This window comes from Podarcis liolepis (genome assembly GCF_965112155.1).
Source record: "Podarcis liolepis genome assembly, chromosome: 5".
Lineage (NCBI taxonomy): Eukaryota > Metazoa > Chordata > Lepidosauria > Squamata > Lacertidae > Podarcis > Podarcis liolepis.
Genome location: NC_139556.1, coordinates 1,375,545 through 1,932,321, shown reverse-complemented (window position 1 = coordinate 1,932,321; position 556,777 = coordinate 1,375,545). Strand labels below are relative to the sequence as shown.

General features: G+C 44.1%; 5 protein-coding genes and 1 long non-coding RNA gene across 12 annotated transcripts; 4 read left to right on the top strand and 2 right to left on the bottom strand.

Annotated features, from left to right (window-relative positions):
- The first annotated feature begins 26,226 nt into the window (after nucleotides 1-26,226).
- CDKN1B (cyclin dependent kinase inhibitor 1B) lies at nucleotides 26,227-31,354 on the top strand. The gene is made up of 3 exons (XM_083505370.1): nucleotides 26,227-27,199; nucleotides 28,245-28,378; nucleotides 30,072-31,354. Exons 1-2 carry the CDS (start codon nucleotides 26,701-26,703, stop codon nucleotides 28,364-28,366), a joined length of 621 nt encoding a protein of 206 aa, XP_083361496.1. The 5' UTR covers nucleotides 26,227-26,700; the 3' UTR covers nucleotides 28,367-28,378; nucleotides 30,072-31,354.
- Nucleotides 31,355-33,047: 1,693 nt separating this feature from the next.
- LOC310707059 lies at nucleotides 33,048-43,158 on the top strand. The gene is made up of 2 exons (XR_014526309.1): nucleotides 33,048-33,218; nucleotides 43,115-43,158. It is a non-coding gene; the product is annotated as an uncharacterized lncRNA (long non-coding RNA).
- An 84,460-nt stretch (nucleotides 43,159-127,618) lies between these two features.
- LOC310706950 (potassium voltage-gated channel subfamily KQT member 1-like) lies at nucleotides 127,619-461,075 on the bottom strand. 7 transcript variants are annotated; one of them, XM_083503367.1, is made up of 20 exons: nucleotides 460,829-461,075; nucleotides 457,369-457,419; nucleotides 447,946-448,520; nucleotides 429,958-430,048; nucleotides 422,296-422,422; nucleotides 420,898-420,976; nucleotides 417,551-417,647; nucleotides 416,159-416,299; nucleotides 414,734-414,844; nucleotides 414,175-414,270; nucleotides 410,093-410,218; nucleotides 405,923-406,085; nucleotides 394,128-394,154; nucleotides 389,396-389,455; nucleotides 378,314-378,428; nucleotides 268,876-268,951; nucleotides 260,631-260,725; nucleotides 259,084-259,124; nucleotides 258,036-258,097; nucleotides 127,619-129,965 (listed from the first exon to the last, which is right to left on the bottom strand). In XM_083503367.1, the coding sequence occupies exons 3-20, from the start codon at nucleotides 448,350-448,352 to the stop codon at nucleotides 129,807-129,809; spliced, it is 2,073 nt and encodes a 690-aa protein (XP_083359493.1). In that variant the 5' UTR covers nucleotides 448,353-448,520; nucleotides 457,369-457,419; nucleotides 460,829-461,075; the 3' UTR covers nucleotides 127,619-129,806. The 7 variants fall into 7 exon arrangements, with proteins under 7 accessions (XP_083359493.1, XP_083359494.1, XP_083359495.1 ...); XM_083503368.1 differs by lacking the exons at nucleotides 457,369-457,419; nucleotides 460,829-461,075 and adding an exon at nucleotides 450,344-451,385; XM_083503369.1 differs by lacking the exons at nucleotides 457,369-457,419; nucleotides 460,829-461,075 and adding an exon at nucleotides 450,228-450,311.
- Nucleotides 461,076-461,352: 277 nt separating this feature from the next.
- Nucleotides 461,353-497,388, top strand: MRPS35 (mitochondrial ribosomal protein S35). Its single transcript, XM_083503548.1, has 8 exons — nucleotides 461,353-461,536; nucleotides 463,430-463,482; nucleotides 464,092-464,259; nucleotides 468,979-469,039; nucleotides 469,303-469,442; nucleotides 476,768-476,877; nucleotides 480,404-480,473; nucleotides 496,989-497,388. The coding sequence occupies exons 1-8, from the start codon at nucleotides 461,413-461,415 to the stop codon at nucleotides 497,265-497,267; spliced, it is 1,005 nt and encodes a 334-aa protein (XP_083359674.1). The 5' UTR covers nucleotides 461,353-461,412; the 3' UTR covers nucleotides 497,268-497,388.
- A 4,174-nt stretch (nucleotides 497,389-501,562) lies between these two features.
- On the bottom strand, nucleotides 501,563-518,438 carry MANSC4 (MANSC domain containing 4). The gene is made up of 4 exons (XM_083503543.1): nucleotides 518,238-518,438; nucleotides 514,386-514,931; nucleotides 503,494-503,628; nucleotides 501,563-502,415 (listed from the first exon to the last, which is right to left on the bottom strand). Exons 2-4 carry the CDS (start codon nucleotides 514,612-514,614, stop codon nucleotides 501,730-501,732), a joined length of 1,050 nt encoding a protein of 349 aa, XP_083359669.1. The 5' UTR covers nucleotides 514,615-514,931; nucleotides 518,238-518,438; the 3' UTR covers nucleotides 501,563-501,729.
- Nucleotides 518,439-519,503: 1,065 nt separating this feature from the next.
- KLHL42 (kelch like family member 42) lies at nucleotides 519,504-529,004 on the top strand. The gene is made up of 3 exons (XM_083503454.1): nucleotides 519,504-522,232; nucleotides 526,138-526,331; nucleotides 528,429-529,004. The coding sequence occupies exons 1-3, from the start codon at nucleotides 521,433-521,435 to the stop codon at nucleotides 528,872-528,874; spliced, it is 1,440 nt and encodes a 479-aa protein (XP_083359580.1). The 5' UTR covers nucleotides 519,504-521,432; the 3' UTR covers nucleotides 528,875-529,004.
- Nucleotides 529,005-556,777: the final 27,773 nt, after the last annotated feature.

The window sequence follows — 556,777 nt, the reverse complement described above, 5'->3', positions numbered from 1 at the left end:
TCAGCGCTGTAGGACTAGTGGGTATAGTGCTATAGACCTACACCCACTCTTTCCCCCCACTACTGCTTCCAGAGGTGGCAACAGTGGCAGGCATGGCTTTGAATCTCCCCCTTCTTCCTTTCTCCCTCTTTAGTTGTGACAAGGCACAACCTGATCCACTTCATAGCACTATGTGATTGCTTCAAAACATTCTGGACAGGGCACAAATCAGCTCGATTTGGCTGGGAATCCAGTGCACAGCCTTACCACTTACATAAATGTTGAATTTGATAGCACTGGGGCAATTTTCTCTATCAGTTCAACGGCATGTACATTGCACACAAGGTCATAGAATCAGAGAATCATAGAGTTGGAAGAGACCACAAGGGCCATTGAGTCCAACCCCCTGCCAAGCAGGAAACACCATCAGAGCACTCCTGACATATGGTTGTCAAGCCTCTGCTTAAAGACCTCCAAAGTAGGAGACTCCACCACACTCCTTGGCAGCAAATCCACTGTCGAGCAGCTCTTACTGTCAGGAAGTTCTTCCTAATGTTTAGGTGGAATCTTCTTTCTTGTAGTTTGGATCCATTGCTCCGTGTCCGCTTCTCTGGAGCAGCAGAAAACAACCTTTCTCCCTCCTCTATATGACATCCTTTTATATATTTGAACATGGCTATCATATCACCCCTTAACCTCCTCTTCTCCAGGCTAAACATGCCCAGCTCCCTTAGCCGTTCCTCATAAGGCATCGTTTCCAGGCCTTTGACCATTTTGGTTGCCCTCTTCTGGACACGTTCCAGTTTGTCAGTGTCCTTCTTGAACTGTGGTGCCCAGAACTGGACACAGTACTCCAGGTGAGGTCTGACCAGAGCAGAATACAGTGGCACTATTACTTCCCTTGTTCTAGATGCTATGCTCCTATTGATGCAGCCCAGAATTGCATTGGCTTTTTTAGCTGCCGCGTCACACTGTTGGCTCATGTCAAGTTTGTGGTCAACCAAGACTCCTAGATCCTTTTCACATGTACTGCTCTCAAGCCAGGTGTCACCCATCTTGTATTTGTGCCTCTCATTTTTTTTGCCCAAGTGCAATACTTTACATTTCTCCCTGTTAAAAGTCATCTTGTTTGTTTTGGCCCAGTTCTCTAATCTGTCAAGGTTGTTTTGAAGTGTGATCCTGTCCTCTGGGGTGTTAGCCACCCCTCCCAGTTTGGTGTCATCTGCAAATTTGATCAGGATGCCCTTGAGTCCATCATCCAAGTTGTTGATAAAGATGTTGAATAAGACTGGGCCCAAGACAGAATCCTGTGGCACCCCACTAGTCACTCTTCTCCAGGATGAAGAGGAACCATTGATGAGCACCCTTTGGGTTCGGTCAGTCAGCCAGTTACAAATCCACTGAGTGGTAGCATAGTCAAGACCGCATTTTACCAGCTTCTTTACAAGAATATCATGGGGCACCTTGTCAAATGCCTTGCTGAAATCAAGGTAGGCTACATCCACTGCATTCCCTTCATCTACCAGGCTTGTAATTCTGTCAAAAAACGAGATCAGGTTAGTCTGACATGACTTATTTTTCAGAAATCCATGCTGACTATTGGTGATCACAGCATTCCTTTCTAGGTGCTCACAGACTGTTTGCTTAATGATCTGCTCCAGAATCTTCCCTGGTATTGATGTCAGACTGACTAGGCGGTAATTATTTGGGTCCTCTCTTTTCCCCTTTTTGAAAATAGGGACAACATTTGCCCTCCTCCAGTCTGCCGGGACTTCGCCTGTTCTCCAGGAATTCTCAAAGATGACTGCCAGTGGTTCTGAGATCACATCTGCCAGTTCTTTTAATACTCTTGGATGCAGTTCATCTGGCCCTGGAGACTTGAATACATCTAAACTAGCCAAGTATTCTTGTACTATCTCCTTAGTTATTCTGGGCTGTGTTTCCTTTGCTGAATCATGTGCTCCAAATTCTTCAGGTCGGGCATTGTTTTCTTTATCGGAGAAGACTGGGGCAAAGAAGGCATTGAGGAGTTCAGCCCTTTCTGTGTCCCCTGTTTGCATTTCACCATCTTCTCCTCTGAGTGACCCCACTGTTTCTTTGTTCTTCCTTTTGCTACGAACATACCCATAAAAGCCTTTTTTGTTGCTTTTAACCTCTCTAGCAAGCCTGAGTTCATTCTGTGCTTTAGCTTTTGTGACTTTGTGTCTACACGTGCTGGCTATTTGTTTGAATTCCTCTTTGGTGGTTTCCCCCCTTTTCCATTTTTTGTACACATCCTTTTTTAATCTTAACTCAGTTAAAAGTTCTTTAGATAGCCACCCTGGCTTCTTTAGGCACCTTCCATGTTCCCGTCTCATTGGTATTGCCTGACGTTGTGCTTTTACTATCTCCCTCTTAACAAACTCCCAGCCATCATGAACTCCCTTTCCTTTTAGTATTACTGTCCATAGGATCTCACCCAGCACTTCCCTAAGTCGGCTTTCTTAAAGTCAAGAAATTGAGTCCTAGTATGCTTGGCTGCTCCTTTCCGCTGTATAGTAAACTTCAGAAGAGCATGATCACTCGCGCCTAATGATCCTTCCACTTCTACCCCACTAACCAGGTCATCAACATTGGTTAGGACCAGATCTAAAATGGCTGTTCCTCTTGTTGCTTCTCCCACTTTCTGGACAATGAAGTTGTCTGCAAGGCCAGTGAGGAATCTGTTTGACCTTATGCTCTTGGCTGAGTTTGACATCCAACAAATATCCGGGTAATTGAAGTCCCCCATTACTACTATCTCCCTTCCTTTTGCATGCTTGGCCATCTGTTCCAGGAAGGCATCATCTATGTCCTCTGTTTGGCCTGGGGATCTATAGTAAACTCCCACAATGAGGTCACTGTTATTCTTCTCTCCCTTAATTTTGACCCAAATGCTCTCACTTTGGCTTTGAGGTTCTAAATCTTGGATCTCTTCACAGGTATACACATCCCTGACATATAACGCCACTCCTCCTCCTTTCTTGTCTGGTCTGTTTCTTTGAAATAGACTGTATCCCCCCATTATTACATTCCAATCGTGGGACTTATCCCACCAGGTTTCAGTGATGCCTATTATGTCATATTTAGTTTGCTGTACCAAGAGCTCAAGCTCATCTTGTTTATTTCCCATGCTTTGCGCATTAGTGTACAGACATTGAAGTCCATTAATCATTCCCCCGTGTCTCTTATTTAAGGATTTTTTCCTCCCACCACTAGGTCTGCGTGCTGTTTGCTCCATTTGGTCTATGACATTTGGATGATCATCTTCATCAATTGATAGACTCCTACCTTCAGGAGCACTGTCTCCCTCCCCCACATTAGTCAGTTTAAAGCCCTCCTGATGAGGTTTCTGAGATTTTTGGCAAAAACATTTCTCCCAACCGTTGTGAGGTGCAGCCCATCGCTTGCCAGAAGTCCATCTTCAAGAAACTGCAGTCCGTGATCTAAGAATCCAAACCGTTCCTGTTTACACCATTTGCGAAGCCAGCTGTTCACTTCCACTATTTTCCCCTCTCTCCCTGGGCCATGTTGTTCAACTGGGAGGACAGATGAGATGACAATTTGTGCATTTAGTTGCTTCAATTTCCTGCCGAGAGCCTCGTAGTCTCTTTTGATCTTCTGGAGGCTATTGCTTGCACCTGGGCACCCATCAATATTAAGTCCAGAATCACCACCCTGCTGGTCAATTCTATGACCAGCTGTTCTAGGGCACAGTCAAATCCAACGCCTGCTGTTGCTGATATACAAATTTTACAGCAACACAAGGCTTTGTGTGAGATGCAGCCAGGCAGGTCAACTTTCTAATCCAAATACAGTATAACAGCTAAAGGAGTCAAACAAGGTTGCATATTGCCCCCCTTTGTGTTTAACATTTATATAATTCTCTTATTAAACATATTCAAGGGGCAGAAATACATGCCCCAAAATTAACAGTTAAAAGGCTGTCTATTCTGATTCATGCAGATGATGCCATCATCTGTCTCAGACACAGATTGGCCTTAAAAGAGCTCTTATGGAATTAACCCAACATTGTAAGGAGGATCAATAAGTAATAAACTACAAAAAAATTGTTTTCTCCCATAGAAGGAAAACCTACAGAAGGCACATAGACAACCAAGACATTGAATAAATCACCTGTTTCAAATATCTGGGTGTCATCTTTCAAGCTTCAAGAAAGAACACTGTCCATATTAATTACACCTCTTCTACGGTCCAAAAAAGTACTGCAGCAATCTTAAGATTCCATTGAGCAAAGGGAAGAAATTTCATCTCAGCTGCTATCAAACTATTTGCTGCAAAACCCGTAGCACTATTATTATACGGTGCACAACTAGTCCCCTTCTCTAATTTGGAGCCTTATGAAAAAATACAATCAGGATTTCTAATATCAAGTCTCCAAACCCCTAAATGTGTTCCCAATGCAGCCCTGCGACAGGAGATGGGCCTATATAGGATTGAAGCTGGTGTGGTTAGTTACTCTGTACACATGGCTAAGACTTAATAAGACCCCAACTGGGCTGCTCTCTTTGAGTAATAATTATCAAACAAAATGGTGGAAGGGAAAACTGGCTTTATATGACCTTTCTCCTGAATATATTTTAGGCCTGGAAATGGGAAGTGTTAGAAGTATAATTAAAGAATGAATCTGGGATTGTTGTTGTTGTTGTTTAGTCGTTTAGTCGTGTCCGGCTCTTCGTGACCCCCTGGACCAGAGCACGCCAGGCACTCCTGTCTTCCACTGCCTCCCGCAGTTTGGTCAGGCTCATGCTGGTAGCTTTGAGAACACTGTCCCACCATCTCGTCCTCTGTCGTCCCCTTCTCCTTGCGCCCTCCATCTTTCCCAACATCAGGGTCTTTTCCAGGGAGTCTTCTCTTCTCATGAGGTGGCCAAAGTCTTGGAGCCTCAGCTTCACGATCTGTCCTTCCAGTGAGCACTCAGGGCTGATTTCCTTCAGAATGGAGAGGTTGGATCTTCTTGCAGTCCATGGGACTCTCAAGAGTCTCCTCCAGCACCAGAATTCAAAAGCATCAATTCTTCGGTGATCAGCCTTCTTGATGGTCCACCTCTCACTTCCATACATCACTACTGGGAAAACCATGGCTTAAACCATACGGACCTTTGTTGGCAAGGTGATCTGGGATACAGAATTTCAAATTGATCTTAACCGATCCTCCAAAATTCTTATATGAACCTCAAAGATCCTTTCCAGCAAATTATTTAAGTGCCCTGGACAACCCTAAACACCACTGGGCATTTTCCAGAGCCCATTTTAATGTATCACTGAAACCTGGTTACGACCAGCAGTACCAGGCACAGCGGTGGAGCTGACTAATCAAGTAATTTATCGTCATGACAGAGACAGTCATTCTGGTAAGACAAGAGGAGGAGGAATCTGCATTTACATATATAGGGAGTGGTGTGTTAATAGCAAAGTAGTCTATACGCACTGCTCACCAGATGTGGAATTGATGGCAGTTACTTGCAGGCCATTTTATCTGCCTAGTGAAGTAACTGTGATGATTATCATGGCCATTTACATGCCACCTGCTGCTAATGTCACAGCAGCACTTTCTAAATTATATGACAAACATGGTCACGGCCAATGATATGTTGGCAGAGCAGCTGAACATCTACTTCGCCCGCTATGAGGCAAAAAGAGCAGATATCTCGGCTCCTGTCTGCCAGCCTACAAACTCACAGCCACTTGTTTTATATGACCATCATTCCAAGATCACTGTGTCCTACCTATCGTCTTCATTCCACCAGGTTTCCATTATTATATCTACGGCTAGGAAGCAGCTAGTATTAACATACCAACACTTGCACATGGTGACTCTCCCCAATTGTCTTTGGTACATGAATTTTTCCCTATGGTATTTTGGATACTCAAAAGGCTATCTTGTCCCCCTGCACTTTCAGTTCTTTGTCATTTCCATTTGTACAACCTTAAACATAAAAGGTAAAGGGACCCCTGACCATTAGGTCCAGTTGTGACCGACTCTGGGGTTGCGGCGCTCATTTCGCTTTACTGGCCGAGGGAGCCGGCGTACAGCTTCCGGGTCATGTGGCCAGCATGACTAAGCCGCTTTGGCGAACCAGAGCAGCACATGGAAATGCCGTTTACCTTCCCGCCGGAGCAGTACCTGTTTATCTGCTTGTACTTTGACATGCTTCTGAACTGCTGGGTTGGCAGGAGCAGGGACCGAGCAACGGGAGCTCAGCCCATTGCGGGGAAACCTTAAACATAGTCTTATGTTAAACAACCCACAGAGATTCCCTGGAAAAGTCTGGCTTGTACTCTTTCCCCCACATTTGACATACAAAGGGACAGCTCTTGCCTTTCATATAGAGACCCAAACTCAGAAGATGTGGTGCATGACATGAATTTTGCGTCTTGCCTAAACAATACTCTGTAACATTAAAGGAATGGGATCTGCAGAATTGGGAATCCCAAAGCTGACATGTTAGGCTGTACACTCCTGTTTGCACTCCTGCTGTTTTGGGAAGTGGCATACACATGAGGACATAAACCACAATCCCTATCTGTAATCTCTTATGAAATACTGCTTTTTGATGCATTTCCCCCAAACCAGCTTCAATCTGAATTGAGAAAAGAATGACAAGAAGCATTTTAAGCCACTCATGTGTACACATCCTAAGTGATTTTCTAATTCTTTGTCTCATCTGAAGGTTAGAGTGACATCTAGTGTTTACAGCATGGGAATGAACCAGTGTATTGTAAATTTTGCAGCTACTGTATTTCAGAGCACTACAACACTTCCTTTTGTCCTGCCGCTTTCCCCAAAAGAAAACCACTCTTTAGCACTCAACAGGAGCAACAGTAATTCGGACTTTCCCTGGATTGACATTTGCTCCAGTTTAGCACTAAATAGCAGGTTTTCCCTCGGAAAGGAGCAGGGCAAGGGGGAAACTGCTTGGATCCACAGCTTCTAGGCATGGGACAAGTGTGGATGAACCCTAAATATGATCCTTTCTCCCCCTGTACTTCATTTCTGATTCTTCTGAGTTGGAAAGAAAAACCCATTCTACAGATCTCCCACCCGTGTCTCTTTAAATAAGAATTCTTCAAATAAGAATTTCTAGGGCCAGGCTACTCAACTGTTGCAATTGTTCCAGGTTAATGTGTCACATCTACACCTCACTTCCCTTTACAGCACATGCAGAAACTGCCTTCTTGACTGTTGGACCCACTCTTGGTCTCGTCCACTCAATCTGCTAGAGTCTGCCTTTGCATGCAGGGGAAGTCTGTAACTCACAAAGCGTTTGAGACCCATTGACTATCCTCAACTGGTTTAGCTGGCCAGTCGAAGCCATTCTTGGGCTGTGGCCGCTGTCGCATGCTGACAGCTTCCAGGAGCCACAGGAGAGAGCTGAGTGCAGGCTGAGTACCAAAAGTGAACAAACTATGCCATGCCTCACATCGGTGGGAGTACCCCTCCCCAAATACCTCTTACACCCCTTTGACTACTAATTTACTTACCCCGATTAGAGCGACCCTCTCATATGAGAACTAGTAACTTGCAGCATGCACTGTTTCAGTGCTGCCAAAGCCAGGCAAAAGTCAGGGGTGGCTACTCTGAAGGCCAGATCTGGAAGCTGCACTCTCCAGGACCACGGGCAGCAGAATGTGCTGCTATCTTTGACCAGGCAAAGGCTGAGTGACAGGCTTCTTCAGGCTTCTGCCTGCCAACTGCAGCACCCCTGCACCCCATGGGGTTCCTGTGGTTGACAAGTGGACAATGTTCCGGCTGCCATCACATGCTCCCAAAAGGGACAACTGCAGTTACCCCAGGATGTTCTGTTCCTAGCTACACTGATACCTGCATTTTAGCCCTTACAGCCTTAAGAAAGCAGCTTCAAGAAGAGGCCCTTTGGAGCAGGAAAAAACACAGCTGTGAGGAGGTGCTTTGCTCCAAGTCACCCCCTCCTGGAACTGTTTCCCCTTAAATCCACCACTGGCCTACCGCAGGGGTTTGTTACCTGCGCTTGTACAACGGCACTTCATGCAGCCCATGATGCTTTACTTCCCAACCAAAGGGAAGATTAAGCTCAAGTTATTTTTGTTTGGAAGCCTACACATACAACAGTCAGAGTTTAATCCACATCCTTTGTTATGTACTGAAGTTCTCACCCTGGGCCAGCAGGGGGATACTGTAGATAGTTATGCAAATGAAGGATCGAAAAGTGACATTCAGTGATTGGATAGTTTTGTATGCAAATGAAGGATCGAAAAGTGACGTTCAGTGATTCGATAGTTTTAGAAAATGGCAACAGTTACATTGTTCTGGAGCTCTATATAAGCAGGCTGACTGAGCCCCTCAGTTTAGTTCTATTCCAGCTTACAAAATAAAGAGCTGCTTTGGAGAAATTGCTGTGTCGTCTGCTATGTCAACCCACAACTTAACATCCTTCTAACCAGTTGCTGCACAATATTAATCCTTAAATGGATGGTATTATTTTAGTGTGAGGTAAACAAAATAAATAAAAATTCAGGGTCAGGTCACATGTCAGTATGGGCGTAAGATGAATGTGGTTTTCTTGATGCTAATGAAACTGTGTCCTTCCCTCCTCCTGGTTACACCAAGCCCAAATTTGCCCCCTTCCCTTGCTGTACAGCCTGCAGAATAACAGGTGCACCAAACTGCCAGGGCGGAGAGAATGGGTGTGGTTTCCTCCTCCTCACCCCACTTCTTTTCATCAAAACAAAAACAAGCCTAAAGAAATTTAAATCCTGCTGTTTTTCTTCTGTCAACACACACCAGCTTCAGACTGGTTTTTCCTGATTGTTTTTTTAAGGTGAGTGAGGAAGGGCTCTGGTGACTGGAATATTAGAAGACAGAAGCTGAGCAAAGAGGAGGTTTTGCACTACAGGGAAACCAAGCAAAATTACAAAGGGGAAATGACATAGAACTCCCAGAGGGGAGCAAGCAAACCTCCTATCAGGGATGTTTTGTCAATCTCATTTAGCTGCATTAGATGTGGGGTATATTTGTCCCAATCTGGCCAGGGGCTATAGGTCTGCAGAAGTAGGCCTCATATCTGTGCCAGGCTGTGCACCTGGTGCTTCAGGGGCACAGTTATCCCATACAGTTTCATATATTTTGTATATAAAAACAGTTTAAAAATAGTTCCAATTCAGAAATGGATAAAGAGCTCCCCTTGAAATGCTTGTTGGCCCCCCCAAAATGCAGCAGAGGCTGCATCTGCTTGACATTTAGTGGGAGGGGGTTCCAGAGGGGAGGTGCCATCACATTAAAGGCCCGATTCCATACAGGATGGACCTCCAGATCAGATAGTCTCTCCAGGAAGCCCTCTCTTGCAGAGCGCAATGATTTGACCTGTGAAGCCGTGTACAGCTGTCTGACACCTCATATCAGGCGTGAGACAGGTAGAGACATGGCCTCTGTGCCCTGTGCTTTGCAAGGCCAAAAATAAGCTAGTCATTGGGGCTTGCAAAATGCTGTGTAAGGGGCTTTGCAAGCATTGACAATCAGATAATCTCTGGGCCTTGCAAAGGCAAGTGGCAATGGACCACCTGATATTGTGACGCCAGGTGATTGACAGGCAGTCTGCCTCATCCACTCACCAAACTCTTGGATATGGGTGGTTTTGGAGGGGAGGAAGTAAGGATTTGACTCTCGTGTAATATGACAAAGAGTTTCCCATCAAAGTCTGGAAAAGTCTGCTGATTTTCTTCCAGATGCTTAATTCAATGGCTCTAAACCGTCCAGTTGCCAGGATAAATTATGATCTGTTGAAGTGCAGCTCACCTGCGCAATGTGAAGCCTGGAGGGATTTCTAGAGAGTTATGTACATTTACATGATGAACAAATCCACTAGTTTGTGTAATACTGTTCACTGTATCAAGTCAAATAGTCCTTGGACCTACTTAACAGATGCTTTTTCAAGGAGTTATGAACCTTCATACTTTTCATGAGTTTTTGGCTAACTGCTTTTTCCCTCTAGCATGAAAATAATTTCAAAAATGAATATCTAAACAAACAAGCAAAACCAATGTGTGTCATGGCAGGATAGGAGCCCTGCACTCACTACTCATCTTGGCAGCTGCAACTACCTTTTAAAATGCATGCAAAAGGGTTTCAAAAGCACTCCATGCCTTGGACCCTCTTGCAAGTTGTTTCATGGGGCAGTGCATTGCATATTTACTTTTCAGGATTTCCCCTGACAATTTTGTATGGAAATTAGATGAATCTGGTCCTGTGCAGAAACAGGATGCAACAGAATTGGACCAATGTGCACACTCCTAGTTTTTGTTTGTTTGTTTGTTTAATGCTTTGCTTATTTTAAATATTGTATTGTGTAGTCCATTTTGAGCTATAGGTGTGGCATATAAATTCTGGGGGGAAATAATGTAATCAGACAACTGCCAGTGCTCATGGCAAGTACTGATCAACACAAAGCTGTTCCGTATTTGCACGTTACAGTGACAGGACTCTCCTGCTGCTGCTGCTGCTGCCTCCGCCACCACCTCAAATGCAGAAAAAGAAGGAGAGCAAGACTTTAGGTCACCACCTTCCACAAAGCCAGCTCCAGTTTTCACTTCAGGCTGCCCCTTCTGTGTTCTACACACACCGACACAGGCTCTCCAGAAGGCCCAGTCGTCCAAGGTTGGGCTGGGAGCAGGAGGAGAGATAGAAAGCAGAAGTGGATGTAGGAGAGTGTGGCTGGTTTTGCTGCTCTGGGCGCAGAGCCTTGGGGTGCTGCTGGTGCCACAACTATGATTTAGAATGGAGCATGAGAGGCGGAGGGGCACCAAATTTGGGCATCACACATGGCACTGCTGAGATTTGAAACTTTTATTCTGGCAATTGCTGCTTCCTCTGAATCCCATACACCAGCCAGGAAATATATATGAGCAGCACAGGTAGCAGTGATCACAGTGAGCCAGGTCCACTTCAGAAGATGGAACACCTGCTGTAGGCTGCTGCCCAAACAATGCAAATTCAAGGTCATGTCTTCATCACTTTTCTTATAAAATGGCATGGTCAGCCACTTGCAAATGGAGAAGATCCACATTGGTACAACAATGCTATAAGCATATGTGCAACTTAAGAAAGGGAAAACGACTGCACAGTGCTTGGTGCTTGCTTGCTTGCTTCTAACCAAGTGGCATGTTCAAATCATGCAAAAATGTGGGGTGGGGGCAGAGGCAGTGAAAGCAAAGGAAGTGTTGGAATGATAGTTTTTACAAATTACAATTTATACTATCAGCAGAATGAAGTGGGAGATCATGTGTCTGAATGTTTCGCCTACTGAAAATAGTTCCCTGCACATAGAAAACTAATACCTCCTGGAGAAGGGTTTAGCCTAGGCCTTCCTGTGTTCAAGAACTGGTAACAGCACAGGTACAAGTCAATACAGTGGTACCTCGGGTTAAATACTTAATTCGTTCCGGAGGTCAGTTCTTAACCTGAAACACTCCTTAACCTGAAGTACCACTTTAGCTAATGGGGCCTCCCGCTGCCGCCGCCATGCGATTTCTGTTCTTGTCCTGAAGCAAAGTTCTTAACCCTGGGTTAGCGGAGTCTCTAACCTGAAGCGTATGTAACCCGAGGTACCACTGTATGTACTAGCAATAAATGGCTTATCTATGGTTCAAACTGTGCCGCACAGAAAATCTTCAGCCTTCTTTCTTCACCCAAATATGTGTTTTACTGAAAGGAATAAAGGAAGGAAGGAAGAAAAACCTGCCCTTTTAATTTCCAAAGAGAAATAAAACTACAACCTCTTCCAAAATTGTTGGAAGCTAGTCTTTGAATTCTAGGGGAAGAATATTTACAGCCATTGTCTAATATCATGCACTAAAGACTTTAAACATTTCAGGGAAACATAACATATGACACTGGGTGTTTTTATTTAATGAATGGCTCTTAAAACCAGGGCCAGTGTCCCTTTCACAGATGTACATCCTGTGCCAAAAAAGCATTGCATTCAGCGCATGTCATCAGTTGGGAACCTCAAGAATTGAACTTGGGAAAATACTGGCAGAAAAGAACAACCCCTTCCCAGGAAGGTTCCAAGTTTGGCAGTAGAAAAACAAACGCCGAGTCATCCTGGCTGGATGTAATCTAACCCTTTGAGAAACTTGTTTACCCAGATCATGGAGGGGGCAAGTGTTTATGGTAATTGTGTGGTACTGCAGTAAGTCCCCCCCCCCTTTCTTAGAGTTATAATGCAGTGCGGGGGGGGGGGGCATTTTTACAATGCTTCAGAAAGAAAGAAAAGTTGTAGCAATCTTTTCCAGACATCTTAATTTAAAGGATTTGAAATGAAGACATTTCTGACCCAAAAAGGCCAGACCCGTAAATGCAGCACAATCATTCTGTGTAGAATAAAGTAGACCCAGTCTCAGAATCTGTTCCTGAAGATAATCCAGAATGGTTCCTGGATGTTCCCTAGACAACTCCAGATCTGGGTCCTGATCAGGCCCTTATACTTTGCCATGTGGCGGCAGCAGTGGAAATGATGCAGGAACTCTTACCTCAGGGATCCTGGCTCTTCTGGAGGCACAATGGATGCATAGAGTTTCCAGGCTTTCAGTCCCTTCACAGCCATAAACCAGAATTTCCTCTACCCCATGCTAATCATGTATATATGTGTGTAGCGGGGGGGGGGGGAGCCCGATTTCCAGTGTAAATAACATAACAGGGATAAGGAGGTATTTGCTGTGCTGGGACCAGCGCTGTCTCATCTGGCACATGTATTTTCATCATGAATCTGCGAATGTATTACACCATTGATTAGTTTTAGCTATGGTGCCTTGCTATGCAAACAGCCGCAAGTGAAATTAGTAATGTGGGCTGGTCTCCACTAACAGTAACGAAATACACTTTCAGTGTATCTGAAGAAGTGTGCATGCACACGAAAGCTCATACCAAGAACTAACTTAGTTGGTCTTTAAGGTGCTACTGGAAGGAATTTTTTTATTTTGACTATGGCAGACCAACACGGCTACCTATCTGTAACTGAAATACACTTGTCATTCACATGGGGTCTTAGGAACCAGGACAGTCTTCAAGTAATGCAGTGGTATCCTCAAGAAATCTAAGGAAAGCAATATTATAAGCATTCATAAATGTATTGCCCCCATCTTTCAGAAAGTGCTTTGGTAGTGTACATTTAAAGAATGTGCAACATTCCACTCCTCATAATAATACTAAGGATTTACGTAATAGAGTCTGTGCACAGTATTCCACATATATTATCTCAGTAATCATTACAAGAACCTTGTAAGAAAGCAGAGTAGCATTATCCCCCTATTATATTGCAAATGTGAACTGAACCCAAGGCCAACTAGGGTGTTCATGACTAAGGCAAGATTTGAACCAAGGACTTCCTGGTTCATAACTCAAGCCCAGCTTATACGTCATTGCAAAACCATAGTTTGGCTATTAAGAGTGTACTGTGTGGTTGTTCACTCTTCCTCTTATTTGCATGTGATAATAACCTTCTTTACACCCTAGTTAGGAGTAGCAAGTGCTTGTCTTCAAAGCAGGGTTAGACAAAAAGCACAGTATTAAGCTGATTTCTGAATCTGGGTTATAGCACATGGCTTCCTCCAAATAACCCTGGGAATTTGTTAAGAGTGCTGAGAACTGTACATTCCCAGGACTCTTTTGGGAAGCTGTGTACTTTAAATGTATGGCGTGGCTGTGATCTGGCTTGAAGGCAAATGTTGGTCAACAGCAACCATAGACTGTCTGGTTGAAACAGCTTGGCAAACTAAATTTCCCAGAAATCAGGAAGTGGAAGGAATCTATGCGTGTGATGGGAACGGGGCAAGACTTACTCTTTTAGACGCTACCATCAAGTTGCATTAATGTTACTTCTAAATGCAGCAAATTAAACTCTGTCCATAAGTGTGAGCTGAAGCATTTAGAAATGTCTCACTGAATTTGACAAGATGAATAAGGCTCCAGTCTTAACCCCACTTACCTGAGAGTAAGCCCTAAGTAATTAAGTGGGGCTTACTCCAGATGGGTGGGGTATAAATAAATTATTGTTATTATTATTATTGGTTGTGCACTGACCAGAACAGTCCACTGTCTTCCAGGTTGAAGGATCTGGGCAATCCTGGAATACAAAATGGTACTTCAAACTAGGGCAATGACAATCCCCACACACTTTGGGGTCTTCTTAGATGCTTCAGATCAGGCCCCTATTTGGTTTGGATTTCATGGTGGCGGGGGGTGGGGTGCTAACCTCAGACCTTGAATCTGAACCAATATTTGAAATACCAAAACTTCGGCCTTCACATCGACTTTTTATTGGGAAACTAAACTGGCTGTAACTTTTTGGCTTTTCTTCACATAGGTGCATGAAACCTGCAGACATAGTAGCCCCCCAGGTAGGGATTAACCCTGCCAGATGTGAGACAGGTAGATCCAGGATGTTCTGTGCTAACCACCTTTAAAGTTTAAAATGTAAAAGTAAGGATTAAAGAAGGAATTAAATGATCGCCTAAAAGACAGCAGTGAGGAAATCACAATCGCCAAGGTAGGTACTCTAGGCAGCAGTGAAGGAATTGCAACAGCTTAGAAGCTAGGTAGCTGTATTCACAAGACTTTCTTGCATTGTGAGACTCTTCAGTTACAAGGCACTGGGAGAAAGATTTTATAGCATCAACATCCCACCCCAGAAGCAATGTGATTGGAGAGTTTGGATGAGATTCTAGACCTAGCTTGGAAGCTGGAGGTGTCAGTGAGCAAACTGTAGCTCCGCTCTTTCTCCTCACCTTGGTGTAGGCCTTAATGGTGGTGTTTACATTTTCAAAAATTTTGCAGATAGGCTTTCTGGTTTAGATCACATTTTTTAAAAGTCTAAATATCTCCCAATCAAGCAGCTGTTGAAGGCTTAAAAGCAGGGGCTTCTTGACAACGGACAGTTCCTGTGCTTCCAAACAGCAGAAATCTCTTGGTGAAGTTTTTTCTAGTGTTAAGATAAGAGGTGGCCAAAGTTTACATTCCAGGTAAAGGAGCTCAGTGAGGAAAAACTGGCATCTATGGTGCCCTGATGCCAAAAAAGACATGGCTCCTGCACTTCCTTCTAGCAAAGATACAGGAGCTCCGATTCATCCCTGTCTTCTTCTGCATCTGCCCCTGCCAGTTAATAGGCACCATCCCAGCTGAAAGAAGCAGCAGCAGCAGCAGCAGCAGCAGCAGCTCATATCAATGGGCTTACGCAGGAGAACTGCTTGCCAGATTATGCCCAGATTCTCTCTTCCCTCCTGCCTGCGTGCTGGACTGTTCAAACTGACCTACCCCTGCCCTCCACAACTATGCTCAACTATGCTGAGTTTAGGCAGATTTCTTGGATTTACTGAAACTAATAATGGACTCAGACCCATTCTTTCACTTAACTGAGCTGCAGATGACATGGCCTTTCTCTTCCTTTCATTCACTTTCTCCTCCAAGAGAAATCAGTGTGCAATGTGGGTTTTTTTGTATGTTTTTAATAGATATTTTACATTCATATATAGATTTAATCCTATTAATGTTTAATTTTTAAAAATGATTGATTCCCCCGTGCCACTGCCCTGTATAAAATAGGTGTTCCTATTTTATATGTAAGCTGCTTTGAGTCTTTGTCAGAGAAAAAGGCAGGGTATAAATAAACATATAATTATAGGGAAAGTTATAGAAAAGGAGGGAGAATATTCATGCAAAACGCTTGATTTGCAGGGCTGGGAGGAGGTATTTGAGAGGACGGGATCAAGCTGCTGCTTATTTCCAGCCGGAGTTTAGAACAATGTCAAGCAGGATTTTAAAAGTCCTCTGTGTCTCCTTCATATTGTTTATCAGTTCCTTTCTGCATCTCACTTGGTTGTCATGTCCTCGTTGCACAAGAGGATGGCGCTGCTGTGATATTTGGAGATTTTACACCTCTGCCTGTGTACTCCTAGCCCCCCAATCACTCACTATGTGCTGCAGGGATGGGGGTGGCTGACAATAAACAAAACACTTTAGATCATAGCAAGGTCGCTACTGCCTTTCCCCAGCCATTCTAGCTGGCCTGGTGCTTTATACCTTTCTGAAGGAAAAATGCTCACAAGATGGTTTCAGAGGAAAGAGAACTCACTAGATTCCAAAGTGAACAATCTCAACCTAAAATCAGGTTAGAAACATATATATCTTCTGGCTGGATGAAGTAAAATTATAGCAAATTGATGCAGTAACAACTATGTGTGCAAAGATGCCTCCAGGAATAGTGTGTTGAAGGCTATGTTGGCTTGCAGAAACTTGGGTATTAAAAATACAAGTACTTTGAAGAGATGCAAAAATGCCAAATGCTTTTTTTTTCCTTTTAAAAAGTTAAGCAGCAAACCTTTCTCTCGATTACAGCACTTCTTCATTGTCAGAAAGAATTCAGTACAATACTATTAAACAGTGATGTGTTCAACTGGGAAGCTTTTGAGTCAGAACAATACCCAGCCAGTCACCTAAATTTATTGGCACCTGATGTAGTTTGCTTATTTGACATATTTAGGAAATAAAAACTAAAACAAATATATGTTATGTTAATTTGCATATTGTAGAAATATCTCAAGAGTATTTCTGGTGGCCAGAATATTTGAACTAAAATATTTGATTGGAGAAGAAAAAAATTAAGCAGATGTTGTAAGCAAAACATGTTAAAGCATTATTTGGCAATTAAAAAATATATTTGTAAATAAGGTATTTGTAACAAAAAAAGAGACACGGCAATTAAGTAACCTGAAAATCTCCCTCAGCCATGAACTTCACTGGGCAAATCTCCGCGAACCACTTTCGCTCAGCCTAGCTTACCTCACAGAGATGTTGGGAGAGAAGAGGACCATGTTGTCGTTATTATTATTATTAGTAGTATTTATTACATGCTGCCCAGGGCAACTCAAAGCGACATAAAACCAAACCAACAAACAGACAACAAACAGACAATAGATACATTAAGATACATTAAAAACAAGAAGAAAGAGAAATACTGGTACATTTAAAACATACCACCTACTTCTAAAAGGTCACAGATAGTTAAAAGCCAAAGGCCTGGTAATAGAGGAATGTTTTTGCCTGGTGCCTAAAGACATATAATGATGTTGCCAAGCAAGGCTCCCTTGCATTCCAGAAATGGGGAGCCACCACAGAAAAGGTCCTGTCTCATGCTGCCTCCATCCAGATCTCCCACAGAGGAGGCTCACAGGTGATGATTGCAGGGTCCAGGTTCATATGGTGTGAGGTACTGCTGCCCTGAGCCATTTAAGGGTTTATAAATCAAAACCAGCACTTCGAATTGGGCCTGGAAACTAATTGGCCAGGACTGGTGTTATGTGCTCAAACCATATTGCCCCAGTGAGCAACCTGTCTTGCCCATGTTCAGCAAGGGCGGGGAACCTCTGGCTCACATGCAAAACAAGAAGTGGCTCATGAGGCCATTTCGCCCAACCTGCACCTCCCTGTCATCATGTGTGTCCAAGTTTAGTTTATGGATGGTGACTTCAAGCCTGCTGGATCAGCTCTGTAGCCAGAGGTGGATTTAGAGGAGTGCAACCGGTTTGGTCGCCCTGGGCGTGGAGCCTCAGGCATGCCGCAACTGTGATGTAGAATGAAAGGCAAGAGGCCTGGGCGGTGGGGCCTCACTGAATTTTGGCATCGCACAAGGTGTGGCTGAAATTTGAGACCCCAAGGTCCATCACTGCTGTAGTCCTTGCAGCAGTTCCCAAGAGCCTGTCACTGTGCAAGGGACAGGTGGGTGCAGCAAGCCACCTGGCAATCATCTGGCCCTGTCATTTGCATTCCCATATGCAGGATGCCTGTACCCCAGCGAGGGACCCACCAGAGAAATAAGACACACAAGGTTAGTATTGGGTTGAAATAGACCACAACTTTATTCATTACAGATGTAAGTAGGCTTTGGCCAAGGCACTGGGAATGTGTCCAGCTCCAAGATTTGAACCAGTCTTAACATGCCCTTATTTTGGTGTGCTTACTTAGATGCGTAAGCCTCACTTGTGTTCAGCTGAGCTTCCTCACAGGTTGGTGTTTACTGAGGATTCATACTGACACCGTGAACCCCTCCACTCCTTCCTCATATGAAAGCCAAGCTTGCAATCCTAACCTAGCTCCCAGGATTTTGTAAAGTTATTATTATTTATTAGATTTATATACCACCCTTCATCAAAAGATCTCAAGATGTTCCACAAGATAAAAATACAGGATAAAAGCACAAAACAAATAGATTCAAAACAAAACAATATTCCCAACAAACACATTTAAAAGGTCATAGAAATTTAATTAGCCCAAGGCCTGGTTGAAGAGGAGCATTTTTGCCTGGCACCTAAGGATGTATCCTGAAGGTGCCAGAAGAAGCAGCTCCTTAGGAAGAGCATTCCACAAACCCATGCCCTCCAACATTCCTTGGGTGAAAATAGGGACATTTCTCACCCCCCCGACCCTCCTCAAGGGTGGGTGGGTGCCTGCGTGCAAGTGTGGCTTGTATGCAACTGGAAAATCACCAGTTAGTCCATCCGAGACCTTGGGGTCTGTTGATCCCCTTCAGCAGCTAAGGAGAAGACTGGAAAGTTCAGCCCATGAGAGAGCAGTGCATGGAGAAGGGTGGTGGAGGAGAAGGGAATGGGGAAAGCTAAATGTGGTAGTGCCCACACTTGGGGGCATGCAACATTGCTGCTGCTCCTGCTGCTTTGGCAATCACTCACTAGCTGAGGAAGATTGTCTTCCATAAACAGTCTGTAAGTGACTGTGGAGGCCAAGTCTGGATCCACATGTCCTTCCACAGTGGGGACATTGGTTTCTGGGTGGGAGTTGATCACGGTGTGGATTTGCCAGGCATGCCTTCCTCTTAGCACGTTTCTCCCTTGCGTCCCGAGTTCGAGTGTCTTCAAAGCCCATGACACCTTTCGTAAAGGCTGTTCTCCAGTTGGAGCGGTCGCAGACAAGTGTTTCCCAATTGTTGGTGTTTATACTACATTTTTTCAGCTTTGTCTTGAGATAGTCTTTAAACCTCTTTTGTTGACCACGAGCATTACGCTTTCCATTTTTAAGTTCGGAATAGAGTACAGTGGTACCTTGGTTTGCAAACAGTCTGGTTTGCATACGTTTTGGATTACAAACACGTCAACCCCAGAAGTGCATGTCCCGGTTTGCAAACTATTTTTGGATTGCAATCCATTATTTTTTTTGAATTACGAACAATTTTTGGGGGGAGGCCCCATTGGCAAAAGCATGCCTTGGGTTACAACCTCTTTTGGTTTACAAACGGACCTCCAGAATGGATTATGGTTGTAAACCAAGGTACCATTGTAGTTGCTTTGGAAGGCGATCATCAGGCATCCACACAACATGACCAGTCCAACGAAGTTGATGTTGAAGAATCATTGCTTCAACACTGGTGATCTTTGCTTCTTCTGCTACACTGGCATTAGTTTGCCTGTCTTCCCAAGTGATTTGTAAAAAATTTCCTCTTTTGAGGAGTTGGAGATGGCACTTATAAGTGGTCCATGTTCCGCAAGCACAGTAAGGTTGGTAGTACAGTAGCTTTGTAAACAAGCATTTTGGTTTCCCTGTGAATGTCCTGGTCCTCAAACACTTTGCACTTCAATCAGGAGAAAGCCACACTCGCAGAGCTCAGGTGATGCTGGATTTCAGCATCAATGTTGGCCCTTGTGGAAAGATAACTGCCCAGGTAGGAGAAGTGATCAACATTTTTCAACGTTACACCATTGAGGTGGATTTGTGATGCTGCAGAGAAGTTATTTTGTACTTGCTGGTGCAGCACTTTGGTTTTTGGGATGTTGAATGATAGGCCAAGCTTTTCATAAGCTTCTGCAAAGATATTTAGGATGGTTTGGAGGTTATCCTCTGAGCGTGCGCACACTACGTTGTCATCAGCATACTGATGAGCAGTGTAGGGCTATTGAGCTGCACAGGGAAATGGGTGTTGGGTACAATCCCTACCACCAAGCTGACTCACCACATCACTCTCTTACCTGCCCATCTCAGTTTGCCAGGTCCCGCATGTGGAGGAGGCAGCCATATGCAACACTGCAACCTGTGAGTCATGGGATGTTGGGCTGAGTTCAGCAGCCTGGCTTCTTAAGATACATGGGTGAAATGTTTCTAGCACACATAATAAATGAAAATGGTGGTGGCGGCTTTTGTCTCTCCATTCCTTCCCCCACTTTTATTGCAAGTTTTCTCAAAGAGTTTTGGCAACTAGCCAAAATTGCACAAAAATAAAATCTGACAACTAGTTTGGAGAGTTTGGGGATTTTAAAAACCTGGCTTGGGTAGTTTGTTGCTTTGTCCCCCACGCTGGTCAGTTGGCAACCTTATATGCTCAGCTTACATTTATTGTCCCAGAAATATGGGGAATAAGAACTTAAGTGTAAATAACTTGGAAAATGAAAACTATGGATCAATGGTGTCTTGTTTTATGGAATCCTCTAGAACATGAGTGACCTCAGCTAAACAGTATATCTTTTAATCTAGGTCACTGTGGTTTGTTTGTTTTGCAATAAGGGATTTTCCCTCAATGTAAGAGATTGTTGATTTTATGCAAATCAGCCTTATGAGGCAGGCAAGGCATAACCTGAGCTGGAGTTTACAAGGCTCTACCCCCGAAACCTGCTTTCAGTGTTGGGGCTTGTGCATTTGAGTATGCGTTAAATGCCTTTCTTTAGCTGCTGTGTCACTTACAATTCTGAATTCAATGGTGAAACAGGAATTAATCAGGGTGGAGCCTTGCCAAGGACAAAACCACCATCTTTGCAGTCCAGCTGGCTCTGAGCTGAGCTGTTACAGTTCATGGCCAGATCTCCTACAAAATGAATACATGCCACACCTCCTTATTCTGCCAGATCTACCACTCCCTACTTGGAGTTGAGGACTCAGAACCTTTGGGTAGAGGCCTTGGCACAACTGGAGTCACAGAATGCCAAGTAGGTGAGGCTAGAAGTGGAAAGGCAGCATGCTGGGGCTCAAAATGAACTTGAAATGTCAAGGTTTGGACTTGCTTCTCAGGCCACCAGTCAGGTTCTTTTGCAAGGTGCACAAGCTTGGTATGAAGGCAACAGCTCTCCAACATGTTTGAAGCCCAGCTGCTGGTATTCAGGCACCCAGACTCTACTTCTGCCCTGGAATCTGCTATTAAACATTTCTCTAATTCAGGGTGGCCCTCTGGAAGTTGTTGGGCCCCAGCTCCCATCAGCCTCAGCCAACACAGACATGGCTAGCGAGAGAGCTGTTTGCTTATGTACCATCCAAAAGGAGCACCGCAGCATGATCAAAGGTTAAAACAGAGCAAAGTGATATAAGTGGCAAGGGAGTGATCATTTTTATTTACAGAGAATGACAAACTTTAAGGATAGTCCCTAGCTTTGTAATAGATCCAGTTTAACTCTTCCACTGCTCACTTTAGACTCAACTCTGCTGAAATCATTGGGACTGACTGCCAGGTATGTAAGCACAGGCATTAAATGCCAGCCACTAACACTTTCCTTCTATGCCTTTCTTGAACAAAGGATATCACACTGTGCACAGAAAATTGCCAAAAGAGACACAAGGTGTCAGTTTTTACCCCATCCCTTGGAGCAGGAGCAAACTGGCTAAAGCTAGCTCCATAGACGGGAGGGGGTGTGTGTGTTAAATTAAAATCTCATGGTGGGTTTTAATTTCATGGACCATCTTACCTGCCTTCATGACACAAAATCACAAATTTTAAACAGCCTTGGATGGTTAACATCCATGGCAGGCATTGGAGCTCATTTTTCACCTTAGAGCTCATTTTTCACCTTTCTTCTCTCTCTTTCCTGTGCAGATGAAACAAAAATTATCATGCCTGGTGCTCAGCCCCTCCAGTACCTTATTCATTATTGCCTGGTAACAAAGGCATCTGATTGCCACACACACACATATTTCACAGGATTTATACACCACTTAATCATCAAAACCTCTAAGTGGCTTACATAAAATATGCATTAAAATTACTGAAAAAATCAGATTTACATGTCTGGGTTGACTTGCTTAAACAAATAAGTTTTTAGCAGGTGCTGGAAACAGTACAGTGAAGGCAACTACTGAATATCAATGGGCAGGGAGTTCCAAAGCGTTATTGCTGTCACATATGAACAATTGCAGACTTTGGACTTTCACATTTCAGCAGCACCCTGTGCAACACCAAAATTCGGTGTCCCCTGCCTCTCGCCTTCTGTTGTTTGTCCTTCTTGAGGCACCCCCTGCAGTGTCCTCTCAGATCAGGGCCCAATGCAGGCGAACCAATCATGCTACCCTAAATTTGCCTCTGATATGAAGAATCAATTCATTGCTGTTGTGGAACAAACATGATGTGGTACTTGTGAAAGCGCCAGTTCCTCAGACTGAAGTGGTTGGGTGGTTAGGTAGTTTTTGAAATAAAATGGTCTCAAACTATTAAGGGCTTCACATACCAATAGTAACTCTTGAATACGGCCTGGAACAAACCCCCCAGTCAGTGTAGGTCTCTGAGCAGTGGTGCAATATGCTGACAGACAAGCACATGTTTGCAAAGACGAAGTATATTCCTCAGGAAGCCGTGACTGGCTGCAACTCCAGGCTTACAACACTTACAACACTGAATGATGACTTACCTGTGTGAAGGCACCATCACAAATATAACACTACAAATGGAATGTCCTTTCTTTCTCACATCATCATCGTCATCATCATCAATTAAATACATTTGTATACTGAGATCCCAAGATCTTAGGATGGTTCACAGCATAAAAAGGGCGGTTCACAGCAATGCCTTTTAATGGAGTTGGTTCGCATATTCCACAGCCAAAAATCAAGGCCTGGCTTTTCATGCATATATGTTCATCATATGATTTCTTTACATTTGAGAACTCATTTAATGATGGTTGTTGAATGCTTTAAATGACTTCATGCTGTACTGTTTTTAATATTCAGTTGGAAGCCACCCAGAGTGGCTGGGGAAACCCAGCCAGATGGGCGGGGTATAAATAATAAATTATTATTATTATTATTATTATTATTATTATTATTATTATTCATTGAAAAGCAGGTATAAGTAGTCGTCTTAGGGAAATGTGCAAGTGCTTTTATATCTATGATGGCCTGTCCACACATAGAAAAGACTACGTACTTAATGGTGTATACTACAAGAATAGAGCATGCATGTGTGAACCAAACCCAAGTGTACAGCAATCCATGTGTGAACGAAGCTTTCCGACCAATAGCAAACTTGGGTGACAAACTGATATTTCCTTCTGCAAACGATTGTGTGCAAATGTGTGTGATCATCAACCTCTGGATCAGCTCCATCTGACCAACTTTTCTGCTCCACTCACTAAACTCTGGTTTCAACAAGGGAACAAATATATAATTTCACTGTGCCAGGAAGAAGAAGAAGAAGAAGAAGTGTCAAACTGTAACAGGAAAATTTCTCCCTCCTCTGCCTTGATTGGATAGAATCCTTTAAGGGTGGGGTAATTGCAGTTGCCTTCTTCATAGTAATAGGAACTACTTGGACCCATCCCTTGTTGGCTGCTGCATCTCTGCAATGATCAACTGTTCCAGCCTTGCCTCCTAATCACTATTGCAGAAACACAGCAGAATTACAGTGGTATCTCGGGTTACAGACACTTCAGGTTACAGACGCTTCAGGTTACAGACTCTGCTAACCCAGAAATAGTACCTCAGGTTAAGAAGAGAAGAAGAAGAGTTTGGATTTGATATCCCGCCTTTCACTCCCTTTAAGGAGCCTCAAAGCGGCTCACATTCTCCTTTCCCTTCCTCCCCCACAACAAACACTCTGTGAGGTGAGTGGGGCTGAGAGACTTCACAGAAGTGTGACTGGCCCAAGGTCACCCAGCAGCCGCATGTGGAGGAGCGGAGATGCGAACCCCGTTCACCAGATTACGAGACTACCGCTCTTAACCACTACACCACACTGAAGAACTTTGCTTCAGGATGAGAACAGAAATCGCACGGTGGTGGCGCGGCGGCAGCAGGCGGCCCCATTAGCTAAAGTGGTACATCAGGTTAAGAACAGTTTCAGGTTAAGAACAGACCTCTGGAATGAAGTAAGTTCTTAACCTGAGGTACCCCTGCAGTAGCACTTAGAAGAGTCTGCCTGTTTTGTCTTTGGATGAGCCACTGCTTAGGGAAACTCCTGCCTTTCTTCACAAATGGTGCTTTCCCTTTCTCCTCCTCACCTGAAAGGAGAAACACTCTTGCAGGTTTTATTTATTTAACACATTTATATTCTGCTTTTCAAGGGACATTCTTAGTCAGGTGGCAATTTACATTCATTAGATTACCTTGCATACACATTGGGGGGGGGAATCTTTGATAGAACACAAATTTCCTCCAGAAATGTTGCAGATTATTGGAATAAATGTTACGTGCCAAAATTCTAACTAGTCACCACAAATAAATAACAAGTAATTATACACATACATCAACCATCAAGCACATCAGTTCACCTTTCTACAGAGTGGCACATTCCCTAGGCAAGGTGTGCATTTTGCAGAGACAGTCGGAAGCAAAACTCCATCCTAACTGGAGAACAAGCTTAATTAAGAGTACTTTTGGGTGCCAGTCATCATGCCATCTTGTAGATCAATGTCCCCCCAAATTTCTGGTAGCTGATGCTCACTTTCTTTCTGAATAAAACCTGGAAGCACACTTCACTCAGCTCCTGGTTTTTTCTTTTCGAGTCTACATAGGTCACTCTTCTGAATGTGCCTCCAACTGGAAGGAAAGATGCAGAGCAGTGACTCATGCAGAGCTGCTATGTGCAGCCTCTTCTGCAGTTATCTCTGCATTGAGAATCCAGTCATGGGCCTAGCCAGGGGTTGCAGGGGGTCTGCCGCCCCCTCAATCAAGTAAATAAATAAATAACCTAATATCTAACAGGCAGCGTAGTTAATAGGGTACACAATGGCCTTCTGCCCTGCCTCTGGCCCTTCAGGCAAGAGGGTCTGGGCATGGGGGGCACTTGTGCCTCCCCAGCCAGGTTTTCCCCATTTCTTTGGCTCCAATCTGTAATTTAGGCACCAGGAGAAAATGTTCCTCTATAACACAGCCCAGGGCCTTTAAAATGTGTTTGTGTGCGCGCATACTGGTGTATTTGTTTGGTTTTGTTGTATTACCTATTTTGTCTTTTTGTTTTGTATTTTTATGCTGTAAACCAGGGGTCAGCAACCTTTTACAGCTGTGGGCCGGCCCACCATCCCTCAGACCATGTGGGGGGCCGGACTGTATTTTTGGGGGGTGGGGTGGGGGAAATGAACGAATTCCTATGCTGCACAAATAACCCAGAGGTGCATTTTAAATAAAAGGGCACATTCTACTCATGTAAAAACACGCTGATTCCCAGACTGTCCATGGGCCGGATTGAGAAGGTGATTGGGCCGCATCCGGCCCCCGGGTTGCCTACCCCTGCTGTAAACGACCCTGTGATCTTTGGATGAAGGGTGGTATAGAAGCTTAATAAATAATAATAAAATAATCTCGTTTCAGCTGTATGGACTCAATGATAAAAAGAGGGAGGGGAGAGGGAGGTCTCCACCTTGCCCCCATTTTAAGTTCCTTCCATTCCATTCAGCTCTAAGTTGTTAGGGGGGAGGAAAAATTGCAGTCGGAAAACCACCAAGCAGCAGCTGCCCACAAGACAGGGAGGGCGAAGAGCTGCAACAGACGTATTTTAATTGGTTGTTTCCAAATCTCAATCTGTTCCAGCATTCTGGCGTTTGTATGTTTTCAAGTACAGCTGTGCATTTCTCTCGATTTTATTGTTTTCTCGCTTTGCTTGTGCTTTTACCATCCAGCGGTGTATAAATTTCATGAACCAAAGGAAGGGAAGGAAACCTTCCCCCGCAGGATCGGCTCGGGGGCGGGAAGGACGAGAGGCCCCTCCCGCTGGGAGTCCCCCGAGGGGCCCGGCGCGACCAAGGCGCCCCGGCGGCCCAGCAGCAGCAGCCCGTCGGCCGGGCGGCGGCGCCTCCGTCCCGGCCCCCTTCACAAAGCGGCGCTCGCTCCGACGGGGCGGCGCCCGAGCCTCGAGCCAATGGCGCGGCGCCTCCGTTTAAATAGACGGGCCGTGTCAATCAGCTTCTCCTCCGTCCGCCTCCCTTCAATCGCCATATTGGGCCACTGGCTGAAAAAAAGGCTCGTCCCCACCCCCCCTTAAACACCCGCACGGAGCGAAGCGTTGACATCGGGACGAGGCTTCGGGCCAAAGCGCAGGATCCCCGGGCAGCCCTCGCCTCCCGTCACCCAGCTATTGGTCCGGGCGCTGCTGCTGCTCCGCTCCCCCCCCCGCCGCCTCCGCGATCTGCTCCCCCCCCCCCCGCTGGTGCACTTGGTCCGCAATAAGGCATTCCGCTTGCCCCCCCCCGCGCCCCTCCTCTCCGCCTTTCCCCGCCTCTGGCTTATGCAAGGGCTGCTCGGCTGCTGCTGCTGCTTGGGGGCGGGCGGGCGGGGGGGGGGCCCTCTTCGATGTGTTTTTGTTTTGAAGTCTTCATCTCGGTCGGGCTCCGGTTTTAAACCCGCCCGCTGCGCTCTCCCCTTGGCGCAAGAGCCAGGGCGCGGGGCTCGACGGGATCGAGCGATCGGCCGCCGGATCTCGCTCGCGGGACGGCGCGGGCGGCGGGACAGCTCCGGGCGATGTCCCACGTCCGCCTCTCGAATGGGAGCCCGACGCTGGAGAGGATGGAAGCCCGGCAGGCGGACTACCCGAAGCCGTCGGCTTGCCGGAGCCTCTTCGGCCCGGTGGACCACGAGCAGCTGGCCCGCGAGCTGGAGAAGCACCGCCGCGCGCTGGAGGAGGCCGGCCGGAGCAAGTGGAACTTCGACTTCCAGCGCTGCCAGCCCCTGCAGGGCAGGTACGAGTGGCAAGCCGTGGCCAAGGACGCCCTGCCCGACTTCTACAGCAGACCCCCCCGGCTGAGCCGAGGCCGCGCCAAGGCCGGCAGCCAGCCGCGCCGGGGGGGCTTGGAGGGCCGCGGCCCCGCGACGGCGCTCCGGCGCGCTCAGGGAATCTCCGAGGAGGAGGAGGAGGAGGAGGACGCCGCGCGGCGGCCGGAGCAAGAGGCGGGAGCGGCGGGCGCAGCCACGGATCTAGGGCGCCAGAGCCCCGGGCCAAGGAAGCGACCTGCTGCGGACGGTAAAGTACCCACTTGCTCCGCTCTCCTTCACGCCAACAGGCCAGCTCGGGGTTGCATTGAGGAGGAGAGAGCTGCCCGTGACCTGCGTTGCAGGATCCGACCAAAGGTCCATCTAGCAGCAGCCGCCAGCCAGGTGCCGCTGGGAAATCTTTCTGTTTGCTCCCAGCGCCTGGCAGTTAAACTGCCGGTACTTCGAAGTATGGAGGCTTCATTAAGCTAAATCCTGGGACTCCGATGATTTGTTTTCTTTTTAAAGCCAAGCCAGGCAGTTAGCCGAGGGAAAGGACGTCTCTTTGCTTCCAAATGGATTTGATTAGGAAGTGCCCCCTACTTACTTGTTCTTGATGGGTTGTATCCTGCCCTTCCTCCAAGGAGCTCAGGGCAATGCACTTTGTATTACCAGTTATTTGAGGCACTTGTGTTAGCGGTGCTTTTTCAAGGTTGCAGTCCTCAGGATAGTTGTGTGGGAAAAGTCTCCCATAAAGCAGCAGGGCAACTCCAAAGCATAAGCTGACCTAAAAACTACAACCCAAGCTGTCAGGCAGGCTAGGTGGCCCCCTGAAATCGATGATGGTGACTTCCACATATTAGGGGCCGGGGTGTTTTAATCTTGGGGATATTAAGGTTACTAGTGAGCTTCAAATGCCACATCTATTTTTTTCTGGAGCAGTTCAACTGAAGCCGTGGGACTACTCTAAAATAAGTGACTTGAAAATGCTTGTCTACCCTCATAGGGAGGTGAAAGGTTCGCTGGGCATCAGATTCCCTAATCAAATGGCCTGGGCTCCCCCTGCCACCAACCCAACTCTACAAAACTTGGTATTCTTTCTGATGCAGCAGATAGTGAAAGAGACCATATAATCAAGGCGTGCAACTTTGTTGCCCCATCTTTCCTGCAAATGGCAGATGACTCAAGGAGTGGCCTATGTGATGTGTCTTTTCCCACCCCCTTCATTCGACTGCCTCCTTCATATTTAGTACAAGATCCGGCAGCAAAAATATTTTTAACATTAAGCTTCTCCCCCCCCCCTCCACCCCTCCTAGATTCCTCTCCTCGAAACAAAAGAGCCAACATGACAGAAGAGGCTATTTCAGAAGACTCTTCCAGTGCCTGCTCAGTGGAACAAACACCCAAGAAATCCAGCCCAAGGCGGCATCAAACGTAAATTGTTTGTTAGGTGGGTTTCCTTTCCTGATGGCATTTAGTGAAATCTCTGCAGATGGCAGAAAATGAAGATGCGTTATGAGAGCACCTCGGTACCGTGCGTGGATTGAGCTTATTGGTAAACCTTTGGAAATTAGTCAGTGCAATTTTGTCAAGCTGAGGGGATAATATCAGAACAGGACTCTAGTGTGTCTTTTTTTGTAATCTTAAAAACACACCTGCAGCCTGATCCATACCACTTTTACTCATTGATTTCAGTGGGAGTTACAGTTTAATTAGAAAGTAACCAAAACCTGGGGAACATATTTCCAATTAGGGTTTGTAATCCTATCCGTGCTTACTGGGAAGCAGAGCTTCATTAAACTCTGTAGGACTTACTTCTGAGTAAATTTGCACATGCTTCATTTGTATTTACTGTTGAGCTGATAGCCACATTAATTAATGAGTGTACTAAAGAGATTTCAATTTTCCCCCACTGATTCTTATTCTACACTTAACTGTAATGAACAATGTTGTTCTGGTTTAATATTAATGGACATGTTCAGGCAAGGCCATTCTCTGCAAATACTGGTTTTGCCTTCTTTTAAAATAAAGTATTTCTTCAGCTCAAATATGTAGTCTAATTTGGCTTTTGGATGTGATGAACTTTTGTCTACCATCCTTAAAAAGCTTGCAGCCCAACAGTCTTTACTCAGAAGTAAGCCCTACTGAGTTCAATAGAACTTGATAGTGGAATGAGTTTAGGACTTTGTCTTAATAGTAGTGACACAAAGCTACCTGGGGAATAAAAATTCTTAATTAAAGAGAGTATAGGAAATGCAGCCCCTGAGTAGAGTTTTTAGAGCAGTAGTATTGTAAAGAAAGTTGACAAACATGACCTGCAAATGAGTAGAAAGGTTAAGCTTTGGAACCAGATACTTTAAAAGAAATCCATTCTGTTTGGGTGAGCAGGGGCAAGTGTGTAAATTCAATTGTTTCTGTTGATTTGGTTATTTGAAAGAAAAATTGCATTAAAGAAATTGGGAGTTTGCAATTATTTTGTTTTCAGTGCTTCCCCATCCCCAGAAAACAGCCAAAATTAGCAGTGCCTCACAACAATTTAGATGTACCTACAGGTAGCCGTGCCAACTTTTGATTTGAAAAATACTGTACCCTTGAGTGGAGTTGGTAGTAGAGCTGGGGCAGACAGAGCCAGTGCGTGTCTCCCCTCCCTTATTTCTTGTCTGCTGTCATCACCTCTGTCAAAATATAGATTGCAGGTTTCTTGAAGGTAGGGGCCTATCTTGATGGACATCACTGGTGTGTGGGTGTGTGTGTGTGTCTGTGTTTCTATCTGTGACTAGCTGTGGTCTGAGCTAGGATGAAATCAGGCATGTGATGGGTGTTGCTTAAAAGAATCTGGAGGTTTCTATCAGAATCTGACAGAACAGAGTTTAACCTGACAAACAAATATGGTTCTATTGGATTGGCTATTAAAAAACACATACAAAATTGGTTGGTTGGGTGAGACAAGTTATACTTAACTAGTAGTGATTAGTTGTACACAGATTTCTGCCCCACATGCAAAGTAGAACCTTGATCCACCCCTAGCAACAAGGTTGACCAACTGCGTGTTTTGATAGCCATTTGTGACTTTTTGTAATCTTAATGAAATGAGCTATTGTAGTCTTCACCGATTTAATGCCCGCTCTCTTCTTTAATTTCAGAATTAAGAACATTCATTTCCTTGTTCTTTGAAGGCATCAAGTTCATGAAGCAAGGAAGATGCAGAGTTTATATATGAAAAAAGAAAGTAAACATATCACTGATTCTCCTCAGTGGAGAACTTGTACACGCACTGAAACAAAACAAACCCATAATTTAATAACACTAAAGTTGGGCACTCTTAAAAGAGCTGCTTCTTAAAGCATTGGATGTAGCATTCTGCAATTAAGTTTTTCCTCATTTGCTTCACTGTACTACCTGTGTATATAGTTCCTACATTATGTAGCACATAAACCTCTCCTTGCGCCCCCCCCCCTTTTGGGGTTAGTTTGTTCTGGGAAAGGGTGGGGTGGTAAAAGGTGATGGGTTCAAAAATCTGCTTCCAAGATCCAGAAAGCAGAGATTTGTATGAAGAGAAGCAGCATATGTGTTTATTTCTTAAAGATGTACTGTCCCTATTAATGGAATCTAAAAATCAATGTTAACACTGGCTACAGCAGATTGATAGAATTTGCTGGTGAAATTTCTACTTATTCAGAGCATGTTTCAGTGGGAGGTTTGCCTATGCTAAATCCCACTAAAATGAATGGCAGTTGTGGAAGACATCAAGCTCACAGCAAGTGCAGAAGAATGTTCCATGGAATTGTGCCCTAGACTTTATGGAGGAACTGTGTTTCCATTATGTAGCAGCATAAAGGCTCCTCCTCCAGGACCCTTTAAGTGTTCAATTCTATTTCTTTTTATTTTTGCCACCTATAATATATTACTATAAATGATTTCAAAAGTAATTTATAAATAAATCAGCTGAATAGAATGGAAGGAAAATTAGTAAAACCCTGAACTTCAACCTTTCTTCATCTCACTCACGTCCCTGATGTTCATGGCTGGGTAAATGAAAGGAAAACTACATCTTTAAACAGTATTTTTTACATTGCCTGTATGTTTAAAAAATAAAGTTTTGAATTGTACCTGTGTACATAACTTTGTAAAGACACTGAGAAATTATACTAACTTATTTATGTTAAAGATTTTTTTTTAATCTAGAAGATATTTTCCCATAAAGCCAAAGCGGCCTGTGTCTTGTGCATTTGTAAATGCTCTATTTGATAGGGTGTGTTTTTTTAGTTTTTATTGGGGGGGATTTGTTTTGTTAATTAATATGGCTGTGCTTAAATGATTGCAGACTGAGCCAAGTTTAATATTTTTTTGTAATGTGTGAAAACAGTTGCCAATTGATATTGTTTTACATCAAGCAATCAATAAAGAAAACTGCCATATATAAATACATATATATATGTTAACTAACTTTTGTTGTGTGTTTTATAAATCCTGAAAAAATAAGGGATTTCTGCCACTTCCCAAATATATACATTGGGTCTATTTTTCCTCTTCAATGTGTAAAGGTGTATCCAGCCAGAGTCCCTCTCTCTAACAAGGCAAAGGGCAGCTAAGGGGGATTTACACTGGGGAAACAGTTAGTGGAGGGAAGAGTTAACCCCTCCTTAAGCCCTGCAAGCCAAGTCCAATAAATACACAAACCTCTGCAAGGTTTAAAAGATAGCAAGTAGACAGTACTATGACCATCACAGTGGTACCTCGGGCTAAGAACTTAGTTCGTTCTGGAGGTCTCTTCTTAACCTGAAACTGTACTTAACCTGAATCATCACTTTAGCTAATGGGGCCTCCTGCTGCCAGATGCGCTTTCTGTTCTCATCCTGAAGCAAAGTTCTTAACCCGAGGTACTATTTCTGGGTTAGCGGAGTCTGTAAGCTGAAGTGTCTGTAACCCGAGGTACCACTGTACACCCAGTCCTAAGTGTGTGGTAAGTTGAAAGGGGCTTACAGTACAAACCTAATGCTGCCTACTCAGAAGTAAGTCTTATTGAACTCAGTTGGACTTGTTCATAGGTCAGTAGCCTAGCTCCCTACTAAATACAGTGGTGCCTCGCAAGACGAAATTAATTCGTTCCGCAAGTTTTTTCTTCTTGCGGGTTTTTCGTCTTGCGAAGCACGGTTTCCCATAGGAATGCATTGAAAATCAATTAATGCGTTCCTAGGGAAACCGCTTGCCAGGCTGGCGGTGCGGAGAAGGGCTTTTCTCCGCACCGCAAGCCTTCAGGACAGGTACGGGAACAGAGGGGAAGGGGCGCAGCGCTTTCCCTCTGTTCCCGGGGCTTGCGTGGGAGGAGGGTTTTTCCTCCCCACCGCCAACATTCAGAACAGCATTCTGAATGTTGGCGGTGGGAAGGAAAACCCTCCTCCCACCCCAAGTCTTCAGGAAAGCCATCCGATGCCGGGCGGCGGGAGAAGGCTTTCCCCCTCCCCCTCCCGGCATCGGAGCTTCGTCCCGATGCCGCGCGGCGGGGGGAGACGTTCCCCCTCCGCCGCCCGGCATCGGGGCTTCGTCCCGATGCCGCGCGGCGTGGGGAGACGTTCCCCCTCCGCCGCCCGGCATCGGGGCTTCGTCCCGATGCCGCGCGGCGGGGGGAGACGTTCCCCCTCCGCCGCCCGGCATCGGGGCTTCGTCCCGATGCCGCGCGGCGTGGGGAGACGTTCCCCCTCCGCCGCCCGGCATCGGGGCTTCGTCCCGATGCCGCGCGGCGGCGGGAGACGTTCCCCCTCCGCCGCCCGGCATCGGGGCTTCGTCCCGATGCCGCGCGGCGGCGGGAGACGTTCCCCCTCCGCCGCCCGGCATCGGGGCTTCGTCCCGATGCCGCGCGGCGGCGGGAGACGTTCCCCCTCCGCCGCCCGGCATCGGGGCTTCGTCCCGATGCCGCGCGGCGGCGGGAGACGTTCCCCCTCCGCCGCCCGGCATCGGGGCTTCGTCCCGATGCCGCGCGGCGGGGGGAGACGTTCCCCCTCCGCCGCCCGGCATCGGGGCTTCGTCCCGATGCCGCGCGGCGGCAGGAGGCTTTCCCCCTCCGCCGCCCGGCATCGGGGCTTCTTTCCGATGCCGGGCGGGGGGAGGTCCGAGGACAGTGGGGAAGACGCGCTGCGCTTCCCCGCTGTCCCTGAGATTTCCCTATGGGCTGTCGTCTTGCGAAGCAAGCCCATAGGGAAATTCGTTTTGTGAAGCGCCTCCAAAACGGAAAACCCTTTCGTCTAGCGGGTTTTCCGTCTTGCGAGGCGTTCGTCTTGCGGGGTACCACTGTAGTATGGTTTGTAGTCTGGAAGTGAAATTAAAAAAACAACAACAAACCCAGCCCATGTGCAAAAATGGGAGGGTCAAAAATAGTACCCACTCTAGAATCTGCTGTCCAAATAAACTGATACGCAGGGAAACCCAGCCTCACACGTAATCCCTGCCCCCCTCTTCTTTGCTTAGTGCTAATATTCTATGCTGCTGTAAACAGGAGGAGGTGAACATTCCCACAAATTACCTCCCATGGAAATTGGAAGCAGGAGTATCAGGCTTGGCTCCTAACACACTATATCCCGATTCTTAACCTAAAGGCCTTTTCAATTATTTCCCAAGCAACATCATAAATACTCCCGGGTTGGTTGGTGACTAGTTGTAGCAGGTAAGACTAGCTCCCATTGCCAAAGCCGTATTTCTGGTGGGGGGGGGGGATGCTTCCTTGCTGTGTGTTGGTGTGGGACCCATGCCTGACCTGTGGGACAGCACAGCATAGCCGCCTTAAGACTCCAATAATTTGCCTATTTCAATGTGTTCCATGCTTATGGCACATACCACTGGCCATGGCAATTTATGCCATAATCCATCCTAGCAGGGACCTGCACAGAGAGGGATGGGAACAGGGATGGGATGCTGACCCTCTTGCTGTGTGCCTTGCTGCTACTGGGAACTGGGAGTCCAGGCACCTTTCCTTCTTGCCTGGGTTTGCTCCCAAATTCAGTTAAGGTCTGAACAAGATGCTAGGATTAGGATTAAAAGCAATCCAGATCTAACTGAGGCTGGGTACACACTGGTTCCCACCACTGGTTTGGGAAGCTGTGTACACAGGATGTTGTCTACAATCCACATCTATCCAGCTGTTTCTAATGGGATATTGCATTTTGCTGTGTCTTCCCCTCAGTGAGCTTTGATCCAAATTGAGAAAAAGAATGACCTAGCTGTGTTAAGCCAGTAATGTGTACACAACCCGCATCTGACCCATTCACTGGAAAGTTATCCCATACAAACTTAATTGAAATGATTGCTGTATTTACTTTAATTGAGTATGTGCAGAAAAAACCAGCTAGTTCATCGCTCCATGTGGCAGGGTGCAAGGAAGTTTCACCATTTAGATTGTTTTACTTCAGGCACCAAAATGTCTTGCACTGCCTCTGCCAATAAATGCTTCACTGGGTAAATTTCTGTATCCCGCATCATGGTTAAAGCAGCAATCCCCCAAATTCAAAAAGTCAAGGGTCCTTTATTGAACAAAAAAATCGAAGCACACTTCATTCTTACATCTTAGAAAGTTTAATTTTTGAACATTTGCAAAAGCATAAAGACCACCTGTCAGACCCCTATGAATCACTATTCTGGGGATGCCACTTCTCAGGGCAGATAATGGCTACATCTCTGCATCCGAAGGGACTGGATTATCTAATAGCAGCCAATACAAAGAGATGAGACAAAAAGAGATGAGACATCCTCCAAAGGAGTCCAGTTAAGAAGGGTATAGGACTAGAATAAACTAGAGGTGTAGCAAGCAGCCTTCTCTAAAGGTTGATACCTTGGTTATACAAATTCATTTGTAATTTATTTCTCATGGCACTCTGGCAGTTTCCTTGAGCTCAGAATTTAGTGCAATTAAAAGCGCGGGGGGGGGGGGAGTGCTAGTGAAATGTTAGCAATCACATAAATTCTCCCCTTCCAAACCAGGAGGATGGGCTAGTTGATGACCAATCCTGTGTGAGAGGCAGGGAAGAAAAGATCTCCCAGGGAGAAGAAAGGGAAGCTCCTAGGTGAGAGCTGGGAGGGCTCACCTTTTTCTGTGTGGAATAAGAGTTAAGATCTACCTATGAGAGAGAACTTTGCATCTCTATCTCTCTCTCTTTTATGTTTTTATTTTTGTTTAGATTAGTTTGTCTTTAATGTATTATGAAAAATCTCAATAAAACTTTTTTTTAATAAAAAAATAATCAGTGCACTACATGCTAGCAGAATAAGCTTTTCTAAAAATGTTTTTTAAAAAACCCTTGGCACTTTTGAAATCATTTCACATCCAAGTTGTTCAGCCTGAAGCACTCAACTGTGCTCAATTCACCATGCTGCACAGTGGATTGAGAAAGAAGCTGAACCTAGCCAGCATTCACACTTTGCATCTAATTTTAAATCACCATTATGAAAACAACCATCTAAGGAAAGCATGCATTTCTTTGGAGGGATACATGATCCTGTAGAAACAGATGACTTTCAGATGAAGAAACCCAAAACAGAGAAAACCCAAACACCACCACAGGAAGAGAGCAGTGAAGGAAAAAACACACACAAAGCAACTAACATACAAATAACCAACCAGAGACTGGAGGTGAAACTAAGGACTTTCTGGGTGCCTCTAAACTATTCTATAACTTGGCAGTACCTCTGCAGAGCACAGTTATAGCCCTGGGACCATAATTGTATCTGTTCAGTCATAACTTGGGCTGCTTCACATGTGCACATTCATCACAGTGATTGTGATGATCAAAAGCACACAGTGAACCTTCAGTGTTTGAAACACAAAGCTTTCAAGCTTAGGCCTCACATGCAGTAAAATAAGGTAGTGGAGCCCTGAGGAGGCAGAACTGTGGTGTTCTGCCTGCAGGTGTGTCTTACAGTTCTGAATGCTTCCCTATGTGAGAAAACAGAACAAAAACAAACTCCAAATGCTAATAATAATAATAATTTTATTATTATTTTATTATTTATACCCTGCCCATCTGGCTGGGTTTCCCCAGCCACTCTGGGCAGCTCCCAACAGAATATTAATATTAATAATAATAAAGCGATAAAACATCAAACATTAAAAACTTCCCTAAACAGGGCTGCCTTCTGATGCCAGAAGGCCCTCAGAGCTGGACGTCAGTGAACGATGGGGGTGGAGACGCTCCTTCAGGTATACAGGACCGAGGCCGTTTAGGGCTTTAAAAGTCAGCACCAACACTTTGAACTGTGCTTGGAACCAATGTAGATCTTTCTGGACCAGTGTAATATGGTCTTGGTGGCTGCTCCCAGTCACCATCTAACTGCCGCATTCTGGATTGGTTGCAGTTTCCGGTGTTAGGATATAGTTCCGTTCCACCTTAAAAGGGAACAGGCATGACTGTTGTGTGTCACATGCCTTTTTACATCCAGCACAGTCTGCTGGGAACTTCCATTTGTATGTAGCTTTTGTTTTCTTCCTGTTTGCTGGACACAAAGGGAAGCAGACATGTTTTTCCTTTGTTCCTGAACTATGCTGAATAAACGCCTGTAAATAATGCTTACACATGTCTCTGTCCACCACTTCCATTGTGAGAAGATTTATTCACTCTGCTGATAGAGTGTGCCAAGTCTCTAAAGGTATCTGAGGCTTGTGTCGCTGTTTGATGCTGTTCCGAGAACTGGAGATCGCCCGGCTGCCGGCCAGTGGCTGGAGCCAGCTGGGGGCCTGCCTAATGCCCCCATCTCCCCGGCAGCATCCCAACATCTGGGTCACCTTCAGAGGTAGCCCCACATAGAGCGCATTGCAATAGTCCAAGTGGGAGATAACCAGAGCATGCACCACTCTGGCATGCAGTCTGCGGGTGGGTAGGGTCTCAGCCTCTGTGCCAGATGGAGCTGGGAGACAGCTGCCCTGGACACAGACTTGACCTGCGCCTCCATGGACAGCTGTGAGTCCAAAATGACTCCCAGGCTGTGAACCTGGTCCTTCAGCGGCACAGTTACACCATTCGGGACCAGGGAGTGACCCCACCTGCCCGCCCCATGTTTCCCCAAAACAGTACTTCTGTCTTGTCAGGATTCACCTTCAATCTGTTAGCTGCCATCCATCCTCCAACTGCCTCCAGACACTCACACAGGACATTCATCGCCCGCACTGGTTCTGACTTAAAAGAGAGGTAGAGTTTGGTATCATCCGCAAACTGATGAACACCCAGCCCAAACACTGATGATCTCTCCCAGTGACCTGGGTTACTGTGCGTAAGAGAAACCTGGTGGACAAACAGCGGCAAGGACAGGCCCATCTGTTTTATCCAATCAAGTCTCTGTTACACATGCCAGGTCAAGTCCTCCATCCACGATCAGGTCACTTACTGGAAATATAAAAGTACAGTATGGTACAAGTTGGGCTGCATCTCTCTGATAAGCTCGGGTAGTTTTATTAATAATACTTGCAAAAAAGTTTTCCTTCCTTTTCTTTAACATGAGTGCACATTCAAAAATGGCACTCCCTGCACCTGGAGTCTGAAGTGGTACAGTCCACTCTTTCCCCTCAGGATTCTACTGTGAGTCTCACCTATGTAAATAAGCCAGGCCATAGTGAAGTCTGGTCTTCCCCTTTAGCAGCCAGTTACAGGGCAGACTTTGGTCTTTCAAATTTCAGTGGCGCCCTTGCGAGGCCTCCAGTCTCTTGTTTTCTGTTCTGCTCAATCCACTTCATCGTAGCTGTAACGCCCTGCATTGTTCTCTAGGCTCAGCGTCCAGTGCAGGGGAACCAGCTGCACTGCCCCAAATCTGCCTCTGTTATTTGGGGATTGGTTCACAAACACCTGCAATATCCTGAAACAACACAGGGAGCCTTCATGGACAGAAAAGGCTCCCAACTGCAAAAGTTACAGCTGGGCACAAAGAAGCTGTTATGGGCTGCATTATAATGGGGACAGGGCTAAAAGTGAGGCCCTTTAAACTTGTGTTGCTCTTTCATATGAGTAATGCCTCAATAGGGAATCAAGGAACATCCATAAATGTGTTAATCAGTGATGGGTTGCATGTCCCATGGCAGGTTTGGAAAAAATGAACTCTGTCTCAAGAACTCAGAAAAGAGCTTGGTTTATTCTACACTCTCTTTGGACTCTGCCACCCTAATGATGTTGTTGGGAGTATGGTGGGATCTGACCCTTTTCTCACCTGCATTGAGCTTCCCTTAGTTGCTGCTTTGGCAGCAGGGGGATGGAGCTCAATGGTTCACGGTTCAGTGGCAGAGCACCTGCCTTGCATGCAGAAGGTCACCGGTTCAACTTCTGGTATCTTCAGGTAGGGCTGGGAGAAGATCCATCTGGAATCCTGGAGAACATCTGTCAGCATAAATAGTGCTACATTAGATGGACAGCCAGCCAATTGTTAGATCAATCAATCAGTGGAAGGTCTCCCCCTCCCTCAGCACCACATGGGATGCTACTAGGTGTAAAGAGCACTAGACCTAGACAGAGCCGTCTTTAGCATATGCACCGCAGGGGTGCAAAGATCCTCCCAGTGTCCCCAAATTAACTTTTATTATGCCTTATGTAACTATTATCATTTGAGGAATAGCGCTCATGCCTGCACGGCTCCAAAAGGAGTTTTTTGGGGGTTTTTAAAATTTAAAACCAGCTTTTCTAAAGAAGACAAAGAACACACTGGGAGTCGGTGTAAAGACTCCATGCATGCGCTCACGGTCATAGGGAGGTGTCTGAAAGATGAGGTGGGTGGGCATTGTGCGCATGCGTGGGAGAGCCATCTTGTGGGAGCAACCTTATTTCTAGAGGAGCTGGGAGGGCCCTTGCGAGCGTGGATATACAAGTCCTTCTTCTGGACCCTGTGCACACTCCTGCTGCTAGATAGGCACGTTCTCTTTCTGTCTGTCTCGCCCTCTTTGCTGCCACTCCCCCTCCTCCCGGCTTTGGTGTGCGAGACTTCTCAAAGAGCTCTCCCTGTACCAGCATTAGCAGGCAGGTGGTACGAGATCAGTCACGTCAAAGGTGCCGCTGACCCCACTGTCCCATAGGTGGCTGCAGCGGCGGGTGCCTGGCGCCCCTCAGAATTTGGTACCCAGGTGCCCTGCATGCCTTGCACCCCCGGGTAAAGATGGCCCTGGACCTAGACCTCATTAAAAATTACATAACTTTTTAGGGGGTGATCATGCCTGCCTTGTACTATGATCCCAGCAACAGTAGGATTTTGGTGGCAACACTAGACCTCAGACTGTATAACTAAAGTTACCTACCCAAAAGTATTCCAATAATGCTATTCTTAAATAAGTTGCTATAAGGGCAACCTTATAAAAATCAGTTCTGGCACAAAGACATTTTGTTACTTGAGGCAGAAAATCCAAATGGCACAATTCACACAACCATTAAAAGTCTTGCCAACTTTTTCAAAATAGGTCCCTGCTTATATGGCTTTAACAGCAGCAAGATTTGTAAAGATTAGCAGGGGAAATTCTTATCTCCATGCCATGAAAGCTTCACCTGCTTATTTCAGCAGATCAAGCTACCATTAAGGACATGCAGGCTGGCCAGAATGGCTTTTTTCCTGATCTAACCCTACTCCACCCACCTAGTCACTAAAACAAACTACCAGGAAGTGTTCTTATCAAAGTCACACTACCTTTTACCTTATCACATTTTACGAGACTGATAGGATAAGATGGGGGTGTTCCCAACTATGCTGGCCTGGCTGCCCTAGAAATAAGGTGGGATACACAAATGTGATGGGGGACATGGGTGGCGCTGTGGTCTAAACCACTGAGCCTAGGGCTTGCTGATTGGAAGGTCAGTGGTTCGAATCCCCGCGACAGGTGAGCTCTCGTTGCTAGGTCCCAGCTCCTGCCAACCTAGCAGTTCGAAAGCATGTCAAGTGCAAGTAGATAAATAGGTACCGCTCCGGCAGGAAGGTAAACGGCATTTCCATGTGCTGCCCTGGTTTCACCAGAACCAGCTTAGTCATGCTAGCTACATGACCCAGAAAAACTGTCTTTGGACAAACGCCGGCTCCCTCGGCCAGTAAAGTGAGGTGAGCGCCGCAACCCCAGAGTCGTTCGCGACTGGACTTAACTGTCAGGGGTCCTTTACCTTTACAAATGTGATGAAGTAAACCATTCCAGCGGACCAACCGTCCCTTGTTATGTCTGGAGTCCTCTCAAATGACTAATGTGAACATATAAATAGTAAAACACAAAGTTTCACAAAGTTCTAGTCTACCTCTCTTTGTCCTTTCTATTTTATCAAGAAAGAATACTTTTCAAAGATGGGTTGAGGGGAAAGCTTGTGGAGCTGTAAATATCAGCAATTGCTTCCTGAATGTGTGGGGGAATATGTGACTACAGTGGTACATACACTTCAGGTTACATACGCTTCAGATTACAGACTCCGCTAACCCAGAAATAGTACCTCGGGTTAATAACTTTGCTTCAGGATGAGAACAGAAATCTTGCTCCGGCGGCACGGCAGCAGCAGGAGGCCCCATTAGCTAAAGTGGTGCTTCAGGTTAAGAACATTTTCAGGTTAAGAATGGACCTCCGGAACGAATTAAGTACTTGACCCGACGTACCACTATACTGGCATCTACAATCACACCCATATGGGCATTTGAGTGAACCCCACTAAACTCAGTAGGACATATTTTGGATAAATATGCATAACATTGAGTGACAAGCTGTGGGTGTGTCTGTCTCCTCTGGCACTGACTCCTGCTCAGATGGGCCCCCACTTTGAGGTTTTCTACCTCAAGCGGTATATAAATTTAAGAAAAATAAATAAATGCATATTCACCAGTTCTGCTTATACAGTCATACCTCGGGTTGAAGTAGCTTCGGGTTGAGCATTTTCAGGTTATGCTCCGCAGCGACCTGGAAGTAACGGAACGCGTTACTTCCGGGTTTTGCCACTTGCGCATACGCAGATGCTCAAAATGACGTCACGCGCATGCGCGGAAGCGGCGAATCGCGCACGTGCAGATGCGGGTTGTGTTCACTTCAGGATGAGAACGGGACTCCGGAACGGATCCCGTTCGCATCCAGAGGTACCACTGTATTGTATCTACCTTCAGTTAAGAGGCTGCTCAGTGCCGCAAGTTCCCATTTCTACAACCCCACCCCACTGGACAAGTAATCACAGGAGTAGCAACTTTTAATAATTCTGTAATTTAAAACTATGTCAACAGGTTGCATGGCCTTTTGACACCCCCCCCCAAAGCTTCCCTGGGTGACCTTGGGTCTGTCACTCTCTCTCAGCCTGGCTCACCTGCTGGGGTTGGGGTGAGGATAAAAGGGGGTTCTGGCCAGGATTGGGGGTCCCTCTCGCCCTACCCTCCAATGCAGGCAGAAAACCGTCTTGTTTCCTCGCCCCCATTTCTGAATGGGCTCTCGGTCGCCGCGACACAGCTCAGCTCTTGGGGCTCTGCTTCGAAAGGGGGCAGAAGCAGCCCCCAGTGATTTTCTCTAATAACCCCCCCCCCCGCTTTCCTCGTCTTCCTGCCAGGAGTCCAAGGCGCCCCCGTTTCCTGGGCTCCGAAGACCCCCAAGCGCCTCTTTCCTTGAGAAAGCCCCTCGCGGAGCCGCCGGCGACGAAGCACCGACAAGCCACACTAACGCCTCGCCGCCGCCCCGCTCGTTAGTCACCCCCCCCCAAAAAAAACCCGGGGATCTAAACATTGCTTCATGCACCGTCAGCGAGAAGAGCAGACCCGGGTTCGCCTGGAAGGGGAAGAGCAACGCTGCAGAGGCACCATTTTATGGAAGGAAACCAGCGCTGCCGCCGCCGCCGGGAAGGATTTCTCGGGCCAGAGGCAGGACGCGCCAAGTGGGGCTTCGGGGGGTCGAGAGGGGAGCAAACCCCGGGTCTGACTCTCGCGCATCAGCCGCAAACCAAATGGGACGCGGGCACGCCTGCTTAGAAGCAAGCCCCATTGGAACCAGCGGCGCTTACTCCCGAGTAAACTGGGCTGCTTAGCAGCTGTTTGCGGAGAAGGGCCGGGAGCGCGAGAAAGCGGCCGCCCCTCCCGCCCAGGTCCTGCTCCCTCGCCTGGAGCCGAGAAGCCTGTTCGGCCTTTGCGCTCGAATCCCCGAGCGGGGGGGGGGGGAGGGGAAGCGCCGGGGCGAAGAAGCCCGCCCCTCCCCCCCCTCAGGCCTGAAAGGAAAATTCAAAAGTCAAGAAGAGGCGGCGGCGAAGGAGGCCGCGCAGTTGGAGCTCTTGGCCGCCCGCGCAAAAGCGCAACAACAAGCATGGCGTTTACAATGTGGCGCAGCGGAGCCGCTCCTCCTCCTCTTCCTCCTCCGCTCCCTCACCGCGCGGCAGCTGAAACCCCGCGCATCTCATGGGTGGGGTTTTTATTGTGGAAGACAATCTTGACAAGCGGCTTCTCCGGCGGGGCGCGCGGACCAAACCCGCTCTCAGGGCCCTCGCCCAGCCAGAGGACCGGGCACTTGGCCGGTTTACGAGTCGGAAAGCAGCCCCCTGGAGAGGCCCGAAGAGCGGGGGGGGGGGGGAGGCAGCCCCGCAAGCCGGATCATCCGACGGGGAGCTGCCGCCTCCCGCTGAATTCAGCGGAGCCTCTTCCCGACCTTGAGTAAGCCGGGGGCCACACTGGGCGGCGCCCCCGACCCGCCAAACGGGGCCGCGCCGCGAAGGGCCTCGGGCAGCCAGGGGCGCCGGCGGCTGCCTCTTCCCTCCGCCAAAGGGGGGGGGGGTCCCGTCCGCTCGCCTGCCCTTCCTTGCTCGCCCCTTGGGCCAGGCAGGCAATTCAAAGGGAAGAGAGCGGCCTCCTCCCGCCGCCCCGGCCTGTCGTGCTTGCCCAACTGCGAATGCCGAGATCCTGGCCGCCTCTGCTTCGCTCTCTGACCGACGCAGCGCGAAGCCAAGAGCCAGGCCCCGCGCGAAGGAAGCAAGCAAGGGGCGCTGGTGCGGAGCGCGGCGGGGCCCGAGCGGGAGAGAAGCCGAAGCGCGGCCGCCTCCGAGCCGCTGCTTTGGCCTTGCGGGCTTTGGGGGCTGGCCAGAGCCCACGTCCTCGCGTGGAACTTGGTCACATCGACTTCCCAGCAAGACCGACTTTGCCCTGATAGCAACATGCAAGTGTGCAACCCTGAGATGGGAAGCTCGGTGTGTTTCTGCAGACGCCTGCCGTTGAGGTCAATGGTGCTCACTCACATAGGTTCCAGCTAAATCAGAACCACAAATTCAGAATTAAAATAAGTTAGAGTCAGTGGTGCCTGGCTGTGTGGTTTGCAATTTGAAAACAATCCCAATAGCATTATTTCCAATGCTTTACATTTTTATGAAGAGAAGAGAAACAAAATAAAGCTTCCCCATAGAAAGAACCCACAAGCAACACATACTCAATATATTGAACAAACATAAAAAATTGTCTCATACTGAGCAGGTTGGTGGTCCATCTAGCCTAGAGCTAACTGACAGCAGCTTTCCAGAATTTCTCTCCCAGATTTATAACCTGAAATCCTTTGGCAGGAGATTGTGTGCTGTGCAGCTGTGGGGCTCCCCCTCACCTTTCCCCACCCCCCTGGCTCAACACCCATGTTAACTCTCTGCATGGACAGTCCTTTTTTGCAATGTTCTATACAGGGGTCATTATGTTATGGAATATGGGACAAGGTCTCAATGCCATGTTACTTCCTCACAGCTGTTGCCCCTGCTCCCTCATTTCTACCATGGATGGCAAGCAAGGAGTGTGTTGCAGGGGTGGAGCGACCAAACAGTTAATAATTTGGTGGATGTGGAATTTCTCCATGCAAGAAAGTGGCTGGAGCGATAGAGAACAATCAGAGCAGAAGGTAGTAAGCTTTGTTATGATTGGGTGAATGTCCGACAGGTCAGAAATTCTGTGTTTGTTGCTTTTTAATTCAAGTTGACTGGACTTGCACCTGTGTTGTTAACAGCAGGCTGACACACTGAAATTTAGCAAGAAAGCTAAAGGGGAAAGCTTCTTTTCCTCCTTTTTCTTCACAAAATGTGCAAGTGACTGATGGAATTCGAGATATAGTGATGACCACTGGCTTACATGACACATATGAAACAACAGAGAGATAGAGATTCATGGATGGTGGGTCTCTCAGTGTCGGCGGGGGGCGGGGGGGGGGGTAGGGTGGTGGCCATCTGTTCAGAGGCAGTTTGCTTCTCAGTGCAGACAAAAGGGGTTGGCCATTGCCTTTATGCGCTCCTTGGGAGCGACCAGTCACACCTCTCACCTTGCTGCCATCAGAAACAGAACAATGATGGCCTTCTAGTCAATCTGGCAGGGTGGTTAAAAGAAAGTTTACAAAGGCATAGAAAAAGACATTAGAAAAGAGATGGCAATTCTAGTTCCATAAGGATGTGGTGAAATGTAGAGATAAATGTGGTGGATAAAAGGCTGAACTCCAGAGCGATATCTGCCTGCTTCAAATCTCACCTATATTCAAGAGGTGGTCTCGGGCCATCTCTAGCCTCAGCTTCTTGCAGGGCCATCATGAGGCTGGAACAAGATAGTGTTTATCACACCCACTGAACACTGTAAAGCATTATATAAATTATGATGCTGGTGATAATCTTTTTAAAAAACCTGTGACAAACATAAACATTTTCTCTCTCCTTCAAAGCTACTCGATTCAATACGTGGTTTAGGTTGTGTAGAACTCAGCAAGGCTTAACTTCCAAGTAAGCATGGAGAGGATCAGGCAGCACTATAAAAAACAAGGCAAAGCAAAAAACTCATCGCCCCCAGATATCTCTCCCTCCCATCACCTTTCTAAAAAGGCATTACAGTCAACAATCAGTCAAGATGGGAGTTTCCCTCTGGCTTACTGAGGGTTTCCCAAGGATGGGGAGTGGTGAGTAAGATCTAGCAACGGACAGAGGATTCTTCTCTGTGTAGTAATTAAAGAAGCCTCTTTGTCTGCTTTACTATTTCTGCCTTTGAAATTTATTTCTTTAATCTCATTCAGATCTATTTCGGGGGGGGGGGGGATGTGGCCACGGAGCCGGACTGGAACGCAGGAGGGAGAACCAGTTTCCTGCAGTTCAGACTTGCTGCCTATCCTTTGGGCATGTTGTTTAAATTCTGGATGGTGCCCTAGTTTTGCTTCACTTTTACCCAAACACCAAAAGAATATTTTCCATTTCTCATGTTTAGAACGAGAACTTAAAAATGACAGTGGCTAGAATATACATTGCACATAAAAGCCATTTAAAGCCAAAAGCAGATAATGAGCAACAAGTGCAGAGGCCCTCAGAGGCAGTGGAAGCTGGAGAGGTAGTTTGCTAGGTGAGGTAAAATGGCCTGCTGCCGAGGTGTAGCGGGGAAGGTGGGATGTGCCTTCTTGCTTTTACCTTTTGGCAGTGTTAGGTGGAGGCATGGCGTGCTGCAGCCAGCACCATGGAAGCACATGTTGCTGAGTGGATAGTCCTCCTGATGGTGGAGGTGTCCTATGCTGGGACAACTGTGTACTTGCACCATGCTGGCTCCAGCATCCATCCCCCTTGCAACCCTCTGGTCTCAAAACGTAATGACAGGGAGCCAAGGGTTTGGTTTTTTAAAATACACATTTTAGGGTACAAGCAGTAGGTTTGTATAAAAGTTTTTAATTTGTTAAATAATTTATTTCCTTTTTTAAATTGAGCATTTGTCAATAATCCTCATACATGTCTATCCATTGGCCAGAGCATAGTGAGCAGTTGGAAACAACTTGCTCATTTTACAGTATATTCCTCTAGGGAAAAAGATTAGAGACTGAAGCTGCAGCCACACTCAGGGCTTCCACTTCCACTTGTCCTGTGCCTAGAAAGTATGGATCTGAGAGGCTTCCCGCTTGTCCCAAGTTTCCAAGCCGTTTTGTGGCTGTCCCCCACTTCCCACAGGGACGCCCACTGTTTACCTCTGAATCAGAACAAATGCCAATCCGCCGAAAAAGTGATTGACGTTTGTTCTGATTCAGGGGTAAACAGTGGGTTTTCTCAGGGGAAAGCAGAGCAAGTGGAAGTGTGGCTGAGTCCTCACTTAGAAGTGAGCCTCATTGCGCATGCATCTGACTAGAATGGCACTGTAAATACATAATCCTATTAAAGTTCATTTACTTGCTGCATTTAAATCTCCCTCCTTTCCCGTGGAACTCGAAGTGGCACCCACAGGGTACCCAGGCAAATCTCCCAGCCAGGCACTGTGCAGACCCAGAGATGCTTGCCTTTAGTAAGACTGTGGCATCATATGCCTTCAATGCATGCCCTCGGTGCAGTTCTCTTAGCTTCAGTATGTGAGTGTAGTAGTAGAAGAAGAGTTTGGACTTGATATCCCGCCTTTCACTCCCCTTAAGGAGTTTCAAAGCAGCTAACAATCTCCTTTCCCTTCCTCACCCACAACAACACTCTGTGAGGTGAGTGAGAGTAAAGTGCTTCTTTAACATTTCCAAATGATTTATGATTATACTATGAGGCATCCTGGCTTTGCTGGTTAAAGGAGTGGTTTATATTGAAGAATATGCAGATTTTGAACCTAGAAGGACATCATATCAATTTTGGCTGGCACGCATACTTGTGGTATGGGAAACTGGAATGCATAAAGGTTTCATCAATTATATAATTAGGAAAAATTATGTAGAGTATGGGAGAAATATAAAAACTTGCTGGAAAATAAAACACCAATGTGACTCTCACCAGTAGAAGCCATAGCAGTAAGGGGGGGGGAGGATTTATGGAAGAGGAAAGACTGGTAACATACAGGGAGTTGTTAATAGAGGTGGAAGGGGAGGTTAGACTAAAGAAGTATAAAGAAATAAGTGGAATATTAACAAGTTGGCTACAATATTGCCAACTAAATGAGATATTTAAGATTGATAAGAAAAATGGTTTTACAATTGAAACCTCTCAATTAGAAGACCTGCTAAAGAATAATAAAAAAAGTCTAAAATGTATAAATTATTATTAGAATGGCAAACAAAGGATGAGATGGTCACATCATCAAGGAGAAACTGGGCAATGAATATAGGTCATAATTTTGACATGACAGCATGGGGAAGACTTTGGAATGGAGATTTAAAATTCACAGCTTGCTATGCATTAAAATAAAATTACATGAAGATGATGTATATGTCAGCTTTGCCCTTGAGCCAGTGCCACCGACTGGGCTCAACTACTTCAGCCCCGACTGGGCCTGGCGAGCTGGGGTAGCACTTCCCCAGCACTCTAGGTTTAAGGTGCTGGTTTTAACCTTTAAAGCCCTATACGGCCTAGGACCCTCGTACCTACGGGACCGCCTCTCCTGGTATGTCCCACAGAGAAATTTACGGTCTGCACATAATAACATCTTGGAGGTCCCAGGCCACAGAGAGGTTAGGTTGGCCTCAACTAGAGCCAGGGCTTTCTCGGCCGCGGCTCCAACCTGGTGGAACACTCTGTCACAAGAGACTAGGGCCCTGCAGGACCTGACATCCTTCCGCAGGGCCTGCAAGACAGAGCTGTTCCACCAGGCCTTTGGTCAGGGCGCAGCCTGACCCCCTCCTCTGGCAATCTGCACAAAATTTTGCTTGATGGTTGCCATTAATTTGATTTTAATTTGATTTAATTAATTTTATAATGAATGTTTTAGAATGTTGGACTATTTTGATTGTTGTTAGCTGCCCTGAGCCCAGCTTCGGCTGGGGAGGGCAGGATATAAATAGAATTTTTTATTATTATTATTCCAGAGACCTTCTTCTGCAGGAACAGGTCTAAGTGCTGTGGACTCACAACTGAGAGCTGTGAGCACCGAACTCACTTCCAGAAGACAGCCGTGCACAGCAGAGTATAGCAGAGCATAAATCACTCGGACGATAGTGCTGAAGAATATCTTCTTTTATTCACTACAGCTACTGTACTATACAAACTATATACAAATGGAGACACTGGACTGCACTGAGTGTTACAGCTGCTTTCTGCAGCGACCTTATCTACACAGAGATAATACTCAGTCTCTCCCTCTTTGAAGTGAGGCTGGAGCGGAATAAGTACTGGAGCACAATCCGCCCCCTCCTCTCTAGAAAATCAGCAGATTCTTGCAATGGGAGGAGTGAAATATCCTCAGTATAGGTGGTATTTGACGCCTAGTAAGCTAGCTAAAATGTATAAGTCTGAATCCAATATTTTTTGCAAATGTTAAGAGAAAGAAGGTACCTTTGTTTATATGTGGTGGTTTTGTAAGATTGCAAAAGCCTTCTGGGAAATGATAATGAATTGGAAAAAAATGTTGAAAATAACTTTTGTTAAAACACACACACCCTGAAGCCTTCCTTCTAGGTATACTTAGAGAAGAGGTGCTGAAAGACCAGGAAAAAAACAAAAAACTATTTATGTCTGAATGATATATGCCCAAAATTGGAAAGAGGAACTGGCTCTAAAGGAGATGACTGGCAATTAAAACTGATGGAATACGCAGAGATGGCGATACTTACCAGAAGATTAAGAGATCATGATGATGGATTTTTTTTATAAAAGAATGGGGGAAATTTATTGAATATTTGAAAGCAAATTGTAAACAATTAAGAACATTAGCAGGATTAGTATAAACATGAACAGTAAGAAATTTAAAGGAATTATTAAGGATAAATTTGTAAAAAGGATAAATTTAGATACGCAGTAAGAAAATGATAGAAAAATAAGAAACCACAAAAGGGGAGAGAGGAAAGTTGCAGAAAATATTATTTGATTTGTGTAGATTTATATGCATTGTTTAATGCTGTAAAATGGAAAAATAAAATATATTTTTTAAAAACCCATTTCCCAATGATATCTGTTGGCTCAATTGTGCAATCATAATAATAGTAATAATTATAATGAATGGTATTTTATAGTTCAGAAAAGAAACCTGCAATTTTTCCATAATCCCATTGCAAAGTACTGATATTTTGCCCATAGGGCCAATTCAAGCATATTTCACTCCCCATGAAAACTGTCAAAGCCTAGCATGATAAATTAGCATCATGGAATCAAAGAATTGTTGAGTTGGAAGAGACTCTGAGGGTCACCTAGTCTAACCCTCTGCAATGCTGGATTCTCAACAGAAAACCCGCCCTTCTCTGGTTTTCATTGCCAATCCCGTTTTCTTCAGCTTACCCCCCCCCCCAAATTTGTTATATCTATTATTAACTTTTCCATTATATTTTGCCTTTTACAAGTTTTTCTCTAATTCTGCCAAAGTTTTTAGTTGTTTATAATGTTCTCTTAAATAGACTGTAAATTTCTTCTCATCCTGGTCTCTGATTCTCCCGGTCAATTTTGCCATTTTGGCCTATTCCATCATCTTCATCAGCCACTCCTCTTTGGTTGGAACTTTATCTTCTTTCCATCTCTGGGCCAGTAGTATCTGCGCTGCTGTTGTCGCGTACATAAAAAGTATTTTCTGCTCTCTCAGAATCTCTGTACCTAAAATACCTAGTAAAAAGTCTCTGTTTCCCCCCACAAATATTATTTTAAACATTTTCTTCAATTCATTATATATCATTTCCCAGAATGCTTTTGTTACCTTGGACTTCCACCACATATGGTAGAAAGTACCTTCTTTTTCTTTACATTTCCAACATACATTAGAAGCAGCTCTACACATCTTTGCTAATTTTACTGGTGTTAAATACCATCGGCACATCATTTTCATGAACAGCACGCTGTAAATTTTCACCGAACAGCACACTGTAAATTTTAACTTTTCCTTCCATGGTTTCCCATGACTCAAGTTGAATATTAAGGCCTATATCTTGTGCCCGTTTTATCATTACTGATTTGACTTCTTTGTCTTTCGTATGCCATTCTAGCAACAATTTATACATTCTAGATAATAGTTTCTAATTATTTTCCAGTAATTCCTTTTCAAACCTTGAAAATTTTATATGAAATCCTCTTTTCTTATCTGCTTTAAACACATCATTTACTTGATGATATTGCAACTAATTTGTGACTGTCTTATATCTTCCATGCTTTTTAATTTCAATTGTTGTTCTCCCTTAGTGAGCAATTCTTTATAAGTTGCCCATTCAGCTTTTGTGTTAACCTTTTTTAAAGGATTTTGCTTCTACTGGAGAAAGCCACCATGGTGTTTTCTATTCCAACAGATTTTTATACTTTTCCCATACACCATAGATTGCTTTTCTTATTACATGATTTAAAAAACCTTTTACGCGCTGTGGTCTTTTCATACCACAGATATGCATGCCATCCAGATCTGTTGTCATGACCTTCAAGTTCTAATATCTCTCTGTTTTTTTTAAACTTATCCATTCCTTTAGCCAGCAGAGACAAGATGTCTCATAATACAATTTTAGACCCGACAGAGAGAAGCCCCCTCTTTCTTTGTCATCTGCAAATAGTTTATATGTAAACCTTGGTTTCTTCCCTTGCTAGCTAAATTTAGTTATATATTTTTGCCATTGCTTGAAGTGTCCCTCCCCACTTGCCACAGGTATTGTCTGAAGCAAAAACAACATTCTCGACAATACATTCATCTTTATAACAGAAATTCTTCCCCAAAGTGATAAATTCATTCTTCCCCAAATCTCCAAATTCCTCTTTATCTCTTTCTAAGTTGTTACATAGTTATCCTTAAATATATTTATATTCTTCACAGTTAGCCATGCACCCAGATATTTCACCTTTTAAAAAAAATGTTAATTGTGTTGCTAGTCGTAATTCATTTTTATCTTTTTCAGTCATCTTTTTTTTACCAATACTTTCATTTCATTTTGGTTTAGCCTAAATCCTGCTACCTGTCCAAACTCGTACATTTTATCCAATACCCTTGGTATACTCACCAATGGGTTCTCTACTATTATTACAAGATTATCTGCAAATGTTCTCAATTTGTACTCTTTGCACCCAATGTGGGTCTTATTTGTCCAGTCACAAAACCTTTCCACTCTTTACCTCTCAGGTTACCAAGCCCACATCCTGCTTGACCTCATAAACCACATATGCTGATTCAGTTCATCTGCACTGAGATGGGGGAACTACAGATTTTATCCAATATTAGCCGTACTCAGGGTAGACCCCCTGACTCACTTTGGGCCACTAATTTCAATGGGTCCACTCAGAGTGTAACCTAGTTGGCAGCCAACCAGTCTGTAGGCTCCCATGAACTTTGTGTGTGTGCCTAGCACAAAAGACAAATTGAAGAGTGAAACTCTTCACCTGCTTTGTGTTTCCTGTGCTGGTCATCCAAACAGCCCCAGTGTTGGGTTCCCCCAGAAAATTATCTAGGGAAGGGATACAAATTGAAATTCAGAGTGGATAATCAGGGGGATGGTCTAGGTGACCCTCCGGGTCCCTTCCAACTCTACAACTCTACGATTCTCATTGACCAACAAACATCTCCACACCAGGAGCCCATCATCCTGCCACCACCTCCACCACATCTTAAATACAGAAGGGAATTTCCAGGAATTAATTTTTTTGTTTTCACATAATCCTTCAAAAAGCAATGAAGCCAGATAGGCCTAGATCAGGCTTCCTCAACCTCGGCCCTCCAGGTGTTTTGAGACTACAGTTCCCAGCATCCCTGACCACTGGTCCTGCTAGCTAGGGATCATGGGAGTTGTAGGCCAAAAACATCTGGAGGACCGAGGTTGAGGAAGCCTGGCCTAGATATTTCTTCTGCGGGAGAAGTTCGGTCTTTGTTCTAGCGCATCTTCCAAGTCTATAGCCATTTGTATAGGATGCCTCCCAAACCCCACCCCATCCATTCTCCTGCTGGAGTGTAAGCATGTGCTCAGCTTGAGACCAGAGCTCTTTGGGAGCCTGACATTGCCCGGCCCAGATATATGCTAAGTTTCAAAGCACTTAGTGAGGCTATTCCCTCAGCCAGTCTTCAGAGGCTCTGAGATAGCTGGGACCCTGGGAGTGCAGTGGGAGACTCAGATTAATACCAAGGGTAGGGTGGGTAGAGAGGAACAGGCTGCCCTCCAGCCAGCTAACTAAAGCAAGATCCTGCCTGGGGATAGACCATGGATAGATCTGGACAGGCAGCCTGAAGAAATGTAGCAATGCGGAGCTGGAGACAAAAACTGCCTTCTGTAGGCAGCCACAGAGAGACATGGTGGAGAGATCTAGGGGGTGGTGGGAATGCTTCCCTCACAGTACCTAAGGTGGCCACCCAAAAAGCTAGTGGTGCAGTCCCATTGGCTCCCTGCAAGAAAATAAAAACAAATGCTCATTAAATAGCCAACATTGTCTAATTTTCCCACAAAAAAATCAGGAGAAATGGTCAATAAACAAGTCACCTGGGGGCACCTTTACCGTTCCCATCCCTCTAAATCTCCCTTGCCAGCCACATTCTTCCTGCCCAAAGCCTCCAGAGCTTCTACCTCAAGGCTACTTTTCCTTTCTCCTAGAAGCTGGGGAGAAACAGACCATACTCCATTCAGAAGATAATGGTTTGCCAGTATCATGAATTTTCCAAGATGAAAGGCTTGTGCATTTGCAGCCATTGTAGCTAAATTGATCCCTGCATTAATATATGCATGTGTGTAGATTTGTTTAAAATAGTCTTTTAAAAGTGAAAAACAAATAGTGTTGGGTCAGTGGAAGAGAGACCTCTGCTGGTAGTAGCAGCATAGCTACAAATATAATAATCACATACATATTTTGCTAAACTAGGATTTCTGGTCTTAGCATTCAGATTGTGTTGCTTCTCAACTTTCCTGCCGCTTTCCCAGGGAAATTAAATACACATTTTCTTTTTTTAACCCCCACCTCACCCTGCCTCAACCAACCCAGATCTTTTGGTGTCAAGTAAAATACCTCTCCTTCTTACAAGAATATATGACAATAAAGCTTATCTGTACTGGGATGAAATATTGTTTCTTGACACAGATTTCTCCTTGATCTGTGTATAGAGGCTGTGAAGGGAGTAGGGACATTAACTCTGGTCCCTGGAGGAGCTACTCTGCACCTGCTTCCTGACTGAACAGGGTGCAGCTTTGCAGCCATGTCTACATTCTTCTGGCCATACCTTTCCTTTGTTGAGGTGATTGCTCAGGATGGATAACTGCTGTTTTCTTATTGGTCTAAGGCCTGTATACTTGGGAAGAAATATCCCCTTTGGAGAGTCAGAGATAAGGGGAGAGGAAACATCTTGGGATGCAGCAGATGTGGGGCAGTGCATCTCTACGGCATGCTAGGAGTGCTATTCTGATTGTTTCCACCTCGCTCTATTTGTAGATTTGTGAATAAATCAACTACTACAAAAGCACCACAAGTCTCCTGTGATCCCTCCTCCAAACGAAAGCCAATCATCTGCAGCGGGGTGTGTGTGTGTGTGTGTGTGTGTGTGTGTGTGTGTGTGTGTGTGTGTGGATTGTCAGATCTGAACAAAGGTCCATCTAGTGTGGCATCCTGATTCCAGCAATGGCCACCTAGGAGCCTCTGGGAAGCCATAAACAGGGCCTGAATACAGCAGCCCTACTTTTGATTGATCCCCATAAACTGATACCCAGAGGTATGGTGCAGCTGGCAGGGCCAGCCCAAGAACAGCAGAGGCGAGCTACAAAATAGGACACACACATGGGTGTAGTCAGGTTTTATGTTGGGGGGGGGGTTAGAACCTCAGTTAATAAAGTATTTTTTATTGATTTACTTAATTGGGGGGCAACTGCCCCCCCGACTGTGCCCATGGACACACACACACATGCCAGGAAGAAAGGGTGAGTGAAAATATTCATCAGGAACAAGGAGGGAATAAAGATCTATATTGGGACGATGGTAGGAGTGAAAAACTACACTGGGAACAGATTGTGGGGAGAATCTAATCATCCTTACTTGACAGCTGAAGTGGGAATCAAAGGTCATTGTGGAGGGGGGGAAGGGTGCACTCTGAATCATGCTGGGTGGGTGCTGAGCCCAGGAGACCCCGGAGGGCAACCCTCATTTCCTCCCTAGGGGTAGGAGGAGACCAGCAGCACCTCCTATTTGCCAAGAGGCCACTGTGGAGGCAGCATGGGCGGCTGCTGAGGAGGGGCACATCTTGGTTCCAAGGAGTGCACTGCAGCCATTTCTGCCACCACAGCAGCAGCAGCAGCGGCGGGCAGTGCACTCCTTGCAGGCTGGATCTGCTGCCCCTCTGGATCCTGCCACCTGAGGCAGTTACCTCACCTTGCCTCATGGGCGGGCAGGCCCTGGCAGCTGCACATGGAGGTTCTATTTAGCTGTCGATAGTGTGGGATATAAAGCTGTCAGTCAAGTCCAACATCCCGAGGGGACTAACTGCCTCTGTGTTTTGTCAGTTGGTCGGTTGGTTGGCTGTTGCAAGGAATGTTAACTGGTAACTGCTCAGATGCAGTCTTCTCATGACTCACTACTATCTAGTATATAGTTTATCTGTTATGTAACCTAAGCCTGCCTTCAGGAACAACTCTGTAAACCTGAATGAATCTGATAGTAAAGTAGCTTATGTTAATATGATTCAGATTCATGTGTGTTTTCTTTAAGAGGGACAGAAAGGGATTATCAACCAGGAAGGTATAATTATTGACAGGACTCAAACGAGTTAGCAACCAACTTGTCGCTACATAAACTCAAACAGGGGATCGTTTAAACTCTGCTAAATTATATAAACGTTCTCACAATTAGGCCTATCCTCCTCCAGGAATTTGTTTAATACTCCTTTAAAGGTTGTGAGCTTTAAATTGCCTAATTCTGGATGAGACCATTGGCCTATTGCGTTTTGATCAATGGTGGCTCTCTGAGGACAGGGGCAGAGGTGCTATCCTCATCCTGTTACTTGCTGAAATGCCAGGAATTGAAGCTGGGACATTTTGCCTGCAAAGTATGGGGTTGATGAAAATTGCTTGATGAAAGTTCCCAATTTCATAGAATCAGAATCATAGAGTTGGAAGAGACCACAAGGGCCATCGAGTCCAACCCCCTGCCAAGCAGGAAACACCATCAGAGCACTCCTGACATATGGTTGTCAAGCCTCTGCTTAAAGACCTCCAAAGTAGGAGACTCCACCACACTCCTGGGCAGCAAATTCCACTGTCGAACAGCTCTTACTGTCAGGAAGTTCTTCCTAATGTTTAGGTGGAATCTTCTTTCTTGTAGTTTGGATCCATTGCTCCGTGTCCGCTTCTCTGGAGCAGCAGAAAACAACCTTTCTCCCTCCTCTATGTGACATCCTTTTATATATTTGAACATGGCTATCATATCACCCCTTAACCTCCTCTTCTCCAGGCTAAACATGCCCAGCTCCCAATTAAGTAAATTTGAGAGGGAACTAATAGAAAATAGAGAAAAATTAGTTTCCAGGATGTGTAATGTTATGTATTGAAGTTCTCCCCCTGGCCACCAGGAGTATCGTGTATATAGTTTTCACTCAGGTCCACTCAGGTTACTTTAGGTGGGAAACCCTGGGTTGTTGTTGCTACAATGTTGATAGCCTGCTGCCTATAAAAGCAGGCCGGCTGAGCTGTTGGCTGTTCAGTTCTGTTCTGGCCTGTGAATAAACAAGAGCTGCTTTGGAGAAATCGCTGCGTCGTCTGCTATGTCTACCCACTATTTAACATGTAAGATTCTCTTAGAATGGGAAACCAAGGATGAAATGGTTAAATTGGCTATGATTCACTGGGCAAGAGATGTGGGACACAATATAGAATTAGATATGTGGGGAAAACTGTGGAAAATAGTTTTGAAATTTACAGCATGTTAGACTTTGAAGGAAAATTATATGAAAATGATTTATAGATGGTATTTGACACCAAGTAAATTAGCAAAGATGTATAAGTCAGAATCAGGTGTTTGTTGGAAACAGAATGTACATTTTACCATATGTGGTGGACTTGCAGACTAGCTAAGGGATTTTGGGAGATGATAAACAATGAGATAAAAAAAAAAGAAAACTCTTCCCAAAAGACCAGATGGTTTTCTTCTAGTGAGCAGATGTACCAAAAAACCAAAGGAATTTGTTATTGTATACAACTACCACAGCGGGAATATTATGTGCCCCTAAGCAGCAGGAGGACGCAGTACCCACAAAAGAGGAGTGGCAGTTGAAATTGATGGAATATGCTGAATTAGCAAGCTTAACCAGTAAAATTAGAGAGCAAGATGAGACTGCCTTCAAGAAGGATTGGAAAATGTTTTGCATTTCCAGCAGGCCTTGTTACCGGTCTTATACATCCTATTTAATTTTTCTGGGGTTAAATGAAGGGAACTTTATACATATGTGGTGGACATGTGAGGGAATAAAAAAATTCTGGAATCAGATATATGATGAATTAAAAAAAATATTTAGACTCACATTCCCCAAAAAACCAGAGGCCTTTTTACTAGGGATGGTGGGAAAAGAAATACCGGAAAAAGATAAAACCCTGTTCCAATATGCAACAGCCGCGGCTAGAATGCTAATTGCCCAAAATTGGAAAAACTCAACTTTACCAACGGTGAAAGATTGGCAACTGAAACTTTACGGCTTTATAGAAATGGCAAAAATGACGCAAGGAATTAGAAATCAAAAAAATACAAAGTTGAAAGAAGACTGGAATAAATTTATGGTATATATTGAAGGCAATCTTAATAACTTACCAACTACAGTAGGTCTGATGTAAATCTTCCAATGTTACAAACTAAAAACCTACACCAGCTGTATGATGAAATCATTAAAGGTAGAAACCCGAAATCAGGAGGGAAGGAAGTTGTTATTAGCAAATTGTCTATATGTATTCTTTTTTCTTTTCTTTCTTTTTTTCTTTTTCTCTTACTTTTCTAATTTCTCTTTTTCTGTTTTTTTTTGTTCTGTATTTTCTTATTTAATGTCTTTTTAATGTGCAGTGGATGTGTTTTTTTTTTTTTTTGGATGTATGCGATGAAGAAAATCTAATAAAAAGCATTTGTAAAAAAAAAAAAAGAAGGATTGGAAAATGTTTGCAGATGTCTTAAAAAAGCTATTGTAAACATGTTTAAAACACTAGCATATTTGGAGTAAGGACAGCAGTAAAAGTTATGCTTAGAATAAGATGGGGGAAAGAAGGTATAAAATAACCATAATATGCAGCAGTGATAGATAATCCAAGGAAACCATGGAAGGCTGGAGGGGAAGTCAAACACCAAGGGAATGTAAATTGGAAAATGTTGGATTAATTGTAATTTTGGAAAATGTATAAATATTTTGTTAAAAAGAAACCCCACAAGGACTCTGGAGACTTCTGTGTGATTCTGTGGGGCTCTTTTGCATTCTCGCCAGAACCCAGAAACCACCACAGCCACTTCTCCGGCAGCATGTTTGTGTAGGTATGTGTTGTGCCCACAGAGTTGCCTCCTGAGTCAGGACTCTTCTTGTGCTCTTATGAAGCACCCAGGAGCCATTCCTTCCTGTCCTGAGCTCTGCCCTCTGAGCTCTTCACCCAGAAACATAGCAAAGCACAGCATTGTCTTTTCAGGACCATTAGTGTTTGGAACCCAAAACTACTGGAGATGCATTTACAACTGTTTATATCCACACAGATATAAATTAATGCTATGGATTTAAATCTCTTTTACTTCCTCCCTTGAACTGGCAGGTTAGTCTGGCCTAACTCCAAGTAGGTGCTGGGGCCCAGTGGCCTCAGCAGAATACACATCTCAGGCAGGTACTGTGGGTCTTGTTGCCTTGCCTCCTTTCCTGCAACAACCCCCCACATCTTTGGCCATGTGCTTCTTACAACAAAAAATAGCCAGTTTTTCTATTATAATTAATTTCTCTTTCCCTCAAATCTTTACACATGACTGACAGTTCCTCCCCTTCATTTTTTCTGCTATAGTATAAATATAATGCAATATAACATTATGCTGCTATGTAGATAACTTCAAAGCAGGGGGAAGGAAGCCCTCCCTAAGCTGTGTGTGTGCCTCCTGTGCTAAGCCTTTATGCTTGTCCTTCATACATGAGGCCCACGCAAAATCACTTCACTGCTTCCTAGCCTGCCCTTTATTGAAGAGCCACGGAGATGTTGTTCCTTCTTTCATTAACGCTTTATTCTGTTATTAGAGGGTTTGTCGAGAGGGTCATGTAAAGTGTTTGTGGGAGCACATAACAATCATGCATGTTTAAATATGATTGCTGCTTATTCACATCTTTATTATTTAACTTGCATGATTTCCCAACCATAAGATTTATCTCTCTCCTACATCAAAAGGACAATAGCCAGTTACAAAGTAGTTAAATGCTTTTCAGGATGTCTACTGGGCCCAGTAGGAAGAGGCAGGTAGACTTTACTGGGCCCAGGAATCAAGGGATGGGAGGCTAGCCAGGGTAACACCCTATGACCATGAAGGAAAAAATGGAGGCTGAATTGTAGAGCACATATTGCTGTAAGTTTGGGGTGTTAAGATGTATAGCACCCCCTCCCTCAACAGAAAAAGCCAGAGGTGAGTGCAGAATTTGGCCGTGGTGTATCCTAGAAGTAAGCAGCAAGTTGGAGAGAGTCAGAGAAACATTTGAGAGCAATGCTTGATTTCTGTTTGAATCCAAGTCTGTGGCTATGGGAGAAGCAAGACCTTTTCGAGGTGTTAATGCTGTGAACCCCTCCATCGTGGGCTCAGATGTAAATGAACCATAAATCACAAAGACACCACTGTTTGTGCTGTCCCTCATTCCCAAAGGACGTAAGCCTGTGGAACCTTGTCCCTCATTCCCTGGGTAAGTATGTGGAATCTCACACCACTCAGAGATTGGGGTAGCATGCAAAAATGCTCAACTCTGTCTATGTACCTATATGGCATTTTGATCTTGTGAGATTTCCTGTATTTCAAAAGAAGTGCTATGCTTTTGCTTTTCAGAGGTGTGTGTGTGTGTGTGTGTGTTTGTGTGTGTGTCTTAGCTGGTACTGTAGTTTTTCAGTTTCTTTAGTTGTATACACACAGTGGTTGAAAGTGGATTTCAGCACTAACCTAGCACTAGCTTGGATCTCATGCTGTCCTTCCATAATGCATGATGGGGAAGTGCAGCATTGCTGCCAAGGATGTTTGCTGGTGGTTCCCCACAATAAAACACTGAGTAGAGATGGACACTGCTGGGAGGAGGGATCCACAACCTGCAAACATATTGTGAAGAGATTAATAATAATAATAATAATAATAATAATAATAATAATAATAATAACTTTATTATTTATACCCCGCCCATCTGGCTGGGCTTCCCCAGCCACTCTGGGCGGCTTCCAAAAAATATATATTAAAATACTATAATACATCAAACATTAAAAGCTTCCCTAAACAGGGCTGCCTTCAGATGTCTTCTAAAAGTCTGGTAGTTGTTGTTCTCTTTGACATCTGGTGGGAGGGCGTTCCACAGGGCGGGCGCCACTACCAAGAAGGTCCTCTGCCTGGTTCCCTGTAACTTGGCTTCTCGCAGTGAGGGAACCGCCAGAAGGCCCTCGGTGCTGGACCTCAGCTTCCGGGTAGAACGATGGGGGTGGAGACGCTCCTTCAGATATACTGGACCGAGGCCACTTAGGGCTTTAAAGGTCAGCACCAACATGCTCGGAAATGTACTGGGAGCCAATGTAGGTCTTTCAAGACCGGTGTTATATGGTCTTGGCGGCTGCTCCCAGTCACCAGTCTGGCTGCCGCGTTCTGGATTAGTTGTAGTTTCCGGGTCACCTTCAAAGGTAGCCCCACGTAGAGCGCATTGCAGTAGTCCAAGCGGGAGATAACCAGAGCATGCACCACTCTGGCAAGACAGTCTGCAGGCAGATAGGGTCTCAGCCTGCGTACCAAATGGAGCTGGTAAACAGCTGCCCTGGACACAGAATTGACCTGCGCCTCCATGGACAGCTGTGAATCCAAAATGACTCCCAGGCTGCGCACCTGGTCCTTCAGGGGCACAGTTACCCCATTCAGGACAGGAAATCCTCCACACCTGCCCGCCTCCTGTCCCCCCAAAACAGTACTTCTGTCTCATCAGGATTCAGTCTCAATCTGTAAGCCGCCATCCATCCTCCAACCGCCTCCAGGCACTCACACAGGACCTTCACCGCCTTCACTGGTTCTTCACTGGAAGACAGGAAGGAAGGGGGACATTCAGGGAAGGCTGCTGAGAGAAAAAGAAACCACGAGCTGAGCCCCAGATGCAGCCAGGTGCATTCCAGCTGGCCAGCGGGAAAACTCCCTGCCCAGTGAGGCAGGAAGCTGCTTCCTGCCTCCAAGCCAGCATTCCAGGTCGGGAGGGCAGGCGAGAAATGGAAGGGGACCTGAAGAGGACCCACCATCGCCAGCCATGAACACGGGGGGGGGGGGGGCTGGGGTGCCAAAAAGGATGACACCAAACTGGGAGGGGTGGCTAACACCCCAGAGGACAGGATCACACTTCAAAACGACCTTGACAGATTAGAGAACTGGGCCAAAACAAACAAGATGAATTTTAACAGGGAGAAATGTAAAGTATTGCACTTGGGCAAAAAAAATGAGAGGCACAAATACAAGATGGGGGACACCTGGCTTGAGAGCAGTACATGTGAAAAGGATCTAGGAGTCTTGGTTGACCACAAACTTGACATGAGCCAACAGTGTGACGCGGCAGCTAAAAAAGCCAATGCAATTCTGGGCTGCATCAATAGGAGTATAGCATCTAGATCAAGGGAAGTAATAGTGTCACTGTATTCTGCTCTGGTCAGACCTCACCTGGAGTACTGTGTCCAGTTCTGGGCACCACAGTTCAAGAAGGACACTGACAAACTGGAACGTGTCCAGAGGAGGGCAACCAAAATGGTCAAAGGCCTGGAAACGATGCCTTATGAGGAACGGCTAAGGGAGCTGGGCATGTTTAGCCTGGAGAAGAGGAGGTTAAGGGGTGATATGATAGCCATGTTCAAATATATAAAAGGATGTCACAAGAAAGAAGATTCCACCTAAACATTCGGAAGAACTTCCTGACAGTAAGAGCTGTTTGACAGTGGAATTTGCTGCCAAGGAGTGTGGTGGAGTCTCCTCCTTTGGAGGTCTTTAAGCAGAGGCTTGACAACCATATGTCAGGAGTGCTCTGATGGTGTTTCCTGCTTGGCAGGGGGTTGGACTCGATGGCCCTTGTGGTCTCTTCCAACTCTATGATGCTATGATTCTAAAAGGAGGCCACTGAGGGGTGAGAAGGACATTGAGGGACAGTTTTACTTTTTATTTATTACTGTTACTATTATTATTATTTTATATTCTTCTGGCCCTCCCCTCCCCCCTTTTCTTTTTGTGTGTGTGTAACTTTGGGGTTTTCTTTTCTCTCCCCCCTCCCCCTCATCAATTATACATTTAATTGGAAAGTAAGCCTGAAGAAGTTGAGCCTATTTTAATTCTGGGCCCTATCTACTGCCAAGTTGTGCAGGTCTGCTCTAAGGAGAGCAAGAAGGTCTTTCCCTTCATTTCACCCCCCTCCTTTCCCTTTCCTTTCCCTTCTACTTCAAGAATGTTTTCAACAACGAGACCAGGGGCCAACTTTGGTAAAATTGCACCAAGAGCAAGGCTCTCTCTTGCGTTTCATTCTCCACATGCTCTCTAGTGCGCTACATCATAGTTTTGCACCTCCTTGGCTTGACACTCTGTAAGGGTGAACTGCCCACACCACCCTAAAATCAGCGCTGACGAGACTTTCTGAGAAAATTCATCTGCAGCTTTTTTCACTTTTGGATACTGTACTACCTTTCAGCTTATGAATATTCAGGGGAGCTATATGAGAGACAGAGACAGAGACAGAGAGAGATGCCATAAAACATTCTAACATTTAGTCCTCCTGACTGAGGTGGTTGAACTATGACTGGAATATATCAATTCAGAAATTAATGCAAAGGGTCTGATCCTCAGATCCTGGAATGCTTGTCTATATGGGGACAAAAACAAATAAATGAGCAATCTATCCACATAGAACTTTAGATGGCAAAGAAAAGGATTTCAGCCAATACTTTCCCCTGAGATACAATTTTTCTAAGTGGAGGGACTTTTTGCATCTAGGATTGTGTTCAGTCATGTGACCTTCACTTGGAAGTGATACATTTCAAAGACAAGTGAGAACCAGACCTAAGTGTGACTAAACAAGGAAATTACTATGTTTAATATATGAAACACCCCCAGTAAAATATTTAACAACAACCTCTATACACATGCAAATCAAGGAAGAGTCTATATGTAAAAGGTAAAGGTAAAGGTAAAGGTAGCCCTGACCATTAGGTCCAGTCGTGACCGACTCTGGGGTTGCGACGCTCATCTTGCTTTATTGGCCGAGGGAGCTGGCGTACAGCTTCCGGGTCATGTGGCCACCATGACAAAGCCGTTTCTGGCGAACCAGAGCACGGAAACGGCGTTTACCTTCCCGCCGGAGCTGTACCTATTTATCTACTTGCACTTTGATGTGCTTTTGAACTGCCAGGTTGGCAGGAGCAGGGACAGAGTAATGGGAGCTCACCCTGTTGCGGGGATTCGAACTGCCAACCTTCTGATCGGCAAGTCCTAGGCTCTGTGGTTTAACCCACAGTGCCACCCGCGTCCCTAGTCTATATGAGTCACCTGTAAAATCATTTAAACATATTGTTACAAAAGTTGGGTGCTGCCCCTCTCTCAGCTGAGTAGTGGCAAGCCCCCATGGGGTCCCAGGCACCCACAAAGGGTCTGTTTCCCTTTGGAGAATGGAAGACAAAGCAGAGATTGTCCATGGTGTTAAGAAATATGGTTTATTCACCCATTTACACCTGCAGTCTGCATGGAGGTCTTATGTCATGGTCATTTCAAGAGGCAGCCGTGCAGGCGTCCTTCAGTCTACCTGCCCAAGATGGATCTCAGCTCTTCTTCCTCCTTATTCCTCCCAACAAACCCCCACCCCTGGGCAGTTGCCCTGGCAACCTTCCAAATTCCCAGTCTCTCTTTACATGTGGCTCAGCCAGGTTGTTTTGCGTAAGCTAGCCCTGGAACTGCTTGATATCACAAATAACCAATATCCTAGCATTTATTAATTTCTAGGGTTTAGGGGAGTCCCCCCATAATCTATAACAATATATACACTTTACATTTCCCCATTGCCTAAATGGGGTAGGCAACCTAAGGTCCAGGGGCCCAATCGCCTTCTCAATCTGGCCCACAGACGGTCCGGGAATCAGCGTGTTTTTACATGAGTAGAATGTGTGCTTTTATTTAAAATGCATCTCTGGGTTATTTGTGGGGCATAGGAATTCGTTCACACACACCCCAAATATAGTCCAGCCCACCACATGGTCTGAGGGACTGTGGACTGGCCCACAGCTGAAAAAGATTGCTGACCCCTGGCCTAAACAATAAAGCTGTGCTTACAAAAGGAACTCTTGCTTCTAAATATATTTACTAATAAAGGCAAGTCTCATTGACTTTAATGAAACTTACTTCCAAGTAAGAATGTCCTGAATTGCCCAATTATTTTGCTTATGGGAAGAAACTTATCATGGATATATGATGAATTCCATTCAGTTGTTTGGAAGCTTAACTTTATTGTGAACATAACACAACACTGGGCTAGGCTGATACTCTCCACCACCACTTTATTTGGTTTACAATGGGTCAGCAGCTGGGTCAGGGAAGTTGACAGAGAGTCGGGCTCTTAAGTAAACTGCTGTATTTCACTGAAAGAAAAACAAAATTGTTATTTGTTGCAAAATCTTGTTAACTGTGTTTGCTTTGGCATTTAGATGCCAAAGGCCAACAGGGTCAATATTTTTAATGGCTAAAATGAACTTTAAATGAAGAGTATAATTGAGACTCTGCTATCTGCAAGAGACCTGAAATGGTATATGAGAAATTTGGGTAAAATTTCCAGTGATACTTGACAACTCTACAGCTACATCTAATTCATTTATATACTGTATATTCATCTTACTTTTACAATTCAATTTATAATTTACCCTATGGCCAAAGTTATGGGAGCAGCATACAAGGCACAAAAACAAAAATGCAATAAGATAACCAAATGCAACTAACCCAATATAATTATTGTGTGGTTGCACTTTGGAGTTATTTGGAATATTAGTAATACTGATTTTATTCATAAATATTTGTATGGCACATATTCAAACAATAGAATAGCAAAATCAGAATAAAATGCAGCTGACAGCCCAGCAGGCACTGTGAATTCAGTTCTTTGATCTCAGACATAATAAAAATCTTGCATGACAAACAAAATGTCATTAGCATTGGTGTGCCTTCCAGAACGCAGAAAGCAGGCAAGTCCATTGGAAGGGGGGCCATGACCGAGAAGGCCCTTCCCCCTGGTTGCTGCTAACCAAGATTGTGGCACAAGCAAGAAGGATTATTCAGATGACAGCAAGGCTGGAAGAGGACCGAGGGAGACAGGCAGTCCTACAGGAAATATACTCAAATGTCGAAAGTGTGGCACACTTCCTGTTGAGTGTATTCTTTCATATTAGCTAGCAAAAATTTCTGATGAGTCTCAAATAGAGAAAAAGAAAGTGAAGCCACTTCATGTATATCTAGGACTTGTCTGAACTGAAGTGGGATCTCTCCAAAGTGGCTCAAACTGAATTGGGGGCCTCCAAAGTGCTTCAGATGTTTAAAATTGCCATAGAATTTGAAACATTTCTTCCCAAACTTGATAAGAAAAATGCCACAGTGGCAGGTAGGGGTGGGGAAGACAGATTTGGTTTCTAATAAGAAGGACCAGGGCTCAGTCGCTGTGCTTTGTAGAAGGGAAATTGAAGCCATGTACCACCTTGTTCTTATGTATTTGCTAGTTCTGTTAGTGGTGCTTGCTTGGAAAATGCCAGCTGTTTAAGTCCTTCTGCCTCTCTGCCACATACCCAGACCTCTGCTGCTGTCAAACGTGCCAGCTGAGCAGCAGACAAGCGTGGCGCTGGTTTCTTTCTTTTTTCATTCATCATAACTCCCTAGTCCCCACCCCATCCTTCTGAAAAGTTACTTCACTAGGGGCTCCTCTATAATGTATGCCATTTTCATAATAAAACTGTTGCCCACAAAACCACAGGGGGAAAGCAAATCACACTGAGTTCTCATTTCCCACAACACCCCTCCCCCTTTAAAAGTCTCCAGCACAAAAACTCTTAACCAGGGTTTTTGCTCAGCTGGAGCTCACCAGAACTCAGTTCTGGCACCTCTGTTTGGGGTGAGTTCCAGCACCACTTCTTTTAGAAAAATAGCACTGCTCTTGATCTATTTGCCCGTAGCTTGTCAGGTTTATTACCTGGAGACACTTCTCTCATGTATGCTATTTTCATGCAAACTGCTCACAAAATTTATGTGAAATGATATCTAACCACTGTAAACTTCGGATGGTTCCGTTTTGCTTGGCAGGTAGGTATAAAGATAAAATGTAAACAAAATAGCAACAACAACTATGTGATGAAGCTTTATTTGGGGCTGTTCCTTGTTTGATTCTACCCCAGGTAAAGAATTACAGAAACAATCCTTGAACTTAGAAAACTAGTACATCATGAAGAAAAATTCTAGCCATTTCTCCCCACTCAACTCAATTTTTTAATGAAGAACTCTTCTCAAATGTTGGCTACCCACTACATTTAACATCTACTACTCCCCATGTTTAAAGGGGAGGGGAGAAAGGAATACATGCAACCAGAGAAAAAGCAGTGTGCATACCTGTGGGAGACCTGTTAGGAGGAGTTGTAAGATACAAGCTTGTGTGGTCCCCTTGGCTGAGGCATATTTGCTACTTGTGAGGTCTGGGTTACAGTCCAGCCTGGGCGACAGAACTTTGTGGGAGGCCTGAAGCAAGCTGCCATCCATTAACTACTGCATCTGTAAAATATAACAATTTGCACCTATCAGAGTTGGGAAACTTAAAGGAGGCTGCCACACAAGAGAGCTCCATCAACTACTGTAAGTGGATGGGCAAGAGGAGCTACAGCAGAAGCATCTCTCTTGATATCTGAAATGAAAAAGAGGAACAGAAGTCTTAGCTGCTGATGCTCTGAGTCCAGAGTCCCCCGCTGCATCCATGGATAATGCTGTTTGAATAATAATAATTTAATAATAATAGTTTATTATTTATACCCCGCCCATCTGGCTGGGCTTCCCCAGCCACTCTGGGCAACTTCCAACAAAATATTAAAATACAGTAATCCATCAAACATTAACAGCTTTCCTAAACAGGGCTGCCTTCAGATGTCTTCTAAAAGTCTGGTAGTTGAAGGTGCACAGTGCAGTGTGGCTTTAAATGAAACGATGGATGAAACATCGGGGCTTAGATGGAAACATTTTAAAAGTTGGCCATTCTGGAAATAGACATAAAGGTAAAGGGACCCCTGACCATTAGGTCCAATTGTGGCCGACTCTGGGGTTGCAGCGCTCATCTCGCTTTATTGGTTGAGGGTGGCCAGCATAACTAACCCGCTTCTGGCGAACCAGAGCAGCGCACGGAAATGCCGTTTACCTTCCCACTGGAGCGGTACCTATTTATCTACTTGCCCTTGGACGTGCTTTCGAACTGCTAGGTTGGCAGGAGCAGGGACCGAGCAACGGGAGCTCACTACGTGGCCGGGATTCGAACCGCCGACCTTCTGATTGGCAAGTCCTAGGTTTAACCCACAGCGCCACCCGCATGGTACTGACCAAATACCAATATTCCACCAGTTTGCAGAGCAGAAAGAGAGAGAAAGGAAACAGCAGTATTCTATCACTGTTGCTCAGAGCTGTTTCGGCTCTTCCACAAGTATCACCTAACAGAAGTCATTTCATCAAGCTGTCTGCACTGTTTCCGCCCTACCTGGTCAATATAACTTTAAGAACTGGGGCATGAGCGTGTTCCTTTCCTTTTCCCTCCCCATTCCCATTCCCTTTTATGTCAACTATTTTAGATTGCTTTTCATTTATCTGCTCTGGAAGTTTTCTTTTCTTTTCTTTTCTTTTGGCTAAAGGTTGGAATAAAACACTTTATAACTAAATAAGCTAATGCACTGTGCATCTATCTGGCCAAGTCTTCACCTGCTGCATTTAGAAAAGTCACCAATAAAAAGAAGATATTTTTAGAACTGTCACCAAGGGGTAGGTGAAAAATAGAAATAAGTGATGCAGAAAGAGTATTGAGTCCAGTAATATTTTTACAGGGCAGCACTGGGAAAAATATACACAATGGCTCTTTTCAACTAATTTTACTCAGCGTAGACCCACTGAAATTAATAACCAAATAAATAACTCTGCCTGTGCCTAGAAATTGTGTGGGGGGTATCTGTTATTATTATTATTATTATTTTATTTTAATGTATTGTGTGTTTTAAGCCATGATAAATTATGTTGCTAATGCTGCTCACCTCCCAGGGATCTTGGGTGTAGGGCAGCATATGCACTGAATTACTCCTCTTTCTCCTCTCTTCTTTACTATATCCCACCTTCCAGGGTTGTGTGCTGGTGTTGAAATACAGATTTTGCAGCTGGAGTCCTGCAGGCCAAAACTGGGATCTAGGAGTTTTGAGTGCAACCTTCTGCTTAGTTATGCAAGCGCACCATACATTTAAAGCACCAATGCCATCCTCCACCAAGAATCATGGAAAAGGGAGACTGCAGAAGCGTCCCAGGAGCTTTGGTCTCACTCTTCTCCCTCATGATAGCCAGGGCAGTTTGGTGCAGTGGCTACAGTTCTAATTCAAAACTCTTCTCAGACATTAACTTTACCAGGGGAGTCTGCAAAAGGCAGGCAGTGGCAATTCTTAAGATGTCTTAGCAGAGAGGAGCTACATTTTGCTTTGTAACAGGTACAGGATCTCAAGAATTAGAAGGGACTCAGGACATCATCCAAACTGACCCCCCCCCCAAATCTCATAACAATACACTACAGTTTAGATTGAAATTGTATATATAGTAACAGAAAATTAAAATGGGACCTATTCAACATTCCATAGTAAGGGTGAGGCATCTGATCAAGGCCTGTATTTTAAAATGAGCTTAAAGATATATTTGCAAATGTTTGTATGTTTCATGCCAGGCAGAAACCAGCTGGCTAAGTACTTTGGCAGTTGCCTATCTTCCTGCTCTCCTGAACAAGCCCCCCCCCCCCCCCGATTTATAGCAGTAGCAGGAGACAAGTTTCTCAAAGTTGTAAAAGGGAATTACAGGCTGGGAGCAAATGTTACACTGACCCTACATATTACAGAATACAATCAAGCTGCAAAAATACTAATTAAGAGTTGGTAAATAGTAAGATTTATTGTTTAACAGAAAATAATACTATGTGCCTCCCATCAGACTCTAGCTGTATTTTCCTAAGGTTTAAGGTATACTGAGAGAATTAAAGGGCAATAAATTTTGGGAAGAGCTAATGGGAAAAGCAGCTGGCTGGGAAAGGGGGGTGTAAACTGAAGAGGCTTCTTTTGAGGCTGTTTTTACTGAGTTCCTTTTTTACTTTGCAAAGGCCTTTTCTTCTAAAAAGCTACCTATGTTATGTATGAGATTTGTTGGCTTAATGTAATTATGCAAAGGATTTAGAAAGTAAGAAATGTTAGATTCTTATGTTAGATTCTTATTTCATTGATGGTGTGTGAGAATGTGAACCCAAGATCTCTGTTTAGATAGAATTTAATACAATAAGCCATTTGTTTTAGCCATTTGTTTTGGAATGCAGGGGCAACAGGGGCAAAAGGTGATCTGGTAATTAAGGTGCCTTGTCGAGGCAAATGTAAGATATATGGCTACTTGTCTGCCATTTATGGATAGAAGGAAATATAGCTCTTTGTCTCCCATAAAAGGTAATAGGAAATGGGTGTATCTTTTATGATTGGTTCTAGCAGACAGCCAATAGGAATTTCAACCGGGCTGATTGGACAGAAGCAGCCAAAGGAGGAGCAAGGGGGCTGGGCTGAGGAAATATAAGTACTGGCCATCAGGGCTGGAGAGAGGCAGAGCTTTGGTAACCATATACCACTGTGCCTATCATTTATTTGTCTGACAAATAAATTATTTTAATTTCTCTATTGCTGTGTTGAATATTTTATTCCAGCTAAGCGTTAACCACAAGCAGGGTGCTACAAGGGGATGTTACAATGTGGAAAGATATGGAAAAACATGGGTGTTCTTTTTTAAAGCAACAAACCCGAAAGCAGGTGTACCGTGACACCCAAGCAAGATGGCACAAAGAGACCTGAAAGATGTTAAGATGTGTAGTCTCCTCTACTGCATGACAGAAGATAGTAATATTTCTTTTGAAATATGTACTGTGTGTATCATTGATGAGAAAACATTGCAAGGAGTTGTTTTGATTGTGTAAGAATGTGCAACAGTTTCTCCATCTGTGTGTATTTACCACAGGGTGGCATAATGGTTAGAGCGTTGGGCTACAATCTGGGAGAGCAGGGTTCAAATCTCCACTCAGCCATGAAGCTCCCTGGGAGGCCCTGGAGTCATTTGCCACTTCTTAGCTCAACCTCCTTCGCAGGTTGTTGTGAGGATGAAATGGGAAGGAGGAGGAGGAGGAGGAGAACCAGGGGCACAACCTCCTTGAGATCCTGGGAAGAGAAAGGTGGTATATAAATGTAAAAATAAACAAAAGATAAAATACAGCAAAAAAGAGAGCATAAAAATCTTTTTGGAATTAGACATGTTACAGTACATTAAGTGTGTAGTGTTGTCAATGTTTTGTTTTTTGAAATTTATATGGGGAGGTGATTTTACAGCAAGATTAAAGTGTTTGGGGAAGGGAAGTTTAATCTCACTCATGGAATGATACAGACAGCCCTGAGATGGGTGACTTGTGAATGTCAGGCAGCCCTACCCAGAACTGAGAGAACTCCTGCCCTGTTGTGCCTTGAGCCCTCGCCACGCAGTCTCTCACACTCACACACCATTCACATGTGCCAAGCTTGGTGGGAGAGGGAGGGGAGTTGGAGAGCAAGTGAACAAGTGCTGGGGGGGGGGAAGCCAGGTTGCTGGTGCTTTCTTGCCGAGGCAATGGCCATGTTCACCAATTTTGTGGGGGCCTGGCCCCCCTCAAACATGTTATTGGGCCCCTCCGAGTTGGCATCTATGCTCTGGGCAGCTGATGAGTGACCAGCCACATTAACCAAAGGTTCTGTGCTAAGTCCAGCTCTCCCTGGAGGGCAGGTTCCAGAAGGTGATGCTGGGGGTCTACTGTTTAGGTAGCTCCTGAATATTGGGTCTGTGCTATCTCATAGGTATCTGTTTTATCCCACATGTCCTTCAGCAGATATGAAACTACTGCAATAGGACTTTGGGGGAGTTGGAGTGTGTCATCAATCCTTCCTCCAGATAAGACAGAGGCTGTTTGGTCAGCAGGAAATCTCTCCTGGAAGTGGTTTGTTGTGCATCACCCCCAGAAGGAGCAGGTCTGCAGTCTGGGAGTGCATCCGAACCAGCTTTGCTCCTGGAGGGGCAGATTGTGGCTGTGGACAGGAGTGTAGTTCTAGATCACACCCTTTTGTCACACCCAGGTCAGGCACCTGCGATGCCCTGTACCTGGGGCAGTTCTTAGGGAGTGCTCAACTCATGTGGAATGAGGCTACCACCTTAGTTTGAGGAGCTTGCTATTCAGAGCATATCACCCCAGTATGTTTTGTTTTTCACAGGCTTCGGGTTTGTTTCCAATCCCAATTCATGATGCTGGTTCCCTCAGGTCCTAAACAGCTTGCTTGGGTTTAGGGGACTGTATTTGAAAGACTGGTTACTTTCATAATATTTCTTGCCCAGTGAAATATTTGGAAGGGGATTTTGCTTAACACACACATACCCCACCCACAGAAGGTGAGGGCATGAATATACAGAGAAGCTGACACATTTATCAGAGTCCCTTATATATTTTGGCACTGTTTTGAGGCTTGCCCCCCTTTTTGCATGGTGTTTTGTGCAGGGCTCCCCTCTTCTTTCTTTTATTGTTGCTTTGCCAACAACATCAAAATGAGCAGCCTGGAAAAGGCAACTGTTTTGCATAAGAAATGAAGTTATTTATAATGCAAATAAAAAAGGCATTTTATCTCCCTCAGCTAGGGTTTCCCATGCCCACAACATACCTCTGGTTGATTTTAAATAGGCTTTACTTTTACTACTAGCTCACTTCCCCCACATCATGTGGCAGAAAAACCCTTTCATGGCTGCAGTCGGTGAATCTATGCATCATATGTGAGTTTCCAGGCAAATATAAGCCAGTGTTTCTCAAACGGGTTCACTCCCCAACTGTTGGGCCCTCAACAACAGTGGGACTACAACCCCCATCATCCCTGACCACTGGTCCTGCTAGCTAGGGATTATGGAAGTTGTAATCTAACAATAGTTGGGGACCCGAGTTTGATAAATACTGTATGTGATGCTGGAACCTTGGTATCAGGTCCTTCCTGCTCTCTCCATAATATGCAGGGACAGACATATGACATGAATTCCAAATTGTTGGATACCACTGTGAGGGTGGGGAGGCTTGAAATTGGCACATCACACATGTGATATGGGAAGAAGCAGCGAACCTGACACAGGTGTTCAACTTCTGCCTTAATTCATGCTCTACAATTGCAGGTGCCCTCTTACAAATGCAGGGAATGAAGTGGCTCCTTCCCCTCTACCACTGAATCCTCCCTGAAGTGTCTGGCCTCTGTCATCAGTGCTGTGCTGCCACAGAATGCAGAAGGGGGATCATAGGATGGCACACTCATCCAAACAAACAAGATCCTTCCATTTACAAAACTGACCTAATGCCTTGCATCTAGTTTACAGTGCGAAGGGCACTTTTGGTATAGAGGAGTATTGAACTATGTGCAGTCTGATGAGCTGCAAGCCAGGCATGGATTTATCACCTTTGTGAGAATTGGGGCAATAGAATTACAGGGAAAGCTGATGGATGGCCCATCATGGGAGGGGGGGGTGCTAACATCAGCTTTGCAGAATGGTGGCTATTACGTGCTTGGAGTCATACCCAAAAACTGCAGGACATTCTGTGCAGCCACCACATCAATATTTCCCATATATAAATAGAACAGCAGTGAAGAAAGCTGTATACTTGCAGCTGAAGCCCACAAAACCTGTGGCTTTGAAAACTGGGATGGGAATAAGTTCTGCCATTTATAGAGCAAAAACAGTGATTCATTATCTCCACGGGTGCTTGGAGAGGTGGGGGAAGGGAGGAAACTTTAAAAACATCTACATGTTCTCTCTCCAGATCAATGGACCTGTATTCAGCAAGTGGCCCAGAGATAACCCTCAGTTGCTGCAAATCCTTACATCAACAAGGGCTCTCATAGATGAGTGGGGTGGGGGGTGGAGGAGGCTGAGATGCTGTAGGATGGTCTGTAATTCAGAGATGCTGTAGGATGGAGACAGTAATTCAGCTTTACAATGCCCCCCCCATCTGTGCAAATCAGAAACACACAACAGAAGATGAGTTTGCACGGGTTTCCAAATTCATGTCCCTTTCCTCTTCTGTTTATTAGGGCTAACGTTCTCACATGTCCTTTCCCCTGGCTCAGGGCTGAGCTAGAAGTTACCTTGTACTGTGTGTGTGTGTGTGTGTGTGTGTGTGTGTGTGTGTGAGAGAGAGAGAGAGAGAGAGAGAGAGAGAGAGAGAGAGAGAGAGAGAGCGAGCGAGCAGGCAGGCAGGACCACCCTTGTTGCACCCAGCAATTCCTTCCTGATAATCTTCTATATTTCAGAAAAACAAAAATGAGCCCCAATTTATTTCAACACAGTTAAAAGGGGTGGGATAAAAGGGCTGAGGGAAAGAGAGAATGAGGAAACTTTGTCCTTGGTGTCCTAAATGCATTTCCTTTAACAAGAAGTTATATTATGAAAAATGACAGTAAGAAGGACAAACTGCATTAAAAATTAGAGGAGGTGGATTAGTGGCCGTTGCAGTTATGAATGAATGAATAACTTATTACAGCTACAGACCAATGGAGCAGAAGCATGTAATATACTTATAATTTTCACAGTGTTTTAGATCTTAAAATAGTCCACATACATGATATCAGCCATAAAAAAATATTTTAAAAAATGTACAGAATGACTATTTCTAGCCTAATTCAAGTATAAATATAAATGTAGTTCTGACTCGTCTCCTATTATGATGATGTTATGATGATAAAGAAATTAAGAGCAAGAATATTTAGAAGACATGCAAGTACAGGAGGAGAACTATCTTGTGGTACTATATGGTAACACAGGGGCAGAACCTTTGGAGAACTTACATATTCCTATTCTCAGGAATAAGACACATTGAGTTCAGGTGGACTTACTCCCAGGTAAGTGTGTAGAGGATTGCAGCCATAGTTATCCTGCGGGTCAGTATTTTCCGATATTTCAAGTTGTACAAATACTTAAGAAAGCAAGGTTCACTGAGAGATAAAACAGATTTTGAACTACTCAAACTCCAGAACTACCTGGAGATGGTGTTTTCAGTTTTGCCTAGGGGAGCCAGCTCTGGGCTCAGTCATGGATCCTCAGACAGACAGGGCAAACTAGGCAGTTTCCCCCAGGAAAAGGTTAACACATTAGACAGTAGATGGAATCAAGTATCATGGGTATAGCCAGGATTTATATTGGGGGGGGACACACCCACCTGTCATCGTCCTCTGTCTGACTCTGTCTAGCAGATTCGGAATGAAATGTCTCAACAACAGTTGTTTTAAATTACTTTCTTTTGACCCCATGTGCTCAGAAATATCTGTCAAAATTTTCAGTCATTTGAAAACTATGAAGTTAAATAAAAAAAAAATTAAAATCAGGGAGTACCTTTCATGCGGTTAACAAGTATACTTTGCAAAATTACAAAGAACATGCCTTTTTCATCTTATTTTTAAAAAATCTAAACTAAAACAAGTTTTCTTGGATTTGCTGAAAACCTTTTCAGCACTTCCTCCTCAAATTCCTCCTTTTTTCCAGTGCAGTTTTTGTAAGCAAAGCCCACTGAGATGCTCCCCTGGCCTTGTCAACCTTAGCCAGGTCTTTACTCTCCACAAGGTACTGAATGAATGCTCTATGGTACAAATTGGGCATGGCTGAGCAAAAGAGATGAGCAGAGCCTTTTTTGTCTGCCCCGCTCCGGATGGCGGCGCAGAGCTGCCTGCAGTCCCCGGCCCAGCACAGCTCTGCGCGGCTGCCTGCAGTCCCGGGATCAGCGCAGCTCTGCGCGGCCACCAGGAGCCGGGGGCGAAGCCCCGCCCCGCTCCCGATGGCCGCGCAGAGCTGCCTGCAGTCCTGGGATCAGCGCACTTCTCCGCATCGCCAGCCCCACAAGCTCGGGGGACAGCGGGGAGGCAGAGCGTGCCTTCCCACTGTTCCCCGACCTGGTTCTTCCAGCCCCGCACCTGGGGGGGAAATAAATTTTTTTTCTTTATTCCCCCCCCCAAAAAAAACTAGGTGCGTCCTATGGGCCGGAGCGTCCTATGGGGCGCAAAATACGGTATGTCACTAGAATGAGACACTTATTAAATGTTAAAATAACTACCACCAGTGCTTTTTTCCAGGGCACCTCTTTTTGTTGTTGTTAAAAAGTGTGTCATTTAACTTCATGGTGAGTACTGGCACCTATTTTTATAGGAAAAAAGCACTGACTACCACCAGCACAACCAATGTCTAAACCTGAAGCCACTTTTGAGGTTGAGGCAAAGGCCAAGCAGCTCTCCTGCCCCCGCTCCCCATTTGGCCCTGATGTAGGATAGTGGAAGCATTTTGGGAGCTGCACGGACAATATTGACCTGCCTCCCTCTACTTTGCAGCCCCAAGCAATGGCAAAACTGCATGAGGAACAGTGAGGCAGATGATCAATCTGCCAGAAGTTTCTTAAAAGAACACTGGGACACAACTGCAACTTCTTGGGCTATTTTTTCTTATCAAAATCACCCCTTTTCCTGTTGCTTTCCCACTTGCAGAAGGAAAGATGATGGAACTCTCCCACTCTTCTCCCCCACTCTATGGAAGGGAATGTGTTAAGTACACACACACAAACACAGGTTTCAAAACCTCCTCAGCTGCATTTCAGTAAAAAAATAAAAAAGCTATAAGGTGTGTCCCAGTGCTCCTTCTAGTTTGTCCCCATTTCAAATGGAACACCAGCTTACAAACCGAGAAATTTCCTGGCCTTAGCTGATCCTAGCAGAGTCATATAACCTGGTCAGTTTTCTGACACTAAAACCAGTTTCTCACACTGAGGGTGTGTACCCAGAACAGATTGTACAATGGGTAACCAATGAGAAGGCCACAACCAGAGACCTGATTCTTATTATGTGGAGTTTCTGGGAAGTCTTTGGTTGCACATCTATACTTTGGCCAAGTCTGTTGGTTTAGCATCTTCCAGAGTGATTGAACAACAGCAAAAGTCACTTAGTGAGCCCATGGAATCACCTACTTGAGAAATATATTGAGTGAATAAGAGTGCTTCACTTATAAAGAATGATGGAAGTGATGAGTGGATGCAACTCAGTTCGGAATATACCTGCAGAAGGCTTTGTGGTTGGACAGGTCAGAGCATCTCCAGAAGTTCAGCTGTTTCAATAGCTTTACTCCTGAGCAATGTTGTTAGTTCAGAGGGTCAGTACATAAACCTGTAGATGATGATTTCCAGTACAGTGGTGGCATAATATGTGCCAGTTTGTAGCGTCTTACCTTGGACGACATGCTTCACCAACTCTCTTTCTCTCAGGCCCGGAGGGTTTGGCTGGCTCTTCAACATTCCACCAGTTCTGGTGTGCTTTCAGCTGCTCTAGGCTCCAACTCTGCTCAGCTTGTGTAGCTCAAGCGTGTCAGCTTTTAGCAGAAGAGAGCACACACACTCTCTCACACACACTACTTGCATTCAAGGAAATTCGTGAGGCTGGGGTGCAATTTAGGTTAAGCAGCATGTAATTACATCGTTTGGCACTTGGAGTGTGGCCAGGACACTAGAGGCAAACACCTGTACTCTTGCGAAACCTAGCATGGGAAAATAAGCAGCTAATGAAGAGAAATCCAAGTCCTCACCCTTTTTTTCACATTCAGGTTCCAGGCATGTAAAATGACCTGTTATGCTAGATCTGCAACTACAAACTGAATTTTCCTAAATTCTGTAATTTTGAACTGTGACAGGTGAGAGGGGAGATGGGTGGTGTATAGCAGGGTTGATGGAGTTGATAATGTTGCAGATCCAGAGTCCAGTGTCTCTGGCAGTCGAACTGCTCCAAGAACCCAAGCCGGAGATATTTGCCTGGCAGCCCTTTGTGGTTTTGGTATTTCGAGATTAGCTATGTATGGCATTTGGGAAGTCAAGTATCTTCTAGTTTCACTAATTAAAATTTTGGGGGACCTGGCTAGGTCTACCTGTCGTTCTAGATCTACCACACACTGTTTAATGTTTTTTGCTTGTTCGTGCCCCATGTTGAGTAGGATCTGTGGATTGAGTCCTATAGTTGTTATTATATTTTCCACTGCTCGTTTCCATGTGGACTGAAATTCATCTAATAGTCAGGGAAGCAATGCCACTCAGAAGGAAGGCTAGTCTCAGCCAGTAATTAAGAGTGGCAAGACACACTCTGGCCTTGATTCTTATGAATCCAGTTTCGAGGGGTATGGTGGCATTGGATACATATTTAGGTACTTGTAGAACAGATCTTAGGAATTTAGATTGCACCAATTCTAACGGAGTGCAGTTGGCGAAGGGGCCTAATTGGGCACCGTATAACAATTGTGCAATCGATTTGACCTCAAACAGTTTGAGGGCTGCCGGTAGTATGCAGAGTCCCTCTTTGGACCTAAGGTACATAAGGAGGGCGTTACGCTTCTCTGAGCATTCCCTGCAACATACCGTATTTTTCGCTCCATGACCATAAGACACACCTAGTTTTTAGAGAAGGAAAGGGGGGAAGCCCCGTTTTTTTTGGGGGGGGGATCAGCTCACAGTTGTGCAGCTTCTTTTGCAAAGCCTTGTTTTGGGGGGTCGTCACCATGGGTTTTTCTGCTTCCCAATCAGCGAAGGCTATACCCAGGTATTTAAAACAGGTGACCTGCTCAATCTTATGCCTGTCCATGTACCATACACATAATTTAGGCCTCTTAGCAAAGACCATGATTTTGGTGTTTTGGTAGTTGAGGTTCAATTGGTTCTCTTTGCAGTATGCCCCGAGTGTTTTGATAACTCTTTTAAGGCCTATCGGTGTTCTAGAGAGGATTGCAGTAGCATCTACGTAAAGCAGCACCGAGATGTGATTTCCAGCAAGTTTTGGAGGATGGAAGTTTATATTGCGTAGGTAAGGGATCATATCGTTTATATAATAATTGAACAAGGATGGGGCCAGTATGCATCCTTGTTTGACTCCTTTCTCAGTTTCTGTTGTGTTGGATAAGTGGCCCTGGGAGGTACAATGCACTTTTAGTGAGGTCCCTCCATGTAACATGCATGTTAGGTATAGCAAGTGTTTATCTAGAGTGGAGGTCTCCAGTTTTCCCCATAGTTTTCCCCCCTGGAAACAGAGTCAAAGGCTGCTCTGAAGTCAATGGAGACCACATAAAGAGAAGTGATATTGCTGGATGAGTGCTTCTCTATTAGATGTTGAAGAACTAAACATTGGTCGATGGTTGAACGCCCTTCTCAAAATCCCGTTTGCTCATCTGAAAGGATGTTTTCTTGTTGTAGCCAGTCTTTGAATTTCCGCTGCAAGTGTTTTGCGTACAGTTTGCTTATTACGTTTAGAAGACTGATTGGTCTATAGTTGGCAGGATCATTTTTTTTGCCTTTTTTATATATTGGGACAATGATTGAAAGTCCCCAGTCTTCAGGAATATATCCATAGTTGTCTATGCTGGTGAAAAGTGAGGCTAAAATCGGGGCCCAAAAGTCTAAATTATTTTTTATAGCCTCTACTGGTATTAAATCTGCCCCTGGGGCTTTCCCCTGTTTCAGTTGGGCTACCAGACTCTCAATCTCTGACGTTGTTACTGGGGCCCAATTTGGGAGATCCACAATACCTCAGGGCTTTGGCCTCTCCCCACTGCTCTGTCCTTATAAAGTCCTCTGGCGTTATATAGGGTTCTTCCGTTAGTGATTTGTTTGGTTGGGAAAGCTTTATAACATTCCAGAAGAGGGCTGAGTTATTGGATTTAGCTGCCTGAATAACCTTTGCCCATTTATTTCTTACTGCTTCCTCCCCCCCCCCCCCCGAGCCAGCACCTGTTTATTGTGCCTTTTGTTGTGGAGGAGGGCTAATGCAACTGAATGAGTTGCAGTGGAAGCAAATGCTTGGTAGGAGTTGATAAGAGGTTTTTTTGCAGTCCTCGTCAAACCATGGTTTGGAGTGGTGATGGTGTCTCTCTGGCAGCTTCTATTTACAATGAAGCAACAGAATATCTTATTTTGTCAGAAATGTTGGGAGAAAGTTATGGATTTACAGGCAAGCCACACAATCAGCAGAACTGCAGTTTTTGAGGGACTGTGCCATGTCATAATACAGTTGGGGGAATTCCTATACTTGCAATATTAGTATGGTGAGGAGGAAGCTAGTGGAGAACTTTTTCTCTGAGGCTAAACTAAACATTAGGCACAGTCCTGAGGGGCTTTATTCTTCTGGATTTTTTAAAAAACAGAAGCAGCCTGGGGCAGGCAAGCACTTGTGGGTCGTGAGGGAAAGAGGCTTCTTAATCTCTTTCTATCTAGTCTTTTTAAATTTTGAAACCACTCTCAAACTACAGAAGAGGGAAGCTGCAAGGTCACTGTAGCTTTACTCTAGCAATTAAAATGGTGTGTGTGGGGGGGGGGTATGATTTTAAGTTGAAAAATGACAGAAGATAAAGAGCTAAGCACCTTGTTCTAACTACATTTCTTCTGGTCCAAAGTCTGTTTTTATTTATTTTTTAACAGAGCTGGAAAGAATAACTGATTTGGGGAATTGCAAATTTCAAAGGATATCTGCACCCCAATTTGCATATTGTTTTGGAAAATGTGAATTAGATAGGTTTGCCTTTAAATATGAACCGAACTGAATTTCTCCTTCGTCCCTTGTTGGCGCTAGCCCATGACAGGGGCTTCTCAGTCCCCTGTTAGTGCAACACCATTCCTGGTGTGGTGGGTCTGTCTTCTTCAGTGTTGACCATCAGGTAAAATGTGAAAACCTTCCTGCTTCTCACAGTGGAATTTCTTCGACAGTGGAATTTGCTGCCAAGGCGTGTGGTGGAGTCTCCTTCTTTGGAGGTCTTTAAGCAGAGGCTTGACAACCATATGTCAGGAGTGCTCTGATGATGTTTCCTGCTTGGCAGGGGGTTGGACTCTATGGCCCTTGTGGTCTTTTCCAACTCTATGATTCTATGATTCTCCAGGCCCAAAGACAACAAGTCATGGAACATTGAAATTAGTAACTGTGAGGGTTTGCAATTGCTTTTTAATGTATTCAGGTGCTCTAAATATTTTAGATGGCTTTTAAATTGCTTAGAAATGCTTTCAATTTGTTTATGTTTTTAATTTTAAATTGTATTGTGTTAACTTTTGATATTTGCTGTCCTGGACCACTTTGGCAGTGGTTGAGATAGAAATTTGATAAAATGAAATAAATAAATATGATGAAATTAGGATGAGGCAATATAAAAATAGACCTAAAAGGGCCAGGAGATGATGGCAAGTTATATATGAGTTATTTGAGGATGCAGTGGCCATCCAAGGAAATGGTTTTGTCCACAGAAACTGAGAAATCTGAAGAAGAAGATAGTCTTCTTTAAGGCAAGTCAGTTTTCTGGAAGCACCGTCTATGTTTCCCATAAAATAGCTTGCCTTGGCTAAAGCCAAGGATACTTCGACCTAATGGTCACAACATCAGAGGAGGTGGTAAAAGGTGTGTCTGGACAGTACTGTTCCAGGTGGGGAGGGGAGCTCACAGGATAGAATGCTTAACTATGAAGAAAAAAGATTTCTACAGCTAGAAATGAGCATGCCAAGGAAAGGGCTAGGCTAGAGCCTTTCTCCCTGCTTTGAGCGTTCTTTGTAGGAGGGTTTGTTTTTAACAGTGTGAAGCATCATCCTGACTTGCAATCTGAAGAGTAAGGACCAGATACCTGCTTACTACCTCATCTGCTGCTTGTGAGATACAGAGACAGACCTGAGACCTGTTCAAAGGGTATGCAGAGCACAGGCAGGCAGGCAGCTCTCGACTCCTGACCCGCTGAGAGCCCGAGGAATCTACTCTGCCTCTCTCCACCTGGCCTGGGGCGGGGCCCGACAGGCTCTAGCTGTAACAGGGATGTCCAAACTTTTTTCAAAGTGAAGGGTCGTGAGGGTCGACCAAAGGGCCGGATTAAACCGACCGGCGGGCTGGATTAGCCCCCCGAAATGGACTTTGGACATGCCTGATCTATAAGGACTGCTGCTGCCGCTGCCCAGGAGGACTGCCTGCTGAGAGCCTGAGGGCCCTGCTCTTGCCTCTCCCCACCTGGCTTGGGGTGGGGCCTGAAATCACACTGTATGGCCAAGGGTATAGAATTGCCTGGTGCCTAAAGGTGTATAATAGAGACACCAGGCGAAAACATTCCTTTTTAACCAGGCCTTTGGTTGATTTGATGGATGTCCTCTGCCCTTTTAATTATTATTTTGTGCCACCCTGAGACCTCCAGGCATAGGGCAGTATATTATTATTATTATTATTATTATTATTATTATTATTATTATTATTATTATTATTATTTTCCTTTCAAGGAATCCTTGTACAGTATGTCTGCTTTGGAAATCCTAGAGGTTGTAGAAAATTATGAGGCACCAGCAGGCTTGATCAAGATTTTTAGATGCAAAGATTATGTCCACTGCAGGCAATTCAAAATAAATAATAAAAAGAACAGAAAAATGTGGGGAATTAAGCTAGCAGAGTTCTGATTTTCCCCATGATGACTACTCTGGTCCTTTAAAAAAATCTGTTTGTTTCTTTTTAAATTAAAAAACCCTGCATTGCCCCTGCTTTGCTGGTGCCCTAGGCATGCGCGTGGCCTGTCCCAGTCAGCCAACGCTGGCCAGGCTTGGAGAGTCTTGACATCACTTGGCAGGAATGAAAAGAATCCCTGGAAGACACCCAACACTCCCTGAGGCCGTGGGTGGTAGAGGAAGATCAGTAGCTGTGGGCAAGTTGTGTCTTCCAAAGAGGCTTGTCTTAGAGCCAATCTCTTTTGGCAACTGCTCTTTTCTTCAGCAAAGGTGGCAGATGAGGAGGCGGGAATAAGTCAAAGAAGAAAAAATGCGTTCCCCCCCTTATATTTTTTGTGGGGCAGCTTCCTAGGACAAGCATTAATGCCGTGTGTGTGTTGCTCTTGCATTTATAAACAGAATTGCACATTTTTCTGGGTGGGCATGCTGCTCACACAACCCTCCCCAAAGCAGCCCTCCACCACTTTGTGAGGCTTGGATCTGACCAGATCCCAGCCTTGCAAAGCAGCATAGAGCTTAGGGCTGGGGCTCTTCCAGCAGCATTGGTGGTGGGGCCTGGGCTGGTGCACAGTGGGCAGTGCCCTGTCTCCCTGGCACATGTGTGCGCCCCGGGCACCATGAAAACACTCTCCACCGCTGCTTCCCACCACATCAGAGTCGCAGCCCATAGCAGGAGCCCCGCATTTGCTTTTTGTTGTCTCGGATTCAAAGCAGCATGTCCCTTTTATCCCAAGAGCAGGTTACTGAGATCAGTTTTGGTGCACCATTTCATATATTACAGCATGTGAAACTGCAGAGTCCGACTTCCAGCGCTGCCGCCATGATAGCGGATGCCAGCCGTGCAGTTAATTAAGGATAATCTGGGAGTAATTATCCTTGCAAGCCCCCCCCCCAGGTTGGGGGGGGGAGCTTTCTCTCACAGATTGTCTGGTATCTGCCTCTCACTCCGATGGAATCTGGGGGCAGGGACGCAGAGTGCATAGCACTGCACATATTGGAAACTCTCCAAAGCAGTCGCCATGAAACTTCTGTTTCTTTTAAAATGGTTCTGAATTTGGACTTAAGAAACAGACGTGCTCTGGATGAAGGAGAAAGATAACCTGCTAAATGAATCAGCCACTGAGTGCCAAGGTTTTGATCTGGAGAGGACTCTCATGGTAATTGGATTGCTATGTAAGTGAAGGGGAGCCTTTCTTCATTGTATTTGCTATGCTATGATTTGGCAAGCCTTGACTGAAGAAGAATTAATTAATTAATTAATTAATTAATTAATTACTACTGGAATGAAATTATTAATGGATTACAATGCAAGAGGGATTCAACAAGAACTTTAAAATTTTCTTTACGGAGTACTTGAAGAAATAGGCTGTGTGAAATACAGTGGTACCTCGGGTTACAAATGCTTCGGGTTACAAACTCCACTAACCCCAAAAGTAGTTACCTCTGGTTTAGAACTTTGCCCCAGGGTGAGAACGAAAATCATGTGGCGGCGGCCGTGGGAGGCCCCATTAGCGAAAGCGCACCTCAGGTTAAGAACGGTTTCAGGATGAACTGGAATGAGGAGGGAGAAAGGTTGTTTTCTGCTGCTCTAGAGAAGCGGACACGGAGCAATGGATCCAAACTACAAGAAAGAAGATTCCACCTAAACATTAGGAAGAACTTCCTGACAGTAAGAGCTGTTCGACAGTGGAATTTGCTGCCAAGGAGTGTGGTGGAGTCTCCTTCTTTGGAGGTCTTTAAGCAGAGGCTTGACAACCATATGTCAGGAGTGCTCTGATGGTGTTTCCTGCTTGGCAGGGGGTTGGACTCGATGGCCCTTGTGGTCTCTTCCAACTCTATGATTCTATGAATTAAGTTCATAACCCAAGGTACCACTGTACTGTGATGATTTGTGATGTTGTCTACTGAAGAGGGCTCTAACTCTGATTTATTATGGATTTGGTGAGACACCAGCTTGTTAGAAGATTGGAAAGGATCAAAAGAAGACTAATGCTGGAAGTATGCCAGGAGTCATGGCCAGATGCTGGAATACTTTTGGTTTTGGAAAGGCAAAATGGAGAAGTTGTGGCGTAATGAGAACTGAGTCCTTGAAGGAGGGGCAATGTTGAAGAGGACTGATTGATTACAACATGAAGGAAAGGATGAATGTAAACAAATATTTCACACAGAAACTACAGGATATAAATTCCCTTTGCAAGTTCATGGATGTGGATTTGTAAAATACGAATGAAAGTTATCACACCAGTGGCTGCTACAATAAAGGACTAAGATCAGAATTGTTGTATTTGGACTAATTAAGAGAATTGGAGCAGGACCAAGGAATAACATCAACTCCTGATAACCGGAACACAGGAAGTCATCCAAAACATTGAATTCAGAACTGATTAATGGGCTATTTTGATTGTATTATGATTTGGTATGATTTGGTACCCCTTTATGGATCACTGCCTTGTCATGGCGAAGGGGCTTGAATAACCCCAAGAAGCTCTGAGCTATGCCGTGCAGGGGCCACCCAAGACACACAGGTCATAGCCGAGAGATTAGACTAAATGTGATCCACCTGGAGAAGGAACTGGCAAACCACTCCAGTATTTTGCCAAGAAAACTCCATGGACAGAAAAAAGGAGAAGTTTTGAGAAGAAAGTGAGAGTTTCCAAGGCATGCTCTGGTTCATGGGGTCATGGAGAGTTGAACACGACTAAGGCAACTAAACAACAAAAAATGATTTGGTATGGTATGAATGTGGCCTCCATTGGACTGTTATTAATGAAAATTTTATCAAAATTACTTTTTAAAAAAGAAACTGCAGAGTACATGGGTGTGTACTTTTCTGTAGCTATCCTTAACAGGACAAGCAGTGGCTGCAGAGTCTGTTGGCGGTGACAGCTACAATGCATGGAGAACCAGATTCCTCGTGTGAAGCTCCTTCACTGTCTGCTAGGATTGAAGCACAGGCTCAGCCCACATCTGCCAGCATCAGCCACAAGACCAATAAAAAATGGGTTGACAGTAGCCAAGGCAGACTGAAGCAGTCACCTCAGGCAGCAGAATCCAAGAGGTGCCTCCATGGCATGCCCGCACCACCAGCACCAGAGAAGTGGCTGTGGAGGCTTGCAGCACAATCTTGAGAGAGCCCCATGAGATCTCACCAGAACCTGAAAGCCACAGCCACTTGACCCCAGTAAGCAGCAAGGGGGTGGGTAGTGCACAGCATGCCTGCAGGGTGGCACTTTCCTGTTTCGCCTCAGGCTTCCAAAAGACTCTGCCAGAAGGTCTGGAATAAAAAACCGGCAACTTGTGCAAGAGAGCAGCGTTGTCCTGAAGAATGGCTGCCAGTCAATACAGAAACTTGGTTTGCTTTTTCCTCATCCGTTGTCCTACCAGCTCATGTACACTGACTCCCCTCATCCTGAAATTTCCTGCAATATGCACTAGATTTTTTAAAACCGAAGTTCTTCCTATGCTTAATAGAAATCCACAGTTCCTTTCCCCCCTTCCTCTGCTGACCACAAGCCATGTCCCAAGAATGCCCCCTTTGACTTGCCTGCTTCTGGCTTGTGTGTATGATTTTGGACAGGCTGCAAGTGCAACCAGCTCTTTAAAAAGAGGGCAGCTTTGTACATTATTAAAGTCTACAGATAGGTTGGAAGTTAACCTGGACAGAAGCTTACTTAGGGGAGTGAGCACACATACACATGCTAACTTTTATTCTTCCTTTTGTCACACGCCTCTCAAATTGCTTCTGTAACTCCCACTTTATTATTGCTGTGCATTAGCAGAGACATGAAGAAAAGTAAATGTGATAAATGTTAGCTCCGCCTGCAAAATTTCTCACGCTTCTTCTCATATCCACTTTTTGGCGTACTGATAGTCATAGTCTTAGTAAAAAATTATTATTATTATTATTTATTATTATTATTATTATTATTATTATTATTATTATTATTATTATTTTGTATATCTGCCTACACCTGAGTGGTTCACAACAGAAAAATACAAAATGAGAAAACAAAATACATAATAAAAGAAAAACAAAGAAACTCCTCTTCCACAAACACATTAAAAAAGCTATAGAATGTGAATTAGCCAAATGCCTGGTTGAAGAAAAAACATTTTCACCTGGCACCTAAAGATGTATAATGAAGGTGCTAGGTGAACTTCCCTGGGGAGAGCTTTCCACAGACGGGGAGTCACTGCAGAGAAGGCCCCGTTCTCGTGTTGCCACCCTCTGGACCTCTCATGGTGGAGGCTTTATAGATCAAAAATAGCACTTTGAATTGGGCCTGGAAACTAACTGGCAGCCAGTGCAGCTGGGGTGGGATCGGTGTAATCTGCTCAAACTGTCTTGCCCCTGGCCGCTGAATTCTGCACCAGGTGAAGTTTCCGAAACCATCTTCAGAGGCAGCTGAAGCAATCCATGCTGCAGTAATCCGGCCTAGAGGTTACCAGAGAATAGACAACCGACAGAGGTGCAGCCAAAGCTGATGGAAGGCTCTCTGTGCCACTGAAGCCACACAAGTCTCAGGCAGCAGCAAAGGATCCAGGAATACCCCCAAGCTACATACCCATTCCTTCAGAGGGAGTGTAACCCCCTCAAACACAAGGTTACAAAGCTCTTATAATAAGCATCTATAATGGAAAGTGGGTACAGTACTCACTTTTCAAAGAAGAGAGAGGGAGGCTTTTGCAGCCCCTGAGGAAAAAAACCCAAACAACCACTTTTCCTGGAAGTGACTAATGCAGCCAGAAGTTTTTGATGTCTTGCCCTTCTGGGGCCTGGCTGGAACATGCTGCCTTCTTGTCATTCCCATCAGGGCAGCCAAGGTCATGGGAGCTCACTTGATAACAAGACTCCCAGCCCATCTGGGAGCCCAGCCCAGGAAGTAAAAGTAGCAATGACCGGAGGCAGCAGAGCCTCACTATTTGCTGGTGCTTCTCTTCCTCACAAATGCACAACAACACACAAAGTTTGTCTGGTCCACAAATCAGTTCCCTGTGGCATCATTTTGTAAAGTTTGCAGCAGCAAATATGACATGCAGCCACCACTCTGGCACACGGTTACACGTTGCGATATAGATATACTGCTGCAAATATCTCCACTTCCCTCTTGTCTCCCAGAACCAGACGAGGCATGAAAAGGCCAGAGGAAATGTTGGCTTCACACAGGTGCAGGCTGTGGGGAGGGGGGGGGGACTTTCAGTCGCAGCAACTGATCCATGGGGCAAGTCCTACCAGGGGTGACCTGCTGTGTTCATTAGGCCTGACACTCTGCTAAGACTGTACAGATTGAGTTTTTGCTAATAAAAAGTTAACTCCAACTTGAACAGTATGATTTACTGCCTGCTCTCTTCTGACAGCTACTAGCCACAGTGGCCACACTCTGCTTCCACAGTCGGAGGCAGCAATGCTTCTGAATACAAGTGCTCAGGTCCTCTTTGCAGGCTTTGCACAGGCACCTGGTTGGCCCCTGGAAGAACAGGATTCTGCACCAGGTGGGCCTTTCATCTTATGCCCTTATGTTCTTTTATTCATAAAACAGGAAGAAACACACCGCCTTGCATTCTCTTTGAAAGGACCAGCCATGAGGGAAGCAGGGAAGGTAGTCCTCCCTGGAAGCCTAAAGAAATTGCCATGAATGGCACATCACATCCAAACTATTTATTTGGATACTGGATAAGTGTGTGGGGTGTATGCGGTGCTAGTTTGCCCACCTTTGGGCCCCACCCTGCACTCACCCCTCACCTGTGGCTCCTAGATGCTGTCAGCATTCAACAGTGGTCACACTGCACAAATGGCTTTGACTGGCCGGCTAAATCAGGTGTGTGTCTCTTTTCTTCTTTTTGTATTTATTATAAATTTGATTTTCATTTACCTGGCTTATCAGCGTATTCAAAAAAAATTATGTTTTATCCTTTTTATTTTCCACTCTACTTCCTGGTTAATTATCATTGAATCATTATAACATTATAACATTTTTATTGCCTGTTTTATTGATTCTTTTCCAGGCTTTTTAAACTAATTCTTTCTCATTTTTAATCAATTCCTCCAATACCTCCTTTTTCTTCTCTTTCTTCCCTAACTTTTTTTCTGATAAGCATTTTGCTGAATAAAGAAACCTCTCATTACCGTGGCGTCCCAAACTTATCAATATCTTGATTTAAATTTAATTCAAAATAATCTTTCAGGGCTTTTTTTGCTTTTTGTGTAATATTCTGGTTATCTAGCAATTATTCATTTAATCTCCATCTAAATACTGGATAAGTGTGTGGGGTGTGTGCAGTGTTAGGGGAGGGGCAGTATCTTTGGTGGGAGACACCTGGTGCTCATTCTGGGATAGTTTATTCACCTTTGAGCCCCACCCCACACTCATCTCCTACCGGTAGTGTTAAGTCGTGGGTTGACAGCTCTGAATTGGTTCTGCCCAGTGATTTCGCTCAGTGATTTCGCTCTGTGATTCAGCTCAGTGATTCAGCTCAGTTCAGAGGCTGGCCGCATCTGGCTGTGCTCTGATGTCCATCCATCCCATCCTCGTCGCCAGTGTTAAGTCGTGGGTTGACATAGCAGCCGGCACAGCGATTTCTTCAAGTAGCTCTTTATTATGGTAAGCTGGAATAGAACTGACTGCGAACAGCTCAGCCGGCCTGTATTTATAGGCAGCCGGCTGTCAACATTGTAACCACAACAGCCCAGAGTTCCCGCCTAAAATAACTGGCGCGGACCTGAGTGAAAACTATCTACAGACCTGAGTGAAAACTATATAAAGTATCCCCCTGTTGGCCCAGGGTGAAACTACACTACATAACAGGTAGCTCCTAGATGCTGCCAGCATTCAACAGTGGTCACACTGCACGAATTGCTTTGACTGGCCAGCTAAAGCAGGTGTGTGTTTCAAACCCTCAGTGAGTTAGGGACTTCCCCTGTGGGGGCAAAGGCAGACTCCGGTGGATTGAGCAAATGAAACAAATAATGGGTTCAACTGTCAAAAAGGCAGTATCTACACATACCGTAGAGGGAAGTGAGGGGCAGGTGGGGCTCAGCAACCTGGGAAGGTGGCCTATCCAGGAGAAGGAAAACTCGGACCCTGAACCTCTGCTCCTTTGTGACGATACTCATATATGAGAAAGGTTTCGGGAGTAAACCCTGAGGAAAAATCTGTACCCACTGCATTTTGGGACATCCTTAGGAGAAGAAAAGGCTTAGGAATAAACCCTGCACAAATCCGGAGTGAAGTCCCTAAGACGGTTGGATGGTGTCTTGCAACTCCTGCAGCCAAGCTGGTGCCAAACTATTGCTTTCCTTTCCTTTGGTCCACATCAGCAAGGTCAAGATGCCCCCGTCTTGTCATCTGGGCAGCCAGGACCTGCAGGCGGCCCAGACTTGCACCCCGGAGAGGTCACCTTGGATAAGTGTGTATCATTAAAAGAAAGGACAAAAGGTGTGACCCTGATCCAGTAGGCTCTTCTTATGTTATTTGGTTGTACCTCCCTCAAATATTTAACTCTGAAACACCAGAGGACGGGAACTGAAACTTGAAGAATGGCAACTCTAACCAACCCCAAAATGTTTGTTAAAGGGTAAAAAGGGACCATTACTGCTTACTGCTTCCTTCACTTTGGCTAATAGCTCCTTGTTCTAAAAACAGTTTCTGTGATTATATTATTAACAATTTTACTGGAGGCTTTTTATAGTAACAACACTGCTTTACATACCTCCACTGGACTGTCAATTGTTATGAACTCATCTAAGTACCTTTCCCAATCAGTTGCCCCAGTTTTTACAATCCAGTTTTTACAGTGGCAAAGGTTAGCAACAAAAATAGCGGAGTTTAACTTAAAACTCAGTAAAAGAGATTGGGGGGGGGGATATATAACAGAAGTTAAAAGGGATGTGACAAGATGCTAATTCCTTGGAAGAAGTCAAGAAATGGGAGCCACAATCCAAAACAGACTTCGCATATGTAACATTTTCATACAACATTTTTTCTGCATTGACAGGTCCACTATGTGAGTTAGGCATGCATGGGGTGAAGAAGGGGTGTTGCTAAGGGGCTATCCCAATGCATTCAGGCCCTGAGTGTTTTGTGCCACGTCCCAGATATCCTGCCCCTCCCACCATTTAAAAAAGCATACAGTGGTACCTTGGTTCTCAAACTTAATCTATTTCAGAAGTCCGTTCCAAAACTAAAGAGTTCCAAAACCAAGGCGCACTTTCCCGTAGAAAGTAATGCAAAACAGATTAATCTGTTCCAGACTTCTAAAAACAACCCCTAAAACAGCAATTTAACATGAATTTTACTATCTAACGAGACCATTAATCCATAGGATGAAAGCAATAATCAATGTACTGTACTATGAAATAAATAAGACAGTATTGTAGATGACTGAAATTAAAATTGTTTTTTCTTACCTGCACTGATGATAGTCATTGTTTGGATGGGGGGGGGGGGGCTTTTATCCATTTCTGCAGTCACACATTCAATCAATCAATCAGTAGCTGAACTGGGTTCCACACAGTCACAAAAAGAAATTAACCGAAAAAAACTGAAAAATGAAAACGCAAAATAAATAGCAAAAACAAAAGCGCCAAACTTAATCTGTTCCAGAAGTCCATTTGACTTCTGAAATGTTCGAAAACCAAGGCGCAGCTTGTGATTAGTGCAGGTGCTTCAGAAACAATAGCCAACAGACTCATCAGATGTTCGGCTTCCGAAAAATGTTCGAAACACACTTCCGGGTTTTTGGTGTTTGGGAAACAAGGCACTGGGGAAGCAAAGCGTTTGAGAACCAAGGTACCACTGTACATTGAATAAAGCTTTGCTTACAAAGTGACTGCACATTTAATGGATTGAAGTTGAATCCTGACAAGACAGAAGTACTGTTTTTGGGGGACAGGGGGCGGGCTGGTGTGGAGGACTCCCTGGTCCTGAATGGGGTAACTGTGCCCCTGAAGGACCAGGTGCGTAGCCTGGGAGTCATTTTGGACTCACAGCTGTCCATGGAGGCACAGGTCAATTCTGTATCCAGGGCAGCTGTCTACCAACTCCACCTGGTACGCAGGCTGAGACCCTACCTGCCCGCTGACTGTCTGGCCAGAGTGGTGCATGCTCTAGTTATCTCCCGCTTGGACTACTGCAATGCACTCTACGTGGGGCTACCTTTGAAGGTGACTCGGAAACTACAACTAATCCAGAATGCGGCAGCTAGACTGGTGACTGGGGGCGGCCGCCAAGACCACATAACACCGGTCTTGAAAGACCTACATTGGCTCCCAGTACGTTTCCGAGCACAATTCAAAGTGTTGGTGTTGACCTTTAAAGCCCTAAACGGCTTCGGCCCAGTATACCTGAAGGAGCGTCTCCACCCCCATCGTTCTGCCCGGACACTGAGGTCCAGCGCCGAGGGCCTTCTGGCGGTTCCCTCATTGCGAGAAGCGAAGCTACAGGGAACCAGGCAGAGGGCCTTTTCGGTGGTGGCGCCCGCCCTGTGGAATGCCCTCCCATCGGATGTCAAGGTGATGGACAACTACCTGACATTCAGAAAACATCTTAAGGCGGCCCTATTCAGGGAAGCTTTTAATGTATGATATTTTAATGTTTTTGGTTTCTGTGGAAGCCGCCCAGAGTGGCTAGGGAAACCCAGCCAGATGGGCGGGGTACAAATAATAAATTATTATTATTATTATTATTATTATTTTGCAAACTGCCCCAGCTTCTTGTTGTTGTTTAGTCGTTTAGTCATGTCCGACTCTTCGTGACCCCCTGGACCAGAGCACGCCAGGCACTCCTGTCTTCCACTGCCTCCCGCAGCTTGGTCAAACTCATGCTGGTAGCTTCGAGAACACTGGCCAACCATCTCGTCCTCTGTCATCCCCTTCTCCTTGTGCCCTCCATCTTTCCCAACATCAGGGTCTTTTCCAGGGAGTCTTCTCTTCTCATGAGGTGGCCAAAGTCTTGGAGCCTCAGCTTCACGATCTGTCCTTCCAGTGAGCACTCAGGGCTGATTTCCTTCAGAATGGAGAGGTTGGATCTTCTTGCAGTCCATGGGACTCTCAAGAGTCTCCTCCAGCACCATAATTCAAAAGCATCAATTCTTCGGTGATCAGCCTTCTTGATGGTCCAGCTCTCACTTCCATACATCACTACTGGCTGCCCCAGCTAGCCACCATCTTAATTTGCCCTGGGACTTTTTTCAAATGCATTACGAATCTGTGCTCCCCCACCTTGCAATGCCCCTGGGTTGAAGGCACAAAATGCATAACATCTAATCACCAGGTCTGCCATCTTTTTGTTCTTTGGAAACACACATTATAGAATGGGCAGGTATCCTAAAATTGGATGTTTGGCTGCAAAGTGCTCATGATCTTGTGATGCTGGGGCCTGTGAATGCCTTAAGAAACTTGTTTTTAAAAAGCCGTATTGGGAAGGCACCTCTTAGGATAAAACACAGTAGCCTCCTGCTACTTATCCCTAGGGGGCTTTCACATCCTGCTGGGCTTATGCAATAAATAAAAATAGTTGGAACATTCTGAATAAACTATTTTAATGAGCACAAAATCTCAGCCTCCCGCAATAGATACAATGGGCTCCCCATAACTTGTACAATTCATATTAACAACTTAATTGCAATAAATTGAAAGCCAGTAAACTGCCGCTCTATAAGGGGATCTAGTCGGTTTGATGGGCCTGTGGAACAAAGCTACTATTATGAGTTATACACTTACCAGACAACCATCAAATTCTTTGCTGAAATCTGAGCTCCACTGGCAGCGTCAAAAGAACTAGCCAGAGAGAGCAAAGAATTTTTGGCTTTGGAGCAGCTGTCCCAGAACGGGTACAGAAAGGGCCCTGGCAGGGCAAAGTGGAGCTATCAATAGAATGTCTATCCATGCCGACAATAAGAAGAAGACTTAGCATTTATATGGTGCATTTCGAAACCTAGATCCAAAGAGCTACTGTTGGCATGCGCAAGGAGCTTTGGCTTCTCACTCTGAACAATTTCCAGAGAAGCCTGTGGCAGCAAAAGCAGCAACACCCTGTGGCACTTGAAAGAGTAGCACATTTTTTGTGAGCCAGAATAACAGAGGTTAGGGACGAACTGGTTAAAAAACTGGAAACAAAGTAGGAAGAAATTGGCAGTTCTTTCAATAGAGGGATGTGAAAATGGATTGGTTTGGGGACCTGTGCTTTTTAACTTGTTCCTACATGATCTAGGGGACGCGGGTGGTGCTGTGGGTTAAACCACAGAGCTTAGGACTTGCTGATCAGAAGGTCGGCGGTTCGAATCCCTGCGACGGGGTGAGTTCCCGTTGCTCGGTCCCTGCTCCTGCCAACCTAGCAGTTCAAAAGCACGTCAAAGTGCAAGTAGATAAATAGGTACCGCTCTGGCGGGAAGGTAAATGGCATTTCCATGTGCTGCTCTGGTTCGCCAGAAGCGGCTTAGTCATGCTGGCCACATGACCCGGAAGCTGTACACCGGCTCCCTTGGCGAGTAAAGTGAGATGAGTGCCACAACCCCAGAGTCGGCCACAACTGGACCTAATGGTCAGGGGTCCCTTTACCTTTACCTGTACATGATCTAGACATTGCTGGGGAACAGCAGGCCTCTTCACTGGGCCGTGAGGCCAATTTGGGCAAACCCTCTTGCCAAATACCTAACATGAGACTTTGTGCTGACCATCAGGCATTACTTTTTCCACCTGCCTTTTGCCTTCAGAACTGAGTTGATGCCATGGGCAATATGTGTCTGTGTCTTGTGATGAACTGCGTGGAGATTATGTGTCATGGGGGTGGGGAAGGTGTGTGTATACAGTATTAAACTGTACTTAGTGTGTCTTTGGTCTGTTAATGTTGCTAATAATGCTTTTTGAATTTTATTATATTACTTTTGTTGTTGTTGTTTAGCTTATTTTTTAGTTGTTTCATTAATACAATTAATAATTGTGATCTATTATGTTATTGTTATTTATTATTTGTAAGCTGCTTTGTGACTCATGTGAGTCAAAAGGGCATAGAAATGTAATAAATGGAATGGAATGGGAAGTCCATTCTAACTGTAGGGGACAGTTAAAGCATTAAAATCCGAGATAAGCCCTCATTCGGAGTGAAAGGCAGCAGAGGACCTCATATCTTAGCACTAAGTGCTGCACTGATCTAAGATTGGAGATAAGCCCTGTGTCTGTTCTTTGCCAGTAAAACACAAAACTCCTTTCCCCACATGCTCCAGCAGGGGTGCCTTTTACTGGCACCCTTTTACAGGAACAGGGCTTATCTCTTGTTAAGTTGTGGGTGAACATATCAGACGACACAGAGATTCTTCAACAGCTCTTGTTTATTCAGAGGCCAGAATAGAACTGAACTGAAGAGCTCAGTCAGCCTGCTTATATAGAGCTCCAGAACAACGTAACTGTTGCAACTTTCTAAAACTATCCAATCACTGAATGTCACTTTCGATCCTTCATTTGCATAACTATCTACAGTATCCCTTCAGTACATAACATCTCCAATCTTGGATCCTCTCTAAAGAGCAGGCACCCCACACCAACACTGGAGAGGAAATTCTGGGTGGGAAGGCCAGGCCTCCCCGCCTGCCTGCTGGTGAGTGTGTGGCTGCATGCATGAGAAAGGGAGAGGCAGCGCTGTTTGCCTGGTGCAGGTGTGTTGGCGATGATGCTGTGAATGATCCTCTTCAACCAGGCCTTTGGCTGATTAACAGGGGCGTTAATGGTTTGTTTTGTTTTTATTATGTGCTTTGTGGTTTTATTCTGTATTTTTGTGCTGTGAACTGCCCTGAGATCTTTGGGCGAAGGGTGGTATACAAATTCAATAATTAATTTGTAAATTAATTACCATTGGGCTGTGGCCCCTGGAAAGTTTGGCAGCTTCTCTCCACGGCCTTCTTCCACTCTGACTCACAGGTGCCAGACTGTTTTGCCCCTGGCCATGACCACTATCTTCCTAATTAACAGCAGCAGTCTCATTGAGGGTTGAGTATTCAAGATCTCCATGTGTGAATCAATTAACCTCAAGAATAAAAACTTATTAGTATAAAGGTGACTGAGGTAGAAAGAAAGAGTGGGTGATGTTTTGTTACAAACTTTTGGGAAACACCACCAAAAATTTACAAAGTTCACCCTTCCTAGTCATTTGTACTGAGATAACCAAAGCAGCTTGTGAAGGGCAAAGTGGTGGCTGGTACCAGTCAGTATTCCCACTTGGGACAATGGCCTGAATTCAGCAGACTTCAGCCTCTGAGAAATGTAGAAATTTCAAGTTTTAAGTCGGCTAAGTACAGAAAGAGCTGAGGCAGAGAAAAGGGGAGTGGATGATGTAGTCCAGGTTTGAAGCTTATTAACTGAGGCTTATCACAGTCAGAGACAATTGTGGCATTAAGCAAACGATAATTAAGGACTGGGGGGAAATGTTAATGCCATTACCAATAGTAATTGGTTGAATTGTTAAAATCTATGTCTACTCATTCACGTTGGGTAGCTAATTAGAATGGACAAAAAACAAAACAAAAACATTCAGCCTGAAGTTCATTTACTTTACAAACAGCAATCACATTTGCTTTTATTTTTCATAATTTAGTCTGCAATGCTTGCTATTTTACATAGTTTAGTCTGCAATCCAAATCTCCCCCTCCAGTGGGGCTTTATGGAGCCACAAGGCCACCATGTGGCAGACGGGCTGGAAGGTGGGGGCAGTAAGATTGTTGCACCAGCCCCTGTAAGTGGGACACCAGTCAAGCCCGTCTCAGGTCTGATGCCATCATGTGATGGTGGTGAGACAGGCATGGTGTCTAACTGGGCTGGCTCACCCTTCCTTGCCTTCTGAATGCCTCCATTTCAATGGGTCTGGCAGGCTGCCAAAGTGGGCACCCCACCACGAGCCCACCTGCCTGCCCACAGGTTCAGTGGGCAACAGAGGGAGTACCACATTGGTGGAGACAAGCTTGCACCTCCACCCAATCTAATCCCCCCCCCCCAACACAGCACAGCACAGCACAGGGCGACGGGGGGAGGGTTTGCACTGCTTTGCTTTTTTGCTTTGCCCATTCAAGTGGCAATATACAACTCTCATCCATTCTCCCTCTGCATTCCCCATAATTCCATAGATTTTAAATGAAATGTGCATATTCATTCTTTTCATATGCCCCTGATTTTAATCATTTTGGGGGTAGGGATTGTTGATCTTGCAGATGTATCTGTACTGTTTTATTAGTTCATGCTGAAGTCCAAGGTAAGGTACTTATACATGCCAGAGGTTCTATCTGTGGGGGTTATTTTTCCTGTTTGTTATTATGATGTGTAGTTTGTGTTTTTATATCGTTGTCATGAACTGGGAGGAATTTGGGGAGGAGGAAGAAGATCCCGGCGAGGGGTGGAGCTGGGACTGGGTCACATGGGGGCAAGCTGGGGAAGGAGAGGTTGGTGTAGACAATACTCACAGAGTGACAGAGGATGCACACGGGGCAGTGCACAGAAAGCCGAGCAGCGGGACCCAGAGCCAGAGAGGCCCCCGTCCCCATGAACACGACAGGCCCTAAGACATAGAGAACAGCGGGCAGAGCACTCCAGGATGCAGAGTCAGGCCAGGGCCTGCAGCCCAGTTCACTAGCTGGCCAGGTGGGGAAGGAGGCCTAGACTCCTCAGCTGGGGCAAGCTGGAGCAGGCGAGGGTCACATGCTCATCAAGCCCAGATGCTGCAGTCAGCAGACACAGGATCAGAAGGCAGCAGAGCTGAGGGGCTGTGGCTGCTCAACTGCTGACATTGAGGGGCCTCATATTGGTTACTCCTGCACTGCTACAGGTTTCTACTTTGGGCGTGACACTGGACTGCATCGTGACTTCAGACTTGGATTGACCCTGAACCTCATTTCTTGGCTTCAGCCTTCAACTTTGGATCTTGGACTATGGACTTTGCCGATGCTGATGGACCCTCGGATTTTGGACTTGGTCTTGGCATACTGTCTGACTGCCAGGTAGGCCAGGGGATCAGGACAAATGTAAACTGCCCTGCGATCCTTGGATGATGGGTGGTAAAAGGTAAAAGGACCCCTGACCATTAGGTCCAGTTGTGGCCGACTCTGGGGTTGCGGCGCTCATCTCACTTTATTGGCTGACGGAGCCGGCGTACAGCTTCCAGGTCATGTGGCCAGCATGACTAAGCCGTTTCTGGTGAACCAGAGCAGCGCACAGACACACCCTTTACCTTCCCGCCGGAGCAGTACCTATTTATCTACTTGCACTTTGAAGTGCTTTCGAACTGCTAGGTGGGCAGGAGCAGGGACCGAGTGACGGGAGCTCACCCCATGGCGGGGATTCGAACCGCCGATCTTCGGATCGGCATGTTCTAGGCTCTGTGGTTTAACCCACAGCACCACCTGTGTCCCTGATGGGTGGTATAGAAATTTAATAAATAAATAATAAAACACCTGTGTTCTGGAAGTATACATGTTAAAAGTATTAGCAGCAATACTATTTAACAACAACTTAAACTTTTTGCCTAATGACTTAGAGCAGATAATAGCATTCAAAACTATAACACCCGCAAATCAAAAACAGGCCTGCACATTCTGACAGTAAAGCAAAGACAATTTCAGCTGTGTCCATTTTGCGCCTACAAGATATTTTTTAATGCACAGCAGTTCTGTTATTTTCACCTTTGAAACTGATGGCAAAACAAATGAAGGGAGTCTCTGCAGTTGCAGCATGGGATCAGCCTTGCCAGGTGCACAGACAGAGGCAGCAGTCAGAAAAATGGATAGTTAATACTGGTTATTGAGAGGAAAAGTTTGGCCCTTCTTTCTCTCCCTGCAATGGATGAAGATGTATCACACTGCTGATCTCTCATATTTGTAACCCCCAGGGAGCCACACAGTTGCGCAGGTGTGGCTTTCCTTGCAGATGAGCAACCTTGTTTACCTTGAGCCTGAGTGGTTGCCCGCCTGCCTTCAGCTGTGATCACGGAGACTATAAACTGTAAGATCATAGAGTTGTAGAGTTTGAAGGGTCCCCAAGGGTCACGTAGTCCACCCTGCTGCAGTAAAAGAATCCTGCCCACAGCCATCCCTGAGTGGGCTCAAACCATGAACCTTCTGGTTAACAGCCAGATACACTGACTCCTTGTGCATGCTGGCTCTCCTTTTATCTTCTGCACTGGGAGAAGGGAAAAGGAGTCCGCCTGTAGAAAGCAGCTGGTGTGTTCTTCCACAAGCACACACTGCCTTTACCTACTTCTGCCCTAGTAGAGAAAGTGAGGGTGAAGATTATAAGTGGAAAGGATCCCCACTGCAATGGCTGAGCCCAGTTTTCACTCTGCCCTCAATTGCTTCTGGGAGGAAGAGAGGCTGCCTTTCCCTGTGCTCAAAGCAATAATTGGGTGGTAGGCTAAGAAAAGGTGGGCCTGTTAGGCTCAGAAAACCATGGTGGAGTTGCTTCTTGGTGCCTGCTAGTTGCACCAAGACATTTGTTTCAGGTGGTGTAATGGAAAGGGCGTTGGATTTGTGCATCCCTCCCCCACCCAAGCCACTCAACTGCCACCATTAAGCACAAGGAGCACAGCTGGTGCATAGGAGTGGTACCTATTTATCTACTTGCATTGGCATGCTTTTTAACTGGCAGGAGGTGAGACAGAGTAACAGGAGCTCACCCTGTTGTGTGGATTCGAACCACCAGCCTACTGATTGGCAAGCCCAAGAGGCTCAGTGGTTGTGGCGTTTGCCTCCTAGGATGGGTCAAGGAAAGGGTTAAAATGGGTGTGATGTGATTGGCCAGTGAGAATGCAAGGGGGGGAGTAAAAGATAGAGTTGAGGTTTGGGAGTTGGGAGTTGAGGCTTGGGTGTTGGAGAAGGAAGAGGGAGGCTTAGGTGTGGGTTGCCAGAGTTGTATTGTGAGAGGGTGAGAGGAATTGTTAGGTTGAGTCAGATAGATAGTTGGGAATAATTCAGTTTGAAGTTGTTAGGAACTAAGATTAGGAAACTGACAAGAGAAAAATAAACTGTAGCCATACGCTTGTTCCTGCATTTAAAAATAAACTTGATTATTTGTTTATGTTAACAACTGTCTGGACTTTGTGTGTCCCCGTGAGAAACGGGGTGGTGGCAGTGAAGAAAGCAACCGCAGTGGTGGCACAGGGTCAATAGACCGTGAAACATCCAGGGGCTCTGTGTGATCGCCACACTGGTTTAGACCACAGCGCCACCTGCATCCCTGGCACCCAGTTCCCCACGCCTTGCTCTGAGGAAAGGCCCTGAGCAAGGTTTACTGGGAGAGGTGCCTGGGCAGCTCCAGCTTTGCAGTGGCAAAAACCACTTAAAGTTTAACAGCAGCAGACTCTTAAAATTTAAATTTTAACATCTTACTGCTGTTAAACTTTAAATAGTGTTTTCTACCATTGTGACAATACAGCCTCCTTTGGAGCTACCACAACCAGAATGAATGCCTTCTAGTTCTAGTTAGAAATGCCTTCTAATTAATCACTGCCAATTATAGCTGTGGTGGGTGAAGCAAGGAGTAAGGCTTAGAGCCAATTTTCTCTTGAGGAACAGGGTCAGGAGTGGCTTGGAGACAAACGGCAACGTGTTATTATCAACCTATATCTGTAAGACAAGTCACATGCAAGTCACACGCAACAGAAGCCAGGTGGTTCTGTTTGCTTAGGTGCTGCCTCTTTGGCCCTTGTAAATTGCTGGCTCGCATGTGAGACACGACATCACACCCACAACATGCACTGAGGCTTGTACGCACTCTGCGTCTTGGGGGCTGCCACTGCTGGGTGGGAAAGTGGTGTATAGAGGAGATTGGCCACAATCCATATCTACTATTTTATCTTTCCTGTTGTTTCTTAGGAAATAGTACATTTTGATACATGCCCCCACCCCAGCCTTGATGCAGTTTGAGGGGAAAAAATAGCACGGTAGCTGTTTAAAGCCAATAATGCGAACGTATAGCCTGAAGCCCATGTGTAAGAGTGCCAGAGGTAGTAGCAATTTGCATTATTTGACATAAAACACATATCAGCATTTGGATGAGGAAGAGATTTGGGCCTGCTATCCTTCTTTGCAAGAATGCTTCAGCTTTGTCAACACACTAGTTAACTTGCTAGAATATTGGATAAGAGAGAGAATTTGAGATGGTACCTGTTACACGTACATCATTAATTGGCAACTGATTTTATGATCTAACGGTTGGGTCAGGTGATCTAGATATTAATAATAATAACAAAACACAGGCTCAGATCTGTATTAAAGTAACTTTAAAGGAATCTAGAGGGGAAACAACGTCCTAAAGAAACCAGCTCTGGACCCCTTAGACTGGATACAGACCATTGGTGAGGAATAGGAGGGATGGGATTTAGGAACACAGTCCAATAGAGCCTACATACAGTGTAACTTTCTGAGTCAGTGGTCTTGGGTCTGTTGTAATACCTTTTCTGTCTTGCTCATGGGCCCTGGAGCTTGATATGCACTTTCACATTCTCAGCCTGGCTAGACCCCTTTTTTAAGGAACACCCCCCCCCCCAAATTTCCAAAAAAATGCAAAGTTACAAAAATGCCCCAAACCCCACATTTTTTTTGATTGACTTGCCTAAGATCAATTCAGCTTTTGACATCCGGACATATGGCAGCCCTAAACCTAGTCTCTGTCCTTCTTGGTTAAGGTTCTTGCTTCCTCTAAAAACATAGTTTGGGCAATCTATTGTTGCTCTGGTGCAGGGCTGGCCTAAAGCATTTTGGCACCTGAGGTGGACCACAAAATGGTGCTCCCTCACTGTAGAGGTGGTAATGCAAATTGGGGTGGGGGGCTGTTGAGGAGACGGCAGGTCCAGCCTCCAAGAAATGTGCTGTAGCCCTCACTGCCACTGTGGCAGCAGCAGTGGACAATGCATTCATTGGAGGCCAGAACAGCTGCCCCTGTAGATCCTGCTGCCTGAGGCAGTTGCCTCGCCTTGCCTATTGGGTGGGCCAGCCCTGCTCTGGTATAAGGAGTTGTAACTCCAGAGAAGGGGATCCACCCGGATTTCCACAGCCCACTACTTCTACTGTCCTATGATTCTTACCCACTGCTTCATCTGGCAACTGAGAATGCTGAATTCTCCTCAGGCTATTGGACTAGGTGACCCCAGGGTCTCTCCTTTAAGTATAGTTTGCAACTGTCTCAGTGCAGTGTAGGAAGGGAGAAAAACTGAGCTGCACCTATCAGCTGGAATGTTAATGTACAGTACATGCAAACCTGGGGGAATTTTGAGAAAAGTGTCCCTCACCTTCAATTCTTTTGGTAAAGTCTCCCATATCTTAGGTTCAAAAATAACCCCAAAAATCATGTGTGCTTGACTCTTCATTAAACATTCCCTTTTACTAATAACTCTGTAATTTATTATTTTATTGGATCAAGAGACATGCGGGTCTAGGGCGGTGTACATATAAATCACCAGTATTGGTGCGTTGTGCGTTGGACATGGGAAAAAGGCTACAAGTGACTGTAAAGCACTGAGGGGAAATTGCCCAGGCAAATTGCTTAACAATCTCTTTAAAAAACATTATACTCACTTGTAGGACTTTCCATCCCCTGGGTAACAACCAACATTGGAACACGGTGAGCCTGTTGTTCTGCAGCTGAAACTGAACTATCCATCAAAAGGGATTGGGGTAACATTAGCATCACCACATTTCAAACATATATCCCCCCCTCTTTTACACAAACACACACATGGAGAGAGAGAGAGACAGATCACATAGACAGTTAAAACAATAGTTCCTTGCCTAGGCTGTTCAAGGCAGAACAATTAAGTAAATAATACCCTGCCTCCATTTACACTATGTGAAATATTCACAGCAAGATATTCCACTGCTGGAGCAGATGTTCAGAGATATAAATAGTGACTAACAGCAGAGATGTTGTAACACAGGATGGCTAATTAAAAGCCTCTATTGTAGAGGAGCTCAACTATAAGCTTTCATTATCATCATACCATTATTTTCATCAATTCTTTTTCTTGTCAGATGCCCATGAATCTCTGGCAAGGTCTCTGACAAAATAAAGGGAATGTCTGTTTCTTCCAGGGGTCTGTGGTGGGCCTCACAGTAAATGTCCATTATTCCAACACTAGTAAAACTGTAATTCTGCAATCATTTCGCCCCGAGGAATTTTCTTCAGGTATGTGGGGTTGGGCAAGAAGCTTCGGAGAGGGCAACTTTGAGCAGACAAATGGCTGACAGGAAAGGACTGAGCAGTCTTCCTTCCTTCCTTCCTTCCTTCCTTCCTTCCTTCCTTCCTTCCTTCCTTCCTTCTTTCCTTCCCCTGGCACTCTGCCTTTACTACCAGTCCTCAACTCAGTGTACCTGCACAGCACACTAAAAGGAGAGCTTTCAGGAAAGCATTTTCAGAACTACCTGAATATGAGGCCAAGTTAATAAAATGACATGCAAGATTGTTTAGGTGTGTATCTGAGATGTTTTAGGTATTAGGGTCACACCTGAAAATGTAGAACAAAGTTGTGTTTGCAAACATGTTATTCCTACCACACACACTTACTTTGGGGAGCCAAGAACAGCTGTGGCTTCCTGCGGAGTGTTCCGTTAGTGAAAAATTTGGACTTGGCAGTCTCTCCCTTCTGTCTCCAGGCAAAGGAGCCAAGTGAAATACAGTGGCACCTTGGTTCCCAAACTTAATCCATTCCAGAAATCTGTTCCAAAACCAAAGTGTTCTAAAACCAAGGCGTGCTTTCCCATAGAAAGTAATGCAAAACAGATTAATCCATTCCAGACTTTTAAAAACAACCCCTAAAACAGCAATTTAACATGAATTTTACTATCTAACGAGACCACTGATCCATAAAATGAAAGCAATAACCAATGTACTGTACTATAAAATAAATAAGACAGTATTGTAGATGATTAAAATTAATTTCTTTTCTTACATGCACTGATGATAGTCATTGTTTGGATGGGGGGCTTTTATCCATTTCTGCAGTCGCTGGGACCGAGCAACGGGAGCGCACCCCGCCACGGGGATTCGAACCGCCGACCATGTGATCGGCAAGTCCTAGTCGCTGAGGTTTTACCCACAGCGCCACCCGCGTCCCTTTGAAGAAGAGTTTGGATTTGATACCCCACTTTATCACTACCCGAAGGAGTCTCAAAGCAGCTAACATTCTCCTTTCCCTTCCTCCCCCACAACAAACACTCTGTAAGGTGAGTGGGGCTGAGAGATTTCAGAGAAGTGTGACTGGCCCAAGGTCACCCAGCAGCTGCATGTGGAGGAGCGGAGACGCGAACCCAGTTCACCAGATTACGAGACTACCGCTCTTAACCACTGCACCACACTGGCTCTCCTATTAGGAAGGTATAGGCCAGTAAAGAAACTAAGGTTAAGAAACTGACAAGAAAATTATCTGAGAAACCATAAACTTGTTAATGCTTATAAAATAAACTTGTTTATTTGGTTTAATTTTAACAACTGTCTGGACTCAGTGTGTACCCAGTGTGTAATGGGTTGGTGGCAGTGGGAAAGCGAGCACAGTGGTGGCCCAGGGATCAATAGACCGTCAAATGTCCAGGGACCCTGTGTGATCACCACACTGTCATTCATTCTTCAGGCTGTCAGGCTCAGCCATAGGGTTCCTTTTGAAAGGAGACAAATTGAGTCATACTGACAGAGATATGTAGTGGTACAGATAAAGCCTAGTCACATTCTGTGAAGTGGTGTATTGCACAGCAAGGCAATGCACATTTTTAATGTTTTTGGTGCCAACAGTTTTGGAGTGCATGAGTAATGGTTGCATGTTAAAATTACGCACATGAACTTGCAGAAACAAAGTGTCAGTTAGGAGAACCATGGTTAGCAAATGCCCTGGACTGGTTCACACACCTCTGAGCAACATATGTATGTACACATCCTGTGCTAACCAAAGATGGCTTGAACTTAAGATCACAGTTCAAAGGGGGAGGGAAGGATCTTTCCTAGCAGTTCTAAGTACCCTGGTTTAACAGTGGTTTTAAATTTATTTTCTCAACCAGCAGTTTCCCAGTCAGACTTGCTTGTGCAAGAACAGCTAGTATAGTATCTCATCAGCAGATGGAAAGTTCGTGAGTATTTGAAGCAACCCCCAATGTAAGGAAGATTTTGATTATAACAGTAGATCTTAAGTGTACCTGATAAGAGAGTCTATAAATAGTTAAGCAAGCAAATTTAGAAATTCAGACTGAAGTCAGAACGCCATAGTCCTACAATAGCAAGTACAGTGGTGCCCCGCAAGACGAATGCCTCGCAAGACGAAAAACCCACTAGACGAAAGGGTTTTCCGTTTTTCGATGCGCTTCGCAAGACGAATTTCCCTATGGGCTTGCTTCGCAAGATGAAAACGTCTTGCGAGTCTTGCGATTTTTTCCGCTTCCCCCCATTTTTCTAAGCCGCTAAGCCACTAATAGCCTTTTAGCTGCTAAGCCTTTAATAGCCGCTAAACCGCTAATAGCGCTAATCCGCTAAGCCGCTAATAGGGTTGCTTCGCAAGACGAAAGAACCGCTAGACGAAGAGACTCACGGAACGGATTATTTTCATCTTGCGAGGCACCACTGTATATTATAGGGGTTACCAAGCTTTTCAGGCCTGTGGGCACATTTTGATTTTTGAGTGCTGTGAAAGCCATCCCTTCTGGTTACTTGTCTCCTCCATCCCACAGACCAGCCTCCCCAAGACCAGCGGCCACTAGTCATGGGCATAGCCAGGGTTTTTGTTCTGGGGGTCAGGCCTTTTTTTTGGGGGGGGGAGGCAAAACAGATGTGATTGGTCAGTTAATTATTTATATTGTTTTACTTGATCTAGGGGGGACAGCTGCGCCCTGCCCCCCTTGGCTATGTCCATGCACCAGCCTCTCTAACACCTTCGAAAACCTTCTTCTGACAGCAAAGGGACACAGCAAGGGGATGGTATCCACAATATACAAAATACTGCTCCAGAATCTCACAAACCCACTCAATGCAATCAAAAAACAATGGGAGCACGACATAGGCTACAAAACAAACCCTACCCAAAGGACTAGAATTTGGTCTAAGCCTCCCTTTAAATCCACCTCAGCTAAAAGAAAGGAACTCACTTTGAAACTTACATATAGATGGTTCCTAAGACCATGGAATTTGGCGCTAATACGCCCAGGAACCTCACCAAAATGCTGGAGAGGCTGCACCTGTACTGACACATAAGGTAAAAAAAAAAAAAGGTAAAGGACCCCAGTCAAAGGCAACTATGGGATTACAGTGCACATCTCACTTTCAGGCTGAGGGAGCCAGATAACTCCACATGTGATGGGATTGCCCAAAATCCAAACCCGTTTGGACAGCAGTCCTACAAGAAATATGCAAAATAGCTAAACAGGTATTGGAAGCCACCCCAGAACTGGCTCTACTGAATATTTTCCAAGACAATAATGCTCACTCACATTATAAAGAGCTTATAACCTATCTACTTTCATCAGCCAGAAGCATCATAGCCAGACACTGGAGACACCTGTCAGGAGTGAACATGGAACTCTGGTACCAAATAGTATGGGAAATGGCACTGTTTTGGCAACTTCTGAAAGGTAAAGGTTCAGAGCCATACTCCTATAATTCTCACTGATGCCACTGCTTCCCTTTATTTCCAATGCAGTTGGCCAGCAGCCAGTTGGGAGTCTGGAAGTAAAATGTGAAAGTGATGGACTGCCTCTGTCTTTATCCACGGCTTCTAGTACTTAAGTATACTGCTGCTGTACATCGACTTCCATCTAGTTATCATGGCTAAAGCCTGTTAATATATCCTACATAAAAGTATTGAATTCCTGTTGAAGTCATTGGACAAGCTAGTAGTAGTCATTACAAACCGTGGCAGTGAATACCACAAACTAACTGTGTACTGTGTGAATTAGGACTGCCTCTTATCTGTCTTGAGCCTACAGTTAATCACCTCCTTTCCTTCATCTGTCCAGAGTTGTTGCTGATGATGCACAAGTTTCATCTATGTCAGACTTTCTTCAAGATCTACTGTGGTCTTGGGTAGGCCTGGACTATGTACTGATATGCCACCCAGGCCAGACCATGATGACTGCTTCATCCACAATAGATGTCAGGTGAAGCCGCCAGCATGCTCTGGCCCTCATCCTGCAGAGGAACTGTGTGGGCAGGCGGCTTCTTTAAACTGCTCCGCTGAGGAGTGCACAGGAGCTGGAGCCTGGGGGCTTCTTGGGCTCACATGTCTCTTCATCCCAGGAGAAAGAGGTAGCCCGCCTGACATACCCCTTGCCAAGGTGCCACCACAGGTGAGTGAGGAGAGGAAGAGGCACCCTGCATGAGCCCAAGGATGGGCTTGATCAACTGAGAAGCAGGAAAGCCTGCTCACCTCTCCCCCCCCATGCCAAGGCAGTTGTTGAAGCAGGTTCCTGTGTGCCTGCCTCTCCCGCTGCTGCAACCGCCTTGGCATGGGCGACTACCTCTTTCTCCCAGGAGAAAGAGGCAGCCCCAGCCCCATGTCAGTCCGTGTCTCAGCTGATCAAACTACCCCCTTCAGCGTGTTACTACTTCCTCCCTGCCCGAGGCTACCATGCAAATGAAGCTTTCACACAGCTGTCTCAGCCACCGCTGCCATAGCACACCAGTCCCCAGCTCGCCCCTGTGGTCAGTCACCCCAGGAGTAAAGACACAGTGAGCCTGTTTGGGCAAAGGCAGGCAGGTGCCTTGGAGCCCCCCGCCCCCCGCTGGTCTTGGTAGCTCATTTCCTCAGCCCAGTGGGAGGAACAAGCTGCATCAGCCCTGGCCCTCTGAGTTGCCAGGGTGAAGCCACCTCAGCTCCCTCTGCGGGAATGGGCGGCAAACTCCACCACAATCGCTCCCTCCAAACCTCCTTGCTCAAACTCCAACTCTCCATAGGCTTCATTGGTTGGTGCAAGGGCTCCTGGAATTGCACTTGCAAAGGCTCATGGGATTGCTAGGCGCTGTTTTCACACATTTTTTGCCCTTTCTGGGCTCTTCTAGGGCTGTTTTCTGCCATTTTTAAAGTCACATCCGGGTTTGGTGTGATGCACATGTGCACGGTTGCACATCAATTGGTCATTGCCTGTACCTGAATTTTTTTAAAAAGCACAGCAATTGGGGTGGGGGGTCCTTGCTTACACATACACAGCATTCTCAGGAAAGCAAAACAAAAATCAAACTCACATTCCTATGAAAAAATCACATTTTCCAAGGTGGGTTCCCCATATCCCTTTTGTAGGACCTGACTCAAACCTTAAATATATGATAGAGGAAAAGACCCAAGACTAATTTGATCCGCTTAAAGGTACAGTCCAAAAATAGAAGCCCTCAGAGGAGAAAGGGCTGTTGTGGAAGGAGAAATAGACAGCCAGAAAGCACCTCATGAATATTGAGGTTCATGGAAGACTGCCATGTTCTGCCAGCTGCTGTTCTCATCTGTTTATGGACTGCTCACCACCTGTTCCTGTGCATTTCAGGGCTCGGTTGCAGCCATGAGATTCCAGTGTGCATTGTCCACAGGGGCGGCTGGGGAAAAGGGAGATGCAGACCAGGAGAAAGGTCCAGGAGCACAGGACAGAAACTCTGTGTGTGTGTGTGCGCGCGCACACACAGACACACGCACACACACACACACACACACATACATACACCCACCCACCCCCCATACCACCAATAAAAAGTGCAATGCATCTTTATTTAATTAAATCCTGCTCTTGAATCCACCAGCTGGATCCATTGCATGGTGACCCCTGACTCTCCATTTTGTCGCCTGGCACAGCTGTTAGTAAATCACCTGCTAGAGCCCCTCTCTGGAGCTTTAAAGGTCAGCTGTCAGTGGCTGCTGGAGACAGATAAAGAAGAAAAAAAGAGCTGAAATATTTTGAGGGGGAGAGGAGGAAAGAAAGCAGTTTAATTTCTGTTTTCAGCTTTCCAGCTCTGTTTACCTTTCCAAGCACCTGTTGGCCTGTTGCATCTGCTTTTAACATTCAGGACTCAGACACTTTTACTCCACCTACACTTAAAAAAAGAGTTGCTCTTACAAACTTTAATACTTGTGCTGTTTTCAACCATCCTGCTTTGATAACTTTGACTTTGGTCACCCACAAAAGTCTGTTGGTGACCTTAATAAAGCTCCTCAACACACAGAGATTAATTCATGTTTAATTTAATATACATTCTTCAGTCCCCAAGGGACTCTCGCAGCTACATACTTTTTTAAAAAACAAAAAACAAAAATGCATACAATGATAAATATAAATTAAAACTGCAGAGCAGCAGCACGCTCAGCATTAAATGGGGGGTTGAAATGGAGGGTTATGTAAAAAATCAAAGTGTTTTTGGATAAATGTGTCATAATTATAATGTATTTATATTGTTAATATACTGCAAGTTGTTTTGCAACCTTTGTGTAACAAGAGGCAAACAAGTCTAATAAATAAGAATAAAATGGTAGGTTGAGGTGGCGAACCTGCAGACTGTGGGACTAATCTGGCCTCCCTTTGGTCTGTGAGACTGTTTAGGGCAAGGCCCATCTACTTGCGCCTCACAACATATATGGTGGCAGGTAAAGGTGGGGCTTGGTAAACGGCAGCGCTTGCAAGGCCGTCTTATGCAGCACATTCAAAGCGCCCAACAACCAACTGGTTGTGATTCAAGGACCCACCACCCACTTGGGGATAAGAAAGACACATGGACACAGTATATTAGGTTAATGGGCTAAAAAAGGCCACAACTTTATTAATTACAGCATGTGAGAGGTATTGGCTTAGGCACTGGATAAAACAACAGAGCATGTCTCCACCCCCTCAGGGAGGGGTGAGTCTAACAAGGGTTAACCACCAGTGGGAGGAGCCTGTTGTTGCAAATACAACTGAAAGCTCCCCCTGATGTCACCGGGGGTCGTGCCATGACCCTAGCCACCAGCAAGGGTGTCAGGCAGGACCCACGACCGCCGGATTCCTTTACCGGAATACCCATAAAGTGGAGGGGTAGGCGATGGCCACACCCTGCCCTCCAACACACAACCATATTCCAATGCCTAACCGCCACCCGAGCCAAAGAGGCTCGCCACCAATACCCTCACAGCTGCAACCAATCCCTAAGGCTTCTGATGATGTCACCCAGCCAGATATCATTGCCGAGGTCTGAAAGGTGAACACCTTCATCACAAGACAACTTGCTGAACCAGATGTCAGCATGCAGAATCACATGGCCATGCATATAGCACAGTTTGCGCGCCACCACGTGATTTAAGAGTTTCCTGGATTTTTCAATGGCCATAGGGCTATGGGAGCCTCACCAAACCCTTCTCTTCAGAAGGTTGAACCAAAACAACGTTGCCCCGGGGAATATAGCAGCCAGCTCATCAAAGCCCCTTTTTATGTTCCAAAGCAAGTCCACACTCTTTCTGAAAGTCAAATCATTCTCCCCCAGCTGGATGATTAGAATGTCGGGGAAACCAAACGAAGCAGCTTTCGCCTTCAGCAATGGCATAAGATCTTCCCAGCACATGCCGCGCCTTGAAAACCAGGAAACTCGAACCCTTGATGGAAGACCCAAATTGAAGCCAAAGCCACATTCTTTAGCCTGCAGACGGGCCCAGTGGACGATACTGTGGCCGCAGATCCAAACTTGCACAATGGGGGAGGCTGAAGACAAAGAAATGAAAAAGTAGGTAAGTGATAGTGTTCTAAATGTTATTTCGAATGTAACCCTTGTACGCATTGGACTTCCAGTGACCTAGCTCCTTGATCCTGTCTGCTGGGAGGCCCCATATGGGTGGCCATTGTGGCAACACCGATCCTAAACGAATGTGTGGCGTAATCACTGGATGGGAATCCACATGCATTAATTGCTTTACGAAATACCTGAGTGAACTGGTGTCTCATCAGACGGGACCCATCCTTATGAATAAGCAGAGGGCCAGGTCTGGGGGGGGGGTGTGCCTAAGATATAAGTATTGTTTAGTATCTTTTACTGGGCATGGACCCTGGTGACCAGAAGTTGTGAGCTTGACCAAAGCACCTCTACCGCTCTGGTCAGTCTTGGATTGACGTTCACACACCATCCAATCTGAGTCGGACAACTGAATGTCCTCCATGAGGAGGCCACGTGTGGTGCCACTTGAGCAAACTTCCGCTACCATCTTACCAACCCTAAAAGCGCCAAGAAAGGCGATAGCATAAGCTGCAGAGAACAACCGAGATTCATATTTGGACCAGCAAACAGACCTAAGCTTCTTGCGAATCTGGCAAAGTAGATCAAATGTAATAGGCTTACGGCCTTCATTTCTTGAGGGTTGTAGCTTGCTCCAACCCTCGATTGCTTTATGGACAATGAAGTCAGAGCATGGGTCAGAGGAGAATATGGATCTGCTAAAAAAGTGATGGCGGCTGTGTGAATTCTCAAGGTTTTTGCTACTCGTCCCAAGCTATATAGGTATGTTAAGTATTGCAAGACATCATTGGTAGTGGGTGGGATGCTAGGGGAGAGGGCTGAGGCTTTGGACCTGAAATCCATGAAATCACACCACACTTTCTTATAAGACCTGAACGTAGAGGGTGCCACAGAGACCTATACTCCCTTGATCACTTCCCCCCCCCCCATCAAAATGTTTATTCGGCTTTACGCCCATCATAAAGCACAACACACAAAACAAATCAAATAAAACAGCGGTCTCGTACAAGCCACAAGTAATATAACACAATTCACAGCTCACAAGGACAAATATTGGCAATTCAAAAGAAAAAATTAAGATTAAGATTAAAAATTTAGGCACTACGCTAAAATCAATATCTGATGTTGTCAGAGCTGCTTGAAGATCCTAGCTCACAGAGGATCACGCTAGCCAGCGGTCATTAAGTAAAAGTCTTTATTGAATTACAGTTTCCATTCTCACGCTGCTGCGCGCAACTCTACGCCTAGTAGCTAGGTCGGCGAAGCTCCGTCTGAGTCTCCGCCCTGTGTGCACCAACTTAATATCCTAGCCTTGCTCCACCTTTTCCTCCTGACTGTCCTCCTCTGGGTCCCTCTACCCCCCGGGGCTTCTTCCTTCCGGGATTCTTCTGACGCTGACCCAGACCCTCCTGCCTCCTTGCGCCGGGCTTTAGGACCTGGCTCTCTTTCGGGGCTGCTTACTGCGCCGCCTTCCTCTGCATTTGAACTTGGCGCGCGCGCCCAACCTTCCACTTTCCTCTCAACCGTTTCTTCGCTCCCCGATGGAGGTGTGGCCATCCCCGACTCATGTCCTCCCTCCTGTGGAGGTGTGGCCACTCCTGACTCATGTCCTCCCTCCTGTGGTGAGCTGCCAGCGCTTCCCCCCTGGCTCCCTTCCTCTTCCCTGCTTCCTGGCGGTGACGCTGGTCCCGATTTCCAGCTGCTCCCCCCTGAGTCCTCTCTGGCTCTGTCTTCCTGGGGTGCCCCCCTAGACTCCCCCCTTGCCCTCGCCACTGGTGCTCCTTTCTGTGAATCCTCTGATTCACTGGAAAGACTAGGAGATCTCGGGTCGTCGTCGTCACTCATCTTTTCTTCTGCCTCCTCCCCTTCGCTCTCTGTTTCCTCCCTTGCCCGTGCTTCTGCTCCTAAACCCCTGACATCCATCCCCCCCTCGAAGCCCCCCATTCCCCCCTCCCCTCCTTCCGGTGCTGGAGCTGGGGGCTGCTGTTGCAAAGGGACGAACGTCGGGTATCGGTCGCTTCCCGTGGCAGGCCTCCATCTGAAGTCTCCCGGGTCTTCCTCCCCGCTCTCGTCGACGACAGTCACCTCCGCTTCCATCTCTGTGCCGCCGTGCTCGAAACCAGGGTCGTCCCCGAAAACGTCCATGTCCGTCTCTCCCTCACTTCCTCCTGTCGGTGTTGCTCGTCCTGGGCCTTCCAGCCACCGTCTGCGCCACTGCTCCTCTGGCCTATCGTCCCACCAATACGAGGGTTCTGATGCAGATCCCGAGGGTGACCCCTCCGGGGAACGGACGTCTTGTGTCGGGTCCTCGTCCGAGTCGAACCCCCGGAAAGTGCTGGCCGAAAGTGTGGGCGTGAAAAGCCAGTCGTCAAAATATTCTGCTGGCATAGGTCTATGGGGAAAGAGGGCATGAAACTCGTCTTTGAGGAGAGGTTCGTCCAAGGCGTAGCCCGGCACCCAGCTGTTCGCACTGGCCGGGGTGCCCTCCTTGGCGAGAAAGTATTCTACCCCCTCTTCCCCCCATCTGGAGTCCAAAATCTCAGTGACTTCGTTGATGCGCTCCTTCTGTGCCACTTCCGCGTGCCCTGTTCTGTCTCTGACCGGACTCGGCGCTGTTCCGGGTTCCTGGAACCTGTGCGGTGCCTTGTAGGGAGTGAGCACCGATCTGTGGAATACCGGATGCATTCTGGAACCCTCCGGAAGTGCCAGTCTGAAAGCTACCGGGTTGACCTGCTCTTCGACTTGGTAGGGCCCCAGTTGCTTATGCCCTAGTTTCTTCTTGGCCAACGACCTGGCCGGCACTGCGTGGGCTGCTAACCAAACCCAGTCTCCCACGTGGAGCTCTTCTCCAACCCTTCTGTGCTTGTCTGCTTGTACCTTGTATGCGTGCTTGGCCAGCTCCAGGTGGCGCCTCAGCTGATCGTGGACCTCCTGCAGCTCCGACGCGAACGCATCTGCTGTCTGCGGCTCCCCCTCCCCCATTCTTTCCAGTCCCGGGAAGGTTCTGGGGTGCCTCCCGTTGTTGGCGAAGAACGGCGTGACCCCCGTGGACACGTGCTTCGTGTTGTTGTAGGCGAACTCGGCAAGCGGTAGGTAATCCACCCACGTCGCAGGCTGTTGATTTGCATAACATCTCAGGTACTGCTGCATGATGGCATTGACCCGCTCCGCTTGCCCGTTGGTCTGCGGGTGTCTCGCCGACGCCAGGTTGATCTTGACGTTCAGGAAGCCCATCAGCTTCTGCCAGAAATTCGAGATGAACTGCCGCCCCCGGTCGGACAGAATAGACCGTGGCAGACCATGAACCTTGAACACGTGGTCTATGAACAGTTTGGCGGTTTGCTCCGCCGTGGCCACCTTCGCACACGGAATGAAATGCGCCATCTTGGAAAACAGGTCCACCACCACCATCACTGCCGTCTTGCCCCTTGAGCTGGGCAGATCCGTGACAAAGTCCAGAGCCACCCTTTCCCAAGGTTCGACCGGAGTTTGCAGCGGTTCCAACAGTCCGGCCGGCGGTTTGTGCACTGGTTTGGCCCTCTGGCAGGTGTCGCACCTCGCCACGTAGTCTGCGACCTCCCCTCTCATTCCAGGCCACCAGAAATCCCTGGCCACTAATTCCACCGTCTTCTCCTTGCCAAAGTGCCCGGCCGTGGGCGCGTCGTGCAGCTGCTGCAGCACCTTGGCTCGAAGTTCGTCTCCCGGCACGTAGATGGCCCCTTTTCGGATGAGCAATCCATCTCGTAGCCGGAAACCGTCGGCCGCTGCCTTGCCCCTTTGCACCTCTGCCATCTTTGCTTGTGCGAAGGAGTCCTCCTGCAACGCACGTCGCACCGCCTCTAGGTCCACGGTCGCCGCGGCGCACGCCCACACTGCTGGTGCGAAGATGTGCATGGCGGCCGCTGGCGTTGCGTCCTCCAGATACTGTGGCTTACGGGAGAGAGCGTCTGCCATGATGTTGGTGTCCCCCGGGACATACTCTATTCGGAAGTCGAAGTTTGCAAAGAACTCAGCCCAACGTATCTGCCTCTGGTTCAGGAACTGTGCCGTGCGCCAGTGCTCTAGATTCTTGTGGTCCGTGCAAACCTGCACCGTGTGCTTGGCGCCGATCAGAAAGTGCCTCCACGCCTTGAACGCTGCGTGAATGGCCAGCAACTCCCTGTCCCAGATGGTGTAGTTCTGTTCGGACTTGCTGAGCTTCCTGGAGTAAAACGCTCCCGGTCGCCACACCCCCTGCGGGTCTTTCTGCAACAGGACCGCCCCCACGGCTCTGTCCGAGGCGTCTGTCTCCACCCTCATCGGCTTGCTGGGGTTGACATGAAGCAGCTGCTCTTCCGACGCGAAGAGACGCTTGAGTGCCTGAAAGGACTGCTCCGCCTGCGCTGTCCAAACGAACTTCTTCTTCTTGGAGCTAAGCGTGTCAGTGATGGCCGCTGTCTGCATCGCGAAGCCCTTGATAAACTTGCGATAGAAGTTCGCAAAGCCGACAAACCGTTGGACCTCCTTCCGGTTGCGCGGACTCTTCCAATCCAACACCGCTCGAACCTTGGCGCTGTCCATGGCGAGCCCCTTGTCAGACAGCTTGTAGCCCAGAAAATCCACCTCCGGCACGTCAAATTGGCACTTCTCCAGCTTGGCGTAGAGCCTATGTTGCTTTAGCCTGCTCAGCACTTCCTTGACGTGTCCGTCATGCTCCTGCTGCGACTCCGAAAAGATCAGGATGTCATCTAAGAAACAGACGCACGTCTTGTAGAGAAGTCCCGCCAACACGTGATGCATAAACGCTTGAAAAACGTGGGAGCCATTTTGCAATCCAAAAGGCATAACTCTATATTCGTAGGTCCCCAGTGGCGTGAACATGGCTGTCTTCCACTCATCTCCTTCCCGCATGCGAATGAGGTTGTACGCCCCCCGCAGGTCCAACTTGGTGAACACTCTGCCCTTCCGTACCTTTGCGAGGAGGTCGTCAATACGGGGCATGGGGAAGTCCGATGGCCTAGTCAGACTGTTCAAAATCCTGTAATCCACTACCAGTCTTTTCTGGGGCGTGTCCCGCTTCTTAACAAAGAATACGGGACTGCCCCCCACTGCCCTGGACTCCCGGATGAAGCCGCGTTGCAAATTATGGTCAATGAACTCTTTGAGTTCCTGCAGTTCGTCCTCTGACATGGAATACAGTTTCCCTTTAGGCAGCGCCGCCCCCGGCAGCAGGTCAATTTTGCAGTCATATGGTCTGTGAGGGGGTAGCCTGTCTGCCTCCTTCTCGCAGAAAACTTCCAAAAATTCAGCGTACTTGTGTGGAATCGCTTGCAGCGTGCCTAGCAGCAGCTGTGACTCCTCTTCCTCTCCTTCCTGCCTGGGCACGATGCAGTGTTCAGCACAAAAGGAAGAGCCGAAGGTCAGCTGCCTCTGGTACCAAGCCATCGCTGGGCTGTGCTTGTCCAGCCAACTCATGCCCAATACAATGGGCGTGTCAGATAGTCGAGTGACGTTGAAGCTGATGATTTCTCTGTGATTCCCAAGTCGCATCACCATTGGTGGCGTCTGCTTCACCACTTGCCCCCCGAGCAGCTCCCTGCCATCCACCGTGACAACCTGCAGGGGCAGTGTGGCCGGCAGCAACTGCACAGCGTGCCTGTCGACAAAGTCCTGCCCTATAAAGTCCGCATTGCTGCCTGAGTCAATGGTGATTGGCACGTCCATGGTGATTCCATTGGGCAGTTGGAGAGACGCTGTGAGCCTCACTACTGGTTTGGGCGGGAGGGGGTTCACGGGCTGTAAAATCGCTGGGGACTGCGTCACTAACACGTCTGGCTGGGCCCCAGTGCCTCTTCCTCCAGCCAGACAGCCTCGTTTCCCTGCTGTGGTCCTCCTTGCTGTGTTGCTGCAGTCACCATTGCTGAGGCTGCAGTGAGCTTGTGGGGCCTCTGGGGACACTCTTTCGCCATATGCCCTGGCTCCTCACAGACGTAACACTTCCTGTTCCCTCTAGGAGGCTTCGCTTTCACTGCTGCTGGTGCTAGGGCTCTGGTTGCTGACTGAGCCCTTGCACCTCCCACCTCCATAGGTTCGGCTCCTCCTCCTGGCGGAGGCGTGGATTGCGCCCGCGCTGCTTCCCTGGGAAAGAAGGAGGGGCCCCCGGCTGGTTCGCGCCCTCCACGCCCTTCGTCCCTGTTCCACGGACGTCCTTCCAGCCTCACCCCCACTGCCAGTGCCCTCTGAACGACCTCCTGGGTGGTTCGGGGTCTCTCCCCCCTGGCGATCTCATCTTTAATCGAGTTATGCAGCCCCTCCCAAAAGAGGTCTCTTACAGGAGCCGAATCTCTGTCCCATTCCAGGGCACTGACCAAGGCGAAAAAGCGGGCATGGTACTGCCTGACGCTGGCCCTCCCTTGTCTCAGCCCATGCACCTCCTTCCGTGCAAGATCCACGTCAATACTTGATAAAAAACACCCATCCATTGCTTTAATAAAGGCATCTGCATTCTGTAGCGCCGGGTCCTTATCTCTCCATAAATTGCGTAGCCATGCTCTCGCATCCCCATGCAGATGGGACATGATGAACCCCACTCTCTCTTGTTCATCTCTAAAGTCTTTATGCAGCAGTTGCAGTGCGCACAGTACGTCGGCTCTAAAGTTGGGATACTGTTGCAAGTTCCCATCGAAGTGAGAGACCAGCCCGCCTGTCCGTCTCGCCAACCCAATGCCCTCCTGCCGGGGTGTCTGCTTTGTCAGCACGTCTAACCTGACCTGGAGATCCCTGCAGGCTGCGGCTGCTTCCTCCTCCCTCTTCCTGGATGCTAGAGCCTCGGCGTTCAGTTGTGCCACCGCGTTTCTGAGTTCCTCTATCTGCTGCTCAGCCGTCATGTCGTCTGCCGTTCGTGAGCTTGCTAGTAGGCACCTGTGTCTCTCCCCTCCTCGAGGCTGTAGATGCCCACAAGTGGAGACGGAGCTTACTGTCAGAGCTGCTTGAAGATCCTAGCTCACAGAGGATCACGCTAGCCAGCGGTCATTAAGTAAAAGTCTTTATTGAATTACAGTTTCCATTCTCACGCTGCTGCGCGCAACTCTACGCCTAGTAGCTAGGTCGGCGAAGCTCCGTCTGAGTCTCCGCCCTGTGTGCACCAACTTAATATCCTAGCCTTGCTCCACCTTTTCCTCCTGACTGTCCTCCTCTGGGTCCCTCTACCCCCCGGGGCTTCTTCCTTCCGGGATTCTTCTGACGCTGACCCAGACCCTCCTGCCTCCTTGCGCCGGGCTTTAGGACCTGGCTCTCTTTCGGGGCTGCTTACTGCGCCGCCTTCCTCTGCATTTGAACTTGGCGCGCGCGCCCAACCTTCCACTTTCCTCTCAACCGTTTCTTCGCTCCCCGATGGAGGTGTGGCCATCCCCGACTCATGTCCTCCCTCCTGTGGAGGTGTGGCCACTCCTGACTCATGTCCTCCCTCCTGTGGTGAGCTGCCAGCGCTTCCCCCCTGGCTCCCTTCCTCTTCCCTGCTTCCTGGCGGTGACGCTGGTCCCGATTTCCAGCTGCTCCCCCCTGAGTCCTCTCTGGCTCTGTCTTCCTGGGGTGCCCCCCTAGAAGAAGAAGAAGAAGAAGAGTTTGGATTTGATATCCCGCCTTTCACTCCCCTTCAGGAGTCTCAAAGCGGCTAACATTCTCCTTTCCCTTCCTCCCCCACAACAAACACTCTGTGAGGTGAGTGGGGCTGAGAGACTTCACAGAAGTGTGACTGGCCCAAGGTCACCCAGCAGCTGCATGTGGAGGAGCGGAGACACGAACCCGGTTTCCCAGATTACGTGACTACCGCTCTTAACCACTACACCACACTGGCTCTCCCTAGACTCCCCCCTTGCCCTCGCCACTGGTGCTCCTTTCTGTGAATCCTCTGATTCACTGGAAAGACTAGGAGATCTCGGGTCGTCGTCGTCACTCATCTTTTCTTCTGCCTCCTCCCCTTCGCTCTCTGTTTCCTCCCTTGCCCGTGCTTCTGCTCCTAAACCCCTGACAGATGTCATTATCGAAAATTCTTATAACTATCAATAATCAGCTAACATTCCATTCCGTCTCTTGTACGAGAGGACGGCTGTTAGGAATTTAGCAACCTGTAGGGTAATATAAGGATCCACATCTTGAAGAACCCAGGCAAGCTGTAGGTCTACTGGCTTGTCAGACATAGGCTGGATTATGGAGTTTAGTATACTAGCACGTGCTAGTATACTCCCTTGATCACTTCATGGTTCCATAGGTGGTCTGGGAAAGGTTCTGGCAGCCGCTGGGCCCAGGGCGCTAATAATCGGAAACGAACCATCTGAAAACGAGATAGAGCGTCCACTATGTCACTATTAACGCCTGGGATAAATTTGGCCAAAAAAATGATGTTACACTCAAGGCACAGCAGCACAAATGATCGAAGCAGGCGAGACACCCTCTTGGAACACAATGACTGTCTTGCCAGTACGTTAACCACAGCCTGGTTATTTCGGAATTCCTCGGTCCAAAGGTGGACAGCCACAAGTATGGGGAAGAACTCCAAAAAAGTAAGATCCTGAGTGATGGCTTCACCTTGCCAACTATCTGGCCAGTGCTGAGCGCACCATCTACCCTTAAAGAACAGCCTGAACCCCAGTGACCCAGCCGCATCAGATTGGACCTGGAAATCTGAGGCCAAACTAAGGTTGTCTTGCCATAGGGAGATCCCATTGTCATGTTGGAGAAATCTAACTCAAATCTCAAGGTCTGCCTTAACTGACTTTGGAAGCCTAACTCTATGATGGGGGTGCTTAAGGCCCGCTGATAACCTAGCCAGGCGAGAGCAAAAGGGGCATCCCGGGGACACCACTCTGCAGGCGAAGTTAAAAATGCCCCAGCAAGGACTGTATCTCCTCGCCCGAAGCCTCGGATGAGCTTGACTCAAAGGAGCTTGATCAAAGGAGGGATATTTTACCGAGCATAGCTCAGGGGGTATTGCATCGTTAACTGAGCCTCCTTTGGGATAAGATAAGTTGTGGATTAACCTGAATTCACCTGGGGCCTTTTTAGGTACAATGCCAAGAGGTGAAGATTCTGTATGGGGGTGTGTGCAAAAAGGGGCCTGCCACCCTCCCTACAGCCACCTCTTTTGCAATTTTCTTGTCAGCTACCTCGGGCCTTTCCCTGACAGACTTTTGGTTTGGGGATTCTTTTGCAGTTAGGGAGCCGGTCACTGGAATTCTAAAGCCCTTGGAAAAACCCTTCCAAAAGTAGGATGCTGCCCTTTGGTCTGGATAATAGGCTAAGAGGCTCTGCGGGGGGGGGGGAGCTTGATCAGCGAAAAGGCTAGGCCCAGGAGATCCCTATCTCCGGTTCCCTGCTGCGGGGGCACCTCTGGAACCGTTTTGATGGGACGCCCGTCCCCCACGAAAGGGCTGCTTTCCTTTATAGCATGCAGAAGCTGGGTGGGCATCTGTGCATCTTTCGCACTCGTGTGGGTACGTACACAATTGTCTGTTGCAAAGCCCCTTGTTATACTCCCAGCATACCTTGCGTTTTCTTCCTTCCTTCCTTGGATCTGACTTTCCGGTCCAAAAAAAATCCTGAGACTTCTTCTCAACGTAAGGACCAACCTCCACTGACCAAATTTGATCCCAACGTGCATCTGGAATCCTAGAAGCCTTTCTATGGAATTTCTTGTCATAACTAATAGCGGCAGCCTCCCCAGAGAGCGAATAGGCGGTTCTAATATTAGATAAATAAGCCACAAGATGAACAGCTCTTTTAGGATAAGCAGCTACAATCGTTCCCATGTAAGCTTGGAAACGATCTAACCAGTTTCTGAAAGTCCTAGGTACCCTGGGATACTTCCCCTTACGTTTGCTGTAATAAGGCCTCTTCTCACCTCTCCCCAGCTCCTCAGAAGGTGGCACTAAGTGAAACATATCCACAAATTCCCCATTCAAGATCTTGGCCTGCATTTTTGGTGAGAGGTGGTCCCCTGGTATCACATCTGAAGTGGAGTATGTGGAGATGGTGGTATCCTTCACTAGGGCCCCATCTTTCCATTCCTGTGTTCCCCCAATTTTTTTACGGTGGGAATTGGCCCTCCTGGACAATGCCCAGTCCGGGAGCCCTGAAAGCTCCTCCCCTTTTCCCCTATGGGAACCAAGTGAGGCGTCACTATCATACTCAGACGAAGTACCTGACTCATCATCCGTGTCTCTTGATTTTGACTTGCTTTTCTTGCACATGTGCTTCCTCTTGGAGCGCCTTTTCCTGCTGGCTTATCACCTGCTGTAGGCTCCTCCTCCTCCGGTTGCTGTTGCTCCTCGTCATCGCCTGATGAGGTGTCTGATTCCAGGGCTGAACCCTGGGCTGTGAACTCTGCAAGGCATTGGAAGAACTAGACACAGGAAAGTTATTATTAGGAACAGAAGGCCTCTTGCCCGCATCACCTGTGGCTGCTGAAAGGGCCTGAGACACCTGTGACCCAGTTTGCGACGGTTGACTCACCGGAGCTCCAGCCTGTGCGCTTGGACCTGTGAACTGTGAATCAGTAAAGAGGGCGGCTGATGTGCCAGGGAGATCATCTGACTGGGTGTGAGGTGGGCTAGCTGGAACTGTATCGGGAATAAGGTCGAGAGAGGAAGAAGACCTAGGAGTTTGGTTAGAAAAATGTTGCTCATAATCATCCATAAAAGATCTGAAAGCATTCAAAAAGTGTGATACAGTCTTAGGATTATTATCCCTCTCACGTGACTCCTGCAATGTACTGCCATTGTTTGCATCCGGGCGCTTCGAGGTAGAAGCTGCTTCCCCTGCTGCACGCTTCCGCTTTGGTGCCATGGCAAAATAAATTGTACAAGAGTTACGACAATACTGTTACACAAAGTTATTTGCAGCACAACATTGATGCACCTTTTTTATTATTATTTGTTTCTTTATTTCCTTCTTTTTTTGTTAATTATTTTTTATTTTTTATTTATCTAGGTATTTGTTGTTTCTATTATGTTATTATTTGTGTTAATCTTTCTTTATTTTATTATTCAATTATTACTATTATTTTTAATTTAATTATTTATTTGTTTTATTAGTTTTTTAGTTTTTTATTAATTTATCTATTTATTATTGTTATTACTATTATTTATTGTTAGTATTTATTTATTTATTTATTTATTTGCTCAACCACTATAATTGTGTGTTACTATTAGTTATTGTTGGGAAATGTTGTATTTCTAATCAATTTACTTAGTTGCTGTCAATAATCTTTTTCCTAATAAAGTTCCTTTCGTTTAATGTGTGCGTTGCTAGCACCAGCCATCAGGGGGCCCTGTGGCAATATTAAACTGGATGGGCAATAAGACCTATGGTCAGGAAACGGGCAAAATTAAAGCTGCTTCTCCCTCTATACAAGGGTTCAATGCCCTGAAAAGGAATTAACTCTGCTAGCCGTGTAGTAAAGAAAGGCCCAGCATAACAATAAAGTAACTGCGGTGCACTTAGGAAAACAACAAGCAGCTGAGCAGGAAGCTGCAGACAATCAAGGGACAATGCAGCTAGCAGTATAGCATTCAAACTGCTGGGCAGTTAATTGCAGAGCAATTAAGGGACAATGTAATCAGCAAAGTAGCAATCAAGCTGCTGCCCAGGGTACTGTTGGGCAATTAAGGAACAATGTAGCCAAGGGGTAAGAACTAAAGCCTGGGACCAGGCTTTTGAGGAAATTAGCAGAACCCAGCAACCAGCATAAAACCTGAAATGCTAGCTCTGATTTATAGATCTGATAAAGAGCTAAGTTCCTAGCAAGCTCTGAGCAAGTGCAGAGACAACCTTTACTTTAACTCTCAAAAATAGCAGCCACGTGACTGCCACGTGGTCGCAACACCGTATGCAAGGATGAACCCAAAAGTTTAAAAGGATTTTTGCCCAGCAATATGCAGCGGGGATCAGAAAAAACTCTGTGGGAAAAGGGCTAAAAGTTTTAACGCTAATCTGCGCAGCCACTTCAATTGTTGAGCTGCCCACAGCACCCCTGGCAACCTAAATACAGCGAACTAAGCGTAACTGGCAACAGTGCCCTGACCCCTTTTCAACAATGTGGAAATACAGAAAACGCAAAACTAGCAACGAGGTAAGGGCAGCAACAGGTTGGGGGGGTATAAGGGCAAAGGAAACCAGGCCGCTGAGAAGCTGAGCTCCCACACAGGCTACTTCGAGAAACAGGGAAAATATAAACGCCCCCACAGTACCCTCAGCAGCTGGGGGGGGGGGTTGAGAAGAGCTGTTCAAAGTGCTTTGCAAACCCTGCCCTTGGCACTTCCGAAGTTTGCAAAGACTTTGCCAGGCAGCCCCAATGTCCAAAGGCCACATCAGATGCAGGGAGTGGTACTGGCCTGCAACCAGGAAACCTTGAAAAGGTAAGCAGACAATTGGGCATTTGGGATGCACCATGCAAAGGACTTTCATGGGTACCTGGTGTGATCATGAGGCTAGCTGAATGACAAGTGGGTTATCAAACTTGCTTATTTATTACTTTTTTATACCACCTTTTATACCACCTTTTATCCAAGGAGCTCAAGATAGTGTACATGGTTCCCCCCTCCCTATTTTATCTCACAACAATCCTGTGATGTAGGTTAGGCTGAGAGATGACTTCCCTCTGCAACTGAAGAGGACCTGGACCAGGGAGCAGAGAAAGGATAAAGGAGTCAGGTTATCTCTGCAATAGCTCTTTGGATCAGAAACAGATCACTGGCAGAATCTCTCTGTGTGTAAGTTTCCCCATCCTTTAAGAAGGGATTCACCTAGGGACCGCCAGCATTAGGAAGGCTCGCTGGCCAGTCCCTGTGCTGCCAAAGGCGCCACCGCCGCCATGAGCAGGGGGAAGCCAGGGACACTGAACACAGTGCTCAAGGGGGCTGTGCAAGGCCCCCAGGCCCCCACTCAGCCAACGACCTAGACTGTAGCAGGAATCCAGCAAAGCTCAGAGGGAACCCAGCAGATAATGCAACGGAGCCTCCCCACCCCCTGCCAAGCACCTGCCAGCCTCTGCTGTCACTGGCAACCACCACTGCAGCCATAGGGATGAGAGGGAGGAGGGGACTGGGAGAGCCAGGCAGGCCCAACCTGGCCCTGACCCGACTTTTCTGGAGACTGGCACGAGGGAAGCGGGCAGGGACACACGTGGATATGGATATGGATATGGATATGGATATGGATATGGATATGGATATGTAATGTGTGTGATTTAAAAATAAATAAATTATTTTTTAATTTTTTTTTTTACTATTATTATTTTAATTCCTTTTTCTTACTTTTTTTTAAAAAAATTTAATACATTCTCTAACTCTCTCTTCAATTTTTTTACCTCCATTTTTTCTAACTATTAAGAATCAAACTGGTGGCATCCAGAAGGGAGCCCTGAACCAACACAGGCTACTTCCTGAGAACGCTGCTTCAGCCCTGACTTCCTACCTTATTTATTTATTTTTTATTTCTCATTTTAAAAAAATAAATAGGAAAATGAAAGAAAGAAAATAGAATAAAATAAAAACCTGATCCCTTTTTTCTTTCTTTTTAGGGGGGAGTCCTCCCCCCATCATCATCTTTTTTTTAAAAAACAGAAAAGCTTTTTACTCCACGTTACTATTATTTCTATTGTTATTTCCCCCTTTCTTTTTCTTTTTTCCTTCCCACCTTTCCCCCTCCCTCTTTCCCTTTTCTCTTTAAAGAGAACACACACACACACACACACACACACACACACCCCTACACGTACATACATAAACCTCCCCACCCACTTTCAATAGTACCCCCCCTTTGGTGGTCTTTTACCTCATATTATAACTAGAACCACACTGCAATTTTTTAATCATTATTTTCTTTCTTTCTTTCTTTCTTTCTTTCTTTCTTTCTTTCTTTCTTTCTTTCTTTCTTTCTTCTTTTTATTTTACTCTAAGCCCCCCTTTCTCTTCTTTTTCCTTTTCTTCATCTCCTTTCCCCCCTTTTGCTTCTGTTTTTAGTTGTTGTTGTTCTGTTTCTGAACACACCCTTGCCAGCCTTTACTTTTTAACGCTTTTCTACAAATCCCTAACCCCACCTTCCACCCTTAACTGGACCCCACTCACACTTTTGTGTGTAAACCTTATAGCCAACACAGGTGTCACAAAGACGCTTAACACGTCTCACTGACCACTCGCAAATGGCAGGGAGGATGGCCTGTCCTTAAACAAGGTCCTCTGTGCCAGGTGAGACCCAGGACCAACCAGCTAGACGCCAGGTGGTCCAAGATACCCCAAATCAACACCTATATGAATACATATAGGCTACTTTCTGTAATCTACCACCCATTATTTAATCCAAGTCTAATTCCAACCCCCCTCTTCCCCCACCCACCACACTTCAGGTCAGCGCAACTTAAAAGATTCAATAGACAAGACAAGGTGAGAGACACAGGGCAACCCAGACGAGTTGGCAGGGAATCATCCTGTAAAGTAGATAAGCAAGATTAAAAAAGCTTAAAAGCAATTACATTAAATGTGGGGGTTGGGAAACCCTATCAAAAGAAAATGCATCACCTCATATGTAAACACCATGAAACCACACATTGCCTTCCTACAAGAAGTACACAACCCAAAGGAAGCAGACTCCTTAGCAACCCCCTCTTCAGTCAACAACGGGTTGCACTTGGCTCAGGTAAGGTTACCCCTTTGCTTAAACCAATTCATGAACCAAGAACTTGACCACTAATAATGAACCATACATTGTAGATATTACTGCACATTTATTATGCTATTTTTGTGATATACAAATGACATGCGAAAACTTGGTATACTTATTGTATAACATTATTCTTGTTTATAAAACCCAATAAAAATTATTTTTTAAAAACAGACGCAAGGTTTACTGTAGGGAAAATATTGGGCTAAATGCTTATTATTTTACAGGGAAAATATGTATTGTTTTATTATATGTATTGTACTATTATTTTACTGGAACATATGTATTGTAAGTTACTGTAACCATTGGGTTAGGTGGCATGGTATTTTATCTTCAGAAAAATATATAAATGAATCTGAGGCCATGCTAGGAATAGGTTTTGTGAGGCATGAAACTGAACGTAGAGGAAACAAAACATTTGAGGCAAATGTCTGCCTTTCTTCAAATGATGGTTGCTTCACTAAAGTGGAGAGGAAACCCTCACAATCTTGATTGAAGAAACATTAATCATAGAGTGCAAAATCCAATATAAAGGATCAGCATTAATCACAGAGCACAGAGCCCTCTTTTGCTTTCAAAGCTTAAAATGAACTTTGATTCATCCCCCCCCCCAGGCCCCCCTCCAAAGAAGAGATCAAATGCCATCAGAAGATGCTAAACTTCCATCCAGTCTGCCCCCTCTGAAGCACTAGGGAAAGATGGCAGACACTCTGCTCTCACAGTGACTCAGGAGCCATAATTCACCATCGTAAAGACCAACACGGCATAATGGGTATTTTGGCAAATAAGCTTGTTTTAGAGAAGATGGCAATTTGGCTCTTTTATGTCTTATGAGACTGTTTATCACATGGTTGAGAAAACTTATCTAAAACTTATTTAAGGTTGAGTGTTCCCTGGAGGATGGGAAGAATGTATTCTGGGGAAAATAGGGCAACATGAAGTAAAGAATAACTTCAGGCATAAACTGGAATAGTGTAGTGGCAAACTGTGCTAGTGATGAGCCAGGAAATCCTGAGTTCAAATTAAACCTCAGCCTTGAGCTTGCTGCTGTTGTCCCTCCCAGCCCTTCCCCAGTCCGCAGTGGAGGACAATAAGATTGCTTCATGTTATGGAGCTTTTTAAAGAATTACTGAGGTAATTCTTAGGATAATGTATAGGATGAGAACTTCCTGTGTGCTGCATATATCCTTGTTATCATTTTAATTATTACAGTATGGGCACTTGACCTTCACATGAAGCTTATTTTGTGGGTCATGAATTGGTCTAGATTTAGGCCCCATCTGCACTATACATTTAAAGCATCATCATTGTCATTTTAAGACAGGGGTGATAATATTAAAAGACCCCAGTTCCCCTCACAGAGCTATAATTCCTCAGAGTCCCCTGCAGAGAGGGACTGCATGTTAACCCAGCCTGGGAATTGTGAGAGGAAATGGGAGTTTGTGAGGCTCATCTGAGCTTCAGGATTATTGGCTCAATAATTCCTGTGAAATGCTCTTCCAATAGAGATTTGTGCTGACTTTCACGCATTTGAAGAAGACTTTTATTTGCCGCAAGGCTTATGCAGACAATTAAGAAAAGCACGCCTGCTAATGGTCAATTAATGATGTTTTAATTATTATGTTGTTCTTACCATATTTTACAGGTTTTAACAGCTTTGAATTTTTTTATGAATAGCAGTATGCAGGTATTTTTTCTAAATAATAAGCAGGAGCCCTCAAATAGGTGTCACATACTGCTTATAAGCATAATTCAGTGGGAAATTAGGGGTGCAAAAAAATTGCCTTAGGAATTTTGCTCATCGTATGGAATTTTTTTTTTTTTTTTGCTTTTGGCAACTTCCCTTATAGGCTTTGCTTCAACAAAAGCAATTCAATAGGAGCAAAATTCTCTAGAAATAAATTAAGACTCTTACTATTGGCCTGGGCTTTTAGCTGGCCTGCTTGTAAGGGACTGTACCAGCAGTGAATCCACCACGGGCCGGCCTTCCATTGTCCCCTTCCAGTCATCTTCCTACCCTTTTCACTGTAAGGGGTTAAAAATCTGAACCATGTATTCTGTGAATAATGACAAGGTTGGTTTTTCAACCATTTTTGAGCTCAATTTCTGGTTTAAACTTTCTGTAGCTGTTTTTTCCCTTTTACATTTCTCCTCTTCCCGCACCCCATACTGTACTGACATTATTATCTAGATAATAATTTATTTGTTTATTTTTATACCCCACCCTTCTGGCTGGGTTTCCCCAGCCACTCCATGTGACATCTCCATGTGTCCAAGACTACTAGGTTTCTCAAACAGCTGCTTCCCATTGACAGAGAGGACTATCCACTTGTCAATCACCTGACATTTTATGTTGTAATGGGGATTCATGCCTGCAAGAAAACAGTGTGGGTTGCATCTGGCACTGTATTTAAACAGCGCTGAAAGCAAGCACCATTGCAAAGGAACAGTTGGGAGTGCAATCTAAGCCCATATGACGCTGAATTTAATGTGATGTTGGGTGAGAGAAAGGTGGGCATGAAATTGGAATCATTTAAAACCTGATGGGGAATGGTGCAAACTGCATTTGAGATTCAAAAAATTAGAAAACAAATGACATATTTATTTAGTCTGCATGATACCCTAAGTTCCCTGACAGAAGCAGTTCAAAATTCTTAAAGGCATGTCCATATAGGAGTTTGCAATGTCCAGAGAAGGTGCAGAAGCTCTCACAGGAGCCACTTTTAGGGACGGATTAGGCACTGCCCTTCTGGGATGCTGCACGCAGTGCTTTTTTTCAGAGGGCACTCAAGGGCACACAGTATTGGCATCTCTATTTTTGTTGTCAAAAAGTGTGGCACTTGCTGTAACAACTTCACGGTGGGTACTGGCACCTATTTTTCTAGAAAAAAAAGCAACGGCTGTACCTAGAACATCCTGCATCTTAGGCAATGGAAAGGATTGGGTAACTTGGATTTCTCCAGATTGGGGTGGGTAATCTTTTTAGTACAAAAGCCACACGTTCTAGGGAGCGGGAAGTTTCTGCCAGCAGTGAATAATGCAATGTTCTGTGTTTAAGAAGTTCCCACACAGAAGTTGATCAAGAAACAGTTTTATTAAAGAACTATGTACAACAGGTCTTCTCTCCTTCAAGTACTATCTCATTCAGGCTTCCAGCCCTTCCTCCCACTTGCCCTTAATGTTATAGCCACATTTACAATTACAGGTAGGCCCAGAGGCAAAAATGGGTACAGCAAGAGGTGACTCTTACTGTTGCAATCAGCTGTGTTCCAGCCATTCTGATGCCAGAGGATTTTTTTTACACTTTTACAGGCACATTCTCCATCCAGATAAGCAAGCAGTGCTATTGCAGTCCAGGGACACAGTCGACCCAGGCAAGTGCACTCAAGGAGGGTGCCAAGCAGGGTCAGCACTGGCGCCAACTCCAGGGAGCTCTGGGTGCCTGGGCACCCACAAACCTTTTACTGTGGGTGCCCATGGGTGCCTGGCCTCTGCCCTGTACCCCAGTGGCTGCCTCAGTGTGTGGCCCCGTCATGGCAACAACTGGACCAGGAACTGAGTGCCAGAGGTAAGGCGGTGGGGGCAGGTGGGGGGTGAGGAGGCCCTGGTCCAGCCACCACCACAGTGCCGGAGCCATTCTGTCATGCGGCAGCTGGACTGGTGACTGGGGGCAGCCGCCGAGACCATATAACACCGGTCTTGAAAGACCTACATTGGCTCCCAGTACGTTTCCGAGCACAATTCAAAGGCCGAGGGCCTTCTGGCGGTTCCCTCATTGTGAGAAGCAAAGCTACAGGGAACCAGGCAGAGGGCCTTCTCGGTAGTGGCGCCCGCCCTGTGGAACACCCTTCCAGCAGATGTCAAAGCGATAAACAACTACCTGACATTCAGAAGACATCTTAAGGCAGCCCTGTTCAGGGAAGTTTTTAACGTGTGATTTTACTGTATTTTTGGTTTTTATGGAAGCCGCCCAGAGTGGCTGGGGACACCCAGCCAGATGGGCGGGGTATAAATAATAAATTATTATTATTATTATTATTATTATTATTATTATTATTATTATTATGACATGACATATGTGATGTCATCATGTCACATCGCGGCATCACTACAGCACAGCATGCTCCAACGTTGGCCCAAGTCAGCACCCTTGAGGGTCCGTGAAGAGTATGGCTCGAGGAGTGTGGGGATGCAGCTTGGGGAGCATTATGAAGTCCAGGTGGAGAGGCCGTGGAGGCCGCATTTGGCCTCTAAGCCTGAAGTTCCTCACACCACTACAGGATTTTTCACACATGTGCATGCATGTCACATTGCTTTGCTACACTGGATTATTCCACCCTTGACAGACAGCAACTGTATGTGTGAACTGAGTCCATGGGAAAGCATTGTACTTGAGCCAATGTGATTGTTCTGTCTAAGATGGAGTCACACCTGTGAGGAGACATTTACATGTGCAAGTCATCTTTTAATGTTGCAATCATGCTAACTAGCTGGAGAATTCCAAGAGAAACTATATGCCAAAATGAATGTCTAAAGAGGCTTTAATAAACATGAACACTTTCCAGTTGAGGCATGCTATTTACATTATTTCCCAATTGGTTCATTTGAATTCTTTTCTGAAGTACAAGATACTTTATTACATAGGCAATGTACAGATCATGGACATTTCAAAAAGATGATACTTTAGTATTCAATAAACAATCAAAGTTACATTAAAAGTGCAACAATTTTTTATATGTACAAAACTCATTTATTTGCATAACAGCTAGTGTCCATCTGCATCATGTCCATTCAAAAAAATTAAAATGTTTATTGCAATATACAGCAATACTGCCAGAGATGATTTAGTAGTGCTTCATTTAAATAGCTGGTTGGTTCATACTAAGACCTCACTCCTCTAACTTAACTGTGGATGAGGGAGTTGACCTGGCCTGTATTACTGAGACATGGGTGGGTGAGTTGGGCGGAGTGGATCAGACTCAGCTTTGCCCACCTGGGCAAATGACCAAAAGGAATCTATCTCTGAGCTATGGGACCTCCTCCTCCCAAAGCAATAAATAAATAAATCTCCATATCCACAATTTAAGTTTGCAAATATTGTTGCTGAAAAGCAATGGCTTCGATGTGCCTGTGACAATCAAGCCAACTTCCCATGGAATGAGCAACAACAAGGGTGTAGACCTGTGTTGATTTATGATGTATAAATAATGCACTTGCAATACATTACAGTGATTCAGATCTGTACTGCTGCTTGAACATTTGAATGGGCAACACAACTACAATTTGGATCTACTCAGGTTTGAATTTCACTGCTGATTTTTTAAAAATGGAGGAACATGATGGGCAATAGGCTGAAACATGAGGGTCAATTGTACAGACAACGTGAAACCATGACCTGTCCTTTGAATGAAAAACATGAAGCACAAGTCTGGATACTAGTGTGAATGCAATATGCAAAAATAATAATTCAACATTGTCTTTTGAATGTGGAATGAGATGCACAGTTGTAAATAATATGCATGTGAAACAGAATAATGATTTGGATCCACTTTACAAAAATCACGTGACACCAGATGGTAGGAAGGCAGAAACATCGGCAGAAAGAAAATGTCAGGTTTTCCATACCCTTAGTCTCACTTATGAATGAAAATAAACTTTATAAATGGGAATTCGTGCAGCTTACAGGTATTAAAATATTTGTATTCAAAGCACCATTGCTCTTCATTTCAACATGTTTCTGTCTCATTGCAAACACTGCTTCCTAATAATAGCATAGGTTCTTCCTTTAGTTCCCTTGATGTGTTACACATTTTTCCTCGGTGACACAGAGTATGGCTGTCAATAACTTGCTAATCAAAAGGTTGGAAATATAAATTTAAGGTGTTTTCTACTCCTCCACCTTGTGGAAAACAGGAATTTTCCACAAAGGAGTATATTCATCTCACTGAAAACCAACTGGAAAACTCAAAACTATGAAAGGTAGTGGGGAAATTAAAGGGGAATTCACACTACTACTGTCCTTGGGTAATGCCATATTACGTATGTGTATGGTTCAACACATTTTATACATATATTCTGAAAAATCTGGTGTCTTGTGTTGAGGTAATGTCTTAACCATTCACTAGATTAGGATCCTTTGCTTGAAAACTGTAGCAGAGTTAGCTCACTACTAGAAAACAAGGCTTGTCAATCCAGGGCTTTGTTTGAGCCAGGGCTTGCCTATGGCATGTTTTCAATGTTGTGGATCAACTCTGGAATACACATGAGCACATGAAACTGCCTCTGAGCAAGTACAGAGTGCATTTCCCTCATCAGTGAGTGCTAATGTCCTCAGCTGGATAACAAGAGGAAGAATGTCCAGATCAGAAGATGGTTTCCAGACAAGCCTTGACATCTCTTTTTGTAGGAATGAACTCATCCTAACATACAGAGTTGACTAATCTTATTTCTTGGTGAAGCCTCTCTCTCAAACAAGTTTCTTACCTCTGTTCCTTCTGAGCATCACCACATCCTGTTGGTTCCATTTGATGAAATGAAGGAAGACAGGATGAGGAAGGTGTTAGGTTTAAAAGAAGGGCATGTGGGAAGGTGCCTTGTGTTTTACTCTTTCTGTTCATGGATCCATTTAATCAGTTGCAAACTTGGATCTCAACACCAACTACAGCTACTTATGAAAGAATGAGAAAGATGGTGCAATACTGTTGAGTTGTTTTCACATCTTACGGCTCAGCGGAGGTGAGCCTGATGAAGACCGCAACCGCCTAGCTCTAGGGGTAGCTGAAGATGATGTCCAGTCTGCTGATTGCTGCTTGATAAATTGAGCCTCAAGAGCATTCAGGATGTCATTCAGCTTTTGGTCAATCTGTGTGACCTGTTGTGAAACCAGAAAGTATATAGTTTACCACATATGCAGTTGTGGGCGATGATTATACTACAGTGCAGCTGTAATGCCGTTTTTATCCCCAAATCCTTGGAATTGTAGATTGGTTAGGGCACTCAAAATCTGTACTTTGCATTAGGTTAGGTTGTAGTGTGCATATTACCTTAGTTGTAACCAGCAAAATGTACTTTCTTGGGCAGCACAAGTAAGAACTCAGAGATGAGACATTTTAATAGGTGGGATTGCAAATCATGAGCATACATCTTGATTCTTGAGGGTATTTTGCTTTGTTACTGCTATAGCGAAATTAAAAACCCTTTTAACAATGAATAGCATCAAATTATACTTCATTTGTCATTGCAAAAGACTTCTACGATAAGGCTTTGGTGTGATATGTATTTATTTAAATGCAATAAATCAATTTTTAAAATCAGATGATTAACAAGCTTAACAATGGTTGACAGCTCACAGATAGTTTCAAAAGAACACTTGGTAGCTAATTTCTTACATAGGTAAAGGTAAAGGGACCCCTGACCATTAAGTCCAGTCACAGACGACTCTGGGGTTGTGGCGCTCATCTCACTTTACTGGCCGAGGGAGCCGGGGGCTTTCCGCAGACAACTTCCGGGTCATGTGGCTAGCATGACTAAGCCGCTTCTGGCGAACCAGAGCAGCGCACGGAAACACTGTTTACCTTCCCGCCAGAGTGGTACCTATTTATCTAGTTGCATTTTGACGTGCTTTCGAACTGCTAGGTTGGCAGGAGCTGGGACCGAACAACAGGAGCTCACCCCATCACAGGGATTCGACCCGCCGACCTTCGGATTGGCAAGTCCTAGACCACAGCGCCACCCGCGTCCCTTTAAATTTCTTACATTCACCCAGTCAAATGAGTATTACAGCAAATTTTAATCTGATGAGGTCACACACATAAAAATAATTACTGATTATGTAGCCACTCCATGTAGCTGATATCACACCAAGACTCTTAATTGGTAGGCACACCATGTGTGTGACGTGTCTGCACAGATGGGGCCCCATCACAAAAACTCACGGGGAGAGCTTCACTGCAGCTGCTTTCTCTTGGTGTTACCTCACATGGATGCAATATGTGTCAATCAGTGCTCAACCAGTTTTGTATAAAATTTTTTAGTCAAAATTGAAAGCCCCCTCCCCCTTTTGACAATCATTATTATTCTTAAAAGTTAGATTCTTAAAATTTATTCTGATTCTCTAAGGTTGCCATGTGGGCAGACTAAGAAATATAGCCCTCCCTCTGTTGAACCAAATTTGCTTATAGAATGAAATAAAATTAAAAGTTATGGTAGCAGGGACATACACTGATTTGTTCTATGACCCTGTAATGTCATCATATCAGCATCGCTGATGCATTGAGGTCACTCAGAGAAGAATTATGCAGAGGAGAAATGGTCACCACAAAGAGAGGGGAGACAATGACTATAAACAGCTGCGAAAAACCATGGGAGTGTGAATAGTTTTTTCCGTGGTGTGTGCAGTGTTTATTATTATTCATCGAATAGATATACCATCCTATACCTGCAGGTCTGAGGGTAATTCACAGGATAAAATCAGAATATAAAACCACAAAATAATCAAAATAAAAACAACCACAACCTAAATAACCCCCCAACACATTTTGAAAGGGTGTAGGATGTCAATCAACTCAGCTAAAACAGCTAAAACATTGTTAAAAAACAATTTAGTCACCCCAAATCACTACTTTTGAAGCAAAAACATATGGAGAACATTTGGCACCAACAGACAACAGTGATGTTTGAATAGAAAACCCTATAGGAAACATCTGAAATGGGTCAGTTGCTGTTGCATCTTTTCTCCCAATAAAGGGAAAGCCCTGCTGTACATCTAGATACCTCCCTGTCTCCCCTCTCTCACACAGTTTTCTGTTCTTCATTTCCAACTGAAATGCAGCATTCCATGATTGTTGAGCATGATCATTTCTCACCAAATTGGTTTTGGGGACATTAGCACTTTCTTTAAAAAAGATTTTGTAAATCTTGGGGTTTCCTTGGAGGCTGGCACCTCCCCTGTTGTTTCCCAGTGACTGTTTTGGGTCTGATCCTATCAGCTCTCAACATTTGTGTTCAATCTTGGAGGAAGTGATCCACATGCTCAAGTGCTTTACATACATTAGCTCAATACAAGATCAGTATCAATATCAGCATTCCCATTCTGCAGGTTCTCTGCTGGTGACATAAGGAAAGAGAGAGATTTGCCTAAGACCTCCCAAGTCTGTTCTGCTACACGTTACCTCTTTACACCCTCCAGCTTTATGCAATTCTGTTGAGTAGCTCAATAGTTCTCTGCTCCTATCACAGTGCTTCCCACTTTGTTTTCCTGCCCCTGGCAGTGACATCAATACAAGGACCTGGAGGCCTCAGCAACACCTGGCAGGGGTCAAGCATTGGCCTCAAAGTAACCCACCCCTGAGATGGCCATGGGGTCTACATTGCATGATGCTTACACAGCTGTGTAGGGTTGGAGAACATAAAACAGGGGGGGACAAAGGCCAAGGGTTGACATTTCAAAAACATATTCAGTGTCAGCCTAACTTTGACCAAGTGACAGCCCATGCAAGCGCAGATTGTCAAGTAAAGCCATAAACAAGCTTCGAATGCTGGGCTGAATCTTTTCTTATTGTAGCAGTGCTTATCTAACAACAGCTTGCTCAGAAAAACAGTGGCAGCTCAATATACACTTGTTTCCTGCAAATAAAAATTAGCCCATGAGGGAGAAGACACCTGAGCATGCCATCTTCTCCAGAAATGTATCCAAATAATTAGTTAGGATTGATGTGCCTTTAATAGCAATTTATTATGCATTCTAGGTAGGGCTACCTCACTACATCCCTCATAGCTGATCCCTTCAGAGAGCAGGCAGGGTGGCATTTTTCTTGTTGTTTTGCAGAGAAAAGAGCATCAGAAAACCTGCTGGATTGGGCCAGTGGCCCCTCCAGCCCATGTTCTCACAGTACCCAAGAGATGCCGGTGGGAAGCCTGAAAGCAAGACCTGAGGACAAGAGGAAGTCTTCCCTCCTTCAGGTTCCAGCAACTGGTATTCAGAAGCACTGCTGCCTCCATTGCTGGCTAGGAGCTTTCAATAGCCCTCTCCTCCTCCCCTATGAATTCCTCTAATCCTCTTTTAAGCCATCTAGGCTGGTGGCCTCCTGTGGAAGGGAGTTCCATAGTTTTAACGATGCATTTTCTTTTCTCTGTCCTGAATCTTCCAGCCTCCGGCCTCATTGCATGTCCATGAGTTCCAGTGTTATGAGAAAGGGAGGAAAACTTCCCTCCACCCACTCTCCATGCCTTGCATCATTTTACAAACTTCTATTACGTCATCTCTTACTTGCCTTTTCCTTAAACTAAAAAGTCCAAAACACTGCTTGCTCCCTTTTCCTCACAGGGGAGCTGCTCCATCCCCTTGATCCAAGGACCAATGTCGGATAAGATTTAACATAAGTCCTCCTGGGATAGGATTGAAAACTGAAACAATGCAAAGAAGAATGGAAACAGAGATAATTACATATTTTGCTGAATAGTAAGCTAACTGCAAGTCTGGAATAAGAATTTAAAGGATTGCTTCTCTCTTTAAAGAAATAGAAAAAGCCTTCCGGGTTAGCGCCATCGGCAATGGCGGAGTTCCTCTGACCGGGAGGAACCCGCTCCGTGAAAATCGGGTCTTGCTGCCGCGGCGAAGGCGGAGACCCTTTAAAAATCCCAGGCGGAGGAAGCCTGGGAACATGGGATTCGGCTGACACCAGGAGCGCCTCCCCTACTCGCAGGGAAACCCCTTTTCGGGGATCCGAAGCGACGTGGGGTGAGCGGCGCAGTGTATGAATCGACTGCTACTTTTACGGAGTGAAGCTGCACAGTCGTTGCCGGAGAGCGCTGACTTTTTCCTGTGGACAATTGGACTCTAAACAAGTACCCGTGAGTAAAACGGAAAATTGGATTAAGAAACATTTTAATTTGGCACTGAAGCGGGAAGGTTCTAAACAGGAAGTCCGCCTTCCACTTTTTGTAAATAGACTGAAGCAAAAATTTGCAAGCTAAAGTCTGGAAAGTCGCATATAAAGGACTAAATTTCCTTCAGTTATAACCATCAAAACCCCTCTTGGAAGCAGGAGAAAAGGGGGGGATTTTTGTTTGTTCAAGCCTGCAGGAGAGAGTAAAGAAAGATAAATTTCCACCGTCTCAAACCTGGGAACGGGGTGTCAGAGACAGAAATTTATGGGGAAGTTCATTGACTGTGAATGGAACGTCTTTTGACAGATAGTTAAAAAAAGAGAGAAACAAACTGACTCCAATGTTGCCTTTTGCAATCAAAAGATACAAAATATACGAAAAATGAAAGTAATTTTCTTTTGTTGGACCTGTTTACAAAAGATGGATACAAATAGAAATTGTCTCCTCTAGAGGGAGCTTGTTAAATTGTTGCTGGAGTCGATCCGGGGATTTTACAGCTGCAAGATTAGGATCGTGAGACCAGACTCTGGCCTTGAATAAAAATGTGTTTAGAAGAAGTTTTGGTGCTTGCCTTTTGCAAGACAAGCGCTTTGTTGGAGCAGAAGCATGAGAAGATGGATTTGATGACTGTTGCAGTTAAAAACTTTGGACAAACGGCGAATACCCATATAGAAACCATCCAGGAACCAACTCAGGAACTTGTTTTGACAGAGCAAGTGCAAGCGCAGAAGATAATGGAGGAGGTCGCTGTTGAACCTCAAGTAACACAAATGGAGAGACCCGAGGCCCTGCAGGAGCATAAGCCGCTGTTCTTGAAGATTGAATCTGGAGTGGGCCAGGGGGGGTCTGGAGTTGTGGGGCCTTTTAATTTTGGAGGGTCTTTGAAACATGCTTTTAAATACTTTTTGGACTACAGTGCTGAGTGTGGGGAATGGGACTGTGGGGAATGGGCTGATCTGCTGAGGGGAGATGGAGATATTTTTGGGTCGGAGTCTCCCCAAGTCCTATTCCTCAATGAGAAAGGAAAGAAACTAAGAAAAAGATCAACAGAAGACAAGGTAAAGTGCAGGTATAAACAAGAAGAAGATCTGCAGAAGGGGCATGGAAAAGACTTAAGAGCCTCGGACACAAGAGCACCAGGTTGATGGACTAGATGGAATGGACAGTAAGGACTGACATAACCCGAGACCAGGAAGAAGAGATGTTGGATGAAGATTGGAAGAAAGTTTTGTTTTTTTAAAAAAAAATCTATTTTGAGAATTAGTGTAAAACTAATGAGTATTAGGAAAAATGTTGGAATGAAACTATTTGGCTTTAGTAGAAATGATATAAGGAGTTATGTATAAATAAATATTAAGTTTTAAGCTTTAAGGTATTTTATGGTAAGATAAGGTTAAAATAAATTAAGGTAAATTGAATGACAGAACACAGTGAAAGATAGCAAGGATTTGCTGAGTGAATTAATATGTTAGACCGTTAAGATAAATTACTTAACAAAAATTGAGAAAGATGGAAAGAATTTGCTGGAAAAATTAACTAAACTAGAATACAAAAAGGGAGGTGTGAGGAGGTCGAGGAAACAAGCAAATGAAAGATAAGGATATGGAGTATTGGATGTGTGTTTTTAATTGTTGTATTGTTGTATTGGTTTTTATGTTTTTTTATTTTCCTTTTTTATGTATCGAAATGTATGTCTTGTTGAATTTTTGTTGTTTTCCTTTTTTCTTTTTTCTGTAATTTCTAAACCTCTAATAAATATCTTTTATAAAATAATAGAAAAAGCCACACAGCTTCTTGAAAAGCTTGTTTAGCTTCCACCAGTCCTGACTGGCTCAACACAATATTTACAAAATGATCGCTCTATGGGTGTAGCCAGGATTTTTGTTGGGGAGGGGGGCAGGCTTTGGGGGGGCAGAACTTCAGATTTGTATTGATTCATATTGATGGGGGGGCAACTGCCTCCCTGCCCCTCCTTGGCTACGCCCATGGATCGCACAGTCCCCAAATTAAAACACAGCCACTTGTTCAAATGGCACAACATGAAGAGCCCTAAATGTGGAGAAATGGGATCAGACAGACTGAAAATAGCTCACAGCCCTCCCAAAATGGTTCAGAAAACTTTTCCTGAGATTCCCTTCAAAGTGTGAAGTTGGGTTCTCTTTGAATTGTATGTTTCAGTGTTCTAACAATTTAATTGCATGTTATTTTTCCCTGAAGGGAAACAGTTTTTAAAAAATCTATTTAAACAACAGGTTAGCAACGGAACTAAGGGTTTCACAAGCTTGGCACAGTCCATATGAGAACTGAATCAAAATTTTTAGCTGGGCAGTGGCAACCGGTAGGCTCTGGATCTGGGGGGCAGCTCATGACCAGGGAGGTCAGTAAGTTCACATGGATGGGGACAAGTTGTTATGGTTTTCTTCCTAAACATGAATGCCACCTTAGGTTCCTAGCAGGTAGAAGTGAAATGTTTTAGTTGGAGGAGATAGGCTCCAGAAATTTAGAAGAAATTACAAAATCACCAGCAACAAAACCAAAATTGCCTCAGCAGCAAAAAGGAGGCTTGGGAAGGGCCAGGTGCTCTCAGGCCCACAGATGACAACAAAGATGTAGCAGAATTAGTATCAGTAGGATGAGCACCAAGTGTAACGGTGGATACACGTAGTCGTCTAACAGAACCTTACATGAATGAAGGGAAATGAGGCTCCCTTACTTTAACGGGTTCAACACAGAGTTCCTGGTCATGGGAAGACATAACAAGATAAACAAGCCAGGTTTTTTTAGTTTCATGGCTACCGTAGGCTGCAAGTCTAACCATGTCTACTTGGAAATAAGTCCTATTGAATTCTGTGGCGCATAATCCTGGGTAACTAAGGTTAATTTATTAACTGCATTTATAGGACTTCCCAAAACAGGAGTTCTCTGGGTGTCTCCCAAAGCAAAACAAAACAGTTTAAACTGTAGACCAGACTCAAAACACAATATGTAAAAGTCCCTATTTTCCTGGGACAATCCAGGAATTACGAAAGCAATCCCAGCTTCTGATTTGATCCTGGAATGTCCCCATTTCTCCCACCAGTGCTGCTGCCACTGAGCTCTGGGAGGAGGAGGAGGAGGAGGAGAGGAGCTGATGCTTGCCCTGGGCAGCAGGGACCCTGGCAGCCAGGAGGGAGCATCTCATTGTCTCTCCAGGGCAGCTGCTGGCCTCCTCCACTGGGCAGCTCGTGGCAGCTGCTGGAGAATGGGGGAGGAGGAGGAGGAGCTGCCACCACCAAGGCCCAGCCCTGCACGACATGCCAGCTCTGGTGGGCAAGCAGAGGGCAGGGCCGCCGCTCTGGGCAGGAGGAAAGGGAAAGCAGAGGAGAGTACAAAGAAGTATAGATTTTTTGATTTTTTTTATTGAATGCTTTGTATGTCCACATCTAATCTCGCCTCTTTATTTAATATTGCCCCTCTAAAATTTATTAATTGGTGCCCCCACTTTTTTGTAAATCTACCAAAAAATAAAATAAAACTGGGGTTTTCTCAGGCATGTGTGCTGTGTACCATTTGTGTAGTGGTGGTGGAAATGCTCGGGGGGGGGTGGGGTGGCGAACAATGGAGGGTAACGGAGGGTCATTTGAGGGGGAGTGACGAATGTCCCCATTTTCATCTGACAAATGTTGCAGGGTATGCACGTGGTACCCCGTACTTTAGCTATTTAAAGAAAAAGAGAGAAATAGGTTGAGCTGTCAGTTAAGGTGGTGATGTCTACATTGTAGGCCATCTATAAAGTTTTTGTTGTCATGAAATAAAGAAATGTTACCTGCCACAGTACCTAAGAAGCTGGTTGTTAGGGTTGGTGAACTGGAGAAGAAATAGGAATTGGCCAGGTCAAGATTTAAGCCAGGGAGCTGGGCCAGGGTGAAGATGTTTTATAGATCCAAGTGGAACCACACTGACCTTTCTGAAGTTGGAGCTGCAATTATGTTCCTTTTGTCATTTGTATTTGTGGTGCTGAAACAGCAGAAAACAGGCTGTCCCCTGACAAATTGTCATGGCGATTCTTGAGAGTAAGGTGCCTTGGTCTAACTGTTCAAACCTGGCCTTAGATTTAGAATGTGGCATTTTACACTGGTTCAGCTATGACACATAGTTAACATAACAACATAATTGGCAACGTTATTGGAACCAACAGTGATTAAAATGAAGGGAAATTTCAACAGAGAGTTCTTTTAAAATTATATTGAACTCTAAAAACACATAATTCATTTCCATATAGGGAGGGAACAAACCAGCAACCCGTGTGATTATCTTGTTTTGATTTCCCATTCATTTTTGTTTATTTTCATTCCACCAAACTTATCTATGAAACTCCATCATTTCCCTGTCCTCCCTTCCTTTATTCCACCCATTCTTAGGTTAGGTGTTAGAACCTTTGTGACCTAGAACATACTTTACTTTGACAACAGTTTCATTTGTTTTGCTTTCCATCAACCTTTCCTGTTTAAATTAACAAAAATCCTGTTTCCTCCTCCTCATATTTTACTATTTATTATTAGGGGGTAAATGGAGGAGGGAAGAGAGAAGAGACAGAACTCTGCCTGGGTCTAAATGATAATTTTTCATGATAAATTAATGCATGCACTTGTAGGTTTTGGAATTACAAATGCATTGGTTGTGCTCAATTATAGAAGGATTCCCAGAGTCAGGGGTTTGTAGCATGTCCAACATTTCAATAAAAGTACGGTTGTTACCTGAATAAAGAAGCCTTAGTTTATCAATCCTATATGCTTTAGTTGACAAAATAACTAATGGGACCCACATATCTTTGCACACACATAAAACAAGAGCCTTGGTAAATTGGTTGTCTGTATTGTCTTAAATTTGTTATATATCCATGGAGGCAGAAGACGGGCAAAATCCTCTGAGCTTGTGTCAGATTAGTTGGAAAATAGCTTGGTTAATCTCTGAGGCAATCCAGATTCAGAAACATGTCATCCAGCCCCAAACTCCTCCCATCTTTCTTCTTGCCCTGTTTATTAGGCTTCTGTAGCAGCACCCAAACAGCAAGTGGGCAGAGGAAAGGGAGGCATATCTCATTCCCCTCACTTCTCTTGGACAGGCCAAAGTGACCACTGGAAAATGGGCTGCTTAATAAATATGTTTGCTTTTCCAAGTTCTCCTGCAATTTCAGGGGCCTTTCTTCAGTTTTGCATAGCCAGATGTGTGTGTCACAGAAGACACCTTCCTGCAAGAGGCATTCCTTTCTGTGTAAGAACGGGGAATGCCTCTTCTAAAAAACGAAAGTTTTTATGGCGGTATTAAACTAATTATTTTTTAAAAAACCTGACGTTCAATTAATTGTGGACTCTTTTAATCAATCAAAAGGTTTTCAATTGATTAATCTAACTAATCAATTAACTGCAGTCCAAAATAAAAGGCCTATACATTTACGTAAGCCAGAAATTTTTTTGTTTGTTTACCTACCTCAGATAATTTCTCTCCCCATCCGTACTGGGAAACAATCTCCCAAACTTGGACATTTTTGGAGAGAAGGAAGGAAGACAGGGAAAAATATTTGAAGAGGCAATCCAACAAAGAGCTCATCAATGATCTTCCTTCATTGCCATGGGTAGGGCTGCCTGGGATCTGGGAAGCAGTTCCGCTTAAAGAGGTCATTCAAGAGCCCGGCGCTACCTTCCTTATCAGTGGGAGGTGCTCAAGAATCTAGAATGCCTTCTGGAAAGCAGGAAAGGTCAGAGGCAGAAAGAAACAGCATTTTTTCCTTTCTTTTCATTTCAGAAAAAAATAGTGTCAGCTATTGGTTTGGAAAATACTATGCTAGAGTAGGCATTGAACACCAGCAGCCACTTCCTGTTTGACTCTTAAGTGATGGCCAGCTTGTCTTCTTGGCTCAGTAAAGTGGGAGTAGAAAATGCTTTCTTACAATAAGATGTGGCAGATTTAATTAAAACTTGAAAAGTTTGTGAAGGGACCTGAGATGAAAATTATACTGAGGTGTGAAGTGTTTCAGTCATCAAAAAAAAATTACATGATGTTTAAAAATTGCAGTTGTTACAAAACACTACTGTTTGCTTAGTACCTACAGGACCTTGGGGGCACAGGTGCTTTTAGAGATTGGCATAACAACTCATTTTGTGGCTGCATCTGCCGCTTTCCCACAAAGCCTTCCTTTATAATTAAATACTTCGTTTGCTGATTTTATCTTTACTTAAACAACAGCTCAGACTTTTTCAGATGGTTTTTTGTGTGTGTGGAGAATTAATGCGCGTATGGGGCAATCTCACACATGCATGCAAGCAAACACACACATGTGGCATGTCTCACACACACTCATGAAACACACAGCACCAGCTCTTTCACATGTAGATGCAACTATTTCAGGTCTGCCATGGGGGGGGGGGGGGCGCAGCGGCTAGAGGAGGAACTGATATGCTGCTCCCATACCAGTGGGGCCCAGACTCTGAACTTTCATTTTAAAAAATTCTCCACTAGCCCTTGTAGATCAATCACTATGAACTCCTGGTAAAAAGAGGAAACATTACCAAAAAAAGACTGAAATTTGCATATGCTAGTTCAAATATATATATATATATATATATATATATATATATATATATATATATATAGGATCCGGCTCCTAGCACACAGTGCTCTTGCTGCGCCCTTATTAGTCTGAGTAGTTCCTTCAATTAAATAATTTTTATATAATTTTATTTTTCATTTTCACATTTTACAAATATTTTAAACAAAAACATAATCTTTACAAATCCAATGTGCTTTCCCTTTGACTTTCCTCCCCTTCTTTCCATGGTTATTTATTTTATATCTTTTTATTATTGCATATCCAATTAAAGTCTATTTACTAATTTTCCCTTATGTTCCCTCTAGTTAACTTACTGCACGTATCAGTCCTGCTAATGTTTTACTTTGTTTACAATGTACCTTCAAATAAGTATTAAATTTTCCCCACTCTGGTTTAAATATATTTAATCTTGTTTTCTTATTTTTCCGGTAAGTTTTGCCATTTCTGTGTACTCCATTAGTTTTAATTGCCAATCTTCGTTTGTCAGAAGAAGAAGAAGAAGAAGAAGAAGAAGAGTTTGGATTTGATATCCCACTTTATCACTACCCGAAGGAGTCTCAAAGCGGCTCACATTCTCCTTTTCCCTTCCTCCCCCACAACAAACACTCTGTGAGGTGAGTGGGGCTGAGAGACTTCAGAGAAGTGTGACTGGCCCAAGGTCACCCAGCAGCTGCATGTGGAGAAGCGGAGACGCGAACCCGGTTCCCCAGATTACGAGACTACCGCTCTTAACCACTACACCACACTGGCTCTTGTTTTTTCCTTCCAATTTTGGGCATAAATCATTCAGGCAGCTGTGGTAGCATACATAAAAAGTTTTCTTCTGTTCACTAGGTACTTCTTCACCAATTATACCTAAAAGAAAAGCTTCTGTTTTTTTCACAAAAGTTATCATTTCTCCCCCAACTCATTATAAATCATTCCCAGAAAGCTCTTGCTATTTTGCATGACCACCATATATTGAAGTACCGTATTTTTTGCTCTATAAGACTCACTTTTTCCCTCCTAAAAAGTAAGGGGAAATGTGTGTGCGTCTTATGGAGCGAATGCAGGCTGCGCAGCTATCTCAGAAGTCAGAACAGCAAGAGGGATTGCTGCTTTCACAGCACAGCAATCCCTCTTGCTGTTCTGGCTTCTGAGATTCAGAATATTTTTTTTCTTGTTTTTCTCCTCCAAAAACTAGGTGCGTCTTGTGGTCTGGTGCGTCTTATAGAGCGAAAAATACGGTGCCTTCTTTCCCTTTGCATTTCCAGCAGGATCGATTCTGACTTATAGATTTTTGCCAATTTACTAGGAGTCCGATACCATCTCTACATCAATTAAATAATTAACTAAATAGGTGTAATAGAGGACAAGCTTTCCATCACTTCCAATCTTTCCTGCAATATGCAGGCACGGGACAGTGCAGATGTGTTCTGATGTGAACTCTCAGGTCACTGTGGGCAACAGTGAGGCCCAAGAGGCTTACGTAAAGTGAATGTGTGCCCTAGAGAATGGACTAGGGCAATATACAAGGGGCTCCTGGCAGAGGGGGATTTAGTGCAGTGTGACTGGTCCCGTTGCCCTGGGCGCAGAGCTGTAACTATAATTTAGAATGGAGTGTGAGAGGCGGGGGTGCTGAATTTTGGTGTTGCACAGGGCACCACTGAAAGTTGAGACCCCCAGGTCTGCCACTGCTCATGGTAGGTGAAGAATTCTGTGGCTGACTAGCTGATGTAGAAATAGTTTCTTCAAGGTTGAGCATTTCAAAAACCACTGCACTAAGGTCATGCCTATACTGAAAACTAACAACAGTCATTCCCTTTTCTTCACAGAACACTTGTTTTGGAAAAAATGACTGAGTGGGCAGGAGAGTTAACCAATAGAGAGGACTTGCAATCAGTGGTTTAGGATAATATTACTACTACCAAGAATAATAGAAACTATTTAGTTTTTCAGGGTTACATATCAGTTTGACGTGGTTAGTATAATACTCTTGATATTTCAGTTTGCTTTCACAGAAGATCTTTATCAATTTACATATATCCATTAGGATATCTTGGCCAGTGTGCCAAGGAACAGATTTTCCATCATGTGCACTGCTGAATTAATCATTAACAATTCAAAATACAAGGATAGTGTAACAAAATGCAGTGATACCACTTTGGGTTGCATGAAGTGATCAGACCTATTTAATCAGTTATTCATTTGCCCTTTCTATTCCTTCTAAGCAAAAGGAAGTTGTGCAGCTTTAGCACTATAAAATTCCAGTGGTTACTGATTGTTTGTTATTTAAATGCATTTCCATAATCCAAAATAAAATTCAGAGCTATTTGTAGGCATACAAGACAGACATAGGGAAAATCAAATGTGCAGGAAACCTTATATGGCATAGATAGAAGCTAAAGTGGTATGTCCTAGGAATCCGCTTTTTCTATTATAGATCCTCACTACTTATGAATCTGCAACTCATTCATCTCCTCTAGATGGACATGTAGATGGATTGCCCCAGTTCATTAATAGCTCAGTCCAATTATTTCAGCAAAACTGAATTCATAAATGATGTCAAACAGCATCAGAATGATTTAGTAACATCATGTTTTTTCCCCTTTCAAGTTGTTAAGTCACTAGTTCTGAAGACAGGATTTGCTGTCTGTTGCACTAAGATGATTTGCTTTCAAATCTTCAACTTCTTTTTTGGTTACAAAGGCTTCACAAATAATTGTCCATTGATAGATTAACTCTAGTCATGCATAAAATTCTTTTTTTAAAAAATGAATCTTTGTTGGGATTTTAAAGATATTCTGCAAATAACATAATACTGCTATTAGAAAAAAGAGTGAAGGGAGAAATGTTCTGCCTTAATGTGTCAGACTCATTATAAATAACGCTAACAATGTTCATAATTATATAACCATAAGCAAAAAAAGGGAGGTCCTTGTCCTCAGGAGCATACTGTGTGGCCTGGGAAGGGAAACCTGGCAACTGCAGTGTGCCCATCTGTCTGCACCCTCCTTTCTCCACTTTAGAACTTGCTGCAACCAGTTGATGGGGAAATTATTTCTGCAAATCAGTCTAAATAATAGACCCTCCAAGTGCCCCTATTTTCCAGGGACAGTCCCGGATTTACAGAAGCCAGCCTAGTTTCTGATATGATCCTGGATTATCCCACTTTCCCTTAAAGGTAAAGGTAAAGGGACCCCTGACTATTAGGTCCAGTTGTGACCGACTCTGGGGTTGCGGCGCTCATCTCGCTTTATTGGCCGAGGGAGCTGGCGTACAGCCTCCGGGTCATGTGGCCAGCATGACTAAGCTGCTTCTGGTGAACCAGAGCAGCACACAGAAATGCCGTTCACCTTCCTGCCTATTTATCTACTTGCACTGGCGTGTTTTCGAACTGCTACGTTGGCAGGAGCAGGGACCAAGCAACGGGAGCTCACCCCGTCATGGGGATTCGAACCGCTGAACTTCTGATTGGCAAGCCCTAGGCTCTGTGGTTTAACCCGCAGCACCACCCGCGTCCCCCCACTTTTCCTTAGGATGTCCCTATTTTCATTGGAGAAAAGTTTGAGGGTATGGAGTTATGTGACCCCTGAGCAAAGGAGATAAGTAACTCTACAACATTTAAAAGACATCTGAAGGCAGCTCTGCATAGGGAAGTTTTTTACTGTTTAATGGTGTTTTTATATATGTTGGAAGCCTCACAGAGTGGCTGGGTCAGCCCAGTCAGATGGTCGGAGTATCATCATCATCACTGAATAGGACGTCCCTATTTCCATCAGAGAAAAGTAGGAGAGTATGCAATAACCTTCCTTGGGTCTCTTGAAACCTCTCTGAGTAGTGTGGTTTTGTGGCTTCTGAGCACATGGGTGTTTAAAATAAACAGAGACCACACAGATTTAAGAAATAAAAAGTTTACCTTCTGGGAAATGATTTATAATGAGCTAAAAAATGTATTCAAATATACCTTCCCTAAGAAACCAGAGGCCTTCCTTTTGGGTATTGTCGGCCAAAGGGTGTTAAAGAAGGATCGAACTTTCTTTATGTATGCGACAACAGCAGCAAGAATACTTATTGCAAAGTATTGGAAGACCCAAGATTTGCCCACTCTGGAAGAATGGCAGATGCAACTGATAGACTATATGGAATTGGCAGAAATGACTGGCAGAATCCGGGACCTGGGAGAAGAGACGGAGGAAGAGGACTGGAAAAAGTTTAAGGACTATTTGCAAAAACACTGTAAATTGTATGAATGCTAAGATGATGCAGGATAGAAAATAACTTGGCACTAGTAATTTAGTTGAAAGAAGTATGAAAATAAGTGATTTATAAGAACAAGGATGAAACTTTATTTATTATTATGTCAAACTTAAATATTCAAGTATTTGAGAATAGAAATTAAAATTGGAGACATAATATTTGAAAACTACAAAGTAAGAGTTGAAAGAAGGTGAAGCATTGCTGACTCAACTTTATAATCGGGAACGCAGATAAGGGAGATGTGAGGAAGTCCCAAAAAGAAGGTTATGGAAATATGGGGGTTTTTTTGGAAATTAATTATGTTGTATTTTTATTTATTGTATGTTATTTTTTTGCTTTTTTCTTTTCTGTTTGTTTTATGTTGGTGATGGTGTTTTATGTGTTTGGTGTTATACTGTTTAAAACTTTCAATAAATATTTCTTAAAAAAAAAGAAATAAAAAGTTTACCGAGCAAAAATGTAGAATTTTAAGAAAAGCATATTGTATGTAAAAGTTACAGAAAGCCAGTATAATCTCCAACTGAGCAAAATAGCTTTAAAGACCACCCACTTTCGCTGACCTTAAACAGCCCCGTCCTGACCAGACTCTCAGGAGAGTCCGACTCTTCAGTAGCAGCCCTCTCTTCTGGGCTTGCCTCTCTCCCAAGCATGAAAAGCCTTTCCATATACAGTGGTACCTCGAGTTACATACGCTTCAGGTTACACACTCCGCTAACCCAGAAATAGTGCTTCAGGTTAAGAATTTTGCTTCAGGATGAGAACAGAAATCGTGCTCCGGCGGTGCAGCGGCAGCAGGAGGCCCCATTAGCTAAAGTGGTGCTTCAGGTTAAGAACAGTTTCAGGTTAAGAACAGACCTCCAGAACGAATTAAGTACTTAACCCGAGGTACCACTGTAACACTGAGTGTCCAGCTCCAGATTAGCTAACTTTAGCTATAGATTAGGCCATGGGTAGGCAAACTAAGGCCCGGAGGCTGGATCTGGCCCAATCGCCTTCTAAATCTGGCCTGCAGACGGTCCAGGAATCAGTGTGTTTTTACATGAGTAGAATGTATGCTTTTATTTAAAATGCATTTCTGGGTTATTTGTGGGGCATAGGAATTCGTTCCTTTTTTTCTCCCAAAATATAGTCCGGCCCACCACAAGGCCTGAGGGACAGTGGACCGGCCCCCTGCTGAAAAAGGCCTAGCTGCCTTGTGCCAATCTCCCAACAAGTTACAGGTTCCATGAAGCTTTGAGTTTTTAATTTTCCTGCCCTCAGGCAAGAGATGTGCCATCTCTCACATACACAACAATGATCTACTGCCTTCTCATTTGTGCCTCAGGGTGTAGCTGGTGAACCCTATAATTCCTAATGATCAAACAAGAAAGATACGGAATGCATTCCCATAAAATATACACAACCGTCCATGCAAGTAAGCTTCATACAATTAATCCAGGACATCAAACTGGTTACAGTGGACCTTCAAGTGTTCTAGCTTTTGTATCCCAGAACCTGCAATGAGGAGACCCTTCACCACTCCATTAAAATATTAAGAATTTAAGATGGAAAAAATGAGGAAAAGAAGAAAGCTCAAGACTATTGCTTGACATAACAACTTCTACATAGAATGAATCCACGATCCTTCATTCTGGCTCCAGTTCTTTGACTGCACAGCAATCTTGTTTTCATAGTTGGTAGAAAATATATAAACTACTTCTCATTGCTTCCTACTTTCCTATAAAAAACAGAAATCACATCCCTAGCATCCAATGTATTGACACACAGAAGTTTCTTTTTAAACCAGTCAACATCCAAGGGATCACACAAAAGCAATGTCAAAGTTGCTACAGCAGTGTACACACAGTGGAGAGGAATCCCTTTGAGTCCCTCATTTCCTCAGCCTCGTTTGAAAAAACAAAACAAGGGGGAGGGGAGGGGGAGGGGGAAAGCTGGCTTAATTATGAAAACGAGCGCTCCAGACACTAAACAAAACAGCAGCCTGGCTCAAGCTGCCCCTGCTCTGTGCCAATCGGTTTAAACCAGTGCTTTTTTCTTGGTGAACGCAGGGGTACACATACCCCTATACATTTTGTGAATCTAAGTTTGACCTCATTAAGGGCAGTATTTCAATATGAGTAGGAAAATGAGAGTATCCCTAAACTTTTTTTTTAGAAAAAAAAGCACTGGTTTAAACTCATCTTGCATGGCCATCCAAGTTGACTGTCCATGGGCCAACTTTTGCAACCTGAAATGCCAGTCCTGTGTTGATTCTTGTGGTCAACAATTCAGCCAATCTGCTTCCCCAAATGCTTATGCATTTAAGAAACTAGTGTATGCTTGGACTGTTTTGTGCATACACAAGAAACAACACAGGAGGCATCTGCTTCTGAATTCTAAACTCTTACATTTTACAGGACTAAGTATATAGATATTACGCAAGATCATGTTTTACAGACAAGTTGTAAACAAAACCAATGGCAATTGAAATAACAGAGTTGCCACCTGCCACCTGAGGTGCTTGCCTCCCCCTTCTCCATGGCAGGCCAACCCCTGCTTGCCTGGCAACCCCTGCCTTCTCTAAACTCGTGTACCCACAGGGTTGTTTTGAGGATAAAATAAGCTAAGTTTCATCAGAAAAAGCATGATATAAATGTGACCATCCATAAATGCTACTCAGTGTCTTGCTCTTTTATATACTGTATTGGCCCGAATATAAGCCGCACCTGCAAATAAGCCGCACCTTTGAAATTCAAGGGTGGGTGGAGAAAAAAAGACCATACCGAATATAAGCCGCTCCCTTAAAATTAGGTTACAGGCTGAAAATCACTGCTATTGGTAGAATTGTAACTCTGAGCCCATTTAAGCCTTTGATCTTGCAAGCCCGCAAAAATTACCACAGAATTGCTAGAATCACAAATCGCTGTTCAGTTTGCTACAATTTTGCAGGCACTCACACCCGTAAATGGCAAGTGAACAGTCTCAAGCTCGCAAATTGGCAATAAAACATTTTTTGTTCCATTTTACTGTATGTCTGTTTCAGCAGTGATATTGTAAAAAACAACTTTTGCAAGATTGTGAATTTAAGCTGCACTTTAACTTTTCACAGTCGGAATTTGGAAAAAAAGTGTGGCTTATATTCAGGCCAATACAGTAATAGGAACTTCTGTTTATCCTGCTCTTCGGTCAAATAAAGGTTATTACACATTACATATGGGAACAATAAAGGGAAATGATTGCCGTCGTGAATGAGTGGAAGGGATCTGCTTACCTGGGAATAAGTCCCCCTGAACTCAATGTGGCTTCCTGGTTTTGAGCAGACTTGAATAGGATTGCTCTGTATGACTTTAGTCTATATGTGCAGTAAAATCAAGTGGCAAAGCTGTTCATATTGCCGTGGGAGGAAAGGTCTGGATGTTTGCAAGCTTCTTCTGTGAAGGGTAGATTGAATCAACACTCTAGCTGCCCTTCAGAGAACTAGAGCATTGTACAGTTGGAAGGGACCCCGAGGGTCATCTAGTCCAGCCTCCTGCAATGCAGAAATCTCAACTAAAGCATCCATGACAGATGACCATCCAACCTGTGCTTTAAAAGCTCCAATGAAGGAGAGTTGACAACCTCCCAAAGGAGACTGTTCCACTGTCAAAAAGCTCTTACCACCAGAAGCTCCTTTCTTGTAAATTGAAGCCATTGACATTGAATCCTTCAAGCATTTGGAATCTGTATCAGTGGAGAGATTATGTGACTGTGCAAGCCAGCTCTGTCCCTTCTATCGGACCTTCCCATGTTGAGCAGGAAAGGTCTAAAGGAGGGAGGCGGCTGAAGTCTCATTCCTTCAGCTACTACTTCCTCCATCCTCCTCTCATCAAAGCTGGGCAACTGGGAGACAAATAGCCCTCAGTGTGGCCTCTTAGGTGTGATATGGACCTCAGAGCAAACAGATGTAACAATACATTTGCTTCTTATCTATGGCAAAGAGGGAATTTTCAATAGAGCCTCATTCTTTCTGGCTTTGTTTCCAGGTTGTGCCTTATAGATATTGCCATTGGTTCCACGCCTCCCCTTTCTGTTCTCCCCTATATCTTCTTGTCAAATGTATACCACTGTAAGCTATCATATGTTGGATAAGCCTCTCAGAAAAGGCCTCAGTTTCTATGAGGTTTCCTCTTTACCTTCCCCTAAAGTGAGAAGGATAAACAATAGAAATGCCTATTTGAAACTGAACTAGTGTGTGTGAATCCGTACACTACAAAGACTGGAAAGGCATCAAACCAACGGAAAGCATTTATCCTTTTCACTTCCCTTCCCCCAACAATTGCTCTAAAATGGAGCACTGCCCAGAATCTCCGATTACCCCCTGCAGACCCAAAAGCTGCCACTGAGGGGTTTGCTGAAGAGTGGGGGGGGGGGAGAGAAGAGCTGAGGGAAGTTTAATTGAGTAGCACGGGGGGGGGGGCACTGTGTGCAGGACCTGACAGGATCTGTCAGCCCAGCCATTTATCACTGCCAGGAACTGGAGGAGAGAGGGTTAATCCTGGCTATGAATAACAACACCCCTCTGCATTTCACTCTTTCTGCTTCCCCCCTTCTCTGCTTCCTCCCTCCCGCACTGACCCCCTTCACCCTTTGGATTTAAGGCAGCCTTCTCTTCAGCCTTTGAACAACATGCAAATGGCTTGGACTGTTCAGATAATGTGCTGCATTTCTCATCACTTGCGCTGCACAGAGCGATGGGGAAGGAGCAAAGCCTCCTGACTTGAAAGTCTACCCTCCCTGCCCTAGGCTGTCCTCCCTAATCCCCCACTACCCTATTTCTCAATCAATCAATTTCTTTATTCGACCGATAGTCAGAATTAAAACATTACACAATAATTATAAACTATAACATCATAGGAGATACATAAGTAAGGTAGGGCCACAGAACTAGACCTCTCACAGATAACCCACAGCTACCCTATTTCTTCCTTTTCAACTCCCTAACTTAAACTAGATTCCCATTGTTATTTTTTGTTTTGGGGAGGGAGGGAGCTCTTGTGTACATGTCCAGTTTTGACTGCTCTAGTAACAATTTCAACAAGCCAGATGCCCAATTAACTCATATCTGATCCAAGTAGAACAGTAGCAGGCTACAGCTTCTGCAGATTAATGGAGTGCAGGCATGGCAGTGACAATGAGAAAGGCATGACACAGCAGTGAGCAAAATCTGAGAATGCCCTGCCTGCCCCCATAGGATAAAACAGCGGGTCATCTCATCTTCCAGGACTAGCAGTTCACATAATGTCAAGGATTTATTCCTTGTAGCAGAGAAAAGAACAAGGCATGGCAGCAGGTTTGAAAGCAAGTGTGAGATGAAACAATAGATACTTGGGTGATATTGGGTTGGGTGATATTGTAAGAAGGGGTGTGCTGGAAGGCGGAGGAGGGGTATTGTTTTTTCATCAACAACAAGATACTCCCACTTTGTGATCATTGAAAAATAAATGAAATTGTTTACCTGCTCAGCAGACATAGCACTAAATAGGTTTCATTTGCCATTAGCTTCCTGATTATTTAGTGCAGGAAACAGTATGTTCTCTTTAAATTAGTTTTGTTTGCCTTCACTTATGCCAGCACACAGCTGAATCTGACTAGCTAAATAGTGTTAGGGTGTAATGACATTCACTATAGCCCTACACGGGTGGCGCTGTGGGTTAAACCCTGATCGGGCTTGCCGATCAGAAGGTCGGCGGTTGGAATCCCCGTAACGGGGTGAGCTTCTGTTGCTCGGTCCCTGCTCCTGCCCACCTAGAAGTTCGAAAGCACGTCAAAGTGAAAAGTAGATAAATAGGTACTGCTCCAGCGGGAAGGTAAATGGCGTTACCGTGTGCTGCTCTGGTTTGCCAGAAGCGGCTTAGTCTTGCTGGCCACATGACCCGGAAGCTGTATGCCAGCTCCCTCAGCCAATAAAGCCAGAGTTGGCCACGACTGGACCTAATGGTCAGGGGTCCCTTTACCTTTCCCTTTATAGCCCTACACATGTGCTACTTGCATGTAAGATGATGGGAGCCCAGCATCACAGTCGCTTCCTTTGCTAACCATACATTAAACATGGCTGTTTATGAAGCAACTCCAACAGCCAAACTCCTGCTGTGTGCAAATGGGACACCGGGTGCTCCAATCATGTGCAGCTCTTACACATGGTGACCTGCTTCACAGACAAGAATGAAGAATGCACTGCTGTTGAAGAAAGCGGATGTGAGGTCATGGCCCTCTTCCCAAGAGAATGCAGCATTGGTGCATATGTGAACAATGCACGCGTGGGCCAGAATCACACAAGGAAGTAGAAGGAAGCCTCAAGCAATGCAAAACAGCACACTGCAAAATGTTGCCAGGAGAGAGAAAAGGAGGAGGCGTTCATCTTCCCTTTGGTAGAAGCCACATACCATACAGAAGGTGCAGCTACATCCTCTAAAAGGCTGCCCTGAGAACATCCTACCAAATGTGGAACTGGACAACCTAAAGCAGCTGTAAGACAGAATCCCCAAAATTATTACTGTTGTACACCTATCCTGCCATCCCCAGCATTCCTTGGCTGCAACTCTTCCTGCATTACTCCTCTTTGTCCCCATGTCTGGACAGCTCCGGAAGGGAACTCTGATTGGTTCCCAGAAGACTTCATCTACACTGCAGACTCATAGCCATGATGCTTGGAGCTTGAAGCTTGTTTTGTTCCTCTTGACAACCATTCACCAGAAGTGGTGCCTTTTCCATCCTCTTGTAACTCACGTCCTGTAGCGATCCTTCCTGTACTTTGTGCCCTGCTGCTGCTGCTGCTGTTATTCTTGGTGCGCCCATGCAAGGGCAACTTGCAACTGCTAAATCCATGTGCCTCTTTGCAAAACTAGCCACAGCTGCTATGATCCTTTGGCTCTTTTTTATTTGGGAAGATCATACTCAAATTCTTCACCTATGAATCTGAGAGATACATTTAACAGTTACCAGCTTTAATTTGGTAATCCTAAATCACAGTAACACTAAGCAAATAGCAGTCCTCCTGACACAGGCCTAGGTATTTCTTCAGGGACAAATTTGTGACAAACACCTCAGCTTTCAGGCTTAAACAAATATTTGCCATGATTAAACTATTTGCTTGCCTCATTATGACAAGTTCTTGCTGTCAACTCTTGGCTCCCAACTGACATTAATGACGCATCTCGCAAACTGACACATATTGATGGAACAGGTTTGACTGCCCAGCAACTTTGCCACTCACCTCAGAAAATGCAATACAGGTTTTTTGTCTCTGTTCCACACTCCCATTTCAGAGCTGAGACAGTAGTGTTAACATTACAGTAGCCCACCATCTAAAATGAGGTAATTGCCACAGGGTGAAGGGAAGGGCCCTTGCAGTCTTGTACCCCTTGCCCACCCCCCCTTCCAAATATCCTATAGTGGCATTTCTTCCTTCTCCCTAGCATGAATGAGGGGCAAGGAAGGACAGACCCAGGCAGCTCTCCCAAGCTATGCCTTTTCCTCCAAAACTAGGAAAGCAATTCCCTTTCCTCTTCTCTTCCAAAGCCAGCCTCCTGACAGATTTTCTCACTGATGCGCTATGGTGACTATGCTAGATACTGACAAAGAGACAGAACATTGGGAACTGGCTCTTCTGTTATAGTAGGGTTGTCGTATTTCAAAAAGTGAAAATCCAGACACAAAAGCTTTTTGCAAAGTTGTTGCAAAATTTCAAACAAACATATATCTATATATATTACCAGATGTAGGACAGTCTTATATTATAGTATTACAAAAGCCAGATGCCTGCCGCTCTCTCTGTCGAGTAGTGGCAAGAGCCCATGGGGTCCCAGGCACACACAGAAGGTCTGTGTCCCTTTGGAGAATAGAGAGGCACAGCGGAGGAGACTGTCATGCTTTAAGAAATATGGTTTATTCACCTATTTATACCTTCAGTCTGCATGGAGGGAGTCCAGATCTTACAGCATGGTCATACCCAGAGGCAGCAGTGTAATCTGCCTGTAGCCAGCCTTTCCCAAGATGAATACCAGCCCTTCTTCCCATTTCCTCCTCTCAGAAAACCCTTTTTCTGTCACTTACAGATGATAACTAGGATGCACCTTCACAGGCACATACCTCCACATGTGGTGGAAATGCCCCCAAATCCAACTCTTTGGGACATCAGTCATACAAGAAATATGCAAAATAACTAAACAAGTATTAGAAGTCACCCCAGAACTGGCCCTACTAAACATCTTCCAAGATAATAATCTCACATCATAAAGAGCTCATAACCCACCTACTCTCAGCAGCCAGAAGCATCATAGCCAGACACTGGAGAGACCTGTCAGGAGTAAGCATGGACCAATGGTACCAAATAGTATAGGGAACAGCCTTCTTAGAAAAACTAACCAATAAGCTGAAACTGACATGGGGACAAATAGAAGAAAACGCCTTCACCCCGGTATGGTTACCCTTTATCAAATACACAGCCCAACAAGAAAACGACAATAACCCGCCAACAGCATACGAATCAGTCTGGCTAACCTGATCCAAAAATACACAGACATACACCCCACTCACACACAAAAAACCAAATCTCACTACAGCCAATCAAAGACAACCAACCACACCCCAGGCCACCCCCAGCCTCTCTCACTACCAAGGAAATACAACAAGCGAATAATAGGAGTACCCATACAAGTAACACAACACAAAACCCCACACATACACTAACTAGAACAGAAGCACAACCACCCCACCTCACCCCACTCACCACTCCCCCTCTTTCCCCCTAAACTAATTTTGTATGCAACACTAATGTCTCACAACAAATGAAACTGATCTGTAGAAAATACAGCTTGAAAAAAGAGACAATGCATGTATTTTTGTAAACAATGAAATCTTTAATAAAAAAATATTTTTAAAAAATGCATACCCCATTTCCTTGATAACCTTTCAAACCCCTGTCTCTGTTCACACCTCAGGGAAGGTGGGGGGGGGGGAGATCTCTTGCATTGGCAACGCCCCTCAATGGCCCTGTATTGTTCCCTTAATGTAGGGTTACCAGATTTTTTTCAGTGAATCTGGGGACACTTTTCAACTTTAATGGATTTTGTATGGGGACTGATTAGTAAATCCAGGGACTGTCCCCAGGAAATGGGGACGTCTGGTAACCTGACCTTAATGGCCCTAGCTTGGCCAGGCTACCCGGGAATTCCTCTGCAGCTTATATTTCTCCCTTCCCACACCAAATAATTACAATCCTAGAATTTATTCATTTCCAGGGTTTACCCTAAAACTGTAACAACACAGATGCCTTTGTAAGATGTGTGTTTGTCTCTTGAGCCATGTCTTCCACTAGCCAAGCAAAGGTGCCTTGACTCCTTTGCCTCTGGCATTCTGTTTCCCTAGCAAACCTGGCAAGTCAAGTTTACTGCCCATTTTGGACCACTCTCCTGCCCCCCCATCTCTGAACCAATGTCTGACAGCTTGAAGGAAGAGCTTCCAAAATCCTGACATCCCTTTTCAATCTTAGCGTAGACAGATAGTATTTATTTTAGGTTGGATTTTTGTAAAATAAATATATATCTATAGCAGCAGAGCTAGAGAATTTCCAAACTATTGAGGGAGGACATGCACAGCTTCTGTATTCATGGTGATAGCTTGTGCAGCTGTGTAAAGGTAAAGGGTAAAGGGACCCCTGACCATTAGGTCCAGTCGTGACCAACTCTGGGGTTGCGGCGCTCATCTCACTTTATTGGCCGAGGGAGCCGGCATACAGCTTCCGGGTCATGTGGCCAGCATGACTAAGCCGCTTCTGGCGAACCAGAGCAGCGCACGGAAATGCAGTTAAGGTTCCTGTGGGAGCGGTACCTATTTATCTACTTGCACTTTGACATGCTTTCAAACTGCTAGGTTGGCAGGAGCAACAGGAGCTCACCCCGTCACGGGGATTCGAACCGGTGACCTTCTGATCGGCAAGTCCTAAGCTCTGTGGTTTAACCCACAGCGCCACCCGCGTCCCCTCTGTGCAGCTGTGTACCTTCCAGCAAAAATACAGTGCAAACATCTGGTCTCAATGTTCGCTTTCCTAACTTGAAATATCATTAAATAAATTAGGCCCACATTTATTTGAGCTGCGTTCAGCCTTGTAAACTCACGATTCTGTGGTAGCTAAGCTGGATCTGTACCAGCATTTCCCTCAATGCAGATACAAAACATAACCCATCACCATTAGAATCAGGACAAACTATGTCTCAAGGACACTACCAGAGCCAAAAACATTTCATAATCACAAAACATTGCTTTCTGATAGCTGAGACACATTTATTTTCTGAATTGAATTGGTACAACCTCAGATGTATCAGTTGTCATAAGCAGCTCGGAAAGCCCTCAGAGTGAAGAGTTAGATAGTAAATCATTGTAACAAAGCACACAGCAAGTGGTGAATCGGGCCGATTCAGATCCAGGAACTGCGCCTGTGGGCGGATGCTTCAGGTTCTGGGCCTATAATTATATAAATGATTTCTCACCGCCAATTCTTCAGTGAATTACAGCTAAAAATGTGCACTGAAGAAAGGACTCAGTGAGCTACTTCTGCTAGGATGGCATCAGTTAAATGCCTTACTTCAACATTATCCAAGGCTGGAGCTGGGCAATAGCTCCCTCCCCTCCCCCCGCCCCAAGAACTGAAGAGAGTTTGGGATACCATTCATGAGCCGGAAGTGAGCGAGGCACTCCCTTTCTTTCTCTTTAGTTGTGTCACCCTGTACCCCTGATTTCCTGACTTGTCCCCTGCGTGAAACTAGTCAAGGGCTGCAAGATGCCCATCCCTGTTGTAAGCAAATAAAGGTGGTACAACATCAATAACCTCAGGCCATGGTGGAGTGGGGAGGGGAGGAAGGGGCACTTTCATGCCTCTCTATCTAGTCCTTTCCCCAGGACACACCTCTTCACTGGCCTTCCTCTCTGTGCTCTTTGCAGCCTCTTCCACTGGCTGGAATGTGCTCTTGGGCTGGAACACTGCCTCTTGCTGACTTACAATGAGTATGATATATATGTGCGTGTGTGTAGAAAGTTCATAGCACAGTGTCACCATGCTGATAAATAAAATAACTCTCCAGCCAAACATAGTCTAGCCCAGAAGCAAGCAAAACATGGCCAACTTCCTTCAACATACCATCCAGTTTTCAAGTTATTTGTAATCTAGGCAACCAGTCCAAGGCACACAGGAAACCTCCTTTTGATGGAAAGTGAAAACTTAGGAAGTCTGTGCCCTTCAGAAATAACCACAGCTCTGCAGTGAATCCCCTTAGCTTTTATCTTCTGTGGTTCTGAGTCCAGAGCCCTCAAGTCAGCTGCTGAAGTTGGAATTGAACAAGCACAGGAGCATAGCTCTTGCTGAAATGTTTGCCAAGCTTGTTCATGACTTACAATCTTTTCCAAAGGATCCTCCAGCTGAGACATAGGCTTTTCCAGACTCACAGTACCTGGAGTACTGTGTCAAATTGTGGGCACTACAATTGTAGAATGATATTGACAAGCTGGAACATGTGCAGAGGAGGGCAACTAAGAGGATGAAGGGTCTGGAAACCAAGCCTTACAAGAAGCTTGGATGAAGGACCGTGTATGTTTAGCCCGGAAAAGAGAAGACTGAGAGCAGATATGATACTCATCTTCAAATATCTAAAGGGCTGTCCCATGGAGGAAGGAGCAAGCTTGTTTTCTCCTGCTCTGGAGGGTAGGACCTGAACCAACAGATTCAAGTTACATGAAAGGAGATTCCAGCTAAGCATCAGGAAGAACTTCTGTCAATAAGAGCTACTGGATAATGAAACAGACTACCTTAAAAGGTGGTGGATTCTCGTTGCTTAGAGGTTTTCAGCAGAGATTGGATGGGCACTTGTCATGGGTGATATAGATGAGATCCCTGCATTTCAGGGGGTTGGACTAGATGACCCTCAAGGTAGCTTCCAACTCTACAATTCTCTGATTCTAGGATTCTAAGCAGTCTGAATCCTGTTCCTGGCAAAAATCCTCCTCCTTTCAACTGCTAGAATCAAGGCCAGAGACAAGGGGAAGCAACAGCTGAGCACACCTTCATCATGCCTGGATTTAGGCCCCGCTGACAATCCTCTTCCCCAAGCAGAAGTTTGTATTGCATTTGAATTATCATTTGTATTGTATTTTAATTGCCCTGAGGTCCTTCAGGAACCAATTCTGATAGAAAAGTGGTAAAAAAATTTGAAGAGGATTTCTGAAAGCTTCCATTTCATATTGTAGTGAGTTAGGAAAACTGAAAAAAAATCCAGTAATTTGCATCAGATTACTGATTTGTTGAGGTTCCAATTCTATTCACTCCAGTCACACATCACAACCATAAAGCAAATTAAAGGAATGTGACTATTTTTAGAAATATTTTCTCAAACCAGACCCATTTTTATTTTTTACATTCATGAAAACCTGCCTTTAAAATGCTGCAGAAAATCACTGTCAGATGTCTAATGGCTTTTAATATGAATTATATATTCACAGCTGTCAAGGTGCTTGTTGAAGATGTAATCCAGAGTCCAAAGTGATCGTGTGTATGCGTAGGATTAAGGAATTCTTCTCAGAATAGCACTAATACTTTTCATGCTTGGAGGAAAAGAAAAAAGAGTAACTTACCGGTAAAGAGGGAAGAAGAGTGTCAGGACTTGGCAGTATTTGTGCAGGGATCAGCATTATGTCTATACAGTACAGCCAAAAAATTAATTAGGGTTTCATATTTCATGTCCCAAGTCTGCCTTGAACAAACTTAGAATGACTCTACTCAACTCAGAGGTCTATATAGCATCGTTATAGCACATGGTTCCATCCTTAGGTGCATTTGGAATGACAGCTGTGTATAAGGCATGATATCACATACAAAAAATCTTGTCATCCCTTTTTTGTTTTCTTCAGTGTTGCAAAGCACATTTGTACCTGCAATAAGCACTTTAATAACAGAGGACGACTGTCAGTAGTGCACATGTTGCACATACCATCAAACATATCCCAGGCATTTGAAGGCTGCTCCAAAACCATTTGTCACAAACAGCAACTGGGTCAGTTCTTAGGTATGCCTAAAGCACATGCCATCTATTTAGGAACATATTCCCTGATGATATCAGTTTCTCAGAAGCCTGTTTTGGGATGTTTTGCTTTTTGCAAAAGCCAAATCTGAAAGAAAGAGAAGACACAGTTGCAACCTGCAGATTAAAATTGCCACTGAACAGATTAACTTGTTTTTAAAAAGAGATCAACACATGGCGCCAGTGCCGTAAAAGTAGCAATTTCTGTGACTGTTGCAGAAGCCAGCTCTGCACCTCAGTCAAAGGAATCAGAACTAAAACAGCTTAAGAATTGTTGTGGGCCTTTAAGTATAATAAAATACAAATTTGATCCACTTTCTCGTACTGAACTAACTTGGTGGGGAAATCCTATTTAAAAAAAATGGAAAAAAGATGGCAATACAGAAAAATTGGATGGAAGCAGGTGCATTGACTTTGGACCAACTGACAGATGAGGAGGATGAGTTGTATATGTATACTGTTCTAAGAGGTAAATGTGATCTGTCAGAGGCAGCCCAGTGGCAATATCTACAGCTATGACATCTTCTAACAAACCGGCAGCTTTTTCAGCTTCTGAGACATCAGAGATATTGAAAGAATTGGATAAATCTTTTGAAACTAGAAATAAAATAAAAATAGCGATAATAAATAGATATTTATTATCAATAGACAAGTTTGATATGCAGACTTTGATATGCTTGGCAGGGGGTTGGACTCGATGGCCCTTGTGGTCTCTTCCAACTCTATGATTCTATGATTCTATGATTCTAAGAGATTGGAATAAAGAATTGGATCTTGCAGTACTACCTTGTCAATGAGAAAATGTTTTAGCTTCTCTAACCATGGAATTGATGGATCTTAAATTATGCCTTATACAACAGAAAATAATATTTAAAATTTATTGGACTCCATTATGCATGTATAAAAAAGGACTCTCTAATGTAGTTCTTTGTTGGAGGTGTAATAAGGATAATGTAATGCCTCTTTGAAACATCTATTTTTACAGTGCCCTATACTCCCTAGGTTTTGGGAGAAAATGCTGGACTGTATAAATGCATACAGTGGTATCCCGGGTTACATACGCTTCAGGTTACAGATGCTTCAGGTTACAGACGCTTCAGGTTACAGACTCCGCTAACCCAGAAGTAGTACCTCGGGTTAAGAACTTTGCTTCAGGATGAGAACAGAAATTGCGCAGCAGCAGCACAGCAGCAGCAGCAGGAGGCCCCATTAGCTAAAGTGGTACCTCAGGTTAAGAACAGTTTCAGGTTCAGAACGGACCTCCGGAACGAATTAAGTTCTTAACCCGAGGTACCACTGTACTTTATTTTGGTCACAGACCAGCATAAACAAAACATCTAAATAAATAGCAAAACAGTATCTCTAAGGGGGTGATTATTAAATAAATGGGATCAAGAACCAAACGTAGATTAAAACATATACATAGAATACTTGATTAAACATAGGTAAAGGAAGAGTAAAAACTGATAAGAGAAATTAAAAGAGATCAGTTAAAAACAGCTATATGGAATGGGGCTTCAGAAGTGCAGATCTAACAATATGGGCCTTCAATTTAGGACTGATTTTATCATAGATCATCCTTCAATGAATAAATGTGTATGAATGGACTGTATAAATGTAACTGTGAGGAAAAGGTTTTCAGAGGAAAATATTATGTTGAATTATATACCTATTGTTTGGAAACTGACAACTGGACAGTGAAAGTGGATTCTATGTTCCCTAACAGTGGCCAAAAGACTGGTATTGATGATCTGGAATAATAAATGTATGATTGCCTTAAACAACACTCACAACATATGAACAGATTGCTTATAGACACAGACTTCGTTTGGACAAATATATTGACATTTGGAATGAGCTTATACAGAATATAGTTATTAATAATCATACATAGATTAAGACAATAATATTATTTATACATCTATATAAAAAGGAATGGAAATATATCTGATTTATACCACATTTTTCTTAATGTATTTTTATATTTTCTTAATGTATTTATATATTTATACCACATTTTTCTTAATGTATTTTTGCACTTTCCCCCTTTCCTTCTCTTTCATCACTTTATTTTATATAATTGTAATAATTATAATATAATATAATATAATATAATATAATATAATATAATATAATATAATATAATACTGCTGCTAAAATCCCTGGATATCACTGAGCAAAAGCAGTGTTAACACATAGGGAGTGGGGGACTGCCAGCTGCTCAGGGCCATGTTTCTCATTTTCTTCTCCCTCAACAGAAGAATTCATAAAGTTGGATGTGACCTTGGAGGTCCTCTAGCCCTCAGTGCAGGATGCAACTACGGTGTCCTTGACAGATGGCCATCCAGCCTCTGCTTAAGCACCTCAAGAGAAGAAGAGCCCACCACATCCTAAGGCTGCCTGTTCCATTCCTACCATTGGGTTTATCTGAAATCTGTTTCCCAGCCATTTCTACCCATTGGTTCTAGTCCTGCCTTCTGAATAACCTCACTTGAGAAGAAACCTCATTTTAGGTTCATGATTCTCGTTAGCAAATTCACAGATAACCCTAAAAACAAATGAACTGCTGCTTCATTTTCTCTGTGCCAGCCCTCCAGATGTTTGAAGACAGCCATGATGTCTCCACTTAATGTTCTTTTATTCAGGCTAAACATACCCATTTCTTTAACCATTCCTCACAAGGTAGTTTCCAGACCTCCTAGCATCCTGGTCACCTGTCTCCAGACGTGCTCCAGTGCATCAATGTCTTTCTTTAAACACAGCATACAGAACTCATAAAAAAGTAAAATACCTAGAGATTTGGTTAACAGCAAAAAACATAAATGTTTACAAAGACAATTATGAAAAAGTGTGGTCTGAGATAAAAAGGAATTTAGAAATATGGAGCAGAATGAACTTTTCCCTACTAGGAAAAATAGCAGTGATAAAAATGAATGTATTGCCAAAAATGCTCTTTCTGTTCCAGACAGTCCCAGTAATGGTGAAAGATGATTGCCTTAAAAAATGGCAGAAGGATATTTTGAAGTTTGTCGGGGGGGGGGGGGCAAAAGGCCAAGGATTAAACATAAGATATTTACAGATATAAAAGAAAGAGGCAGGTTTGCCCTCCCAGACCTTAAATTGTATTACGAGGCTGCATGTTTGGTATGGATTAGGGACGGGATAAAACTGGAAATGGAATAAGCATTAGATTTGAAAGGTCATGATAATAGATTTGGAGGGCATGCATACTTATGGTATGGGAAAGGGAAAGTCCACAAAGGATTCTACAATCATATAATTAGGAGATCACTAATGAGGATGTGGGAGAGATATAAAGACTTAATGGAACAAAAAACACCCTGGTGGGTATCACCAATGAAGCTTCGTTACTCAAACCGCTTGGCAAAAAAGGGAAGTGTCCTACATATAGAGAATTGTTGAAGGATCAAGAAGGGAAATGGAAGCTAAAAGACTATGAGGAAATTGAAGACCATTTTCAGAGTTGGTTACACTACAGACAATTACATGAGATGTACAAGCAAGATAAGAAGAAAGGGTTTAGTTGTATAACTTCTAGATTTCAAAAGGAAGTTAAAGAAGAAGAAGGGAAGCTGCTGAAGAAAGCATATAGTATTTTGCTAGAATGGGAAACAAAAGATGAGGAGGTCAAATTGGTTATGATCAAATGGGCACAGGATATAGGACATAATATACAATTCAAGGATTGGGAAAAACTGTGGAAAGTAAACTTGAAATTTACATTGTTGTCTCTTGAAAGAAAATTATATGAAAATGATGTATAGATGGTATATTACATCTGTACAGATTGCAAAAATGTATAAAACCGGGTCAAATATATGTTGGAAATGTAAAGAAAAAGAAGGGACTTTTTATCATATGTGGTGGGAATGTAGAGAAATTTTAAAAAATGGGGAAATGGGACTTCCGGGTTGGTGCCTCCGGCAATGGCTGAATTCCTCTGATCGGGAGGAATTTGCCCCATGGGAATTTGGGTCTGTACCGCCACGGCGAAGGCGGAGACCCGTAAAAATCACAGGCGGGAGAAGCCTGTGAACGTGGGATTCGGCGGGCACCTTTTGCGCCTCCCCTACTCGCGGGGAAACCCAGTTTCAGGGATCCGGAGCAATGTGGGGTGAGTGGCACGGTGCTTCGAATCGTCTGCTTCTTCCACGGAGCGAAGCCGCATAGCTGTTGTCGGAGAGCACTGATTTTTTCCTGTGGACAATTTGACTCTAAAGTAATTACCCGTGAGTAGAGCTGAATTGGGAAGAATTGGATTTTTAAACGTTTAATCTGGCATCGAAATGGGGAGGTTCAATACAGGAAGTCTGCCTCCCCCTTTTGTAGATAAACTGAAGCAAGGAGGCTGCAAGCTAAAGTCTTGGAAAACCTTTTGTAAAAGACTAAATTTCCATCGGCAAAGAACTAACCCCCCCCCCCCTTTGGAGACAGAAGAAGAGGGGGGGGAAGTGGTGGACTGAATATGCCTGTAGGAGAGAGTTAAGAGAGTTAAAATACCGCCGCTCTGACCCTGGAAATGGGCTGCTAGCAGGATTGATGTTTTTTGGAACGTCCATTGACAGCGTTTAGAACGTTCATTGACAGGTAGCTAAACAAGAGAATACATTGTTTCTACTGTCTCCGGTTGTTTTCAAAAAAAAGGAGGAAAGTAACTGAAAATTGAAACTAACTTTGGATTATTGAAACTGTGTTTAAAAGAGGACATACTGACCGATACAAATAGAAACTGTTTTCCCCTAGTGGAAGCTTTTGAAATTGGTTACTTTACAGGAGCTGGGCTACGGGAATTTCCAGCTGCAAGATAAAAAAGTCAAAATAAAAAAATTCCTTCCAGTAGCACCTTAAAGACCAACTAAGTTAGTTCTTGGTATGAGCTTTCGTGTGCATGCACACTTCTTCAGATACACTGAAACAGAAGTTGCCAGATCCTTCTATATAGTGAGAAGGTGGGGAGGGGTATTACTCAGAAGGGTGGTGGGAATGGGAGATTGGCAGATAGCTGAGATGAGCCTGTTGACGACTCTTAACGACTGCAATAGGTCTTACAGGAAAAGGCAAGTGGTGAGAAGGTGAAAAATGGCTTAGTCATGTATAATGAGATAAGAATCCAATGTCTTTGTTCAGACCAGGTCTCTCCATGGTTTTAAGTTTGGTAATGAGTTGCAATTCAGCAGCTTCTCTTTCCAGTCTATTTCTGAAATTCCTTTGTAGTCAAACAGCTACTTTGAGATCTTGTATAGAATGTCCTATACAAGATAATACCCCTCCCCACCTTCTCACTATATAGAAGGATCTGGCAACTTCTGTTTCAGTGTATCTGAAGAAGTGTGCATGCACACGAAAGCTCATACCAAGAACTAACTTAGTTGGTCTTTAAGGTGCTACTGGAAGGAATTTTTTTATTTTGACTATGGCAGACCAACACGGCTACCTATCTGTAAGATAAAAAAGTGTGAGACTTTGGAATTGACCTTGAATCTCTTAAGTGTTATGGCAAACGGAAAGGAAAAAACAGTCGGGAGATCGACAGAAGAGGCCTTAGTGGCTGCATTATTGAAAATAAACGATTCGCTGGAACAACTTCACAAGAAAACAGATGTGATAAATGTGAAAATGGATGCTGCAAATATTGAAATTGACTTAATCGTAGAAAGTTTAAATAACTTGGGACAAAAGGTGAATACCAATTCAGAAACCATCCAGAAACTGACACAGGAATCTACTCTGACACGGCAAACTGCAGATGAAGTCAGGGAAAAAACCCTTGCTGCTGAATCTAAAGCAATACAACTGGAGAGGAGAGTCCCATCCATACAAAGACAACCTGATGAACATAAGCTGACATTTGTTATGATTGAACTTAAAGAAGAACAGATGAATTTGAGGACCAGAGCCCTATCTGAACTGGAAAAGGAAAGCTTGACAGAGTTTCAGGAGGCGACAGGACTAACATTGGTTAAGAAAGAGAAGTATTTGGGGGTTAGTATGACCGCCAAAAATGTGAATCTGTTTAAGGATAACTGTGAAGGATGTTGGATTGAAGAGAAGGGGGATTTGGAAATATGGACAAATCAGAAGTTGTTACTGTTGGGCCGAGTTACCGTGGTGGGGACGAGGGCTGCTGTGTTGCTGGGGATGTTGCTTTTGTTTCAAACATTGCAAGCTTTGGATGGGATGGAGGGTTACAGAAGGTGGCATAGGGATGGAAGCCTTGAGTAAAACTTAAGATATTGATGGATGCCAAAGAAGGAGGTGGACCTGCCCTGCCAGACCTTTAAACTTCGTTGTGAACCATCTGCTTTTTGCTGGTTGAGAGAATGGCTGCTTCTTGAAAACACTGAAGTGTTGGACAATGGCAGACGAAGTTGATGGACTATATGGAATTGGCGGAAATGACTGGCAAGATCCGAGACCAGGGTGAAGAGTCGGTGGAAGAAGATTGGAAAAAGTTTAAAGACTATTTATAGAAATATTGTAAAATTAAGGAATGTTAGAAAAATGTTGGAATGAAGTTATATGGCTTTAGTAGAAATGTCATAAGGAATTAAGTATAAATAGATTAATAGAAAATTAAAGGAAAAATAAGGCAAGAATGTGTTAAGATAATTATAGGATAGAAAACAGAGTAAGATGGAAAGGAATTGTGAAACAATTAATAGAAGTGGAATACAAAAAGGGAGGTGTGAGTGATTACATGGTTTGATAATTTGTTATGTTGAAATTGTTAATAAACATATTTTTAAAAAAATTTTAAAAATACAGAACTGGACACAATACTCCAGATTCAGTTCAGGGGCACAGTTTGGGCTTTAAAATTTCAGCAGTGCCCTGGGTGACACCAACATTCAGCTCCCCCCTCATCTTTGTTGCACACCCCATGTACGCCGTCTCAGCCCAGCGCAGGCAAACCAGTCTGTTCAGTGGAACTGAACATAGTATTAGGGCTGCCATATTTTGAAGAGCAACAAAGAGGATGCTACGATGGCCATTCAGAGCAAATAAATGCAATTTGTCTCAAATTCTATCCCTGAAAAAGAGGACATGTCTTGGAAAAAGAGGACACATGGCAACCCTAGTTACACACAGAGTGCAACTATTACTTCCCATGATGCTTCTGTTTATGTCACCAAAGACTGGCTATTTGTGTAAAATGTTAGGCTGTAAGCACAGGGAAATCCTAACAGCTTCTGCCTGCATTTATGGTTGGGTCAAACGATGCCCTTTCCCATGAGGGAGACATCTTCCATTCCCAGGAGGCTGTTTTTACTGTGCATGGAAAAAGTGAAACACCACACTGCAACCTTTTAAAAAAACAAATAAATAAAGGTGCAGCGCACACACACGATAAATAAATACATAAAATGCTTCCTTTGGAGCATGAAGCAGCATGAGAATGATCCCTTACCAACCGTCTTTGATGGATGGCAGATGGAGGGGCCACAGGGCAAAGGGCCTGCCCAGGGGCCATGCCCTGATTGCAGAGTGCTGTCCCAGGAAGGCACAACACAAGACCATTTCTGTGCCAAGAAAAGACCTTTGTATTTTCTCAGGATTTAAAATGCTCTATACATTGTTTTTGCACTGCTTGGTATTCATTTTAATTGCAGTGACTGCTTTTATCATGTTCTAAAGTTCTTGCACTTATCTGTTTTCTTGTAATCTTGACTTTTTGAAAGCTCCCTTGGGAGTCTGTTGAAGGGGTGGGGAATATGTAAAATACAACAAATGAACTCAAATTAGGTTGCACAACAATCTGCGCTACAGAGTAATACTAGTTGGCAATTTTATTTCTGCTCAGAGTTCTTTGGCTCCAACTGAAAGCCTCTAAGCAAGAGAACCTCATTTTAATTGTTGTTTATAGATGACCTTTACCCACTTTGTCACCCTGTCCAGCTTATGGGCAAGGGAGGAGTCACTGTTGGCTCAATCTAGGTACACTACTGTGTGAAGAAAGTCCAAGTGACATGAAGCCAGACAAGGCCAAATTATTTGGCTTCTAGTGAAAAAAGCGGAGTTGCTGGATTGAAGAACTAACCCCAACGGAGGATCAATGGGACCAATATCTTGCCCACCAACCACCTGCCTTTTGGGTTTGTGTGCAGAGCTCCCAAACCAAAGAAACTGCTGCACATGTGGTCACTGTGGTCATTTATTTCACTGATCTAAAAGCAAAAGCGCACACGCACACAGCCTCTTGGCAAACTTTGGCTTTGTTTTCGATTCCTAACAGCTGGGGCTGCTCCCGAGGGACTGTTTGCTATCACACTGTGAAAACGTCTCAACAGGTGGAAAGGGACAAGGAACGGAGGGCAGGGCAGATTGGAGAGACATTAAACAAACCCTGATTCTTTCGGTATTGGTTTTTATAACTTTTGAATGCAGCAGCGATTTTGCAGATCCCTGAACTTTTTAAAAAGAAAAGAATGCCAGCCTTCAAACAAGTGTAATGGGCAGGGCTATTTTTCTAGAACAAGAGGTGCCAGAACTCACCCATAACACCTCCTTTGTTCTCCCATAATGGCAATGGAGTCCACCTGAGAGGGGCCAGAACTGAGTGCTAGCAAGTTCCAGCTGAAAAAAGCCCTGGTAATGGGTGTGTTTTTGTGAGTGAGACAAGGGGGGGGGGGAGAGAGAGGATTAGTGGGAGCACAAAATAAAGCAATAGAGATGTGAGAGACCTCCCCCCTGACCCCACAAACCAGAACTGCAAAGGAAGAAAAGCATTGTGTAAAGGAACTTGGATTTTAGCTAGTCTTCAGGTAGCATTTTGTGTGTCCCCCAAATGTTATTTCATGCTAATAAACAAAAAAACCCCAAAGCTCACAGGAATTTAATACAGTCCCAGTAATATGGAATGAAAGGTTAGGTTCTCATGTATCCTTTGGTACATTAAAAAGACACTTTCATGCACTAGGTTATGTAATGTGTAAATTCACTTAAATTAGAACTATTAAAAGGCAAACAATCAGTCAGTTAAAATGCTTTAACCAGTGAACTGCCATATTAAAAAGTCAATATGTAAAGAAGAAAACCTGAAGGAAATCATTAATATGAAGATCAGACAGTCTGATATCAACAGCTCCTGGCTCAAACTTGGTAAGAGTCAACACAAACAGGTACATGAATCTGTGCACCCCCACCCCCATGTAATGCCTGCAGTGGAAGATCAACCTCCGAAGGCTTCCCCAGTGAGAAAGGCCTGCACAATGTATGTTTCATGGAGCTGAACACAGCCCACCAGCCATGTATGGCAGACCACCAAGTGCTCTACACATGGCTGGCCAATCCCTTGGCAGGCGACCATACACTGAGATCAGGTGTTCAGGTCTACAAGAAGGGAAATGTGACATTGACAGAACCACTGGACGAATTGGAAGTGGAAGACTCAGTAGAAGACCAAACAACAAACTCCCACAACTGTTCTTCTCCATCTCAAGCACAGGCGAGTGTTGGGTGTTTCATGCATGACCATGGTCCTATGAACTTGGCATGGGTCCTATAACAGGAACAGAGAGCAGGCAAGGTTCTTACCAGGAATAAAAATGACATAGCCAGAATACTGCAGTCAGAAGCAGCTGGACGTATGGCAACCCATGTCAGAAGTCTAGATTTTGCCGAATTTCTTTTCTTTTATTTATTGGATCTGAAACCTGTTTCTTTATTCAATACATTTACACACCGATACAAATATATGGTTTTTATTTCAGAAATTGAAAGTGTCACATAGCCATTAATCTCTGCACATTCCACATTAGAAACGAATTCATAGGATTGGTCTAAATCACATTCCATGTCTGTTTTGTGCAGGAATATTTGTTAACATTACACTAGAAGGATGATGTGAATTTTGAAATTCCACAGTATTGTGGGCATAGAAGGATGGTGGGCTCATGAGTCCATCCCCAATGCACTTTGCAATGTACATAAAATGGGCATACACAATTTTTACCATTAAAAAACAAAAGAGTTGCTGCAAGAGTTGCTGTGAATCACTTTGAACGTCTGCAAATATAGAGAGATGGGGGTGTACCTACATCACAGGCTGCAAATAAGATTCTGTTTCTGCACAATGCAATTTGACTTGAGAGTGCAAGCATGGTTTCATTTGACTTTCTACTTTCAAGGGAACCCTTTGCAACAATGACTTGGCTGCTGAAAAACAGTTACTTGGCTGCCATGCAAAATACAGTACACAGGACTGAAAAGCCAATGCAATTCTGGGCTGCATCAATAGGAGTATAGCATCTAGATCAAGGGAAGTAATAGTGCCAATGTATTCTGCTCTGGTCAGACCTCACCTGGAGTACTGTGTCCAGTTCTGGGCACCACAATTCAAGAAGGACACTGACAAACTGGAATGTGTCCAGAGGAGGGCAACCAAAATGGTCAAAGGCCTGGAAACGATGCCTTATGAGGAACGGCTAAGGGAGCTGGGCATGTTTAGCCTGGAGAAGAGGAGGTTAAGGGGTGATATGATAGCCATGTTCAAATATATAAAAGGATGTCATATAGAGGAGGGAGAAAGGTTGTTTTCTGCTGCTCCAGAGAAGCGGACACAGAGCAATAGATCCAAACTACAAGAAAGAAGATTCCACCTAAACATTAGGAAGAACTTCCTGACAGTAAGAGCTGTTCGACAGTGGAATTTGCTGCCAAGGAGTGTGGTGGAGTTTCCTTCTTTGGAGGTCTTTAAGCAGAGGCTTGACAACCATATGTCAGGAGTGCTCTGATGGTGTTTCCTGCTTGGCAGGGGGTTGGACTCGATGGCCCTTGTGGTCTCTTCCAACTCTATGATTCTATGATTCTATGAAAGCTCATGTACAGAAGTTAACATTTCACCCAAACAAAGCATAACCTCCTAAAGAATCAGGACAAATTTGTTTTCTTTTGACTGATCAGCTAGATTATTAATATTTTCAAGTCTTTTATTCTGGATACAAATTGCATTTTTAAAATCCCCCCCCCCCAAAAAAAATAGATAAAACTTTCTTTGTGGTTTTGTAGAAGAGTGCTAAAGTGTGAGCTTTTAACTTTTACTACTGGCTGCTGTTGAGCTTCCTAATATGTCATACTCCATTTTGACAGACTACAATAGACTGGAAAGTATCCAAAATGGCTTGTTTAGTACAGGATATAATTATGACTTGGTAAACAGGATACACCTTTAAGTTATAATCTAAATATGATAAATGGAGCAAAACCTCATAGTGGATTTTTTAAAAAACAACAACAACCTGAGGGTATAATCACAGAGTTTAAGGAAGCACCTGTAAAACATTATTGTCATTAATTGAATAGTATGAAATGAGAAAGGAATCTACACATTTTAAAATAGTTATTGCTGTTTTCAGGGCAAGTTCTAGAGAGTATGGGGTTAAGGTACTGGCCAGGGCTTCAAGGCTGGACCAAGGGCCCACTACTCCAAAAATGCCACCCCTCTGACTTAGCCCAGAGCTCTTCCCACTGTCCACATGTGTAGTACCACAATATGCCAACATCTTCACGGCTGATGAAGAATAATGCCTTCTCAGCTCCTTTTCCCGAAAGCTCATTCCCTACCTAAGATATATTAATGACAACTCTACCATCTGAACTCATGGACAAGGACCACTTGTCTAATTCCACCAGGAGTTCCGTAACTTTTGCCATACCACCAACCTGAAGCTAGACCAACCCATGCATGAGGTCCACTTTCTAGACACTAGTGTGCAACTACTACATAAAAGAGGTATTGCAGATCACTACATGTACTTCACACTTCTGTCTTCCACCTAGAATATCGTTCTCTACAACAGCAGGTGCTAATTTGTGGCCCTCCAGAAGTTGGGACTCTTATCCCCCCGACTATTGGCTATGTTGGCTGCAGTTGATGGAAACTGGGCTCTCAGAACATCTAAGGCAGCACAGATTTCCCATCCCTGGTCTCCAACCAAGCTATAGGAGGCAATCACCAATTTTCAGACTCATTGGATAATGACTCACAACTTCAGAATTTACATCAGGCATTCTTCAAATGACAATACTCAGCCATTGAAGAAAGAAACCACAAATCAACAAGGCCGGAGCTATCTATTCATTGATCAACCCAATAACTATCTATTACAGGACAGATCTAGAAGAGAAAATGACCAAACACCACTTATCACTTGTAGTCCCCAGTTAAAACCATTTAAAACATGTAATCTATAGCCATGTGATTCATGTTGGTACAAACAATAGTGTCAGACACAGCCTTCAATGTATAGCAAGGAACTCTGGGTAGGAAGCTGAGAAGCCTTGGGGCATAAGTAGTCCTTTCATCACTCCTTCCTCTTGAAGGTTGGGATCCAGGATGAGAGAAGAAAATACTAGAAGTGAACCACTTAATGTGCAGGTGGTGTTGTCAGGAAAAGCTTGGCTTCTTGGCCCATAGTCTTGGCTTGCTTGAAGAAGAACTTATGGGAAAAGATGGGCAGCATATCACAGCAGTTAGCAAGAATGTGTTTGCTAAGTGTCTTGTGAAACTGATCAGGAGAGTTTTAAACTAAATCCTGAGGGTGTGTGTGAGATATTACAGGTGACAGGAGAACACCTGGTCCTGGTGATAATAGCTACCTTGATGCTCTTAAAGCTTAAAGAATGGCTGGGAGAGATCCCATGGTCAGAAATACTCAACGAGCTCAGGCTTGCAAGAGAGGTTAAAAATAGTAAAAAAGGATTTCTTCAGCTTTGTTCAAAGCAAGAGGGGTGATATGATAGCCATGTTCAAATATATAAAAGGATGTCACATAGAGGAGGGAGAAAGGTTGTTTTCTGCTGCTCCAGAGAAGCGGACACGGAGCAATGGATCCAAACTACAAGAAAGAAGATTCCACCTAAACATTAGGAAGAACTTCCTGACAGTAAGAGCTGTTTGACAGTGGAATTTGCTGCCAAGGAGTGTGGTGGAGTCTCCTTCTTTGGAGGTCTTTAAGCAGAGGCTTGACAACCATATGTCAGGAGTGCTCTGATGGTGTTTCCTGCTTGGCAGGGGGTTGGACTCGATGGCCCTTGTGGTCTCTTCCATCTCTATGATTCTATGATTCTATTCTATGATTGTATGTTAAAGTTTGGAATGAGATCAAAAGAGATTTAGAAGTATGGGGAAGTATGAAATTATCTTTTTCAGGAAGAATTTCAACCATAAAAATGAACGTGCTGCCAAGATTGTTATATCTATTTCAAACAATTCCGGTGATCAGTGGAACAAGACAATTCAAAGAATGGCAAAAAAATCTTATCAAAATTCATCTGGCGGGGGGCGGGGACCTAGAATTAAATATAAACTACTTACGGATGCAAGAAAAAGAGGTGGATTTGCCCTGCCAGACTTGAAAATTTATTATGATGTGTCCTGTTTCTGCTGGTTAAAAGACTGGATTTTGTTAGAAAATACTGAAATGTTAGATTTGGAAGGATTTGATAATAGATTTGGTTGGCTTATGGGTATGATAAAGTGAAAGTCCATAGAGGTTTCCTGAATCTCACTATTTTTCAGTCAAAAAGAAAAAAATATGCTAGGAAACTGGGCCACATATAAAGACTTATTAGTAGAAGTGGAGGATACATTAAAATTAAAATCTTTTGAAGATTTAAGAGGAATGCTGACAGACTGGTTGCAGTATCACCAATTGAATGATGTATTTAAAGCAGATAATAAGAAAAATGGCTTTGCAAACATAAGGTCAAAACTGGAGACTGAGTTGTTAGAAAGCAAAAGTAAAATGATGTCAAAAATGTATAATTTGTTGTTAGAGTGGAATACTAAGGACAAAGAAGTTAAGACGGTTATGATTGAATGGGCTAAATACTTTGGTTATAATATTCAACTAGAGGCATGGGAAAGATTGTGGGAAAAGAGTATTAATTTTACTGCCTGTAAAGCTCTAAAAGAAAATATAATGAAAATGATGTATAGATGGTATTTGACACCATCAAAACTGGCTAAAATGTACAGGACAAGTGACAAATTATGGTGGAAATGTAAGGAACATGAGGGGTTTTTCTATCATATGTGGTGAACTTGCACTAAAGTCAAAACTTATTGGGATATCATATAGAATGAGCTGAAAAAAAGGTTTAAAAACACATTTCCGAAAAAACCAGAAGCCTTCTTATTAGGTATCATTGGAGATGAAATCCCCAAAAAGACGATAATATATTCCTTTACACCACAACGGTTGCAAGAAATGGAAGCAACAAGAAATACCAACATTGAGTGAATGGCAGACTAAGATGATGGAACGCGCACAACTGGCAAGATTGTCCGGGAAGATCCGAGACCAACTGTTCAAAAGAGACTGGAGTAAATTTATAATATATTTAAAAGAACATTGTAAAAATTCAACAACGCTAACAGGTTTGACTTAAAGGTTCTTGCAAATAGAATCTGTAACTTATTTACAATTACATAGTATATTGAATTAAGCAAGATAAAGTAAATAAGAGGAAATAGAAATGTGAAGAAGATAGGAAATGTAATTAGAAAGCTAACTAGGGGGAAGGGAGGAAGGAGTTGACTCGAGAGAGTCAGAATATATGTGAAGATAAGAAATGTGGTTGTTCTTTGTAATGAAATGAAAAACTAATAAATATTACTGAGGAAAAAAGAATTACAATTCATCATAAAGTTCAATGTTGTCAGCTGCGGCTTGAGTTGTTTTTTGTTTTTAACCACACTATATGTCAGGATGTCTGAGTTTTGAACAACTGCTTTGTGAATGGCTACTTTTTGTACTTTCTGCATTACATTTTCCTCTGACCTCCATCGTTTAAAATTCCTAGAGGCACCTTACGGAAACATAGGATTGTACAGTCAGAAGAGATTAAAAGGTAAAGGTAAAGCGACCCCTGACCGTTAGGTCCAGTCGTGGCCGACTCTGGGGTTGCGGTGCTCATCTCGCTTTATTGGCCGAGGGAGCCGCCCCTTCAGAAGAGATTGCAAGGGCCCAAATAGTCCAAGCCACTGCAATGCTGAAGCTAAGTAGGAAACCACATGTAAACTCTCTTTATGCTGACTTGAACTCACTGGAATATAGGGTATACAAAGCTGTGTCAGATTCATATTTATGCTACTTTTAAGTATATTCTGAATTCCTCGGCTGAAGACCCACTGTGAATGGCTGGGATGCAAACTCTGATTCAGAGGCCTGTGCTGCGTTTGAGCACACCCCGTTCCCTTTTATGACTCAAGGGACTGTGAGCACAATGGCTCCTCGGTGAAGGCCTTGACGTTCCCAGTTTGAGAACCCGGTACTCATTTTTCATTGTCACTGAAATAATCTTTAGAACAATCCCCCAGTGAGAGAGGGAGAAATTGCATGGAGCAATTGCAGTGCAAACACATGCCAGGCTAAGATTCAGACTTCGTTTGTGTCCATAGCCAAGCATTAGCTAATTATCCAAGTGCACAAAGATGCAGCATTTTCCTCTGTGATTATGCGCCTTAATTAACAGATGTGGGACACTTTTAACCTCAAACAGAGACTTGAATAGAACTCAAGAAATGGGATAACAGAGGCTTATTGGGTTAATAATGAATTGTGCATACTAAGGCTGACTTTAAAAAACATGATTAGACTTGCCTTTATGTCTGAAATTGCCCTGGGCCCCTTTAATCAACCTTCCAAGAGCTTATCAGAACAATCCAATAGGGCTGGCACTGTTCCGTAGCATCAGTTACTCTGTACAATAAAGCAAAAGAAAAGTCCTTCTCTATGATAGGAATTTTAATTATCAATATTATCTTTAAATACCTTCAGCTTTTGGGTACTGTGTTAGTTGGACAGTAATCCAATGCTATCACATTACAACACAAAGCCTGCCCTATGGCCAAGATCCAAAGAAGGTCCCTGCGCATGCAAGAAAGAATTGTGTATGTCATTCATTGAGTTTTTCTAGACATTTTGGTCACAGCAATTCCTAATGTTGAAGAAACAACTCAGTACTCCATTAAAAAACAAGCCCATTTCTTCCGCTGTGAGGAAAACAGCTAGAACAAATCCATCAGTGGTTCCCTGTCTTCTGCCAGTGAATGTCCACTCTTTAGATCTTACCCTAAATAGACAAAGGAAAATCAAAGGCAATGCAATGCAATGGAGCGTCATTTGAAGAACGCTGAGCCACATAACGTATTTTCACTCAGATATCTGTGAATGAGCCTTTCATACCACTAGCAGAGACACTAAAGTCTCGGCTGCGTGTCTTGGTGGAAATGAACCACCATTTAGAAACCCTGAGCTCATTACAATCCAACCATGCCTACAATCTTTCTCTGAATTATAGCCCGTTTATAATTGTTTTATCTCCTATCCCTCCCTTTAAAACCCCTCAAAGTTTAAAGGCAACGAGAACAGGAACCCTTGCACTTCTCTGTCTGAAATGTGGAAGGCTTTATGCACTCAAAGAAGCTACTATGACAGCATATTTTATTAAATTTTGTCAAAAGGAATACTGTTCATAGCCATTTGTTCATTTCTCTAGGGAGAAATTAAGAAACGAAGACTGACTGATTTATATATTCCTTACTGCAGTTTCCAAAGAACACAGAGTGTGGTGCTGAGTACACAGTTCAAATTCTTGGGGTGGTTGCCAGGTTTGAGTGGGCCATCAGTAAAGCGCCACATGTTTCCCTTTATGGTGCTGCCATGCCTCCTGCTTTCCCTGCTGGTGGCTCCCTGGTGCTGCTGGTGCTGATGCCAGCCAGGGCATGGCAGCGCTGGCACAGGGGGTTGTGCACATAGGTATTCAGATGAGGTGTTGGCCAACTGCAGGTCCCACCAGCACTGAGGATTGCAGGTATTGATGGTGGTCTGATCTCAGCTTCCATTTTAAAGGGACCCCCCTCCCCCATCTTCAAAATATGCCCAAAGTGTGTGAGCGCTGGCTGCTGAAACCTTAGAATCATTCCTAGTGATCAGAAATGGGACTTAATGCTCTGCCCCACTTCTTCCTCTTCTCAAGGCCTGGCAAATCCAGAGGTATATGCATAATGTATACAGTCCTCAAATCCAGTTTTACTTTCTTGAAGATTTTGAATGAATTTAATGAAGATTTTAAAATGTTTTTAGCACAGCACATAGGCTTCCACTGGAGGTTATTTTGGGATAACATTTGGTGCTGCTCTTGAATGAATATTTTTGAAAGCTGTTCCAGCAGCTCACTGGAGTTTCTAAAACGAGTCAGAAATGGAAACTCTTTCAGGTCAGGTTTGTTTTTTGTTTTTTAAAGAGCAGTACAAGATTACATAAAACAGTTGTAAAATCATTGGTTTTCATACTGTAAAATGGAATCCTTTCAGTCTTAACATTTCATCCTAAATATTTATGAAAAGCTCTGATTTTAGTGCTCAGAAACTGTTTGCCGCAAGTGACAGACATCACAGCATCTGATGGTATGTTACTTCTGCTGGATTTTACAGCACAGCTTTCTTGGTTTGGTCAGAACTGACCTTCCTTCTCATCCGCTGGACAACTGCCCTGTGCATTCAGTTCTCATGCGAGGGAGTGTATTGCTTGGAAAGAAATGCCATCTCTCAATTATACATGCAACCACATCCTTGTCACTGGAGTGACGTAAAGGGTTTTCCAAGTCACCAAAAATTCTGTATTTAGCTGAGCAAAAACTCACTTTGCCAAACATCTTGTTTCAAAGAAACTGGAGTAGCAAAGGAAAGCCTGTGTTTCTAGTTTTTATTTTATTTTGCCAGGCAAAAAAGTAAAAAAAACAGCACAGTGAGAAAAACAAACCCATACCCTGCTTTCTGAAAGCCTGATCCACAACGTCTCTGAGCAGGATGTTGCACTGACCTCTCCTCTGCCTACTGCACATGGGATGGGTAATGGGCTGGTCAGTTGCCCTGTTCTACTGCTGATAAATGCATGCAGGTGAAGAACTGCCTCCAACAGCAAGCCTGGCCACCAGATGCAGGTGTCGTACGCTGCCCACTGGCATTACTGCTTGCTGGCCTGATCTCTGCCATATTTAGATTCCCCCAATGCAGCTGGACCAGGACCAGGAACAGGACCATCCCAGTAGATGCTCTTCATCAACAGGATTCTGGACTAGGGAGGCCTTTGGGCTGATCTTCTTATGTTCTGACCACTCCATATCTAAAATTTATACAAAACTAAGCCAGTCTAAAGCCTTTTTCAGTTGTCATATTAGGCCTAAATGAAGGTGTGGCATTGTGGTATGTGCTTCATGGAGAAGGGGACTATGGCTCTGCTCTGCCTCCACAGCTGGAGGCGGCCTTGCTTCTGAATACCACAGGGGAGGGGAGGGCTCTTGGGCTTGAATCCTGCTTGTGGGTTTCCTCTTGGGGCCTCTGGCTGGCCACTGTGAGAACAGGATGCTGGACTCCATGGGCCACTGGCTCTTCTTGGGCTCTTAACGCACACAGAGAGGTGCTCCATGCATTCAAGGGGCTCTCTCTCTACCTGCATGCTACTGAACCTACTTCTGTGATGGCTCTCCCCTGCCACAGGTGTCATGCAGCCAAGAGCAACCTCTGTTTTCTTTTGGGCATAAGTCATGGTGCTCTTCCACCTGGTGCAGACTCTAATGTGTTTTCCATGGTAGGCAAAGACCTTTTCATTTCTGCCATGACTTCTTTTTAACATTAGCTGAAATCGCTCTTATCTGCTAATCTGCTTTTAAAATGGCTGTGTAAATGGCAGTAAATACTGCTTTACTGGGGGGTTGTTTTTACTGTGCTTTATTTGTATGTTAGCATTCATACTTAAAAGATTTTATTTAGCTCTTAACAGACAAAAAAGCAAGCAAACCAACCAACCAAATGGAATGTGTATGTCAGCCTTTGCAACAGTAATGGAACCAATGCCTCAGCATTGAGGCTGAGAACCAGGAAAAAGCTGCCGGCCGTTGTGAGGTTTGTAAACCGGAACAATCACGGCATTTGGGAGCCAAGACATCTGAGTTCCAGGGCGCTCGGGATCCAAGGTACGACTGTGTTTGCAGCTGTATGACTGAGTCCCTAGTCTGGGTTTAAAGGTTTCCATGCCAGGCCTGGGCAATAGTCACACCCTGACGTTGCTGTGGCTTCCTAGTTCTGTCAAGGTTACCACTTCTTGCACTGACTGCAGCTCAGTTGTGGGGAAAGTTCATGTCTCTGTACTTGACTACATCTGGATCAACTTTATTGTTGATCTGTCTCAGAACTTCAATCAACTTCAATCCCAATCCTGCCAGGATTTGACTTTTTGCACTATGCCCCCTCTTTGTTCCCTGGTTAGCAACTAGAGGGCTACTTTGAGAAGAGACTATTATTCTCTTCCAAACACTTCCAAAGTAGCACACTGGTAAATCCTACTGTGGCAGAGGTTTCTCTTTTCATATCCCTTTTCATCTCTGGAATAGTAACTAGGAGGCCAGTTGGAACCCCTCAAGTGACTGGATTTAGCCCAGGGGTCATCGGTTACTAACTGCTATTCAAGAAGCAAGTTTAGAAAGACAGTCAGACAACATTCTGTACCAGCCAGGTATAAAAAAGAAAGCCTTGTCTTCATTCTCCAACCTCCTTTGGCAGGGCTTGCTTTAGCAGTGCTTCACAGTTTCATCTGTTTTTTTTCTTCTATTTGCCGGAGAGATTCTTGGTTTCAGCTGTGTAAATGTTTTAACTGGGATCCGTGCTCAGCTCTTCAGGTCATTGCTTTCCCTTCCGGCCCACACAGGCCAAAAGCACATCTATACAAGCAGAGACTATCCAAAAGCAACACAGTGCCCCCCCCACACTTGAACACCCCCACGGCACGTGGCTCACTCGAAGTACAGGATATAGTGCCAGACAATAAATTCATACATTTGCCTGATATGAACTTCAAATGTTATTTTTAAGGAGCAATATCCCTCTTCTGTGGTTTTATATATCCGATTTGGCAGCAGAATTTTCCAAATAAGGAGACCAATTACCAAATACCTGTTAACTGTGTTCTACCACATCTCCACATTGTCACCCAAGGCCTTTCTCCAGCAGCCACCTCCATCTGAAGTGGTAAAGGTAAAGGGACCCCTGACCATTAGGTCCAGTCGTGGCTGACACTGGGGTTGCGGCGCTCATCTCGCTTTATTGGCCAAGGGAGCCGGTGTACAGCTTCCGGGTCATGTGGCCAGCAGGACTAAGCCACTTCTGGCAAACCAGAGCAGCGCACGGAAACGCTGTTTACCTTCCCGCCAGAGCGGTACCTATTTATCTACTTGCACTTTTACGTGCTTCCAAACTGCTAGGTGGGCAGGAGCAGGGACTGAGCAACGGGTGCTCACCCCGTCACGGGGATTCAAACCGCCGACCTTCTGATCGACAAGCCCTAGGCTCTGTGGTTTAACCCACAGCGCCACCCGCGTCCCTATCTGAAGTGGAGTACGTAGTAACTGAGAAACAGCTTTTGTGCAATTACGGCTTCCCACTCCATGTTGTTACTATGATTTAGGCACCCAGTAATAAACCCTTTTGTTTCCCAGGCTTTTAAGAATCACTGTTAGTGTATTTAATTTAGTTCACTTTATTTATTTGCTATAGCTTTTAGTTTGTTGTGCTGGTTTGTAAGTTTTTTTATTTTAAATCTACATTTGTATTTTATTTGTTATTGCTTCTTACTACAGTGCTTTGTTAGCTATCCTGAGAACATAAATGTATATTCAAATAATGTCACATATGAACTAAGTACCTGTGTATATTATATATTAAAGCATATACAACTCACATAAACCAGGTGAATCATGCATACGTTTGCATGAGCAAACACCATGCTCTCCTATGACATCATTCATGTTATGGCAGAAAAAGCCCATATTTGCACAATGGGGGCTCATACGCCACTTCCCATGAGAGTGTAATTACAAAAATGATTGCAAAATTATGACCAGACTAGTTTCCAGACAGCAGTAAGAAAGTAATCGAGAAACAGCATGAGCCAACTTCTAAATTGCTTGTATTTTCTGTATGCAGCCTGGGGCAATAACTTTTTGTTTCTGAACCATGTCTTCCCTTATTCTCTTCCCTTAGCTACACTAGGAGAGAATAAGACATAAAAGATCCAGAAGCAGCAGCCACCAGAAAAAATGGTAAAGCAGAAGGGGACTGTGTTGGTGATATTGGGAATGCTTGTTATATCTGATTTTATACCCTCACTCTTCAGCTAAAAAGACTTCCAGAGCAGCTTACAGATCAATTAAAGTAGTGATAGCCAACCTCAGCCCTCCAGCTGTTTTGGGACTACAATTCCTATCATCCCTGACCACTGGTCCTGCTAGCTAGGGTTGATGGGAGTTGTAGTCCCAAAACAGCTGGAGGGCTGAGGTTGGCCATCACTGAATGAAAGCAAGACATTTACTGCCCTCTGACCTAAACTTTTAAAAGAAACAACTCAAAAGGAAAAGGAGATAGGGAGGAAAGAGGAAAACAAGCAAACCTGGGTACCAAGTTCTTAATGTTACAATAAGCAGCTGGAATGGAAAGAGGCTGCTCATTGTTAAAAAACAGACCTCAGAAGTGACTGTAAGGCAGCCACAATTGTTGACCATGAGGGGTCAGGCCTCAGTCACCTGTTGGCGTCCTGTCTCTCCTGCTGTGGCAGGTAAGGTTGGCAGGTGCCCAGCTAACACCATTATACCAAGATCAGATGGTGCAGCTTCTCTTCCTCACAGGGTATTTGATTTCAAACCTTGCCCAACTGGTGAAAGCAGCAGGGAGCAGAGATGTTTCAGGTTCTAGATCAGGAATGGCTAACTTGGCCCTCCAAGTATTGTTGGGCTCCTATGAGTCGTCCGCGACTGGACCTAATGGTCAGCGTTACCTTTACCTTTTTTTCAGCCCCAGCAAGCAGTCAGGGATGATGGGATCTGGAGTCCAACAACATCTGGAGGGCCAGATGTTTGTGCCAATATATTCTTTTCAGGTATAATGCAACCTAAGCTATGTTTTCCTGGTAAGATGTACAAACTTTCTACTGAAGGGGTGCAGGACTGAGATTACTCCAAGAGCTTTTACAGTAGAGACCACTCATTTTACTGCTTTAAGGAAAAATGCAGCAGGCTGTTGCAATGCGTGTCCAGAGCTCCTGCCTCCAGCTGCCTCCTTTCCTTTCGGCGGATCCACAGCTTCAGCTGAGGCTGCCTTATCCATGATGCTAAAGGAGCTGCAGAGTTGCAACACACCCATGGGACCTCTCCTGTTGCGTGCTTATCTTGAAGTTTCTATTGCCAAACTTTTCCTTGCTTTCCATACTCCATGGAACTTGTCGCAAAAAAGGTGCTTCCCGTTCCACAAGATATGCAAGCGGTGGGCCAATCTGGATTCATTTCCCCCCAATGCCTGGATGGTTCAGGGTCTAATGTGAAATGACTCCATGGTGAGCAGGCAACTACAAACTGGTGTCTTACCTGCCCCCCACTCCACACACTTGCAAGTTTTCTGCTATCATTACTAAGGCTTGATGATTCCAGAACAAGATTCAGCATTAAAGGTTCCAGGTGAAAAGGATCTAGGAGTCTTGGTTGACCACAAACTTGACATGAGCCAACAGTGTGACGCGGCAGCTAAAAAAGCCAATGCAATTCTGGGCTGCATCAATAGGAGTATAGCATCTAGATCAAGGGAAGTAATAGTGCCACTGTATTCTGCTCTGGTCAGACCACACCTGGAGTACTGTGTCCAGTTCTGGGCACCACAATTCAAGAAGGACACTGACAAACTGGAACGTGTCCAGAGGAGGGCAACCAAAATGGTCAAAGGCCTGGAAACGATGCCTTATGAGGAACGGCTAAGGGAGCTGGGCATGTTTAGCCTGGAGAAGAGGAGGTTAAGGGGTGATATGATAGCCATGTTCAAATATATAAAAGGATGTCACATAGAGGAGGGAGAAAGGTTGTTTTCTGCTGCTCCAGAGAAGCGGACACGGAGCAATGGATCCAAACTACAAGAAAGAAGATTCCACCTAAACATTAGGAAGAACTTCCTGACAGTAAGAGCTGTTTGACAGTGGAATTTGCTGCCAAGGAGTGTGGTGGAGTCTCCTCCTTTGGAGGTCTTTAAGCAGAGGCTTGACAACCATATGTCAGGAGTGCTCTGATGGTGTTTCCTGCTTGGCAGGGGGTTGGACTCGATGGCCCTTGTGGTCTCTTCCAACTCTATGATTCTATGATTCTAGGTCCTTCCCTCCAGCCTCCTCCTTGCTTCTTAGAATTTGGAAAATGATAAACTGCCAGAGGGTCTATGCAGCTCCTTGGAGGAAGGACAAGATAAACCTATTATAACGTAAATAATTTTTGTTTACAGAGCTCTCATAAGGTTTACTGCGATAAAGGACATGAAGTGCTTTGAACATTTAAATGCAAATATATTATTAATAATAAGAGAAAGGATGAAAACATTTCAATGAGAGGCATTTTAACCAAAGGAAACTTTCCAACTTGCCTCCTTTCCATTTGAAAACTGAACGTAGAAATAGAAATACTCCACATCTGTTTCCAATCCAAGCAGACACCAAACTGCTCACTTTTCCCTTAGAGTGGGGGCAGGAGCTGTTCTTTAAAAATATTCCACATAATGATGCCTTTTTGAAACTCAAAATAATTTTATTCTATTTTAAAGGGGTTTTTTCCACTTGAAAACATAAATTCGAATTTTATTTTAAGATTTAATTATAGGTGAGAAGAAAGAGCATGAACTTAAACAGGACACTATTCCTTTTTTGCTTATTTTTGTTTGGTTTTGCATATTCCACTATGGTTTTCTCCTCCTCCCAGCTGCCTGACTGTCGCAGTTCTGTAGTCTCTTATTCCGAAAACCTCCCTTAATGAAATATACGAAGTCCCTAAATTATTAACAAAAATCCCTGTAATTAATATTTTCACAGGAGTGTATAAACATACTACTCAACAGCCACATGAAACTGTGAGGTCAGGAGGGGGCTGTGTGCGAAAGGTCCCCAGTATGCCAAGGACACACTACTCTGTCTCTTGACATTTTTTGACCTGCAGGAAGCATTTTTCTGTGTAATGTAAAGTCCAGCAGCTTTGTCCTCCCCTTACCCAGCCACCCAAGGTCACTGGGAGCTGCACTCAGGTTGGGGGAAGGGGCAATGAAGAAGCCAAAGCAAAATGGTTCCATCTCCTTGCAAGTTTAATATTCCCTACCCAGGTTAAGACCTGTTCTGGATAGAGTGGCACTTCCTCTGAAAAAGCGAGTACATAGCTTGAGGGTACTTCTGGATACATCATGGTCACTAGTGACCCAAATATCCCCCATGGCTAGGAGTGCCTTTTACCAGCTTCATCTGGTTTGCCAGTTACAACTGTTCCTGGAGTAATTAAAATATTTTCACAGGCTACTTTAATTTTGTTTCTGTTGCTTTTGGTACTTGAAATGGTAACTGTAAATTGCTTTGTAAGTGAAAATGATTTTTAAAATATAGTTATATAAAGAGATATATTTACTATTTGAAGGGAGGAATTAAAGAACCTTTTATTGAGGGTGAAAGAGGAGAGCGCAAAATATGGTCTGAAGCTCAACATCAAAAAAACGAAGATCATGGCCACTGGTCCCATCACCTCCTGGCAAATAGAAGGGGAAGAAATGGAGGCAGTGAGAGATTTTACTTCCTTGGGCTCCATGATCACTGCAGATGGTGACAGCAGGCACGAAATTAAAAGACGCCTGCTTCTTCTTTTTTTAAATTTTTATTGTTAAAATAATTCAACATTAATACACATACAAACATACAAACATACATTTCATACAACATACCTACATACATACAACATACCTACAACATACCAACACTCAATCCCACAGATAATTCCTTTTCCCATCACCATCCACCACCCCTCACCCCACCCTTGTGTTAGACTTCCAATCTACTCAATTGCAATTTCTTTCCACTTCTATTACTTTCTTTCACACACTTTTAACCTAATTTCATGCTTCTTTTTCTATTACACATTGTTATCCATCTTATTTAGTATTCCAGTATTTGAAACGAAACTTGTTTATTCTAATAGGAGTTCTGATTTTTCTATATACTTTTGCAAGTATCTTTTAAACACCTTCCAGTCCCTGTCTGCCTTCTCTTTTGAGATCCTTCCAATTTCTCCCATTGTTTTAGATATATTGTAGTACTCCAATAATTTGGCAAGCCACTCTATTTTTGTTGGTACAGTACCACTTTTCCAATTTTTTGCAATCAATAGCCTTGCGGCTACTGTTGCGTATAAATATAAGGTCTTGTCTTCTTCCTTTAGGTTTCCTGGTACTATTCCCAATAAAAAACCTTCTGGTGTTTTCCTAAATGAATATCTGAACATTTTTTTCATTTCGTTATATACTGTTTCCCAAAATTGTTTGATGTTTAAACAATTCCACCATATATGTATCATAGTACCTTTTCCAGTGTTGCATCACCAGCAGACATCGCTACAATTTTTATTCATTTTTGCTATTCTTTCAGGTGTTAAATACCATCTGTGTTGCATTTTGAGATAGTTTTCTTTCAATATATAACACATAGTGAATTTCATATCTTCATTCCACAATTTTCCCCATTGTTCAAACATAATATTTTTCCAATATCTTGCGCCCCTTTGATCATTGATGCTTTAACCAATTCATCCTTTGTTTCCCACTCTAAGATCAAATTATACAATTTAGATATATTTTTTATTTTTCTTGTATTAAGTATTTATCGAATTTTGATATTTCTTTTTCAAATCCTAACTTTTTGTCTTTCGCTAATCTGTACTTAATTTGAATATATTGAAACCAATCACTAATATGAGCTTTAATTTCTGTATAATCCTTTAATTCCAATTCTCCGTTTTCTTCCTTTAATACCATTTTATAGGTAGCCCAGTTTTCTTTCATATTTAATTTTTTCACTGCAACAATTTCTGCTGCCGATGCCCACCAAGGAGTTTTCGGTTCTAGGAGTCTTTTATATTTCTCCCATATTTTATATATAGACTTTCTGACTCTATGCCCTAGGAAGCCTTTATGCACTTTGACTTTTTCATCTATTAGATAGGCATGCCATCCGAATCTTGTCTCTACTCCCTCTAAATCCAATACATCCAAGTCATCTAATTTGATCAATTCTTTTAGCCAGGTCAGACCCACCGCATCATGATATAACTCCATGTCAGGGAGGCCAAATCCTCCTCTCTCCTTCTTATCTATCATTATTTTGTGTTTTATTCTTGGTTTTTTCCCTGACCACACGAATTTAGCCAAATCTCTTTTCCAATTATTAAAACATTTATCTCCTCCTAGTATTGGGATACTTTCAAATAAAAACATCATCCTTGGTAATATGTTCATCTTTATTACCAATATTTTCCCTAGTAAGGAAAGATTTAATTTCCCCCATACTTGCAAATCATTTTTTATTTCATTCCATGTTTCCCCATAGTTCTCATTACTTAAATCTATAGTGTTTGATGTTAAATTTATTCCAAGATACCTTATTTTCTTTTTAATTTCCAGTCCTGTAATTTCTTGTAATTTCACTTTATCTTTTTCTTCCATATTTTTCACTAGTAATTTGGTTTTCCCATAGTTTAATTTGAATCCTGCTAATCTGCCATATTCATTTATACATTCCAATATTCTAGGTGTGCATTGTAGGGGATTTTCTGTTGTGATCATAACGTCATCTACAAAGGCTCTTAACTTGTATCTTTTTTCACCAACTACTATTCCTCTTATTTGGCTGTCCTGCCTTATTTTCTTTAATAGAACCTCTAATACTATTATAAATAACATTGGGGATAGGGGGCATCCTTGTCTTGTAGCTTTAAGGATATTGATTTCTTCTCCAAATTCTCCATTAATAATAATTTTTGCTTTCTGTTGGTTATATATTGCACTTATACCTTTTTGGAATTTTTTCGCCGAGACACAATTCTTTTAATAGTTTTTTCATAAATTCCCATGAGACTTTATCAAAAGCCTTCTCCGCATCGATTGAAATCAGGGCTGCTTGTTTATCTCTTCTTACTTGTAGATATTCCATTATGTCTATTATATTTCTAATATTATCCTTTATTTGTCTTCCTTCCACAAATCCAGCCTGACTTTTATGCACTATTTTTCCTATAATTTTTTTCAACCTGTTAGCCAATAATCCTGCATAAATTTTATAATCCGAATTCAACAACGAAATGGGTCTATAATTTGAGACAGATTCCAAGTCCGTGCCTTGTTTTGGCAGGAGCGTTATATACTCTTGAGTCCAAGAGTCTGGAATATTCCCCTTCTCTACCGCTTCCTCTATTACTTCTTTTAGTGGGTCAATTAATTCATTTAACATTTCTTTATAGTATTCTGCTGGTATGCCATCTGGACCTGGGGATTTCCCTATTTTTAATTTTTGAATTGATTCCTTAATTTCTTCGGTTGATATTGGTTCATTTAAGAATTTATGGTCTTCTTCTGCTATCTCTATTAATTTATTTTTCTTTATATATTCCTCTATTTCTTCTGTTGGCACTTCTTCTTTTTGATATAATTTTTTATAATATTTTTTGAATTCTTTTTTAATTTCTGTCATATCCCTTATTGTCCTCTCTTCTACTTTTATCTTATTTATTAATTTTTCATTTCTTTGTTTCTTTAATTGCCAGGCAAGGATCTTGCCTGGTTTATTTGCCCATTCAAAATTTTTATATTTCCAAAATTTGATTTGTTGTTCTACCTCCTGTTCTATAATTTTATTGTATTCTGCTCTCAGTAATTTAATTTCTTGATTTAATCTCTCTTTATTTTTGCTTGCATAGGCCAATTTTTCCTTCCTTTTAATTTCTTCTAAAATCTCCCTTTTCTTTTTTTCTTTATTCTTATATGCTATTGAGTTTTGTTGTATGAAATATCTCCTAACAACTGCCTTCCCAGCATCCCACACTGTTTTTACATCTGTCCAGTTGTTTTCAAAATATTCCTTCATCAACTTTCTGGCTCCTTGTATTACTTTTTGGTTTTTTAATAGGAAAACATTCATTCTCCACCTTTTCCCCCTTTCTCCTCTTTTCTTTTAAGAGTTAATGATACTGGATTGTGATCTGTAAGTGTTTTTGGTAATATTTCTGCATTCTCTGCTTTAATTGTCATATCCTTAGTAATCCACTATCGATTCGACTATATGAATTTTTAGGTTCTGAGAAATATGTGAACTCCTTTTCGACAGGATATTTATATCTCCATATATCCACTAAATAAAAAATCCTTACCATCTCCACAAAGCCTTTTGGCAGCTTCCCTTCATTCCCCCCCCCCTTTCTTCTGCGATCTATCCAATTCTGGTTCCATTACTCCATTTAAATCCCCTAACACAATAATTCTCATATCTATATATTCCATTAATAATGATCTTACTTTAACATAGAATTCTGATTTTCTTTCATTTGATCCATAGATTATTGCTACTACAATTGGCTCCCCCTCTAGTGATATTTTGACTATTACAATCCTCCCCGCTTTATCTTCATATAACAATTCTGGTTCATATTTGCTTTTAACATACATTACAACCCCCCTCTTTTTTCTTACATCAGATGCGATGAATTCTTCCCCTAACTTTGGTTTTACCAATAATCTTTTATGCTTAGTATTGATGTGGGTTTCTTGTAAACAAACAAGGTCCCACTTCTGCCTCTCTAAGATACGTTCAACTTTCTGCCTCTTCCTCCTATTGTTTAAACCATTTATGTTCCAAGATAACAATTTAAATTTCATTCTTTATTAGTTTAAAAATTATAGAGTTAGTAGAAAGAGTTAAATTTATCTGCAGTGGTAAAGGAGAAGAGTTTTGTAATAGTTATTGGTCTGATTATTTACCACTGGCGTAGTTCTTTATCCTTCCACCCTTTGCTGAGCTCTTTCTTCTTCCTCCTCCTCATCTGATAGCTCTCCCTTTCTTCCTTCCTCATTTCTTCCTTCGCTTTTCCCTCCTCCTAATTCTCCTTGATACTTCCTCCAAAACATATCTGCTTCCTCAAATGTCTCAAATTGTCTTCTTTTTCCTTTGAAACTGAAGGAAATCCCCACTGGTATTCCCATTTGAAGGATATTGATTTGGTCTTTAGTGCTTTTGTTAGAAATTGGAATTGCTGTCTCTTTTTTATCAACCTGGGTGGGACCTCCCGTAAAATGATTATTTCCTTTCCATCGATGATTAATTTGTTCTTACTCTTTGCTTGGAGGATCTTATCTTTCATCCAATTCGATGTGAATACAAAGATGCAGTCTGCCGGCCAATTGTTCATTTTTGCTTTTCTTGAGTTCACTCTGAAGATTTTCTCTGTCCGTTCTATTATGTCTTTTTCCTGTAAATGTAGCCACCTTGCTAAATTTTCAGTCATCTTCTTCCAAATATCCTCCCTCTCCTCTCCTGGAACATTTCTGAATCTCAAGGTTTTCTCTTTAATCTGCATCTGTATCATTGCTAGCGCATCCCCAGTAGCTTCCTGGATTGCTTTTTGTTCCTCCATCTCCTTTTTCGATTTGTCCATTTCTTTTCTTTGTTCCCTTTGTTCTTTGCTAATTTTCTTCACCATCTCTTCCATTTGTTGATTTTTATTCTGAATTTCTTGCACTTTCTCATCTGTCTCCTTCATTCCTTCTAAGACTTCTGTTAATTTTTCCTTTATTTCTTCATTTTCTTTTTCATTTTTTTCCATTGTGTTTTCTAATTTTTCTAATTTCCCGTCAATTGTATTAATTTTTTCTTCCAATTCTTTTCTCAATGCTCCAACATCCAATTTCAAACTAATAATAAGGTCCCTCAAATCCATTTCTTCAAAGCCTGAGTTTCTTCTTAATTGTTGCTGTTGACTTCCAGTTCCAGTCTGTTTTTTAACTGCATGAGACATTTTGCGTTCTCTTTTTCAACCACCAGATGTCCTTCTATTACTTCAATTTTTCTTTATTGCTGCTTTTCCTACTTTGTCCACTGGGTGTCACTGTGTTCTTATTTACTCAGCTTGCCAGCTTCTGCCCTCCTTTAAGCCTCTCTTTCACTGTTTTGTCTTCGTCACTTCCTCCTTCTTCCTCCTTCTTGGTGATTACTCAGCATCTTCAGACACTCGACGCCATCTTATCTGTTAAATTCCCCTCCTTTCCGCCACAGCGTTCCTTATTCCTTTGTCCTTATCTTTCCTTCAAGGACATTCAGTTTCAAAGCAGCTGCTTTACTCCACCCAGCTCCAACAACAGGCAGCCTGCGCTGCTTTGCACTTTGTAGTAAGTCCGTTTCAGTTAGTGTGCTTTTAAATAGTTTAATTGCAATCTGAGTGATTTCTTTACACTCTCTCCATTATTTTTTTCCCTGCTCTTCTGTCTTCCCTTTACTTTTGTGGTAGCATTACTTCCCCTCCGCTATTTTTACTCCTTATTTTGTTTTGGGTTTACTCGCTTCTTGAGGGGTTCCCCCCGAGTTTCCTTTCCCCCCTTGTCTTATTTCCTTTTAGGTTTTATTGTTACTGCTACCACTTTACGTTTATTTTAATACAGAAATAGAGATTTTACCATCTTGTTGCTACTTCAGTGATGTGAGGCGTTTCACTGGTCTGTTTGATGTTCTTCTCTGTGCCTGGATTCCCCCCCCCCCCACCTCAGCCTTTTATTCTTTTGGCGAGGGGTGCCGGGACTCCAAAAAGACACTGCCGAAGTTTCTTTGGCTTAAGCGTCCTTCCAAGCCTTTCCAGAGGTCGTTTAGCCAAACGTTGCCCCTCACAGTACCAGTGACTTGCTTACTGCAGTCAGAGCTCACACTGTTGCAGCTGTGGTAAAAGCGGAAGTCCCTGCAGAGTGGATACAGCTTTCATGAACACAGGCTAAAGACGCCTGCTTCTTGGGAGAAAAGCAATGACAAACCTAGACAGCATCTTAAAAAGCAGAGACATCACCTTGCCAACAAAGGTCTGTATAGTAAAAGCTATGGTTTTCCCAGTAGTGATGTATGGAAGTGAGAGCTGGACCATAAAGAAGGCTGATCGCCGAAGAATTGATGCTTTTGAGTTATGGTGCTGGAGGAGACTCTTGAGAGTCCCGTGGACTGCAAGAAGATCAAACCTATCCATTCTGAAGGAAATCAGCCCTGAGTGCTCACTGGAAGGACAGATCGTGAAGCTGAGGCTCCAATACTTTGGCCACCTCATGAGAAGAGAAGACTCCCTGGAAAAGACCCTGATGTTGGGAAAGATGGAGGGCACAAGGAGAAGGGGACGACAGAGGACGAGATGGTGGGACAGTGTTCTTGAAGCTATCAGCCTGAGTTTGATCAAACTGCGGGAGGCAGTGGAGGACAGAAGTGCCTGGCATGCTCTGGTCCATGGGGTCACGAAGAGTCGGACATGACTAAACTACTAAACGACAACAACACTATTTGAAGATGAGAATGTTGCTTTAGCCTTAATTACTAAGGTGATGATTTCATGGTCATTTACTGAGAGCTAATTTTATTTAAGCAGCTTTTGTGCACTAAGATATTAATGCAGAAAAATATCCCCACATCTCTGTTTGTAAGGTTTGATGTTATCATGTGCTTCGTTAACCTCCACTGCAGGCTCTGACAAGATGCAACAAGTGTCCACAATGAACACTCTGTTTGGTTTCATGAAAAACAGGGAGCTTAACAGGAGGCTTTGATAAATTTCTGGCTGCAAATGCTGCAGAAAATTCTATAGCTAAAAAACCCATATTAAAGGTAAAGGGACCCCTGACCGTTAGGTCCAGTCACGGCCGACTCTGGGGTTGTGGTGCTCATCTCACTTTATTGGCTGAGGGAGCCAGCGTACAGCTTCCGGGTCATGTGGCTAGCATGACTAAGCTGCTTCTGGGGAACCAGAGCAGCGCACGGAAACGCCGTTTACCTTCCCGTCGGAGTGGTACCTATTTACCTACTTGCACTTTGAAGTGCTTTCGAACTGCTAGGTCGGCAGGAGCTGGGACCAAGCAACGGGAGCTCACCCCATCGTGGGGATTCGAACCGCCAACCTTCTGATCGGCAAGTCCTAAGCTCTGTGGTTTAACAGCACCACCCGCATCCCTAAAACCCATATTATGTTATCACTAATATATGCATTAAGGGAACACAGAGAAAATTTATTCCAGGTGGAGATTCAATACCTGCAATTTTTGAAATATTTTGCTATAGATTGATTATTGAGTTTTTCCAAACAACTTTACAAACCTACATTATCTTAACAATCTGTGCAACAATTTGTAAGGTAGCCTTAAGTTTGATCTACACAGGTCACAGAATTAAGTTGTAGAATGCTAAGGTGATGGATGGACTAACCTGTATTCTGTATTAGAATACAGGAACTGGTGCTACCTGTATTCTGATATGGAGGTCCAACCTTATTAACTCATACTGCGGAGAAAAGAGCGGCTAGTGATAAAAGTCACACACTAAGTTCATCTCTAATGTGAGGTTCCTACATAACCTGAACAAAATGGAGCCAAGTGTTGGGTAGAACTATACCCGGGATTTATTCTTTAGCAAAAGCAATGCCTAGGCTCAAGTCTATCTGACATCAAACCCTCTGACCTGGAAGCTCTTCTCACTAATTCCTCGTTCCATTTAAGAGTGAAGGAACTGCTCTGGCAATTGTCCTGGAGAACTTTTTTTCATCCATTTTCTCCAGGGTTAAGCCCTGGAACTGGAAACAAATGCTAGGGCCAAAATCCTGATACAAATGTAGACCTGGTTCCACCCCTTCCACATTAAAAGAACGTATCTCAATGAAGAACACAAACATCACTAGCCTCTTGCAGAAGCGACAGCCACCAAGCCTCTTTAAAGGTGGCACCCTGAAATCACAAGCTGACAGCCATCACCAGGAAACAGTACAGTGACAGAAAGGCTTGGAGAGAAAAGAAGACAGTCACCAAACCATTTCACCCACAGGCTTGACAAACAACTGCGTTTGCGTTATTGCTGCCACCAAATAAACCTGAAGCAAGGAAAAGGCTCATCTACTGTAAATGTCCAGTGCAAAAGCCTTTCCCTATGACCTAAAGAGGCAGATCTGCCATTCTATCAGCTTGAGTCTGCTGACTTCAGGTTGGAAAATATGCCTGAATCCTTTAGCAGACTGGAGCAAGGATGTCATGAGAATTAAGGAATGAGCTCGGCTGTCTTGGTCACCATGGGGTGAGGAAAATGCAATCAGCCTTATCCTGTCTTACCTTTGTCATTTCTACACCATCAGTGAAATATGCAGGACACACACATGGTATTTATGACATCCTGAAATGGTTTGGGAGAAGTGGGGGGCAAAAGGAAAAGTGGGGTGTTCCAACGATCCAAAACAGGAAGGGTGAGCCAATAGGTAAAAAGGTAAAGGACCCCTGGACAGTTAAGTCCAGTCAAAGGCGACTCTGGGGTTGCGGCACTCATCTCGCTTCAGGCCAAGGGAGTTTGTCCACAGACAGCTTTCCGGGTCATGTGGCCAGCAGGACTAAACAGCTTCTGGTGAAATGGAACAACATTTCAAGATTGACGGGGAAAGAGGGGAAAGGGAAAGGCAAGGAAATAGAGATGAAAGTGGAAACCTGAGTACAAAGAAGGCTGAAGAGGAGTGGCTGGGTGCTTCAAAATTGGGTGCATGTCAAAATGGGGCTGAGTGGTTGCGATTGGGTGGGGGGAGGAAGATCCAGGACGTGAACATGGGTGTCTGTGTGCAAAGGGAGAGGTTAAGTTCCTCCGTCTTATAATGTTATATTCCAGAAGTAATTTCTTATACTTATAAAAGCTTATATTTGCAGCTGTAAGTGCTAGAACCTTACTTGGTTTTGTTTTTCTTTAAATGAAAAACTCCCAGAACCAAGATTCTCAAAATTCATTCTCACTGCACTTTTTCACTGATCACGTGGAATCTAGGAACACACAGAGACCTGTTTAATCCAGACCAGATTCTCCTCTGGAGCATTAAAGGTGAAGGTAAAAGGACCCCTGACCGCTAGGTTCAGTCGCGAACGACTCTGGGATTGCAGCGCTCATCTCGCTTTATTGGCTGAGGGAGCCGGTGTTTGTCCACAGACAGCTTCCGGGTCATGTGACCAGCATGACTAAGCCGCTTCTGGCCAGCCAGAGCAGCGCACGGAAACACCATTTACCTTCCCGCTGGAGCGGTACCTATTTATCTACTTGCACTTTGATGTGCTTTCGAACTGCTAGGTTGGCAGGAGCAGGGACCGAGCAACGGGAGCCCACCCCGTCGCGGGGATTCGAACCGCCGACCTTCTGATCGGCAAGTCCTAGGCTCTGTGGTTTAGACCAGTGTTTCCCAACCTTTTTTGGGCAAAGGCACACTTGTTTCATGAAAAAAATCTCGAGGCACACCACCATTAGAAAATGTTTAAAAAATTAACTCTGTGCCTATATTGACTATATATAAACTTTTACTTATGTAAAAAAATATATAAAAAAATAGTAACAGCATAGAAGGTAATGGTTAGGCCCTCTTCCAAATATGCTGGGTTTTTATTTGCAGGGACTGTTCTACATGGGAAAGCATTCAGCACTGTCATTCTCCCATCAGCTATCTGAATTGGTACTATTCTGGGTCAACTTACTCTGCTGCATGTGTAGATGAAAATGGCACCAAGTGTGGGGGAGGGGGCAGAACAGGTTTCAGATACAGGATATTAAGCATACACGTACTTCAGATTGAACTGGTTGCTTGCTTTGCAAGTTTTCATTTCCCAAATGACTGCCTTGGCAAGCGCAATACCTACCAGGCTCAAGGCCGGTCTCGCGCTGCCACTTCCCGCGCTCTCAAGGACCCGAGAGGAGGAAGGCGTGAAGGGAATCCCGAATACCTGGGCCTAAGCCATCCAGGGCTTTAAAACTTAATTTTGAACTGGGCTCAGCAATGAACATGAAGGCAGTGCAGCTGTTCCCTATGACTGGAAGCCAACGCACACAGTCCAGGCTCCCATCAATAGTCTGGCTGCAGCATGCCAAACACTTAGCAGTTTCAATCCTGTGTTGAGCATGCTACAGTCATCCAAACATGGCATCGCTAAGGCACAAATGGCCAGATCAGCCATTTCAAGGGGCAGATGCAATGGGCACACCAACCTAACTTGCTCAGAAGCACTCCTAGCTGCAGCAACCACCTGAGCATCCAGATTTAAAACCGAGTCTAGGAGGATGGCTAACCCCATTCAAGACAGGTCGCATTCTGGTCCCTGGACTGGCCATTCAACTTGACCAGGAGCATGGAAGACCTTTGCCATCTCTGGATTGCGTTTCCATTGACTTGTCCACCCACAGACTTGTGCTGCCTCGGAGCAGATGCACAGGGAGGCAGGCACTGCCTGTTGACCTCCCCATTGAGAGCCATCAGTGGGCTTGGTGGTGGCTATGTTCCACTTCCACCTCTGAATACCAGTTAAACTCCAGTCCTGCTTGTGGGCTTCCCAGAAGAGACATCTGCTTGGCCAACGTGGTCTGAACTAGATGGGTCCCCCTTGGCCAGATCCAGCAGCAGGGAGCATTTTTAATGTTCTGAAACTGACTCTGAAAGTGGGTGCAGAGTAGGGCCATTGTGCTTAAATTAATGACCAGTGGCCTGGTCTTGGGTCTGGGGACTTCGCTGTTCCCAGGTCCCAATGGGTCAAATAGCAGGGAGCTCAGATAAGGAGCAGGTGCAGGTTTGCCCCACAACCACAAGATGGGAGAGCGGTAGAGCCAGTTTTCCTTTGCTTTGAACTAAAGGCACCCTTTATCAAAGTTCTTTTTCCTTAGGCACTGGTGTGTGTTGTCTTGAACCTATACACTATTTAATATACCTATTCCAGTATGATTTTAAATAAAAATAGAAGAAGAAATAATAATGATTTTTTTAAAAAGATGGCGAGATGGGCTTCCGGGCAGACTGGAGCTCCAACGGGGAGGAGACAGGAGCCTGTCCCAACAGAGCAGAGCAGAAGCAAATGTTGCCTCCCCCCGCCCTGCCGCCGCACTCAGGAGTCGGAGGATACGGAGCTGCAGTTTGGACAGCAGCAGTTTCTTCCTTGCAAGGGAGCCCCAGCGGCACTGCGGGCGTGGGTGGCCAGGATGTCCTGCTGGGGCCCCGAGCTGCTGCAGTTGCTCCTGGGGAGGGGGCTATCCGCCAAGTCCTCCGGCCCGGAGAAAGCCGATGTGTTGGCGTGGGGAGGGGGGCGGTGTTTCGTAGCCAGGCTCCCGCAGCCAAGTTGCTGGCAGGCTCCCACTTTGCTCCAGCTGCCCAGATGCTGGCGCGGTCCTCTTCGGGGTGGGAGGCGCCCCTGCTTTGCGGTGTGGCACACCGCCCGCTCGCCCGGCTCCCTCCACCCCACTCTGCGCAGCTGAACCGGCAGCAGCTTCACCTCTCCCAGCCCAGCCAGGGCGCACCGCCTGCGGCAAGACCTTCGCCGGGTCCCCGCTCTCCACTCGCCTCCGCCTTTCCCTTCCCCGCCTGCCGGCCCCGCTACCTACCCACCAGGGCGACCCCCAGCCAGCCCCTGGCCCCGCCGCCCGCGCCCCCGGCCATCTCCTCGCCAGCTGCAGCGCCGCAGTGGCCTCTTCTTCCGGCCCGAGTGAGCGAGCGGCGTCCCAAGTGTGGCTCTTGCTCCGCCGCTGCCTGCCCTCGCTGCCAGCCTCCGCGGCTCTCTCGGTCTCCAAAAGTTGCCGCGCGCGCGACCCGCCATGACTGCCGGGAGCATCAGAGTGGGTGAAAGTCCTCCTCGCCGCCCCGCCTCTCGCCGCCCGACTCCCTCCCACGGCACACCAGGCAACGTCTTGTGTGCCGCGGAACACCGGTTGGGAAACACTGGTTTAGACCACAGTGCCACTTGCTTTAGGAGGATGCTATTACCAGCATTTCAATAAGGAAATTTGCCATAATGCATACTCCTAACCATTTTCATAATTGGGTTGCTGAAAAATAATATTGTTTGTATTTCAAATTGCCTCAATACTAATGGATAGTAGATTTTAGTATCTGGTATTATTAGCCAAAATAATCAGAATTTTTGTTCTCAAGTATGTGAAAGATTACTGTGAAAGATTACTCTCAGAATGCAAATTTGCAAACTTTCTCTGTGGAACCTCTACTAAATTTTAATTTGTTTTCAAATTTATCTGTTTTCAGGTAGTCACAGCAGCATCCATACATATGACTATTGTGCTGATTTTGCTTTTACCAAAAATTTGGACACATCCAGTATTCAAACCTAGTGACTAACAGGGTCACGCGGCTGCGGCTTCTGGTGAGATTTCTCAGCTCAGCTCTCGCGAGATCTTCCTGGAACCCAGAAGCTGCCACTGCCACTTCACCTCACTTCTCCGGCAGCAGTGGCAGGTGTGCCCATGGCATTGCCCCTTGGATTCTGCCACCTGAGGTGGCTGCCTCATGGGCGGCCTGCCCCTGAGCCTAGAAAATTCCAGTTGACACATGTTTATTGGATCTGCTCCATTGCATTTAACAACAGCCTGACATGAATTATACACTTGATTCCACCCCACCCCACCCCCCGGCCTTTATTTTCCTCCCAGTAAATGTCCCACCTGCTGTTTTGTTTGTGTTAGGAGGACACAGGAATAGGACAAGAAAAAGGAAGCGCTGACCTTCAGAGAGAATTGACACTGGGGCCACCACTTTTGAAAAATAAATATGATGTCTTGCTTTCTGTCAGTTTCTCTTTGATTTGTATACCTACAGTACTTAGAGGAGTATCAAATGACAATTTAGCTCCCTATTTCAATTTCAGAATCTGCAACAAAATAAGTTCACACTTTAAAATCTTCATTAAATGCATTTATACAGGTGTTTGGGACACGGGTGGTGCTGTGGTCTAAACCACTGAGCCCCCCCCCCCCGGTGTGCTTAAACCCACAGTATTAACACCCAGGGCACTTTAAGTCAGGTGGGGAAGCTGAACCATTAAGGATAGAACCAGTGATTTCTAGAGGGGCAGAGATCTTTCAGGCCTAGGTTACTTCTCTAGGTTCTGAAGGCTTGTGAATACATTCTTATGTATTAAACTGTAAAAAAAAATTATAATCGGTTGTATAAAATTGATTGCGATGCTTTTCTGCTGTTTTGAGGACTATCTGGGTTTGGAGTTTTCTGTGTGTTTTAAAAACATTTTGGTACTGTATTATTTTTGTTACTAAATTTAACTGTCTACCATTAATTTTTCTCCATCTTTTGATGATTTAAGCCACTGCAAAAGCTGATTTTAATGCTAAAAATCAGAGTGTGCATTTTGAATAAAAACTCAAATCAATAATAAATAATATATGGTGCAGAAGGGCATTTGAAGGAATGGGGCTAAAATTAGAGTTGAAAACAAATATGCTCCTCAGAGTTCTCCTTTACAACTTTTGTATGTTCAAAGAAATATTTGACTGCTTGGTATCAGCATCTGACATGTGAAGATTTCTGCAACAGCAGTCAACCTTTGACAGTTTTTGAGAGCTGGCAAATGGTATGTTTAAACATTTGAAGTATGCGATTCACAAATGAAAACAGTACAATTCCTATTAACCTTACTTTTTTTTACCCCCGCAGACTGAGGAATTGCAACATCCGATATAAAGTTTTGATTTCAAAATCAAAATTTAAGTTGCATATTTTGAAAATTCATTGAATTTCTTTCTTTTTTACAAAAGACTATTTTAGCTTTGACTGAAATCATATACAGTGGTACCCCGCAAGACGAATGCCTCGCAAGACGGAAAACCCGCAAGACAAAACGGTTTTCTGTTTTGGAGGCGCTTCGCAAGACGAATTTCCCTATGGGCTTGCTTCGCAAGACGAAAGCCCATAGGGAAATCTCCGGGGACCTGTTTTAAATTGCTGGCGGTCGGGAGCAAAGACTTTCGCCCACAGCCGGCCTTCAGAAGAGGTCCTGGACCTCTTCTGAAGGCCGGCGGGGGGCAAAAGTCTTTGCTCCCCCCCGCCTGCCTTCCCAGGACAGCGGAGACTTCTCCGCTGCCCCGGGCGATCTTAAAATGCTGGCGGGCGGGAGCGAAGCGTTCGCTCCCGCCCGCCAGCATTTTAAAATCTCCCAGGGACAGCAGAAACTGTCCCGGGGAGATTTTAAAATGCTGGGGGTCAGCAGCGAACGCTTCGCTCCCGACCCCCAGCATTTTAAAATCTCCCCGGGACAGCAGAGACTTCTCTGCTGTCCCCGGCGATCTTAAAATGCTGGCGGGCGGGAGCGAAGCGTTCGCTGCCAACCCCCAGCATTTTAAAATCTCCCCGGGACAGCGGAGGCTTCGCTCCCACCCGCCAGCATTTTAAAATCGCCCCGGGACAGCAGGGGCTTTTAAAATGCTGGCGGTCGGGGGCAAAGCCCTCCTGTCCCTGGAGCTTGCGGGGCGGGAGGTGGGAAGAAGGGCTTTTCTTCCCACCGCCAGCCTTCAGAACAGCCTTCTGAAGGCTGGGGGTGGGAAGAAAAGCCCTTGTTCCCCCCCCCAGCCTTCAGAAGAGGTCGGGGGACAGACTGTCCCCGGACCTGGTCTGAAGGCGGTTTCCCTAGGAACGCATTAATTGATTTTCAATGCATTCCTATGGGAAACCGTGCTTCGCAAGACGAAAAACTCGCAAGAAGAAAAAACTTGTGGAACGAATTAATTTCGTCTTGCGAGGCACCACTGTATACACTTATATGAAAGTAAGTTCTTCCGAGTTAAATTTGTTTATAAACTTATAGATGAGCACAGAAAAACCTTTCCGTAAAATCTAAAACATTTTACCCAATTCCATGGTCATCCCTATCGGTGACAGCTTTATTACAAAAACGGGCAATATATCTTTAAATTTATGAAACTAGAGTTGTGTGATTTGTTTTACAGAGGGTGGAGTAAGATGGAGGGCAAGATTTGAGGTGTGTTCCCCCAACCTCCACGCAGGGCATGTGAGGTCATGGACTGGCTGGCTCCAGTCAGATTATTGCCCTCATGTCTGCAGACAAGCCTTTTAATAACTCTTGCAAGGGACTGCTTTTTTTCTAACTGCATACACAGAGAATGGTTCATCTTTAGAATAATGTGTCAAATGTGTCCATCCTTTACCACAGAACAAAAATATTCAGTTCATTCTTGGACTATTATTAGTCATTACTGAGATCAGAGACAGGAGGCATATCCATAATTTAAAGAGGAGATACTAGAAAAATATGTTTGCTCTCATTTTTTTTAAAAAAAGTCTCTCTCTCTCTCTCTCTCTGTGTGTGTGTGTGTGTGTGTGTGTGTGTGTGTGTGTGTGTGGCCATGGTCCACTCAACTCTGTTTCCAGCAGCTGCTACTTGAGCACATCAGAGTGCAGCATAGAAATCCTTTGCAGATCAGTTTGTCAGTTGACAAAATCCCTGATGCCCAAGTGACAGAAATGAGACTGGATGACAAAGTTATTCTGAACTGTGAAATCCAGCTAGCAGGATAGGCTGCAATCCTAACTCCATTTGTGTGGGAGTAAGGCCCACTGAATTCGACAGGACTCACATCTGAGTAGACATGGTTAGAACTGGAACCATAGACACTTCGCTCACCTTGTCTGTAAGGGGCTACAAGACTCTTGGTTGTTTTTGCTGCAGAAGACTGGAAATACATTAACTCTGAAAGGGAAGCTGGTTGATTTGTTGATGGTTGAGATATCCAGGTATATTAGGCAGTATGAGGTAGTTTTTTTAAAAAATATGTTTTTGAATCAGTGGAGGGAAAAAATGGAAGGCTTGGGCAAAATAAACCAATTGCAGCACAATGGAAAATACCAGATGAAAATGCAAATGAATGTAAAAGGGAATGAGCCTACATAATGCACACATCCAAAAGTCTCTTAAAAGCTAATGAATTTCTCTGGAGGCTGTTTTACTCTAACTTGCCACAAACCTACCCATGATAAACCGAAGACTCATAACAAATAATAATATTTGCAAAATAATACAAATATTCATTAACTGCTCTCCTTCTTGCTGTACATTCATTTCTCTGAGAAATATGTCCAGAAAAAAACCAAAACAAAATAGCACTCAAAAACTTCACTTATAATAAGGATTCACTCGATAGTAACTTTGGTGAACCAATTATTTCTTTTGCTGGGAAGTGATGCTAAATCTGTAATGTAAGCTATGCTGCTACCCCCCACCCCGTTCCTACATGGTGCTGCAGATGGCTAAAAGGTTTATATCAAGGATCCCTGCGATATTAAAAAGAATCTCAGATCAAGGCATTCTTGCTCACAGAAAGATCTGAACAACAACCACCAACCTGGAGGAAGGCTGAACACCCAGGGGAATGGCCACCATTAAAGAGAAGAGGAGGCTCCACTTCCATAACCGGAGCATTGAGCAGTGACAGGTGTCTAGCAAGAATCTCTCCTTTGGTGCAGCAGAACTAAGAAGGAAGAAGCCCTTTCCGGGGAGGGGAGGATTATAAGTAACATACCGTAGATTCTGGTGTATAAGACAACTTTTTAACCCCGGGAAATCCTCTAAAAAGTCGGGGGTTGTCATATACGCTGGGTATGGGTTAGCTGGGCAGTAGCAGTGGGCGGCGGGCGGGCTCCGCGCCGGGAGGAAGCTGCCCAGCGAAGCTGTCCAGCAAAGCCGGCTTAGCATCGCTGGGCAGCTTCACTGGGCAGCTTCCTCCCAGCACGGAGCCTGCCGCCCACTGCTGCCCAGCGAAGCTGCCACGTATAAGACTGGGTGTATAAGTCAACCCCCCAAATTGGCCAATTTGGGGGGGGGTCGTCTTATATGCCCAGTCACCTAATACGCCGGAATCTACGGTATTTTTCTAGAGTTTTAGAAATAAATTCAAAACTCCTCTCAGAACAATGCTATGTTATAATGCAGTGCCACAGCCACCACTGGCAAATTAGACTGGTTTGCACCCCAAATATTGTTGAATCAACTGCCCCCCCCGCTAACTTCACCACCTGTAAATGAGCTGATGAGTTGGGAAGTAGTGCATAAGTTTATAAAAACCAATTTTCAAAATGCTGTCACACTTAAGCGATCAAGGAACAAAATCCTGGATAGGAACAGGTTCGATTTCTTAAACATTGGGGTCAGCAGAGGCAGGAAACAGATCCTCCCCTCGTGGTGCCCCCTTATAAGTTCATTCCTATAGGGAGACAGAAAAGTCCTTGTGGACAGCACTGACTCTTTCCACACCCACAGCTTTGCCCAGGGATGGGAGGACATGAAATGTTACTCTTCTCCTCAGAGTCTTCTAGAGTTGCCATATGTCCGGGAAAACCCGGACATGTCCTCTTTTGGAGGGCCAACATGCCCACCCAGGCAGATTTCTATATTTTAAAGGAAACATCGGGGGGGGGGGCATGCACCTGCTTGAGAGGCCGTTGCAGCGAAGATGAGGGAGGAGCTGGGGTCCTGCCTCTGCTTGGGCTGGCAGTGGTTCAGGTGGCTCTGCAGGCCGTGGCCGCTGCCAGCCCAAGCTGGGGAAAGAGGCGTGTGGGCCCAGCTCTGTTTTGCTCTTCAAGATATGGCAACCCTAGAGTTGACTCACTGGGTTTACAGGGGCAGGATCATGCTAGGATCATATGGCTTTGCCTTTAACTGGCCTTTAGCAAGCATATAACCATCAGAGCTAGAGCTGAAGAGCACCATTGGAACTGAATCTTGATGGCATGCCATGGCAACCACAGTGGGCAGTAATTTTCAGGCATTTTTCTCTCTCTAGCATGAGCTGTTTTACTTGACTTTCACCAGATTACCTGCTTGGCTGGGTGACTGTCAGTAGTCCTTCAGACCTTTGCTATCTAGCATGCAGACACAAACTGCCTTAGCTGTCTGCTGCATCTGAAATCATTTAACCAAAATAATAATAATAATAATAATAATAATAATAATAATAATAATAATAATAATATCAGTGCATGTACTGAATCTATTGACTTTATATTGTAAGTTAGGATTCAACATCTATTTGGATGCCAGAGGTACATGGCAAAATAAGATTTTGGAGGAATCTGTTGGAAACAAGACTACCTCTTGTCTGCCTGTTCAGTCTCTTGCTAACTATGCTTTTTGCCTTAGTTTGCTCTTTTTAAACAATTTATGTATAGGTAAGTAAATTGCTTTGTGATTGACATATTCATTGAGGTGTCATTACTGCTGTCCTGACAGCAAAACCATCTAACCATGTCTATTCATAAATTAGTAACATGAATTCAACAGGGGCTTACTCCTGGGTAAATGTGTTTAGGATTGCAGCCTTAATCCGCTTTCTGCTGTGAATTTTAAAGATAGTGAAATTCATCACTCCTTATCGTTTTTTTCAGTGCTTTCTTTCTAAAAAAAATGTTTAGGGGTAGTTTCATTTTGACTCAAGAAATTCACCATTTTATAGTTCAAAGCAGGAAAAATAAATACAGTAAATGGACGGGACAGAGGGGAAAAAAATTAAGGGAACCCAGAGGGGAAAACACAAATCCTCAGAAATTTGTGGTTCTGCCAAAAAAGGAAGAAAGAGCTGATTATTAAGGACCACAGAAATTATTTTTTTAAAAAAAATATATCCAGAAAAGAAGGGGAATTTAAGTCCTTCCCCAAGCCTTCCTGTATCCAAAAATAAATGCTAAAACAGGGGGACAACAACCAGACATTGACAGCTACTTCCAATTGGGGTGGGAAGCAGAGAGAGAAAATTAGTGAAATGAGAGAAGGAGGGGGAAGAGAACGAGTGTCAAATAAAGCAGAGAGTTTCGCCCCCACCCGAGGGATCAAAGTCAACAGGAAGGACCTTCAAGTTTCTCTCCAAATGACCTGGCAGTCTTTTCTTTTCCTAACATTCGTTGGGGGGGGGGAGCGAGCGCCACGAAAAGAGGCGAGAGAGGGAGGGATGTGCTGGGTCAGTGAGCACGAGGAAACCCTGGACCTGGGGAAGGGCGGGGGCGCATCTGCAAGGGGGGAGGCTCTGGCGGGCCCCCCAGGGTCTCCCTCTCGCTGGGACCAGAGGAGCGCGGAGCTCGCAGGTGGCCGCTTCCTCCCTGCCTCTCTGCTCCTGCTGCTACCGCCGCTTCCTCCACCTCCTTCCCAGTCACATTTAGGTTCACAAAATGTTTAGGGGCAGGCGTACCCCTACACATCCCCCCAAAAAGCACTGGTTCTTTTCATATAGAAAGAAAGGGTCTATTTTCTTCCTTGTTGATTTTATCTGTTCTCAGTTAAAGTCTGAGGATTCAGGCTGTCAAACACAAAATCAAGTTTACTTCAACGATTTGAAACATAAAAGAGCAACATGTTTCAGCAGATGCACACCTTAAGCAGATGCCACAAGATTCTTCCTTGTTCTTCCTACAGAAGACTGGTGGGGCTCTCCCACTGAAAATTCATTAACTTTGAAAGGGAAGGGAAGGGAAAGTAACTGATTTGAAAAAAACCTGTTGATGGCATGTCTGTATGTAATAAAATATATATGCACCAGTTGACAAGGAAACAGAAAAAAGACTTGTGCAATTGCAGCAGAATACAGAATACAGGTACCTCTGGATGCGAATGGGATCTGTTCCGGAGCCCCATTCGCATCCAGAGCAGAACGTAACCCGCGTCTGCGCGTGCATGGGTTGCGACTCACCACGTGGCGTCATTTTGAGCGTCTGCGCATGTGGCGAAACCCAGAAGTAACGCGTTCTGTTACTTCCGGGTTGCCGCAGAGTGCAACTGGAAAACGCTCAACCTGAAGCAACTTCAACCTGAAGTATGACTGTATAAAATACTGGCTCAAGGTGCAAATGAATGCTAGGATCGGCTGAGGCACATGCATACCTCCCTAGTGGGAAATTCACTGGCGAGAATTCTAAGCCCATGGCAACTTTTTCATATTTTCAAATTCTTAAAAATAAAAGCAGATGAGGAGAGACAACCCGAATAATTCAAGAACTGCCTACACCACACAGAAGAGTACATCTACATTATCGGTGTGAATTGATTTAATGGTAATTTCTTCTAGCCAGGGAACCTTTGGAATCATACTTCTGTGAGGGAAATTCTCAGCACCTGAAGATTTGCATGAAGGAAGGAAATGGGAGCATACAAGAATTTCTGTAAGGCAAGACAGTCTGTTTTTCATTTCGATCCATTGCTCAGCTAGCAATTTCACACGCAAGACATCGCATGTTTTCTGCTTTGGAACAGATGCACTCTGTGCCCTATTTGATAAAGGTGGACATCTGCAGCTTTAGTTGGCAGAATAACAGGCTTCAACTAGGATTAGCTGAGCAAAATCAATTTCAGCAGGTTCTCACTTCTTTGAGGACATTACTTCAAAGCATTCATACAACCCATGTAAAGGGGGTGGGCAGAGGATCTCTGCACTGACTGCATCAGCTGCATAGTCATTCAAATATTCCTCAGATAAAAATAGGGGCATTTCTTACTCCCCACCCCAACTGGCCCTCCTCCACCCCCATTACTTTCCTCCCCCTCAGAGCATTTCCTATCAGGAGAAGCAGCCGCAGCCATGGAAAGGCAAAGAGATAGTCCCTTGCCAGCACTGTCGTTTGGGACAAGCGCTGACTCATCTGCAGCAGGGAAAACAGGCACATTCCAGGATCAAATCAGAAGCCAGGATGTCATTCGAAATTCCAGAAACTGTCCCTGAAAAATTGGGGCACTTGGAGGGTATGAAAATATGTGTATTATAGAAAGGGACATAAAAGTGTAAATGCATGATCACTGAAAAAGAATATGAACAATGTTTATTTTGAACCCAGTGCTAACAAAAGCTGAAGCCCAGAACTTGGGGTGGGTTGTGTTTTCTTTCTTTTCTGCCCAGGAGGAGCAAAACCACTGTATAACAAGGCCTCAGCTCCCAGCCCCTCCAATCTAAAGCTTTATGCCATAGGTAGGTGAACTAAGGCCCGGGGGCCGGATCCAGCCCAATCGCCTTCTAAATCCGGCCCGCTGTTGGTCCGGGAATCAGCGTGTGTTTACAGGAGTAGAATGTGTCTTTTTATGTAAAATGCATCTCTGGGTTATTTGTGGCCCCCCCCCCAAGATCTGTGGGACAGTAAACCAGCCCCCTGCTGAAAAAGTTTGTTGCCCCCTGCTTTATGCTAAGGCTGACACTGATCCCAGCAGATGAAGCACTTTGCTTTCATTTGAAAGCCTGCATATTGCTGTGACACCTTTGCTCTATTCTTAGAATGCAGATTGGTCCATCCCTTAACATCATTCTGACTCCTTAACATGCATGCACACACACTTACATTTTTAATAAACTGTTGACACAGAGAACCAAGTAACATTAAGAAATAGATTTTCCCCTCCCCCCCAAAGTATTTTCTTACTTTTCAGTGACTTTTGACATTACGCAAAAAATTACACTCTTGCCATATTTCTTTTACTTCAAAAAGGTGGCAGCAATGCAATTTCTTGGGACATAAACAGCTTTATAAGCAGCTAAAGTAGATCCTTGATTAACCAACCTTCCTCCTACTTTGCTGTGCTTTGCATGGAATATCCCAATTTCCCCCAAGACTGACAGCTGAGCAGCACCTTACTAATGTATTACCTGATTACACTAAGCACTTTCACATGTGGAACTTAGCACATTTAATATACAGCAAGTGATGGTAATAAATAGGGTATTAACTAACACAGTGATTAAAGACTTTAAAATTCCGACAAGGGTAATAAAACACTCCCCAACAATGGTGGTATTTGGATCGGGAATCTGTAAATCAGGGTGTTTGCCAATGAGCTCTGCTTTCTCTCAACTCTTGGCCACTCTTCCATTTCTAATAAGGTTAACAAGCTAGAGTTGAAGGACTGGAGCCTGAACTGACTTTTTCTAAGGCTCTAATGAATCACGATCATGCCATTCACATCACGTGTCCCTCCTGCTGCAATGCGCGGCTCTCAATTAAGCTACTTACCTTTTGTGTATTGTGTAAGAGATACAATATACAAGGGGCAATTCTTAACTCATGTTCAAAATGTTTCTATTTCCCCCTTCAGAATCCAATTTGATTATCTCATTAGGTTTTCAAGACACTTTGTCTGGCTCAGAGACCGGCTCTGACATTAAGACTTCCCCCTCCCCCTCGAGAAAAAACAGTGACAGGCCAACAGGAGCCATTCTTTCCACAAGAGCTCTGCTCAGAAAAGCTGATTTCAAAAAACATATTAGCAAAACAATGGTAAATGTCTGATTGCATCTCCACCCACTGTGACATTGCTTGCTGCCTTTTAATGCCTCAACCTGCTCCTCAAATCTCCTGCATGATGCCGCCTCCCCCAAAGTATCCCCTCAGTGCCCACCTTTCTGGGATGTCTTTGCTTAACTCATGAGGGTGCAAACCTAGACACAAAGCGAGGCATGTTTTAGTGGCAAAGGGCCAAACATTTCAGCAGCAACTCTTCCTACCTTTTTGTGGGGCTGCAGAGGCAGTGAAAACAGGGGGGAGGAAATTGAACCAGTCCTCCTCCTATCTGTCACAGGTCAGATTAATTTTGGAATGGGGGGAGGGGCCTTACTTTTCAAATATTAGGTAGTATAGGCATCTCCCTCCACGTTTTCTTTTATTACCCCCCCCCCCGGGTTTGCTCATGTGACAAGTGCCATTAAGATTCCAACCCTATACTGGAGCACTCCCACCCACACCTCTGTGGACAGATGCTGTCATGATACAGTGTCCTTCCACAGAGGCACTATGTGGAGAATTGGCTATGGCGTGGGCTAGGAACACTGGTGCCACTTGCTGCAGCAGACGGTAACGCACCCACACTCACCAAATATTGCCAACTTTTGATATCTTATCTATGGGCGTAGCCATGATTTTTGTTGGGGGGGTCAGGCCTTTTGTTGGGGGGGACCAGAACCTCAGTTAGTTATGTATTTTTATGAATTTGGGAGGGGGGAGCTGTCCCTCCCTGCCCCATCTTGGCTACGCCCATGATCTTATCTCAAAAATAGTCTCCCCACCTATGTGGCTATACGGTGGGGGTTGGGAGAAACCCTTGGTCCCAACTCTAGTTTTTAACTGAAGCTGATCACCCATCGGGATGGGCAGAACAATTTCCTGCTCCTTTCCACAGGCTCCTGGCTGCACTGCAAAGCAGCTTTAGTCCTCATTCTGAACCAAAAGCCCAAGGGCTAACAACAATTGATCACATCAATCCCTTTTGATCAACTTCCTTCTCACTTCCCATCTTTTCACTTGCTTTGACTGGTTCCCAGCAAGGAACCTGTATCTGATATCTGGCTTAGAGCATCCTTTTTCAACCTTGGGTCCTCAGATGTTGTCAGACTATGATTCCCATCACCCCTGATCACTGGTACTACTAGCTAGGGATGATGGGAGTTGTAGTCCAACAACATCTGGGGACCCAAGGTTGAAAAAGGATGCTCTAGACTCTTTTTTTCTTTCAACACAACCTCTTGTTTATTTATTTTTGGGAAGTTTCCTCTGTTGAAATCACATGTGATGGTACTGGACTTTCTGTGCATTATTCTCTCTCTCTCTCTCTCTCTCTCTCTCTCTCACACACACACACACACACGTGAGCGCGCGCACACACACACACTCATATATATGCAACTAACTGTTCCATGGCACAGTCATTGACTGTAATATGAAAATTTTCATTTGTTGCAATCTTACTTAGTCAAGTGAAGATATTGACTGAACATTGCAGCCACACATTTTTCTTTTGCTTCCTTCCACTTCCTCCACTGGGAAGTCAAGGAGGAGGAGGTCACTGTGGCAAAGGTTAAGTGGTCACAGGACTTTGGGTATTCAATAACCATGCCACAGTGGGTAAATTTGTGTAAGAATAATTGGAAATTCACAAACTGTTATACTTCAAAAGAAAACTTCCTAAAAATGCAACACCGATGGTATCTAACACCTTGAAAATTGTCAAAGATGTACAAAAATGTCCCAAGTAATTGCTGGAGGTATGGAGATAAATCAGGCACTTTCTACCACATGTAGTGGTCATGCAAAAAAATCCAGGCATTCTGGGATCCACTTAGAAATACAAAAAATAATAATAAAGACTTCCTTTAAGAGAAAACCAGAAGCTTACTTCCTGGGGATCATAGATTTGGATATCCCGCAGAAAATGAAGAGTATATTTTTATATGCCACAGTGGCAACAAGAGTACTTATCGCTACAAAGTGGAAGAGTGATGAAATCCCTTCTATTCATGAATGGATCCAAAAGTTAACAGATTATGTGGAGTTAGATAGTTTATCAGAAAAAATAAAGAACAAACCAAAACACGAATTCCTCTCAAAACGGGAAGTCTTTAAAGTTTATTTGATAAACAATTACAGTAGTTTAAACTCTGTTGCAGCGTTTGAATAACTTTAGTAGTAGAGTTAAGAAAGATCTGAAACCATAGATAAATCAATAATTAGTTAATTAGTTAATTTAAGACAAAAACCTGTATTGGCAACAAATAATAGATAATTGAAATAAGGAATGGACGGGATGTCGGGTCTATAGTCCCAGGACTACTTTTTGTTTCACTGATTTGTAATTAATATTGTCCTTATCATGGTTTGGTTTGTATTTCTTGTCTTGCTTTTTTCCTTTTTTGGTGTACCAATAATAAAAAAAGGGGGTGGGGAGGAAAAAAAGAAGGGAAGCTGCCAAGGGCACTTTCCCACTGAAAGGGCTGCCCCATCCCTCCTGCCTGATATGGCAATCTATTCCTAGGGTATGACAACATGAAGAGGCTTGCCTTCAATGCAGCCCCCTTCCCTCTTTAAGGATTCATTGATGGAGAAGGATGAAAGGCAGCTTCAAGGAAGGGCTGGAGTTCCCCCTTTTCTTTCTCTTTTTTAGATGGGTTGGCTTGGAAGTGCCCCAGTGAGACACTGGGTCCACCTCTACTGTAGGTTTGTGATCCAAGCTGGAGACAAGTCTGTGGGTTCCCCTTCCATTTGGATCCCTTCCAATCAGGATTCAGGCCTCATCATGAAACTGAAACTGCCTTGGTCGCACTGGTCGATGATCTCCGGCGGGCTAGGGACAAAAGTGAAAGCTGTTTCCTAGTTCTGCTGGATCTCTCAGCGGCTTTTGATACCATCTACCAGGACATCTTTCTGGACAATCTAGAGGGGCTGGGAGCTGGGGGCATTGTTATACGGTGGTTCCGCTCCTTCCTCCTGGGCTGTGTTCAGAAAGTGGTGGTGGAGTTTTCAGACCCCTGGGCTCTCACTTGTGGGGTGCCTCAGGGTTCTGTCTTCTCCCCCATGCTTTTTAACATTGATATGAAGCCACTGGGAGAGATCATCAGGGTTTGGGCTGGGTGTTCATCAGTATGCAGATGATACCCAGCTCTACCTCTCTTTTAAAAATCAGAACCAGTGAAGGTGGTGAAGGTCCTGTGTGTCTGGAGGCGGTTGGAAAATGGATGGTGGCTAAGAGATTGAGGTTGAATCCTGACAAGACAGAAGTACTGTTTTGGTGGGGCAGGGGGCGGACGGGTGTGAGGGACTCCCTGGTCCTGAATGGGGTAACTGTGCCCCTGAAGGACCAGGTGTAGAGCCTGGGAGTCATTTTGGACTCACAGCTATCCATGGAGGTGCAGGTCAATTCTGTATCCTAGGCAGATGTCTCGCAGCTCCATCTGGTACGCAGGCTGAGACCCTACCTGCCCACAGACTGTGTCGCCAAAGTGGTGCATGCTCTAGTTATCTCCCTCTTGGACTACTGCAACGCACTCTACGTGGGGCTACCTCTGAAGGTGACCCAGAAACTACAATTAATGCAGAATGCAGCAGCTAGACTGGTGACTGGGAGTGATCGCCAAGACCATGTAACACTGGTCCTGAAAGATCTACATTGGCTCCCAGTACGTTTCTGAGCACAATTCAAAGTGTTGGTGCTGACTTTTAAAGCCCTAAAAGGCCTCAGCCCAGTATACCTGAAGGAGCGTCTCCACCCCCATCGTTTTCACCCCCAGCTTCCCTCCCACCTCTCCCCACATAGCCTCGGCACTGGCAACCCACACTACGCCACTGGACTATGACATTCATCAACCCCAGTCTGTATTGCCAATGGTCAGGGCACGAGGCTGAAGAAGGCTAATGTGTAGGAATGCTTTAAAAATTAAACAAGAACACCTTTAAATTAACCCTAGAAAGTACAAGGGAGCCGGTGCAGCTTTCTGAACATTGGGCCAATATGCTACATTGAGCTTTGCTGGGGCAACTTTTCCAGAGTGGTCTAGTTTCCGCACACTCGTCAAAGTCAAACTCCCCCTCCTCACAGAAACCTCATTGCGTTAGTCCAACCTAGAGATTGTCCAACCTATCTTAGTGGCCAGGCATGTATGCTGAAACTAGAAAGTTTCAGCAACTTAGGACCTTTTGAAAGTCAAACCTTTTAACCTGACAGCCTGCTGGAAATACTTTCAAATGTATGTCTTATGTGTGATATAGACATGAAACGCGGTATAGAACACTGATAGAATCATTTGGTAATGTTAATCCTTTGGAAAAGGTAGCGTGTTCACACATTTTTGGACCTGCTCTGCTCTCACTAAGGTACTAACCTTTGCCTTATTAAAGGAAATCCTGCTAACAAAAGGCATCTAATTTCTCCTAGGGTAGATTGTCTAATGTTAAACAAATATTTGTTTCATTCAAATAGAATCAGAGTAAATGAAACATGACAAGCAGGAGGAGCTCAGTTTCCCGAAGTTTGGTACTAATTTTTCTAGCAACAAAATACTGTGTCTGACCTTGTAAGTGCAGCTAAGCAATATTCTCCAGTCTCAGGGCACAAAGAGCAAGAGTTTTGCACGTGAGCTCCAGTACCTTTCTGAGTTCCTCTACTCAGAAAAAGGGGGGATGCAGGCAATAAACAAGTCTGCCACATTTCCCCTATAGAACTAGGGGTCTTAGTAGACCACAAGCTTAACGTGAGTCAACAGTTTGATGCAGTAGCAAAAAAGGTGAATGCATGCACAGCACTGCTACGAATGGCACATGTGCGCAAGCAGCTACGTACGGCAGTGCTGCATGCGCGCTGTACGGATGGCAGAGGGATCCTCTGCTCACGGCTGCAGCACTGGCAGTGCAGTCCTCTGCACGCGGCTGCGGCAGTGCAATGGCGGTGGGGTGCCTTCTTGTCACCCCCTCAGAGATGGCACCCCGGGCGGCCCACCCCTGCCCCTCTTCCTCCGCCACTGCCATCTACAAATATCTGAAGGGCTGTCAAACACAAGGCCGGATCTACTATGAAACTAATGAAGCTTCAGTTTCAGGGCCCCTAATCCCCAAGGGGCCCCAGAAGTGACTTTAGTCTATATTGCTTAAACTCAATAGTAGACCCAATATGAGCCACACAACTCAAATGGATTAACTTTTTGTTGTATGTATTTCAACAATCCCAAAGATTTAGAGTCAGTAGCACAGAAGCTGTAAAGGTGGAGTGTTGCAGAAAGTTGGTTGTTCTGTGGTGGCTAATGTCTCCCCCCTTTTTTTTAACAGAGGCCAAGACCCTAGAGGAATAACAATGAGTTCATGAAAGTACTTAAGTGGATACCAAAAATGTAAACTGATGGGCAAACTGTGGTGATCTGTCATGAAATAACCCTACTGAAGAAGATCACATTGGTTACCCAAACCTCATTGCTGGCTGTGAAGGGCCCCTCAAAATCTTGGTCCACCACTGGTCAAATGGAGGATGAAGCAAGCTTGTTTTCTCCTGTTCCAGAGGCTAGGGATTCAAGATATAAGAAAGGAGATACTACTATCAGAAGAGCCATTTGACAGTGGAACAGACTCCCATGATTTAGAGATTCCTGCATTGCAGGAAGTTGGACTAAATGGTCCTTGGGCTCCCTTCCAACTCTATAATTCTATGATTTCATGATTCTGCAAGTCAAACACCACCCTTCCATCTTTCCTGATTTTTGCTGAAGCACCTCTGCTGCTCCTGCTGTGCAGCTCAGTACGTATGACTGAAAGGGAAGGGGGAACTGCAGATTAGGTAATTCTTCTCTGAAAGAGAATGTGGGTACTTTTAAGCCTCACCTCTTCCTTTGAAGCAAGCTTTACAAACTCTTGAAGCAAGTACCTGAGCTGATGCTTTATCCACATTTGATTCATAGCCAGAGAGAGGTAGGTCTTGCACAGCCAGAGATAGGTGCACCAAGCTCTCTCAATAACTACAAATCCCAAAACTCTTTCCTGCGTTTACAGGGCTCAGGAAGGAGAAGTCAACAAAGTGTGTCATTCAACTGACAGCAGGATGGAGAGAGAAGCACATTACTAAAACTAGGGTCAATGAGATCTCAGGGATAGCAGAATTTAATGTTGATGGCAGGGTTTATAGGCCCCCGAGCATATGTGGGTTAAATGCTCAGGCTTCTGCCTTCCAGACTTCTTCTTCTTCTTTTTCTTCTTTATTAAATTTCTATACTGCCCATCATCCATTAGACTGGAATGGGACCAGTATCTAAATAGGATTTTCTGTGTGCACTTGCATCAACACAGGTCATACCACTTTGTCTGGCAATAAATACAGAGCAGGCATCCAGAAACACAAGGAGCTTAAAGGAAAGGACCTAAAGAAACTAAAAAGGCACCATTCAGATCCTCTGGATTCAGATCCTTTGGATTCCAACAGCTCAAAGGATTAGGCTGGTATGTTACATGTATGTATTGGACCAGAAGAGAATATGCTTTAGGTACTGATGGAGTTTAAGATACAACCAGGTGTTTTTTCCCTGCTGAAACTCACTGAAACTCAATTCTGGCCCCTCTTAGGAGGAAGCCATTGCCATTATAAGAGAACAAGGGAGGTGTTCAGGGGGAGTTCCGGCATCTCTTGTGCTAGAAAGATAGCACTGTATACAACAGTGCTAAATTCTGATTCGCAGTTCTCAAAGGCCTTGTGAAAGAAAAGAAAAGGGGATCAATGCAGGGGCCTCTCTTGGAAGTGTCATCCAGAGCATGGGGCGGCCTATTTGGAGGCCCTGTTTTTGGTGGAAACTAATCTAGTTCCACTATAAATAGGATATGGAGCAGAGATTCATGAGTAGGTATCATCACTGAGGGAACTCATTCAGGAGATTTCCCAAACCATTTAGGCCTTGAAAGGGCAAGAACTACGTATGGAAAGAAGCTAGCAGTCTGTGGAGATGCTTTACGATGTAACAGAACAGGCTGTAAGCTTTGCTGAGCGTCTATAGGAATACATCCAAAGTAGGGATGGGTCAAATCTGGTCCGTGCCAGTTTCTCATATGTTCATTCATAAGTGTATTCTGCCCTGCTTTTGCATTAAGCGCCATTGAAATATTAAACTCTCTCTCTCTCTCTAATTGTATTTCAATAAACATTTAAAGAATTATTTTATAACAAGATACACATTTCAGTACATGTTCCATGTCAATATACACATTTCTAAATGTAGTCTGTAAGTTTTTGAACCAAGAAATGCAAACTGCAGAGATGTGTGCGATGGAAAAGAAAATGCTTTTCCGACCCGTGTATTGGTCCAGGAGGTGCAAATTACCTCAGCTCCCTTAAAAACATCGACCAAATGAGTTTCTCCTTTATTCCTAATTGTAAATTACTCAGCTTGTCAGTATCTGAACAACAACATCTAAATATTTACCCTTCTCAATTTATTTCATTGTTTCGAACATGTTCTACTCATCAAAAGTATTCAAAGTGAAATAAAAAATAAAGCCATAGCATCTAAAGCTTCGATAAACCTCCAAGCCTGTGATAAAAGGCAATAAAAGCAGCAGAACATAAAACCAATAGTAACAGCATAAAATAAATCATAAATCCAGTTTAGTGTGTGTTCTTTCAGCTGTAGTTACAGTTCTCCACAAAAGCAAGTCTTTAAAATATATTTTAAGGCTGATGAACACGAGCTCTAAGGATACAAAGCAATCTTTAGACAGATTCTACACACCCAATTCTACTGTCCCAAATCAAGGACATTGTTGAAGAAGTAGGAAAGTATCTGAAGTGTGAAAGAAGCAGGATGAGACCCATCTGTTGAACATCATAAAGGCATAACCGCCAACATTCCTCAGGTGAATATAGGACATTTCTCACTCCCCCACAATGAACCCTTCTCAACCTCCCCCCACCCTCCAGAGCATTTCGTATCAGAAGAAGGGCGAGTGCCACCCCCACTTCACCAATGGGACACAGCACACACAACCTCCACCACCCAGAGGAAGTCCTGATTTTATTTTATTTTTATTCTTTGGTAGCTTTACAAAAAGATAAACACACAATAATAAATAAATGTTAGAAAGGGGCAAGATTAGATGCAGATGCCACCCCCCAAAGCCCCCAATACTCCTTGCCCCCTCCCCCTTTCCCCCCACCCAGGGCGGCCTTCAGAACTGGCGAATCATGCGGGGCTGGGCTTCCGTGGCCTCAGCCTCGGCTCCTGGCCTCTTCTCCAGCAGCTGTCAGAAGCTGGCCAAGGGAGGAGGCCGGTAGTGGCGGCCATGGACAGGCAACGGGTTGCTCCCTTGCAGCCGCCGCTGCCGCTTGGGACAAGTGCTGGCTCATCCTACTCCCCGAGCCCCACAGCGGTGGCCCTGGCAGGGGAAATAGAGACATCCAGAGATCAAATAGAAGCCGCAATGTCTTTCACAATTCCTGAACTCTCCCTGGAAAATCGGGACACTTGCACTAGGAATGTATGCAATAATATAATGCAAAAGTATCAATCTACAAATATTTCTTGTATTTGTGTTCTGACTCAATTAAAAAACACACCTGGATTTATTTCAGTTGATGCAGGAAATTAATTCCATTTTATTGTTATCTTGGTGAATGAAATGTATTTTTAATGAGCTGAAACTATTGCCAAGCCTTTCCACAATGTTTATCTCTCCACTGGAAAATATTTTTCATGTACTCTACAAACATATATTCTCCCCACCACACACACAAATGTGCCAATCTTTGGGTCAGAATTTAAAACTTTTTACTTGTTTATTTTTGAGCCTGAGATTTTGGGAAAGGATAAGACCAGCTGTAAATGTAATGATTAGGAGTGTGTTATGTGTGTTAAAGAAGAATGGCAAGAAAAGTTGATGGAGTATGCTGAAATGGCGAAACTAACTGGAAAATTGAGAGATAAGGACAATGGAGACTTTAAAAAAGATTGGGAACAATTTAAGTTCTATCTACAGAAACATTGTAAAGAAGTGGACTCATTAGCAGCGTTTGAGTAAACACTTACAATTAACAAAGCAAAGATAGAGAGCAAGATGTAATAATTGAAAAATAATAAAATATAAGAAGTAATTTAAAAATAAGTACGGGGGAAAGAAAAATGATAAGAATATAAAAATATATAATTGGAAGAATGTAAGGAAGGGAAATAAGCAGATGTTACTGTGTAACAAACCAGAAGAGGAAGTTGAGGGAAGTTGTGGGGGTGGGGGAACTGTATTTCTTTCTTTGTTTGAAACAATATTATTGTGATGAATGTAAAATTGGAAAACTTAAGAATTTTTTTAAAAAGGAGTGTGTTATGTAAGGCTTTTGGCTTTGTTTTAGTGCTATATTAATGGATGCTTGTGTTTTGCGTTTGTTTTTAATTTGTAACCCACCTTGGATCTGCTGTGTGATGAAGAGTGGTGTAGAAATTGAATAAATAATGAAAACAGTTGTCAGCCCTGAACTATGGAGCAGGAGCCAGGAGTCGGCAGTAAGGAATCCGAGCTGACTGGAGCAAAGGAATCATAGCCTGGCATCTTCCCTACCCTACTTCCCTATTCTCTTTTCCTTGTAATGGGACCAAAGTCAGAGGAGAAATGGTTAGGGGCCCAGAGGAAAGGAATATCAGGCTCTGGAAGGGGACATGGTTGCTTGTGAGCATCTGGGAAGCATCTGCTTGGCTGCCCTTTAGTATACAGTGCATGGCAGATACAAGGGCCGGCATCATTACCTGCCACCATCTCCTGCGATGTTTGCCCTGCTACTCCTCTTCCTTTCCCCCTGGACCAGGAATCTGAGGAGCATCAGATTTCCCACAATATACTCAGACCTGGCATTGTTGTAGGAAATGGAAAGAGCAGCTAGATTTGGTGTCCCAGCAGTGCTCAGAGCACTGGGAGTAGGGAAGGGGCCTGCTACTTTGCCCAAGGCCCCCTTCAACCTAGTTCTCTGGTCCCATCCAGGAATGTCGTTCTTATTTTGAAACACTACTTTCCTATACTCATTATTCACCATCATAATTCTAAGTAATGAACTTTCCACATTCAAAGAAAGTATACTTCAGAATACCAGATGGAAATAAGCTATGGATTGGCTCATAAGAGAAAAACAGCACACTCAATATGATATGTTATGCAAAACAATTGTTTTATTTATTTAGTTATTTGGTTTTATTTATTTCATGGTATTTACATAACCAAAATTCTATGACAGCTTAATTGATTAAAATCCACTGGTTAATCAGTTCCATACATTTTAATCAGGCTGCAGTCCTCATTGTTACTATGCTCCTCTCTTTTTAAAAACAATTAAAAAAGTAAAACATTGCCCAAACTAAGCTGTTATACTTAAAAAAACTAGGTTAAAATATTGAGGTGCTTTGCATCTACCTTTGTTTGCTTAACATCTATCTATATTGCTCTCACTTTCTCTCTCACACACAAACACAACACAAATCTATTTAGTTACAGCTTTGAAATGAGGCCCCTTAGAAAGGCTAGCACTCCACTGTACCCTTGACTTTGATTTATAGCTATATTTTTCACAGCACGACACACATTGTTGGTGAACTGCGATAGGCAATAAAATCTCAGGAGGTGTTAAGTTTCACCGGCTGGATGGCAACGGGTGGAGTTGGGAGGGAGAGTAATGTGAGTCCGAGGGCCGCATTCTAAATGAATGAACTTGCATTGTGGGTCTGGTTACAACAGGCACACTGCCCTAATCCATCAACAGCAACTTTCTTTACAAACCAGTCTTTGTTTTTAAGCCAGAAGCCTCTTGGGATTCACCATAATGAAATGGCCAACCAGAAAAAGCTAAACCACATCACTGCTGTGAAGTTTACTCTTTACCAAGCTATCCCTTTAAAGAAACAGTCAATCCTCCCCAAATACCGTATTTTTCGCTCTATAACACGCACCAGACCATAACACGCACATAGTTTTTAGAGGAGGAAAACAAGAAAAAAATATTCTAAACGAAACAGTGGATGTATGATTTTGTGGTTCATGCTGTGGCCACAGACATGTGATCTGACAGTGAGTTTGGAGTAGCCCAATGCAAAAAAATCCTGAGGATCCATGTGGATCCATGCTTTGTAACCATGGAGGAGGGAAGGAAGGGGAACCATGGATCCTCTGCTCACGACTGCAGCAGATCCCCCCAGCCATCCGTAGGCATTCGCTCCATAACACGCACAGACATTTCCCCTTACTTTCTAGGAGGAAAAAAGTGAGTGTTATGGTGCAAAAAATACGGTAACAATAATGGAAATGACATTCTTGTGCTCAACAGGAGTTCTATGGCCTGGAAGTCTAGAAATCCACCCTGTTTTCCTCTGGCAATTGTCAGTTGTGCTTAGACCTTCAACTGCACGCCAGGTGGACACCTCAAGTGAATTTTGATTAGCAATGGAAAATGGCCAAGGGGCTTTGGATTCCAACAGCTCACTGAAAAGTTGGGTTTCTACTTTTCCCAAACCTTGGAATAAAGACAGCCACCTGGATCTTGCTGTCAAAATATGAGAAACGAAGACTATGGCATGTGCTTAGCCAAGAATGCAACAGTGAAGCCATCCACATGCTTTATAATATGTGTTGTATACTATCATATGCTTCCCCCCTCCCCTGGACTGAAATTGGTCAGTGGGTATGTAATGGAAAATGAGCGTGGTGCTGCGAAAAGAAATGGCAGATGGTGACCAAAGTGCCATTAAATCATAAGCACTGTCAACTCATGGCAGCAACTGGAACAGCTGCCAGCGTAACTCTCTGTTAAACCATTGTTCTGTATCAAAGTAGGGTTCAATCAGAGTAGGGTTCAATCATAACTAGAACCTCCATTATATGAAGCCCAGTGGTTCCAGCTCTCCTGATTTATACAATTTAATGCTGTATTATGTTTTAATATTTGGTTGGGAGCCGTCCAGGGTGGCTGGGGAAACCTAGCCAGATGGATGGGGTGTAAATAATAAATAATAATTATTATTAATATTATTATTATTATTATTATTATTATTATTATTATTATTATTATTATCTGGAACTTAATGTGTCTCAGCTGATATACTCTCTTACATTTTAATCTGACCCTTCTTTTATGGAGCTCAGGGTGGTTGGCATACATATAACACTGGGAAAAGAGCTAGCTGAGAAACAGTAAGTGATGAAGATCCTCAAGAAAAGGGTTTCCCAAACTTGAGTTGCCAGCTGTTTTTGAACTACAGTTCCCATCATGCCTGACCACTGGTCCTGCTAGCTAGGGTTGATGGGAGTTGTAGTCCAAAAACTTGGAGATCCAAGTTTGGGAAACCCTGCTCTAGAAAGCCTCATGGATGTGGAGGGCCACATTTTTCCAGGCCCAACACTTCTCTACACCACGTTGGTGCTTTAAGGTGTAGATAGCAGTCTTCCTTGATTTATTAGAAATCTGATTGTGTTTGGAACACACACACAAAAAGTAGACATTCCTGCAAATGTACAGCTGCTGCCAACAGCAGAGCCTTGCTTTTCTTGCTCTGCTTTCTTTTATAATGTGTGGTGATGAAAAATGACGTCATTTAATTGTGTGAGTTACTATTACATCTAGATCAATGGAAGCAATAGTACCACTCTATGCTGCCTTGCAGAGCACACTCAGAATACTGTGTCCAGTTCTGGGTACCACAATTTAAGATGAATATTGGCAAGCTGGAATGTGTGCAGAGGAGGGCAACCAAGATGATCAAAGCACTGGCGGAGGAAGGCGGGTGCGGGGGGTGCGGTGCACACCAGGTGTCAGCCGTGAGGGCGGGTGACATCGCCCCACAACCACCCCTGCTCATTGCGTGGGCAGCGCCCCGGGCGCTCGTAACGCAGGCGACGCCCTGGATGCTCGCTGCGCGAGTGGTGAACCACTAGGGACGATGCTACGCGGGCGGCTAGTGGCACGTCCCCAACGCTTGTCGTGCGGGCGGCAGGCGGCTAGGGAAGCTTGCCGCGCGGGCAGCTAGCCCTGCCCCTGCGCCGCTCCGGGTACCGGGGCAGGTATCAAAGGTCTGGAAGAAGGCTTGCTCTTGGCCTACCTCGTCCCACTCTCCTGCTTCAGCTTCTGCCTACGTCTGGACTGCTCTCTGCCACAAACTTCCCCCATTCACTAAGCTCCGTTACCTCTTCAGCTTACACCACCTCCTCTTTCCCATCTTCTCCCTCTGACCACTTATTGCCAATGAGGCATGTGGCCTGGGATAGTCCAAAGGGTCTGATAAGGCAGCCACATTCAGACCCAACCCTGTTTTGCAACATGATTCCATTCATTCCATTCAGAATTTTAGCTAAATTAAACTAAGGATTTCTGCTTTATTAAGACAGGGAAATGAAGTGAGTAAGAATGCTCATAAGGGATGGCAGCCACTCTCCTATATGGAAGATGGGAAAGGGGGCAAAATGCTGGTATAAGAACCAGCTACCTGTCCAGTGCCCAACTATGCTGAAAGACAGGTGACACGGAAAACCTGCTGTTAATGGCCACCCTACAATTTTACAGTACATTAGAAGTCCACAAAAGCAAAGATATAGGTAAGTGAAATACAAATTTCAGTCATGAATTCTTTCAGGTCACAAGACAGTAGTGACTAATCAGCCTGGCAAAAATATATTTTGCACACACCCCTCCACTTAACAGCAAACAGTATTAGAATAAGCAAAGATTGACAGAGGAAACAGCGCCACCTGCTGCAGAACCACTAGTTTGCATCCTCTATTTTCTCATGTTTCGCCCCAAAAGATCAAATACTGCCAACCTTAAAATAAACAACACTGTAGCAAAACCTGCCAGAGGGAAAGAAAAGCTACACTTACTGAAAAGCTTTATTCATGGAACATAAAAAGGGCACAATGGGGACCTGCTTTCCTTCTAATATCAACACCCTGAGGCATACTTCTCTAGGTGATCAGACAGCTAGGGTAACCCAACAGGGTCTCAGTGAAACCTCTGTTTTTACTGACCTAGTGGAGACTGCAGAAGCCAGACAACTGCAAGAACTGGCTGGCAGGCACACTGCATGACTGGAGGGCTAAATTTGACTTGGAGAAGGGGTCACAGGCTATGCAGGTCCGCTGCAAAGTCATGGGGAAGTCATCCTGGGCCCTACATTTTAGTGTTAACCATGAGCAGAACGGCTGTCTATGGCATTGGAAGCCACGAGGAACTAAGCCAGTTCAGATCCATTCTGCATAGCTCTTCTCTTCATCTGAACACATCACTCTCTTTTTGGTTAAACAAAACCAGGGTTAGAATCTTTAAAAGACAGAACCTATAAGCAGCTTTGTACATACTAGGTAAAATTAAAGAAACCCCAAACACCCCAAAATGTAGCAATGTCTCTGGAGGTATTAGACTATTAGTACTTGGCTTCATATAGTTTCCCCTTATTATCACAGAAGCTGGTGGTCTAGCTTATGGCCCTGGAGCGAGGGGCTGCATCCCTTCCATCTCTACAGGAGTCCCATTATTCTCCCCAGGCCAAGAGTGAGGCACTGCAGTTGGGTGCATATTCCCATACCACCTCAGAGGTCTGATTTGTTAAGGTCATTGAAAAGGCCTGGTGTCATATTAGCTTGAAGCAGAGTCTCCATGCACATAAGCAGGGCTTACCAGCAGGATTATTAATAGCAGTTGAAGCAGTAATAAACAACAATTGGTAATAATTACAGATCAAGACATCTGACATATATTTTGAAGAAGTACTCTGAGACCTCTCATGATACTACATCTGTCTGAATGGCAGTAATTGCACCACTGAAAAAGCAGCATTATGTACCAAATTATGTTATGTTTGGGTCTTTTTAAAATCCAGCTGCTACACTGCTGTTATTATTGGCTATCACTTTGGCACTGGAGGTTGTGCAAGTGTGCATCTGTAAGATTTGATGTGCATGACTGTCTTGAGTCAAGTTGTATGCATGGAGCTAGATGTTTCACTGACAATGATAAGGACTTCACACCCACACCCACGTGTGTGTGTGTGTGTGTGTGTGTGTGTGTGTGTATGAAACAGTGTTGTACTGAACTTTCTCAGGATACAAATCTCAGCATGAAAAGGGGAAGGAGGGATTTCCACCCAAATTCCCCTCTCCACTTCTAACCTTTTTAAAGGTAGTTTGCTGCAATTTGCACCCTTGATTAGCTGCCACTTTGGCACTACTTTTTAGTTTAAATTTCGACTTCCTCACCTTAGACAGCACAGAGATCCTCACACAGTTAGTCAGTTTTAGCAAGATGATATCACCAAGTGCAAATGAAATTGTTCAGAGTGCGAACATTGCTCCTAAGATTCATCGCCCACACCGACGCCATCAACTAATAATAATAATAATAATAATAAATTTTATTTATATCCCGCCCTCCCCAGCCGAAGCCGGGCTCAGGGCGGCTAACAACAATAAAACAGTATAAAAGTATAACATAAACAACACTCTAAAATCATTCATTGTAAAATTAATTAATTCAGGCCACTGGCAACCATTGGGCCAGAGCTCCGCGAAGATTGCCGAGGGAGGGAGTCAGGCTGTGCCCTGGCCAAAGGCCTGGCGGAACAACTCTGTCTTGCAGGCCCTGCGGAAAGATGTCAAGTCCCGCAGGGCCCTGGTCTCTTGTGACAGAGTGTTCCACCAGATCGGAGCCACAGCCGAAAAAGCCCTGGCTCTAGTTGAGGCCAGCCTAACTTCTCTGTGGCCTGGGACCTTCAAGATGTTTTTATTTGAAGACCGTAAGTTTCTCTGTGGGGCATACCAGGAGAGGCGGTCCCGTAGGTACGAGGGTCCTAGGCCGTATAGGGCTTTAAAGGTTAAAACCAGCACCTTAAATCTGATCCTGTACTCCACCGGGAGCCAGTGCAGCTGGTGTAGCACCGGATGAATGTGATCTCGCAGCGAAGACCCTATAAGGAGTCTCGCCGCGGCATTCTGCACCCGCTGGAGTTTCTGGGTCAGTCTCAAGGGCAGCCCCACGTAGAGCGAGTTACAATAATCCAATCTGGAGGTGACCGTCGCGTGGATCACAGTGGCTAGGTCAGGGCGAGAGAGGTAGAGCCAACTGCTTAGCTTGGCGGAGATGGAAAAATGCCGCCTTTGTTATAGCTGCAATCTGCACCTCCATGGAAAGGGAGGCGTCGAAGATTACACCCAAACTCTTAACAGACGGTGCTGGCACTAATTGCGCCCCCGCAAGAGATGGGAGTTGCCCCCCCAATCCCATGTCGCCCCGTCCCAGCCACAGGACCTCTGTCTTCGAAGGATTTAGCTTCAACCGGCTCCCACGTAACCATCCAGCCACAGCATCCAAACATCTGGTCAGTGTGTCTGGGACCGAGTCAGGATGGCCATCCATCAACAGATAGAGTTGGGTGTCATCGGCATACTAGCCAAATATGATTATCTACATCAGGGATGGGGAAGCATTTTCAACCTGAGGGCTGCATTCCCTTGTCTCAAGCTACTGGTGGGTGGGACCAGAGGCCAAAGTGGGCAGGGCTAGACGCAGAAGCAAGCAAAGCAATGGATGTGGTTTTTAAAAAAACTTTTGTAGAGTAGGACACATTCCAGCCATGCAAAAGTCAGAGGTCTTCAGCTGTGTGTGCGCGTGCGCACCCGCACACACACAAGCACACTGCTCCATCCTTCATCAAGGTAAGTGGTCTGTGCTGCTGCAGCAGCAGCAGCAGCAGCAGCAGCAGCATTATATTCATTCCTCTGCTTGCTTTGAGTTGGTGACCTCCAACTTAGAAGCACCTTATGCTTCATAACTTTCTTTATAGATCAGCAAGAGACTTACTTTTTAAAAATGAAAACGCTGGACTCTGAGGCCTCTGCTGGCCCTGCTGCAATTACCCCAACGGCACCATTTAAAATTCTAGTGCTTCCTATTGCCTGGTGACCAAAAAAGCTCACTTATCACAGGTCTGACTTCACTCACAGGCTAAAAAGTCTGACAGGCGGGAGAAGTCAGGCTGACTCATCTAACAGGAATTGTTTAGAAGGGTATGTTTCACAGCCATTTTAGAAGAGCTGGAGACCTATTTCTTTTAAAGGAGTGAAACCCACAATCATGTGCCCCTGTTCAGGGGAGTTAATAAAGGCCTTCACAGGCACCATGTAGGAAACCCCTGGCCTAATGGACCAGCCTCCACTGACTGTAATCGGAGACTAGGAAACATTGCAACGGACTAAAAGACTAGAATTCAACCATGGCAATCCATTGTTCACAGTCACATTTCAAAGATATCCTCCCTATAAACAATGCATACTAATAACTTGGGAGGGGGGCCCCAACCACAAAGGTCCCTACTTCTGTGCCACTGTGTCTAATGGTGCAAAACTTATTTCCAGTCTCATGGATCTATGAGACTGGTGTGTGTGGTTATCAGAAACATGTAGCCAAGGCCAATAACACACATTCATTGCCTCTGTTCCTGGCAATGAAGTAGGAACCTCACATGAGATTTGAGCCAATTATGCACATCTTAGCATTCAGAAATCATAGCAGCGTGGTATCTTTCTGAGAAGTGTTAAAATCTAAGCAAGGATTTAAATTCCTGGAATTCCAGGCTAGCTTCTTGGTGTGATAATGGCCCTCTAAATGGGTGATTAATGTAACAAAGGAAGTAGATTTGCTGTGCCAGATGGCAAATGGATGGGATCCCTTCCCTGAACCTGCTGGTAGTTAGAAAGACAAAGGCCAGCGTTGATAGCTGAGTTATGTGAGCTGGAAGCTAGAAGCTGGAAGCAAGGCAGCAGACTGGGAAGGCAGAGGGTCAGAGCTAGAATCCAAGGCATGGCTGTAGGGGAAGCTAGATCCTCTTGGGGTGTTGATGCTGCAAACCCCACCACCATAGGCTCAGGTTGTCTAGATCAGTGTTTCCCAACCGGTGTTCCGCGGCACACTAGTGTGCCGTGAGACACCGGCTGGTGTGCCGTGGGAGGGAGGCGGGCGAGGCGGGCGGCGAGAGGCGGCGGCGGCGAGGATCCGCGTCGAGCCGGGGGCGGCTCCGCGGTGCTGGTGCCGAGCGGCGGGGCAGCGCGCGCAAAAGGGAGGAGCACGAGACAGCGGAGGAGGAGGAGGCCGGCATGTCCGAGCAGCAGCAGCAACAGCAGCAGCAGCAACTCCCGGCGACGGCTCCTCCTCCGCCCGCTATCGCCGCCACCACCACAACAGCCGCCGCCGCCTCAGCTGCCGCCGTCCCTCAGTCCCTCGCTCTGCTGCCTCCTCCCACCCCGGCAAGGGGAAGGGAAAAAACTTTCACTTTTGTGCGTCCCTCCCGGCGTGACGCTGCGCGCTGACGTCACGGGGCGGGGCTTTAATGGTGGTGTGCCGCGAGATTTTTTTCCGGTAAACAGGTGTGCCGTTGCCCAAAAACGTTTGGGAAACACTGGTCTAGATACACATAAACCATATATCATAAAGAGCACTCATTCCAAAGGAAACATGAATGTTAGGTAAGCACCTGGAACCGCTGTAAACACCCGCTGTTCAGGTACTGGAAGACTTAGGGCTCATCCACACTTCAGCCCCACACTTTCTGGGCAAAGGTCTGCACTTCAAAGCTTTGTGCCTGAGCACCTTTATTTTTGCCCTGCCACTTTCCCCAGGAAAGCCTGCTCTTTAGTGCTGAATCGGAACACATGGAAATTCAGGTTTTCTCTGGATTGCAGTTTGCTCCAATTCAGCAATAGAGGTAAAGCACAGATCTGTGCCTAGAAACATAACACAAAATGAAGCCTGGGAGCTTGTCCATATTTGCATTTGTCCCATTGCTTTCCCACGGGGAAACCCACTCATTACCACTGAATCAGATCAAACATGAATAAAGTTTTCCACAGATTTACATTGGCAGGAAAGAGTGGGCTTCCTGGGGAAAGCAGTGGAGCAAACGGAAAACCGCTCAGACAAAGTGAAACGTGAATGTGCCCTGGATGAGCCTTTAGAGCTCAATCTCAACCATGCCTACTCAGAAGTAAGTCCTGCTGAATTTCATGGGGCTTTCTCCAAGGTAAATGGAGTTAGGATTACAGCCTTATTTGATGTTCCTTCACAGTGGTGGTCCCTGCTTTGTGGAATGGTCTCCACCCCCAGTGAGGTGTGTCAGCCTCAGTTCAGGAGAAATGTTAAAATGCTCTGGTCTAACCAGGCATTTGATGGTTGATAGTGCTGTTCCTGGAAAGCCGCAAATTATTAGTCTGAGAGTGGGTAATCATTTTTAGGATTTTTAAACTGTTTTTTGAAAGGTTTTGTTAAAATATTTTTTGACATGTATTATTTTAGTGATGTAATGTTTGCTGTCTTGGGTGCCTTTGGAGGAAGATGTGGGATAGAAATTAAGTACTTCAATTATAATAATTACATATTAGTTTCTGGGCCCAATTCAATGTGCTAGTTTTGACTCTCAGGACCCCAATACCTTAAGAACCACCTCTCCCCATATAAACCAACTTGGACCCTGCAGTCATAATCTGAGGCCCTTCTTACTGGGCCCCTCTACAGGAGGTCCAGAGGGTGGCAGCAGGAGAATGAGTCTTTTCAGTGGTGGTTCTCTGTTTGTGGAATGCTCTCCCCAGGTAGGCTCATCAGGAGACATTGTTTCACCTGCAGGTGCCAGGTGAAAACATTCCTTCCTGGGGGAAGACAAGGCTATTAGTTGTTGTTGTTGTTGTTGTTGTTGTTTAGTCGTTTAGTCGCGTCTGACTTTTCGTGACCCCATGGACCAGAGCACGCCAAGCACTCCCGTCTTCCACTGCCTCCCGCAGTTTGGTCAAACTCATGTTCATAGCTTCAAGAACACTGTCCAACCTGTTTCCTAGTTCTGCTGGATCTCACAGCGGCCTTTGACACCGTTGACCATAACATCCTTCTGGACCATCTAGAGGGGCTGGGAGCTGGGGGCACTGTTATACAGTGGTTCCGCTCCTTCCTCCTGGGCCGTGTCCAGAAAGTGGTGGTGGGGGATGAGTGTTCAGACCCCTGGGATCTCACTTGTGGGGTGCCTCAGGGTTCTGTCCTCCCCCCATGCTTTTCAACATCTACATGCAAACACTGGGAGAGATCATCAGGGGGTTTGGGCTGGGTGTTCATCAGTATACGGATGATACCCAGCTCTACCTCTCTTTCAAATCAGAACCAGTGAAGGCGGTGAAGGTCCTGTGTGAGTGTCTGGAGGATGGACGGCGGCTAAGAGATTGAGGTTGAATCCTGACAAGACAGAAGTACTGTTTTGGGGGGACAGGAGGCAGGCAGGTGTGGAGGACTCTCTGGTTCTGAATGGGGTAACTGTGCCTCTGAAGGACCAGGTGTGCAGCCTGGGAGTCATTCTGGACTCGCAGCTGTCCATGGAAGCGCAGACCCATTCTGTGTCCAGGGCAGCTGTTTACCAGCTCCATCTGGTACGCAGACTGAGACCCTCCCTGCCCACAGACTGCCTCGCCAGGGTAGTGCATGCTCTAATTATCTCTCATTTGGACTACTGCAATGTGCTCTATGTGGGGCTACCTTTGAAGGTGACCCGGAAACTACAACTACAACAATTCAAAGTGTTGGTGCTGATCTTTAAAGCCCTAAACTGTCTTGGTCCAGTATATCTGAAGGAGCATCTCCACCCCCATCATTCTACCTGGACACTGAGGTCCAGTGCCAAGGGCATTCTGGCAGTTCCCTCGTTGCGAGAAGCCAAGTTACAGGAAACCAGGCAGAGGGCCTTCTCAATAGTGACACCTGCCCTGTGGAACGCCCTCCCACCAGATGTCAAAGAGAAAAACAACTACCGACTTTTAGAAGACATCTGAAGGCAACCTTGTTTAGGGAAGTTTTAATGTTTAATAGACTACACTGATCAACAACAAATTTGTTGTCTGCGTTTTTTCAGTTGATTTAGGATGAATCTGATGCGCTGAACCCAAAAATCACATTGGTTTTGCTCAATCAGGTCAGGTTTTGGTCACATGTCTTTTTTTACGTTTTTGTTCAAATGTACGCTTGTGTGGAGCATTTTTGAAGAAGTTGGTGGGGGTAAAATGCCATGTCGAATAATTGTTTTGATTGGAAATGATTATTTTAATGACAAGAAGTCCGATAGTTCTGGGTGATTATGTCGAAAAGGGATCAGTTTGAAGTCATAAAACCTCCATTTTTTCTTGGAAGAGAAGGACTTGGTGTACTGTGCAGATATTGCGCAGCTTCTGCTCAAGCTTGGAGTGCCACAGTACGAACCCAAAGATTGGAGACTGTTCATTGACAGCAGCAAGCGATCACTGAAATGTGTTCTGCTACACAACGGCAACCTGTTTGCCTCTATACCCCTGGCTCACTCGAGTACACTGAAGGAGAACTATGAAGCGGTGAAGTCTTCTCCGATAAAGAAAACAATGCCCGACCTGAAGAATTTGGAGCAAATGATTCAGCAAAGGAAACACAGCCCAGAATAACTAAGGAGATAGTACAAGAATACTTGGCTAGTTTAGATGTATTCAAGTCTCCAGGGCCAGATGAACTGCATCCAAGAGTATTAAAAGAACTGGCAGATGTGATCTCAGAACCACTGGCAGTCATCTTTGAGAATTCCTGGAGAACAGGCGAAGTCCCGGCAGACTGGAGGAGGGCAAATGTTGTCCCTATTTTCAAAAAGGGGAAAAGAGAGGACCCAAATAATTACCGCCCAGTCAGTCTGACATCAATACCAGGGAAGATTCTGGAGCAGATCATTAAGCAAAAAGTCTGTGAGCACCTAGAAAGGAATGCCGTGATCACCAACAGTCAGCATGGATTTCTGAAAAATAAGTCATGTCAGTCTAACCTGATCACGTTTTTTGACAGAATTACAAGCCTGGTAGATGAAGGGAACGCAGTGGATGTAGCCTACCTTGATTTCAGCCAGGCATTCGACAAGGTGCCCCATGATATTCTTGTAAAGAAGCTGGTAAAATGCGGTCTTGACTATGCTACCACTCAGTGGATTTGTAACTGGCTGACTGACCGAACCCAAAGGGTGCTCATCAATGGTTCCTCTTCATCCTGGAGAAGAGTGACTAGTGGGGTGCCACAGGGTTCTGTCTTGGGCCCGGTCTTATTCAACATCTTTATCAACGACTTGGATGATGGACTCAAGGGCATCCTGATCAAATTTGCAGATGACACCAAACTGGGAGGGGTGGCTAACACCCCAGAGGACAGGATCACACTTCAAAACGATCTTGACAGATTAGAGAACTGGGCAAAAGCAAACAAGATGAATTTTAACAGGGAGAAATGTAAAGTATTGCACTTGGGCAAAAAAAATGAGAGGCACAAATACAAGATGGGCGACACCTGGCTTGAGAGCAGTACATGTGAAAAGGATCTAGGAGTCTTGGTTGACCACAAACTTGACATGAGCCAACAGTGTGACGCGGCAGCTAAAAAAGCCAATGCAATTCTGGGCTGCATCAATAGGAGCATAGCATCTAGATCAAGGGAAGTAATAGTGCCACTGTATTCTGCTCTGGTCAGACCTCACCTGGAGTACTGTGTCCAGTTCTGGGCACCACAATTCAAGAAGGACACTGACAAACTGGAACGTGTCCAGAGGAGGGCAACCAAAATGGTCAAAGGCCTGGAAACGATGCCTTATGAGGAACGGCTAAGGGAGCTGGGCATGTTTAGCCTGGAGAAGAGAAGGTTAAGGGGTGATATGATAGCCATGTTCAAATATATAAAAGGATGTCACATAGAGGAGGGAGAAAGGTTGTTTTCTGCTGCTCCAGAGAAGCGGACACGGAGCAATGGATCCAAACTACAAGAAAGAAGATTCCACCTAAACATTAGGAAGAACTTCCTGACAGTAAGAGCTGTTTGACAGTGGAATTTGCTGCCAAGGAGTGTGGTGGAGTCTCCTACTTTGGAGGTCTTTAAGCAGAGGCTTGACAACCATATGTCAGGAGTGCTCTGATGGTGTTTCCTGCTTGGCAGGGGGTTGGACTCGATGGCCCTTGTGGTCTCTTCCAACTCTATGATTCTATGATTCTATGTGCTGGAGAAAATTGGTTAGGATCAGCATAAGTGGTTTATTTGTGTTGACCTGAAGATGGTGAACTTTTTGTTGGGACAACAGTCTGGCTGTTGGTGAAGTACCCATGTTTTCTGTGCATGTGGGGTAGTAGGGACCGTGCTTAGCATTACACGAAGAAGGACTAGCCTGTGCGGGAGGAATTGGTGCCTTGCAAAAAAAGGAACGTCATCAACGACCCTCCGGTGGACAGAGACAAAATACTCTTCCCACCGCTGCACATCAAGCTCGGCTTAATCAAGCAGTTCACCAAGGCTCTGGACAAGGATGGGATAGTGACTGCTTCACTTACTTATGCCAGGCTTTTCCAGGCTTGACCATGGAGAAGTTGAAAGCTGGCATCTTTGACGGTCCTCAGATCCGTCAGCTCACCAGAGATCCAGAGTTCGGAAAGTCAATGAACGAAGTGGAACTGGAAGCGTGGAAGGCATTTGTTCTGGTAGTGAAGAACTTTCTTGGCAACAATAAAGCCAGAAACTACGCAGAACTTGTCAACAACATGCTGACTGCTTTCAGAAACCTGGGCTGCAACATGAGCGTCAAGATGCACTACCTATTTTCACATATGGACCGGTTTCCTGAGAACCTGGGTTCAATGAGTGACGAGCAGGGGGAGAGATTCCATCAGGACATGAAAGAGATGGAGACCAGGTATCAGTGTCGCTGGGACGCAGTCATGATGGCTGACTACTGTTGGACTTTGAAGAGAGACCTCCCTGCCGCTGAGCATTCCAGGAGTTCCAAGAAACGGATGTTCAAGCTCTGAAGTTTGAAAAATGGTGAAGCAACATGCAATTTACGCATACTTACTTTATCAATGCCCACCATTCAGTTTACAGTAAACCTGACCTGATGGAGAGAAACGGATGCCATTTCCTGATTCAGCAGTGCAAAAATACCCTAAATCAGCTGTAGAAATCTAGACAACATTCAAAAAGTAAAAAATTGTTGCCCAGTGTTGTATTTTAACATTCTGATGGAAGCCGCCCAGAGTGGTTGGGGAAACCCAGCCAGATGGGCGGGGTATAAATAATATATTATTATTATTATTATTATTATTATTATTATTATTATTATTATTATTATTATTATTATCACCACCATCTCGTCCTCTGTCGTCCCCTTCTCCTTGTGCCCTCAATCTTTCCCAGCTTCAGGGTCTTTTCCAGGGAGTCATCTCCTCTCATGAGGTGGCCAAAGTATTGGAGCCTCAGCTTCACGATCTGTCCTTCCAGTGAGCACTAAGGGCTGATTTCCTTAAGAATGGATGGGTTTGATCTTCTTGCAGTCCATGGGACTCTCAAGAGTCTTCTCCAGCACCATAATTCAAAAGCATCAATTCTTCGGCGACCAGCCTTCTTTATGGTCCAGCTCTCACTTCCATACATCACTACAGGGAAAACCATAGCTTTTACTATACGGACCTTTGTTGGCAAGGTGATGTCATAGAATCATAGAATCATAGAGTTGGAAGAGACCACAAGGGCCATCGAGTCCAACTCCCTGCCAAGCAGGAAACACCATCAGAGCACTCCTGACATATGGTTGTCAAGCCTCTGCTTAAAGACCTCCAAAGAAGGAGACTCCACCACACTCCTTTTTTTTCGTCTCTGCTTTTTAAGATGCTGTCTAGGTTTGCCATCATCTTTCTCCCAAGGAGCAGGCGTCTTTTAATTTCGTGACTGCTGTCACCATCTGCAGTGATCATGGAGCCCAAGAAAGTAAAATCTCTCACTGCCTCCATTTCTTCCCCTTCTATTTGCCAGGAGGTGATGGGCCCAGTGGCCATGATCTTGGTTTTTTTGATGTTGAGCTTCAGACCATATTTTGCGCTCTCCTCTTTCACCCTCATTAAAAGCTTCTTGAATTCCTCCTCACTTTCTGCCATCAAGGTTGTGTCATCTGCATATCTGAGGTTGTTGATACTTCTTCTGGCAATCTTAATTCCGGCTAGGGATTCATCCAGCCCAGCCTTTCGCATGATGAATTCTGCATATAAGTTAAATAAGCAGGGAGACAATATACAGCCTTGTCGTACTCCTTTCCCAATTTTGAACCAATCAGTTGTTCCGTATCCAGTTCTAACTGTAGCTTCTTGTCCCACATAGAGATTTCTCAGGAGATAGATGAGGTGATCAGGCAGTCCCATTTCTTTAAGAACTTGCCATAGTTTGCTGTGGTCGACACAGTCAAATGCTTTTGCGTAGTTAATGAAACAGAAGTAGATGTTTTTCTGGAACTCTCTAGCTTTCTCCATAATCCAGCGCATGTTTGCAATTTGGTCTCTGGTTCCTCTGCCTCTTCTAAATCCAGCTTGCACTTCTGGGAGTTCTCAGTCCACATACTGCTTAAGCCTGCCTTGTAGAATTTTAAGCATTATCTTGCTAGGATGTGAAATGAGTGCAATTGTGCAGTAGTTGGAGCATTCTAGAAATTCATCAGTGGTAGAGAGTATCGCTTCCTTTTTTCTCCGATTTGAGGTGACACCAACAGTGGCTCCAACAGGGATGTTGGAGCAATTGGTGTCACTACCTACAGGAAATGCTGTCAGGGTGGAAGAGGGAGAAGTGAGGTGAATATTAAAGGAGCTAAACATGAGGAAGGCTATTGGCTTGGATAGGGTGCCTGGCAGGGTACTAAGAGATTGTTCGGACCAACTGGCAGGAATCTTTATGAAGATTTTTAACCAGTCTCTGGCCCAAGCCACCGTTCCACCCTGTCTGAAATCTGCTACCATTACACCCCTGCCAAAAAAAAAATCAAAGATAGGGACTTCCGGGTTAGCGCCATCGGCAATGGCGGTGTTCCTCTGACCGGGAGGAACCCGCTCCGCGAAAATTGGGTCTTGCCGCCACGGCGAAGGCGGAGACCCTTTAAAAATCCCAGGCGGAGGAAGCCTGGGAACGTGGGATTCGGCTGACACCAGGAGCGCCTCACCTACTCACGGGGAAACCCTTTTTCGAGGGTCCCGAAGCGAAGTGGGGGGAGCAGCGCGGTGTTTTGAATCAACCGCTACTTTTACGGAGTGAAGCCGCACAGCCGTTGCCGGAGAGCGCTGACTTTTTCCTGTGGACAATTGGACTTTAAACAAGTATCCGTGAGTAGAACGGAAAATTGGATTATAAAACTTCATAATTTGGTATCGGAGCGGGAAGGTCTAAACAGGAAGTCCGCCTCCCGCTTTTGTAAACAGTTCGAAGCAAAGACATCGCAAGCTAAAGTCTGGAAAGTTTTTTGTAAAGGGTTAAATTTCCATTGATTACAACTGTAAAACCCCCGTTGGAAGCAGGAGAAGAGGGGGGGGGGATTTTAAATTGTTCAAGCCTGCAGGAGAGAGAGTAAAGAAAGATAAATTTCTATCGTCTTGAACCTGGGAACGGCCTGTCAAAGACGGACGTTTTGGGAAACTTCGTTGACTGTGGATGGAATATATGTTGACAGATAGCCATATAAGAGAAACATTTTGATTCTAATGTTTCATTTTGTACTAAAAAGGAACAAATACTTGAAAAATGAAAGAAATTTTGTTGCCAGATCTGCTTGTAAAAGGATGGATACAAATAGAAATTGTTTCCTCTAGAGGGAGCTTTTGAACTGTTGTTGGAGTGGACCTGGGGAATAGTGCAGCTGTGGAATTGAAGGATCGTGAGAATTAGACATTCGACCTTGAATAACAATGTGGGCAGAGGAAGTTTTAGTGATTGCTTTTTGCAAAACAAGCGCCCTATTGGAACAGCTTCATGAGAAGATGGATTTGATGACCACAGCAATTGATAATTTTGGACAAACAGTGAATATTTATGCTGAACCTATTCAGGGACTGACTCAAGAATATGCTCTGACAGGGCAAGCTGTAAAGAAGACAAAGGAGGTTGTTGTTGATGAACCTCAAGTAATACAAGTTGAGAGAGCTGTGGCCCTGCAGGAACATAAGTTATTGCCTCTGATGACTGAATCTGGAGTGGGCCAGACTTGGAGAGATGGAGCCCTCTTGGGATTGGAGATGGCAAGTTGGTCAGACCCCCCTATGCAGGGATGTTCTGGCTTTTGGGAACTGGTTTTGGGCCAGGGGGAGTCTGGAGTGGTTGAGGCCCTTGACCTTGGAGGGATATTGAAGTATGCTTCGGAATATTTTTTGGATTTTGGTGCTGATTATGGAGAATGGGCTGACCTGTCAAGAAGGGATAAAGACATTTTTAGATTGTTTCCCCGAGAGCCACTCCTCAGTGATAAAGGAAGGAAACCAAGAACAAGACCAGTTAAAGTAAAGTTCAGGTACAAATATGAAGAAGATCTGCAGAAGGGACACGGAAAAGAGTTAAGAGCCTCGGACATAAGATCACCGGGTTGATGGATTAGATGGAGTAGGCAGAAAGGACTGACAGAATCCGAGACCAGGAAGAAGAGACGGTGGATGAAGATTGGAAGAATTCTAAAAATTTATTTAGAGTAATATTGCAAAATTAATGAGTATTAGAATGGAATGAAACTACTTGGCTTTAGTAGAAATGCTATAAGGAGCTATGTATAAATATGTTTTTAAGTTTTAGGTTTCTATGGTAAGATAAGGTTTAAAAGTAAATTAAGATAACAAAAGGATAGAAAATGTAAAATTTAAAGTCAAATTGTGTTAAGATAAATTATAGAACAAAAATTGAGAAAGATGGAAAAGAATTATGTTATGGTTAAAAGAATTAGGTATAAATAAGATTTAAGTTTTAAGCTTTAGGGTTTTTTATGGTAAGATAAGGTTAAAATAGATTAAGGTAATTTAATGACAGACTATTGTGAAAGATGGAAAGGATTTGCTGAGATAATTAATAACTAGAATACAAAAAAGGGAGGTGTGAGGAGGTCGATGAAATAAGTTAATGAAAGTTAAGGATTTGGGAATATTGGATCTGTTTAGGAATCCCCGCGACGGGGTGAGCTCCCATTGCTCGGTCCCAGCTCCTGCCAACCTAGCAGTTTGAAAGCATGTCAAAGTGCAAGTAGATAAACAGGTACCGCTCCGTCGGGAAGGTAAACAGTGTTTCCGTGCGCTGCTCTGTTTCACCAGAAGCGGCTTAGTCATGCTGGCCACATGAACCGGAAGCTGTGCACTGGTTCCCTCAGCCAATAAAGCGAGATGAGCACCGCAACCCCAGAGTCGTCTACAATTGGACCTAATGGTTGGGGTCCCTTTACCTTTACTAAGATTCAAAATAATATAACTGTGTACTATAAATTTGGTGTATTCAGTGTTTTCAGGTGCAAAGTTTTTAATCAAGCGAAACAACCTAAATACAATTCACATCAAACAGGCCAATTACATTGACAATACACGCTGGCTCAGAGGCAGATTTGAACAATGCCATTTCCTATCTGCATACTTGGTAACTGCTTTCCATTCCTATTAATGCTCTGCTAAGAACCAAAGTTTAACACTATTTCACCTGAGCACTTGCTGATCAGCATGCTGAGTTTTTAAAGCTGAGCTATTGAAATCACTTCCTTTCTGTGTTCTCAGTGCTCATTCATCTATAGAAAAGTGAAGACAAACAAGGCCACAGGTGCAGAAAATTGGACCCTTCCTGCTGTTTATTACAATGTTGACCTCGGGGATTTCTCAAGAGAGGGAAAAGGGGGAAAGAAAGGTAAAGAGAAAGAAATACATGCTTTTCAATAGGATTCAGCTGAAATTCTGCCTGCCTTTTCTTGCAAGGTAAAAAGGCCACATGCCTGCCAACAAATACAGGCAAGCAATGCAACCTATTTGCTTCAACATCTGTGTAATATACCCTCCAACATTTCTCCGATGAAAATAGTGATGTCCCATTCCATAATGATACTTTTACTCTTTATACCCCACACATCTTAGTGGGTTGCCCCAGCCACTCTGGGCAGCTTCCAACATATACAAAAACATAATAAAACATTAAACAACTTCCCTATATAGGATTGCCTTCAGACGGCTCGGGGGTCACATAACTCCATACCCTCCTACATTTTTCCAATGAAAATAGGGACATCCTAAGGAAAAGTGGAACACTCTGAAATCAAATCAGAAACCAGGACAGCTTCTCTAAATCAGGGACGTCCCTGGAAAATGGGGACACTTGGAAGGTCTGGTGTAAAGGTCTGAGGACTCACTTCTATGATTTCCCACAGTCTCATGTGTGCTTCCATGTAACAATAGTTACAATAATTATTAATAAATAATAATATTAATATTGGTGTACATGCCACGTTCAAGCGTTAACACCAGCAAAAGACTGGTTCCTGCTCTGAGGAGCTAATATCCTAAATGTAGACAGATAAAGGTAGGGGACAACAATATAGGCAAGGTGAGCAAGGGATGAATGGAAGAAAGCACCTGCTAAACCTGCCTGAAGAACACGATTATCTGAAATGAAGAGAAACTTCCTAGCACAAAAGTACAACAGGAACCTTTTGGGTTTGGGGCGGTTGGTTGATCACTGTGATTTTGGATAAAGGGTATCTGTGTGAATAATTCCTGTGGGGGAGGTTTCTGTAATTTGGGAGCTGTGCAGGACACCTTGTGAGGACTGTTTTTAACTTTGATAGTCAGGGCTGAGCTGGAAGAGCAGATGCGGTGCAGGGTGCAGAGGCCTGGGAGGGAAGCTGCGTGCCTGCCAGCCTTATGGTTGGTGGGGCACAGCTGGCGTGTGTGCAAGGAAAGGGGAGGCCGCCAGCAAAGCCGCACAGCTCCTCCACTTGCTGGGGCGCCCCTGAGAGGCTGGTGCCCTCGTGCGACACACCACTAAGCCCTATGGGAAAGATGGCTCTGAGCTGGAATAATATTCCTGCCCTCCTAAACTTGAGGCTGATTGAGTTTTTCCTGGAGAAGCATCCTCACCTCTTGGCAAAAGCGCTCTGCAGAAGCACAAAGGTTATTGTGTAGTACCCTGTAGTAGAAGTAGTAGTAGTAGTGTGGAGTTTGGAACTGACAGAGTTAAAACTCTGTGGTGTCCTGTATTTGGGAGGAGCTTGACGCAGAGAAGTGCATCACAGTGTGTGTCTGCTTTCAGTCTCGCTTTCTCTGCTGACTGACACACACACAGCTAAGGCAGCAGAAGCTGCGAGTGTGCTTTTGGAAAGCACGTGGAGAAAAATGCCGGAATGTTCTGATGGATTTATTGCTGTGTAAATAAACTACTAGAGATAAGAACGAACTGTCTCTGGACTTAATCTATCCCTTCTCTCACACGGACTCAGGACCGCTGCTGCTCTGCTCCCTGCCCGGGTCAGCTTCAAGCTTCCGAGCCGAGCTGCACAGGGGAAGCGCTGACTGGACGGCAGGATTAATTTCCCAGAAGTAGTACCCTGCCCATCTGACTGGGTTGCCCCAGCCACTCTGGGCAGCTTCCAACAGATATAAAAACATAATAAAACATCAAACATTAAAAACTTCCTGATATAGGGCTGCCTTCAGCAGAGCCATAGCTATGGGGGAACTAGCCAGGGTTTTTGTCCTGGCTGAAGCCTCCAGAGGGGCACCGCTGACGCTCCCAACCTGTGTGTGTATGTGTACACAAATGAACATGGGTGGGTGGGTGCCAAACAAGGACTTTGACCTGGGTGAAATAAAGCCTAGTTTCACCCATGTCTTCAGATGTCTTCTAAAAGTTGTACAGTACAACCACTTCTACCTTTAAAGCTCTACTTCTCCTTTACATCTGCAGGTGAGACAGTGGAAGTGCTGGGCCATTGTCTTATCTTGATAATGGGCTGGATGAGAGCCAACAAAGTGAAGCTCAATTCAGATAAGACGAAGGTCCTGTTAGTGGGTGGTTCCCTAGACTGGATGACTGGGAGGTTGCTTGCTCTTGATGGGGTTACACTTCCTCTGAAGGAGCGGATTCGTAGCTTGGGGCATCAGTGGCATTGAATGCCTTTCATCAGCTTCAGCTGGTGGCCCAGCTGTGCCCCTATCTGGACAGGGATAGCCTTCTGTTGTCTATGCTCTAAATTAGATTACTGTAATATGATACACAAGACAGTTTGGAAACTTCTCTGGTGCAGAATTTGGCACTGAAGTTGCTCAACGAGGCAGGATGGTTTGAGCCTATTACTTTGATCCTGGCCCTACTGCACTGGCTGCCAATTGGTTTTCAGACTAAGGTGCTGCTTTTGACCTACAAAGCCTTAAACAGCTCAGGACTGCAATAGCTCAAGAACCGCCTCTCCCCATATGAACCAACCCTGGACCCTGCAATCATCACCCTAGCTCCTTCTTCATCTGCCGCCTCCAGGAGCGGTCCGGAGGGCAGCAACACGAGATTAGGCCTTTTCTGTGGTGGCTCCCCGCTTGTGGAATGCTCTGATCAGGGAGGCTCAGGTGACGTCTTTGCTATATATTTTTAGGCACCAGGTAAAAATATTTCTCTATAACCAGGCCTTTGGCTGATTAACATTAAATGTTTTTGTGGGAAGGGGGTTATTGGTTTGATTTTTATTTATCATGTACTTTGTGTTCTCATTTTGTATTTTTATGTTGTGAACATCCCTGTAATCTTCAGATGAAGGGTAGTATACAAATTTAAATAATAATAATAATAGGTTTTAAGAATGTGCAACTTGCCTAACAAATTTATGATTTGCAAAGATGGAAGAAATATATATAGTTGAACTGCAGTGCCCAGGGCCTCCCACTCCTTTGTCATTTTTTAAAAAAACCTGAATGCTTTATGAGTAATGGGTTTAGGGATTCCCAATTGTTTGCACCATCTTCCCCCCCTTGGAAGCAAGACAGCCTCCCATCGTCCCCTTCTTCTTCTCCACTGCATTCTTCCCCTGCTGGATTTATGCAGTTCTTTGAGGAGGATGGCTACAAACTGCTTTTAATTTACTAGGAATGCCAATTTCTCTACAAGGTTGTGCTTTGTTTGATTATTTTTTTACACAAAACACACAGTACTATTTGCAGAAGGGAAAGCATTTGTAGATGCTACCAACTCTCAATGTAACTAATAAGGTCTGTGGGAATTCATGGCATTGTAAGTCTTAAAAAGTGAGCGTGTTATTTCAAAAATTTCTTGAGTAAGACAGTTTTCAAAGAAGGCTGATATAATTCTGTGAATAATACCCCATGCAAACCAATATTAGACTGTGTAGTATAAATACAGAAAGAGAAAATACAGTATCCTGAGGATCAGTAACTGTAAAGCCCTAGGTCAAATGCAGCTCCCCTCCCCAAAAGATGCCAACTGGGCCTCTAGTTGCCAACCTAGGGACAAAAAGAAGTGTGAAGCCAACATCTGTTCAGATACAGCTGTCTAGCAGTCCACTTTCTATCATGGGAGTTGAGAGGTAGACCGCTCCTTCAGAAAAACAAATTAATTGACAAGTAGTGATATTACAGAGGTCCATAGTTATCTAGTTCAGAATAAAAATTTGCCAAGCACATAATGTGCAGAGTTTCACAAGATGTTGTCCTCCATGTTGGGATATAAAATGAGACAAGCAGGCCCTTCAGTGCTGCAGGGTGGACTGCTTCTGTTCACCGTTCAAGTCAGTCCACCACGGCCTCCTCTGTAATGCTCCATTCCAATGGTCAGATATCATTCTGTTGTCATATTCTCATTTCTCACTGAGCTGGTTTTCCCACCTTTCCCATGCCCAGATTACTTAAAAAGAAAAAAGAAAATTTGTATTTCTGAGAACCTTGGGGTTCCCATGCCTCTTGCCTCTTGTATGAGGATGGTGCTGTTTATGAACTCACCCCTGAACTTTGAAAAGAGAGGATGATCCTTCACATGGACTTAGAAAGCTGTGAGTAGACATTCTGAGTGGCAGTTGAAATTGATAAGGCAATATGATAAGATGGTGCCAACATTACAAGGTAGAAGAGAACTTAAGAGAACCAAGTTTCCTCCCACAACAGTTGACCAAGGAAGTTCATAACTGTTATGCTCAGAGGAGTTTGCCCATCACTACTGACCAGGATAACATAGTGATAAGCCTAGGAGTTTTATGTCTGGCCCCCAAAATGCCCAGTCTCTTATATAAATCCAAAATGGTGACACATAAGGTGCATATGCACTATGTTTCATTACCACTCATTCATATTTAAAACCATTTTTTCTCCCTTCAAGTAACTTATTTCCTATAACTCCTTTTATATAATTTTCTTCATTTATGTAGTCAGTTTAACCCATCACCTTGGCTGCTTCTAATCAACCAAATAATTTATTGAGGAGGACACTATATGTTCTGGGCACCACAATTCAAGAAGGACACTGACAAACTGGAACGTGTCCAGAGGAGGGCAACCAAAATGGTCAAAGGCCTGGAAACGATGCCTTATGAGGAACGGCCAAGGGAGCTGGGCATGTTTAGCCTGGAGAAGAGGAGGTTAAGGGGTGATATGATAGCCATGTTCAAATATATAAAAGGATGTCATATAGAGGAGGGAGAAAGGTTGTTTTCTGCTGCTCCAGAGAAGCGGACACGGAGCAATGGATCCAAACTACAAGAAAGAAGATTCCACCTAAACATTAGGAGGAACCTCCTGACAGTAAGAGCTGTTTGACAGTGGAATTTGCTGCCAAGGAGTGTGGTGGAGTCTCCTACTTTGGAGGTCTTTAAGCAGAGGCTTGACAGCCATATGTCAGGAGTGCTCTGATGGTGTTTCCTGCTTGGCAGGGGGTTGGACTCGATGGCCCTTGTGGTCTCTTCCAACTCTATGATTCTATGATTCTATGTGATTTTTGAATACCTGGCTGAATACCTGGCTGAATTAAATTATTTTCTCAAATGGCATCTGAAAATTATCAGTACTGCAGTTTTGGTAAAACTAATAATTTATCTCATCAAATTTACAACCAACTTTTCATTATCATGGCTGATAATCTCTTCAAAAACTTTGTTGACGAAGTGGAAAGTGCTAAGTACTTTTCTATAATTGTAGACTTGAATCCAGATGTAAGTCACATGAAGCATTTTACAATAGTTGATCACTAAACATTTCTCCCCACCATCACCACATGCCTATAAAATCCCATGCATCTGAAAATCTGATTAAAATTGCTTAATAATGTCCTAGAGACAATTATTTTTCTTTTTTAATGTTACCCATATCAAATGCAACTGGTGAAAAGTCATTCAACACCTTTGAAAGAGTGAAAATCATTCATATTTACTATACTGTACCTCAAGCGCTTTAACAAGTTCAGCAATTCAAGCAACTGGAAATTCTGCACCACAAGATGTAAATTATGACAAGTTAATGAAAGCTATTGTGTGAAAGAATTGTTGAAGAAAACACATATAAGTTTTATGAATATTTCCGAATACCTTGTAAAAATCTTTGGATGTTCATTCATTTTGTTCCTTAAAATGAAGGTAACTTTCTGATGAAGAGAAGTGTTTTCTTTTTACAATTATATACCGTATATGTATATGTATATCATTAATTAGAAACAAAAAGGACCATTTAATAGTGTAATTGTTAAAAAAATGTTATTAATTAACTCATTCTTATGCATTTAGCATTGTCACATTTTTTGACATAGTTGCATTGTTTACATGATGGAATTAACGCTTTGAAATAATGCTTGTTAGTACTTCATTTCATGAACGTTACAACAAAATACATACCATCCATATGAAACGGGTCTGAAAACACTGATTCTTCCATTATTTATCCTTTACACCAAACACTTTCCAAAAGCATTTGTTGCACTAGACGTTTCATTTTTTGTCAAAGTCTAAGTGTGGCCAGTTGCAGTCCTTGGTTCGACCCGTGTTAGGACTTCTGCTCGCCTTACCTTAAGAAATCCCAACTAGACGGGTAGACAGATGATGCTGCTGGGCCTGGCAGGTGTAAGAAGGCAACAATTGCTTCTTCACTTTCATAGTCCACCGACAGCACATAGGTCAACCACCATTTTTTATTGTAATCCCAGGTCACATACCCAGTTATCTCAGCAATATCAGGAGATTTTGTACCTCCTCCAGTGTTGAACTTCTCGCTCTCATTGCTAAAGGAGTACACCTTGGTCTCAATTTCTTTTTTTTATAATAGATTTTATTGATTTTCCATACAATTATACATTTTTATCCAAAATACAATAAATTATCTCATTTTTTGAACTTCCTTCAGCATCTCTGATAATCATCCGTATTTATAACTTTAATTACACATTCCCTTCTTTCGTATTGCCATTATACCTCCCTTCCCCCACTATTTCATATTAACAATACTTCTCTATTTTTACAGTGCCTCTTGAAATCCCACCAGCGTTGTGTTCACGCCACATACGTTGGTCTCAATTTCTGTTGGACTGGATGTAGATGGAACAAAGCAGTGAAATCCTTGTGTTCCCTTGATCACTTTCACTCTTTCAAAGCATCGTTTTAGGAACAGCCCTTCTTTTCTGTACTCATTTGTTGAAAAAGAAAACTAGATAGAAGGGCACCAGATATCCTGGCACCAGTTAAAGAGTTCCAGCAGTGTCATACTGTAATTTTGTTTGATATGTTCAAAATTGTTCAAAGCGTTAATTCTATCATGCAACAGCAAGTTTTGGAACACATTTTTAAAAGAAAAGCCTGACTGGCTTTTCAGATACCTTTTAATGCAATAACTTTCTAAAGAAATGCCTTAAGTAACTGATATTATAGTCTTGTTTATTCTGTTATATTTTACTCCAAGAAGACCCATTTATCCTAAATAGAACCCAATAAGGCAGACATGTAAGTACAAAATATATTGTTATGTGATCCCATTGAGATGCCAATTTGCAGGTGGCTCTTAGAAATATTATATAATCAATCAATAATTAAAAAAATTAAATTCATGTTCAATTTTTATTATTTTTAAAAAATATGTAATAGAACTTCAGGATTTACAGTAAGCCCATCATGTGACATATCATATTTAAGCCCATGATGTTCTGAAAAAAAAATGGTATTTTTAGTTTTGAAATATCCCAATTATGAGCTTTTAAGGTTTTTGTGTAGTCTTTTTTTCTGCTTGGTTTGGTAGAATATCAACTCTTGATTTTTTTAAAAAAACATTTATTGTATAAGTAAGATAATTTAGCCCAAATTTATAGGTTTCAACAAATTGGTACAACACAGCTCTGTTGGTCATGGATTGGATTTCAATGGACTAGAATCATAGAATCATAGAGTTGGAAGAGACTCTTCACAGCATGCTAACCTCACAAAAACATGCCATTATTGAAGAGATTCACAGAGATGATCCCAATCACTGAAAACTGACAGATCTATTTGCACCGATATAAACAGTAACTACCATTGTGAATGCAGAAAAAAATACATTTGATTTATATATCATACAGTTAGGAAGAGAGAGGAAAATGCAGTAATTATTTTTTTTCTAACTTCCCCCTTTTTTAATGACTCTTATTCTACAGCTCACAAAAAATGCCACCACTAATGTGATAATATCAGTTTGTTTGAGAGCAGGCTGACCCTGCTGTTTTAAAGCAGTTTCAACTTGGACAGTCAGGAGCCGGGCTAATGTTCTGTGGTCAATGACATGGTGGAAGTGCCTTATCTCCTCCTGGGGGAGGGATGTCCCTGCCCAAACCAGGCTGCTGGATGGGGAGAGAAAGCAGCTTAGGACAACCGGAACAAACTGTCAGCCCCCAGCCAAGCACTCCTTACAGCCAGCCTTAAAATAATTCCTCTCTGAAAGCATTTCCACATAGAGCCCTAGCTCTCTATATAATTCATGGGTAGCAATGGGTTCTTTGTGTTGAAAAACTATTCACTGAAATGTTTTTATTTCATTTTCCATCCCCCTGCCCCCAGGTATGTCTGTCTGTTTTACACCTCTCACTAGGGGGTATTTGTTTATTTAACTGAACAATGAAATAAACAATGAAAATCAACAATAAACAATGAAATTTATTCATATAAATTTCAAGATTCACAACCACATGATAAAAGCAACTAAAAATAGAGTTAAAAGCAATGTAAAAAAACCCCCAATAACTAAAGATAAGATGTAAAACAATACAAATAACCGGCCAAAACAGAGACCTGCGTTCCCTCCTCCCACCAACAATCCAGCTGGAAAAGCTTGTTGAAAGAGCAATGTGCTCAATCACTTTTGGAAACTGCAGATAGTGAGCCTTATTGTATCTCATCAGGGATGCTATTCCACAAAACAGGGGCAGCTACACTGAAAGCCCTGCTCTGTGTTGTTGTGGAGTAGGCACCTGAAATTTTAGGAACTTGAAGGAGGGACTCCAAATCACCCTGCTTTAAGGAAGAATGTGAACCTCTGCCAAGTCCGCCATTTAAAAAGTGTTCCTCCAGTCAAAGCACAGGCCATGTAGCTACTGTGCATTTATCTTGATCTAATGCTCATCACAGTTGTGCAGTCAGTATTTTACCAACTTGCACTGTAAATCTTTCTACTTCAAGTGTACACATCTTGCAGAAAACACTGTTCCTTGTGCCAAGCACAGGTACATGACACTTGTGTATCTATCTATTATTACATTTATAATCTGCCTTGGCTGTGTCGTGGAATCTCCCAGGCAGTCTCCCATTCAGACACTGAACAGACCCAGACCTGTTGGGTTCCACACGCAGTGACTGCATCGTGTGCCATGCCCTGGTCTGTTTACAAACCTGCTGTAATATTCAGGACACTTACACAGCAGAGAATATGGAGTTTTCATTACCCAAAATAAGAACCACAGATAATGACTGCATCAATGTGAGGAGGCCTCCTAGTATGGAGAGTGCATGCAGAATACTTGTGGGTGACCAACATGTGTTCAATGGCAGAGACTGGGGAATCTGTCAGTTTTGTTTGCTCTCCATTCCCTTTTTTGTGCACTTTCCACTAACATAGAATCATAGAATCATAGAGTTGGAAGAGACCACAAGGGCCATCGAGTCCAACCCCCTGCCAAGCAGGAAACACCATCAGAGCACTCCTGACATATGGTTGTCAAGCCTCTGCTTAAAGACCTCCAAAGGAGGAGACTCCACCACACTCCTTGGCAGGAAATTCCACTGTCGAACAGCTCTTACTGTCAGGAAGTTCTTCCTAATGTTTAGGAATTCTGTATGTAATTATTGCTTAAAGAACTTTACCACAACATTCAGAAGCGCAAATTTTGAAATACAGATGCTTTTCAGTTTGCATTAAAGGGATTCCCCCCATCACTACTTGAGAAACATTTTTCAATTTAACAAAATAAGAAAAAATATGAAAGATTGGGACCCAAAGGTACATTATTTGTTATTGTTATTCTTTAAACACTTTCATTAATGTACAAGGTAAAAAGGAAAGGGAAAGGACCCCTGGACAGTTAAGTCCAGTCAAAAGTGACTACAGTGGTACCTCGGGTTAAGAACTTAATTTGTTCCGGAGGTCCGTTCTTAACCTGAAACTGTTCTTAACCTAAAGCACCACTTTAGCTAATGGGGCCTCCCACTGCCGCCGCACGATTTCTGTTCTCATCCTGAAGCAAAGTTCTTAACCCGAGGTACTATCTGTAACTCGAGGTACCACTGTATGTGGTGCAGCGCTCATCTTGCTTCAGGCCAAGGGAGCCAGCGTTTGTCTGCAGACAGCTTTCTGGATCATGTGGCCAGCAGGACTAAACTGCTTCTGGAGCAACGGATCACCGTGACGGAAGCCAGAGCACAAGGAAATGCTATTTACCTTCTGGTCAGCAAGTCCAAGAGACACAGTGGTTTAGATGCAGTTTAGACGCGGTGATGCTATGGTCTAAACCTCTGAGCCTCTTGGGCTTGCTGATCAGAAGGTTGGCGGTTCAAATCTGCACAACAGGATGAGCTCCTGTTGCTCTGTCTCAGCTTCTGCCAACCTAGCAGTTTGAAAGCACACCAGTGGCAGTAGATAAATAGGTACTGCTGCGGCAGGAAGGTAAACAGCGTTTCCATGCGCTTTTGCACTCGTCAGTGTCCCATTGTGCCAGAAGCAGTTTAGTTCTGCTGGCTACATGACCTGGAAAGCTGTCTGCAGACAAACGCTGGCTCCCTTGGCCTGAAACAAGATGGGCACTGCACCGCATAGTCACTTTTGACTGGAAGTAACCGTCCAGGGGTCCTTTAACTTTTTAATGTACAATATGAGCAACTCATTTATACATACTTAGATTTCATTCTGAAGACTAATGAAGAAACTCAAATTCAAAATTGCCAGCAGTTTGTCCAAAAGATCATGGACTCTTGGAAAATATTGGATAGCCATCTGTCCCAGATTCTTTAGCTGTGGTTCCTGCACTGCAGGGTGTTGGACTAAATGACCCCTGGTCGTCTCTTCCAACTTTACAGTTCTATGATTCTGTGAAAACTTCCCCTTCACCCTCCCCTCTGAAACTGCCTAACTCCCAAGGGCCCACTGCTGCTCACAGAAGATTCAGGAATGAGGAGGAGAAAGCCCCCCCCCCATGTGCCTAGAGAGGAGTCTGGGCACATCTCCTCCACAAGTGGCAGTGACATCCTGGGATTGGATGGATTGTGGGAAGGTGCAGATGGGAGAATCTTGAGCAAACTCTGTTGGGATAGGAGTTGGCAATTGGGTGGGGGATAGACAGTAATGTGGGGGTTGAAGGAGCTGTTGAGGGGTTGTGTGAGGTGTAAAGAATTGGAGGGTTGGCAAGCGGGGGGGGGGGGCGTCCCCTAGTACTCTATAGCAATATATTCTGATTATTTGTTGAAGTAAGCATTCAATAAGTTAATCTCTGCAAACACATTTTCAGTAATAATAGAAAGAGAGCATTTAAATTTTGACTTCATTTTTGCACCTTGTTGCTCTTCCTATGTTGTGGGCTGCAAAATAATATTCAGCCGCTACACAATTTCCTCACAGCCACGAGACTGCAAGTCCCTCCCCAAACCCCAAGAGACAGGTCCCCATTATGCGCCATCCACAAGCTGAGGACCCATCCAAGAAAGCAAAGTAAATTTAACCCTTGCTTCTCCCACATGTAATGTGGATTTATCACGTAACTTCTAAATCTCCGAAAATAACTACAGAGTGAATAATGCTCATTACTTAGAATAAAATCCTGTTGCTGCTGGAATGCTCTTTTAATTTTTAGACAACTGACTAGCAGTTTGGATGAAATCCCTAAAAGCTTGTTTAGATGAAGATTTAATTTTAAATTCAAAAATGAGGGGCCTCAGATGCATAAATGTTACTCCAAACAAATGATACACAGTGCAAAGGAGAAGGAATTAATCCTGGTGTTCCTTTGCATTCTTTTATTAAAAATGAAGTTTATTGATATTATTAATGTCTACTTAAGATGCTATGGCCACATAAAGAAAAAGGAGTCGTGCTATAGATAAATGATTACAGAGTCACTTTAAACATTGGTGGACTAGAGCCTTTCAGATTAGGCCACTTCCAAACCATGAAAGTTCATGCCTCAATGCTTTCGTTAAGATGTCAACAAACTTGTTGCTGCATTTGCTGCAGTAAATCGGGGTAGCCAACCTGGTGTTGGCCAGATGTTGCTGGACTAGTTTCCAACATCCTTGACCACTGGCCAATACTGCCTGGGGCTGATGGAAGCTGCAGTTTTGCAACTTCTAGAGGACACCACATGGTCTTCCTCTGCAAAAGATTACACAGCTACCTCTCTAGAACTGGAAAACATGATAAGAACACATGTTTCTGGCTAGTTTCTAATTATGTTGGCTATATTTAATGTATTCCTAAATGCTCATCCTCTATCAAACTAATTATAATACTAAGCATAAAACACTTTTCCCAGTCACTGAAAGCATTTCAGATAAATTATCTCAACCACCAGATAAAATGGGTCAATATTGCTACTAATACTACAGGATGCAAGCCTTGTGGCTTAAGGCCAGCCTGTAAGCTGTTCATGGCAGAAGTAAGATTTGAAACAGGGCCCTCTCAGTTCTCCCTGTCACCAGTTTGCACTATCTATCACAATGCAGCCCACTATCTTTTTATTTAGATTAATTGGCAAAATTTTAGAGCACGTGTCTTCTTTACCTGAAGCAACACATCAATTATTCAACTCCTTGTAGTGAAAGAAATTAAAGGTGGATTATGCTATTTCAAAAAGGAAAAGCTATAATTAGTTTATCGTAAGAAAAAGAGGCTAAATAAATTTCAAAAGTCAACATTATGCCTTAAAAGGAGGCTTACATGAAGGTGTTTACTTTGCATAGGCAAACATTCCTGCATAAAATGTGAGAAGCTATTTTTAGAAATGGAACTTGACCCAAAGATTAACAGAGTTGTAGGGAAAAGAGAATATGCATTCATGCACACACGCACACACACACACACACACACACACACCGTGCTGCCACCAGGGCAAAGTATTGCCTGCCCCAAGACACCAACACAAACTGCAACACCCCAGCTAGTCAGGATAAAATTAGATTTGGAATCTTTTTCTCTGCTTGTATCTTGAGTTAAGTCTTCACTATTACAATTTAAGAGATGTTAGAAAATCAGAATGAAGCGCAACAAGTCATTATTAGGGTAAATGTTATATAGTCTGGCCTCAGAGAAAAATAGTAAAGGCTATTGACAAATAGCAAAAAGACTAAATTTAGGAGCATAGTGATTTTTAAAAAACCACTGAAGTGGTTCTTCTCCTTTTTGTTTTGAAGTACCCTACAATTTTGAAATTAAATGTACAAACAAGCCTTCAGTGGTCTATACAAAGGAAGAATGTGAGAATGAATGACGCTGATGCTTAATCATTAATTTAAAAGCAAGCTAAAAAAGAAGAGAATTCCAATCCTGCAGATTCAGATGTGTCTGCAGAGTGACACAGAAGAGATTAAGGGCTTGACCCTTGCCTAGAAAGCATGGGTCCGAGTGTTTTTGCATTTGCCCCTCAGCTTTCTCCTGAAAAACACACTCTTTACCACTGAACCACAGAAAACCTGATTGTTGTTTGGTCAAATTCAGTGATAAACTGCAGGTTTACCCAGGGGGAATTGGCAGGGCAAATGGAGGAGGTGAGGACAAGCCCTGGTATGGGTAGCAAGTATGGTCATACTGGCAGTGAGAAAATTATTTATGGACAGGCCTGCAGGAGGCAGAGCTAGAGGCCAGGCGTGTACAGTATGCTGCTGCTCTGAGTCTGTTGCCTGAGCTCATGACTGGGCTTGGCTACGGATGTCTGAGAAATCCACTGAAAATGGGCTATCAAGACTTCCTGTTTTATCATCACCATTTGAAGGATCGCGGGATCAACTCTTTGGAGAGGTCCTGAGCTTCGTGAGGCAAAAAGAGGTTACGCCAGGGCTCCGCAAACCTCGAAACCCGAGGAGGTAAATCCTCAGGGACTGGGGGATCTGGCTGCGTTCAGGGCGACTCTCCTGTGCGCATACCGGACTGGTTGAGGTCCGGAAAGGAGGCAGGATTGAAGACGTGAACACTAGGATCCATTCTAGACCTGCAGAGTGATGCCACAGGCTCCGAAGGTGTAGCGGTAAAGCATTCCGAGGCTTACGATAAAACCCCAGACTCCAAAAACAAAAAGGTAAAGGGCGAAAGCAGTAAAAGAACAAGGAGGTATGGGGGAAAGTTTTAATGGTTTGGAAATTAAGGAAATCATACCTGATGCCGGTGGAGAAAATGGTGCAGGGAAAAATCGTTATGAGTCAGCATTTTACAAAGTCTACTGAGTAACAAAGAAGAGAAAAGGTCTCAGCTCCCCGAGGGGCAAGAGAGACAAGACAAAGCTAAACAAAACAAACTTAAATGTGAGATTTAGACAATGTTTTGAATGCCCGTGAAACTCAGCACATTTGGGAGCAACTTGGAGTTTCGTATACTGTACTGTTAAGGTGCTTTTGGAAACATTAGCTTGGAAACATTATTAAGCCTAAAGACTTATTGTAACAACACGGTTATTGGAAACATCCCAAAGACGTTATTAAGAGCTTTGGACTGTAGAGACATCAGAGATACTGTTTGCATTCTACTTCTCAATATCTACAAAGTATCAGAACTGATTGGTTTGGGACCTTTTCCACACTACCCTCTGCGAAAAGCGGCAGGGGAATTAGAAGTTTTATATTCTCCCCCTTATTAGACTTTCTTCATTACAGACGCTGTGCAGAACGACGGATTCAATTAGGAGCAGAACAAGGGGGGGTGGAGATTTGTATTTGCATTTGAATATGTATCTGTATATGTTTGTTTGGACTATAAGAGACTGTTCTTAAGGAAAGGAAATTAAGATAATCATTGGGTAAAAGAGAAAGTGAGAGAGATAAGAGACATTCAGTGGCGAAAGAGAGAACAGCAGGAAAAATAAGTTTTTTTGACAAACAGGGTAATATATGCCCCCAGTGGTGGTTTGAGAAATTGCACCTTGAAACAAACTATTAATTAAAGAAACATGAGTAAGATAGGAAAAACAACAACACCAGGGGAGAGAAGGACATCAAAAGTTGAGATAGAAGGGGAGGGAGATTTTGCAAAAATATTGGCAGAGATAAGAGAAATAAGGAGAGAGGTAAAGGAAAGTGGAAAAAAAATTGAGGAAAAGTTAGTGGAAGTTGCAACAGACTTATCAGGACTTATCAGGACAAAAGAAGGAATTGAAAGTAAAAATACAAACAGTAGAGGAACAATCGAAATAAATTCAGAAAGAAATGGAGGGGAATAAAAAAGAAGGAGAGAAAATGAAAGGGCAGATAGAGGAGCTTTCGAAAGTGCAAGAGAACACATTAGACAATTTAGCCTTTCTTGAAATGAATCAAAAAGCACAGAATTTGAAATTCCGAGGACTTCCAGAAAAAGATGGGAGAAATGTGTGAGAGAGGCTTATTATTATTGCTAGAAATGAAGGAGGACTTAGATTACATGGTGACCAATGTCTTTAGAATAAAAGTCACCTTGTTACAGGCAAGAGATTGTTTAGCAATTTTAACTCATCAGAAGTGAGGAATGCAATTCTAAGGAAAAGTAGAGAAAAACAATTGACTATAGATGGGAAAACAACTGTGGTATTCAAGGACATTCCAAATTGCTTCTTACGCAAGAGAAATGTTTATAAGGAATTTATAAAAATCTAACTGCTAACAAAATAAGGTTTCGATGGAAATATCCAGAAGGTGTGTCATTTTACTATAAGGACAAGAAATTTAAAATTAAGACAGTACAAGAAATGCAGGAATTTGGGAGAAGATGTAAGGAGTTGGGGAAGATGGAGGGAGGGGAACAGGAAAGTGAAGATAAACAAGAACAAGAGTGAGAAGAAGGAGATATTTAAATGAAAACAATAAAATAAATCAAAATGACAATTAAAATAGTATCTTGGAATGTTAATGGCATGAATAATAAAGCCAAAAGAAATAAAATCAAATTAGTTAATTAAAAAAAGTAAATATAATTTGTTTGCAAGAAACACATGTAACATGGAAACACAATAGAGTCTTAAGGAATAAAAAACTAGGGAACAAATTTATCTCTTCAGATGTGCAAAAGAAGAGAAGAGTTGTTATATATATTAAAAATAAATATAATGCACAACAAACATTCAAAGATAATGAAGGAAGAATAATAGGAGTACAAGTACAAATAGAAGGAGAAAAAATAATCATAGTGGGGATATATGCACCAAGCGAAAGGAAAGCAGACTTTTATAAAAAAAATTGGAGGAAATATTGACAGACTACATAGACTATAATATTATATTGTTGGGAGTTTATAATGGGGTAACCTCCATTGAAATGGATAGATCAATAAGAAGAGTGAAATCGGACCAGAGGAAACTACCAAACTCCTTTACATCCTTAACAGAGAATAATAATTTAGTGGATATATGGAGACTAAAAAATCCATTAACAAAGCAATTTACATATTATTTAGAACCAAACCAAAGCTGGAGCCAGGCAGATCAAATTGGATATCAAAACAATTAACTATAAGAGTGGTGAAAGCTGAAATTTTACCAAAGACAGTATCAGATCATAATGCTAAAGTAATGGAATGGAAGAGTAAAAACCCAAGAACACGAAGGTGGAGAATAAATGAAAGTTTGCTAGACAATACTGAAATATTAGAAAGAAGAAGAAGAAGAGTTTGGATTTGATATCCCGCCTTTCACTCCCCTTCAGGAGTCTCAAAGCGGCTAACATTCTCCTTTCCCTTCCTCCCCCACAACAAACACCCTGTGAGGTGAGTGGGGCTGAGAGACTTCACAGAAGTGTGACTGGCCCAAGGTCACCCAGCAGCTGCATGTGGAGGAGCGGAGACACGAACCCGGTTCCCCAGATTACGTGACTACCGCTCTTAACCACTACACCACACTGGCTTCCACACTGGAAAGAACCAAAAACTACTTAAACACATATTTCAAATTAAATCTAAATAAAGTCACAGACATTAATGTCGTCTGGGACGCAAGCAAAGCAGTTATGCGATGATTTTTCTTGCAACAGAACTGTATTCAAAAAAGGGAGAGAGAAAAGAATAAATAAGAAATATTAAATAAAATAAGAGACATAGAAAATCAGATGGTCAAGAAACCAGAGGAACTAAATCTTTAAAAAGCAAGTAAAATGTTGCAAATGAAATTATCCATGATTATAAACCAAGAAGTGGAATGGAAAATTAAATTATTAAAACAAAACAAATTTGAGTCAGCAAACAAAACTGGAAAATGGCTAGCCTGGCAATTAAAGAAAAAACAAGGACAGAATATTATAAATATAATAAAAGACAATAATGAAATAATAGACAACCCCAAAGAAATAAGGAAAGCTTTTCTTAAATTCTATAAAGAACTACATAAGGCACCCAAAGAAAATAAAAAGAAGATAAGAACTTACATAGGAGAACATAAATTGAAAGCAATTTCGTAAGAAATAACAACTAGAAAGACCAATATCAGAAGAAGAGATTATAGATGTAATTAAGCGGGGGGAAGGCCCCGGGGCCTGATGGCATACCAATTAAATATTATAAGAAATTAAGCCAACAGCTAGTCCCTTCGCTAAAGGAAGTAATGAATAATATGATGGAAAAAGGGCAGATCCCTAAAACATGGGAAGAAGCATTCATTTCGTTAATACCAAAACAAGGAACAGATCTTACTAATGTAAAAAATTATAGACCGATATCATTGCTAAACAACGACTATAAATTGTTTGCAAATGTATTATCGCAGAGACTAAAAAACATTACGGTTTCGCAAATCCATCCAGACCAGGCGAAATTTTTACCAGGACAGCAGTTAAAAGATAACATATGAAATATAGTAAATATAATTGAATATTTAGAAACAAAAATAAATAAACAAGCTGCTCTAATTTTTATAGACGCCAAAGAGGCGTTTGATAATGTGTCCTGGTTTTTCATGAAAAATAATTTAGAAATGATGGGTCTGGGGACAAAGTTCTTAAGAAGTATAGAAGCAATTTATAAGGATCAAAATGCAAAACTCAGAATAAATAATGGATTGACAGAGAGCTTCCAAATTACAAAGGGCACACGGCAGGGTTGCCCACTGTCACCCTTGCTGTTTATATCAATATTGGAAGTATTACTTCAAAATATAACAGAAACAGAAAAAAAATCACAGGAATAAAATGCGAAGAAAAAGAATACAAGGTCAAAACTTTCACTGATGACATAGTTTTGACATTACAAGAACCTCAGTCTTTGACAGTAGAAGCAATAAATGTAATTAAAGAATTCAGAGCAATGGCAGGATTTAAAATTAACAAAAGTAAAACAAAAATGATGGTAAAAAATATGAAGGGGGAACAATTAGATCAATTACAAAACAAAACAGAGATAAAAATGGTAAAGAAAATAAAATATCTGGGTGTCTTAGCTCTCCCCGAAAAATGCAAACCTATTTAAGGATAATTACAAAACAACTTGGAAAGAGGTAAAAACAAATTTGGAAATATGCGATAGATTGAAACTATCTTTCTGTGGAAGGATAGCAGCCATAAAAATGAGTGTCTTACCTAAGATGCTCTTTTTATTCCAAATCACCCCAATTATTATAGGACAAGGCAAATTCAAGGAGTGGCAAAAAACGATTTCTAGGTTTGTATGGCAGGGAGGAAGCATAGAATAAAGTTCGAAATTCTAACGGACAAAAAGGAGAGAAGAGGCTTTTCATTACCGGATCTTAAAATATATTATGAAGCTGCATGTTTAACATGGCTAAAGTGGCTAGGTTCCTGGTCGCTGTCCTTACCCAAAAGCGTTGCCAAGGAGCACCACAAGCTAATTAAGGCGTAGTATGCCATTCCATCTTATAGTATTTTATTGTTATAGTAGTGTTTTAGCGGCTGTTTTTTCCCACGTGCACAGGCTGTTATTTATGTCTTGTTTTTATCTGTATGGGCCTACGGCCGTAATAAATTATTATTATTATTCTCCCATGGCTAAAGAATTGGTTCAGCTTGGAAAATACAGATATATTAGATCAGGAGGGGTTCGGAAACACATATGGGTGGCATGCATACCTTTGGTATGACAAGGTTGGAGTACAGTGGTACCTCAGTTTTGGAACAGCTTTGTTCTCAAACTGCTTGGAACCCGAACACTTCAAACCCGGAAATGAGTGCTTTGGTTTTCAAACTTTTTCCGGAAGCCAAACATGCTCCGATTTGAGTGCGCACTTCTGTTTTGAGCGAGCGACTTGGCCCCAGCAGTGACTGCCGACGCTTCCTTCCCTTCCCTGGGATGGAAGTGGAATTGGGCGGCTCCTCAGAATGGAAGTGACTCCGGAGTAGGGAGACTTGGAAGTTGGCGACTCTCCCCCAGCACACAGAGATGGTGTTTGGGGGGGAGCATGTGGTGGGGGAACTATGCTGCACAGATTGACCTTCTCGCTCCTTTGCCTTCTCTCCCTCCCCCTGTCCCAACCCCGACCCCAAGCGAGGCAGCGCAGCCGCATTCCTGAGCAGGGCATGGGGTGGTTGCACTGAGCGCAGGCTCCAGCCCCCCTGGCCGTGTCCCAGTGCCGCCATGCCAGGGACACGCAGGCAGCCTGTGGCTGCTGCTTTCTGATGCTGCTCGAAGTGGAGACAGAAGCCCTGGGACTCACCCGGGGAATGGGGAGCATGGGCAGATGCTGGAAAACATGCAGGGGAGAAAGGGGGAGGTGACTTGGGTGGGGGAAGAGAACACTTGCCTCCCTTTCCTCCCCCCCCCACTTCATTCAGTTAGCCACCTCCTTCCCCATGCGCACTCCTCGTCCCTCCAGTTGGAGTGTTTCCACACACTCTCCCACTTAAACTCCCCCCTCCCACCTTGTCCCTCCAATGGCAATGGGTAGATCACTGCCAGTTTTTGATACTGGATAGTAGATTGCAGCCTGGTTTATTGCTTTCATTTTATGGATCAATGGTCTCATTACATAGTAAAATTCATGTTGAATTGCACACAATATACCCGCTCTCCCTTCCAGTTATCTTTAAACTCTACATGGACTTGGCAGCTCTTCAGATAAAGGACTTTTAAATAGACAACTGACCTGTTGGACACATGGTTACCGTCAGGGGCCCCCAGGTGGCCCTTTTACTGAGGCTGCAAGAATTCACTGACACAAAGTGATTTTGTAGTGGATCTGAAGTGGACTTTTTGTATCCTCTAGCTTCACAAATGGTTGTGCGATGCTCCTGCATCATTGCCTTCACAAAAATAAAGCAGTTCATTTGTACTCTTGCAGAGTACTTCATCTTCTCATCCTACTGAATATTTCACTGACACTAATAAAATTTTCCCCAGTGATTTGGAGGCATTGCTAAGTATTATTACTTCATCTCAATGAAACCACAGGTGCATGTGACCTACACCAAACAATCTAGCTATTGACCTCCCACAGTCTCAGATGGCTGCTTGAAATTTTATCAGCGAAACCCACACAAGCAAAAGCCATGGAGGTGTGGAGGCAGATGAAAGCCAAGGTGGAATTGGATGGGCATCAGGACCCAGAAAGACCTGATTCCACAAGGTTGCTGCCTAGTAGCATTTAAGAGAGAAGGCTCGAAAGCAGAAGGAACCAAGATAATGCAGTGTGTACCCCACAATGGAAATCCTACACCCAGGCTGTGTTCTGGAAAACAGAGGAGCAAATCTCATCCTTATTTTGCTGAGAATGGCAAAGATAATATTTTTAAAACGGAAGCTCACATTCTCAGGAAGCCAATTTCAGTACCCAGTACCATTTTCTATTGCTTTTTGGTGCTCCCATGGAATTGTGGCACCTACAGAGCCTTGACCAGCTTTCCCTTTCCTAGACAGGGAGGAAGCAGAGCTTGTAAAGCAATAGTTTAACAAATCAATATGCTGATCAGGGAGAAGCTTGGAATCTGCAGGCTAGTTCTCACTAAGACAGGCAACCTGTGTCTGGGCTGTAGCACTTCAGACAGCAGGGGAGGGCCCAGGTCCCTTGCATATAGAAAACGGTCAGTGATATTGCAGACTGTCTTGCAAGGATCTGGACTTTCTGACAAGTGGCTATAAGGTAGTGAACCTGCACAGTCACAGCCCATCTCAGCTCTGTGCTTCCTAATAAGAATATCCTGGGTTGGACAACAGTGTCTTTGCTACTCTTCCTTCATGACAGTCCAGCGCAGAATATGCCATGCTAGATCCAATGGGTGATTCCAAAAGAGGGAACAAAAGCACAACTATAGTAAAAATAAAAACATTTGCATCAGCATCTATCTGTGTGTTTTGCTTCAGGGTTTTAGTCAAACCCACAAATTTACACTTCAGTGGTTAAACTAAGAACTGTGCCTTATTTACCAACATTGGCTCAAAACCTCCAAGAACTGGACTTTCTTCAAGAGTAAAATGAAGGCCAGGTATTATATGTTTAATTGAAGAAATGGCCTCGCTGTACTTGAAAATAGTCTCCCTTTGTTTCTTATATTTTTAATAAGATTTCAGTGAGGTGCTACAAATATTCAAAGTGCACCCAGCATGTCTCCATTCAGAAATCCCACTGAGTTCAATGGGCCTTATTCCCAGCGTTTAGCTTTTTAACTTGTTCATTAATTAACTACAGTTAGTGGTAAGACACCCACCCCCCATCAATGAAAAACAGCCTCCCCTCCATCTCAGTTTTCTACTTGTAGAATTTTATACACATATGTGATGCTACCAACAGCCCAAAGCACTACAAGTCCGTTCTTCCAAGCACACATCAATATGTAAGAAGTTATTTTAGTCTCCAGCATTTCTTTGCCTGAATGAAACCAAATGAACACAGGTACAGCTATGGAGCACCAGCCAAGGAAAATGAACCTTTCTTCCCTCCTACAGTGACATTTTTGGAAACAGCCACTTAAACATAAAATTCATGAATAAGCAATGTAATTTCTTAGCTATAATTTAGAGCGAAGGATTCCTTTCAGAACAGAATTAACATAATCTTGACATTTTTAATACTTTTAATGTTCATGTAACCAGGCTTATAGGTAAATATATATATAGCACATAAAAAAGACCACATTAATCTTTCCCCACTGGCAAAACCACTCCTCTTGTGTACATAGGGCTCTGTGTGTATACAAACTGAACATAGTCATTTGCTAAATGTGTAGACTACATTTGGTAGGGATTAAAGCAAAAATCAATGAGTCTGATTTCTGAAGCCCAAGTATTATTTATGTTACTTATTTTTAAACTGTAAATACTGGATTCTTAAAGTAGCCATCCCGTGTGTTTCATTTTGAACATTTTCTCTTTTGAAATATATAAAAAAAGAACCCAGGGCCTCCATTTTACCAATACCTCCAGATTGTTCCCTGGACTGGTTTACATGCTACTTCAAAGCACTAGTTAAACTAAACCATGGTTTAAATGTGAACACACAAGGTGCTGGTGCACACTGCTGAAAGTGTAGGTGCCTGGCTGCTTGCCCACTCCTGCTGTTGTCCTACACCTGGGAGCTAAGCCATGATCTTAGAATGACAGAATCACAGAATTGTAGAGTTGGATGGAACCCCAAGGGCCATCTAGTCCAAACCCCTGCAATGCAGGAATCTCAACCAAAGCATCCATATTGTTTATTGTTACATCTGAACCAATGCTATTTTTCTAGCACAAGAGGTGCCGGAACTCATCCTGAACACCTCCTTTGTTCTCTTATAATGGTAATGGAGCCCACCTGAGAGGGGCCGGAACTAAGTTCTGGTGAGTTCTGGCTGATAAAAAGCCCTAATCTGAACCCAGGCTTGTGAATTGTTTCTCTTGAAAACAAACACAAGCGGTAACGAAAGCTTGCTCTTGGCTCACTGCTCATAGTTGGAGGGGAACAAACCACTAAGTCAGACAATGGTTTGGCTCTTAGCAGTGCAGCACTTGTGACTTCAGAAGTGTGCACTTGCATGCTGCACATGTAGCTCAGTTGTGTTCAGCTGAGTAAACTAAGGTGAAAATAAGTTGAATTCATGCATCTAATAATTGTGCATCTAAACACACAATTATCTGTCCAGATTAAGATTAGTTGAAGTCTTAGAGATATACTAATGGGGGGATGTGTGTGGTGATGTGGGGGGGGGGCATGTCCCTTTATAGTCCAAAGATGTATCACTTTGTTTAAAGGAAGCAAAATATGACGCCTGTTTGATGCACAGCACCCGGCCAATCTACGTACCTCAACAAATGTTAACGTCATATGTTATCAGCCAGGAGGATGACCAAGACTGAACATAGATGTGAAACGTTGTGCTTACAAAGCACTCTGCCCACATCCTTGGGTCATACAAATAAAAATTCACTTGAATTCATCCCGAAGTGTATTTATCCCAAGGTATGACTGTACTATCATCTATCCTGTGCTTCATTTGAAAAAAAAGGAGGCACTGCCTGGTACACACCCTTCCCCTCCCCCAAAGCTTCCAACTTCCTGCCCCCTGGAGGAGTTTTGACACACCCCACCAAAGGGGGGCTACCACAAAGTGGCATGACTAGAGCAGCTGTCTCCTTGACATGAAGGTTGCTCTAGCCATGCCACTTTGTGGTCGAAGAGCAAAGCAGTCCTCCTCTACCATAAAGTGGTGGAGCTAGAGTGGCCCACGCAGCAAAGAAAGGAAAAAGTAGCATTGGCCACTCTTGCCGTGCCACTTTGTGGTAGAATAAGCACTAGTCAAGGAAGGGGGAGGGGGAGATGGCCACTCTAGCCATGCCACTTTGTGGTAGCTCTATTTTGGCGGGTCATGCCAAAATGGCTCCAGGGAAGCAGTGGAGGAGACGGAGGCGAAAAGAGGTGGCGGTACAGCATACAGTTACGTACCACCTCAAAATAAACCCCTGCATCTATCTATCCCTTCCCTTTCACCAAAGCAGGGCACTGCCCACGCAGCTTACTCTTCCATTACAGATCAACACTTTATTGATTCTTATCAGCAGTTCAACACACTTGTCTCCATATATCCCAGCGATATCCCAGCAAAAACAAGCCAGCAAACTGCCATGCATTAGGTTTGATAACCTTGGAAACAAAGGCCATCCATAAATTCCTCCGTGCTTCAGGTTTCATACCTTTTGAGCTTCAGACACATCTTTATACTACTCACGCGGTCAAAAAGCAAATATTCCTGCTTTGCACCAAAGTTTGCATCAAAGTTTGCCATGTACAGATAGCCCTAACACAGCCTACAGAAAACTTCTTCATCAAACGTCTTCCAGTTAATAATAATAATAATTTTATTATTTATACCACACCCATCTGGCTTAGTTTCCCTAGCCACTTTCGGTGGCTGTATTAGTGTATTCTCTTCCTATCTTGGCTTCTCAGAGTGTTAAAAGTAAATGATGGTAAGATACTGTACAATCTTCATGGCACATAAATCTGATATCATTAACGGTATGTGAAGAGTGCTTTAAAACAAACAAACAAACAAATGCTTACCTTATCCTCTAGCCGGATCAGTCTGGCTCCTACCGTATAGTATCCTTTGTCTACTCCCTTTTCTTAAAAAAGAAAAAAGGGAAAAAATACTCAATTATATATATCTGGGGGGAAATGCAGCTAGTTTATTTAACATAGTTCTAGCAAGAAGGTAGTAGAAAATTGGCTGGCGACATGATTGCACTATATCCTCCATAATAGATAAATACCAACAGTAGTTGCTGGTGTGGTGGGGCGCAGCTGCCATCCTAACACCAATGTTGCTGCAGTTTACCTCAGTGATGCTGGTGGAGAAGGACAGCGGCAAGGGCACTGCTGTGTGGGCACAACAGAAGCACAGGGCCTGGCTCCACCAAGGCATTTGTGCCATCCCACCCTTGCTGCTGCCCTGCTCTGCCCAGCGCCACCTAGGTAAGCTGTAGGGACACCAATGTCAGGAGGGAGGCTCTGGCCCCCCCAACCACCACGGAATGCAGAGGTCCATGTATACTGGGACACAAGAGAAGGGCAACCCCTGACATCCTTGGATAAAGGGCTGAGAAAGTTCCCTGCTTTCACAGCTAAATTAACCAAAGCTCTGACTCACATCTTTCTACCACTCATATTGCTGCCACTATCCAGATAAGTGAGGGGAGGGTGTCCTGATAGGGTAGAGCTAGTAGGATGATGCTATACTGCCAGCTAAGTTTGGCGAGGACCTGGTATTATGGAGAGCAAATCAAGTTAATCCAGAAAGAGAAAAGAAGTGAGTATTTCTGTTCAGCCCTGCCCTCCTTTCCTGATCTCTGAGCTATGTTACGCTGATCTGTAGCTAAAGATGCATGGAGAAAACTGCCCATAAGATGCCCAGTCCTCTGATATTTGTTACATTTACATTCATAGTAAAAGAAACACATATAAGAATCATTAGAGATGCTTTTCACAAACTTTTGTTGACTATCAGCTGAATATAATAACTAAATAGTGGCCTAAATTTTCAGTTAAATACCCCCCCCACCTGCCCTTCATTGGCTGATGCAACTGATAGGTCTATAGAAATGTTCTGTACCTGGAAGAAAGAGGCCAGGCTTCCCCAAGGAATGATCCAACCTGAAAAGAGAATTTGATTACACAAGAATCTTATCAAGTCGATTTCATTATGCTTAGGTTGTAGTGATGCCAATTTTGCTTGTGTGATCTACAGGACAGAGAGCAAGTCTAGACAAGGACTGACAGAGCTTGAACCTTGTTCCTGCTCCTTATTAGTACATAGATGACACACAACTCTGCCTCATGTTTCCATTGGCTAATCCTAGAAAGGCTGTGAAATACCTGAACAGGTGTCTGGAGGCAGATTTGAGATAGATGAGGGTAAACAAATAGAAATATACCCTAGACAAATACAGAAATACTGTGGCTGGGAAAATGGCTGATTCTGCTTGGATGAATTTACCTGGGGCTGAATTACGGTAGGTTGCACTTCCACTGAAAGACCATGTTTGCATCTTGGGGCTCCTCTTGGATTCAACATTACCTGCAGAACCAAAGCTGCCAGGGATGGCAAGGAGTGCCTTTTATCAGACAGCTAGAATCCTATGTGAATATGGAAGCTAATGCAACAGCAATTCCTGTCCCAATTACATCAAGACTGGACTGTTAAAATGGGCTCAAAATAGGGCTGCCCATGAAGACGGTGGAGGAGCTTCAGCTAGAGCAGCTGAGTGCAGCTTCCTGGATTTTCACAGGAACTAAACACTCATACCATATTACACCAATTCTTTGTCAGCTGCATTAGCTGCCTGTATACTTCAGGGCACAATTCAAAGTGTTGGTCATGACCATAAAGCCCTTAGGACTGCCTACATTCATACAAACCTGCCAGAGATTTGAGATCAGTGACAGAGGTTCTCCTCAGTCACCTGCTCAGTTAGCAGGGCCAAGGCACCCAAGACAGGCAGTTTTCTTTTGTGCATCATGAGCCATCTGGGCTGCCACCAGGGGCCTGGTGTTTCTGTTATCAACCTGGATATCTAGAATGGTCATGATAATATTAGAACTTTATAAATTTAGCATATCCATATCCATTTAAAAGGGCTTCACATATATTATCTTGGCATAATCTTTGCAAAAAGGATTCCACTGCATTCTTTTTCCCAAGAGGTAGAAGGTCCATTGTACACCATTGAAAACTGAGGTAGCATGTTGCTCAGGATACTGAGCAACATCAGGAAACTTCCCGTGTGAATTTTGCCTCTGCCACTCTTCTATCAGCCTCCTTTCTCTATTATGGGGATAATAAAACTGGCAAACCTTTCAGAGTTTCTGTAAAGACTGCAAGAAAAGAACATGCAAAAAATAATTTGAGCATTTGAAAAAGTGCTAAGGCATATTCCATTCCTCTGCGGGAACAATAACCTGTACATTATCTAACATTGTATTTAAAGAGACTTGTTGAAGTTGTGTTAACACAACAAGTCTCTTTAATACAGTGTTAGACAATGTAACACCACCAATTTCTGTGTACAAAATACAACATTTTTGCCCCAAAATGCTTTTCAAATGTATATCCCTCACTGCAAGCTCACAGGGCCCCTGAAGCAACTGTGAGCTGGGTACCTTCTTTGGAGTTCTTTTATTCGAACCATCATATTGAGATGCCCTTGAGAGTATTGTTCAATCACATCACGCACATCATAAGGCTTCCGAGCTTGCTGTGAAAAGAGAACAAATAAAAATGGAAAAGGTGAGAGATATCCTGTTTTTGCATCACTTGCTTTGAGCCATATAGATATTAATACCGTAGATTCCGGCGTATTAGGCGACTGGGCGTATTAGACGACCCCCCAAATTAGCAGCTGCAATTTCGGGATTTGTCCTAAAAGCCCAGTCGCCTAATACGCTGGGCAGCTCCATGCCGGGAGAAAGCCGCCTGGCGTGGAGCTGAGCCCGTTGCTTGCTGCTGCTGCTTCAGAAGGGGGGGGGGCCTCCGCCCCGCGCCATCCATACCCGGCGACCCCTGACTTTTTAACCTCTTTTCCATGGTTAAAAAGTTACCTTATACACTGGAACCTACGGTACTTAAGGATTTGTGTAAGTACTTTCAGATCTTTCATGTACATTATCTTAATGCAGCACCCCTGCAAGATACATTGGTATTTTATCCCATTTTTCTATTTCAGACAAGCAGTGGGAATAAGAGACAGTGGCTTGCCTAAGGTCAACAAGAGAGTTCATGGCAGACACAAGATTTGACCCAAGGACTTCCTGGTTGTAGCTCCATCTCTTAGCTACCATACTAAACAGGCTCAGACTTTACAAAATTTAGCATCTTTTATACACCTTTAAAGGGTTGGGGACACAAGTGGCGCTGTGGGTTAAACCACAGAGCCTAGGACTTGCCAATCAGAAGGTCGGCGGTTCGAATCCCCATGACGGGGTGAGCTCCCGTTGCTCGGTCCCTGCTCTTGCCAACCTAGCAGTTCGAAAGCACGTCAGTCAAAGTGCAAGTAGATAAATACCATATTTTTTGCTCTATAAGACTCACTTTTTCCCTCCTAAAAAGTAAGGGGAAATATGTGTGCGTCTTATGGAGTGAATGCAGGCTGCGCAGCAATCCCAGAAGCCAGAACAGCAAGAGGGATCACTGGTTTCGCTGCTCAGCGATCCCTCTTGCTGTTCTGGCTTCTGGGATTCAGAATATTTTTTTTCTTGTTTTCCTCCTCCAAAAACTAGGTGCGTCTTGTCATCTGGTGTGTCTTATAGAGCAAAAAATACGGCAGGTACCGCTCCGGTGGGAAGGGAAACGGCATTTCCGTGCGCTGCTCTGGTTCGCCAGAAGCGGCTTAGTCATGCTGGCCACATGACCTGGAAGCTGTACGCCAGCTCCCTTGACCAATAAAGTGAGATGAGCACCGCAGCCCCAGAGTCGGTCATGACTCGACCTAATGGTCAGGGGTCCCTTTACCTTTACCTTTATACACCTTTAAAACATTCTGGACATGTGGATGCTTTATTTAAACAAGTCCTAGTCATTGGCCCTGATCTGTGCTTATCGGGGGTCGGAACATCCAGATCATATGCACAGACTGATTGAGTGACTGATTCAAATCCAGCTGGAAACTGTGTACTATCATGCTATCTATACTGCCCTTTCACACTATTAAGCAAACACATACCCTTCAATTAATTCCATTTACTTTTGCAAAAGGTTGTGGAACAAATTGAGGGCAGGGAACAGAAAACAAATACACAAGTACAATCATTAATATATCAATGTCATATACAATATATCTATGCTTCCACCCAAACCCTCTTTACACATTCATCACATGTAGAGCCTCAGCATCTAGAGAGGGGCACGGGAGCCACGCTGTTGGCTCTCACCTCTGAAGCTGGAGGGACCCTTCCCCTGCTCAGACACAGGCCATGTAGGTTTCACTTACGCGTGCTTGTCAGGGATGGGGCCTGTGAAGGTGGTGGGGGAGTGGCATGGGGTGTGACCCCCCCCCGCCCACCTAATGTTTGCACATGCAGAGCCTCTTCATGCCATCAATGCATAAAGAAGCTTTAGGAACACATTTAGTAACACATAGGTGTCTGATAGTGCAAGGAATAGCATAATACCGGGGATAAACAATTGCCTGTACAAAAGATTGTTGCTGGTCACCAAAGAAGTGACATATTGTTTTATATCAGATTATGAAATTCAGCACCCAGCCAGTGACTGCATCATCTGGAATCGAAAGGTTTAAAGTGCCCCTCTAAGTCAATGAAAAGTTTCATGTAATAGATAGTTCTCCAGACCATAATCCACCTTTTCTCTTTATACTTAGGATAAACTTCAGATTGCTTCTTTAATTGATATAACCTGCTGGATGCTTATAGAGCTTTAGCTACACGAGGACTTAGGACAGTGATGGCCAAACTTGGCCCTCCAGCTGTTTTGGGACTACAACTCCCATCATCCCTAGCTAACAGGACAAGTGGTCAGGGATGATGGGAATTGTAGTCCCAAAACAGCTGGAGGGCCAAGTTTGGCCATCACTGACTTAGGATAATGATTCACCCATATGTAAGCCATAGTGTAATATGAGGTTTGTACCACAGAAATCCAGGTTTGCCATGGCATGGACAGAATCCATAAGATAAAGAAATGCTGAGTTACATGATACCCTTAGTTTGGAAGTGTGGCAGGTAGAAGATGGAGGCAATGTCCAGAAGGGGCAGCAACCTACTGACAGGAGTAGCCCGCTCCTCCTCTCCTCCTCTCCTTGATTGCAGTTACTCTGTCCTTCTGAGACTCCCATTCCCCGTTCCCACCCCCTTAACCCTTCAGAAGAAGATTGAGGAAATTTTCTAGGCAATTTCCAGTTAAAAAATAGCATTCAAGCCTTCAAACACCCTTCTTTCCTTGAGATTAGAGACACCTAGTCGCCTTGGTTCCCACAAGAATCCACAGCTAGCACTTCATTTTACTCTGAAGTGTGCCTGAAGGGCACCAATCAGATTTCATTCAGGACGCTTTCAGCTAATCACACTGCTGCTGCAGCTCCATTTGGGCAAGGGGCAGGGAGACAGAAGTTTAGCCAACACACCATTTTGGAGACTCAAGCAGGAGACTGGCGTAAAGAACGAGGAGGGAACTATGACATCATAATTTGGTTCTTGTGCTGTGCTGTGACAAAAGGACTAGTACCTTTTTTGAAGCGCAGCATAGAAATCTCCCCAACCACCTCTTAGACCTCACCATTTCTGCCCACCTCAGAGGCCCTAACCTTGCTGTTTCTCCCCACCATCAGCACTTACATCTGTGTGTGTCAGTCTGTGTATATCAGGTTGTCTGAGTGTATCTCTAGCTCAAGTGTGTGCTGCCTGCTGTAACCTTGGGCTCTGCCTACCCTTAGCTCCACTCAGGGTCAGACCACCCAGGAGGCGACTGCCTCAGGCAGCAGGATCCAAAGGGACAGCAAATTTGGACTCCCATGAATGCACCGCCTACTGCATCTGCAGAAGCGGCACTGACAGCTGCAATGTGCTCTTTGGAGGCCACATCTGCTAACTCCTCTGCAGCCCCCAACCCATGCCACCTCTACAGTGGTCTCTTGGCAAACAGGAGGCACTGCCGGTATCTTCCCACCTTTGTTCCTGATGTTGATCTTCCATGACTGGGGAGAAGCACCTCAACCTGCTGTTAGATGCCCTTTCCTGCCCTTTACCTCAACAGACCCATGAGAAATCACCTACCACTGTTCAACACACTTTATTAACAGCATGTCTTCTCTTCACAGCTGAATTGATGGACAACCACATAAGTGTACCAAAGGTTGGTTCAAGCAATCAGTCTTGCCTCATCACCACTTACTCCATTGCAGCGAAATGAACTAAAGAGCAGCCTGTTGCCAACACATGACAATTCACATCTGACACATGCAACTGCAGGCAAGCTAAAAAAAACAAAAACAAAACTCATTGGATGGAGTGGAAGGAGGAGGTGGTGGTGACAGCAGCAAGTGTGGGAGAGGCAGGGAATTAGGCAGGGTCTCATATGCTCGTTTATCTAATTCATTTATTAAAGAGCACCTGAAGTGCATTTCTAGCAGAGTGAGTTCTTTTTATATTGCCGTGGGGGTGGTGGGGGGTGGTAAAATAAATTTCGAAATCCTTCCCCCAACCCTATGCTTCAGAGCGGGAAAAACAACGCTAAAGAAATTCAACCAGGTAGACAAGCTTAGCCTGCCATATTCCCTTTTGTCGGGAGAACAGGCCTTTGCATAGCTAAATAGCTAGAGAGCTTCTGGAAAGCTAAGTAGCTAGAGAGCTTCGCTGCCCTGCCCTGCCTCCTCCCCTGGCTGGATGCAATGTCACCAAGGTGTCAGTGGGCAAAAGACGTCATGCCATGAACCAACCATTTTGTGCTGTCACAGAAATGGCGCAAGTCTCTGGCAACCTTCAATCAGTTCCAAGTGAACCAATCCTAGGCCACACATGGGCCCATGAAATGCCTCTGAGCTCAGAGAAGAAAATGGGGTGTGTATAACAATATATTGTGAGAGATATCCAACAAAGTAGTTTCATTAGTGAACTCTGGCTGTGCAACTGATTGTCCAGCATACTATGGTCATGTCAAAATGGCATATTTGGAAAGACAATTAAGCTATTTTACAGGCAAAAGTTCAACTCTTTGCTCATTTTCACAATGACACCCCTTTTGGCCTGCACACAAGTTTGGTGATAACTACTTCAGAATGAAACAAGTTTTGTAATACTGGATGTGGGGTGGGCATGGGACCCCATTCCTGCATACAGATTTAATATACAAGTTAGCAGGGAGTTTGACTGGACAGCTGTCATGGTCCCTTCCAACTCTACAATTCTATGACTTAAGTTTAAAGGGAAAACAGCAGAACAAGCAAGCAAAAGCATTAATTAGCTACCTGACTGGCCAAGACACTAAAAATGAACCCCCAAAAAGAGAAAAAGTGAACCTGGAAAATTTGCATGACAATGCTATTATTCATGGAGTAAACACAGGAAAAGGAGGTGAAGACTGTGCTCTCTTTGTTTTTTTTTGCTGTCTTTGAATCTGCTTTATCTCCAAGGGGAATCTGGGGGTGGCAATGGGTCCCTCTTTTGGCTGTGGGTCAAGGGACCAGAAAAAGACTAGAGAAGGTACAGTGAAAATTTCAGTAACTGAAAAAGAAGTAACAACGGCTTGTTAGTTGTGTTGTCTGTTTTTTCTCTGCCACCAGCCTAGGCCAGATATATTAGCATGCATTAAACCCTCCAGCATGTGATGGAGTCATGCTTGGAGTGCAGCCATGGGATCCTGGAAATTCCAGATAAAAGCAGAGAGGAAAAACTAAACTTGCAAAGAACAAGAAGAACAAGGACAACAAGTAGAGGAAACAGACCCCCTCTCTCCCACCACCACCACTACAAAGAGAAACAGAAACCAAACAAAATTGTTTTAGATAATCTTCAGCAGTCTGGGCCTACCTGGACCTTGGTTTTGGGGAACACAGCTTCACTGTTTTCTTGACGTGTGGTATGTGCTTGGAGGGAAGGGATGGACTATTATACTTTCAATTTTTTAAGGCTACGAATTTATTGCTTTCTGCAACTTCCTGCTTACAGACGCTGACACATCGTTATTTCTGGCCAGGAAAAGCAGACTATTGCAACTGTGCCAGTATCACTCTCTGGACTTGACCGGCAGAGATGCTTTGAGAGCTGTTTGTCTAAGTCTACCCCTCCCTCGCACCCAACCCCTCAAATCTATTTTTTGGGGCTCTCTATTGTATCACAATGGCTCAATGCCTAGCTGTTCTAACAAAGGTTTGGGAAACAAAACCAGAAAAAGAGAGAGGAGGCTACCCAAAAGCATAATTAATCTTCTTCCTTCCTAATAAACCTCTCTTTGTTCATATAAAATCATCCACATTAGAATGTGCAGGCTGTAGAGTAATGACTAAGCTGCCCAGTCAGAGGCTGAGAATGCCTCAAACCCTAAACACACACAATGGAAACAAAAAATGGGGAGGGGCACTAACCTGGCATCCTCTACAGGTCTTTTTAAGCATAAACACAGAAAAATAAAGAACTACAACAAAACCGTTTTGTGATCTAAGCCAATTACTCACTCATTCCAAAGTGAGAGATCTGCTACATGAAACTGTTGTGTGCAAGGCAGGTTCTGAAGGGAGGGGGGAGAAATTTGATTCTGTTCCCATTTAAAGGCAAACCTACCTAATTTGGACTTTCCAAAACAATACAAGAACCGAAACACAGCTGCCCTTTGAAACTTGCACTCTTCCAAAATTTTGCAATGCATTGCTCCAGCAAAGCAATGTGTACACAAATGCATATACTAGAGTAAAGTGCTTTGCCAAAAATGGTTCACTAGTCAAAACTGCATATAAAAATGTGCATGTAAGGATAAAAAGGTAAAGGTAAAGGGACCCCTGACAATTAAGTCCAGTCGCGAACAACTCTGGGGTTGCGGTGCTCATTTCGCTTTACTGGCCGAGGGAGCTGCCATTTGTCCGCTTCCGCGGACAGTTTTTCCAGGTCATGTGGCCAGCATGACTAAGCCGCTTCTGGCGAACCAGAGCAGCGCACAGAAACGCCGTTTACCTTCCCGCTGGAGTGGTACCTATTTATCTACTTGCACTTTGACGTGCTTTCAAACTGCTAGGTTAGCAGGAGCAACGGGAGCTCACCCCGTCGTAGGGATTCGAACCGTCGACCTTTGATTGGCAAGCCGAAGTGGCTCAGTGGTTTAACCCACAGCGCAAATTCACACTAAAATGCGGATGAATTTTCACACTGTATTTTTAAAAAATTACAAACTGATATGAAAATGTGCAAAGCCAAACTTTAGATTGGAAAAATTAGAGACAGAGAAAAAACAAAATTTACAGAGAATGCTGAAGTCTCCCCAGGGACAGGCAGAGAAAGCTGGAGGGGATCTGGGCCACAGTCTGCCTTTCTTACTAGGCTTTTTGTCTCTCTGCTTATCTCTGTTTAGTAACTAATTTTTCTTATGGACTGAAATGGGGAGGAGAACAGATAGTGAGGCATATTAACAACAACAACAACAACAAATAGGTACTCAGAAAACTGTGTATTCCCATTCAGTTTTCTTTGCCTGTTTTTGAGAGAGAAACTTCAGAACCCCCAGCAGTGAGAGCTTATATGCAATGTCTGTGTGTTACATAATAATAATAATAATAATAATAATATTTTTTATTTCTACCCCGCCCTCCCCGGCCAAGGCCGGGCTCAGGGCGGCTAACAAGCAATAATAAAAAACAAGCTGAATGATTACAACTTAAAAATAAAATTAAAATACAACATTAAAATATTGAAACATTAAAATATTAAAATGTAGCCTCATCGCAGGAGGAGAAAGGAAAAGAAAAAAAAAGAGAGGGAGGGAATAAAAATGGCTCCAAGCCAAAGGCCAGGCAGAACAACTCTGTCTTACAGGCCCTGCGGAAAGAAATCAGATCCCGCAGGGCCCTGGTCTCATGAGGCAGAGTGTTCCACCAGGCCGGAGCCATTACTGAAAAGGCCCTGGCTCTGGTTGAAGCTAATCTAACTTCCTTAGGACCCGGGACCACTAGGGTGTTGCTATTTATGGACCTTGAGGCTCTCCGTGGGGCATACCGGGAGAGGCCGTCCCATAGGTACGAGGGTCCTAGGCCATGAAGGGCTTGAAAGGTCAAAACCAGCACCTTAAATCTGACCCTGTCCTCCACCGGGAGCCAGTGCAGCTGGAAAAGCACTGGGTGAATATGCTCCCATGGCAGAGACCCCGTGAGGAGCCTCGCTGCAGCATTCTGCACCCGCTGGAGCTTCTGGGACAGCTTCAAGGGCAGCCCCGCGTAGAGCGAATTACAGTAGTCAAGCCTGGAGTATAACATGTGGAGTATAACACATAGCCAGGCTCTGAATGCCAAGCTCCAAGGGTTTGAGTGCATGTGATTTTCATGCATACTCGAGAACCCTTGGAACCAAACCTCTGCATACAATGAGGGATTACTGTTAATGACGGGGAAAATAAGTGCATTGTGTGTGATCTGTATTGGTGGCACAATGTAAGTCAGTGTAAAAATGAAATTGCAAACTTTAAAAAATAGATTCAAACATAAAACAATGTTCACAGTAATTAGTCTCTATAATACTAGAAGCTATGAGTAATCAAGGTCCTGTCTGAACAATCTGGAGCTATGCAGTTTGGTGCCTAGGCAGAGGGGTGGGTGGGTGTTGGTGGTTTTTTTTACACATTTCACCTCAAATACCTTTTCCACAGTACTTATGTTATGGACTACTTGGTTCTGTTGCTGTTGCCATTTATTACCTGAAATTTCCTCCGGGCTACAAAATACTGCATTCTCCTGATGACTTTGACAGCTGTTCGATGTGCTTCTGTTAGCCTACAAAACAAACCAGGCACACATTTCCCCCCCAAAGATTTTAAAATACAAAGCTTTTCAGTGCAAATTCACAATAGTATATTAAGCATACATGCCCCTTTAGATCTTTGTGCTTTGTCTTTCCTGCTTCAATTTTGTACAGGAGCCTTCAAGTTTCTGACAGCTGAGATCCACTTGTGCAGAATGGAGGCATGCTGTGCTCATAACCAAAATGCTTTAGAGTGTGAAAGAGAAATAATTGCCTGCCTTCAAAGGAGCTCACTATCTGCTTCTGTGCCTGTCTGTGTCTCTGCATGTGACTGGTCTGACCATCGCTCCTCCTGGTTGGAAGATGGCAAGTTCAAGCAGTGGATCATGCAGAGAAAGAGAAGGTCAGGTACTGGAGGCTTCTATCATCCTGTAGCTACTCAACTAGCATTTCTTATGGCATGCTGGTGTGCCCTGGCGTAGTTTGAGAATTAGTGGTTTAAGGCGTTAAACAAAAATAGATAAATCTGAAGTATAGAAAATTCTGGAGAATTTTCCATCAGTGCAAGCAAGGCACAATGTAGGCAAATGTGGAGCATTGTGACACTCTTCATATTCCTTGAAGGTACCCACAAATTTCTACTACAAAGAAATTAAAATACGGACAGATATTTGGACACTTGAAGTTATAACAAAAAACCTTTCCTAGAAAGATGCTGGTCTTTATTTCATCATTGCAAATGAGTTCACGAAAGTTATTAAACCAGAAACATTTTTACCAGCCTACCTGCCCACGCTAGCTTGTGACAGTTGCTTGTGACACACCAAAACTCTGGCAAAACCAGGTGGTTTATCAAAGCTTTCCTGCTTGATCCTTAGAAACCACAGCTGACCAGGCAAATTACTATTTACAAGCATGCTTAATTTTAAAAACAAAATTATTTCACATATTTCACATGTAAAGAGTGTGCTTCCCCTTATACTGGGCTGATAAGGGTAACCTGGGCAGGCCCAAACAGAAATTGTATGCAGTAAAGTCAGTTGTGTATGCCCACTTCTGCTTAATGCAAAATCTCTCCCTGGAGATATTAGGAGAGCATTTTGCTCTTACACATTTGGGGATTGTAAACCTTTATGCTCTGCTTGTGAACACCCAAAGGCACCTGGCTAGCCACTGTACAAAAGAAAATCACCTTCAAAGGGGAGAAATTGAGTATAAATATCCCTTCCTTTGAGCATCTCTCACTCTTTCATTCTGACTCATCCTGGACCACTAAATTTTCTGTGAGCTGGCATGAAAGGGGACTTACTCTCCCCCTTAATGTGGCATTTGTTGCAAAGGGAACTAAGGTGAACAACTTAACAATCATACTCAGCTTCTGCTACATACAGGTCAGGCTTAGCTTCCCCTTCTGAACAGAGCAAAATTATCGCATGTGTCCACATTTCCTGTCTTACTGAGGAGTCCTGATCTGCCCTAGATTGCAGCTTGGGGAGGGGCAGCAGACCTTTTCCTGTTTAACCTCAGCACACCTAGGCACACTGTGGTTCAGCATGGGTGGGTATGGCCTCCCCGTGAGGGAGCCAGTCAGAGAGGAGGAGAAGAAGAAGAAGAAGAAGAGGAGTTTGGATTTGATATCCCGCTTTATCACTACCTGAAGGAGTCTCAAAGCGACTCACATTCTCCTTTCCCTTCCTTCCCCACAACAAACACTCTGCGAGGTGAGTGAGGCTGAGAGACTTCAGAGAAGTGTGACTGGCCTAAGGTCACCCAGCAGCTGCAGGTGGAGGGGCAGGGAATCAAACCCGGTTCACCAGATTACGAGTCTACCACTCTTAACCACTACACCACGCTGCTCTGGCTCTTCTTGGCAGGGCCTCAGAGTGGACCTGATTGAAAACTTCCTCTGCTGGGTGCCAAGAAATAAGAGGAGGCCTGTACCTACTCTCTCCACCTTTGATCCTAAGGGCTTTGCCATCACCTACTCCTTTACTCCATTTGTAGTTTAACCCAGTGGGGTCTCTTTTTAGACGTGTATGCCACCTGCAACATTGCTATAGAGATCAGTTGGTCACGGGTTTTCAGGACCAGGGATACATTTTTACTCACAAATGGACTGACTATTGCTATGTGGAGTTTGTGCCTGTTGCATAGCAATAGCACATATTTGCATTTTGTTCTTTATTCTATGTATGTCACAACTTGTAAAGTATGGGTGAGTTTTTCTCTCAGTTTTGCTGCTTTCTCTTTTTGTAAACCGCTTTGAGATTTTTTTCAACAATCAAGCCATGTATAAATTTTATGAAATAAATAAATACATACATACAGGTGGGATAGTCATTGGGCTGGATCCTTAGGAGGGACAGAGACAGGGACACCTTGTCCCACCCCAATGCTAGATTAAGGGATCTTGGAGGGTGGCGCTTTCTGTCCAGAAGTCCAGCTCAGGGGCTGACAAGCCATAATGCACCTTTACCTGAGGTTGCCTCAAACGGGCCACTGGAAGCAGTGCAAACTGTTGTGGACCCTAACATTAGGCAGCCTCTGTGGGCTGACAGCACACTGACCATCCCTTGGGTGCTCGATGAAGTGATCCATGCCAATGCCAATGCCTCTTCCCTGCACTCAATTCAGCTGTCACCTTATTTCATCTCGGAACTGGCTGTTCTATTTCTGCTCCTCCTTGTTTTTACAGCATAAGGGCCCACAATCAAGCAATAGCAGTGTCCAATTTGCAGGATTTCCTTTTCACAATCTTGTCTTAAATGCAGTAATTTGGGGTTTACAGGAAAGGTGCCCTCCTCCTCCTCCTTTTAAAAAGATCAAGCTTCTATTTCCATTCTGTGTCAGGAATGGACACCTCCCTTGATGCAAATAAAGATAGAGAAAATCATTGGGGTTAAACCATTCTCTGAATTCCTCTCTTGGCTTGGGAGGAATGGGCCCTGAGGTCTGGCACTCGCTTCTTCATGGAATGCAAGAGCAGGCAAAGGCACTGGATGCTGCAGCCCTCCGACTCCATTTCTGGAAGCAGAGGTTATCCTACTAATTGGATTTTTTTAATTGGCTTTAAAGTAATGGCACGTGCTGGAAAGAGATGTGACTGTAAACTGCAAGACATTCAGCTGAGATAAGATTTTATTTGGTGCGAGAGATGGCTGGGGAGAGGGGGGCCCACGGTTTGTTTATTTTAAGCTTCTCTTTATATTTATGATTCGGCAACCCTCTGTGGAATGTAAGCTAAAAAATATTTACGAGTGAGGAGGGAATAATTGGAGTTATACTGAGATCAATACAGCAATAATGGAGACTGTATGTGACTTGAAATGAAAAAGGAGGGCGAGGGGGAAGCTCAAGTATGAATATGATAGGAACATAGAGTTGTTCCTCCCACCTCCACTTAAAACATCGAAAAAGAGATTTGTTTGTGCTTCTGACGGAATATAATTAAAGATAAAGGATAATTGGCTATAAATCTCAGCTGTAAAGATGAAAAGAATCCATGGGAAATAGCCCACTTTCCTAGGCTGAGGGGGGAAATGGCAAAGATCTGCAACACAGTATTACTAGTGAGACAGAATGGCTTTTAGCAGGCTGTCGCCTGTTCTGAGACATCGAAGCAAAAGGGACGGAGAGCTAAGACCTTTGAGAAACTTCCGAGATTCAATTCTGCTACAAGTCATGATGGGAGACAACACTGGGAAAGTGAAAGAGACAATACCATAGATGGTCAGAAGGAATCTCTATGGACATAACAGTTTTTCAAAGAGGGACAAAGATGAAAGCTGTTTCCCAGTTCTGCTGGATCTCTCAGTGGCTTTTGACACCATCGACCAGGACATCCTTCTGGATCATCTAGAGGGGCTGGGAGCTGGGGGCACGGTTATACAGTGGTTCCGCTCCTTCCTCCTGGGCCGTGTTCAGAAAATGGTGGTGGGGGATGAGTGTTCGGACCCCTGGGCTCTCACTTGTGGGGTGCCCTAGGGTTCTGTCCTCTCCCCCATGCTTTTTAACATCTATATGAAGCCACTGGGAGAGATCATCAAGGGGTTTGGGCTGAGTGTTCATCAGTATGCTGATGATACCCAGCTCTACCTCTCTTTTAAGTCAGAACCAGTGAAGGTGGTGAAGGTCCTGTGTGAGTGTCTGGAGGCGGTTGGAAGATGGATGGCAGCTAAGAGATTGAGGTTGAATCCTGACAAGACAGAAGTACTGCTTTGGGGGGACAGGGGGTGGGCAGGTGTGGAGGACTCCGTGGTCCTGAATGGGGTAACTGTGCCCCTAAAGGACGAGGTACGTAGCCTAAGAGTTGTTTTGGACTCGCAGCTGTCCATGGAGTTGCAGGTGAATTCTGTGTCCAGGGCAGCTGTCTACCAGCTCCACCTTGTACGCAGGCTAAGACCCTACCTGCCCACAGACTGTCTTGCCAGAGTAGTGCATGCTCTAGTTATCTCCCGCTTGAACTACTGCAATGCACTCTACGTGGGGCTACCTCTGAAGGTGACCCGGAAACTACAATTAATGCAGAATGCAGCAGCTAGACTGGTGACTGGAGTGACCACCAAGACCATGTAACACTGGTCCTGAAAGATCTACATTGGCTCCAAGTACGTTTCCAAGCATAGTTCAAAGTGTTGGTGCTGACCTTTAAAGCCCTAAACGGCTTCGGCCCAGTATACCTGAAGGAGCGTCTCCACCTCCATCGTTCAGCCCGGACACGGAGCTCCAGCTCTGAGGGCCTTCTGGCAGTTCTCTCACTGCAAGGTGTGAGGTTATAGGGAACCAGGCAGAGGGCCTTCTCAGTAGTGGCACCTGCCCTGTGGAACACCCTCCCATCAGATGTCAAGGAAATAAACAACTATCTGACTTTTAGAAGACACCTGAAGACAGCCCTCTTTAGGGAAGTTCTTAATGTTTGAAGTTTTATTCTGTTTTTAGTGTTCTGTTGAAAGCCGCCCAGAGTGGCTGGGGAAACCCAGCCAGATGGGCAGGGTAGAAATACAGTGGTACCTCAGGTTAAGAACTTAATTCGTTCTGGAGGTCTGTTTTTCTTAACCTGAAACTGTTCTTAACCTGAGACACCACTTTAGCTAATGTGGCCGCCTGCTGCTGACACTCTGCCACCGTGTGATTTCTGTTCTTATCCTGAAGCAAAGTTCTTAACCCGAGGTACTACTTCCGGGTTAGCAGAGTCTGTAACCTGAAGCGCCTGTAACAGGTGCCACTGTAATAAATTATTATTATTATTATTATTATTATTATTATTATTATTATTATTATTATTATTTTCACACACAGGACTGAACAAAGATAATATTTTGAGTTCCTTACTTGAAGTTTATATAATATAACAATACAAATGGAAATCATTAATTATGCAGCTATTGATCAAGGGATTATTATTATAACTGAAATGTAACTAAAATTAATAACATTATGGAACACAGTGGCATAAGATCAGAAACGCACCCAATCCCCCACGCAGGAGCCACTTTAACCAAAATGTATTAACTGGAAGTTGATTGGCATTTGAATAATTGTATTAATTGGAAATTAATTGATATTGTTTTAATTTGGCTATTATTGGGGGAATATTGGAAAACTAATAAAACTTTATTTGGGGGAAAACCCTCCCTGTGCAGAATTTTCCATGTCATACAGAAGGTTTGAAAACCAGCCTGATGTCTGTGAAAACTGAGGTGATACACAGTTCCAACATGAGGACCAACATCAGAATGATTGAGGTGGACCCCTATAGTAAGACCAGAGATGTAGCCCTTAATTGCAAAAATGTGAATAATAAATTGATTAGTCGTACTGTTCTTACAAACAAAATTTCTAATAATTAAATGCCTCAAAGTGACTGACACAGTAAAAATAGAATGACAATGACTCTAAATTAAGAAAAAAACAGCAGTAAACAGAAAATAAAATACTGATCCCACAATATATTTAGTAAGTCCTACCAACCCAACTCACAGAATAAGCACAACAAAGACTGCTGACATAAATGAGTATCTATTGCATAATATGTAGGCATGCACATAGCATCAAATTCACAGGCACACAACAGTTCACATGCATGCACTGGGCAATTTTTAATTAAATAAATAAATAAATAAATTTATATACTGCCCTTCATCTTAAGATCTCAGGGCAGTTCACAAGATAAAAATACAGGATAAAAGCACAAAATAAGTAGATTAACACAACAACAACAAAAGCAAAACAATAATCTCCACTCCCACAAACACATTTAAAATAGAACATTAATAAGCCCAAGGCCTGGTGGAAGAGGAATGTTTTCACCTGGCACCTAAAAATCTATAATGAAGGCGCCAGATGAACCTCCTTGGGGAGAGCATTCCACAAACAGGGAGCCACAGACTTGATTGGGAATCAACATCAAGTCTAAATCTTACTGTGTACCTCAATACTAGGCCTTTGCATATTTAATTCAAACACTGCATGAGCGAGTATAACATTTCAGATAAAGTTACACCAAACACAAAGATGCCAATGAAAACAGTAGCCTTGTGTCTCCTCTGTATTCTACTTTAACATCTAAAGGTAAAGGTACCCCTGCCCGTACGGGCCAGTCTTGACAAACTCTAGGGTTGTGAGCTCATCTCACTCAAGAGGCCGGGGGCCAGCGCTGTCCGCAGACACTTCCGGGTCACGTGGCCAGCGTGACGAAGCTACTCTGGTGAGCCAGAACCGCACACGGAAACGCCGTTTACCTTCCCGCTAGTAAGCGGTCCCTATTTATCTACTTGCACCCGGGGGTGCTTTCGAACTGCTAGGTTGGCAGGCGCTGGGACCGAACGACGGGAGCGCACCCCGCCGCGGGGATTTGAACCGCCGACCATGCGATTGGCAAGTCCTAGGCGCTGAGGTTTTACCCACAGTGCCACCCGCGTCTTAACATCTAGGGATGCCCAAATTAGTATATCACACACATATATGCAGCATAATTGTACATCCCAGACTTAGGAAATCCACATACTAAGCATCTTTATGTGAGAGAGGAACAGAATAAGACATAGGCCCACCATTTGGAGCTATAGCTTCATGGCTGCCATAATGCCCTGTTCTGGACTACATGGTACAGCTTAAAGCTCATGAAATTAGATTCCTGTATGCAGTGTGAGTCTCAGGTCTGAAAGTACTATGCTGGGTTCACAGTGGTGATATATATGCTCCATGGCTATTAGAATATGATAGGGAACTAACCATTGTTTCATGATGTCTGCTGGCAGTGGCCAGGGGTGGAGGAAGGAGGGTGCGGTGGGGGAGGGTCACCCCGGGTGTTACCACTGAGGATGATGACAAAATACTGGGCGGCACTCACTGCAGCGCCTGCAGCGCGCCCAAGCCACAGGTCTCTCCCAACAGTCCGCCCACTGCCTCCCCCCCAGCTGTAGTGGGAGCAGGCAGGCAGACTCCTCAGAGGCCCCGCGGAGCGCCCCGCCCCACGGGCAGCTGGCCCCGCCCCTGGGCACAAGGCATGCGCCCCACCCCAGGCACCTGATCGGCTTGCTCCGCCACTGGCAGTGGCAGCAGGATTTCAGTGCCTCATTCTTTCATTTTGCCTTTCTTCAAATGTTGATAAAAGTCAGTAGAAGTGTAACTGAGCTAGAAAGAAATAGGTGGGCAATAGTTTACCATTTTGTAGTGTTGCCATACGTCTGGATTTTCCTGGACATAGCCAGCAAATGGCCCTCATTAACAGCGTCCAGGCAGAAATCACTAAATTGTCCGGGAAAATCTGGATGTGTGGCAGCCCAACAACTACTGTAAACAACTACTTTGGCCAAAAAAGCTAAGCACTTTTGTGTCCGGATTTTCACTGTTTGCAATATGGCAATCCTACATCTTGTAATCCTGAAACCCAGTAAGCTCCTACCACTTGTAGGAATTGTGATTCTAGTCAAATGCAACAATCTGCCATGGTAATGATGTCGGGATCCTGCTTGCTCAGCCAAGGGAATGAAGCAAGAAAGAAACTTTCAGGTTTTACTATTGCTTGTGATAAATAAGCATAGAGGAAGTCTGAGAATGAGGTAAAAAAGCAAGCAGAGACTGATGCAGAGCTCACATTTTCACTGCTGCCTCACCCTGGGAAAGATCTTCACTGAGTTATCCACTATGACCCTTTTCCTGGTCAGTCACCAGCAGTTTGGATACCAGTGTGTATGTGAAGCTAGGAATCTTTTTTTGCCACAGGTTGTAAAATGTTTCAGTGGAAGGGAATCTTCTATTGGGCCTGCGGTCTTTGTGACGAAAGGGTGCTTAAGATTTGTGGTGCCTTATAATATCTGTTTCTTTGCGCATATACACATTGAACAGAGAAGGAAGCAGCTAAGCATCCTAAAGAATGTGGGGAGGAGGCAAAACATAAACGCCACCTTGAACTCTGTGCAGAAAAGGTAATAAAAAGATGTAATAAAAATAGAAAAAGAAATAAAAGGAGTGAGAGTCCTCAAAGCAACACCCCCCAATGAAAACCACCTGCCTTCCTTTCAGCTCTCCTATGCTCCTCCTTTCCAGTCAACTGCAAGACAACAACAAAACTCTCAAGAATTCTGGGTCTTTTGCTGGCAAGAAGTTTCTCTCTGGCTCTGACATAGGCAAGGGTGATATGCCACAAATTCGAACAACTAATAACCAGCAATCATCAAAGCTTCTATATACATAAAAAATAACCTTGCCAAGAGGGTCCATTGTGATAAGAAGAAGAAAAACATTTGGCAGTGCAAGCCAAACACTTCATCTGCCATGCTGGAGGGGTTTGGATGAGGTGGAAGCAGCCCTCTGCCCGCGTGTGCCAGGCTCTGCCAAAAGGGTGGGAAGGCGGAAGCTTCTGCCAATGATACCCCCGCCAGCAGTAGCCAGCACACACCCCTGAAATTCAGGGCTTTAGGGAAGGGGCGGAGTTGGGCTTGTCAAGGATCCACTGGGAAGTTGTGGCACGGGTCTGATCACCACTAATATGCTGACTCTTCTCCACCACCAACTTGATGACAAGAGCAGTGGGACCCTGGATAGGCTGCTGGCTCCACCAGCCTGTTAAGACCCACTGCTGTCTTCTATGGATTAGAAAGAATGAATTGGGGACGCTGGGGCCAGTGGAATGGATATTTCCTCTCACATGACATCAGGCAGAAGAAAAGACTTGTGGGAGGCAGGCACTTCCTTCTCAGTTTTTCGGACTCGGCAAACAGCAACGTTTACCGAAGCACCAGAAACAAGAAAAGCATCCTGCCTCCCTTCCTGGCTCACAAATCAATAAAAAAAGAAGTGACAGAGTCAACAGTACCCCTCCTAAAGGAAAAAAATCAGTGTGACTGCAGACCATCATAGGGAGGGTTCCACTGTCCCCAGCATCCCACTCACAAATCTACACTTCAGGTAAGCCAATTGTTCTATTTATTTAATGGGATGCAGGGAACAGTAGATTGGGACACACCACAGCACTTCCCAATAACTGGGTGGGTCCACACTGCTGACACACCAATTACAAAACTTGACCCAATTGAAGAGAAGAGCCATCTCTTTCTGGAGAGATTCTGAATGGGTGCCTCCTTGACTAGGTATGTGGGCCTTCATTGTTACATTGTCTGTTTGATGAAGGATGTGATGGAGTTGAAGACAAGAGGAGAAGCGAACAATTGCCAGTCTGGCTGCTCTCAACTCTAGCTCCATCAGTTGATGGAGTGAGTGGCCTCCAAGCTTGACCACAGGCCTTGAGTGTAGAGATACTGACAATGGGCACCCCATCCTTGTAAACTGGAGTCCGAGGTTATCTGACTGCTGCACAGATTTCTGAATGGAGTGCCTTGCCGAAGATTGGAGGTTTGCACCCAGCACAGAATGGACAGCTTAAGGTAAGAACAAAGACCTGGGGTGGTTGTGAATGATTGTCCATTAATGGAGAAGTAAAAACCACTGTAGGGTATTTCTGAGAGGCTGACACGCAGAGTCCTAGAATTATTGACAGATGTTTGGCCATCATCTTTTTTCTCTTTAAGATTGCAGCTGCTGCTGCAGAGATTTTGCTGATCAGCTCTGGTGAAGAGCCACGAGACTTGACCTGCATCTAGCAGGGCTCTTAGGTGAATGAGCCTTTGTGATGGAACCAAGCAACTTTTTTTGTAGTTGATCAAGAAGCCGTGAGATTGTAATGTCTTGAGGGTGATGTGCAAATGGAGATGAGCCTGTTGAAGAGATGTTGCCCGGAGGAGCACGTGGTTTAGAATGGATAAATATGAACACCTTGTAGATGCAGGTGTGCCACTAGGGTCATTATCTTCGAGAAAATTTGGGCAAAGAGGCTAGACCAAACGAGAGAGTCTGGAAGTGAAAATGATGCTCGCCTATGGTGAACCGTAGATACTTTTGGTGATCTGGACGCATTTGAACATGGAAGTATGGTTCTCGAAGATTGATGAATGAGAGTCGCTGATGTGAAGAGCCTCCCTGATGGAGGTTAAGGACTCCATTTTGAATTTTTTGTAAGCAACACAACGATTTAGGAACTTAAGATTGAGAAGCGGACAACATTTTGGTGCCTTTATTTTTTATTTTTTTTATTGACACCATGAAGAAATTTAATAGAGGCCCAGGAAGCATTGGTCAACTGGAACTGGTACAATTGCTCTCATTTCCAGGAGATGACTTACGTATTTCCAAACTGCTTGTAAGCAAGTTTTGTTCTTAGGTAAGGCAGAGAGTATGAAACATGGAGGGACTGAGATGAGGTCTATAAAATAACCTTCTGAGAAAACTTTTAACACCCAACAATTGTATACAGAACTTTGCCAAGCGGAGGGGAAATGGGATAGAGGACCTTCTACTTGGGAGGGAACCCGTCATTGGGTTGTCTGCTTGTTGAATTTGGAATTGAAGGAAGGGTGGTGCTGGGAGCCCTGGCAGACTTAAGGCCTCAGTCTGAATGACTGTGACTTAAATCTAAAATCCCTTATTTATTTTGGCTTCTAAAGTTTGATCCATCTTTTAGATTTAGGGGAGCTAGTCTCAAACGTTTGTTGGGGGAGACATAGGTTTTTTTGTGGGGGGAGTTATTTCTCCTGTCTTCACGCTTTTTATGATGGAGGACCGCTGTAGCCAGACCCAACGACACGCTTTCAAGATGGAGGGGGAGGGAACAGCTGCAGTCGCCTGCGGTTCCTGCACAATGTTTGCCATCTTGCCAAAGGTTGCAGGCAGCTTTACCTGCAGCAATTGCATGTTGATTGCCCTCTTAAAAGACAAAGTCCAGCAACTGGAGGAACGTGTAGCTACGCTCCAAAGAATTAGAGAGCTGGAGCTCTTCTTGGAAGCAACAGAGCACACCGTCTCCACCAAGGAGGAGACAGGGGACTCCCCTAAGAAGGAGGCTAGTTCACCAACACAGGAGCCAGATATATGGAGAAACGTGACTCAAAGAAGTAGGAGGCCCAGGGTTCGCTCTGATTGTTTAGAAATACACAATCGCTTTGAGGTCCTCTCCCCTAGCATGGAAGACAAAGAGCAGACTCCATTTGAGGATCTCTCCCTCATTACAGTCGATCAGGTATATGAAGACGAGCAGCAAAGTCAGTCCTCAGGGAATGTGCAGGCGACCTTGGAACGGACAGCTCACGGAAGAACCCCGACCAAACCTAAGAGGAGGCGTGTAGTGGTGATAGGGGATTCCCTACTGAGGGGAACAGAAGCAGTGATCTGTGGGCCTGACAAGATGTCTCGGGAAGTGTGCTGTCTCCCCGGGGCTAAGATCCAAGATGTAACTGAATGACTGCAAGGAATCATAAAACCCACTGACAAATACCCCTTCCTCTTGGTTCATGTGGGAACCAATGACACTGCAAGCAATAGCGCTCCAGAAGATCAAAAGAGACTACGAGGCTCTCGGTAGGAAATTGAAGCAACTAAATGCACAAATTGTCATCTCCTCTGTCCTCCCAGTTGAACGATGTGGCCCAGGGAGAGAGGGAAAAATAGTGGAAGTGAACAGCTGGCTTCGCAAATGGTGTAAACAGGAATGGTTTGGATTCTTGGATCACAGACTGCAGTTTCTTGAAGATGGACTTCTGGCAAATGATGGGCTGCACCTCACAACAGTTGGGAGAAACGTTTTTGCCAAAAATCTCAGAAACCTCAGCAGGAGGGCTTTAAACTGACTAATGTGGGGGAGGGAGACAGTGCTCCTGAAGGTAGGAGTCTATCAATTAATGAAGATGATCATCCAAATGTCATAGACCAAATGGAGCAAACAGCACGCAGACCTAGTGGTGGGAGGAAAAAATCCTTAAATAAGAGACACGGGGGAATGATTAATGGACTTCAATGTCTGTACACTAATGCGCAAAGCATGGGAAATAAACAAGATGAGCTTGAGCTCTTGGTACAGCAAACCAAATATGACATAATAGGCATCACTGAAACCTGGTGGGATAAGTCCCACGATTGGAATGTAATAATGGGGGGATACAATCTATTTTAGAGAAACAGACCAGACAAGAAGGGAGGAGGAGTGGCGTTATATGTCAGGGATGTGTATACCTGTGAAGAGATCCAAGATTTAGAACCTCAAAGCCAAAGTGAGAGCATTTGGGTCAAAATTAAGGGAGAGAAGAATAACAGAGACCTCATTGTGGGAGTTTACTATAGATCCCCAAGCTAAACGGTGGGCATAGATGATGCCTTCCTGGAACAGATGGCCAAGCATGCAAAAGGAAGGGAGATAGTAGTAATGGGGGACTTCAATTACCCGGATATTTGTTGGATGTCAAACTCAGCCAAGAGCATAAGGTCAAACAGATTCCTCACTGGCCTTGCAGACAACTTCATTGTCCAGAAAGTGGGAGAAGCAACAAGAGGAACAGCCATTTTAGATCTGGTCCTAACCAATGTTGATGACCTGGTTAGTGGGATAGAAGTGGAAGGATCATTAGGCGTGAGTGATCATGCTCTTCTGAAGTTCACTATACAGCGGAAAGGAGCAGCCAAGCATACTAGGACTCAATTTCTTGACTTTAAGAAAGCCGACTTCATAAAACTTAGGGAAGTGCTGGGTGAGATCCCATGGACAGTAATACTAAAAGGAAAGGGAGTTCATGATGGCTGGGAGTTTGTTAAGAGGGAGATAGTAAAAGCACAACGTCAGGCAATACCAATGAGACGGAAACATGGAACCACCAAAGAGGAATTCAAACAAATAGCCAGCACATGTAGACACAAAGTCAGAAAAGCTAAAGCACAGAATGAACTCAGGCTTGCTAGAGAGGTTAAAAGCAACAAAAAAGGCTTTTATGGGTATGTTCGTAGGAAAAGGAAGAACAAAGAAACAGTGGGGTCACTCAGAGGAGAGGATGGTGAAATGCAAACAGGGGACACAGAAAGGGCTGAACTCCTCAATGCCTTCTTTGCCTCAGTCTTCTCCGATAAAGAAAACAATGCCCGACCTGAAGAATTTGGAGCAAATGATTCAGCAGAGGAAACACAGCCCAGAATAACTAAGGAGATAGTACAAGAATACTTGGCTAATTTAGATGTATTCAAGTCTCCAGGGCCAGATGAACTGCATCCAAGAGTATTAAAAGAGCTGGCAGATGTGATCTCAGAACCACTGGCAGTCATCTTTGAGAATTCCTGGAGAACAGGCGAAGTCCCGGCAGACTGGAGGAGGGCAAATGTTGTCCCTATTTTCAAAAAGGGGAAAAGAGAGGACCCAAATAATTACCGCCCAGTCAGTCTGACATCAATACCAGGGAAGATTCTGGAGCAGATCATTAAGCAAACAGTCTGTGAGCACCTAGAAAGGAATGCTGTGATCACCAATAGTCAGCATGGATTTCTGAAAAATAAGTCATGTCAGACTAACCTGATCTCGTTTTTTTGACAGAATTACAAGCCTGGTAGATGAAGGGAATGCAGTGGATGTAGCCTACCTTAATTTCAGCAAGGCATTTGACAAGGTGCCCCATGATATTCTTGTAAAGAAGCTGGTAAAATGCGGTCTTGACTATGCTACCACTCAGTGGATTTGTAACTGGCTGACTGACCGAACCCAAAGGGTGCTCATCAATGGTTCCTCTTCATCCTGGAGAAGAGTGACTAGTGGGGTGCCACAGGGTTCTGTCTTGGGCCCGGTCTTATTCAACATCTTTATCAACAACTTGGATGATGGACTCAAGGGCATCCTGATCAAATTTGCAGATGACACCAAACTGGGAGGGGTGGCTAACACCCCAGAGGACAGGATCACACTTCAAAACGACCTTGACAGATTAGAGAACTGGGCCAAAACAAACAAGATGAATTTTAACAGGGAGAAATGTAAAGCATTGCACTTGGGCAAAAAAAGAGAGAGGCACAAATACAAGATGGGTGACACCTGGCTTGAGAGCAGTACATGTGAAAAGGATCTAGGAGTCTTGGTTGACCACAAACTTGACATGAGCCAACTGTGTGACGCGGCAACTAAAAAAGCCAATGCAATTCTGGGCTGCATCAATAGGAGTATAGCATCTAGATCAAGGGAAGTAATAGTGCCACTGTATTCTGCTCTGGTCAGACCTCACCTGGAGTACTGCGTCCAGTTATGGGCACCACAGTTCAAGAAGGACACTGACAAACTGGAACGTGTCCAGAGGAGGGCAACCAAAATGGTCAAAGGCCTGGAAACGATGCCTTATGAGGAACGGCTAAGGGAGCTGGGCATGTTTAGCCTGGAGAAGAGGAGGTTAAGGGGTGATATGATAGCCATGTTCTACACTTGATCTTAGCCAAAAGGCCGAGGGAGAAAGGTTGTTTTCTGCTGCTCCAGAGAAGCGGACACGGAGCAATGGATCCAAACTACAAGAAAGAAGATTCCACCTAAACATTAGGAAGAACTTCCTGACAGTAAGAGCTGTTTGACAGTGGAATTTGCTGCCAAGGTGTGTGGTGGAGTCTCCTACTTTGGAGGTCTTTAAGCAGAGGCTTGACAACCATATGTCAGGAGTGCTCTGATGGTGTTTCCTGCTTGGCAGGGGGTTGGACTCGATGGCCCTTGTGGTCTCTTCCAACTCTATGATTCTATGATTCTAAAGGAATGAAAGGATTGAGCCTGTGAATAAGGAAAGTAACGTGTGGACATGTGCCTATCACCCTTTTGAGATACTAGGATTTTGTGTTTATCCTTAGACTCAATCAACACATCTTTGAGAGCAGCTTCCCCAATTAACCCCTATTAAAGGACACAGTAGAGAGGTTTACTTTGTACACGGCATCAGCATGCCAGTTCTCAAGCCAAAGCATGCAGCACACCGCTATTTGAGAGGCCTTAGCTCGAGTTCTAAATTGCAAAGCATCCATAGTTGCGTCTGCTTGTTAAAGTATAAAAATACTTTGGTGATCATTTTTTGGGAATATATAGATATATATATTTATATTTTTGCAAGACTCAAAGACAGTTGCTAAAACTAAGGAAAACTAGGGAAAATATAGCAACAATAAAATGAGATCAAAACTGAAAATTTATCTGAAGAAGCAGGAGAGCCAGGAGAAACATCTTGCTGAGTCAGGCAGGAGAAAATACTGAGGAGGAAGTGCCTGTTTCCCACAAGTCTTTGGTCCTGCCTGAGGTCATGTGAGAGGAAATACCCAATCCACTGTTCCCAGCATCCCATGAAATAAATTCACACCCTTAGCTGTTAAATTAAATCTAAGACTAAGGAAGATGCCATCTTATTGTTTGATGGGCATAACACAGCTCTTGGTCATTAACATTTCCACTTATTCTTTTTTTGTAAACTGTTCTGGGTATTTAATAACCCCAAATAGGAAAAATATTCAGAAGGAAGCCCTGCTAAGTTCAATGGGATTTGCTTCTATGTTTGTGTATATGGAGATTCTGGGTTTCAAGATTTGAGTGTCTTCTAAAACCTTGATAATTCCACAGCCTCCCAGGAACCTGTATTTCTGTGATCTGAATATGCTTTGCTTAGGAAGGGAACAAGCATGCAGAGATGAACAGACACCTTATTATGAAGGAAGTAAATCATAGTCCAAAGATACTTATGAAGCTGAATCACCAATCTACAGTAGAGGCTAACTGAAAAGAGATAAAGCCAGAATAGAGAATCATACAGAGACACAGTGGACACTTGGGACTCACATTAACCATAGGCTAATTGACTTCTACTTCATACTGTACAGTAAAGACATTTGTAACTTGCCTGAGAAACTTGTCTGCTGAGAAATCTCTATGTGGGACAAGAAGCTACAGTTAGAACTGGAACAACTGATTGGTTCAAAATTGGGGAAGGAGTACGACAAGGCTGTATATTGTCTCCCTGCTTATTTAACTTATATGCAGAATTCATCATGCGAAAGGTTGGGCTGGATGAATCCCCAGCCGGAATTAAGATTGCCGGAAGAAATATCAACAACCTCAGATATGCAGATGACACAACCTTGATGGCAGAAAGTGAGGAGGAATTAAAGAACCTTTTATTGAGGGTGAAAGAGGAGAGCGCAAAATATGGTCTGAAGCTCAACATCAAAAAAACGAAGATTATGGCCACTGGTCCTATCACCTCCTGGCAAATAGAAGGGGGAGAAATGGAGGCAGTGAGAGATTTTACTTCCTTGGGCTCCATGATCACTGCAGATGGTGACAGCAGGCACGAAATTAAAAGACGCCTGCTCCTTGGGAGAAAGGCGATGGCAAACCTAGACAGCATCTTAAAAAGGAGAGACATCACCTTGCCAACAAAGGTCCGTATAGTTAAAGCCATGGTTTTCCCAGTAGTGATGTATGGAAGTGAGAGCTGGACCATAAAGAAGGCTGATCGCCGAAGAATTGATGCTTTTGAATTCTGGTGCTGGAGGAGACTCATGAGAGTCCCATGGACTGCAAGAAGATTAAACCTATCCATTCTTAAGGAAATCAGCCCTGAGTGCTCACTGGAAGGACAGATCGTGAAGCTGAGGCTCCAATACTTTGGCCACCTCATGAGAAGAGAAGACTCCCTGGAAAAGACCCTGATGTTGGGAAAGATGGAGGGCACAAGGAGAAGGGGACGACAGAGGACGAGATGGTGGGACAGTGTTCTTGAAGCTACAAACATGAGTCTGACCAAACTGCGGGAGGCAGTGGAAGACAGGAGTGCCTGGCGTGCTCTGGTCCATGGGGTCACGAAGAGTCGGACACGACTAAACGACTAAACAACAACAAACTTGCCTGAGACCATGTATATAAATATTAGCCCATGTAATTATACAGTGGGCGTTGAAATCGGTGTTATGCATTTGAGTTAAATTCCCAAAAATATTTGTTCCAGGAAATAACTTTGGAGCAAAGTATTATCTACCATACAGACCAGACAAAAAGGTTATCACATTATAAAAATGTGCATGTAATAAAAATTAACTTCAGCTCTGATTTAGAAGAGATATGAGAAGAGGCATTAAAATAAAATGGTAGATTGAACACCCTGATGGAAAGGGACTATGCCGTCTGCCCAAAGTTCAGTGTTTTCACACATTAAGAATGCAAATGAATTGTTGGGTAGCCTAGAGAAGCGGACACGGAGCAATGGATCCAAACTACAAGAAAGAAGATTCCACCTAAATATTAGGAGGAACTTCCTGACAGTAAGAGCTGTTCGACAGTGGAATTTGCTGCCAAGGAGTGTGGTGGAGTCTCCTACTTTGGAGGTCTTTAAGCAGAGGCTTGACAACCATATGTCAGGAGTGCTCTGATGGTGTTTCCTGCTTGGCAGGGGGTTGGACTCAATGGCCCTTGTGGTCTCTTCCAACTCTATGATTCTATGATTCTATGATTCTAGTGTGCATGAACTATTTCAGTCCCAGTAACTTCATCTACTGTACAAGCTCAAGCCATTAGCTCTGAAAAAGCATCATTCCAACTCCTCCAGGACTTTTCTAATGTAAGTGATCTGAGAAATGCATACTTAAGAAGGTCAAAGGTCAAGACTGTAAATAAAATATACAGTGGTACCACAGGTTACATACGCTTCAGGTTACAGACGTTTCAGGTTACAGACTCCGCTAACCCAGAATTAGTGCTTCAGGTTAAGAACTTTGCTTCAGGATTAGAACAGAAATCGTGCTCCGGCGGCGTGGCAGCAGCAGGAGGCCCCATTAGCTAAAGTGGTGCTTCAGGTTAAGACCAGTTTCAGGTTAAGTATGGACCTCCAGAACGAATTAAATACTTAACCCGAGGTACCACTGTAGATGCAAAGGTTGCATGCTTCATTAGCAGTTGATGTGCTGTTTCTGCCTTGGGTACTCTCGGTGCTTTTTCCCTGGGGGAACTCAAGGATAAGCAGTACCAGCACCTTTTTTAGTAAAAGAAGAGTACACGGTGCTCTTTAAGTATGTGCAAATTTTAGAATAACTAAAGACAGTAAGGCAACTGGTCACATAGAACACAGCACATGTACCACCGAACACCAAATGTGATGTATGCATTTACAGAGTCAGCATACTTTCTGATTGAAAACTACAATGCAGAGAAAGTGACATCTGAAATTGTATACAAACACTTAGACAATTTCATAGGGGAGCTTATGTCCCTTTGCTGTGTTGAAGCAAAGGGACATAAGCCTTTTTTCAAGGAGCCCAGCTGGAAAGTTGTTTGCTTTCTTTCTCAGATCTTGTTAATTGTTTTACACATAAATGTACAACTTTTTTATTTTCAGTACACAGCTTGTTTCAGGTTATACCAGTTTTCTTTTAAGCAAGACAGAGTTGCATGATCAATATTCTGGATTCTAGTTTTTTATTACAGGGCCACAGCTGTTTTTTCACAACTCAGCCAATAGCACTACATTTCAATGACTAAGCAACCAGGCCAGGAATGCTGCCTCAGTCTCAACCAGTGTCTGGAGTAGCTTTCTGAGAAACATGCTGCTCAAGGCCCTAGTATAATTCCTGAATTCACTGTGCATAATGATTTGTGTTGCTGAATTTATAGTGTGTGTGTAATGATTTTTAAACACAAACGTGTGCTGCGTGAACATGTGTAATTTTAAAAATCTTGGTTGTTTGATTTTTCATTATGTTGTGTTTCATCATTGACACTGCTTTTTGTATAACTTTATAAGAGTTATAACTTTATAAGAGTTGTATAACTTTATAAGACTTTGTATAACTTTATAAGAGTTGCATGCACGCTTCCAAATCAAGTGTGATTTGACGTTTTGTTTCTAAAATCTTGAAAACATATGTTGAAAATACACATGCACGACAACTATGCTTCAATCTCACCTTCTAAAATACACCTCTGGAATGCATTGGAAAAATTACTGAATGCCATTTCCTTTTAAAACAGAGCAAGATAAAATGTTCAGGTGAAACAAAGTGCTGCTTTGAGGTGAAAATGCAGCCATGAAAGTCACACTGTCTGTCGCAGTACCCCAATATGGACAAAAAGATCACTGTAACACGGAGTGTCTGGGTTTAACATTGGGCTGGTCCACCCATTCTGCAGCCCTTGCTTCAGGTGGCGGAGGAGTGCCAGCTGGCCCAGCCACTGCTGCTGGGTGAACCTCCCCCAGCCCAGCCCCTCAGGTTCTGGTGACACCTGCTGCCACTTCCCATTAGGGGGATGTCTTGGTGGTACCCCTAGAGCAGTGTTTCTCAAGTCTGGTTTGTGGTAGGTTCCAGCACCTCTTTTTCTAGAAAAATAGCACTGGCAAAAACATATAGATTATCTACAGCACGGGTGTCAAACACAAGGCCCGCGGGCCGAATCCGGCCCGCCAGACCTCGTCATGTGGCCCGTGTAGCCGCCGTTCTCGCTGCTGTTCTCGCCCATCCAGTGCACCATCGCCTGGTTGTGCGCCGCGTCGCCTTTCAGCACGAAGGAGGTGGTGAGCAGAGAGGCCGCCTCCAGAGGTCCCCCGCCGGCAGAACCCCGCTGGTCGCCTGCCTCGTCCCGCGGGCTGCCACGTCTCTGGCGGCGGCTCCGGTCCGGCGGGCGTGCTGCCCAGGAGGCGCCTAGCGTGAGCAGCAGCAGCAAGCGGCCGGATGCTCCTCCACGCGCCCCAGCAGCTGCTGCTGGCGCCATGGTCGGCCTCCGCTGCGCCGCCGCCGCCACCACCGCCGGGCAGGGATGTGAGTCTGGCAGGCGAGGCGCGGAGGATGGGAGGGAGCGAGCTGAGATGGAGGCGGGAGCGCGGCGCGGACGTGCGGCGCGGGAAACAACGTCCCAGCAGGGCTTCCACGCCCAGGCGAGGTGCAGCGCCGCCCTCTGCCGGCAGGCCCCACCGAGCCCCGGAGCCCGGCCGGCCACCTTCCCCGACGGCTGCTGGCAGCAGGGCTGCAGCGGGCGCGCCGGAGCAAGTGGACGGGAGCCCGGCGCCTGGGCAAGCGAACGTCCCCCTCAGCCTCGGCTTGCCACGGAGGGCAAGGGGAGGCGGCTGCCTCAGGCAGCAGGATCCACAGGGGCAGCTCGGCCCGTCGTGGAAATGTGCTTCCTCCACCAGTGCCAGATTTGGGGCTGCGCGGGCGCCTCACCCGCCCCGAGCCAAGGGAGCACAAAATAATGATAACAATGCCTATTTATTCTGGGGGGGGGCACCAAATTTTGTCCTCACTCAGGGTGGGTGCCATATTACCAAAGTCGGCCCCTGCCCCCCCTCAATGGGATTTGAAATCCAGGGATTTGAAATCCAATAAATTCCTAGGAGTGCCCGTGTCCGTACTGAGTAAGCCCCTCAGCCCCTAAAAGCCGACGATACCAACTTTTCAACATTGTGATAGTGATGTTGTGATACGGTAGCGATATATTGCAGTGTTGAAAAGCAGAGGGAGGAACAAGCAGCATTGGCCCCGTCAGAAACTGGGGTGCAACCGGCACATCTCCCCCCCCCCCCAGCGCCTGGCACAGGGAGGAGGCAGCAACAGGCGGAGAAGGAAGAGAAGGCGCAGACAAGCCCCAGCCACAAGACGCAGTCCAGTAAAGGTGCCCTCAGACTGGGCCTGCACAATATTATGATACATCACCACAGGGGCAGACTTTAGTAATCTTTCATAACAGGGGGGTCAGCCTGAATAAAATATTGAGGGGGGCAGGTAGGCCCCACCTCACATCATCATAATTTATTACTGGTCAAAGACCAGCTCGAACCTCACATAATTTATCACATGCCACACACACCCCATTTAAATGTCAAAGCCCATCAACTTCAGGGGTCTCAGCCTGCTCAAATATTTTAGGCCGATACAACCGGCCCTTTGAGGGTGACCAAACTGCTGATGCGGCCCCCCGATGAATTTGAGTTTGACCCCCCTGATCTACAGTATGCACTCTTTTGAAAATAACACTCAATACCTGTTTCCAAACTGATTTTCCCCTATCAGTAAAATAATAATAATAATAATAATAATAATAATAATAATAATAATAATACCCCAAAATGTGAGACTGGAGTGAAGTAGAAACTAGTGTATACTCTAGCTTAAACCGACCCTTTTTTATTTTTCAACAAGAACATGGAAAAAGAAGAAGGTTAAATCCTGCCAAAGAAGATTAAAAGTGCTGGGGGGGCGGGGAGACCAGTATGCAGGTAATTATATGGCTGAAAAAGTATTGCATTTCTGTTGTAGACGATGAAACACTTTAAGACAAATGGGGTGTTGAAGCAGGATTTATAATTCACTGAGTAATAGGATTTTGTACTGTTTGGCAGGATTAGGCATGTTGGAGGGTGTGTCTGGGGGCTCTAGTTTTTCAGCCTGACAACACATAGTGCTTTCCATTGTTAGTTTAACCAATTTGCAGGATTACTCAGTAGCTGAAGCCTTGTGTTCTCCCTACCTGCACTATGCCATAGTAATGGTGATGCTTGAACAATACCACTTTTCCTTCTCACCCTTTCATAAACTGCCACCACGTGACCCAAAGAGGCCTGCCAATGGGTCAGTGAAGGGCAGGCACAGAAACGCAATTAAAACATTCTCCTATTAGGCACTTGACCTCTGTGACCTGAGCCATCCAGCTTTGGGGACAGCAGCCTACTGTGTGTTTGATGTCAGCAGCTAAAGACTCAGTTATTTTTTCTGCCAAAGACCTGAAAGGCTGACAACAGTACTGAAACCTTTCTTGGGGAAGTGGATTTTTCCAACTAAAAAATAAATAAATAGAATAGAATAGAATAGAATAGAATAGAATAGAATAGAATAGAATAGAATCATAGAGTTGGAAGAGACCACAAGGGCCATCGAGTCCAACCCCCTGCCAAGCAGGAAACACCATCAGAGCACTCCTGACATATGGTTGTCAAGCCTCTGCTTAAAGACCTCCAAAGTAGGAGACTCCACCACACTCCTTGGCAGCAAATTCCACTGTCAAACAGCTCTTACTGTCAGGAAGTTCTTCCTAATGTTTAGGTGGAATCTTCTTTCTTGTAGTTTGGATCCATTGCTCCGTGTCCGCTTCTCTGGAGCAGCAGAAAACAACCTTTCTCCCTCCTCTATATGACATCCTTTTATATATTTGAACATGGCTATCATATCACCCCTTAACCTCCTCTTCTCCAGGCTAAACATGCCCAGCTCCCTTAGCCATTCCTCATAAGGCATCGTTTCCAGACCTTTGACCATTTTGGTTGCCCTCCTCTGGACACGTTCCAGTTTGTCAGTGTACTTTCCTTTTAGTATTACTGTCCATGGGATCTCACCCAGCACTTCCCTATGTTTTATGAAGACGGCTTTCTTAAAGCAGAAGATCTTCTTTAAAAATAAAAGGTGGTGCATTTTGCTCCATGTGTGGAATAACTATGGTTGACATATGTCCAGAATTTCCTGAAAACAGCCGGAATATTACAGTCAGAAGCAAAACTAGATTCTGGTGGGAAAAAGCTCTACAGCTTTGCTAATAATAATAATAATAATAATAATAATAATAATAATAATAATAATAATAATATAAAATAAATAAAAAATCATTAACAACTTTTGTGTCCGGATGTTCACTTTTTGAAATATGGCAACTCTAGCAATAACTTCAACCTACCTTTCCAAAGGCAGCTATTCAACCTAGAGCTTTCCCTTCCTTTGAACTAACAGCATATGAAACAATACTTTGGTAGGAAAGAAACATATGTGAGGAGTGATCATGCAACATCTTACTGCATAGATCGAGTCCATATGTGAAGGAATGTGTTCTCCATTTTTATGGTACTTATAAGTTCTTAAGGTAGCCAGTAAAAGCCACTAGCCTCTTCTGTGGCAGCAGCACCCTCTCTCTTGCCAGATTACTCCATTTTTATAGATTATGAAAACCCAGTTGGTCTTCCATAATAAAGAGAATGAAATCTGTTCAAGCGCATAGTGGGACCAAATGCTTGTAAGTTTTTTATGATGAAAATGGCAAGTGCTATTTTAGGCAAAGGTCTTCCTTGGATTATTTAAGGGAGTATTTTATATTACTGGAGAAAGAGCAAGTTTCACAGGTTTCTGCTGGTTATTACATGGCTTGATATTTTAATTTTTATGCCTTGGTTTTATTGCTGTTTCAGATATGGTTAGCTATTTTGAGAGTCCTGTTGGGGTGAAGAGTTGAGGAATTGCATTCCCCTTTTTATTTGAAATTAAAGAAATTCTGACCTTTAGTATGTGCATTTACACAAATACAAAATCCTGTTTCAGTGTCCGGACCCAAACTGCAACCCTATTGCCATGCAGAGGAGAAATCTCAGCTAAACTGCAGATTACTCTTGAAGATAATTATAGACACTTATTTTCCTGTATCTGTTCCTATCATCCAGATTTTGTGAGAATTTCTGGAGCCAAGTAGAAGCAGGGTTAGAGCAGAACTAACAATATTCTGAGCAGCAAGTCCCTCTCTAGAAAACAGAATTTGCTTGTACTGTTAAACCAGGATGTGTAGTTTGTGGGTGTGAGAGAGAAAACTCCCAGTCCCAGAGTTCCATGTATGTAGGCAGGAACAGCTGGTGGGCGAAATAAAGCATCACAATAATCAGGGTCAATTAGTAAGCCATTCAGTAGCAGGCAGCAGGGCAGCCAATCCAACCATGCCCCCTGTGTCCACGCTGCTTTGAGGTGAAAATGCATAAGAGGTACTGGAACTCACCATGGACACCTCCCTCGTTCTCTTAGAATGGCAATGGCACTCCCCTGAGAGGGGCGGGAACTGCGTTCCGGTGAGTTCCGGCTGAAAAAAGCCCTGCTACCACTAATGAATAGTATACACATGGATGGCTATATAAAAGGATCTCCATACATTAGAAGGTGGTGGGTGGTGGATTTGGAAGGGGAGATGGAGATGGAGGCATATTGAAAATCTTTCAGCAACAATGATGAAGTTTAAAAAACATGCTGCTTCAGATTCCCAATGTAATATGTGAAGATACTCTGAAGATCCCTCTGGGCAAACTGAGCAGGCCTGCTGCTTTTTCTTAACCTGAGTTGAAGATTAAATATACCGTATTTTTTGCACCATAACACTCACTTTTTTCCTCCTAAAAAGTAAGGGGAAATGTCTGTGCGTGTTATGGAGGGAATGCCTACGGGTGGCATGCCTACGGATTTTCCTCCTCTAAAAACTACATGTGTGTTATGGTCGGGTGCGTGTTATAGAGCGAAAAATACGGTACATGATCAGCTCCAGTTTCTTCAGCTGACCAGAGAATTTGGTTCATGGAGAATACCAACAGACATATATAGATTGTCAGTAATAGGTGTAAGCATCATGCTAAATTATGCTGGACTTGGAAATCTTTAATTATTTGTTTTCAATTAGTTTAGTCTCACTGTCTCCATAAAATACTTTCAAATTACCAGTTCTCTCACTGTGTGCTATTATTCATTATGTGATCCTTTTTGCAGCCACCAAGCAGTGTGCATGTTCACAATGAGGAGGTTAAATGGGGGGCAGAGTTCTTATATTTTTAATACTCCAAGAATATGTACATTAATCACGGTAGTAGACATATACAGCAGTACCTCAGGTTACAAACACCTCGGGTTACAGACTCCGCTAACCTGGAAGTAGTACCTCAGGTTAAGAACTTTACCGCAGGATGAGAACAGAAATTGTGCGCCGGCAGCAGCGGGAGGCCCCATTAGCTAAAGTGGTACCTCAGGTTAAGAACGGACCTCTGGAACAAATTAGGTTCTTAACCCGAGGTACCACTGTACATGCAGGAGCTCTGAGGCCCTCTCTGGTGGGGACTGAGCTAGGAGCATTGGGGCTTGTGCATGGCTGCCCTATGTGATGAGCCCTGAACCCCAATTTGCAGCCTCTGCCTAGGTAGTTTAGTATCCTCAGGCCCTGGACTGACCTGTCCATCCCGGGTGGATCTACACTCATGGTTTAGAACGTTAGGAAAGGGTTAAGGAAGGGTTGTGGTAACAGAGGGACAAATGGTGCATTACTCCTAACGTTCTTAATGTATTATTAAAATGTGACACCAGAGGGCACTGCAGAGCAACCATGAACGAGCACTAAGGGAAACAGGCGAGGAACTTTTTAAAAGCAGGATGCCCTCTAAAGGTTTTAGAATGACATAGCTAATATCATTCTAATAATGTTAAAAAGGTCAGTGTAGATCCAGCCCCTGGCTAACTATTTGATCTTCCAGGGCAGGAAGGAATTTAAGATCCAGTCAAGGCTTGCTGAAGCAAGGAGGTCTTCCTCAGCTCTCAGCCTTGTCTCCTGGTATGTCTGTTGGCCCTCTTTGCTCCTTGGTCCTGACTCTTCGCTTGCCTCTTCCCCTGCTTCCTCTCTCTCCTCTGGTTGTGGCTTAGTCTTCCCTCTTGACTTGCCCATGGCTCCTGGCCTGGGCAGTTTCAAATAGGAAGAGGTGCAGGGGTGCCATCTATGGGGGTGGGGGGGCAGGCCCCCATATTTTCAAGAAAGGCCCCCCCCCCCAATATGTGGTGATCCTCAGAAAGGATGCTCCAGAACGAAGATGTTTGGCCTTGCCACCTCCTTTTAAGTACCACCAGGGATGCGGCAGGGTGAAGCGTGTTCGCCCCGAGCGTTCCTTTGATGATCGCCAGAGTGTCTTCCCGGAAGGCACACTAGTGATCTCTGCCAGGGACACGCAGGCAGAAGCATCTTTACACTGTTCATCCCTTTCAAAAAGGTAAGGCGGCTGGCAGAACTCCCCCCCCAAAAAATTTTATGCACTAATAAATAACAAGATGAAAGATGAAAAAATCTTTCACATCCTTCATCTTGTTATTTATTATGACTATGACAGATCAACATGGCTATCCACCTGAATCTGTTTTTATGGACTGTTATGTACAAGCCCTTGCAGACTTGGCTTGAATGTTGCTATAGGCGAAATTTCAGGCTTAAAGTGCATCTCACATGGCATTCTATGGTTCCTTCCTTTTCTCTTTGAGTGGGACTCTGTATGTTGAATGACAAGTAGGCTCTTCTTGAGCAGAAGAAGGATTTTTGTTGTTTAGTCGTTTAGTTGTGTCCGACTCTTCGTGACTACATGGACCAGAGCATGCCACGTATGAGAGCAAACAGTTGCAGAAGGGTTATTTCGAGCTGGAAAATAACAGGAAGGGAAAGGGCTAAGCACCCTCTTCTCAACTACTCTTTCATCATTTAGATTTGCAATCTGTCCATGCCACTTTGGATGAAGATTTATTTTTTTTTAAAAAAAGTGGTTTGAGCCTCAATGAGTATTCCTTATTGATTAGGGACTTGCTTCAATAAGCAACTGCAGAAAGCAGGAATTCAAATCCACCCCCACCCCCACCTGGTAGGACAATAAGTTTTGAACTCAGACTCTGCCTTCACAAAGAAATGGCCTTTGCTTGCCTGGCTAAATTCCCCCTCCCCCCATTAGTAATTATCTTTTCGTTTACTTCTGTCGTCAATGGAGTGTCTGTATGCAGTGACAGTTTCCGCTGTTTCTAACTAGAGTGTAGCGCAATGTAGTAGAGCCAAGAAGATTAACAAGAAATGGAAAAATTGGAAACCTCTAAAAAGCAGGGCCTCTTGTAGCATAATTACAGACGTCATACAGCTCGATAAGATCTTTGAAACACAGGATTTCCTAATGAGTATAGCTGAACATAAGGAAACTGTTCAAAGAGAACCATCTTTATGTGGCATCATTATTAAAAGTAGAAGCTACAAATCTTTAATGCAAGACTGAGAATGAGGTTATTAAACAAAGCCAAAGTAAACTGGCTGCATTTCAAAGGCTGCGTGGTTCTTATATTTTCTATTTAAAATGTAATTGTACTTTTTTGTTGGCATCATACATCAAGACATAATACCGTGTTTTTCTGGACACTTGCATTAAAAAAAATATCCTGGCTGCAAAAATAGTGGAATAATTAAAAAAGATACTGCAGTAATACCCCCCCCACCCCATGAAATAAACAACTTTTTAGCCCTCTAGCTAATTTGTTAGTCAGTTTAAAGTTTCATGGGACTCTTGTATATTTGTTCACTACCTGGCCAATATGGCCTATATTTTTTTTAAAATGTTTTGTTTTTCTATGGCTAAAGAGGCAAGGCAAAGAGAATACCTTGTGGATCCTGCAATGCAATCATGTCCTTTTCTTATTGACTATTTGGCTTAGGAAGCTTCCTTGCCCATCTCCCCCCCCCCGGCATAGAATCAAAGAATCAGAGTTGGAAGGGACCCCAAGAGTCATCTAGTCCACCCCCTGCAGTGCAGGAATCTCAGCTAAAGCATCCCTGACCAATGGCCACCCAACCTCTGCTTATAAACCGCCAAGGAAGGAGAGTCTCCCACCTCCCGAGGGAGACCCTTCCACTGTCCAAGAGCTCTTACACAATACAAGGGAAATTCCAGCTAAACGTCAGGAAGAACCTTCCAACACTAGGAGCTTTCTTGGATGGCTTAGTTGATACCCTCAGATGATCCTCTCATTCTTGCCTGGTTTACTAACAGAATTACAATCAATAATGAAAAAGATTAGAGCGATCAAATTTGTATCAGGTGGCATTAGTTTTGCCTCAGACTGGTTCATCAACAGCACCCTCTCCAAGGAAGAAAATTTACACTTTAATACACACTTTATTGCACACCAGTCTGTTATAATGCATTCCATGTGGGCTAGTCTTTAAATATCAGCTAGTTCAGGTCTGTGACCATATTGTTATGCAAGCTCTTACACACACAGTTCAATCCTATGCATGTTGACCTGGAAGCAAGTCCCACGGAAGGTCGGGAGAGTATTGCATCTGAAGGAGGCAAGCCTCCTTTCCACATGCTCCGTGCTCTGAAATGTTAAGTGCCCTTCCATAAGGATAGTTGGATGGTGATAAGGAACAGCACCTTCCTTATGGAGTTTTGATGGCATAAAATGATATATTATTTCAATTTCTGGCCTATGCTTCATCAAATTAATGAGCACAGGGAGAGTTATAACAACAATGAAAATATACACTAAATAGAAATTTAAAATCACCAATAAATTACCAATAAAGGACACAATATTAACAAAAGAGCAGACGTTTCACACAGTTAAATGGAAACAAAGCTACATTTGTTCAGTAAACAATTTAAGTCTTCAATCAACCTGTGCTAATTAATTATCCTACACAAGTGGGATTATCTGCCACACTTTTTGATAAGAGCAAGGTAATGGCATAGCTAGGAAAAAGAAGGAAGTGTGTTTTATTTGATAACATTTCAAAGGGTTGCAATCCTGTATCAGCTAAGAGTTAAGTGATTACTTTTCCAAGTATGCATGCAAAGGTTTGTGCTATAACTTACAGGAGAACTCATGGAGCTCACTGCAAAGACTAAAACATTGCTTAACTATCTACAACAGAGCAGAAAGCAAGTGTCCAGTGATTAAACTCCACATCTTGCTCTCTGCAGACACGTGCGCTGGTTTAATCAACCTGACGCCAGCCGTCTCCACTTTTACATTGCCTGCTGGCTTTATGCCTGACAGATTCCACCTACTGCACATCTTCGTAGGCAGACTAAGATTTAAGATAAAGGAAGTGAAGCAAGGAAGCACAGCAGACGGCAATAATTGCATGCTGCTTGCTTGAGCTGCCTGGCGTTCCAGGTCCCTGAGACTGCTTCCATCTCAGCTACCCTGCAGTGCAAAATTGAGTGTTTATGAATGGTGGGGCTTTGGCTCTTGTAAGCTAAATTATTTGAAAAATTGCAAGCCAATCCACATTTCTTTCTCAAAGTATAATGATGTTGGCATTAAAAAGCACCCGGTGCGTAAACATTGGATTGTTGATCTGATTGTGATGCATAAATGCTGGGTGTCAACAGCGCAGATTCAAGAAAGTCATGTCAACCAGGTTAATTTCTGCAACTCTCACCACAATTTTCCTGTACAAGAATATTCTGAGGTCCCAAATCTGAATAAATGAGAATAGCATGAGAATAAGAAGATGGCATTAAGTGAGGTTTGGGATCCTCAGCTCAGTGTTAGGCACATGCTGGGACACTCTTGTGACACTGACCTCCTTTACAAGTTTGTTGTAAGAAATAAAAGATGGTGTACATAAAGCACATTAGAAAGTTTTAAAGTGTTCTGTTAATTGTGTGTTTTATCATTTTAAAGCATTTGGCATTTTGACTTTTTTTTAAAAAAGACAATATTCATGAAATCACAGTAAAGAATGGAGGCATTCCCCACCCCGTGACATTAAAATACAGGATAGCATGATAAAGTTTATTTTGCAAATTACTTTTTCACATAACACATAATTAAAATATGGAATTCACAGCATTGCTGGGGATTGGACTAACTGACCCTCAAGGTTCCTTCCAACTCTCCAATTCTATGAAACTGGCTTTTAAACACAAATAATTTAGGGACAGATAAATTTGTTTATTTGTTTGTTTTATCTGTATACCACCCTTTTTCTGAAGATCCCTAGGTGGTTCACCACAGAAACCTACTAAAGGAAAATACAAAATATATAATAAAACAAAAACATACCTATCACCCCCTGCCATAAACACATTTAAAAAGCAATAGAATGCTAATCAGCCAAACACCTGGTTGAAGAGAAACATTTTCGCCTGGCACCTAAAGATATGTAATGAAGGCGCCAGGTGAGTCTCCCTAGGAAGAGCATTTACCAAATGGGGAGCCACCACATTGTGCTGCCACCCTCTGGACCTCTTGTGGGGGAGGCACACTAAGATGGGCCTCCAATGATGACTGCAAGGCCTGAGTCAGTTCATATTATTATAGTTTAAATCAATAGTGACAGCCCACAAAAAGTATATGAAGCTATCATGTAGCTTCTGAATACCAGATGCTGGGGGAAAACACGGTGCTACCACATTGACACTCTGCTTGTCAGCACCAACATACCCTCCAACATTTCTCCGATGAAAATGGGGACATACCATTCCATAATGATAATTTGACTCTTTATACCCCACACATCTTACTGGATTGCCCCAGCCACTCTGGGCGGCTTCCAACATGTATACAAACATTAAAAAAATAAAACATAAAAAAAATCACTCTGCAGGATTGCCTTCAGATGTCTCGCGGGTTGGATAACTCCATACCTCCATCATTTATACAATAAAATAGGGACATGCTAAGGAAAAGTGGGACGTTCTGGAATCAAATCAGAAACCAGGATTGCTTCTCGAAATTAGGGCTGTCCCTGGAAAATAGGGACGCTAGGAGGCTCTGCACCAAGAGGCACCTGACTGCTGGATTAGACAGGCCTTGCCTGATCTACCAAGGCTGTTCTATAGCCATCCATTTTTTACAAGTGGTAAAAATACTTGGGATATTGTGGGAGAAGGGATTCCTAAATTCCTATTGTGGGAGAAGGGATTCCTACAATGTAATTAGGATTCTTCTGAAGGCATTCCTTCCAAAGGCATTTTGCTTGGCGAGAGTTCAAGCATGTATATTTCATATAACCTCTGAGATTTTGGCCTAAATAATTTACTTTCATTATCTCCTCTTCTGAGCACAAACAATACAAGAACAATTTGTGTAGCATCGGAAGCAGTGATTACACCAAAGTGGTGAGACAAATCTTTTCTTAAATCTTTCCTTAGAATCATGAAGCCTCCTTACTATCTGGGTGCCGCCTTCCTTCCAGTTTTGGCTGAACTTGAGGCCTTTCTGGGATGCTTTCTGTTTAGACAAGGAATTGGTGACATGGAGTTTGATATTTGTTCCTTGTACATTGTTTATTTACAAAAAAAATTACACCTGTTTCAGTCTGAAGTGGAACCCCCGGACACTTGCCTCGTTCTACCACATATGTAGACTAAGCCTTAGATAAAGTCTGGTGCAGTGATGGCCCTTGGATGATATAAAAAGTTGAAATAATGATGTAGTATGTGCACAATGTGCCACACTACCACCACTGTCATCTCTTACAAAAGAGAGCAAACATGGGGTGAATCATGCATCCACATTCCTTAATGTGTGTGTGCATACCCTGAGCCCATGCTACATCCTATGGACTCACGCCAACAACCTCACTCTGCAAAGAGTAGAGGACTAAAGGAACCTGATGGACTACGGAATGCTCTGGGGGATTTTCTAGTGGTCAAAACTGGAAATCCTGCTGAGGCCTGGGGCTTATGATGGAATGACAGCATATGATGAACTGGATCACCCTGGAGCACCTTCTCCGATGCTACAGAGTCTGCAACATTATTAGTATTTATTAAGTTTGTTAGTCACTTTATTTTGCCCTGAGCAACCCAAAGCGACTTACAACAAACCAGACAGACAGACGGACAATGAACCACACTTAAAGCATTAAAACCAAGAGGAAAGAAAAATATATTAAACATCCCACTTCTAAAAGGCCACAGCTAGTTAAATGCCAAACACCTTCCCATAGAGGACTGTTTTTGCCTGCACCTAAAGATATATAATGGTGGTGCTGGACAAGTCTCCTTGGGAAGAGTATTTCACAAATGGGAAGCCACCACAGAAAGGCTTGTTCTCATGTTGCCATCCTCCAGGCCTCTTGCTGAGGGGGCACACAAAGAATGGCCTCTGATGATGATTGCAGGGTCCAGCTTGGGTCATATGGGGAGAGGCTCTGGTATAATTCTATGATTCTATACCAGAGGGCTGCAGGCTATGAAACAAGATGGACAACAGCTAGAGATTCAATGTTACAAGACTTCCTATTAGGCTGATTGAAGACTTCTTCAAGCACATAAATGTGCCTATCATGCGGAGGCAGTGAAGAATGTGGGATGTAATCCACTGGGAGCAGTCAAGTACAACATTCCTTGTTTTGCTAGGAGTGACCACGCAAGGGAATGTTTGGTCCAGTCAGCTGAGCTTCCTGTTCCTCCTGGCCTGGAGCATCCTTCCTTGCATGTGACTAGTAGGTGGGCGTGACCTTTCCAGACCTGGCAAAAGGCCAAGGTCACGCAGCCACCTCCCTCTCTTCGATCTTCTTTTTCGTCCTGCGAACTTTCTGATTCACCTGGACTGGACTGCCGACTGCCAGCCAGCAGTCCCCCAGGTTATTTCCCATATGGGGTAAACCTGACAGTACATGTTTATAACTTTAAGCCTAAAGCCTGCCTTCAGGGATCACACTGTGCTCTGCCTGATCGTGAGTAAAACTACTTTTTGTTACTTATGAATAAGACTGTTGTGTCTTTATTCTTTTAGGAGGGATCAAAGGGGTCTTACCAGGAATAATAGAACATATCTCAATCTGGGCCAGCCAGACTGAATTGTTTATTGTCTTAAGAGGCTCACATGAGTTTGCAACCTGCTTTCTGCTGCTTAAGAAGGGGAATGTAACTCTGCTATGTAAAGAAGCTTTCTGCCACAAGTTAGGAAGGATATTAATAATCAATATATCCTCTCCTGCCACCCTCAACATTCCCACAAAGAAGGCTTAGTTGCTGCACCCATCACATCTGCTACTTGCTATCCAGTGAAATTTTTCTAAGTAGTTTGAACAATGTCAGCATTTGCTTCAGTTGATGGGGCTTGAGTCACCTGAGAATCCAGCCGTGACTCCTTTGCTAGTTAGTTTAAGTATAAAGTTGACCAGCTCTGCTATCAGATTCAGGTGAGGTGTTCAATGCACAATCTTCCATTCTCCTATGGGATAAATTTCAGTTTTTACAGCTTGATGAAATGGACAAGGTGCTTGCAGCAATGCAACTGACCACCCGCTTTCTTGACCTGTCCTTCACAGCTGATTAAAGCTAGACAGGGAGGGAGTGGTCTGGCAGTGGTGTGTATGTTCAGGGCATGGTTAACACACATTTATGTGATGGAGTGGTTCCACTCTCTTGAAGGAGGAATCGGTACAACCACTTCTACATCTATTGAGCGGTTTTTGTGGAAGGGTAAAAGACCAAGAGTAAAGTATAAGATATTAATAGATACTATAGAAAGAGGTGGCTATGGATTACCGGATTTGAAGCTATATTACGAAGCCTTATGTCTTCTCTGGTTTAAAGATTGGTGTTTATTAAAAAAAATGGGATATTTTAGATCTAGAAGGTCATGACACCCGTTCTGGGTGGCATGGCTATCTTAATTATGGGAAAATAAAGGTGCATAGGAGTTTTTCAAATCATATAATAAGAAATGCTATATATAAGGTATGGGAAAAATACAAAAGATATTTGGAACAGAAAACCCCAAGATGGAACTCTCCACTAGAAGCAATCGCTGTTAAAAAAGACTACAACATCAAAGAGAACTGGGAGGAGGAGGGTCAACTAGTATTGATAAGTTATGATAAAATAAAAGATCACTTTTCTAGTTGGCTAGATTACTTCTAGGTAAATGAAGTTTTCAGACAGGATAAGCAGATATGTTTTGAAAAGGAGCCTTCAAGATTTTAAGGAGAACTACTGAATAGTAAAACCAAAATAATCACAAAAATGTATAGACTTCTTTTAGACTACGAAGTAATGGATGAGGAGGTTAAGGCTTCAATGATAAAGTGGGCCCAAGCTGTGGGACGTCCAATTATGCTAAACGTTTGGGGAAACTTATGGAATGTAAATTTGAAATTTACAGCCAGCTATAATATAAGAGAGAACATGATGAAAATGGCTCATAGGTGGTACCTCACTCCTTCCAGATTAACAAGAATGTATAAAAAATTGGCGAATGCTTGTTGGAGATGTGGAGGAAATACTGGTGACATGATCCACATGTGGTGGACGTGTGAAAAGATTATGATTTGGGGGGCGTGGAATATACGATGAATTAAAAAAGATGATGGGGATAACTTTCACTAAAAAACCGGAGGCATTTCTATTAAGTATTTTAGATAAAGAGATCCCAAAAAATTTAAGAGAGGTATTCTTGTATGCAACCACAGCGGCTTGTATACTTGTGGCCAAGGGATGGAAAGATCACGGGGCTCCAAAAATAACAGATTGGCAAATCAAATTACAGGAATTGGTGGAGACAGCTCAATTGACTAGCAAACTCAGAGGAAACGCAAAGCAAAAATTTGCAGAAAAATGGGATGGTTATAGAAGATATGTTCAAAAATACAATAATAGTTTTGACTCCGTGCTAGCATTTGAGTGATAAAGGAACTAAAAGTAGGTGGACAGGAATTAAGGATTTATTATGTTTTCAGAATGTATTGGAAAATTTATATAGAAAGGTTTATTGTTTTGTGTACATTCGATTGTAAGATAAAATATATGCAAAGGGACTTGACAAGAAGTCAAAGTTGAAGAAAAGATTTTGTAAGATAAAAGGGGGAAAATATTTACTTTCATTATTATCATTTTGTGGGTGGGTGGGTGTCTGCACATATGTGAGTTTTTGTATGGAATGTTTGGGAGGAAATAAGCTAAATATTGATGTATGTAATTTTTATTTCTTAATTATATTTAGTGGTAGTATGGTTGTATTGTTTTTTGTAACATAAAATCATTCAATAAAAATTATTTTAAAAAGAAAGAATCTACCTGTACAACTTTACTATCCAGTGTATTTTTAAAAAATCAAATAGAAGAATGAAACAATGAGGAAAACACCAGAAGAGAGGAACAATGTCTGATACTTAAAATATATTTATCCAAATAAATCTCAGCCAAGTTAACACTACATACAGCTATCATATTAAAAAGGAAAAAAAGATTTAGTTACCAAACCACAACTCTAGTTTGGAATCAGATTGTTGTAACTAGTTTGTAAATAAAGCAGAAATACTCTTTCACATCATTTTCCAAGTCTGTACCTTGTAATATCTCCCTCACCCCCAACACATGCACAGCTTTAAAAAGAAAAAACGAGAAAAGGCTAAGGCAGCATTCTCCCATGGGAAAGTTTGAACTCCTGTAACAAATGTTTACATTGCCTGTGTGAAATTGCAGATTAAAGTATGCCAACCAAGTGCAATTTAAAACCCACATTATTACTGCAATTTTCTTAAAATGTGAAACAGGGTTTAAAAACAGAGTATGTCTGAAGTCAATGGCTGGAGACACCATCCTAGCAAATTTATTCTTGTAGCTGTTAAGTGTTAAAACAAATAACTTAGAGGAGTAATGGAGTGTTCAGTCAGTTTTAATTTCTCTTTAGCACTGACTTTCTCTTCAGCAGTGTTTCTCATTTTTTCAAATCCACTTTAACCTGTTCTATGAATATTGGCTGCAACAGGGTTTTTTGTTTGTTTAATCTTTGAGAAAAGCCAAGCAAGCTACTGTTGACATAACTGACCTGATCTTTGTGTTGAGTTACATCTGTAATTATATTTGTGATCTTGGCAACTGTATCTGTACAGTGGTGCCTCGCAAGACGAAATTAATCCGTTCCACAAGTCTCTTCGTCTTGCGGTTTTTTCGCCTTGCGAAGCAACCCTATTAGCGGCTTAGCGGCTATTAACGGCTTAGCGGCTTTAAGAAAAAGGAAACAAACTCGCAAGACCTCGCAAGACATTTCGTCTTGCGAAGCAAGCCCATAGGGAAATTCGTCTTGCGGAACAACTCAAAAAACGGAAAACTCTTTCGTCTTGCGCATTTTTCGTCTTGCGAGGCATTCGTCTTGCGAGGTACCATTGTACCTTAATAGAAAATATTTTTCACCTTGCAATTAAAATGTGTGTGGGGTGGACCCTGAAAGATAGAAATAAGGAACTCTGTAACAGACTAAAAGCTCTAGACATTATAGAAATGGAAAAATTATATGTACACAAAATGACCCTATTAATGTTGAAAACAAGGTCAGTGTAAATGAGCAAAAGGATTCCTGCATGAATAAGTGCTAAGCAGCACTATCAATCAGAATATAGGAAACTGACAATTAGACTATCTCCATCTCTGTAATGCTTTGTCAGAAGGTAAGGTCACAAATCCTGCAAAATTGTCAAAGCCTCATCACAAAGCTTGCTTTAATTATTATATGAAGCATGGCATACACTGAAAATATTAGTTCAGCACTAAAATATAATTCATTGCAAACAAAAAATGATGGGAAGATGAGAAATTGGCTCAGCACAGGCCCGGTCTTTGTCTGCCCAATTCACTGTGACTGGAAAGAGAAGTTTATAATTAACAGGAAGTCTTCTGCTGTTATGACTGCAGCAGGAAAGACAGATTTATCTAAATGGACATTGGCTAAGACACCAATCACCAATGTAATTAGGTAATCTCCATGCTATGTGCATTGCTTTGCGCGTCCTGGGACAGATATCTTACCTCAGCAGACACCAATGTAGAAAAATAAAGCCTGTGGCAAAACAGTTACTATACAAAATGTAACTTATGCAGGTCTTTTCTTTTGCTGACAAAGGTTACTGCACGGCTCATGCTCAAGGACAGAAGGTTATAACAACAAACTAAAACAACCTAGACATAGGCTGAATGGCTGTTAGAGCAAAGTCCTGGCAAAGAATTGTTTTTCAAAGTAATTCCCAACCTGTTTGCTGTGAGAGAACTGTTAACGTGTCATGAGAAATTAAACAATTAAAAGGTTCCTTTGAGCCCAAAGTACACCACTGCATCTCTGCACGCTTGATTGCTTTGGCTCCTAATCAGTCATTTTTTAAGATTGGTAATTCTGCCATATCTTTATGTTGGCTGTGCGATTTCATCCTTCAGTCATTCCAGTGGAATTGGGCCCGCTGATCCCACTTGAATGTGTTGGTCATTTATATTATTATTAAGGTTCATTAGGCTCCTGCAGAATCACTAGTTCCAAGTAATGTGCAAAACTCAAGTTAATAAAAAGAAACAGCTACCCTTTATTCCTTTCCTGTTGTCTGCTCGGGTGTTAGGGGAGTGGCAGTACTCCTGGCGGGGGAACACACCATGCTCTTTTCGGGGTAGTTTGTCCACCTTTGGTCTCCACCCTGCACTTAGTTCTCACCTGTGGTTCCTAGAAGCTATCAGCATGCAACAGCAGCCACACCCCAGGAATGGCTTTCCAACGGTCCAGAAGGTGGTTTCAGCACATGCTGTAGAGATAAATGAGGGGCAGGTGGGGCTCCTCAACCTGGGAAGGTAGACCATCTAGGACAGTGGTGGCCAAACTTGGCCCTCCAGCTGTTTTTGGACTGCAACTCCCATCATCCCTAGCTAACAGGACCAGTGGTCAGGGATGATGGAATTATAGTCAAAAAATAATAATAATTTATTATTTATACCCCGCCCAGCCACTCTGGGCAGCTTCCAACCAAATATTAAAATACAGCAATACATCAAACATTAAAAGCTTCCCTAAACAGGGCTGCCTTCAGATGTCTTCTAAAAGTTTGGTAGTTGTTGTTCTCTTTGACATCTGGTGGGAGGGCGTTCCACAGGGCAGGCGCCACTACTGAGAAGGCCGTCTGCCTGGGTCCTGTAACTTGGCTTCTCGCAGTGAGGGAACCGCCAGAAGGCCCTCGGTGCTGGACCTCAGTGTCCAGGTAGAACGATGGGGGTGGAGATGCTCCTTCAGATATACTGGACCGAGGCCGTTTAGGGCTTTAAAGGTCAGCACCAACACTTTGAATTGTGCTCGGAAATGTACTGGGAGCCAATGTAGGTCTTTCAAGACCAGTGTTATGTGGTCTCGGCAGCCGCTCCCAGTCACCAGTCTAGCTGCCGCATTCTGGGTTAGCTAGTCAAGCAAGAGATAATTAGAGCATGCACCACTCTGGCGAGACAGTCTGCGGGCAGGGAGGGTCTCAGCCTGCGTACCAGATGGAGCTGGTAAACAGCTGCCCTGGACACAGAATTGACCTGCACCTCCATGGACAGCTGCGAGTCCAAAATGACTCCCAGGCTGTGCACCTGGTCCTTCAGGGACACAGTTACCCCATTCAGGACCAGGGAGAGGGCCAGGTTTGGCCACCACTGATCTAGGAGAAGGAAAGCTCTGATCCTAAACCTCCACTACATTGCGGGATATCTTCGGGAGAAGAGGAGGATATGGAGTAAACCCTATACAAATTCAGAATGGAGTCTCTAATAGTGGTGGGCCTTCGGGTCTCTAATTTCTTAGAATCATAGGAGTTGGAAGGGACCCAAGGGACATCTAGTTTAATCCCCTGCAATGCAGGAATCTCAACTAAAGCATCCATGACAAATGGCCATCTAACCTCTGCTTAAAAACCTCCAAAGAAGAACAGTCCACAATTTCCCAAGGGTGTCTGTTCCAATGTCTAACAGCTCTTACTGTCAGAAAATTCTTCCTGGTGTTTAGTTGAAATCTCCTTTCTTGTATCTTGAAGACATTGGCTTAGGTCTTACTACCCTCTGGGGCAGGAGAAAATAAGCTTGCTCCATCTTCCATGTGACAGCCCTTCAGATATTTGAAGATGGCTATCATATCTCCTCTCAGTCTCCTCTTTTCCAGGCTACACATACCCACCTCCTTCAGCCATTCCTCATAAGGCTTGGTTAGTTTCTAGACGCTTGATAATCTTGGTCACCTCCTTTGCACATGTCCCAGCTTGTCAATATCCATTTGCGCCCCCCCCCCCGAGCTGCGAAGGAGCCTTTTTAAAGGCTTTGGAACGGGGACGGGCTGAGCGGCGTGGTGCTGAGTCGACTGCTTCTCCTGTGGAGTGAAGCCGCACTGCCGTTGTCGGAGAGCGCTGACTTCTTCTTGTGAGCAATTGGACTTTAAAGTAACAACCCGTGAGTAGTACGGAAATTGGAATTGTAAAGAAATTTTTTATGAATTAGGCACGATCGGGGAAGGTGTAAACAGGAAGTCCACCTCCCCTCCTTGTAAATAATTTAAAGCAAGGACCTGCTAACTAAGGTCGAGTGAACCCTTTCCCCCCCTTTTTTGGTAAAAGATTTTAATTTCACGGTTTGGCAGTTTAAGAAATTTTACTGGAGGATAAAGAGCTAATTTTGGGAGCTGATGTGCCACCCCCACCCCCCCCGGACCCGGGAGTGCTCCGTGAGAAAGCCTGTTGATGAGGTACTGAAGAGTTTGACAGCTGTCGAACTGGCTGTCAAGACAGAAAAAGAGAATTTTGTTTCTGTTGCTCCTGCTGGTTATAATTGTTACAATTTTCTTACAATTTGTTGAAAACAAGGAAGAGCTGATACAAACTAATTTGATTTTTGGATTCGAACTGGAAGGATTATCAAGGAACCAAAATCCCTCTAGAGGGGGTTTTGGGTTTTGGGACATTACAAGAATGGCTGGAGGAGGGAAAATTCAGGCTGAACTGGACAGAGTTTTTGCACTCTTGGGAAAGTTACAAGGCCAAATTGATGTTTTGGCTACAAATGTTACAACTCTGGACTTAACAGTAAATAACATTATTGAATTTGATAAGGATTTGAATCAGGAAGTCTATTCAACAGGACAAAAAGAGAAACTTGAGAGCTTTGAGAATTTGGAGAAGGAGATATATGTTGTCCCTGAAGAAAAGGATGGAGGAGCTGTAATTTTGCAGATGACAAAGGAGAGCTTGAGGCCAGACATGATGGCAACAAAGGAAAATAAAAACTTGATGTGGAAAATCTGGCCTGAACTGGAGATTGAAAAATGGAGAGATCTCCTTATGTGGAGATCCAAAGACCTAAGGATTACAAACTTGCTTAAGGTGGAAGTTGGAGCTTTGGGGACATTTGGACTTGGAAGGAGTAAGAAACAAGATTTGGGCTCCACTTTTAAGTATGGAGGTCTGGCTGGAAGAAACATGGATCCCGTTGGGCCAGAGCTTCTCCGAGATTTGGTGTTCAATATTAAGGACTATCAAAAAAACCGGCAGAGAGGAACTGAGAGAAAATTAAGAGCCTCGGATGTGAGATCTCCAGGCTGATAGTAGATTAAGACTGATAGACATTTATTGGGGACTGAAACCGGGAAAGGGGGGTGGAGTTTGGGAATCCAAAGGGTACATAATTATAATTTGTTTTGTTTTTGTTTTGTTTTGTTATTCGTATGAAAATTGGGAAATTCGTGGAAGGGAATTTGGATCGACTTTAGAAAAAATGTTTTAAGAATGAGTATTGATGTATAAGTATTGATGTTTAAGTTTGGATAAGGTAATATTGGTTTTTTAAAAATGAACTAAATTAAATGAAAATAAGGTTAGCAAAAATAAATTGAGGAAATGGATGAAAGAGAAAAAGTAAAATAATAATATGTTAAATTAAATTAAGTTAAAGTTGAGAAATAAGTAATAAGGATTTGCTGAGCTAATAATCTGAATTGGAATACAAGAAGGGAAGGTGTGAGGAGGTCTGAGAAATAAGTTAAAAGAAATAAGCAATTGAAACTTTATGTGTTTTTAATTGTTTTTAAGTTTTACATTTTTGTATGTTTGTTATATTTTTTCTTTTCTTTTTTGTGGTTGTTTATTTTTGTTTTTGTTTCATTATAGAAAATGCTAATAAATATATTTTTTTTAAAAAAGGATAGCAATAACTTTTTTGCAGCTACATGTTAAACTTCTGGTCCACTAAGTCCCCTAGATCCTTTTTACAGGTACTACTAGTAAACCAGGTATAGGCCCATCTTATATTTGTGTATCTGGATCTTCTTTCCTAAGTGCAAAACCTGACATATGTCCCTACTGAAATTTATTTTGTTAGTTTGGGCCCAGTTCTCCAATCTGTTAAGGTAATTTTGAAACCTGATTTTGTCTTCTGCAGTATTAGCTACTCCTCCCCATCTAGTGCCATCTACAGATTTGATGAGCATCCCTTCAATTCCTTCATCCAGTTAGCTTATAAAGACATTGAACAACTACAGGTGCAGGACAGGACCCACTCGTTCCTTTTTTCCAGGATGATGAGAAACTTTTAGTAAGCACTATTTGGAGGCGGTCAGTCAACCAGCTACAAATCCACCTAGCAGTTACTTCATTCAACCCATATTTTACCAGCTTCCTCACAAGAATATCATGGGGGACTTTGTCAAAAGCCTTACTGAAATCAAGATACATCCACAACATTCCCCTGATCCACCAAGCTTGTAACTCAAGAAAAAGAAAAAGGAAGGGAGGGAGGGAGGGAGGGAGGGAGGGAGGGAGGGAGGGAATTGGTCAGGCATGACTTGTTTTTGAGAAACCCATGCTGGGTATTAGTAATTACAGCATCCTTTTCAAAGTGCTCACAGACTGACTGTTGAATTATCTAAGACTGTTCCTGGTCAAGCTTACCAGTCAGTAGTTAGCTGGGTCGCCTTTTCTCCCTTTTTTGAATATGGGGACAACATTTGTCTGCCTCCAGTCTGCAGGGACCTCACCTGCTCTCCAAGAATGCTCAAAGATCACAGACAAAGGCTCTGAGATTACATATGCAAGCTCCTTTAGTATACAGTTGCCATACATCCAGATTTTCCCAGGCAAATCCTCCTTTCAGGCTTAAAATTACTGTCCACGAGGATTTTTTAAATTTGGCAAAATGTCTGATTAAAAAAACACACGAAAACCCTGAAAGGCACAGGGTGCCACCTTATCTCCCCTCGCCTCTAGGACATTGTCTGTAGACAGAGAGGCTCTTGCGTGTGGCTCTCTAGCGCTCCCACAGGCAGCGCAGCCTCCTCGCCCTCCTCCTCCACAGAAGTAGCTGCTGAGGCAAAGACGTGCGACACATTGTGTGCCAATGGAGGACACTGCCAGCCCAGCACCGCCAGTGTGATTGCCCGTCCAGATGGGTTGGCGGCCAATGCCAGCACTGCAGGGGCCGCTTCTGGTTGGTGAAGGGGATCAGGGGCTGCCTCAGAGGTAGTGGAGGAAGGAGATCATTGGGAGCTGGTTGGCTAGCTAAGGTGCCATGGCTAGATAGATGCCCCTGCTCCCTGGTGCCAGTTGGGCCCACCTCGATGGTAATCTCAGCCTGACCTACTTCTCATTTGGCAAAATCAGCCAAAAAGGCATTGATAGTTTTTTGGCCTGGGTTAAATGAAAATACATCGGGAAGTGTATGGCATTTTGTTAGCTTACTTTGCCTAGATGCAAGGAGGCAGTTAGCAGCCACGGGTTTCTTGTCATAGCATCAGTGTGCTCTTCTCAGAAGTGCTGTTGTTTTTGTTTTGTGGGGCAGGCACTGGAATGAAGTGCTGTTGGTGTGGTTCATCTGCAGATATAGTCAGGCATTTAAAAAAACCATAGTAGGGATTCTCTAGAACAAACAGGACAAAGTAAAGAAGTGGAACTCAGTGGAATGTGCCCAATTCTGCAGCTCTACTCACAAAACATTAAAACGAGAGTCGTCATAGCAATCTGTAGCTAAAAGTAGAAGTCAGCAAATGTGTCCTCTTGTTTGCTCTTCAGAATATGGCAACCCTACTTTAGTACCCTTAGGTGCAGCTCTTTAGGCCTTGGAGATTTTAATTTGTTTAAAGTACCCTGGTGTTCCCTTACCACCTATTTTCCTATCTTAGAATATCATTTATTCTGTTATCACCAGGTTGTGCATTGCTTTCCTTCTGGGTGAAGACAGAGGCAAAGAAGGTTTGAGCAGTTCCGCCTTCTGTCACCCACTCGCATTTCTCCATCTTCTCCACGCAGAGAACCTGCTACTTCCTTGCTCCTCCTCTTGCTTCGAACATAACTGAAGAACCTTTTATTATTACTTTTAATCTCTCTTTAAAGCCTGAGCTCATTCTGAGCTTTGGCCTGCCCGACCTTCTTCCTGCAACTATTGGCTACTCGTATATACTCCTCCTTTGTGATTTCCACTTCTTGTTTGGTCTATTCCTGTTGAAAAGGTTATACCCCTCAATTTCTACATTCCAGTCATGAGTCATGGGAGAAGTGTTTGTGAAAGCATGACAGCAGCCACACTTACTAGCTGCTCCAAAGAACTTCACAGGATTCACTTGCAGTGTAGACTCTGCAAGAGAACTGCTTTTCCTCGATTGGGAAAATCCAAGTGGGCTGCCAATTAGATGGGGGAAACATGTGGAGTGTCAGATGGCCAGTTCTGGCAACTGCTTTGCTGGGACCCTGTCTTGCTCATAGTTTCTCTGTTTTCATTCTGTTTCCTTGAATAAAGAATCAGCTGCTGTCTCCGAGTCTCTATGCTAACCTGCAGCTGAACCAGCCCTAACTGTTGGAATCTGCATTTGACCGAGCTGATAAAACTCATCTTCCTCTGGCCGAGTCCTTCGGAATTACCCTCCGATGTGATTAATGACCTGAGCCTTTGATGAGGCTCAGGCACATTCCCATTCAGCAGAGAATCAAAGCAGCACAAGGAAGTGATGGGATTTATGGCTACATTGCAAAGAGTTTTATTTTCCTAACTACGCAGACAGAAAACACATCCTCTCTCTGTGAGAGCAGAGAGCAACTGAAACAAACAAAGGAACAGGAAACCAGTAACGTCACATCCGTCTCTCGTCTCCTGTGAGACTTCCAACAGCCTGAACTGTCTCTGGAATGTAAACAGAGTCTTGTGACTCTAAGCAGCTGCACAGTGGCACAAACAGAAACTAACACTAACAGCCCTGGAGGCACTCTGCTGTTTCTTGAGACAAACAGATGCCAAAAACATTGGGCAATAGATATTGGTCACAATATAGACATAGAAGCATGGGAATGATTGTGGAATGTGGAAATACAATTTACAGCATGTTATGGTTTAATAGAAAATTATATGAAAATGATATATTGATTTTATCTAACCCCAAGTAAATTGGCAAAAATGTATAAATCTAAATTAAATAAGTGTTGGAAATGTAAAGAGAAAGAAGGTTCTTTTTATCATATGTGGTGGTCTTGTAGTAAGGTTAAAGCTTACTGGGAAATGATATATAATGAATTGAAAAAGATGTTTAAAATAACCTTTGTAAAAAAAAACCCCCCAAAACCTTTCCTTTTGGGAATTATAGGCACAGAACTACCCAAACTGTATAGAAATTTATTCGTGTATTCTACTACAGCAGCAAGAACGTTACTCGCCCCAAAATGTAAAGAAGTAGAAGTCCCAGCAAAGGTAGAATGGATACAAAAATCTTTTGGAATATGCAGAAATGGCGAAACTTAGCAGAAGAATAAGAAATCAAGATAACAATGTTTTTATAAAGGAATGGAAATGGTTTATTAAATATTTACAGATAAATTGTAAACAGATAAGAACATTGACAGGATTATTGTAATGGCCTGCAGTTTCTAAGAGTATATATTTAAAGTAGATGAAGAAATGAAGAAATGAAGTTAATTTGGATATGCAGAAGATAGTAAAGACAGATGCAAAGAGGAGTCGTCGTCCCTGCCCACTTTTCTGCCATGTTCTTTGTTTCCGAGCAGTCCAGCTGCCTCCCTAGGCATTAGTTGCTATTATGCTGTTAATTTTCTAGCAATGTGCTCTTCAAAGCAGCAGAGCATTCCAACTGTTGCTGAGAAAAGGGTCAGCTCAGACTATAAATGTGGAAGCTGGTAAAGGGAGCCGATTACTGCTGATGATTTCCAAAGATGTTCCACCAATCTCTTCACGCACCACCTTGCTAGGAAGAACAATGACAGGGGAACCTCAGAAGGGAGACATCCTATTCCTAAGTGAAACACTCTTTAGATGTGTAGCTGTTTCTTCCTCCTTGATACAGTTGCACCCAATTCCAAGATCCAAATGCATGTTTGGTAATTTATAGTGCTCTGCTTACAGTGGTTAATTTGTCTCTGGGTACCACTCCCCCAGTATCTGAGTGATTTTCTTCATGCTACATACAAAGAATGAAAAGATTAATTGCCCAGATGTTTCCTTGGGTTTTGTTCTCTCTTTCTCACATAATAAAAATCTTTCAACACTCCCCCCATTTAATAAATGTACAGCCAATCTGTTTTTCTTTGCTCAAGATACATACCAGTTCATTTGTGCTGTAGTCAGTTTTAAAACTCATTTCAAACTTGAATACAATTTTAAAAACTCATTGCCATCATATTTTGCCCCCCTTTCTGCCCCACCACACTCTAGTCTGACCCAGTTAAATGGGTCATTTCTGTTGACATGAACTGTAATTTCACACTTCTTATATTAAAGAGCTGATGTAGTGAATGGTAAAAAAAAATTGAAGTCCCTACTTTTGAAAAAGAGTAAATGCCTAGAACTATTACCCCCTAATTATTTCTGGTGTATATATTGCTCCATCAAGAATGCAGTGTAAAAAAGCCCAAAATAACCCAAAATTTTAGTTTCTACACAACTACAATCAATAAATAAACTGAAGTCCTGAAATACAAAATGGATAAGAAATTGTTTTAGGTTGGAGTCAGACAATATATTTTTCCGAGTTTTGAAGGTGTATCCCTATTGAGGCTTGTCGTATATACACACTTCCCACAATAGTCTCTGGTTATAGCTGGAGTTGAATTCAGCTAAGTAAAAGTGAAGAGGAACACTTTAAAATATATATAGATTGCCAAATGGCAGCTGGTCCTGGGGCCCCCCATTATCCTCTGGTGCATCTGGGTAGGGGGTGGTCACCTGGTGCCACCCACCTCCAGCCATGCTGGGTGGGCTTCATCCACAAAGCCAATTGGGCATGGGGGCTGGGCCCTTTCAACCGCTGGGATAGCCAGGTGCAGGCTGCCTTCTTTGCTGTCCATTGTGGGATTTTCCACCACCCCCCAGTCTGAGTCTGTTAGGGGCCTGCTCACTGGGGGAGCATGCGAGTTGGTGTATGGACCTTGCTATGGTTTACTCATCATCAGTCATATTCGGTGCCAGGGAGGAATTTTCACCTGCAAGCAAATTGGGCAGCTTGCAGGTTTTCACCCACCTCATAGCAACTGCCACAGCTTTGGTGGATAAGGCATTGGGGTGGATCCTCAGTAGTGGGGGTATATACGATATATATGATATATATACGATATCTTTATTGTCATTGTCCCATGCAGAACAATGAAATTGAAAAACTACATAAAACTACATAAAACATTCAAAACCCCCTGAAAACTCTGAAACCCCATTTTAAAATACACTATATTATAGAGACCCCTTATGCTGCGTTTAGAACCAGAATTGCATTTGCGTAGAAACTGTTTCTCAGGCGGCTAGTCCTGGCCTTTATAACCCTATACCTTCTTCCAGAAGGCAGAAGCTGAAAGAGATCATATCCGGGGTGTGTACTATCCCATTGAAGGGGTCCAGGGGACCCATAGGCTAATACACCTCTCCCAGTGGCAGCCTGCGAGGGGTTGTGGCACCTGATCTATGTCGGGGGCAACTCCACAGCCCAGGGTTGACCTCGCTGGGTTACAAGCAGGCAGCATGTGGACATGCCCAGTGCCTATTCTTATCTGTAATCAATAAGTGGCAGCTTAATTCAACCCAATACCAGTCTCCTGCTCATTCTCTCAGTCCCCCCCACACTGGCTGCAGACATCATATGCCTGTGGCAGCACATACTCCCCCCCCCCAACCCCTAGGGTTATTGATGGGCCAAAAGAACGAAATTTAACAAAGAACATAAAAATTATATTTATTAAATTTGTATACCACCAAAGATCCAAAGATCACAGGGCAGTTCACAGTGAGAACACAAAATACATAATAAAACAAAAACAAACCAGTAACCCCCCCTCCCAGAAAAACAGGTAAAAAGCCATAGAATCTTAATCACCAAACACCTGGTTGAAGAGAAACGTTTTTGCCTGGTGCCTAAAGATATGCCAGGAAGGTGCCAGGCGAGCCTCCCTGGGGAGAGCACCCCACCAAGACTCACAGGGGTGCTGACTCCCTACAGATCTCCCCTACTTCCTGTGGTGGGAAATAGGACAAAAGGTGAAGATAGCTTTTCTCCTTCCTCCTTGCCTCAGCCAACCTCTTCTTTGTCTGTCTTCAATGGAGCAGGACATGTATTTGCATTCTAAGTGAAAACTGTCGCACAGTGGTAAATTAATCACCGCAGAGTCTTCTTCATAAACAGAATAGAACTTTACTTGTTCATAAGCAGCATAGTTAAAGAGCATACACAGAGTGCTCATAGCAGCTATCTGGCTCTTCACAGAGGCACAGTCTTAGTCAGTGATTTCCTAGAGTCCTGGAGTCCATTGCTGCAGCAGCAGCAGCACTGCTCCACAGACCCCTCTCTGCACAATCCATGCAGCTCTCCAACTGAGGCCCCTTTCATAGGCGGAATGAGTCACCAGCCTCAGTGACTTTGCAGTTAGCAGGCTTAGGCTTGAATGATTGTGCCTTACTGCTTCTTCTGCTCTCAAGAACCTTTGTCTCATGACAAAATCACCACCTTTAATCTCCACCGTGTATTTTAGAAGTAGTTTTTCCTGCCTTTGTTATTGCTCTCTGCTGAATCATGTGCAAGACTATTAAATGTTATATTTTTCATGCTTACAATACAGTCTGTTGCCCGATTATTTTGAAGATATAGAGGAGAGCCCAGCCTGCTGGAGCAGTCTGGATATATATATATATAAGGTTACACAGCCTTAGTGCCTAGCTTCCAGTTTAAATGCTTTTAACTCTGCAAAGCCAACACTTTAAATCTCACTCATGTAAGACTGAAGAGCTAGATTAAGTTAATATAGCCTCTCCTACCAAATAAAAGCCATCCCAACACATACGGGGAGAGACAACCAGCCCACTTATGGGAGCTGAAAATGGCAAAGGTGATTTTGGTGGTTTGTTGGGTGTCTGTATGTGTACAAAAGTCAAGTGAAGTGGAGGGGCTTATAAGTGGTGAGTGTTCCACTAATACTACCTTAAGATTATGTGGTGGGGTTGACTAAGAGACAGGGAATGCCGGCCTGCTGCCATGGGGAACAGCTCTGCTTGCTCTCATTGTCAAACTGGCAGTAGTGAAAAAAGCAGTAATGAAAGGGCTGTGACGGCTCTCTCCCTTTGGCTTATTCCTTCACATACATTCACTTTTTTCTTTCTTTTTTTGCTGAAAACTTTTGGCTCACATCTATTAATGGGGATATTGGAGAATTCTGCTCAGGAACTGAGGCCCAGGAACTGAAGCAGTTCACATGTTTGCTTGCATCCAGAACAGAAATCAAATCAAGTGAACACAAGCAGTGGTTTTTTTAAGACTGCCTATGGTATTTCATTAATGATGCATATAAAAATATATATTTGCATTTATATTTCTGCAGGGTTCAGGTATGTATGTGCAAGTTTCCCACAAGGAGCTCTCTCACACACCCTAACCAAGAAGGATTGAATACAAGCTGTGAAATCACATAATAACAGCAACAAAAAGATAAAAATAAAAAGTTAGTGGGGGTGGGTCCCCTTGTCTGAGTGTCACATTTCATGTGAGCCTTAGTGTAGACATTACTGCTTGTGCAATTCCTATTCTTCTCAGCCTCTCCATCATTATATTAACATACAACAAAAATCCCATATAGGCATGTTAAAATTATCCAGACAGGAGGTGAAAAGCTGAATGATACTGTCTATGTAACCTAACTCTCAAGCTGGCAGACAGGAAAGGACTTTGTAATGTTAGATTTTTAATAACATGTAGCAGCATCTATTTTACATAAATAGTGGGTGCCATATGCAGGAGCTGAGCTGTAGGAGGTTTCTATATTGCAACTAACTATATGGTGTCCTAATGAATGTACTATTGCTAGACACATCCTGCCAAAGTCTGTCAACTTGCATTTTGGTGCTCAAGTTTTAAGTTACACTTTTCTTTCTCCGTCATTTACCTGCAGGAGTTAGTATTTCATTCACCTGCCTACTGCCTCATTCACAGTTATCACATTCTCAAGCTGTTACCCTGAGCCAGGTGGTTACTACAGTCATTAAGAATTGATGCTACTTGATATGTCACGTAAATAGTGTATGACATTCAGTATTTAGAACCAAACAGGACAAGAAACCTCTCATTGTCAAGAAAACTAGTCGGCATGCCTCAGCCAAATATAATTTAAATCCTACTGGTTTGTGCTTATCTTTCATACCGAAATTAATGGGAAATCACCTGGAATACCAATGACAGCTAAGGTGGCAAAGAATGCATATGTTGTTGCCTCCGCTGCATCCTTACTATGCCACCCAGCAGAGCTTTTCCAGGCAGCACAGGGACTATTGCATGAAGGTCCAAAGGAGCTGGTAGAACCAATGGTGGAGAGCTGTGACTTGTTTGCAAAAGCATTTTGTGGATAAAATTGCTTGCATCCTTTGGGAACCTGACTCCACTATTAAATAGTAGCTGAGTCTCAAGAGGTGTCCATAGCATTATCTGGGCTTGGATTGTAAGGCTCAAGGACATGGACAAGGTGCTTGGTTCGGTTCAGGTGACCACCTGTGCTCTTGAACTTTGCCCCCTTGGCTCATAAAAACATTCTAGTAAGGATTTCTATAATGTGTTATAAGAAACAAGAAGAGACATTACTACCAGTACTGGTCAAAATTATGAACAAAATTCTACAAGAAAGACAGGTCCTAGAATCCTGGCAGGAAGCACTAATAACACTAATACCAAAACCAGGATCCAATTTGAGTGAAACCAGGAACTATAGACCAATATTGCTTTTAAATTCGGCTTATAATATATTTGCAAAAAAATTGGCCAATAGATTAAAAAAGATTTTGGGGAGAATAATTGGCGACGACAAAACTGGCTTTTTACCGGGAAGACAGATCCAAAACAAGGATGGTAATAGACATTATAGAATATCTTAAAATGAGGCTGGATAAAAAGGTAGCCCTAATGTTGGTAGACGACGAGAAGGCTTTTTGTGATGGCCTGGGACTCAGGCTCGGACTCGGAGCCAGAGGAGTCTCAGTTCGCACCAGATCCTTTGCCTCAAGCGGCAGCTGAACCTAGTCTGGAGAGCCCCAGTCTGCACAGGTTCCCCTGCAACAAGCACCAGCTGGGCCGAGTCAGGGGCCTGAGCCTGCCCTGGCTCCAGATGCGGGGATGACCTCGTTGCCTTCAGCTGGGCAATCACAGCTGCTCCACCACCAGTTGGATCAGAAGAGGCTGAGGCGGCCTCTGGGTCTAGTACCCACCGACATCTCCCGAGCTGCAGAGACTGAGGTCTGAGAGAAGGAGAGACCTGAGTACTCGCAGGAGCAGTGCTCTCCTTCGGGCGAGACAAGGAGGTGAGTCACTGGGGGATCAGGACTGGCCGTTACCCTTACAGAGATAAAAGGCTGCGGGACCCTGCCCCAGGTTGCGGGAGCAATGCTGCTGTTTGCCAGAACCTGCCTGTGATCCTGTGCCTGACCTTGCCTGGTTTCCTGCCTCGTGTCCTGCCTTGGCCCTCTCGGACTGACTCCTCACGGAACCCTTGGATTCGGGACCGGACCTGGACCGCGTTACTCCCAGGCCCAGCACACTTTTGATAATGGAAGTTTATGTAAAAAAAAATTGAAACAATGAGACTAGTCAAAAAAATCTGCAGTGGGATACAAGCAATATACAAAACTCAAAGGGCTAGATTGATAATAAATGGTGAAATATCAGAACCTTTTAATACTTCCAAAAGAACAAGGCAGGGCTGCCCACTGTCGCCTCTTCTTTTCATAACGGTCTTAGAAACATATGTAACAGCAATAAGAAATGACCCAGAGATAGAAGGAATAAAACTAGGAAAAAGGGCTTACAAAGTCAATAACAACTGAAAAGCCATCAAAATGCATTTTAGGATCATTGGTGAAAATGAACAAATTTGGCCAGTTATCAAAATTAATAAAGAGGGGTGAAACTTATGGTGAAAAATTTGGGCAGACAAGAAAAGGGAGAGTTAGAAAATGAAACGGGGTTAAAAGTGACAAATAAGGCCAAGTACTTAGGAATTTGGATCACCAGGAAAAACATTCATCTCTATAAGGATAACTGTGTAAGGGTCTGAGGCAAGATAAAAAAAGAGTTGGAACTTTGGAGTAGACTTAAACTATCTTGGGGGAGAATATCTACAATTAATATGGTTGTCCTCCCCAAAATGCTATTTCTCTTTCAATCTATTCCGATTATTAATGGACTTAATTGTTTCTAGGAATGGCATAGATATCTAGCTACAAATATTTGGCAAGGTAAAAAACCCAGAATAAAATGTAAATTACTTACAGACTTAAAGGACAGAGGAGGTTTTGCACTCCCCGATCTTAAGTTGTATTATGAAGCTGCATGCTTGGTTTGGTTGAAAGAATGGGTGATCTTAAAAAATGCTGTTACTCAATATGGAGGGTTGGGACAACAGAGTAGGATGGCATGGCTATCTGGGGTACAATAAAGTCAAAATACACAAAGAATTTTTCATCCATATTATCAGGAAAGCATTATACAAGGTATGGAATAGAAACAAAAGGCTATTAAAGCTGAAAACCCCTATTGGTTATCACCAATGGAGGTGGTTGCTGTGAAAAGGAAGAATATGGAGACCAAGTGGCAGACATATAAAGATTTACTGGTAGAAGAAAACAACCAAATTAAAATGAAAAAAATATGATATACTTAAACAAGCGGAACTATGTTGGTTACAGTATCACCAATTAAACATAATTTTTGAGGAAGACAGAAAAACGAATGGATTTTTGTGGGAATTATGTTGCCAATATTGTTGCCTTTTCATTGTTTCCCTAGGATAAGGATACTTTTATCAATGCTTCTTATTAAGCCACACCCACCGCAATCTATAGCTTGGCCATTTTTAATAGGATGTTTCTAAGCAACTATTTGCCTTTCCATTACTTCTTCATTTTTAATGATGCTCTTAGCATCATTAAATGAAGCTTTTATTTGCTTTTTCATAAAAGTCTAAAGAGCAGCTGCCTGCTAGGATTATAGTGAGCATAGAATTTGATGGTTTATAGCCCGCAAGGGACCCCAGTAAGTAAAGAATGCAGTTCTAGCAGAAGTCATGCAGCTCGCAGTTAGTAGCCTAGACACAAACCCATCTCACAACTGAAAGACACATAGCTTGCGGTTAGGAACCTAGGTACGAAGGCTGCATGTACCTGTGACTAGTGGTTAAAATATGGTGTATCCTTTAGCTTTATCAGATAAGAAACTAGCTTATGATCGCATTAGGAACAAATAATGGCTAACACTTAGTAACTAGGACAGCCTGCAGTCAACACGTATGTAAGGAGAACAATCTTGCAATAAAAATATTCTGCTTATACATCAATAAATTTATATAAGGGGGCTTTTGACCATATTTGTACAATGATTAACATGGGAAGTGGGATGGTAATATGTTAATAAGGAGGACATGATACGCTGTAGACTCTGCACACCTTTTCCCGTGGGCGTGTAGAGGAGAGACTTTCACCCGGACAAGGAACTTTATAAACTATGTTTTTCCTGATCCAAATGTGCCTGCTTTGGTCACCCATTCTTGTGCAATGATGTTTTATTTAAAGGAACCTGAGACCTAAGACTTAGGAACCAGTTTGTTGTTTTTTTAATCTCTAACAGTTTTCAATCTCAACAGCCGTGGTACTCTTTTGGAGTGGACTACTGCAAGGTGCCTTTGAAGATGGTTCAGAGACTTTAACTGGTGCAGGATTGAGCACTCTGATTGTTGATTGGGGCAGAATGGCCTAAACATATAACATCAATTCTTGTAAAACTGCAGTTAGTTTCTGGGCTCAATTAATAGTGCTGGTTCTGACCTACAGTATAAAGCCTTGTATGGCTCAGGACTCCATGCCTCAAGCCCTGCCTCTCTCCACAGGTCAGCTATAAAACTCTGTCTATCATTACATGTCATGCTCAAATACTTTAAAAACTGCATATGAACTCACCAATACAGCGGTACCTCGGGTTAAATACGCTTCAGGTTACATACTCTGCTAACCCAGAAATAGTGCTTCAGGTTAAGAACTTTGCTTCAGGATGAGAACAGAAATTGTGCGGCGGCGGCACAGCGGCACCGGGAGGCACCATTAGCTAAAGTGGTGCTTCAGGTTAAGAACAGTTTCAGGTTAAGTACGGACCTCCGGAACGAATTAAGTACTCAACCCGAGGTACCACTGTAATGCCAAAGACCAACTGCTGAAATCAAACATAGGATGGCAAATATTCAACAAATATGCAAACATTTAGAGAAAATCTGGGGGAACATTAAGAGGAAATCAAAGGAGAATTATAGAATACATCAGAACTTATGGCAGGTGTGGGAAACTCCCTCCTCCCTATATTTTGACACAGTCAAAGGCCTTTGCATAGTCCATGAAGCAGAAGTAGATGTCTTTCTGGAACTCTCTAGCTTTCTCCATAATCCAGCGCATGTTTGCAATTTGGTCTCTGGTTCCTCTGCCCTCTGCCCTTTCGAAATCCAGCTTGCACTTCTGGGAGTTCTCAGTCCACATACTGCTTGAGCCTTCCTTGTAGAATTTTAAGCATAACCTTGCTAGCGTGTGAAATGAGTGAAATTGTGCGGTAGTTGGAGCATTCTTTGGCACTGCCTTTCTTTGGGATTGGGATGTAGACTGATCTTCTCCAATCCTCTGGCCACTGCTGAGTTTTCCAAACTTGCTGGCATATTGAGTGTAGCACCTTAACAGCATCATCTTTTAAAATTTTAAATAGTTCAGCTGGAATACCATCACTTCCACTGGCCTTGTTATTTGCGGTGCTTTCTAAGGCCCATTTGACTTCACTCTCCAGGATGTCTGGCTCAAGGCCAGCAACCACACTACCTGGGGTGTACGAGCCATCCATATCTTTCTGGTATAATTCCTCTGTGTATTCTTGCCACCTCTTCTTGATGTCTTCTGCTTCAGTTAGGTCCTTTCCACTTTTGTCCTTTATTATGGTAATCTTTGTACGAAATGTTCCTTTCATATCTCCAATTTTCTTGAACAGATCTTTGGTTTTTTCCCCATTCTATTGTTTTCCTCTATTTCTTTGCATTGCTCGTTTAAGGCCTTCTTGTCTCTCCTTGCTATTTTTGGGAAATCTGCATTCAATTTCCTGTATCTTTCACTATCTCCCTCGCATTTTGCTTGCCTTCTCTCCCCCGCTATTTGTAAGGCATCGTTGGACAGCCACTTTGCTTTCTTGCATTTCCTTTTCATTCGGATGGTTTTCGTTGCTGCCTCCTGCATAATGTTACAAGCCTCCATCCATAGTTCTTCAGGCACTCTGTCCACCAAATCTAAATCCTTAAACCTGTTCCTCACTTCCACTATGTATTCATAAGGGATTTGATTTAGATTGTATCCTACCGGCCCAGTGGTTTTTCCTACTTTCTTCAGTTTAAGCTTGAATTTAGCTATAAGAAGCTGATGATCTGAGCCACAGTCAGCTCCAGGTCTTGTTTTTGCTGACTGTATAGAGCTTCTCCATCTTTGGCTGCAGAGAATATAATCAATCTGATTTTGATGCTGACCATCTGGTGATGTCCATGTGTAGAGTCATCTCTTGTGTTGTTGGAAAAGCGTGTTTGTGATGACCAGCTTGTTCTCTTGACAGAACTCTATTAGCCTTTGCCCTGCTTCATTTTGAACTTGCCAGATTTCCTTTTATCTCTTGACTCCCTACTTTAGCGTTCCAATCCCCTATAATGAGAAGAACATCCTTCTTTGGTGTCATTTCTAGAGTCTTCATAGAATTGGTCAATTTCAGTTTCTTCAGCACCAGTGGCTGGTGCATAAACTTGGATTACTGTGATGTTAAAAGGTCTGCCTTGGATTCGTATCAAGATCATTCTATCATTTTTGAGATTGCATCCCAGTACAGCTTTTGCCACTCTTTTGTTGACTATGAGGGCCACTCCATTTATTTTACAGGATTCTTGCCCACAGTAGTAGATATGATGGTCATCCAAACTGAATTCGCCTATTCCCTTCCATTTTAGTTCACTGATGCCCAGGATGTCAATATTTGTTCTTGCCATCTCATTTTTGAGCACATCCAACTTACCCAGGTTCATGGTTCTTACATTCCAGGTTCCTATGCAATATTTTTCTTTACAGCATTGGACTTTCCTTTCGCTTCCAGGCATATCCGCAACTCAGCGTCCTTTTGGCTTTGGCCCAGCCGCTTCATCAGCTCTGAATCCACTTGTACTTGTCCTCCGCTCTTCCTCAGTAGCATGTTGGACATCTTCCGACCTGAGGGGCTCATCTTCCAGCGTCATAACTTTTATATGCCTGTTGTCTTTGTTCATGGAGTTTTCTTGGTAGGGATACTGGAGTGGCTTGCCAGTTCCTGCTCCAGGTGGATCACGTTTGGTCAAAAGTCTCCACTATGACCTGTCCATCTTGGGTGGCCCCGCACGGCATAGGTCATAGCTTCTCTGAGTTATTCAAGCCCCTTCGCCATGGCAAGGCAGTGATCCATGAAGGGGAAAGGGAACATAAAATGGTTCAAATCTGAAAAAATCTATTCATTTTTGTTTGTTGGTTTTAAAAAAATGTTTCAAAAACATTCTTTTCCAGAGCTCTTAGGCGTTGTCTGTTCTGTTGCTGGTGTGCTGCTGTAGATTAGAGCTAGAAAATAATAGAATGCAGGAATGATTTGGAATTGCTACAGCCAACCATACTCATCCATGAAAGCTCAAAATCTGGGGCTGCTGCCCATAAGCACTAATAAAGGCCTTTAGGGCCCTGCGGGACCTGACATCTTTCCGCAGGGCCTGTAAGACAGAGCTGTTCCACCAGGCCTTTGGTCAGGGCGCAGCCTGACCCCTTCCTCTGGCAATCTGCACAGAATTTTGCTTAATTGCCATCAATTTGATTTTAATGAAAGGTTTTTAGAATGTTGGATTATTTTGATTGTTGTTAGCCGCCCTGAGCCCAGCTTCGGCTGGGGAGGGCGAGGTATAAATAAAATTTATTATTATTATTATTATTATTATTATTATTATTATTATTATTATTGGTGCCATGGTGTCTACCAGGTTGGTGCCCCCCAAGTGACATAGTATGTTATCCAGATCGTTTATATTTCTTCATTACTGTCAATGTGAGAAGTTCTAGTGCAGTATTTTATTGGTTTTATTAATAATTGGTTTTATTGGAAATAAATGTTACAAAGATATGCACAAATTTCATCAATCATTTCACTTCCAAGAGAAGCATGAATAACTCTTGGAAGTAATATTAGCTTTTCTGAGCAGAAAATAACTTATAAAACTATCTAGGCTCAACAACTGTTCCATTTTTCAGTTTTGCACTTAACCCAGCAGGCTGCGGTTTGCATACCTCAGGCAGCAGTACTTCTGCTGCCTGATTTATCAGTGCCAACTTGAAACAGTTATTTTATTTGGTCTGGTGGAGTATTTGACATGAGCCAACAGTGTGACGCGGCAGCTAAAAAAGCCAATGCAATTCTGGACTGCATCAATAGGAGTATAGCATCTAGATCAAGGGAAGTAATAGTGCCACTGTATTCTGCTCTGGTCAGACCTCACCTGGAGTACTGTGTCCAGTTCTGGGCACCACAGTTCAAGAAGGACACTGACAAACTGGAACGTGTCCAGAGGAGGGCAACCAAAATGGTCAAAGGCCTGGAAACGATGCCTTATGAGGAACGGCTAAGGGAGCTGGGCATGTTTAGCCTGGAGAAGAGGAGGTTAAGGGGTGATATGATAGCCATCTTCAAATATATAAAAGGATGTCATATAGAGGAGGAAGAAAGGTTGTTTTCTGCTGCTCCAGAGAAGCGGACATGGAGCAATGGATCCAAACTACAAGAAAGAAGATTCCACCTAAACATTAGGAAGAACTTCCTGACAGTAAGAGCTGTTTGACAGTGGAATTTGCTGCCCAGGAGTGTGGTGGAGTCTCCTACTTTGGAGGTCTTTAAGCAGAGGCTTGACAACCATATGTCAGGAGTGCTCTGATGGTGTTTCCTGCTTGGCAGGGGGTTGGACTCGATGGCCATTGTGGACTATTCCAATTCTATGATTCTATGATTTGCACCAATCTGGACTTCCTCCCTTGCTCAGAACTATAACCCATCAGTGAGAGGGCCTGGGATGTTTGGCCCTGAGTTTGTGAAACTGAGCTCCTGGAAAAATAAAAGATCCAGAGACAGAATGCCATAAATCACAGAAAGAAAACATTTGTATTAAACCAGGAGCCCAACAGCATCGGTAAGCTTAAGGATCTGGCAACATTTCTATCATAACAGAATCCAACAGCCAGCAACTTTCAGAGTCAACTGGAACTTGGTATGAACCCCTCCACAGTGACCCATTATTGATCCTCAACAGTGTGTCTTTGGCAGAGCAAGGCAGGCTGATGATTGAACTTCCAGCAATTCTGTCATATTTTTTAAAGGTGAAAGGGTTGTGCTTCACCTGTTCCACAAACTGATGGATCAATAATCAAAACAGCATGTACATGTGACTAATCTTACGTGACTATTTATAAACCCATTTAACAGTGGGGCAGACCACTGACCATCTACTACCCATTAATAGCTACTCCAGCAGCAGCTCTCCTTCATCTCAGTCATTGGCCTTCCTGTTCGTCAATATCCTCTGATGGGAGATACCAGAGACTGCAACTAGGACCTTCTGTTATGTCCTCTTTTTATACAGCCCCAAGCATCATGACACCTTTAAAACCAATGCAGGGCTATTTCAGGATAAGATAAGCAAAGGAAACTGTCATAACTGAGTCAAGTCCCTGGACCTCCATATCCAAATCTAGATGTAGAGGCTGTGCTCTCCTGAGGCTTAAACTGGATGCTGAGCACAGCAGGCTGACCCAGTGAAAGTAGGGTCAAATTCTTATTGATTATAACAGGTATAGTGAGTATAACAGGTATAACAGGTAAGCTTTCATATTGTAGTTCAAACATTAGCAAACCCCATGTTCCCTTCAAGAACAGAAGTGGGCTCTGAGGCCCTAAGCCAAAATGCGCTGGATCTGTGCTTCCCCTTTTCCATGCTTCTTGTGTCCCTCTCATATGGAGGCAACAGCATCTAATCTGCATAGACCTGCCTAGTGGAGTGGGAAGGGCAATCCATCAGAAGACCCCCTTCCTCTTGCAGGGAAACTACATGCTACGAGCAAACATGTAAATGGAACCTGGACACTCTCCTCTACCTAATTCTCTAAATAATTTTAAAGAGGGCATGTTGGTGTGGTGGGGAAGGTGGGAGGTTCTTAACCCTTTTCTTGGAAGCCACTTTGCTGCTCTAAATTACCCAGGCCACTCTTCTTCCTCTTACAGGGACAAGGCTGCATTTTGAACCCTGCTAAGGAAAAGAAAGCTTTTTGGGACGGAGTGCTGTGATTTGGAGCAGCCAATGCTGGGGAGAGTTAAGCACACCTCCCACTTCTTCTGTGGTCCCAATTACCTGCTTTGTTGCTTTTCCCTTAAAAAAAAGAAAAAAGAGTATCTGGGCAGACACATGTTACAGTGAGCAATGCACAGTTGGTCTCTAAGTGGTTAAGCCAAAGAATAACTTGCCATTGAGTGTGGCAGATTGCAGTTTCATATGATAAAGTGCCTCCACCCAAGCAAGTCAGTTGAAAATCCAAAGAACAGTAGGTATTTCTTCCAGAAGCTGAAAAGTGAACATTTGTATCATCTTTTCACACACTTAGCTTCACTTTGACAGATGAGGGGTGAAAAAGGGTTCAGAGATGTTTTCTGCATTCCCATTAGACACACCCTGGGGTGGATTTGAAATTGAAACCACAACCCCCTTTTTCTGGGTCATTCTGACCAGATTCTCCCAAGAGGTCATTTGGTAGCAATTTAAGAATTAAGGATTACAAGAGAAAGAACCAGTGTCAAGCAAGGCCACCCAGACATCCTGACATTGCTGGGTGGTCCCTCCCTGCTGTATTATGTTAGCATTAATGCTGATGTGCTGCTCCATGTGTGTCAACATATGAATCCCAGTCCCAAAACATAAATACAAGCCCAAAGAGAACTTCACATGTACCAGTGCGCACGCACACACACACACACACACACACACACAAACAAACAGCAAGTGTGTGGGCAGATTGTTAATTAAAGGTTGAAAAAAAACTTTCAGTTACTTTCAGTTAATACACTTGTTTCCCAGTGTCAAAAATAATGCTGCAGAGCTGGAAAAGATAGAGAAAAAGCAGTTGCAAAAAGATCCAGCACTTGCCACACCTTCCCCATGGGAATAAGCTAAAGTGTTTAGAGCTTTTCAGGTTAGGAAAAAAACTGATTTGGAGGAGATGATGGTAGGTTATAAAGTTATGAATGGTAAGGAGTTGAGATATTTCCCCTCTTGCTCTCTCATACTATTACAACTCAGACTGATTTGCAAAAGGTTCTGGACAGACCACACAAAGTACTATTGCACAATGCATAGCTAACAGTGGAATTTGCCGAGAATGTTATTTTGTACACAATATTAGTATACGGAACTTAATTATCATAATTTTATACAAGATTATACAAAATTTTATGCAAGATGTTCAGTATACTCCCTGAAATGTACTTTCACTTTACTGATTGCCAAAGTAGATGGCAGGTCCATGTGTTTAAACAAAGAACAACTCATTCACGTCATGCTCATTGGCAGAGCACATGCTTTGCACGCAGAATGCCACACGCTCAATCAGCAACAACAGTGAAGTTAATGGTAATAATTAACTTAGATCCATTAATTTCAATGGGTCTATTCTGACCCATTGGTGTACACTATATCTCACGCAATTAGCAGTCAGTCTTTTATTGATGTGAGCATACACAATTAATTCTAAAGTTAAACTTTACTTAACATAGAGTTAATTGCCACCTAAATAATATCTTATTAAAATTTTCTTTAAAATTGATACAAAATATAGATTGCAGTACTATCTTCCAAATCCATTCCATTCCTTCTTTGATATGGCATTTCCTATTTCTTTCCATTTCTCCTGATACAGTGCTCATTTTTTAAGCACAGTAAAAATCACAATTATATACTGATCTATTTTTCAAAGAAAAACAGGGGCCATTTGGGCTCCAGTACATGAACAGTAACAAGATTAAAAGACACTAAACAGAAATGGTATCATTGTTTTTGGCGCCCCTTTGTGAATGAGCTTCTCTCCTCCTACCACTCTGCCGTCTGCAGCCACATGCTCCATGTTCTTTTTGTGCCCTGCAGATGACCTTCCACGCTTCAGTGTTTCTGCAACCTTTAGCTGTCATGACTCACAGTTTTGAGCCTTTAGTGACCTAGTTTTCCTGCTGTTATCAGGGGAGAAATTAATTGTAGCTAGTTATTTAAATAGTTTACTCCCTCTTTTTCACTTATATCAAGGCTCTTCACACATTTCTAATCTCATGGCCTTCAGCTGAGCCATTGGCACCAAAGGGGCAGATTGAACTGGAAGAGTGATGAAGGTTCCCCTCACTAATACATTTATTTTATACTTAAATCTGAATCAATTTTTTCTAATACTCTAGTTTACTCCTTAAAAAGAAACAGTGAATGTAGGCATTTTTAAGAGTTACCCACTAATTAAAGTATGGATTCAGAAGCATAACATTAACCCATTCACGAAGAGATTTGGGAAGGATAAAAATGAAAAAAGACAATGGAGCAAATTGTATCATTTGGAGGGCAGAGCCCCTTCTCTAAAGTATGAGCATGCCAACTCCAATGGCTTGTTGAGATGCACATCCTGCTCTCGTCACAATTCATATCAGAGGGGGGAGATGATCATTGCAATAGCTGCTCTTTTTAAGGGCCAAGGATGTGAGATGGCAGCACACCTATTGCCCAGGCCCAAGCAAGGTGGAGAGGGACAGGGCCAATTGAAAGCACAAAAGGGGAATGAAAGGGAAAGCTCTCCTTGGCACCACAGGAAGCTTCCTTCCAAACCTATGGAGGAGTGACTTTTATCAAGATCCTTATAGAGAAGGAAAATGTTAAACTCCCTCTGTCCACATGCTGTGCTCCTGACAGTTAGCACTCACTCCTCAGAGACAACTTGGTGTTTTTGTTTTTTTAAAAGTACACATTTAAATTCTCATCTAGTTTTGTCCTAAGCACAGTACTTCAAACAGAGCACTGTTTCTGCTATGGCGTTAGAGACTGCACTTTAAAATCTTTATGAAATGTTTTAGCAATTCTGTGTGTGTTGAGTTGTGTCCTTTTTCAGTATCTCTGCCGTAATCCAAAACACTGGTCAATTGTTTAAATACATCAGCTGTCTGTGCATTTTGCAGGCATTTCCAGCTTGAGATAAGTGGATTTGTTATTATTTGCTATATTTTTTACCTCAATGTCTTGCTACCTGATGGTCTGTGTCATTCACACAAAACAATAGTTTTAAATGTTTTATCTTGCTTCCCAGCCCAGGGAAATAAGGTACAGGGCAGACCTGCAGTGCCAGCATAGTTTATTTGAAAGCAGTTCCATGATTTCTGGAGTTCACATATGGAATTCTATCCCCCACCCCCTCCTCAACAACCAATCTTTTAAGAAACTATTTTATAAAATGTGTGTTTTCTACAGTTTGTTGTTAAAATTACATGCACTGTGCCACTGGAGCCAACTCCAGGGGGCAATGGGTTCTGGGCCCTCACAAAGTCAATGGGCAAAGTTGAAGCCCTTCGTTGCAGGCACCCACAATCTTTGGTGCAAAATGGCACCTATGCGTTGTACTCTCTCTTCCACCCCCACCCTACCACTTTCTTTGGCCTTCTTCTTTCAAAAACACATGACAACCCCACATTATCATATCAATGTCTAAACAGACAAGTGATAATGGCCCTTGGAGTATGCAAATGGCTCCCTGGGGATGAACAATCAATAACGGCAGTAATACCAAAAATAGTGATATTCATTTCATAACAGAGATCACACCATCAAGTGAATTGAAAACTTAGAACTAGGGATGGAGAAGAAATTTGATTCGCTTTGCATTTAAAGGTGAATCTTTCTGATTTGAAGTTTCTAAAACAAAACACTAACTGAAACACAGCCATCTTTTGAAATTTGCACATCTCTGAATTTTGCAATAGTTCTTCAGAAAAGTAATGGGTAAAAAAATGCATATACTGAGTAGGGTAAAGTGTGCAAAAAAGGCAAATGTTAGTGAAAACAACATATCAAAATGTGTATATTCAAACAAAATGCTGATAAATTTTCCAGAGGACTTAAAAAAAAAAATCATGAACTGATATGGAAATGTGGATAACTGAACTTAAGATTGGAAAAGTAGGAAAGGGAAAGAAACCAAAATTTGCCCATCCTAACCACAAACTCCAAGGGTTTTAAGGGTTTTTTGCACCTCTATACTTTGTTGGGACAAAACTCCCAACCTCTACTTAAAACACAGCTCACCCACCATTTGCACCAACCACCCTTTCAGTACAAACAAAACAAAACAAAACGGTACTATTTATACAGTTACTGTTGCATGGATTCCACCCCCCACCCCCCGGTATCCGCAGTGTTATGGCTTGATAAAACAAGCCTATAGGAATTTCCAAGTCCCTGCAAAGCATAAACACTCTTTTTTTTCCCATAGTTGAAATTGTGAAATGCAAAATGTACTAGGAATATCAAAAGCACACATTATGATTTTGCACCAGTGAAAAGATTTTACATTATATTGCAACTGCTACTATCCTTCACTCCACCCCCACTATTGCCTGGGATGAAAGCAGGCAAATACATTGTCCCCTTTATGTGATCAATTTCAAACAAACATCAAAGTCTTTTGAGTCTTGAACCCATTACATCAAAGCCATGGAAGTCGTTTATGGTTTTAGGATCAGATGAAGGCAGCAACCAAGACAGCTGTGATCTGAAGGATAAATCTGTCCTGGACATGAAGTTGATGAACACCCTCTATTGCATGGCATTTAAGATTAGGTTTGCAAATCCAACTTCCTCCATCTTGTCTTTGGGCCTTCTCAAGCTTATGCTAACCCTTCCATCTCCCACTTCTGCCTGTCTGCTTGTGTCAACACAGGTGAAATAAATATTCAAAACCTATGACCTTTTTAGAAAAGATGTGCTTAGATGTTACTGTCTTCTATGAAGGGTGGTTCTGAATAGTTTTCTCACAGAGGTCACTCAGTCTAAAATTCAATACAGACAGTTTAAGACAAAACCTGTGTTGGCATCTAACTTTTCACCCATTTATGTGCTTAAAGTGAGACACACCAGGGTCTCTTTAAGTAGAACCTGCATTTTTATGCTTTGGTATACATATATACAGTGCTTTTTTTCTAAAAAAATGTTTACGGGTACAGTGGTACCTTGGGTTAAGCACTTAATTTGTTCTGGAGGTCCGTTCTTAACCTGAAACTGTTCTTAACCTGAGGTACCACTTTAGCTAATGGGGCCTCCTGCTGCCGCTGCGCCATCGGAGCACAATTTCTGTTCTCACCCTGAAGCAAAGTTCTTAACCCGAGGTACTATTTCTGGGATAGCGGAGTCTGTAAGCTGAAGCGTCTGTAACCTGAGGTACCACTGTACTCTCATTTCCCTACTCATCTTGAAATACTGCCCCTCAATGAGGGCAAACATAGATTCACAACATGTTTAGGGGTATGTGTACCCCTGTGTTCCCCCATAAAAAAGCCACTGCATATATCTACACCAATTTCCAAAAAGAAATATATGTTGTGATCCTAGCTCCACTTACTTGGGAGGGGAGTGAGCCCCACTGAATCCAATAGGACTTACATCTGAGTGCACATGTTTAGGATTGCAATGCAAGTCATCTACTCAAACAAATCTAACATCAAAGGGAAAGACAATATGACACACACACAATAATAAAGAGCTATGGTTGTTCATATTTGCTTTGTATATTACATGCTGCCCAAACAAATATGTGTGACATCTTGGCTCATTTCAGATATATATTTGCAGGTGACAGGCTTTGCATGATGGAGGTGTGAGTGCAACCCTTTCCCTTTCATAACACACTTATCAAACTTGAAAGATCAGATGAGTCCACTATTTTTAGAACTATTCCAACAGACATATACTTGTTTCCCAACAGATTTGCATCAGTAATTTTAAAAAGGTGGAGAATGTGTTCCACTGTGTTCTGCAATGTCCTTTATATTGCTGTGAGTTTGTGGGTGCCAGATTTTCTTCCTGGATTTAGTAAGTATTAGAATTTAAAGCCCCTTCATGGATCACTGCCTTGCCATGGCAAAGGGGCTTGAATAACTCAGAGAAGCTATGAGCTATGCCGTGCAGGGCCACCCAAGATGGACAGGTCATAGTGGAGAGTTTTGACCAAACGTGATCCACCTGGAGCAGGAACTGGCAAGCCACTCCAGTATCCCTGCCAAGAAAACTCCATGGACAAAGGCAACAGCCAAGGAGAAGGAGACGACAGAGGATGAGATGGTTGGACGGTGTTCTCGAAGCTACAAACATGAGCCTGACCAAAACTGCGGGAGGCAGTGGAAGACAGGAGTGCCTGGCGTGCTCTGGTCCATGGGGTCACGAAGAGTCGGACACGACTAAACGACTAAACAACAACAAGAATTTAAAGTAAAGGTAAAGGGACCCCTGACCATTAGGTCCAGACGTGACCGACTCTGGGGTTGCGGCGCTCATCTCGCTTTATTGGCTGAGGGAGCCAGTGTACAGCTTCTGGGTCATGTGGCCAGCATGACTAAGCCTCTTCTGGCGAACCAGAGCAGCACACGGAAACACCGTTTACCTTCCCGCCAGAGCGGTACCTGTTTATCTACTTGAACTTTGACATGATTTCAAACTGCTAGGTTGGCAGGAGCAGGGACCGAGCAACGGGAGCTCACCCTGTCGCGGGGATTCGAACTGCCGACCTTCTGATCGGCAAGTCCTAGGCTCTGTGATTTAACCCACAGCGCCACCTGCGTCCCACAGCGCCACCTGCCAATGCTTAAAGAGTTAAAGTCAGGTGCTTAATATCTGGACTCAGCTTCCTGTGTTCAAAAGTTCACCTGAGAAATGCACCATTAGCAGAGAACTAAGACAGGGAGATGGGACATCAGCAAAACAAAGACTCTTTGCCAGTCAGCATGTGGTGGGGTAAAGGTGAAAGGTAAAGGACCCCTGGACATTTAAGTCCAGACAAAGGCGACTATGGGGTGCGGCACTCATCTCCACTTTCAGGCCGAGGGAGTTGGCATTTGTCCACAGACAGTTTTCCAGGTCAAGTGGCCAGTATGACTAAACCGCTACTGGCGCATGGAGGACCGTGATGAGCGCCAGACCCATGGAAATGCCGTTTACCTTCCCGCCACAGCGTTATCTATTTACAGTGCTTTTTTCTAAAAAAATGTTTAGGGGTACTCTCATTTTGACTCAAGAAAATCACCGGGAAAGGAAAGGAAGCCGCCATCGGAGGTGATAACAATGAAACTGACCAATCACTGTGCTAGATTCCAACTCCTACTTCACACATTAAACACTCACTTCTGTCTGAGACTCAGGAAACACCGTGACAGGAAATGAGGCCACCATCAGGGGTAGCAGCAGAACTGACGATTCACCATTCTAGAGAAGAAACTAATTTTTTTAAAAAAAGTTAGTTTCACCCTGCATCCTCCAGAAAAAAACACTGCCTATTTATCTACTTGCACTAGTGTGCTTTTGAACTGCTAGGTTGGCATGAGCTGGGACAGAGCAACGGGAGCTCACTATCATCATTCAGATTCAAACCGCCAACCTTCCTATTGGCAAGCCCAAGAGGCTAAGTGGTTTAGACCACAGTGCCACCCGCGTCCCTGAGCTCTGAGATAGTGAGCAGAGGCAAAAGAGAGAGCAGTTGTTTAGGATTGCAGTGTTGATGATGTGACCTAGGAAAAAAGTTTTCAGATGGTTAAATGCACCAAGCGGGAGCAGAGGGTCATGGCTGATTTCTGCTAGCATCCAGGGCAAGACTCTTTTGGGATTTTAATGCTGGGAGCTCCTCCATTGTAGTCTCTCTCTCTCTCTGTGTAAAGAAACCATATATTTGCGGTGCCTTGTTTCCAAAGGAAACATAAACCCTGGTAAGTGCCGGGACCCTTGGAATCCTGCTGTGGAGATTGGGGTGGCATGTAACACTATCATGGCCTGAGGGGGGAAATTCTGAGAAAATTTTCCTTTACTTTAACAGCTTACTCTGACCAAGAAATTATTTGTTTTCTCTTAGAAGATGCTTGCCCATATCTAACATATAGAACAGCACTGTATGCTTTAACAAAAAGAATTAGTGCAGTGAAGTAGGTAGCATTTGAGGATTTTTAAAATGTGCTCGATTCAATTTATATTTAAATTGGGTTATACGCAACAAAAAAGCAGGGGTTTTCTTCAGCTGGAGCTCACTAGAGATCAGCTCTGGCACCTTTCAGGTGGGTGCCATTGTCATTCTAAGAAAATGAGGGAGAAGTTCATGGTGAGCTCTGGCACTTCCTTTTCTAGGAAAAATAGCACTGCTCTATTGTGCCACAAGTTTAATATAATCATTCTGTATTTTCAATTTTTCATTACTGTATAGCTTATTTTCATTTTACTGAGCATATATTGGAAATGTTTGGAGTGCATTTTAAAGCTGTCAAGGGGGAGATGCTGGGGAGCCAGCCCAAGCCTGGCAGAGTGGAAATAAGAGAGGCAGCTCAGCCAGCATCACCCTGGGAACTGTGCCCACCTGTTGACACACAGTGGAGAGTTCCCAGGTGTCCTTACCAGGTGTATATGGACTAAAAAATTAAACCATGACAGTTGTTCCTACAAGATGTAGTGATGCCCACCCAGATTCCTTTAAAAGGCGGTTAGTTACATTCATGGAGAATCAGGTGATCAAGGACTTCTGGCCCCACAGGTCATAACCAGTGGAGGCTGTCTCTGGACATCAATTGCTGGGGATCCTAAGTGGGGGAAAGTGCTGTTGCCCTCATGTCCTGCTTGTGGGATTTCCATGAGCATATGACTAGCCACTTGTGGGAGCAGGATATTGGACCAGCAGGGCTCTTCTTAGGTACTGCACCAGAACCTTGCCATCACAACCTGCTAGGATTAAGCAGAAGCTCTCCCACCTCCTGAATCAGACCAAAGACAGCCTTTATATGCAGTGGCATTGCCCTGATGCCAAGGGTGTACTCAGGTCCCCTTTTGTCTGAACTTCATCCATCTAGTAACCAAATGCCAGCTGCCCAGCATTAGAACAACAATGAAAATCCAATATGATGTTTCAAAAGCTTTTTCAAGAGGGTACCATGGAGGTAGCTCTAGTCATGTAGTGTAGGATCCAAAGCAATTCTTGTGAATAGGAAGTAACGGGCCTGTAGAAGGAAAGGGCGAAAGAAGACCAATCAGCAATACAAGAACCTGCTGAATCTTCTGCCATGGTCTCTTGGTAGATACCAACATTTGGGAGCTGGCATTATACGCACTGATGGCTTCTCCTTGAAGGCAGAGCACCTGCCTCATAATTCAGAATAGCATACACAATATTCAGCCCTCTCTAAAGAGGCAGCAAGTATTATTCCTTTTCATTTGTGGAGCAGAAATCAAAGATTCAAAGCTGTGAATCGCCACACTCCTATACATTCCTATACAAATCCCCCTGAGTACATTGGGGATTACTGCTAAGGAGGTACTTAAGGAGATACACAGACGTAAGAGGGCAATCAGTTGATGGCTTCTAAACTGCATGAGCCTCATGAGATACCATCACCAAACCTGATACGGTGGTTCCCAAGAGGGAGGAGGCAGTTTTTTGGATACTGCAAGCTATTTTGAATCAAGATGGTGGACTGAAACATTCTGAACTCCACCACTTCAGATGCCTCTGGAACTATTGTTGCCCAATTAGGTAGGTCTGTTCCCAAGATCGAGGAGTGGATTTCGGCCTATGATTGAATGCCACCAGACACTGTCTTGAATTCAGCTGGTGGACCACACCGTTTCAAACTCTGCCAATCTGGATGCCTCTGAAGATATCGCTGCCCAATTTGATGTAGCAGTTCCAAACTGTGCTGATGTGGACATCTCCAAAGATATCTCTCGCCATTGGTTTTGGCCCCCTTTTAATAGTGACAGCTGATACAGGAATTGAACCATGTGCTAAGTGAGGAATCCTGCTGGGGTCTGCTCTGCCATCATGTTTAGAATCATAGAGTTGGAAGAGACCACAAGGGCCATCGAGTCCAACCCCCTGCCAAGCAGGAAACACCATCAGAGCACTCCTGACATATAGTTCTCAAGCCACTGCTTAAAGACCTCCAAAGAAGGAGACTCCACTACACTCCTTGGCAGCAAATTCCACTGTCGAACAGCTCTTACTGTCAGGAAGTTCTTCCTAATGTTTAGGTGGAATCTTCTTTCTTGTAGTTTGGATCCATTGCTCCGTGTCCGCTTCTCTGGAGCAGCAGAAAACAACCTTTCTCCCTCCTCTATATGACATCATTTTATATATTTGAACATGGCTATCATATCACCCCTTAACCTCCTCTTCTCCAGGCTAAACATGCCCAGCTCCCTTAGCCGTTCCTCATAAGGCATCGTTTCCAGGCCTTTGACCATTTTGGTTGCCCTCCTCTGGACACGTTCCAGTTTGTCAGTGTCCTTCTTGAATTGTGGTGCCCAGAACTGGACACAGTACTCCAGGTGAGGTCTGACCAGAGCAGACTACAGTGGCACCCTTGATCTAGATGCTATACTCCTATTGATGCAGCCCAGAATTGCATTGGCTTTTTTAGCTGCCGCAGCACACTGTTGGCTCATGTCAAGTTTGTGGTCAACCAAGACTCCTAGATCCTTTTCACATGTACTGCTCTCAAGCCAGGTGTCACCCATCTTGTATTTGTGCCTCTCATTTTTTTGCCCAAGTGCAATACTTTACATTTCTCCCTGTTAAAATTCATCTTGTTTGTTTTGGCCCAGTTCTCTAATCTGTCAAGGTCGTTTTGAAGTGTGATCCTGTCCTCTGGGGTGTTAGCCACCCCTCCCAGTTTGGTGTCATCTGCAAATTTGATCAGGATGCCCTTGAGTCCATCATCCAAGTCGTTGATAAAGATGTTGAATAAGACCGGGCCCAAGACAGAACCCTGTGGCACCCCACTAGTCACTCTTCTCCAGGATGAAGAGGAACCATTGATGAGCACCCTTTGGGTTCGGTCAGTCAGCCAGTTACAAATCCACTGAGTGGTAGCATAGTCAAGACCGCATTTTACCAGCTTCTTTACAAGAATATCATGGGGCACCTTGTTGAATGCCTTGCTGAAATCAAGGTAGGCTACATCCACTGCATTCCCTTCATCTACCAGGCTTGTAATTCTGTCAAAAAACGAGATCAGGTTAGTCTGACATGACTTATTTTTCAGAAATCCATGCTGACTATTGGTGATCACAGCATTCCTTTCTAGGTGCTCACAGACTATTTGCATAATGATCTGCTCCAGAATCTTCCCTGGTATTGATGTCAGACTGACTAGGCGATAATTATTTGGGTCTTCTCTTTTGCCCTTTTTGTAAATAGGGACAACATTTGCCCTCCTCCAGTCTGCCAGGACTTCGCCTGTTCTCCAGGAATTCTCAAAGATGACCGCCAGTGGTTCTGAGATCACACCTGCCAGTTCTTTTAATACTCATGGATGCAGTTCATCTGGCCCTGGAGACTTGAATACATCTAAACTAGCCAAGTATTCTTGTACTATCTCCTTAGTTATTCTGGGCTGTGTTTCCTCTGCTGAATCATTTGCTCCAAATTCTTCAGGTCGGGCATTGTTTTCTTTATCGTAGAAGACGGAGGCAAAGAAGGCATTGAGGAGTTCAGCCCTTTCTGTGTCCCCTGCTTGCATTTCACCATCTTCTCCTCTGAGTGACCCCACTGTTTCTTTGTTCTTCCTTTTGCTACGGACATACCCATAAAAGCCTTTTTTGTTGCTTTTAACCTCTCTAGCAAGCCTGAGTTCATTCTGTGCTTTAGCCTTTCTGACTTTGTGTCTACATGTGCTGGCTATTTGTTTGAATTCCTCTTTGGTGGTTTCCCCCCTTTTCCATTTTTTGTACACATCCTTTTTTAATCTTAACTCAGTTAAAAGTTCTTTAGATAGCCACCCTGGCTTCTTTAGGCACCTTCCATGTTTCCGTCTCATTGGTATTGCCTGAAGTTGTGCTTTTACTATCTCCCTCTTAACAAACTCCCAGCCATCATGAACTCCCTTTCCTTTTAGTATCACTGTCCATGGCATCTCACCCAGCACTTCCCTAAGTTTTATGAAGTCGGCTTTCTTAAAGTCAAGAAATTGAGTCCTAGTATGCTTGGCTGCTCCTTTCCGCTGTATAGTAAACTTCAGAAGAGCATGATCACTCGCGCCTAATGATCCTTCCACTTCTACCCCACTAACCAGGTCATCAACATTGGTTAGGACCAGATCTAAAATGGCAGTTCCTCTTGTTGCTTCTCCCACTTTCTGGACAATGAAGTTGTCTGCAAGGCCAGTGAGGAATCTGTTTGACCTTATGCTCTTGGCTGAGTTTGACATCCAACAAATATCCGGGTAATTGAAGTCCCCCCATTACTACTATCTCCCTTCCTTTTGCATGCTTGGCCATCTGTTCCAGTAAGGCATCATCTATGCCCTCCGTTTGGCTTGGGGATCTATAGTAAACTCCCACAATGAGGTCTCTGTTATTCTTCTCTCCCTTAATTTTGACCCAAATGCTCTCACTTTGGCTTTGAGGTTCTAAATCTTGGATCTCTTCACAGGTATACACATCCCTGACATATAACGCCACTCCTCCTCCTTTCTTGTCTGGTCTGTTTCTCTGAAATAGATTGTATCCCCCCATTATTACATTCCAATCGTGGGACTTATCCCACCAGGTTTCAGTGATGCCTATTATGTCATATTTAGTTTGCTGTACCAAGAGCTCAAGCTCATCTTGTTTATTTCCCATGCTTTGCGCATTAGTGTACAGACATTGAAGTCCATTAATCATTCCCCTGTGTCTCTTATTTAAGGATTTTTTCCTCCCACCACTAGGTCTGCGTGCTGTTTGCTCCATTTGGTCTATGACATTTGGATGATCATCTTCATCAATTGATAGACTCCTACCTTCAGGAGCTATGTCTTCTTCCCCCACATTAGTCAGTTTAAAGCCCTTCTGATGAGGTTTCTGAGATTTTTGGCAAAAACATTCCTCCCAACCATTGTGAGGTGCAGCACATCGCTTGCCAGAAGTCCGTCTTCAAGAAACTGCAGTCCGTGATCTAAGAATCCAAACTGTTCCTGTTTACACCATTTGCGAAGCCAGCTGTTCACTTCCACTATTTTTCCCTCTCTCCCTGGGCCACGTTGTTCAACTGGGAGGACAGATGAGATGACAATTCGTGCATTTAATTGCTTCAATTTCCTGCCGAGAGCCTCGTAGTCTCTTTTGATCTTCTGGAGGCTATTGCTTGCAGTGTCATTGGTTCCCACATGAACCAAGAGGAAGGGGTATTTGTCAGTGGGTTTTATGATTCCTTGCAGTCGTTCAGTTACATCTTGGATCTTAGCCCCGGGGAGACAGCACACTTCCCGAGACATCTTGTCAGGCCCACAGATCACTGCTTCTGTTCCCCTCAGTAGGGAATCCCCTATCACCACTACACACCTCCTCTTAGGTTTGGTTGGGGTTCTTCCGTGAGCTGTCCGTTCCAAGGTCGCCTGCACATTCCCTGAGGACTGACTTTGCTGCTCGTCTTCATATACCTGATCGACCGTAATGAGGGAGAGATCCTCAAATGGAGTCTGTTCTTCGTCTTCCATGCTAGGGGAGAGGACTTCAAAGCGATTGTGTATTTCTAAACAATCAGAGCGAACCCTGGGTTTCCTACTTCTTTGAGTCACGTTTCTCCATATATCTGGCTCCTGTGTTGGTGAACTAGCCTCCTTCTTAGGGGAGTCCCCTGTCTCCTCCTTGGTGGAGACGGTGTTCTCTGTTGCTTCCAAGAAGAGCTCCAGCTCTCTAATTCTTTGGAGCGTAGCTACACGTTCCTCCAGTTGCTGGACTTTGTCTTCTAAGAGGGCAATCAACATACAATTGCTGCAGGTAAAGCTGCCTGCAACCTTTGGCAAGATGGCAAACATTACGCAGGAACCGCAGGCGACTGCAGCTGTTCCCTCACCCTCCATCTTGAAAGCGTGTCGTTGGGGGTGGCTACAGTGGTGCTCCATCTTAAAAAGCGTGAAGACAGGACAAATAACCCCCCCAAAAAAACCTAGGTCTCCCCCAACAAACGTTTGAGACTAGCTCCCCTAAATCTAAAAGGTGGATCAAACTGCGCTGCCCTGCAAGCACAGTTTAGGGAAGTTTTAAATGTGTGCACACACAAGTGAACATATTTTATTATCAATTTATAAATCTCAGGCTTTTTGTTGTTTCTCAGAATTCCCAAGAGATGCCAGGAACTTTCAGCTACTTTTGTATAATTTGCAGAAAATATCTGCTTTACTGGTTTTAAATGTTTTAAGTGCTTTTAATTTACTGCACTTAAAATGGTGGTCGTTGTTTTTTATAATATTCTATAATTTTATTGTTTTATTTCTGCTTGGGGTTGGATAAGTATTTAGTCAGGGTGGGGAGTAGTTCAATTTTAGCACTATTGTTTTTTGCTTTGCTTCTTTTTTATTATTCTGTTAAGTTATTATATAGTTTGTATTTTGCTTTTTAAGGGGGAGGGGTCAGGGCTGCCTGGGAGTGGGCCTCAGACAATAGAATGGCTGGGGCAGGTTCCACAGGGGGGAAGGTATTGGGACACCTGATCTCAGTGATCACGGGCAGGAGGAGGAGTTATGCTAAGACCAGACCATTTCATAACCGAGGAGGCAGGGTTAGTCGTTGTTTGAGGACTATCCCTGCCTCCAGGTCTGGTCCTGACCGGAAGGATACTGGAATCAGCAAGGGAAACTCACATGACCTGAAAGTGTTGCTGTGCAATGCTAGGTCAATGATGAATAAAATCACTGCCTTCCACAACCTGATTGTGGATGGAGGATTTAACCTGGCATGTGTGACAGAGACCTGGTTGGATGAAGCAGATGGGCTTGTCCTTGCCGCTGCTTGCCCACCAGGTTTCTCTTACGCACAGCAACCCAGGTCATGTGGGTGGGGAGGGGGGGTTGCAGTGATTTTTAGGAAGTCATTAGTCTGCACCAGGCGTCCTATTGGGAAGACCCAGTTCTCTGAGTGCATGTTCTGGAAGTTGGGCAATAGGGGCAGTACAGGATTCCTTTTGGTGTACCGACCTCCCCGCTGCACCAAGGATTCCCTGTCCAAGCTGCTTCAGGTCATGGCAGATATGCTCCTGGAGACACCTAGCTTGGTTGTCCTGGGGGATTTTAACATCCATGCCGACACGACCTTCGTGGAACGCTCGGGACTTCGTGGAAAGCATGGCCTCCATGGGGCTGTCCCTGAATATGTCTGGCCCAACCCATAGCCGCGGACATGCCTTAGACTTGGTGTTTACCTCTACGGATGTTGGTGATCTGACACTAACTAAAAGCAAAACAAAAGAAGTGCCATGGTCAGATCACTTCCTGGTGCAACTGGACTTCTCCGCGACCCTTCCCCTCTGCGGAGAGGTGGGACCGATTTGGATGGTCCGCCCCCGCTACTTAATGGATCCAACTGGTTTCCAGAGAGTGGTAGGAGATGTTTTATCCCAAGTTGATGGCCTCTCAGCTGATTCCCTGGTGGCCCGCTGGAAAGCTGAGTTAACCAGGGATATTGACTGTCTGGCTCCGAAGCACCCTCTCCGATTGCATGGAGCCCGGACAGCCCCGTGGTTTCCCCCGGAGCTGAGGGCGATGAAACAATCGTTGAGAGGGCTAGAGCGCCGGTGGCGGAAAACTCATTCTGAATCAGACCGGACACGGGTTAGAGCTCAACGTCGAGCCTACCAAGTGGCGATGGCGATGGCGAAGAGGGCCTTCTTCGCCGCCTCCATTGCATCTGCAGAAAACAGCAGCAGGAGACTTTTTCAGGTAGTTCGCAATCTATCGGAACCACCTGTACCACCGGGGCCTGGTAGGGACCCCAAGATCTCCTGCAATGCTTTTGCAAAGTTTTTTGCAGATAAAGTCGCTCAGATTCAGAAGGAGGTAGACTCCACCGTGGGAGCAGGGCCAGGGTGGGAGAGTGCTAGAGTTTTGGGATCAATTCCAATTTGTTACCTCTGAGGATGTGGACAGGCTGCTTGGACAAGTGAAACCGACCACCTGTCTCCTTGATCCTTGCCCAGCCTGGCTGATAAAAGTGAGCCGGGAAGGGCTGGGTGAAGGGCTTCGTGGAGTGGTGAATGCTTCCCTCCGTGAGGGAGCCTTCCCAGACCCGCTGAAAGAGGCGGTTATTAAACCCCTTCTTAAAAAAACATCTTTAGACCCAGCCAATTTGGCTAACTATCGCCCAGTCTCAAATTTACCATTCTTGGGCAAGGTGATTGAGCAGGTGGTTGCCGAACAACTCCAAGCACACCTGGAGGATGCGCACCATTTGGATCCCTTCCAATCGGGATTCAGGCCTCACCATGGGACTGAAACTGCCTTGGTCGCGCTGGTTGATGATCTCTGGTGGGCTAGGGACAAAGGTGAGAGCTGTTTCCTAGTTCTGCTGGATCTCTTAGTGGCTTTTGACACCATCGACCATAACATCCTTCTGGACCATCTTGAGGGGCTGGGAGCTGGCGGCACTGTTATACGGTGGTTCCGCTCCTTCCTCCTGGGCCGTGTCCAGAAAGTGGTGGGGGGGATGAGTGTTCGGACCCCTGGGCTCTCACTTATGGGGTGCCTCAGCGTTCCGTCCTCTCCCCCATGCTTTTTAATATCTATATGAAGCCTCTGGGAGAGATCATCAGGGGGTTTGGGCTGGGTGTTCATCAGTATGCAGATGACACCCAGCTCTACCTCTCCTTTAAATCAGAACCAGTGAAGGCGGTGAAGGTCCTGTGTGAGTGCCTGGAGGAGACTGGAGGATGGATGGCGGCTAACAGATTGAGGTTGAATCCTGACAAGACAGAAGTACTGTTTTGGGGGGACAGGGGGCGGGCGGGTGTGGGGGATTCCCTGGTCCTGAATGGAGTAACTGTGCCCCTAAAGGACCAGGTGCGCAGCCTGGGAATCATTTTGGACTCACAGTTGTCCATGGAGGCACAGGTCAATTCTGTGTCCAGGGCAGCTGTCTACCAGCTCCACCTTTTACGCAGGCTAAGACCCTACCTGCCCGTGGACTGTCTCACCAGAGTGGTGCATGCTCTGGTTATCTCCCACTTGGACTACTGCAATGCGCTCTACGTGGGGCTACCTTTGAAGGTGACCCGCCAACTGCAATTAATCCAGAATGCGGCAGCTAGACTGGTGACTGGGAGTGGCCGCTGGGACCATATAACACCGGTCCTGAGAGATCTGCATTGGCTCCCAGTACATTTCCAAGCACAATTCAAAGTGTTGGTGCTGACCTTTCAAGCCCTAAATGGCCTCGGCCCAGTATACCTGAAGGAGTATCTCCACCCCCATCGTTCAGCCCGGATACTGAGATCCAGTGCTGAGGGCCTTCTGGCGGTTCCCTCATTGCGAGAAGTAAGGTTACATGGAACAAGGCAGAGGGCCTTCTCGGTAGTGGCGCCTGCCCTGTGGAATGCCCTCCCAGCAGATGTCAAGGCAATAAACAACTATTTTACTTTTAAAAGACAACTGAAGGCAGCCCTCTTTAGGAAAGTTTTTAATGTTCGATGCTGTACTGTTTTTAATATTCAGTTGGAAGCCGCCCAGAGTGGCTGGGGAAACCCAGCCATATGGGCGGGGTATAAATAATTTATTATTATTATTATTATTATTATTATTATTATTATTATTATTATTATTATTATTATTATTATTATCATCATCATCATGAATAATAAGGTTTTTTGTGGAGCTACACAACAAAAAAATGGGTATGCAGTTAATATATTGGGGGTGGGGTATTAAGCCAGGATAAGCTAAATCTCAGAGTAGCATTTTTGCAATATTTGTTAGTAATGTGGGAACTCCCGAGCAGTTTTTAAATATAATATCTCCCATGCTGCTATTATATTCTTGTGAGGTTTTTCATTCTTTCCAAATTAAAGCAGGGGTAAGTCTATTATTTACATGAGTGGTTTAGAAGACACATTAAGCCAAGCATTTGTGACAAAGCAAAATTGTCAACATAAGTTCAGAATATATCCCCCACCAAAGCCCAAACAAGAGAAAACACATACAGTTAGTAGCATTTGATGGAATTCAGGGCCTGCCAAATTAATGGACTCCATGCTACCTCCCAGTTCCCTGCCACACACGTATTTAAGCTATTGAGCCAGAAAACTCTTTGTAGTAACTGCTTTTCTTTTCTTTTTTACAAGTTCCATTGGCAGAAAGCCAATATGCATTCATTCATAAAATGTTAAAACCCCAAACAAAATATTGTCAAGGGGGACCTCCAGTCCAAATATCTAACTGTGCTCAGCATAATACCTCATGGAATTTTTGAAGTGTTTTCTGTATAGCAGAAACATCTAAGTTATGTTCAGGAGTTCCCTGCCTAAACACTCAAGGGCTGAAAATTTGGATGGGCACACCTAAAAAACCCCTGTAATGTCCTCAGGTGTGTGGTATTCTCTTTAGACTTTTACACATTCAGCAAACGGGTCTGCAGAAAGCTTAGCCAGCCCTTCTGACACCAGGAACCCTATCTTCTCAGGGCTCTTGACCACAGTAAAGTTTCTAAGCATGTTCAGTGGGTTACGTTTATAAACTCTCTGCAGGCCTTCATGGTAAAATACGCACACATTTGTGACGGACAGCGGAGCCAGACCAGAGTGCCTCAGAATTGCACCAGAGGGCTGGAGCAAGCACGTTGGGAGGGAGAATAAAAGGAGCCGTTTTTGAGGAAAGAGGGTTCAGATAGTTTGACATATAGTTAAGGGAGAGAGCTGGAGGGAGAGTTGAAGAATTGGTGTGTATAACACCCACTCTGAGGAAAATATCTACAGCTAGAGAAAGGAGTCTCTGAGCTTAGATAGGAAAACAGTGTTGAGTGTCTTACGAAAATGTTCAGACAGGAGTCTGAGCTAGAGAAGCTGTGAGGAGACCATCTCCTTCCAGTCGAGAGGGGAGAGATCTTCCAGAAAAAAGAAGACTCCCAAACCAGTTTAGGAGGGGGTGGGGATCCCCTGGGTCTGTTATGCTATTTAGAAATGCCTTAGGAGTGGAATTGTTGAGAGGTTGGGTAACTGACCGAAAGTACCACCTTGTTTAAGAACCAGACTATGATGCTGTAACACCTATGCAACAACAGAGGTAAGGAACTGGAAATAAGCTGAGCATTTACCATCTAGTCTAGAAACCTGTAACATCTACTGTACCTGGAGCGTAATAAATGAACATAAGCCTGTAACATCCATTAGTTTTAGTATAGTTATTAATAGGTTAACTGTTTCCTGAACATTATCTCCGGATGCATCCTTTGTTTTGTTCTGTTAAATAAATCTTTCTTATTTGTTCAACTTCTGCCTGAAACGAAAAGTATCTAGAAGATAACCTGTGGAGGTGAGTAATATAGGGGTCACATGGAGGTGGGGGTTCGCAACCGCAGCCTGCTTGTGAGCTCATGTCCTCATTCACATTTTCAGCCCTTGTGCTCAGGGCAAACCCTTTAACAGGGCTGTCACTCCTTCGGGTAGTGGGATATCAAATCCAAACTCCTCCTCCTCCTCCTCCTCTTCACAGTGCCTTAAGTACAGGAAGAGAGACTCCGATTCTACCAGGACCCTGTTGTTCCTGGAGTCCTTATCACAACAAAGAAACAAGAGAGGCACTACAACCATTACTACTTATTTTTTACTGCTGTGAGAAGCCACTAGGCGATGACAGAAGGTGAAGGAAGCTGGAAAAATTTCCTGTAGCGGGTGTCAGTATGACTCTCATTACATGAAATTTTTCATTTGCACCTATGTATTCTGGCATGTAGAAAGGATGGTTATTCCTCTATTCTGAGATGCATATACAGTACTGGAAACAACAGTCTCTTAATGGGTTTGAGAAGACTGAGTTAGATAGTGGCTGAACTCATCATTAGCTAGGCCATAATTTAAAGGTTTGCAGTGGCACAGAGGAGCTAATAAAGCCATCAAGGGCATAGAATAGCTTCACACATACTTTGCTGATATGCATGCAACTGTGTCTGTAGTTGCTCCCATGTAAGTCCAAGTACATATAAAGGCTTCCACCAACATGATATGCTCCAGTCCAATGTTATTTTTGCACAGTACACACACAGGGAATAGATATCTCTTGGAATCATAGTATTGTAGAGTTGGAAGGGAACCCCAAGGGTCATCTAGTCGAACCTTCTGCGATGCAGAAATCTCAACTAAAGCAACCCTGACAGATGGTCATCCAACCTCTGCTTTAAAACCTCCAATGAAGGAGAGTTGACAACCTCCTGAGGGAGTTCGTTCCACTGCCAAACACCTCTTACCACCAGAAAGTTGGAATCTCCTTTCTTGTAACTTGAAGCCATTGGTTTGAGTCATACCCTCTGGAGGAGGAGGAAAAACCTTGCTCCATCTTCCATCTGACAGCCCTTTAGATATTTGAAGATGGCTATAATATCTCCTCTGTCTCCTCTTTACCAGGCAAAACATACCCACTTCCTTCAACCGTTCCTTGTAAGGCCTGGTTTCCAGACCCTTGATCATCTTGGTCACCCTAATCTGCACACATTCCAGCTTGTCAATAGCTTTCTTAAATGGTGGCACCCAGAACTGGACACAGGACTCTAGATGGGGTTTGACCAAGGGAAAATAGAGGAGTACTATGACTTCCCTTGATCTGGATGACCCTTGGGGTTCCTTACAACTCTACAATTCTATGATTCTATGGGCACCATACTTCTGTTGATGCAGCCTAGAACTGCAATAGGTTTTTGGTTTTTTTTGCTGCTGCTGTATCATACTGTTGACTCATCTTACGTTTGTGGTCTATGAAGACCCCTCAATCTATGAAGACCCCTGGTGTCCCTCAGCTTATATTGGTGCAGCTGGTTATTTCTCCTTAGGTGTAGAACCTTACATTTGTCCATATTGAAATTCATTTTAAAGTCCATTACAGCTTTTTTTCCTTCCCTCATCTCCAACTTCTGCTAGCACTTGTTTTTATAACTAAAATGAAGACATTGCATTGCAGGGGATTTGATTAGATAACCCCTGGGGTCCCTTCCCGCTCTATAATTCCAGGGTTCTATATAATCTTTAGACTTCTTTAACACGCCACCTTATGATTTTCTTTCTTTGTTTGTTTTCTTCAGGAGGATTGCCATTATTACACTTACTGCTATATCTTTAGTCTCCCTGAAACATTATGGGTTTGTTTTTGTTCTTTATTTTATCAGCCTCCTGCAGGCTTGTATGTCACAGCTGATTTCACTTATCAAGCCCTGAGGAACAGCTAAAAATAACTTGTTCAGGAACTGTTGCATTTGCATGTAAAAAGTCTCAAGACACTCAATTCTAACTCTGTTTTCAGTTCATCTCTGAGAGTACATTGGGTTTAACCTGCCCCATAACAGCAACAAAAAACAAGGCAGAATAACAGTAGAACATTTTATATGCAGAAATGAGAGAAAGCCTCTCCTCTTAATGGAGGGGAGGTGTTTTGAGCGGGAACCGCTTCCCACGCTCGCAGGGGGGCGTAACCAAGCCCACTGCGTCATTGAGCCCTGTGCCCGGCTGGTTGGGGGGCGTGGTTTGGCTGCAGGCTCACGGGCTCCTCCTTCTTATTCTTGGCTTCCTCGGAAACGCAATGTGATCAAGGGGGTATTAGCCTCAGTGGCACCTTCCACTCTCAGGTCGTATAAAAAAGCTTGGTTGGATTTCATGGAATTACGGTCCAAAGCAAGAGGTGTTGCCTCCAGTATTCCGCCCACAACTGATGACGTGCTACAGTCCCTAGATCTTAGAGCCCCTGGCCAAGGTCCTTTACTTATCCATCAGGATGGTTCTCGATTGGCAAGACATCAGTTCACACGTGTGTTACGCAAGGCGATTGAAGCCTGTGGTTTCCCTGCCAAAGAGTATGCTGCCCATTCATTTAGGATTGGGGCAGCCACAATGGCTGCCTATTTAGGCCTGCCAACTGACAGAATTAAGGAATTGTGCCACTGGAAGTCAGATGCCTACAACGGGAACATCTGGAAGAGCTTTTAAATGCACCTCCACTTACCTATCACTGTTGCTTTCTTAATTTTCAGCTTCCTCTGATGTACAAGTTTGGATTTGTAGTCACAGTATTGTCCACTGGGCCTGGATGCGTGCCAGGGACTGCAGCATGGACATCAGTCTTGGATTGCCAGCAAGTGTTTGAGTTTCCTGGAATGCAAGACGGGGTATGCACTGGGAATAGTTGATGCCAGTTGTGAAGCTGAGAGCAGCGTCGTTTGGTCCTCCCGACACCATGATCATTCAGCTGGGAGAGAATGATTTGCCCTTTAGGAAGAGCTTGGACTTGTTATTGAATATAAAAAAGGACCTCGATGAACTGGCAGCAATGTTCCCCAAAATGACTTTGATTTGGTCCTCCCTCCTGAAGAGGCGAGCTTGGCATGGCAGTCGCTGTCCTGTTGCCATCAACAAATCCAGGAAACTCTTGAATTGTGTGGTAAAGTACGTGCAATGGATGGCCAAGTGATCGAACACGCCGGCATCAGGTTCAGCGATGTGGCTCTGTTTTGAAACGATGGCGTTCATCTTTCTGATCGTGGAAATGACATGTGGTTGGCCAATATCAAGGGCATTAGGAATTGGCTGCAGCTGTGAGGATATTTGGCAGCGAGCCTTTTTGGCTCAGGTGGTGGTGAGGCATTGGAAACTGCGGTGTGTGTTGGAGGGGAGGTTGTAGCCATCACCTCCCCCTCCCCCTGACAGATATTCCGTTAAAGGAATCCAGCAGTCGTGGTTCCTGTCCAATGCCCAGGTGGTGGCTAGGGCCATGGCACAACCCCCGGTTACTCTAGGGGAAAGCTTCCAGTTGATTTCCCCCTTCAGGTTGTTAACGCTTGCGTGACTCCTGGCAGAGCGGGCAGGAGTCAAGTATAGTCTGTTTGATCCAATGCCTAAGTCAATACCAGTCACGCTCTGTAACCAATAAAGTTGTGGCCTTTTTTTAGCCTATTAACCTAAATACTTGTGTCCATGTGTCTTATTTTATCTCCAAGCAGGGACGGGGCCTCGACTCACAAGTGTCATTTATAAAAGGCCAATTCACATTCATACTATGGACTGTGTTAGTTCCTGCTCCCTCCTGGCTGCATGATAAGCTGTCTGAATTGTTTATCATGAATGTGCTAAGCAAGATGTCCTAATTGTTCATCATATACATTCAGCACATGGAGAAGGCCTATGAAGTCCAAAAGTCATCTTGGCCAAGGGAGGTATCACTTTGTGGATTCCCTTTCATGAAGCATGCCTGCTTTGCTAAAATAAAATAAAAATTCCCTCCAAAAGCTTATTTTTTTGTAGGGAGCATTGCTCTTTCAAACTGCATGCCCCACAGAACAGCATCTTTCACTCTGGAGAATCAATGCCACCAAAATTGGGTGCAGCTTCACATCACATTCATTACATTCTTAGATCACTCAATTTTGCTTGATCTGCATTACTATGTACCAGAGATTGCTAAACAGAAATGCGCTAAGAGAATTAAATTATTAAATTTCCTTACTGTATGCAAATATATGGTTTACATTTACAATGTTTGTCCAACAGGTTCTGGGACAATAAAACATGAGAAACCATTGCATTTTATTTAGGGAATGTTAAAAAAACAGAAAAACCTGACCAAGAACAGAAAACTTCCATCAACATTGACAAAACCTTAGTGAGTAGTTTCTTTCTTTCTTTGTTTCTCTGCACCTTTTTCATTTCTCTCACATTGCTTTCCTTTGCCTTCTCTGTAAACCAGATCCCACCATGCTGGCTCCCATTTGTACTAAATATTTCAGCAGCAGTGAATGTTGAAATGTGGGGTGGGAGAGCTTACAAGTGTGGATTTGAGGAACAGTTTTGCTCGTTTGTGAATAATCACCCAGCAGACAGGCTGGGTGGTTCAGAATACATAGTCAGTGCCTACGTCCAAACCTACTAACATTTGTAATGAATAAAGTTGTGGCCATTTGATCCATGCTATTTGTCTTGTCATTCTTTCTCCTTCTTACACCCCATCCCCTCTCTGTACTTTGTCCCGCAAGCAGACTTTTATGGGTTAGAGGGACAGGAAGATAGAAAGAAAAAGAGTCAGGGTTGCCTTTTGCACAGTGTAATAAAGTACCTCACAAAGCAGAGGGCCATGCTGAGACCCCACACCAACCTGGAGCTAGTCCTGCCCCCAGAAACCATTGAGATCTGCCTCTGGACCTGCCAAAGCCACACTCTCCACTCCATCATTTCCTCAGTGAACCTAAGCTGAGTTCCACTCTCTGGCCCAGAGAGTTCTACCGATGCACCCAAATATTTTTATATCAAGAGCTGACAACCTTATGAGTACACACATCTCACTCGCTCCTCTGCTGAACACTGTATGTGTCATGAATACGCCAGCTCCAAGCGAAGGTTTGCAGTCGGCTGCAGAAAGCAGCAAGGAACAGAGAGGCTTGGATTTTACTCTGGCAGAGGAGAGCCGATAGCTGCAGGCTTCGCTTCCTCCTCAGCTTGAACAGCAGGCAGTAGCTGAGAGCAGGCTGGAACACAGCCGAAGCTCTCAGGAAGCACAAACAGGCCTGAAAAGCGAGAGAGACTACAGGGGCTGCAGATGAATCATAGAATCATAGAGTTGGAAGAGACCACAAGGAGCCAAAGACGTAGACGAATAGGATGGCTGCTAGACAGGAAACAAAACAAGAGACGTAAGGGTCACAGATTCAGTATCTTCTGTCGACGCCGGAAGAACTCTTCAGAAGGGTCAACTTAAGTGATGATGCCGGATGCTTGGCTAGAGCAGTCTGGAGCTAATTGCTTGTTTTTGCAACAAAACCTCCTTTTTAATTATGTATGTTTACTGTGTTATCAAGCCAGAAACCTGAACCCCTAACACTATGCATATTTTTTATTTGTTTCAAAAACCTGAAAATCTGTTCAGTCACAGAAGACTGTGGGACAAAGGGAACCTGCATGCAAAATAAAACCTTTCTCACACAACTGTCAGCACTTTTACAGCACTTTGTTTTCAGCTTTAGTGTTACTCAAGAAGATGCAACATGCAAAAGCCATTAAGTTTTTACATTCAGAGCTCTGCAAGCACCAAGTAATGAGACTTTGAGAAAATAATTAAAAATGAACGCATTTCAGCACAAGCAAGAAACACTCTGTATGTCACTTGGCATAATCAACTATTATATCACCACGTTCCTTGCCTCTTACTCAGTGCAAAAAAATTGGAAGTGTTTTGGTTTGTGATCTCAGAGACTCTAATTAGATACTGCAATTTATTTTAACCAGGGCCACAATGTCCTTTTTAGAAATGTTCAAACCCTGTGGATAAAAAATGGATTTCTATTCAAGATCAGCTAGGCTGTTCTCTGCGTTCCTTGTTACTATTTGATTCAGAAGTTACGGTAAATGGAACAGCAGCATTATTATAATCCCTAGAAAACAACTCCCGGACTCATTTTCCCCCTTGGAGACACAAACAGGGATAGATTCATTTGTTGCACTTTATATGCCACAGGATAAGGACACAGCCAGACGGGAGGTCACAGTCAAGTACAGTATTTTCAAAGCTGCATTCCTGCAGGATGGGGACAAAAGTTCATTCAGCTTGCATTTCAAGGTGAACCTACCTAATTTACCCTTTCCAAAACAATGTGAGAACCAAAACAGAGCCAATCTTCTCTGAAGAAACCAAGCGATGTGTACAAAAATGCATATATTGGGGTAAAATGTATATAATACAAAAATATACTGTATTAGGGGAAATTGCTTCGTAAAAATGTATATATTAGACAAAACTGCACGTAAAAACATGCCATACCCTCCCACATTTCTCCAATGAAAATAGGGACATCCTAAGGAAAAGCAGGACATTCTGGGATCAAATCGGAAACCAGGATCGCTTTTCTAAATCAGGGATGTCCCTTAAAAATGGGGCATTTGTGGAGGGTCTGGAATGCTGATGAAGAATGGAAAAATGAGAAACAGAGAAACCAAAAGTGGCAGATTTGGCAATTCCTAATCTCAGAGAATCCTGGAGTTTTGGAGAAGTGTATTAGCAGTTTCTCAACTGGAAGAACAGTAAAAGATAAAAGCTTCTCTGTCCCTACAGATTCTCATGGCACTGACAAGATGCTGGGAAGTGCATTCTGAGCAAAACTCTCCGTTCTCACAGGCCAACGCTAAGGCCCAGCAGGAATGGCCAGGGACGCCTGAGAGCCAAACACGTCCTGTAGCAAGTGTTTCAGAATCCTCTGTCGTGAGCTGGGTTTCTGTGACAGACATTTAATGAGAAACAGGCTTCCTAGCGGCAGGAAGGCAACTCGCCAAGAAGATAAATTTCTGGGCTGATGGCAATGCTGCAGACTTTTGCAATGCAAGGAACTGTTTTAGTATTCTTCTTCCCTACATTACTTATGTCAGGAGTGGGAAAACTTCTTTCTGTGAAAGGCCCCATTCCTTTGGGGGCGGGGAATCTATTGTGAACTATATTGTCAGAGATGGGCAAAGTCAATTATGAACAGAGCCAGAGACAAAAGTGTTCTGTATAAATAATCCAGAATAAAGACTGCCCAACTTCACCACAGCTACCTCAGATTAAAATTCCCAATCCTGTGCAGGCCAACTCATAAATAAAGTCCACTATGTTTTGATGGGCTTACTCTCAATTAAGTATAAAGGTAAAGGTAAAGGTACCCCTGCCCGTACAGGCCAGTCTTGCCAGACTCTAGGGTTGTGCGCCCATCTCACTCAAGAGGCCGTGGGCCAGCGCTGTCCGAAGACACTTCCGGGTCACGTGGCCAGCGTGACATCGCTGCTCTGGCGAGCCAGAGCCGCACACGGAAACGCCGTTTACCTTCCCGCTGGTAAGCGGTCCCTATTTATCTACTTGCACCCGGAGGTGCTTTCGAACTGCTAGGTTGGCAGGCGCTGGGACCGAACGACGGGAGCGCACCCCGCCGCAGGGATTCGAACCGCCGACCTTTCGATCGGCAAGCCCTAGGCGCTGAGGCTTTTACCCACAGCGCCACCTGCGTCCCGAGCCAATTAAGTATAGAGGACTTAAAAATAAATAAATACAACAGACCAATACAGCCATTGTTCTGAAAAGCAAGCAAAAGTAACTTGTTTCTGACCTTTCTGTGCTCTATACAGACAGAGAGAAGAAGTCTATCAACAGGGCCAGCCCACCCTTGAGGCAAGGCGAGGAAACTGCCTCAGGTAGCAGGATCCAAAGTGGCAGCAGACCCAGCCTCCAAGGAATGCATTGCCAGCTGCATTCAGGTGTATGAGATAAAACTCACAAAATCTTGCCACCTTAACTGTTCAGGGGACTTAAGAAAAGCTGCTATATACAAATGAAAGCATGCCAAAAAGTTATTTGGAAAAATACTTTGTACATATATGCATGATTGCTAAGTCTCAAGATGAAATCACATTTGCACCTGGAAACTGGAAGAAATCGTAACTTGTTACTGCTACGTTATATGCAAAGCTAGTGTGCTGGTCCCGAGGATTAACCGTGAGGCGAGGTCCGAGTCCAGTCCAAGGTCGAGGGTGCAGTAGGGAGACAGTCCGTCAAAGCTGAAGCTGGGTCCAAGGTAGGGAGTCGGGTGGGGTCAGGAGCTCCGTTGCTCCCGCAACCTGGGACTGGGGCTGGCCGGCTTTTATCTGCCCCGAGGCACAGGGCGGCCCCGATCCTCAGGTGACTCACCTCTCCTGGCCTGGAGGCGAGCCCTCCTCCTGCGGGAACTTCGTTGCCTCCGCCTCTCTGCCCTGAGCCTCTGCAGCTCAGGAGAGGCTGAAGGGTTACCGGACCCAGAGGCAACCTCAGCTTCCTCTGACGGGGCTGAGAGTGGAGCACCTGCAGGCAATGGGTCCTCCATCACCTCAGGAGCCTGAGCAGACTCAGCTGATGCCTGCACCTGAGGATCCAGCACAGGTGAGGACCCTTCAGGCTCAAGCCCCAGCCCCGGCTCAGCTGGTTCTGGAGGCGGGGAATCCTGTGCAGGTTGGGATTCCTCAGGTTCAGCCTCCGAGTCCGAATCCCAGGCCATCACAGCTAGTTCCCAGCTTCCCATCACAGTAGAACACAATCCCACAATTCTGTCACAGACTCATGTAATCAAGAAACAGATCCCAGAGGTGGGGGTTGCAGATAAGGGCTGGTTTGGTTCTTCATGGCTTCCATTAGGTTCCATAAACTACAGAGTGGTGCAGTAGTTAGACTGCCGGACTAGAACCTGGGAGGCCAGGGTTCAATTCCCCACTTAACCATGAAGCTCACTGGGTGGCCTTGGAGTCAGTCACTGCCTCTCAGCCTAACCTGCCTCACAGGGGTTTTTTTTGTGAGGATTAAATGAGAAGGAGAACCATAATCCTGCTTTGGGTTCCTTGGAGAAAGGGAGGGATTTTAATGCAAACAATAATGCAGAGGTTGCAATTGAGGATACAGTTGTAGTACAGCAAAACCTACTTTTCAAGCAAAGGCTCAGGCAAGAGGCAAGTCAAGGCCCAGTCCTGGGTCCAATTCCCGGCAAGCAAGGGCTGATCACAGATGAGCAGCAGGTCAAGTACAAAGCACAGTACTGATAGAAGGATGCTATTGGAGCCATTCTTCCAGCCTGGTACAGAGGCTTTGGGGCTGAAACTGGGGGTCCACACCCAGGGTCCATCTGTTGTCAAGGAGGTCTCTTCGTGAGGATGGCTTTACTTGCGAGAATACTTTGGTTTCCAATGAGAGCAACTCCATATGAGGTGGGGTTTTGTCTCCAATTAAGATTTTGAACGGAATTCAGCTTTAAATACACTCTGTATTCTTTGGGTATCCAAATCCACTTTAGGGAAAGTTCAGGACCAAGATGTTTGAAATATATGCACACATTGCCTCTACTAACACGAAGTGGTCAGAACAGAAATAGAAGTTGGGAAGCCCAATTTTAGACCTCTGTGCCTGATTGCTTTCTAGTCTTGACAGTTATCCACTGTTTAGGCATGTATGCATTTATGCTGAAAAAGTCAGTTCCTGTAGTAGCACAACAATGGGTTTCAACTTTTTGAAAGATTATGTAGAGGTAATTTTTGCTGAGGTCTTGTTTTCTTTTAAGCACGTACACTCCAGAAGAAAAGCCACTATTTTGCTTGATTACTTTCTTTACCTGTGTATATTAATGCTCTCAACATTTGTTATCTACTGTACACAAGAGAAATCAAAGCTCTAGAGATAAATTTAAAACTTTCCTCCTGACTTCACTGCAACAAATCCATGAGTAAACATGTCATGGGTGGTCTAGCATTAAATTAAGACTTAAAGTTCCTGCTCAGAATGACAGCTTTATTCATTTCCAGTCTAGATAACTACCGTATTTTTCGCCCCATAAGACGCACTTTTTCCCCTCCAAAAATGAAGGGAAAATCTGGGTGCGTCTTATGGGGCGAATGCAGGCGTTTGCTGAAGCTTGGAGAGCGAGAGGGGTCGGTGCGCACCGACCCCTCTCGCTCTCCAGGCTTCAGGAAGATATCCGCAGCCTAGGCAGCCCTGTGGGAGGTCCCACAGGGCTGCCTAGGCTGCGGATAGCAGCCTGCTTCTCGGAGCGTCGGGCGCCCTGAAGGCAGAGCGCCCGACGCTTCGGGAACCATTCCGCAGCCCAGGCAGCCCTGTGGGAGGTCCCACAGGGCTGCCTAGGCTGCGGATAGCAGCCTGCTTCTCGGAGCGTCGGGCGCCCTGAAGGCAGAGCGCCCGACGCTTCGGGAACCATTCCGCAGCCCAGGCAGCCCTGTGGGAGGTCCCGCAGGGATGTCTAGGCTGCGGATAGCAGCCTGCTTCTCGGAGCGTCGGGCGCCCTGAAGGCAGAGCGCCCGACGCTTCGGGAACCATTCCGCAGCCCAGGCAGCCCTGTGGGAGGTCCCACAGGGCTGCCTAGGCTGCGGATAGCAGCCTGCTTCTCGGAGCGTCGGGCGCCCTGAAAGCAGAGCGCCCGACGCTTCGGGAACCATTCCGCAGCCCAGGCAGCCCTGTGGGAGGTCCCGCAGGGATGTCTAGGCTGCGGATAGCAGCCTGCTTCTCGGAGCGTCGGGCGCCCTGAAGGCAGAGCGCCCGACGCTTCGGGAACCATTCCGCAGCCCAGGCAGCCCTGTGGGAGGTCCCACAGGGCTGCCTAGGCTGCGGATAGCAGCCTGCTTCTCGGAGCGTCGGGCGCCCTGAAAGCAGAGCGCCCGACGCTTCGGGAACCATTCCGCAGCCCAGGCAGCCCTGTGGGAGGTCCCACAGGGCTGCCTAGGCTGCGGATAGCAGCCTGCTTCTCGGAGCGTCGGGCGCCCTGAAGGCAGAGCGCCCGACGCTTCGGGAACCATTCCGCAGCCCAGGCAGCCCTGTGGGAGGTCCCACAGGGCTGCCTAGGCTGCGGATAGCAGCCTGCTTCTCGGAGCGTCGGGCGCCCTGAAGGCAGAGCGCCCGACGCTTCGGGAACCATTCCGCAGCCCAGGCAGCCCTGTGGGAGGTCCCACAGGGCTGCCTAGGCTGCGGATAGCAGCCTGCTTCTCGGAGCGTCGGGCGCCCTGAAGGCAGAGCGCCCGACGCTTCGGGAACCATTCCGCAGCCCAGGCAGCCCTGTGGGAGGTCCCACAGGGCTGCCTAGGCTGCGGATAGCAGCCTGCTTCTCGGAGCGTCGGGCGCCCTGAAGGCAGAGCGCCCGACGCTTCGGGAACCATTCCGCAGCCCAGGCAGCCCTGTGGGAGGTCCCACAGGGCTGCCTAGGCTGCGGATAGCAGCCTGCTTCTCGGAGCGTCGGGCGCCCTGAAGGCAGAGCGCCCGACGCTTCGGGAACCATTCCGCAGCCCAGGCAGCCCTGTGGGAGGTCCCACAGGGCTGCCTAGGCTGCGGATAGCAGCCTGCTTCTCGGAGCGTCGGGCGCCCTGAAGGCAGAGCGCCCGACGCTTCGGGAACCATTCCGCAGCCCAGGCAGCCCTGTGGGAGGACCCGCAGGGATGTCTAGGCTGTTCCTTGAGCCACTTGCCGGGGCTTTATGGGGAAACCCCTGGCTTCCCCCTTCAGCCCCGACACTGGCCGACAAACTAAGCCGGGGCTGGCTGCTTCCCGGGGCTGTAATTCAAGCAAATTGAAAGCTGCTTACACTCTGCTAGATTAACAGTGTGCCGGAAGGATTGGGACTGCCCCTTCCGCCCCTCCCTCATCTTATTGTGGCGGGAAATTCCCGCCATTTCCTCCTTTTGCTCTGGTTGCACGAGGCAAGGCAGCTGCCCTCCACAGACACCCAGAAATGTAAGATCTCCCTCGCTCTTCTTTCACTCCCTCCCTCTTCCAACTTAAAAATATGGGGGGGCAGTTAAGCCCCACCTCACAGACAATTCAGCCTTTCTCAAACTGTGGGTCCCCAGATGTTGCGGAACTACAACTCCCATCACCCCAGGTAGCAAGGCCAGAGCTCAGGGAAGATGAGTTGAGGAATGATAGGAGTTATAGCCCAGCAACATCTGGGGACCCACAGGTTGAGCTCTCCCTTTCCCTTCCTTCCCTCCCTCCCTCTTCCAACTTAAAACTATTGGGGGGGGGGCAGTTAAGCGCTCAATGATAAACGTTGGAGATACTGTCCTGTACGTTACTGACAGTTCCTTACCACTGTATTTTCTTGCAGAAAACCTCCCCCATTCTGATAAGGATGATAAAGCAGAAAAGACTAGCATATAAGATTCCTTTTAAACTAGAAGTAGTAAAATATGCTAGGGAGCATGGAAACAGAGCAGCGGAGAGACATTTTGGGTCACCTCCAACTGAAAAAATGATAAGAGAGTGGAGGAAACAGGAGGATCAGCTGCAAAAAGCAGAAAAAAGTAAGCACACTTTTCGTGGATGTGCTGCAAAGTGGCCACAGATGGACATTGCCATGAAAGAATGGATCACAAGTCAGCGGAAAAATGGCTTCGCAGTCTCTACAAAAATGATAATATATGAAGCCAAACGGATTGCTTTAGAGAAAGGCATTCATGACTTTACTGGCTCACCATCATGGTGCTACAGATTTATGAAGCGATGTGGCCTTGCTATGCGCACCAAAACTAGAACCGCACAAAAAATGCCGGAGGAATATGAATCTAAGATTATGTCTTTTCATAACTTTGTAATTGATGCTAGGAAGAGAAATGGATTTGAAATTGGCCAGATTGGGAATATGGATGAAGTCCCTCTAACCTTTGATGTGCCATCAAATAGGACTGTTGATCGGAAAGGTGCCAAAACTATCGCCGTGAAAACCTCTGGACATGAGAAAACCCATTACACGGTTGTGTTGTCTTGCTGTGCAGATGGCACCAAATTGCCACCCATGTTAATTTTCAAAAGGAAAACATTTCCAAAAGAAGTGATTCCACGAGGAGTTGTTGTACATGTTCATGAGAAAGGATGGATGGACGAAAATGGAATGAGAGTATGGGTTGAAAAAGTGTGGTCCAAACGTCCTGGAGGGCTTTTGAAAAAACCTGCCTTATTAGTACTTGACCAGTTTAGAGCACATATTAGCAAAACTACAAAAAAGCGCTTTAAAGAAGCGAAGACTCATCTAGCTGTAATTCCTGGAGGTCTTACCAGCCAGCTGCAACCTCTCGATGTTTCCATCAACAAGCCATTTAAGATCTTTATGCGAGAAGAGTGGAACAAATGGATGGCTGCTGGTAATCATGATCTAACACCCACTGGACGAATGAAGAGGCCCACTATCACTCAAGTTTGTGAATGGGTGAAAACATCATGGCACTCGGTGAAGGAGGAAATCGTTGTCCGGTCATTCAAAAAATGTGGCATTAGCAATGCTTTGGATGGAAACGAAGATGATATTTTACATGAAGATAGCGAAGAAAGTGATGTCAGTGACTGTGAGCAACTGAGCTTCATAAATTCTGACTCTAGCAGTGATGAGTTCTTGGGGTTCACAGAAGACTAGAAGAGTACTCAAACCTTAAAGTCTCTCTTCATTTGTTAATGACAGTGATGATGGTTCTTAATGCCACTGTTGACTGCTGTTCACTTTACATGGCTGTATTATGATTCTGATATATTGGTTGTTTATTAAATGCAGTAGTTTATACAATATTTGATTCAGAATATTTTTTACTTGTTTTTCTCCTCTAAAAACTACGGTAGGTGTGTTTTTAAACCTCGGGCTTCCCCCGCCCCAGCCCTGCGGCTGGGTGGGGGAATAAAATTTTTTTTCTTTATTTCCCCCCCCAAAAAACTAGGTGCGTCTTATGGGCCGGTGCGTCTTATAGGGCGAAAAATACGGTACCTATCCATGACTTAACACATTTTATGCTAATTGATTTCTTCAACATGAACACAGATTTATAAAATAAGGTAAGCTTCCCTGTAAATGTATAAAGCAAGGTTGTTTTCTTAAAAAGCAGTGCATGCTCTTCCTGGAAGCCACAAACAGGCCCAGAGAATTGGTTCAATATGAGAAAAACTACAACTGCCTGGAGTCTCTGCAGTTCAGCACCACAAACCTCCCCCAAATAAACTACTGGACGGGCAGCTCAGTTGGTAGAGCATGAGACTCTCAACCTCAGAATCATGGGTTCAAGACCCACACTGGGTGAAAGATTCCGTGATTCTAATGTGATAAAAAGCCACAATAAGTTGATCATGGTGAGTGGTTTTTCAAAATGCACTTCAAAATGCCCTGTCTCCACTGCACTTGTGAGGAAAGGAGTAGGAAACAGCAAAAACTGAGAGCAATAAAGCTGTAAATGGTGTGGGCCACACAGAATTGTTGTCTAGGTGGCAAATGTCTGCATAAGAAAAGGCCCCTTTGACAGCCTATCCTTTATTTTAGGTATCCCTACAAAGGCATTTTCCTCACTGTACCACTTCAGACCATGAGTGGGGAACAGCATGGATGAAGAGTCCTGATGAAGAGACATGAGAGTCCACGCTACCTGAGAGTCCTGCGGTTTGGTATTCTAATTTGGCAACACATAGAAAGTAATTTTCATTTAGACAAATAATAGAAAACTAAACTTTCCCAACTGTGGTGAGATATAATAGATTAACTTGCCCAGCAAAATAAGCACCCCTTAAGTTTTTGTCGTTTTTCATAGCTAAATACAATGCTTTAACACGCATTAAAGGATGACTGCTTAAAAGAGCGTTAGCAGCTGGTATCTACTAGCTATTGAAGTACCTATGTATTTATCTCAGTGTCTGCTAGATACTTGAGAGAAGCAGTATGCTGGATACTTGAAAGGAACAGTATGACTACAGCTAGGCAGAAGGGACTTCTGAGAAGAAGCAGTCTTGGGTGTTGGGGGAAGGGGTTTGACAGCTACAGGACAGTTAAAGGCAAAGGTAAAGGGACCCCTGACCGTTAGGTCCAGTCGGGAATGACTCCGATGTTGCGGTGCTCATCTTGCTTTACTGGCCAAGGGAGCCGACATTTGTCCGCAGACATTTTTCCAGGTGAAATATACTCAGAGTCGCAAATTGATTTCATGCTCTTTATTCAGCTCATAGTGGTGAGGAGGAATGAATGAATGTCCCCTCACAGTATCTGCTTTATAGACATTATTTACACAATGGGCTGCACATGATTGGCTAATTCCGGAATTCTACTGTAAGCCAATCAGGTTGTGGATTCACTTCTATCTGGAGTCGGATTGGGTGGTTCCTGCCAACCAATCATACTGCTGCATTGTTCTAGGACCAATCAGACTGCTGCATTCTGAATCCTATTGTTCTAGGACTCAGTACATAACACCCCTCCCCTCTAAGTTCCAGTCCTGCCAGGGAGGTCGCATTCATAGTCCTCGAGGTACGCCGGCAGCCTACGTGTGCGTTGCGGCCTGTGGTGTTCCCTGGTCTGGGGTTCAGGTTCTGGCTCGTGTTCCAAGGATGCTGGCTGTGATGGGCCTGTTTGGTCTGGTGCAACCGGCTCGCTCAGTCGTGGTTCTGGTTCTGGTGTCCTTTCGGCCTCACGGGTCCTCTCTGTATTTACTGATTCTGCCTCTCCTGCTGGCCCCTCCTGCTCTATGGGCCTCACTGCCCTGCTGTTCCCTTGGGACTCCTCTGACCTGTCCTCCTCCTGGGTTTCTCCCGGGAATCGTCGCCGTATCTGGTCGCAGTGGCGGCGCCAGCATTGCCCCCCATCTGTTAGCACCTCGTATGACACTGGGCCAGTGACCCTGGTGACTGTGGCGGGTACCCATGCTGGGCCCGCCCCAAAATTCTTTGCGTACACTGGGTCCTGGGCCTCAAAGGTCCGGGGGTTCCTGCCTTCCCCCACCACTACCTCATCCTGAGCTCTATCGGGGTGAAGGCGGTCCAATCTGATTGCAAGGCGCCGACCCATTAGTAGTTCAGCGGGGCTCCGGCCAGTCGTTGAGCTGGGGGTGCTGTGCTGTGCTAGAAGGAATGTGGCAAGGCGGTACTCCCAGTCCCCTTGCGTCATGCGGCGAAGGGTGTCCTTGGTGGTCCGCACCATGCGTTCTGCTTGGCCATTGGTGGCAGGATGGAACGGCGCCGAACGGATGTGGCGGATGGCATTCTGCGCTGTGAAGGTTTGGAATTCTCCTGATGTAAATGCAGTCCCGTTGTCTGAGACGAGAGTGTCAGGGAGCCCGTGGGTTGCAAACAGCCTGCGTAGAACCCGGATGGCTGCGGACGTGGAAGTGGACGGTACCAGTGCGACTTCCAGCCATTTGGTGTAGGAGTCCACCACTATGAAGAATGTTTTCCCCTGAAAGGGGCCAGCAAAATCCACATGCAGGCGTGCCCATGGTGCTCGGGCGGACTCCCAGGACTGGACTGGGGCCCTTGGGGGATCTGGGCGGGATTCTTGGCAGGCCTGGCAGTGTTTGACCCAGGCCTCTATCTCTCCATCGATCCCCGGCCACCACACATAACTCCTGGCAAGGGCCTTCATTCTTACTACCCCTGGATGTGTCTCGTGTAGGGCTGTGAGGACCCTTTTGCGGAGGGGCTGGGGAACAACGACTCTGCTTCCCCATAACAGGCACCCCTTGTGGGCCGACAGTTCATGTTTGCGGGTTGTGTAGCCGGCAAATTCTGGCCCGGGGCTGCTGCTGGGCCATCCCCTCCACACCCAGTCCAGGACCCGGGAGATGACCCTATCTTTCTTGGAATGGTGTGCAACTTCTTGTGCCTGAATGGGGCGATCGGGAAGCAGCTCCAGGCTCATAACCTCTTGTGCAGGTGCTGGGTCAGGGCCTGTTTCCGGTAGTGGTAGCCTGCTGAGGGCGTCCGCATGGCCCATCGCCTTCCCAGGTCGGTGAATCAATGCATACTGGTAGCTGGCAAGGAAAATTGACCACCTGAGGACGCGAGGAGACAGCACTTGGGGGGTCTGCTTTTCGGGGGCAAACAAGCCAAGCAACGGCTTGTGGTCAGTCACCACGGTGAAGGGCCGCCTGTACAAGAAATCATGGAATTTTTTTACTCCCTTCACGATTGCAAGACCCTCCTTGCCGATTTGCGAGTAGTTCCGCTCGGTTGCGTTGAGTGTCTGGGAAAAGTACGCCACCGGTACCTCTCTTCCATCCGGGAGTTGGTGCCCCAGGACAGCGCCAATGCCATAGGGTGAGGCGTCGCATGCTAGCACCACCGGCAGCCTCTCGTCGAAGTGTGCCAAGACCGAGTTTGAGACAAGCAAGTCCTTGACTGCCTGGAATGCAGCCTCCTGGCGCTGGCCCCACACCCAAGGGGCCCGCTTGTCCAGGAGTCTGTGTAGGGGCTCTGCTACCGCCGCCTTGTGGGGAAGGAAGGAATGGTAGAAGTTCAATAGTCCCAAGAAGGCCTGAAGTTCAGTCTTGCTCTTGGGCGCTGGGGCATCACAAATGGCCCGTACCTTGTCCCCAGTCGGGTGGACCCCTTCTGCGTCCACCATAAATCCCAGAAAGTCCACCTGAGGCACTCCTAGTAGACATTTTTCCCGCTTCACCTTGAGACCCGCCGTCTGGAAACGGTGCAGAACAGTGCGGAGGCGGTCCTCAAACTCCTCTGGTGTGGGCCCGGCAATCAACACATCATCGAAGAAGGGGGTGACGCCAGGAATCCCTTTAAGGAGAGAGTCCATTAGATTCTGGAATATGCCTGGTGCCACACTGACCCCGAATTGCAGCCGCTTTACCCTGAACGCTCCTCTGTGCGTCACAATCTTCTGTGCCTCTGCTGTGGCCTCATCTACTGGCAGCTGTTGATATGCTTGGGCCAAGTCCAGCTTGCCAAAAATTTTCGACCCAGCCAGGGTGGCAAGGACATGGCTGACCACTGGCACTGGGTATGCGTGGGCCGTGAGGGCCTTGTTTATGGTACATTTGTAGTCTGTGCAGATGCGGACCGAACCATTAGGCTTGACGGGTGTGATGATTGGGGTTTCCCAGGGGGCATTAGGCACTGGCTCCAGCACTCCTTGCTCCACGAGTCGGTCCAATTCCTCGTCTATACGGGGTTTCAAGGCGAACGGGACCCGGCGGGCCTTGAGCCTGACCGGTCGTACTGCGGGGTCAAGCTGTAGCGCAATGGGGGGGCCCGTATACTGTCCCAATTTCCCGTCGAAAACCCCTGGAAATTCCTTGCATATGGCGTCCACGTCCACTTGTAAGCTAGTGTGGTTCACCCCGGTGACAGCTAGCCCCAGTGGTCCAAACCATGCCAATCCCAGTAAGCTAATGTAGGGGCCCTTGACCACAAGCAAGTCCAGTTGCCGCGTCCGCCCTCGGTATTGCACCCTGAAGGTCCCCACCCCCATTGTGGGGACCTTACGTTTCTGGAAGTCCCGTAGGGTGAATGGGGCCGGCCTGAGTTTGGGACCCCCAGTAGGACACAGTTTCCTTAAGGTCCTTGCCGAGATTATGGATAGAGTTGAACCCGTGTCAAGCTCCATACGGCATGGGGCCCCCTCTATCTGTACCTCTACATAAATTTTCTCTACGTTGGGGTGGGGCAACTGGTATACCTGGCAGTCCGTGAGCTCCGTCGAGTTGCCTTGGTGCGTTGGGCCCCGGGACCTGGGGCTCTTGGATTGGTCATCTGATGCCTGGTGTCGGGTGGGCCGAGCCCGACAATCCCGGGCAATGTGTCCTGATTTTCTGCACTGCCTGCACTCTGCGTTGCGGAAACGGCAGGTCCTCCTCTCGTGACTCTCCCCGCAGCTTGCGCAGTTTCCTCCTTCTCGTCGAGGCAGCTGTGGTCTGTGTGCTGCTTGAGTGCGCTGCTGTACTTGGTGCACTTCCTCCCTGTCGGATCCTGAGTCGTCGGTGAGGTCTTCGTGGTGGACCCTTGGTTGGGATGGCAGGCTCGGCCGTGCCTCTTGCGTCGACCTCTCGGCAGCTTCCGTTGCCAGGGCCTCCTCCAGAGCGACCTGGAACGTTAGGTCCTTCTTAGCGTAGAGGCGTCGTTGCAGACGAGGCGGTCACGAAGCATGTTCTCCAGCTCTGAGAAGTTGCAGAACCGGGCGGCTTGGCGGAGAGAGTTCACAAACCCAGTTATGTTTTCCCCAGGGGCTTGTCGCTTAGCGTAGAAGGCATTTCGACGAGCCACCACTGAGGGCTGCGGCGAAAAGTGCCCCTTCAGCTGTTCCATTATTGTTTTGTATGGAACAGTAGCGACGTCTTCAGGTGCAAGGAGAGCCCGGGCGACTTCAAACGTCTCCTCTCCGCAGACGCTGAATAATATTGCCTTCTTCTTGGCGTCCTCTTCGTCGGTGACCCCTTTGGCTTTTAGGAGGAAGGTGAAACGGGAGGCGTACGCTTCCCAGTCTCCAGATGCTGGGTTGAATGGCGAGAAGCTGCTGTTGGCTGCCATTCTGAGTTCCTTGTGTCCCGGAGCTGAAGCCTGGATACACGGTGCGAGGCAGCGGTGCGGCAGGTGGCGGTGCTGCGGTGCTGTGTGTGGCAGTCAGCTCAGCGGGATCCCATCTTCGTTGCCAGTGAAATATACTCAGAGTCGCAAAGTGATTTCATGCTCTTTATTCAGCTCATAGTGGTGAGGAGGAATGAATGAAAGTCCCCTCACAGTATCTGCTTTATATACATTATTTACACAATGGGCTGCACATGATTGGCTAATTCCGGAATTCTACTGTAAGCCAATCAGGTTGTGGATTCACTTCTATCTGGAGCCGGATTGGGTGGTTCCTGCCAACCAATCATACTGCTGCATTGTTCTAGGACCAATCAGACTGCTGCATTCTGAATCCTATTGTTCTAGGACCAATCAGACTGCTGCAGTTTGGATCCTATTCAACTCAGTACATAACACCAGGTCATGTGGCCAGCATGACTAAGCTGCTTCTGGCGAACCAAAGCAGCGCATGGAAACGCTGTTTACCTTCCCACCGGAGCGGTACCTATTTATCTACTTGCACTTCGACGTGCTTTCAAACTGCTAGGCTGGCAGGAGCTGAGACCATGAAACAGGAGCTCACCCCGTCACGGGGATTCGAACCGCTGACCTTCTGATCGGCAAGCCCAAGTGGCTCAGTGGTTTAGACCACAGCGCCACCCGAGTAACATGACTTTTACTCCCATGCATTACAGATTTCCACTGAGTACTCCACTATGCTCAATGCTTACATCTGTAAATATCTGATTACAAACACACATGTCTCCAGTGCCTTCTTCCCATTAGGAAACTCATCTTTTAAAAAGGCACTTCCCTGAAATTTCCTACCATTCAGGGAAGCGAGGAGCGCAAAACCATATATTGCTGACAGCAGACAAAGTAGACGCCATCACAATGATCTAGTCTCACTACTATCTGGCTGTATGCACCCCTGCTAAAATAAACCAGGATGAGATAAGTATCCGTAACTTATGAAAAATGCCCTTGCAGCACACTGCAAAGTTAAACAGTCACAGAGAATGAAAGGCAGTAACTGGCTGTAGGCTTGAGTGGCCATGCACTAAGCTTTTTGTACTGTCATGGTCTGATACATTCATTTTGACCTAGAGACCAGAGATAAATTGCCTCAGCAATACTAACAAACAGCTAAACAATTGGGGGGGGGGGGGTAAAAGAAAAGAAGGAAGGAAGGAAGGAAGGAAGGAAGGAAGGAAGGAAGAGAGGAGTGAGAGAGAGAACAGTGATAACATCTCTAAACATATTGCTTAGTTATGAAGGGGAAGGGGCCCTTGAAAAATTACATTTTAATCTAATGTTTGTAGCAATTTTGGAAAAATTATGAAGCAACAAAGAAGTAGAGCATACTGCACCCACGGTTGCTAGCCAAAGCAATCTGGAAAAAGCAACATTTCTGCCCCACTTCAGATAGTAAAATCCTGAATATGTAAATGAAACACACACTCCCAAGATATTTATGCATAAATATTTCCACATACAGATGGCAGAGCAGTATAGTTAATTGATAAACTTCTCAAATCAGAGGCACCCTAAGAATATTTGTAAGTTACAGATAAACTCAAAGTATGAAATACATAGCATGAAACATTTATAATATTAAAAGGATTGGGGTCTTGTCAATTTTTTCTAATAATTGTTCTAATATTACATAGATTTTATCCAGTTCATATCTACATTATACCTCTGAACATTAAGAAAATTATTTTTTCCATTTCAGTGATAATACCAAATTGTCCCAAGTCCTTCTTTTGCAAAAGCAATTCTTACTGCTATTAGTAAATTCACTGTCAGTTCTCATTAATTCTTATTCAATGTTTTAGACATCCTAGCAGAACCACCAATAAGATTTTCATATATAATAAGAGGGGGAAATGGAATATTATCCCAATAAGTGATCACAGTGGAGAGATTCCAAAATGGACATGGACGAAAGGATTTACTATCACTCAGGGACACGGGTGGCGCTGTGGGGAGCTGTAGTGTTTTACCTAGGCTGCCAGGGCTCCTCTAGATGACAAGGTCTTTCTGCACCAGGTCAGTGAGGACCACTTCCTTTTTAAACTTCTCCCATATATACAGAACTCCCTGTACACCTTTTGCAGACCCTCCAAGTGTCCCTATTTTCCAGGGAAATGCTTAGATTTACAGAAGTTGTCCCAGTTTCTGATTTGATCCCGGAATGCCCCGCTTTTCCTTAGGACATCCCTATTTTCACCAGAGAAATGTTGAAGGGTATGGAGTTATCCAACCCCTGAGCCATCTGAAGGCAGCACTGCAAAGGGAAGCTTTCTTTTAATGTTTAATTGTGTTTTATTATATGTTGGTGTCAGGGACTGGGCAAATGAGGAGGATGCTGGAGAGAGGGGTTAGGTCAGGGGTCAAATAAGTGTTGTTTACTTTTTATAATACATGGAAGATGGATCTCCCTTGGGAGTTTCTGGACTCTCCTTCCTTAGAGGATTCTAAGCAGAGGCTGGGTGGCCATCGGTCATGGATGCTTTAGCTGAGTTTCCTACGTCGGAGGGGGCTGCACTAGAAAGATGACCCTTGGGGTCCCTTCCAACTCTATGATTCTATGTTTTTCTGCTTCAACAATATTTCCTTGTGTTCCTATCATTTTAAGTAATTGTATTTTGTATAAATTATAAATAAAATATGTTCTATTTACAACTAAAACATTTAAATAGCTACCTTTCTACCAGTAGGACAGGGTCAGGGGGTCACAGGAAGGAAACAAGGTCGTAAGAGGACCACAGTTGGAAAAAAGGTTGGGAAACATTGTCCTAGAGTGATGAAGCTGGTCCATGCTTCCATGCTGTATTGTGCCTGGTCTTAACAGCACCAATTTAGGCCGGTACAAGTGGTTCTCTCGCACAGAGTGCCAAGCTGAGGGGGCATAAAATCGAGAAGATTGAGGGCACCAAATTTTGACCTCGCACAGGATGCCATATTGCAAAAGATTACCAAAGTCTGCCCCTAGTCTGAGTGATGACATCATGAACTCATCTCCTAATTTCCTGGAGCACTGTACATGGACCCCTGGGGTACCACAGGGGGCACCACAACTATGATGTAGAATGGAAGGTGAGAAGCAGGGGCACCAGATTTTGGTATTGCACAGGGTGCTGCTGAGATTTGAGACCCCAAAGCCCACCACTGCCCTGATTGTCATATCCAGATTCCACGCCAGAAAACCTGCTTCCTCCTTTTCATTTTGTTTTAAATAGAGAAACTGAACCAAGTAATGGCAACAAGGTCTACTGGACAAAACCTGGTGAACCCTAAACCCTAAACTACAGGTTGCTTTGTAGCTGTCAAAGCTTCCATTGGAGAATAGTGAATGCTTATTTCTATTCAAAGATTGGCAAGCAATGTACAATGCACATATGGATTCTGTATATAAACATACACTTGTGCTTCTGAAGAGCATGATACAGTGGTACCTCAGGTTACAGACGCTTCAGGTTACAGACTCCGCTAACCCAGAAATAGTACCTTGGGTTAAGAACTTTGCTTCAGGATGAGAACAGAAATTGCGCGGCGGCAGCAGCGGGAGGCCCCATTAGCTAAAGTGGTGCTTCAGGTTAAGAACGGACCTCCGGAACGAATTAAGTTCTTAACCCGAGGTACCACTGTACACCCAAGTGCAGCTACCAAGTATGAAACTAGCGACCACATTCAATGTATTTGTCTCAAAATGCATGCTCACCAAAGATTTTTTATCCGTTAAAGCATTTGTTGAAAGGTGAAATGCTTTCCACCATTTTGCTATGACAGAGTGCCCTCTAATGTCCAAAAGTTGTCTTCTAGCAAAATCCACCATGCTTTTGTCAACAGATGTATGTAATAGTTAGGGGTGTGCCAAAGTTACATTTTTTGTGAATGTGTCTGCACAAAACATTTCAAGATATTTATCCAAAAAGTAGATATATATTATTCAAAAAGGAGGAATCTTCTTTGTGATTTTGAATCCTAGACTTAGTGTACTCTGTTCCCTGTTTAAAGGCACTTCTCTTACAGAAGTGATATCTGCAGATTCTCTTCAATGATCATCATCTTCTTCAGATGGAAAACCCTTCCTGATTAGATTAGAGGCAGAAGATGTGGCTTAATTATGCATCTTAGTACTGCATTCAAAACCTTGACCTTTTGGCTAGTGTTCTTCTAGTTCCCTAGTGAAAAACCCTGCGAACCCACTATTGCTTCTTATTCAGGGCTAGCTTGCTCTTTTCAAACTCAAAATTAAAGTCACAGGTCTGTGGTGCAACCCTAACACAGGGTCTCCTGTGACTGATGAAGATGCCAGAAATGAAAAGTATTGTTATAGATTTAGGGTAAGCTCAAGAAATTAATAATGCTAGCATTTTGGTCATTTGTGATATGGAAGGAGAATGCAAGCTGCAAAGGAATTCCTGGCCTAGCTTATACAAGACAATCTGGCTGAGCTTAGGTTATGAAAAGAACAATTGAGGAGCATTAACAATACAAGAGAAATCCTTGCCCCACTTGTGAACAGAGATTGGGGATTTAGAAGGTTGCCAGGCAACTGCAGGGGAGGGGGGTTGTTGGGAGGAAGAAGAGCTGAGATCCATCTTGGGCGGGCAGGCTGAAGGACGCCTGTACTGCTGCCTCTTGAAGTGACCATGACATAAGATCTAGACTCCCTCCATGCAGACTGAAGGTGTAAATGGGTGAATAAACCATATTTCTTAAAGCGCAACAGTCTCCGCCAGGTCTTCCATTCTACAAAGGGGGACAGACCCTGTGGGGGTGCCTGAGACCCAATGGGCTCTTGCCACTGTTGAGCAGAGAGAGGGGCAGGCACTTGACTTATGTAACAAACAGTATGAATCCACATTTAAATCATTATCATCAACATCATCATCTGCTGGTTTCCTAGATATTTTTCAAGATAAAGTCCTTGTTGGCAGCATGGGGAGGGAAATTTTTGAGCAGAAATGCATTTGGAAGTTGGCTCACATGTACACCTTACCATATACAGTGGTGCTTTGGTTCTCAAGCTTAATCCATTCCAGGAGTCTGTTCCAAAACCAAAGCGTTCCAAAACCAAGGCGCACTTTCCCATAGAAAGTAATGCAAAATGGATTAATCCATTCCAGACAATTAAAAACAACCCCTAAAACAGCAATTCAACATGAATTTTACTATGTAATGAGACCATTGATCCATAAAATGAAAGCAATAAACCAGGCTGCAATCTACTATCCAGTATCAAAAACTGGCAGTGATCTACCCATTGCCATTGGAGGGACGAGGGGGGAGGGGGGAGTTTAAGTGGGAGAGTGTGTGGAAACACTCCAACTGGAGGGACGAGGAGTGCGCATGGGGAAGGAGGTGGCTAACTGGATGAAGTGGGGGGGGGGAAAGGGAGGCAAGTGTTCTCTTCCCCCACCCAATTCACCTCCCCCTTTCTCCCCTGCATGTTTTCCAGCATCTGCCCATGCTCCCCATTCCCCAGGTGAGTCCCAGGGCTTCTGTCTCCACTTCGAGCAGCATCAGAAAGCAGCAGCCACAGGCTGCCTGCGTGTCCCTGGCATGGCGGCACTGGGACACGGCCAGGGGGGCTGGAGCCTGCACTCAGTGCAACCACCCCATGCCCTGCTCAGGAATGCGGCTGCGCTGCCTCGCTTGGGGTCGGGGTTGGGACAGGGGGAGGGAGAGAAGGCAAAGGAGCAAGAAGGTCAATCTGTGCAGCATAGTTCCCCCACCACATGCTCCCCCCCCCAAACACCACCTCTGTGTGCTGGGGGAGAGTCGCCAACTTCCAAGTCTCCTTACTCCGGAGTCACTTCCATTCTGAGGAGCCGCCCAATTCCACTTCCATCCCAGGGAAGGGAAGGAAGCGGCGGCAGTCACTGCTGGGGCCAAGTCGCTCGCTCAAAACAGAAGTGCGCACTCAAATCGGAGCATGTTTGGCTTCCGAAAAAAGTTTGAAAACCGAAACACTCATTTCCGGGTTTGAAGTGTTAGGGTTCCAAGCAGTTTGAGAACAAAGCTGTTCGAAAACCGAGGTACCACTGTAGGTCATGTGTGTCAAGTGTGTCATTAGCCCAACAAGTGTCATTTTTTATAAGCAATAGGCCTCTGGGGGGGGGGGGTTGCCATAAAGCAAAGGAACTCTGCCATGTCACTTTAATTTCAGCTGCATCTCTTCTCTTGCTTATACATTTTCCGTTCGTTATTTCTTTAAAAACTACCTTATGCAATACATCCAGGAAATACATTTAAACTTTTTCCATAGTGAGACATCTAATAAAAAGATGGCATACTGAACTATGATTCAAGTAACTTTCATTTCAATTCTGTTTCACCACAAATATGGTTAAATAAAACTACATTTATTATTGAGTAGACTGTGTCAGGGAACAGCCATCAGCTCAGAGGCGAGAGGTGGAAGGGCAGTTGTGTTATAGGGAACCTCCGAAGATCTTGCGAAACAGATCTTCCTCTGGCGAGGAGGAAAGCCACGCCTCCAGTGGGGAGGAGGTGCAGGGACCAGGAGATGCTAGGGAGAGTCTCAACACCGAGCCTGAGCCAAGCGGAGGGGAGGGTAGTATGCCTTTGCCAGCGCCCACTCTGCGCAGTAGGTTTCGGCACAGAGAGGGGAGGAGAGGGATGGGGGTCACACGACTGTTATGCTGGGGGAAGTACAAGGACCGGCCACTCCCAGATTCTGCTAGCGACTGAGCCAGACATGAACTTGTGGCGTTCTTCACTGTAAATAGTTGTACGGAGAATAAAGCTTGGAAAAGACAGTCGGAGTCTTGCCTGTTTGCTCTCGAGCAACCACAGCATCACCTGACAGACTGAATAAACTTACACCCTAATGCATTTTTTTTGTGTGTTTCATGCCTGCCAATATAACGTAACAAAAAAACAAAAAACAAAAAAAAGGAAACCAAACCCACATATTTTCCGCATAGTATCTGCTTAGAGTCCCTGTTGATTTCAGGCCCTATATCCAAAGACCCAAACATTTTTCGCTCTATAGGATGCACCGGATGATAGGACGCACCCAGTTTGGGGGACAGGAAAGTAAGAAAAAAATATTTTGAATCCCAGAAGCCAGAACAGCAAGAGGGATCTGTCTTCTGGGATACCGTGTGGCTGTTCTGGCTTCTGGGATAACCACGCCAAGCCTCTTCAGGGCAGCGGGATGAAGGCTCCCCCTGCCCGAAGAGGCTGCGCACAGCTAAGGCAGAAGCCAGGGCAGGCACGTGGCTGAAGGGTCGCTGCGCAGTTCTCCCACCTCCCGCAGAAGCCCGCAGAAGCCGCGCGCTCTTTAAAGGGTGCACGGCTCCTGTGGCCTTTTCTACAAGGTGGGAGAAGGGACTTATGCGGCCAGTCAGTCTCTTCTCCCTCCTGGGGAAAAGCTCACAAGAGCCGCACGGAGCTTGTGTGCAGGTCTTGGGGGCTTTTCCCGCCTGCCTCCCCCCTGCATTCGATCCATAGGACTCACACACATTTTCCCTTGCTTTTTAGGAGCGAAAAAGTGCATCCTATAGAGCGAAAGGTACAGTAGTACCCAGCATGGGCATGTGGGTGGATCTGAGGGTTTTTGCTGCAATATCCTTATCCTTTTTAAAGACTTCGGCAACCAGGCACACTGTGAACTAAAACAGCAGTACAGGTATTCCAGGGAAATGAAGGTGACCAGAATCTCAGGCAGCATGGTGTAGCACAGTTCACCCAGATATCAGATTGGTTGGTTGGTTGTTGGTTAGTTAGTTAGTTTTCCCCATCAAGGTACTGGTCTTGTGAAAACGGCAGTGTGAAGTGGTCAGGAATTGTGATTTTATCAGATGTGGAATCCTCTAGTCCCAATTCATGATCAAAAAGTACAGTATCAAGCATAAAACTCAACCATGCTGTTATCACACTACAAGCAGGTTTAATAAACATTATTAAGACATGCTTACCTGGTTATACATCTGTTTTTAAAGAAAGAAATGGTTTGTTATGGGCTGTGCTATATGTTTAGTTATAAAAAGTTAAGCAAAATTGGCAGTACAAGAGCATTAATCACAGTTAAAACAGCTATTTCAAGTAGCACTTCAAAGAAATAAAAGAGAGGCCAATACCCACTTTACCTCAATGTACCTCAATGTACCTTTAGAAATATCTGGTACATCTGGTACATGAGGGCACACCTGACTCCAGTAAATAACTGGACCACCATAAACAGACCCAGGTTCAATCCTTGCTCAGCTGCAAAACTCAGTGGATGACATTCTGCTGGTCTCAATCAGTCAAACCTACATCATTTTAGGGATTATTGCAGGGAATGGTAACCTCAGCCCTGGGAGCTTCAGGCCCCTGTATATGACCCTCGATACTTTACCTAGACTATGCCCCTTCCTCGAGTCATGTCCCTTACTGACCCCTTAAGTATTTTTGCCTGGCTGAAAATGTCCTTGAACTGTGAAAATTATTTTTATTTGCCAGGATAGGTGGGTGTGTACATGCGCATGTATGTATTTCTGTATGGAGGAGAGACTTTTGCATGGCTAGAATGCAGCATACCACACAAAGGAAGAGTCACCAGATTCATTGATTCCCTCCCACCCTTGTTCCACTGCCAGATTTGGTTCTACCCAGGTTTTTTTCCCAACCAGAACCCAATGGAACTCGGCTCTGGCACCTTCAGGTGAACACCATTGCCATTCTAAGTGAACAAGGGAGGTGTTCATGGTGAGTTCTGGCACCTCTTTTTCTACCCACCACTGGCATGAAGAGTTCTATATTTGGCAATGTTAGTCTGTTGCAGCAAAAACAACAAAGAGTCTTGTAGCACCTTAAAGACTAACATGCTTATTATGACATACGGTAAGTCTGAAGTCCACTTCCTTGGACACTTAAGGGAAGAGCCGTACTTGATCGCGCCAAAGGATTCCTCTTCTCAGAAAGGCCAACCAGATGCCGGTGGGCAGGGCACAAACAGAGCAGGAGTGCAAAAACGTTTTCCCCCCCCCTGCAATTCCCAGGAAGTGCTCTTCAGAGACATACCGTCTCCAACAACAGAAGTGTAATATAACTGCTGTGGTTAGTGACCACTGATGCGTGAATATTTCTAATCCTTTTTCAAAGCCATCCAAGTTTGTAGCTACTACTGCCTCTCATTGGAACAAATCTATAACAAATCTATAACAAAACTATGCACTGTGCTAATAACTATTTTTGCCAATCCTGACTCTTCCGTTATTCAGCTTCACTGCATATGTCCGAATTCTAGTATTATTATTTTATGCACCATAATTTAAGACACCTCTATCATGTCCCCTCTTACTTATATGGCATAATGCATTTGTTGGTGTTTAAGGCACCACAGGATTTTTTGTTGCTGCTATTTATATATCAGCACTAATCTCAATAGAATGATATATAAAAGTAAGCATATGCATTTGGACAAGCTCACAAAATGACAATTCTGCTTTGTACTCTTAAGATTGAATAAAACCTTGCTTCCAAACTTTTCCATGCCATGTTTTAGTACAGCGAAGAAAAGCCCAGCACTTTAAAATACGTGATGAGAAATAGTTCACTGTGACTTAGCATTAGTATTTAAACTATTAACATACAAAATAAAAATATTTACCATATATCAGATAAAATGTAGTAATTTACATGCTTAGGTACAAAACTTACAGAAACAATTTACTTGATCCACATGACTGATTTACACCTGGTTCCTTTCGTGCAGACATTCAATGCTACTTTGAAAACCTCTCTGTTCCCTGGTGCTTTCCTTAAGAGTGGTCAGACTTGTGTGATTTAGAAAAGCTTTCTCATAGTCATCCTTCACCTATCTCATGTGCCTGATATATCTTTTTCTACATGTTGCTTTATGAGGTCTTGGCACCATTACAGGTGCTATATAACCTTAATTCTGCATCTGTAAGGAAGAAATCTTTTCATGTGGCAGCACTTACACTTTGGAACTCCCCCCACCCCCTATTGGCATCAAGCAGGCGCCTTCACTCTGTTCATTGTGGGGCTTGCCAAGAACATAATATTGCCATGTGTTTTAATCTGGTTTTTAGCTTATTGCTGATTTTAAATATTTTTGAATGTTTTTATTGATAATTTCATAGTTTATTCTTTTTGTAGACCACTTTGAAGTTATTTAACAATCAAGTGGTGTATAAATTTTGTGAAAGAAAATAAAATTTAAAATACATATATATAATCATTGTAACATTAACTCATGCATGTATTATGGTAGCAATTAAAAAGCCTTTATATGAAAATGTCTGTATTAAATTTCTGATCCATATATAAAATAAGTGGGGTCCAAAGCTTCTCAAAGTATTCTTGTCTTTGTCTTCCATCATAAAGATGTAGGACTTCAGAAAGCTTTGCCATTATGGCCAGGTGCCATGTCTTATTAAACCATTCACTGACTCTCTGAAATTTTGATCCCGAGGTTTCAATTTCTGGCAGAATATCTAAGCTCACAACACACTAAGTGTTTCTAATTTTTAATTTCTCAATCAATTTCTCTGAAGAGTACTTAGGCACCACAACCAAATTTTTGACGATGAAAGCATCTCTTCCAACTCTGTAAAGATGTAATTTATTAACCCTCCTCTGGGGGAGTATTCCATTGCCCCAGGATTGTTGCAAAGATGTTCCACTTCTCACTAAAACCATGCTGACAATACAGTGAAAGTACATAAATCAGGCTCCAGAAAAAGGTCTAAATAGGCCACAAGGCACACAAGGTGAAAGGAAGTTTTGGGGGTGTGCAGGTCCCAGAGTTTAAAATATTAAAACCAGCTCCTTACATGGAATCTTATTCACAAAAAAGCTAACATTTCAATCAGCATACTATAACACTAATATTTTTAAAAAAATATATATAATACAAATCCACCATAATAGTTCAAAATATTATACCAAAACAAAATAAAATAGGCCATACAGACCAAAAGGGAACGTACTGAATTCTTTGCCCACAAGACACTGCTATATAAACCTTATTCAAATAACAGAGTTAACATCCATCCTGCAGAAAACACCTCAGTTGGTCAACAAGCATAGCTGTCAACGTTTCCCTTTTTTAAAGGGACATTCCCTTACTCCGAATAGGATTTCCCTTAAAAAAGGGGAAAGTTGACAGCTATTTGTCTCAATTTTTAAAAGCTAGTTTATATATGTCCTCTCCTTCACAATAACAAAGGCACTGTATATTTTTTCACAGTTGTAAATACAACAATGTCCACATTCTAGGGCTATAAAAGACCAAAAAAATCCCCCTTCTTTGTTGTCGCTTAATTCCCAGAAGTTTCAAAAGTACTAAGGGCCCAAGATGTGATATTAATTGCTCTAAGACAATGACTGTGCATTTCTCTAACATGCAGTTATTCAAACTTGAAAGGAAATCTCCACTGGTGTGCTTGAAATGCACATTGGAGAACAGGGGCGCCGACTTATAAAAAATATTGGGGGAGCCCGCGAAAGCTCATGAATAATAAATAAGCTCATGAATATGCAGATAAAGTGGCGCCGCCTCCTCGTGAGCGAATAGGGGAGAGCGTGCTGCGCCTATTAATCAGCTCCGAAGGAAATTGGGTGGAGCTTTTGCTCGGGAGGGAGGGCAGGATGCATGCAGCCCGACCCTGTGCATTTTGGGCTGGGGGAGGGGCGGCGGTGGCGCTCTGCTGGAGGGGTGCCGGAGATTATTGGGGGGCGGAGCCCCCCCAAACGAATTTTTGAGGGGGCTCGGGCCCCCTCAGGCCCCATGGAGTCGGCGCCTATGTTGGAGAAGCAGCTTTTCTGTTCGGACCCCAAAAGAGAGAGAAAGAGTTATGTGTTTCCTCTTTACCCTTCGTGGTGCTAAGGCTGCTCAAACTTCCCCAGGGCTTCTATTTACAAAACAAAAAACTGCACATTAATTGCATTCACAGAATCAACTGGAGCCAAATAACACAGAATCAATCTACTGTCCAACAAACAATATTTGGCCAATTGACTGGCCTCCAACTCTGCACAAGTGACTTTGTAACATCTGCAAATGCCATGTGTTTCTAAGAAACACTCATAATTATTGCACTTACTGTGACACATCAGACACAGCAGGCAAAGGTGCCTCTTCAGAGATGAGGTCCATGTCTTCTGTGAAACTGTTGGCCCTTGACATTTCACCACTGTTCCCTTCCAAACGCTTTTTTACTAAACAAAGAATGTGAAGATGCAATATGTTAAAGGGACAGAACAGCAAGATTACACAAGTTGCTCCATTTATACTGCAGTTGTTGCCTTTCAATCAGTGCCTTTTAAAAGCACTGCTTTTAATCCTTATTATGCTCTCCTTCCTCAAGGCAACTCCTTACAGGTAAAAGTCCTTGGGCTTTGGTTTTGTACCTGCAAAGACTGCTTATTCATTTCAAAGCAGCACTGAAAGGGAGGTTGACCCTGAAAGCCAAGGAGCAGCACAGCAGTTCCAGTGAGCTCACAATCTGCACCCACAATTTTCTTTCTTAAAGGATAATATGAGCATGGTGAAGAAATGATAACAAGTAGAATGTTTCTATAAATATTGGTGATGCATCCATTGTTATGACAAGCAGTCTATGTGTACAAAATTGCACTTTGCAAAGAATGAGTGGCAGAGATTATGAAGTGGCTCTGCGCTTTTGACACTCAGAGGCATTTTGTGACCCTGTGTGGAAGCCATCTTTAGAGCTAAAAACACAAAGGCCAGCACTGCAGTTTTCAGAGCATACTTTTCACTTAGAAAACCAGGTGTAACCATCTTAAAGTCATAGTTGCGTTTCAGATAATACCATTTCAGGACCAAGAAATTATAACAAATCTATATTTGACCCTGTTAAATATGTGGAAAATCAAAATTTACTATGTTCTCTGCATTTAAGTAACTGAGCTAGTAGTAAGTTACTGGGTAAGTGTAGGCCACAAAGTTTATTTCAGTGGTTCTCACATCTAAGGATTATCAGGATCACCTATTAAATGGATTGCTAGGCATATTTGTATGTATTTAGTAAAGAGTGCAATTCTATATTTGTTAACTCAGATGTAAGCCACACTTTCAGTGGTGCTTCAAAGTAAGCATGCATCATAGCCTATTGTTGCGAACAGTGGGTTAAATTACACAGTACTTGTGCACTGAGGAGCACATTGCCCACATCTGGATGCCAGGTGCACTGGGGTACCACAGCAACACCAGCAAGGTTAAGTGTATGACTTGCTGAGTCAGTCATCATCCCATTGGTTCAGAAATGTAGTCTTTAGGGCATGGCTTTCAATATGTCCTGTCCTAATGCTGCCCTGTTTGCTGTCAGGGTCTGGATCCGTGAGAGTCAGGGGAAGAGACTGTGGGTATTACACGGCAGCATTAGATTGCATGGTGATAGTGTTGACAGATCTCTCTGTACATATATCTCTTTAATTCAAGGACCAGAAGAACTGTATATAGTAGATAGTAGAGTTTAGCTTTGTCTTGCGTCCAGAGACAACAAACACTTTGTAACTTTGAACTGTGTGGGAGAGGAGTTTCCCCCTAAACTGGGGACTCTGGAAGAAGCTGTCTGCTGGGAGCAGGAAATCTCTGAGGCCTCTGAGGCTGGAGCTCCACATCCTCTGCTGGTACATCACACTGGATGCGGGAGGTGGCTTCCACAAGTCACCAACACCTACAGTAGGAGTCTAGCAAAGCAGCTGAGGTTAATTGCTATTTTCTCTTTCCACCTTCTCCAAGCCTCTGATTTGAGAACATTTTTTTTTTAAGTCCTGTGAAGCAGAGCTGCTTTCAGGACCTCTGCAGAGACTGTGCCTGCTTCCAGACAGGGCTAACTATTGTAAATGGGTCATTCAGATATCACAAATAGGTCGCTGACAACACAGGTTTTTCGTTTGTTTGGTGCAGCAGACCCGTCCCCCCACTTATTGGACTTTATGCGGAAATTAATCAGGATTAATTTGGGGGATGGCCTGGTATTCTTCACCATCTGAGTTAATCCCCCATACAAATAATCAAGGGCAGTCAATAGTTAAGCCTGCCTGAAAAGAATCCTCTTGTTCTCTCATCAGGCAAGTCTCAAAAAAGCTCTCGGGAGAGGAGGGATCTACCAGGGCAATGGGACTGTACACTCCATCAGCTTTGCTTGGAAACTGCTCCCATGTATTTATCCATAAAATGCCAAGATTGTGCTTTTGTGCAGATGCTCCTCCTGAAGGAAGATAGATCTTCCCAACTTTGCATTCTTTGATTGAAAATATATTATTATTTATTGTTGTTGTTATTGTTGTTATTATTATTACTATTATTACGTAGTAAAATACGTAAGTAAACTAGAATCAATCCTAATAACAAATAACCACAGATTGTAGACATTTCACTGGGGTCACTTATAAAAAATGTGATTCAATTTCAAGAACATTAAATCACCTGCCGCTTTCCATCTTCTCAACAAGACCAAAGAAAAAGTAGAACACGCTTTATAAGTAAGTATAATCAGAGGGAAAGAGGGCCAGCAAGGAGCAAAGTGCAAAGCTAAAGATTTAAGAATTCCAAATTCTCACATACAGGAGATGAGTGGGGTAAAGTCTGCTGGCGTTCCTTTTTATTTGTGTACCTTATCAAGTCAAATCAATTCCTAATGAATTTGTCTCGTTTTTGTTGCCCCCTAAGCACACAGCACTCTTTGGAATTTATGAACTCAGGTGGCAAAGGGAGCTCAGAGGAGGAGGAGGAGATATTGCTCCCAGTGAGCTGGCGCATGATGTGATTTGTCCCTAAGATCGGCTAAAGCTGTGAAAAAGCTTAACATGGAGGCCAAATGGCCAAAATATTGGGAAATTCTGGAACAAGAGGGTGATAAACTGAAATTACAGAGTTATGAGAAACTGAAGTCTAAAGTACGAGATTGGCTCCATTATTATCAAATAATGGAGGTGTGTAAACAGGACAGGAAAATTGGCTTCCAGGTGGAGAAATCCAAACTAGAAACAGAACTGTTAGAACCCAATACTAAGAATTTGTCAAGAATGTATAACTTGTTGCTGAAATGCAATACACAAGATGAAACTGTTAAATCAGCCATAATTAAGTGGGCACAAGATATTGGTCATAATATTATGTTTGCTGACTGGGAACAGTTGTGGACCACCGGTATAAAATTTACGGCATGTAATGCCTTAAGAGAGAATATTATGAAAATGATTTACAGGTGGTACATGACCCCAGTCAAGCTTGCAAAAATCTACCATTTGCCCAATAATAAATGTTGGAAATGTAATGAAACTGAAGGTACTTTTTACCACCTTTGGTGGATGTGCCCGAAGATTAAGGCTTTCTGGGAAATGATATACAATGAAATGAAAAAGGTACTTAAATGTACTTTCCCCAAGAAACCAGAGGCCTTTCTCTTGGGCATGGTCGGCCAATTGGTGTTAAAGAAAGATAGGACTTTTTTTATGTATGCTACTACAGCAGCAAGAATTCTCATCGCAAAGTATTGGAAGACACAGGATCTACCCACTCTGAAAGAATGGCAGATGAAGGTGATAGACTATATGGGACTGGCTGAAATGACTGGCAGAATCCGAGACCAAGGGAAAGAGATGGCGCAAGAAGATTGGAAGAAATTCAAAATTTATCTTAAGAAGTATTGTAAAATTAATGTGTGCTAAAATGTTGAGGTTATAGAAAAAAGGGGATTACAGCTGCAAAAGATCAAGTAAAAGAGAAGAACAAGGGAAAATTAGATAAATTTAAGGGGGAGGATTTGCTGAAATAAATTTGGAAATAGGGATGCAGAAAGGGGAGGTACGGGGAAGTCGGTGAAGTAGGGTTTAAGAAAAAAAAGGATCTGAAATTATACATGCTTGTTTATGTGTTTGTTTGTTTGTTTGTTTGTATTGTGTATTGTTTGTGTTTATATAAATGTTGAAAAACCAATAAAAATTTTATTTAAAAAAAATGATTTGTCCCTAAGATCATCCTGGCAGGCCCTTCTCCAAGTCCTCCCTGCCTTTAGAAGTGAGGTGGTGGGAGAGACTTCTGTGTCAGCGCCCCAGCTGTGGAATACTCTCCTTGGGAGGTCTGTCAGTTGAACACGTTTTTATTTGCCTGAGTCTTTTAACTGTTTTAGAACTATTGTAATGCTAGAGTTGTATCTGTTGTATTGAAAGAACAGGCTGATGCTCCTGATCTTAACTTACTAATGCTGCTATTTACAGCATTAATTGTTAGTCATTATAGAAATCTCCAAACTAAAGAGCAGCATATAAATCTTGGGAATGAATGAATAAAAAACAAAATGGTCCAGTAATTGTGCAAGCCCACGCAGAGTTTCCATTCTGTCACAGAAACCGGCAAGGTGTGTACAGTGGCACCTTGGGATACAAACTCCACTAACCAGGAAGTGGTTGCTCCAGGCTAAGAACTTTGCCCCAGGATAGGAATGGAAATCGTGTGCCAGCGGCACAGTGGCAGCAAGAGGCCCCATTAGCAAAAACATGCCTCAGGTTAAGAACTGTTTCAGGTTAAGAATGGACCTATGGAATGAATTAAGTTCTTAACCTGAGGTACCACTGTACAGCTTTAAAAATTACTAAATGTTTACAATCAATAAAAACCACAAGGTTCAATGTTAAGTTTAGCAAGACAAGTAGCTCTGCTATGCTGTCAGGCTCAGGAATTCTATCCCTCCCCCGGTGGTAGCAAGAAGCAGAGAAAAACAAGGTAGAGTCCTTTTTATTGAGTTTATTCATTCATAATAATGAGAGACAAAAGAATGCCGTATGCCCAAACAACAGTGTTGCTCCAACTGAGCTCCTCCTCTCTCCTCCCTAGCAACAGCATTTCCCTTTACTGTGTCTGCTCGTGGCCAACTGTCTCCAAGTTCTCTGTTCCTGCACTCTTAACAAACGCCGAGTTCTGGGAGAAGGGGGGTCAGAAATACTCTCCAGTGGCAACATGTCAGCTGGCTGCTCTGCCTCCTGGCCTCGCCTCACCTTCCCCTTCTCCTAACACTTCCCAACTCTTCTGTTCATCAGTCTCTGAGCTGTGACCTTCCTAAAACCCCTGCTGTAAATCAATGCAGCATTCCTCTTCTCCTGCAGCGTCAGGAGAACGGGTGTGTGTGTGTGTGTTGTATAACAACAATAACAACAACAACAATTTATTATTTGTACCCCGCCCATGTGGCTGGGTTTCCCCAGCCACTCTGGGCGGCTTCCAACAGAGATTAAAAATGCATTAAAACATTAAAAACTATCCTAAACAGGGATCTCCACCATTCCTCCTCCATCACATCCCCTTCAGTCCAGTCCATGTCATATGTATTGATATTTACTTGTATTGAGATCATTTCAACAAAATCTCATTGAAGGAATGGGTTTCCCAAACCCCAAACTGACTGTGCAGGCAGTTTGAAACTTCACCAAAATCCTTATTTTTCCTTAGCTAAAATCCATTAACTTGAGCTCTGAGTCAATGTATAAACAAAAACCCGGCTGTGCTCAAAGCCCTCTCCTTTATCAGTTTGTGACGGCAGGGATGACCCTGACTGCACCAGCAGAACAGAGAAGACACATCTGTACCTTATGTGCTGATCACACAAGACGCACAGACCTAAGTCCGGAACAACGCCAAAGCGTGTTCTCTGAGATGACGACCTCTTCCTCCAAGATAAGAGTAGGAAGAGGAAGATCCTTTTATGGTCAGAAGTACAGGAAGGAATTCCCTTTTATGGTTAAGAATACCAGAGCAAAAACATATGTGATGTCAACCTGCGTACATAGGCTGATGTGGTTGGATTTATATGGGAAGGAGGAAGAGGGTGCCTGGAGGGTATATATACTGCATGAAACTTGTCATTTCTTTGGACTTGCTGTGGACTTGATCACGCAAGTGCCTTCTGCTATCCGGAGAACAGAATAAAATCTTTCTTGGAATCAACCTCGGTGTCATTTGACTTCCTTCCTCCTGTCCCAGAGCAACGCCGACCCAATCGGTGAACTCCAATAAGGCTACACCATCATGTCCCAGAAACTGGCATATTTATGACACAATCCAAACCGAGGCACTGAATAGCCCTTTGTTTTCAATGGAAGTGGCTAAGCTCATAAAAAAACTATTTCCCATGGAAAGCGATGAGGCTTTAGCTGGTGTGCCATCTTCAACAGTACCTGGATAAAGATAGCCTTGCCTTATTTACCCATGGTCCAGCAATCTCCTTTGAAAGCAGTTTGGAAACTTCAGCTAATCCAGAATAGGGCCGCAAGGTCTTTAACAGGAATCAGTGCCTGTTATCATCAGCACTGGCTTCCAAGCCATTTCCAAGTACTGATTTTGACCTTTGAAAACCTTAACAGATTAGGACTAGGTGGAACTGGAGATGTTTTTATGGAAAGTGATTCATAAATTAAGTAAGATAATCTTTAGAGGCCCTTCTCTAGATTTCCTTACCAAGGTTGTCTACCCTTTTCCACCCCATGAAGAGACTTTACATTTTCTCAGGTTTTGTATATCTGCATTTTAATCAACTTTTTGTGAAGATGCATATCTTATTATACTGCTTTATTTGCCACTGCTGGTTTTTTGTTCTTTTACTGCTTTATTGATGACTGACATATTGCATTTTAAAGGTAAAGGGACCCCTGACCATTAGGTCCAGTCGTGGCTGACTCTGGGGTTGCGGCGCTCATCTCGCTTTATTGGCTGAGGGAGCCGGCGTACAGCTTCCAGGTAATGTGGCCAGCATGACTAAGTCGCTTCTGGCGAACAGAGCAGCGCGCGGAAACGCCATTTGCCTTCCCACCGGAGCAGTACCTATTACCGGTAATCTACTTGCACTCTGATGTGCTTTCAAACTGCTAGGTTGGCAGGAGCAGGGACCGAGCAACGGGAGCTCACCCCATCAAAGGGATTCGAACTGCCGACCTTCTGATTGGCAAGTCCTAGGCTCTGTGGTTTAACCCACAGTGCCACCCGCATCCCTATTGCGTTTTAGGAGGCTGCTATTGGGCATCATACAAGTACTGTAAGTACATAAAGCAGATGAATAAAACATTGTCTAACAAGCAATTTAAATAAAAATATAAATAAATAAAAAATTGTCTAGTAGCACCTTAAAGACCAAGTTTGTTCTTGTATAAGCTTTCGTGTGCATGCATCTGAGTGCATGCACATGAAAGCTTATACCCACAACAAACTCAGTTGGTCTATAAGGTGCTACTAGACATTTTTTATTTTTTTTGAGTGCGTCAGACCAACACAGCTACCTACCTGAAGCAATTTAAATGTAAACTTCGCTCAGTCCCTGTTTGTAATTAGTGCAATGCACATTGCACAACATAAATAGTTGATGCTCCCAGAAGGCATTTCAGATGCAAAGTATATAAATAACAAGTTTAGGCCTGAGCAATTGCGATGAACCCTTAGATTGTGATGTGGCTCAAGAGTGCCACCTAGCATTTTACATCTCTCTCAAGAGAGCAATATCCTTAAATTTCATCCTATTTTCACAAAGGTCATATAGTTCTCTATTTTACAGCGTAAGTGCAGAGCTTTTGGGCAGAGGAATCTAATCTAAATATATTTCTGATTGGCCCCAGAAACTACTAACCACTAACAGAACTTTGTCCTGGACAAAAGAATAGTCAATTTTCATACTAGATTTGGTTAGACTGGTCTTAAATTCCCATAAAGTTTTGTTTCTTGAAACTGCTAAGCCACAATCTTTCTCTTGCGAAGAACCTCTAGAGTACGTCTGAAATCCAAGACTGCTCTAGCAGGTAGCAGGTAGCATTTGCCAGTCTTTGTGCACAATTGCATTCTTCTCTCCCTGTCCACACCCCACCCTTTCATCAGATAAAATTATTTCTATATTTGGCCTTTCAAAAAACAAAACATTTCTCATTAAAAGTATTTCCCATATACTAGGACTCATGTACTTCATCCACAGATCTCAGGGCAGTTTACAACATAAAAATACAATATAAAAGCACAAAATACACGATAAAAACAAGAACAGAAAAAACAAACCAATAACCCCCACTTTCACACATTTAAAAGTGGTAGAAGATGTTAATCAGCCAAAGGCCTGGTTGAACGTTTTCGCCTGGCACCTAAAGGTGTATAATGAAGACGCCAGCCGAACCTCCCTGGGCAGAGCTTTCCACAAATGGAGAGTCACTGCAGAAAAGGCCTGTTCTTCTGTTGCCACCCTCCCAACCTTTTGAGGACAAGGCACAGAGGATGATCACAAGGTCCAGGTAGGCTCATACGGAGAGAGGCAATCCTTGAGGCATTGCGGTCCTCAGCCACTTAAGGCTTTCTATGTCAAAACAAGCACTTTGAACTGGGCTCAGAAACTAATTGGCAGCTATTGCAGTCAGACCAGGATCAATGCACTATGCTCAAACCGTCTTGTCCTGGCGAACCACCTGGCCGCTGAATTATTCACCATTTGAAATTTCTGAACCATCTTCAGAGACAACTCTATGTATAACATGTTACAGTAACCTACAGGTTACCACACCATAGACAACAATAATTAGGCTACCCCAGTCCAGCCAGGGGCGCAGCTTGGCCACCAGCCAAAGCTGATGGAAGGCACTCCAAGCCACCGAGGCCACCTGAGCCTCAAGTGACAGCCCAGCGTCCATGAGTACCCCCAAGCTACATACCCACTCTTTCAGAGGGAGGGTAACTCCATCAAGAGCAGGCAACCACCCAGCCATCCATTCTAGGGAACCACCCACTAACGATGCCTCAGTCATACCCCAAGTGTGTTGCCTTTACACAATAAAAGACAATTGGCTGGCTTCAGTGTGTTTTACTCAAAAGAGATTCCCTTGAAATAAATGAGCATAGAAAAATGCTGCTATTGCAATCACACCCATTTTGTTTTCCATGTCCCCCATCCAGACACAGCTATTTAGTACTATACTGTAGCCATAAACAAAAATATAAAATAATATTACTGCTGCTACTAGTATTTTATTACTTACACCATGCCCATCTGACCAGGTTGCCCCAGCCACTCCAGGAGCCTTCCAACATAATATAAAAACACAGTGTGACATCAAACATTAAAACTTCCTGATACAGTTTATATTCCTACAGGCAACTATGCTATTTTTTGTTTCTCAAGGTTGGCAAAATGCCTTGTGCGTTTTGTGTTCCAAGTTGTGAAATTTCACATATTTGCTGCTTTTTGCTGTACATTTACATCCTGTAGTAGATAGGTAGCCGTGTTGGTCTGCCATAGTCAAAATAAAAAAAATTTTTTCTTCCAGTAGCACCTTAAAGACCAACTAAGTTAGTTCTTGGTATGAGCTTTCGTGTGCATGCACGAAATGTGCATGCATGTGTATCTGAAGAAGTGTGCATGCACACGAAAGCTCATACCAAGAACTAACTTAGTTGGTCTTTAAGGTGCTACTGGAAGAAAAAAAAAATTTTATATTTACATCCTGGTTTTCCTCCTAGGAGCTCCAGGCTGCGTCCCTTGTCTTCTCCTTCCTCCCTTTACCTTCGCAACATCAATGTGAGAAAGGTTGGGCTGAGAGTTGGCAGTTCAGAAACCAGAGTTGAGAAACTGTACACAGGGCATTTTTTGCTTGTTATTTATCAGGGTTGGCAAACTTTCCTTTTTTGCATTTTTCTGTAATTATTAAGACTATGGAACATTGCAGTTAAACCTAGGGGCTTCTGTAACTGACATTATATATTTGTAACCTGCTTTTCCATTTGGGAGCTCAAGGTTGTTCATATTATCCTCCACTCCTCACTTTTATCTTTACAGAAGGATCCACCCTATTCCTATCACTGCGGTTTGTTTTAAAACTGTATTTAATAATGAATTTTATGCTGTTGCAATCTGCCCTGGGACCTTATGCAGTGCATATGAAATCAAACAAGCAACACCAGCAATAGCCCTGTGATGTAGGCTGGGCCAATATACTGTATGTAAATATGCATACCTCTTGACAATAGATTATGGGGTGGGTGGTGGGAACCTGCGTGCAATGCATTTGGCCCAGGAAATTCTATTGGCACCCTTGACAATCCACACTAATCCATTTGATTTTTAAGAAACACTGTGTTTTAAATGATTTTTTTTCCAAACCAACTTTGATCTGAATTGGAAAAAATAGAATGACTTGACTGCATTTTAAGCCAGTAGTGTGCACATGACCTAAAATAAGGTCCATTTAAGGGGATGTCTTTCACCCCTAGATTTGTTGCAGAAACTAAAAAAGGCAATGATTGAAAACTCCATTATTATTTATTTACAAGGTTAAGCACCCAGAATCCAACTCATTCCCTCAGTTCAGGGTAAGCCTGGTAGGTTTCTGTTCCTTTGCTTACTGGGCTTCTATAAGGAGGCTTTTTCGTAAACCCAAATACAATCCTGGCATTTTGCTCGGACACTTTGTTAAGCAAACCAAACCTCCCTGTCACCTTCTTAATTACCCTGCTCCTGCAGTCTCTCCTGCTACAGACGATGGTCCAACTTTGTTTTAACCCTTCTTGCTCTGAAGCCTCTAGCCAAGCCCCAAACTTCTTTTAACATCACTCTCACACTCTTATCCAGGAAACCAGGCAGAGGGACTTCTTGGTAGTGGTGCCTGCCCTGTGGAATGCCCTCCCATCAGATGTCAAAGAAATAAACAACTTCCAGACTTTTAGAAGACATCTGAAGGCAGCCCTCTTTAGGGAAACTTTTGATACTGGATGAATAATTTTATTTTAATATTCTGCTGGAAGCTGCCCACAGTGGCTGGGGAAACCCAGCCAAGTGGGCAGGGTATGAATTTTTTGTTGTTGTTGTTATTCACATTCACACTTTCTCACGCTTGCTCCTTGTTCAAGGGCACGCAGCTACTGTGATCTCCAAGCCTTTCCTCCTCTCTCTCTGACACTTGCAGAAGTCATGCGCCAAGGAACACCTCCCTAGACTAGCCATTGCCATGGTATCCCCCCCCCCACCATTATGGCACACCCGTCTCTCTATCTGAGCCATCGGCACAGCAGACAAGTGTACTCAGAGGCATGCCCTCGCATTCTCTCTCACACCTATTCATTTATACACATAACAGTTTACTGTAAATATCAACACAGAGACAGAAGGATATCACAAATGTGGGGATGATGTTCCTTGTACCTTGTGAAGCGGGACAGGTTGCAGCACAGATAGATAAAGATGACCAAGAAAGCTGTCGGCCTTCATACAAACACAATGGCCAGAAGGGAAGCGGAAGAAAAAGCAAACAATAAAATCAATTAGAGAAGAAAGACAACTGAACTACCAACAGAACCTTTTGCATTCCACTGAGACTACAAACCTCTTGAACTGAAATGCTGATATTCAAGCCTTTTTCTGAAACTGTTCTGCAGTCGGTTTACTTTTTCAATATTATGCTATTTTTTGATCTCTCTCACATCAATTAGAAATTTCATTGTGCATAGGTGTTTTACAGCTGAAACATATATTTGAAATATGCCCAAAAAATCCAGTCTTGCTACTCAAATATTAAACGTTTTAATATAAATTAAATATTAATATTTACATTATAATGCATCTTTTATCTTAGTGCTTCTTTCAGAATCTCTTGATTGTCTCACAATCTGAACTCACAGAAACTGTCTGATATCAAATCCCATTTCATTTTGTCTTTTATCAAATACATGCAAATAACTAATACTATTACATGCCAACTATTAAATATTATCAGTATAGGTAAAGGTAAAGGGACCCCTGACCATTAGGTCCAGTCGTGACCGACTCTGGGGTTGCCACGCTCATCTCGCTTTATGGCGAACCAGAGCAGTGAACGGAAATGGAAATCAGTATATCAACTGCCAAACATCACTTAGGATGCCAGATATAGACAAAATATCCGGAGCTTTGCTTAGACAACATGCTGAAGCCAGAGAGGCAGGCTAGGCAGATGTCACCAGGGGTAAGGGCACCACCCCGCTTCCCCTTACTCAAGCATTAGTGCCGCACATGAAAACCACATGAACACAACTGCTAGAAGTACAGAAGAGACTGTAGACTCCTAGAGGATGAGGGGCCCTTCTAGGTCATCTCGTCCAATCCCTTGATTGATGCAATAATTCCAGAGCAATAGCACCTCACAACAGAAGGCTGCTTAGCCTTTCCTTCAAAACTGTCCAACAATGTATAGCCTACACACACACAAAACATGAAAGAGAGTTTAATTTCATCCATATTTTTAAGCAAACTGGCTTCATTTGCATTGGTTCAAAAATATATGTCTGTAAAATGAGAATTCCTGGATGCCAAGACCCAAGTTGGGGCAAGTACAAAGTGAGAGAACTGCAAGAGAGATTTAAAATCACAAAATATGCAGTAAAGTGTGGAAACATAGGCTGATAGACCTTTAAAATATATCATTGTGGGGGAACTTCCCTCTTCCCCCAGCATTGGAAAAGACCACCTTTGCTAAATTAAAAATTGGTTTACTTACTAACTCATCAAAGGTCAAATTCATGTGCTTTTCCATACATTGGTCAGAAATGTTGCACGGGCAGTAAACTTGGTTTAGTTACAAAGTGGTGAAAGTTCCTAAATTATTTCTGGGGGACCTCAGGGGTGGCTGGTGGGAGCCATGTGGTCTGAGCTGGAGCAATCAACTCAAACCTCTTCACACACTGAGCTTCTCGTGTAGACTGGGTGCATCCAGAGACTATTAACCATTTGTTTTGTTTTGTATCGCAGCTGTTTGCAGCTAGACTCTTCTCTCACAAAATAAAATTGCTTTCTCTGTCCCTGTTCTCCTTATTTGGATACTTTTGTCTCTCAGGATTGGATAGCCTTTCTCCAAGGTGTCTTCCTCCTTGCCTTCGGCTGCTGACTGCAGTTCCTTGCAGTTCCAGCCCCTCAGCTGCCCACCTACACTCTTGGGTCACTGCTTCCATCTGGGTGCCTTGCAGCTGGGGTCCTGGGGCACTTTCAAACCCCTGTAGCATCTCCTCAGGCAGGGCTCTCACCTTGCACGGAGCCACGCTTTTCTGCCCTCTCAGCTTGCAGCAACTCCATTTTCTCCAGTCAGTAGCTTTTTTGCTGCTGGATCATTTGCTCAAGCTGCTCCATATTTTGTCAGCTTTGCTGCTGGAGCATCAACCTGAACTGCTCCAGGAATGTTGCTGTTCCTCCCTCCATCTTGACTCAAGCACACCTCGCTCACAGATCCTCATCCCAGAAACATGAATCCCACTTCTAACATCAGTGTTGCATGCCCCCCAATCTCTGATTGGTGCAGGATTCCAGGGGTCCTGGGCACTTACTCAGAGTCTGGTTTCCTCAGAATGTGGGATAGCAGAGACTGTGCTGTCATTATGATGGATGGTTTTTTACACATATATACAACCTGCGCCTACAATGGAGGGGCTCATAGCATTAACACCCAAGAGGGTCTTCCTTCTTCCACAGCCACAGTCTTGGATTATAGCAGAAAACAGGCTTGGCTCTGTCTCTCAGCTGCATAGCCTATAGTTTGCTTCTAGCTTCTAGCTCTTGCACACAACTCACAAACAATAAACTTGTCTTGCTATTCCAGCAACTGAGTCCGTGTTGGATCAAGGAATTAGAAAGGACTCAGGCATACAGCCTACTCCTCCAAAACTCACAACACTACTTTAGATTTCTGCTTCATATAAATCATAAAGGGCAGGTTCTCTCACAATGCTCCATTTTCTGTTTCCTCTTCCTGGGTTGAACTAAGTGAATTTTGCCTCCATTCCCACAAACCAAATCATTTTCAGCCACACGTTTACTGTAGGTATTTTGGATGAATGCCATTTTGTAGCCATTTAATTTGTACCATTTAAACAAATAACAAACATAAACCTATTTGTAGAAATGTTAGTGATTAAGCGGTATTTAAATACCTACAACAAATAAATAAAAATAGATAAATTGACATAGGACCTTTCATTCCTGGTAGGTGCCAACCATTGCCCTGATCAGGTTAGAACAATTCCTGCTTCTTCTTTCAGTTGTCTCTCTCCACGCCGAGTATAATATTTTCTTTCAGATCAAAATTCTGCTTTTTATCCCAATATCTTGTAGGCATAGCATGCTTCCTCTGGGATCACGTCATGTGAAGGACCAAAGCATGGAAGCAGGAGTTATGTTGGCTCTTATGAGCGTGGTCGCTTCTATGGGGCCACTCATATGGTTTCCAAAGGCCTCTGCTGGGATCTTAACAAAGTGATGCCCAGCTTTTAACAATACAGCAAGAGGGAAAGCATAGAAAGGAGGGGGGTCCTGGTTCCTCTGAAAGATGGGGCAACAAAGGCTTGCAATCCAGAATAAGAGTCTTCTTGGCTATATGAGGCCTCTGCGTTACTGCACACTGATCAGTGGCCACTAGAGGACCCACAAAGACAAGACAGAACAAAACAAGGAGGAAGGGAAGAAGGAAAGTTACTTCACTCCTAGTAGGGCTCATGTGCATAGCAGCCAAAAATTCATTTTCCAAATGTGTTTTTTGCACTGTAGCTCTCTGCGGTTCCATGTGTATGCCCGTTGTTTGCTGTTCTCACATTCCATTGCAGCAGGGTCACACATTGTGCCTTAGTTGTATTTTGGAACTAGAGTCATGTTGCTCATTTTAATAACCCTTCATAAGCAGCCCATAAAACCCGCTGACACTCCCTGTAGAAATAAGGAAAACACATGTGTTCTGCTTCTTTCACACTCTTCCCCCTGCCCCAATGAAATTGGCGGCCATTGTGAAATCACTACTACGCTCAACTTAATTTCCATGTCTAGCTAACAAAGCATTTCAGCAACCAACATCACTATCTCACCCTGCTATCAGCCGTGCAAGTGGCTTGTACACTGCTGCTCTAAAGGTGGAAGAACTCCCTAGTGGGGAGAGAGCATCATCATGAAGGTGCTTTTCCCAGGGCAAGGTTAATCCACTGCACTCTGGGTGTGCTGACCCTTGCAATGTCCCCAAGTGCAGGATTTTCTCCACTACACAAGAAGGAAAATACACTTCTAGGTTTGGTCTGGTGCTGCGATGCAGTTACAGAAGCAGGCATCAGTGGATCTGCTGTTGCTTGCGTTCTGGTTGTAAAGCTTTTGCCAGATTGCAACAGTCAGTTATAGATGGGGGAAATAAGCATATTATGTTTGTGAGGGAGGGGTGTTAGGTATGTGTGTAGGGGGTGGGTCTGTCACACACACATACAACAGCTAGCTAACACTGAGCTTGAGCCCTGAACCAAGAGCTTGAATGTTGGCTCTGACTCAGTTGCTGCCCCATGCCAACCAAAGGGAAGGATTAGGAGAAAAAGAAGTAAGGAAATAGTAGGTATAGCATGGAGAGAGGACAGGGCTTTGAGCTTGGCTTGCTAAGTGTGCCTTCTTTGGAAGCAGGGGCATGTCTATTGTTCCCTCACAGTAGCCCCCCCCCCCCCGGTGAATAAAGGCACTTCTACTCAGAAATATGCCCCATTGAGTGAATCCAGGTAAATCCACCATTGCTTGTGATGAGGCTAAACTCAAACTCTCATTTGTCTCCTGAAGCACATACTCATCAGGGAAGATATGAATTTTTAGGCAAAATGATACAAATAAGCAAAAATGGCCCAACATTCCACCGTGCACACAATTTATGTTGCTTGTTTGGACCTATTTCTTACTCTTATTGTAATAAGCCAAAGCTCAGCTTTTTATTCAGACATTGCCATGTTAAACATTTCATCATGTTACAGAAAATCAGGAAGGAGTTTGCAGTAAGAGCTATTAAGAAATCAGGGGTATAGTTCCATTCTGTAAGTGGATGAAATACAGAGTGCATGAAGTTATATGGGGCCATTACCTTCAACAGGCATCTCTCACAAAGTTTCCAACCTACCTGTCTGCTTGAACATCCGTGTAAGACCTAGTGGGGAAGAAGGGTGCAATGTATTCAGAAAAGTCAGTCTCAAGTCAACTAAGTTTGGCTTAAGAGAGCCATTTCTAAACTGAACTGAGGAGGAGAAATCACCAGCAAAGATTCTCATGCTGCCCCAGAAGCAACCCAGGCTCTGATCTGGTGACCAACAAGTAGGATAACCTTCAAGAGGATCATCAATAGGAAATATCCATCAGAAACGCCCAAGTCTTTCACATGGAAACAAAAAAGCCAAAGGTGTTGGGCAGTAAGAAAAAAGCATACAAAATCCATAATTGGTTGATACCTTCATTAGGACCAGCCAAAATGTCATAAAATAGTGGAAAATGCTTGAGTTCTGCATCAGGAAGATGTTAGACAGAACAAGAGGTACAGCGATGAAGAAAAACAAAAAATAGGCATGGATGTTATAGCTATAAGCTATAAGGTCAGGTTTAAACTCAGATCCCAAGATGGAGATAGCAAACTGTGTAAGCCTCTCCAAGATACTACAGGCATCAGATCACACACCTAAGATTCTAGGACAAAGATGCAGTGCCAGCTCCCCATTTTCAAAAGCAAAAGGGGGCCCACCTGTGCCCCATGCTTTAAGCCAGAGTGGGGAACTGAATCTAGTCAAAGGGTGGTTCATTTTAAGAATTAGGTGGCGTCAATCATATGATGTTAGGAGACTGTAACTTCCTTCTGTGGCTGGAAGGGAAGAACTGGAGCACACTCATGAGTGCATTTTGCAGCTCTGGCTTGAATTTGGCACTGAGTGAACTCCTGATTCTTCCTTCTGAATGTGGTGCTTCACCAAGCTGAATCTTTACCAATCCCACACCTGTTGTCATATGAATTCAGGCGTGACTTTAGCTGAAATGGCCCCACAGCCCAGATGGGAATGCATGACTGGCCTAGTTAGGTCCAGGGGCCAGAGGGTTCCCACCATTGCCTTAAGCAAAAAACAGGTTCCTAGGGAGCTGAGGGGATGCAACACTCCACATTAATAGATTTTGGATATAAATACACACAGTCCCTTCAACCCTGACCCTGATTGCAATGTGGTGCCTTTCTGAGCCTATTCTACTCCCCAACCCAGAACTAACCTTCTGTTCCATGGCAGTGTTGTATGCATACCCGCCCTTTACTATGAGATCCCAGGGTAGGTTGTCATTTTCTTAAAATATTTAAAACAATTAAGATAGATTGCAATCAATAAAATAGGGTGGGTCCTACTATATCTATATCTCAGGTGTCAAGGGCCAGGCCAGGCACACACCTTCAGCATCTAATATAGCACTTCACCAGGAAACAAAGCAAACTGAAGTGGAAATGTGGAGAACCAAACATAAAACTAGGAAAATGGGAAACAGAGAAACCAGAGCTGTCAGATTTGCCCATCCATAAGAGACACACTCAGTGGTGTGATGCCATTGTTCGACAGTCATCCTTCCTTTTTCCTGACCCGCTCCAAGTCCATGTCAGAATGGCATCACATCAGAAGAAGTGGAACATTTCAGAGGTAGAAAGAGATGACTGATTTGAGAAGAGGGTGGTGGGTGACTAAAAACAGCTTCAGCCACCTCTGTTTTATTGCACATAGCAGCAGAGCCCAATGTGGCAAACGATATGCAGTTACTTGTTATAACAGGGTTAGCCCATGTTGGTGCCCTACTACCAGACTACAACCTTTGCTGCTCCCGTCTTCCCTAACCATTGGTTTAGTGACTGGGGCTTACAGTCTGGAGGGCACCACCTTGGCTCTTCCACATTAAAGTACAGTGGTACCTCAGGTTACATACGCTTCAGGTTACAGATGCTTCACGTATGCTGTGATCACCAATAGTCAGCATGGATTTCTGAAAAATAAGTCATGTCAGACTAACCTGATCTCGTTTTTTGACAGAATTACAAGCCTGGTAGATGAAGGGAACGCAGTGGATGTAGCCTACCTTGATTTCAGCAAGGCATTTGACAAGGTGCCCCATGATATTCTTGTAAAGAAGCTGGTAAAATGCGGTCTTGACTATGCTACCACTCAGTGGATTTGTAACTGGCTGACTGACCGAACCCAAAGGGTGCTCATCAATGGTTCCTCTTCATCCTGGAGAAGAGTGACTAGTGGGGTGCCACAGGGTTCTGTCTTGGGCCCAGTCTTATTCAACATCTTTATCAACGACTTGGATGATGGACTCAAGGGCATCCTGATCAAATTTGCAGATGACACCAAACTGGGAGGGGTGGCTAACACCCCAGAGGACAGGATCACACTTCAAAACGACCTTGACAGATTAGAGAACTGGGCAAAAACAAACAAGATGAATTTTAACAGGGAGAAATGTAAAGTATTGCACTTGGGCAAAAAAAACGAGAGGCACAAATACAAGATGGGTGACACCTGGCTTGAGAGCAGTACATGTGAAAAGGATCTAGGAGTCTTGGTTGACCACAAACTTGACATGAGCCAACAGTGTGACGCGGCAGCTAAAAAAGCCAATGCAATTCTGGGCTGCATCAATAGGAGTATAGCATCTAGATCAAGGGAAGTAATCGTGCCACTGTATTCTGCTCTGGTCAGACCACACCTGGAGTACTGTGTCCAGTTCTGGGCACCACAATTCAAGAAGGACACTGACAAACTGGAACGTGTCCAGAGGAGGGCAACCAAAATGGTCAAAGGCCTGGAAACGATGCCTTATGAGGAACGGCTAAGGGAGCTGGGCATGTTTAGCCTGGAGAAGAGGAGGTTAAGGGGTGATATGATAGCCATGTTCAAATATATCAAAGGATGTCACATAGAGGAGGGAGAAAGGTTGTTTTCTGCTGCTCCAGAGAAGCGGACACGGAGCAATGGATCCAAACTACAAGAAAGAAGATTCCACCTAAACATTAGGAAGAACTTCCTGACAGTAAGAGCTGTTCGACAGTGGAATTTGCTGCCAAGGAGTGTGGTGGAGTCTCCTACTTTGGAGGTCTTTAAGCAGAGGCTTGACAACCATATGTCAGGAGTGCTCTGATGGTGTTTCCTGCTTGGCAGGGGGTTGGACTCGATGGCCCTTGTGGTCTCTTCCAACTCTATGATTCTATGATTCTATGATTCTATGATTCTACGTTACAGACTCCGCTAACCCAGAAATAGTGCCTCGGGTTAATAATAATAATAATAATTTTTTATTTATACCCCGCCCTCCCCAGCCAAGGCCGGGCTCAGAGCGGCTTACAAGCAATAATAAAAACAAGATGAGTGATTAAAACTTAAAAACAAAAATAAAATACAACATTAAAATAATGGAACATTAACATATTAAAATGAAGCCTCATTGCAGGAGAAGGAAAAGAAAAAAGAAAAAAGGGGGGGGGAGGGAATCAAATTGGCTCCAATCCAAAGGCCAGGCGGAACAACTCTGTCTTACAGGCCCTGCGGAAAGAAATCAGATCCTGCAGGGCCCTGGTCTCATGAGACAGAGCGTTCCACCAAGTTGGGGCCAGTGCTGAAAAGGCCCTGGCTCTGGTTGAAGCCAATCTAACTTCCTTAGGGCCTGGGACCACTAGGGTGTTGTTATTTATGGACCTTGAGGCTCTCCGTGGGGCATACCAGGCGAGGCGGTCCCGTAGGTACGATGGTCCTAAGAACTTTGCTTCAGGATGAGAACAGAAATTGTGCTCCCGCAATGCGGCAGCAGCAGGAGGCCCCATTAGCTAAAGTGGTGCTTCAGGTTAAGAACAGTTTCAGGTTAAGAATGTACCTCCAGAACGAATTACTTCATTACAGTCGATCAGGTATATGAAGACAAGCAGCAAAGTCAGTCCTCAGGGAATGTGCAGGCGACCTTGGAATGGACAGCTCACGGAAGAACCCCGACCAAACCTAAGAGGAGGCGTGTAGTGGTGATAGGGGATTCCCTACTGAGGGGAACAGAAGCAGTGATCTGTGGGCCTGACAAGATGTCTTGGGAGGTGTGCTGTCTCCCCGGGGCAAAGATCCAAGATGTAACTGAACGACTGCAAGGAATCATAAAACCCACTGACAAATACCCCTTCCTCTTGGTTCATGTGGGAACCAATGACACTGCAAGCAATAGCCTCCAGAAGATCAAAAGAGACTACAAGGCTCTCGGCAGGAAATTGAAGCAATTAAATGCACAAATAGTCATCTCATCTGTCCTCCCAGTTGAATGACGTGGCCCAGGGAGAGAGGGAAAAACAGTGGAAGTGAACAGCTGGCTTCGCAAATGGTGTAAACAGGAACAGTTTGGATTCTTAGATCACGGACTGCAGTTTCTTGAAGATGGACTTCTGGCAAGCGATGGGCTGCACCTCACAACGGTTGGGAGGAATGTTTTTCCCAGAAATCTCAGAAACCTCATCAGGAGGGCTTTAAACTGACTAATGTGGGGGAGGGAGACAGTGCTCCTGAAGGTAGGAGTCTATCAATTGATGAAGATGATCATCCAAATGTCATAGACCAAATGGAGCAAACAGCACGCAGACCTAGTGGTGGGAGGAAAAAATCCTTAAATAAGAGACACAGGGGAATGATTAATGGACTTCAATGTCTGTACACTAATGCGCAAAGCATGGGAAATAAACAAGATAAGCTTGAGCTCTTGGAGGAGGGCAAATGTGGAGGAGGGCAAATGTTGTCCCTATTTTCAAAAAGGGGAAAAGAGAGGACCCAAATAATTACCGCCCAGTCAGTCTGACATCAATACCAGGGAAGATTCTGGAGCAGATCATTAAGCAAACAGTCTGTGAGCACCTAGAAAGGAATGCTGTGATCACCAATAGTCAGCATGGATTTCTGAAAAATAAGTCATGTCAGACTAACCTGATCTCGTTTTTTGACAGAATTACAAGCCTGGTAGATCAAGGGAACGCAGTGGATGTAGCCTACCTTGATTTCAGCAAGGCATTTGACAAGGTGCCCCATAATATTCTTGTAAAGAAGCTGGTAAAATGAGGTCTTGACTATGCTGCCACTCAGTGGATTTGTAACTGGCTGACTGACCGAACCCAAAGGGTGCTCATCAATGGTTCCTCTTCATCCTGGAGAAGAGTGACTAGTGGGGTGCCACAGGGTTCTGCCTTAGGCCTGGTCTTATTCAACATCTTTATCAACGACTTGGATGATGGACTCAAGGGCATCCTGATCAAACTTGCAGATGACACCAAACTGGAAGGGGTGGCTAACACCCCAGAGGACAGGATCACACTTCAAAACGACCTTGACAGATTAGAGAACTGGTCCAAAACAAACAAGATGAATTTTAACAGGGAGAAATGTAAAGTATTGCACTTGGGCAAAAAAAATGAGAGGCACAAATACAAGATGGGTGACACCTGGCTTGAGAGCAGTACATGTGAAAAGGATCTAGGAGTCTTGGTTGACCACAAACTTGACATGAGCCAACAGTGTGACGCGGCAGGAAAAAAAAGAAAAAAGCCAATGCAATTCTGGGCTGCATCAATAGGAGTATAGCATCTAGATCAAGGGAAGTAACAGTGCCACTGTATTCTGCTCTGGTCAGACCTCACCTGGAGTACTGTGTCCAGTTCTGGGCACCTCAATTCAAGAAGGACACTGACAAACTGGAACGTGTCCAGAGGAGGGCAGCCAATATGGTCAAAGGCCTGGAAACGATGCCTTATGAGGAACGGCTAAGGGAGCTGGGCATGTTTAACCTGGAGAAGAGGAGGTTAAGGGGTGATATGATAGCCATGTTCAAATATATAAAAGGATGTCATATAGACGAGGGAGAAAGGTTGTTTTCTGCTGCTCCAGAGAAGCGGACACAGAGCAATGGATCCAAACTACAAGAAAGAAGATTCCACCTAAACATTAGGAAAAACTTCCTGACAGTAAGAGCTGTTCGACAGTGGAATTTGCTGCCAAGGCGTGTGGTGGAGTCTCCTGCTTTGGAGGTCTTTAAGGAGACTTGACAACCATATGTCAGGAGTGCTCTGATGGTGTTTCCTGCTTGGCAGGGGGTTGGACTCGATGGCCCTTGTGGTCTCTTCCAACTCTATGATTCTATGATTCTAAGTACTTAACCCGAGGTACCACTGTAAGTATTTCAGACTCTTTCAATGCATGTTTCTAATAAGATTTAAAGGAGCTTTTAAAGTTCAGCTTCAGTTCTGCAAATGGTAACTCTATGTTGCAAGCTGTGAAATTGGCTCCAACCGCACCATGTTTCTCACAGCCAGGAATCTGCCACACATCCCTCAAGTAACCTGTCCCCATTTTGCACCATTCACAGGTCAAGGGCCTAGCTAATAAATGAAAGCAAATTTAAGCCCTGCTCCTACAATCCCACACATAAAACTGCCATTTGAACAGAGCAGCAGCTCATCCCAGATCAGGTTGATATAACCCCACAAATTAAATGTGAATCAGTGAAGATCCTTTACTTGAGGCATTTAACCAACCAAGTTTTTGCTGAAGAGAAGAATCCTATCCCACTCTGTACTCTGTACCTTTGTGCCTTACTTGAACTATTTTGTGTCCCTGAGTGGAACCCAACCTAGTCTTGACCATTGTCATGTCTCTGTTGAGCATTGCTTGCTTGGTTCAGAGCATTGCAAGATACCACAGATAACACAAACGTAGGGGAGAGAATGACATTAATTTTCATAATCTGTCAGTAAGCTTCCATACAGTTGCAGACAGAATTTGTGTAAATAGTGTCCAAACTGCAGATAATCAGAAGTGTGACACTGGAGTTGCTAGCAAAGCATAACACAAGGGCCAATAATCTGTGCCTATAATCTAGCACCTGACACTGGTCTAACTTCTTACTTTCAGCTGCTCACAAACCAGTCACTTGCTTTGTGGTGCAACTACCAGCTTGACTCCAGAGCACCAGCCCTTACAGTATTATTAGTAACACTGAATTAGAATAAGGAGAGGACTCATTGTTATGAAGTCCAAAAGGCATACTTGCTATTGAGAAAAAGCCTCTGCAGTCTGATCTCAAAGGGAAAAGGTACTATGTGCAAACACAGCTCTAAAAAGTCCTAAAACCTAAATCCCAAACTCATAGAATCATAGAGTAGGAAGAGACCACAAGGGCCATTGAGTCCAACCCCCTGCCAAGCAGGAAACACCATCAGAGCACTCCTGACATATGGTTGTCAAGCCTCTGCTTAAAGACCTCCAAAGAAGGAGACTCCACCACACGCCTTGGCAGCAAATTCCACTGTCGAACAGCTCTTACTGTCAGGAAGTTCTTCCTAATGTTTAGGTGGAATCTTCTTTCTTGTAGTTTGGATCCATTGCTCCGTGTCTGCTTCTCTGGAGCTGAGAATTATTATTCTATTTCCAGCAGACATTAGTCATTGTGATGTTCTGGGCAGTTTTGATAAATTCAACAGTAACTGCTCCGACATGACAGCTTTGAGAGGCTGGCAGTGATTAATATACTCTATCTGCTAGATGAATCCCTGGAGTTATTAATCTTCTTATCCTAAGAATACATGTATTATTTTTAGAAGAACAAGAGATTGTTTAACAACTATCAAGTTATTTTTATTATACACAACCATGTATGAACAAACATCTACAAATCACATTAATGAGAGGGCCATCAACAGCCTTTTAATAACTGTGGCTGGTTCAACAGCTACAGTCATTCCTGGACTGGGAAAGCCTGGCGACTGGACTTAACTGTCAGGGGTCCTTTACCTTTACCTTTTTAATATGGTGTGATGGTGGTGGGAATTAATGGAGGCAGACAAAAGCAATATCAGGGTCTGATCCAGTTGGACTGTTCTCTCCCCTCCCCATCACAACACCAACAGTCATCCTCTGTCCTGTGATAATATCAGGGCCTGCTCCAATCAGAGAGTCACCCACCCCAGTAAGGTACAATGGACACTACCTGAGCCAAAGGCAACATCAGACCTTGTTTCAACAATTGCTCTGTGGAAAATAGAGAATGAGGTAGGCAGGCAAATTAACATCAGGGCTGCTTCAGTTGGATTGTCCCCTCCCCTGCCTCTTATATCATTTGTTTGGTTTAATAAATTAAAATTGTATTCCACCTTGGGTTACTTGGCAGAAAGGAAGTATGCAAATGCAATAAACAAACAAACAAACCCAGCTCCTAGAATGCTCAGGTAGCAAGCAGATCTCTGTGCATCTGAGGCCCCACCATCTAAAGTGCTTCTGCCTTCATCCCTCCCACCTCTGTTTTTCTTAAACAAAAGAGTGATGCAGTAAGGCACATGCCAGCTAACCCACTCAAAATGATTAGGATGTGATATTCAAAACTGGGCTTTCTATTTGATCACAAATTCTCTTGCCATGGTGGTCTTGACGTTATCTTAAGTAGGCTTTTCAGACAGACTATAATTGTTACACAGAGGTTTCCTGAACCCACAAGAACTGAATGGAAAGGAATATTTCACCATGCACAGCTTTTTCCCATTACCATGGTAAAGTGGAAGTGGAAGCTGCACAAAGCATATTTTCTCTTCCACGCAGCTCTTAAAGGTACAGAATGCTTGATGGAGTCTAGGTGGGGAAACTCTGGCTTAACCTGGAATACTGAACACATGAATTGGCTATCAACATTTAGCATTGCAGCAGATGTCAAACCCTTTTGGTGGCTGCAATATTTCTTACCAACATGAAGGTATGGAAGGGTGGTATAACCAGTGAACATTGCCTGTCATTCAAAACCTACCCACATTTGGATCAAATGTGGTGATGAACCTGGAGTGTATTGCCCATGACTGCTGTGGTTTGGTCACTTGCCATTACTGAATTCCATTGCATTACTCTATTTTGAGAGACACTGAGCAAAAATTATCATTTCCAATGGTTAGGAATATTTCACCATCTGTCCACCACAGTTATGTGTGTGCCTTTTGTTACAGGAGAACGCAGCGGCTGTCAGGTGAAGAACTTCACACCATGAGAACATGAACTCCCTTTTCTGAAGGAGCGGTTAGAGATTAAATAGCCTTAAATTTAGGGATGGGTGAAACTTTCCAAAATGGTTTCTCATTTTTCCTGTCTTTAGTTCAGCTCTCCATATTTCCACATTACTTTGTGGATTTTTCCTAAGTTCTCATTAAATTTATCAGAATATTAGTGCATGTTCTTCCAAATGGACACATTTTAAAAATGCAATTTCTACTAATATAATGTGTATTTGCATGTTACATACATGCAGTTCTATGCACACTTTACCCAAGTATTTTACCCAAGTACACTTTACCCAAGAATTTTTGAATACATTACTTGGATGGATTTTGCTTTGCAAAATTCATTTTGAAGGATGGCTGTGTTTTGGTTCTTGTATTGTTTTAGAAAGTACAAATTACCGCATTTTTCGCTCCATAAGACGCCTTTTTTTCCTCCTAAAAATTAAGGGGAAATGTCTGTGCGTCTTATGGAGTGAATGTGTGGTCCCTGAAGTCGAATTGCCTGAGTGCAGGGGCAAAAATCGGATCGTGCGTCATGAGGAGGGAAGGCTGCAGAGAGGAGGCTGTTGGGGTTCCTGTATCGGGCATATTTTGGTGTGTGTGTGGAGGCGTGTGAGTCGTGTTGCTGCACGGGAGAGCGTGTGGTTAAAGGGGGCGTTTGAGTGTCCTTGTGTGTGGTGCCTCTCGATCGCTGTACATCATCCCAAGGCTACCATCTGTTCATCAGCCCTGTTCCCCTTGCCTAATTATTGTAGCGCCTTCCTAAGGATTCAATTGCGACTCCTATTTTGTTTTGTGCTCCCCACCGCATATGATTTTAACTGGGCGGTTAAAGTCAGCCACTGCTCCCGCCTTTTGCTCTTGTCCCTTTCTGGCAGGGAGCGCACAGCTGCAGTGAATTCCTTTCCTGCCCTCTGCCTCAGGGTCTTACTGCCCACCCTCTTGTATTTTTGGTTGTTGTGTTTGCTCGGAATGGGCCAGCGAAGGCCCATTCCCCTTGCTCAGTGCGTCTGCTTGCTGCAAGGTGACGCGGCTAGGAAGGAATTAGCAGGTGGACACGATCCTTTCCCCTTCCATTGCTCAGCGCCGGCCGCAGCACCGTCACCTCGCAGCAAGCAGACACGCTAAGCAAGGAGATTGGTGGCAGACAAATGCAACAAAGAGCAGGGAAATCCCCTGCCCTTGCAGCAAGTAGAGGGGAAAGGATTGTGTCCTTCCTGCTAATTCCTTCCTAGCCACACTGCGCGCAGGCTCCAGCCCACACGGCTCAGCTTCCGGCAGCTAGGAGCGCAACTGGCAGCTGCCGCCGCCGCCTCCTCTCTGTGCTCCGGTGCTGCTGCCAGGGACGCGCAGGCAGCCGGAAAACATGCAGGTGGGGGAGAGAGGGGGAGGCTGGCTTGGGGGGGGAGGGAGAGAACTTTTGCCTTCCTTTCCTCCCTCCCCTTAAACCCCTCTCCTGCACCATTAGCCACCTCCTTCTCCACACGCCCCACATGTGCTCCTTGTTCTTTCAGTGTTTTTCCTTCCCTCCCCACTTAAAACTCCTATCCTACAACATTTGATTCAGAATATTTTTTTCTTGTTTCCTCCTCTAAAAACTAGGTGCACCTTATGGTCAGGTGCACCTTATGGAGCGAAAAATACGGTAGGCAGGTTTAAATGCAAACTGAATCAAATTTCTCTCCCATCTCTACCTACAGGTTAACTAGCAGATACTCAGGACAGTAGAACAACCAAATATATGTGGTACAGTCTGAGAAATATCACAGTACCAAAAAGTCAAACAGGGAAATAGATCTCAGAAAAGTACTGTGGAAGTGTTTTATGAACATACATAGAAGTACAAACGCACTAAGAATATTCCTTGCAGTTGGATATATGTTTTTGCCTTCAATTACACTTCCTTTCAGTTGCCTCTGAGGAAGAGCAAAATACTCTCTAAATATGTAACACGTACATTAAGTATCTACTTCCTAACAATCCATTTCAGCAGTACCTTTCTGCGGTCAGCATACATGTATGTCAATGTGCAAAAACAGTAGCCCTCCCAAGTTTGCTTACAAAATTAGAGCTTTCAGGAACTCCTTTGTTAAGAAGCAAGCAAGCTGGGTCCTGTGCTTTTAGAAGCTGGACCTTGACTGTCTTAAGAGTGACAGTAGCTCATGGGAGGAAACACCACTGCTACCCCTCATTCCTCAAGTAAAAGAGCTCAATGATGAGGGAAATGCATTTTAATTTTCCCACATATATTCCAGGATTAAGCTCCAGCACTGAGAACAGATGCTGGCACAGATAAAACTCTGCAGGAGGCCCATTTTAAAAGAAGTTGCATGTCACTACCCACCCTTTTCATATCACATAGAAACCCTAATCTGAGCTTTACCCACCTATATCCGGAGCCTATATGTGGTAGTCAGAAGAACACACCTGAACAGAAGATGAGCAAGCAAGAAACCTGTTCAACCCTTTCCTCTCTGGACCTCATTTCAGCTCCGCCTGCTTTTTTCACCTGCCTTGGATACCCATGCGCTGCTTGTTGGTGCCTGCCTCACTCTTTCACCATACCTTTGCAAAGGAAACAGCCTAACGGTTATGTTCAAACTGGCACTCCTTATTTATTTCTCTCCATATATTGCTAAGATAGCTTCTGGTTTGTTTCTGTCCAGCATAGGAAAGATGGGAGAAGTGGGTGTGAAATGGGCATTTATGACATGAGCAGCAGGTACCAGCATGCTGCTTGCTCATGTTAAACCACAGCTAATGTTTAACTATGGTTTAACGACTGAAAAATAAACTCATGGCTGCTGTATACATAAAAGATTCATTGTAAGATAGTAGGTTACCTCCAGGTTCATCAAGGTAGAAACTCATCTCTTTCTTGTCTTCTCGCTGACCGATATGGTCATAAGTAATTTGTGGAATAGGCAGCACTGTCTCCCCTGGATTCATTATAGGTGTGGAACCATTATCACGCCCAGGTTTTCCTTTCCTTTTGTATCTTCTGCTCTGTAATAAAACCATTTCCATACCAAAAAAAGTATGATACAAAAATTTCAACTTCTACAGGCTTGGAAACCCCAGTGATTAAGAAGTGTATAAATAACTGAAATAAATGGTGTGTGGGCAAGTTGAGACTTGCATACATTTTTAAAGGGTTCATTTGAAACAATCAGCATACTTTTTCATCTGAGACTTCTTAAGAAGTTGGCAACCACAGATCATATTAACATTCACCTGATATACTGTTCTATCTTTACTGCCTGCCATAGAACCACAGCTTAGCTACCCCACAGGAAGTCAGCCTTCAGCTCTAACACAGGTATTTTTGCTCTCTGAAGAAATGACTGTCATACCCCAACATCCTGAAAATGTGGTTACTAGATTCTTACAGGAAATGTGGGGTAGCTACATAGGGACCTCTACAGCTGTCCAGACCACACTTACTATTCAATCCTACACAAGTCTACTCAGCGTTCCACTGGGTCCAATGGGGTTTATACACAGGGAAGTTAGTGTAGGGCCCCCTTCACACACATTATGAATTAATAAAAAATTGTGATGGGCTCACTCAAATACACATATCAACATTGTTGAACTTTTTTTTAGTTCTGCCCAAAATTGTTTTATGGGAAATTGGCAAAAACGGCACTGCCAACATGGGCTGCCATACATCTTGCCGATTTCTTACCAGACACTGCTGCCGACTCCAGTATTCCACGTATGTCCGGGAAATCCCAGGTGTATGGCAACCCTGACATTTCACTTGATTCTTGAAGACCGCAGTGACAAATGTGCATTTGGGAACCAGTTACAAGTCAGATGCTAAATAGTAGTTGTTGTTTGTTTGTTTGTTTGTTTGTTTGTTTGATTGAATGATTGATTGATTTATATCCTGCCCCTCAACAGATTCCCAGGGCAGCTTGTATTCAAATGCCTTATTTAGATTAAAGCTTTCCAGTTGCATCAGAGAACAACTCCTTCCTGAGACCTGGTCCATGAATTCATTTGTTTCCCCCATCTTTACATGCACCTTGCTTCCTTATTATATTGTATTATTATTATTGTAAGCCATTATTTTATACTGCAGACTTCCTGAAGTGTTTTTCTGAAAGTAAACAAATTAAGCCAACAAGAGGCAAAGTCACAGTAAGTTTATTAAATAGAGCAAAGTACAAATTAACATCTGGGACATCAGTAAAACCCTGATTTTTCTTTTTATGCAGGGTCAAGTGATTTGATTTGATATTGATTTAATAGCTGTATTCCACTTTTCCAACAACAAATGATGAGCTCAAAGTGGCTCACAATAATCACAATAGCATTTTTAAAAACAAACCCAAACTTTGCAATTATTATAATAACAAACATACTAACATATTATGTGGGGCCCGCTGTGATTTTGGCAACAGATGGAAGTACTGGGCCTGCGGACAGGCCCTGAGTCTGCCTCCTGGAGTCCCCGTTGCTTGTGGGAGCTGGTGGGTCCATCAGCCCATCAGGAAAGTGTGGGGAATTTAATCGTTTAATGGTCATATGAGAACTTTCTGTCTGGGTGGGTAGACGGGGTCTCTGACTACCTGAGTGGGTTGAGATCAGGATTATCTGTTAGTGGGGACAGATAGTTTGAGATAAGGATTGGCTGTGAGCAAAGTTGGTCTATTTGAGTGGAGCTAGCTAGGCAGAGCAACCCACCTTTGATTCAATAAGGGGAAGGTTAGGATGACGCTGTGGTCTAAACCACAGAGCCTAGGACTTGCCAATCAGAAGGTCGGCGGTTCGAATCCCCGCAATGGGATGAGCTCCCATTGCTCAGTCCCAGCTCCCGCCAACCTAGCAGTTTGAAAGCACATCAAGGTGCAAGTAGATAAATAGGTACCGCTCTGGCGGGAAGGTAAACGGTGTTTCCGTGCGCTGCTCTGGTTCGCCAGAAGCGGCTTAGTCATGCTGGCCACATGACCTGGAAGCTGTCTGCGGACAAACGCCGGCTCCCTCGGCATATACAGCGAGATGAGTGCTCAACCCCAGAGTCGGCCACGACTGAACTTAACGGTCAGGGGTTCCTTTACCTAGGATCCTGGAAGGGGCTGGGAGAATCTTAATTGTGGTGTGTAAGATAACAGGTATCATAGAAATTTATCTGTCCAGTGACAGGTTTAAAGCGTGAAGTTAAGAAATATATTAAATATCTCTGCAAATAGTGTTTGCTTGAAACAGTGTTGCACCTTTCAAAAGCAACCATACGCTATAACCTAACTGAGTGTAAATAAAGTTCAAGTTTTGTTCTAAAAGCCTTACTTAGATCTTCTTCGTGAGGGAACTGTGGTCACAGGTTCCCCTTCACATAATTAATTCTGTTGTTAAACAGAAATGCTACCACAAACCAATAACTATGGACCTCTACTGTGTAATACAGTGGGAGATTTATCTAGCGACGCATCCAAAATATCTGTCGCATTACCCAGCACCAACTTCATTGAGGGTGTCTGTCACACTGCCATTCTGCCAAGATGACAACATTTAATTTAAATGGTGGTAAGAAAGACAATGGGACGCGGGTGGCGCTGTGGGTTAAACCACAGAGCCTAGGACTTGCTGATCAGAAGGTCGTCAGTTCCAATCCCTGCGACGGGGTGAGCTCCCGTTGCTCGGTCCCTGCTCCTGCCAACCTAGCAGTTTGAAAGCACGTCAAAGTGCAAGTAGATAAATAGGTACCGCTCCGGCGGGAAGGTAAACGGCATTTCCATGCATTGTTCTGGTTCGCCAGAAGCAGCTTAGTCATGCTGGCCACAATATTCTTTTGGAAGCCGCCCAGAGTGGCTGGGGAAGCCCAGCCAGATGGGCAGGGTATAAATAATAAATTATTATTATTATTATGACCCGAAAGCTGTACATCGGCTCCCTCGGCCAGTAAAGCGAGAGGAGCAGCGCAACCCCAGAGTCTGCCACAACTGGACCTAATGGTCAGGGGTCACTTTACCTTTACTAAGAAAGACAATGTAGCACAATTAATGGCTTGGATCCAACTTACTTAATTTTGTGTTCCATTACAGTATTTAAGGTCCATTAAGTGACTTCCTCTTAATAATATTTTCTATGGGGGAAAATGAGATAAATAGAAAGGACACAAAAAGTACTTCTGTTGTCTGACCTTCCACCCACTAAAGATTCTGAAAGTGACCTCCTTTCTAAAGCCTTATAATGCCCACCTGTATGGGTAAGCCTGTGAGACTCACGGCTACAAGGGGAGAAAAACTGAGAAATTTCCATCAATTTGGTTACATTTTGTTATGTCATGGCATCTGACTTCTAAGATGTGGCATGTGATAAATCTATGGGTTGTAGCTGACCAAGTCACACTCAGTTTATCCCCACTGAAATTAGTGGACAGTTAGTATGAAGGGCTCTACTCGGAGTATAACAATCTTGTGCAAATAAAATATTTTAAAAGCTGTCCTGGAATAAAGAGTCCCTTGCTAACTGAGGAATGACTTCTTTTATAGGAAGGCATACTTAGATTAGAACATGAACAGCTGGACAACAAGGTAAATTACTGTTTAAATATTCTTGGAGTGGGATAAAATGAGGGCTCGGCCACACTTACCTTTGCTAAGCATTTCTAGGCACAGGTCTGTGGTTTAAAGCTCTTTAAACAACAGCCGTTTTTATTTTGCCTCAACACTTTCCCTGCAAAAACCCACTCTTTACTGCTGAATCAGAGCAAACAGCAACCTGTGGAAAACCCAAATTGCCATTTGTTCCAATTCAGCATTAAAAAGCAGGTTTTTCTGAGGGAAGTGGCTGGGTAAAAGAAAAAAGTGCTCGGATACAGAGCAGACCTGTGCCCAAAAAGGTAAGTTTGGATGAGTCCTGAATTTTACTTCAACAGGTTCTCCTGTTCTCCTAACACCTGAACTGATTCTATGGAGTTCCCAAACCATGTATTCTGTGTTAAGTTTGTTGGGTGGAAAGGCAGGTTATAAATGTAACTAATAAACCAATGTGCTCCTTCTGACCTGTTTTCTGAGATTTGGGCTAGATGGTGCTGCTGTTTTCTTTGCGTTTTGAGCTGTGGTGACATAGATCTTCCATGTAGCTGTGGAATTGTATGACTTCTCTGCTGCATAGCACCTCCACAGAGTCTGCAGGACATAAAAAAACTCTTGCTAATACTATATATAAAGACAGAAAGTACATAACCTCTCTGTAATTAAGTAGTGTTACTTGTCCTGCATGAACAGTACAAAAGATTTCTACCACAAGTATTGTGAAAAAAAATAGTTCAAATGCAGTTCTCCCTTGCCACCCATTTTGCTTTTATAGAGGTATTATTGATTGATTGATTGATTGATTGATTGATTGATTGATTGACTGATTGAATTTCAATCTCAGGGGGTCACAGGCTGGTTCACAGAATAAAATCAAGATATAAAACCACAAAATACCTAATAAAAATAAAAACAGCAACCCAATAATCCCCCCCCACAAAAAAACACATTTTGAAAGGGCATAGGATGTAAATTGTATCAACCAAAGGCTTGGTTAAAAAGGAATGTTTTTGCCTGGCACCTAAAGGTGTACAATGAAGGTGCTGGGCAACCTTCCCTAAGGAGAGCATTCCACAGATGGGGAGCCACTGCAGAGAAGGCCCGTTCTCATGTTGCCACCATCCGGACCCCTCAAGGAGGGGGCACACAAAGGAGGGCCTCTGAAGATGATCTCAGGGTCTGGGTAGGTTCATATGGAAAGAGGCGGTCCTTGAAGTATTGCAGTCCTGAGGCTTTATAGGTCAAAACCAGCATTTTGAATTGAGCCTGGAAACTACTTAGTAGCCAGTGCAGTCAGACCAGGATTGGTGTAATATGCTCAAACCGTCTTGCTCCGGTGAGCAACCTGGCCGCTGAATTCTGCACTAGCTGAAGTTTCCGAACCGTCTTCAGAGGCAGCCCTACGTAGAACGCATTGCAGTAATCTAACCCTGAGTTTACCAGAGCATAGACAACAGTAGCTAGGCTATCCCTGTCCAGATAGGGGCGTAACTGGGCCACCAGCTGAAGCTGATGGAAGGCGCTCTGGGCCACTGAGCCCACCAGCAAAGGATCCAGGAGTACCCCCAAGCTACAAACCTGCTCCTTCAGGGGAAGTGTAACCCCATCAAGAGCAGGCAACCTCCCAGCCATCTGGTCTAGGGTGCCTCAGTCTTATCTGGATTGAGCTTCAGTCTGTTGGCTCTCATCCAGTCCATTACCGAGGCAGGACACTGGTCCAGCACTTCCACTGCCTCACCTGCAGATGTAAAGGAGAAATAGAGCTGGGTGTCATCAGCATACTGCTGACAACATACTCCGAACCTCCGGCTAACCCCACCCAGCGGTTTCATGTAAACAAGATGGGCGATAGGATTGAGCCCTGCGGTTTCCACAGGGCTGAATAGCATTCCCCAAGTAATAGAACCACCACAAAGCGGTGCCACCCACCCCTAGTATGGAGAGTCACTCCAGAAGGATACCATGGTCGATGGTATCAAAGGCCGCTGAGAAGTCAAGAACAATTAACAGGGACATGTTTCCCTTGTGTGTCTCTCAACAGAGGGACCAAAGCTGTTTCTGTTCCCAAACCAGGCCTAAACCCCGATTGAAAAGGATCCGCAAAATCAGTTTATTCCAAAAGCACCTGGATCTGGTCTGCGACCACTCGCTCCAGAACCTTGCCCAGGAAAGGGAGATTAGCAACTGGCCAGTAGTTAGTTAGGTTTTCTTAATTCATTGATTCAGTAATGACAAAAATATCCAATTGTGGAATTATTATTTTTTTTGACAAGAATACTACAAGGAAAGTAGTATTTACTTGGAACAGTGCCAAATTAGTGTGCACCACAGGACACATGTAGTCTGCTCTGCCATTGGTTAGTGAGGTTTTTTACTCTAGCCCCATAGTTCCCACAGGGGGGAAATTTGATTTTTAAGAGGGGAATTCAAGAATGAGTTATTAACAGTGAATGGCCTTTTAGGCTTCCTCCACATGAATAGGAGTTCACTTTTTGAATAATAAGAATTATATGTCACGGGGGGAGGTATCAGGATTTTAGAGATGCTTAGGTGGGGCATGGCCAAAAAAAGGTTGGGAACCACTGCTCTAGCCTACAGGTTCAGGGAGCAGGCCATTCTGCTGGTGAATGTTCTGTTCTGTATTATGCCATGAACATCACGAAGTTGAAGACTGCATTGATATTTAACAAAGTAGAGGTTTATTTTAAAGTAATAGCTAGAATGTTAAGAAATCAGTCCAATACACTCTTAGGCCAAAATCACACATTGCATTTTATAGCATTTCAATTATCAAAAAGAATTCTTCATCTAATGTCCATTACCACCATGCACAAGTTTTGCTTTTCCAGCTCAGAAGGTGGAATATTAAACATCCACATGAAACACTTCTATTCACAGTGGCACAACTAACACAAGAAGGTTAAAATGCAAGTTTAAATCCACCTTCCCACATGGTCATCAGTCAATTTAAAAACCTGACATAAGAGACCTTAAACTTTATTTCTTTCCCACCTGGCAGACCAACAGTTGGAGGGGCTCAAAAGTGCTTGAAGTTGGCCATGTGACATGAACATCATTCATGTTTGCAAGTGAAGGTTTTTAACACAGGATGCTGCAGCCATCTGCTCTGTTCCGAGATGGAAGCCAACATGAGGGCCAGTTCTTAAATTCTAACCTACATTTCTCCCAAAATTTTGAATTCAAGATTACCTGCAATTCTATGTTACTATTATTTGTGTGCAAGGCTTTCTACCAATGTACAGGAGTGGGTGTGTGCATCAGCAGTGCAATGCAATGCACAAAAAGAATCTTGTTGTACATTCATGTACAACAACATACTGTTTGCTTCAGTCCCTCCCAATGTTTTATCAATGCATCACTGAGGAAAGGTGCACATGAACTGAAGGAACTGAAAGCTGAGGCAAACTGTACATGTTCCAAATCAATAATTCATAATGGAAATTTTCCTAGTTAAACTGGAATTCAGGAGGAGAGAAATGCAGGTGCGGAGATAACCACACAAACAATAAATTGATGCACAGAGAAGGGCAGGAAGCGTTCTGTTGTTTCTGAAAATGTGACACACACACTGCCTCCTTCTCTGCAGCCTGGAGGTGGCCCAGGGAGTAACAAAAGGCCAGAGATGGTGACACATGGGTGCGCGGAGGCAGCCCCCTTCCCAGCTGCCCAGAGCTCCCTACCCTGAGGCAACTCCTGAGTGGGAAGTCCTTGGCTCAAGGCTGGGCTGAAAGTTCTCCAGTGACATATTGGGCGCAACATTTGGAGAGAATGGACAGGTTATATTGGATCTGGAAGTAACTGACCTTGACACACATACACCATGGCCTGTTTCATGTCAGTAAAAGAGCGCCTTCCGGTTGCTGCCAGATTTCCCCAGGATTCCTCTATACGCAACTTTACTTCACTATATAGTATCACTCCAAGGGTGTTCTGGGAATAAATTGATGGCTGCTTCCACTGCCACCAGGATGCGGGTGGCACTGTGGTCTAAACCACAGAGCCTAGGGCTTGCTGATCAGTAGGTCAGTGGTTTGAATCCCAGTGACAGGGTGAGCTCCCGTTGCTTGATCCCAGCTCCTGCCAACCTAGCAGTTCGAAAGCATGTCAAAGTGCAAGTAGATAAATAGGTACCGCTCTGGCGGAAAGGTAAACGGTGTTTCTGTGCGCTGCTCTGGTTTGCCAGTCATGCTGGCCACATGACCCGGAAGCTGTCTGTGGACAAACGCTGGCTCCCTCGGCCTGTAGAGCGAGATGAACACACAACCCCAGAGTTGTCCGTGACTGGACCTAACGGTCAGGAGTCCCTTTACCTTTTACCACTGCCACCACCAGTATCTAGGATAAATTTGGCCCTTTCAAGTTCACTGAAATGACTGCAAATAGTGGAACATTACAGCTCAGACTCCAAAATCCTCAGTTAATACCAAGACACTGTAGCAGAGTATTGTTCTTTGTAATCTCTTTTGTTGGGATGGTGAGAAGTTACACACTTCAGTTCACTTTCTCCTATTTCTTCATCAAGTATTTACCTGAATTAGAGATGCTGCTGCAGGTATTTGCCTGTTGAAATGCTTTTGACGTTGTTTCTGTTGTACCTTAAGTGCAAAGCCGGAACCCAGGATGCCCTGAAAGTCGAAAAGCAGTTATTTGTTGAAGAAAACTGCATTTAATGCTTACATGTAAAAGTAAGGTATGGAATCTGCAGTAAGCCACAGGGGCGTAGTGGGGGAGGGGGGGACGGCTGCCGGGGTGATGGCTTCGGGCACATTTTTCCGGGGGGGGGGCACTGCACAGTTAGCTCCTTGCCCCGCCCTGCCAGCCCCAAGCCACTTTGCAAGGCTAGGATGATCCGAGGTCTGCGTTGGCCAGCCGGGCTCCCCCCCCCCCCCGCACAGTGGGAGGGGGTTGCTCCAGCAATGGCAGGCTCTTTTTACCCTCTGCGCGCCCAGGTGCGCACCCACCCACCCCAGGTGCTAGCAAAGCATGCTACGCTGCATGTGAGCAGTACATTGTACACATCCACCACTTTCTTAAGACATCAGCAATGTTTACAAACTGACTTAATAATTATTTAAGGTGTGCACTCACCGCTGGAAGAGCAAAGAAAGAGATGGCAAACACAGAGAAGCAAGACGCAATTGTCTTGCCAATCCATGTCTGTGGCACTTTATCACCATAGCCAATAGTAGTGACTGTTACCTGTACAGTAGATGAAAAATAGTTTACAAAAAGGCTGTAATGACAATAGTCTGAAAGCTGGTTCACATTTGTATAGATTTAACATTGAAGTACTGTGCATTTCTGTCAGATGTAGCTCATCCTTCTCCAGGCACAAGCTCTGGGGAAGCCAATTGTGCTAGTCTGCCATAGGAGGCAGCAGTGCAGAGTGCAGCCAGCCAGGGCAGCAGCTCCAATAAATGACTCCTCTCCCTGGGGCAGTTTTGCAGCATTAAATAAATATTCAAGGGATTCCACAATCTCCCAAAACATAAGCACTTATTGGGATTGCTTATATGTATAAGATCAGTATAAGTTCACCTGAAGCATGGTGGGCGGGACACGGCACAGTATTGAATCAGGATTAAAATCACTGGGAGGTGTGCTTGTGACATGCATTGGGAGGGGGACCCAATTTTAACATGGGTTTGTAGCTCCTCACATTTGTCAGCTCATTTCTAGGTTTCTCTGTCTTGATGTTTTGGTCACACACTGTGAATGTGCTTAGGATTGCTCTTGTTGAGTCAAGTGACCAGTAGGATGCAGCAGAGTGATAACTTCAGGGGGTGTATATATGTGTGTTTATATATGAGCACCTTCCTGCTGGCATGTTTGAATACTATACTTCAAATCTGATGCTGTTTTGACACTCTGTCATGGTCTTCTGCTTTGTTCTGAGCCAGCTTGAAAGGATTTGTTTGCAGAAATAAGGGATATAAACGACTATAATAAATAATAATGAGGTGCAATGGCCATAATGCTCATTCACATTCCTCTTGTGCATGACTCAGATAAAAAAGAATGAGAATGTGAGATTAGGTTCTGAAAAAATGTGGTCTAGCATTTTTTTTTCCAGTGGTCGACCTCCATATGCTCCTGACCGGGAAGAGATGAAGAGAAGCAAAAGAAGGGACTTATCACCACAACCAGTAGCAACAACTTCCCTGTTAATTATGCTGTGAATGAAAAAAGTACTTTCTTCTGCTCCTCTGAATCCATTCCCAAGCAATTTAATTGGCTGGTGATGGTTTTGCCTTACACCAAGTATACCATTAACTTCACAGGTTCGATTCATGCTTGTATAGCAAGATTTAATTTAATTTTTTTTAATATGAAATGTTCAGATTTAAGTACTTCGCAAAGTAACTTTGGCCTTGCTTCTCTTCTACAACCTACAAGACAGAGTCTTTTTGTACTATTTACTCTTAACACTAATTTCAATCAAATTCCTGATTCTAATATTTCACTGAAAGGGTGATCTTGCAGCACTGGATATGACGCAAGAGAGGCACTTACCACACCCCACCAGAGAGCATCAGCATAACTGGAAAACCCTGTTTGTCCCTCCTCATCCACTGCATCCTTCTCAGCGAGATAGACGAAGTACGACGAGAAGATCAATCCCAAGAATCCAATATACAGCGTAGTTATTAGTTCCTAACAGGAACAAAACTTGATTACTGATTGGAAGCTCTCTTTGTACAAATGCTGATTTTGGTTTAAAAAATTACTCATAACCATTTCATATTTTTAATAAAACATATCCAGTGATGCTGGTCTGCTTTATGACCTGTGGCAGTCATGTCTCACCTTTGAGTTGATATGCTAGCTTTTATACATATTCAAACAAATTTTTGAAGAGTATGCGTTTCTGGTAAACATAGACTAGAATAAATCTTAATTTAAAAAGCAAAAACAAACCCCACTGTGAGCTGGCTACCCAGAGCCTGGGCCACATCCAAGAGTATGCTTAGAGTCTAGCCAGTGAAGCACTCAAAAGTGATTCAAGTTAGCAGCTGAATGTACTGTTACCCTGTTTGTCAACACAGCTGAGGGTCCAACATGGATCCCTATAGGACTAACAGGTACCAAAGCCCTGGGCGGGCAGGCAGCATTGGAAACACCTGCTGCCCTAGCTAGAAGGGCACCAGTTGCTGGGGCGGCTCTATAAAGCCAGCCTACCCGAGGGGCGGGGCTTCCCCCAAAGCAGACGACACCAAAGGGGGTCGTTCCTTTGGGGGAAGCACTTTGGGGGTGAAACGAGGTTGTGGGCCAGCCCCTTTATGCTAAAATTATGGTTTTAATTGGGATGGGGTTTTAACTTGGGTGGGTGTTGTTTATTTGGGGTGGGGTTGTTTTAAATTGTTCTTAAGTGTTGCATGTTAATTTGTATTTTTTTAAAAATAATAATAATAAGGCTGATTAATATTCTACAGCCTTTTAAATGTGTTTGTGGAGGTTATTCACACTCACGCAAGAGGAGCCCATCGCATCAGGAGGGTGCTGTGTTGCCTTCCTCCAGTTCCAGAGCTGCCAGTTCAGGAGCCCTAATGGAACCCAAGTCTCTGTTGGAGTTAATGACTGCTAAAGCAGGAAGGGCCTCTCTCATGGAAGGCTCTGAGATAGAGCTGCATGTCCTGTTCAAGGCTCGGTCTGAGAATGGCAGCTGCTCTGCTGTTGTACAGTATCCAGACCAAAGAGCTATCTCAGGCACTAGGGAAGCCTTGCCTCACCTTGCCTCTGTACTGCTGAGGCCAGGGATTAAAAAAAAGAACACACTTATAGATTGCCCCAAACCCTACATTTCCAGGTGAGTTCATTTTCACCATACCTGATGTTAGAATAAGAGTTTTACAGGTGTAAAAAGAGCCTGTTAAACATATTCAGTAACCTTCCCATACTCAATACCTGACGATGTATGAATACAACAGATCCCAAGAGCCTCCAAGTGCCACCCTGTCGGTCTACATGAAGCATGCGAAGTATCTGCAAAAAACGGATTCCCCTGTGGAAAAAATGGCAGAATGCAGTGAGAGCCCATTAGACACAGAAGGCCTATCTGTGGAAATGTGAGTATATTTTCTTCTGAATACTACAATGAAATTTGAAAACTCATTAGTACTAACAGTACTCAGTCAAATAAATAATTTATCAGTTAGACCAGTCAAAGAAGTTGTTGAGCTTTTCTTAGGGGAGCTCACCCCTTAAATAGCTTATCTTTTTTGCCCACAGCCTCTGTCACGCAACACATAGTGCACCAAAGAGTTCTGGTGAGTTCCGGATGAAAAAAAGTCCTGAGTCAGACAAAACCAACTACAGTGTCACCTCTGGATGCGAATGGGATCCGTTCCAGTGCCCCGTTCGCATCATGAGCAGAACGCAACCTGTGTCTGCATGGGTCGCGATTTGCCACGTCTGTGCATGACTGAGCGTCATTCTGAGCGTCTGCGCATGCGGCAAAACCCGGAAGTAACCTGTTCCGTTACTTCCGGGTCACCGCGGGATGCAGCCCGAAAAGATTTAACCCGAAGTGTCTTTAACCCGAGGTATGACTGTAGTAGCTTTGTGGGACAGAAGAAGTAAATTTTATCTGCTTCCTGGGGCAGATCTACGAAATTTTTAGTGTTACATTGCTCATTGATTTTGCACATAGCTGTGAAGGGAACGGAGTGGGGAAAAGCTTGCTCCACTCCGGTCTGATTCCAACCCTTGCCACCATGGACTGGTCTGAATGGCCAGAATTCAGAATTGGGCCTGGCAGGAACTCCCGCCCTCCTACACAGCCAGCACGGGGGGTTTCCAACTACAAGCCGCCCAGGCCAGCATTGTTCCTGGGGGTCAGGACCCATTTCTATGGGCTGCAACCACCACCCACCCCAGGACTGGATAAGTGGCCATTATCTCACCCTCTGGCTTCCACCACAGCTCCCAGGGAGCTCAGAGGAAGGGAGGTGCCTTTTGCTTTTTGTCTCTTTCCCAATTCTCCTTTCAGAGCAAGGCCTTCCTGGTTTCCTTTTTCACAAGCAGCTGTCCTGTGTCAATCTGTAGCCTATGTGCTCCCAAACAGCAACATATATGTGATATGCAGATAAATGCATTTTTTGTATGCAATGTTGTGCCTGAATGTATCTACTCTCACTGATAGATGTAGGCAATATGGAGCCTGAGGACTCCCAGGACGTGATCCTTGTTAGAAAATGTAGTAAAAAGTTATAGAAGTTTTATTCCCTGATATTTGATTTAATTTATTTCTTCCATGTATTTATAACTGCAAGGCAGCCCTCATTGGAGGATCTGTGGTGCATCAGCACAATCCTGTGTTTGCATGAAGTGAGTGTGGGAGAGGAAAGCCAAGAGAAGGCACACTTTAAAATGGCAGTTTTAAACAAAAGCAGAGATTTGAATAAAGCAAACAGGAAAAGTTGTGGTTTTAAATAACAGCAGAGGTATGAGTAGATTGATATTGGCAGTTTCAAACAAGGTTTGAGTACAGCGAGAAGTGAGCTGGGAAATGCTCTGTTAGAATCATAGAATAGAATCATAGAATCATAGAGTTGGAATAGTCCACAAGGGCCATCGAGTCCAACCCCCTGCCAAGCAGGAAACACCATCAGAGCACTCCTGACATATGGTTGTCAAGCCTCTGCTTAAAGACCTCCAAAGTAGGAGACTCCACCACACACCTGGGCAGCAAATTCCACTGTCAAACAGCTCTTACTGTCAGGAAGTTCTTCCTAATGTTTAGGTGGAATCTTCTTTCTTGTAGTTTGGATCCATTGCTCCATGTCCGCTTCTCTGGAGCAGCAGAAAACAACCTTTCTCCCTCCTCTATGTGACATCCTTTTATATATTTGAACATGGCTATCATATCACCCCTTAACCTCCTCTTCTCCAGGCTAAACATGCCCAGCTCCCTTAGCCGTTCCTCATAAGGCATCGTTTCCAGGCCTTGGACCATTTTGGTTGCCCTCTTCTGGACACGTTCCAGTTTGTCAGTGTCCTTCTTGAACTGTGGTGCCCAGAACTGGACACAGTACTCCAGGTGAGGTCTGACCAGAGCAGAATACAGCGGCACTATTACTTCCCTTGATCTAGTTGCTATACTCCTATTGATGCAGCCCAGAATTGCATTGGCTTTTTTAGCTGCCACGTCACACTGTTGGCTCATGTCAAGTTTGTGGTCAACCAAGACTCCTAGATCCTTTTCACATGTACTGCTCTCAAGCCAGGTGTCCCCCATCTTGTTTTTGTGCCTCTCATTTTTTTTGTCCAAGTGCAATACTTTACATTTCTCCCTGTTAAAATTCATCTTGTTTGTTTTTGCCCAGTTCTCTAATCTGTCAAGGTTGTTTTGAAGTGTGATCCTGTCCTCTGGGGTGTTAGCCACCACTCACAGTTTGGTGTCATCTGCAAATCTTGTATTTGTGCCTCTCATTTTTTTTGTGCTCGCTTCACATATTCCATAGTAGCTTCCCACAATCATGTATTTCACTCTGGGTATGACATGTTGTCTTCAATATGAAGTTTCAGATTCAATGTAGTAATTTAGAAGATACAGTAGTACCTCGGGTTACAGACGCTTCAGGTTACAGACTCCGCTAACCCAGAAATAGTACCTCGGGTTAAGAACTTTGCTTCAGGATGAGAACAGAAATCGCACGGCGGCGCAGCGGGAGGCCCCATTAGCTAAAGTGGTGCTTCAGGTTAAGAACAGTTTCAGGTTAAGAACGGACCTCCAGGACGAATTAAGTTCTTAACCCGAGGTACCACTGTATTTTATTCACTGTCCATATACGGACAGTGTGCACCAACTGATCTTAACCATCTCTAACGAAAGAGACCAATTAATAGGCTCGTTCATACAATTCTTTTCATCTTGAAAATAAGGTAAAGATATCCACATGGCAGGTGTGTGGAAGGGGCTCTGCAGAATAGGAGAGAGTAGAAGGTATGGAAAGGAGGGTGATCGGCATGCAAGGGTGAGTTGAGAAAAGTAAGAGGAAAGGTGGAGGAGAAGAGGAAGGGATGGTGAAAATAATAATAATAATTAGATATAGATATAGATATAGATATAGATATAGATATAGATATAGATATAGATATAGATATAGATATAGATATATAGATATAGATATATAGATATAGATATATGTAGCTAGATATAGATGCCAACAAATGCCTTTGCACAATGTAAGTCAGCTCAAGCTTTTTATTGAAAGAGACAATAAATCTAAACTTGACATATCTTGGCATACCTTATTGCAGATGTGGCAAACACCTGTCCATTTGATCCTACACTCAGAACAATAATTGAAGCTATAACAACAATAAGATCTGTTGACAAAAAAGGAAAATGAAACTGTTAATGCATTTTAATGCCATCAAAGGAAAGGGGGGGGGCAGAATGTTACAGCCTTTCAGTACTAAAAACAACCAAAATCTATAGAAGGCTTCTTTCACATGTAACATGAAGGCTTTTTTTTTATTCCTCCCACAATCACCTCTGCTTACAGGTCTTGCTTTTTTCTTTTTAGCACTTCAGAACCCTGTTTAATCTAAGATGACACTGGGATAAAATAAATAACTACATAAACCATATGGAAAAGGTTTATTTCTTTTTTATTTACAAAAGGCTTTGTCATATCAAAGTTTATGACGTGTAACGTCTCCAAACCGTCTACAGGGCAGACAAGAAATTGCAGGTGGTTTGGAGAAGATACACTTAGCCATTATAGGTAAAGGGTAAAGGACCCTGGACAGCTAAATCCAGTCAATGGCAACTATGGGGTGTGACGCTCATCTTGCTTTCAGGCCAAGGGAGCCAGCATTTGTCCACAGACAGCTTTCCGGGTCATGTGGACAGCAGGACTAAACCGCTACTGGCGCAATGGAACACCATGATGGAAGCCAGAGTGCACAGAAATGCCATTTACCTTCCCACCACAGTGGTACCTATTTATCTACTTGCACTGGTGTGCTTTCAAACTGCTAGGATGGCAGGCAGAGCAATGGGAGCTCACCATGTCGCGTGGATTCGAACCACCAACCTTAGCCATTATACCACCTTTTGAACAGTAAAATTTTGAGGGTCAAATTAACCCTACCAGTGGACATCAGCTACCCAGAACTCTGTTCCTAGTAGCCAGGGAGGGAGGCTTGTTTTCTCCTGCTTTGGAGGGTAGGACCTGAACCAATGGCTTCAAGCTACAAGAAAGGAGATTCTGACTCAACATCAGGAAGAACTTTCTGATGGTAAGAGCTGTTTGACAGTGGAATGGACTCCCTCGGGAGATGGTGGCCTCTCCTTCATTGCCATATATTGCATCTCAGAAAGAGTACAAGAGGACTGAAGGTGGATTGAAGGTGGGTCAGGATGTTAATCCCCATATTAAAGGAGTTGGGGTGGAATATGAGAGAACTCGGATTTTGCTAAGTGCACCTAGAACATAAACAAAGGCAAACACCAACCAGGAATGTAGTGGCTCATAATCTTATAACAGCTCATCTCCCAATAAAAGGTGGGCCAATAAAAATATCCATCTTGAAGCATCAGTCAACTCAGCTATACGCAAAGCCAGTATATCCTTTCTGCTCAAAAAGGCCATGGGATTGATGTCCCGGTATGATTTTATATTTAAAACAGACGATCTCACCTATTATTGATATAGGCTTCCTAGCAAATCGTATTCTTCCCTTAATACCAACATATTTGCTTCTGCAACCGGCAGACCAGAGCCTCACCACGTATTCAGCACCAAAAAATACCACCAAGACAATTTCCTGAAATTAAAAACAGTATTTAAGGCTTATTGTTTGAAATTTATTATTAATAATAAATTTTATCATACATTAATATTTTTGAAAACATTAAAACATTAGTTTTAAAAGGCAGCATAGAAATGTGGTAAATACAACTAACAAGAGGAATTGAAGTTTCCTTTTCAGACTTTCTTTTCTTTCAAGGGCACAAGGATAAAAGCAGCATGGTGGGTTTATTTATTTACTCAAAATTATTTATTTATTTTGGGGGGAGGGTGGTAAGGATTGTGTTTTGTATATAATTTTTTCTTTTTGTATTAATAAGTGGAATAGTTAATATTAAAGTTTACCCCTAAGATAAGTTGCACAGCAGGAAATGGCTTTCGTTCAATTTGCTACTCCTCTTTGTGATCTTCATTTGTAGAACACCGTAACATAAGGACATAGTGTACCACGATGTAACATTATTTACATAGATTTCCAGCAAGTCTTAGATCTTTTCAAAAAGTCAGGCTGGCGTATAACAGTTCCTCCATCATCATCATCATCATCATTATTATTATATTTTATTTTTTAGAAAAAAATATTTGCTATATACATATTACATACATTCAAAAAAATACAGTTGTATAAATAAAGAAAAAAATACACATTACCTTAACTAACATTTGCCAAGTATAGAAAAAAAATGCAAAAATGCGCAAAAACAAAAATAAAAATAGAAAAAGATAAGAAAAAGAGTATATCTAAGAAAAAATGAGAAGAAAAGAAAAGAAAAAAGATTTGACTTCCTTCGACCACTATATGGTTCCTATAATCTCATATCCTTGGTTGTCTGTAATTATTCTAAACTTTCTGGAGAGATAATTTGTTTACCTCTGGAGTTTTTAATCTAGGCTAAGCCAGTCATAATTTTGGGAACCAACTTTCTTCATATAATTGTTAAAGACATCCCATTCTCTCCTGATCTTTTTGCTTGGTTGATTTCTGAATTCTGAATTCTGTTAGTTTCGCCAATTCAATATATTCACTTAATTTTAATAACCATTCTTCCTTTGTTGGAATTGTGTTGCTTTTCCAATATTTTGCAATCACAATCCTGATCGCCGTTATTGCATATAAAAAGACTCTTTTGTTGTCCTTTGGGGTGTCTGTTGCGAAGATACCTAATAAAAATAACTAGTGTTTTTTTTAGCAAAGTGTACCGTGGCATTTTTTAAAAATTCTTCGTAAATCATGTTCCAGAATACTTTAATTCTGGGACATGTCCACCACATGTGGAATAGATTCCCATCCTTATGGTTACACCTCCAACACTTACTGCTAATTTTTTTAATTCATTTTTGCCAATTTTGATACCACCTATACATCATCTTTTAAAAGTTTTCTTTAATCAGGTAGCAGGCTATAAACTTAACGTCCTTTGTCCAAAGATTTTCCCATTTCTCTAGAATCATAGAATCATAGAGTTGGAAGAGACCACAAGGGCCATCGAGTCCAACCCCCTGCCTGTCTAATTCTACAGTATATCCGAAGTCTTGGGCCCATTTTACCATCACGTCCTTAACCATTTCGTCTTTTAGGTGCCAGTTTAACAATAACTTATACATTCTGCATAGATTTTTTTCCTCATTTGAAAGCAATTCCCTATCTAGAACTGATATTTTATTATCGAATCCAGTTCTTCTATCTTCCTCGAAAATTCTGTTTAGTTGGTGATACTGTGACCAGTTAACAGTTCCATTAAATACTGTATATATATTACAATGTTGTGAAGCCTCCTGGTGGAGCATGGTGGCTCCACTGAGATGTGCAACAAGGCATGGGGAGCTGCTGTGTGACAATTCAGAGCATCCACCTGTCTAGTCCACTCTGACTGGGGGGAAGGGGTGGTCAGGCAGAGAGATATTTGCTAGAGCTGCTACCCAAGTTCCTTTAACTGCATATGTCAAGAACTGAACCTGGAAACTCCTGTACCAGAGGGGAATGTTTTGGAAGCTGAGACTTAATATAAATATGCCTATTTTTTGACAAGCGATATTTAGACTTCTATCCAGCAATTGTATTGTTTAAATTACTAGATTTCTGTCTTGTCTTTTGACCTCATAGAAGCCCACTGCCACCAATTCATAAAGAAAGAAAGCATAAAACCGGATCCTAAGCTAAAACAAGTATCCAACATCTATTTTTGCTCAGCCCAGTTCCCAGTCTATACACTTCACATTCCCTCTCAACAGCTCCAGACAATAGAAGGTCCGGCATTCAGTCCCTAGCATGTCTAGATGGGGCTGGGATAGACTGGATGTGAAGCCCTTGCCAGCCTTTGCCAATGAGTGTAAACAATTGCTAGATGTACCAGTCATCTGATTCAGTATAAGGTATCCTTCTCTATTCCTACTTATATCAACTGGTCAAACCAGTTCTTCCCCAACACAGTTTCGTAGGACGGGGGGAAATCAGTTGCCAGCTGCAGAAGAGGAAATGGCTATCCAAGCAAGCAGATGCCTGGACAACAAAGCAACTACTCTATTCCCAGAGTAGGGAATGGAAAGTGAAATACTGGTGGACAACAAAAGAGGTTTAAAGATGCTGCCAAGGCAAATCTTTAAAAATGTAGTATAAACACCAATAATTGGGAAACATTGGCCTGTGAGCGCTCCAATTGGAAAATAGCCTCTACTAAAGGCGTCATGGATTTAGAAGAAATGTGAATTCAGGACAAAAGGGAGAAACCAGCTAAGAGGAAGGCACATTTGGCAAATCCTCATCGTGATCAACTCCTGCCCAGAAACCAATGTCCCCACTGTGGAGGAGGTGTGGATTCAGAATTGGCCTCCACTTTAAGGACACACCACTAAGACTGCGTTCATGGAAGACAATCTAACTTGGTCATGAGTGATCGCAGAGAGAGAGAGAGGTTAGATTGTTCAAAATTTTACTTGCAGAACTTTCTTCAAAACAGAAAATAAACATCATATGATACATTTAAACAATTCCATAAGGCATATGGCCGCCCACGGCACAGGCTCCGCATCTTACAAAAGGTCTGTTTCTCCCCACATCCTGTATTCCAGCCTAGAGGCTGTGTGCTCCTGAAGAGCTTCATTTACACCCTTACTTTCACAGATTCTGGGAACAAAGAACTCCAGACACCACCCTTCCCATATAGCAAATTTTCAATTAATTTCTTTTCATAAATTCTAAGGATAAACACTCACACGTTAGCTAGCAGAAAACAACAATAGTTAATTATGAACTCAGTTAAAGCTCAGAGTCCCTTAGAATACAGCAGTGGATTTTTCCAATGTTAAACCCTTTCACCAATACACACAGGCATTCCCATTTCAGTATGAATTAAACCAATGAACAGTCTGTATTACAAGCAGACAAGTAGTTGCACTAACTTGCAGCTCCTGTGCAGATATTTTACTGAAAGCAAAAGTTTCCTTGGCACAACTGGCATATAAGCTGGTATAAGCTGCTTTATACTCCTTGGATCACTGGCCCTGCTAGACTGGTATTGTTTACATTGACTGGTGGCAGCAGCTGTCCTAGGTCAGACCAGACTCTCCCAGCCCCACTTGGAAATACCAGGGATCAATCGGGGGTGTTTGGAAGCAAAACATATGCTCTATCATGTGGCCCATCTCCTAGAAATGGCTGCCATTATGACTACTACAGCAAAAGCAAGAGGAAAAGATGGGCATATGGCAATGTATGCCTCCCTTAAATATTCATTTATCTGCTAAGTGTTCAGTGTCAGAAGACATGACAAGCTCAGGCTTTAGAACATTTGGTGATGCCAGTAAAGAAATGCTTCAAGAAACAGAAGCTTGTGATATCTTCAAGCTGAAACCCACAGAATTTAGTTATCTGAAAGGGTCAACTTTCCCTTAAACTTTCATGGCCAGACAGGATATTGCCAATTGAACGAAGTGACACACCTGTACTGTGTCTGAGATGTGGCCTCAGGCTGCCCCTGGTTTTTGAAAATGCTGCATTAGTCTCTTTTAATTCAGTTTAAATACCATTAAAGGAACTAATAGTTTTCTGTATTCTGAGAAGCTACTCTCTTGTAGCTGGGAAACCCAGCCAGATGGGCGGGGTACAAATAATAAATTATTATTATTATTATTATTATCTCTTTTGCTGACACTGGTCCAGGGGGCCTCACCCACCCAATTAAAGTGCCCAAATTTAGCAAAGTACATACATCCAGTACATATATGTAGTACATTTATTATATTTATATAAATATATAAAAAAGAACTGTAATACATATGCACTTAGCATTTGTAATCATGTTTCCTTTTCCTGAAACTGAGAGAAAGATCAGTTAGATGTGGTTTAGTTTAATTCCTGTATTGTAGAGGGTTGGACTAGATGACCCTATGGGTCCCTTCCAACTCTACAATTCTATGATCATATCACTTACTATACCTTGATTAAAAGGGTTGGTTCTGACACATGGACCAACAGCTGGCCATTCCTGCTCTATTAGAAACATACAAGTCAAAAGCCAGCTATGTTCCATGAATAAACCATGAAACCACATCCTACTGTTGTTTATCCAGAAATTATTGAGTTCAAAGTGTCTTAATCCTAAAAGGACTGCAGCCTTAAAGTGCAGAATTATACATGTCTATGCAGGAGTAAGTCTCTCTGATTTCAATATGGCTTACTTCCAGCAGGTAATTGGGTGTAAATATACAGGCAAGAAAGGTGCAAAAACAGTGCCTAACAATCCCACGGGTCTTTACAAGTAAAATTCCAAGATCCCTTGCAACAACCCTTGAGGCCTGTGGAGAGCTGGAGTTTGAGGAAGGAGGTTTTCAGGGAGTTATTATGTTGGAATTTGGCAGTTTTGGGAGGAGGAATGCCTGGTAAAGGTATTTGAGGGTTGCTGGAGGTTTTTTGAAGATTTTTGTAGTTTTTGGTATTTTTTCTGATAATTTTTTGAGCTTGGGGGATTTTTATTTGGTCAGGATTTTTTTGGAGAAGGCTGTCAGGGACGAACCAGGGGTTTCAAGGCCCCCAGAGGGAGGGGGAGCCTGGGAGCGGAAGAAGTGGACGAGGTGTGCGGGGGGAGGGGAGAGAGAAGGATTGGAATAAGCAGAGAGCAAGGGAGAGGTTTACGCTGCATGGAAAAGAGGAGGGCTGAAAGGCAAGGCAGGAGACTTCATCACTGGGCCAAAGGCAGGCCTCAGCAGAGATGTGCTAATGACCCGTTGTAAATACTGTAAATAAAGACTAAAAAACTAGAGAGGCTCCTGTGGTGTTTGTGGTGAAGAGAGAGAAGCCCTCAGCTCTGACAACGGCACTGTCATTTTCCTTGGGTGCTGACAAACCCATTAAAGCAGTAAGTGGTATCCATGCTGGAAGAGAAACTGGCAGTGCAAGAAGGCATCACCATGTGTGCTGTGGCACGCAAGTATGGCAGGAATGAGTACAGCATCCATGCCATCAAGATACAGGAGGAGATCCAGGCAGCAGTGGCAGTAACAGCAACATGTGGGACAAGGTTCTGGTGAAGGTGGAGAAGGCACTGAACCTGTGGCTGGAGGACATGAACCACCAGTGTGTCCCCGTTGATGGCAACACCTTGTGCAAGAAGGCTCTCAAGCTGTATGTGCAGAGAGGGAGCAGCTAGAGAAGGAGTTCCACGCCAGCTCCAGTTGGCTGAACTACTTGAAGGGATGGTTCAACTTGAAGAACATCCACACCACTGGCGAAGTTGCATCCATGAACTTGGGGGCTGCTGAAGTGTACTTGAGCAGCTGAAGAGGCTGCTGCAAGAGAAGGGCTATCTTCCAGAGCTGGTGGGATGGCCTGGGAATCTGATTCAGAGGCTGAACCTGAGGAGTCCCAGCCTGCACAGGAGTCCCCGCCTCCAGGGCCGGCTGAGCCGGGGCAGGGGCTTGAATCTGAAGGGCCCTCACCTGTGCCGGATCCTCAGGAGCAGACACCAGCTGAATCCGCTCTGGCTCCGGAGGACCCATTGCCTGCAGGTGCTCCTCTCCCAGCCCTATCAGGGGAAGGTGAGGTTGCCTCTGGGTCCAGTAACCCTCCAGCCTCTCCTGAGCTGCAGAGACTCAGGGCAGAGAGGCGGAGGGAACTAAGTTCTCTCAGGAGGAGTGCTCACCTCCAGGCGAGTCACCTGTGGACTGGGGCTGCCCTATGCCTCAGAGGAGATAAAGACCAGTCAGCCCAGTCGCAGGTTGCAGGAGCAACATTGTTGGTAACCTGTTCCTGCTGGCACCCTGACCTGCTCTCTTGAGTTCCTGATCATGCCCGACTCCTCGCTTTGTACCTCGCTTCGCCCCTGACCGACAGCCTCCTTACCCTCGACCTAGGACCGGATTTAGACCATGCCGCACGGTAACACCCCCCCCCCCCCGGGACCAGCACATGGATGCTGGTCCGGATTTCAACCATGTGGCATTCTGGAAGTCCTTCAACACTGTGGTCTGCATCACCTATGTCAAGCAGGCAGTAGATGCCATCAAGCCTGAAACAAAGTACGCCAGTGCAATCTGTGGAAGGAGTGCATTCATGATTTCAAAGGATTTTCAGACATTGCCACGAGTAAGGAAACTGACTGAGGGGCAACAGGCCTTGAGTCTGGCAGAGCTGGCGGAGCTGGTGACATCACGTTCCAGTTCAGAAAGCAGGGAAGAGGATTATGATGGTGAGCAGGATGAGCAACCCACCTGGACTGGGCATTGGTCTGCTTTTCAGAACTCTTCAGCACGGTCATGCACATGAAGGGCATCATCTCCTAGTATGAGTCCTGCATGGAACACAGCCTAAAGATCCAGTGTGCGATTGTGGACAGTGTGTGGCCATACAGGGAGATGTTTGACCAGCTGAAGAGGCAAAAGCACAAGTTGCCCATCACCGTGTTCCTCCACAGGACACCACCACCAGCAGCAGCAACTGCATCTGAATTGTAGCCAAGGACTTTGAGGGACAGGTCTACCCCCCTTGTTTTTCCACATCGTCCTCCAGCGACGAGGAAGACTGAGAGCTGCCATTACCATCCTGCCTGCCTGCCTGGTAAGTGATGCTGGTTTTCCAAGGGTTTACAGAGGTTTAGAGGGTGTTTGCAGACTTTTTGATGGTGTTTCAAATATATGCAACTTGACCAATGCACACGGTGCCTCAGAATGTAAGTCCCATATAAATGGGGAGTTGCCTGTACACACCTACAATGAAAACTGTGGTACTTCCTTCTGAGTAAACATGTGCAGGATTGTGTTATGACCATTTCTTACAAGATGTGTTCTAAAACAGAAGATATAGGATATAAATATAATTAAGGCTGCAGTTCTTACTCTTCTTGCCTGGGAGTAAGACTCATTTAATTCAATAGAACTTCCTTTTGTGTGCACATGGTTAGGGCTGTGCTCTTAGTAAGTAAGTAGTAAGTAAGTAAGTAAGTAAGTAAGTAAGTAAAATAGGGATTGATAATTTTGGATTGTTCAGCTTTTCATAACAAGTTTCTAACAGGTATACATACAGATATTTCACAGAATATTTTAAGTTAAATCACTTACCATCCAAAAAAGAGTCCCAGTGGCAAATTCTGCATAGTATTCAATAGTGGACAGAACACTAAAGATTAAACAAACCAGCACCAATAGAAATCTGTTGGAAGAAAAAAAAAGGAATCTGCATTCAGTGACAAAAAAGCCACAGTTTACTTCAAACCCATACTTCAAATATTGTTACGTACACTTTTCCTATATCCCAGTGTTGAGCTTTGAGGATATTCTTACCATGATTAAAATGGTGTCGACTTTGGCAGAAACTCTTAACTATAAAATATGTCTGCTACCAAGGATAAGGAAGCATAGAAACAAATATATGATTATCCCATTAACACATGACCACCTTTTAAGCTTGCAGTTTGAATTCCATTCAACACAAAATGTTGTGTTTGCATTAGTAAGTGGTACATTTGGGAAAAAAATTAGTGAGAAATCAAGAAAGCTTATACTGCCTCAGACTTGGTCTTGATTTAAAAAGATGCTAATAGCATGTTTTAGCCATTAGTTCATGGTCATATTCTGATACTGCTAAACCTCTCCAGGTGGGATGGTTTATTTTAAGTTGCTAACTGAGTAAAAAGCAAACCCGCATTCTAAGTGAGGTGGAAGTAGCTTGTACTTCTATAGTGCCTTGAACACAAATAGCTAAAATACATATTGCACTAAATTCATAGTTTGGTATTGTGGAATTACTATTATTCAACTTTAAATAAGAGCTGCAGGCAGGTCTGATCAGAACTGTAATTAAGAAAGTGTATATATAATACACACACATTGACAACACCTTTACCTAAAACTAATGAAAAGTCTTCTATTTTCATTGGGAGATAAGCTTCCACCCCAACATAGATATTGTATTTATCTGCTATGATGTTTTTTACCTGCCCTTTAGTCCTTTTTTTCACAGCACAGTACAGCAGTGTTTGTAGGAATCATGGTGTAGAGATAAAGAATTCCCATCATGCTCAGCACCCACACTGCGGGCCCAATGAGGCCAGGTAACTTACAACTGATATTTAAAGATCTGAAAAGTAAAGGAATCACACCACAAACTGTGTGTTTAATGTAACCTGTAGTTTAGGCCTCAAAATGCCGTGAGTGTGTTCAGAACACTTCCACTACACGTCAGTACAAGAATGGGAAACCTGTGGCCCTGCTGATGATGTTGGATTCCAGCTCCCATCAGCCCGAGGAAGCATGGCCAATGGCTGGGGCAATGAGGGTTGTAGTGGAACATCTGGAGAGCTACAGGTTCCCTATCTCTACTTGGAAAGGCCTTTCTTTCTTCACCTTGAGGGTGGATAGTTATGAGCACTAGCCCACAACTACGGTGGCAATTTGGGAACAGTCCAAAATGCAACTGTGGTTTTATTGGTGTAAACTCAGAAGATAAGCCATTTTTGGCTCACAACACAACAACTGTAAAAAATCATTTGGGGAGGGAGACAGGAATCATGTTTTCCCAACAATTTGAGAGAAAGAGAGATAGTACATGTATTTTGAGAAAAGTGTTCTGGATCTCACTGTACAACTCCTATGGACAGAAATTTTAAGCAGATAGCATTAACTGCTTTAACGTGAGACTTTGCATAGGCAAATATATTTTATAACAACAGCTTCAAATAGACTATCAGCAGCACAAAGACAATCTGTCATTAGTATAACCAGCTGTCCAATTATAAATTAAGGACAAGAAAAAAAGGTCAGTTGGTTTTAATCTGAGGATCACAGCTGGTTTGCGCTCCCCCCCCCCTCTCACACACACACACACCAGATTTGAGTAAATTCTAGGCCACACCAAGCTCAGGTCCATGATTTTCACATGGCAAAAGAGCCAGACTGACCAAGAATGAACTGATACTCCTTTACAATGCACCTCAAAGCTATAAGGATCTTCTTCAAGGCACAGCAAAAACTTTGATTTCTTGCTTTCCTTCGAGTTTTTAAACCGGTATAAATTCAACAGGAATAAAGTTTAGAACAGTTTGTCATATTTCAGATATCATGTACAATGCACATAGAATCATAGAATTGTAGTGTTAAAATGTATTCTATATTCTAAATAAATGTTAGAGGTAAAGGTAAAGGTACCCCTGCCTGTACGGGCCAGTCTTGCCAGACTCTAGGGTTGTGCGCTCATCTCACTCTAGAGGCCAGGAGCCAGCGCTGTCCGCAGACACTTCCGGGTCACGTGGCCAGCGTGACAAGCTGCATCGGGCGAGCCAGCGCAGCACACGGAAACGCCGTTTACCTTCCTGCCAGTAAGCGGTCCCTATTTATCTACTTGCACCCGGGGTGCTTTCGAACTGCTAGGTTGGCAGGCGCTGGGACCGAACGACGGGAGCGCACCCCACCACGGGGATTCGAACTGTAAGTCCCCAAGTTCAAACCTCAACTGTGCTTAAAACATTTCTTCCTATGACATTAAGCTCTCTGGGGAAAGTGTGGGAAGAGGGATACCGGCTGGGGCAGCGGAGATAGCTGATGTATTTCAGTTCTGGTTTAATTCTATTTATTTTTGTGTTTATTCTGACACTCGATAGAATTTATATATTTATTTATTTTTTAAAAAACTTCTTACTCTTTCCAGCAGATCCACACCATACTTTTAAAGCACATTCAACATGCATTTAAAGCAGATGGCTTCCTCCAGAGAATCTTCTTAACCGTAGTTTATTAAGGGTGCTGGGAACTGTAGTTCTCTGAGGCTGAAACTACACCATGTTAGCCCTGCCATCCTGTAGGGTGAAGTGCCCCACGTAAGGAGGCACGGGAAGGGGGGGCAGGAGATGGAGGCAGGAATTGCTGTATGAATGGGGCAGCAAGACTTTTTGAAACAAGGATCTGTTGGTCTCAGTTGGGCTTCATTTTAGCCAGCAACATATTTTAGACTGGCCCTGGCCTTCTATCTTTTGGGTGCCCATTTGGTTTCCAAAATAAGCCTAACTCACCTCTGACGGTTGTTGTGACGAGGACAATGGTGGGATTGACACTGCCCTGGATTCCTTCGGAAATTGGCGGGATAAGATTGTACTAAACAAAACGTGTCTTGTGTAAGTTTACAAGTAGGTTATAAGGATAATAGCATTTCTCTGCTTGCGTTCCAGATGGTGGAGGGAACGAGAGGGCTGTTTGGGACAATCTCTCTGAACTTTTACTCAGCCTTTCTTAAATAAAATAATAATAAAAAACGCAGCTCCCATAGCTTAAGAACTATTTCTAAAATGAAATGTTTTCTTTTACATGCTTAATCCCATGATGATTCAATGCACACTGTGTCTTTCTTGAGTTGTCTGCCCTGCACACTTTTCTGCTTTCCAGTTTTGGCACAGATTGTCATGTTACATGTTAGAGAAGACTCACTTTAGTTTTAAAATGGACATGAACAGAATATTATGGAACTTTTTCCCATTGGAGAGGTGCACGTCCTGTACACTATGAATTTTTAAACAGGTTTTAAAAACTCATGTTTTTCAAACTTCCTTTTCCTAAAGGCTTTTTTACAGAGCTATGTTACAAAATATAATTAAGTTTAGTTGTTTGTTAGTCGTGTAATTGTTTTCGCTGGCCTTTGTTAAGTGGCAATGCTGCTTTGTTAATTTGGATTACTTTAGATAGCTGTATTTATTGTGTTTTCATGATAAATGATCCGATTTGGATGTGCTATCCCCCCATATTTGGTATATATCTAGTTTTATAAATTAAAAATTAAAAGTGGACTAAAAACAAATTGTGGGTGGATGGAAGGTCCAATCTACATGCAGTATACGCCAGAAAATTCTGTTGGCACCTCAGCTCAGATTAAACCCCAACCACAAGAGCCAGAGGTTTTTCCTGACAACACCCAAGTATAAGGGTCCTTTTCTTCCTCTGCCCTCCATTTTCCTCCTGTTTGCCATCAGGGCTGGTGTCCCCATGAGGGGGACTGAGGCCCAATCCGGGGCAGCACAATCCCCCGGCAGGGTGGCTCTCCTCGGGGGGAGAGAGGAGCCAGAGGGGAGAGGAGGAGCAGCAGCAGCAGCTTCCAGAAAGTTCTCCAGCAAGGCTTCGGCAGCAGGCGGGGCAGGCGCCTTCCCATTTCACCTCAGGAGGTGAAACAGGACCCCCCCCCTTTTGCAATGGACACACAAGCATCCTGTTTCTCAAATTGTTCCCAGCAACCTGAAACAAAACGTTAGCGTGTGGCGCGCTCCCCTTCAGGATGCCACATGCCATTTTGTCTCCCCTCCAGCCTTACACTTCTACACTCTCTGACACACAGCAGTCTTCCGTCTCCCTGGAGCTTCAGGTCTCCTCAGGCTGCTCTGGGTTCCTGTCCCCTTTTATCTCTCTAAATAAACTTCTCTAAAATTCTGAAAACCTTAGGATTACCCCAAGGCAATACCTCCTTCTTGTGTGTGGCTGAACTGAAATTAGGAAATATGATAATGGTGATGATTAACATATTCATTGAGCCTTCTTAAAGATTCTTCCACCGCCCCCCTCTCTATGTTGTGGATGTTATGTACTGAAGTTCTCACCCTGGGCCAGCAGGGGGATAGTGTAGATAGTTTTCACTCAGGTCCACATATACAAATAAGGGATCGAAAGTGACGTTCAGTGATTGGATAGTTACAGAAAATGGTTACTGTTGCGTTCTAGTGGAGCTCTATATAAGCAGGCTGGCTGAACCCTTCAGTTCAGTTCTGTTCTGGCCTGTGAATAAACAAAAGCTGTTTGAAGAACCGCTGTGTTGTCTGATATGTTCACCCACAACTTAACACTGGAGGGTGGGGGCAATGAATGAAACTAGTCCTCCCATCGGAGTGGGAATATCCCCTCACTCCCCCACCCTTCTTCAGCAGAGTTTCTTTTCTTTCGGCAAAGTAAGCAGCTCATGTGTATGTCAAACAAAGCTTTAATAAAGAAAACTGTAACACAATTACATGCTGTCTGAGAGAAACTAAAAGCACCTCATGAGGCAAAAAGGACAGTTGGCCTCTCAGACTGAACTGAACTGGACCCCCAAGGGGAGGGGCTGATTCCACAGCACAGCGCAAAATCCTTGCCCACCAGAGGACAGACATGCTACTATTCAAATTAGGCCCCAGTGTTTTTCTTACACTGTAGACTCAATTGCCATGAATATTCTGCAAGCTGACATATTCCTGTCAAGCAGTTATTTTTAATTTTCATTTTGTTTTCATCCACAAACTTGTGTGCTTCTAAATCATCATAGGAATATGTAGAAGCACCAGCCATACTTTGGGGATGACCCGATTTCACTTCCAAATTGATAGGCACTAAACTACCTGAATTCACTATGAGGAGACATAATTATTTCAGTAATTAATAGTCCATAAATCTGTTTCCATGGCTCTATTCCCCAAAAGCCTTGAAAACCATCCCAGCTCAGACTACTTGCTGCACCACTGTTAATTTAAATGACACTGTTTTATATATGAACAAGCTTGCAGTCGCCACTTCCTATAAACACATTAAATGTTTTAAGTTCAAGCCACAGTGGGAGAAGAAGATTATGCTTCATAGTCTTAAATACTTTTATTTTCCTGGATGAATTTCAAGTTTCACCTTTTAAGATCAATAATATTTGGAGTTACATTTAAGTCAGGCATGCAAAAATCTTTCAGCTGTCAAATCTAAGTCTCCCAGGAATATCGTTCAGAAATGCTTCAGTTTAAATGCCAAAAAGGAAGGTCAATCTGTTTGCTCTCACCACTAGTATTTCATATTTCAAATGCTTTTTTAGTGAAACAACTAAGTCCTAGCTCCAAATAGGCTTAGCCATGACTATGCACATATTTAAATCTACAGAAATGAAATCTGTTTAAGCTTTAGACATGATTATACACTATAAGTATAGACCTTGAAAGGAGGTCTTGTCCTTTTAACTCAGGAAGCTTCCATAAAGGCTCACTAACAGTCTTATTTTATTTACAAAATCTAAAATGAAGGGGTGGGGAGGACAAAGAAGAGCAAACGTGTTAACAGGAGTCTCTGTTATGTCAAAATAAATAGTTTATCCTAATATTAAATCATCTACTTGTTGTTTTCTCTTCGTTTTTGCAATCTTCTCTCATCTCCCAGCCCCCTTGATTAAAAACCGCCCAGCAAAGTTGAACCCAGGTTCTAGAGCAGGGCGATATCTGGCTTTAAAAATCATGATATATCACCAGCTAAACATTGCAATGTACCTTGGTTTTCCCCACATTGTGATTTTTGCATAGCGCACCCACCCACCCACCCACCATGATTCACAATGATATCTTTCTAGCTCAAAAATAATGCAACCAGGATCACAATATGGACTTCAAACCAGTTTTGGACAATATATTGACAGGGCCTAGAAGAATAACCCTCCCTCTGCATCACATGCATAGCTGAAGGCAGTGGAGGGGACAGGGAAGCAAAGTTTGGCTGCTGATTTCTTTTCATGCATCGTTTTTATTACAATTATGTGGGCACAAAGAAATATTGCATTCAGTTGGAAACACTTTATGCTTGGACTAAGGGCTCAGCCACACTTGCACTTGTCCCACTGCTTTCCCCTGGGGAAACCTCATTACCACTGAACTGGAGCAAACATCAATCTGCAGAAAACCCAACTGACTTTTGCTCCAATTCAGTGGTAAAGAGCGTAGGTACCGCAATACCTCAAGGACTGCCTCTCTCCATATGAGCCGACCTGGACCCTGAGATCATCTTCCGAGGCCCTCCTTCGTGTGCCTCCTCCTCGAGAGGTCCAGAGGGGGCAATACAAGAACGGGGCCTTCTCTGCAGTGGCTCCCCGTCTGTGGAATGCTTTCCCCAGGGAAGTTTGTCTGGTGCCTTCATTATACACCTTTAGGCGCCAGGCAAAAATGTTCTTTTCACCAGGCTGTATGTCTTCTGAATGAAGACGTGGGAAATGAAAACTGTTGCGTTATGGGCCTTTGCTGATGATCTGATGATAGTTTTGGGAAACTAGAGGAAATGGAGACTCTTATGGTTTTAAGATTAATCATCAGAAAATGTTGATGTTAATAAAGAACATGACAACAGAGGATCCAAAGGTATTGATGGAGAAAACTGGATTTCAAATTGGAAAAAGTAAAGTATTTGGGTATTACTCTGACAAATATGAATTGTATGTTATTTCAAAATAATTATGTTAAGACATGGACAGAAATTAAAAGGATATGTGCCATATTAAGAATAAATATAAACTTAGGTTGTACCAAAAGACACCTTTATGGATTTCATCACAAGAAGCCTTCTGCAGAAAAGAGGTGACAGGCAAAGAGAAATGGACAACATTCCAAATGCATCAAGGAGACCATAAAATCAAAACAAGGGAAGAACTAATGGTGAAAAGTTATAATATTCATTGGTTTTCTTATATGCAATTAGCAGAGAGGTTTGAATTCGATAAAAATATTTTTTGTATAGAGAAGGAAGTATGGTCTTTTAATTTCAACTGTGCACAGATGATAACATGTTTGTTAAAATATGAAACAGAAGAGCAAGTTTAAGAATGTATGATTAAATGGGCAAAAATTCATAGAATCATAGAATCATAGAGTTGGAAGAGACCACAAGGGCCATCGAGTCCAACGCCCTGCCAAGCAGGAAACACCATCAGAGCACTCCTGACATATGGTTGTCAAGCCTCTGCTTAAAGACCTCCAAAGTAGGAGACTCCACCACACTCCTTGACAGCAAATTCCACTGTTGAACAGCTCTTACTGTCAGGAAGTTCTTCCTAATGTTTAGGTGGAATCTTCTTTCTTGTAGTTTGGATCCATTGCTCCGTGTCCGCTTCTCTGGAGCAGGAGAAAACAACCTTTCTCCCTCCTCTATGTGACATCCTTTTATATGGCTGTGCTCGTTTCTCTCTGGTCGGGGACAGAGGGTGGCCCTTGGGGGGGGCTGTCATCCCGCCACTCCTTGGTGTGTGGAGTGCCCCAGGGTGCGATACTCTCCCCGATGCTTTTTAACATCTTTATGCGCCCCCTCGCCCAGCTTGTCCGGAGTTTGGGGCTGGGCTGCCATCAGTATGCTGATGACACCCAACTCTATCTGTTGATGGATGGCCATCCTGACTCGGCCCCCGACACACTGATCAGATGCTTGGTTCTAATATACAGATGGAACAGTTGGAGTATATTTGGACTAAAGGGTTAAAATTTACACTGTTATTATTTAAAAAGAAGTTTTATAAAATTATGTATTGTTGGTACACAGCTCATGAGAAACTATTAGAATGTATAAAGGTCTTTCAAATGAGCATGAAGGGAAATTTTATCCTTGGGTGTTTTTGACAATTTTAGAATTAAAACAATAAAGAATACTTTAAAAAAAACACCTGAGAAACTGTGAGACTCAAATAATGTATCCATTAAAAACAAACAAACAAATCCATAACAGTGGTTAATATGCAACATAAGCAAATATTGTTTGTGTGCACCTGTACTTGAAAAAAACTCCATCATATTTAGCATCCCATGAGTCTGATTAGAAGTAAAGAATAAGTTAATAATGCCTAATGAAATTATGTCCAGCTTAGTGTAAAATATATTTTGGCAATATATTTTGGCTGGACATGAGTCTACAGTGTGATGCAGCAGCAAAAAAAGCTAATGCTATTCTAGACGGTCGCAACAGAAGTCTATTGTCCAGATCATAGAATCATAGAATCATAGAGTTGGAAGAGACCACAAGGGCCATCGAGTCCAACCCCCTGCCAAGCAGGAAACACCATCAGAGCACTTCTGACATATGGTTGTCAAGCCTCTGCTTAAAGACCTCCAAAGATCAATGAAAGTAATAGTACTCTACTCATTAAAACTGAAATGGTTGGGCATAAAAGCCAATTTTTGTAAGGTTGCGAATTTAAGCCGCACTTTAACTTTTCACGGTCAGAATTTGGAAAGGAAGTGTGACTTATATTTGGAGCAATACAGTATTTATGAGAAATAACAGAGGTGCTGTATGTAAGGAAAGAATAATGGTCAGCTGTGAGAATGGACCAACATTGAGAGAAAAGATGAAGTAATTTGGTCTGATCTGTAATAATTTGGAAAACACACACACACAAAGATATATATATATATCCTGCCAAGTTGGAATTCAAGGTGGCTTACAACATTTAAAAACAACAGTCATAGAATAATAAAAACAAATTGGTTAAAAACAATACTTAAAATGCATCACAATACCAGCAGTGGCGCAGCCAGCCCCTGGGGTGCCCGGTGTGGCGCGCACGTCCTGCAGCCGGGGGCGCTGCATGGAGCCTCTCTGCCGCCTCCGCCTCAGCTGTCGGGCGGCAGAGGAAGAGGCGGTGGGCAGACGCAAGCCCCGGGCCATGCTGCTGTTTCAGGCAGCGCGGAGCCTGCAGGCGCCCAAGCCACCACGTCACTCCCAGGAGTGACGCGTGGTTTGGGCACGCTGCAGTACCTGCTGGCCCCCATGCTGTGGCGCCAAGTGCCAGCTGCGTTTCCTTGCGTTTGTTGACTGAACTAAAAAGTTTTGTGAGCCCAATTTTTTATTTTTAAAAACTCTTATTTTTGTCATTTTGTCACCCCACCCCCGCAGTGATGACACCCGGGGCAACCTGTACCCCCGCACCCCTCTTCCTCCGCCACTGAATACCAGCAATTAAAATTTGAACTGACAGCAGCCCAGTCATCAGCATCGTCTGCACCTTACTTTCCAAATGCATAAATCCTTTTACTGCAAAAGTAAATTGTTGCCTCTTCGCCTGAACAGAAGCAGGAGCCAAGTCACATTGATCTTATCACAAAGAGAAAAGTTCGTTTGCTGATTGGAATCTCAGTTCCACAGCACTGCTGAGGAATGAAGATTCCAATAAGCAAACAAAGATTCTTTTTCTTCGTCAAGATCCACAGGGCTGCCTAGCAAGAGGCAAGGTGTGTGCCTTAAAGCCCTGTGGATCTGGGGGCAGAGAAACTTCATTTGCAGATCAGAATCTCTGTCGCTATGAAGGGAAGCTGGGTCTCTCCTTTGCCTAACAAGGTGTGTGCCGTAAACCTGCAGAACAAAAGCCAGAGCAAAACAGGGCTTGTGCCTTGCAGGTTGTGCAGGCAGAAGCAGCTTTTACTGCTGCTCTTGACTCTTGCAACACGAAGCTGAGAGGCACTAGGCGCTTCTGCCTTGCAATCAAATGCTGCTTCCTGCCTGCTGGGTCAGCAAGGCCAGCTGAGCACTGCATTCTCCATATATTACGGGGGGCAGGGAATATGAAACTTTTATCCTGGTATGGAATTCATACCGTTAAGAGGCACAGTATGGATATATCACCCAGCCTTATGAGGAACGGTTGAATGAGCTGGGTATATTTAGCCTGGAAGAGAGGAGCCTGGAGAAGAGGAGGTTAAGGGGTGATATGATAGCCATGTTCAAATATATAAAAGGATGTCACATAGAGGAGGGAGAAAGGTTGTTTTCTGCTGCTCCAGAGAAGCGGACACAGAGCAATGGATCCAAACTACAAGAAAGAAGATTCCACCTAAACATTAGGAAGAACTTCCTGACAGTAAGAGCTGTTCGACAGTGGAATTTGCTGCCAAGGAGTGTGGTGGAGTCTCCTGCTTTGGAGGTCTTTAAGCAGAGGCTTGACAACCATATGTCAGGAGTGCTCTGATGGTGTTTCCTGCTTGGCAGGGGGTTGGACTCGATGGCCCTTGTGGTCTCTTCCAACTCTATGATTCTATGATTCTATGATTCTAGGAGACTGAGAGGAGATAGGATAGCCATCTTCAAATATCTCAAGGGCTGCCACATAGAAGAGGGAACAAGCTTGCTTTCTCCTGCTCTGGAGGGAAGGACTCCAACCAATCGCTTCAAGTTATAAGAAAGGAGATTCCGACTAAACATATAAAAAAACTTTCTGACAGTGGAAATGTTATGTACTGAGGTTCTCACCCTGGGCCACCCTGGGGATACTGTAGATAGTTTTCTCTCAGGTCCACATATGCAAATAAGGAATTGAAAGTGACGTTCAGTGATTGGATAGTTACAGAAAATTGTTACTGTTGCTTTGTAGTTGAGCTCTATATAAGCAGGCTGGCTGAACCCTTCAGCTCAGTTCTGTTCTGACCAACGAATAAACAAGCTGTTTGAAGAAACGCTGTGTTGTCTGATATGCTCACCCACAACTTAACACTAGCGACGAAGGTGGGATTGATGGACATCAGAGACACGGCCACCCTCTGAGCTGAGCTGAATCACTGAGCTGAAACACTGAGTGAAATCATGGAGCAGAACCAATTCAGAGCTGACTGTTCTGGCTAGAGCACTGTGTTCCATCCATCGCACTCCTCGTCGGCATCGGAACCATGGCTTCACTCGTGTCACTACTGCCGTTTGCGCCAGCCTCTGAATCATGGGACTCCTACCTCGCTCGGTTTGACTGCTACCTCCAAGCAAATGAGCTGACAGAAGGGTCTGTAAAGCGCAAGCGGGGCCTCTTTCTCAGTCTTTGTGGCTCCGAAGTGTTGAGAGCCAGTGTGGTGTAGTGGTTAAGAGCGGTAGACTCATGAAGGGACCAACTGGTTAAAGGTATACAAGTGGGAGCTAAACAGTACAAATTGAAAGCATTTGCTGATGATGTGGTACTGACTTTACAGGAGCCAGAATCTAGTACCAAAAGAGTACTGGAATTGATTCAAGATTTTGGTCAGGTAGCAGGCTTTAAGTTGAATAAGATGAAAACTAAGGTTTTAGAGAAAAATCTAACTGTGATGGAGAGAGATAAGTTTCAGAAGGAGACAGGATTAACACTGGTTAAGAAGTGAAATATTTAGGGGTTAACATGACTGCTAAGAACGTGAATTTATTTAAGGATAATTATGAAAAATGTTGGACTGAAGTGAAAAAGGACTTAGAAATATGGTCAAACTTGAAGTTATCACTGTTAGGCCGAATTGCTGTGATAAAAAATGAACGTATTGCCAAGGATGATGTTTCTGTTTCAAACATTGCAAATTTTGGACAAAATGGACTGTTTCAAGAAGTGGCAGAGAGATCTCTCTAGATTTGTCTGGCAGGGCAAGAAGCCTCGAATAAAATTTAAGATATTAACAGATGCTAAAGAAAGAGGTGGATTTGCCCTGCCAGACCTTAAACTTTATTATGAATCAGCCGCTTTTTGTTGGCTGAGAGAATGGATGCTTCTTGAAAACACTGATGTGTTGGATTTGGAAGGTTTCAACAATGTATTTGGTTGGCATGCTTATCTGTGGTATGATAAGGTTAAAGCACATAAAGCGTTTAAAAACCATATTGTCAGAAAAGCACTGTTTAATGTCTGGGTAAGATAGAAGGACTTGTTAGAAAACAAAACCCCAAGATGGCTGTCACCAATGGAAGCAAAGGCCCAGAAAAAACTCAATATGGAGGCCAAATGGCCGAAGTATTGGGAAATTCTGGAACAAGAGGGAGACAGATTAAAACTGCAGAGTTTTGAAAAACTAAAAAACAGAGTGCGTGACTGGCTTCATTATTATCAAATAATTGAGGCATATAATTTGGACAAAAAACTAGGCTTCCAGGTGGAAAAATCAAAATTGGAAACAGAATTGTTAGACCCCAAAGTTAAGAATTTGTCAAGAATATATAACTTGCTGTTGAAATGGAATACTCAGGATGAAACGGTGAAATCTGCCATGATTAGATGGGCACAAGATGTTGGACATTTATGATGGCTGACTGGGAACAGTTATGGACCACAGGTATGAAGTTTACGGCATGTAATGCCTTAAAAGAGAATTTAATGAAAATTATTTACAGGTGGTACATAACACCAGTCAAGCTTGCAAAAATCTACCATTTGCCTGATAATAAATGCTGGAAATGTAATGAGACTGAAGGTACATTCTTCCACCTTTGGTGGACATTAAGAACTTCTGGGAGATGATTTATAATGAAATGAAAAAGGTATTTAAGTATACCTTCCTGAAGAAACCAGAGGCCTTTCTCCTGGGCATGGTCGGCCAATTGGTGCCAAAGAAGGATAGAACTTTCTTTATGTATGCCACAACAGCAGCAAGAATACTTATTGCAAAGCATTGGAAGACACAAGATCTACCCACCCAGGAAGAGTGGCAGATGAAGCTGATGGACTACATGGAATTGGCAGAAATGACTGGCAGAATCCGAGACCAGGGAGAAGAGTCGGTGGAAGAAGATTGGAAAAAATTGAAAGTATATTTACAGAAATATTGCAAAATCAATGAATGTTAGAAGGATGCTGGAATGAAGTTATATGGCTTTAGCAGAAATGTTATAAAGAATTAAGTAAAAATAGATTGTTAATGGGTCAAAGTGGAAATTTAAGGTCAGATTGTTAAGATAAATTATAGAACAAAAATTGAGAAAGATGGAAAGGATTTGCTGAAATAGAAAATTGAACTAGAATACAAAAAAGGGAGGTGTGAGGAGGTCGATGAAACAAGTAAATGAAAGGTAAAGATACGGAAATATTGGATGTGTTTTTAAATGTCTGTGTTTCTTTTTTGTTGTTTTACTGTATTGTATTTTGTTTTTGTTTTTATTTTTGATGTATTGTAAGGTATTGTTTTGTTTTGTTTAACTTTTATTGTTTTTTTTCTTCTTTTTTCCGTAACCATTAAACTTTTAATAAATATCATTAAAATAATAAAAAAGAGCGGTAGACTCATAATCTGGGGAACCGGGTTTGCGTCTCCGCTCCTCCACCTGCAGCTGCTGGGTGACCTTGGGCTAGTCACACTTCTCTGAAGTCTCTCAGCCCCACTCACCTCACAGAGTGTTTGTTGTGGAGGAGGAAGGGAAAGAAGATTGATAGCCGCTTTGAGACTCCTTCAGGTAGTGTTTGTGGAAGACACAGCTCCTGCTTCATCGCTCCTCCTGATTGAGGATCTTCCTGCAGCATCTGTATCAGCTGCCACTGTGGCCTCCACATCTGCCCAGGTTCACACCATCAGCCATGTGCTCAACTGGGTGTGGAGGGAGTGGCCACAAGGGCCTTTTGCATCAGAGTTCCAGCCATTCGCAACCAGACAACATGAACTCTCGGCTCACCGCGGCTGTCTGCTGTGGAGAGACCACGTCGTGATTCCCCAAAGACTCCGTCAACGTGTCCTTGAGGCTCTGCACACTGGCCACCTGGGAATCGTCAAAATGAAGGCATTGGCTCAGTGTTACACCTGGTGGCCTAACATGGATGATGCCATCACTTCCTGGGTTTCTGCCTGTGAAGTGTGCCAAGAATCGAGGCTTGCGCCACCGGCAGCTAAGGGAGGGTGCACATCGATCTTGCCAGCCCCTTTCACGGCTGGACCTTTATGGTAGTGGTGGACGCCTATTCCAAATGGCTGGAGGTGGTCCTGACGCCCTCCTTTACCAAGGCCGTCATCCGGGTGCTGCGAGGCCTCTTTGTAATGCATGGGTGTCCTGATGTCCTCGTCTCCGCTTATGGACCACCGCCTCAGATCTCTGCTCAACCGGCTGCACCCAGACTTTGCCTTGGCTGAACCCCCCAGGCTGTGCTAACGCGCCACGGTCATTTGTTCCAGGAAACCAGGTCTTTGCCCGGAACTTTGTGGGGGGCATTCCTTGGGTGCCAGCCACAGTAGTGGGAGTCACTGGACCTCGCTCATACCAGGTGGTACTCGAAAACAGACGTTTGTGGTGCTGGCACATAGACCAGCTTAGGCACAGAGTTGGGGATTTGGACACTACCGTGGTGCCCCCAACTGCACTCGTGTCTCCGGAAGAGACACCTACAGATGGTGAGGCTCCACCTACACCTCCCTCGCAAACTGCGGGTGTGGAGCCGAACAAAGCCGCTTCAGAGGGTCTGCCAGACTTCCCACAGACTCAGACCACTGCCATGCCTGACATTCCGCCAACTCCACTTGCAGAGTTTCCACCCACAAAAGCGGATCCAGGGGACTTGGGTTCAACGCCACCTAGGGTTGCACCACAGCCTCAGCAAGAATCGGGCGCCCCCCCCCCCCCCCGGACCTGGGTACCGGTCCTCGGCGGTCCAGCAGTTTCCAAGTGCCCAACTTATTTAAAGGACTATATTGTTGGACGTGTAACACTGTCAGTCTAATGAAAATATGTGAAATGTAACCGATATGCTTTTGTGCCTAATTGAACAATTACAAGTAGTGCTGTATATAAGGAAACCTTTACGATTGTAACTAACGTCTTATCTCAGTGGGGAGGGGTGTTATGTACTGAAGTTCTCGCCCTGGGCCAGCAGGGGGATACTGTAGATAGTTTTCACTCAGGTCCACATATGCAAATAAGGAAATGAAAGTGATGTTCAGTGATTGGATAGTTACAGAAAATTGTTACTGTTGCCTTGTATTTGAGCTCTATATAAGCAGGCTGGCTGAACCCTTCAGATCAGTTCTGTTCTGGCCTGTGAATAAACTAGAGCTGTTTGAAGAATCGCTGTGTCATCTGATATGTTCACCCACAACTTAACAGGAACAGTCTCCCTTGGGAGGTGGTGGATTCTTCTTCCTTGGAGGTTTTTAAGCAGAGATTGGCCATCTGTCATGGATGCTTTAGCTGAGATTCCTGCATTGCAGGGGGTTGGACTAGATGACCCCGGGGTATCTTCCAATTCTATGATTCTATGAACATTGATTTACTCAAATGGTCTAACACTAAAAACAAGAACCACATAAAAGTGACTTCTGCAGGAGGTGCTTTAGGGTACAATTCCTCAGACCATTTTTTTGCTATTAAGTAAGTTTGCTGAGCTGGAAGCTGGCACTGAAGATTTGAGAGAATTCTCACAGAGGGATAAATTATGACAACTGTGGAGCAGTACTGACCCTTCCAGCCACCAAACACAATTTCCTCTCTACTATCTCCATTAAGCTGCCCTGGGTGAGGCAATTTCTGTCTGCCTTGTGGCATGCCAGCTCCTTTGTAGAATCAACATTAGTGTTGTCTTCTTAGCCTCATAAACACACTGTCTGATTTCTTAGGCCACATTGCTAAGGAAAAACACAAAGAACAGAAGCTAACCTAATTTTAGCTCCTGGACTCTTAAGCCATGAAAGAGTACCCACCCCAAATCTCACATAAGCAAGATTAGAAATCACGCTGGGCCAGACAGCCTGGTAGCTCTTCAAGACAGAGAGATGTCTCTGTGAAGCAGGACACGGAAGCTCCTGGATCCCTTTGACTGCATCACGCTGGGATTGAAAGTAGGGCTGTGTGCACACAAAGTGTTTGAAATGCACAGAGCTCTTTTTTCTGTGCACATCTGTATAGTTTGTCCATACCTGTTCATTACACTGATAGCTAAAGCAGCAGCCATATCATCATCATCAATTAAATTTAATTACAGCCTTTCATCCAAGGATAACAGGGTGGTTTGCAGTATAAAAACACAGAAACATATAATTAACACTAACCCCCACACCTGCGTTCTCAACTCCCCCCCCCCGTGTTTCCACGCCCCACTGTAGGCATGTGTGCAGGTATTTATTTACCTTGTGTGTGCACAGTTGTTGTTGTTGTTGTTGTTGTTGTACACGTTTTCCAGTATGGTATACCAGACTGTCACCAAACAGCAGATTAAGTTTTAACCCTTAAAACAAAATGTGTCCCTTTCAGCCCCAGCAGTAGCCTACTCTCTCTGAGTTCAGGAGAGATGAGGTCCATTGCAGGCAGGAATTTGTTTGCTTGTGTGCAGCCAAGCGGTTTCTAAATTTTTTCAGAAACAAGTTTCCTGATACACCAGACTTTCACCAAAATAAAGCGTGTCCCCCAGCCCAGCAGTAACCCACCGATAAAGCATAAACTAAGGTAAATGTGGAAGTGAATGAACAATTAGAAGCTAAGTGCGTCCTGAGAAGCATAAAGGAAGTGCAATTCTCTGCAGCGCTACACACCCACTGCAACATTGCCATGAGGGTTGCCACAGCAACAAGTGTACTGTTCACATGCTCTTTCTTTTGTACACACATGGGCTGAAATATGAATTTATTTAGGCTTAAAATCTATTTTCACATCAAACCTGGTTCGTGGGGGAAAACACATCAAGTCATCAGAAAAAACAGGATGTGTCTGCATTGGGGTTGAAGTCTCATGTACAATAATAATTTTAAAAAGCCAAGCACACGGTGTGCACTGAATGCACACTGAACTGTAGTGTGTGCGCAGCCTAGGACCTTCTGAACCACATCAGTCATCCAAATAGCATTTGCAGGTAGCTGTGTAAAGGCACCTATGTAGAGAGCTGACCCTACAATTACATGGAATCAGTTCCTATTAAAATTAATGCTAGCTGATTCCCCATAATTATAAAAAATATGAAGGGCAAAATAAACAAATAAAACCATAATATTAGCAAGCCTTGATAAAGCAAGGGTCAGTCATATCTAAAGAAAAGATAGATTAGCCATTGCTGCTGCTCGGGTGCTTTCTGAGCATGAGAGTGTTCCATATGCCCATTCTCCCAGTAATCCTTACAACCGTCTGTTTCCTCACCATTATCCTGACATTGTAGATGGAGCGTATGTATGTATGTCTGCTAAGACTGAAAAAACATCAGCTTAACTAAGACCAACTGGTAAGTTCATGGCTGAAGTAAGATTTGTCTTTCAGAGTCTTTCAGTCTATTGTATTCTTAACCATTACACAAGCTCCCACCGAATACATCTTTAAGTTAAAGTGTTCTGGAATGGCCTATCAAAATGTTGCATAAAAGAAATTCCATTTGATTTTGAGGAGTCATCTGGCAAAACATTTAAGGAATTCTGAGGGAAGTCAAAAGTTAGGTAATGTTATGGGGGGGCAGAATCAGATGGGTGGATAGATGGATTCACATACTCCTGGTTTGTTCTGGTGCTAGCATTTTATTTGATCCACACTCCCAGGAAATGTATTTGCATATTAAGCTCAATAGTTCACTTTCTGTGAAATAAAAAAAGTGCAGGTTCACAACAAGGAAATAGTCATATGGAGAGGGAAAAAGGTACTTACACTGCAAAGTGATAAATGAAACACTTCCATCCACTCGGCCGTTCCAGAAAGTTGTACACATCTCCCTGCATACTAGTTTTGGTTAAGTATGGGCCATAAAAGCATTTTGTAGGGTAGGCCCGGTGTACCTCACTTCCTGTCATGGATTCGGTGTTTATCTGGAAAGCAGGATCATGTGGATTCTCTTCTTCAGAGTTTGAATAAATTTTTGATCCATTAGTCACCAAAGAATCGGGATCAAGTGCCACAGAAGAGTACTGCATATTGTTTAAGTTTGCTCGCACTTCCAAAAAGGTTGCAGACTTCCTGTGTCCATTCAGGTTCCCCACTTGGGAGTCAGAAGGCTGAACTCTACTGCAAAGGTTATACATTGGGTGCCCACCAGTTTCACCATTACCGTAAGACATTCTGTAATGAAGTAGGTGTATTGCTCACCTTGATCAATATTTAAAATTATAAAAGGTATTGTATATCTTCTCTGCCTTTGGCATTCTCCAGCCACCCAGTAAGAATTCAAACATTATTGTGGAACAACACCGCCGTGTGCAGCCAGTCTGTCACCTGTTACCAGGATTCTGAAATTAAATCACAAGAAGATGTTTAGATAATGGAAGTCTCAAGTAAAAGATAAAGGCTCTGAAGGAGGAAAGCAATTAAAGAGTCACTATACAGCAAAGCAAGTCAGGAGCATGACTTGAGTGTTATTTATAGACTAGTACATGGCACCATTTTTAACAAACGGACACATTGCTTAAGGTTTGGAAATGCTGACAGTGGCCCATAAGGAAGTTCCAGGAATCATTTGTGACAACCACATTATTTATTTCAAAATTCACTTAAAAGTTTTGTCCGTAAGAGTTCACCTAAGGAGCTTAAGTGCACATTGAAAAGTGAATGGAACAAAAACATGCAGGAGAAATGGAATTAGTTGCAGCTCCCTGTTGAATGTACATTCTGTGGCAAACCTGGATTTGTAGGAAATGGACCCAGTGTTAAAGGACAAGTCAGAACTGCTCAGCTGCCTTTTCCTTTTATTTCTTGTTTCATTAAAAACATTTCTAGACTGTTTTTCCTACCAGGCCAGTATATAATAGGCATAAATAAAAGCAACCCCCCCCCACACAAATACAATACAATAAATGAAAAGACAAACAATCAAAATAGACTTTAAAATTAACTTTAAAATGCTTGGCCAAAAAGGCAAGTTTTGACCTGGAACCAAATAGTTGCAAAGTTGGCACCAGTCATTCTAAATTTTATATTAGCATTTTTGGCTAATATGTCTGGCATCCAGAGTATACCCGGTTGTATTTGTAAAACCCAGTACTGAGACTGCAATACAGCAGAAAAGATAACGCTTTGAAAGGGCAAGGCCTCCATGTATGAATTATTGAAAAGTTTAACTTTAAACTGCATATATAACTTTAGGCATTTTGTAATTAATTATTTCTCTTATCTGTGTGAACTGATGGTACACTTAATTATGGGGATGGGGTGGAGAGAAACCTTAGAGATTATTCTTTTGGTTTCTTGCAGTCTGTATCCTTTACATTTTTTCAGTCAGATTTTAAGCCTTAGTTCCAATGAACGTAGGAAACTCCTGCAAACCTAGTGCAAATAGAACCTTTTAATCTTTTACAACAGCTTAATACAAGATTAGGCACATGGCAAATGTTAATGCACTCACGGCTTCAATGTTTGGTCTGGATAACCAGTTAAACCCCCCCCCCCAAAAAAAACCCACTGAGAATTGTATTTTATTCCTTCCGGAAATTATTTTGCTTTACAGGCTCGGATCAAGTTAGTCTTTAGACATACTGTATTACCAAAAAGAAATGGGGTGTGTGTGTGTGGAAGACTTGGACAATTCACATAAAATACCATAAGATAGCATTGTCATTATATTGTCATCAAGTCAGTCTTCATAATTGCTGCTTCAACACTCAGCAATTTCATAACTGTATCTATACCATGTCTATCCTTCCCGCATTTGAATGCGGGGTTTTAAGGCTTAAATTCCTTTTCAAAACATGCCCATTCCCAGATTTCGCTATTTTGAGAGGTTCTAAACTTCTGAATAGCTCTCTTTGTACAAACTTTGAATACGGCATACACATTAGTTATTTCCAGCAACGCTGTTGCATCAGTATTTCCTCAGTTGTCTAGTGATTGCATTTAACTTTTCTACCCTCACGTTTAACATTTCAGAATGAATTTATAAGCCAGCAAAGAGAACTTTTGCTTGCTCAAATCCTTAAAGCAAATAAAATTAGCTGGAATACTCAGTCCTGTGTCTGATAGCGTGCAGCAGATCTTGGTAGGGCAAGGCGGCTGCTCCTGATTTGATGCGTGAGACAGAAAAGACAAAACCTGAAACCTTCTGGAAGGCAGCACATACCCTCTCCTGTTGCAGGGTGTTTTTTCTCTCCCTTGGCGCTTCCCTCTGCTCCATATGGCATAATCCAAGGACAGGAACAGCGAGAGAGTCGTCTGGCTCTGCCCCCTGGCTGATAAAGTCCCACCCTAACCCATTCAGAGGACCTCCCCATGTCTTGTTAGTTTTCCTTTGGCAGAAAACCTGTAGGGCATCATTTTGATGGTGCTGATCATTTTGTGACTGACAGATGTGGCTTTTTCCTTTCCTGTGCTTTTATCAGCATGTGGGGAGGGGTGGCCAGGCAGATTTCCCTCTCTACCCTCCCTTCAAATCCAGAACAAAGGGATTAAGCATAGTTTTCTTATCTCCTCTGAATTCAGACTTGGCTTAATTTCAGACAAAGGTTAATGGACAGGATCTGCGGAAGCCTTGAGTGTTAAAAATGCCTATGAAGATTTGATGAAACCCATGCAAGACAATTTCAGCATCCTGCACCAACTGAACATCATCACGCTGCTCCTATCTTGGAACTAACTATCTTGCTCACTGGGAAAAGCCTTCAGAATATTCAAGAGCAAGTTACATTGCTACCTGGAAATGTCTCCATGCTGGCAGGGGTAAGTACAAAACCTTCTGCCTTTCCCCCCTGTTTTTAACAAAGCACACTTTTAAGGCTTTAAAAAACCCCTCAAACTTTCTCAGAACACACTGGCTGCATTCACACATCACAATAAACCACAATTCATGGTTTACTGTGAACAGAGAGAGACGTCCCACTTTCAACAGCAAGAAACCACAATCCCCGACTTCGCATTGTCCAAGGTGGGGATTTTGGTTTGTTTGAGCCACAGACCTACTATTTAAAGAAACAGTAAAATTGAAATTGGGCATGTCCAAACTCTCAGACACACCTACAGCAACTCTTTTCATCTTTGTCACAGACTTCTAAGATATACATCTTTAAAGATGGGGGTGGGGGGCCTGTTCCTAAAACTGCATCCGAACAGCAGAGCACAGCCATGAAGTGTTGCATGAAAGTATAGACTAGACTTTATACCAGTAAGGTTGTGATCCTATGCGCATTTACTAGGGAATAAGTCCCATTTAACACGCCTGGAATGCCTTCTGAGTAAATGTGCAGATTGCCCCATTCAATTTAGTTCTATCTGCACAAAGGTGTGAAATTTGCTATGGAGACACTGAAACCCAATTTCTTGCAAGTTGGGAGGTTTTCTGCAATGTAGGCATACAAAAACAGGTTTCAACCACCTTAAAGGACTCTAATCCAGATTTCTTCAAGGTATATATACGTTGGTTTTGGGAACGAGATTCAGATTCTCCTGAAATCAGGTTTTTAGCCCCAATGACTTGGTTTCAATACAATCATAACAAAACGTATATGCAATAAAAAGGCTTATTGGATCCTATCTACTGTACAGTACAAAATTCCTCATTACAAATAGTGAATGCATGTATTTTAACTATTCAGCCAGTCCTAGATGTAATTTAGCAATTCAAATTATAACCATTTCTCTATGAAGTGGTTTTCTTGACAAGATACAGCAATTGCTTGAGCAAATTAACTTCTTCATCTTCTGGGCAGCTGCTGTCTTGGTTCAAAAGAACATAGCAAAAGTTTTCAAAGTCAGATATTGCAGTACGCCTATTGTAAAAAATAAATATATCTATCTTTCTGCAGTAGGGAAAGAAGGTATAATATAAAATATATTATTTCTCCATTGCTTTCTGGCTGCAAATTTATAAAAAAGTTAACGTATAGCTATTTTGTATATTTAACACCAAGAAAGGAAGTTCTTTAAAAGCAGTTGCATGAAAGTTTTTGTCAAAGGAAAGAATGTGCAAGCCTATTTTTAATACTGAAAGTGTGATCACGCTTTAGGAGTAAACAAAGCTGAAAACTGGATGTTAGAATCATGGAACTGTAGAGTTGGAAGTGACCTTGAGGGTCATCTGAAGGGCTGCCACATGGAAGAGGGAGCATGCTTGTTTTCTCCGGCTCTGGGTGGTAGGACTCGAACCAAGGGCTTCAAGTTGCAAGAAAGGAAATTCCAACTAAACATTTGGAAAAACCTTCTGACAGTAAGAGCTGTTCAGTAGTGGAACAGACTCCCAGGAGAGATGGTGGACTCTCCTTCCTTGGAGGTTTTTAAGCAGAGGTTGGATGGCCATCTGTCATGGATGCTTTAGCTGCGATTGCAGGGGGTTGTACTGGATGACCTTTGGGGTCCCTGCCAACTCTGTGATTCATCAACCCCCTGCAATGCAGGAATATTAACTAGATCATCCGTGACAGATGGCCATCCAACCTCTGCTTAAAAACCTCCAAAAGGAGAGTTCACCACGGCTGCAGGACTTCCTCAGCATTTGCATGTCTTCTATCCTTGCTGCCTCAACATAAGGTATCTGATATTTTCAAGTCACCTGCCATCTAACATTCCTTCTAGTATCACCCACTACATTTTCACAGCGTTATAAAAGCATATGTTTGGGAAATTTCAGGTACTGGGTATTAAAATAACTGTCTAGTTACCAACACCTAATTTTTATGATCTCATAAGAGCTGAGAATGGGAAACCAAATTCCCATTACAGGGGGCTTTAATAAGGTATCTGTTATACTGAATGTGAAATTTAATACCACATACTGAATGAAACATTTTTAACTGTATGGCTAACTTATGTGAAATCTATGACCACTGAGAAAACTACAAATGCCCCATAATGAACAATGCAGAAAGCAGTTGCATATTTTGAGGTGAAATGGCACAAAACAAAAACACTGATCCTTGCCCATTTCTTAAATCTCAGCTGTTCCTGTGGATCTGAGTGAACAGATTCTGGCTATGAGTTGCACTCAGCTAACTTTTCCTCAGAGCAGACCCATTGAAATTAATTACTCAAGGTCTACGGTGAATAAATGTTAGCTGAATGAAACAATATCTGTATTAACAGCCATGCCCATGAAGCTGACCAATCTGTCATCTGCGGCTCTTTCTTGTTATCTTTTAATGAACCAAAATGGTGAATGGCTGAGTTTCCAGGTATAGGTAATTTGCCACTGCATTTTTAAATTGAAATAATTCAACTAGTTGACCACCTGGTTAAGATTTGTACCTCGTCCATAATAACGGGCCTTGGAGGCTGCTGTTTTCTGCAAATCAAATGCTACCAGTTCCCCAAGTTGGATCTCATTCCTTTCCACATGCCCGCATTAGGTTATAATTTATAATTATACTATAAATATAATTTATAATTATACTATAAATATTATTAATAATAATTAATACATTAATAAATTATTGGGTTGTAATTTATTCTGAAATTTGACATTTTTCACTTTGCCTTTTTTTAAAGTAAGTCCTGTGTTCAGTGGAAGCTGCTATATTAGGGCAACCTGGGTACTGCCCTACCAAGTGAAACCTCAAGCAATCATTTTAAGTTTTCTCCAAAATTTGAACACAACACACTTTCCTGTCCAACACACACGTTCTTATCCTTCAATTTGTACATAAGAGAGACTGCTGGAAATATTTCTGTCACTCTCCCATTCTCTGGGCAAACTATATTGCTGTGGCCACAAGATCTCTTCCATCCATCTCCAGGCACGAAAACCACATGAACATTTTTTGCATTTTTCTAGGGCAGTGGATACCTTGGATCTCCACTCTCTCATCTTCTCTTGATGGCAAACCGGCCAATCAGGACACAGGAGTTAGCATACAGCCACAGAAGAAAATTAGACCATATTATGTTTTCTGAGCATGCAAAGAGTTGTTTCCTTGAGGGCCACACTTAGCATCAGGCCCCACAGCAGGAGGGCTTGCCTGGCCAGCCATTCTGCTTGCCTGCCTTTTCTTTCACTGGCTTGCCTTTTGTGTGAGCAAGTACCAATGGACACCCTGTGAGGCTCCTGTCGTGTGTGTATATATATATATATGTTTTTTATCATACCATTTTTAACAGTAATTAAACATACTTTTACATCTTATTCAATTTTTTTGACTTCCATCAGTCATGTCTGAAAATTTTCCAATCTAATCTCTTAGTATGCATTTCTTATTTTCCCTATTACATTTCAAACTCATAACTAATGTCTCTATCTTTTTCTACTTTGTAACACTTCGTATATTTCGCCTTACAAAACTTCTTGTAGTCCTACTAGTGTAATTTGTTGATTACAGTTGCTCTTCAAATAATTCATATACTTCTTCCAGTCTTCTGTAAATCTCTGGTCCCGCAGGTCTCGAATCCTTCCTGTCATTTTGTCTAATTCTGCATAGTCCATTAATTTTGTCTGCCATTCTTCTTTCGTCGGAATTTCTTCTTGCTTCCATTTCTGGGCTAACAATACTCTTACCGCTGTTGTTGCATATAAGAACAGTTTAGCATCTTGTCTGTTAATGGCTTGGCCTATAATACCAAGTAAAAATGCTTCTGTTTTTTTTAAGAATGTATATTTCAACATCTTTTCCATCTCATTATATATCATTTCCCAGAAGTACTTTACTCCTGTCATTTTTATTTTAGCATTTTTCCTTTTCTTTTATGGATCAGGCATGGGGGAATTGGGAGAATTTAAATAATCATCATTATTTAAATGTGTTTCTAAGCTGATGAAATTAAAAAGCTTTGTACACTGAGAGGAGTGGGAGGCCCTCTTCAAATATATTCTAGGCCAGTGTTTCCCAAAGTGGGCGATTCCCCCCTGGGATGATGGAAGGATCCAGGGGTGGCATAGTAGCCTCAAGTGCAATGGGGGGGCATTGAATAAAAATAAGCGGGCAGTGGAAACATAAATAAAAAATAATTTTTTGAAAACCCGTTTGTACCTGTTTCATCTGTTGTGTAATGACACTTACCAATGTAACACAGAGTTCAAGCTTCAAGGTGTCTTATTTATAACATCTTTCTTTAGAATGATACAAGATGTAGGTAGAAATATAGGTGCATAAAAGAATGCAAATTTGTCACTGTATCTTTCTGTTTGTTCACTTAAAGTGGGTGCTGAGTAGGTTTTTTTCTGAAAAGGGGGCAGTAGGCCAAATAAGTTTGGGAACCTCTATTCTAGGACATGTAATATATTTTTTAATATAGCAATGGATGTTATGAGCCTGGAAACTTGTTGACACAGATGCATGATGGGAATTGTGTTTTTCTTGGCACTCTCACCCCTGATACGTACGTACTTTCTATACTAGGCATAAAGAGACTTCCTGTTTTGATTTGGGAGGAGGGGACTAACAAGGGTTAATCCCACTTATGCAAGTTGTTTGGAGCAACTACAGCTGATTGTGAGGGAACTCAAAGGCTAAAGGTTTGAAGCAGAAATAACCTATCTGAGAAGTTTGGAAAGGGGTGTGTGGGTGTTCTTATTAAGGTTGTGTATCAGACATGGACAAATCCTGGATTCTGAACTGAATCACCTTGATTCAAGTCCATCTGGGATTTAGCTGGATCTGGTTGAGATAGCTCCAGAATCCTCCATGTTTGACCCAGAGAGACCCAGGACTGTCAAAAGGGGTGTGATTACACAGGAAGGGGTCTCATGGCTTCTGCAGTCCTGGCTGGCTCAGGATGGCAGTTGAAGGTGAACTGTCAGAGAGGAGGAGGAGATGCCCTCAACACGAGGAGCCCAGGAGGGATAAAAACAGAACAACTTGGCCACACCTCCATGACCTCCTAGCAGGCCTGGTGCCCACATGCCCTTTATGTGAATGGGGGAGCAAGTAGATCCCAGTCCCTGCAGCTGCAAAGGACTTCAGAAGGTGCTGGTGAATGAATGAGAGACAAACAGACATCACTTTGGTGCATCAGTGCATCAGCCTCCCTCTCCCACAGATTATCCTTTTGCTGTCTGCATTAGGGATCTTCCTTTTGGAGAAGGGATTGTAGTCAATGAAGCAGTATTTGCTAACCCTCTGTTGGTTGTTGTGGAAGCCTCTGTGCAGCATTTACAGTTTTTCTTATGCAAGTCAAGCTCTCTTCCTGAAAGGAGTCGTGGTTACTTAGTGCTTGACCAGCAGCAACTGTTAAGAGTTGAATGCCTACAGTGTTCACCACAAGATAGTTTACCTCCATGTTTGGTTTACAGCCATTTGCGCATCCTTTTTGCACAGTGCATGTGCACTCTGTGTTCTCTGCAAGGGGGCGTAATCCAAGGGAAATCTACAGTGAGTCACAAAGATGCCATGAAAATCATTCTGGAAATTGCTGCCAGAAGCTGATGAACGAGTTATTTATTTAGCCAATACCCTATATTCAGTGGAGGAAGAATAGACATGAAGTATTTGCAGCTGTCGTATTTTAAGGCATGTCCCCCACCCACTTTTAATTAACTTAAAAGTGTAGTCAGCGGAATATAACTTTTAAGGTCTCTCATGTCTTCTCTCATGAACCCAAATCCAATGGCCTCACTTTACAGTAACTACCGGTAGGTTTTAAGCTTATATGATGTGCTCACACCATCTTATTGTCTCCCAGTTTTAAAGTTTATTCACCTACATATTCTCAGAATGGGACAGGTTGGTAATTCAATACTAAGAAATGACTAAAGCGAGTTTTAAAAAACCTCCAATGCAGTAAGTTACAAAATCCATATTTCAACATTCTATCAATATAAATGACTGGAAATAATGAATAAGTTGGTGTATTGAAGACACTGTACACTTGTAATACTCCGCGTTCTCCATTGAGCTACACAAAAGGCGGCAAGAATTACTGCTTGCAATATTAGGCCTCTTCTTATTGAAGAGGTATCAGATAGCAGCAGCAGCAGAAAGCTTTCAAATAATGAGACAATATAAATTCTTGTACACTGAGCTTCAACTGTTACTTGATTCCTTGCTTCAATTATATTAAGTGTCCTAGCATTGTATTATTAGGTTTGCTTCAATCATTAGTAGTGCACTGGAAAAGGATCCACCCCATTGATAATGTGGAGGTAACAAAATATTGTCAAAAGTTGTACAACTATAAGCACATTTTCAGTGGCTGATCAAAGGGAAATCATTGCTTCAGTAGACTTACTGTATAAGAAATGTCTGCTATTCGGAAGAGTTCGAAAGGAAGTCACATCTGCTTCAAAAACCAATTTAAGGGCAAAATTGTGTGTTTACCTCACATTGAGAGGCTATTGTCCAGTTAAACAGTTAGGAACATAAAAGCCTGCCTTATCTTGTCAGACCGTTGGTCCACCCAGTTTAGTATTTTCTACATTAGCAATGGCTCTCCAGGATTTCAGACGGAGTCTCCTAACTATCCCTCAAGATGCCAGGGATTAAGCCTCAGACCTTTGGCATGCAGTGCTCTGCTACTGAGCCACTACCTTCTAGAATCATATATAATTACTATACTATACTATACTATACTATACTATACTATACTATACTATACTATACTATGGTCGTACCTTGGTTGTCAAACTTAATCCATTCTGGGAGTTCATTTGACTCCCGGAATCGTTCGAAAACCAAGGCGCAGCTTCCAATTGGCTGCAGGAGCTTCCAGCACTCAATTGGAAGCCACAGAAGCTGCATCGGATCTTCAGCTTCCAAAAAACATTTGCAAACCGGAACACTTACTTCCAGGTTTGTGGCATTCGGGAGCCAAAACATACAAGTACCAAGGCGTTCGAGAACCAAGGTACGACTATACTATACTATACTATACTGGGTGACCTTGGGCCAGTTGCTGCCTCTCAGCCTAACCTGGGTTGTTGTGGGGATTAAAGGAAGAGAGGGAGAACCATGTGTTCTTCCTTGAGCTCCTTAGAGGAAAAGGTAGGGCATAAATGCAAAAAATAAAAATGTTCCATGTGTTCTTCAACACTGATTTTACAGAGTTACTGAGCACAGGAAAAGCCTATGCTACTGGAGGTCTACGCCTGCAGGCTTTTCTTCACCGATTCTTCACTGATATTCACACCCCAAGTGTGGACCTTAGGTGGGCAGCCATTCATGCTGTGCAGCCACAGGTGTGCCTGCCCATTCTGTGCCTGCTGTCTGTTCATGCAGTGTGTATGTGCACTGGGCTATAGTGATGGTCTCAAAGTCACTGTAAATTCCATGGTTCAGTGAATGTAGATTTGAACCTAGGACTCCCTAGCCATAGTCTGAAATTCTAACCAGTACGTGCAGAGTAGCCTTCCAGGTGTTGGTGGGACTCCATCACCTGACCATTGGCCACAATGGCTAGGGCTGATGGGAGTCCCAATATCTGGTGGGCAGCATATGGGTGACCCCTGCACTACACCACACAAGCGTTAAGTGTGAGCTTTTATTAAAATGCTTTGAAAATACACACCATACATTTAAAGCACCCCCGCCCCAAAGAATGCTGGGAACTGTACCCCTTACAGAGGTGCAGTTCCAGCTACCCTTAAAAGCGAGTTCTGGGGACCTTTTTGGAGGAGCAGAAATGTGTTTTTAATGTCTGGTGCATATTCAGTAAATCGCTATTAAGAGAAAACAGGGTAGGACCTCCAAAGTTCAGGTTTGACAACTCAGTCTTATCTTTTCAGTTTATACAGAAACCCTTTCAGTGACATGACTGACAATATAACTGTTGCTGAAACACTAACATGTTACTTGCATGTTTTCTTAAAATGTATTTAGCATTGATGGCATACTGATAGTGGCAAAATTAAAACTATAATTTCTAGTTAAATTTTATTTTAATTGTATTTTCATTAGCAATGAAACAAAGGGCTTGGTTGAAACTGCAATGTGCAGCTTTTCAGTTCAAATTTGATCTTGGCAATCCACATCTGTGTGCATTTGAAGTTGAATCCTTCAGTTCAAATTCAGACTTATGTCCTCCCCTCACCCGTGTGTCCAGTCTACCAGCAATATCACATCTAGTTGTTTCTAAATTCCACTGCCACACCCCAATCATTCTCTCCATTCTAAGGCAAACTGGGCATGTGCACAGGTAACATAAAGCCTGTGAGCACACCCCTTTAAAAAAAAGTCCTGCCCAGGATGTGTGTTGAATATGTGTTTCTGTCATGCCTCAGCTTTCTACTTATGCACAAATCTGAGAGTTTAACTATTAAAAAAAGTACTCACTGCTGCTCCATTTCAGGAAGTATACACAATATGACATAAATGAGGAAACAAGCAGTGTGCACAAGTTTGGGGAAAGATTGTAGTGGTGCAGTTTGTATGATGAGATTTCAGCTTATCCACAAATCTAAGGGTTTAACTGTGGGGGTGAGGGTTACTTCACTGCCAGAGTGATACACAGCTGCCAGAAAACGAATGAGAAAGAAAACACAAATAGAGGGTGTGGAAAGAGTTGGTAACAAGCCAGTTCCACCCAGAGGGGGGGAAATGATGCTAAGTGTCCACTGCCAATTTATTGAACATGCATCCCCCTCCCCTGTGGATTATCTTCAAATCCAGAAAAAAATAATTTACTGGTAGAAAACAGAGATTTGAGTGACATTGTGTGGATGACATTATATAAATTGGGACACAATCAGATTCTAATCCACACTAAATTTCAGTGTGGATAAACCCCAAAGAACAAGAGAGGACTCTTGAAAATGCCAGCAACCAGTCCTATATTTCAGCTGTTCCTGTGCAAGTTAGGAAGAATAGTATTAATCAGGAAGCAAGTATAGCAGCTTTCTTCTTTACAAACTTCTTTGCAGGTCAGTTAGTGCACAGAGGGGAGTGGGATTGCATATGCTGGCCCTAACCTCCATTCACTGTACAAAGCATGTATACATGCAGGAATTGTACATGTGTTCAAGAATCCTGGTTGCATCAGCATTCCTAATCACAAGTACAGATTCTACATATGTACAACTGTCCTTTCTCACATCCTACCCAACAAATGGAATTAGATCACCTGGTTCCTAAACATGCTTGCACCAGTGGGAATAGGATTTGGTCTCCAAGGGTGACAGATTGGTGACACCTAGCTTTTCATCTCCTCAGAAAGTTAACACGTTACAGTAGGTACAGATATAAGCCTACTCTGCAAAACTATGAAACTGCAGCTTGTAGTCTGCAAATATTTGCCACTTGGGTTTTCTTAATGAATAAGTACTAGTACAAGTCCAGTGAACTAAAATTTATTAACTTTAGAAGGGATTTCTGGTTCTCTCTTGTATTTTCAGGAGGTACTACAAGCATGCTGTGTGGTCTTTTCAGTGCATCAGTGAGCCTGGTTTAAACACAAATATGTGCACAAGCTGAAGCCAGAATTAGACATCCAGTGAGAAATGAGGTTTTTTGATCCCATATTTGGTACAAAGCTGAGGGATTTGCAACAGAGAAATGGCAAGTGTATGGCAGTGTGGAATTCTTTCCCCCCCCCCCCCTGCTATCCACACAGACAGACACAGCCCGCCATCCCTCAAAGCCTGGTCTCTGAACAGGGCTAGGGAAAAACAGCTGGGCAGGGGGGTTAAAAAAGCCGCCTCACAGCTGTGCATGATGGTGCCCGATGCATTTCCAAGCCCAACCTTCTCTCTGCTTACTGTTCACTTTTTATTGGGAACCTCTCGGGTGGAAGCGCCAGGCCGCCGCCTCCCTCCTCCTCCTCCCGAGCAGCCCTTGGAGCTCCCTCCCGGGATGTCCTGATCCCCGGCAGACCCGGAGGCAAGGCCTGGCGGGGCCTGGAGTCCCACGGCAGCCCTGGAGCAGCCCCGCCGCCCACAGGCCTCCTGCCCAGGCTTCCCTCGGCGTGTGGGGTTTCCTTTGGCTACGTATTTTGCCTTCTCACTTTGTATTTTTATGTTGTGTGTCCCGTCCCCCCCCCCCCGCCATCTCCGGATGAAGGGGGTTCTACAAATCAAATCAATTCATCAATAAAATTATTCTCTATTTTATTCCTACCCCGCCCTTTAGAAATATATGAGGGAGAAATCCCCCATCCTTCAACGAATTAAAGCTGTTTTCCTACGAAAAACCTACAATCCCAAGCGCGGCGACAGGCGCCTCAGAGAAGCGCCCCTCCCAGGAGGAGGGAAAACGGCCCAGACGCCACAAACGCGCATGCGCCGCTCCAGCCCCGAGCCGCCGGAAGAGCGCCGGAAATCGACGTCACGACTCCGGGGCGAAAATGGCGGCCGCCTGCGGAGGCGCTTCAGCGTTGGGCGCGCTGCTGCTGCCGCTGCGAGGCCGCCTTCTCCGGACGAGCCGGAACTACTCCGCTGGCTACTCGGCGGCCGGCGGCCGCGGCAAAGGTACTGCGGAAAGCCCCGAGGGGCTGGGAAGCGAGGGGCAGCTCCGCGGGGGCGCTGCGACGGGAGAAGCCGGGCGGGCGGGACGGGGCAAGGGAGCGGCGCAAACCCGGCGCGTTTCAGGAGGGCTTTGTTTCCCTGGAAGTGGTGCGCGGGGGCTGCGAGAGGAAGACGCTTGCTGCCCTCTTGAAGCAGCAGCAGAAGCAAAGAACAACGGCCGCAAAACCTTGAGGGGTCCAGAGGGTGGCAACACGAGGACGGGGCCTTCTCTGCAGTGGCTCCCCGTCTGTGGGAAGCTCTCCCCAGGGAAGTTCGCCTCCATTATACACCTTGAGGCGCCAGGCAAAAACGTTCCTTTTCCACCAGGCTCATTAAACAACTTGTGCCCTTTGAAACGGGGGGGGGGGGTATTGTTTTTGTTGTTGTCATGCCTTAGACTTGGGTGTTTTATTCTGTAAACTGCTCTGTCATCCTCTGATGAAGGGCGGTATAGAAATTTAATAAACAAACAGATAAATTTCACTAGCAAAACTTGTTCACCGTTAAAAGGAAATAGGTGTCACTGAAATTGATGTGATTTACCGTATTTTTCGCTCTATAAGACGCACCAGACCACAAGACGCACCATGTTTTTGGAGGAGGAAAACAAGAAAAAAAATATTCTGAATCTCAGAAGCCAGAACAGCAAGAGGGATCGCTGCGCAGTGAAAGCAGCAATCCCTCTTGCTGTTCTGGCTTCTGGGATAGCTGCGCAGCCTGCATTCGCTCCATAGGACGCACACACATTTCCCCTTACTTTTTAGGAGGGAAAAAGTGAGTCTTATAGAGCAAAAAATACGGTATTTGAGAACTAAGGGGAATTGAGACTTACTGAGTAGGAATGTGGGTTCTTGAAGGGTCAGCAATAGTGAATAGGTTTTTAAAAATACCTTTAAAGGAGACTAGAGGGCTGAAGTATAAGATCTAGAAAAAGACTAAAAGCATAGGAACAAGCAGTTGCATAGGGAAAACCAGAACTAAGAAATGGCAAGCCTGTGAAAGGGCATAAGAGCCTTCCAAATCCTGCATCCTGTTGCAACTTTCAGAAATCTCCTACTCAGAGAATACTCCCTTGAAATGAAGGCTTCAATTAGTCACCATGGTAAAGCTATTATAGTAGACTTAACAAAATTAAATCTGTGCCTCCCTATCTGCTATGGAGGGTTTTTTATGCTGATGGTTTAAGTATTACCATATTTTTCGCTCCATAAGACGCACCTTTTCACTCCTAAAAAGGGAGGCATGCAGGAAAAGCCCCCAAGAGCTGCACACAAGCTCCATGCGGCTCTTGCGGGCTTTTCCCCAGGAGGGAGAAGGAACTGACGCGGCCAGTCAGTCCCTTCTCCTTCCTCGTAGAAAAGCCCTTAAAGGGTGTGCGGCTCCTGTGGGCTTTTGCGAGGGTATTGCCATAGCCACGTGCAGCTTCTTCCTCTTTAGCCGCGCACAACCTCTCCAGCCGGGAGAGGCTGCATGCGGCTATGGGAGAAGCCAAGACAGCGAGCAGAATGGATCCCGCTCGCTGTCTTGGCTTCTTTGCTCTTTGGGGCTGTGGGGAGGGGGAACCCCGGGCTTCCCCCGGCAGCCCCAGAAGCTCTGGGAGAAGTGGACAGGCTGTGCGCAGCCTGTCCGCTGCTCTTCGGGGATGGGGGTGGGGGAAATAAGATTTTTTTCCCCTTGATTTCCCCCTCTAAAAACTAGGTGCGCCTTATGGTCTGTGCGCCTTATGGAGCGAAAAGTACGGTAACTAAACCATAAGATTCTCTCTTCCACACTGTTATTTGAATAATAGAATTTGCACATATGCAGTAATATTGAATAAAATAATATATTTTTCTGAAATATTATTTTCCATTATAGGTGCATTGGTACAAAGAGGAAGGACCTCACAAAATGATAAATATCGGAGAGAGGTAAGAAACTCAGGATGCATGTGGATTATATTTTAAGCCTATTGGATCTTATTCTGTTTCAACATACTGACAACTGTCATTTCTTCCAAATATGTATCCCTGAAATTAAAACTCTATGAAAGAACTAGGATTCTCACAAGAGCAGTTTTAACTATGTAGTGTTGTGTTTATTGTAGGCTTTCACCTACTAAGCTAGCACTTTTAAGTGTTAGTTACATGTGATATACCACAATTACAAAATTAAGTCATTAAGTAATTCAGAAAAGGCCCTCCACAAAACAGTTTATATCAGTTCTTATTCAGCTACAGCCAAATAAATACTATAAATGAATTTTTGGCTATGTGAATTGCTTTGTCCTTGCTAATAAGTTAGGTTGAGAGCTAGAAACTAGTCCAAGTCCATGCTTTGACCTTTATGGCTCAACAGGGATTTGAGCCAGGATTAATCCAGTTGGAGTCTAAAACTCATGTGTCATACTATATGACTCATATAAGGGGTGTGTGAGAACATCTGTCTCGAAAAACTGATCGATGTTAAAGCATATCTTGTCATAAAAAATAGAATTGTCTCACATTTTAAACTTTATTTTTGTTTGAAATTTGCATTAGACTGCAACTCCCAGAACTGAGAAGATGGAGGTTGATCAGGATTGGACTAGTGTGTACCCTGTTGCAGCTGCTTTTAAACCTTCCTGTGTGCCCCTTCCTCTTCGAATGGGCTACCCAGTGAAAAGGGGTGTACCTCCAGTAAAAGAAGGGAACTTGGAACTCTTAAAGGTACAGTTGTATCCTGCTATTTCAAAGACACTGTTTTTTTCAGTGTAGAATGCAGTTGAAGGAAACAGATATACAGTATAGTAGTCTTGCCCTTTCATCACAAGTTATTTATATATAATTTTTTTTAATATACTGCTAATAAAAAACAAATCAGAACAGTTCCCAACAATTGTATGTAAAACCGTGCCATGAAAGTTATTAAAAAATTAAAATCAGAAGTTAACTAATTACTGTGGAAGGGTGTACTCTTAATTGTCTGCACAAGCCTGATGGAGTAGAAAAGTTTTCAACAGCTCTTGGTACAGCAAACTAAATATGACATAATAGGCATCACTGAAACCTGGTGGGATAGGTCCCACGATTGGAATGTAATAATGGAGGGATACAATCTATTTCAGAGAAACAGACCAGACAAGAAAGGAGGAGGAGTGGCGTTATATGTCAGGGATGTGTATACCTGTGAAGAGATCCAAGATTTAGAACCTCAAAGCCAAAGTGAGAGCATTTGGGTCAAAATTAAGGGAGAGAAGAATAACAGAGACCTCATTGTGGGAGTTTACTATAGATTCCCAAGCCAAACGGAGGACATAGATGATGCCTTCCTGGAACAGATGGCCAAGCATGCAAAAGGAAGGGAGATAGTAGTAATGGGGGACTTCAATTACCCAGATATTTGTTGGATGTCAAACTCAGCCAAGAGGTCAAACAGATTCCTCACTGGCCTTGCAGACAACTTCATTGTCCAGAAAGTGGGAGAAGCAACAAGAGGAACAGCCATTTTAGATCTGGTCCTAACCAATGTTGATGACCTGGTTAGTGGGGTAGAAGTGGAAGGATCATTAGGCGCGAGTGATCATGCTCTTCTGAAGTTTACTATACAGCGGAAAGGAGCAGCCAAGCATACTAGGACTCAATTTCTTGACTTTAAGAAAGCCGACTTCATAAAACTTAGGGAAGGGCTGGGTGAGATCCCATGGACAGTAATACTAAAAGGAAAGGGAGTTCATGATGGCTGGGAGTTTGTTAAGAGGGAGATAGTAAAAGCACAACGTCAGGCAATACCAATGAGACGGAAACATGGAAGGTGCCTAAAGAAGCCAGGGTGGCTATCTAAAGAACTTTTAACTGAGTTAAGATTAAAAAAGGATGTGTACAAAAAATGGAAAAGGGGGGAAACCACCAAAGAGGAATTCAAACAAATAGCCAGCACGTGTAGACACAAAGTCAGAAAAGCTAAAGCACAGAATGAACTCAGGCTTGCTAAAGAGGTTAAAAGCAACAAAAAAGGCTTTTATGGGTATGTCCGTAGCAAAAGGAAGAACAAAGAAACAGTGGAGTCACTCAGAGGAGAAGATGGTGAAATGCAAACAGGGGACACAGAAAGGGCTGAACTCCTCAATGCCTTCTTTGCCTCAGTCTTCTCCGATAAAGAAAACAATGCCCGACCTGAAGAATTTGGAGCAAATGATTCAGCAGAGGAAACACAGCCCAGAATAACTAAGGAGATAGTACAAGAATACTTGGCTAGTTTAGATGTATTCAAGTCTCCAGGGCCAGATGAACTGCATCCAAGAGTATTAAAAGAACTGGCAGATGTGATCTCAGAACCACTGGCAGTCATCTTTGAGAATTCCTGGAGAACAGGCGAAGTCCCGGCAAACTGGAGGAGGGCAAATGTTGTCCCTATTTTCAAAAAGGGGGAAAGAGAGGACCCAAATAATTATCGCCCAGTCAGTCTGACATCAATACCAGGGAAGATTCTGGAGCAGATCATTAAGCAAACAGTCTGTGAGCATCTAGAAAGGAATGCTGTGATCACCATTAGTCAGCATAGATTTCTGAAAAATAAGTCATGTCAGACCTGATCTCGTTTTTTGACAGAATTACAAGCCTGGTAGATGAAGGGAACGCAGTGGATGTAGCCTACCTTGATTTCAGCAAGGCATTCGACAAGGTGCCCCATGATATTCTTGTAAAGAAGCTGGTAAAATGCTGTCTTGACTATGCTACCACTCAGTGGATTTGTAACTGGCTGGCTGACCGAACCCAAAGGGTGCTCATCAATGGTTCCTCTTCATCCTGGAGAAGAGTGACTAGTGGGGTGCCACAGGGTTCTGTCTTGGGCCCGGTCTTATTCAACATCTTTATCAACGACTTGGATGATGGACTCAAGGGCATCCTGATCAAATTTGCAGATGACACCAAACTGGGAGGGGTGGCTAACGCCCCAGAGGACAGGATCACACTTCAAAACGACATTGACAGATTAGAGAACTGGGCCAAAACAAACAAGATGAATTTTAACAGGGAGAAATGTAAAGTATTGCACTTGGGCAAAAAAAATGAGAGGCACAAATACAAGATGGGTGACACCTGGCTTGAGAGCAGTACATGTGAAAAGGATCTAGGAGTCTTGGTTGACCACAAACTTGACATGAGCCAACAGTGTGACGCGGCAGCTAAAAAAGCCAATGCAATTCTGGGCTGCATCAATAGGAGTATAGCATCTAGATCAAGGGAAGCAATAGTGCCACTGTATTCTGCTCTGGTCAGACCTCACCTGGAGTACTGCGTCCAGTTCTGGGCACCACAGTTCAAGAAGGACACTGACAAACTGGAACGTGTCCAGAGGAGGGCAACCAAAATGGTCAAAGGCCTGGAAACGATGCCTTATGAGGAACGGCTAAGGGAGCTGGGCATGTTTAGCCTGGAGAAGAGGAGGTTAAGGGGTGATATGATAGGCATGTTCAAATATATAAAAGGATGTCGTATAGAGGAGGGAGAAAGGTTGTTTTCTGCTGCTCCAGAGAAGTGGACACGGAGCAATGGATCCAAACGACAAGAAAGAAGATTCCACCTAAACGTTAGGAAGAACTTCCTGACAGTAAGAGCTGTTCGACAGTGGAATTTGCTGCCAAGGTGTGTGGTGGAGTCTCCTTTTTTGGAGGTCTTTAAGCAGAGGCTTGACAACCATATGTCAGGAGTGCTCTGATGGTGTTTCCCTCTTGGCAGGGGGTTGGACTCGATGGCCCTTGTGGTCTCTTCCAACTCTATGATTCTAGGTATTTTAAAGTTGAAACTTGCAAATTAAGACTTTCAAATTAGTGCAAGGACCCTGAACCTGTCTCGGTAGTTGATGGGTAGAAAGTGCAGATGCTTCAACAATTTTCTTAACCAGATGCCCCCATCAACAAACTGACCACAACATTCAACACCAGCTGGAGCTTCTCGACCCAAGCCCAAGGACAATCTCACATAGAGCGCATTGCAGTAATCCAGCTCTGAGGTTACCAATGCATGGTAACCAGTGGTCAAGCTATACCTGGTGGACCAGATGAAATTGGTAAAAGGCAGTCCTAGTCACAGAGGATACTTGGGTCTCAATTGACAGATGTTTCCAGGAATACCTCCAAGCTATGCTCTTGCTCCTTCAGAGGAAGTGCAACCCCATCCAGAACAGTCCGAACAGGTAACTGTCATGCCTGTCTCCCAAACGTAGGAACAACGCACCCAAAGAGCCTCCATTTTCCAAGGATTTGTGCCCAGCTTAGTGGTCAAACTATTTTCAGACACCCAATTCTGAGCTTTCACAGTCTCTCATGGTTCATATGTTATGGAGAAGTAGAGCATAATGCTGACACCTTGCTCTAAAATTCCTAATGACCCCACAATATGGATGTCAAATTGCACTGTGGAAAGGATAGTACCCTGTGGAACCCCATAGCACAATTGCTAGGGTTTGAGGAGCACTTACCCAGTGCTACTCTCTGAACACACCCCTGAAAATACAAAAGCACGGTAATATGGTGCATTCAGAACCCATCTCACTAAATTGGATCAGGAGGATGCCATGATCAGTGATATCAAAAGCTACTGACAGATCGAGCAGAAGTAAGTCACATTTCCCCCTGTCCCTGTACCATTGAAGCGCGCAATCTCCACAGCATTTAACTGAAATGGACTCCATATATCTTTTCCTGAGGCTACGAACCTTTACAGCAAGAGAGATTATTCCCTGCCCCAGTTGCATAATGTTAAGTGCCTTGTAACAGAAAGCTTCGCTCATTTCCTTTGCTTTCCTATTCTTAATCTTCTTTCAAAAGGACTCTAAATAGTTTACTTTAATATTGGTATGAAGCTGTTATTCAATAATGTCAAGGGGGTACTGCAATGCCACCCCACAAATACATACTCTGTCTTGGACTGCTATGCCCTCAGATTTCTATAGTTGAACCATTCCATCTGTTCAAAACAGCTGAACCTATTCTGTTTTCAAGGGAAAATTCTGTTGTTTTTTTCATATCCATATTGGACTTTTAAACCTTCTGACCAATGCACAGTCCTTGGGGGGGGGAAGCAAGTTGTGTTAACTGTGCTTTTACATATAAATTAACTGTTGTACAGTGGTACCTCGGGTTACATACGCTTCAGGTTACAGACTGCACTAACCCAGAAATAGTGCTTCAGGTTAAGAACTTTGCTTCAGGATGAGAACAGAAATCGTGCTCCGGCAGCGCGGCAGCAGCAGGAGTCCCCATTAGCTAAAGTGGTGCTTCAGGTTAAGAACAGTTTCAGGTTAAGTACGGACCTTTGGAACGAATTAAGTACTTTACTTAAGTATTTTACTTGCTGCTTAGCGATACTGAAGGAATCCTTTGTCCTCATTTAGATGTTTTACAATTATGTATTAGATTTAGACTGAGTTACATCTTGTTTCAGATCCCCAATTTTTTGCATCTGACACCAGTTGCCATCAGGAAGCACTGTGCTGCTCTTAAAGGTAAGTTTCAGATCTCTTTCATTGATTAAAAAATAGGTGGAAGGCAATGCTAGCAGGCTATTCTTTGTTCTCAGCACTTGACTTTTATTAAAAAAAGGAGGTGAGGGTCGGGAATTTGTAAACAGCTATGCCTCTGATTGGCATATTCACATCATATTCCACTTTAATTACTTGGAAAGGGATGAAGTTCTTAATACATTTTTCTCAAAGTAGCTATTGCCAGATTGATTGCTGTGATCTTGCTCCCACTGCTCACTTTTCAGACTTCTGCACAGAGTGGCCAGCTGATGTTGATAATGATGAGAAATGTATGCAGCACTTTCCTATTGAAGTTGACACAGTAGATTACATTTCAGCAGGCCCATCTGTTCGCAATCCTAAAGCAAGAGTGGTGACCCTAACAGTAAGTAAACTACAGAAGTAACTTCATTTTTAACATAGGGCTCTTAAAACAAGTTCATTTGGTTTGATTACAAAGCAGGCAGAAATTAAACTTGCTGTTACTGCAAGACAATGTACAAGAACTGTTTGCACTGATGAAGCAATTAACTTAAGAAATGAAGAACCACCCATTAGAAATTGCTTCATTTCTTGGCACAAAATCCAGTAACATCTAATGGTATTTAAGTGCTGTAAGCTAATGGTCAGGTTAGATGCCTATTTTGAATATAGAACAAAGCATTAGGAGAGAGAGATAATGAATCTATAAGGCCATATTTTTTCCAGCCATTTTTGTGTGTGAGGTCATTCATTTAATATTGTCCCATCAGTATTCAAGATACTGCAGAAGCAGAGATGACTTTGCCCAAGCCACTTAATATAAGTCATCTTCCTGTGTTCCAGGGTCAAACTACTGCACCATCTAGCTTAGTTTGTCCACACTGACTGCCAGCCGTTCTCCAGGTTCCAAACAGGATTCCTTCCCAGCCTGGAGATGATGAATACTGAACGTGGGACCTTTAGCTTGCAAGGAAGACACACTGCCACCACGCTGGCCCTTCCCCACTTAAAACCTAAAGCAGAGAAAATGAGGGTTGGTGGAGGCTAGGATTGGAGAAGCTTGGAGCACATTTTGCTTTTGTAAAAAAAGCCATTTCATTTGCATTTTCAGTCATCTCTAAAATCACTTTGTAAGGTAGATGGCAGTATTTGTATGACAAGATACTGCTAAAATCATGTCCTACAATCCAAGCCAATGTTTTACTTTATGCAGATAACAGACTGTATAAAAACCATGTACTTTTTTTTAAGAGGTATATTTCGAAACAGGCTGCATATAATGTTGATTATTAAACATGCAGCAACCTGCCCTATGGCTTTTCCTAGCACTTATGATCAAATGAGACGGGATTGTCCTGTCTTCTGGTGGTGTCCTGTTAATCCTTTGTCAACATAATCTGCCGGGAGGAATGGGACAGGGAGAGGTTTGAAGGTGAAAAGCAGATGGTATTGAGACTGTTTTGTGTTTTTTTAATAAAAATTTTATTGGGTTTTCACAGTTTATATAGACATACACAATACATAACACAGACACACAAACACAAAGACACACATGCATAATTTCAAATCCTTATTTTCTTAACCACTTTCCCTGACTTCCCCGCACCTCCCCTTCTTGCATCCTAATTCCAATAGTTAACTCAACAAGTTCTTTTCTCCAACTATTACCTTATTTATATTTTACTTAATTCTTCTTAATTAACCAAATTTAACTTATAAACCTCAATTAAACCACGATGCTCATCATTTACATCCTTTTCTAAGGTTGACCCACATTCCCTTCCACAAATTTCCCAATTTTTAAACTAATTAAAAGGGGGGGAAACATAATAACATAGAACAAGATGTAATTATACACCCTTTGGATTCCGAAACTCTGCCCCCCCCTTTCCCGGTTTCGATCCCCAGAAAATATCCATCAGTCTATCAGTTCTCAGCCTGGATTCCTCACGTCCGAGGCCCTCAAATCTCTCTCAGTCCCTCTCTGCCGGTTTTGTTGGTAGTCCTTTATGTTGGACATCGAGTCTCGGAGAAGCTCTGTCCCAGTGGGGTTTATGTTTCTACCAACCAGACCTCCATATTCAAAATCGAAGCCCAAATCATGTTTCTTGTTCCTTTTAAGTCCAAATGTCCCAAAAGCTCCAACTTTCGTCTTAATCAAATTTGTAATCCATAAGTCTTCCGATCTCCCCATAGGAAGATCTCTCCAATCTCCATTCTCAAATTCAAACCAAATTCTCTTCATCGAGGTCTTGTTTTCTTTATAATCCATTCTTTCAGGCCTCTGATTGTCCTTTTTCATCTGCGGCTTTTCAGCTCCTCCTTCCCACTCCTCCAAATCAACACATATCTCCTCCTGTTTAGCTGCAGAATTTTTTTTAGTCAAGTCCTTGGCACAATCCACAAATTTATTTACTTTAAAGTTCAAGGTCTGTAGCCAAAGCTTTACTCTGATCTTGCAACTTTCCCAAGAGAAAGAACGTTCTATCCAATTCAGCCTGTATTTTTCCATCTGCAGCCATTGTAATGTCTCAGAACCCCCTCTAGAGGGATTCTAGTTACTTAGTATTCTTTTTCAACAGTCAGGTTACTTTATTTTGTATCTTCTTTATTTTCAACAACTTAAAGTCAAGTAAATCAAAACTAGCCAGCAGAAATAACAAGAAACAAATTTTCCAAATTCTGACAGCTCATTTGACAGCTGTCAAACTCTTTATCTCTCCTCAACAGGCTCTCTCGCGGATCGCTCCCGGATCCCGGGGGGTTGCACGTCAGCTCCTAAAAATCAATTCTTATCCTCCAGCACAAAACTTCTAATGCCAAATCGTGGAATTAATAACTTTTTTCTCACACAGAGAGAAGTGGTCTCTCGACCTTAGTTATCCAATTCTTGCTTTGAATTGTCTGCAAGACGGGGGGCGGACTTCCTTTTAACGCTTCCCCCGATCGTACCGAATTCAAAGGAAAGGAGATTTTTAAGTCCAATTTCCGTACTACTCACGGGTTGTTACTTTTTGCAGTCCGAATGTTCAAGGAAAGAAGTCAGCGCTCTCCGGCCATGGCTTGCGGCTTCACTCCGTAGAAGAAGCGGTTTACTCACAGCACCACACCACTCTCCGTCACCCGCTCCGAAGCCTTTAAAAAAGGCTTCTTCGCGGGTCAGGGGGGCACAAATGGTGCCCGCCAAGTCACCAAGTCCACAGGCTTCCATTTCAAATTGCATGTGGGATTTGCATGATGGAATGCTCCATACAAAAACAAACCCCTCCCTGTGCATTTAAAAAAGCTTGTATGGAACAAAGTACAGTGGTGCCTCGCAAGACGAAATTAATTCGTTCCGCAAGTCTCTTCGTCTTGCGGTTTTTTCGTCTTGCGATGCACAGTTTCCCATAGGAATGCATTGAAAATCAATTAATGCGTTCCTAGGGAAACCGCCTTCAGACCAGGTCCGGGGACAGTCTGTCCCCGGACCTCTTCTGAAGGCTGGGGGGGGGGGGACAAGGGCTTTTCTTCCCACCCCCAGCATTTTAAAAAACCCTGGGACAGCGGAGGACTTCTCCGCTGTCCGGGGCGATTTAAAAGCCCCTGGGAAGGCAGGCAGGGGGGACAAAGACTTTCGCCCCCTGCCCGCCTTCAGAAGGCGTTCCTGCCCCCCGCCCCGCTTCGGAACAACGTTCCGAAGTGGGGCGGCTGGGGCAGGTGTCCCCGCCCCCCCTCCCCACTTCGGAACAGCTTTCCGAAGTGGGGCGGCTGGGGCAGGTGTCCCCGCCCCGCTTCGGAACAGCTTTCCGAAGTGGGGCGGCTGGGGCAGGTGTCCCCGCCCCCCCTCCCCGCTTCGGAACAGCTTTCCGAAGTGGGGCGGCTGGGGCAGGTGTCCCCGCCCCCCTCCCCGCTTCGGAACAGCTTTCCGAAGTGGGGCGGCTGGGGCAGGTGTCCCCGCCCCCCCCCCTCGGAACAGCATTTTAAAACCTTCCCGGGACACGGGGAGATTTTAAAATGCTGGGGGTCGGCAGCGCTTCGCTCCTGACCCCCAGCATTTTAAAACCTCCCCAGGACACGGGGAGATTTTAAAATGCTGGGGGTCGGCAGCGAACGCTTCGCTCCCGACCCCCAGCATTTTAAAACCTTCCCGGGACACGGGGAGATTTTAAAATGCTGGGGGTCGGCAGCGAACGCTTCGCTCCCGACCCCCAGCATTTTAAAACCTTCCCGGGACACGGGGAGATTTTAAAATGCTGGGGGTCGGCAGCGAACGCTTCGCTCCCGACCCCCAGCATTTTAAAATCTCCCCGGGACAGAGACTTCTCTGCTGTCCCTTGGAGATTTTAAAATGCTGGGGGTCGGCAGCGAACGCTTCGCTCCCGCCCGCCAGCATTTTAAGATCGCCCGGGGCAGGCGGGGGGGAAGGCAGGCGGGGGGGAGCAAAGACTTTTGCCCCCCGCCGGCCTTCAGAAGAGGTCCTCTTCTGAAGGCCGGCTGTGGGCAAAAGTCTTTGCTCCCGACCGCCAGCATTTCCCTATGGGCTTTCGTCTTGCGATGCAAGCCAATAGGGAAATTCGTCTTGCAAAGCGCCTCCAAAACAGAAAACCCTTTCGTCTTGCGGGTTTTCCGTCTTGCGAGGCATTCGTCTTGCGGGGTACCACTGTATCTAGTCTAGCCTTCCCTCTGATATGCTTGTCTTTTATGGCAGAGTGTGTTTAGAATGGAGAAGCGTCCCATTATGTGTGCCCCCACCCTGCTCAAGTGATAGGGCTCAGTTTCCCAGCCATGTGTTTGCCACTCCAGTGAGACCTTGGTGACCTGGGAGGATCTGTGTACATCTAGTGTGTTGCAAAATTGCCATGACAGAATCTGTAACGTTCAAATGTTCAGAAAATGGATTTATTTAAATATTTAACATGGTCTACAAAAGGGACGCGGGTGGTGCTGTGGGTTAAACCACAGAGCCTAGGACTTGCCGATCAGAAGGTCAGTGGTTCGAATCCCTAAGCATTAAAATATCACACCAAATTATGGTATGTGCATTAACTGCACCATTTTTCATAAGATGTAGCGCATTGTGAGCCTGTCACCTGAATCTTGGGAGTAAATCACATTAAACCGAGCCGGGGTCAGGAGGAAAGATGTGAACATGAAGCCTCACAGAAACCAAACTTCGCTAACTTAAATTAACTTGGCAGATTGGTTAAAAAGAAGGTAAAATTCTTCAATCATTGGGCAGCCCAATTTGACTTGCTTTTGATAGAACACAGTAAGTGCAGGTGGTGCTGTGGGTTAAACCACAGAGCCTAGGACTTGCCGATCAGAAGGTCGCCGGTTCAAATCCCTGCGACGGGGTGAGCTCCCGTTGCTCGGTCCCTGCTTCTGCCAACCCAGCAGTTCAAAAGCACATCAAAGTACCTTCCCAGCGGGAAGGTAAACGGCTTTTCCGTGCGCCGTTCTGGTTCGCCAGAAGCGGCTTGGTCATGCTGGCCACATGACCAGGAAGCTGTACGCCGGCTCCCTCGGTCAATAAAGCTAGATGAGCGCTGGCAACCCCAGAGTTGGTCACGACTGGACCTAATGGTCAGGGGTCCCTTTACCTTTACCTTTTATGGTCTACAAAATAGCAAACCATCAAATCCTAAATGCATAACCAAATAAAAAGACACATGATACCATCAGTCAGTAAACTGGCCCATTATATTCAACCTCAGCAAGGGCAAGTAAACTGGAGCAGCTAAAAAAAACACCTTCAAAAACTTAAGAGTTCTCAAAATTTTCAGGAAGGGGGAATCTTTTTCTGAAGCACCAGCAGGGAAGAGGTAGAATTAACTTAACAGGAGGAAGTTCAAGATACTTTGTGCCACTATTAAAAAGCTCTTACACACACAAATACACATAAAATTTCAAAGAACAAGTGGACTTGCAGCAAGAGCCCAAAGAAAATCTTTAATTTACACACACATTCATATGAGGGAAGACAGTCCTTTAAGTTTTCCAAGACAATCTAAAGCAGTGGTAACTAACTCTTCTCGGCTCATCAGATTTGCAGATAACACCAAACTAGCTACTGCCACAGAAGATAGAATCTGGATTCAAGTTGACCTTAACAGATTGGAAAACTGGGCCAACAAAAGGGATTTCAATAGGGACAAATGTAAGGTTCTGCACTTAGGCAGGAAGAACCAGATGCACAAATATAAGATGAAGGACATTTGGCTAACTAGCAGTACATGTGAAAAGGATTTAGGGGTCCTGGTGGGCCACAAGCTTCACATGAGTCAGTAGTGTGATGCAGCAGCAAACATGTGAATGCTATTCTAGGCTGCATCAAGAGAAGTCTGGTGTCCAGATCAAGGGAAGGATTAGTACCACTCTATTCTGCCATGGTCAGACCTCACATAGACTCCTGCATCCGGTTCTGGGCACCACAATTTAAGAGAGATATTCACAAGCTGGAATGTGTGCAGAGGAAGGTGACCAAGCTGATCATGGGTCTGGAAACCAAGCCTTATGAGGAATGGTTGAGGGAGTTGGGTTGCTGCAACCTTTCTTCATAGATCATTTTGGTTGCCCTTTTCTGAACCTTTTCCTACCCTCTATCTATACACCTGTTGACACTCAAAAGACACTCACACTCGTGAGACAGGACTTGTAGTCTTACTTAGCATAGAACCTAACAAAATGGTAGAATTCCGAATAGTACTACTTCAAACCACAGAGGTGGCAAGGAGCCTCATTTTTTAAAGCACCTGAAATAAAAAGTTCCCTGAGTGTAGTAAACTAGTACTTTGGGAGAAGGCTGGGGTAATGTGTCTTTACTACATTCAGGGAACTTTTTATCTAGGGAAGCATTCAAAAATATTATTTTCCCCAGCTCATACTTTCTCTTTGAAGTGGTAGTGTTCTGAATTCTTCTGTGTAGCAAGTTTCTTTAGTCTTAACACAATATAGCAAACTAAAATTGCACCTGAGCACTACTTTGAGCTTTTGTTAGTTTAACATGTTCTTAATCCTTTGCTTGAATATAGTTCTTACACTGAGCAGCTCAAGTCTGTTTTGAGTCACAAAATTTAATTTGTTCTTTATTTATTCTCCAGTTAGGATTTTCTTCCTAGCACTTGGCTTTTTAAAAGCCTCTTAGTGCTCTTTCTGAGACTTTCATCCCTTGGTTTTTCAACCCTTAAATATAATATTTGCTTTTTCCATTAAGATTCTTTACTGGCCTTGTTTCTGCTGATTGAGAAATAGTAGAATGAGATCCAAATTTTCCCGTAGCTTATTTCTAAGGATTGTGTAGTACCTCATGCTGGGGTACTGCATGTAAGCATAGTCTCAACTCTGATTTTCAAAAAGGAAAGCAATGGCTGTAATAACGTGCTGTAAAATATATGGAGATGCCTGAATAAGGTTTCCAGTGACCTGCTGTGCTTAGCCTTGTGCATAGTGCCAGGACTAGCAAAATCAGAATAAATGATGAAATTAAACAGATGCCAGTCTCCTGGTTCTGTTCTCACCTTTTGAGGACTTCAATCTAAAAGACACCTGTGATGTATTTGTGTGTGTGTGTGGTTTGCATGAAGTCACCTGTTTGAGCTTGGGGCTAATATTAGGCCCTCGTATTTGCGACCTGCAAAACTGAATGCAGCAACATCATGTTTTATGTGCAATAACTCATTGACCTTTCTTTTCTACCTTGGGGATTGCACTTGCTATCAACTTGCTAAGAGACTGATTTCTCTCCAGGTTAAACTTTCAAGCCTCAACTTGGATGATCATGCAAAGAAGAAGCTCATTAAACTTGTAGGAGAGAGGTACTGCAAGGGCACAGATACCCTTACCATTACAACAGACAGGTATCGTAACATGAGAAAATTGTCTAATGTGGGTCATATGTAAGATAGTCAAGACCCTAGCTGCTAATATCCATTTCTGTCCTACTTACCGGGTAACTACTACAAGGACTCAAAAAATATTGTGCCATATTACAAAGAACCTTGGTTATAATGACTCTTCTACTCTAATCTGGCAAAGGCTTTAGCTATCTTTGTTAGACCTCATTTCTCCCATTTCTTGCTTCAAAATGCAAATAAATTAATATGATTGAAATAAGTTTGTGTCCAAAGGTCAACACATTTTGGAAGCTTGTTTGTGAGTGAACTAAAGTGCAGTTGTTTGTCTTGCTTCTTATGTTACTCCTCCGGTGCCTGTGCTATTCAGGAGAGGGCCTCCTGTGGATATGTTCTCATTAGGAGGTCTGTTCTGCTTGCAGTAGGAGAGGGACCTTTAGCATGGAAGCAGCTCCCCTTTGGAACTTCCTCCCGTTACATATGAGATAGGCACCACCTCTGTTGTCTTTTGGGCACCTCCTGGAGATCACCTTTCAAAGTGAATATTTTCAGTGAAGATTATCCTATCCTATACAGTGATGGGGGAAAGTATTTGATTCCCCTGCTAAATTTGCCCGTTTGCCCTCTGACGAAGAAATGACCAGTCCATAATTTTAATGGTAGGTTTATTGTAGCTGTGAGAGACAGAATAACAATAGGAAAAAACCCAGAAGACAAAAGTCTGAGATTGATGTGCATTATAATGAGTGAAATAAGTATTTGATCCCCTATCAACCAGCCAGATGTCAGGCTACCTGATATCTCCACTGTATGTAACGAGCTGAGATTAGAAGCACCTGCTTCTAGGGAGAGGTTTTACCTGTAATCCCAGCTCCTTACAGTACCAGTACAAAAGACACCTGTCGACAGAAGCAATCAATCCAGCAGATTCCAAAGTAGCCACCATGACCAAGACCAAAGAGCTGTCCAAGGATGTCAGGGACAAGACTGTAGATCTGCACAAGGCTGGACTGGGCTACAAGACTATTGCCAAGCAGCTTGGTGAGAAGGTGACAACAGTTGGTGCAATAATTTGCAAATGGAAGAAACACAAAATAACTGTCAACCTCTTGGGCTCCGTGCAAGATTTCATCTCGTGGAGTTGCAGTGATCAGGAGAACGGTGATGAAGCAGCCCAGAACTACATGGAGGGAACTTGTCAATGATCTCAGGGCAGCTGGGACCATATTCTTCTATTATTATTATTATTATTATTATTAATTATATTTTTATTAGTTTTCAAATACAAAAACAAATTTATACATCTTAATTACGTCTTACTTCTCTTTTTTGACTTCCCTCAATTTGTCTGCCATTCCTTCCTATTGTTACTTTTTACACATTTCTGCCCTTTTAACCCTTTCCCCTCACAGAGCTTCCTTAAAGCTTACAAACGTAATTTTATTATCACTCAGTTTTTGCATATATTGGGTAAACTTTTCCCAATCTTCTGTAAATCTTTGATCTCGTCGATTCTGGATCCTTCCTGTCATTCTGTCCAGTTCTGCATAATCCATCATTTTAGTTCTCCATTCTTCTATCGTAGGTAATTCCTCCTGTTTCCATTTCTGGGCCATCAATATTCTTGCTGCTGACACTGCATATAAAAATAACTTCTTTTCTTTCTTATTTATCTCATTACCTGTAATGCCTAGTAAAAATGCTTCTGGTTTCTTAACAAATGTATATTTCAACATTTTCTTCAATTCATTATAAATCATTTCCCAAAAGCATTTTACCTTCTTACATTCCCACCACATATGAAAAAGGTACCTTCTTTTTCTTTACATTTCCAACATTTGTTACATATCTTATACCTTTTTGCTAACTTCACAGGTGTTACATACCATCGGTACATCATTTTCATAACATTTTCTTTTATAACTGTGCATGCAGTGAATCTTAAACCTTCTTTCCAAAGTCTTTCCCAATCCTCCATTTGTATATTATGCCCTATATCTTTGGCCCAGTCAATCATAACTGATTTTACGTCCTCATCCTTTGTACACCATTCCAGTAATATCTTATACATTTTTGCTAAATTCTTATAGTCATTATTCAATATTTCTGTCTGAAATTTTGATTCTTTTTAGCTGGGACCATATTCACCATGAAAACAGCTGTTTTCATTTTCAAAACAGCTGTCCCCTTGCTCAAGACAGCACATGTACAGACCCATCTGCAGTTTGCCAATGCACATCTGAACGACCCAGAGGAGAACTGGGTGAAAGTGTCGTGGTCAGATGAGACCAAAATCGAGCTCTTTGTCATCAACTCAACTCTCCGTGTTTGGAGGAGGAGGAATGCTGCCTCCGACCCCAAGAACACCATCCTCAAACAATGGAGAGAACTCCATCAAACATGGAAGGGGACATATTACGCTTTGGGGTGTTTTTCTGCTAAGGGGACAGGGCACCTTCACCGCATCAAAGGGACAATGGACAGGGCCATGTATCGTCAAATCTTGGGTGAGCACCTCCTTCCCTCAGCCAGGGCATTGAAAATGGGTCGATGATGGGTATTCCAGCATGACAGTGACCCAAAACACACGGCCAAGGCAACAAAGGAGTGGCTCAAGAAGAAGCACATTAAGGTCCTGGAGTGGCCTAGCCAGTCTCCAGACCTTAATCCCATCAAAAATCTGCGGAGGGAGCTGAAGGTTTGAGTAGCTCAGCCTCAAAATCTTACTGACTTGGCATCTGCAAAGAGGAGTGGGACAAAATACCTCCTGAGATGTGTGCAAACCTGGTGGCCACCTACAAGAAACGTCTGATCTCTGTAATTGCCAACAAGGGTTTTGCCACCAAGTGCTAAGTCATCTTTTGCAAAGGGATCAAATACTTATTTCACTCATTATAATGCACATCAATCTCATACTTTTGTCTTCTGGGTTTCTGGGTTTTTTCCTATTGTTATTCTGTCTCTCACAGCTACAGTAAACCTACCATTAAAATTATGGACTGGTCATTTCTTCGTCAGAGGGCAAACGGGCAAATTTAGCAGGGGAATCAAATACTTTCCCCCATCACTGTATAGGATAGGATAATCTTCACTGAAAATATACACTTTGAAAGGTGATCTCCAGGAGGTGCCCAAAAGACAACAGAGGTGGTGCCTATCTCATATGTAACGGGAGGAAGTTCCAAAGGGGAGCTGCTGCCACGCTTAAGGTCCCTCTCCTACTGCAAGCAGAACAGACCTCCTAATGAGAACATATCCACAGGAGGCCCTCTCCTGAATAGCACAGGCACCGGAGGAGTAACATAAGAAGCAAGACACTGTATCTGTTTTAGATTTGACATTGTTTTTCTATATTACATTGTTTTAATATGTGTTTTTATTGTTAAATATCTTATTCATTGGAAGCAATTAATGAATAGTTCTTCAAACTATTCATTCTATAGTTTCAATTTATATTCAAAAAAATGTAGAGTTTTAAATGGTTAAATATTGGAGAGATTATACCAAAGACTTAGTTTTTCATATATTTCAGGTGTCCTTTAAGAAGACAAAATTATGACTATGGAGTGTACCTTCTGACAGTTTTATTCCATGAATCATGGGTAAGAATTGATGCATGACATTTGTGACAGCCAAGCTTGACTTAAAATGTGTAACATTTGTTTGATTAGATGTTGTTCACAAATAATATGGCTTATTTACATTGATGGTAGAGAGGAATTATTTGAACACCTATATTGATGTGCTTGTGTGTTGGGTCAAAGCTATTGTTTTCCACAGATGGTATGTTAATACAGTGAAAAACTTTATATCTTTTTCAAACATTGAGCAAAGTTCCATCTTACAGGTCCTCTTTTTTATGTGCACAGATCAGTACATGTTGAATGCACCAGAACTGAAACGGGGGCAAGAAAGGGCAGCTGCTCAGTTGTAGAGTGTTTGCTTTTCATGCAGGAAATCCCAGGTTCAGTCCCCAGTATCTCCAGGCTGGGCTGGGGAAGACTCTTGCCTGAAACCCTGGAGCCTCTGCCAGTCAATATAGACAATACTGAGGCTGATTGACAAATGGACTGTCTCAGTATACGGCAATTTCCTTTGAGTGGCCAACCTGTGACCCTCAGCTGAATCAGCTTTCATCATTCCTGGCCATTGGCTACACTGGCTGGGGCTGGTGAGCCCAGCAATATCTGGAGGGTAGCAGACTAATGACCCCTGCAGTGGGGCTTCCTGTCAATTGAAAGCCGCCAGTGTCTGCTAATCAGGATTTGTTGTGCTTATTTCTGTCTGATATGCACAGATCTGAGGTAAGTGGTAAAGCAGTAGCTCTAGCTTAGTGTTGTACACGGACCATGAGTGAGCCAACGTCTTGGGCCTCTCTCTCTAAGTATAATACCTGCCTTGGTGGTCTACGGGATTACTACGGAAATCAGTGTGGAGTGCTTAGAGCACTAAGAAGAAAAATTATGGCTGTTTCAACAGACAATTTGCTTACCTAGTTTGTCAGATGAAATGATGGCTATTAGGGACATTTATGTTCCTGTGTTTGTCACCTTGGGAGTGGGCACATCCCCATCAGCCCCACCCTTAGTCTTTGTGCAGAGAATGGGACCATCTGTCATATGGAGCCTTCAAAGGTTTCCTCGCATCCTGGAAACCCCAGTTACGCTGAGTCGTGGGTTGTGAGGGAACCTTGGCATGCACAGCTGCACACACACAGTTTCCATCCTAACAGGCAGATGTGCTCTTTGTGCAAAGGTGAAGTTGAGCTCTTGGTGGATCCCCACTCCCTGCTTCCATCTTGACAAACAAAATTAGCATTGATGACTGAACAGGTCTATAGCATTCATGAAAATTAGTGGCGGGACATCTGTAGTATGATGTCCTTAGTGCTACACGGTCACTAAATACATTTTAATCTCTTTAGGGCACTATGGAAAAGCTGAGGTAGGAAGACTCTTGATTCTGTTTCTTGCCCAGGTAAATCTCCTCAGCAATGGCCCACCTCTTCCCTCAGTAGTGCTTCAGCAAAAGGGAGAAGAGAGATGGGGATGAGGACGGTGACCTGAGGGAATAAATAGCAGCATATCAATGGAGCTCCAGTGTGTTGTGCCACTTAGTTGATATGGGGCTCAGCCTCTGGAAGTCCTGTCACTTTACATGAACAGTGTCTCCTGTCAGACACCCCAACACACTTTCGTGCAGTACATTGAAGGAGAAAATAGGCTGTCTTTCAGTGTCAGCGTTTTAATTGTTGATCTTCTCACTAAGGTGCTCAGTATTGAGAAGTCCTGGGAAACGGTGTTAACTGATGTTAACTGTTAAACCGTACTTCCTTCAACAGGAATTTTTAGAAACATAAACACTAATGCTTTAGTATTTTGAAAACCTATAAAGTTGAGTGAAGGTGAACTGTTCCCAATTCATAGGTGTCTGTAGCCATTCATACACTGATTCTAAGTATGCTGGAAGCTCAAAGGGGTTATTAATTCCAGAGGAACACATCTGTCCTTGACTCTAGCATTACTCAGTGATGGAAGACTTAGCCATATGATATTGCTTGTGTGAGTGCTTGGTGTGTATTGAATACACACAAGTCCCATACCCTTTTATTACCTTTCAACTTCCACATAAATACTTAATAACCTCGTCAGTTGTAATTGTCTTTGATTTCAATGAAAAATGCATGGCGTGCTGCAACACATTGGATTTTTTTTTCCATGAACGGTTGATCCCTCAGAAGGAAGCGTGTTCAGTAGCATTTTTCACAACTTCATACAAGTGTTTCTTAATCTTAATTCTTAATCTCTGAAATTTTTAAATGTCAGGGGGGAACTCATCCCTTGGTAAGGACATCAGTACTCTCAGTTGGTCAACAAAATAGAATCATAGAATCATAGAGTTGGAAGAGACCACAAGGGCCATCGAGTCCAACCCCCTGCCAAGCAGGAAACACCATCAGAGCACTCCTGACATATGGTTGTCAAGCCTCTGCTTAAAGACCTCCAAAGTAGGAGACTCCACCACACTCCTTGGCAGCAAATTCCACTGTCAAACAGCTCTTACTGTCAGGAAGTTCTTCCTAATGTTTAGGTGGAATCTTCTTTCTTGTAGTTTGGATCCATTGCTCCGTGTCCGCTTCTCTGGAGCAGCAGAAAACAACCTTTCTCCCTCCTCTATGTGACATCCTTTTATATATTTGAACATGGCTATCATATCACCCCTTAACCTCCTCTTCTCCAGGCTAAACATGCCCAGCTCCCTTAGCCGTTCCTCATAAGGCATTGTTTCCAGGCCTTTGACCATTTTGGTTGCCCTCCTCTGGACACGTTCCAGTTTGTCAGTGTCCTTCTTGAACTGTGGTGCCCAGAACTGGACACAGTACTCCAGGTGAGGTCTGACCAGAGCAGAATACAGTGGCACTATTACTTCCTTTGATCTAGATGCTATACTCCTATTGATGCAGCCCAGAATTGCATTGGCTTTTTTAGCTGCCGCGTCACACTGTTGGCTCATGTCAAGTTTGTGGTCAACCAAGACTCCTAGATCCTTTTCACATGTACTGCTCTCAAGCCAGGTGTCACCCATCTTGTATTTGTGCCTCATTTTTTTTGCCCAAGTGCAATACTTTACATTTCTCCCTGTTAAAGTTCATCTTGTTTGTTTTGGCCCAGTTCTCTAATCTGTCAAGGTCGTTTTGAAGTGTGGTCCTGTCCTCTGGGGTGTTAGCCACCCCTCCCAGTTTGGTGTCATCTGCAAATTTGATCAGGATGCCCTTGAGTCCATCATCCAAGTTGTTGTTGGATGATTAATAGGATTTAAACAGAATAATCTGAAAGCAAGTATGTTGGATAGGAGCATAGTTAAATCCTTGATTTACGTAGCTATGAAACCTACTTTGTGATCTTGGGGTAAATTGGGGCCAAACTAGTCAAGACTGTAGGATATTTGTGATCAGATCTCCTATGGGTTTTCTTAAAGCTTGAAATCTATTTTGGGTGCCCAAATCAGATCAAACAGAGAGCAGAGTTAACTCTTTTCCCCTGTGCTATTTTTCTGATCTAAAACCTCCTTTCACACCCAAAGCTGCTATCTATCCAAGGGTGGAAAGCATACAGGCTACCATAGAAAATCAGCATGTGAGAGAGATGTGCTCTAGCTGTCCTTCTCCCTTGCTATTTTTCTGTCTGAAGGGAATCATCTGTGGAGTTCCTCAGTCATCTGAGCTGTAGTCTGAAGTGATGCATCCCATGTGGTTGTGAGGATAAAACAAGATCTCCATCTAGGCCAGGGGTCTGCAACTTTTAAGACAAAAAGAGCCACTTGGACCGAAGGAAAAAAAACTGGGAGCCGCAAAACCATTCCAACATTTAAAACAGTGGGGAGTGTCGGGGCACACAATGCGCCTCCTCCCCTCACTAGTATCCACCCCAGAGCCGCGGCAAAGGTGTAAAAGAGCCACATGCGGCTCCGGAGCCGCGGGTTGCTGACCCCTGATCTAGGCCAACCTGAGCTCTTTGGACAAGTAATAATTTCTCACACATACACTATTTACACAATCCTTCCAGCAACCCTCTTGGAGACTCCAAATTATCCCCATGTTGAAAATGTCGGACTGAGGCTGGCAGCAGCTTCTTCTAAGGCCAACCAGAGAGTTCATGGCAAGAGCAAGATCTGAATAGGGGAGTCACTTCCCGATTCACATCTTAGTTTCTGAGCCAGTGTAGTGCAGAAGAGAAAGGCGTGGATACAAACACAAGATGGTATCTAATCTTACTGAGAAAGAAAACGGAACAGTTTCAATTCAGACATAGGTCTGGTAAGAATAGATTTAAGAATATGTAGGTGTAGTATCAAAGATCTAAGACAACATGATGCAATGGATAGAGCCTTTCCAACTTGTTCCTCTCCCATTGCTGTTAGTTCTGGAAAGCTTTGTTAGATTAGTTTAAATGCTGTCCTTTACGATGGATGCATGACTAAAGAAATTAAATTTTGTGGGACTTCCGGAGGCGGCGCGCTCAGCAATGGCGGTCCTCTTCAGCTGCTGAAGAGGGGCTCCGCGGAAAAGGGTCGTGCGCTGCGGCACAGCGACGACCCATCCAGATAAACCACGGGTAGAGTGAGCTCGTGGCCGTGGGGTTCGGCGGGCACCAGAAGCGACCTCGGATACGCAGAAGAGACCCCGTAAGGGGTATCGGAACGTGGAGGGGGTAGCGGTGCTGTGAATCCATCGCTCTTTCCGCGGAAGCGAAGCCGCGCGGCTGCTGCTGACTAGCGCTGACCTTTCTTCCTTCAACAATTGGATCGAAACAACTTACTCGTGAGTAAGAAATTTAAAGCTTTAAATCAGAACTAAATTGGTGAAATTCGGCTGAAAGCGGGAGACGTTAAAAAGGAAGTCAGTCTTCCGGCTCTGCCTAAAGTATCAAGCAAAGACTCTTTTAAAACGGAAGCATTGAAAGGAGTTCAAAAGAAATTGGAATTTACTTGGCAAACTTGATTTAGACTGCTTTGACTTTAAAAGAAGTTATAACAGCTTCGTATCTGGACTAAAACTGTGGTCTCTCCTCTTCCCTTTCTGTGGATTACAAAGTTTCGAAACCCGGCTCCCGACCTGCCTGGATATAAGTTGTATCGGACTGCGGTAACTGTATACAATTTACAAAACTAGATCGGGCTATTTTGTATCTGGAAAAGAAAAGGGAACTGTTGCATGCACCTTTGCTAAGAACTATTTTTCTCTGCAGTTAAAATTGAATGCAAGATCCCCCTGTTTTGGATGCTATTTGATCCTTATTTTTTCTCTTTCTCCTCCTTTGTGGGAATTTAATGGCGGAATCTTTCTATTCCTCTCCTCCAAGTTTGCTTTTGGGAGCTCCCTCTACTGGATTATAGAACTAACAGACTCAGAACTGCCGATTTCCCTTGCTCTTTGTTTTTTTTCTGGATGTTTACTCTCTCAGGACTGTTTCCCATGGGATTTACAGTTTGACCTTGAATCCGGGACAGCTGTGGAATGAGTGGCGCATCAAAAACAAGGGCTGGAAGGAAAGCAAAACATTCCGAACTTGTGCAAACAACTCTGCCTGGACAGTTACGCAGATCGTCTGTCCCAATTGTGACAGGTCTGCAAGAAGGACAATTTACACAACCATCTTTTGGGGAGATGGCTGCTGGAGGGATAGATCCTGTCTCTAAAGAAATATTGGATCAACTGGCAGCATTGAATAAGAAAGCTGACGAACAGGCAGCTAGACTTGATGAACAATCTGTTAAATTTGACCAGGTGACAGCTTCCATTAATAAACTGACAGACCAGGTTACTAAAAATACACAGGCAATAAGTGGTATTGAAAAAGTCACAACAGAAAACCGGAAATTAGTTGAAGAAGTTAATACTAAAGCAGAGGAAAATAAAAAGAGGATAGAGGAATTAAGAGGGGAGGTGAGGCCACTCAGTAGACAGGTAACGGAACAGCAAGCGTACCTGTCCCTGGCAGAATTGAAAAATAGGGAAAATAATCTTAGATTGAGAAATATCCCAGAATCTGAAAAGGAGGACTTGATTGGCTTTTTGACAACAGAAATCTCCAAATTTTGGGGATTGACAGAAGAAAAGGACTTTAAAATAGTCACCGCTTTCAGACTAGGAAGAGTGGTTAAGAAGGATAAATCAAGAGATTGCTTGATCATTTTGAGATCTAAGCAAGAAAAAGACAACATACTCGGCCTACATTTCAAAAACCCATTGGTGATTCAGGGGAAGACGGCAGAAATCTTCAGAGATATACCAAAACAGCTTTTGGATTTAAGAATTACATATAAGGATTTAGCAAGCCTACTGAGAAACAACAAAATCCCTTATAGGTGGGAATTCCCTCAAGGACTATCTTTTACCCTGAAAGAGAGGAAGATAAGAATCAGAACAGCAGAGGAGCAAGAAAAGTTTCTAAACGACCACGGGGAGGATCTTCGGAAAGGAGTAGCAGGACCCTGGCCACCTCCTTCGTTTGGCTTCAATCCGGTTCCACCTCCAGGTGAAGAAGATAAAAAAGAGCCCCCTGCTGACAAATAAATTGACCCAGGATGTCTCTGCAGCTTCTTAGTTGGAATATTAATGGTGCAAATTCTCCTGAAAGGAGGAAGAAGATTTTTCATATATTAAGAAAAGAACAATTGGATGTTATCTGCCTTCAAGAAACACATGTGACCAGGCTCCACAGGAGAGTATTAATTAACAAGAGATTAGGCCAAGAGTTTATTTCATCAGACAAGGTGAAAAAAAGAGGAGTAGTGATCTATGCAAAGGAGAGCCTGTCACCAAAACTGGTTTTTAAAGATGAACAAGGAAGAATTTTGGCGATCGAAATACAATCACAAGGAGAAAAATTTCTGATAGTTGGAATATATGCACCAAATGATGGGAAGTCGGAATTTTTCAAGAGGCTGCATGAGACAATGCTGGACTATATTGACTATACAAATATCATTTTGATGGGAGACATGAACGGGGTAGTCTCTACCCATATGGATAAGTCACAAAACCAAAATCTGAACAAGGATGGCAGACTGCCAAAGACTTTTTTTGAACTCACAGACAACATGGACTTGATAGACATCTGGAGAACAAAGAACCCTCTAGGCATGGAGGGAACTTTCTTTTCTGAGGCCCACCTATCATGGACAAGAATAGACCAAATTTGGATATCAAGAGGACTGGCACCCAAGACAAAAAAGGCTGAGATCTGCCCTAAAACCTGCTCCGACCATAATGCTTTAAAAATGGACTTGAGACTTACACCAGCTGGATCCTTCAGATGGAGAATGAATGACCATCTGCTCAGAGATCAGGAGATTGTGAAGAAGGCCCAAAAAACGTTGAAGGACTATTTTGAAATAAATTTGAACACCTCAGTGGAAAAGAAAACAGTCTGGGACGCGAGCAAAGCCGTCATGAGAGGGTTTCTGATACAACAGAACACTATTAAGAAGAAACTCTGGAATGGTAAAAAGGACAAGATTTTGGATAAAATAAGAGATGGAGAAAAAAGACTGAGGCTAAACCCAAAATCAAAAGAAGTATTAAGAGAAATAAAATTTTACCAAGTACAATATACAAAATTGATAAATCAAGAAATTGAATGGAAAATTAAACAGATGAAGCAAAGATCATTTGAATCGGCAAATAAATGTGGGAAGCTGCTGGCATGGCAGCTGAAGAAGAGGCAAAAATTGAACTTTGTTACCAATCTGGAGGTTGAAGGAGAATGTATTCAGAAACCAGAAGAAATCAGAAAGTGTTTCCAGAGATATTTCAAAAAGCTATATACTCAAGGACCACAAGCAGAGATGGAAATAAATAACTTTTTAAAGAGCTATGGCCTGCAAAAGTTAACACAAGACACACGAACAGCCCTGAACTGTAGAATAACACAACAGGAAATTGAAAGAGCCATTCAGAACATGCAAATAGGCAAATCCCCAGGCCCAGACGGGCTTACCTCCAAATACTATAAGACACTGATGGATTATTTGATACAGCCATTAATGGAGGTCTGCAACCAGATTATGGAAGGGAAGGGGGCACCAGAATCGTGGAAAGAAGCATTCATCACCCTGATACCAAAATTGGAATCTGAAAAGACTCAACTTAAAAATTATCGTCCCATCTCACTCTTAAACGTGGATTATAAAATTTTTGCTGACATTTTAGCAAATAGACTGAAAAAAGTTTTGAATGAAGTAATTCATAAGGACCAAGCAGGCTTTCTCCCTGGTAGGCATTTGTCTGACAACACCAGGAACATTATAGATGTTTTGGAGTTACTACAGACAAATATGAACACGAAAGCAGTTTTGATCTTTATAGATGCGGAGAAGGCCTTTGATAATATATCTTGGAAATTTATGAAGAAAAACTTGGAAGGGATGGGAGTGGGAGGGGCGTTCCAAAACGGTATTGAAGTAATCTATTCAGAACAGAAGGCCAAATTGATAGTAAACAGCGTGGTGACAGAGGAGTTTAAAATTGAAAAAGGGACACGACAGGGGTGTCCCTTATCACCCTTGTTATTCATCTCTGTCCTGGAGGTGTTGCTGAACTTGATTAGGAGGGATCAGCTGGTGGAAGGAATACAGGTCGGAGAAAAGCAATACAAACTTAAGGCTTTTGCAGACGATTTGGTTTTGACATTACAGGAGCCAGAAACCAGTACAAAAAGAGCTCTAGAATTAATTTCTGAGTTTGGTCGGGTGGCGGGATTCAAGTTGAACAAACAAAAAACTAAGGTTTTAGCAAAAAACCTGACATTGTCAGAAATAGATGGGTTTCAGAAGGAAACAGAATTAAATGTGGTTACAAAAGTGAAATACCTGGGGGTTAACTTGACTGGGAGAAATCTGAATTTGTTTAAGGATAATTATGAAAAATGCTGGTTAGAAATTAAAAAGGATTTGGAAGTTTGGTCAAGATTGAAACTTACCTTGTCAGGAAGAATTGCTGCAGTTAAAATGAATGTTTTGCCAAGAATGCTGTTTTTGTTTCAAACCCTTCAGATTGTGGACAGGGTGGAATGTTTTGGAAAGTGGCAGAGAGACATTACGAAGTTTGTCTGGCAGGGCAAAAAGCCCCGAATAAAATTTAAGATTTTAACAGATGCAAAAGAAAGAGGGGGGTTTGCCCTGCCGGACTTAAGACTGTATTATGAAGCTGCGTCTCTCTGCTGGATGAAAGATTGGTTCCTGTTAGAAAACACTGACGTCCTAGATCTGGAAGGGTTTAGTAATGCTTTTGGGTGGCACGCATATCTTTGGTATGACAAGGCAAAGTCTCATAAATTGTTTAAAAACCATATTGTCAGGAAAGCTCTACTTATTGTCTGGACTAAATACAAGGACTTACTTGAAAGTAAGACCCCGAGGTGGCTATCACCGGTTGAGGCTAAGGCTATAAAACTACGTAACATGGAGAGTGGCTGGTTGAAATATTGCGAGATAATTGAAAGAGATGGTGATAACTGGAGGTTGCAGAGTTTTGAAAAATTGAAAGGAAAGGTGCGAGACTGGTTTCACTATGCCCAAATCTTAGAGACTTTTAAAAAAGATAAAAGAATTGGTTTCCAGGTGGAAAAATCAAAATTAGAAACAGAATTACTTGAACCTAAGACGAAAGTGCTTTCAAGAATGTATAATCTGCTGCTTAAGTGGAATACCCAAGATGAGATAGTCAAATCAGCAATGATAAAATGGGCACAGGACATAGGGTACAACATTATGTCTGAAGACTGGGAAAGGTTGTGGACCACCAGTATGAAATTTACGGCATGTAGTGCCTTAAAGGAAAACATTATGAAAATGGTATACAGGTGGTACATGACCCCAGTCAAACTTGCAAAGATATATCATCTGTCTGACAATAAATGTTGGAAATGTAAGGAGGTTGAAGGAACTTTCTTTCACCTCTGGTGGACATGCCCGAGGGTGAAGGCTTTTTGGGAAATGATTTATAACGAATTGAAAAAGGTGTTGAAATACACCTTTCACAAGAAACCAGAGGCCTTCCTCCTGGGCATTGTGGGCCAGAGAGTGCCAAAGAGAGATAGAACTTTCTTTTTATATGCAACTACAGCAGCAAGAATCCTTATAGCTAAATACTGGAAGACACAGGAGTTACCCACGCTGGAAGAATGGCATTCGCAGCTGATCGACTACATGGAACTGGCTGAAATGACGGGCAGAATTCGAGATCTGGGAGAAGAGGCAGTGGAAGAGGACTGGAAAAAATTTAAGGACTATTTACAAAAACACTATAAGTTACATGAATGTTGACAATTTGCTAAGTACTTTGGAAAAATATGCCTCAGTATTGAAATTGGTAAATGAGAGAATTTAAGTTTAAGATTTAGAAATGTATAAATTATGGATAATATAACTAAATGAAAACACAAAAACAACTGAAATAAGGTATTAATTTGCTGTTTATTCTATTGTAAAGAAAGCAGGGGATGGGAGATATGGGGAAGTCTGGTTGATTATGAAAATTGATTTGGAAAAGTGAATCTTTTTTCTTTCTTTTTTTTCTTCTTTCTTTTTTCTTTTTATAACCCTTTTTCTTTTTTGTAAAAACTGCTTTTGTAGTGTCAATGATGTTGTATTTTTACCCTGGAAAAAAGCAAATAAAAAAACTATTATAAAAAAAAAAAAGAAATTAAATTTTGTGGAGTCTATGGATTATCAATGGGAATAACAGAGTGGGAATAACAGAGAGAGAGGCTGCTGTGGATATTGGCTTTGTTTTTCATAGAACTGTCGAGTTGGAAGGGACTCCGAGAGTCATCTAGTCCAGCCTCCTGCAATGCAAGAATCTCAACTGAAACATCCCTGACACTTTCTATTCTACACATCCTAGTGCTCAGTTCTGATGTGGCTGTAGGTGAAAGTGAAATACTTTCAAAAGATAGAAAGGTATTGCTGGGCGAGAACTGAGAAGATTTGGGTCCTTTTAGTTAGCTATGTGTGTATTTTTATTTTTGTCTTCTGCGTACCTTGTGTTGGGGCTTTCCCAATTGAATCTTTTCTGCAGCCACATGCTTCCCTTTGGTCTGAAGGGGGCTTTTGCATGCAGTCCTGTGAGCATGCTTGGAACTCTCTGCACAATATAATTAATTAATTAATTAATTAATTAATTAATTAAGCGGGTGGTTGCCAAACAACTCCAAGCACGCCTGGAGGATGCGGACCATTTGGATCCGTTCCAATCAGGATTCAGGCCTCACCATGGGACTGAAACTGCCTTGGTCGCACTGGTTGATGATCTCCGGCAGGCTAGGGACAAAGGTGAGAGCTGTTTCCTAGTTCTGCTGGATCTCTCAGCAGCCTTTGACACCATCGACCATAACATCCTTCTGGACCATCTTGAGGGGCTGGGAGCTGGGGGCACTGTTATACGGTGGTTCCGCTCCTTCCTCCTGGGCCGTGTCCAGGAAGTGGTGTTGGGGGATGAGTGTTCAGACCCCTGGGCTCTCACTTGTGGGGTGCCTCAGGGTTCCGTCCTCTCCCCCATAATATCTATATGAAGCCGCTGGGAGTTTGGGCTGGGTGTTCATCAGTATGCAGATGACACCCAGCTCTACCTCTCCTTTAAATCAGAACCAGTGAAGGCGGTGAAGGTCCTGTGTGAGTGCCTGGAGGCTGCTGGAGGATGGATGGCGGCTAACAGATTGAGGTTGAATCCTGACAAGACAGAAGTACTGTTTTTGGGGGACGGGTGGGTGTGGGGGATTCCCTGGTCCTGAATGGGGTAACTGTGCCCCTGAAGGACCAGGTGCGCAGCCTGGGAGTCATTTTGGACTCACAGCTGTCCATGGAGGCACAGGTTAATTCTGTGTCCAGGGCAGCTGTCTACCAGCTCCACCTGGTACGCAGGCTAAGACCCTACCTGCCCACGGACTGTCTTGCCAGAGTGGTGCATGCTCTAGTTATCTCCCGCTTGGACTACTGCGGGGGGCTACCTTTGAAGGTGACCCGGCAACTGCAGTTAATTCAGAATGTGGCAGCTAGACTGGTGACTGGGAGTGGCCGCCAGGACCACATAACACCGGTTCTGAGAGATCTGCATTGGCTCCCAGTACGTTTCCCAGCACAATTCAAAGTGTTGGTGCTGACCTTTAAAGCCCTAAACGGCCTCGGTCCAGTATATTTGAAGGAGCGTCTCCACCCCTATCGTTCAGCCCAGACACTGAGATCCAGCGCCAAGGGCCTTCTGGCGGTTCCCTCATTGCGAGAAGTAAGGTTACAGGGAACCAGGCAGAGGGCCTTCTCGGTAGTGGCGCCTGCCCTGTGGAACGCCCTCCCAGCAGATGTCAAAGCAATAAACAACTATTTTACTTTTAAAAGACAACTGAAGGCAGCCCTCTTTAGGGAAGTTTTTAATGTTCGATGCTGTACTGTTTTTAATATTCAGTTGGAAGCCGCCCAGGGTGGCTGGGGAAACCCAGCCAGATAGGCGGGGTATAAATAATAAATTATTATTATTATTATTATTATTATTATTATTATTATTATTATATTACATAATTAGAAACAGGATTTCCAGTCCTATAGGTGGGACACATGTAGAAGCCCCCTTCGGACTTGCATGTTCAACACAAAGTTTTGAAAGGAGGTGGTGTGCTGAGGGACGGTGAAGAGGTGGGGCTTGTTTCCTTTTAACCTTACTCAGTTTAAATACCTGAAGAGGGCTGCAGTTTAATAATGAATCTGAAAAAATGTGTGTTAAGGTGCTACTGTAACCATATATATCACCTTTCAGCTCTGTCACAATCTCTAAAGCGATGTACAACCTAAAAATAATCCAAAATAAAAACTCAGAACTTTAGCAAAGCAACATGGAAGCTATTAAAATGTAAAACCAGAAATGCTGCCAATGCCTGTGGCACAAAACTCTACACTTCACATCTTAATCATGGTGCACCAAAGGCTTGGGAGAACATAGGAGTCTTAAATTTGCATTGAAATATAGGCACCATCAGTCATAGAGGGAATGGAATTCCCTCTGGAATTCCATTCCAGAGAGTCTGGGAGCTGCAATAAAAAAGACCTTGTCTTGACTTAGTATCCCTTTTACTTCTAAGGGGGGATGCCTCACCACATTCTTCATATACAGATAAGATCTTATGGAAGTTGGTATTCCGCCTAAAATGCCCCAGATTTCAGGCTATTTGGGGCTTTAGAAAGCAAAAACCAGCATTTTGACCTATGTTCGGAGATAAACTGGCTGCTAGGGAAGATTTTTAGATGCTGGACAAATGTGATTGACTTTACAAAATTAACAGGCAGAGACATTTTGAACCTGCTGAAGCTTCTGAGCCATATGCAGATGCATCACTGAATAAAACATAGTATGACCTGATCATGATCAAAGCATGGAAAACTTTGAAAGGATCAAGTTTTCTCTGGGACAGCAATAGTACAGCTGGAAAAGATAAATCAGGCCATGTATGCTGCTGCTCAGCAACCCACAATAAGTCCAGATCTGAAAGAACTCCCTCCCCTCAAGCGGCATACCTGATCTTTTCGAATACGTGCAACTTCATCCATAGTAGACTGAAAGCAAATTCCACATAACCTAATAATAGTATGACTGCCTTGTCTGGTCTGAGCTTCAGTTCACTTGTCCCCAGCCAGACTGTTAGAGATTCCAGGCGCCAGTATTATCCCCTGCCTTATCTGGGTTAGATGGAAAAGAAAGAGAATTGGATGTCATTGGCATACTAATGAGACCTCACTCCAAACCTCCAAATGACCTTGCTTGCAGTCTCAAGTAGATCTGCCTTCCCCAAGCTGATATCCTCCACCTGCTTTGGACTACAGATCGCAGCATCCTTAACCATTGGCCCTGCTAGGCAGAGCTAATGGGAGTTGTAGTCCAAAATGTCTGGTGGGCACCTGGTTGGGGAAAAGTGGTGTTAAACTATGTTGGGGAAAAGATGAAACTGTGAAAACTTACAGCAACTGTGGCATGGAGTATCAAACAACCCTCCCAAAGTTGCTTGCTAGATAAAAATGAAGTCACTAGAAAACAGTTCCAACAGCAGGGAAACTTGAAGCTGTCAAAAACAGGACAACAGACTTGCCTGTATGAGAGACTTACAGAGGAGCAGCTGGAACCACTCTAGGACAGTGTTAGATACTTCCTGATTTCAAGAAAGCAGATGCGGGCTTTCCTTGTCACGTGGGGCTACCTTTGAAGGTAACTTGGAAACTACAGCTAATCCAGAATGTGGCAGCTAGACTGGTGACTGGGAGTGGCTGCTGAGATCATATAACACTGGTCTTAAAGGATCTACACTGGCTCCCAGTATGTTTCTGATCACAATCCAAAGTGTTGGATCTGACCTTGAAAGCCCTAAACGGTCTCGGTCCTGTATACCTGAAGGAGCATCTCCACCCCCATCGTTCTGCCCGGACACTGAGGTCCAGCTCCAACGTCCTTCTGGCGGTTCCCTCACTGCGAGATGTGAGGTTACAGGGAATCAGGCAGAGGGCCTTCTCAGTAGTAGCACCCACCCTGTGGAACACCCATCAGATGTCAGTGGACGCTCAGGTTGCGAACGTGATCCATGCAGGAAGCACATTCGCAACCTGCAGCGCCGTGTCTGGGCACGCACAGGTTGTGATTCAGCAGTTATGCTCAAAGCACGATTTAGAGCTTTGTGCAAGCACCGAAACCCGGAAGTAACCTATTCCGGTACTCCGGGTTCAGCGCAGTGCACAACCCGAAATCGCACAACCCAAAGCGTCTTTAACCCAAGGTATGACACTATCTGACTTGTAGAAGACATCTGAAGGCAGCCCTGTATGGGAAATTTTTATGTGTGATGTTTTATTATGTTTTCATATGTGTTCGAAGCCATGCTGTGTGACTGGGGCAACCCTGCTGGATCAGAACAGAGGCTCATCTAGACCAGCTTCCTGTTTTCACAATGGCCCCACTTGAGTATTGGATGCTCGAAAGCAGGTCCTGTCTGCTAGTGCTGATATACAGGCTGCTCTTCTGCTATTTTGTCACATTTTTATTCCACTCGTCCTGCAAGAAGTTCCTTGTGTATGGCTGCTTCCAATTTAACATCCCAACAAACCTGTGAGATTAAACCAGGCTGGGAAGGTAATTTGTTTGAGGTCACCCATTTGTCCTATGGCTGAATAGGAATTTGACTTCAGGTGACCCGTGGCTCCCAGCTACTGCACCTCACATCAGCATCCTGTCGAGAAACCACGTTGGGCAGTGATAAGGGTTCCTGCAGAGCTTTCGTGTGGCTTTTGTTTTTTTTCTTTTCTGCCGTGTACTAATTCCCTGGAGAGTTCTTGTTGGATTCGTGCTGTGGCACTGAATTTCTCCATATGCCAAAACTTAAAGTGTTGATGGTTTGCTGCCACCCAGTGGCAAAACAGACATTTCCCATTTGCAGAGATTACTAAATATGCCGCATGTTCTTAATGTACAGTGAATGGGTGCAGAATAGCAGAGATATTCTCAGATAGCTACCAGGTCATTGTCTTAGCTCTTCCTATAAAGTTGCATACTCGTGTAGGAAGTAACTATGTGCAAGCACAGTTCAAGGGTGTGGCCCACACATAATGGCTCCATGGAAAGCTTTTGACTTGAACATAGTTTTTCAATCTTTAATTGGTAATCTACTAAGGCATTATTTCGGGGGCTATGGGCATTAAGGTCATACCTAGTTTTGTGATGATTTTGGTTCTGGCATGTTCCTGCAGGTCAGAAGCAATGGCTGAAGGTTATTCTCAGCTATGTTTTAGAACTCCCCACTGAAGGCCCCACCAACAGCCTAATCTTTTATAATTGTAAGATAGACATCTATCTTGAGCTGGGCTCAACTCAATATTAAGTTGAGAATGGGTGAGGAACATTTAGCAATTTTCTGCTGTGAGCTGTTTTTGTTACCAACCCTTTGGAACAGGGTGGGATCTAAATTTAAAACAACAAAAAATTAAGTCAGTTAATGCATATTTGGTCAATTGGCTGTTTCCAAGATAACTGATCAGCTAATTTTTCAGCTAATAAGTATGCTCTATTGAGATAGCTATAGATAGTTGTGATATGTTTAATGCATCTGTTTTTTCAGAAGGAAAACCTTTTATAGAAGTCCTTACCTAAATATAAGTGTGTGCAATGGTGTGGAGGCAGGATGCAGTAACACTTCCGTTTTGAAAAAGACCAGTGGATTTTAGCTCACTTTCAGGGAGTGCATCCCCTTTGTCTTTTTCTGTGAGAAACCCCTGTTTGGTTGTCATAGAATCCCTGCATTTTGCAAAGGATTCTAGAGTGCACACATTTCCACAGAGCCTTGGCCAGGACTTTTACACCTCTGCACGAACGGAGTGTGCATCCTTTTGGCTGCACATCATGATTAATGGTCACACAAGACCACCATTAATGCCCTTCTAAGTGAGAAACTTCTAAAAAGCTTCCAAGGAACACCAGGTTACCTGAAACGCTATTCCTAGAGCTACTGCTCTAGGCCACTGAGTACTATGACTGTGGTATTAAACTTAGTCCTTCACCCTTTCCACTAAAAACTTACTTTTCCTTTCAGAAAACAGAAGAGTGGGAAAAAGAAAAGACGGAGGCTGACATGGAGGAATACATCTGGGAGAACAGCGCCTCTGAGAAGAATGCTTTGGAGACACTGGTTGGAATACGAGCAGGTGACAAAGCTGAAGAAGTCAGTAGGCAGGAGCTACTTGCCTCACAAAAAATTCTGGCCTACAGAAAGTCGGTGGTTGAATTGAAAAATGAAGGAGAAACAGATAAGAACCTTTCTGAGTATAAAAACTCTGTCAGGAGACTACTGAACATGAGTGAGCTGCAGTAAAGAGAACTCTTTCAGGCCTCACAGGCCTATGAAGATGTACACCATAAAGTTCAGTGGATCTAATTTAAACCTTCATACTTTCAGCCTGCATTCCCTCCAAATAAAAAGACACTATCCCAGAGCACTGACCAGCTTGACCACACTTACTCTGTCTTCTCTTCTCCAGTAGTTAGATGTTCAAGGGATCAGCAGGATTGCATTTACCCTGCAAATAATCTGCAGTTGTGTAGCTTTCATGGAAGCCTTATTTCAGCCGTACATGTCTATAACTGCATATAGAACATAGAATCAGAGAGCTGGAAGGGAACCTGGGGGTCATCTAGTCCAGCTCCCTGCAATGCAGGAATAGGCAGCTGTTCCTTATGTGGATGGAACCTGCAACCTTGGCGTTATCAGCACCACGCTCCAACCAACTGAAATGAAACCCTGTGCAAAAGCCTAAAGCCCAGGGTGGTGGGAGGTGGAGTGGGAATTTCAATGCCCCCAGTGACTGATTTAGTGATCAGTGTTACACTGGATCCTGTCAGAAAATAAAAGCACAATAGTTTTGATCTCGTTTTTTGACAGAATTACAAGCCTGGTAGATGAAGGGAACGCAGTGGATGTAGCCTACCTTGATTTCAGCAAGGCATTTGACAAGGTGCCCCATGATATTCTTGTAAAGAAGCTGGTAAAATGCAGTCTTGACTATGCTACCACTCAGTGGATTTGTAACTGGCTGACTGACCGAACCCAAAGGGTGCTCATCAATGGTTCCTCTTCATCCTGGAGAAGAGTGACTAGTGGGGTGCCACAGGGTTCTGCCTTGGGCCCGGTCTTATTCAACATCTTTATCAACGACTTGGATGATGGACTCAAGGGCATCCTGATCAAATTTGCAGATGACACCAAACTTGGGGGGGGGGGGTGGCAGAGGACAGGATCACACTTCAAAACGACCTTGACAGATTAGAGAACTGGGCCAAAACAAACAAGATGAACTTTAACAGGGAGAAATGTAAAGTATTGCACTTGGGGGGAAAAAATGAGAGGCACAAATACAAGATGGGTGACACCTGGCTTGAGAGCAGTACATGTGAAAAGGATCTAGGAGTCTTGGTTGACCACAAACTTGACATGAGCCAACAGTGTGACGCGGCAGCTAAAAAAGCCAATGCAATTCTGGGCTGCATCAATAGGAGTATAGCATCTAGATCAAGGGAAGTAATAGTGTCACTGTATTCTGCTCTGGTCAGACCTCACCTGGAGTACTGTGTCCAGTTCTGGGCACCACAATTCAAGAAGGACACTGACAAACTGGAACGTGTCCAGAGGAGGGCAACCAAAATGGTCAAAGGCCTGGAAACGATGCCTTATGAGAAACGGCTAAGGGAGCTGGGCATGTTTAGCCTGGAGAAGAGGAGGTTAAGGGGTGATATGATAGCCATGTTCAAATATATATAAGGATGTCACATAGAGGAGGGAGAAAGGTTGTTTTCTGCTGCTCCAGAGAAGTGGACACGGAGCAATGGATCCAAACTACAAGAAAGAAGATTCCACCTAAACATTAGGAAGAACTTCCTGACAGTAAGAGCTGTTTTACAGTGGAATTTGCTGCCAAGGAGTGTGGTGGAGTCTCCTGCTTTGGAGGTCTTTAAGCAGAGGCTTGACAGCCATATGTCAGGAGTGCTCTGATGGTGTTTCCTGCTTGGCAGGGGGTTGGACTCAATGGCCCTTGTGGTCTCTTCCAACTCTATGATTCTATGATCTATGAGCTGTCTTTCCTGGAAAGCCTTTAAAACCACACACACAGAGACAATATTTTTAACTGTAATAGGTTATCCACTTCTGTTAACAGCTCTCTAAATGTTGGTCATTTAGTCCACATATTTACCTTTTTTAAAGATACTGCTTCTACTGGGGATATCCATCCTGGTGTTTTTTGTTCTATTAAATCCCATACCTTAAAAAATCACATCTTTTATTATATGATTATGAAATCCTTTGTGGATTTTTGCTTTCTGATACCGTATATATGCATGCCAACCAAATCTATTAACATGCCCTTCCAAGTCTAACAGTTCTATATTCTCTAATTTAATACAATCCTGAATCCAGAAAATGCAGGTTGCCTCAAAGTATAATTTTAAATCTGGTAGAGAGAAACCTCTGTCTTTAATGTCAGTAAGAAGTTTGTATTTTATTCTCGGTTTCTTCGCTTTCCAGATAAATCTTGGAATATGCTTTTGCCATTCTTTGAAGCAGCTCACATTGCTTATCACCAGGATTGACTGAAATAAGAGTAACATTTTTGGCAATGCGTTCTTTTTAATTACTGAAATTCTTCCTAAAAGTAACAAATTCATCCTTCCCTAGATCTCTAAGTTCCTTTTTATTTCTTTCCAAACTCTTTCATAATTAACTTTAAATATATTAATATTCTAAGCTGTCAACCATATTCCCAAATATTTAACTTTTTTGTGAACCTCTATTTCTAACTTCTGCTGAATCTTTTTCTTGTCTTGCTCTGAGAGATTTTTCACTAAGTTTAGTTTTATTTTTATTTAGTTTTAAACCTGCCACCAGTCCGAAATCCTGTATTTATAAGACTTTCGGAAATGTGCTGTTTGGCTCTCCCACTGTTATTACAATACCATCTGCATACGCTTTCAGCTTGTATGCTTTCTTTCCTACCCTGACCAGCAGTGGCTCTCCAGCATTGCAGGTGGGGCTTTGTAGTGCTACCTGGAGATGCTGGGATTGAACCTGCGAACATCTGCATGGCTGCTAGCACTGAGCAACGGCCCTTCCCTTTCATCCTTGCCTCTTGATCCCTGCTGCTTTACAATAAAATTAACCAAACACACATATCTGAGAGCAGGACTTGTATGTATGTCTTGTCTTTGGATTTGAGGCCCTTCGAAGATAGTGTACTGAGAATGCAAACTACCCTTAAGTAAGCAAAATTCCAGCTCTGGTTGCTACAAACTTTTTAAAAGATTTTGCATGGACAAGGGCCATTTTCACATGGAGAAAATACTACAACCTAAATGTGGGACTGATTTTGAAATGGCAATTATATCCTGCATTACCCTTCCCTACCACCACTTCCAATCACATGAAGAACAAGTTGCCTTGTATGCTGCGTTTTTCCTACCACCATTCCACATAATAAGACTGCCATTGGCTTGAACGGGGACATTTTCAGAATGGCAGCATACACACTAAAACATGCAGATGTAAAATTACTTGGGGGGGATTTTATGTTTTGATAAAGCTGCAGGATATTAAAAAGCTGGTTGCATACTAGTTCTGGTAGACATTGCATGTGCACTATGGAAAAGGTAGCGAAGCAGAGAAGAAATAGAGAGTAAGTTGCTCCTTGGGCTGCAAGAGGCAAGTACTTCCGGCCTTGAGTATCACAGTTCCTCGTCTGCTTGCAAACATGAGAGTGTGAGAGTAGGGGCTGAAAAGGAGTTGTTGCCTGGAGACGTGTCCGATTCCCAGGTGGGGTGGGTGAGTGTGGTGCTGGGGTTTGTCACACACAGATAAAATACAACACCACAGTCTCTTACAATTGCAACATGGGGATAAGTGTGCAAAAGATTGGTGAACGTGCCCAAAGTGACATATAAATTCTAATTACTTCATATTAGTGTTCATATTGAGTCTTGGTATCTTCTTTCTTTGGTGATCACTCGTAGCCGAGTAAGATTGTCTTCCATAAACACAGTTTTAACAATGAGTCCGTACTGCAATGAGGAACCTCTGGCCCATGCAACTAATCTGGCTGATGCATTTTCTCCAAATTGCATTCACCTGCCTGCCTAACACTTGGTGCTATATGTAAAACCAGGTGCGGGGCAGGTAAATACGTGGCTGAGATTGGCTGAGTTGCACTGAGCTCTTCTTCAAAGGAGTTTGTTCTCGGCATCAATCATCTGATGGGTGGTGAGAGACACCCCCTTTGCCAGTTTGCAGAATCGAACCTTGCCTGGAAAATGGACATTTTTTTCTTTAATTCTAAGAGGGGAAACTTCCATTTGCAGAATAGTTTGAATCCAAACCATCAGCAAACAGACTTCAAAGGGGCTACCACTCACTTTGAAGTTATCACCTAATGTCATAATGACATCAAGTAATTGACAGCTGGTGGCCCTAATGGCCTGTAAGGGTTGGCGGAGAAAGGAGACAGCTTGCATACTGGAAAAGTTTCCCGACCAGTCTATGTGGTTTTGTATGGAGAAAGGACTCTTAATGAAAGGTGTATTTAAACCCTGTTAGAATTGAAGCATTATAATCAAGAAAAGCAGATGTATCTCCGATCTAGTTTAATGGCAAAGTACTCAAAATACCTATAATCAGTCCCAAACACATATCAATGAGTCTTCTGAGTGGAGATGTATAGGATTGCAGAGTTCCCTTTTCTTCTCTTACATATCATCTAGCCTTCACTTTGTCTCTAGATTTGGAATATTTACCATTAAAAACTATCTTTAACCATAGTGTATCTAATGAACCGTCTGGATTCACCTCTCCGTCTTGGTTTATACCGACCATTCCTCTTTCGATGGCACCCAGTTGCAAGAATAATAGTGCAACAGCAAATCACAGTCAAGGAAAAACAGAGTGCCACCGGAAGCAGCCAGCTCCCCCTTTCTACTTCCTCCCAAGCTGATTTCTGGTCTTCATTGTCTGATGTGTAATTCCTGCCACTGTATACCTTGGTTTCGTTCAAGTGTTTGCTGCTGTTCAGATGGGCTGGGCTGGGCATGTGTGATAATATCTTGATAGATGTAACGGCAGTGCTAGGAAGTGCAGTTGCATTGTCAGACATGGCTGTTGAACCATTCTTTTCTGAGATGTTTGCCACTTTAGTAAAATAGTCCTTCAGTGGTGCATCTGCAGGTCCTAAATATGTGCTGGATGGAGACCTGTGAACTGGGGCTGGTGCAGTACTTGTGTTGCTGCTGTTACTTACCAGCTCTTGGACCACCGTAGAAGATAAGGATTCAGGAAGAAGGTACCTTGAACTGGTTGTTGAATTCTGGCATTTTTCTAAATTGGCAACCCTTGCACTTCCAAGCACTTCCCATTTATTAAGAGAGGACCTGGTATTCATATCTTTGAAAGAGAGTTTCTCAAACACAAGAAGATCCGGATCAACCCCTGTCAAAGCAGAAACCAAGCACAAGTAAAGGCTTTAATGTCTGTGTCACCTAAATTCACCTGTGTTTCCTAACTATGGAAGCCTTCCTAGTTGCACATGATAACATGCCCATGAAGAGCATAGTGTATGAGTACTCTATGAGGGGTTGATTTTTAACATCTATACAAAGCCACTGGGATCAGTCATTAGGGGATTTGGAGCTATGCAGGTGGAAATAGACCCACCCTGCCAAAGCTTGACATTCCTCCAAGGCACAGGAGCCTTGCCAGTAAATTTATCCTGCCTTACTAAAAAGCTTGACTGGTGGGTGTGGGAACTCATTGGGACAACTCCATAGCTTCTGTGCAGTTCTGGACTTCTTGCCCTAAACCTGGACTCCTTAAACTTTGACTGCTGTTTCTAGCTGCCTATTCCTACTAATTCCTGCCACCCAGTCCATACTGTTAGTCTGCCTCAATAAAGATCTCTTCAAAGAGGGTGTTTTGAGCAGCAGCCAGGACACCTGCCAGCTGAACCTATCTATGTGCAGTCTGTCTCCTCTTTATATTTCACTAACCTGCAGAAATCAGGTGGGCAAAAGTGCCCATGAAGATACAAAGCTATAGGTTCAAAACAAAATGACTGAAGCATCTGCTAACCACCGTTCCACCTTCACAACATTGCTTCAATGCAATGCTTTGCAATATTACTGTGCTAGCTGAAGTTACTGAAGGTGAAGAAAAGTCACTGGACATATTTTCACACTCCTCTGCAAAGTGTCCCCAAAGTTCAGGTAGGATAGATTTAGTATGCTGCCAACCCCAACCTCACTCAAGAAATCCCATTAGAAGCATCTCTCCTCCTCATAGACACTGCAGACTGCCAAATCTATGTGAGGACGGGAATTGTCTCCATTTTTGCACTTAGCATTGTTATTCCATCCCTGGCAGGGAAATTGTTAAGAATTTCCCATCACTTTTCTACTCTAAATTTCCTTCTCCCAAATATGTTTTTTTTTAAAATTTCTTTAATGTGTTACACACATTTGCAAGTGGCATGCAACCCTTTCTTCTCTGTGTGTGCATAATGATGCCTTACCTGGTGTGATGTTGTACAACACAACATTGATCCAAGGCCTCAGTATGCAGCTCTCCAATGCTGGGCAATAAACATGCAGGCAGTTAAGACTCTGATTACTGGTTTCACCATAGAAAACTGCCAAGTTACAGGAAACTAAAAACAGCAACAGAAGGAAGAAAAGCTTTGCATTGATTTCAGAATAAAGTTAAGGATACATATCATGCCTGTACATCAGGGGTTGTCCACCTGGTCCCTACCGCCCACTAGTGGCCATTTCAGGATTCTGGGTGGGCGGGGGCGGGGGTTCTATGACACAAGCTGAATCCTCCTTCCATCGAGCACTGGGGGGCAGTAAGGAAATTTTACCATCCAGAAGGATGCTTTAGTGGGCAGAAGGTATAAAAAGGTTGACTATCCCTGCTATACATGAATACATCTCCTTTAGACCCGCCTGTGGGTGAAATAACCAGGCTTTTCTTCTGCCAGAGCTCACTGGGACTGTGTTCTGGCACCTCTCAGCTGGGCCCTGGAAGTGGAGGGAGAGACCTATCCAGACTCAGCAAAGCCTCACTGTACCTCCAGCTCATGAGGAGACCCTCAAAGGGGATATCCTCTACAGGCTCTGAAGAGGTGCAGGCAAGCCAGGGGCACAGTGGGGTTTTGCTGAGGCTCTACAACCTCCCAGGTAACAACTGACATGTGGGAAAGCTGTGCCTCAGCCGAGCAAGCCCCCATGCAACTCTGGCGCACGGAAGCCAGAGAGATGTGGGGCAGGGGCTTGTTAAGTTGCTCTGCTGAGGGGCGAGCAGCCATAGGCCTCTTAGCAGAGCAGTTTAAAGAAGTCGCCCACCTGTTGGTCAGCCGCCTTTGCACTGGTGGGCAGGCCAGCCGCCTTATTCTCCCAGGAGGAAGAGAACACACGCACCACGAAGGTGGCTGAGGCAGGGGACAAACTGAGTCTCACAGAGGCTGCCTCTGGCTCAAGAAAAGACGCCTCCCCCAGCCCAAAGATACCCTCTTTGGGCTCTGGGGTCAGTCTTCTGAGGGAGGTGTGTTCCAGCACCTTTGGTGTAGAAAAAAAGCACTGGACATAACCAGTCTAAGTCCAGCACACCAGCTACTCCTATCACACAGGCTGAGTCTTGAAGCAGAATCTATAGCTGACCATTTCTATTTCAAAAAATCTGTGACCTGACGGAGTTGAAAATAAATAAATTGGGCAACCGACACAGAAACTGTTGACAGCTAGCTCGGATATCAAAAAGTGAGTGAGGCTATTTTTCTAGTTAATTGGCAGCCCTATGTAGATGTATTCATTCTTCTCTGACCCAGAAGCATCAGTACATCCATAGCCAAATCTAAAATGTCCAAGTATGCAAGGCAGAATTTGGTATGCTGGCAGAGTAACTTATCAGGATATCTAAACATCTTTAAATGTGAGTTTTGTTGTGCGAGTTCAGTACTTGGGTAATGGATGAGCTCACTCCATTAGATCTGATTTCAATCAGCTCCTTTATCTTCCCAGCTCACATCTTGTTCCAGCTGTGTGACGTAGTACTGCTCTCTGTTAGAAAGCTCAGTTCTGAAACCTAACAATCTACGGCTGGAGAAAGGCAAGGGTGACCTAGGAAGACGGTTACAAGTTGTAGCCGCATTGCTAAGTTGGGTAATGACAGACAGCTGTCTCAATCTTTTATAAAGGGGGTACACCAAAAGGAAAAAAGCAACAGGCAAAGCCAGCTAGGTGCAATGAGGATAATTTTATGAGTATTTCACAATGCATTTCAAATGCCATTTATCAGGCAAAATTGTTCAACAGTTAAATAGACACAACACTGCATCATCTCCCAGCACTCCAGTTCTTGAGCAGCAGTGAGGGGTGGAGCTGTGCACTGGGAAATGTGATTTACATTATGATTACACCTCCTTGCTTTGTCTGTTGCATGCCTCAACCTATTGAAAATTCAGTTTCGATTAGAAATGTAAGCATGTCTCAGGAGGAATGATGTGGCCATGAACTTTCAGGGTGGAAGTAAATTAACCCAAACACAGGATTGCCAGAGAAAAGGGCAGGTTTGTGTCTAGTCCCCTTCCCATAACTTGAAGTAATAAAATACAGGAAAAGTGATATTGTAGCATAGCTATCCGCTGATTCTCCTTGTTGGTTATCACAGAAAATGTGGTATATGTCAGCTCCTGTTGTAAATGTTTATAAATTCTAATCACTTGTAATCAGTAGTGCTAGTTATTAACAAAATTTTCACAGTTAATTATCCAAACAAGAATCTTTAGGGTTCCAGCGTCATATAACTACAATGTTTGAATCTAATTAGTGCATGAATCTAATTAGTGCATGATAATAAGTCTGGCCCAACCCATGCCTTGGACCTGGTGTTTACCTCTATGGATGTTGGTGATCTGACACTAAGTAAAAGCGAAAAGAAAGAAGTCCCATGGTCAGATCACTTCCTGGTGCAACTTGACTTCTCTGTGACCCTTCCCTTCTGCAGGGAGGTGGGACCGATTCGGATGGTCCGCCTCCTCCACTTAAGGGATCCAAATGGTTTCCAGAGAGTGGTAGGGGATGCTTTATCCCATGTTGAAGGCCTTTCAGCTGATTCCCTGGTGGCCCGCTGGAATGTGGAGTTAACCAGGGCTATTGACCGTTTGGCTCCGAAGCGCCCTCTCCGATTGCATGGAGCCTGGACAGCCCCGTGGTTTTCCACGGATCTGAGGGCAATGAAACAATCATTGAGACGGCTAGAGCGCCGGTGGCGGATGACCCATTCTGAAGCTGACCAGAAAAAGGTTAGAGCTCAATGTCGAGCCTACCAAGTGGCGGTAGCGATGGCGAAGAAGAGTTTCTTCACCGCCTCTATTGCATCTGTGGAAAATGGCAGCAGGAGACTCTTTCAGGTGGTTCGCAATTTAGCGGAACCACCTGCTCCATCAGGGCCAAGTACGGGCCACATGATCTCCTGCAATGATTTTGCAAAGTTTTTTGCAGATAAAGTCGCTCAGTTTCGAGAAGAGGTAGACTCCACCGTGGGAGCAGGGCTGGGGCGGGAGAGTGCTAGAGTCCTGTCTAGTCAAGTTGCGTGGGATCAGTTCCAATCTGTTACCCCCGAGGATGTGGACAGGCTGCTTAGATGAGTGAAACCAACCACTTGTCTCCTTGATCCTTGCCCATCCTGGCTCATAAAAGCTAGCCAGGAAGGACTGGGAAATGGGCTTCGTGGGGTGGTGAATGCTTCCCTCTGTGAGGGAGCCTTCCCAGACCCGCTGAAAGAGGCGGTTATTAAACCGCTTCTTAAAAAACCATCTTTAGATGTGGCCACGATGGCCAACTATCGCCCAATCTCAAATCTTCCATTCTTGGGCAAGGTGATTGAGCGAGCGGTTGCCGAACAACTCCAGGCACGACTGGAAGAAGAGGACCATTTGGATCCCTTCCAGTCGGGATTCAGGCCTCATCATGGGACTGAAACTGCCTTGGTCGCACTGGTTGATCTCTGGCGGGCTAGGGACAAAGGTGAGAGCTGTTTCCTAGTTCTGCTGGATATCTCAGCGGCGTTTGATACCATCAACCACAACATCCTTCTGGACCGTCTTGAGGGGCTGGGAGCTGGGGGCACTGTTATACAGTGGTTCTGCTCCTTCCTCCTGGGCCGTGTTCAGAAAGTGGTGGTGGGGGATGAGTGTTCAGACCCCTGGGCTCTCACTTGTGGGGTGCCTCAGGGTTCTGTCCTCTCCCCCATGCTTTTCAACATCTACATGCAGCCGCTGGGAGAGATCATCAGGGGGTTTGGGCTGGGTGTTCATCAGTATGCGGATGATACTCAGCTCTACCTCTCTTTCAAATCAGAACCAGTGAAGGCAGTGACGGTCCTGTGTGAGTGTCTGGAGGCAGTTGGAGGATGGATGGCGGCTAACAGATTGAGATTGAATCCTGACAAGACAGAAGTACTGTTTTGGGGGGACAGGAGGCGGGCAGGTGCGGAGGATTCCCTGGTCCTGAATGGGGTAACTGTGCCCCTGAAGGACCAGGTGCGCAGCCTGGGAGTCATTTTGGACTCACAGCTGTCCATGGAGGCACAGGTCAAATCCGTGTCCAGGGCAGCTGTTTACCAGCTCCATCTGGTACGCAGGCTGAGACCCTATCTGCCTGCAGACTGCCTTGCCAGAGTGGTGCATGCTCTGGTCATCTCCCGCTTGGACTACTGCAATGCGCTCTACGTGAAGCTACCTTTGAAGGTGACCCGGAAACTACAACTAATCCAGAACGCAGCAGCCAGACTGGTGACTGGGAGCGGCCACCAAGACCATATAACACCGGTTTTGAAAGACCTACATTGGCTCCCAGTACGTTTCCGAGCACAATTCAAAGTGTTGGTGCTGACCTTTAAAGCCCTAAACGGCCTCGGTCCAGTATACCTGAAGGAGCATCTCCACCCCCATCGTTCTACCCGGACACTGAGGTCCAGCACCGAGGGCCTTCTGGCGGTTCCCTTGCTGCGAGAAGCCAAGTTACAGGGAACTAGGCAGAGGGCCTTCTCAGTAGTGGCGCCCGCCCTGTGGAACGCCCTTCCAGCAGATGTCAAAGAGAACAACTACTACCAGACTTTTAGAAGACATCTGAAGGCAGCCCTGTTTAGGGAAGCTTTTAATGTTTGATGTATCACAGTATTTTAATATTCTTTTGGAAGCCGCCCAGAGTGGCTGGGGAAGCCCAGCCAGATGGGCGGGGTATAAATAATAAATTATTATTATTATTATTATTATTATTATGAAGGGGTTAAGCTATAGAGTAAGCTATGTTGCCATGTTGGCGTATGTCAACACTTCCCACCTTGGGTCAACAATGATTTGAATGTGCTATAAACATGCAATACCAGATGGCGCCAGAGAGCAGAAATTTTTTATACACTTTTTCCATAGGGTTTAAAATTTTTTTCTTATACCACTCTAATTTCTGACTTGTTTATAGTGTCTCCTCTCCCCATGTGTAGAGCCACCCCCGGTCTTCGTTTTCTTTTTCACTCTCCATCTGGACTTCAGTATGTAAGGAGCTCTGTGCTGGTTGCTCCAGCACATGGCTTTAACCAGCCTTTTTTGTTTCAGACCAGAATAGAATTTGCAACTAGCATTTTTTCCCTATACCAATAGTTTATAAACTTTTTCCTTTTGTAGCTAACCAGTGTTTTGACTGCCTATGCATCTTTTCTGATTGCTGTATGGAGAAGTACATGACTCTGACCTCTGAAGAGTTTATGCTATGGAAATGGGATAGCTTGGAAAGCCCATATAAAAAGGGATATTTTGGGACACACTGATAATAATTATTATTATTATTGATGATGATGATAATTTATTTATTATTTATACCCCGTCCATCTGGCTGGGTTTCTCCAACCACTCTGGGCGGCTCCCAATCAAATATTAAAAACACAACACAGCATTAAACATTAAAAATGTCCCTAAACAGGGCTGCCTTCAGATGTCTTTTAAAAGTAGGATAGTTCCTTGACATCTGATGGGAGGGCGTTCCACAGGACAGGCGCCACTCCTGAGAAGGCCCTCTGCCTGGTTCCCTGTAACTTGGCTTCTCACAGGGAGGGAACCGCCAGAAGGCCCTCAGAGCTGGACCTCCGTGTCCGGGAAGAATGATGGGGGTGGAGACACTCCTTCAGGAATACTGGGCCAATGCCATTTAGGGCTTTAAAGGTCAGCACCAACACTTTGAATTGTGCTCGGAAATGTACTGGGAGTCAATGTAGGTCTTTCAGGGTCAGTGTTATATGGTATTGGCAGCCATTCCCAGTCGCCATCTAACTGCCACATTCTGGATTAGTTGCAGTTTCCAGGTCACCTTCAAAGGTAGCCCCACATAGAGCGCATTGCAGTAGTCCAAGTGGGAGATAACTAGAGCATGCACCACTCTGGCGAGACAGTCTGCGGGCAGATAGGGTCTCAGCCTGCATACCAGATGGAGCTGATAAGCAGCTGCCCTGGACGCAGAATTGACCTGCGCCTCCATGGACAGCTGTGAGTCCAGAATGACTCCTAGGCTGAGCACCTGGTTCTTCAGGGGCACAGTTACCCCATTCAGGACCAGGGAGTCCTCCGCACCTGCCCCGCCTCCTGTCCCCCCAAAACAGTACTTCTGTCTTGTCAGGATTCAACCTCAATCTGTTAGCCGCCATCCATCCTCCAACTGCCTCCAGACACTCACACAGGACCTTCACCCCCTTCACTGGTTCTGATTTGAAAGATAGGTAGAGCTGGGTATCATCCGCATATTGATGAACACCCAACTCAACCCCCCTGCTGATCTCTCCCAGTGGCTGCATGTAGATGTTAAAAAGCATGGGGGGGGAGGCACCCCTGAGGCACCCCACAAGTGAGAGCCCAGGGGCCTGAACACTCATCCCCCACCACCACTTGGAACCACTGTATAACAGTGCCCCCCAGCTCCCAGCCCCTCTAGACAGTCCAGAAGGATGTAGTGGTCGATGGCATCAAAGGCCGCTGAGAGGTCCAGCAGAACTAGGAAACTGAAGGGCACATTTTACAGTCTATATTTTCATGCTCTGCTTTGTTGCATGTTTTGTGCTGGTAAATCTCTACTGTGTTTGCCTTGGGTCTTGACAGAATCTTCTTATATTTGTATTATTTATTGCCATTAGCACTATAATGTTTGCATTAAGGATCAATTCAGAAATGTAACTAGAAATTTGAAAACAACAACTGAAGGCCAAGTTATGGTTCATAGCTCCAGTGAAAGAACAAAGAATGGCACTAGATTAGATGTATTCTTCTTTACTTTCAAATGAAATGTATTAATTCCAAGTTTTAGATCCATTATTTATAGGAAGAGGATGATAATTTGACAGCTCACAGACAACAGGGTGAATTTTGGCCCTAATATTTTAGTATTTCTTCAATATGAAAGGTGGCAACATGGCTCAGTGGGCATCTTGCAAGGAGAACAATACACTTGGCACGCAGAGACTCTTTGTAACCTTCTATGGATCTCCTATCACTTAGAGCCAGGCTCTCACGACAAGAAGGCCGTAAGTGCTGCACTTCCCATTTCTTTTTAGTAGGAAATAGCAACCACTCCCCTTCATGGATCATTGCCTTGCCGTGGTGAAGGGGCTTGAATAACTCAGAGAAGCTATGAGCTATGCCATGCAGGACACCCAAGATGGACAGGTCATAGTGGAGAGTTTTGGCCAAACGTGATCCACCTGGAGGAGGAACCGGCAAGCCACTCCAGTATCCCTGCCAAGAAAACTCCACGGACAAAGACAACAGGCATATAAAAGTTATGACGCTGGAAGATGAGCCCCTCAGGTCGGAAGGTGTCCAACATGCTACTGGGGAAGAGCGGAGGACAAGTACAAGTAGATCCAGAGCTGATGAAGCAGCTGGGCCAAAGCCGAAAGGTCGCTCACTTGCAGATATGCCTGGAAGCGAAAGGAAAGTCCAATGCTGTAAAGAAAAATATTGCATAGGAACCCGGAATGTAAGAACCATGAACCCTGGTAAGTTGGATGTGGTCAAAAATGAGATGGCAAGAATATTGACATCCTGGGCATCAGTGAACTAAAATGGGCAGGAACGGGCGAATTCAGTTCGGAAGACCATCATATCTACTACTGTGGGCAAAAATCCCGCAAAATAAAGGGAGTGGCCCTCATAGTCAACAAAAGAGTGGCAGAAGCTGTACTGGGATGCAGTCTCAAAAATGATAGAATGATCTTGATACGAATCCAAGGCAGACCATTTAACATCACAGTAATCCAAGTTTATGCACCAACTACTGGTGCTGAAGAAACTGAAATTGACCATTTCTATGAAGACTTACAACATCTTATAGAAATGACACCAAATAAGGATGTTCTTCTCATTATAGGGGATTGGAATGCTAAAGTAGGGAGTCAAGAGATAAAAGGAACAACTGGCAAGTTTGGCCTTGGAGTTCAAAACGAAGCAGGGCAAAGGCTAATAGAGTTCTGCCAAGAGAACAAGCTAGTCATCACAAACACTCTTTTCCAACAACACAAGAGACGACTCTACACATGGACATCACCAGATGGTCAGTATCAAAATCAGAATGATTATATTCTCTGCAGCCAAAGATGGAGAAGCTCTATACAGTCAGCAAAAACAAGACCTGGAGCTGACTGTGCCTCAGATCATCAACTTCTTATAGCAAAATTCAAGCTTAAACTGAAGAAAGTAGGAAAAACCACTGGACAGGTAAGATACAATCTAAATCAAATCCCTTATGAATACACAGTGGAAGTGAGGAACAGGTTTAAGGATGTAGATTTGGTGGACAGAGTGCCTGAAGAACTATGGGTGGAGGCTCGCAACATTATACAGGAGGCAGCAACGAAAACCATCCCAATGAAAAGGAAATGCAAGAAAGCAAAGTGGCTGTCCAACGATGCCTTACAAATAGCGGGGGAGAGAAGGCAAGCAAAATGCGAGGGAGATAGTGAAAGATACAGGAAATTGAATGCAGATTTCCAAAAAAATAGCAAGGAGACACAATAAGGCCTTCTTAAATGAGCAATGCAAAGAAATAGAGGAAAAGAACAGACTGGGAAGAACCATATGTTCAAGAAAATTGGAGATATGAAAGGAACATTTCGTACAAAGATTACCATAATAAAGGACAAAAGTGGCAAGGACCTAACAGAAGCAGAAGACATCAAGAAGAGGTGGCAAGAATACACAGAGGAATTATACCAGAAAGATAGGGATGGCTCGTACACCCCAGGTAGTGTGGTTGCTGACCTTGAGCCAGACATCCTGGAGAGTGAAGTCAAATGGGCCTTAGAAAGCACTGCTAATAACAAGACCAGTGGAAGTGATGGTATTCCAGCTGAACTATTTAAAATTTTAAAAGATGATGCTGTTAAGGTGCTACACTCAATATGCCAGCAATTTTGGAAAACTCAGCAGTGGCCAGAGGATTGGAGAAGATCAGTCTACATCCCAATCCCAAAGAAGGGCAGTTTTTGCTTAAAATTCTACAAGGCAGGCTTAAGCAGTATGTGGACTGAGAACTTCCAGAAGTGCAAGCTGGATTTCGAAGGGGCAGAGGAACCAGGGACCAAATTGCAAACATGCGCTGGATTATGGAGAAAGCTAGAGAGTTCCAGAAAAACATCTACTTCTGTTTCATTGACTATGCAAAAGCCTTTGACTGTGTCGACCACAGCAAACTATGGCAAGTTCTTAAAGAAATGGGAGTGCCTGATCACCTCATCTGTCTGCTGAGAAATCTCTATGTGGGACAAGAAGCTACAGTTAGAATTGGATATGGAACAACTGATTGGTTCAAAATTGGGAAAGGAAAGCAAGGCTATATATTGTCTCCCTGCTTATTTAACTTATATGCAGAATTCATCATGCGAAAGGCTGGGCTGGATGAATCCCAAACCGGAATTAAGATTGCCAGAAGAAATATCAACAACCTCAGATATGCAGATGACACAAGCTTGATGGCAGAAAGTGAGGAGGAATTAAAGAACCTTTTAATGAGGGTGAAAGAGGAGAGCGCAAAATATGGTCTGAAGCTTCACATCAAAAAAATGAAGATCATGGCCACTGGTCCCATCACCTCCTGGCAAATAGAAGGGGAGGAAATGGAGGCAGTGAGAGATTTTACTTTCTTGGGCTCCATGATCACTGCAGATAGTGACAGCAGTCACAAAATTAAAAGATGCCTGCTTCTTGGAAGAAAAGCAATGACAAACCTAGACAGCATCTTAAAAAGCAGAGACATCACCTTGCCATCAAAGTTAAAGCTATGGTTTTCCCAGTAGTGATGTATGGAAGTGAGAGCTGGACCATAAAGAAGGCTGATCGCCGAAGAATTGATGCTTTTGAATTATGGTGCTGGAGGAGACTCTTGAGAGTCCCATGGACTGCAAGAAGATCAAACCTATCCATTCTGAAGGAAATCACCTCTGAGTGCTCACTGGAAGGACAGATCCTGAAGCTGAGGCTCCAATACTTTGGCCACCTCATGAGAAGAGAAGACTCCCTGGAAAAGACCGTAATGCTGGGAAAGATGGAGGGCACAAGGAGAAGGGGACGACGGAGGATGAGATGGTTGGACAGTGTTCTCGAAGCTACCAGCATGAGTTTGACCAAACTGCGGGAGGCAGTGGAAGACAGGAGTGCCTGGCGTGCTCTGGTCCATGGGGTCATGAAGAGTCGGACATGACTAAACGACTAAACAACAACAAGCAACCACTCATTTATGTCAGAGAAAGCAAAGGGGAAACCCAAGGACACAATTCAAGTGGGCCTCTATTAAGCTCCTATTTACATCTTTCCTCTGCGTAGCCTCATTCTGCGTTCTGTTTCTTTGTCCCTGTTGTCTTGAGGGTTACAGAATGCTTTTATACTTGCATGTATGCATGCATAGGGACGCGGGTGGCGCTGTGGTCTAAACCACAGAGCCTGGGGCTTGCCAATCAGAAGGTCCGTGTTTTGAATCCCCACGACGGGGTGAGCTCCCATTGCTCAGTCCCTGCTCCTGCCAACATAGCAGTTCAAAAGCACATCAAAGTGCAAGTAGATAAATCGGTATTCCTCCGGCGGGAAAGTAAATGGCATTTCGGCTGTTCTGGTTCACCAAAAGCGGCTCAGTCATGCTGGCCACATGACCCAGAAGCTGTACACTGGTTCCCTCAGCTAGGAAAGCAAGATGAGCACCACAACCTCAGAGTTGTTTGCGACTGGACCCAACAGTCAGGGGTCCCTTTACCTTTGCCTTTATGCATGCATAGTTACAAATCATACACTTTCATCAGCTGAACAGTTAATGCTTTGTTTTTAACATGGACTGCTTTGATCTTTTACAGAGGAAGAAGATGAATTCTTACCATTCTTTAGGAGGCAGCAGGTCCGGCTGCATTGTTGGGCTGTAGCTTCTGTGTAGACTTTGAGAATGTAGGCCCCTCTTCTCTGTGAACGCTCCAGATCAACTGTAAGGCCCGGGAATCGTCGAATCCAACAGTTCTTATAATAAGTGGTGGATGAGCAAATGCAGTCTGATCTCCATGCCCAGCCCAAAAGCAGAAAGACTTCCGACACAGCCATCAGCAGAAACATCTCAGTAAAAGGTTTTTCCCCAAAGTAGAAACATTGTCCACCAGGGAACCTATTGTGATGTGTCAATGCTGCTGGGCTAAACAATCTTCTCACAGATTATGGTCATGGTCTTCCAGAGTAAAACTATGCTGTCATGACAAAGTCATTTTGAAGCATATAGAGTGGGGTTTTTCATCATCTCTGGGCTGCAGTTTGTGGAGCAATGAAAGACACTCTGAAGCTGGCCAGATTTATCTCTTCCCACTGTTCACACTGTGGCTGAGCTCTTAAAACTGTGCCCCATGATGTTGATTTGGTTGTGCTTAGTGTGTTTAGGCCTGGTAGAACAATGGGTAATGTAATAAAAAATTCAGTCTTTGTTACTGCTGTGCTAGAAAAGAATGTTACTTTTCTCTCTTAAATGAACTGATCACTGCATTTGTATTTACTTTGAACCTCCATAACAAGAAGCTAGTAATTTATTAACCAAACCCTACTGCTCAACATTACTCTGGCCACACTTAGCTGTGTGAACATGGGACTGCAACCCCTAGCACTTATCAAATGTTAAGTCCCATCAAACACAATGGCATTTACTTCCAAGTAAATATGCACAGGATCAGGCTGCACTTTTCACTAAATCCTATGGGATTTCAGTGTGTGCCTAACATGTGTGTTGGCATAGGAATACAGGATTGCAACCTCAGGATATATATTTTTAAGTGATAAATGTCCCTTTAATTCCATTAGTCATTTTTCAAATATCCAATAGCTTGTGGGATGTAATCCATTGGTGCAGTCAAATGCAACATTCCTTATTTCCCTAGAGTGGGCACAGGCAGGGGGACATCCAGTCAGGGTAACGTCCTCTTCCACTGGTCTGGAGCATCCTCTACCTGCATGTGACCTGGGAGATGGACGTGGCTCTGGCTGACTCCACAAAAGAGCCGAGTCATGCAGCCATTTTCTCAGTTTTGTTCCAGTGTTGTCTTGTTCTCTCTTTTGCTGCCATGCTGCTCTCCTGCAGCCATTTTGTTATCTTAATGTAACTTTTATTGTCTGCTGGCTCTCAGCCAGCAGCACATGAGCTCAGTCTCCCTAGGACAGGCATGGCCAAACCTGGTCCTCCAGCTGTTTTGGGACTACAACTCCCATCATCCCTAGCTAACATGATGGGAGATGTAGTCCCAAAACAGCTGGAGGGCCACGTTTGGCCATGCCTGCCCTAGGAGATGAACTCAGTTTCTATGTGTAACCACTAAGTAAAGCCTGTCTTTCAGAGATCACATTGTGAACTGAAATGTGAGTAATTCTTTTGTTACTTTAGGCACCAGGAAAAAAAATCTTAACTAAAAGATTCAAATGAATCTGCAAACAAGCTTCCAGCTATATCGAGGGGAATCTGCTCTGCTACATCACTCACTAGCATGAGTGAAGGAAGGATAATACTTTTTCAATATATCCTTTCCTACTACCCTTAACATTCCCACATAGTTAAGATGGAAGAGAAAGAGAATGTAGATGATATTATTACAACTATTACTTTTGTTTACTACTGCTGCTAATACTACAACAAAATAAGAGGGGACTCACAACAAAAGGTTGCACTACAGTGGTACCTCGGTGTATGAACTTAATCCGTTCTGGAAGTCCGTTCTTAAACCGAAACCACTCTTAAACCGAGGCGTGCTTTCCCTAATGAGGCCTCCCGCCACTGGTGCCCTTCCACTAGACCGAGGTAAAGTTCGCAATCCAGAACACCACCTCCAGTTTTGCAGAGTTCGTAAACCGAATAGTTCATAAACAGGGCTGTTCTTAAACCGAGGTACCACAGTATAACCCTGGCTCCTAAAAGTTGTTCTCCTGTGCAGGATGCTAACCAACTTGGAACAAGTAACACGCAGCATGTTCAGAGCTCACAGAGCAGAGGAGGTTCCAGGAAGGGGAAAGGGAATCTTTTTTCTTTTCTTCCCCCCTCTCCTGAAACTTTCCCCCATTTTATTTTAGGGCACTAAAGAGCTTAGATTTGGTGTCAGATTAGTCATGAAAAGAGGGCAGGCCTTCCGGGTTAGCGCCATCGGCAATGGCGGAGTTCCTCTGACCGAGAGGAACCCGCTCCGCGAAAATCGGGTCTTGCCGCCGCGGCGAAGGCGGAGACCCTTCAAAAATCCCAGGCGGAGGAAGCCTGGGAACGTGGGATTCGGCTGACACCAAGAGCGCCTCCCCTACTCGCGGGGAAACTGCCCCAAGCAGTCCTTAGATTCTGATATCTGTAGAAATTTTGAGCGGTGACTTAAAAGGTAAAATGGTACAAGTAAGTCTCGCTTCTAAAAAGGAAAAAAAATGTTTGCTTGTAATACCAAAATGATTTTTATAAATATATCTATAGTTTCCCTATTTTTAGTAACAATTGCTTCTGCTGCAATTAATTTGTTAGGTAAAATTCCAAATCAGAATAATTATTATCTGGTAGGTAATTATGGGTAGTTATCCATAGTGGTTGATCCCAGCATTCAGTTTTGATTTTCACTTTTAATTATAGGATTGCATGCATTTTAATTTACACTACATTGTTGTAGCTGTTGTTGCTGGGGTCCCTCTGTCTTGAGAGACAATGGAGTGAGCCTCCGAGGGTGAAATCAAACCACTGCATTTGCAGCACTGAAGTGGCCTCCCCAGGCACAAGGCTGAGCACATGGAGACCCTGGTCTGCCCAGCCTGGCTGATGGGGTCCAAAGGAAAGCAGAGCGATACATTTAGCACCAGTTTGGCTACAGGAGTTGCAAGAAGGAGGCGTACAAGGTGCCATCCAGCTGTTGCCTTACGAGACTCCATACCCATTTGTGTTCGGTTTACTCCTTAGTATTGTCTTCTCCTGAAGATACCCCGCAAGGCAGCGGAGGTTTAGGATGAAAGTTTCCCTTCTAGGTGGGCTACCTTCCCATCTGCCCTTATTCTTGGAAGTAAGTCCCACTGAACAAGGGACTTCCAGATATGTAACAGAACTTAACTTTTTGGGATCTTTTAAATTGTTTTTTAATGTATATACTCTTGTAAACCATTGTGTTATTTTTGTGACTAGCAGTGCATATTCTAAATAAATGTCTACTCAGAAGTAAGTCCCATTAAGTTCAGTGTGGCTGTGGGAACATCCATACTGGAGCAAACTAAGGCCCGGGGGTTGGATCCAGCCCAATCACCTTCTATATCTGGCGGTCCGGGAATTGGTGTGTATTTACATGAGTAGAATGTGCCCTTTTATTTAAAATGCATCTCTGGGTTATTTGTGGGACATAGAAATTCGTTCATCCCCCCCAAAAAAAAACAGTTCGCCCCTCCACAAAGTCTGAGGGACAGTGGACCGGCCCCCTGCTGAAAAAGTTTGCTGACCCCTGTCCCAGACTTTCCCCCTTTTAAATGCAGGTTTGTTTTTTATCCTGGCTCTTTCAGACTTTCTGAGGATTAGAAAAACCTCACTTGAAAGGAGAAATTGTAAAGTTTGTGATAGTGAACGTGTAGCATGGACAGTAATGGGGAGAGAGGATTCTGTGAATCTACATTTTGCTCCAGTGTAGACAACCCCCAGGCAATCATCATATATCCCAGCTGCAGCCTCTTTCTATGGATCATGCTTATCTCATTACCTCTTCTAAGAAGATTTGATACCAGATTTCTCTCATAATTCTCCCTGTTCCTCTCCAGACCTTGAATTCTCAATCAGCTTAAGTAGACGCTCTGATACAAATCTTCCGTGTGAGGAATATTTTGCCTGAAATTTGATATTTTATATCCTAGTATCCTAGACAGAAGAATTAAAAACACAAATATGGCTATAGCAAAACTTACCAGAAGCAAGCACTCTGTAGAAGTGACTGTAACTCCAAGAGGAAAAAGCAGGATAGAATTTGTTGGCAGGCAGGATAGCTAGGATTATGCTGTGTGCAAAAAGGACTATTTCTAAATCCATGCATAACTCTCCATTGACAGATATGAAACTTGCTTTAATGCTAGCTATGGATTTATTTTTAAAATGCCTGCTCAAAAGCAGCAAGTCTATTTTAAATTGCTAGCAAGCTCTCTGGTGAATAGCCTTGCACACTCTCCCTACCTGCCAGAGCAGACAATAGCAGAATGACTCTCCTTTGAGAGCCAGTGCCTGGCTGTTAACCCCTTTCCTGCCAAAGACAACGGAAACCGTGTCAACCTGATACTGGCCAATTAAGGCCATATATTGACCCAATGTATTGGTTCTTTGTTCCTGAGGTCTGGCAGACAGAGAACCCTTTACCTTGTTTCAGTCTGGCTTCAGGTCAAACCAGAACCGACAGGGCCATAGCGGGGGTGAGGGGTGAGCAAGAAGGGGCTCAACTTTTTCCTTTGGGAATATTTTCCCTGATGAAAATCACATATAAAGCTACTGTTTCCCTCAGCAGGTAAAGTATGTATATGCACAGGCTTTTGTTTCCATAATCAATAAGAGAATTCACAATCCTGATCTGAATTCTCTCTGCCCCCTGCATGCATTAGAAAAACAGAGATGCAGCCACGCATCTCCACATCCGCGTGGGACTTCAGGCTTCAAGTACCAAGGATGCAGTGGCCATGCTGATATTCAAAGACCTGATCATACAGAAACGGGGCCCCTCAGTTTAAAGGGATTTACTTCCAACTAAATGTCCATGTCTAGTTGTGTGGGTTGGGCTTCAGAATTCAGAAGAATTCTGCTGTTACACCCAGATTTTGCTTGTGTGCTTCCCACAGGCTTCTGGTTGGGCCCTGTGAGAAGATGGGCACAGGGTCTGATTCAGCAGTGCTCTTCTTAGGCATCATTTTTTATTATGTATACACATAATTTAATTGTGTAGATTTGTCTTTAAAAGTTTTGCTGATTTATCTGTGTTTCATTGATAATTTTATTATGTACACCACTTAGAGAATATTTTGATTAAGAGATTTATACAGTTTTCTATATAAAAGAAATGATCTAATTTTTGTATACAGTGGTACCTTGGGTTACATACGCTTCAGGTTACAGACGCTTCAGGTTACAGACTCCGCTAACCCAGAAATAGTACCTCGGGTTAAGAACTTTGCTTCAGGATGAGAACAGAAATCGCGCTGCGGCAGTGGGAGGCCCCATTAGCTAAAGTGGTGCTTCAGGTTAAGAACAGTTTCAGGTTAAGAACCTCCGGAACGAATTAAGTTCTTAACCCGAGGTACCACTGCATTATGTTTTTCTAGACAAAGGGAAGTTTGTGACACAGGGCATAATTAGGTTAAGAAACTAGGCACCACAAGCTACACTGAACCTCCATGTCCCATGGCAGTCTATGCCGGAACAGTAGATGTTTCCAGAAGCCACTGTCTTATTGTTGGACTGGACGAACTTGGCCTGATCAAGCAGTGTAATTGTGAACTAAGGTTATGCTGTAAACTACAACCCATCTTGGCAACGCAATAGCATATTGCAGAGAGGGCAGAGAGAGCCGTGATATGCAATAAGACACCATTCTGTGCTTCACAGAACAAAAAGCCCTCACACTGCATGACCTTAATGGAATGAGCCCATACAGAAGAAGTTTTCTACCCACCTGACCCTGGTTTTAGACTGCTAGGGAGCCCTCTTCACCTGAGGCAGGCACAAAGAAATTCCATTCTGCAGCCTTTTGCTTGCTACACCAAACAGATTGAATGTCACGGCCACAATCTGGGAACACATCCTGCCTTTCTGTCCCTTGGTGAGCGCGGAGCTCCTTGATCCGTGCAGAATACCTACTGTGAAAAGAAGCTGGCTGGGCTTTTGCCCCCTGGAAATATCTGAGAACAGACCTGCAAACTTTTTGAACGGCCGTAACGAAAGACAAATATTGAGCAAGGCACAGATAGGTCAAGTGCTGTGTAACAAATAAAAGCATAATTGTGGCCATGCGTGTAGAAAACCTAAGGCATGCACCAAATGGCATTCTTAAAGGTAAAGTCCATTAGGTCCAGTCGCAGACGACTCTGGGGTTGCGGCGCTCATCTTGTTTTATTGGCCGAGGGAGCTGGTGTACAGCTTCCGGGTCATGTGGCCAGCATGACCAAGCCGCTTCTGGCGAACCAGAGCAGCGCACAGAAATGCCGTTTACCTTCCCGCCAGAGCGGTACCTATTTATCTACTTGCACTCTGACGTGCTTTCGAACTGCTAGGTTGGCAGGAGCAGGGACCGAGTGACGGGAGCTCACCGGGATTCAAACCGGCGACCTTCTGATCGGCAAGTCCTAGGCTCTGTGGTTTAACCCACAGCACCACCTGCACTTACTGTGTTCTATCAAAAGCAAGTCAAATTGGGCTGCCCAATGATTGAAGAATTTTACCTTCTTTTTAACCAATCTGCCAAGTTAATTTAAGTTAGCGAAGTTTAGTTTCTGTGAGGCTTCATGTTCACATCTTTCCTCCTGACCCCGGCTCGGTTTAATGTGATTTACTCCCAAGATTCAGGTGACAGGCTCACAATGTGCTACATCTTATGAAAAATGGTGCAGTTAATGCACATACCATATTTGGGTGGGATATTTTAATGCTTAGGCAAGCTAATGCTTCTAGTGCATCCCTGGAGCTCTTCTAGCCCTCTGGCAAACCCGCTCTTGCTGGCGCATTTGCCCCTTGCTGAGCTCCCTGCCCCGGGTCAGGAGGCACAGGAGTCGCCGCTCTCCCCTTGCCTTCCTCGGCCTTGCCTTTCCAGGGGCTCTTCCTCCCTCCCTGCTTTCCTCCGGCGCCACGGGGAGACTCCTGCCTTTCGCGGAGGGCCGAGGGAGGCGGAGCGCGGCGGCGGCGGCGGCCCTGTCCCGGGGCGGCCATGGCGGAGGGCGGCGAGGCGGAGGAGGCGGCGGTGGTGCAGATCCGGCTGGGCGAGCGCTGCTTCCCGGTGGGCAAGAGGCAGCTGCGGGAGCAGAGCGACTACTTCGGCGCGCTCTTCCGCTCGGGGATGCGCGAGGCGGCGGCGGAGGTGCAGGAGCTGCGCGGGGGGCTGCGCGCGCGCGGCCTGGAGCTGGTGCTGGACTTCATCCGCACGTCCCGCCTGGCCGGCCTGGAGCGCGAGGGCGAGGGCGAGGGGGCGCTGGAGGCGCTGGTGGAGGCCGCCTGCTACCTGCAGGTGACCCCGCTGCTGCGCCGGCTGCCCGCGCAGGTGGCGCTGCCCAACTGCCTGCAGCTGCACCAGCTGGCGCAGGTCTACGGGCTGGCGGAGCTGCAGGCCGCCTGCGAGGCCTTCATGGCGGCGCGCTTCCACCCGGTGCTCCGCAGGCCCGAGGCCCGGCGCCTGCTGCCCGGCGCCCTGAGGCAGCAGCTGCGGGAGAGGCGCGCGGGAGGCGCGGCCGCCCTGCTGGCGCTGGGCCCCTTCGCCGGAGCCGGGCCCCAGGAGGGCGGCGCGCCCGGCGCCATGCGCAGGCTCGACGAGGCGGCCGGCCGCTGGCTCCCGCTGCCCGCCCGCCCGCCTCCGGAGCTGGCCAACGTGCGCGGCTACGGCGCGGCCGTGCTGGACAACTACCTGTTCCTGGCGGGCGGCCACCGGCTGGGCAGCCAGGAGATCGCGGCCGCGCACTGCTACAACCCCTGCCTGAACGAGTGGAGCCCCGTGGCCTCGATGAACCAGAAAAGGTAACGCTTGCTTTTCCAGTTTGGAATAAATGGAAGCATTTTTCAGTGTGAGGTGTGGAAAAGCCAAGCTGGTTTGAATAGCAAACTGGTTAAGTGTGGTCTTGAGATCAGGTTTGCAGAAGACCCAAAAGTGGAGAGACAACTAGCGCCTCAGAAGACAGGAATGCAGTTCTTAAAGGAATGGAAACCTAGGCCAACAAACTCAAATTCAGCCGAGATGCATGCCATGTTATACATGGACACACACAATAACCACATATCTGTAGGATGGTGGACACCTGACTTTGCAGGAAATGTTCTTTGTTGTTGCAAAAAAAGAAAAAGAAAAACCTTGCAATTTTAGGCTACATAAATAGAACCAGTTTCCAAGTAATGAGAAGTAATAGTTCCAACTTACTCTGCAGCAGTGGACCACATCTGGAGTTCAGTATCCAGTGCTGGGTACCACATTTTAAATCAGACACATTAGGTTGGGTTTAGAGGATGGCATTAAAGACAATGGCTAAATTGTCATTTTCAGTCTTAAGTTGTGTATATTTAGAATAACAGCCGTAGAAAGGCGATTTCTGCTCAGTTGCATCCTTTGCGTTCTTGGCAGTAGAGCTTGAGTGGTGTATTTCTTTGTCTTTGGTTTATGGTCGATGAGAGTAGCCTGCAAGATTCACACTTGCTATGGGAAGCGTCTCACAAGCCTTAGATCAGGGTGGTAAACCTTGGGGCCCCTCTGTCTGGCCCTTGGGATTGTGCCTAGCCTTGCTACCAGCCCTGACCCACACCCTTCCCAAGCGATTTTTGTCTCTCTGGGCTGCATCCTTGAATGGTGGAAGCCTTTGCTCTGCCCACTTTTGCCTCTGGCCCCACCCATTACTTGCATGCAGCCTCTGGAAGGTTGCCCTTGTGGGAATATGGCGCTTGGGCTGCCCTTGTCCTGGAGGAAGGGGGTGTGCCATTTGTCTCTCACACAGGGGAATTGTTTCCTGTGTCTCTTTGGTGCTCCAAATATATTAGAGTGCAGCCAATGTGAAGGGTTCTTTTACCCATTCTTATTGTTGGTCCACTTCTAGTGGTTTGATAAGGGACAAATTCATTAAGCCTAAAGATTTGCAAAACTGGTGGCTCACCTTGCCTTCCATTGGTTTTACTCTACTGAACAGAGGAATGCTGCTTCCATCATGCCCTGATTGTGGACCTCCACTGTCGGGCTCCAGCTGTAGCCTCCGAAGACCTCCATTGGTGAGAAAGGCAGGTGGAAAACGGCAAATACTATATTTTTAATTTCCCCAACAGAAATAAGCCTCTCACCTTACAGAACCTACGAGCTGCACATCTGCATGTCATGTCTACCACCTGCAAACTATTCTTTTTTAAAAAACCAATCTCCTTTGACTGTGGTTTTTCTATTAGCCTCATATTATTCTAGTCTAAATCTCTTGAATTTAAACAAAACAAGGCAGGTTTGCTGGTGCCCATTTGAAGTCACGGCTGTTTGCTCACATTTTGTAACATGGCTAGCTTAGATGCTTTCAGCAGGGAAATTGTATTGGTGGGTGGAAATGTACAGGGTGACCTAATTGCAAATGTCAGCAAAGTCAGGCTTCAAAACTATTGACCCTTTTCTCTCCACGCGACACCCACCCACCTACCCAACAAGCTGCAAATATGCATCCTGCTTTTCAGAGTCACATTGCTGCTGAAAGAACAAATATTCTGTATGGAATGAAAGTCACCTTTTATAAAACTCTTGCTTACATTTGAACCGCCTTCAGTGATTGATAACTCAGATAATTAACAGTATGTGGAGAGAGTCTGAAACTGTGCTCTCCCCCCCTCACATCCCTTACCAGCCCTGCCCTCACACACTAGAGTGGTTGCGGGGGGGGGGGGGAGATGACCATTTTTGGTTCCAAAGGCCAACACTGCTCCAGTTCCCAGCAGGGATGAACTATACATGGAAAGTAGCAGCAATTGCAGCATCTCCCACATAACTTTGGGCTTCCAAAGTTATCTCTGGTATGTGAGGAAACCAGGCTGAAACAGATGCTGTGACACTGAACTGATTTTTTGGGTCCTTTTCATTGGAATTTGATTTTCACTACTTTCTGTTCTCCCTGCCAATGGCAGCCCTGCCCTGGACGACAATCGTCACCCTTCTCCAGTCACATTAATGTGAGATTACCAAAAAAAAAAAAATCCCATTTTCGAAGAATATGGAAGCTATACAGCAGTTGAGTGTAGGTGTTGCCCTGTTAACATTTCACCCCATTTCACCAGGCCTACAATTTCTTTCTTCTTCCCCTTGCTTCAGAAATTCCTGGGGAAATGCCCTGTTTGTTTGTATCATGATCTCTTGCTTGCCTTTGCTTATTCTAAGCTTTAGCTTTTTTGATACTGTCCCCTCACCAACAAGCCTGCTCTCAGTGAATTGTCCTCTTTCATTTATTACAGAAGTCCACTTTATTTTCAGCTCCTCGCTATGCCTTTTTGCAGCCCCGTCAGCTTTTCCTTGTAAGCACATCCAGCCATGCGTTCCTGCCTAGTAATTCTAAACTCTGTGAGGTACACATCTGACTATGCTTTGGCTTTCCATAAGATCATATATTCCAGCCTTACATGGTCACATCCTCCCAGAGTTCCTGCCCCATTAAAGAACTGTCTTACTGGTTAAGATCAACTCATGATCCCCTTGTTCCTTCTGAAAGAGGAAGTTGTCAGGATCCCATACTTAGAACTGACGGTAGGGTAAAGGTTCCCCAGGACTGCTCATCTTTCCTTCCCTGAAACAGCTCTCATTTCTTTCAGGAAGATAGCACCCACCTCTACTCCTTGAGATGGTGGCCTATAGTAGACTTCAATCACAACGTGTGTCGTGTTTTTAATATATGTTGTGAACTGTTCTGAGATCTATGGGCAGTATACAAATTTAATAAGTAAACAAAATAAATAAATAGTTTATCTCCACTACCAGTAATTTTTACCTGGCTGCTCTCCACAAGGCTATGGGGTTTGTTCCCACTTGGATTTCTATGCAGGTGTACACTGCTTCTTTTGGAATGTGATTCCTAATAAACTTCTTGTTTCTTAACAAAGGTTATTTTCAACATTTTTTTCCATTTCATTATATATCATCTCCCAGAAAGCTTTTATTACCTTACAAGTCCACCACAAATGATAAAAGTTACCTTCTTTTTCTTTACATTTCCAGCAGGTATTTGTACTTGTTTTATACATTTTTGCCAGCTTAGTAGAGGTCAAATACCACTGGTACATCATTTTCATATAATTTTCTTTCAGTGTACAGCATGCTATAAATTTCTAGTCTGTTTTCCATAGCATTTCCCATCTGCCACCTGGATGTTATGTCCCAAATCTATAATGTCAATTATATTTCTTATATTATCCTCCATCTGGTGGCCTGGCAAGAAACCTGCCTGATGTTGATGGATTAAAGCGACTAAAAAAAACCTTCATTCGGTTGGCTAGTATGTTGGCAAATAGTTTATCATCATTGTTTGATAGCCTATAATTTTAAACTAAAAGTGGGTCGGTATCCTGCTTCAGAATCAGTGTAATATAGGCCTCTTTCCAGGACTCCCCAGTCCCTAATATCTCATTCATTAATTCTTTAAGTGGTTGTACCAGAAAGTCTTGAAGTTTTTATTACTTTGCTGAAAGTCCATCTGGCCCCGGCGTTTTACCTATTTTAGCTTGTTTAATTTCCTCTAGGGATGTGGGTGGTGCTGTGGTCTAAACCACTGAGCCTAGGGCTTGCCGGTAAGGTCGGCAGTTCGAATCCCCGCAACGGGGCGAGCTCCTGTTGCTCGGTCCCAGCTCCTGCCAACCTAGCAGTTCAAAAGCACGTCAAAGTATAATTCAATGATTTAACTCTCCAACTGTTTTGTCTGTAGGTCTAATTTCAAGTTGTTGGCTGTTAGTGGGAAGTTGTATGCCATTGGTGGGCAATTCCTCTCCAATGTTGAGTGTTACAGCCCAGAGCACGACTGGTGGAACTTTGCAGCATCCTTACCAACCCCTCTTGCAGAATTCTCAGCGTGTGAGTGCCAGGGCAAGATCTACGTCATGGGAGGCTACACTACAAGAGGTAAGACAAGTACTAGAAAGGAATAGTGTTATTTTAACACTTGTATGCTCTTTGGCATGTTCAATACAGTCATACCTCGGGTTACAAATGCTGCGGGTTGCGCGCCTTCGGGTTGCGGACTGCGCCAAATTGGGAAGTACCGGAACGGGTTACTTCCGGGTTTCAGCGCATGTGCAGAAGCACAAAATGATGTCATGCGCATGCGCAGACGCAGCACTTCAGGTTGCGAACGCTGCGGGTTGCAAACGTGCCTCTCACATGTATCACGTTCACAACCCGAGGTATGACTTTATTCAATTTAATAAGCAGTGTGTTTTAGTAGTAATGTTTGTGGTTGGTTTTAAATACAGTGGTACCTCAGGTTAAGTACTTAATTCGTTCCGGAGGTCCGTACTTAACCTGAAACTGTTCTTAACCTGAAGCACCACTTTAGCTAATGGGGCCTCCTGCTGCTGCCGCGCCACCGGAGCACGATTTCTGTTCTCGTCCTGAAGCAAAGTTCTTAACCTGAAGCACTATTTCTGGGTTAGCAGAGTCTGTCACCTGAAGCGTATGTAACCTGAGGTACTACTGTACCTTATTTTAGTATTACAATATAAGTCAAACAGCTGTTACTTAAGCGATAAACACACACTGAAAGGTTGTAAAACAACAACAACCCTTTCTTTTCACCATCTTGAGTGTGACTTCGACAGGACATTTAAGCAAAATTGCAAGAGAATTAGTGTTGACTGATATTAAGCGTGTGGTGTATTGTGAGGTTGAAAACCTGTTGATCTTTTTTTTTTTCTTTAAACATTGTATTGATATTATGAAGTGAGTCTCTGAAAAGGACTTGATCTCTTGTCTTCTGAAGCCTTCAGACTGTTTGACCTGCTTATGAAAGGTACAAGGGTGGCAACAGGATTTTCTGAGACCAGTACACTGAATATGTGATTGGGCCCTTCAACTCACATGGAAAAGATGACATGAATTTGCATAAAACCATAGAGTTGGAAGGAACCCCAAGGGTCATGCAGTGCAATGCAGGAATCTCAGCTAAAGCATCCATGACAGATGGCCCTCCAACCTCTGCTTAGAAACCTCCAAGGAAGGAGAGTCCCCCACCTCCCAAGGGAGACCGTTCCACTCAACAGTTGTTACTGCCAGAAAGTTTTCCCCGAATGCTTAGTAGGAACCTCATTTCTAATAACTTGAAGCCTTGAGTTCTACTCTGCAGAGCAGGAGAAAACAATCATGCGCCCTCTTCCATGTAGCAGCCCTTTAGATGTCTGAAGATGGCTATCATATCTCCTCTCAGTCTCCTCTTTTCCAGGCTAAACATACATAGCTCCTTCAAGCGCTTTTTGTCATATGCTGTGGAGGGCCCAAAAATAAATCAGTGGCCACATATGTAATAAAATGTCTGACAGACAGAATGTGAACAGGTGAAATATTTCCCATAATCATATTTCTATACTAGAAAAGCTTTAACCTGGATTTATGCCTGCTACACAGCTGTTAAAGGCAGAAGAACTCTGCTTTCCCCCAATGCCTGTACAAGCCTAGATTGCAGTCTTTTATCACTTACCTGGGAGAAAGTCCCATTAAATACAAAGAGACTTACTTCTGAGTAGACATATATCCCATTGTACTGTAAATTAACTCTACAGTGAATTCATAATGAGAACCTGGTCTCAGGAGACACATCTAAGCCTCTTTGCAAAGTTTTCACATTTTGCACAGTAATTTTGGTTGGGTGGGTTGAATTCTTTAACGTCCACTCACACTTGTGTGGTGTGCTTGTGTATTTGCATAGTATAAATTCTAGGGAGTACCTGATATCAGATGAACCCACTGCAGGAAAGACGCGTCCTGGTTGCTAGGGCAAAAGGAAGACAAAACTACGGATATTGTAGGGAGTAGAAAATGAGAGAGAAGCAGGAAAAGTGTGCAGCAACAGCCTACTTTGCAGAGGACAGTAATCAAGCTTTCTCCACATTTTTGAAAAAGAAAACTGACCTGAAATCAGACCTTTTAACCACCAGGTGTTGTAGGCCCCAGTGTACAAATAAGTTGAATTTAAGTTTTCTGTATTTAATATCTTCTCTGTTGCAGACCGGAACTTGAATATCTTGCAGTACTGTCCCAGCTCTGACAACTGGACAACCTTTGAATCGTGTGACATCCATATCCGCAAGCAGCAGATGCTATCAGTGGAGGAAACTATCTATATTGTTGGAGGCTGCATCCATGAACTGGGATCAAAAAAAAAATCTAGCCAGAATGAGGACATGTTAACAGTACAGTCTTATAACACTGCCACCAGAGAATGGCTCTACCTCAAAGAAAACACGTCAAAATCTGGTCTTAATTTGACTTGTACACTACACAACGATGGGATCTATATACTGACCAGAGATGTATCATTGTCAACAAGCTTGGAGCACAGAGTTTTTCTAAAGTACAATATATTTTCAGACAGTTGGGAATCTGTTAGGCACTTCCCAACCTTTGGACAAAACATGTTGGTCTGTTCTATGTATTTGCCAAATCTGATGTGAATGTAAACTGCAATTTTATTTTCCGCATAAAGTTCATTAATTGTTGAATAAGAAATTTATTTATCCTGGTTACCTTTTTTTCCAAATGGAACACAAGTTGTTTATATCCGATAAATAGTTATAAAAATTATTTTATTGGCCACTCTTGGTATATATAATGCTTTAGAAGAAAAAGGTGATGTTTGCTGCAAGAAGTCTACAGTTGTAATTACGTGCCACGTATGAGCAAGACAAAAATGGTGGCGAGGTAATGGGTAAACATCCCCACAAGTTCCATTTATTTTAATCTTTGCTTCAGCTGAGGATCTAAAGGGTTGAGATGATGGATTTGCGAAATGGTGCAGGGCCTTAGCAACAGGTAGGGCCAAAATGTTTCACTTCTGGATACCACCTGCCTATTCAAGCTAGGAGATGTAGACTTGGGGAAGTTTGCAAATCAGCTCAGAGATAGTCTCACCCAGTGTCAGGGACTGGACTGAACAGAGGAATGGGAAATGAGCCCTGGGTCTGATTGGCTCCTCTAAGAAGAGGAGAAGGAGACAGGACTGCTTCACAGTTGCGTGAAGAAGTGGCCTAGCTATGAGACAGTGGAGGGTGGGGGGAGTTAGCAGCCAGCAGAGACCTCCCTGGAGAGTATGGAAGATCCTTCTTCACCAAGGGCTTGTGGATACCTACGCATTCAAGAACAAAGGGTTCAAAGGAGTATGACTCCTGGGACTTCCCATAGATTTTCAGGATATTGTTGGGGAATGAAGAAGAGAGGCTCAGAGTAGCCAAAATCTAAGTGTGGAGACATGGATCTTTTGTCTTGCAACCAGATGACTGAATAAAAAGCCATAAAATACAAACTGTTTATTTTCTTGCCTCTGAGGCTACCAGGGGAGGAGATACTCCACCCCCTGACACCAAGGTAAGTAGGCATAGTTACATCTTTCTGGTGAAAACTAATCAAACTTGGGACGTTCATATCTCTTTGCAAACAAAACAGTGCCACACAGACTATAGTCCATCACTAGACATTCTTTTGATGGACATAGTGTTTGCCATTGTGTTTATCCTCTTCAGATGGAAATAAAATTTCTCACTTGACTTCAGTCATCCAAGACCAAAATGAGATCCAGAGTAATGTATATTTGTACTGATAACTGAGTATTATATCCACTTTTCCCTTGAAGATTTATTCCTTGTGGTCAAGATCAGCAGTCCTGAAATAACAACTTTTTATAGTCATTTTGGGTCTATGTCTCAATAAGGTGTGCCAAGATTATGCTTTCACTTGGAAGGGATGTCCACATGCCACATAACGGTGAGCTGTATTTATTGTGTACAGCAAAGATTGTTTGGAAAGATACATTTGAATGTCCCAAGTTTGATGGGTAGTTTCTACCATAAAGATGCAATTAAAAAATCGTACTCATGAGTAGTCCAATTGATTTTAGTGAGGTTTATCTGCACCATCTGGGCTGTTTGAGAAGACTGTCTCATGGTTGATTTGGAAGTGAAATATTTTTGCACTGTAGTTTTTTTAGCTGGGTTCTGGAGAAACCACCCACTTTGGAAAGTATGAGCAGCAAGGGAGAATCAAGGGTAGAGTAATGGAAGATGGCAGGAGACCTCAGGGTAGCTTAGAGCTGGTGGAGCCAGAAGTCATGAGGATGGGATGGGAGAAGGGCATGGTTTTGGCAACTGAAGTTTCGACTGAGAGGTGTGACAAGACCAATGAAAAATATGGGCTCTGTTTTACATATGATACCAGACTACTGAGCCTAGGGCTTGCCGATCGGAAGGTCGGCGATTCGAATCCCCATGATGGGGTGAGCTCCCATTGTTCAGTCCCAGCTCCTGCCAACCTAGCAGTTCGAAAGCACAAAGTGCAAGTAGATTAATAGGTCCCGCTCTGGCGGGAAGGTAAACAGCATTTCTGTGCCCTGCTCTGGTTCATCAGAAGTGGCTTAGTCCTGCTGGCCACATGACCCAGAAAAACTGCGGACAAACGTCGGCTCCCTTGACCAGTAGAGCGAAATGAGTGCCACAACCTCAGAGTCGTTCGTAACTGGACTTAACTTTCAGGGGTCCTTTACCTTTTCATCCTTATATAATGCACAGGCTAGAGGTTTTCTGTACCATTTCAATGACTTCTGCAAAATTCCCTCTCCTACTACATTATATGGAAAGGCCTGCTAAAGCTCATGAAATTCTGTGCCATCTTTGTAGGGCTTTGATATGAAAGGTTGCATGTAAAGATTGGAATAAATAAATGAACTAGGAATAAATCAGGTTAAGTGAGGAGGGAGATGCTTCAGTGGGAAGGTGTCATGAGCACTTCTGCCCAAGGTATAGGAGCACAGCATCAGAGCAGCTCGCATTCCCTGCAGACAGCTGGAAGCAGTCGTTTATCAACTCCCCCTCTTCCCAGCAAGGAATGGAATGCAGAGGAGCAAAGGGCGGGCTGGAGAGAAGCCAACTCTCCGAAGAAGCCCAGGCAGGCAGGCGGAGAAAGCAGGAGGGGGAGCCCTGACTCACCGGAAGAGGAGTCATTTAACCACATGAGTCCCAGGAGTAGACAAATGAGAAAGATATTAGACAGGAAACAAAACAAGAAACATAAAGGTCATAGGTTCTGCATATTCTGTGGCTGCAGGAAACATTCTCCAGAAGGGTCAACTGACTCATGAGTCATCTGAAGAAGTGTGCATGCACACGAAAGCTCATACCAATAACAAACTTAGTTGGTCTCTAAGGTGCTACTGGAAAGATTTTTTTTTTATTTTGTGAGACATGGATGCTCGGTTAGAGCATCTGAGGCTAATTGTTTTGCAATAAATCTTCAAGCTAATTACGACTTGCATCCCGTGTTATCGAGATGGCAGCCTGGGCTCCAGACAGAAGGGTGCCTCAAAAATATTGTGCATGCATTCATCTTACAGAATAGTAAATATTGCTGGGTGGCCACTCCTATGGGCTTTTCTGGGGCCAAATTGATGTGTTTGTGATAGATCTATGCATTTGTGACACATGCACAGGTTTAATCACATGCTCACTGTTATAGAGACCAGTTTGTGAACTCCTTTTGCTGATAGCAAGCAGAAAGGGCTACACTCGCTCCTCAGTGCATCCACCCAGCCATGTTTCTTCTTGCATGACTTGGGAGAAAAGCAGGGGAAGGCTACAAGACATGCAGAGTTCCGGGGGGGGGGGGGGGGGAGGTTGTTTGCACTCTGGAATTGGACTGCGACCATACTCTGCCTTTATACAGACCCAGCACACTTTGCTGCCTCTACTCCTTGTGTTATGACCCACCTTGGATCAGGCCATAACCCACTAATGGGTTATTCAACCACAAGTTGAAGACCAGTGATTTGGACCAATGTAGTTTAATGTTAAGGTGGCTAATCAACAAATAAAAGCAAAAACCCCTTTAATATCCCTAAGAGTGAGCTGGTGAATCACTGGTTCAAGCCTCGCCTCAGCCATGAAATTGCAAGCCACTCTTTCAGCCTCTGCCCCCTTATGTGGATAATACAAAAATCTCACTTAGGGCGTCACAACTAAAACAACTTCCAAATGTGCCAAAACCCTATGGAGGTACCTGAGTAAAGCTGAGAATGCATTACCTTCACCCACCCCAGAACTACAGCTGCTGCTTGCTGGAACAGTCTGGGGCTCTTGTGTAAGCTGCAGTGCATGACTTAAAGCTATAGAAACAAATTACATTATGTTAATATCGAAAATGTTCAGGAAAGGGGGTGGTAGTAGTCTCAGATGGCTGTTAAATTCATAGAGGGAATCTTTGTTCCCACTTCCCTTCTCCCACCTATGCAGTCCCCCCACCTTATTCTTTTGTAAGGCACCCTACTAATTAAATCATCTTGCAGGCATGACAAGGCACTTGATGAAATGCTGCTGAGTGATGGAAGCTGTTCCAAACCTATGTGGAAAGAGAATAAAATATGTCCTGTATTGAAGGGCAAGCATACTTGTACTCAGACGCAGGATGGCTCAGGTAAGGCTGGCCTTCCCAAGAGGCAAGGTGAGGTGATCGCCTTGAGCAGCAGGATCCCCAGGGGCAGCAGATTCAGTCTCCAGGGAACACAACACATCTAGATCTTTATTCCCCCCTTGTTCCTGACGTAGCTCTTCCTTCCCCCTTTTTCTTATGTAGATTCAATCCCCCCTTCCCTGCTGCCCCCCACCATTTTGTGGTTCACCTCAGGTGCCAAAAGGTATTAAGCTGGCCCTAGTCTCAGGTAGGAGATGCTACAGGTTTCTTTTGCATGAATAGCATGTGCTCTACCACAAAATTATGACCACTCCATAGTGGCCCTCTTTCAGATTTGTGATTGCTAATTACAATATTCATAAGGATTTATCGCCTCTGCAAATGGTGCTGCAAGACCAGAAGCCTCTTTTGCCACACAACTTGATTCCCTGCCCTCCTCAAGATCCCCAGACCCTCAAATAATTTTGGCAGCATCTAACAGAAAGCACCTCATCATTATGGAGTATATTGGCTGGGACACTGCCAGGGCATTGCATTAAATACCGTATTTTTCGCCCTATAGGGTGCATCGGCCCATAGGGTGCACTTATTTTTTGGGGGGGGGGGATAAAGGGAAAAAAATTATTTCCCCCCCGAGCCCCAAAGAGCAAAGAAGGATCCCGCTAGCTGTCCTGGCTTCGTTTTTAGCTTCGGGGCTGGGGGTCCGGGAGTGAAGGCGAGGTTGCGCAACCTCACCATCGCTCCCGGAGCTTGCGGGGCTGGAGGCGGGGGAAGCCTGAGCTTCCCCCAACCTCAGCCCCCAGAACGGGCCCGGGAGCGATGGCGAGGTTGCACAACCTCACCATCGCTCCCGGAGCTTGCGGACATTTGCGCGAAGCACGGGGCGTGCTCCAGAGTGCGCCCCGTGCTTCGGGCTGCAGGTGGCTGCCCGCAAGACTTGGGAGCCCGGCGGGCACTTTCGCCGGGCTCCCAAGGCTTGCGGATAGTTTCCTGAAGCGTGGAGAGTGAGAGGGGTCGGTGCGCACCGACACCGCTCGCTCTCAAGGCTTCAGCGAAAGCCTGCATTCGCCCCATAGGGCGCATACACATTTTCCTTTCATTTTTGGAGGGGAAAAAGTGCGTCCTATAGGGCGAAAAATACGGTAGTTAAAAATAAATGAAACACTATGGTGGGTCTGATTTTCACTTAAAACTTTTGAATGCCATTATCGTCTTTTGTAAAACAATGTCACCCAAGTTAAAATTTGTGTAGGTCCATTGAGAACCAGATAAAATGATGAGACAAGTCACATATGGTCTGCAGACCATCAGTTGGTCAACTTTTTGTTTTTTAAAGATTATGCTTGATTTGATAAACATTTGCTTTTCTAACTGAACACCATTGGCAGTATATTGTACAGTATGGCAGTGAGTAATTCACAGAGTAGTGGGGGTTCAATTTTTTTAAAATCTTTTTTTATACCTTTAAGGATTTCAGGTGGGGATAGGACAGAACATTAATAAATGCTTATTTAGTTTAAAACCAGACTTTAATTGTGGGAGTAGCACAAGAGAGTGTGTGGCACAGCATGTAATTAAGAGCCCACCACATTTTACATTCTTGGATATATGTAAACAGCAATTAATCATTCCCAACACCCCTGGTGAGATACACATATAGTGTATGCCGTACTATTCCCTAGGGCAGCTCTTTAAAAGTCTGCTGTGGTGTGCCAGCTTAAGGTACATTTATAAATGCATGCTCATAAGGAACCAAATTGTGTCAAAAGGAGAGTTTATGGTGCTTGCAATTTCAGCGATGGCCAAAGGGTGCCTCCCCACACCCACAGTAAATGCAGGAAGAGGCTGAAGGAAACCCTCACAGTAAGGAAACTTCACTGGTTTCAGATGACCTGTTTATTGAGCATTCATAAGAACATAAGAAAAGCCCAGACTGATCAGGCAGAAAGCCCATGTTGTTCAGCACTCTGTTCTCACAGTGGCCAACCGGATGCCCACACAAAGTCTGCAAGCCCTTCCCCAGCCATTGGTATTCAGCTGTATGGTGCCTCTGACAGCGGAGGTAGAACATGGCTGTTATAGGAGCAGCCATTGATGCATACAGATAAATACATAATGTTACTTGTACGCTGCCTTTCCATAGCTCAAACCAGGCTCAAGGCAGCTTACAGCAGCAAAGCCAGGCACCTTCCTCTGTCCCAGCTGCAATAAAGCATCTCTCTCCCGTTGTGGCCTCTCCAACCACAGCAGGTGCTATAACTCCAATGGTTTTACTTTCCACTATCTCTCAAGATGGACAGATGCCAACAACATATTCATACATAATTTTATTTCTTTGTTGTTGCCTTTCAAACCAGGCTCAAGGCAGCTTACAACATGAAAAAAATAATTGCATAATTACAAACATAAAGTAATAAACAGTAACTGAAACATCAAAAGTAGACAACCAATTAAACAATTTCCACATAAATCAGAATAAGATCTAAAATAGAGAGACAAAAATTAATATTGACAACACCCCAAAGCCCTTAAGCAATCCCCCAGCCCAAGAGACTGTTCAGCAGCCTTAGCTTTTGCAGCTGGAGTCAGTCCAGGCCCTACCAAGTCTTCTGGACTCACAGCCATTGACAGCATTATCCTTCATAAATGTTATATACCGTATTTTGTATTTTCACTTTGTGTTTTTATGCTGTGAACTGTACTGTGATCTTTGGGTGAGGGGCGGTATACAAATTTAATAAATTTAATAAATCAAATAAAGGTAGCTTCATTGTGTATGCTTCTTTAATAGTGATGTGAGGAGTTGCAATTTGAGAGTTTGCACATACTTAGTTAAGCATTTCAAATATCATTTCTTCTCCTCTTATATCCTACCATCTTGTGCTTTAAAGAATCATAGAATTGTCCCTCTGTGACTCCATAAAAGAATATATGGATGGAGCCCATCTGGAGAGTGATTGCAACAAAACATACCTTTTTATTGCTAACATAAAAAGAGAAGTGATTTAAGTATTGAGACTTTTCAAGTGCTGCACAATAATAATTCTGTTTACGCTTCAAGACACCTTGATACCAAATTGTTGTTATATTTATTTATTTATAATATAAAGGTGCATATTTGTTTTAATTACATGAGTCTGCTGTTTTAGTAGTTCTAAGATTGAACCATGGAAGGAAATGACAATTACAATTACACTTGCTATAAATTATATATATAAGATTCCCACTACCACCGGTTTCTAAGAGCCTCTGCTTCTAAGCACCAGCACTGTTTAAAGCTCTGTTGCCCAAGTGCAACAAATCCACCTTTAAAAAAGAAATGGACTTTTTGCAGTTCAGAAAGAAAAAGACATTCGGAAGTTAGAATGACTGAATGCTTAACAGGAAGATGCGAGAAAATCAGGATGAGTGCTGATTATTGTATAACCTGTGAACAAATTTAATCTGACCTCTGCATAAGCTTTGTGCAAGCAAATCAGGATGAAAGCTCAATAAATAGGGCATCTGGAGAAGCCCAACAAACACCATTCACTGGAACATTACAGCCTTGGTGGTTTGGCTCTCTAGTCTGCAGCTTGAGAAAGTGGAGCTCTGTTTACACCAAATTTGCTATTAATAGAAACAGCAGGCATTTTCAGGTGATGGTGCAGAACAGAATTAGGCCTGTATGCTAGGTTTTAAACTGGTTGACCAAAGAAAACGGTTAAAAAATGTGATCTAGTGAATAAATCACCAAACTGCGGGAGGCAGTGGAAGACAGGAGTCTGCGTGCTCTGGTCCATGGGGTCATGAAGAGTCGGACACGACTAAACGACTAAACAACAACAACAGTGAATAAATTGACTAGAAGAAGAGGAGTTTGGATTTGATATCCTGCCTTTCACTCCCCTTCAGGAGTCTCAAAGCGGCTAACATTCTCCTTTCCCTTCCTCCCCCACAACAAACACCTTGTGAGGTGAGTGGGGCTGAGAGACTTCAGAGAAGTGTGACTAGCCCAGGTCACCCAGAGCTGCAGGTGGAGGAGCGGAGACGCGAACCCGGTTCCCCAGATTATGAGACTACCGCTCTTAACCACTACACCACACTGGCTCTCTGACTAGCCTTCAAAAAGCATGATTTTGGGGCTTCAGACAGGCAGGAGACAGTGAGGGAATAATTTCAAACGTTAAAAGTGGTGTTAATACCAGAGGTGAAGACGTCTGCACTAACAGTATTATGTACTTGTTACATCAGATGACCTTGGTTCAACCTGAAGGAAGGTCGGTTGCAATGTCAGCAAATCCACAATCGCTGAGTCAAAATATCCCAGTGAAACTGGAAAATACTGACAAAATATGCTGAACTTGATGGGAGTTTAAGGTCCCGTGAGAGGCTTGTTATGTCTCTTGCCTTGCTCTCTCTCCCACAATGCAGTCACAGAAAACTGCTTGCTCAAAATTTGCCTTCCCCTTCAGCCTCCTTGCATCTCCTGCCACAGGGTTTGAAAGTTGTCTCCAGGGGTGGCTGAGCAGAGACATAGACTCCAAAATGTTTGGCATCCCAAGCTGCGTGCTGGTGGAATCACTCTTTTAAAGTGAAGTTAATCAAATCCACACAGGCTGTTTATGCCAAAAAAAGTAAACATGAAATAGCAAATATATGCAAACCTCCCTTCCCCAAATATACTCCCAGAACTGAAGCACGGTTGCAAGAGACTCTTTAAAGAAGACGATGTGCCGCATCAGTGTAGCTTCAAAGTCTGAGCAGAATGCAGCCAACCTAAAACTACTGATTGACCCAAATCATATCATGTCTTCCTCAGCTGCTGCTTGGGTTTATACTAAGAAAAAAATCCCCCTGATACTGATGGTGGTAATGGAGGATGGATGGCTGCTAAGAAATTGAGATCGAATCCTGACAAGACAGAAGTACTGTTTTTTTGGGGGGGGGGCGGGCGGGTGTGGGGGACTCCCTGTTCCTGAAAGGGGTAACTGTGCCCCTGAAGGACCAGGTATGCAGCCTGAGAGTCATTCTGGACTCACAGCTGTCCATGCAGGTACAGGTCAATTCTGTATCCAGGGCAGCTGTCTATCAAGTCCATCTGGCACGCAGGATGAGACCCTACCTGCCCGCAGACTGTCTCGCCAGAGTGGTGCATGCTCTAGTTATCTCTTGCTTGGATTACTGCTATGCGCTCTACATGGGGCTACCTTTGATGGTGACCCGGAAACTACAACTAATCCAGAATGCAGCGGCTAGACTGGTGACTGGGAGCGGCCACCAAGACCACATAACACCGGTCTTGAAAGACCTACACTGGCTCCCAGTATGTTTCAGAGCACAATTCAAACTGTTGGTGCTGACCTTTAAAGCCCTAAACGGCCTCGGCCCAGTATATCTGAAGGAGCGTCTCCATCCCCATCATTCTGCATGGACATGGAGGTCCAGTGCCGAGGGCCTTCTGGTGGTTCCCTCCCTATGAGAAGCCAAGTCACAGGGAATCGGGCAGAGGGGCTTCTCGGTAGTGGCACCCTCCCTGTGGAAAGCCTTCCCACCAGATGTCAAAGAGAACAACAACTACCAGACTTTTAGAAGACATCTGAAGGCAGCCCTGTTTAGGGAAGCTTTTAATGTTTGGTGTGTTTTTCTGTTGATATTCTGCTGAGAGCAACCCAGAGTGGCTGGGGAAACCCAGCTAAATGGGCAGGGTATAAATAATACATTTATTATTATTGAGGTGTTACTCAGAATAGGCCGATTGAAATGAATAGCTCTTAAGGCTCGTCCACACTTCACCTAGAGAGCACAGCTCTGAGCTGTTTGACCTGCCACATTCTCGAAGAAAACCCACTATTTATTGCTGAATTGGAATAAACATCAATCCATGGAAAACCCATTGATATTTGCTCTGATTCAGCAGAAAAGAGCGTGTTTTCCCAGAGGAAAGTTGCGGGGAAAGTGGTAGTTTGGGCAAGGCCTTAGTTAAGCTCATTAATTTCAGTGAGTCTACTCTGGGTAAAACTTAGTTGAATCCCACCCTGGTAGCCAGTGTGATTCAAGACATCTCCAGTTCAAATCTCACCTCGTATATGAATACAGATGGTTTTCGGTGACCCACGTTTGGTGTGTGTCTCACCCATCCACAACTGAGGGGACAGCCGCTACCACATCTTTATGTCAGTATCCAATTCCATCCTACTGCATTTGTTTAATTTTTCCTTTAAATTCTGCTGATGTGCCACCTTATTAGAGCTTTTCAAACCCACTTCAAATTTCTCTTTAGCTGAAATCCAATACCAGTTTTACTCAGCATATATTCAGTCTTTGCATTCAGTTATACGGTGGATCTGCGGGTGCACTCTGTTTTTTTGGCAACATAGCATTTTTGTCTTTTGTTTTCTGTATCGCTTGGATAACAACACGCAAAGGACAGGATTAACACATGGTTGAAGATACTGAAGGATATTACATACAAAATATAAAGAGTCCCATCTTATAAAGGCTATTTTAAGGCTTGCATACACGAATCATTGTGAACTATTTAGAGTACAATTCTCATTGAATTCTTTTTGTAAAGCAAAATATTTGTACTGGAAGATAAATTAGCAACTGTAATTAGAAATGTATGTATACAAATTAAATGTCATACAGAGGGGAAGTATCAGGATATTAAATAGCCTTTTCTCCCCTTTGCTGACTTTTATTTTAAAGTTTTATATTCTTGTCAGTGATCGGACATTATTGCATACAAGAACACCTTAACAAACACGTTTGAAAAAAACTAGAAGAAAAAGTTGATTCTCTAATCAAATTTTTGTGTCTAAATACAATTCAAATGGCATATACTGACATGAAAACAGACTATTGCTCTGAGCCAAATAAGCAGATCTATTCATGGAAACAAGCTTCTTCATGCATCTTATTGGGTATATCCAAATGTGCATCCCTGTCTGGAGTACATTATTTTCAATTGGATGTGCATTTGAACATACATGCCCATCCACATTCTGCAAATGTCTACCTTTGACAATTATTCTTAGTTTTTTCTACATGTTATCCTTATTAAATCAAGCTAATATTCACTAATTAATGGCAAATAGGGAACACTTATTGAGCACGTCAGTGTTCAAGATGTCAGTATCCAATTCCATCCTACTGAATTTGTTAAAATTTTGCTTTAAATTCTGCTGATGTGCCACCTTATTAGAGCTTTTCAAACCCCTTCAAATTTCTCTTTAGCTGAAATCCAATACCAGTTTTACTCAGCATATAGTCAGTCTTTGCATTCAGTTATACTGTGGATCTGCGGGTGCACTCTGTTTTTTTGGCAACATAACATTTTTGTCTTTTGTTTTCTGTATCGCTTGGATAACAACACATACAGGACAGGATTAACACATGGCTGAAGATACTGAAGGATATTACATACAAAATATAAAGAGTCCCAGATATAGCTATGATGATAGATCCTTAAATAGATACATAATTCTAAAATATAGACAGGAAGCCAGCAGACTGAGAAGGTTGCAGTGGCAAGAAAAATCATTACAGAGGCTTTCCGTGTGTTTCTAGAACTCACCACAGACATCATAGGACTTTTATAAAGGAAAATGATAAGTCGGACATAGTTGGACACAATCACCAAGACTGGGATGAGATAATATAGGATGAACTGGCTAAGGACCACTTGGTACTGCTGCTGGTATATGGTAGGTACGCAGAAGGATATATTTGTAGAAAGTCTTGTTTCCATTGTAGCGTGGATCCTTAGTGGCAAACTGACAACAAAGCTCAGGACCCAAACCGAGACGAGAATGAAGATCATTGTTGTGGTCTTTGGAGTTCTGTAAGGTCTCAAGATGATTCTTGCTCTAGCAATGGAGACAGCACAGAGGGAATAGATGCTAGCAGCCAAGGAGAAAGCTGAACAGAACTGGAAAAACCTGCAAAATGCATCTCCCCAAAGCCATGTGTAGTAGAGGACTGAAGCCAACACAAAGGGCATCAGGAGAAGTGTAAGTAAGTCTGCGATAAGCATGCTCAGGAGAAGAACATCCAGCTGATTTTTCTTCAGCGAACTGTATTTTATGGAGATAATGAGAGCCAAAATATTTGCACCAAATCCAGCAACTAATATAAGTCCAAAGACACAGGAAAATATTACAACATAGTTGATATACATTTTCCATGTCAGTTTGTAAATTTTCTTTGAGGAAACAAGATTTAAATGCTAGATCCTCTCCCAGAAAATTAAAGACAAGAAAACATATTCCTTAAAGACTCTTGTTTGCTTCCACCTTTTCTATGTTTCCACAAGTACTGTACATCGCTATAATAAAAATGTCAGTGCCTAAATAAACATAAATTAGCAATACAAAATTGCAGGAACTCGGTTTCTCCCCATCAGGACTCAGCTCTGAGTAAACAGAATTCAGTTCTTTTGCCTTTCACTCAGAAAATTAATGCCTGAACAAATAAAGAAATGGGCAAAGTCTGGTTTCTAGCTAAAAAGTCATCTCTAGTGTAAGAATGATACATGTATTCGATACCGAGCATCATGCATGGATGCTTTGCTCAACTAACAGGCCATAATAGCTTTTTAAAAACAGTCGTTTCCTGGAAAGTGTATTTAGGACACTGTGCTGTCACCACTGGGCTTTATTGGCTGTAGGGTGAGACTATTGACTGCACAAACAGAGGCAGGAAAGCCTTGATAAGGAATAACTCCCCTCACAGCAATCTTCTAGAACAGTGGTTTTCAAACTAGCATAATGCTGTCACATAAATCTAAGGTTGGAGAACTGGATTCAGTTCTGGCTGCCTCACCCAAAAAAAAAATTGTTGTGGAGGTGGCAAAGGATCAGAAATGATCCAAATCAACCAAAATGATCAAGGAGCAACCAAAATGATCAAAGCAACCAAAATGATCAAGGAGCGTGCTGTTCCTCTCGGAGCCAGGCTTCTGGTTGGTCACCGTGAGAACAGGATGTTGGACTAGACGGGCCACTTACCTCTTCCAGCAGACTCTTCTTGCACTTCTTTTGCCCTTGAGCCCTTGGCACGGTGATTTGATGCTGGAGAACCACCTGGGACATCTCACATGGAACTCATGTGCATTGCAGAGGGTTGTACTTTAGATTGCAAGGGGAGCACACACTCCAGGCAGGCACCTGCTGGTGGCATTCCCTCTGAGGGCAGCCTGGGGAAGGTTCCCAAGCGGAGTGGAAGGAGGACAGGATCAGCCAAGGATCTGCAAACAAAGAGGGGCCTGATCTGGACCTAAGAAGAAAACCAGCCCCACCTTCTGCCAGGGCAGTGTGAACTGCAGGGCTTTGGATGAAGAGGTGGTTCTGCACCTGCTCCCAAGCCTGAAGCTAGTGTGGTCACATATTAGCAATAACGTTTAGCCTTGGGGATGTAGCTGCCCACTTCTGCCAAACTATAGCTGCCAAACTATCATGTATAGCTTGAATATGGGAATATGGTATAATAAATATTTAAATAGGAGTGGAAAATGTTTAAAGCCGCAAGTGGAAGCCATCTGTAGTCTTCCAAAAACACCAACATCTATTTACTATACTGTAACTAACTGCAAGCCTTTACAACTATAAAATATTTTTTAGCACTTCAAAAATGACAGCTAAGTATCTGCATGCTTGTTCTCACAGGCCAAACCTATTAAAAAGCAAACAACAAATATGCACCATGTTGCACTTGCTGCACAGCATTGAGGTGACTTTTTTTTTAATGCTAATTAATACCCCAAATCTCTGGCATTGAAATTTTTCTGCCTTCAATATGATTCTCTTGGCTTTTTGAGGCAGTGATGTCACTCACCCCACATTTCTAGGTTTATTCCTGGTTGGAGTTTGTCTCCCTGACTAGGAAAGTATGCAACAGGAGGACCTGTGGTTACATTTATTTAATAAATGGTGAAAGTTTTAGTCTGGCTTTCTATGTTTTCCCACTGGCGTCTATAATTAAATTTTTAAAATTTGATTCTGACCAAAGGTTTCTGCAAATGGTGGCCAAACCTGGCTATAAAAGAAGTTTAAAGTCATTTATTAAGCATTGGTGGTCATCATTTTGGCTAAAGTATGAAGTCTTTCCACCAGACCTGCAGCATAGTTAAAATAAAACCTCCCGGTTTTACCAAGAAGCAAGCAGGTTGCAGGAAGTGGGTGTTGTAAAGCAGATATTTTAGAAGGATTCTCATCAGAGGAGGAAAGTGCACTCCTTAATCTTTAAGACTGGTGGACTGGGACAGTTCAGGCTGAAGAGGGCTTTGAAGGGGAACACTGAGAACTGCAGCAGCATTATATGTAAGATTAAGGTGAGGTGAGAATTGGAAAATTTCCAACAGATAACATTGACCATTATTCGCTTTAAAAAATATATGGTGGCAGTACACACTGAAGAAGAAGAAGAAGAAGAGGAGAAAGAGTTGTTGTTTGGACTTGATATCCCGCCTTTCACTCCCCTTCAGGAGTCTCAAAGCGACTAACAATCTCCTTTCCCTCCCCCCCCCCACAACAAACACTCAGTGAGGTGAGTGGGGCTGAGAGACTTCAGAGAAGCATGACTAGCCCAAGCTCACCCAGCAGCTGCATGTGGAGGAGCGGAGACGCGAACCCGGTTCACCAGATTACAAGTCCACCAATCTTAACCACTACACCATGCTGGCTCCATTGGAAACCCATGTCAGCCGGTAGCAACTGTGAGAGCAGTAGAAGATCCAGTGGATTCTGGGCCAGTTCAGCCCTCTTAGACCTCTTTTCCAGCCTGTCCATTGGGCTTGATCCAGCAGGGATCCCTCCAGCAGACCTTCCTCTCACCCACACACTGGGCAGTCAGAAGTAGGAGGTCTGTGCTGGCAGAGTGCCACAAGCAGGGCTTTTTTCCAGCCGGAACTCACCAGAACTCAGTTCCAACATCTCTCAGCTCTTATAATGGCCATTATAAGAGAATAAGGGAGACATTCATGGTGAGTTCTGGCACTTCTTTTTCTAGAAAAATAGCACTGGTCACAAGAGCCACTGTGTAGATCAGAGGTAGGCAACCTAAGGCCCGGGGGCCAGATCTGGCCCAATCGCCCTCTAAATCTGGCCCGTGGTCAGTCCGGGAATCAGCATGTTTTTACATGAGTAGAATGTGTCCTTTTATTTAAAATAGGGTTACGAGATGCCCCCGTTTCCCGGGGACAGTCCCAGGATTTGCGAATAAATCCCCGGACAAATTCCATCCCCAGAATGTCCCTGGATGTCATCTAATGTCCCTGGGAAACGCAGAATTGGCAGTCACAGCAGCCCGGAGCAGTTGGCTCTGGCTGGCTTCAGGAGCTGCTTGGAAGTCCCCATATGATGGTGGTGCAGGGGCTCTCAGCTGCACCTTCTGGGCTGCCTCCACCTTCCCTGACCCCAGCAACTAAGCTGTGAAGGGAGGTTTCATGCTGCCTATTGGAGCAGCCTCCCAACTCCTACTTGCGTGCAAGCAGGAGGGGGCAGGGATCTCTCAGTTAGGCAACAGGAAGCCTCCCTTCCCAAATGCCCAGGCTCATGGAGAAAAGAGATAGGAGCCTCAGAGGTAGGGGAAACGTGGTGGTTGAGGTCATGGCTGCCCTTCTGCCACCGCCATCGCTGCAGCATCAACGTCCCGAACGTGTAGTCTTTATTTATTTATTTAACTGGTAACCTTAAATGCATCTCTGGGTTATTTGTGGAGCATAGCAATTCGTTCACCCCCCCCCAATAAATATAGTCCGGCCCACCACATAGTCTGAGGGACGGTGGACCAGCCCATGGCTGAAAAAGATTGCTGACCCTTGGTGTAGATAGTGACTGACAGGATGGGAGTCAGTACCTAGGAGCAGGTGTACCTAGAGGTTGGCCGGGTTGGCCTCTGCCGAGAATGCAGGCCAAGGAGAGATGCCTCTGCTCTGCCTACCTGGCATAATGAGGTTCGAATTGCAGCCTGAAGCAGTGGCGTACCATGGGTTGCCAGTGCCTGGGGCAATGCGGGGGGTTGAGGGGAAATAGACGGAGTATGCATGCACATTCAACTACCTAACAGCATCCATGTCACCCAGGAGATCAAAGCCGCAGAGATATGAAAAAAGCCGCAGAGATATGATATTTTCCTCTTCATCCTGGAGAAGAGTGACTAGTGGGGTGCCACAGGGTTCTGTCTTGGGCCCGGTCTTATTCAACATCTTTATCAACGACTTGGATGATGGACTCAAGGGCATCCTGATCAAATTTGCAGATGACACCAAACTGGAAGGGGTGGCTAACACCCCAGAGGACAGGATCACACTTCAAAACGACCTTGACAGATTAGAGAACTGGGCCAAAACAAACAAGATGAACTTTAACAGGGAGAACTGTAAAGTATTGCACTTGGGCAAAAAAAATGAGAGGCACAAATACAAGATGGGTGACACCTGGCTTGAGAGCAGTACATGTGAAAAGGATCTAGGAGTCTTGGTTGACCACAAACTTGACATGAGCCAACAGTGTGACGTGGCAGCTAAAAAAGCCAATGCAATTCTGGGCCTCATCAATAGGAGTATAGCATCTAGATCAAGGGAAGTAATAGTGCCACTGTATTCTGCTCTGGTCAGACCTCACCTGGAGTACTGTGTCCAGTTCTGGGCACCACAGTTCAAGAAGGACACTGACAAACTGGAACGTGTCCAGAGGAGGGCAACCAAAATGGTCAAAGGCCTGGAAACGATGCCTTATGAGGAACGGCTAAGGGAGCTGGGCATGTTTAGCCTGGAGAAGAGGAGGTTAAGGGGTGATATGATAGCCATGTTCAAAGGATGTCACATAGAGGAGGGAGAAAGGTTGTTTTCTGCTGCTCCAGAGAAGCGGACACGGAGCAATGGATCCAAACTACAAGAAAGAAGATTCCACCTAAACATTAGGAAGAACTTCCTGACAGTAAGAGCTGTTGGACAGTGGAATTTGCTGCCCAGGAGTGTGGTGGAGTCTCCTGCTTTGGAGGTCTTTAAGCAGAGGCTTGACAACCATATGTCAGGAGTGCTCTGATGGTGTTTCCTGCTTGGCAGGGGGTTGGACTCGATGGCCCTTGTGGTCTCTTCCAACTCTATGATTCTATGATTCTATTCTATGATTCTATGAAAAGAAGAGTCCTTCCATTTTCTGGAGAGGTCACTTCCCGGTTTGTATGGAGAAGCCGTTTTCAGGGGAGCCAAGCCACAGAAGTGCACAACTGTATTGAGACAGCACCAGGTGTTGAAAATTTGCACCCCTATCAGTTTTGTGCCCGGGGCAATTGCCTCTGTGGCCTCTCCCACGCTGTGCCACTGGTTTTATCCAGCTAAGTTCTATTCAGAGTAAACCCACTGAAATAGGCTTGGGATTGCCACCGTAGTGGGGCGAGGGAGGTATGGCGGTGGGGGCAGATGTCATAGGCGAAGGGGATCGAGATATGGATATGCTCGTACCCCTTCCAATCTGCGCCCCATCCCGAGGGACGAAGGTAGGGTGAGCAAGGATTACTCACCTCCGTCACTGGTGTTGTGCAATGCCAGGTCTATAGGCAAAAAAACCGCCACCCTGCGAGACTTCTTCACCTCGCAGGGGGTTGACCTGGCTTGTGTGACGGAGACCTGGGTGCGCGAAGGGGAAACTGTTACCTTACGAGAGATGGCGCCCCCAGGTTTCTCCGTCCTCCACCAGTCACGGACTGTGGGCCGGGGGGGAGGGGTGGCATTATTAATCCGGGAAGATTGTTCTTTCAGGGCTCTACCACCGCCATCGATCCCCGGCATTGAATGTGTTGGCCTAGTGTGGGGCTCCGAGGTGAGCTTGGCTGTCTGGCTGGTGTACCGGCCACCTAGCGCACCAGCAGCCACCCTGTCAGGCCTGTTGGAGGCGGTGGCCGGCTGGGCCTTGGAGTTCCCCAACCTATTGGTACTGGGGGACTTCAACATCCATGCTGATGCCACTCCCTCCTCACGGGCTCTGGACCTGGTGTCTTCCATGGCGACACTAGGGCTCTCCCAGTTTGTTTCGGGCCCCACACATCAAGCAGGCCACACGCTGGATTTGATCTTTGGCGCCGGTATAGATGTGATCATGTCTCCCTCGATGAAGGTGCCATGGTCTGATCACTACGCTCTGAAAGCCAGGATTGACTTTCCACCCCCACCCTGCTTAGGTGGCGAGCCGATTTGGGCTCGCCCGCGGAGGCTGATGGACCCTGATAGATTCCGTCAAGCCTTGCGGGACCTTGCTCCCCCTGGCGACTCATTGACTGAGCTTGTTGAGGGCTGGAATACCCAGCTCCTGGCAGCCATCGATGAGATCGCACCTAAGCGCCCTCTGCGACCCCGCAGAAACCGGGCTCCCTGGTTTACCGAGGAGCTTCGGAAAATGAAGCGGGACCTCAGACGGCTAGAGCGAGTATGGCGGGGTGCCCGTGACGGAGCCTCAAGAACATCTTATAGGGTTTTTATGAAAACCTATGAGATGGCAGTGAAGGCCGCTAAGAAGTCTTACTTCTCGGCCTCCATTGCATCCGCTAGCTCTCGCCCGGCGCAATTATTTAGTATAATCCGGTCATTAACGTCCCTTGAAGGACAGCCAAATTTAAATAACAATCTGACACACAGCTGTGAGGCATTTGCGAGCTTTTTTGCGGAGAAGGTCCTGTTGCTCCGCCATGACCTCCCTGCCAATTTGGATACAATAAAGGAACTGGAGGCCCCTCGACTGTCCTCGAGTCCAGTATTGGACCACTTTGACCGGATATCTCCAGCCGATGTGGACAGATTCCTCCAAGCTGGAAAGCCCACCACCTGTCCTCTTGACCCGTGCCCGTCATGGCTGATTAGAGCGTGTCCAGACGAGGTGCGGGCCCCCCTGGGGGATATCATCAATTTGTCCCTTGGCACCGGGATATTCCCAGGGGAACTGAAGGAGGCGGTGGTGCATCGTTAGATCCCTTAGATCTATCCAATTACCGCCCGGTCTCGAATCTTCCATTCCTGGGTAAGGTGATTGAGAGAGCGGTTGCTGAACAGCTTGGTAGGTTTCTGGATGAAACATCTGCTTTGGATCCATTCCAGTCCGGCTTCCGTGCTGGTCATGGGACCGAGACGGCTCTGGTCGCCCTAACAGATGATCTCCGCAGGCAGCTGGATCGAGGCGGGTCGGGGCTGCTGATTCTTCTAGATCTGTCAGCAGCCTTTGACATGGTCGATCACGAACTCCTGGACCACCGCCTTGCCGACGTGGGGATCCAGGGCACAGTCCTTCAATGGCTGCGCTCGTTTCTCTCTGATCGGGGACAGAGGGTGGCTCTTGGGGGGGAATTGTCATCGCGTCACTCCTTGGTGTGTGGAGTGCCTCAGGGTGCGATTCTCTCCCCGATGCTTTTTAACATCTTTATGCGCCCCCTCGCCCAGCTTGTCCGGAGTTTTGGGCTGGGTTGCCATCAGTATGCTGATGACACCCAACTCTATCTGTTGATGGATGGCCATCCTAACTCGGCCCCAGACACACTGACCAGATGTCTGGAAGCTGTGGCTGGATGGTTACGTGGGAGCCGGTTGAAGTTAAATCCTTCGAAGACAGAGGTCCTCTGGCTGGGGCGGGACGATATGGGATCGAGGGGGCAACTCCCATCTCTTGCGGGGGTGCAATTGGTGCCAGCACCGTCCGTTAAGAGTTTGGGTGTAATCTTCGATACCTCCCTTTCTATGGAGGTGCAGATTACAGCTATAACAAAGGCGGCATTTTTCCATCTCCGCCAAGCTAAGCAGTTGGCCCCTTATCTCTCTCGCCCTGACCTAGCCACTGTGATCCATGCGACGGTCACCTCCAGACTGGATTATTGTAACTCGCTCTACGTGGGGCTGCCCTTGAGACTGACCCAGAAACTCCAGCAGGTGCAGAATGCCGCAGCGAGACTCCTTACAGGGTCTTCGCCGCGGGATCACATTCATCCGGTGCTATACCAGCTGCACTGGCTCCCGGTGGAGTACAGGATCAGGTTTAAGGTGCTGGTTTTAACCTTTAAAGCCCTATACGGCCTAGGACCCTCGTACCTACGGGACCGCCTCTCCTGGTATGCCCCACAGAGAAACCTACGGTCTACAAATAATAACACCCTCAAGGTCCCAGGCCTCAGAGAGGTTAGGCTGGCCTCAACTAGAGCCAGGGCCTTCTCGGCTGCAGCTCCAACCTGGTGGAATGCTCTGTCACAAGAGACTAGGGCCCTGCGGGATCTGACATCTTTCCGCAGGGCCTGCAAGACAGAGTTGTTCCGCCAAGCTTTTGGTCAGGGCGCAGCCTGACTCCCTCCTCTGGCAACCTGCACAGAATTTTGTTTAATCGGTTGCCATCAACTAATTTTTATAATGAAATATTTTTAGAATGTGTTATTATTTGATTGTTATTTGATTGTTGTTAGCCGCCCTGAGCCCGGCTCAGCTGGGGAGGGCGGGATATAAATAAAATTTATTATTATTATTATTATTATTAATAGTTGGTCCTACATGTTTGTTTTGGCTTTGCTCTAATCAATGAACACAGCACGATTGCAAAGAATCAGAGGAAGCTGCAATAATTCAAGCTAAGTATTCCCCCAAGAGAGAGGCGCTCAAGCTGAGCCTCAGTGATTCCCCATAATATCTGTTATGCAGGAGAACTTCCCTGTCATAATAAATCATGTAAGTGCACACCTAGCTGTCCCCCCGAACCTCTGCTATGTGTAATACAAGTAGACACCCTATTTAGCATTTAATGAGGGTGAAAGAGGAGAGCGCAAAATATGGTCTGAAGCTCAACCTCAAAAAAACGAAGATCATGGCCACTGGTCCCATCACCTCCTGGCAAATAGAAGGGGAAGAAATGGAGGCAGTGAGAGATTTTACTTTCTTGGGCTCCATGATCACTGCAGATGGTGACAGCAGTCACGAAATTAAAAGACGCCTGCTTCTTGGGAGAAAGGCGATGGCAAACGTAGACAGCATCTTAAAAAGCAGAGACATCACCTTGCCAACAAAGGTCTGTATAGTTAAAGCCATGGTTTTCCCAGTAGTGATGTATGGAAGTGAGAGCTGGACCATAAAGAAGGCTGATCGTCAAAGAATTGATGCTTTTGAATTATGGTGCTGGAGGAGACTCTTGAGAGTCCCATGGACTGCAAGAAGATCAAACCTCTCCATTCTTAAGGAAATCAGCCCTGAGTGCTCACTGGAAGGACAGATCGTGAAGTTGAGGCTCCAATACTTTGGCCACCTCATGAGAAGAGAAGACTCCCTGGAAAAGACCCTGATGGAGGGCACAAGGAGAAGGGGACGACAGAGGACGAGATGGTTGGACGGTGTTCTCGAACCTACACACCTGAGCCTGACCCAACTGCGGGAGGCAGTAGAAGACAGGAGTGCCTGGCGTGCTCTGGTCCATGGGGTCACGAAGAGTCGGACACGACTAAACGACTAAACAACAACAACAAGTGAACAAGCTGGCCACTTACAATGAGATTAAATATGTATCTAAATGCATACTTGGTGTTAAAATACCATATAAGTACATATTTAAATGTACATTTGAATTGAATTTTTTGCACAGTTTTTTTTAAAAATCGCAGGTTAATATGGACTTGGGACAAAATGGGCTTGTCAAATCTGTGTCAATTTCACAAGCTTATTTATATGTCCATCCCTAGGATAGGACCTTTTCATACGTTGCTGAATGTTTCAGTGTTGGGGGACCAGAGTGAAGAAAGACATGATAATATCATAGAATTGTAGAGTTGGAAGTGACCCCATGGGTGACCAATCCCCTACAGTGCAGAATCACTGCTAAGGAATCCCTGACAGATGGCCCTCCAACCTCTGTTTGGAAAGCTCCACTTTGACATTGTCAGCCAATAAACAGATTTTCATACTTTGTCTATAACCTGGGCATGAAGTCGCTGCTGGTCATAAGCAGAAGATGATAACACAGATAGCATAGAAAAGTAGAAGTGGGTCTTTTTTGCTAGGAATAATGGGGACAGAAGTCCTGAAAAAGCTGATTAATTTATTTATGTCCATGACAACAGCAGCTAGAACTTTATATGCACAGGAGTGGAAAGAAGGATTACCAGCGAAGGAGGAATGGCTTATGGACTAGGCTGAAATGGCAAAATTAACTGTCAAACTAAGAGGACATAATGATGAAGTGTTTAAGGAGGAATTGAGACCATTGGTGGATTATATATAAAAGTATCACCCATACATAAATCAATCATTTATTTATTGCCATCCACCCACAAATAGATTCCAGTACATAAAAATACAAAAACATACATACTACTTGGACATTGGATAAAACTAAGCTTGTTTCAAACCTTTAACTAATACAAAGTGCTCTCTGATCCTGATTGCCTCAGAAAGAAACTTGGCAACTACCAAAGATATGCTGGGAAGAGATGAGGACAGCCCAATTGAGGAAGCTTTTTGGGTGTTGCGCTTGGACCAGCAACTGACAACTCATCCTGAGCTAGATGTTGGAGTAGTCCTGTGTCCAGTTTGAAAACATTGACCTTAAGCCACTATTTTAAGGCTGCCCTCCAGACCCAGGTCAGTAGAGGGCATTCCCCAGTTTCCAATAAAATGACTGAGTTAGGCACATATCTGAGGGTCTGGAGGAGAGCCCTCAAGAATTTAGCCTGGAGATTATCCAATTCAGTTGTTAATCCTCCACTCCAGATATTAGAGGCATTGAGCATTGAATACAGTTCTATGATTCTATGAATACTTTGATGGCAGGTGGAATATATTGGCCCCCTTTAGTAAAGAAGTAGCACAGAGTGGCCGATTGACTAACTTGTGCTTTCTGGAGGGCAGCAGATCTATGGGTGGTCCATGTCATTGTGTGATGGAATGTCCGTCCCAGGTATGGGAAGCTTCTCATCTGATCCAGGGTGTGCCCATCTGGTGAGGGAATAGCAATGGGAAATAGCACACATAAATGTAGTTGCGGGGAGAATTTTAAATATAAACAGCGGATTACTGATGATAGCCAAATTTAGATAAATGAATATCAGGAAATAAGCGGCGGGAAAGTCAAGGAAAAAATTATGTTGAACATTTTGTTTATAGATGATGATAAATGTTTTGGAATATATATGAGAGAAAAGTAGAAGTGGATCTACACCTATTATTTTTAAAACTGTCTAGAAATTATATTTTTCCTTATTTCCATAAAACATAACAAAAACAGAAACATTTTTTTCATTAGAAAAAGATGTTAAAATTTTAAACAAAGCAAATTACCCTATTTCATGAACATAATCCCTTGTAAGCTGGAACTCTAGTCCAATACAACTCAAAAGGTTTCCATTTACCCCAGAGGGTGGATTGTCTGTTTTCTCTTGAAACTAAAGTAATTTACAATACGGATAAAATCAGTCATTAATTTTGCCAGACAAGTCCTCACATAGTCACATTAGACCTCAAACTGCTGAATGAATGCCCCTCTTGATACAGCCCGAAGTTCTTCTAACTTGGCTTGGGGGAGGAGGAGTTCTAAAATCTCAAGTGCGTGTAGCATTATAACATGAATTTTCAGTCATTTTTAATGGGTCTCCAGGACCTTTCTTTGAAGTGATGACTCACAAAGATGATTTTGTTGAGCCAACCGCACCGTAAAAATATTAAGTGTGGTTTTGAGCAGTAAACGGTTTTATTATCCTGCTCACTTCCTGTCATGAAGCATTGCATTAAATTGTACTTTTTAAAGGATTAATGACCCATTTGCTGTGCTCCATGCAGTATTAGCTGTTATAAGAATGGCTGAAAAACCAGGTTATCAACACCAACGTTAATAAGGATATGTATATATACAAGCTCAAGCTATTCTACCCAAACTTTAAATCCTATTGCATTTGTATCCATTATTTTCCTCAGATATGACTAATGACTTCCAAGTGATATTTTGAGCAGCAGGGCCACAGGGGTATCGCCACAGGTGACAGAGGGAACCATATCTGCATCCATATCTCCTCCTGCAAGCAGATACAATGCTTATACCTCAAAATGAGGCACAGTGATTCAGCATACTAAATGATTCTGCAGCTTTTCAGCATTTCACAACATTTCTAGACTGCTTTATTGTTGTACTGCTTCCGCTCTCAAATACCTTTGTCACATGACACCTCTCACCCACCCACAGGTAAAAAAGCTGCCCAAGGGTGTGGGTGGGAAGGGCAGTGAATGTTGTTGTTGCTGTGGCAGCGGCAGTCAAAGAAAAAAGGTGGAGCCACATTGGAGGATAGAGTTTGTGGGTGGGAGCTCATCCACGGCTCCCATGCCAAGGGCCCCCTGAATTTTGCTGTTTCCCCTGATTCCTAGAAAACATCATTTTATGGTTAAAAAATAGCAGTAGTTCTGGCTTGCACTCCCTGCAAGAGTCCTGACTAATCCAAGCAACACACGTGGCCGGGAGGCAGGAAGATAGAGGTCAAGGTGGGAGATGTAGCCAAAATTGAGAAAGAAGTCTTGCTCCTGCAGGCATCTGCAGGTGTTGGAGCAACTGTGGAAAATATAGGCTCTGTTAGGATAGGGCTGGGATTAAGTGGCATTTGATGATAAAAAGGGCAGAGGGATTAAGCTATTTTTAGAATATACAATACAATTTCCCTGCCAGAGTGACAGAGTAGTTGCAGAGGGTCTCTTGCTCATCCAGAGCATGTTCCTTGGGGTATAACTTCGTCTACAATTGAAAAAATGCAGATGCGTTCCCCAGGAAATGTAAATTCCATTACTGGAGGGAGGTGCTTCCTGGCAGTTGCCTCCATTACTTTGTTGGTATCCTTTATCAGCTAGATCAGTGGAACAAGTGATTAGCATACAGTGGTACCTCGGGTTAAATACTTAATTCGTTCCTGAGGTCCGTACTTAACCTGAAGCTGTTCTTAACCTGAAGCACCACTTTAGCTAATGGGACTTCCTGTTGCTGCCGCACCGCCGGAGCCCGATTTCTGTTCTCATTCTGAAGCAAAGTTCTTAACCTGAAGCACTATTTCTGGGTTAGCAGAGTCTGTAACCTGAAGCATCTGTAACTTGAAGCATATGTAACCCGAGGTACCACTGTAATTAATGGGCCATCACAGATCTAGTACTACAGACAGAACTTCCACATTATGACCAGCAAACATGTAAGACAGAACAGAAGAGCGCCCTTTTAGCCATGCCCCCTGCATGCCCACCAGGCCCACTCCCCTTGCTGGCTTTGCGTTCAGTATCCCATGCATAGAGGCTCCTCCATGCCAGTAGGAATTCTGGCTAGTCAGGATTCCTGCCTGCATGGAAAAGCCCTTGTGCCCTTGTCGTTTTGGACATGTAGAACAAGGTTGGAAGAGACCTTTGTTTGATTTGAATTTTTAAGTGGACTGAACTCATTTGCACCTCTTGGACTCAAATGTTGATTGGAATGTAATTATTCTTCTGATTTTGCATTTCTCCAGGTTTTGCAGCACAGTTCCAATCTCCAAAAGATAGCGACATTTTAAAATGCAGTTCATTTGCAATGTGTGCATTATTAATTGATTAAATTCCTATACCAACCTTCATTGGAGGATCACAGGGCAGTTTACAATCCAAAAACACAAAAATACACAATATAGTAACAAACCGCCCCGCCCCCCAGTTTAAAAGGACATAGATTGTTAAGTTAGCCAAAGGCCTAGGGGAAGAGGAATGTTTTCACCTGAAGATATGCAACAAAGGCACCAGGCAAACCTCTCTGGGGAGAGCCTTCCACAAGTGGGGACCCATTGCAGAAAAGGCCCATTCTCATGTTGATGCCCTCTGGACCTCTTGTGGAGAGGGCACACAATGAAGGGCCTCAAAGGATGATCTCAGGGTCCAGGTAGGTTCATATGGGGAGAGGCAGTCCTTGACGTATTGTGGACCTCAGAGCCATAGCGAGGTGATCTTGCATCCCTGGCAGAACCGTCAGATTACACCCCCTAGCCACAAACAAATTAGCTTTTCTTTCCACCTCTCCTCCACACACAAACCCATTCCATTCCTCACACATTTCACCTTGTAATTATTTTTTGTAATGAATTCTGATTGAATTCCCCAAGATGGGGAAGGCTGACCTAGTTGATATAGACATCTCCACTTATGCGCAGGTTATGTTCCGGGCCCCTGCCTGCATGTGAAATGGCATAAAGTGGGGAGCACCCCACTTTAATAGGGAGAAGGGCATGGGAGCCAACTTCTTGGGGCCAGGGTTCCTTCACCCCCCCAAAAAAATGTTTGAGGAAGTCCCCCCTGTCACGGCTAAAATGACCGCTGTTTCTTTAATGCAAATAAAGCTGGGTCAGCATGACTCAGCGGCTTGCAGCAGGTTGTATATTTATAGTGAGAAATGTTAGTCTGAGACTGTGGCTGGTGTTTGGGTTGGTTGGTTGGTGCTGGTGTGTATAGTTGTTCAGTCGTGTTTGGCACAAAGACTTTTGAGAATAAAACTCTGCAAGGATATTCTCGTGGACTCTTTTTTGTGCCGACAAGGGTCCGAGGACCAGGCTGAGGAGACAAAGGGAGGTCAGAACCTTTTCCTCCTTTTTTTTTTTTTTTTTTTGCTTTTTACAAACACTGACACCCCCTCCCCCCAGTTAATGGGCATTGCCATTCAAATAGTGTGTGCGCGCTCCATCTTGTGGTTGATTATACAGGGCAGTGTTTACCTGCTTTTATTCACCCATGAGGGAGGGTGTGCAAAAGGAGAGAGAGAGAGAGAGAGAGAGAAGTGACTCTGGAGTAGGCAGGGTTTTAAGTTGGTGAGTCTCCGCCACGCCTGGAGAGGCAGGGGCGCAGGCAGTGTCAGGAGCCGAGGCTGGTGGACCTTCCCAGCCCCGAGCAAGGTCTGGGAGAGGGCAACTGGGATGGGGTGCTGGGGCACGCACAGGATCCTCCGCCAGACTGCCCAGCCAGCCCAGCTGCCAGGAGGGCCAAGGGGCGAGGGGGGCAGCCGAGAGCAGGAGCCACCCAGCACACCCTCTTCCCCGCCCTGCCTGGGCTGCGGGCAGGGAGCACTGGCTGGACAGAGCGCCTGGCAGAGTGTCTCTGTAGCTGATTTTATGCCCCCCCTCATTTGCACCCCTGCTGGGGCCCCACCTCTCCACCCCCTAGCTATGGCCCTGGTGGATCTAAGCCATTTATCACTTTATAGAATAAAGCCAACACTTTGAATTGGGCCCAGAAACTGATTGGCAGCCAGTGCAGTCGGCCCAGGATTGACACATGTTCAAATTGTCCTGCCCTAAGTGAACAACTTAGATAGTGAAAGATACAGGAAATTGAATGCAGAATTCCAAAAAATAGAAAGAAGAGACAAGAAGGCCTTCTTAAACGAGCAATGCAAAGAAATAGAGGAAAACAATAGAATGGGAAAAACCAGAGATCTGTTCAAGAAAATTGGAGATATGAAAGGAACATTTCGTACAAAGATTACCATAATAGACAAAAGTGGAAAGGACCTAACAGAAGCAGAAGACATCAAGAAGAGGTGGCAAGAATACACAGATGAATTATACCAGAAAGATATGGATGTCTTGTACACCCCAGGTAGTGTGGTTGCTGACCTTGAGCCAGACATCCTGGAGAGTGAAGTCAAATGGGCCTTAGAAAGCACTGCTAATAACAAGGCCAGTGGAAGTGATGGTATTCCAGCTGAACTATTTAAATTTTTAAAAGATGATGATGTTAAGGTGCTACACTCAATATGCCAGCAAGTTTGGAAAACTCAGCAGTGGCCAGAGGATTGGAGAAGATCAGTCTACATCCCAATCCCAAAGAAGGGCAGTGCCAAAGAATGCTCCAACTACCGCACAATTGCACTCATTTCACACGCTAGCAAGGTTATGCTTAAAATTCTACAAGGAAGGCTCAAGCA

Coding starts and splice junctions, on each gene's coding strand:
- LOC310706950 (XM_083503367.1), bottom strand. CDS start 448,352: ATGTCTTACGGTAATGGTGAAACTGGTGGGCACCCAATGTATAACCTT. Junction 420,977..422,295: donor GAAGCCTATATCAATAATAG/GTGAGATCGTCT, acceptor TTTTGTCAACAG/ATCTTATTGTTGTTATAGCT. Junction 258,098..259,083: donor GCCTGGCCTCTTTCTTCCAG/GTACAGAACATT, acceptor TTCTTTTTTAAG/AAAAGGGAGTAGACAAAGGA.
- MRPS35 (XM_083503548.1), top strand. CDS start 461,413: ATGGCGGCCGCCTGCGGAGGCGCTTCAGCGTTGGGCGCGCTGCTGCTG. Junction 463,483..464,091: donor ATGATAAATATCGGAGAGAG/GTAAGAAACTCA, acceptor AATTTGCATTAG/ACTGCAACTCCCAGAACTGA. Junction 476,878..480,403: donor CTTACCATTACAACAGACAG/GTATCGTAACAT, acceptor CATATATTTCAG/GTGTCCTTTAAGAAGACAAA.
- KLHL42 (XM_083503454.1), top strand. CDS start 521,433: ATGGCGGAGGGCGGCGAGGCGGAGGAGGCGGCGGTGGTGCAGATCCGG. Junction 522,233..526,137: donor GCCTCGATGAACCAGAAAAG/GTAACGCTTGCT, acceptor TTTTGTCTGTAG/GTCTAATTTCAAGTTGTTGG. Junction 526,332..528,428: donor GGGAGGCTACACTACAAGAG/GTAAGACAAGTA, acceptor TCTCTGTTGCAG/ACCGGAACTTGAATATCTTG.
- CDKN1B (XM_083505370.1), top strand. CDS start 26,701: ATGTCCCACGTCCGCCTCTCGAATGGGAGCCCGACGCTGGAGAGGATG. Junction 27,200..28,244: donor GAAGCGACCTGCTGCGGACG/GTAAAGTACCCA, acceptor CACCCCTCCTAG/ATTCCTCTCCTCGAAACAAA.
- MANSC4 (XM_083503543.1), bottom strand. CDS start 514,614: ATGTTTCTGCTGATGGCTGTGTCGGAAGTCTTTCTGCTTTTGGGCTGG. Junction 503,629..514,385: donor CTGCTGCCTCCTAAAGAATG/GTAAGAATTCAT, acceptor TGCTGTTTTTAG/TTTCCTGTAACTTGGCAGTT. Junction 502,416..503,493: donor GTTGTACAACATCACACCAG/GTAAGGCATCAT, acceptor CTGCTTTGACAG/GGGTTGATCCGGATCTTCTT.